General features: G+C 35.5%; 13 protein-coding genes across 22 annotated transcripts; 6 read left to right on the top strand and 7 right to left on the bottom strand.

The window, feature by feature from the left end:
• Nucleotides 1-3,762: 3,762 nt before the first annotated feature.
• On the bottom strand, nt 3,763-8,224 carry ATPsynCF6 (ATP synthase, coupling factor 6). 2 transcript variants are annotated; one of them, XM_089640763.1, is made up of 3 exons: nt 8,152-8,224; nt 7,518-7,675; nt 3,763-4,055 (listed from the first exon to the last, which is right to left on the bottom strand). In XM_089640763.1, the coding sequence occupies exons 2-3, from the start codon at nt 7,673-7,675 to the stop codon at nt 3,884-3,886; spliced, it is 330 nt and encodes a 109-aa protein (XP_089496889.1). In that variant the 5' UTR covers nt 8,152-8,224; the 3' UTR covers nt 3,763-3,883. The 2 variants fall into 2 exon arrangements, with proteins under 2 accessions (XP_089496889.1, XP_089496890.1); XM_089640764.1 differs by lacking the exon at nt 8,152-8,224 and adding an exon at nt 8,020-8,039.
• A 35,765-nt stretch (nt 8,225-43,989) lies between these two features.
• On the top strand, nt 43,990-76,081 carry LOC149417095 (phospholipase A1 4-like). Of its 2 annotated transcripts, none has more exons than XM_089640762.1 (3): nt 43,990-44,015; nt 44,545-44,783; nt 74,779-76,081. In XM_089640762.1, the coding sequence occupies exons 2-3, from the start codon at nt 44,603-44,605 to the stop codon at nt 75,663-75,665; spliced, it is 1,068 nt and encodes a 355-aa protein (XP_089496888.1). In that variant the 5' UTR covers nt 43,990-44,015; nt 44,545-44,602; the 3' UTR covers nt 75,666-76,081. The 2 variants fall into 2 exon arrangements, with proteins under 2 accessions (XP_089496888.1, XP_089496887.1); XM_089640761.1 differs by having other exon boundaries at nt 44,009-44,073.
• Nucleotides 76,082-93,714: 17,633 nt separating this feature from the next.
• On the top strand, nt 93,715-135,296 carry IntS1 (integrator complex subunit 1). The gene is made up of 32 exons (XM_089641185.1): nt 93,715-93,986; nt 94,067-94,242; nt 98,295-98,564; nt 101,293-101,431; nt 103,097-103,184; nt 103,738-103,873; nt 103,968-104,164; nt 104,734-104,896; nt 105,088-105,336; nt 105,821-105,919; nt 106,181-106,327; nt 106,631-106,803; nt 108,628-108,780; nt 109,665-109,797; nt 110,849-111,054; nt 111,309-111,501; nt 113,322-113,398; nt 114,361-114,547; nt 114,941-115,102; nt 117,611-117,755; nt 118,238-118,472; nt 119,738-119,904; nt 120,183-120,391; nt 120,902-121,322; nt 123,098-123,372; nt 124,289-124,410; nt 125,088-125,220; nt 126,354-126,654; nt 130,660-130,747; nt 132,219-132,599; nt 133,152-133,345; nt 134,104-135,296. Exons 1-32 carry the CDS (start codon nt 93,836-93,838, stop codon nt 134,313-134,315), a joined length of 5,982 nt encoding a protein of 1,993 aa, XP_089497311.1. The 5' UTR covers nt 93,715-93,835; the 3' UTR covers nt 134,316-135,296.
• On the bottom strand, nt 135,296-142,081 carry viaf (viral IAP-associated factor). The gene is made up of 5 exons (XM_089641186.1): nt 141,945-142,081; nt 141,487-141,619; nt 138,408-138,636; nt 136,723-136,931; nt 135,296-135,614 (listed from the first exon to the last, which is right to left on the bottom strand). Exons 1-5 carry the CDS (start codon nt 141,948-141,950, stop codon nt 135,499-135,501), a joined length of 693 nt encoding a protein of 230 aa, XP_089497312.1. The 5' UTR covers nt 141,951-142,081; the 3' UTR covers nt 135,296-135,498.
• Nucleotides 142,082-142,544: 463 nt separating this feature from the next.
• On the top strand, nt 142,545-238,220 carry atl (atlastin GTPase). The gene is made up of 11 exons (XM_089641181.1): nt 142,545-142,618; nt 143,508-143,722; nt 220,219-220,368; nt 222,216-222,371; nt 223,766-223,915; nt 225,482-225,620; nt 226,415-226,599; nt 227,514-227,735; nt 228,920-229,134; nt 231,118-231,184; nt 233,030-238,220. The coding sequence occupies exons 1-11, from the start codon at nt 142,564-142,566 to the stop codon at nt 233,129-233,131; spliced, it is 1,656 nt and encodes a 551-aa protein (XP_089497307.1). The 5' UTR covers nt 142,545-142,563; the 3' UTR covers nt 233,132-238,220.
• Nucleotides 238,221-238,367: 147 nt separating this feature from the next.
• LOC149417091 (peptidyl-prolyl cis-trans isomerase FKBP5-like) lies at nt 238,368-242,290 on the bottom strand. Its single transcript, XM_089641183.1, has one exon. The coding sequence runs from the start codon at nt 242,035-242,037 to the stop codon at nt 241,165-241,167; it is 873 nt and encodes a 290-aa protein (XP_089497309.1). The 5' UTR covers nt 242,038-242,290; the 3' UTR covers nt 238,368-241,164.
• Nucleotides 242,291-242,624: 334 nt separating this feature from the next.
• Nucleotides 242,625-245,497, top strand: Gle1 (Gle1 RNA export mediator). 3 transcript variants are annotated; one of them, XM_089640760.1, is made up of 2 exons: nt 242,625-242,804; nt 242,913-245,497. In XM_089640760.1, the coding sequence occupies exon 2, from the start codon at nt 242,952-242,954 to the stop codon at nt 244,911-244,913; it is 1,962 nt and encodes a 653-aa protein (XP_089496886.1). In that variant the 5' UTR covers nt 242,625-242,804; nt 242,913-242,951; the 3' UTR covers nt 244,914-245,497. The 3 variants fall into 3 exon arrangements, with proteins under 3 accessions (XP_089496886.1, XP_089496884.1, XP_089496885.1); XM_089640758.1 differs by having other exon boundaries at nt 242,625-242,817; XM_089640759.1 differs by having other exon boundaries at nt 242,625-242,828.
• A 1,884-nt stretch (nt 245,498-247,381) lies between these two features.
• LOC149417089 (uncharacterized) lies at nt 247,382-250,554 on the bottom strand. The gene is made up of 3 exons (XM_089640757.1): nt 249,900-250,554; nt 248,494-248,651; nt 247,382-247,804 (listed from the first exon to the last, which is right to left on the bottom strand). Exons 1-3 carry the CDS (start codon nt 250,516-250,518, stop codon nt 247,646-247,648), a joined length of 936 nt encoding a protein of 311 aa, XP_089496883.1. The 5' UTR covers nt 250,519-250,554; the 3' UTR covers nt 247,382-247,645.
• A 6,389-nt stretch (nt 250,555-256,943) lies between these two features.
• Nucleotides 256,944-343,712, bottom strand: PKD (serine/threonine-protein kinase D3). 3 transcript variants are annotated; one of them, XM_089641177.1, is made up of 15 exons: nt 343,520-343,712; nt 303,167-303,301; nt 302,759-302,903; nt 293,331-293,468; nt 290,375-290,565; nt 278,221-278,491; nt 274,355-274,550; nt 270,962-271,091; nt 270,340-270,472; nt 268,082-268,276; nt 266,685-266,833; nt 264,653-264,883; nt 263,830-264,013; nt 262,977-263,159; nt 256,944-262,644 (listed from the first exon to the last, which is right to left on the bottom strand). In XM_089641177.1, exons 2-15 carry the CDS (start codon nt 303,290-303,292, stop codon nt 262,451-262,453), a joined length of 2,466 nt encoding a protein of 821 aa, XP_089497303.1. In that variant the 5' UTR covers nt 303,293-303,301; nt 343,520-343,712; the 3' UTR covers nt 256,944-262,450. The 3 variants fall into 3 exon arrangements, with proteins under 3 accessions (XP_089497303.1, XP_089497305.1, XP_089497304.1); XM_089641179.1 differs by having other exon boundaries at nt 278,221-278,464; XM_089641178.1 differs by lacking the exon at nt 343,520-343,712 and adding an exon at nt 305,063-305,112.
• Nucleotides 343,713-344,474: 762 nt separating this feature from the next.
• LOC149417087 (retinol dehydrogenase 13-like) lies at nt 344,475-351,177 on the top strand. Its single transcript, XM_089640756.1, has 7 exons — nt 344,475-344,637; nt 344,793-344,911; nt 346,201-346,350; nt 346,492-346,596; nt 347,365-347,574; nt 348,699-348,909; nt 350,655-351,177. The coding sequence occupies exons 1-7, from the start codon at nt 344,549-344,551 to the stop codon at nt 350,776-350,778; spliced, it is 1,008 nt and encodes a 335-aa protein (XP_089496882.1). The 5' UTR covers nt 344,475-344,548; the 3' UTR covers nt 350,779-351,177.
• Nucleotides 351,178-353,812: 2,635 nt separating this feature from the next.
• Nucleotides 353,813-360,785, bottom strand: LOC149417086 (protein max-like). 4 transcript variants are annotated; one of them, XM_089641174.1, is made up of 6 exons: nt 360,611-360,785; nt 360,461-360,529; nt 360,279-360,389; nt 358,034-358,157; nt 356,788-356,946; nt 353,814-354,923 (listed from the first exon to the last, which is right to left on the bottom strand). In XM_089641174.1, the coding sequence occupies exons 1-6, from the start codon at nt 360,647-360,649 to the stop codon at nt 354,916-354,918; spliced, it is 510 nt and encodes a 169-aa protein (XP_089497300.1). In that variant the 5' UTR covers nt 360,650-360,785; the 3' UTR covers nt 353,814-354,915. The 4 variants fall into 4 exon arrangements, with proteins under 4 accessions (XP_089497299.1, XP_089497302.1, XP_089497300.1 ...); XM_089641175.1 differs by having other exon boundaries at nt 356,830-356,946; XM_089641173.1 differs by having other exon boundaries at nt 353,813-356,946.
• Nucleotides 360,786-365,735: 4,950 nt separating this feature from the next.
• LOC149417085 (dynein beta chain, ciliary-like) lies at nt 365,736-484,968 on the top strand. Its single transcript, XM_089641377.1, has 80 exons — nt 365,736-365,861; nt 368,124-368,237; nt 368,466-368,636; nt 370,087-370,257; nt 370,845-370,933; nt 371,741-372,033; nt 373,827-374,000; nt 374,935-375,070; nt 375,150-375,378; nt 376,043-376,234; nt 378,201-378,335; nt 383,087-383,220; nt 383,988-384,177; nt 385,009-385,110; nt 385,608-385,761; nt 385,900-386,101; nt 386,748-386,844; nt 387,977-388,082; nt 388,541-388,680; nt 389,334-389,454; nt 390,846-390,986; nt 391,066-391,160; nt 391,375-391,551; nt 393,380-393,549; nt 394,749-394,968; nt 395,986-396,150; nt 399,233-399,406; nt 401,703-401,851; nt 402,336-402,459; nt 411,188-411,318; nt 413,353-413,467; nt 415,948-416,172; nt 418,129-418,315; nt 419,009-419,199; nt 420,734-420,929; nt 422,097-422,307; nt 423,418-423,559; nt 424,278-424,434; nt 425,623-425,863; nt 426,735-426,936; nt 427,366-427,590; nt 428,470-428,577; nt 429,328-429,558; nt 430,124-430,272; nt 434,876-435,091; nt 436,007-436,244; nt 441,423-441,615; nt 442,466-442,643; nt 444,006-444,134; nt 444,793-445,012; nt 445,840-446,001; nt 446,777-446,976; nt 450,725-450,891; nt 451,645-451,823; nt 453,535-453,612; nt 454,775-454,936; nt 456,575-456,823; nt 461,571-461,682; nt 461,841-462,103; nt 462,605-462,685; nt 462,768-462,983; nt 464,120-464,268; nt 464,694-464,853; nt 465,602-465,768; nt 466,161-466,362; nt 468,166-468,296; nt 470,902-471,186; nt 471,960-472,215; nt 473,849-474,036; nt 474,640-474,771; nt 475,465-475,597; nt 477,230-477,456; nt 478,451-478,711; nt 478,903-479,098; nt 480,052-480,294; nt 480,800-480,982; nt 481,184-481,357; nt 482,280-482,428; nt 482,793-482,987; nt 484,630-484,968. The coding sequence occupies exons 1-80, from the start codon at nt 365,847-365,849 to the stop codon at nt 484,727-484,729; spliced, it is 13,665 nt and encodes a 4,554-aa protein (XP_089497503.1). The 5' UTR covers nt 365,736-365,846; the 3' UTR covers nt 484,730-484,968.
• Nucleotides 484,969-491,082: 6,114 nt separating this feature from the next.
• LOC149417084 (uncharacterized) lies at nt 491,083-573,637 on the bottom strand. Its single transcript, XM_089641376.1, has 7 exons — nt 573,377-573,637; nt 559,184-559,442; nt 499,970-500,273; nt 496,825-497,090; nt 493,506-496,344; nt 492,400-492,803; nt 491,083-491,585 (listed from the first exon to the last, which is right to left on the bottom strand). Exons 1-7 carry the CDS (start codon nt 573,635-573,637, stop codon nt 491,296-491,298), a joined length of 4,623 nt encoding a protein of 1,540 aa, XP_089497502.1. The 3' UTR covers nt 491,083-491,295.
• Between the last annotated feature and the right edge of the window lie 383 nt (nt 573,638-574,020).

Genomic DNA, 574,020 nt, shown 5'->3' with positions numbered 1-574,020 from the left:
TGTTCTTTGAGGATGCTGTGTAGAGGGGCTTTTTTCGCTACTAGGACCCGGACAAAAAAATTGTACTTGTGTTGATAACTGCTAACTACTGAATTCTTTACGTGAAATGAAATCATTATTTTATCAATGCTTCTTATAATAGTCTCACAGAAACTTCAACATCGTAACGTCAAAAAATGAAATGAAAAAAGATCAACAAACTTTGCACTGCAGCGGGAATCAAATCCACAACCTCCCGACTCACAGTCGAATGAAATAGACTTGCAATAAGGAGAATTTATAATTTAATATTTATATTGAGTTTCAAATTTGTACCTAAGATTTTGTAAGGAATATTAATTAGTGAATTCTTATAAATCTGTATGTATAAGGTAGACGATTAAAAGAGTCTCAAACTGTCAGCTTCTTGGTGTCACAAAAATATAATCTCATTTCATCAGGGGTAGGCAGAATGGATAGACCTCCGCACAACTTAGTCTTGGTCAGAGATGTGCAAAATGGGTACTCAAAACCATTTGAAATGCAAAATGGAAATGGGTCAAAATTTTTCCATTTGAAAATGCAAAATGCAAAATGGTTTTTAGAAAAGCATTTCAAATGCAAAATGCAAAATACCTATTTTCAAAATGCAAAATGGTTTCTCAGGTCAAACAATAAAATAATTATGGAATTTTTAAACAATTTTGTCATTTAATAATGGATATCAATGTAGAACAAACATATTACATGATGGTAAATCCAAAAACACCACGACTACAGATTATGAAACCACAAAAAATTTGCGCGGGACTAATGTTGCCAACGTAAAAACATAGAAACTGCTATCTAACATTTAATATTACAGCGTCATGGCCCCATGTTCAGTATTTGAATCAGTATTTTTTGTAATGGTATCACTTAATTGCCAGGGCTCCTACCAGGGAGCAAATTGACAAATGTAAATTATCTCTCATAGCGAGGTTTAGGACCGACTGATATTTGGGGCTTATGGAAAAAAGATGAGTGGAGATAGTAGGAAGAATGTTGCAAAAAAGCATTTAAAATGGAAAATGCATTGAGAAAAGCATTTAAAATGCAAAATGCAAAATGGTTTTTAGAAAAGCATTTAAAATGCAAAATGGAAAATACCCATTTTGCATTTCCATTTGAAATGGATTTATTTGAAATAAAGCACATCTCTGGTCTTGGTAAACACTTCTTGCTTTATTCACATTCATACATAGGTTCTCCTTTTTTATTCCAACTCTGAGCGTGCCCCGACTCTAGTATTTGCAAAAAGTCCTGCTAGTTTATTAAACGGCTGGTAATCTGTAACGCTCAAAGCAGATGGCGCTAGTGTGGTCGGCGATCATTTTTTTCTACGCCATGACAGCTGCGTGATGCAGTTTAAAAGATATATTTTTTTAAGGATTGAAAAAAGACTGATTGATAAATATGGTGGTTGGAGTGCATAGGAGTTAAAAAATTAAATGTGAAGTAGTATTCAAAAGTATTTGGGAAAATGACTAAGGACGGGTTGTTTCGGAGAATTTGAACAATTCAATTTCAACATTCATTTTCGGGTTCTGTGAAAGTCCTATTCAAGTTCTGTTCTTATATCATTATAGTCTAGTTGCTTGACGGAACTGAAATAAGAACAGAACTTGAAAATTAACTCTGAAATTGGAAGAAATTGTTCTGTCTCCGAAATAACCCGTCCTAAGTAAATTGTTTATAATGTGTTCTTATTTCATATTGTTTCTTATTAACATATGTATCTATCATAACATCCAAATCAATAGACGAACCAATCGGGGAAAGGGGATCAAACCAACTTTCTCGGACCGCGGGAGGCGGCGTGACCGTCCCAATTTCGGTGATTTGTCAATAAATAAATCAGACAGTATACTGGCAAACTCGCATTGTGATATCACCATTCGTTCCTCGAGAATAAAATCTGCTTATGAATTAATAGTTCTTTTTACAAAATTGCGCAAAATCTTTGCACAAATTGCTTAACCATACTACATATCCCAAATCAGAAAACAAATATTCAGGTTTGCTACCAAAATTGAATATTCTGTGACACTTTTACAAATGTGTTATAATTTACCCACTTCACTCAATTTTAGCATCGTCAGGTGATTTGTTTAAGAACGAAACATTCAGATGTCGTGCAGAAAAGTCCCACAAGGGACAGCTCAGTAAAACCTTTACTTTTCTGCGCACGTCTGATTATTTCAATATGCGCTCTTCGGTGGTCGATGTACGACTAATGTCATAGTTTATTCAAAGCATTCTCGAACCCTCCTGGTGCCAAAAATATAGTCACGTGGTTTGGCGCCAGCTCGTCGAAATGAAACTCAGATTTCATGTCAAGGCAACTCTATTCATTTGAAATATCTATGGTATCTACACATTTTAACATAAGCTCAGAAATAAGTTTTGCTGATGGAATGACGGTGTACAACAGAAATAACAATTTTCAGACAGTTTTTTCTCACAGGCAGAGAAAAGGTTGAAAAGTTACTTATTTTGAAAGTGGTGCTTATTAAATAAAATATTTTATATTCATACTGATGGACCCTGCATTGCTTCGCGGTTGCTAATGTCTTTCTCGGGCGTCTCCGACTTCTTCAAACATTCACTACTATATACCACAATGTTACTGTTAAAAAACTACATTACATCGACTTTAATTCGACTCCCTATCTCATTCCGGTGCAGAGATATTGTGTTAAGTATTCCTCGAGCGTCCCCGACTTATTTCAACCTTCAAACCACTCTCTAAACACTCCTGGCACTAATAAGAACAAACTTTGAAATTTTTAACGATATTGGTCAACTACTATTTGAGTTTTGCGACCACAAACATACGTAGGCTGAATTTTTATATATTTCTAGCTGACTGGTTATTCTTAGGTGATATACCATTGCGGACTTTTCTGTAGAAAGATAGATTATTTTTTAAGATATTCAATTCCGTAGTCCATTATTTTGATGTATCTCATAAGGTTTAGCCAGAATTAGTAAGGCAAGTGTTCGAAAATATCTTTTCAATAACTTGATTACAGAACAGCGACTTTTCTCTACTTTCTATAAATTTAAAATGCATAAGTCTTAGACGTAAGTCACTAGTCAGTAGTTCTAGTGTTAACTATTTAAGAAATATATTTGTACAGCGCCCTTGAGGTGATTTCTAACGAAAACTGCGGTATATAAATTAGCCAAATATTATTATTATTATGTATTATATACATAAACCTTCCGGAAGAAATTCTCTAAATGATAGTGAATACTCTATCAAAATTTATGAGAACTAAGGACCCAAACAAACAGACGTGTACAGCGACTTAATTTTATACTATTTAAAATTTACAGAGAAGATTGCTATTAAAATATGCTCAGCACGGGCAAGCCACCCAGTGAGAAAACTTTGAAACAAAAAAAAAATTTTGTACCAAATAAAAAAAAATTATATTGCTCAAATTAGACTTACAATTATAACAGATTCCAAAGCATCATATTATAGTCTGATGGAAATAAATGTTTATTGCAAGTATGAGAATTTTTTATCGATTTTTATATATTTATAGCACAATCCTCTGTTTATTACTTGTAAATCTACGTCCAGACAGTCTCTAGGAGCAAAAAGACAATTTAAATTATTAATAAACTTTTGGGAAAAAAGCTACGAAAGCTAGCATGACCGCCAGCACACTAGCATTCCATATTACCAGCCATTTGGTATAAATTCAACACTATCTTTAAAAAAAAACACAGTTTTATAACTTAAACAAACTTTATTAAGATGTAGAAACTAAAACATTGCATAATTACATTCAGTGTCTACACCGGCTCTAGATTCCAACGGTATACTCTGGCATGATGGGGGGCGGTGGGTTTACTTGGCCACGGGTCCGTCGATGGGGTCGACCACGGCGTCAGCGTACTTGATGGAAGGGAAGGAGGTCATGTCCACGCCCTTCTCGGCGCCGTACACCTTGGCCAGCTTGTCAAGTTCGCCCTTCAACTCGCGCTCGATTTCGGGGGTGGAGTCCACCAATTTTCCTCCGCTGAAAGAAGAAGAAAAGGATAATTAATGATTTGTAGGTTTAATATTATTATGAAAGTGTTGGTTTTGTTCCCACAAAGAGTTTTCCAACTCGTCGTGGAAGGAGATTATAAATAATAGGTTCTTTGTGATAAATCAGGGATTTATTAATACTTTGCGTATTCCAATGGTGACTCGATAGTCGACCTAACTAGAAGCTGGCTAATTGGGATCTGAAACAGTGAGTTTGTCTGGGAGCCTTCTCACTGGCCCTGGCGACTACTGGCTACTAGCTGCCATCTTGCGGACTTCCAAGCAAGCTCTATGCACTGCCCTCTATGAGTGCATCTGTGAAGCTCTTACTTCCCAACAGTTAACTGTTGGCCTTTGGTTTGAAACATTTGAACCGATAAAATGGGAGGAAAATGTTTTAATAGGAGCTTGTATTAACCAAGCCATTTTTATCAATCAGGCAATCTCCCCGGGTGTTGTGAATGCACGCATACTACTATTTTCATATGAATGTAATACATATTTATATTCTTACGTGTTGGCGTTCCACGTTAAACCGTTGTACAACGATATTTCGCAACTTTAAAAAAAAATTGATATCCGACAAAAGTGCAAATTGGGCACAAATCTTTCTTGTATGTATTGTGTATTTTTATAAAGTAATTGAGTTAATCAGTGGCCGTCCGTGACTTTTTTGAATGAAACTGAATTAAATTTTGTGCTGAATTTACCGATGAAGTAAAAATGGCACAACTTTTTGTTTTTGTATTTATTTTATAAAAATTTTATATTAAAAAACAAAATGAACTAACTAACTAACATGGGAAACACTTCTTGCCTCATTAACAATAGATACTCTTCTATTATTCTGATTTTTGACATAGCCCGACTCAAGTATTTGATTCACTTGATCGTGCCATGTCTTCCTCGGGCGTCCCAGGCTTCTTCCACCATTCACATTTGCGTCATATGGTCTCCTTACACTGTTTTCTTCGTTCATTCGCTCTACATGCCCAAATCATCTGAGCGTCTCTTTCTTAACTGTATTGGTGCTATGCTTATTTTGCAAGTATGTGTATAAATTACTACAGTTTTTAGATAACCAAAAGTAATAATAAATAAAAATGCAATAACTTGGACAAATATCAACAAAATTTCAATGATTCTTTTTGCAATTAAACTTTATAATAATAATTAATTTTATTCCAGAATGTGGGGAGGTTAGTGCAATCCCACACTTCCCATATAGATATACATTATTAAGAATGATATGTTATGCTTCTAATAAATAACTACACATTTACAACTACAAAAATATATAATTATGTCGCTTCACAAATGTGTTTACCCGCGCAAAAGGCATGTAGTCCCTTTTTACAGTGAGCGCATATAAGGTTGGATCGCCTTATCTCATCGTAATCCCTTTTCCAATAAGAAAAATGGTAGCTCGTCTTGTTATCCCCATTTCCAGTAAGATTTCCAGTAACTTTTTTGCCGGTGCATTCGATTTCAAATTCCTATGTTCAAAAATTGTGCAGCATCAGGATTGGTTTCTTTGGCAATATTTTCAAGAAGTAATGAGGTGAAAAATAAATTGAAATAGGCTGTTGGTTTTCTAGTTTTCTGGTTGGTTTTTTAGCTTCTAGGTCCAGGAATTTCAAAATAATCGTCAGATGTTTTTGTAAAAACTTTTGTTGGAGGAATAATCTTAGTAAAAAATTTTTGTTCATTTTTACAAAAAAATATTTAAAAAAAGTTTTGTCGCTGTCATTTGGTACATCATCCGCAATAGAACTGACATTCGACACGGAGAAAAATATCTATTCACTTTAGGGTGTATTTATTTTAACAGGATAAATAATAAACACAGTTATCAACCGCAATACACCACACATAAATGTAACACTCTTCCGAGGATAGACAAACGCACTTTCCCTTAAATGCAGGATTTATTAATTTTTCTGGAAAAAAAAATATTTTGTAGATATTTACATGCATATGCAAGGAAATATAAAGAATTTTATTTTTTTGTAATTTTTTAATGATATTTGATTCAAAAAAAATTGTTGCAGGTTTACAACACCGTGTATTTAATAAAAATTAATATGAACAATTTACGTATGAAAAAAAAATAAAAAACCTAAAAAAATTTCTCAAAACAAATAAGTGTACGGGAAAAATACGAGTTATTACATATAAGTATTGTATTATTGTATCTACTTACCTAAGAAAATCAAAATAATAACAGCAAAACAAAACTGTAATTCTAACCTCCAACCAATTTTCGAGAATCTTCACTTTGTTAAAGAAAAAGTGACATTTGACATTCGCGAAAGAAAAAAAAGGTGATGCCACTCGATAAAATATATTACCGTGAACTTGATAATTCTAAAACGGCATGCATTAAGTATACACCAAAGAGTTAAAGGTGGTTTGAACGGTATGTTGCAGTTTTGCAACAGTATGCATTTAAGGGTTAAGCACACAGCGCCTTAGCGTTGCATTGCAATTTTCGTGAGTAAGTCTTGCACCGCTGTAGCTCTGTATAGCACTCAACATTTAATCAAACTCATTACGCTTACATCAGCCTTGCATTCTTTGCGGATATTCACATTTCTAACATGTATATATATTTGGTTATAAAAACCAATAATTATGTTTATGAAGGTACCTAGTTACGAGTACCTACTTCCCTGCACGGGGTAAATTTATGATAGTGATGTACAACTTTTTCAGCAGAGGGGCCGCTTTGCCTATTTTTCAAACAGGCCGCGACCTGCGAGCGGATTATTTGTTGTTTTCTTTGAAGGGGAAGAGGTTCACAACGTTATTCAAGAGTTAAGGTTTCGGTTGATTTTGTAAAATTTTTGTTATGCAACCAATTCTTCGATTTTGGTTTCCATTTAGGAAATGCAGCGTAAATTAACCAAAACCCTATAAAAAAATGTTCTCAGCCAGGTTTCAAGAATTACCCCAAACATTTAGATTTTTCTCTATTAAGTGTGCCGTATGAAATCGACATGCGGGCCGCGAGTTGTGTATTACTAGTTTATGACAAGTAAAATTTCACAGCTGAAAACCAAAACAATCCAGTAAGCTAGTTATTATGACAATTATACATGACGATTGCGATTTTACAAGTGGTAGGTACAATAAGCACAAGGTAGTGATGAGAGATTGTTTTGAAGAGGAAATCAGGAAGTATGAAAGCAAAATCTTTAAAACAATCATTGATAATAAATTTGAGAAGTAAAAGTGCTTTTCTAATCAGTAATATACTGTATTTTTGCGAATATATTGATAGTAGCTATGGGTAGATAGGTACATACGACTATTAAAAAACTTGTTTTGGATATATCGATTAATGGCTATAAGGAGCAAATTTAGTTGGTCCCCTCGTGCTCGTTATAACCAAGTTTGACTGTATATATTTGATATAATTTTTTTTTTCCGCTATAAGTGTAATACTCACATTGACTTGCTCTTGTATTCTCTGATTTTGTTGACGAACAGCTGTTGGATAGGGTCGGTGGACTTCTGGAGAGCAGGGGCCATAACTCCGATATTTCGGGAGCACACTGTGACTCCTCGCACCGTCCTGATTCCAGAGAAAAGGCGTGTGGACATCATCTATAAAACATTAAAACCGAAAATAATTATTATTATTTTATCCATACATTTCAAAACTATTAAAATTACTTTTCAATTAAAATAAGACGAACTAGAGATTGATCACGCTATTTAGACCTGAATCTTTGCACAATTCATCCATTTGTCATGTTTATCAGTTTTTGAGATATATTTTTCTTCACATATAAAATTAATATTATAATATCTTCGAGGCTAAAAAAGGCGAACAAACTACTAATAACGCTATTCAGGCCTGAAATCCAAGCACAATTTAACGTTTTGTCGTATTTATCATAGTCTTTTGAGACATTACATAATATTCGGTACGACATTATTTCTCTTACAATCTGACAGTTAAGGCTTCAAAAAGATTCTTTGATAACACCTTGACAGATTTCTTTAAAAATAGTTGATTTAAATACGAGTTAATATTGATTATTCGATGAAAAAAATATATTTTGACATCTTAACCTCACCTTTGAAATTTCTCGACAAATGGCCTAAAGACAATCTGGAGGTGCCAACAGAATGAAAATAGTATGTCACATTTTCATAGACAATAATATTTTTCAGTACCTACCGTCAAATATCATATTCAAAATAAATAGCGATTGATAAAACAACACTATGGTTTCACAATGCTTGCCTCGCATTTTATTGCTAACATTATTTTAACAAGTAAACTGTTTTATAGATTCCCTGATTTGATATTAACTGATGACTTGCAATATTTGCGCAGGCGTCAATGTCGTGTTTATTCTACTGTTTATTTTACTGAATTTGCTTATAAATTTATATAATACCTACATGTTTGACATTTTCATTATTACGTTCAGCAATGTTGATTCGGATTGATTTTTCGGCTTTTGTTTTACTTACCTTGTACAACATGGGTGTTTCTAAAATCTGGGATTACTCCTTCCTTTAAAAAGACTCTCCCCTCAGTATCTCCAAATAATACAAACCTCGCGGAAAGGATCTGGAATAAAAACTTTTATTTCCTCACTAAGGCATGTAGAATTCACAATAATTAAAAATACGATTATTATGCTTGACAAATATTTTAGTTGTTATCGTCATCAATTTTTGGGTCGTTATGCTATTGCCCTTCCTCCTTCTTCATTCAAAGTTTCGGACAGCGTTGCAGCGTCCATCATCAGGGCAAATGTTTAGATTGTGGTGAAGTGTGTATTTATGTAATTGAGTTATTATGCCGTGTTGCGCGTTCAACCTTTCAGATAGCGTTATTAGTCGTGTAGAGACCTCGTACGTACATAAAAAGAGTTCTGGTTATACGATACTTTACGGTCACACCAAAACTAAACGCCGAAAACCACACTATGTTCGCTTATTATCATACTGAAATATAGGCATACAACATACACATCACCACAGTCTACACATTTTTTTGAAGATGGACACTGTAATGCTGTTCGAAATGTTGGCTAAACAAGGAAGAAGCGAAATGCGGCGTAATAACCCTAAAATAATACTTTTGGCGGTTAAAATCTCAAACCATGTTATCATTTTAGTTGTACTTTACTTTAATGGTGGTAGTAGGTAGGTTAATATGGTACCTTATTTGAAAGTATTATATCTTGAACCTTTACTAAAAGTTTATCAGGAAACCTGTTAATTCAACAGAATTACCAATAATTTGAAGAGATTCCTAATAAATTTGCAATACACATTTTTCTCCATAGGTTCATACCAATTCCGTAAGTATATATTATTTTTTTAAATAAGAAATAAAATACTTAGTCCCGCCAGTTATTGTGCCCATGAAAATTCGTGATGTACGTGACATAGCATATCAGAAAGGATTAAAACCGTTATGACGATATAATAATTTAGAAACCAAAACAATTTAACAGAGGAAAAGTAAAGAGATTGCAATCCTTGTAATTCGCATCCCGGGTGAATGAATGTTGAATGCTGTAGATGAAGTACCTCGACCTGATTCGTTTACATTCATATATCATGGATCGTGCTACGCAAATATCAGCTGGCTCTTTTTGCAATATTGCATCAGTGATGGATACACAGAATAGAGAAGAATAAGAATTGCGAAGTGGGCGTGTTTCGCGATAAAAAATTCTGAGCATTCTTTTCTTAAATTCGTAATAAGTACCTACCTATTTATCGTTTTTGTGTTTATTTCGTAGAACTCCATTTTTTTTTAATTGAATGAAAATTAAATTTAAGATATTATTATTAAGTTCTGCAAGTATTTTTTGGTTTTTGTTAGTGTTACAGCTGTTTCCGTTTTCATGGCCATTTTCATACTGGACAGTTACCTCAATTGGGGTTACCATAGTCTCACTGTCTGCAGACGGTTGGCATCAGTTGGGACTATGTTATGTTGTAATGAAAATGTAGGTTGTGATGCTGAAGGTAGTGGGGATGGGATGTATACAGGGAAGAGAAAGATGGGGATGTAACTGGCTGTTCAGATCTGGTCACCGAACATGACTAAAGCCATTTCAAGTAACGTTTCAATTCTGAGTGATGGTTTCACACCACGGCGATAATGTGAGTATCTTGCACTTTCGAACGTGCTGCAAATAAACTAGATATTATTTATATGAGTAAATTGTGGAATAACACAAATTAAATTTACTTGCGCATGCCGGGATTTGAACCCGCGACCTCGACCACGGAGGCCGTCAAATTATATAAATTCATTAATTCTTCTTTATAATGCGATTTTATAAATCAGAGGGTCTGTTGCGGGCTGACCTTGAAAACAAGAGAAATCTCTAAATCTGATTAAAAAAAACTCGGTGTAAAGCCCGGGCAACGATGGGTTTCAGCTGGTTACTGATATTCAGTGAAATCAGTGGCGTTATCGATTTCCATTCAAATATACACATAAGGCATTTCTAGTTTGTTTTATCTATTCAGTGGATGGATGATAGTACGTACATTGACCGTGATTTTAGACTACTGTACATAATGTTGTTGCTATTTTTTGTTAGTTGCGATGACCTTTCGTCTTTTATTCTATTTAATTATTTTCGTGTTTGCCCAGTAAGACGCAAGTTGTTGCAAATTTTAATAATGCCATGGATTTCTACTTTGTTCCTCGTGCAATATTTCTTTTCAACAGCAAATGCAATTTTAAAACAAATTAAAGGAAAAAATACTCGCTACTAGATAATATCTGCATACCAGCATGTTTTTAATCATTGAACTTAAGGCCAAATGTTTATTTTTGGTTGGTTCTGTGTCATTGAGGTGAGAATTATTTGGTACAAAGAGGTAGGTACTGTTCAATTCAGGTCAAAAACTTGAATGCGGGCCCTGCAGGCGCAATTGGAGCAGTTCGTGGTCGAGAGGTAAGGCTCTCGACTCGCAATCCGGAGGTTGCGGGCTCAAATTCCGTCGTGCGCAAGAAAATTTTATTTGTTTGATATGTGTTATTTCATAATTTAATCATTTAAAATAATATGTGGTATGCGGTACGTTCTAGAGTGGAAGATACTCTCAGTATCGCCAAGACCATAATTCGTTCAACAGCCGAGCTGTTGAACTTAAGAACGAATCGTAGAAGCGACCCGTTCTCATGTGACAAATGTCAACCGTGTACAAATGTTGGGCGCGCGTTTGGCGTGTATCCCGACTATGCACCGGTGCCGAAGGGATCAATGACGCTAGTTCCTCAGAGCATCTTCCATTGTAATACCGATAGAACAAGGATAGCATACCTACCTGACGCCTGTGCTCTAAAGATTGCAGTCCGTCTGTTAAGATTGGGGAATCTATCAAACGGACCGCCCGTTTCTGCACAGAGTCAAGCGTTTTTTTCAGGTATTTTGGGGCTCCGGACCAGAGATGGCTGCCAAATTCGACAGTAGGGCGCACTTGCGATTTGTACAGGGTCAGCAGTTGTGTACTATTAAAGTATCTGCGGGCCCTGTACAGTACGCCCAGCTTCTGAGAGATCTGAATAGCTAGGTTGTTACCGTGGGATTAAATGGCAACAAATAAAAGTAAGGATGGGTTTATTATCTACAAATAAACATTCCAGAATGTTCCGGTATGTTCTGGAATGTTGTAGAATGCTTTCGAATACTCTCGAATGTTCTGGACTGTTCTAGTAATTTCTAGAGGGCTAAACTTCCAGCCCTTATACTCGTATCTTCAAAAGCAAGTCCTTCAGGTAAAACCAAAAACCTTCTTCGTGGATGGTGGATAGAGGGCTACCACACCATATAACTCCCTTGATCGTACCGGGACTCGTTTCTGAGTTTTAGAGGCACGTACATTGTACACTTACTTTTATAATATATATTGATTATTGTTATTTAACCTGTCTACTATGATCCCCTTCTATAAATTTGATTCATCGTCTGCATTTAGAATTTTAACTGTCTAATCCGGAGATCTAGAATTGTGTGAAAATCATCATCTTCCTCTGGCCTATAAATAATTGTTGTTACGTAATTGGATTGTTTTTCTGTTCACTCAACCTTGCTGCAACAAAGCTGTAGGTAATGTAAAAGATTTGATGAAAAAAAAACATACAATCAGATTGCAATTTGAACAATTTAAATTTGAATGGGTAATATAAGGCTACATTGTTGCAATGCAGTACGAGGAAGCCGGGCAGATAATTACTACAGTAAGATAAATTAAGCCAACGATGTACAATAGCAAATTAATATTTTTTAATTGTTGCTGATAATATTAAAAAAAAAATTATAAACTCTGATCACCGGGATTCATGTAGACCAATTTTTAAAAACCTCAGACTTCTGACAGTGACGGACATATATATAATGGAGTTATGCCTGTTAGTTAGATCATCTCCAGAAAAGTTACCACAAAAAAACTCAACACATAAACACGCTTCAAGGTTCACAGAAAACTTGTTAATCCCAAAAGCAAACCAAATTATATTTCAAAAAGGACCACACTACATGGCCATTAAAGTATATAACAACCTTAAACGTAGCATCAAACAAATAACCGACATACTTAAATTTAAATCATCACTAAAAACATTTCTTTTAAACAAATGTCACTACACCTTAAATGAATACCTTACATAAATTAAATACCTCTGTTTTTTTTAATTTATTTTTTTATTTACATACATTTGTTAACATGTAATTGTTGGGTTATGTAATATAATGTGTGTTTGTTGAGTTAGGTGGAAGAAATAGGATGTAACCTATAAGCTATACCCTTTGTACTCTGTATTTTTATGCAATAAATATTTTTTTGAATTATTAGCGATTTTTAACCGAAAATTTTAAACAGAAAAATTTAAAAAATTCCTGCGCATTTGGAACTTGAACCCAGGGCCGATTTGGCGGTCGCGTGAACCGGTTCTTTGGCAATGGTTCTGAACTAAAGTATGGCTTTTGAGTTTCAAGTTTTGATTATTTTACGAACTCATATCAAGAAAAACTATTGTTTTATGCAAAGAGTCCCAATTGCTGCCAACCAGTGGGACTATGTCATCTCTATTTGAGGGGTATGTTGTGCGGCTGTAGGAAATGTAAAGGGGAATAGGACACAGGAAATGTTTGGAAGTAGTAGCTCTCTAGATCTGGTCACCAAACACGACTAATGAGAATATACCACTTTAAGATGAAACTAGGGCTATAAACTCCTCAATGGGTCAGTAATCTGTATCTGACTGACATTCCAATGATAGATGAGTATTTATGACCATAAATAATGGAAACCTTGAATAGTGTAGCCCAGACACAGACAATCAATCAAAAAAATACAGTCGCAACAACGTAGCGGCGCACAGTGGCTTAAATTTGAGCGCTGGCGCGACATTGACCCCAGATCGGCATGTTCCCGAAATGATTTTTTTTTTTACCAATGTGTTCTCAATTAATCACTGACATTAAAAAAACCATTGAAAATAACATCCGAAGCTTACTTACTCGGTAATTACGCACAGAACTGAGATGTTCGGGCGCGCAACTATGCTGCTGTATTTAGGCGAGTTTGAAGGCGTGCGAAATCAGGTTGTTTGTGTACTTATTTTACAAAAAAAATATTTTTAAAAATCACTTGAGATATTTTTTAAGATACGTACTTTATTTAAATAACTGAAAAATATATTTTTTTCACAAATAATAACTGTTGCGTTGGTTCAAAGTTAACCAAGGTTAACAAAGTTAATGGAGTAGGAATAAAAATCTTCACGAGTCTTCACGCTAATTTTAATAGGATATTATTGCTTATGTAATAAATATTTAATCTGTTTTTTCAAAAAATTATAATCCATAAAATTATTTAGTTTTCTCTGTATTTTTATAATCTGTTTTATAAAGAATTATAATCTATAAAATAATTATTTAAAAATATTATTATTTGTTTTTTTAAAGAAATATAATGTACACAATTGTTCACTGTATTTTTACTATCTGTTTTCTCAAAGAATTATAATCTACAAAATACAAACTTAGCGCCCAAGTTACACGCTACTTTTTAAAAAGCATTAAATCATTATCAACATTTCAAATAATAAGAATTAAGAAAAACTAAGTGGTATTTCTTATTAATTCTTTAAAAAAAACATCAATGATGCCAAATGGTCGAACGCCGAGAGCGATGTCGCGCCAAATCATCAAAATTGGCCACTGTGCGGCGTCAGAATGCGTACCACGGTGTATCAGAGCCGTCTCAGGATAAACCACAAAATGACGCCCTAAATTCTATTGACAGTAAATTCCACTAAGTTGTTAAGCACATAATTTACATCAAGGTGAAAAATCACGGGATATTATAATTTTATTGTATGATTTGAAAAGCTGAAAGTATTTATAAAATATTTTATAAGAAGGCTGTGTCTAAGGTAAGGAATTTCCATTAAAGGTTCAAATGAACACAATTTTGTACCTGAATGCACACACACGGAGAAAAATATGTAATGCTAATTTATTAAGAATCTCTCCAAATTATATGTAATCCCTTTAAAAGCGTGATCGCATTTCGTCATTATATATTATCAAGGCAAATGCAAGTGCATGAAGACGTGTTCAGAATTATTAGTAATTTACTAAAAGTTTATCAGGAAACAGTCTGCAATCCCGGTTTTAACCAATAATTTGAAGAGATTCTTAAAAATTAGCAATACTTATTTTTCTTCAATAAAGATTCGACTCAATCGACTCTTAAAAATCGCTTGGTAAATAGGGGATTACCTACTGCCAAATAGTAAATTTCCGAGGACCCTTGATCACCTGAGAATCATTAGGCTCTAATCACCCGGAAATTTTCTCTCAATCCTGAAATAGTTCTTAGGAAAATTCCCCACATAGAAGAAGACACCTTTTTGGCTTGTCTGAATTGTTCCCCAAATCAGTTCTAATTTTGAAAATTACACTTATTATGAACCGGAGTTATCGACAGATAGGCGGAGTTACTTACCACTGACGTTAGTATTTTCTCTGACAGATCTGGCATTGTTGTGTGGCAGATCCGGAGATTGTTGATAGCTCTTCAAACATTAATTTGTTTGTATGGCTTTTTCCCTCTCAAAAATAATAGGTACCCAAAAACTCTTTTACTATTTTAGGACTCATATAGCACTAAATTGACTGGAACGATTTTTGGCATATTACGGTAAGTGTGCAAAAAGTTTGTCTTGACCGATCGCTGACCATAATGTGCCAAATTTATATACCTAACCTAAAAATATTTTATAAACGGTGAAATCAAAGTGGATTAACGGGATTCAAACTACAGTAAGCAGTTCATATATCGAACGGCTAAATAGAAAACCGAACATCCATCGCTCGAGTGGATTTAAATGTTTTTTATACATTAATATTTAGCCGCCCCTTGCATGTGGCGCTCTGAGGCTACACTTTACTTGTCCGTAGTGCGGGGGTGTCCCTGCGCTTACGTATCAAATGTAATAAATACTTACCGCTATTTTGGTAGATACTGCATTTTTTTATAAACCTGAGGCAGAGTAATAATGGACCGTTCGGTAAAAAGTAGATAGATGCGGTGGCGCCTCGCACAAATAACATAAGATGAATTAGGCCCACGAGCGATTGCAAGGTCGGCCCTTGGAACATAGCCGCGGGCTCAATTAACGTAGAATGTAGGCAAACATTAGATATATCTGAGCTTAGTTGGGAGAGCATTAGACAGAAGATCTAAAGGTCTCCGGTGATTATACATACTTAGGTAGGTAACTTTCCTAAATACAAAACAACAACTAACACGCATAATAAAAACGCTAGATCTCATGGTCAAAGACGTATCCAACAAGCAACTAAAAATACAACATTTGGGCCAAAAAGCTTCTTATACTATAGTACTTACTCTAAAACAAAATCCCACTCTCATTCAAAAAACACAACAACATTATAACATTTAAATCTCAAGATAAGGTTTGTTCAATACAATGTACTGGTATAATGAGGAGATATAATTGGTCTCTCGGTCAAACAAACTGCATATATATAAATAACCTTACTACCGTTGCATTCCCTAAATGAAAATACATAAATAAATTTACTTAATAATTATATTTGGAAGATTTGTATAGCGCCGTTTATGTGCTAAAATACCTCAAGGGCGCTGAAACTTGTTGAAAGTACGCAAATATAGCTTCAAAAAAGATTTTTTAGAGTTTAAATTAGGTAGTAAATAAATTCTAAATATAGCAAATTGAATTCTTTTATCCCACACGCTGAGGAAGATTATTTCCCTCAGGACCTATGTCATCCATGGGGATGCTGTGTGGGGGTACTTTTTTAAATAAGAAAGGAGAGGAAGTTCTGGGAAGGTAACAGGTATGAGGGTTGGGTAGGAATCTAGGGATCAGTGTGTCCAGGAGTGACGGCCATACGAACATATCCCTCCCACCACAGCGCAAGGTGGAGGGTCGTGAGACCAGTTGGAGAGGTCAAAGGGTCTCCCCAAACCAGCCTCTCCCGATCTGGCACTCCACGCAGTTGGTGGGCAGACGCATCCTGAACACACCTCATCCGATGAACCCGGGCACCAAAAACGTAGCGAACCGCTTAGGGTTACATACGGCAGAGGTGTTGGTTATCCAATAAATGGTTCCCATTCTAATAGTTCCTTTCCTTTTATAAATAACTAATTCTGAACAGTTGAGGTATAAAGATCATCATTTTTCGAACTTGACCAACTTGACCACTTGACACCCAGTGAGATGAACATGACCAACTTGGTCACTTGAAACTCAGTGAGATGAACATGACCAACTTGACCACTTGAAACTCAGTGAGATGAACATGACCAACTTGACCACTTGACACTCAGTGAGATGAACATGACCAACTTGACCACTTGAAACTCAGTGAGATGAACATGACCAACTTGACCACTTGACAGTCTTGACACTCAGTGAGATGAACATGACCAACTTGACCACTTGACACTCAGTGAGATGAACATGACCAACTTGACCACTTGAAACTCAGTGAGATGAACATGACCAACTTGACCACTTGAAACTCAGTGAGATGAACATGACCAACTTGACCACTTGACAGTCTTGACACTCAGTGAGATGAACATGAATAACTTTCGTTAGGCGAAAGCTGTTTTCGTTGTAGGAATTATGCATTTTGGTGTGGTGAGTAAAGGATGTGATTTTTTGTTGTTGTTGTGTTTTTTTCATCAAATTCTTTTTCCATGTGTTTACGAGAATTGTCTTTATAAATAATTGATGAATGTCTAAGAATGTGAATTTTTTAAAAGTGGCGGAAAAGGAGTCGGTTCCTACGAAGATGATTTATTCAAAGGGTAATTTTTTGTCAATTTGTTTTGTTATAAAAAAAAACCGAGGCTAATACAACTTTTAATGGCTACTGAATGCATATTAGAAAGGCAAACTTATTTAGGTAGGCCATTGTTGGGAGGTACTTACGTAAGTACGCAACTCCACACAACTACATAATTTAATAGCCATATAGACACCTGTAGATACTATCTGCTCTTCCGCTATGGTGGCAATAGACGAAAAAGTTTTTAAAACATTATCAAATTCACTTATATATTAAGCAGGTACCTGCTAATTTTAATGCAGTAGTCACGTCGTAGTAAAAATAAACAATTGTCATGTCACACATATGTAACATCCGTCTTCGTTGCTTTGCCTTATTTCTGTACCTACCTAAAGAAAAATCACTCCACCTGTAGTCTAGCTCGGATTTGCTCCGTATTATTTAATATATATGTAAGATTATAATCTAAATCTAAAAAACAGGTATTTGTTGTTGGTTTCTATACGATTTCATCCGGCCCTCTTTGGCCTCGAAATGTTATCTCAGAACTTGGCCCAATTGCCTTCAACAAATATATAAATAATTTGACATAGATTTTTTCAAATAGGTACCCATCTAGTTTAAGGCGATGCCATACGTAGTAATGAAAAATCATGTGTTTTTGGTTTGAAAATTTGGTCGTCTAGAAATGTTTCAGATGCTTTAATTAAATACTGCGAGTAGAATACATCTTGTCCTTTTAAATAATCGAGTATTTTTTAGATAAGTCTTTTTATAAGCCCAGAAAAAAATTATGTATAAGGCCTATGAAATCTGCTTTAAAGTTCAAAATCTCCTACTTACGAACCCATTTTCGGTTATGATTTTATTGTATAATGTGGCAAATTAAGTTATTTATTAAATGATCGAAAAAAAATTAAATATCTATGCCTGAACATCCACAAAATAAAATAAAAGGCACTTTTTGGCCATGTTTTTTTCTTGCATAAATCAAAACAAGCGGATGGTGTTAAGCGGGAATTTAAACCTTATCGCTATCTACGTAAGGAGTGTTATTGATGGCGTCTGGATTCAAAATATAACACGACGTAGTGCATCGCCTTAAATCATTTTCTTTGTTTAGATGTTATACACGTGGAACATTTACAATCTGTTGTTTTATATAAAAATTGGTAATCAATGAAGAAGAGAATATTGATAATTATTAATTTAATATGAAAAGGACAAGGTCACACAAAAATAATTAGGAAACGGTCACACCTGGGACTTGAACCCAGATCAAATGAGACCTAATTACATTCTATCGAACTCGTGTTCAAATCTAAGAATTACCAAATTACCCTCAAATAATTCCTATATTTTTAGTGACGATCATCTTTGGAATGATCGGTCTGTGGCCTAGTTGACATCGCGCTTGGGTCCCACTCAGGCGTAGTGTGTTCAATTCCTCGGCTGGCTAAGTCCTCCATCACAACTCAAGCAACATTTTCAGCTTACTGTGGTGGTAGTAGGAGATTTTTAAATATTGTCAGGTTATTCGTAACCCGGGAATGTTTGTCTTTCTTTTTAAAAAAAGAAAAAAAAAAAAAAAAAAAGATTGCAAGTTAAATTTTTGTGGATTTCAATTACCGCCGTAATTAGGCACGCTCGATGCGTTTTGGGCACTCTCAACACTTAAGAACTGATGCAGTAGGTAACATTGATAGCAAAAATTACTGCAAATATTGAATTTGTTTGCAGATGTAGCACCATTATCTACAGTAGCAGCGCCCACGATTGTGTATATACCTAAGTATATCGATCTTCACCAAATATTAATAAAAATCTCTTGAGCACAGGGAACACACCAAAATATGTGTAAAATCTCAATCTACATTATGAACAGCAAACATTTCCACATTTTCTGGTAAGGCCTCAAGGCTTTAGATAGGTAGGTAAGTTAAAATCAGTCATATTCAATTGCTTTAAATTAAATGACCTTGTGTAATTAACGTAATATTTGCTATGACCTTATTTCATTTATAATTACTGCCGCCAAGGAAGATGGGTGCTTGCTTTACGGATAATCTAAATATCTTCAAATAATGTTGTGATCTGAACTTGAACATGGCTAAGCAATTTTATTAGTAACTATCTGTACCCCTCCATGCGTTGCTGTGTCTCAGTCTAGCCGTGCAAATAGAGAAACAAAAGCGCGTTTTGCTTTGACGTCTAACAGACACAGTTGACATCAATACAATATTGGTAACATATAAAAACACATGCGTATTCGAATGCAAAGTTGTGTCAAAATTTCAAAGCAATCTGTGAAGAACGTGAGGAGATTTAAGAATTTTAACAAACGAACATTTATATATTAAAACATCCCAGTTTTCAAGTAGTTTAGCGGCTACGCTAGGTTTGTGTAACATGGTTTGTGATTCAAAAGAAAGTTTCCCCTTAATACCGCCTGCTCGCGTATAGACTAGCTGATGTGTACCCAGCATTGCTCGTGGACTTATGAATGATTTGGGGTAAAGTTTTGATGTTGTGAATTCTTGTGTACCTACCTATTGACCGGGTGCATTATAGTCCATCGGGTACGCCAGATTTAAATTTAACTAAATAAATTAGTAATTAAATGTAACTATTAATGGAATACGATATCGTGCCATGATATCTAACTTGTTGCGGGATCAATTGTACGACATGAACCTAGGAAAAATGTGGTTTCTGCAGGATGGTGCCACATACCAAGAGAAACCATCGATTTTGCAAGACAAGATTGTGTATATTCTTAGTATGCCTTATATCGTCACGAATATAATTAGTGGGCATTAAAATCGCTTGGCAAACGGAGTCTAGAAACGCTAAATTTCAAGCGCAAAAGTGGTTTTTATTTATTTTGTAAACAATTTTATAAGAAAGCAAAAAAATAATAATTAAGGGAAACTGTCACAGATAATCTTACGCATAATATTGTATTTTTTAAATTGTTTTATTTATGCATTCATACATTTCTATTGAAAAAATACATTTTTCAGTACTTAACATTTATATTTTATATTGAGTAATTTATTTTTATTTTATTTGAATTCTACTCAAGAGAAACGCTAGAAAAAGCTTCAATTTATCTAAAGCATATTTTTTGGTATTCATAATGTAAACCAATTCGTTTTAAAGATCAATCGAAAATAGTGATGTTGCATTTAGCTTCACCTTTAGGCAACCTTTTCCTGGTCGTGTGCTTTCCAGAAATGGTGAAGTTAATTGTCCGCCCCTGATCTTGTGAATTGACGCCATGCGAATTTTACCTCTGGGGTTTTGTAAAGGCCAAGGTCTATGCAAAAATGCAAGGTCTATCAAAAGGGCCAAGGTGTGCCATGCAACATGCATCTTTTACTTTAAATAATAATTTACGGTGTTTAATTTCAAGATTAAATCCGAAGGACCACCCTTTACAATAAGTACCTATTTGTTTCACTTGATCGTGTCATGTCTTCCTCTACTTCTTCAACCATTCACTTCCGAGTCATACATTGTCCTCACAACTCTCTCTTCGTTCATCACGTATTACCGCACGTATTACCATTACATTACGTATTACCATCACGTATTACGCATGTTACCACAAATTATTATTTTATTCGTGTCTTTTGTACCATTGACTTCATGTAATTTAATTTTTCCACAAATCCACATTTTTACTGTTAAAACAACTACTTTATCTCGACTTCATATTTATCTCACTCCAGTGCAGATATCATGCGTTAAGTCTTCCTCGGATGTCCCCAACTCTTTCTACCATTCTAACTACTCTCTAAAGACTCCTGGCACTAATAAGAACAAACTTTGAAATTTTCATCGCAATCGTATGAATGGTATAGAAACAAACAAAGACACATTCAATTTTATATATATAAGTGTATACCTGAACATATTTTCGTTCGTGATCGCGAGAATTTTTACATGAAATCCGGATTTTTTAAATACATGTATTTGAATGAATTTCTTGATTGAAAGAATGAACGTTATTTAAATAGTCAAAAAACATTTCATGTTGAGTTATTTAATAACAATATTGCCTATTTTAATAAGCCAATGTCTCGAATGTATAGATTGTATCATTCCGTAGAATGTGACGATATAGACATCTTTATAAACAGCCTCGTATATACATATATCAACTTTTGGTGGCACCCATGCACACACACATTTGATGACATTATATGTATTTATAGATAATAGTTTTAAAAAAAACTTGTTGTTCGCGGATTATTTTTTTGCAATTTTCTCGAATAAGGAAGTAATGTTTATACTAAATATTTCTTTGTTTATGGTTTTGTCAAGCTCGAATATCCATAAAATTCACGTCGAAAACACCGCAACAAAAACTAATCTTCCGTTTATAAAAACAAAAATACTGCAACTTTTCAGCTATGGACGAAAATATAATTTTTCGACTAGATTACAAAAAATCGAATTTTCTCTATTTTCAACAAATATAATATCCATGTATTTTGTATGTAAACCTTCCTCAGAAAATCTCTAAATGATAGTGAAAACCCTATCAAAATCCGTTGCGTAGTTTAGAAGAACTAAGCGCACAAACAGACAGACGCGTATCGCGACTTTACTTTAGACTATTTAGAGATGTCGAAAACGACAAAGCATCAACTGACTCGGTGATTAGAAGTGGAAATTTTTTAGTGTTTATTGGAAACAGACCTAATACTGGGCTACTAAATACATCTAATTGACTATAAATTATATGGCTTAAGAAGAAGCTACAAGCCAAAAATGTGTATATTCTTGGTATACCTTATATTTTAGGTAATAGACATTAAAATCGCTTGACAAACGGACTCTAGAATCGGGTAAGTTTTTAGATTCTCACGGCCAAAAGCATTTTTGTTGTTTGTTTTTGGGGTGTTATCACATCTGTTTTACACATCTACACATCTTCGGATCTACCGGATCTGCCCTGATGATGGACACTGCAACGCTGTCCGAAACGTCGGCTAAAGAAGGAGTTAGCGCAACACGGCATAACACCCCAAAAACAAACAACAAAAAAGGACTCTAGAATCGTTCGATTTCAAGCACAAAACTGGTTTTTATTTATTTTGTAAATAATTTTATAGGAAAACAAAAAAGTGAATCAAGTGAAACTGTCACAGATAATCATAGCTACGATAGTGTATTTTTTAAAGCTGTTTCCTTTACGCGTTCATATATTTCTATTGAAAAAAAATAAAAAATTAATAGTTTACTTTTATATTTTTTATTGAGTAATTTTATTTGCATCAAGCGAAACGATAGGAAAACCTTCATTTTGTCTAAAGCATATATTTTTTTGGTATTCATAATGTACACCAATTCGTTATAAAGTTTAATCAAAACAGTGAATTAGCATTAAGCTTCGCCTTAAAACTTTATTTAAACATAACTTAATTTAAAGCTCGTGGTTTTACGTAAAATAAGTGTTTTATTTTTATTACATATGACATCCACAAAGTGATTGCTTTCTACAATAATATAAATAATAAGTTTAAAATTGTTTCGATATATACTACAGTGGAACTCCAGTATCAGCAAAACCTCCTAGATCAAAAGGCCGGGAAACTCAGCAAATCAGCCTTCTAACTTGTATGGGATTTTACAAAAAATTTAGTTTAATTTTTTTTTTTCAATTTAGTTTTCTTTATTTAAACATCTTAAAATATTTAATTTCAATTAAAAAATAAATAAAAATACATTTTTGAAGGTTTCAATACAAGTTAAAAGGCTGATTTAATTCAGTGTCCCGGCCTTGTGATCTAGGAGGTTTTGGTATCAGTGGGTAGCAAAAATAGAAATATAAAAAACATATTACTTGCCTTTTTGTGTATTTTGGAATTTTAAACACAAATTCGTAATAATTGACTGAATAACATCATTGGCAAAATAAACGGCAAGTCTTTGCTTTAATTATATACATTAATCGCCTTGAACTTTAACGTTTTTTGCTCACTTAAGTACTTCCTACTTATAACTTACTAGAAAGAAAAAAGTGTAAAGATGTATTTTTTGTGCATAAAAATGAGAAACGTGGCGTCATACTTCTGTAAACGATACGAAAACACTTCATATCTAATAAATATTCTAGATATAATTCAAAAAGATACGTCGATGGCTTAAAGTTAAAATAACTCCAAATTCGGTAGAAAATACTAAAATGTACCAAAGGTAGTATATTTTTTATGGGTTCAAATATAGCATCTCTTAAACCTAGAGTCCCAAAGATGTAAATATTAAAATATATTGTAAATCCTCCAGGCAATGTGTTTATGAGCACAGAATATTTTCAAGTTCGCAAATCTTGAAACTCAGTTTTCACAATATTATGTTGTATGGAGAATATTTTAACTCCAAGCCATCGAAGTGGTGTTTTTAAATTTGTTTACCACAAAAATATTACCATGTGTACATAGTACCTACGTAAAACTGGATGTGAAAATATTACCATATGGACAAAGTACCTACGTAGAACAGGATGTAAAAATATTACCATGTGTACGTAGTACCTACGTAAAACTGAATGTAAAAATATTACCATATGGACAAAGTACCTACGTAAAACAGGGTGTAAAAATATTACCATGTGTACATAGTACCTACGTAAAACTGGATGTAAAAATATTACCATATGGACAAAGTACCTACGTAAAACAGGGTGTAAAAATATTACCATGTGTACATAGTACCTACGTAAAACTGGATGTAAAAATATTACCATATTTTTTTTAAATTTTTTTTTTTATTGTGAATACCTCACAAGAGTCCCAACTGCTCCCGTCTGGAGCCAGTGAGACTATGGCATCCCCAATTGGGGGATGTTGTGAGGCTGAAGGTAAGTAGGGAAGGGAAAGAGGAAGGTGGGGAAGTACCTGGCTATTCAGATCTAGTCACTAAACACGGCTAAAGCCATTTGGAGCAACGTTTCAATTCTGAATGGTGGTCTTACACCAGGGCGATACTGGTAGTATCTTCCACTCTGGAATGTGCCGCAAATATACTATATATTATTTTAATTAATTAATTGTGAAATAACACAAATAAATCAAATAAAATTTATTTGCTCACGCCGGGTTCGAACCCGCGACCTTCGGAATGGCAGTCCAATGCGTTACCACTGGACTATGCCGGCCGTCAAAGGACAAAGGACGTATGGACAAAGTACCTACGTAAAACAGGGTGTAAAAATATTACCATGTGTACATAGTACCTACGTAAAACTGGATGTAAAAATATTACCATATGGACAAAGTACCTACGTAAAACAGGGTGTAAAAATATTACCATGTGTACATAGTACCTACGTAAAACTGGATATAAAAATATTACAATATGTACTTAGTACCTACGTAAAACTGGATGTAAAAAAATCAATCCGTAAAAAAACAAGTTTTTTTACCATAATCTATTTTTACTAATGACTAAAAATTGATTTTTAACATTTATTTATTTATTTATTAATCTTAAGTTAGCTCACATCTTCGTGTGTGCTAATAGTTTTATAAACATATAAACATGTACATTGTTTGGCAAACATAATCTTTCTTTAAATATTTCAATAAAGTCACAAAAAAAGAAACATTAATAATTGAGATAGACATATTTTCTTAATTCATTTTTGAACTTATTAATATTTTCTATCACAGCAATTTCCTTCGGGATTTTGTTATAGAGTTGAACGGCCTGGTACATCAGAAATTTTTGGGTGCTTGTTTTTTTTCTTGTTGGCAATCTAATTTGCTTAGAATTTCTCGTCCCGTGTCCGTGTATCTCGTTATTGTAATTTATTTTTCTTTTCAGTTCCTTAGACATCATCCCTAAGTTAATTTTATGTATAAAAATAAGTACATTCAAATACACAGTTTGCTTCACCGTCAAAATATTCAGCTCCTTTAACATGTCTCTTATCCGTGTGTATATGTTGCGCTTAAGTATTATTCGCATTGCTTTATTTTGCAGTATTTGCATTTTTTTCATTTTCTCTTTATTGCAGAGAAAAAGAATACTTGAACAGTAATTAAAGTGTGGTGATATAATTGTATTGTATATTATCTGGCATGTTTCTTTATTTACTTTGTTTCTGATTCTACCAAGAAATGATATTTTTTTTGCAATTTTTTTAATTGTATAGTCTGCATTTTTTGAGAATTTCAATTTTGAGTCTATAATAACACCTAGATATTTAATTTCTTCCACTTTTTTTATGATTTCTCCATTTATAGAAACCTTTGGTTCCTCATGCGTATTTGTTCTGCCTATATGCATGTATTTTGTCTTATTTACATTTAGTTTTAATTTATTTAGTTTGAGCCATTTTGACAATGTTTCTAAGTCACTATTTATCTTTTTGATTGCTTTCTCATAATTATCTTCTGCAATATAAATTAGTGCGTCGTCTGCAAACAGTCTTATTTTGCAATGTTTTAATATTTTTACCATATCATTTATGTAGAGTTTAAACAATATCGGACCCAATACAGATCCTTGCGGTACACCCAGCTTATTTTCAATCGGATTTGATATATTGTTTCTTATCTTTATTGTTTGTTGTCTGTTGCTTAAGTAGTTTTTAAACCATTCCAGTTCTTTCCCTTTTATTCCATATTTTTTAAATTTTTTAATAACTCTTTTTCTATCTATTGTTTCAAAAGCTCTCTGAAAATCTAAAAACACCGCAACAATATGCAAGTTTTTATCTATATCTTCCTTCCAATCATCAATTACTAAATTTAACGCTGTTTCACATGAATTATTGTTCCTAAATCCAGATTGTTTGTCACAAAGGATGCTATTATTTTCCAAGTATTCTTCAAGTTGAGATTTAATTATGTATTCCATCACTTGCTCATATTTTGGTAACATATTTACAGGTCGAAAGTCTTCACATTTTTTGTGTTCGAAATCTTTGGAATCGGTATCACCATAGACGTTTTCCATGATTCAGGAAACTTCCCTGTTTCTAACGATTCGTTTAACTAAGAAACTCTTCTCCTATTACAGGTAATGCATGTTCTAATATTTGAATAGTGATCCCATCTTGGCTGGGCTTTGATTTGATTTTGGACAGTATTCTTTGGAGTTTCTGGCCGTCTATTTTCTTAAACTTTAATCCGCAAGTTTTTTCTTAAAATTGAAAATTTCTTCTTCTTCTATGATTGGGATATTTTTGTTAATTTCTTCTATACTTGTCACAAAATATTTATTAAACTTATCAGCCATGTTGTTTTCGCATTAAAATTTAAAATTTTATTTTTGTTTGATTTGACCGAGGATTGAACCTTTCTCTCCATGGACTGGAGTCAACCAAATTAACTAACACCTAAACCACACTATAATTGCATAATACCTACATTTATTTAATATTAAAAAAAATTATTTATCAAATATATATGTCACCCAGTTTCATAAAAATGCGTTTGAACCAAAATAATTAATGTATATTCATCTACCACTAGTCTATGTGCTGAGTTTCAGCTCGATCAGAAGTTGGGAAGTGGGTTAATTTCCAGTTACAAGATTCCACTTTATTCAATCAACTAAGAAACCAAAATCGATATTCAAAAACACTTCGATAAAAATGATAAGCAACTACTTCTCCGGACTACAAACTCCGGAGGAACAAAATAATGCATTTTAATTATTATTCGTATAATTTTATAATATTTTGTATAATTCCGATATTTTAACGTCTTTTGATAACCCAGGATCTCTTTCTCTTACCTGTCCCGGTAAGACAAGAGCTGCTGGGTTCGATTCCTGGTTGTGTCTATTGCCTTTTAATTTTTCTGCATGTTCTATTTCACGTTTCATTAGATTTATTAGTATTATCTTATTATCTTCGTGTTCAATATTCGTATAAATATTTTAAATTAGACAGTTTTCTTCCCAAATGGGAGAATTTTTTTAGGCAAAATTATTAGCTATTCCGGGAAATGTGTTCCGATATAAATATAAGATATAGATAAAATCCGGGCTTAATACGCAAAAAAAAATTAAATAGCACTTGCTTTCACCTTAATATTACAAGAAACAACCAAAACCCAACTCCATTACAACGAGTAAATAGACTCGAGGCTCACAGTTCAATTAATTGCGACGAATTTGTAAAGATAATTTGGCGATCCCTAGGAATATAAGTTATTTAAATTTAAGATTAATAAACTCAGAACCTTAACCATTCAAATATTTTTTGTAAAACGGTTTTAAAATTTAATAACAAATTTTTCAAGAATAAAAAATAGCAGTAAGCACCAGATTTTATTTTTCTGAATTATTAACTTCCCGAGGGATCCCTCTATAAACATCTGAGATTTTAATTATACGTTTATCAGAAATAATTAAAATAAGCCCCACGGAAAGATCAATTTACTAGGCGTGCTAGGGAGAATTCGACCGTAGTTCCGTCCATTACACCAGGTCGCGCGCCGAGTATTGTTTTTACACGACTTCATCACTTACGTCGTTAAGATTCCGCTTTATTTTAGGGTAATATCTCGTTTTGTTTTTTTTAAACAGCCTTTGCATGGAGCAGAATTCGACAACTTTACCAAGATATACTATCTGGTATTCAGAAAACAACGGCACCGCGTATTTTCGTCCAGCAATTGAGTGTGTGCTAAAAAAATTCTGTTCTGGCTCTCCACAGGTTTTAAAGTTGGTTACGCCATTACGCATTATACAAATTTACAGTCCACATCTCATGCACACATATGTACATACATGCGACCACTGTACTGAGATAATATTGTTGTTCCTTGTCCTACCTTCCTCTATTCCAGCACCTTTTCGCTGCACATTGTGTAATCAGTCGCTTACAATAACCTGCACTGTTCGTCTATAAACCATTTGTGCAAAACCGCTTTGTGTTCAGTGCCACCGCTGTGATACCTGAAGAGGATAGACAGGAAGAAAACGAGTGCCCTTTCCTAATGGTGAGTCCTTCCTTATCCATACAACATATTATTGTCTTATGTGCAGTGGTAATTACACTAACATTCAAGGTTAGTAGTTAAAAATAACAAGCTAATTTCCTACTTTATAGATGATAATTGGTTCAACTAACGCATGTAGGTAGTACAGCATAAACTTGCTTGAACTAGTCGCCATTTCCAAAACGATAACTAATGATGAATTGCTGATTTTCGTTTAGATATGACAATATCAACATTCTTGCGAAAATTAACACCTGTTTGCAAACGCATCCATTAAGAATTAGTGACTAACGACCGAGTCGTCCGGAAATTAACACCTATTTTCGCCAAAATGTCTTCATTTTCTATTTATTTTTAAGTAGATACCTACAAGCTATAATAATTTCACACCTATGATGGTCTTTTTCCTGAATGCTCAGAACTATTATATAAGAGGCACAAGCCACATTTTTTCTATCTATGTCAACACTTTTAAGTTTTAGGTGTGAATCAACTCGTAGCGTCTAACGTGTAGGTTGTAGTCAAATGGAAATTGGGGTAGATGCTTTGTTTGAGATTTTTCTTCATATTTGATAATGTTCAATAAACTTTTGACATGTTGTTTTATGCTAATATTTTAATAATTATTTACAAGATTAGGCACACCAAGGTTCTATCTTCCATTTGTATGTAGCTACCATACTGAGATTAAAAATTTGAACCCCGAATAAAATTAAAAAAACCCAGTTGTTTCGCAGAAATTCAAGTGTTACATTTTCATCAAATTCACCGATTCTAGATGCGTTTCAGTTTCCATCAAATTGTATTAAGCTTAACAACGTTATAGTTGTTGTCTTCTGCTGAAACCGTAGTACAATTGTCACAACAATACATACTAAATAACCCCGATCTAACATGGCAGGAACGTGAAAGTGAATCAAGGCTATCCAACTGATAATTAACAATTTTATCTAAAAATATAAAATCAAAAATCTTTTCTTCCATCACTTAACTTCCAAAGTTCAAATAAAAAATCATAATCTATTGATTCTAAAGGAATATCAACTCTTAAATAAATATACCTCAAAGAATTGCGGTCTACTCTTTCAATGATATCAATTTGATTATTATAGACAGGTGACCAAATTGTATAGATTTACCGAGTTATATTAGAGAATGCTTCTAACGAGAGATGTGAACATAATTTTAAATACGTTTTAAATGATTGAAGAAGAAGATAATACTAATAAATCCAAACGAAACATGAAACAGAACAAGACAAAGAAAAATAAAAAGATAACTGTCACAACTAGGAATCTAATCCAGAATCTCTTGTCTTACCGGAACAGACGTCTTAACCAACTTGACCATTGGGACCTATTTAAAACGTCATATTTGGCGACCTCGTATTTCACTTTAAATTATTTGAAATCCTTACTATAAAACCAAACATTTTCAACAACAAAAATCAACAAGCAAAATTGTCGCATCTGGGGTTCTGAAAACCCAAGAGTTATTGTTGAAAAGCCTCTCTATCCTCAATGTGTGACTATTTGGTGCGGTTTATGGTCCGGCGGACCATTGAACCTTACTTTTTCGTAAATGAGGCTGGAGCAACAGTTACGGTGAATGGATTGCGCTATCGAGAGATGATTAATGATTTTTTGGCCGGAATTGGATGGTATTGATCTGGAAAATGTTTACTTTCAACAAGACGTTTGCTACGTGCCACAAAAGCACCGAAACCATTGATCTTTTACGGGAAAAGTTTCTTTGAATATCAAAATAACACCTCTTATTGGAAAAGCCTGTATTAGGAAATTCGAACATCAACTTTTCTCGAATTGGGTTTGTATCCCGCGCGTCTCGGTCATGTCCTAGAAGTTGAACATTGTGAATGAACTCGCTAGCCACCGTCTCGAACAATATTATTCTCAAACTTTAGAGACAAAAGAAGGTTCTTCAAAAGTTTATATTATTTAATTTAAAATATCAATACAGACGGTCTTGAGGATTTAAAGGACTTCCAATGTAAAGATGAGTGTACTGCTTGCATGAGTGACTAATACCATCAATTGGGCAGGATCCAACTAGCAATCAATCAATACACGATTGTTATAATATTGTGATATAAATTACTGTTTAAAAACATACAACAAATCTTATTTTTGCGCACTTCCAAATTCTTATTTATTTATGTACCTATTTTAAATTTTTACTGCAAACCAGTTTTAAAATGCAAATAAATTTTCGTTTCCCAGTAGCGTGTTTTGAATTAGCTATTGGAATTAGGACGGGTTGTTTCAGAGAATTTGAACAATTCATAAAATTTCAGTCAATTTTCAAGGTCTGTGAAAGTTTTATTCAATTTCTGTTATTATTCAGTTCTGTGAAGCAACTGGCCCATGTTGATATAGTAACCAAACTTCAATAGGACTTTCACAGAACTTTACTCAGAAAATTAACTCTGAAATTTGACGAATTGTTCAAATTCTCTGAAACAACTCGGCCTTAGTATATTAAAAAAAATCACGGGATATTATAATTAATTTGATAAAAATTCTATTTTTATTCATTGTACATTTGATACAGAAAAAATACGTACTAGGCCAAATAATGCAAACATAAATATGCGGTATACATAGAATGGTATATAATTATATGAAAATTTAATTAAATTGTTAATTACGAACCCTCTACGCCTACTGTGTGTAAGATATCCAAGTTATTTTCTCATTTCAATTAAGTTGTTTTTGTGTTTTCACTTTCTTTTTCTTTTTATTTGTGTTTTTTTCTGTACCTATCGTGACTTTTAGGTGGAAACTTGACTGGTTCATGCAAATCAGATCAAAAACACTGTATCGTCCTTGATACTCTCAAGGAAGAACCTGTGTTTTTACTTATGAAGTCAGTATTTCAGTCTAAGAAGAGGCAAAATAACGCATTTTATTTAATATTATGCAAATTTGTCGTTTTCTTTTATAAAACCCAATCTATTTTGTACAGGACGTTCTTAGGTTGGGTTTAAAAATTGTTCAAAGAAGCGAAGTCCACAGTCCACAATAGAGTGCTGGTACCTACCCTGATGTATGGTAGTGAGGCATGGAACTGGCAGAGAAAGGATGAAAGTAGACTGAATGCTGTTGAAATGTGGTCCCTGAGGCGCACGTGTGATAAAAAATGTATGAACGTGTGAGAAATGTGGCGATTAGCAAAGAATGCATGGCTGAAACTAGCGTAATAAGGGACGCTTAAATGGTTTGGGCATATGAAGCGAATGAGCGAAGAAAGGAGTGTAATGAGAATATGACGCAAATGCGATTAGCATCAGAAGTCTGGGACGCCCGAGGAAGACATGGCACGATCAAGTGAATCAGATACTTGAGTCAGGCCATGGAAAGAGTCAGAATGATAGAAGAGTATGTATGAGACGATGCATGAATGTGAATGAAGCAAAAAGTGTGTGCCAAGACCGAGTTTTTTTGGCGGTTTTGTACATATTGAATGAGGCGTGCCTTTGGATATTTAAATATTTTATTGTTTAAAATCCGCTCATTCAAATATTAAGATAAAAATATATAAGAAGCATAAAATAATAATCCCAAAAGTCCATCCCTGTCTGCCTACGATATCCAGCTTCTCGACAGCGCTCAGGGACCGCTTAAGGGCAAGGTCTCATAAATGGCTCGTAATACAATATCTACCATAATACATCGACAGGATCGTAGGTGCCCACTTCCTCAGTAACAATGACTTCATATGTGATATATGAGACATCTACAATTGCAAAATCATAAAGTGTTTCGCGAAATGCCACCACGCTCCGGGACGAGTGGAAGGTTTAATATGTTAACATTTTTTAAATGAGGTGGAATCATAAATAACCTGCCTGGTCAGTATGTTTTTCTGTATCTGTTTGAAAGTAATAAAATTAGATAGAGCCTAGGAACACAAAGAAAAATTAGTTTTAAAAGCGGGATTGCAAGCCCTTACTATATAGAGTTAATATAAAAAAACATTTATCGAGAGATTTTGCATTGCATAAACTTAAGTACACCTTAATTGTGTAAAATGAAAAAAATCATGTATACGCCCATTAGGGCGTTGATAATTCAAAATTTTGCACAGTATTTTGTAGTAAAATGTTAGTGTTGTTTTTTTCAGGAAGCTCGTAATAGAATAGTGCATCCGAAGCAATAATAAACACTTGTTAAATTAGCTGTTGACACAACTATATGTATCTCCCTCTAACATATATTCCTTCGTTCCCCCACAAACCAATTACCTGTCCCTGTCTGACAGTGTGGAGTCCCTACATCAGTGAAATTTGCAATAATTTAATTATACATGGCCAGTCTGTTAAGAAAACCGGTACAGTTAACATGTTCCTTCAGTGCGTTTAAATCGAGTCTATTAAGGAATCTTGTGAAGTGATGACCACAAAATATCCCTCTAATATCGATCGAAAAGACCAAGGGTAAGTCAGAATCCTTTTCAAATCTAACTGCTAACCTCAGCTATCCCAATAATTGTGTCAAATATTGATTAAGTACAGTCCCCAACAAAAACTACCTACATGTAATATTGTGACTTTAGTAGTATTAAAACAGAGTGTATACCACTGCCTTTCATTATTATCTGAAACGGTTCATTGTGTTTAGTATTCATATTATCTTATCAATATTTGCAATTTCTTATATTTACATATCTTATCGCACCTGACCCTATTACAATAATAACAAAACAAACACAAGATTAGAAGACAGTACCTTGATAAGAAGCATGAACTCTAAAAAAGTCATTCACACTAACTCTCATGCAAATGTAGCAATCTATTATCGGAAAGTCAATACATAATGACTTCCTGAACTGCCCACGAAAACGAAAATTCCATCTTTAAATGTTAAGGTCAAATAAAAACAAAACAACCGAAGTCCTTTCTTAATTTAAAATTTAAAAAGTCAATGAACTTAATGGGTACATTAAAAATGGATGAATTTTACCAATTCGTTATTCATTCATTATTAATTTGCCGCGTGGGTAGAGCAGAGCGATTTTGCCAATGTTATGTTTCCGAGTTCAGAAAACTCCAGACAGTGATCACATCTGGCTAAAAAATCTCATTTAAGTTTATTGTAACCTCAAAGGTCATTCCTCATGTGAATGACTTGCAGAGTTATTGGGCAATTTCCACCCACTCTCTGCTGTTCAGTAAGGATAGCGAAGTTTCAATTAAGTGAGATAATCGTTTCAAGGTGTCGTTTTGTCTGGTGTTTATAGTAAATTGACCGCTTTGTATTCAAAATGGAACATCATACTGACGGAACTTTTGAAACGGTGAAAATATCCTGCTAGTTCTAAAACGGGATAAAATCCTAGTGAGGCAGTCAAAGTGTCTATTATGTGTGAAGTATAATCGATATGAATTGGAGAGAGGATTTCTATCAGAGGCGCCGCATCTTTATGTGAATTGTGTGCAACGCACACGGGCGTTAGAATCAGGGGCGGGTTCTTAAATTCGCGCCTTTGCTGCCAGATGATTCGGCGGACTTTATGAGTGCAAATTAAGTCCTGTTTTTTCGCTGAAAATCAAATGTAACATTGTCATCAAATGGCCACTGAGCGCCATTTTTTTTTTTTTTTATATTCGAAAGGTTCCCGTTAAACGCCGATTCTAGGTGCATTTCAGCTTTCTGTAAAATTGTAATAAGCTGACAAGCTTAAAACAACATGATAGTTAAATCCTCTTCTGCTGGAAAAGCTGAAACGGATTTAGAATCGTCATTTAACTGGAACCTTTCAACTGTCAAAAAAAAACAAAATGGCGCTGAGTGGCCGTTAGATGACTTTTTCACAAGTGAATTTTTTAAACATTAGTTGTTTTTCTTCTGTTAATTCTTCACCAGATGTGACTGTCCATATGATTTTATGAACCCGATAAATAACCATATCTCACCTGCGTCATAGTGCAAAAAACTTGCAATAATAAAAATAAACAAGGTTAAATCAGTGTCAAATATAAGACAATCATTATCTGACTGAAAGAGGTGAACAATGGATAACCTCCACATTGCACTTACGCTAGATGCATTCATCTTGTATACGGCAATCAATATAACAATTTTATTTAACTTATCACGGTGCAATTCATTTTATTACATTCGTGTATTTTGATAAATGGTACTTTTAAAAACCTTCGACTTAAGCATTGAAGCGGAGTTTGTGAGCAAATCTAGCTTGTTGGAAATACAATCTATCCATGTAAATAAAAAAACGTGAATGTTCGTTGCATTCGAATATGCGTTTGTTTTTATATACCTATATTATAGAGATGTCATCTGTGATAGGTAAAAAATGCTTTTCTGAAAAACAGTGCCATCTGTTGGACGTAAAAGCAAAGCGCGCTATTGTTTCTCTTTCTGATTACAAAGTTCAATCCAAATGTATTTGTAACCTCGAAGTGTCTCGAATATAATTCAGGTCTCAATAGCTAAGTGATTAAAAGCGTTGTCCCAGTTGTATCCTGGGTAAACATTTGATTTCCTGTGTGTTTCCTTTAGAATCTGATAATATTATTGTCCTATCGTCTGGACGATGTAGGCCCTCTGATTGGTCAAATTTAAATTGTCTGTTTCGGTTAAATTCCGCTAACTTGAAAATTAAGACACGATTTCATACTAAAATAGGATCACCACATTTCTTCAAAAGCATCGTTTCTGCTCATATAATTTTTGGATAATATCGAAGAATTATTAATATTATCTTCCTCTCCAATGATTCCATATGACACTGTGTCGGTGTGATGGTACATGACATGGCTTCACCAGACATTAATTTACATAGATGTAGCTCTAAGATTCTCACTAGGACCTTCATCTTTAAAATATCCAAGTTCCTTTCACTGTTGTTATTATTTCTGAGCTGTAGGTTACCACTGGCCTGATATTTATTGTCGAATGAAATCTCGTTTTGAAATGCATTTTTCTCGTCTCGACTAGATAACCCCTAGATGCAGGCGTCCATCAACCAATTATCCATTAATGCCGTTATTTACAGTAGTCATCGTGTTTAATATTGAAGCAGTTTTGTTTTCATTCCATGTCCATATCCCGATATCCCAATGTCCTGTTCACTTCCTTTGTTCCTTTCCTTCCTTAAAGTATTACCTGGCAAGAACGAAGAACAGAAGAAAGACGACAAAACTACCTACCTAATGATAAACCAGTGATATTCAATTGATATGTTAACAAACATGTCATTTGATTCCATTTGTAATGTTGTCGTCGTATTAATGTTTAGATAAGATGCAGTATTAAATGCATCTTATCTCGCTGCTCGAATGTTTATTCTTGTGGAAAGGCCATTAAAATCGAGTCTTGTTTTGGAAATATAACTTAACTATAATTGTGATTATATGAGGTGTACATCTATACATTTTAAGTGATCGATGCGAAGAATTTTCAAGAGCAAACATCATCAAAATGAACCAACCATAGAACCATATCTACTAGAATCACCGGTGATTTAAACCGCATCGAATGAATCTTCAATTTTTCATCTACAGTCCATTTTAACTGCCACTCGAGCATCAAACACCTACGTACATTGTACATCCTCGTATTATTTATTATTACTGCATTAAGTAACCGTCCAAAAATTATTGTAACCTGCAATTATGTTTGCAATGAGTTCTAGAGTAGCCTCCGCTAAGAAAAGAGTATGTGTGTGTGTGTTACAAAAACAAAACGGTGTTATTATTTTTACCGTAAAGCCTTCTACAAACCACATACCTACTAGGTATCATTATCACCGTATCTGAAAAATACATTATGATCTTGAACCATATCGCTTTTGTACCCAGACGAATAAAAGTTTTTAATTACAGGTATTTATGTTCTAACGCATGAATTATAGCTGTTGCTTTTTGATATGTGTACGTTAGTAATTAGTAAAAATATTTTTTTGTAATGTGAATACCGCATAAGAGTTCCAACTTCTACCAACCGTCCGGAGCCAGTGAGACTATGGCAGCCCCAATTAGGGTATATTATGAGGCTGGAGGTAGTGGAGAGGGGAAGGAGATGGGGGAGATGGAGGTAGAAAATGCCTAGATCTTCAGATCTAGTCACCAAACACGGTTAAAGTAATTTCAAGTAACGTTTCAATTAAAAGTTGTGAGTTTTCACCAGGGCGATACTGAGAGTAGCTACCACTTTGGAACGTGTCGAAAATATATTGTAATATATTATTTTTTTCAATGAATTAATTGTGAAACAAAACAAATTAATTTAATAAAATTATTTGCGAACGCCATCATTTTAATCCGCGACTTCCGGATGCGTAGTCGAGAGCCTTACCCCTCGACCACGGAGGGCGTCAGTTATCTCTAATCTCTAAATAGTATACAGTAAAGTCGCTGTCCGAGTCTGTCTGTTTGTGCGCTTAGTTCTTCTAAACTACGGAACGGATTTTGATAGAGTTTTCACTATCATTTAGAGAATTTCTTCCGGAAAGTTTATGTGCATATGAAGATTTAATTCGTATGTCTGTCACGTTCTACACTAACGAAGTCAAACACTTGATTTTATTGTCCCACAGTCCTGGATTTAATATTCTTAGTTTTCAAAATAACTTCACGTAACTCATAGGTAAGTGTAACGCACTACTTACCGAATCTATTAACATGTGCGCAGTAATCCAATCTGGAGTTTTATAGAAGAATGTGACGTTCGTAATATACAAGAAAGGTCTCTGAAAACACTTACATAAGTCATTTTGGTTCATCACCCATTATACACTATGTACATCGTTAACGTTTTCCACGTGATTCATTGAATGTTTTTCTCATTTCCTTATGGGTTTTTTTCGGAAGGCCTTCGGAAGTTTAAGGAAAAACATTGTATTACTGGTTGATAATCTGAGAAAATGTTGAAGAACAATATCAGAGACTTATTTAAAGGAATTTAATTATAAAACAAAGTGTCTGTGGCGGGCAGCGATTTGATTTTTATACAAATATACAGTTTTATTCCGAGATGAAATTTTGCACACCTGACCTTTAAATCAAGAGTTAGGTCATTGTTTAATGAGATTTCAAAAACCCACCCCCAGTCCCCCTTTCCCACACCTTTAACCAGAATTTTGATACTTCTTAATTACATATTTCGCACTAAACCTGATGTTTAAAATGGGAGGAAAATTACTTGACTCATTACTTATTACTTGATTTTGATTTTGATTTTGTGTAAAGTCAGGGCAACACAGGAGACTTCAGCCAATTTAATCTAATCTAATAAATATTATAAAAAGAAACCCGTATTTCTCTACCCATCGTTACGGTGGTAGATAGCCTTTGGTGTCACATCGAAAGTAAAAGAGTTTGGTGGGGGTGGCTGAGCGTGGGTTCCACCCTCGCTCTCGTTCTCTCAGGTTCTCGAATGCTCTAGAAGGTTCTGGAAGGAGAAAGTTCAAGGAGGTTCTAAAAGGTTCCACACTGAGTTGCGGCGTGTGTCGGTGAGTCTAGAAGGTTCCGGAAAGTTCGAGAATGCTCTTGAAAGCTCTGGAAGGAGCCACAGCAACGCGTGGCGGGGTACAGCTAGTAAAAGTCCTTTGAAAGAATTCCAACATATTCTCGATACACGCATTATTTTAACAGACAATTGAGAACTTTACTGTAATACTGTTTAATAAATTCACTATTTTACTGTAAAAACACCAACTTCGATTAATTTTATTTAAACGTTGTGTGGGTACTTTTCCTCTATTCTTTTCCAAAACATATTTGTAAAGGTTTACCTGCTACTATTTCTTTTGGACAATATGTACTTTTCTCATTTTTTTAACACAAATTTTTCTATTTTTTTGTCCTCTAATTTGTCAAAAAAAATTTGAAAATATCTGTTGCTCATGTTAATCTGTGAGAAATAGTTGGGATGAAGGCGAATTCTAAAATTATTATTCTGAAATTAAGTAAAACGTGTGAATGAAATTTTGGAATCCGGTAACCGATTTAATTATTTTTTTCAAAAAAACAAATCTTCCACTCAGCTAAGTAACGGCCCAACCCCTCACCCAACACTAACTGTCCAATAACTACGGATTTTCATAATGTTATAAGTTGAAAAAATAAATCAAAATGTCATCGGTGACCAAATTTTCATTCACATAAAGATAATGTCAGGAATCACTGGTTAAAGAAAGTTGAGTACGTCCCATAACACCCTGTATTGATTTGGTATACTGTCTGTGTATGTATTTTTTCTTTAAAGAAGGATTTTGTAAGCCAAATGAGTTTGGGAAACTCTGACAAAGAAGTAAAAAAATTAGTTAAATTGGTATGTTGCTAGAAATAAATCGTTTAATTGGCCTTCAACTTTAACCAAATTCACATAAAAAACATCGATACGATATACTCGTATCCATATAAAATAACTATTGCTACATAGATACTTATATAATAGATAGGTAATCTTTACATGATACTTATATGTTAATTTCAAGTTGAATAAAAGCGTACATAATCATACAGATAAGTACGTGCTTACTTATACTATCAGAACAGAATAATCTTTTAATTATGACGCAAAGTGGAAATACGAGTACTCCATTGTTTGTATTGTGAAACACTTGACAGTGGATCCAGTAAAGTCGTTCTCTAGAAAATATACAATTTAACATTCTAAGGTCAGTAAAACGAAAAGCGCTGTAGGTTAGTCCCTGTAATTGGTGATTATTATTTGTTCCCAAAAAGAGTCAGCAACAGAATAAATTATGATATCGGATGCGCAATCATAACGCAAGCGGGTGTGACCTGATTCTACACAATACTAACGTGTTTATTTTCGGCTAAAATAATAAACAAATTCATTAAGCCATTATTGTATTATCTGCTTAAAACGTTGTACTACCTGTAACTCCGTCGATAATAATGTTCTAATAGACAGGGCCGGATCTAAAATAGGAGGAAATGGAATGTGTAACTAGGGCGCTAAATCGTAATGCGTGCTTCCATGGAAATAAAAAAATACCTGCTAAACAATGGATGAGATGGCTCGCCGATATATTTTGATTCAATCTGTCTAAGCCGAAGGAAACGGTTGCATGACAAAATTAGACAGGTGTAAATCTCACGTACCAATATTACACTGCCAGAACTACAGAATAAGAAGAAGAAGCCAGCCAGAAATGTATATATTTATGGTATGCCTTATCATCATCATCACTTTTGGCTCTAAAACCCCTGGTGGGTCTTGGCCTCCTCAAGAGTCTTCCTCCACTCATCTCGGTCCCGCGCCAGCTCTCTCCAGTTTCGAAGCTCCAAGGCAGACAGATCTTTGAGGACGTTGTCGCTCCATCTTAACCTTGGCCTTCCCAGGCTCCTTCTCCCTATCGGTCTTGAGCTCAGCAGGGACTTTGGTTCTTGATGCTCGGTCATTCTCTCCACATGACCTAGCCACCGAAGTCTTCCCACTTTTATGAACTTTGTGAAGTTTAGCTCATGGTATGCCTTATATCGTCACCAATATATTTAATGGGCATTAAAATCGCTTGGCAAACGGAGTCAAGATACGCTTGATTTCAAACGCAAAAGCGGTTTTTATTTATTTTGTAAATAATTTTATAAGAAAACAAAAAAGTTAATCGAAAGAAACTGTGCCAGATAATTAACCATAAAATTTGATTTTTTAAAGTTGTTTAATTTATGCGTGTATTTAATTTATATACACATTTCTATTGAATAAATACATTTTTTAGTTGTTTACATTTATATTTTATATTGAAAAGATAGGAACAGCTTCAATTTATCTAATGCATATTTTTTGGTACCTATTCATAATGTAAACCAATTCGCTACAAAGATTAATCGAAAATAGTGTTTAGCATTAAGGTGACACAATACCCTGATAACGGGGATTTGCCCGAAGTTCACATTTTAATTATTTCTGATGAGCTTATTACTAAAATGTTAAATGTTTCTAGAGGGATTCGAAGGGATGCAAGTTATTTATATATAAGATTAATAAAAACAGGACCTTATCATTAAATATGTTATGGAAAAAGGTATGTACATTTTATTAATTGTAAAATGTTGTAAGATAAGCGGCAAGCACCAGATTTTATTTTTGTAGACGATGAATTAGTAACTTCCCGACGAATCCCTCTAGAAACTTTAGATATTTTATTGATGTATTCATAAGAATTAATCAAAATATAACACTCTGAAATTTCCAATTTCTATACCGCTAAAGGAAACACAGCCGTAAGTACTTTAATACTGTAACGCACGCAACTGTATTCGTGTGCAGGTGCTGAAGTACTTAGACCGTTCCAGGCCAGTGTCGGCCAGAGCTCAAGCCGGAAAGGTCGTCTTTGTTCCGGCCCGAATGTACGGTGATTTCTTTTACGTATTTATTTATTTAATCAAACGATTACTTTTAATTCTATTAGTGAAATTTTCTGTTTTTTATAATTTAACTCCTTCCTCAAGTGAGTAAAGGTTTTTTGTATGTTTCACCAATATAAAAGAAAACATTACTTTTTTTCAATTGTTTATACTTAAAATGTGCACAGTGGTCATGTTTCAGATAAATTTGGACATTGTTAAAAAAATATGAAAACAGTTTATTTGGTAGAAGTTTTTTTAATTCTTAAGTTTCTTTATTTTAATATTTAAATATTACCTTAAATATTATTTTGAATAAAAAGTTCCGCTGTTATGTGCGATTTTTATTTGTAATTGTAACACCTAAAAATGATTATCAAGTAAAACTTATTTCATATAAAAAGTATTTCAAATATAATAATTATAAACAATGTAGTTTCTTTTTACATATAAATTATATTATTTGGGTTTCAGTCACACCAATTTTTGGGCACAGAAAAATTGGAACTGATTGTGAAGAACTCAGACATGCCATATATACCTAATATAATATTTTAACCAAAAATTGCTTTACTTTAAAATGCAAACAGATTTTTAAAGAATTAACTGGGTCTGCCCTAGTATAAGGTATTATACAAAGTGACCGGTATAAAATTTTGGAAATTCGAAAGTTTTTTTTCCATAAAACAAATACTCTACATCGAAAGTTTTTCTCCATACAGACAATCAGACATATGTTACCTATAAAGTACCTAAAGTCATTCGAATATTAAAAAGAGTTATTCATCTTTTAAGTTTAGATTATTAGATCATTTGTTGTAGATAGAATTGTACAATTATCTCCCCAAGTTACTGCACTTACTTACGTTGAAATGATTTTCAAATTTAAGGTAAAATTTAACCAATTTATAATAAATCTCTTGGCTAATATATACGTACGTTTCAGTTAAATATGGGAAAACAGAAGACAAAATGAGTTTTATCCCGAACAAAATGACGGCACCAAGGAAAATGCTTAACGGAATTGAGACGGTACTACATAAATAAACACTTAAAAGTAAATTTTTGGGCTAAATTCTCTACAGAACATAATTGTAAAATGACAGCTTAATTAATTTTATATATCTATAAATATGTAGGTATATACATGTATACGCACTCGATAAACTTCCAGCGATTCCTGAGCTTATTCAATTTGGAGTATAAGAAGTACATTCATTTTGGTTTCCGATGACATATTTTTTCCACTTCAAAAGAAAAACAAAGCATTGGACGGTGAAGGTTTTTTGATATCGAAATACTGACATAAAATTTTACCCATTAAATCCCACCTATGTATTGTAAATTCCTCTCGTCCTACAATGAGTTCTGTAACTCATCGGGATTGCTCTAGCAAGAAATAAAATCTAAAATCTGAGATGTAAAAAAACTGTAATGTACGAACTATTTTCTATGTCAAAGTTTTATTATTAAAAATATTTTATTTTTCTATTTTTGTACTGTTTCGTATGTGAAACTTATAATTTTGATATCAAAATACCAATGTAAAATTGTACCTAATTACTCCCACCTATGTATTGTAAGTTCCTCCCGTCCTACAGTGTTTTTTAACTCATCGGGATTGTTCTATCAAGAAAAAAAATAATAACAAAAAAGTATTTGTGATTTATGATTATTTGGGATGCCTTGCATACTGCAGATGATTATATACTGTATGTAGATACCACGATTTTCAAAACACCATGCAAATTATGCAATTCATTAACTAATGCCAACAATAATGAAAATTATTATTATCATTTTAAATTTATAATTATAAAACTTGTCCGTGTGAAATCAAACTATGTCACACTGTGCGAAATTTTGACCAACGCGGGGCGTAAACGAAATGTTTTGGGCTATAGTATTACTCTAAGGGCTATAGCCGCGCCCACTAAAAACGCCCATAACTGATATTATTTTGACGTCTTATGTCCTCTTAAGCGTCGCCTAGGGATAATACCCCAAAATAAAGTAAGAATACTAGCGACGTAAGTGAAGAAACCATGCACAAAAAAATGCGATTCGCATCCTTGGTGTATTCGCAGACTGACGGTTGAATTTGCCCGAGCAAATCTCTGAAATAATGTGCGAATCTTAACAACATAAGTGAATAAGAAGTCGTGTCAAAAAATATTCAGCGCGCGGCCGAGCGTATTCGAAGGATCTACGGTCGAATTTGCTCTAGCAGGTCTACGAAATTGATCTTTCCTTGGGGTTCATTTTAATTATTTCAGATGAAAGTAGTACTAAAATCTCAGATGTTTCTTGAGGAATACCACCTCGGGAAGTTACTAATTCATCAACTAGAAAAATAAAATCTGGTGCTTACCTCTAATTTTATAGTTCAAGCCGTTTTAAATAAAATATTTTAATTTATTAATCTTAAAAGGTGAATTACACCTAGCTAGGTACTAAAAAGAAAAAAAACTAACCTAACTTTTGTATTTCGAACGTGGAATTTGTGTTGATTAGATTGATTGTTTTTTTTTTTTTTTTTTATAGTGAATATATAGTGAATAATATTTAATATAGTTAATTACTAGATTGGTTCAATAAACTTGAATTTGTTTGAATTTAAACGTCATTAAAAATTGGGACTGATCCTGTCAAGAATTCAGACAAGCGATAAAGTAATATAACCTATAATATAATATCTTAACAGAAAACTTTTTTAATAGTCATTTTCAACATAAATTTTTATTTTCATAGGTCCAAATTTCTATTAGTTATTAATAATTCATAATATTAAAATTACTCAAAAAATTATAATGTTTAAAGATTTCAATATTAAAACTCGGATTGGATACTTGATTATATTTTTTTAAATGCGAGTCTATTAAAAAAATTACTATTAATTGTATAAATTATTGCTTTATTGACTACATATAAGCAAATTCGGACGGGATTGCAGATTTCACGTATTAAATACTGTTTATTCAAAGTTTTATTCATATTTTCCACTAAAAAGCACTTCATTTTGATTTCCTGTAAACACGAGCTACGCGACAAAACGCCAATGATAAAACGTAGGCATTTAATTCCATCATATTCCATGTTTAGTGACGCCTTTTTTTACATAATATTTAAACTTGAAAGTCACATAAAATTGATCGTGACCTTAAAATAAAACGCAACAATTCTTTCTACCGCCAGTCGATAGTGCCTACCGAAGCTAATATTTAGTCAGTCAGTCTGCGCGTCTCTCGAAGGTAGAACCGATGCGGGGAAAGGTGTCTTAAAATAACCTGAACAATAAAATTACGCTACATATTACGAACATTCATACAAGTAATTATTTTGTAGATTTAATGATTGCACGCATCAAATTGCATTTAAATAAAGAATAAACTTATGTGAACGATCTTTAAAAAAAATATTAATTTAATCCTTTATCTGTGGATTTTTTAACAACTTTCCCGCCTTTTAGCATTGCACAAATTTTGCATGTTGCATAAACTTGGGTTGCATTTAAAAAAATAATCCGTTTCATTAATCTGTGGTTATTTTTGACAGCTTTCCCGCCTTTTAGCTTCGTAAACATTTTATTGCACACGTCGCAGGTTGTTTAAATTTGGAATTCGATTCTATACGGTTTAATTGTGTTATCTGTGGTTATTTTGATAGCGTTCCCGCTCAAGGATTTTAAAATTTGATGCACGCTTCGAGGGATGCGTTCAAATAAATAGGAATAAACTAGTATCTTGTGTGACCGATCCTAAATAAGTTTTAATTGTTTTATCTGTGGTTGTTTTTTGACAGGTTTCCCGCCTAGCATCCTAGAATTTTTGCAGTAATTTTTTTAAATAAAGTTTTAGTGATGTGGTACCGAAGTGCGATTGTGTTAATGACAGTGTCGATAGCGGATTCGTTCCTTTTTGGATTTAACCTTTTCTCCCCCCTTCGAAGTAATGCGGAATCCAGACAACAAGTTTCCTTTCAGCCGCTATTCTCAATGAACAGTGCGCTTGGGAATATTGCAACACTCCTGTCAACGAAATGTAAAGAATGTTCATATTTTTATTATTACGCTAATCTTGTATTCAGGTGCGTGGTGAGAAATGTACGTGGTGATTTTTAATGTAATATCTCTTATTATTATTGTGACATGATTACTAAATAGTAAGGTGTCATCCATGTGGAATATTTAAAGGTCTTATGAAAATATATTTCTGATTCAAGCTTTTAATAATTTACAGTTATTAAATACAAAAAACCGACAAAATCGATAGTGATTTAATGTTTAAACATTTTATTTGGCAAATAACAGTCTTGACGTTTTTAACACTTTTTACGAAGTTCGGGAAAACAAAATTAACAATAATTGATGTATTTGTATTCGTAATTATCAATAAAAACGAACAGAAATAGTTATTAACACCACACAGCAATTTTTTATAACTGTGTCAACACTTAAACATAGCTTCCAGTGGTTTCCGTATAATTTTAAAATGAAATGGTATCCTCATAGTTATTCGTAAGAGTGTGTCATAAATTTCGACATTTTATTTGGATTTTTTTCCTTCGAATTTGAACTTGAAGTTGATAAAAATATGCGCTGCTTGGTGAGATCCAGATTTATCAAAACCAAAATTAGGAAATAACATCATTGTGTCAAGATTTTCAAAATAATGTCAAGTTCAGTTTGCACAACCCTGCAGGTATTAGCTCTAATCTCTTCATAGAAATTTTCTTCTTAAATCAATAAGTCCGTATTAAAAAAATTGGCGTATTTTGCAGAGATATTAAATTGTGAAAATGGAGAAAAAATATACTTATTCATTGAAGACAATATTATAGAAGACATAAGACCTATTTCATTTGGTCATATTTAATTGTATCATACATCGACTAAGAGCTACTAACAACGAAATTGGGTTTGATTAGCTCAGTGGTAGAGTAGCGCCCCGGCAAGGCTAAGGTCCTGGGTTCAATTCCTAGATGCCACCGTATCTTTTTCTCATTTCAAATTTTCAAAATCGCTAATATTATGTTCAATGATTAAATATTACAATTTGAGGTTTTACTCATTAAGTTATTCAAAAAATAAACTATATATTATGTTTGTTTTAGTAATTTTTTGACAAATTATTGAAATCTTTATTTAAAAATGGGTAGTAATAATTTATTTTTTTAAATGTGAAAAAAGTATACAATCCTCTTAAAGTTCCGTATTTTCTTTTACAATAAAATAAATTTAATGTAAATAATGAAATTATTGTAATATATTTAATTTATTTTATCATTATCACGCCATGTCAACTTTTTAAGTAAAAAAGTTTCGGCTTCCTTTTCTAGTCATTAACAGTCTCATATACAGGGTGTCCGGAAACTCGTAGTACAAGCGGGAAACTGGTGAATCTACATCACATTTGGAGTCGATTTTGTAGTATATATTTTTTTTATTTGAGCTTTCGTTATCGAGTAAATCGAGTTTGAAGTTGATTTTTTTTTTTTTTTTTTTTTTTAATCAAATTCTTATAAATTATTACTGAAGATCAAAGTACCCAACTAATTAAAACTGTTTGAAAGTAAAACAAATGAAGAAACTCAGATTTGAAGCATTATTTTGAAATCACCCTTCATTTAACCCGGTGTAATCATAAAATATTTCTGCTCTGCAGGGTTAAAACATCTGTTATTCAACCCTAAACACCAGAAAAAACTTTAACCCTAAAATAGCCGAAAAATATTTTTTTTTGGTTTTTTTTTTTTTGAAAATGCTCAAATCAAAAAACTTTATGTTTTTTTGGGTTCCCCATGTGGTGTAGATTCTCCAGTTTCCCGCTTGTACTACGAGTTTCCGGACACCGTGTATAATAAATATTAAAATTGTTTATTTTGACTGTAAAATTCATGGGTACCGCACCAGGGTACCTAGCACGGTCGATCGATAAAGGTTTTATCGATAATGTCGGTAACTTGTCGTCGTTCCCGAGCATGACAGCAGATCGCAAATGAAAAAAAACAGTTCACAACGATTAAGTATTAATAATTTATTCGACGTGAACCTATCTGTTCGTTGGCGTTCTGCAGTCATGCTCGGGAACGATGAAAAGTTACCGACGTTATCGATAAAATCTTTATCGATCGACTGTGCTAGATACCCAGGTATGGCTTACAAAATGAAACAAAATTGACAGTAGGATAATACCTACAGAAAACGATATTTGACAAAATAGCATTTTTATCAAAATAGGGTAAATCTTTGATTGGGCTCTCAAAAAATGTAAATAAGTTAAAAGCATAATTTTTTTTAGATATACCGTCTTACTAATTAGAATCTTACACGCCTGTTCAACGTTGGGGGATAATGTCTACAGTTGTAAGTTAAAATGATAACTTTAATCCATAATATTATTTATATATACATACAAAAAAGACTGTCTGTGACGGTGTGGCATTGTCTGTTATACAAATCTACAGTTTTATTCAGAGAATGGTAACGTTTTTGCACGCGTGACCTTCAAACCAAGAGAAAAGTCACTGTCTGCATGTGATTTCGAAAAACCATACCCTTTTTCTACTCCTTAAGACAGAATTTTTATTTGATTGATGACATTTTGCACACTTGATGTTTAAAATAAAAAGAAAATTACTATCTGCATCTGATTTAGAAAAACTCGGTGTGAATCCGGGCAACACGGTTAGGATAATAATAATCTTTTTTTTTTTGTATTAGGCAATTCACCCTAAAGAGAGTGCTATGTGCCGTTAAAGTTAAGGGAGATGGTTATAATTTTATGGGAAATCTATACGGGAATAGGAAAACTCAAATATTGAAGTCATTCAAGTCTATGAACTTGTATAGAACTGAGAAAATGCGAGAATTGTTGAGAGAAAGTAAATAAGGAATACTAAGGGGAGATTGGTGGGTGATTTTTATAAGTAAACGATAAATGCCTTTGAAGGATGAATGATTTTTACAATTAAAGAAAACGTGATCAAGAGTCTCATTTTCCATGCCGCACTGGCAGAGTGGACTATCTAGGACCCGGATTTTAAACAAATGGGATGCAATGGAGCAATGACCAATTCTCATTCTCGAGATACAGGATATAAATCTTTTGGATTTTTTTTTGCCGTGGAACCAAGGTTTACTTGGAATACGATTTTGTATTCCAGCATAAAAAGCACCAGTTCGGGTTTTCGTATTAGTCCAATTTTCTTCCCAGGAGCGGATCATGTTGGATTTAAGAATTGGGATGACGTCAGAGATAGGAATTCTAAAATCTAAAGGATTAGAGCCAGAAATTGTTCCAAGTTTAGAATAATAATCTTGCAATGTCTAAATGTGTAGTTGAACCAAAAAGTCATTGATTAAACGCTGTGAAATTTTGCATCCCAATGTCAAAGTGTTTGTGTACCAAGTTTAAAACTCATGTCTCAAGATGTCTAATTATTTAATTAACGTTTAGTGTTAAATTTACATGACTGAATTCAGCCTGAATATTAATTATGTTAACCTTAACTTCAAGTAAACTTTGAAGTCTAATTGTATATCCCATTTAAGGCGATCGACCTCGACGAATCGGACAAAATCTCGCATTTCTTTCAAAGATGGCGAAAAGGTTGAAATACCGCGTGTTTTTATTCATTTATTTATTCACGACATGCGTACATTGTTACCTATATGTAAGTTGGTCGGGAGTACAATAAGAAGTATAGTACATAACCAAATAGCATAATAAAACTAGTATTTATGATGTAAACATCTACAATACAAATTGTCAGTTATCAGTTATCATAGAGACTTGTCAAAAAATTCTCGATCATTGCAAAGGGTTATGATGTGTTCTGTATCTGTAATATTTCTAAGCGGTCAAATTTTAAAACCAAAAAAACATGATTTTGAATTACTTCACATTGCATCGTCTTAACATGAAATATGTTTTTGCGTTATTACTTAACGTCTGTGTTGAATAGGTATCTAGGTATTAGACGTTTGCAAAATTGAATGAATGAATTAAATGAATAAATTCAATCTTGTGACAAATTGATCTGATTCTCAATTTTAAACTGAATTGATTCTTCATTCCTTACCTTGGGTCATGCATCCTACGATTTTTAACGGCACCATAAATTATGAATTTATATTTTACAGTTAAATTATTTCAATGAATAATGTTATATTAAGGTAAAAATGATGTGTAATGTAAACGGTTTAAATATTATAATGTTTCGTCGGTATTTAAATATTATTATTATTTGAACTACATGCAACGAAAAAAGTGCGAAGCAAGAGAAACTAATAAATGATTATATTATTATTATCGTTTTCCTGCGTACCTACTTAATTTTAGTCGTAGATCTTTGGTAGATATAATATGTAGATTTGCAGATAAGATTTGATCAGTCGGTTGTCATAAAATATTCACATCAAAATGTAAAAATTTATGTTTATATTAGACCACATGAAGTGGAACCATATTAAGTTAAATAAAAAAAAATAGTTTTACTTAACTTAAGGGGTGAAACAAAAAACAAATATTTAATCGTAGACCGTAAAAAAAACTTAAATTCAACTGTGCTGGCCTGATATAAAAACACTTTTCTACCGATTTGCGTGTTTTAATATCCACTTTTATCACAATGTTATTATTTTTTCTAGTCAAAATATCATATATGTATTAATAAATTACATACTCCCGTCATGCATCGTTTAGAATACAGTCTTTCAGAAAGACAATCAAAATTTTATGGCTACTTTTATGAATGTCTGTTGATAATTTTCTAAACGGTAATGATTAAAAAATATATAAAAACAATAATAGTTAATTTATAGAGCATAGCTTTGTGAAGGTTCGCGGCAGGTGCGTTTTACACTAAATGCGATCGTTTGGTTGTTTTCTTTGGTGAATAAAAGGATCGAATAAAATGAATCAATTCACAATGCCATGGGAATTAGACTGAATCGATTCACCACTGTGGATAAATCTTCCCATGTATACTTGGTACCTAGTCAATATATTCTTAGAATCGTATGTTGTCATACATTACTAGGCAAGCGGTGGAAACAACGGGATTTGTAGTCCGTATTGGCTATTGCTTCTGCGGTGAAAGAAAAATCGGAGACTTCGGACAAAGTATTGAATAGATCATCGACGATTATGATAAACTTGACGATTCTTACGATTACGATAAACTTGACGATTGACGTTATTATATAACACACTAGTCCTAAGTGTACTTGAATCAAACTCGATCATCTGGGCTCCACATGAATTAACATACACTTTACGCATTGAAAGAGTCCACAAAAAATTTTTAAGGTTTTTATTCTCGCGGCTCTATGGACGTTACCCTTGGCTTTACCCATCGATTTATATATTAGGCATGACCAATTACCACTCCCTAGAGACACGTAGAGGTATTGCTTTGCTTAAATATTTTTTCCAACTAATAAACGGTCACTTATCTAATAATGATATACTGGCCCAATTAAATTTTTTTGTACCAGAGTCTCACTCTCGAGGACGTCATCACAATCTTCTATATAGTAGAGCAAGCCGCACTAATTTATTAATGAACTCACCTGTGGGGAGAGCTACGTGCTTTTTGAATGCGGTAGATAAGAAATTAGATTTATTTTTTGTGTCCTATAGCGCATTTGCGAGATTTTTGGCATTGCATATACACTGCATAAATGGTACAATTATAACGTCTTAGGCTTTATTACCTGTAATTGTTATAAATAAATGTACAAATTATATATAAATAAATAAATAAATAAATTCTTATAACCTGCGGTTATCCATCGGAGTCGTGATCGTTATTCGTTACATCACTATTATTTAACTGTAAAACGGTCAGTAGGACACCGTAGTCAACTTCAAAAAAACAAATTTAAAAACAATGTTTTTTCACTGCAATACATCTATTCCAGACGAATTCCGGAATAGCTGACCTTTTTTGTTTTAAGAGTCTACTGCCATATTTTTTATTTATTATTATTATATATTATTCCTCCCCAGGGACTGGAACTTACGGAATACCCCCTAATACAATTGCTTATATGTCAAAAATCATAAGTCATCCACTGAGTTATATATATAATCTAAGCATTTCTACTGGTTGTTTCCCCCATTCCTGGAAACTCACGCGTGTGAGCCCAATTTTCAAAGCTGGAGACAAGGCTGATATTAAGAATTACAGACCTGTTGCCATTCTGTCAACTATACCCAAAATATTTGAAATGATTATTTATAAAAAATTACATCACCAAATTATGCCGTTTCTAGGAGAAAACCAACACGGTTTCATGCCAAGAAAATCCACGGTATCAAATTTGTTAACATTTTCGCGATTGGTGGCCGTCGGACTGGACTCGAGACACCAAACCGATGTAGTGTATACGGATTTTGCCAAGGCTTTTGATCGAGTTGATCATGATATTTTATTACTTAAAATGTTTAAACTTGGCTTCGATCAACTGACACTTATCTTCTTCGCGTCATATCTAAAATCCAGAAGACAATATGTATCAATAAATGGACAGGAATCTAAACAATTCCCCGCCTTGTCAGGTAATCCCCAAGGGTCAAACCTTGGTCCTCTGTTGTTCCTAATACTTATAGACGACATCCAGGTCTGTGTAAAATATAGCAGATGTCTTTTATTTGCGGATGATCTCAAACTTTTGATGGAAATAATATTTTACGAAGACTGCTTAAAAATGTAATCTGACCTTGATGCTATAGCAGAATGGTCAGATAAAAACAAATTAGAATTTAATATAAAAAATGCGTAACAATGACATATACCCGCTCTCAGAAGCCCGTAGTTTTTGATTACATCATTAAAGAGAAAAAATTATGGAGAGTCAATAGCTATAAAGATCTCGGTATCGTCTTTGATCCCAAACTAACATTCTCGGACCACATATCACGACTTACTACAGCATGCTACAAACTCCTGGGGTTTATCACCAGAACATGTAAACAATTTCACGACCCAGATGCAATGATAGCCATGTTTGATGGCGTCATACGAAGTAAGCTGGAGTATGCTAGTGGTGTGTGGACTCCGCACCAAACTAAGTATATTAATATGCTGGAACAAATCCAGAAAAAATTCCTCAGGTATGTCTATATGCGGATGCATGGAACTTATCCAAGGTTCATGCACCATGTGGACTTACTTGAGGCAACAAATAGATTTAGCTTGGAAACTAGACGTCATGCAAATCTTGCAATACTTAGTTTTAACATAATCCATAACTATATTGATAGCCCGTTCCTCTTGGAATGCTATGGTTTATACGTGCCCGAAAACTTCAGCCGTAGTCGTCGACACGACTTACCTATTCAAAATACCATACGGCAGAACAGATATTCTAGCACAACATAGCATGACAAGAGGAATGGTGCTATTGAATGAAATCTCAGAAACACTAGATATATATAATTCTTCTTTAAATAGCCTAAAGTTTTTTTTGTATAATAATTATCTTCATAGGTGTTAAGATTGTCAAATTGAGAATTGTACAGTAATTGGATAATCTATCTGTTGTGCAATAAATAAATAAAAAATAAATAAAAAATTAAAAAAACTTTAAAAATGTCTTTTAAAACTTTATTTTTTATTTGGTTGACTGAGGAGTGATTCTTCCTCCCCAGGGATAGGAATCAGCAACACTAACACCTATGTAAGTCAAATTCTAATTGGATATAGTGGTTCCATGATAACTCAACACACTTTTAAAAAGTGATATAAAGTCATTAGAAACCATGAAAAATAAAATTTACCCAACCTAACCTAATTAAGTTTTTGTTTCATCACTTTCCATGACTTTATATAACTTTTTAAAGATGTGATGAATTATCCGGTCACCGGATATAGCATATTAACTGCTGTAAATTTGAAATATATTGTCATCCAATTTCAGAATAATGCGTGTGTGCCACCAAAAGTTGACCGAATGCATTGTCATCGACAAAGAGTCTATCTGTTGAGTTTCAGCACGATCTGGGTTAGTTTCCATTTCATTAATTCATCCATTCAATCAATAAAACCAACTGAAATTGAACTTTTCAGTTTCAGGCAATTTTTCTTTTTTCAGCAGATTAGATTCTCTGCATATTTTCATTTATAATGCCAATTTTTTCGAATAGCACAATGGGCCTATGGTCTGATTGCTCACGGGAACTGTAATATTACAAAATCAACCCGTAAAAAACAAGTTGTTTTTACAATAATACATCTATATTAAAATTTCTCTTAAAACTCAAAAAGAAATTGTTTTTACTGTGGATAAATTTTCCTACCCAGGAACTGGAGTCGGCATCTCTATCAACCTTGCAAAATACCGATCGGGAAGGACCGACATTTATTTTGTATATTAACTGCTATAATATCATCCGATTTCAGAAAAATGCGTTTATGTCCGCCTGTATGTGTGTGATTACCATCAAAAGTTGATATAATACATTGTCATTGGCAACGAGTATATCTGCCGAGTTTCAGCTGGATCTGTTGTTGGGAAGTCGGTTAATATTCACTTCCAAGGTGTAGGTATTTAAGAAGGTTATATTTCAACATCAGATTTTATTGGTGATAGATTTTATTGGTGATTGTAGTATCATGCTATCTGCTCGTAACTGACTTAAAATGTACGTACAGTAATTCCCCTACATTGCTTTTTTTACTATATTTTATTTTGTACTAATCTATTTCTAACCTATAATTTGTAGCAAATCCTTAACAGCCTAGGAAATTACTTAAGTATTACTTTAGTGGACTTGAGTGCACCGAGCTGATGGTTAGGTAGTGAAGGCACTGTCTATTATTATTATTTAATCGTGTTCTAGATATACAAACGCCAAGTCACGATTATCTTGAATCTGGAGACTTGGCATTTTTACAATGTCACCGAATAATGACTTTCTTGATGTCTAATAATAAAAGTCACTAGTGACATTCATCCGACGCGAAGCATTCTATATTATGTGAAAAACGCATTCTTGCAACACTTTTGTCAGCGATGCACAACCCGTGGTCCATTTGAACCCTGTTATCGGCCTCACATCCAGAAAGCCTAAGCCCATGGAGGAAAGAAGGGAGATGAGGTGGTCGTATGAGCATTTCCTACAAGACTTTTGTCGCCAGTTTGCGGTGACGAAGTATAAAGTGCAGGGTCCTTTGGGGCGGATTTAAAATTGACACGCCCATTCATCTAGTCTAGACGTACACCGGCGAAACTAGATAGGTGGATAAACATATGTACAGATGGCAAAATTAACAATTAAATAATAACTCAACTTTATAAGACAAACTGATGTTTATAAGACATGGTTTTTATGCATAGAACAAAGGATAAAAAATTATTATAAGCGGATGTATTCCCGTCGGCAGCATTTATTTTTACTCAGGAGATATTTTCAATTTGTATGGATATTTCAGGCGAGTAATTAATGCTTCTAGTAATTTATTCTTTTTAATAAATAAATTGTGAAATGACACAAATCAGTCAAATAAATATACTTTAGTTTCCAGGATTACCTCCAGATTGCTTGCCAATGGTCGAGAGTTTTACCCGTCGACCACGAAGGCCGTTTACTACATCAATAAATGCCAGTTTTCTGGATAACATATTTTTATGCTAATTTTCAGTCGTCATAAAAGGTTGCGCATCACTCCGCTATGTTTAAGGTCTTTTCAACACGATGAGTCACGGAATAAACACACGTGTTGTTTTCAATTTGTTGCTTTCAGTAAAATTAAGTGAAACAACAAAGAGGTATTGTTTGAATGCATTCTGTACAAAGTAAAGTACAGTCTAATAACTAGAATGACTGGTGCTGGGTTCCCTATTCTATGAACAATTTCATAGGACGAAAGTTGAATTCATTTCAACTTTGGGTTTAAATCACGTAGAGAGTCCGTTCTCACTGATCTATTTCGTAGATTTTATGAAATAGATCATAGAATAGATGAGACAAAATCTTAGCTTTCCGTATGTACAGGGTGTCCGGGGGTAAAGTGCGCTAACTTCAAGAGATGATTCTATATGATGATAGAAGTAAAAAATAAATATATTTTTTCGAAATTCCAATGATTATTTTCCTATACAAAAATAATTTTAATAGAAGAATATTTATTTTTCCATTTAAACAATTCAACTTTTTTTTACCTAAAAACTACCTTTTTTTAAACATTGTTTCTGGCTTTCACCCTTCAAGGGTGTTCTTGGCCATCATTTAAAATTATTGAGAAATGAAAGGTGAATTTAAATATTAATTTTATTTAAATGGGCAAATTTCAACATTATAATGAAAATTGGAGTCGAGTTCAGACTTAGAAGAGATGAGATGTTGAATGGAGGGGAGGCAATTTTAGATAAGGCTTGATAGAAGAGAGGATATTTGTTTAGAGAGGGACAACCAAAAAATATGTGATCTAAAGTTCCCACTTCTAGACCACAGAATGTACAATCTATACGTTGGAATTTAGAAAAAAACTTATTTATCTTTCTTACTTGTACTATTGTGTAGAATCAACCACGAGTTAGCGCGCTTTACCCCCGGACATGGTTTATTTACAGAAAATAACATAATTTGTTGTTTGTGAGATGAAAACATAAAACATACGTCCAGAACGAACTTCTTTTTTTAAATTTTATTCTCTACAAAATTGGTATCAGTAAATGTTTCAAAAAATTGCACCAGAAACGAGATACTCACAAAAAACCAAACCTAGTCGTGCAATTTACTGGTTTTCGTAAACTTATACACATTTTTACGACCAATCCCTTCCTAACTTCCTCCCTTTCCTTTCCTTAAAAAAAACCCTCCACACGAAGATGACATGGGCCTTGAGGGAAATTAATTTTCCTCAGGGCCTCCTATGTGGGGTTAGTGTAAAAAAAGTGTGAGAGAAAGGAGAAGGGTAGAGGAAGGTGGGGACGTGACTAAAGCCAGTTCTGGCAAGTTTTCGATTCTGAACGGTGGTCTTCACCAGGGCGACACTGAAATTATCTCAAAATTCTAGAACGTGTCTCAAACATACTATGTTTTTTATAAATGAAAAAATTGGGATATAATACAAATTATTTCAATATATTTACTTTCGCCCGCCGGGATTTGAACCCTCGACCTCCGGATTTGTAGCCAAGAATCGTAACTAATCAACCATGTAAGCCATCAAAGTGTAAAAGTACTTTAGTAGATTATATCATAAAGTCAAAATGCTATTGACTTACCTACCAATGGACAATGGACAATTTCAGCAGGAATATAACACGTTAATCGGTTTAATTGTTTGCAGATGAATCATCTAAATGCGATAAAGATCGACGATTAATTTCATTCATTCATTTAATATCCAGTTAACCCATTGGGCGCATTTTGTACCCGTGTTCTAAAATTAATTATAAAAACACCCTAATATTATAGGAATTCATTCTTCTTCTGGCGCTAGTGAAATTAGATTGTTTGTTAATGTCAGTTATAAATTTCTACATATTTAAATATTTATGTCTTTAAGAGGACATAAGACGTCAAAATAATATCAGTTATGGGCGTTTTTAGTGGGCGCGGCTATAGCCCTTAGAGTAATACTATAGCCCAAAACATTTCGTTTACGCCCCGCGTTGGTCAAAATTTCGCACAGTGTGACATAGTTTGATTTCACACGGACAAGTTTTATAATTATAAATTTAAAATGATAATAATAATTTTCATTATTGTTGGCATTAGTTAATGAATTGCATAATTTGCATGGTGTTTTGAAAATCGTGGTATCTACATACCTACAGTATATAATCATCTGCAGTATGCAAGGCATCCCAAATAATCATAAATCACAAATACTTTTTTGTTATTATTTTTTTTCTTGATAGAACAATCCCGATGAGTTAAAAAACACTGTAGGACGGGAGGAACTTACAATACATAGGTGGGAGTAATTAGGTACAATTTTACATTGGTATTTTGATATCAAAATTATAAGTTTCACATACGAAACAGTACAAAAATAGAAAAATAAAATATTTTTAATAATAAAACTTTGACATAGAAAATAGTTCGTACATTACAGTTTTTTTACATCTCAGATTTTAGATTTTATTTCTTGCTAGAGCAATCCCGATGAGTTACAGAACTCATTGTAGGACGAGAGGAATTTACAATACATAGGTGGGATTTAATGGGTAAAATTTTATGTCAGTATTTCGATATCAAAAAACCTTCACCGTCCAATGCTTTGTTTTTCTTTTGAAGTGGAAAAAATATGTCATCGGAAACCAAAATGAATGTACTTCTTATACTCCAAATTGAATAAGCTCAGGAATCGCTGGAAGTTTATCGAGTGCGTATACATGTATATACCTACATATTTATAGATATATAAAATTAATTAAGCTGTCATTTTACAATTATGTTCTGTAGAGAATTTAGCCCAAAAATTTACTTTTAAGTGTTTATTTATGTAGTACCGTCTCAATTCCGTTAAGCATTTTCCTTGGTGCCGTCATTTTGTTCGGGATAAAACTCATTTTGTCTTCTGTTTTCCCATATTTAACTGAAACGTACGTATATATTAGCCAAGAGATTTATTATAAATTGGTTAAATTTTACCTTAAATTTGAAAATCATTTCAACGTAAGTAAGTGCAGTAACTTGGGGAGATAATTGTACAATTCTATCTACAACAAATGATCTAATAATCTAAACTTAAAAGATGAATAACTCTTTTTAATATTCGAATGACTTTAGGTACTTTATAGGTAACATATGTCTGATTGTCTGTATGGAGAAAAACTTTCGATGTAGAGTATTTGTTTTATGGAAAAAAAACTTTCGAATTTCCAAAATTTTATACCGGTCACTTTGTATAATACCTTATACTAGGGCAGACCCAGTTAATTCTTTAAAAATCTGTTTGCATTTTAAAGTAAAGCAATTTTTGGTTAAAATATTATATTAGGTATATATGGCATGTCGGAGTTCTTCACAATCAGTTCCAATTTTTCTGTGCCCAAAAATTGGTGTGACTGAAACCCAAATAATATAATTTATATGTAAAAAGAAACTACATTGTTTATAATTATTATATTTGAAATACTTTTTATATGAAATAAGTTTTACTTGATAATCATTTTTAGGTGTTACAATTACAAATAAAAATCGCACATAACAGCGGAACTTTTTATTCAAAATAATATTTAAGGTAATATTTAAATATTAAAATAAAGAAACTTAAGAATTAAAAAAACTTCTACCAAATAAACTGTTTTCATATTTTTTTAACAATGTCCAAATTTATCTGAAACATGACCACTGTGCACATTTTAAGTATAAACAATTGAAAAAAAGTAATGTTTTCTTTTATATTGGTGAAACATACAAAAAACCTTTACTCACTTGAGGAAGGAGTTAAATTATAAAAAACAGAAAATTTCACTAATAGAATTAAAAGTAATCGTTTGATTAAATAAATAAATACGTAAAAGAAATCACCGTACATTCGGGCCGGAACAAAGACGACCTTTCCGGCTTGAGCTCTGGCCGACACTGGCCTGGAACGGTCTAAGTACTTCAGCACCTGCACACGAATACAGTTGCGTGCGTTACAGTATTAAAGTACTTACGGCTGTGTTTCCTTTAGCGGTATAGAAATTGGAAATTTCAGAGTGTTATATTTTGATTAATTCTTATGAATACATCAATAAAATATCTAAAGTTTCTAGAGGGATTCGTCGGGAAGTTACTAATTCATCGTCTACAAAAATAAAATCTGGTGCTTGCCGCTTATCTTACAACATTTTACAATTAATAAAATGTACATACCTTTTTCCATAACATATTTAATGATAAGGTCCTGTTTTTATTAATCTTATATATAAATAACTTGCATCCCTTCGAATCCCTCTAGAAACATTTAACATTTTAGTAATAAGCTCATCAGAAATAATTAAAATGTGAACTTCGGGCAAATCCCCGTTATCAGGGTATTGTGTCACCTTAAGATAGATAGAGTTACAGTCCTTAGTCGTAAGTCACTACTTTTAAGTCAGTAGTTTTAGTATTTATTATTTAGTAAACATATTTGTTGAGGTGATTTTTCACAATAGCGGAGCCATATAAATTATCCAAATATTATTATTATACGGTCAAATTCACGGTCATATGGGTTACCAGTTACCATTACCAGTGGGTAGGTACATAATAATAACCCGGCTTCGCCCGAGTTTCAATACTATATTTTATTTTTAAACAATTAATTAGTATGGACCTAACAGTATGGCGTAATGTCTTAAATGTTTTTTTCATTTACATTAATATTTAAAAGCTTCATAGCACATGATGTAACCGACTGTAGATATCAATATTCCATTGACCTTGAAATTGCACATAGAAAAAACTATGCAAACATTATGACGCTAGAACTACCTACCTAATTAAACTTCACATTATTTTATTTTTTCTTTTCAAAAGACAAATGTTACAAATAACCGGACACTATTCGAATTCATTCTATTGCCATCATTATAAGCGGAAAATGTTGATGGTGCATTGGGAACCCAACGCTCTGTACCTCTCAACCAACTTCAAATTCTAAATTTAGAATGGACTGAAAACATCAAAATAATCATCCTTTAAAGTTATTTCTTTAAAACCATCAGGAATGTCCTCATTAAAAAGCTAAGTTATTTCTTCAAAACCATCAGGAATGCCATCATTAAAAAATTAAGTCATTTCAATACCATCAAGAATGTCTTCATTAAAAAATTAAGTTATTTCAAAACCATCAAGAATGTCTTCATTAAAAAATTAAGTTATTTCAAAACCATCAAGAATGTCTTCATTAAAAAATTAAGTTATTTCAAAACCACCAAGAATGTCTTCATTAAAAAACTAATTTATTTCTTCAAAGCCATCAGGAATGTACTCATTAAAAAGAAGATTTAATCGAGATCTTCATGGCTCTTTGCCCTTTGCCAATCACTGTTAGAATACGGTATTATCAGATGGGGAAGTGCAACAACAAAGAAAGACAATATTCAAGTCACTAATTAAAACCTAGAAAGCAATAAAATTAAATTTATACTGAAAGTTTCTGCAAGAATTATTAATATAACCAGAGATGTGCTTTATTTCAAATAAATCCATTTCAAATGGAAATGCAAAATACAAAATGGGTATTTTCCATTTTGCATTTTAAATGCTTTTCTAAAAACCATTTTGCATTTTGCATTTTAAATGCTTTGTTGCAACATTCTTCCTACTTTCTCCACTCATCTTTTTTTCATAAGCCCCAAATATCAATCGGTCCTCAACCTCGCTATGAGAGATAATTTCCATTTGTCAAGTTGCTCCCTGGTAGAAGCCCTGGCAATTGAGTGATCCCATTACAAAAAAATACTGAACATTGGGCCATGACGCTGTAATATTAAATGTTAGATTTATATGTTTTTACGTTGGCAACATTAGTCCCGCGCAAATTTTTTGTGGTTTCATAATCCGTAGTCGTGGTGTTTTTGGATTTACCATCATATAATATGTTTGTTCTACATTGATGTCCATTATTAAATGAAAAAATTCTATAATTATTTTAATTGTTTGACCTGAGAAACCATTTTGAATTTTCAATGCATTTTGAAAATAGGTATTTTGCATTTGAAATGCTTTCCTAAAAACCATTTTGGATTTTGCATTTTCAAATGGAAAAGTTTTGACCCATTTCCATTTTGCATTTCAAATGGTTTTGGGTACCCATTTTGCACATCTCTGAATATAACATATAATACTGATTAAATTAACAGATTAACATCTAATAACTTCTTCGTAACTTCTAAAACAGTACTCATTTATATGTGTAAATACAAAATACAATAAATAACGACGAGAAACACCAAGATCTCAGGGTCAAAAACATATCCAACAAGCAAATACCACTAGGGCAACAAAGCAAATACAATGGTAGGTACAAAAAAATTACAAAAAAAAATTACTTACAAAAAAATCCCACTGTCATTCAAAAGTCATAACATGTAAATCCCAAATAAAAGCTGGATACAAAACATGGAGAGATCAGAAATTAGAGAATAAAGAATAACACAAAAAGTGTGTTGTGGGCGTGTTAATTTGGGCCTATATTTCCATACTGTATTTACCAGATTACAAAATTAAAATGGGATGGATACAATTTCAGACACGTGTCAGAGAGACAGACTGCTAGAACTAGAATCTAGAACCAAAGGTACCAAGTCTCGTTAGTTTCTATTAAAAAAAATTAAGGTATTTCATGTCAAAAACATAAAATTTACTGACACTAAATACAGATTGAAACCGAAACCCCTCAACCGCATTACAAACACTATATAATATGTTTATTATAAATATTTAAAAAATGCATTACAATTTTTTTTCCGACCCTGTGTCCGGGTCAAATCTTCCCCACAGGAAAAACTAACTTTTCCACACACTTTTTCACAAATGATCATCTAGTCAATCCACTTTATGCAGTTGCATGATATAAGCATAATAAATACAAAACAATACAATACCAACACGTCAACTGACCAGAGATCAAATGGGAAAATAATTCACCGACTCCAGATATTTTCACATCAGAGGGTTCGGCTCGGTAGAACTTCTAACTGGGCCTATAAATCCTACTGATCCCTCAACATAAATATTTAAAAAATCTTTCGTAATCCTACATGTATTTAAAATGACTTATTTTTGCATTTTTATATATAAATTCTGACAGATCTAATACGCCTAAATTTTGAATGAGAGAGCTAGGTATAATGCCAGTAGCCGAAATAACAAATTTAAATATTTTTATAGTTTGATAATGCCAAATTCTTTTAATCTCATTTCCTAAATCTGTGTATTTTTTTATTTTTTTCAGAAACACATTCTTGATTATTATAATTACTTCATATTAAACTATTAAAATTTTATATGTAAATTAAATCCTCAGCACGGGAGATGACGTTGGGAAATGAGGATATCATTATCTGTATTTGTTACAAAAAAGGAGATAATAAAACATTTATTTATTTATATTTACTAACCGGTGCTAATTTTTTCAAAGGATTGTATTTAAACATAACAATAGGTTGTAGTTCTCTAATAATTGATTGTAATAATTTTCAATAGCCTTTGAAAGTTTAACAAAACTGCGAATAACTCCAGTGGGTGGTTAAACAATTAGTCAATTTGTTCGTTAATCATTTAAGCACTGACTAATTATAGCAATGCTGATTTATTAACATTCTAATGATATTAATAATCGGATAAAGGCGGTCAAGATGAACTGGCCATAACTTTGTAGATCATCTCCGACAGGTACGCCGCATTGTTATTGACAAAGTGATTAGCAAATGGCTCTAGGAGTATTACTGCAATAATTGTTTTTGTATTACAAAAGCGAGGTAACATTAATATTCAATAAATTGATATCTGAAGAAAACGATCAGTCCTGGGGTTATTAAAATTGTTCTGTGTAATTGTTCTTATTGAAATGTAGGGAACATTAACCCTTTCACACCCACATCATTGTTTCCGCACAACAACTTTACATATTTTTAGAAATCATTCTACGTTAATTTGGCTTAACATTGGACGCCTGAGGGTATTTTCAAAACAGTAATGAAAAATAATTATAACACACAAATAATACAAATAACTATTTAATCCCAAAAATACACATTTACAATGTAACGATAATTTGTAAGGTTTGAAACAAATAACATTTTGACCAGAATTTATTCAGAAATTAGGAAATATTTGAGGATAAAAACCTTTAAAAATTCTCCACTGTCGAAAATATGCCCGTCACTACCAGTGTTTATTTGAATGCATATAGAAATACATTAACAAAATAACTGTGAACAGTGAATTGAACTGATGTTATTATTATAGAACACACATATATATATGTGTTAAAGTATATGTAATTCGACTAGAAAATATTGATATCTCACCTTTAATTAAGTAATCAATGACGGGAGAAATTCGATGGAACGCACAATCTGCACCTGTCAAAATATGTATCTTTTTTGTGGCAGGAATAAGATTTGCATGCAAGCGTAAAAAAATAGACACCACAGAGAAGATAACAGGCTATAAAAAAACAAAAACCCTACTTTTCTAAATTGCTACAATTGCGGTTAAAAAAATCACAATAAAAAGTTCGTGTTAATTTGAATTAACACTATGTATGAAAGGGTTAAATGAACCAACTCTCGAAAATAAGACAAGAATTTACATACGGTTCCACGATAAATCATCACAATGACAAATAAACAATATAAACCGATATAAAGAATGAAAAAGTAACCTATAAACCTCTCCTACGTAACCCAGTTTATGTTTCATCACTTTTCATGACTCTTTATCATTTTTTAAAGGTGTGTTGAATATTAATATAGTGTGTGGAGTTGTTCGGTTACCGTATGGATATATAGGCCCCGGTTAGGCCTATAATTGGATCACTAAACACGTCCACATGACATTTCTTGTGCTATTATTTATTCTAATCATAAAAGGTAGGGAATTTTAAATTACCCAAATGTCTTATTATTATTATTATAATGTGATATAAGGTCATTAAAGCGTTGGAAAAACTAACCTATAAACCTATGTAACCTAGTTTTTGTTTCCTAAGTTTTCATGACATTATATAACTTTTAACGGTGTGTTGATTTGTCATTTTGTTGAGTTGTTAGATTACAGTATGGAAATATAGACCCCGTTTAGGCTTATAGTTGGATGACGAAACACGTTCTCAAAGCACTTTTAATCTATGTTTGTTCCATAATATATTATATTATTCTGATCTGGAGTCGATTGCAATCTATAAAGCACAGCCGTCAGATGGGAATATCGTCCTTGTCTTACCGGTATTTAAATGGAAGATGCACCGGAGCATAATCGGGAAACACGTCAAACTCGCGAATACATTTTTGTACAGGGTTGACATTTGTCACACGAGAACGGGTCGTTTCTACAACTTGTTCTTGACTTCAACAGCTCGGCTGTTGAATGATCTGCCGGCATCTGTGTTTCATACCTCCATCAAAACCTTTCACGTTCACTTCTTCATCTCCTCAAAAAGACCCTGCACTAGCATCCTCAGAGACGACATAGGAAAATAATTTCCCTCAGGGCCTGTCATATTTGGGGATGCTGTATGAAGGGTCTTTTTATAGAAATGAAAGAGGAATTTATGGGAAGGAAAAAGAAAAGGTGTGACGGACGTATAATCCCTCCTACTGCGGTGGAAGGCGATGTTCCGAGAAAGTCCTGTTGGGGAGGTCAAATGGTCTCCCTCAACCAGTCTCTCCGAATCCGGCCTGCCACGCAGTTGGTGGACAGACGTACCCGCCGCCAAGACCCGAATGAACCCTTACACCTCTGCTAAGTCACCAAACCTAGCGATCCACTTGGGGTGACCTATGACAGAAGTGTTGGTTATCCAATAAATGGTTCCCGGGAGACGGTTCCGATACCCGCCTCCCAAATTGAAAACTGCTACTGTTTAGAGTAAGTCCTCTCTTCCACAGGAATAAGTATCCGATACTGATGTTGTGTACTCTACTGAAATCACGAGACCCGCGTAGCCGCCACCTCTCGAAACGCCAAAACCAGCTGCCATAACCTCACTCACACAATTTTGTTGAGATTGTCGAGGTTTTGTTCCTAACATTGATCTAAAGCCCAACGCATTGTAACAAAATGTCTATATCAGTGTCATATTAATTGCTCTGTCAACGACTTCTCCAGGCTGGTCGTGGAGGACTGGCGTCACCGAAAAATCGGCAACGTGTACCTGTGTAAGAACCCCCCTGCAAGTGTATTGAGGTAGTCGTCAAAAGATACTAGAATCGTCGAGTATCGGATACTTGCGTATCCCTGTGGACGAAGGACCTTAATGTAAAAAATAAATATATTTATATATTTATCGACTGTTTTTTAGAAAAACTATTCGTTAGTCATAGTTATCAAGTATTATAACCCTAAAAACTCAGCTTCCCATCATCAATGGTATCAGCGTGGTAAAAGTTTGTATAAATTATTATTACTATGTGTCTTAATTAATTTATTGTATATAAAAAAACGTGATTTGTGGTTTCAAAGGAGATTATATACTCGTATTTTGACAAATTTTAGCGAAATATCTTACTTTTTTCACGTAGGCCAGTTATTTTAATTTTTAGCTCGTTTATTTTACTATCAGAAAAAATAAATTTTAACACCTTTACTATTAAACACGTTTGAAATCTTTGAGATCTAATCTTGAACGTTTTGTGTTGATATTATGCTCCTTTTTTACATTACTGTATTTCGTTATTTTAAACTGGCGCAGACCCGTGAAAAATCACGGGATAGTCTGAATTCTTGACAAATCACTTCAAATTTTGAAAGTGACAAAAAATATTATTTTCTGTTAAAAATATTACTTAATAGGTTGGTACTGTATCGCTTGTCTGAATTCTTCACACAATCAGTTCCAATTTTGAAAATGACACTTCAAATTCAAAATAAATCCGAGTTGATTGAACCAAAGTTACAATCACTCACAGACAGTTTCACAGCAGAAAGCAGAACTTAGTATGTTTATTTGTTTAATAAAGTGACATATATATATCCCAAATGTTTCAGAAGGTGACCGGATAAATCATCAAAATGATAATTCATCACATCTTTAAAAAGTTATATAAAGTCATGGGAAGTGACGAAACAAAAAATTTATTAACTGGGTTAAGTAGGTTAGGTTAGGTTAAAAAATCATCTTTTTTAATGACTTTATATCACTTTTTAAAAGTGTGTTGAATAGTCACTGTGTTGAGTTAGCATGGAACCGTTTCAGAAGGTGTAAGCATTCTATATTTAAATTTAATTATACAGAATATACTAATGTAATATAAATATATAACACCGATTTAAAACAAGTTAACACATTACAACAGCCTCCCTGATCGAGGGGTAAGGTTCTGGACAGGCAATTTGAAGGTTGCGGGCTCATTTTCCGGCGTGCGCAAGTAACTTTTATTTGACGAATTTGTGTTATTTCACAATTCATTCATTTAAAATAATATACAGTATTCTTGGGGCATATTCCAGAGTGGGAGATACTCTCAGTATCGCCTGGTGTAAGACCACCATTCAGAATTGAAACGTTGCTTGAAATGGATTTAGCCGTGTTTAGTGACCAGTTCTGAATAGCCAGGTACTACTCCACCTTCATCTTCCCCATCTGCTTCCACTCCCCACTACCCACATGATACCCCAATCGAGGATGCCATATTCTCACTGGCATCTGACGGTTAGGAGCAGTTGGAACTCTTGGGCGGTATTCACATATTAAAAATAAAAAATGTTCAAGAGTCCCAACTGCCGGAAGCTAGTAGGATTGTGTCTTCCACGCTATTGGGAAATTTTGCGAGGCTAAAGGGAGTGAAAGTGGATGGGATTATAATGAGGTTGAGAAAAATCTGATTGTTCAGATCTGGTCACCAAACACAGTTAATCAGTTATGAATGGTTGTCTTGCACCATAAATACTAGAGATTTGGAATATTAATTTTAATGTGGAAGCAATTTTCCAAATAATTGCCAAGGGCGCCAAAAATACACCGTCCCGTCTCTGCTAAATCTAAATAGTATAAAATAAAGTAGCTTTCTTCTCTATATTTGTGCGCTTAGTTCTTCTAAAACACGCAACGGATTTTGGTGGGATTTTCACATTCATTTAGAGAATTTCTTCCAGAAGGTTTATGTATATAATACACGCTTATTATATTTATAGAAAGTAGAGAAAAATCGATGTTTTGAAATCAAGTCGTAAAACAAATATTTCGGGCGCTTACATTGCCAACGCTGGCTAAACGTTATGAGATACATCAAAATAATGTACTAAGAAATTGATTATCTTTAAAAGACCTACAGAAATGTCCCGAACAGTATATGTCCATCTCCTAAGGATAACTAAGGACAACGCCGGGTACACTACAGCTAGTAATAATTTAACAATTCATTATATATTAAACTACCGTCATGTATATTAATAATGGAAATATTTATACGTAATTATATGATTTACGCAGAATTCTTTAGTCATTCTTGCTAGTAAAGTTCATGATAATTAATTGGACATTTATGGATTTATGTTGTTAATTTCCTGTGATTCGGATAAAAATGTTGTTTTAATAAGTATTTTACATTACTATTAACATATTCACCTTGTAATTTCCATAAACGATCATTAAGATATTACAATCTTTGATATTGAAAGTGTCATACAAATTGAATGATTAATCTCAGTGTGGTATTACAATGAATACTATTGGAATATAACAGAGAATTTTAACAACTCAACAAATTTCAAAGTTAATATTATATTATCATTATTCAAGATAACGTGTGCAATAACTGGTCCTTGTTATTTACTGAATCTCATAAATCGGCTCCATGGGATATAAAATCACGTTGTAAGCATTTAAAGATGGTTAGAAAGGGAGATATGTAAATACGAATGTTAGAGAGAGCGCGCTAATATTAAAAAAAACGATAATAATTGTTATATCTCTGCCTTTACTTGCAGATTTAGTGTGTTGAGAACTCTTGATAAAGTAAAAGGTTCTTTACAATTTGCGTTTATTTACGTACAATAATTAAGTCTGAATTTAGCTACACTGTTCATTACCCGAGGGTTGGTAATTCTCTGTTTCTATAAGCTTGAAGTCTGACAAGGATACCCCACAGGCAATTGCTACACTCTAGCGACATCTGTCGGACTCTGGAGTAAGCTTTCTGACTAGTTCCATCTATCGCTTGAATACCCAACTTATTACCATACATCACAATAATTAAGCGAAAATGGTGAAAATATTTAATAAAACACGACTCGTTTGAAATAGAGCAAAAATCTCGGCTCAAATGCTTTAGTCGCGTTTAAAGATACACTGTAAATTTTTTCATGCCTATTACAAATTAAATAACAGAACAAAACATGTTTTTAATAATTTTTTAAGGTCTTTTTGCGATTTTTGTTCTGTCGAGGGAATTTCATATAATTAACGTTTGGGCATAACAAATGTATAGATATTATCTTCAAAAACAACTTTTGGAACTTAAAACTTAAAGAGTTAACGAGAAACTTAGTATAAATTGGTAGAAATTGGGTATGAGGGGGCTTAAAAGGGATAAAAAAAACACTAACCTATAAACCTAACCAACTTAACGTAGTTTTTGTTTAATATGATTTTAGATTTTCACGGCCAAAAGTATTTTTGTTATTTGTTTTTGGGGTGTTATGCCGTGTTGCGCTAACTCTTTCTTTAGCCAACGTTTCGGACAGCATTGCAGTGTCCATCATCAGGGCAGATGTGTTATTTACAAATTTATTTCCAAATAACACATCTGCCATGATGATGGACACTGCAATGCTGTCCGAAACGTTGGCTAAAGAAGGAGTTAGCGCAACACGGCATAACACCCCAAAAACAAATAACAAAAATAGTTTTTGTTTCATCACTTTTCATGACTTTATATCACTTTTTAAAAGTGTGTTGCAAAGTTATTGTGTGTAGTTGTCCGGTAACCATATATGTTTAATAAAAGCTATTCTGAAAAATACATAAATTATTCAAATACAAGCGTTCAGACAGAAAAGCTTGAAATTTTTTTGCGAACTTTGATACTTTTATGTTGCGGAAATGTTTAAAATTGGAATAAAATAATCAACATAAATATGTCATGCAGTTACACATTGACAATAATGATTCGTTCTTTTTATTGCGACTACAAATGCATCCGTTTGTACAGTACTTTGACATTCAACTTGAAGTATTAAAAACAGACTTTGTTCACGAGTATTAAACTTTTATGACAAAGCCATCAAATAAATTTAAAAAATATACATTCCAAGACTTGTGCAATTGTGGTAACATTTGAATACTCACTCCCGGAAATCAAATATCCAATAATATTTAAATCGTCATTTTAATGACAAAATATTAAAAATTAAATTTAAATTTTTAAAAATATATTCAGCGATATAAATTATAATGTATTCCCACACGGAGATGCTTACAATCGACTCGAGTTTTGTTTTGTTGTGATCTCGCAACCTATAAAAACTACAAATGTTAACTATTTAGTCACTAATTGCAAGATCACTGACTAAATAGTTAACATTTATAGTTTTTAACTGTATGGCATCACGTGTGAACAATCAAGCAACCAAATTTTAACGAAGAAACTATATTTCGAAGTCAAAGCGTTCTTAATTGCAGTGATTACACATTATCGGAAAGAACGTAACACGGTTGCCGAAACAATTTTTTTGCAATTTTAATTGTAATTTTGCGAACAATTATGTTTGTCCATGAAGTTGGTCAAATAACGCATGAGAAATTGCTTTGTTAAAGTTTTGATTGCTGAATATGAACTATTGATTGTCCAAATATTTTCCGCGGTTTAGTTAAATTGACTTCAGGCGTCAGACAAAGATCAATAAAAATCTCGGGTTATTTTATTTTTATTTTATTTTATATTATAGAAACAAACAGTAAATGATTTACAGAGATGAAACAATATACGGGAATAAGATATTTCATGTTGGGTACCTATGATATGTTTCCTTGTAATGTCTGCTAAGTGGTATGTTTATTCCTTAATTACCAGGTGACGTGTGTAGTTTATAGGTGTGTGTGTGACGTGTGTAATGTTTGTGAGAGTGTTTGAGGGTGTGTGTGTGTGTGTGTGTGTGTGTGTGTCTAGATGTATGCGCATCGAATAGTTTAAATTATTGACACGATGCCACGTTTGAATTTGGGCAGTGAATCCGAAAAAATGTCAATGTTAGAGTTAAGACAAATATTATTTAGAGTATGAAGAGCACGGTTAATTGTCGAATTGGATGCTGCATTTGTTTTATAATGTAGCGTGTGGAATAGCACTGTATGTCTTTTGACCGGTCAGTGGTTGAGTGGGCATAGCGCTTGGGTCTCACCCGAGCGTCGCGTGTTCGATTCCTCGGCTGGCTAAGTCCTCCATCACAACACAAGCAACATTTTCGGTATCAAAGGTATGTTAAAGTTAATAAGGGACAGAAGTTCAGTACAGTCAATGTCAATGTTTTAAATTCTGTGTATAAATATTGAGTCAGCTACTGCTCGTCTTAGCTGCAAAGTTTCAAATGTACACTCAAAGTTATTGTTGAATTTGTAAGTAATATATTTTATAAATTGTTTTGTTGTTCTCAAATCCCAAATAAGTTCGTCATCCCTGCCTCAGAATCTCTTCCCTAAATAGTATAAAATAATATCGCTATCCGCGTCTGTCTATTTGTGAGCTTAGTTATTCTAAACTACGCAATGGATTTTGAATGGGTTCTCAATATCATTTATTCTAAGAAAGTAGAGAAAATTCTATGTTTATAATCAAGTCGTAAAAATATGTTTTCGAGCACTATATTGTTAACGCTGGCTAAACCTTATGAGATACATCAAAAATAATGTACTACGGAATTGTATATCTTAAAAAGGCCTACAGAAAAGTGAGTGATGGTATATGACTATCTCCTAAGGATAACTCCTAGCAACGTCAGGTACACGTCAGCTAGTAATAATAATATATAAATCATTGAAGACAATATTAGCGATTCTCAAACGAAAATTTAAAACAGAAAAGATACGTTTGGATCTAGAAGTTGAACGCAGGACCTTAGTAATAATCCAAGACCGGTCAAATTTAACTGTATCATAAGTACCAGCATTATCTTCATTTTCCTAGCGCATCTTTTTTATTAGCTGCTATCTTTTATGTATGATCGTAAGATTCTTCAAGGATATTAGATCATTTTCGTTTGAGAATCGATAATATTGTCTTCAATAATTAAATATTACAATTTGAGGTTTTACTCATTATGTTATTCCAAAAATATAAAAATAATAATATATTTAGGAAATAAATTTTAGTGTAATTTTATTTTGTAGTAGGTCTGCTACATGTTTAAAAAAGTAATATTTCTGTGTGTTTAATACCAGGGTCACTGTCAGCATAGATTAGAATTTAGTAATCATTATAAAGTGGAATTTTACGTTCAACATTCTTGAGTTTTGTAGCGATCTCTTCACCTAGAGACCGTTTTTTATTGCTGAAAAAAATATGACGTAAAATGAGGTGCCGATGCGTAGATCATATTATTATTTCGATGGTCGTTAAACGCCTGGTAGTAATACAGTCGGCTCTCGATTTACGGTATTCGGTTTAACCGGGAAACGGCTTATCCAGGATGTTTAAAAAACCTTTTTTTAATGATTTTTCTTGGCTTACAATAAATCCATTGAAAAGTTACTAAAAGGATAACAAATCACTATTGGTTTTACCTTAGTATTTCTAGTAATTTCAGTAAAATGCTTTTTTTATTTTTAACTAGCTGATGTGTACCCGGCGGTGCTGAGGGTTATCCTTAAAAGATAGACATATACCTCCAAAGACTTTTCTGTAGGCCCTTTTAAGATGTACAATTCCATTCGACATTATTTTGATGTATCTCATAAGGTTTAGCCAGCGTTAGCAATGTAAGCGCCCGAAAATATTTTTTTATCACAAATCATTGACTTTTCTTTACTTTCTACAAATATAATATGCATGTTTAAAATATATGCCAAAAAATCTCTAAACGACAGTGAAAATCCTATCAAAATCGTTGCGTAGTTTAGAAGAACTAAGCGCACAAACAGACAGACGCGGATAGCGACTCTATTTGATACTATTTAGACACTAGCGCGGACCCGGCAATGCTTCGCTATTGCGAATATCTTCCTCAGATGTCTCCGATGACTTCTTCCACCATTATTTCATAAACCACAATGTTATTGTTGAAAAACTACATTATATCGATATTAATTCGACTCCGTGTCTCATTCCAGTGCAGAGATATTGCGTCAAGTATTCCTCTGGCTTCCCCGACTTCTACTATTTAAACCATTTGATTGAATATTGTATTTGTATGCCTTTCTTGAAAGAATTGTGTTTTTATGCGGATAAAACTATTTATTCATATTCATATTGCTTATGTACGGGCGCAAACAAACAATTTGTCTTAAAATTTTGAAGCTTATCTTGCAAAAAGTGTATTTTCATAAAATAATTCAATTAACGCCACCTAACCTTAACCTGGAAGTTTTTTTCAATATCTATCTTCGTAAATCGGGGTTGTACTGCATTTATGTTGAAAAACTAGCAGAAACATGTTGAACTTGTGGTTTAGGATTTAGTAATGTGGGGTCATTCTCAATATACATTGATTGCTGTGACATTGATTGCAATTACTCAATCAACACAAGAAATCACGACATTTCATTTAAACAAATCATATATTTCTCTCGAAACCTCTTCAATCACGAATCGTGTCACCGACTTCAAGTAATCGCTTATTTACATTATTCAAGTAATTTTAAATACGTAAAAATACGAGTATCTCCGTTATTGATAAAATATTATAATTTGAGCAAGTCAAAGTCCTACGCGATGAAGTACAATGATCTCACGTCATTAATTTATTTATAATGGATTTTTAATACCGAACATTGACGTCATTCGGTTGAATTTCAGTGCTTTCTAGACAAAGAGATATAATCTGGAAAACACTTTGATATTAATAGAGAGATTACGAATTATATTTACTAGCATTTTACATGATCACAGTATCTTGGAATATAGCTCTGTTATTTTGGCCCCTTCTGAACAAAATCATATCGTAAAGGTACAAAAGAGTTTTATGCGAGACAATACCCTACAATAAAACCAGAATCATAACGACATAAGTGAAGCAGCCGTGCACAAAAATATGCGACGCGCGGCCCTGGTGTATTGAACAGACCGGCGGTTGAATTTGCCCTATCAAATCTCTAAAATACAATGGGAATCTTAACGACATAAGTGATGAAGTTGCGTAAAAACAATATACGGCGCGCGGCCCGGCGTAATCGACGGACCTACGGTCGACTTTGCCCTAGCAGGCGTAGAAAGTACGGGGTTATTTTAATTATTTCTGATGAACGTATTACTAAATTCACAAATATTCCTAGAGGAATCCCCCGGAAAGTTATTAATGCATCGCATAGAAAAATAAAATCTGGTGCTTACCACTAATGTTAAAAAACGTTTATTTATTTTTCGGAATAACTTTTTGAGTAAAACCTCAAATTGTAATATTTAAATATTGAAGACAATATTAGTGATTTCTAAACGAAAATCTGAAACAGAAAAATCAGAAAAGGAAACGGTCACATCTGGGACTCGAACCCAGGACCCTTGTCTTTCCGGGACAGTGCTCTACCGACTGAGCTAATGGGACCCTATTCCCCTCGGTCACTTTTAACTGTATCAAACTTCGAATAAGAACCACCAACATTGTCTTCATTTTTTCACCGCACATTTTTATTGGCAACTATCTTTATGTATGATCGCAAGATTCAACCCGAACTAAATGCAATCCAGACAGCGTCTTTTTAGATAAACCTATCTTATTTTTATTTTATTTTATTTTTATTTTATTCTAAAATAAAAATAAAAATAAGATAGGTTTATCTAAAAAGACGCTGTCTGGATTGCATTTAGTTCGGGTTGAATCTTGCGATCATACATAAAGATAGTTGCCAATAAAAATGTGCGGTGAAAAAATGAAGACAATGTTGGTGGTTCTTATTCGAAGTTTGATACAGTTAAAAGTGACCGAGGGGAATAGGGTCCCATTAGCTCAGTCGGTAGAGCACTGTCCCGGAAAGACAAGGGTCCTGGGTTCGAGTCCCAGATGTGACCGTTTCCTTTTCTGATTTTTCTGTTTCAGATTTTCGTTTAGAAATCACTAATATTGTCTTAAATATTTAAAAAACGTTTTATAAAATTTTCAAATAAAATTTATACATAAAATATTTTAATGGTATGGTCCTGTTTTTATTAATCTTGAGGAAGCGACAAGCCAAAAATGTGTATATTCTTGGTATAGGTACCTTATATTGTAGGTAATAGGCATTAAAATCGCTTGACAAACGGAGTCTAGAAACGTTCGATTTAAGCACAAAACTTATTTTTATTTATTTTGTAAATAATTTTATAAGAAAGCAAAAAGTTAATCAGGTGAATCTGTCACAGATAATCTTAGCTATAATACTGTATTTTTTGTTTCCTTTACGAGTTCATACATTTCTATTGAAGAAATATTTTTTTTAGTAGTTGAAATTTATATTTTTTATTGAGTAATTTATTATTTTATTTGTATTCTACTCAAGCGAAACGATAGGAAAACCTTTAATTTATATTTATCTAGGCATATTTTTTGGTATTCATAATGTACACCAATTCGTTATAAAGATCAATCAAAATAGTTATTAAGCATTAAGCTTCGCATTAAATATAAATAACTTGCATCCGTAGGGATCCCTCTAGAAACATTTGAGATTTTAGTAATACGTTCATCAGAAATAATTAAAATGTGAGAGTCTTATATCGCCTAACACTTTAGAAGCAAGCCGAAAATTATTTTTAGGTAAACATCTTAATTTTATTCTGCTTTGCGCTTTAATGTTATTTATATTTTATCAATTATTAAAAGGGTTAATCTTATTAGTTATTAAAAGTGGTGGGTGGAGATTTCAATGTTTTTTTTACATTAACCCCACAGAGGAGAAAAAACCCATCTTTTGGGATGCTGTGTGGAGAGTCTTTTTTTAAGGAAAGCAAGGAGAGGAAGTTCAGGGAAGGTAAAGGGTGTGAAGGTTGAGTAGGAATCTAGGGATCAGTGTGTCCAGGAGTGACGGACATGTGAATATATCTCTCCCACAGCGGCGCAAGGCGATCGGTTGAGATACTAGTTCTACAAGTCTCCCCGGTGAATTCCCGGGTCGGCGGTACTTAAACCCGCCTCCCAATTTAAAATGTCATGGTGATATCATCGTCGAATGAATGTAGTGCCCATGTCCAAATTTTTACAGTTATTTCTATGAAGTATTAAGCGAATGTTCTCGTTTCAGGTGACGCCATAAACTCGCTGTACAGATCCCGACTGGAGCGCACCGTGGACAAGAACCAAGTCAGACTCTTCCTGTACACTGACAGAGGCTTCATATCTTACAAGATACTGGAAGCTCCCCAATACCTCCTGGAATCAAAGGAATTCAACCCATCCTTCAAAACGATACTGTTCGTCCACGGATACAGAAACACCCCAGACGAAACAAACGTTGAGAAGATCGCTGAAAACTACTTCAAACGGGGAGGATATAACTTTCTTTCATTTGCTTCTAATGTCTACACGAGTGACGACTATGTAAAAGCAGTTGGGTTGACTCCTTACTTGGGAAGGATTCTTGCAGAGTTCACGATGGAATTGATGGATCGAGGTGTTCCTTACGACAGCTTCCACATCGTGGGATACAGCCTCGGAGCACAATTTGCTGGAGTAGCTGGAAGGATCTTCCAGAGAGAAAGGGGTGCTATGCTAACCAGAATCACAGCTATAGATCCTGCCACAGTTTGCTTTGCATCTCCAAGCCGGCCGAAACTCACGAAGAACGACGCTATGTATGTAGATGCGATCCACACAACAATCCTGAGTTTCTCTCAGGATAATGTAGGTCACGCAGACTTCTACGTGAACGGCGATTCTGGTTCACAGCCAGGATGTTCTTCAATCTCTTGCAGTCACACGAGAAGCATCATGATCTTCGCTGAGACTGTCGCAAATGGTACGGCATTCATGGCAAGTCAATGCGAGAGTTGGCAATTGTTCCAGTCTGGAGGTTGCAGAGGAAGAATTGTGTCCTTGTTGGGGGAGGATTCTCCGATCACAAGCAGAGGAAAATACTTTTTAAGGACGAGCAGTAAATCTCCCTTTGGTTTGGGAGTGGGTGGCTTATAATATACAAAGACATTGTAACATATTTAAATAGCGAAGAAATCCAAGTCATCGAGTAAAACTAATGTTAAGGTGGAAGTCATTTATTGAATAAGTTATGTGCGATTGTAATTATTGTAGGTCGCACAATGTAATATAAATTGCCATTTTAAATTAGTTTAATGTAAAAAGCAAAAATTAATAACTAAGGACATGACACGACGAATGTTACCAATTGTAATTTTATAACTAACGACATGCCACGATGAATGTTACCACTTGTTATTTAATAACTAACGACATGACACGACGAATGTTAGCACTTGTAATTTAATAACTAACGACATGACACGACGAATGTTACAACTTGTAAATTATTATTAGTCTTCATTATGTATCATTAGTGCTTTTTTAATGGAACGCGCAGCAACTATTTCACTACACATAGCTTCTTTAAAGCTTGAGTTATCATTTCGTTCATCTTGTACGCTTCGTTCCTACCAAGATAAGAAATTATCTTTATTTTAGATCTTCTTAACAATTTTTGTATAATTTGTTGAAGAACTTCTAAATTGGTTGATCGATGGTTCAGCGTATTTTGAGAATGCGTCTGTATAAATACATACATACATAAATAATAGAGGTACAAGAATACACGGCATGGTATTTAGATTGGATGGATTTTTTTCTATCTGAAGATTAGCAACATAAAACATATTTTTTAACTTTTTTCCAGCAACTAAAAAGTTTTTAAAAACTTTTGGAGTCAGGTCTAGGCTTACATACATCTTATGTTAGTCCCATGGCGGTTTTTTTTTTAATTTGACCTAAAAATTCCAACTTTGGACTCGATTTTCGAAGCAAACTCGATATAAGATGAACGACAGCTCAAATCAAAAAATGTTATACCTCAAATGCATTTCACCAGTTTCCCGCTTGTACTACAAATTTCCGGACACCGTGTATAATATCCACATTTCAAAGGCCCTTTCTTCCGCGCTAGTCTGCGAATACAATCGATATCGATAGCTTCAAACAATAGCACAGTCCGTGTACATATTTCTAATATCGTATTCTTATATGTATTCGGTTCAATTAAACATAAAATAAACTCAAAGTAAACTTAGTAACCAAGCTCATCTAAAGTCTCTATTTTTGTTTAATTAAAATAAAATAAATCAAATCAAATATGTCTTGTTACCAAGGACCCTTCGAGACCGATATCAGGTCCTTTATGACGAACCGTCTAGGGCGTGATCTCTCTCCTGATGAGAAAGATCACCTCGCCAGTATCGTACCTACTGAAATCCTACCTGGAGGAGGCCGTAGAATCCTCTCCCAAACAGCCCCTCATCCATTCTCAACCGAGTAGTTCTCGTGGCTGGGAACACCACAACCTAGGATGGAGGACTGCGCTTCCTCCTCCGATGAGTCAGGCTACGAGCTAGTAGCCAGGCGCAAACTCTAACGGTTCCCTGACACCGGTTAATTCTCCGCGTTCTTCCTCGGTACCCAAAAAAAAGTCCGGCTCTCGCTAATAAATTTTCCGCTTAGGTCGCCGTCTCCGACCCCTACGTCTTCCACCCAAGCAACGGGGCCTTTCCTCACATTGTCCTACACAAAAAAACGAAACCACTGCCCTTCTTCGATCTCTCGAAGATAAAGGAATCGATTTCTCGGCTAAAAATATGGGGACAGGTCTCCATATTATCACAAAGTCGCCACGTGACCATCACGCAGTCACAAGGAATCTTCTGGCCAAGAAAATCGAATTCCACACCTTCAGGCTCTCTGAAGAGAAGCCTTTGAGGGTCGTCCTCAGAGGCATCCCGGAGGATATCTCCTCTGATGAAATCAAGGAAGAACTTATTCGAAAGTTCCCCGTAATTACAGTTCACAGGATGAAAGACGGAAGGTCGAAAAAACCAATCCCATTAGTTCTGGTCACGCTCACCAAAAATGAAGCGGGGAAAGCAATATTCAACGATCTTAATTCAATTTTCCGCCTGCGTATTCAGGTCGAGTCTCTACGTAATAAGGGTAGAGTGAGACACTGCTACTGTTGCCAGGCGCACGGCCACTCTGCAACGTGCTGCCATGGCAGCGAACGTTGCTTCAAATGTGGAGGACCTCACAGGTTCTCTGAATGCAAAAAGCCGAGAGACACCCCGGCTAAATGTGTCCTGTGCGAAGGGGCGCACACGGCGAATTACGGTGGGTGCCCCGCCAGGCCCCAAAAACACTTTAATTTTAACAGAAATAAAAATGCAAAGTACTTTAGAAACTATGATATCAATAAAAATAATAATAATAATAACCAACACCAATCCAGTCAGATCCATCGAAGCCAACCGCAAAGGCAGCAATATGATAATAATAATAAAAATATAAATCAACCCCAAGTCAAACCCGCAGCCTCTCAAGCTGAATTCCCACCCCTACCTCCCACTCACCTTCGGTGGCCCGAGCCATATTACTATAACCCCCGTAATTCCCAGAGGGAACAGCGGGCGCCAAGCCACTAACCAGGGTACTAGCCAACAGCACCGGCTTGAGCGCCAGCCCGAAGCAAATACAAATACAACTTCCCAAGACTCCTCTCCCAACTCCCCTATTTTATTTGAGCAATCCTCCTCATCAAAAAAAAACAGCTCTTAACCAATGCCGTTGAGGCTGTCCAAGACATTCCTTCCAACTACCCAACTACCATCTCAGCAGGGCCTCATCCGGTTAATTACAAAGGCTGCCTCCAACGCCCCGCTCCCCGATTCTCCAACCGGTTCCGATACGTAAACCCTCAAAATATCCGCCCCCTCATGCAATACCCGGTACGGAACCCAAATTCCTGGCCTCTTAAAAAAAATACTACGGAATTCTATATCTTAAACAGGTGTACAGCTAAGTCCGTGATGGTGTAAGTCTATCTCCTAAGGATAACCCCCAGTAACGCCGGGTACACGTCAACTAGTTATGAAATAATGCGCCGCTCTTAAGATATTATTTCTCTCGAGGCCGCGAACCTGCCATGCTTTTAATGTGGTCATTGGTCAACGGTCAGGAATCCGAGCACTTCCACAAAATTATTTGCTGAATCATCAATAAAACTATATTATTACTTTTAGTTCCTGACATGTTAATGATCTAATGATTTTAACCACAGAGGTCATAAAGAATAAAGTATTAGATTTTATATCCGTACCTCAAACTTTTTCGCAGTTTTATATTTCAAATAAGGTCTCGTCTTTTCATCCGTGGTATTATAGCAAAACCAGCATTTAAAATCTATGGTCATCCAATTATTATCTGAAACGCTCTAGCGTTGATGGCTAGATAGCAACTATAACGAATCTAATAATAATAATCAACTATAATTAATCGGGAGATCGCAGTGAGGATATCATTATATCTATTTGTTACACAAAAAAAAAGATAATAAAACACTTATTATTATTATTATTATTATAAATACGAAATTTGGCAAAAAGCTTCATATACTATAGTACTAAACTCTACAACAAAATCCCACTCTCATTCAAAAATCACAACAATATTATAACACACAGCATCCCCAAAGATGACATAGGCCCTGAGGGAAATTATTTTCTTCAGGGCCTCCTGTGTGGAGTAAATATAAAAAATAAATAACATTTAAATTTAAAATAAAAACCTGGACACAAAACATAGGGAGATCAGAAACAGAAAATATACTGACAACAAATGCAGACTGAAAACACCATGAAATGTATCTATAATTACTTCAAAATATCCATACTACTAAATTTTAATAATATGTAAATAAGATCATCATCACAGGAGATCTCTATTTGTTACAAAACAATGAAGATAGTGAAACACTTATTTGAAGATATCTTCAAGTTGACTCAAAAATATTACGAGCGAATTGTAAAATATTTCCAAATATTTTAAAATCTTTAAAATAGGTACTGTATTTTTGTACTATATTTTCGAAAGTATGTTGTTCCTATGTGGATAAACACTAAACAGGTGCGAAAATCTACGCACCAATACACACAATTCTAAATATGTGATGTTGTGGTTAAAGTGCCATTTACAAAGAATGCGGTTATTGACAACCATATGGAAAGAAGAAAGAAAAGAAAAAACAAACAACTTGTTATGCAGTGACCTCGTTAAAATATGCATTGGTAAAATTTTTAATTAGTACAGCTTTATACTTCAATAGAGGCATGTTAAAAACATCACCTAACATGGCATAAGAGTTTCCGATGGTGTGTAATCTATTTATTACAGAATTGTAACCTGAAACCGTATTTAATTCTCACAATAATACATACTAATTATGTTAGATCACTTCAAATAATTCAAATTAAATGTTTCAAAAATTAACGAATTAAAAATGATGATACCTACATTAAATTTTGACTAAAATTGTCTTAGATTTTTAGCACTGATTAAGTTACTTATTCCACGGATGAAATAGCTGGCCTTAATCTCAGGTCTTAAGTTAAGATAATTTTAATAATAATTGTTCTAAAGTTCTCTAATAGAACTGTTGTGATACGTCATATTGACAAAAACCCTAATCTTAAGCCATAAATAAATTGGAGGTCAAACTTTATTCATAAGTTGTAAATTATGTAAAATTATTTTCCAATAAACTTTATTATAAAAAATAACCGTTGTTTTAATATTTATGATAAATGACCAACCACTCGAATTCCTGTGAATGTATTATGAATATTTTTTTTGATTTTCTAGACATTTACCTACCAGATTAGAATAAGAACTTGTGTTAGATAAAATGATATATTTTAATGTTAGACAATAGACTTCCAGACGTTTGAAGATCTATTGTCTAACATTTGACATTTTTTAAAGATGCTTTCAGAAGGACCGAGTATTTGTTTGTATTTCCAAATCTAAATAAGTTAGAAATTTTGAAAGGTGCTAAAATACGCTTTCAAAGCTCATTATTAAAAATGAACCAACTAATTTTGAAATATACAAATTTTGAAATCAAACATAAAAAGTGTTAAAAATGGCTCACTTTACCTTATTTCGTCCAAAAGCTGAATTAACATTACTGAAAACGAAAAATACATATTTCATTAGACAAACGGATTATAAACATTACTGCCACCTCATCTCGCAGTTACCTACCAGATTAGAATAATAACTTGGGTTAGGTAAAATAATATATTTGAATGTTAGACAATAGCCCTTCAGGCCTCTGAAGGGCTATTGTCTAACATTTAACTTTTTTTAAAGATGCTGTCAGAATGACCGAGAATTTGTTTGTATTTCCAAATCTAAATAAATAAGAAATTTCTGAACGTATCCGAAAAATAAAAATAGTTTTTGAAAGGTGATAAAATGCGCTTTCAAAGATTATTATTAAAAATGAACATATCATTTTTGAAATATTCAAATTATGAATTCGAAGAGTGTTAAAAAAAGCTCACTTTACGTTATTTCGTCCAAAAGCTGAATTAAAATTACTGAACAAAAAAAAACACATTTCATTAGACAAATGGATTATAAAAATTACTGCCATCTCATTTTTTTGTCGTTTCATATAAAAATAATTAATTAAAAAATTTCATTAATTTTTCTCAAATTGCGGACGGAATTTTTGGTTTTATAGAGGTTTACATGGGATTGCAACAATAACATTTGGCTGTCATCAGTTGTTTTGTTTTGCTCTATCTAAAATTAATTTTTTACCATTATTACCATTTTACCATTGTAAAACCTATCAACAATATTATTGTTCCTAACCAACATGGCTTTATCAGAGGTCGATCTACCTTAAGTAATTTAACTATCTACAATAATTACATATCTGAATCGCTCAGTCTGAAACAACAAGTGGATTCTATATACACCGATTTCAGTAAAGCATTTGATAAGGTTCGACATCATATTCTTATATCCAAACTCCGACTGTTAGGCATCAAAGGTAGTTTATTGACATGGATTATTAGTTACCTCAGTAATAGAGTTCTTTGTGTCAGGATTAATTTTATAGAATCCTATGTATTCGAGGCCACAAGTGGTGTCCCGCAAGGGTCCCACCTTGGCCCAATATTATTCTTAATATTCATTAATGACATTGTAAACATATTTAAAGATGTACAAGTCCTACTTTTTGCAGATGATCTAAAATTGTTTAAAAGAATACGAAATATATATGATTGCCTAATTTTACAAGCTAATTTAGATAAATTTTTTAAATGGTGCGAACAAAATATGTTATTTTTGAACATTGAGAAATGTCAAGTAATACGATTTTCCAGAACTCATTCTCATATCTTACATGAATATAATTTAAATAATGTTAAATTAACACCAGTATCACAAATTCGTGACTTGGGAGTTATATTCGAACCAAACTTAACATTCACAGCGCATATAGATGATATAACTAATAAGGCTTTAAAGATTCTTGGCTTCCTTTGTAGAACCCTAACTGATTTTAAGTCCTTGGATTGCATGAAAACACTCTACATTTCACTAGTTAGAAGCCAAGTGGAATATAATTCACCTATTTGGTCTCCTTTCTATAAAGTACACTCTAACAAATTAGAACGGGTTCAACACAAATTTCTTAGGTACTTAAATTTCAAGCTTAAAATTCCAATAGAAAACATTAATTATGTAAATTTGATGAATGGACTTAATTTAATTACGCTGTCTGACAGAAGAACCATTTCAGACCTAATTTTATTATACAGAGTCATGAACAACCTTATTGACAGCCCTGCCATCGTTGCTGCTATTAAACTCTATGTACCGACAAGAAATACTAGACAAAATACAACATTCTTTTGCGACACATATAAAACCAACTATCAGTCAAACTCACTTACCAATAGGATGCATGATTTGGGCAACAAGTTTGGTGGTATTATAGATATATTCCATGATTCCCTTTATAATCTTAAATTCAAATTAAACCAACACTTTGTGGAATCATACAAATTATTGTAATAGATTTAACGATTAGATATGTTATTGTAATGTTTTATATTATATTTTGTTCTTTGTTATTGTTAAATATTATGTTGTTTAAAATGTTTCTTTACGCCATATTCTTCAAAAACTACTTGTATATTTTTTTAAAATTCTTCACTTTTATAACTCTTAGTATAAATTCTAACTCGATAACTTATGTAAAACTTATTTATAATCTATGTAAAAGCCCCTATGGGCGTATAACAACAACAATAAACAATAAACAATTATATTTTGTTTTCTGGCCAAAAAAAAAGTGTAGTGTGTTGTGCCTTGAGGTTTCTTCTCCCTTCTGATCTTCCAGGAGTCACTTTTCGCTGCTGATTTCCAGATATTTATAAACTTTTTTACTTCTGTCATTTTTCATACTATTATTGTAGTTGTTTACTGTTGTGAATAATGGAGGAAGATTTCCCTCCTGTACCCCCTACAAAGCCCCCAGATCCCTCTCCGGACCCCCCAGACGGGGAAAATGTAGAAATTTCTGACAGTGATTCTGTCATTTTGACTTCTACCAAAAAAAGGAAATTTACTCCTTCTTCCCCAATAAAACTTGACTCGCCTTCGACTTCACAGTCCCCACCAGCACTTTCTCAACTTCCTCCAACAAACTTTTATTCTCCTCATTCCCGTGGCCCATTCATAGTATACGCCCAAAAAACTGAGCAAGGAAAAACCATCCACCCTCTTGAATTTGGCAAATTCCTATCAAATAGCAAGAATCTTTCAATCAAGCCTGGAGGTGTAAAAGCCGAGGGTCGCTTCCGAATCTCCGTCGAATTCCTCTCAGGGTCAGCTGCCAACAGTTTCATCAAAAATATCTTCATTTCATCTAATTCAAAGTTTAAGGCATATATCCCTACTTTCAATGTCACTCGCATGGGCCTGGTCAGAGATATCTCGACCGATCTGTCCATCGAAGAAATTCTGTCTTCACTTTCAACCCCCCAACACATTGGCAATCCCATAAAAGCCAGGAGGCTAAATTACAAGGACTCCTCTGAGGGTATAATTTCTTGGAAGCCCTCCCAATCTGTCGTTATCACCTTTGAAGGTCAATCTCTTCCCTCCCATATATATTTATTCTTCAACTCATTACCAGTTGAAATGTATACTTATCCCACCACTCAATGTTTCAATTGCTGCCGTTTTGGTCATACCAAAGCTGCATGCAGATCTCAACCCAGATGTTTTAAATGTGGAGAAAACCACGCAGCTGACCAATGTCCTTCTTCCTCCTCACCTAAATGTTTTAACTGCTCAGGCTCACATACAGCTATCAACACATCTTGCCCAGAACAATCTCGCCAAAAAAATATTAAAATTTCTATGGCCTCTCAGAACTTGTCTTTTCTGCAGGCTTCTAAACTATTCCCGCCTGTCAAAAAATCATTTGCTGAGGCTTTATCCAGCAACTCCTCATCCAACCCTCTTCCCTCCACTACAACAACTTCTTCTCGTTCAACTAAATTCACATACAAAAACGCTATCTCTAAACCGGCTCCTGGATACGATCAGCAACAACACAACTCACTGCTCTTAAATCCCAATGGTTCACCTCTTTCAAATGCCACAAATGGGTGTGCAAATAATTATAATCCGTCCTCAATGAACTCTCTTAAACTTTCTGAAAAACTCTCCCAAGACAATTCTTCATTTATCCAAACTCTTATTATGCTTCTAATTGAGCTTATTTCTTCTCAAACTAATCTACCGTCCAACGCTGCTACTATTATTTCCACATTAAAATCATTTATTCAAAATGACTCTTCAGGATGTCAGAATACTTCAGTGGAATAGCCGAAGTGCTATTTCTAACAAATCTGATCTCCTTAACCTATTAAATTCCAACATTATTTCTTTGGCTGCTATCTCGGAGACTTGGTTTACTCCATCCACCCACTTTAATGTGGGAGGGTATTCCTGTCTCCGCGACGACCGCCCGGAAGGTTCGGGCGGCGGTGCTGCCCTTTTTATTAAAAAATCCATATCATTTTCCCCAATAAATAATATCAAACCCCCCAATGCTGACTTCCAAATGGTTGCAGCTAAAATAAAGGACACATCCTTTATTTCAGTCTATCTTCCCCCAACAGCCCACTTCAATAAACAAACTTGGTTGCAAATTGTAAGTCAACTAAGCCCTCCTTTCTTTATATTAGGCGATTTTAATGCCCATTCCCCCGTCTGGGGTTCTGCTTTCTCCGACCGAGATGGTCGAAGTGTGATGGATTTCCTAGATCAATCCAACCTTTTCCTTTTGAATGACGGATCTCCTACTAGGATCTCACGCCCCAGCACAAACCCCAGTGCAGTGGATCTATCGATATGTTCTACTAGTCTGGCTTCTCTCTCCTCGTGGGTGGTGTCCCCCGACCCTTGCTCCAGTGATCATTTCCCGATCACCATTACTTATCAAACTTCTTTCCAATCAGACAAGTCTCATATTTCGACAAAAATTAAAACGAAACACACCAAATGGGATGAATTTAACTCTCATATGGACAAGTTCCTATTAAATTCACCCGCCACCGTTATATTTTCCGTCAAAGATGATTATAATAACTTCAAATCAATGCTCATAACTGCAATAAATAAATCAAATCCTCCCCCTAAAACTAAATCTCTCAAAAAACTCCCTCCAACTCCCTGGTGGGATGAGGAATGTTCCAAAGTAGTAAGAATTCGGAAAGCTAAATCTCTTTCCTATCGTTACAATATGACTATGGAGAACTATCTTATATACAAAAATGCTGAATCCAATGCCAAAAGGGTATTGAGGTCAAAAAAAAGATCCGGGTGGTACAACTTCTGCAGTTCAGTATCTCCGAACACTCCAATTTCGGAAGTTTGGTCTATGATCCGAAGATTTAGATCCTCATCCAGTTCACCATCTCCTCGAGCGTCTCATTCTAAATGGATCGATGAATTTTTGGACAAAATTGCCCCCCCTTCTGTACCTAACTTAGATGAAATAACGCCCATCTATAATACTCCTATGTCTAATCATTGGCTAGACTCTCCATTCACCTTAATTGAGCTAAAAAATTGTTTATCAACAGTCAAGGACTCATCTCCAGGCAGAGATGGTATACCTTACAGCATAATCAAAAATAGTAATGATAATGTTCTAAACCACTTCTTAAGCATCTTAAATAAAATCTTCCAGACTGGTATAATGCCTGATGACTGGAGTTGTCAAATAATCATCCCTATTTTAAAAACAAACAAATCACCAAATTCTGGATCCAACTACAGGCCAATCGCTCTTTCATCCACCTTCAGTAAACTTTATGAAAAATTAATTAAAAACCGATTAGAATTTTTCGTCGAGAGTAAACAGCTTCTCTCTCCATCTCAATTTGGATTTAGGAAAAAAAATCCACTCAAGATAACCTTGCCATCATCAGTACTGATATTAATTTATCAATTTCTAAACAGGAAGTTTGTCTTGCCGTCTTTATAGATATAGAAGGCGCCTTTGACAATGTTTCCATCCCAATCTTGAAAAAAAAACTTCTAGGCCTTGGCCTTCCCCCCATGTTTGTCCAATCTATTATTAATCTATTTCTAGATAGAAAAATTTTCATTGAACTTCCAGATATTTTTCCTCAAAGTAGGTCTATTTGGAAGGGTTTACCACAAGGCGATGTATTGTCCCCCTTACTGTATAATATATACACATATGATATGCATGTCACTATTCCCCCACAAGTAAAAGTTATTGAGTTCGCAGATGACATAGCTTTCTTCTTATCATCCAAAATCATCCCTCTCGCCGTCAAATATCTTAACGAAGCCATGAATGCCCTTTGCACATGGCTCACGTTAAATGGTCTTGAACTTTCAATCCAAAAGACTCAGTGTGTCACCTTCTCAAACCGCCATAAAAACCCCCCCGTTCAAATTTTATTTAAAAATTCTCCAATCCCCAACGCTTCTGAAGTAAAATTTTTGGGAGTAACATTTGATAGGAAACTTAAATGGTCGTCCCATATTAATAATTTAGTTACTAAATGCGAAAAAAATTTAAATATCATCAGATCATTATCTGGAGTTTGGTGGGGTGCTCACCCTACTTGCATTAAGTTGCTTTACAACGCACTTATTCGAAGCCATCTTGACTATGCCTGCCCACTTTTTAGTACTGCCTCAAAAAATGTACTTGATAAATTAGACAAAATTCAATCTAAATCTTTGCGAATTATAACTGGAGCGATGCAATCGTCACCCATCAATTCCCTTCAGGTAGAATGTTCTGATCCTTCTCTTTATTTAAGGCGTCAACTATTTGCTGACAAATTTGTTCTGAAATGTTTAAATTCTAAATGTCATCAGGTTATCCCCAGCGTCTCGTTGTTCATTGACTCAACCCATTCATCTACAATCAGAGCTTCAACTAAACCTCTTCCTGACATCTGTAAAAATTTTAAGTCTCTCTCAGAGCTTCACATCATCCAAAATGATCTACTTCCCTTATACAAATTAAAATATAGTCACGTCACCCTATCCCCAACAATAATAGAAGGGATCGGAATCTTTAAAAGTCATTCCAATCTCCCGGCCCGAACTGTCAATAATATGTTCAATGACATTATTTCATCTAAATGGCCCAACTTTTCTCTTCTATTTACTGATGGATCCAAATCTCCCGATTCTCCTAACTGTGGTATAGGTATTAACGTTTACCACAATAATTCTAATGACAGAATATTTCATTCAATTTCAAATCAATTTTCAATATTTTCAGCCGAGTGTATTGCAATAATAGAATCTCTCAAATATATAATCAAAAATAATTTTGAACATTCCCTCGTTCTCTCTGACTCCCTCAGTTCCCTCCAAAAACTTAAATCCAGTCCTCTTCTTCATCCTGATGATCACTTTGTATGCCTTATTCGAGAGATGATAGCCTCCATTCAAAGCTCTGGTAAAACTGTAACTCTGATTTGGATTCGACATGTTGGTATCATGGGTAATGATATTGCGGATGCCTTGGCAAAACAAGGAGCGTCCAACCCTGTTGTTACCCTCGTAAACCACATTCCCCTATCTGACATTTTTTCCATCATCAAAGATAGATCCCGCAATGTTTGGTCGGAGTATTGGCACATTGCTAGTCAATCCAAGGGAGCCTGCTATGCCTCAATACAAAGGACTATTCCATCAAAACCGTGGTTTCAGCAATTCCCTCATTTTTCCAAAAAAGAAATTTCTTCACTCATTCGAATGAGAATCGGACATTGTTCCGTTCCTTCCCATCTTTTTAAAATTCACGCCGTTGACTCTCCAGATTGTACATTCTGTGGTCTAGAAGTGGGAACTTTAGATCACATATTTTTTGGTTGTCCCTCTCTAAACAAATATCCTCTCTTCTATCAAGCCTTATCTAAAATTGCCTCCCCTCCATTCAACATCTCATCTCTTCTAAGTCTGAACTCGACTCCAATTTTCATTATAATTTTGAAATTTGCCCATTTAAATAAAATTAATATTTAAATTCACCTTTCATTTCTCAATAATTTTAAATGATGGCCAAGAACACCCTTGAAGGGTGAAAGCCAGAAATAATAAGAAAAAAAAAAAAAAAGAGGTTTACATTTAAATTATTTTATAGTTTATGTACTTCTATATTTGAATATATCGCTTGCTGTTTTTTCTTTCTAACAAAGTTTAGTTCATATGTCTAACTATGACGGTAAAACGGCAAAACCGAACAAATTAGCCGGAGGATAATAAACAAATCAGATTATTTTATTAAATACTATTATGTTTTATCGCCGGCTTTTAGCTTTAGTGGTATCATTCTGGATTTTAGTATAAGTGACGTAACTTGTGAGCTTAAATTTTAATCTTAAATATAATATTATGGAAACGGTTTTTTTATTATTTATTCAAAGAAGCGGTGAACCTTTGAGGTCTGGTTTATTGTACCGTTTTTAGTAAAGAAAAATAAATATTCATAAGTTACAAAAATCTGACAATGTTTTAGATCATACTACTAACATCATTATAAGCTGTGGATCATCCTCTATTAACCGATCAATGTAATACATATGTTTATTTGCTAAGGGCTTCCTTGGGGATGCTGTGTGAAGGGTTTTTATAAGGAGAGGAAGGATTGAACATTGGTCTTGAAGAGACCGAAAAATCGTTCCAAAGCCTAGATGCTGAACACAAAAGCGACCCATTCTCATGGGTGTCAAATGTCTACAAATGTCAACCATGTACAAATGTCAACCATATATTTATATGCACCGGAACATGGAGAAGAATAAGTAATGCTAATTTATTAATTATTATTGGTAATCCGGTTAAAAACAGAATTGCAGGCCATTAACAAATGAATTATCAGGTTACCTGAAACTTTTAGTAAAGTACGAATATATTATCACGATTTCGGAACACGTATTTTTAAGTATTTCGTCATTATATATTATCAAGGCAAATGCAGGTGCATGAACACGTTTTCCGAAATATTAGGAATTTACCAAAAATTTATGAGGAAACGGTCTGCAATTACATTTGAAGAGATTCTTAATAAATTGGCAATAATCATTTGTCTCTGTTTGCCGAAGGGATCAACGACGCTAGTTATTCGGAGCATCTTCCATTGGAATACCAGTAGAACAAGGACAGCATTCCCACCTGAAGCCTGTGCTCTAAATATTGCAATCCATCTGGGAATCTATCAAGCGGACAGAATCAAGGGTTATGATATTTCGACGCACTTACGATTTGAGTCGGAAGTTAGTATATATACTAATTAAAATAGCACTTAATAATGGCATTATTGTAACAGACCGTCAAATCGATATCGGAAAAAATATCCGATCATGTATATGTTTGTAAACATAATAATAGTCGGTCAGTCAAGGGCACGTAGACAAAAAATGTAGGTTATTCACACATCGTTTTAGAGGGCAAACGATATATTGGTAATTACTTCTTATGAATTTCTTAAATACCCAGTTACTATTAGACAAAACCGCCGCAGGGAGCCATTTGTTCTGGCGCCAAGGAGTGTTTTTTCATTACCAATTACAACCACTCAGATTGTTTTGATATAGGTATCAAGTTTCTAATTAGTTACTTACTCATACAACTGGCAGAGGAAGAACAAAAGCACACTGAATGCTGTAGAAATGAGATCTCTGAGGCGTATATGTCGTAAAATAATATTTGTCTAAACTCTAACATTAACACTTTATCGGACTCACTGCCCAAATTCAAACGTGGTTTTATGTCAATAATGTAAAATATTCAATGCGCATACATATATACACACACACATTCACATTCACACATACATACATACACATATACATACACACACATACAAACACAACACTCACACACTTATACACTACACAAGTCAATTAAGGAATATACGTACCACATTCAACCCATGTACTGTTTGTTTCTATAATATCAAATAAGGAAATAAATAAAAACATGTATGATCGTGTTAGAAATGTAGAGATTCACAAAGAATACAGGCTGAAGTAGGCGTAGTTGATGAGTAAAATTAAGAAAGGGACGCTTAGATGGTTTGGGCGTGTAGAGCGAATGAATGAAGTCGCAATAACAGAAGAGTATGTATGAATGTGAATGAGGCAAGGAGTGTGTGCCAAGACCGAGTTGTTTGGCGGTTCGCCCTTTCTGCCTACTCCTAGGAGAGAACAGTTGGAGAGGTCAATGATCTTCCCAAAATGCCTTTCGATGATGATAAATGGTGTACTTACCTATTTTGGTATTAGCTGAGTTTTTATAACTGGATTGTTCTCACGTAAGTGAGATCTTCTTTTAAGACCCTGTATAAATAAATAATTAAAACTATCAGATTTACAAGGATAACAACTTGACCAATGGCAGGTAGGTACTTATTTTTAATGATTATTTTTATTTTCTACTTTCTTAGTAACAAATTTAAAGACCTGACAAGCACGATGTCCTATGAACGTTCTGGCGGGAGAATTATAGCGATTATACATTTCTATTTTATGACCATTCTATAATTCGTTATTGATTGACCTTATAAGAAATAATAATATTCATACATAATAATAACATAACGTAGGTTTACGTTTACTCTCAATAAAAATATTCTGTGTGTAGTTTTCATGTTAGAGTGTAAAATGCATTGATTATTTAATGATAGTAGATGTTTTAATATTTGAATTCACGAAAAAGATACACTTTTTTCATAAAATTGTCGCTTTTAAATTTATTTCTATAAAAAAAAAACATTGACAGTTTGGCCTTGACAACAGAAAAAACCTATTCTGACACTGTATTCGATCAGAAATATATAATATAGACTATATTATTAGAAATAATCGTTTATGATCTAAAGTTTAGATTTAAGTTTAGATTCTAAACGGTCTTAAAACAACTGCGCAGCCGTTTGAAAAGGAAAATGGAGGCTTCTGAACTGCCGGGAGTGAAATTTGGATGGGTAGAGTCCAAAAATAATAAAATATTTTAATACCTTTGGTAGAGTCACACTTCCTCGTGTAGAGAAAAAACCTTTTTAACCCTCTAACACGAGGGAGTCGCTCACCTCAACACGATTCCAAATAGTCCAGCCAGCCTACTTCGTAAGTGCCAGAAACGTGAAGGTTTATATTAATGTGACCACACGTTCTGTTTTGAACGGGACCGTTCCATTTTGGGGAACCCTGTCCCGTTATCCCGAAGGAAAGCGTCAGGACGCGGAAATGTCCCGTTTTCACAAATTGGGTCATTCACGGTATCAAATTGAGAGCAAAAGATTACATATTAGATATTAGGTATCGCCATAGAAAACCAATAGTTTTAAAATGTGATCTATACCGATTCGAAAGAGAACTGATGTCGCCAATTAGATAAGCAATAAGACCTTTCGACTCCCAGGCATTCACTGAAATTTGCATCATATTTGTTCAAGAAGAAAAATACTCTACCAATGTGAAGGTCAAACGAAATCTGGTCACCTTTGGGTTTATTTTTCCTTGTATCCCAGGCACCTTTTTCCTTTACAATTCAGGATATGAAAATACAGGTTTGTTCAAATATATATATATATATATATATGATTGTACAACATAATTATTCATTGTAAATGACTCTGATCAAAAGAGATGGTATTGAATAGATTACACTTTATCTCATTATAAATTACTTACTTCATTCTTCCAAGAAACACAATCGAAAGATTCCTTCTATTCTTACATGTGGATTGCGCACAGCACATTCCATGAATCCCATGAGTTCATAGACTAAATCAATGCATGAGTTATTGACACAAACTATTTTAACATTTTATTCATAATTATTGATTTTTTAAGTTACCTAAAACCGCACATTCCGAAGCGCTTCCAACTGGCTACAACGTCATTATGACAAAAAACGCCACTGGCTGGTAAGACGGCTGTTACCAACGTTATTCGGAATGACGTCAACGCCGCCGAATTCACAAATAAAAACGAACACGTCGTTTTGGCTGCAATTCGAAAACGGCACATTTTAAATCGATATTGAACATTTATTCGTCAACATAAAAATTAAATAAAAACGCCGTAACTATCGTAACTCTTTCAAAATAAAACAGTTAAAATACCCTATTCATGAGTGTTTAAGTATTCCGCGAGTGAACCTAACCAAACCCAACATATTATGGCATTTGGATAAATAATAAAATAAATACCCCATGAAATACCATGTGGGCGCGTTTCCTATTCCAAAAATCAGGGTATTATCCGTTAACATTTAGTTAGTTTCGCTCCTGTCTATGAAAATATAAGAATTTTGAATTTGCTACTGAATAGCAATGTAACTTAGACCGAAAACTCACAAAATAATGTTACAAGGAAAATTGCAAAATAACTTTATGATTTGATGCTATCTGACATTGATTGAAATTGCACACCTCTCGCAATTATTATCACTTCGTATTATCAAGATTTAATCCAGTAAAGACACTAGCGTTTTCATTTTGTTAATGCGTTAATGCTCTCCGGATATCCGTTAAGATAAGCTTATAAAAAGTCACGCTAAAGAAATTTATCGTGAAAATGATTTAGTTCATACTCATAGAAGATACTGGACAGGAAATTAAAAGAAGATTCACTCTGGCGAAAAGAAAGCCTTACGGTCTCCAAATTAATTTCAAATTAGGTGCTGATATGCAAGACAAATATATGCAATATATGCAAGACAAAATGCCTAATATTGCCTATTGCCTAAAAATATATTGTCTTGGCCGTCAAGAATAGTCGTGCAGGGCAAGGCTGGTTGGCCGTAAATGTTGTCGTGTCCTGTAAAGATTGCCGTAATTTATAAAAAAAATATTCACATTACGCAACAACCCCGTCAAACTTGTTAGACTTGTAGGCATAAACTTGTAAAATCTTGAAAAAAAATCGCGAAATTATTAATCGCTTTCAAAATTAAGACAGTTTTTCTAACTCACCGTAAAGTCGGAGCAGTACGACGGCATGAGCAATACACAATCTGGCAATAGCGCAATCTTGACCGACAATGCGAAAATCTAGACGGAAATACCTTGCTGGCAAGAAATAATTGTCGTAAAAAAGTTGCTCGTTTACCAGAGTATTGTCTCTCAAGAATAATTCCAACTCCCCTTGTTCAGTCTTAACTACGGCTCAATCAACTCACGGCGCCAGCGAAAAATATTTATTTGAAGAAATATTAAGAAAATAACAAAGTAGGAAAGGATATTTTTGAGGAAGAAGGAAAACCCTAAGGTTTTCAAAGCAATACATGGAAATAGTGTATATCAGAGTAGTTATAAGCATTTAAAAATAAATGGATCAAATTCGATAGAATACCATAATCGCATTATCAGGAAAAAAATAATTACTCTCTTTCGTTTTCAAGTAAAATTAAATAGTTATATTAATATTTTAATTAAAATTAATAGTGGAAAAGCAAAACATATAAAATTTTGGAATATCGATTTTTTATCACCATCTCTCTCTCGTTAGCGTTTTGTTGGCAGCATTGTATATTTTCGATGATTGTCTATTTATTTGTCGCCGTGTTTTCATCTCTGGTTTACAGCTGTCACATTTGGTAAGTCTGCCGACTAGTAACGTCCGTGGTGCGGTGTTTTTGTTTGCACCAAATAACTATCCGATAATGCTTTTTTTTACAGAAAATTGATTTTATAGTGTACATGTAAATTAACTGCCACAATGGAGAGAAATAAGGCTCCCTCGGGGAGAGGGGGGAAAAATAAAGCACAATATCCCACAGATTTATTCGCTTTGGGGTCCAAAACAACTGGAGTGTTGAATAGAGATGCCGAAGCGAAGAGGTCTATGCACAACAAACCATCTACAAGTGGTAAATAATCTTTGAATCATAATAAATGACCTTATTGCTTCTCTGAACGACGATTTTAACATATTTTATTTAAATTACAGTGTCTTCTGAAAGGAAAAGGGAAGGAACCACATCAAATGTGGTCCCTACGAAAAAGTCTAAAATCGGGTCCTATGCTGGCTCTCCTGGAGAATCGACCACAGTGGTGGACATAGACCCTCTGGAACTTGTTCCCTCCGCGTTAGCCGCTTTTGATAACCACAACACGGATAAATTGGTACCACAGTTACTCTTATTTTTTTTTAAATTCACACTATTTTTCTCCGGAGTATTAGAGAAAGAGAGACAGTTAAAAGCCTCACACCTTGCTTTGTGTGCACTAATTCTTTTTTTAAACTACAGCATTCTAACAACTATATATTGTTCCTAATTTTGACACAACCAGCCTCAAGTATATCTTCCGAGTCAGCATCTCTATCGATGCATTTGTGTCATAATTCCTCTGTTAATATTTTAGGTAAAATTTCCGTACGCTTAATTCTCAACACACTTCTGGCAGGAAGGGTAGTTCTACCTTTTACGCCAGTCCTACTTGAATGGCGGGAAAGGTGTTGCTAATCAATAAATATTGTATAAAAATCTCTTTGTACTTAGGGACCCAGCTGTATGTAATGTATATGTATTAAAATATGTGATACAAGTCTTTATCATGTTCCGATATATTGTGTGGAAGAATATTTAATTAAATGCCAACTGGGTTAAACCCGTAGAATGGATAATAAATCCTATTATAACGTCTTCACGTCTCATGTAGAAGTTGAACGAATTACGAAAGGACCCTAGTATTGAAAGGACGGTACAGCATAGATATTTATAACCATTTAATGGAACAAATTATCTCTTTGGCCACAGTGTATGTAAGCCAGTAAAAAGTAAATATAACGAGCTTCTCGTATCATGGTAGATATTATAACATTCTCATGTATAGTGTTAGATTTTATAACGATCCCTCGTCTCATGGTGGATATTGTAACATTCTCATGTATCATGAAAATAACATATCAACGTTCAATAATAAAAAAGTACCATTTCAATACCGGAAAAAAATACATACACAATGTCAAAAACAATCAAGTAGTGGCTATTGGTATTATCAAAAAGGACGATGGCATAACCTTTGGTTGGGTTTATGCGTTTAGTTGGCAATAATACAAGACATATGCCTAAGGATGTCTTACAAGACACACAGTTATAGCAGAAGAGACCTATTGGTTTTACTAACTCTTTGCTTACAAAAAGGTTTGTAGTGGTTTATTTAAGACCTGATAGGGTTTTACCTACTTAAAATGACCAAACAAAAACTGGGGAACACATTTGGTGTTGCCAAAATTGCCACGAACACGAATGTTGTGAGCTTTATGATACAAATTTAATACAAAAGGCACCTAGAGACACAGGATGACTTAATATGAGTGGCCTGGCTCGGTGTATTTTGTAACATTGATGCCAATGGATGGGTGATGAAAAGATTAATTGTATAAATTAATGATGGATCTAACGATTGTGACATTAATTGGTAATTAACAAATACAATAATCTAGTCATCTACGCACACGCACTGGACACAATGTATGTAGCTGACCCCTCAAGTGTCAAGTGGGGTCGGGATTTACGGGACCTCTCCAATCGAGGATATCTACCTAGAAAACAGATAAGCCATATTTTATTTAAAGTTTTTGTTTTTATTTTCTGTTTTTGTTTATATATTTTGTTACAGATGACAAACATACACTTCACTTTGACTTTGGTTCAAGATTTTGCTTATGATAGCCTGCGATAAGCGAGCCCTAAAGGTCTGAGACAGAGGTGTGAAATTGAAAGAATTGTAATTATTTTTTTTGCTGGATTTTATTTAGGTATTGGAGCCAGGAAAGAGTCTAAAAGGGTCGAGAGGATACACTAAGTGGCATGAATGGCTAGGAAGTGACTAGAGAGACTAAAATAGACTAGGATGAGGTGATTTTGCACAGCTGTGCTGCCAAGGTCTGTTATCTATGTGAGGATATTGTGTCAGCGCTCTTTATTAGCAGCAGACACATGTCAGCGCTATGTTAGCAGCAGACACATACCTGAACGGATGACGAACCTCGTGCTGGCACTGTTGGTGGACGCGGTGGTCTCTCTCGCTGCAGCAGCTGGTACAGTTCCTTCGCCACCTAGGATTCTTGCAGCAGAGTCTCCATCTTCTATCTTCGTCGAGCGTCACAGCGGTGCTGCCAAGGTCTGGTATCTATGTGAGGATATTGTGTCAGCGCTCTTTATTGGCAGCAGACACATGTCAGCGCTATATTAGCAGCGGACACATACCTGAACGGATGACGAACCTCGTGCTGGCACAGTTGGTGGACGGGGTAGTCCCTCTCGCTGCAGCGGCTGGTACAGTTCCTTCGCTACCTAGGATTCTTGCAGCAGAGTCTCCATCTTCTGTCTTCGTCGAACGTCACAGCGGTGCTGCCAAGGTTTGTTATCTATGTGAAGATGTTGTGTCAGCGCTCTTTATTGGCAGCAGACACATGTCAGCGCTATATTGGCCGCAGACACATACCTGAACGGATGACGAAACTTGTGTTGGCACAGTTGGTCTAAATAACAAATGTAGATCCTAGGAAACAAATTGTACAGCGCCCTTGAGGTGATTTTTCACAAAAACGGCGCTCTACAAATTATCCAATTATTATTATTATTATTATTAAGCTGGCTCCAGACGCTCAGGCAAACCCATCCGGCGTACCTGCGCAAGTCACCTGTACGCTCGGGCAAACCCATCCGGCATACTTGCGCAGGTCACCTGTACGCTCGGGCAAACTTTTCCCGCGTACCTGCGCAGGTCACCTATACACTAGGGCAAACCCATCCGGCATACCTGCGCAGGTCACCTGTACACTCAGGCAAACCTATCCGGTGTACCTGCGCAAGTCACCCGTACAAATTGGCGTTTAAAAATTGTAATAAATTAATATACCTCTTCAAACTTTGAATTCTTTTCTGAATTTGCTTCTTAGATTGTTATTTAAATAATGCTTGTTTTGTTTGAGTTCGGTTCAACTTCTTTTTATTTATGGATCAGCTTGCAGTAAGCTGCTTCACATTTATCTCTGTTGTAATAAAATAAGTACCTACATTTTTTACACATAAAACATCACTAAATGGCCAAATACTGACTTTAACTTAAGTTTATGAAATCTTATTACAAAGTAACCTTTCCAGACAATACTCTTATAGTTGGGGTGCGGTGAGTACTATGGAAAAGATTTCATAAAAACATGTACATATTTTCAAAGATAACGGCGGTTTATTTATTTAACGCCCAGAAGGCTTTTACATGTAGGTGGTACAATTTTACATGTAGGTATAATATGAAAGAAATAATAAAAATAAAATTACATTCAAAAATAATATATGCAAGAAAAAAAAAAAATAAATAACAAGAACATAAATTAAAAAATACAGCGATTTGACTGGTTTACAAAAATACAACTTGCATTTAGGAAAAGTGTATTAATAAATTCGCAAAGTTAATATTAAATATATCGACATCACCTAAGTATTGGTTTCCCATAGTGTGAAACCGTTGTATTGGGGAGTTCGCAATGTAATTGCGCTTATGTGTGTTGCAGTGGAATAGTGTATTTTGTCGTGTTGTTATTGTAGGTATTCGTAAGTTTATGAGTTGCAGAAGTTCACAACAGTCGAATTTAGAGTTTAGAATTTTGAATAAAAAAGTTAAGTCGTTTATTTTACGCCTGTCTTCCAATGTGTGTGACCCTTGTTTTTCCCGCATGAAGTACGTTAATATGTGCAAATTATTAAAATAACCCTTGATTTCAACTTAATTACCACAAGAAACAACTATCAATGTTGGGGGGGGGGGGGGGGGTGGAAATGATCAAATTGTTATTTCAATAATTTTTTTAGCGAATTTAGAAATAAGCGGAGATTGGAAATTTACCAACATTTTTTTTGTACAGATCATAGAATTTTCCTCTCAAACATATCAACATTTTTTCTTTTGTATGAATTTTTTTTTATTTATTTATTTAATATCAACGGTATAAATATACCATAAACAATGATAACATGTCACAGTTAAAATCGTAGAAGTATTTTAAAAAAAAATACAAATATATGTGGCATTTGATTGTGAAATGACATTAGAGAGTAAGTAAGTAAGTAAACAAGAGATACAAGTACATAAGTTTCTATAGTGCAAATAAGGTAGAATTAGATTAAATTAATATTAAATTAATATTTGCATTTGTGTTGTTTCAGAATGGTCTCCTATCCGGCGCGATTCGCCTGCTGAAGACACAACGCTGGAAGCCGGACCCCGTGCTGTCCCACGGCCTGTTGTACCTGGCCAAGCTGCGGCCGGCCATGTTCGGCAGCGAGGCGGCTACGCAGGCGTTGTGTGGGCTACTCAAGCGCGAGCAGGGCACGGCCTTCAAGAGCAAGGGCAACCCTCTGGTGTTCGTGTTGGCCTGCAGCCTGCTGTACGCTGGCCACAAGGACAGCAAGAACTGGCCCGATGCGTTCATAAAGGTTAGTCACTCCTTTACTGTTGGTTGGGTGTGTTTCACACTCATGAATGTAAATCTTAATAGGGTTATGTCTCTTAACACACTTCGAGCGGGAAAGGTAGTTCTACCCGTTCAGTCGATTACTGCTTAAGACCGGGAAGGGTAGTTCTACCTTTTGCGCAGGCCTCATTTCAATGGCAGAAAAGACGGAATTATTCAATGTTTTACATGAATATTATATACCAATCTCTTTGTAAAGGTCTCAACTATACGTACATCTTCTTGTATAAGTCTTTTTTAAAATTTATTTTCGTGCCTTTCGTTTCGTTTTCCCGTTTTCGTTTTAGTTTCCGCACCCACTCAACTCCTATGTGCAAGCGAGCGAGAAATTTCGGGCGTATTTAAAGAAAGCAGGTATGGGCAAATATCGATACGCGGACTGTAATAAACATATTACAAGATTAATTGAGTTGCATTTCAAATAATATTCGATTTTCGTTTAGTACATACTTTTATAGCTTGGGTATGCTCAGTAACTACGTAGAAATTTTTATTAAAATATTTCAATTATTTTCGAAGATATAGCGATTTAAAACCAATTAAAGAAATTCACTTGGGACCTTTATTTTCGCCCAGACTCAGCATAGCGCCAGCGCAAATAATACCCGGCCGAAATGTGTTAATATTCCTTTCACCCTTTCCAGTAACACTTTGATATTATGTAGGAACATTTTTTTTATACCTACCGTTTTAACCGGACCATCCTCGCCCAACAGTCAATCATTAAGTAATGCAAAACGGTAAAAGAAATCAAACTTCAAAATCAAGTATAACTCGTATATTATTATATAGAGTATGAATGTATATTATCTTCAAAAATAATTATTTTTTTTGTAACTTAAAAGCTTAAGGAGTTAACGAGAAGCTTTTTAAAAATCGGTAGAAATTAACAAGTGCACATTTTCGTACATTTGATGTACATTTCTTGGAGAAAATAATGTAATTTATTTTTTTATTACACTTCCACTCATGTGATCATAGGTAATTTTTTACATTTTAATTTACATTTATAATACTTATATCATACGTATCCAGACATCCAGAATTTTTCAAGAAAATTCATATTTACGTAAAAACTGCAAGAACACTCAAACCCCAAAACCGCTTGATGCCGTGTCGCCGACACAATTGGAAATCTTTACATCATAATTACTCAATCAAATGATGTGCTATATGTGATTAATCAAGATAATTACATAGTGATATAACAGCAGAACCTGAAACACATCTGAAAATAACCATCCACCACCTCACTCGGAGCCACCAATCCACGAAATGACCACCGCTAAGGAACCGACTCAGTATTTACGTAGACCCCCCTCCACTACTCACCGGATGGAATTCCATGATGGCCGCCGTCTTCAACCAATCACAGCACAGCATATTCCAATGAGATTTTAATCAAACAATGATTACAAATTCAAATGTGACTATTTGTGATAACATCGGACACAATTTACGGGAAAATGATTGAAAATATAACCACGGAATAAATATCAACATCAAAAAATGATGATATGCTAACATAATAATATGAAAAATTATACCTAAATATATTTGTTACTCTTTGGGAAATGTTCAAACCAAAGATATTTTACTTCAAACCCAATATAAAAATTTGTATAATTTATTATAAAATAAATAAACGAGACTGGGGGAGATGGTTTTGGTAGATTGAACTGACTTGGTTAAATGTATCATATTAAAATATCACTTTCCTCTCAGAAAACTAAATACGGAGAGGAAAAATACCTAACCAATTTACTCCTCACTAAAGAGGAAAATCTCCTCCGAGAGGGCCCGATTTAAATTTTTTCTATAAATAGAGAATCGAATTCCCTCCATAGTCAGTTCAACAACTACCTCTGAAAGAGAATCCTCTCTCCTGAAGAACTATCTCCAAGTCTCCATGAAATATTTTCAAGTGTTTTATTCAGTATTAAATTCAGTTTTTGCAAGTAATAAATTCTTTTCGTCAGCTCAGATTTGGAAATAAATTCCTTTCTGAACGTGCCTTTAAACTTCACTACAAACCTCCACTACATTCACCAAGACTGAAATGCTGACAAGTGTTGACAAGTGTGCTGACAAGTGTACCCAGCTTCCTTCGTATAAACAGTTATTGTACGGACGGTAAATTGTCTCGTACAATACTTAATAAATCAAATATAATTTTTTAATTTTTCTTTGAATTCGCTTAATTTGTACTTTTTGAAATATGTACTTCTGTTTGAATTTTGATTGAATGAATGAATAAAATTGAAAGTGGAAATTAGACCACTTCCCGAACGAGCTTAAACTCGGCAGATAGACTCATTGTCGATGACAATTCATTCTATCAACTTTTGGTGGCACTCATGCAGACACACAAGCATTTCCTGTTCACACGTGAAGGTTCAATCCTCGGGCAATGTATTTTTCTTTTCTTTGAATAGGATACTAGTCGGCCCAAGAGATGGCAAAACCATCTCGATTTTTTATAGGTTGGTGTTTTAAACTTCACAATTTTTTATTTTTGTTTATGACTCTAATATAACTTCTATCAATCTGGAACTAGGTACAAGGGCATACATTTGATGAAAATAGAGTTTTTTTAATATTGCATTTACGTCTGTTTTATTACTCTGTTTCAAAGACTTTATTTAGATTTTAAACAAAAAACTTATTATTTACTTTGTTATGTATTTTAGGTTTACATAGAAGATGCTTTGAATGAGCGCTGGTGGGTGGACTGTACCTGGTGCAAGTGCTTCGTGGACAACATCGTCACAGCCTTCCTAACTACCGCCCCTCCCAGCCATCTCATGCCCAATGACAACAATACCCTCGGTAAGCGACATTCTGTTTGTTGGACGCTAGATGCCCTATGCTAGATCACTGAATATATTATTATCTTTTCTTGAAATAGGCACATCATTATTTTAGATACCGTAAAATTGGGTGACTTTTATCAATTTTGAACTTTGAAACTAAATGACTTTAAAATCATTTGTGTCAGAAAATAGTATGTCAGTTTGAACTATTTATTTATTTACTAGTGGATCCCCCGCAATGCTTTGCTATTGCTAATGTCTTTCTTGGGCACCTCCGACTTCTACCACCATTCACATACAGTATAACACAGTGTTACTCTTAAAAAACTGTATTACATTGACTTTAATTCGATTCCGTATCTCATTACGGGGCAGAGATATTGCGTTAAGTATTACTCGGGTGTCCTCGACTTCTGCTACCATTTACACATCTCTAAACATTCCTGGCACTATTAACTATAAACTTTGAAGATGATAGCTACTTTATTTTATACTATTTAGAGAAGATTAGAAGAAACCAGTTAGAATTTAACTCCATTTGGAATGAATTTTATAATATCAGACGTTGTTCTGCCACAGACCGCCTTCTATGTTGGGAAGTTAAAATTTGTGGTTGTATGTATTTTTAGATAAGAATCAAAAAAAATATATATATATTGATTTCGACAACAGCGCCACCTATCGGGTCCAAAACTATCCTATGTTTCTAGCTGGAACCATTCACACAATCGGTATGAAATCGGTTGGTAATTATATATCATAATCGTTGATGTATTTACATTGTTCTCTGTTTGAAAAATACAAAAAACAGCAACACAATTCAACTATCAAATGTTTGAATATAACTAGAAACCAAATAATTTGACATTTATTAAGTGTCAAAAAAAAAAAAAAAAGTAGCAAGTAATTTGACGGTAGCCAGAATTAGTATTATGCAGATTTACGCGATGATCAAAGTCGCCCCATGTTACAGTACTTTATAAGAATTCCTACTTCACAGCTTGTATGGGTCATGTAATAAAACTCACCACTTGATAATATATTTGTGTAGCTTTGGACTTTAGCGCCATTTTCCGCCCTGTGTGGCGATAGCTGTAACTATTTTTCCTATGCAATTTTTTTATGAAACCACGAGCTGTACCCCGCCACACGTTGCAGTGGCTCAGTCTATTTTCGAAGTACTCCGGCATTGTCCATTGTCCACCCAAACAGCATTTTCTGCTTATAATGATAGTAGTGGGAGAAATTCAAATATTGTGAAGTTATTCGAACCCTGTGAAATGTCGGTCTATCGAAAAAAAAAGTCAATAAAAAAATTCAACACTTTTTCCTACCTTGCTTAGTGTTTTTTTTTATTAACAACTAGCTGTACCCAGTCACGCGTTGCTGTGGCTTGGTCTGTCTGTGCAGATAAAGACACAACAGTGTGTGTTGCTTTTACGTCCAACAGATGGCGCTGTTTAAAAAAAAAGATGTTTGTCCATCAGATGGCACTGTTTTTTTTTTTAAAAACCTTTTTGTTCAACAGATGGCGCTGTTTTTTTAAAAAAGTGTGTCATACGTGACATCTACATAATATAGATATAAAAACACATGAAGAACTTTCGTGGATTTAAGATTTTGAACAAACAAACATTAACATTTTTATTTATATAGATAATGTGAATATTGTTATTTCCAGGCACTTTATCCCCATCAGGATCTCCTCTCCTGGGGTCTAACGAAGAAGAAAGTGATACAGCTGATCTGGAATACTCACTGTTTCCAAGGTAAATACTTTAAGCATAGTTTTGAAACTCTTGATAATTTTAGAATTGGCCTTGTGATAGTTGTCCCCACTAGACTAGAGCCATTAAAAGTCCAGGATCTGTAGATGTATTTGGAGTTTCCATGATGAATGCTCCAGATTTTAAAATAAAAATATGTTTATCGAACGCATTCAAAAGTCAGCCGCCCGGCCCGCAGCCAAAAGGGCGCCCACTTCTCTGGGCTGTTGAAAAGGAATGATTTCCTGCTTCGATTTCAACTCTCAGGTTTTGTAATTGAATCACAGGTTTGGCAACCGAAGTGTCCCGAAAAATTCTAGGGTTAGCAATCTGACCAGTGCACATTGGTCAATGTGTAAATGCTGGAGGTGCCACACATTGAAACCATTGATACAAAATATGTAGAAGGATCCACACACCTTTTTACAAATCCTTAATAGTGTATATTTTTTTTACTTACTGTATATCGCAATAACTGTGTATGTACTTTTACAATGCACTGTTTTCAATTGTTATATACATATTTTGATTAATTTATGTTATAATTTGCTTACAGGTATAGCAATAGCTATGAATCTGTGGAGGCCTTGGTCTTGGAAGCCATTAAAGAACAGTTGGGAAGAAGAGCGGCTCCTGATGCCATCGGAAAAGGATTCCTCAAGCTGCTGGCTGCCACCTGCGGATTCCCGGAGGTACTAACCATTTTCTGTTTTTTCAAATTTGAAATGTATTTCGCAGAACACACATTTTGAAAGCTTAATTACTGAATGCTTTTGACATTCCTAGATCCGCATGATAGCCGCCTGCCGCCTGGAGTCGTGGCTGCACTCGGGTAAGCTGTGGCGACCGGCGCAGGAGCTACTGGCGCATGTGGCCATCAACATCTCTGGCACGGCGGCACGCGACCAGGAGGTGCTTGCACAGCTCGTTAAGATGCGCCTTAAGACCAAGCCGCTAGTCAACGCCTATCTCAGCTGTCTCAGGTAACACGTTACTACATCACAGGATAGAATTTTACAACCTAGACAAATGTTCTTCACTGGCTCTGATCTCCAGTCCCCCCAATTTCCACATTATCAGTCCACCGTAGTCTTTGAGACAGAATCTTGCCATGGTTTCATGTACATTAAATTCTTCATCAATTTTATTTAAAAGTCTCGGCGTGAGGGCCTAAATAATGAAAGATCTCCCAGTCACAATTTTATTGTGCTCTTCTATTCTGAGTATCATGCCTGTTGATGCAACTGTATAATATCTCCCTTTAACATATATTCCTGCGTTCCTCCAATTACCTGTTACTCAAATACCTGTCCCTGTCTGACAGTGCGGAGTACCTACATTCTGTGACATTGCGACAATTTATTCATAATTTATTCAACTTGTGCAGTATTCCCTCAGTGCGTTTAATCCGAGACTATTATGGAAGCTTGTGCAGTGATAACCAGCAGTGTCTCTCGAGGCCATAATATTGATCGAAAAGACCAGGGGTATAGCATTGGTTTCACATTCATACTCAATCATTTCTAATTCAGTAAACTGTTTCCTATTCCAGAGAGATGGTAGCTACCTGCCCATCGACCCTGCGAAGTGTGGTAATGCATACCATCTACAACGAGTTGTCCAACGTCAGGAACCCCAACAGCATGGCTGCTATCGCCTCCCTCATACAGGCACAGCCCTCTGCAGTGCCGCAGGCCATGGCTGAAACCTTTCAGGTATGTCGGTGTTATTTACTGCTCCAACTTGCGTACTATAACCATCATACATCGACAATGAACTACCGTAGACCTAGTATAGAATCGTAAATGTATGCCGCATGCCGCTGATAGAAACAATTTTATTAATATTTAAAATATAATTTTGTCTTATCATAAAATGACTGCAATGTAACAATTTCCACTCCCAGGAGCTGCTGATGCGTCCCGAGGAGTACCTGCGCCCCTTGCGTGCCCTGACCCGCGAGGCCGTGCGCGCAGGGCGTGCTGAAGGTGCCCCCGCACTGCTGGCCCTGTGTCGGGGGCTCGCCGCTGCCCCCCTCAAGGAGCCCCCGCCCGAGTGCCGCGAGAGGATGTTCCACGCCATCGCCGACCTTTTTGGACTGTGTATTTTATTAACGGCATCGCACGCCAAGCATCTGACGGACTTTAGGATGCAGGTAATTACGTAGTTTTTCGTTTCATTCCATCTGGTTATTTTTTTTGCTACGGAAGTTGATTTGACACCAAACTGGGTGAGATCCGACTTCTGACCATAAAACTTAACTTGTTGTGTAAATAACAATGTGGAACAAAATTTAAGACAGGTAATGAGATTGTCTCCTAATATTATATTTTGATGAAAACGTATTATGTATATAGAGTTAATAGTACAATTATTTTTTCAATATCTACAAAAATGACGAAGTTGTGAACTATCAGAGAACACTGGTAAAATGTATGAAATTGTGTCGCAAATATCAACATTTTTACGGCTTATATCTTCGCTACTATTTGGTAATTCTCAAATATCAAAATGTTCTGTTCTGCCCTCATCATGCTCTAATTAATATGATACATTTCAAATAACATGGAATTTTATTGTAGGAGACAACTTCATTAAAGGCACGTAATTCCATTGTTTAATCTATTCTCTGGTTATAGATTTCTTCAATCCAGTGTGATGGAGTATGGTGGCTGCACGAGTCAGCTGTCACTTTGTACCGGCCCCAGCCACAGGAGTACACCCTGGCTCTTCACAAGGTATTTATTATAAGGTCACGGGTCAATCAATCACAGTGTTGAGTTTTATATCATTGTCGCAGATCAATCAATTATAATATCACGTTTTATAATATTGTTGCATGTCAATCAATCACAATGTTATGTTTTATAACATTGTCGCTGGTCAATCAATCACAATGTTACATTTTATAATATTGTCGCAGGTCAATTCATCACAATGTTATGTTTCATAATATTGTCGCAGGTCAATCAATCACATTGTGTTTTATAATATTATAGATAATGTTCCTGGAGAACTTGGAGACCTACTGTAAGCTGGACAACTGGCCCCCGGAGTCAGAGAGGACCCTGACCTTCAGGGTTAGCTGTGAAGTTCCACTTCTGCAGAACACGCTCATAGGGATATTATTCATTGGACTGTCGAAGGTAATCACTTCGTTGTTACAATGGAAAATAGTGGCATTTTGTGCTAATTACTCTATGATTACTATTTAATAAGCTTTAATATTGTAGTAACATTTTTTACTTCTAAAATTTTTTGAGAAATTTCCAAAAAACTGTAAAATACGTCACATATTCCAAAATGCTGGTGTTTCCTCTTAGTCCTGAAATTTTTATTTTTCAAGCCTTGAGGAAAATACCTGCCAATTTATTTCCACCTCGATAGCTAGAGTGTACTATTTTGTGCTTTTTCTGCTTGTTTATAACATGACCTGATGAATGCTGTAGGAGTTACCGGTAACCCCCGGAGAGGCCCTGGAGCTGTGCGAGCAACTGGTGCGGCGGGCCTGCGCTCTCACCACCGAAGAGAACCCGCTGCCCCTGGACAAGACAGAGGTGGCTGACTACATCTTCCAGCTCTGTCAGTACCACCACCCGGAGAATATCACACTTCCAGCTGGGTAAGGGCCCTTTACTCCAAGCACCTAACTCTATGTTGTTATCCAAAGTGATTTATCTAATCAGTTGATAAAGTTAAAAAAAGACAATAAAGATGCTATAAGAATTAAAATGAACCAACAACTCCCTAATCTAACTAAGCATGAAACTATCATAAGAATCCATAGATCCCAAAGGATGGAACAAGCTAGCAATGAGGAAAGATACCAGAAGACACCGAAACCCAAGACCAATAATTAAGGAAGAGATTTTTTTTTTTATTTCAAAGGAAAATTTACATTGGATAATAAATTTTGAATGTTATTTGAACTATCATGCTAGGGTGTTATGGCGGATGAAGTTGGATGGACTGACTGTATGGAAGAGGGCCTGATGAATCTAGTGATGAAGCACGCGATGAAATCACTGTTGAAACTTGCGATGTTGTGTTGAATCTAGTGATGAAGAAAAAATGATAAAAACTCAACACATAAACACGCTACAAGGTTCACAGAAAACTTATTAACCGCTTCTGTGCCAAGAGCGAGTTATCTCGCATTCTTGGCCGTGCCCAGCAGGCCAGCCATAGAAAAATAGCGAGTTTACTCGCTCTTCTTTGAGCCCCTGTATCATACATATGTCCCGTTTTTTTTTAAATATGTTTATCTAAGTGAAGGGAAGCAAAAACGTCGAATATTGAATAAATTTGGTAAGTCATTTAAATATCCTTTCAAGGTGTAATGTTTTTAATTTAAAAAAAAAAAGATTTAAAAATGATTTATTTTGATTAAAAATTCACGGCCTGCTGTGCACAGCTACACTTCTACCTACTGGCATTTAAAAGGTTAATCCCAAAAGCAAACAAAACTATATTTCAAAAAGGACCACACTACATGGCCATTAAAGTATATAACAACCTTCCACGTAGCATCAAACAAATAACCGACATACTTAAATTTAAATCAACACTAAAAACATTTCTTTTAAACAAATGTCACTACACCTTAAATGAATACCTTACATAAATTAAATACCTCTGTTTTTTATTTATTATTTACATATGTACATTTGTTAACATGTAATTGTTGGGTTATGTAATATAATGTGTATTTGTTGGGTTAGCTGGAAGAAATAGGATGTAACCTTTAAACTATACCCTTTTTACTCTTTTTGTGCAATAAATATTTTTTTGAATTTTGAAGCATGCGATGAAATCACTGTTGAAACTTGCGATGTTGTGTTGAATCTAGTGATGAAGCACGCGATGAAATCACTTGTATCATTAGTCATATTAATTGACGTTTTTCTCGATCGAGATCCAAGACATTGGTTATTGTAATAATTTTGGAGGTATCAGTTTGTCTCAGTAAAATACGTCCTGAAGTCGTCCAAGAGTGTTTGTAAATTAAAGGTGAATGGTTAGGGTCCGGAGCCAGTGCAGAAAATTTGTGGAGGAAGTCAAATCTCCCCCTGAGATGCAGCGCCTTGATGATAAAGATTCTTTATATTTAAATTTTTTTTTTTTTTTTTTTTTAATTATTTTAATATAGATCATAGTTACATTAATACATACATTTTTTTGCAAATATAATATTTAGGTACATAATTGGTCATGTATACCTTATCAGAAAAGAGGAAAAAAAAATCGTTGTGAACTTCTAAAATCTATTCAGGCTAGAATCCAAATTGAATTGTGTAATGGAATACAAAGTTGATTCAAAGCAAGGATGAAGTTGATTGAGTGGAGGATGAGCAGGCTATTGAAACAAATCAATCCCAGGTACCAGAGTACATGGTAGTTTCTTTATTTGAACTGCACTGACTGTGTTTTGTTTCTTGTCTTGCAGCTACGTGGCGCCATCCCTGGCCATCACTTCCTTGTACTGGCGCGCCTGGATGGTGTTGGTGATGATCGCGGCACACAATCCTCACACCTTCTCGCGCCAGGCTTTCGAGAAGTACCCCACGCTAAAGGCGCTCATCGAGATGTGTATCACAAAGTAAGGATATCTCTCTTTTTAAAAAAGAATATTTTAAAACATGCTGCACATTTTCAGTATTTTACTCCCAGGAGTTATTCAGAAGTCACTGTTAAGGCGATGCATCTTAGCATGTAACATTCGGAATCAGGCGAAATCACGCACTCCTTACGCGTAAGGTTGAAATTCCCGCTTAATACCCGTTGCCCGTTTTGATTTATATCCAAAGAAAACATCTCCAAAATGCATATTTTATTTTATGTTGTGAAGTTCTGGCATTCAAATTTTTTCCAAATTTATCCAGAATCCAGAATTTAATTTGCCACATTATGCAATAAAATCAGTTATAGGTAAAATGATTGTGAACAAAATGATTGTATACAATATGATCGTAATCAAATGATCATAAACAAATGATCGTAAACAAATGATCGTAATCAAATGATCGTAATCAAATGATCATAGGCAAATGATCGTAATCAAATGATCATAGGCAAATAATAAGCAAATAATACAATCAAATGGTAATTTACGATTAAATGATAATTACAATCTTTTTACGTACAATCTTTTGCATACAATCTGTTTGCTTACAATCATTTGATTTCGATCAAAACGTCGGTTTCCGATTAAATCATATACAAAAAAGGGTTTGTAAGTAAGATATTTTGCACCTCAAGGTATTTTTATAGGTCGGATACTTTATTTTTTTCTGGGCTTACAAAAAAACTTATCAACAAAATGCTTTATTATAGCAAAGGATGAGATGTGTTCTACTCGCAGTATTTAATTAAAGCGTCTATAATATTTCTAAGCGATCAAATTTTCAAACCAAAAACACATCATTTTGGCAGATCACATTAGTTGGTAGAGCATCGTCTTAGGTTGTTTTTCTGTTTCCTCAGCAAATGGTCCTGCATAGACTGTGTGGGTGAAGTGGAAGGAGAGAGAGCCGCTGTCCTGCAGTTTGAGGGTCACCTCGCCGCCGCCAGCTCCAAGGTGTCCATCACAGAACACACCAGTCGACTACTATCTCAGGTAAATATTTAATTTACCTAATCGTCAAATTCATCACTTAGGGGGTATTTCACTATCTCTGATTATGTTCTGACTAAGCACTAATCCGCGGATTAGTCATTTTTTCGTTTTCACTATATCTGAATAACGCTAACGCTCGGGTTAAAGTTCGATTTGACTAATCAGTGCTCGAACCTCACGTTAGGCGCTATTCCTCGAATCAAAGATGGCGTCAAAACATTCCGAGTTTGACAGCGGAGAAGTGAGTCGAATTTTGTTGAATGAATTTGAATGCTTGTATGATCCTTCCTGAATTATTTGATTGTGTTCAAAATAAGAAACAATGTATTAATTCGACACGAATCTATCTAAAATGACCTGATAATCAACATAACATAACCAAAAAAATGCACACTTTGCGGTGTGCGGACTGTGACACATGACAGCCGTGGCAGTAGATGGAGTAACTGCAAACATTTTGCGATGTTGCCAGACTATTTCGAGTGTTATCTATCCGGAAGCTCGGAAACAATGGTGAAACGGTCGCCGTTGAATAACGAAGTTATTCTGATCTTTAAAGCCAGCCAACGGATAGCTAGTCAGATATTTAGCCCGACATAGAGAAATACCCCCTTAGTTTTTTTTGTTTAACTTTTATGTATAAATTTTTTATTATTTTATAAAAGAAAGACAAAAAATTCCCGGGTTACAAATAACCTGACAATATTTTAAAATCTCCTACTGCCACCACAGTAAGTGAAAAATGTCGCTTGTGTTGTGATGGAGGACTTAGCCAGCCCAGGAATTGAACACATAGCATAGTAAGATAAATTATTTTTTTTAATGAAACACCTTAGAAGAGCGTCCCTTGTCTGCACAGTGCAAAGACGGAGGAACTATATCGCCATCCGCTTGGGCAGCTTTGTGTAGCGGGCTAAGGTAGGGGCTGTAGGAAGGGATTTATTAACGCGGGACTTGAAAAGGCCCGGATTATATGCTTTGTCCAAAACTAGAAGCCTGTAAGCTTATTATTGTGTTTGATGATATTTCAATAAGAATTGACCTCTTCCAGTTGATGCTGATGGATCCCGTGGGTCCCGCCCGCCGGCCGCCCACCTCCGTGCTGGAATGTCTGCAGGCGCTCAACAAGTCCCTGCGCTTGGGTCACCTGCTGTACCGTCAGCCCGCGCTGCTGCAGGATATCATCTCGCGCCAGGGCACGCAGCGCTCTATGCCCTGGCTACAGGACCTGCTGCAGACCTCGGAGCACTCTCTCAGGTGGGACCATTGCATCCTCTGTGACCTAAAACCTCCTTGTTTCAAGATCCAACAGCCATGATGTGAAGGTTGTATCCTTCTTAGTCCTGGGTCTTTCAATCATTTTACGCGATTCGGGCCAATCATGACCCACTGGCGAAGTGATTGGGTACATTTAAACATATATATATACACATAAACATACATATACATTTACACATAAACACACATATACGATCATGAATCAATGTCTATATTTGGGTTGTTTCTTCCAGTGTCCTGCCGGTGCAGTGCCTCTGCCAGTTTGTGGCGGGAGGTGACTCCGGCGCACTGGGCGGCAAGGCGGGTGAGCTTGTGCGCCACCTGCGCCAGCTGGTGGGCGCCGTGGCCACCGTGCGCGCCGTGCTTGGCTTCTTCCTGCAGCGCCTCATACACTCGCAGCCGCCCATTCGCCACCAGGCCAACCGGGTCAGTTACCTCTCCTACCAATAATAAGAAAAAAGTACATGTGTGCCAAGATAGAATTATGTGGCGGTCTATCCTTTCTGCCTACCCCTATGTGGAAACAATGTGATGATTACTTAGTTCATCTCTCCTACCAGTCCACTAGACGAGGGGTCGGCAAACTTTCAGAAGAACCAAGTCTTCAAGGAAACAGGGTAACTAATTTGTCAGAGAGCCATATCCACTTGAGCGATTTTTGGCACATTAGGCCAAGTTTGCAAAAACGTTATGAGTGATTGCTTCCATAATGTGCCAGATTTATAGAACTTAAAAATGTGAAATAAAGGGTTAAATGTAGGTAGATTTATTGGCTTTAAACCGCAGTAAACAGTTTCATATGTTTCCATGTTAATGTTTTGAGCAGAGATGTGCAAAATGGGTACCCAAAACCATTTGAAATGCAAAATGGAAATGGGTCAAAACTTTTCCATTTGAAAATGCAAAATGGTTTTTATAAAAGCATTTAAAATGCAAAATACCTATTTTCAAAATGCATTGAAAATGCAAAATGGTTTCTCAGGTCAAACAATTAAAATAATTATAGAATTTTTAAACAGTTTTGTCATTTAATAATGGACATCAATGTAGAACAAACATATTACATGATGGTAAATCAAAAAATGCTACGACTACAGATTATGAACCACAAAAAATTTGCGCGGGACAAATGTTGCCAACGTAAAAATATAGAAACTGCTATCTAACATTTAATATTACAGCGTCATGGCCCCGTTCAGTATTTGAATCAGTATTTTTTGTAATGGTATCACTCAATTGCCAGGGCTCCTACCAGGGAGCAACTTAACAAATGTAAATTATCTCTTCATAGCGAGGTTGAGGACCGACTGATATTTGGATCTTATGAAAAAAAGATGAGTGGAGATAGTAGGAAGAATGTTGCAAAAAAGCATTTAAAATGGAAAATGCATTGAGAAAAGCATTTAAAATGCAAAATGCAAAATGGTTTTTAGAAAAGCATTTAAAATGCAAAATGGAATATACCCATTTTGCATTTCCATTTGAAATAAAGCACATCTCTGGTTTTGAGGAATGGTTTTAATTAAATAATATGGTAATGACACGCTCGAGTGGATATAAAAGGGTGGGGGGGTGGCTAGAGAGTTTTTGAGAAAAAAAAAATAGCAAATAACCTGCTAAATTCTAGCTGTAAACGAGCTGAGTTGGCAACACTGATACAGTTTGAGTCGAAGTGCATTCAGCAGCACCATTTCCATCGTCACAGAGCCGCAAACGCCTATGCAACGAGCCGCAGTCTGCCGACCCCTGCACTACACTAAAGAGCCATCATAGTATGTAGTTGGTTATGCCGTATGTCACCTAAATGGTTCACTATCTTTGGTGATTTAGCCGGGGGTGCCTGGGTTCATCGGGTGACGTTTGTTCAAGATACGCCTGTCCACCAGCTACGTGGTGTGGCAGAAAAGGTGAGACTGGTTTGGGGAGACCCTTTGACTTCAGTGGGAGAGATACATTCATGTCTGTCACTCCTGGACACACTGATCTTTAGATTCCTTCCCAATTCTCAGAACTTCGTCTTCTTCCTTTCCTTAAAAAAGACTCCCCACACACCATCCCAAAAGATGACATTGAGTGGGGCAATGTAATACAATTAAAGTATTTTCTTTTATTAAATTTCAACACTTCCAAACAAGGTTCTCAAATGTCTTTGAAGTCTGTGCTGAACTTGATATACTTCATTCTGTGCACTATAATTCTTTTGAAATGATGTACCTGCACACGCTAATGTGACTTGTTACCTACAGGGTCTGAAGATGGTTCTAATGCCAGCCACTGGAGACGAACCCACAGAAGCAGAGTGGACTGCCAACGTAACTCCTGAGTAAGTTCACAACCTTCTTCTTCTGGCCTAGGGAAATGAAACTTGACGATGCTCGAGAGATATGGATATATAGGTGTCACCAGAGGTGTGCATTCAATATAGGCACATAAGCACTGCCTACCTATCTTACTGACATAAAAATATAAATAATATTAAAATTTATTGGACCATACTGACCGCACACTATAAAGTGTCAAAAGCAGAAACTAAGTATGCAAAATGTTTCTCACGTCAGAGTATTCATGTGTGCTGTCGTTGGTTTTAGTGCCTAAATAGACAGAGCATGTCAGAACAAATTGCAACTGCAAGCAAATATCATATTCAATGCCATCTGTCGGTACCTCTATTAATTAGTACAACTTTACTAACGAAATAACGATTTTCATTGCATTTTGGCTTTCTTTCATTTTTATTATTGTCTGTATTATCCAGTAATAGGCTTGTAATTTGCATAGAGGATTTGGATGATAAAATGCCAACAAAATCGGCTACAGCCAGCAGCTTAGCCAATCTTAGCGAAAACTTGTACGAAGGGAATAGTTGCCTATCCACTCGAGCGATTTTTGGCATATTATGGCCAGTTTGTAAAAGCGTTTAGAACAATCACTTGTCATAATGTGCTAAATTTATAGAACTTCAAAATATGGAATAGACGGCGAAATCTAGATAGATTAATTGGCTTTATACTGCAGTAAACAGTTCATATGTTTCCATATTAATATTTTAAGGAATGATATTAATTAAATAATATGGTAAAAGTATTTATATATATACAACCAATCGCTCGAGTGCCCATGGTAAGTTGTTTTTTCGATGAATTCGCTGTTTTCCCTTCTGTCTACCCAGATCCAAAACTCTGTGCTTGCCACTGGGTGTCTCTGATATTGTCACTTGTTCATGTAGTAGATATTCCAACTAATGATTGATTCACACTGTTGGTTGATGAGTATTGTCTTGTCCAGGGAGTGGCTGTCCATTATCCCGCTGAGCCGCCACTGGGAGGTGGTGCGCGAGGAGACCATCGCGGCGCTTCGGGGCGCCTGCCTGGTGGAGACAGAGCCCGCGCACCTGCACTGCTTCATGAACTTCCTGGGCCAGCACTCGCAGCTTCCCACAACCACGGCCCCGCAGCTGCAAGAGATTGTGCTGGTAAGTAATTAAAAATGACATCTTATTGCAGCTTATTTGTATTTTCTATCAGACATACTCAAGTATCAGAACTCCATAGAAGGGCTAGTAAATATGGCTTTCAAGAAGCTGGACGTCTTGTATAAGGCTAGCAGATTCTTCAATCCGAAAATTGAATTTGGGAGCCACCTCTGGACTGGAACCCCACAATTCTTGATAAACCTACTTGATTCTGTGGAAAGGAGGGTGGTCCGTCTCTATTTTTATTTCATATTATTTGATTATTTTTGTTTGTTCACTAACTTCCTTGAAGTTTCCTTCAAGCAGTGTTTTCCAATTAATTTTCCACTTCCTAAACAGATGGGCCCGTTATGTCTACTTTGACTTTTGATAATAACAATTTTTCCTGTTTAGGATCTAAGCCAGCTGATCGTGGAGCGCATGTCCATCATGTCGGCCATCCTACCACAGATGGGTCTCTCCAACGAGATGTCCTCTCAAGAGGACACATCTGATTTGCCTTACCACCACTGCCTGCACTCCCTCAACACTGTCTTTCACCAGTACTTACTGAAGGTAACATTTTAATACCCTTTTTATGACGGTACCACAGAGTAATAAATAATAACAGGTAAGGGAAGGCAGATGGTCACGGGTATTTCCCTTTTAATGAATGGGCAAATAATATATAAACAGTTTGCAGGCAACTTGCGCTGCAGTACTAGTATTAATTCCGCTTATGAACATCCTTTTTACAATGGTGCACAAACTCCCCGCTTTATTTCTATTTATCCATCTCTAGCTGTAACAACATTCATATCCAAGATTGGGTGAAAAAGGGTTGGCTTATTTAAAAAAACCAAACACAGTCTCTCAATAAGATTCTCCGCTCGATTATCCGACAACTACTATAATCTGCCATTATTTTTACTAGTTAAAAGCACAAAATGGAGCTCTGTAATTCACCAGCATTCTTATATCAAATTCAGCAGACCACCGTGTGCCTAGACTCGAGCACTCTTTATTTTTAAAAAGGCGGAGATGATTTACAGATAGTTCCCGTGAGCACTTAGGCGATAGCATAGGCCCATTGCGCTATCTCCCATTTTACCTCAATCCTTTAACAACAACCCAGTCCCTTTAATAAAGTTCACCAGAGTTGTTATTGGGTATGTGGCTATGTCTTCTGGTTCTACTGTATGTCTCCCCAGGTATCTGAGCCTAGTTCCCACCAGGGCAGGACATTGGCACCATAGGTGAATTGGAGTCTCTTCGTTCCCTTGACATTTCCTGCATCTGTTGGTGTTTTCCACTCCCAATATCTGCATGTGTCTCCTGAGACGGCAGTGTCCCGTGGTAGTCCTACCAGTTCCCTCAGCAAGTTTCTGTCCATATCGAGTAGTTTCTTGGTTCGTCTAGGGTCTGGTCCTTTTATGAGTACTTTGGATTGTCTCATTCCAGGTGCCCTCTCCCATTCTTCGCAGTGCTGGGATTTGACCCACCTATCAATATGTAATTTTGTGTGGCAAGCTGCTAATCCTACGGCCTTGCTCGGATCCTACAAGTGGTGCTTGTAGGAGCTCGAGCACCAAGATTTAGTACATTTTGTTTGTATGCACTGTAATCCACCGCTTTCACCAATTGGACACTTGCTCGGTTTTTGAGTGGTGGATTAGTGAGAGAATACTGTAATTAGTTTAAGTATTTAGTATGACCCTTTCATCATAGGCAGCACAGGCTTTATATTTTTCCACGAAGCAGGACCAAACTGCCAATGATCACGCCTCTGGGGAGAATGACTACGCTATTAAACCACCTTTCTTCTGTGTCATTTTTCAGTGAATTCAAGTTTAAAATAAGTTTTTTTGTTTTTGACATGAGGCTGCATCGCAACTGATATAATTTATGTATGTAATTGATTAATGTTAATTGTAAATGTTGTGATATGTTATTAGAATCACTGTTTTTCACAATAAATGATAAATAAACAATTTACTCACCGCAGTAAACGACCACTTTGTATTTTGCACTGTGCCGTCTCTATATGCGTTACTAAAACTGTTCATCACTATTCATTATACTAAATTATGCTTTAAAATAATCCATACCCGTGGAATGTAATGCGATATTAGAGATTATCATACTATTTCTATATTCACACCATTTGAATGTACAGGAAATCATAATTGCTGCGTTATTTCATAAAATGTTTTGAAAAGGACTAGATGCCAGTCAAAATTCAAATAATGACATAGCTTATTTAAGAAATGCGCAAATGACGGCTGAGGCGAATTAGGTTGTTGTAATATACTTGATATTAGTATACAAGTTCACCCATAGATGGGACTAGATTACTAGACTATTAGGTTTGCCAATAGATGGTGTTAGCTGTTGAGTATTGTAGAGACCGAGTGGATAGTCAATAAGGTGACAACCTCAAGGTCGGGGTCCAGATTATTCCAACCACCTGCCAATTAAGATATCAGAGTCCTTTGTCAATCTATCACATTTAAAGTCCAAGTGTTTTTTTTTTTTTTTTTACAGTGAATACCTCACAAGAGTCCCAACTGCTCCCGTCTAGAGCCAGTGAGACTATGGCATCCCCAATTGGGGGATGTTGTGAGGCTGAAGGTAGTGGGGAAGGGAAAGAGGAAGGTGGGGAAGTACCTGGCTATTCAGATCTAGTCACTAAACACGGCTAAAGCCATTTGGAGCAACGTTTCAATTCTGAATGGTGGTCTTACACCAGGGCGATACTGGTAGTATCTTCCACTCTGGAACGTGCCGCAAATATACTATATATTATTTTAATTAATTAATTGTGAAATAACACAAATTAATCAAATAAAATTTATTTGCGCACGCCGGGTTCGAACCCGCGACCTTCGGAATGGCAGTCCAATGCGTTACCACTGGACTATGCCGGCCGTCAAAGTTTTTTTGGAGCTGGAGTTTTATTTAATGAGAGAGTTTGAAAGAAAACTGTAGTTCACAGTAGCTCACTTAGTTTGTCAGTGTACAGTACAGTAAGTATGATTCCCATATAAGTAGTTTTCACGTACTTTAATAATATATTTCCACTAGGTTCGTGAGCCGCAGAGAGAGGCCTATGACTGGTGCTCCTCGCAAGATCAGATCCTGTTGCAGTGGCCATCTGGAGAGGAATGCACTATGCACATCCTTGTGGTCCATGCCATCATCATCCTCCTGACGTATGGACCCAGTAAAGGTGTGTTTCTATTGACCGAATAAATCCCAGAATATGTCAGACGATGTATGATTTTGAATCTAAAAAGGAGTGTATGCCAAGAAATTTGTGTGGTATTTTATCCTCTGCGGAGAAACGTCATGATTGTTGATTACTTAAAATCATAATTTTTGTTTTTTTCGTGCAATAAATTTTGTGTAGCAAATACATTCTTTTAGTATTATTTTATTATAATTAATCTGTATCAGAAAATCAGTTTGTTTATTTTAATTATTTATTAAAAAAAATTATGTGAGTTACCGAACAAGAGTCCCAGCTGTTCCCAACCATCTGTATAAATCTGATAAAATTAACTTGCACACGTCAGGATTTAAACCCGCGAACTCCGGATTCTTAGCCAAGGATCTTACCACTCCACCACGGAAGCCAACAATCAACCAATACAGCTCTGATTCCATCAAACAAAACTAAAAACATTTCACAAACGATCAAATTCATTTCAGTGGACCAAGATGGCGAACTGTTTGCTTGGTTCCTGTCCATCTGGTTTGGCGCCAACTCTCCCAAGGCGTATCTCATGGACACCTCGGAGGATGCGCTGCTTTTCCCCGATTGGCTGAAGCTGAAGATGGTGCGCTCGCACCAGCCCGCCCTCATACAGGCCGGGCTCAACGGGCTGGACGCCCAGCAGCTGGTACTCTTCATTCAGAGCTTTGGGATTCCCATCGATTCTATGAGGTAGGTTATTCATTGTTTTACCACTATGACATACACCAATTCTGTCATTGTTTTGACCCCAAGCTAGTCCTGGGTCGGTCTATCATTTTACAAAAGTACCACTAAGTACCTGTTCTTTGATTGTGTATTTTTACACATGGAAAAAATGCCATAGATAGATTGATGCGCCGCCGACTGCCCGCGTCGTGTTGACGTTTGATATAGGTAATAGGAAGACCATAGATGTATAAATTGTGCAAATCTGGCGTTTCGAGTCTCGTTCTCGCGAGACGGAAGGTTTATCTGTATGCTAATCGCTAATATGATCTGATTTGGATACTAGGTACAAACTAACCATCAATATATCTTTTTTTTTACATTAACCCCACACAGGAGGCCCTGAGAAAAATAATTTCCCACCCGATGAACCTGGGCACTCCTGCTAATGTTGCAAATCACTTGGGGTGACCTATGACAGAGATGTTGGTTATGCAATAAATGGTTCCTGGATGGCGGCGCCCAAACCCGCCTCCTAAATTAATCTCGGTTGCGAGAATGATTCCAGATGCCTGGTCTACAAAACTTATACATCTATTGTCGCTCGCCACGCCCCATCACGTAATCACGCTTGTGACTTTTGGGTATACTAATATTTAAAAAAATTGCATTATTGATGTTCCTGTAGGCAAAAAGGTTTTCCTTTTTTATTTAAAAAATTCTGTTTTTTCTCTGAAGATTTTCAGAAAATCGGTGCAGCGTGCGGTCAAACTTAAATTTCCTGAAAAATGTATGAAGTTTTATACTAAACAACAACAATAATGTCGAATTTTTCAAACTAACACTCAAAAGTCACGAGCAGCCAATGCTGACAGCTCATCCATCAAATTATATAATTTTTTGAAAGAGTAACCCGATTGATCCTTGTGGTTAATGATTGGGTCAAAATATTGTTATTGGTAGTATTTTTCTAGTTTCTATATTATTTTATGTTACTGTTACATGTTTTACTAATATTGTTTCATATTCAGTTTATCCGTTTAATGTTATTTCATGCTTCAAAAAATTTGTGTATAATTTTCGATAGCTCACCAGGTATATTCTGTTCTTAAAATCCATGTAAAAGCCGGGCTGGGCGTAAAACCACATAAAATGATCGTCTTGATCACGATCGACCCAGGACTAATTGGCACAGAAGATAGAATCTATGGGTGCATCCTGGACATAGTACTAAAGAGGCTTTTTGAATTGAAATTTGCTGAAATTATAAAATGTTTTGTTTGTTTCAGTGCCCTTCTGGAGGCGCTCGACGCCTGCCCCCTAGAGACGGTGAGCAACCTGGTGGTGGAGCGCGGTTACATGGCGCAGCTGGTGGGCGTCCAGTGGCGAAGGGGCGCGCGCGGGGGGCACACCTTCTACTCCTCGCTGGGGCTGCAGGAACCTGTCTATCCTGAAGGTCCATACTCCAAACATACGTTCAAACAGACACTGACACAACTCAATTACTTGATAAATTCACTTAATTCAATAGATTCACTTGATTCAGTAGATTCACTTGATTCAGTAGATTCACTTGATTCAATGGATTCACTTAATTCAGTTGATTCACTTGATTCACTTGATTCAGTAGATTCACTTGGACAGTAGATTTGCTTGCTTCAGTAGATTCACTTGATTCAGTAGATTTGCTTGCTTCAGTAGATTCACTTGATTATTGTATTTTATTGTTTCCAGAGCCATCAATGGTAGACGACCCCCTTCCGCCGCTGCCCGTATTTGGGTCCTACTCCCCCGAGCAGTGGAAATCGGCTACCGAAGGCCCCCAGGCTCCCGACACCAAGGAGCTCATGTTGGAGCAGGTGGGGCCCCTGTTCGGTACCACCTTCCTGGGCGCCGCTACCTACGATAAGAACATTAATGCTGGATTCACTTCACTTCAAAAGGTAATACTCAAAATTATACAATAATTCATTAATATATACAGGGAGTCGGGGTGTTTTTTTTATGACTTAAAATAAATTTATTTTGAAGTTCCCGCAATCAGCTAACATGTTTAGTCGCTAGCTTGATTAAGCTTCTATGAAATACCAAAAGATGTCACTTATGTTCCTCTTATTGAATATTCTAGGTAATATTTTGTACCGTGAAGTCTGCGTGAACATCTGTTTAGATGTTAAAAATTGCATTTTTACTGTCTGTGGATATAGACATTTCCAGTTAGACCATAGACAATATTCAATTATAATAGTAATATTTAATATTGTCCATCATATGTGTAAGTATAAGTTAGGGCAATTTCAGTACCTTATAGATATGGAATGAATGGTGAAATATATATAGATTCATTAACTGCAGTTTAAATGTTTCCGAATCAATTGTCCTAATCCAAAATCGAACGCCCGGAAGTCTCGAGTGGATATCAATAATAAACACTAATTATTTTTCTCTTTCAGTATGTGTCCAATGAGATAAAATGCACCAGAACGTCAACCTTTGCGGTAACCGACTGTCCGTTCATCCAGTGCATCGTTATCTACCTCGGCCTGATATTGGAGAGCCCAAAATGCTACCAATTTGCCGATGGATTCATCAAGAAGATGCACTACTCTTGCCCGCTGATTCGCCTCCTCCTCCACTGCAAGAACACCCCCTTCGACGAGCCGCTGACCCGGGTGGCCGAGTCGCTGCTGCAGCACTACTCCGACACCAACAGTCCGCTGGTGACCCTCCTGAAAGCCTTCTCGGAGAGAAGCACGAGGGGCAACGGGGACAAGAACATTGCCAGGAATGATATTGAGAAGAAGATAGCGGAACAGCTAGAAGTGTTTAATAATATTCCCGGCAAGAAGATGACGAAGGATTTCTTGGTCAAGAGTAAGTGTTTTTTTAAATATTTACTAGAAAATCACTTCATTAACTTCATTTTTGAATACATCTATTTGAATTTAGATTTTGTTTTCATAAATGAATAAATGCAAGTATTTATTTTATCAATGTATATTTATGTTCATTAATGAGCGTATTTAGGAGAGGAAAAGCAACTCTTATGTTGGGCGGTACAAAAGTACAAGGATTTGATTAGAATTTATCTTCCCACATGTGATTCATCCCTTGGTATGAGACAGATTGATAAGTATATAAAGGCTTAGAACAATGTAAATCTAATAAGAAGAGTGTGATTAGGATATATTGTAGGCAATACAAGACTGCTACTCTCAGGAACGGTATATTTAATTTTTTACCTTTCCTTTATGGATATTATTGTTGCCCACCGACCCAATTCCTACCTTTCCTATGCCGACTTAGGGGGTATTTCACTATGTCGGGCTAAATATCTGACTAACTATCCGTTGGCTGGCTTTAAAGATCAGAATAACTTCGTTATTCAACGGCGACCGTTTCACCATTGTTTCGAGCTTCCGGATAGATAACACTCGAAATAGTCTGGCAACATCGCAAAATGTTTGCAGTTACTCCATCTACTGCAACACGGCTGTCATGCGTCACAGTCCGCACACCGCGAAGTGTGCATTTTTTTGGTTATGTTATGTTGATTATCAGGTCATTTTAGATAGATTCGTGTCGAATTAATACATTGTTTCTTATTTTGAACACAATCAAATAATTCAGGATGGATCATACAAGCATTCAAATTCATTCTACAAAATTCGACTCACTTCTCAGCTGTTAAACTCGGAATGTTTTGACGCCATCTTTGATTCGAGGAATAGCGCCTAACGTGAAGTTCGAGCACTGATTAGTCAAATCTAACTTTAACCCGAGCGTTAGCGTTATTCAGATATAGTGAAAACGAAAAAATGACTAATCCGCGGATTAGTGCTTGGTCAGAGCATAATCAGAGATAGTGAAATACCCCCTTAGTGTAACTTCAGTTCAGTTGAAAAAATTGTCCTATCAACACATAAGCGGTGTTTGATTACGGAGCCCCCTTTTCGACCGTGTCGAAACTTGAAAAGCCATCATGAGCTCGCCCATTTTGGTGAAAATTAGTGTATTGTGGATGAACCAGCGCAAAGGAGAGAAAACGCGGAAGAATAGAAAAAAGGTAAGTCGGCATATCCGAAGTTTCCATTGCTATTGTATTCCGAGGTGCGACGATGCTTTTCCGCCCACTACAGTATGTGAACCTAAAAATGTAAGGTTTTAGTTTGGACCTGAATTTTGTTGGGCTTGGTATGCATCTTAGTTCAGGAAGTAACATGTTTACGTTTGCGAGAAGGCTCCATTTTGTAAACTTATTCGAACAAATAAAGTGTCACAACGAAAAAAACAGAAACACACGCAATTGTTAGAATACACAGAAAACTAACCAGAATTTCCTAATAATGAACCCTGGCGTGTGGTAAAATGGTCAGCTCTAGCAAGCTTGATGGCGGTATAGTAACCGATTGTGTAATAGTAAGATAACCCAACTCATCGGTGTACCTTGGCGCTCGAGTCTAGGCACATGGCAGACTACTGAATTGGACATGAATATAGGCGAATTATAGAGCTTGATTTTGGGCTTTCAACTAGTAAAATTAATGGCAGATTACAATAATAATTATCGGTTAATCGAGGGACGGATTACTGAGAGAGTACTGTATATCAAATATCTCCTTTTCATTAATTTACTAAACTCCTCCCAGCCCTGGAATCCTGCCCCATCAACATGCTGGAACAGGTGGGACGTCACCTGATTGAGATCCACGACACCAAGGTGCTGATGCAGGCCATGGTGTCCATCCTGGAGCGGCAGCAGGACGGCACCATGCGCCAGGGGCTGGTGAAGTCGGAGCCGGGCGAGGAACCAGAGCCGCCGGGGCAGCTGACCCTGGCCAGCGGGGGCGACGCGGCCGGACTCATCATAGACTGGATGGCTAACTTGCAGCCCGAGCTATTGGGAGATGATCCTAAGACACAGGTATGTCATAAATTATGGGCCTGTGGAACTATGGCATCCCCAATTGGGGTATGTTCTGAGGCTGAAGGGAGCGGCGAAGGGATGGAGATGAAGTAGAGGAAGGTTTGTCGACCTAACTAGAAGCTGGCTAAATAAGATCTGAAAACACCAAGTTTGTCTGGGAGCATTCTAACTGGTCCTGGCGACTACTGGCTACTAGCTGCCATCTTGCGGACTTCCACGCAAGCTCTATGCACTGCCCTCTATGAGTGCATCTGTGAAGCTCTTACTTCCCAACAGTTGGGAAGTACTTGGCTAAAAATTATGATATCGATGACATTTTTATTTTATTCTTGATTGCGTTTGATTAATTTAATAAATTTTCTGTTACTAACTAACTAACTAACCATCAAGCCGTTTCCCCGCAGGGATAGGCAGAGAGGACGGACTGTCAAACAACTCGGTTTTGTCACACACTCCTTGCCTCATTCACATTCATCCATACTCTTCTATTATGCTGACTCTTGACATGGCCCGACTCAAGTATCTGATTCCCTTGATTGTGCCGTGTCTTCCTCGGGCGTCCCCGACTTCTGCTACCATCTGTTAAGATTTAAATTGTGCCATTTTTGATTTGTCAGGAAAATAACATTTTTTAATCTTTGTTTGTGAATATGGTGTTGTTGATGTAACACCGGCCAATGTCGGTGACAACCGTCTAACCGTTGTAGCCAGTTCGAACCGTTTAGGATCTTTTTTAGCGTTATCCATATGTTACGAAAATACCCTATCCTATTACAAATTGTACATTTTGTAAAACTCTTATATAAAGTTCCCACATAAGAACTTCAGTTCTTTAGTCTCTTGAAACCTGAAATTAAAAATGTATTGCCACTAACAATAATCAGCCTAGTTAATGTGTTTCTTATATTTGTAGATGAAACTGATGTTCCGAGCGGGTGGGGCCCAGTGGCAGGAGCTTCTGGTGGCCTTACTGGCTCACCGGGCTTCTTGGAGGACATTGCATGGGTGTCTCACCGCTCTTCTGGCTACGGACAGGTAACGGAATGTGAAAAACTTTCGCACAAACTCTTAAATTAACAGATATACTATTTCTAGATCTTATAAATCTGTCTAAATATATTATCACACTCGGAAATGACTCGTAACACAAATTTTGAGAAATTGCTGCATTTTCGTAAAAGTGAATTACAACAAAGTGATTTTAAATTTACGTAAAGGCAATTGTTTAACCCTGCTGGTAAGTATTCGAGTACTCATCAAACTTGAACTTGACAGCTGGAGATGATACTGGTATTGTGAGTGTATTACTGTCCCATTTGCACGCCTTGTATTACTGTCTTATTATTATTCTTCCCTTGTATTACCCCTGCAAGGAAACGGCGTGATGGTTAGTTAGTTTTTTGGTTAGTTAGTATTACTGTCCCATTTGAACACCTTGTGTTACTGTCCCATTTGATTACTGTCTCATTTGCACAGTTTATTTATAAACAAGTTCTGCAGTGTAATTATTATTATTGTGACTGCTGACAAACTGCTTTGGCAGTTTAGCGGATGTTATTATATTTAAGAATGCGTGATAACTATTTCGCCTTTCAACGCCATTATGAATCTGTGGTGAGGCCACATACAAACTATCTATTTATATTACTTCATACATAGTTATTACAATATTATTTTTATCATGTACAATAAATTGTTGATATTGTTTTTAGTGAGTGGGAAGCCACAACGGTCCTGGAGCTGATCTGGGCTCTGACCAAGAGTCCCCGCATTTGGCAGGGCAGAGATAAAACTACCCCTAAGCACCACACTCCAGAGGATATACTACGACTTTCTCATGAACAGGTTTACAGCATATATTTTAACAGTCTTATCAAATGTTATTTTCTTCTTATCCTTGAGCCTTCTGGTGTCTGATGGAAAATAATCTAAACTAATCCTACCCACTAGCATGAATAGATCCATAAATATTTTATTTATTATGTCGGTAACTTGTTTTCATTCCCGAGCACGACCGCAGATCGCCAACGATCAGGTCACCAACAGGTGGCGCTGTTTTAAAAAGGCATGTTTTTACCACAGGTGACATCTATACAATATAGGTATATAAAAACACGCGCATATTCAAATGCAACATTGTGTCAAAATTTCGAATAAATCGGTTAAGAAGTTTCGGAGATTTAAGATTTTGAACAAACATACATTTACATTTTTATTTATAGAGAATAAACATATAATTTTTGAATTATTCAAATATTAAATATATTTTATTAAACAAATGTATATAAAATACTAGACAATTTTAGACAAATGTAATTAAAATAAAATGACAATAAAAAACATTATTGTCATGTCACTTTTTTCCAATTCATAAAGTTTCATAAATTTTTCTCATTTTGCAGTTGGAACCTTTAGTTTCATGGAGGTGTACATTTTAATTCTTCTGTGGTTTTTCTGTGTTTTTAGATTTGAATATAAAGCGTGGTGTTTTCTCTTTCTAACATTGTTTAGAACATATTTCTCACCATGGCAGGAAAGGAGACACAATGAGCTGTTCCCAAAAGCGAACAAATTAGCCTGAGGGGTTAAGTAATGCAAAATGGTAAAGGAGATAGTACAAGATCGAGGGTAACTCAAATACATAGACTTTAGAATATTCTTAATGTAATGAGTAATCCAGGGGGGGGGAGTCATTTCGTCAGAATTGGATAGATCTTATAAAATATTTTTAAAAACTACCTAATGTTAAAAAACCTAATACAAAAAAATATAAAAAATAGTAACGGGATAATTTTTTTTAAATGCGGATCGATTCCCGAATAGTTTTCTAGGATTACCTAAATTATAGAGTATGTGATGTAAAAAAGTCTTAGATATTGCACAAAACTTTAGTTTGGGGGTTCTGTATTACCCCCTCCGATTCCTGAGGGTTAAGTTGATAGCTTTGAGAAAATTTCCCAAAAAAAGAATGTTTGCAGATTGGCGTGCTAATCTCCTACATATTGGAAGAAGCCTCGCAATGCCCCAACAACGAGCAGGCCTGCCTCCGTATGGAGTCGCGCCTGCCGTTGCTCCTGGAGAGCCTGCAGGACGACCACTCACTGATGAGCGCCGTCTCCAGCCTGGAGAGCCGCCTGCTCCGGCCCGACGCCGTCCTTACCTCCTTCGTCCTGCTGCTCTACATGCGCGTGCCCAAGGTGCTGCACCTGCTCAACACAAAGGGCCGCCTGCCGCTTAACGACATCGTCATGTCAGAGGCGGATGAGATGGATGCTGTCGGTAAGATATTTTCTATTTTACACTCATTTGAAATTTATAAATATTCTTTTTTTTTCTATTTTATCCACATAGGAGATCATGAGGATAATAATTACCCTCAGGGCCATGTCATCTTTGGGGATGTTGCGTATAGGTTCTTTCAAAGGATCGAGAATCGCAAGTTCTGGGAAGAAATCTGGGGGCCAGTGTGTCCAGGAGTGACGAATGTATAAATCCATTCCTCCCACTGCGGTGCAAGGGGATGGCTCGATAGAGCCAGGCTGGAGAAGTCGAAGAGTCTCCCTCAACCGACCTTTCCCGATCTGGCCCGCCACACAGCTGGTGGGCAGAAGCATCCGCAGCCAAGACCTGGACAAACCTCACCATGAACCATGAACCACTTGGGGTGATCTACGGCTGAAGCGTTGGTTATTCAATGAATGGTTCCCGAGGCAGCGGTACCCATACCCGCATCCTAAAATGAGATATTATGGTAGATAAAGTAATTAAGTAACTAGCAGAATCGATTAAGTGTCTTCGTGCCGATATTTAGAAAACAATTAAAATGCCGTCTTTAAAGCAACATTAGCAACTTTTTTGATAGCGGCTTAATCCATGTTAGCTGATTGCGGGATGTTCAAAATAAATTAATTTTAACTCGTAATCTTGGTATTGCTCAAGGGCATTAGCGGTGCTACCCAAATTTTGATAGCTATCGTTCAATTAGTTTACAAGTTCACAGCACAGATTACAAAATGGAAGGAAAGAGAAATGTGTCCTCACTGGGGTACTCTGTTTTAAGGATTTATTTATTTATTTTATTTATTTATTGGATGATTTTTATAGCGCCGCTTTTGCGAAATATCACCTCAGGGGCGCTGTACAGTTAATGCAGATATTACAAAAAAATATATAAATATTACAAATTGAAATTAAGTTAAATAAAATGAAGTACAGAAACAGGTGACACGGAGATGGAGAATCTGTTGCAAGAATCCTAGGTGGTGAGGAAACTGGACCAGCTGCTGCAGCGAGAGAGTCCACCGCGTCCACCAACAGTGCCAGCACGAGGTTCGTCATCCTTCCAGGTATGTGTCTGCTGCTAATAGAGCGCTGACACAATGTCCTCTCATGGATTCCAGACCTTGGCAGCACCGCTGTGACATTCGACGAAGGTAGAGGATGGAGACTCTGCAGCAAGAATCCTAGGTGGTGAGGAAACTGGACCAGCTGCTGCAGCGAGAGAGTCCACCGCGTCCACCAACAGTGCCAGCACGAGGTTCGTCATCCTTCCAGGTATGTGTCTGCTGCTAATAGAGCGCTGACACAATGTCCTCATGGATTCCAGACCTTGGCAGCACCGCTGTGACATTCGGAAAGTCCATCTCCCTGTACACTTGTTTCTGGTGATTATGTTAGTGGTGCATTGTTCCGAAATAATAGGCGGCGGACGGGATAATAAATCAGCTTGGGCACTTGTTAGGGCTTTCAGAGTTTCCAAGAATAACATTGAAAACATCTGGCGTACCTACAGTTACCGATTCTCGTCCCAAGTTCAACTTCATTGAATTTAGAATATTTTTAGCACAATTTTCGATTATTCATTTGAAACACTGCACTCTAGTCACATTACTATTAAGTTCTGATTACTAATTGGTAAGTTAATTTAAAATGTTGATTCACTGATTTTTAAAATAACTTCAAAGGGATGTTGCCTCGTTTCCCTTGAAAATACTAAAAAAAACACAAAGCGGTTGGAGACGGCATGACGCGTCCAGCTGCCACAAAGGGCGCTAACTAGCTATTAAACACCATAAAAGGCTTTTACGATAATGTGATACATGAGATTATAAGTACACAGTGGTACATAGGCGAATATTAGTTTTACATTTAATGTAACGGACGTAGTTGACCACATTATTTAATTTCATAAAATTTGTTTTACTTTTATAAAATGTGCCTACCCCACGCCACTGGCGAAATCACCACTCCCCGCCACTGGTCATTTTGTCCAATTTTCGGCCCAAGCGGCTTGAAAACTTTGACCCCGAATGGCATCGATACCGTACCGCCGGCTTACCTGCCGCGTGGATCGATGTCCAACATTTTTTCTATGTAAAAATTACTAGGAAAAATCAATTTTTAAATATTGCAAATGTTTATATTTTACTTGTTCATTCCCTCGGCGGTAGTCAAATAAACACTATTTTCGATATACTACCGCTGAGGAGATATTAAAAAAGCTGTTTTTCACACATATGTACAACCAATTTTGAACAATATTTTTTACCTTTTTTGCGTGTACAAAAATCCAGGAACCTCGTAGCATAGTGAATCTTATCTCTTTCTGAGCGCTATGTTACGGGGAACCTGGGAAAAATAATAACTTAACATGTTTTACAAATTTGATCGCTTTGAGATCATTTTTACACATTTATTTACAAACATTTCTTATTTTTTGTCGTATCTTGACAAACAAAAAATCTAGTTGTCAAGATACACATTCCTATAACTACTATGCATTTAAACTATGTAATTGTTATTCATGTAAGCGTTCAAAATCTTTTCTAACTCGCAAATTTAAGCGACTACTATCACTAGTGCTGCCGACAAAATGAATATGCAACATTTTTTCGGGGCCTATAAACTCATTGTTGGCGCGGGTACAACCCCCCACCACTTTTGGGCTCCTAGCCCAATGTCGGGCGCGAGTCAGGCTAATTAAATATAAGCAGCCACATAATTAAAAATAAATCAGTTCATCTTTACCACCGAAACCAAGCGTTTTATTATCTACAAGTGACTCCTGCCCAACATCTGCCTCACCTCGCCAAGTCTTCTGCTCCAAGATCTTCTGGTGTTACCTCTTCAAGACAAGCCGGCCCTCCTCTGGAAAACCGCCAACACCAGAAGCGAGCAGAGACGACAGCACACCCAGTGCCCAACATTCACCAAGCCTGGGTGCGGGAGGCAGATTTCATCAAATATACTACTATCATCATCATCATCGACCGTAAAGGAGCATTCTCATCGGTTGAAGACACGGTTTGGACCCGGCGCCTAAATCTACAGTCTTGTGCGGACTCCCGTCCAGTACATTTAAGAACACAACAATATGTATACAAAACGATATTGAATGTGATACAGCTGAAAATTTTCTTAAGGCATAGAATGCTACTATAATAGAAAGCACTTAATTTAAACAGGATAAAATATATGTACAGAAAAGGTAACTTGCCAACAGATATAATCTAGCAAAATATTTTAATAGCGCACATAGTGAGTTTATTGTTACAGTCAAATTTATCTCCACTTGGCCACTATGGCCGGCGGGTATGGCAAAGTAGCTTCAACAATTCAGGGCTGTCAGAGACTTGACAATTAAAAATAACATTTTTCATTAAAATAATACATCCGTTAGCCAACACTATAAGACATCTGAAGCAAGCAGTTTATATAGATGCTATACATATACATTTCACATATATGTATATATGTGGAATGTATATGTATAAACACCATACATAAAGAAGAACATGTCAGTATGATGCAGTAGAAACAGACATTTAACATTTCACAAACATATCAGTTACATTCACAACCAAGTATTTTTGCCTTGATGCAAGGATGTAATGCAAACATGTAATATACTAGCTGACGTGTACCCGACATTGCTGGGAGTTATCCTTAGGAGATATACATATACCATCGCCGACTATTCTGTAGGCCTTTGTAAGATATACAATTCCATAGTACATTATTTTGATGTATCTCATTAGGTATAGAGACAGCGTTAACAATGTAGTGCCCAAAAGTATATTTTTACAACTTGATTGTAAAACATTGACTTTTCTCTAATATGCATGTATGTATTATATATGTAAACCTTCTGGAAGAAATTCTCTAAATGGTAGTGAAAACCCTATCAAAATCCATTGTGTGGTTTAGAAGAACTAAGTGCACAAACAGACAGACAAAATATATGCAAAAGGAATTATATTTTTATAGTATTTTTGTTTGTTTCAGAAACATCAACGAGTATTGTGGATAGAATCTCTCATTGCATGTTCACTGCTTTGGCTGCCACTCCTCACTCCAAGGAATGGTTCAAAAGGTTTCTTCAAATATCCTATTACGTTTCTTGTATTATTTCAATCACTAACATTACAAATTATTATAAGCATTCATTTGTTATCCTTTGTGCCATGCATAAAAACCCTGACTTATAAACATTAGTTTATCATTAACCTTCCAGCGGGCGCGTTAAGAAATTTCCCTTGAGCGGGCGCTTGTCGTAAATTTTACGTCATCGAGTTTTCTCCATGTAATTGGTGTTTTCTTTGTACAAATTTTAGGGAATTTCTTTAAGGTTATGAAAAATGATAATAGGCAGTACTTGAAAAAAAAATTATTTAAAAAAAAAACGAAGCAACACTCCAAACGTGTTAGTATTTCAAAACAACTTATTTAGTCAGAATCAATATTCTCATCCTTACAATTGTTACAAACCACCTCAACTGAAGAATGGTTTTTGCATGTAAAGGACTGGCAATGGCAACACTTCATTGATGCTGAGGATCTTTTCTTATCCAGTGCACATAACCGACAAACACTGCATTTTGGAAAGCTTCTGTTTTCTTCTTCGGTTATCGGTTCAACTGCCCGACCGTAATTAACTTTGAGAAAAGCACTTATATCTTGCGGTAAATGTTTGACATTTGATTTGGTTTGATTTGACTCTAGCATAGCTCGAAGCTCGATGCTTACGACTAAGTGGTAAGAGTGGAGGAAGCGATATGACGCGTCTGTCGTAAATTTTACGACAGCGCGCCCGCTGGAAGGTTAAAAAAAATAAATTATTAACACCTCAGGTCTCTGGCATATTGACCATTAAATTTCTTAAAGACTCTGTCAGAAGGTCAGAGAATTGGTGTGTATTTCTGCTTTGCAATAAAATCCGAATAAATGGAATATTTCTGAACGTATCCGAAAACTAAAAACTGTTTTTGAAATGTGATGAAAAGAGCTTTTATTGTTAGAAATAAACTATTTTTTTAAATGCAAATATAAAAAGATTTTTCAAACATTAAAGCTTGAAAATTGGCTGATCTTACATTTTTAGTAGTGGGGAGGGAAGGAGATGGAGAAGAGAAATGTGGGGGAGTACCCGGCTATTCAGATCTGTTCACCAATCATAGCCAAAGCCATTTCAAGCAATGTTTCAATTCTAAATGGTGGTGTTACACTACGCGATACTGAGGTTATCTTCCACTCTGGAACGTGCCGCAAGTATACTACATATTATTTTAAATGAATAAATTGTGAAATAACAGATATTCATCAAACAAAATTTACTTGCGTATGCCGGGATTTGAACCTTCCACCTTCGGATTGCTAGTCCAGATCCCTACCCCTCGACTATGGATGCCCTCATATATGAATAATAAGATATAGATTATGTTACCTTGTAAATAGAAAACAATTGCAAAAAAAAAATCACAGTTTTTTTTCAATATTTGAGCAAAACCCATCAAGGTCATTTTCGCGCTGTTCTGTGAATTCTCATCAATGTGTTTCTTACCTAGGATACCCGGCCTGGAAGCCAGCTGCCGCTCCCTCTGCAGACAGCACCCCCGCCTGGCCCTCCGCCAACTAGGGCTCCTGGGCACCCTGCTGAAGGGGCGCTGCCACCTCGAGTGGGGCCCCTTCCGCAACGGGGGCCACGCCGCCTACTTCACGCAGACCCTCGGCATTCTGGAGATGCTGCAGCCCTCGCTATTTTCCTCCGTCTACAGGAAGAGACTGCACATCATCCTGGATAGTTATTTCGCCCTGATTAGCAAGCATGGGTATATTAAAGACATGGGGCAGCTGATACAGAGGTTTGCCACCCTGCTGCAGGGGTATATGGCGTTTGATGCGGTCGGGGCTAACGACTACTTCAGGGAATATCTTCACATACTCAGGTACAACAATTTTTATAATAGTTTTTATGTTTCAAGACATCTTTTTGCAGTGTATAAAATATGTATGTGTAAAGTTGCAATTTAGGACATCAATCAATAAATCAACTTAGCGTTCCCTAGGAATAATAAGATTCCATACATTTTAGCAAAATTTTCCTTTTTTTGATAAAATTTCTTGCATTTTTTTTTCTATTCAAAACACTACATAAAACATGTCCAAGTTCTATGTAAGTTCGCAATTATGCATCAAAGTTCTATTTCAAATACTTATATTATTCAATAAGGTTACATAAGCAATTTACAAGCAACTTAGTTCCATTTAAAAAAACTTTATTTTGTTTTTCTAAATAACAAGGTTCATTTGCAAATTTTTTGGGCAACTTAGTTCTATCTGCAATAGATAAAATATTTTTGGAGTAACATGGTTATATTTGTGTTGTACTTCGAGCTCATTCCCTTGGGACAACAAGGTTACTTCTGCCAATAAGGGACAAAACTAGAAAATATCTAAAATCTCGCCAAAATTTATTTATCTTAATTTTATATTTGTAGTTCCCACCCCATCCTAGCATCGCTCAGCGTAGTGGGGCCCCCGACAGAGGGCCTAGCGCCGGCTGGGGAGGGTCCCGGTGGCGACTGGGGCGAGCGCCCCTCGCACCCCGGGGGCACACAGCCCCTCTCGGGGGATCCTTCACCCATCACGCTATTGAATAATGTGATAGCTTCCACGGTAGATACGGAGACTGGTGAGTTTTATATAAAGTACCATATTCACTAAGGCCTCTATGTACTAACAACATCTCTGATGGAAAATATGGTTCCATGATAACTCAACACAGTGACAATTCAACACACTTTTAAAAAGTGATATAAAGTCATTAGAAATGATGAAAATATATTTTTTTTAACCTAACCCAGTTAATAAAGTTTTTGTTTCATCACTTTCCATGACTTTATATAACTTTTTAAAGATGTGATGAATTATCATTGTGATGATTTATCCGGTCACCGGAAAATATATAAGAATAGCGTTTCAATTTTCAAAAAGATCGTTAAAATTTTGCCTTTAGGGCAGGTGTAATAATGTCTTATTTCGCATTTCGTCTGTAAATTTGTTTGTTCTTTCCGTTTCAAGATGGAGGCCATTGTAATGGTTCAGTAAAGATTATATTTTTAAATATGAATTAGTTGTGTTTATTTAGACTTTCTTATTAACATTTTGACTTATACTGCCTGAAGAAAGTTTGAAAAAAGAATTTTCATTATTTTAGTGACCTTTCTTTGGAAAAAATTTTATAATTCCTTATTTGAAATAAAAAAAAATACAAAATATATTATGGTTTATAATTAATTAGGTAGGTATTTAAGTGCCTACTTACAAACCTTATCGTTTCAGAGAAAATTAGAAAGGTACATTTTTGGACATTAGGTCTATCTACTGTTTACAGAACGCTAGTTTATAATTTTAAGGGTTGCCAAAATTTTACTTTTGTGGTTTTTGCAGGGCTCGCAACCCTCATGCGATGCCTGGATGCGGCCAACCCGGAGCTGGCCATCGCAGCCCTGGAGAAGCTGCCCGAGCTGGTCGTGTGCATGCAGGAACACGCTACGCAGATCCTCAGCAAAGTGTTCCAGCTCGGCATGCGCTCCAAGATCAACACCGAGAGCTACATCGCCAAGTGCGTGCTGACGCTCAACGCGCACAGAGGATGCTGATGTGGACAATTATCTAGTTACATATATAAATATTTTGTATTACTTCAATAAAATCTCTTGAATTTCCCATGATCTTTGCTGTCTACCACAACACAAGTCTTATTGTCATCATACTGATAAATCGTGGGTAGGATTTTGTATCTGTATTTGTATTCATCCTGCCCATTCTACTGCTGACAAAACATTTGTAATCCATATATCCGCCAAATATCAGGCGAGAGTTTGCAACACTGAGAGAATACAAGAAGGCACTGCAAAAAAAGCACAATAACTGTGCACGAAGATGTCGTCTCACCCTGCATGCTGCTTGAAGTCCCGTAAGCCCATCTGGATGGAAGGAGAGAGGCTACCGATTACCTCTCACTCCAGAAGATGGCCGGAAACTTGAGTAGAAATCCGCCAAGGTGAAAGATGCCCATCTCATGCAGGACCCCACTGAGAGACAGCCTGCATTCTCATTGCCTTGTAAACTCTGGTCCACCATCAATAGGTTATGGTCCTCCTATAGCCGCTATACCCGCATGATGCATAGGTTGGGCCTTAAAGAGTCGACACGGTGTAAATGTGGTGCGGATGCAGACCATCAAACATTTGGTCAAACGAATGCCCGCTACATTCATTCCCCGGCGGGATTGATGAGGACCACAGGGTGACACCTGAAGCCCTAGACTGGCTCACTGATCTAGATGTTCCCCTCTGACCCCCCAGCTTACCAAAGAAGAAGAAGTGGTACAAATTAGCATAAGTTATGCTAGGCCGCATTGGTAACAGCGAGGTTATACATTTCAACCAAATTGTAACTAAAACATCACTCGGTTTGATTGGTAACAGTGGCCCTCATTGGTCCAAGTAGGTAGTAGTTCTATTGCATCCAAAATTTTGGGGAACGTTGAAACGAATGAACGAATGTAACCTGTTAAACGCGTTGTAGAGTTGTACATACTCTTACTATGTAATTTACAAATAAAAATCAATTAGTATTTTGTGTATAAAATCTTGTTTTATTACAATAAATAAATAATGATCAGCCTCCATCTATCCCCTGCAGAAAGAAGGCCTCCACATAATATAATCAATATTAATACAATGGTATAAAGCGTTACAATTTGTTAGTGTAAATAAAAAATATAAGTACATAATAATATTGTCTTTGTGCACACAGTAAAAAAACACCACATATGTACTACCAATCCTTTGAATCTTCTAAGTCTGCGAACATTTTGTCTTTGATGGCCTGTTTGGGGTCCTTTTTGATAGAACTCTCAACTGCACCGGTCTGTCCAAGGAGGTATTCAAGTTCTGAAAATATTCAACAGTGTTAACACATAATCTTTCAGTTCTCAGATATTCTGAAATTAAACAAAAAATTTACCCTTTTTTTACTATAATGCATTTATTTTTAATGTCTTTTAAAAAAAATGGTTTGACTGAAGATTGAACCTTCGTGCCCAGGAAATTGAGTCGACAAATCTACCAACAATTATTTCGTATATTAACTGCTGTAATGTCATCCGATTTCATAGAAATGCGTATTTGTCCGCATGTGTGTATGTGATTGCCACCAAAAGTTTATAGAATGCATTGTCATCAACAACGCGTCTATCTGTCGAGTTTCAGCTCGATCGGAATGTCGGGAGTGGGTTAATTTCCACTTCCAAGATTTGCATTCATTCATTACCGAAAACAAAAATAAAATTAGCATTTATTTTTTATTATCTAATCAATCATCATCACAGCGGTTCAAATGTGAATGTGGACCAGAGATGCCAATGCATATGTTCTAAAATACCCACAAGAAATTAAGAGATTTTCAAAATCCCCACAAATTCCTTTGCCGCCAAAATGTAAAAAATTCTATTGAAATTAGCTTTTATTTTTTATTATCTAGGCTTTCAAAAGAGACTTTTTTAAATTTGCTCTTAACGAAAACGAAATGTAGTGCGTAATTCCCCACAATTTGGGGAATTCTCCGTGAATTGGCAACCCTGATGTGGATGTTGTAGAACATGGATATATTACTCACGTAGACTGGTTGTGATGAATAAGCAAATTCAGTCGTATCAACCAAACAGTGCATTTTATTTAGAATTAGCATTTGTTGATGTATGTGAATATATATACATATATATTTATTTTTAAGCCATAATATTTTTCACAGGAGTTCCTTATTAATATGATAAATTTGTAAAGAACGTGAAATTTCACTGTATGTGAAACCTCGTACGTTAGTCTGGGGATTCACCATTTAGATGGATATTTTCGGAATATTCCCTGTTTCCGGAATTTACCCATCACTACGTGATGCTGATGAAAAATTGTGTTTTGTGAATATTTTTCCAATTATTAGGTAAGTTTGCAAGATTTTTTAATGCTAGAAACCAAGTATTTTATGAGTGTTTCAGCTCACCGTCGCAGGAAACATTGGGTCCCCTGAATTCAATAGGTCCGACAATCTGTTTCCTCAGCTCTCCCTCGTGGTACACGAACATGCTGGGAAGGTTCTTCTCGGGGAAGTTGGGGATGCAAGTCTGTGCGATGGCCTTCAGGAACTTGGTGTAAGGGAACTTCTGACACAGCTGGGACATGTGCTGGTTGAGGAGGGCGCACAGCGGGATTCTGCAATAAAAATGTTAATGGTCAGATGACAATTTTAAATGGTCCAATCCCTTGAGCTAGGTAACTATCAATAAGATAGCAACTTGCTGAGGGCGCTATTAAAACTACTGACATGACACTTAAAATTGCGATTTCCTGCCCTGGGGTGCTACTCAAGTTACTTAAAACAATTTAAACCATAGTTGACGGCTCTCCTTCCTCTCAACAAATCAATGCGGGGGTGCCACAAGGGTCTGCGCTGTCACCAACGCTGTTTCTGTTGCACATCAATGATCTGAATGAATGTGCACCAATTCATTCCTTCGCTGACGACAGCACCGTTCACGATGGATATCTTTTTGACAAGCCCCCTTCCACTTATGATGTCCGAACAGCTCGGGAAGATTAGAGACAAAAAGTTGACCACCACCTCAAGAAGGTTCGTGCCTGGGATAAGGCCAACCTGGTCAGTTTCAACATCTCAAGAAAGGAATAAGGTGAAATATTTATGATATCCACTGACGTCAGAAGAGATAGACTTGCCCTAACGTGAAATCCGGGCATCATTTCGACGAGCTGGAGATGAACCACGTGACCAAATTTTTGGCACCGTGAGGGTTTGAGAATGCTTTTTGTATAATCTACGAACTCAGTTGTATATTGAACACCGAAGAGCACCTATTAAAATAACCAGAAAAGTTAACTTCGCTAGATTAAGACAATGGTTTGCATTGCAGTCCACTGTGGGATATTTCTACACAGGCCTCAATATTTGTTCTTGAACGAATCGCCTGGCGTAGGGATTTTAAAATTGCGTGCAGCAGGTAAAATATAACACATTTACAAAACTGTTTAACTAAAAAGTCCAACAAAATATTAAATTCTGGAGCGTTTGTTTTACGTACCAGAGTTGGGATTTGTAGTTAAATTTTTCATGAAGCCAGCAATTTGCAAGCCATTGTAAAAAGAACTGGTAATTCATAAGCAAATTTCATTTTCGCGCACTAAATAGTGATTTTACAATGTGAGGCGCCTGTATACTGTCAGATTCCTTCATTAACAAATCACACTCCCCCTGCTCTGCGCCACTTGGTTTTTTCCCTCGCTCTTATATACAGCTCTGTCTATTCCTTACTCTGTGGTGTTATCACAATAGTTTGTTCCCTCGCTCTTATATACAGCTCTGTCTATTACTTACTCTGTGGTGTTATCACAATAGTTTGTTCCCTCACTCTTATATACAGCTCTGTCTATTCCCTACTCTGTGGTGTTATCACAATAGTTTGTTCCCTCGCTCTTATATATACAGCTCTGTCTATTCCTTACTTTGTGGTGTTATCACAATAGTTTGTTCCCTCGCTCTTATATACAGCTCTGTCTATTCCTTACTCTGTGGTGTTATCACAATAGTTTGTTTCCTCGCTCTTATATACAGCTCTGTCTATTCCTTACTCTGTGGTGTTATCACAATAGTTTGAATATTTTATCTTGTCTCACCCTTGTTTGTAAAGATGTATAACCACCCAGATTTCCTTCCCTGCATTATTGACTTCTTGCACATAGTCCTGACCAGAGATCTCCTGCACGGAGCCGAAGCGAGGCTTCCCCGCCAACTGCTTCATCTCTGCTATCCGCTTCCTCCGGTAGTCCAGGAGTACAGCTTCATCTTCAGAGTCTTCCAATTCATCCAGCCCGTCTAGATCAAGGGCGGCTAGTTTCTTGTGCTCTGGAAATATTTTTTTTAAATCGAGTACAAAAAAATAAATAGTGTCTAGCAGATATCGCACTCAAACTCCACACAGTCAATATAAGTAAAACAACAAAATTTACTGGTCGGTCTCCCTCATCTTATGAACGATTGAAAAAAAAAACATAGTCTGAATATGGATATTATAGTGACCGAACGAAGATACGGTTTCGGCCAAAAATTAGCCAAAACTTCAGATCATCTGAAACCTGCATTTGTGATATATTCAGCTTGGGCGCTTGTACATGCCTCTAGAATAACATAAATATAATTTTAAAAGAAGCTATTATACGAAAGTTATCTTAAAGTTGAAAACATGAAGAGTTTATAATTTTATATTATTTATTAGGGTAACTGGACAACTCAACAAAATGACGATTCAACACAATTAAAAAAGTGATGAAACAATATCTAGGTTATGTAGGTTAGGTTTACGGTTAGTTTGTTTTCATCGCTTTTAATGTTTCATATCACTTTTTAAACGTGTGTTGAATTATCATGGAACCATTTAGTTTATCGTTTAACCTTCCAGCAGACGCGTTGAGAAATTTCCCTTGAGCGGGCGCTTGTCGTAAATTTTACGTCATCGAGTTTTCTCTATGTAAGTGGTGTTTTCTTTACATAAATGTTAGGGAATTTCTTTAAGGTTATTAAAAATTATTATAAGCAGTACTTAAAAATTTTGTTTGACTTTCTTAAAAAAAACGAAGCAACACTCTAAAAATGTTGATATTTCAAAACAAAATATTTTATCGACCTATTTAGTCAGAATCAATATTCTCATCCTTACAATTGTTACAAAGCACCTCAACCGAAGAATAGTTCTTGCATGTAAAGGACTGGCAACGGCAACACTTCATTGTTGCTGAGGATATTTTCTTATCCAGTGCACATAACCGACAAACACTGCGTTTTGGAAGGCTTCTGTTTTCTTCTTCTGTTATCGGTTCAACTTCCCGACCGTAATTCACTTTGAGAAAAGAACTTATATCTTGCGGAAAATGTTTGACATTTGATTTGACTCTAGCATAGCTCAAAGCTTGATGCTTACGACTAAGTGGTAACAGTGGGGGAAGCGATAAGGCGCGTCTGTCGTAAATATTACGACAGCGCGCCCGCTGGAAGGTTAAACAATAATTAGTTGTAGTACTGCTAATGCATTATTATATGGATAGGATAGATAGGGCGTGACCCATGTCCTTAAACTTGATTGAAGGTGGATAGTGCGATACAATTTTTACAAACTTTGAGGAACCGATGACTAACTAACTAACTACCAAAGTGGTGGCTACCCAGTTTTGTTATAAGGAAATAAAACAAACTATTATTAGGATTTTTGTAGATAGAATTTGTCTGCTGTTGCCCTTCATTATAGATTTCCTAGATTTCTTTAACGCCCCCTAATTTTCTTTGAGCCTTCTACTGGCCCCCTGAACGCCTCCAGCACCCATGAGGGGGCGTTATCACCCACTTTGAGAAAGACTGGTCTAACATAAAAGACTAATAAAACCTAGACTGATTTGTTTAGTATATAGTTAGTAGTTCAAAGATCTTTTGTATTTTTGTAATTACATACTATAAAATGTAAAGCACCTGTAGCTTACATTGAAGAACTGTTCCCTAACAATGTGCCAAAAAGCACCTATAGCTACATTGAAGAACTGTTCCCTAACAATGTGCCAAAAAGCACCTATGGCTTACATTGAACAACTAACTGTTCCCTAATAATGTGCCAAAAAGCACCTAAGATTACATTGAAGAACTGTTCCCTAACAATGTGTCAAAAAGCACTAAAAGGAAATTTGCTCATTAAATTGATGAATTTTATTTCATTGTGCCTTTTTTATCACACTAACATTAATGAACTAACAATATTAACAAAAAAACACCTGATTTCTGGGTACTATGTATTTTTTAAGTTATTTAAATATGTTAAGGTATCGGCCGAAACTAGAACAGAAGCAAAATTTTGGTTTCAATTGGCCACTAAATTGTTATGGCTGGGATGGATTTATCTTCTCTGTTTTGCACTGCAGAAGGTCGTTATTCTTTCAAAATGGTTGTCGCCGGACTCCGCTAGAAGATTCTGTCGAACCTTTAGAAAATAATAAGGTAAATATTTCCCTAACCGCCGCACTTCTAATAGGCACACATTATGGAAATTTACCTTTTGGCTTCACCTTAATTACTACAGAAACAACGATTTACGTCGGGATAGATGGTAAAAGATGCATTCTATAATTCCATTTTTACTCAAAGTTCAAAATTTACCATTAAAATGATCACTTAGCTGCCATATTGTACTTATTTTGTATGGAATGACACTTGCGAAAGTTTTGTTTCAATCTAAATACGCATAAATTACATTAACCCAAACTAAGAACCTAATACCCTATTTTGTGCATGTAAATAGTTGTTTCTTGTAGTAATTGCTGAATTGATCTGTGCCTAAAAGTGCGACGGTTAAGGAATTTTTTTCTTTTTGTGTGCCGCACAAGAGTCCCAACTGTCTGGATCCAGTGAGACTATGGCATCCCCAATTGAGGTAAGGTGAGGCTGATGATAGTGGGGAGGGGAAGTAGATGGGTAAAAGAAGATGGGGGAGTACCTGGCTATTTAGATTTGGTCACCAAACACGGCTAAAGTCATTTCAAGCAACATTTCAATTCTGAATGGTGGTCTTACAGCAGGATTATACTGAGAGTATCTTCCACTCTGGAACGTGTCGCAAGTATAGGTACTTTATACCGGGATTTGAACCCACGACTTTCGGATTGCTAGTCCCCTCGATCACGAAGGCCGTTATTTAAAATAATAATGTTCACTTACGAGTTTCTTGCTTTTGTAGGATTGTGTCCTCGAGCATAGAAACAATGTCCTGTTCTGTGACAGCCTTTTCTTTGGCAGGAATAATTCCCTTTGCGCGGAGCACGTCATTCCATTCTGTGTCTTCATTTTGGTTCTAAAACATTAATAAATATCAATATTAACATATTGAGTAGCTACTGTTTCTTTTGTAAAACTACACCCATACTCCAGCTATGGTCGCAAGCATTGTGTTATTTATAGCATTCAAATTTTTATTTTTACAAAAAAGAATCGTGCACTACAACACTAAATAAATGTTTGATTATTCGATTACATTCCAGAAATTTAATTCAAGGAGTGTTGGGTAAAAAGATTCATTTTTTGTTCTAGAACTTTGACTGAAGTAACCTAGATCATGCGATTAGTTAATTATTCTGACCATTTATAAATAAAGAATGCATGTTTAAATCAATGAGTACCTGCATTTTGAAGGTAGGTTTAATTCAAGCTTGAAATAATAAACTCAATGCTCTGACTTTTCTAGTATTTTGAGATACTATAAAAGGCTGTAACCTAATTTAAGACGACACGAGATAGGTATTTTAACCAATTTGACAGTCACAATGCAATGTCGCCATTGTGTAAAATTTGTTTTACTTCGAAACGTAAATAAACCAGTAGGTACTCAACTCTTCTGAAAGTGACTCGAGAGTATTTTTTTACTTTAAAAATAGGCAAATTTATTAAAACAATTTTTTTATTACAAAGTTAAAAACCCTAAGATGAGAATAAGAATAAGACTATTCAGACCTCATTACGAAGCATTACTTGTACTGAAAGGAAAGCATGTCGTTAACTCTGAGAATCTAACTCGCTCCATTCGACTGCTGGTCAAGCTTACCCACCGTGCTATCATTTTAATTTTGTAAGTAATTATGATAATATTTTAAATCAGCAATTTGCACAAATTAGAACTATTTTAATATTGTATTGGTGCAAGCTAGTAGGTAGGTACTAGTGCAGTGATAACGTCATGAACAACGCGCGCTACGTTCAGGATGTGTTACGTCAGTTCTGGTAATTTATCACTTGTGAGAAATGGCTGAATTCGAGGGACGTAAACACGAGGAATATTCGTTAGATGAAAGTGGAGGTAAATAATTTAGTTTCCGAAGTGTTAAAATATAGTGAATAAATTTAAAATGATTTGCCGAACGTGGTGATAGTAAAACGTCGTTGCGTTTTGCGTGTCATTCGAACGGTCACTTTGTATCTTTCTCTGGACTTCGACAATTTGCATTCTATTCCAACGTAAAGTTTTGCAATCTATCGTTTGACGTGGTTTATCATTAGATTATTTATTTCTGTGTGTACGCGTGCGGAAACGTGTAATTATAAAGCCGTGAGTGAATTGTAAAAGGTTTCGTTGTGCAATGACATATTTTGTAAAATTTTCGTGAAAATCAGGAAATAACCACCTGTTCATTGTGACCTATGTAAATTAGTGAGTTATTTGTGTAAAACATAAATACAGTGGGTCAAAGTTTTTATTGTTCGATCGCAGTACGTCGCTACTTCGTCAGGATTTTCTCTAAAATGATTGTCATCCATTCCTAACCGTGTGTTTAGCACCTACATGCAATAATTCATTGTTTTGGAAAAAGGCAATAATGTTTTCTCTAGAAAACCAGTTAATAGGGAATATCATTATTTTTAGTTAAAAAGAAATTAACCACGTTGTTTAATCGAGCCAATTGCACAAAACTGTGCCTGATAAATGCATTTCACGAATCTGACATTAGTCATTTAGAAGTGTCAAAATGCACAAATATCAGCTCAAATCTCAGTCAATTCAGTTCCTTTTCACTGAAATGTTTCTTCAACGGCTATATTATGACTTTAATAATTTTTATGAAAAATTGTTATAAATATTTGTCAAATTTCCAACATTTTATAAAACTCATAGCATTTTAAATTTATATTTGTCAAACTTCCAACATTTTATGAAACTCATAGCATTTTAAATTTTTACACGGCAATAGAGAGAATTCCACACGGAAAAGGAATGGCGCGCGCTATTCAGATAGTGAACACGGACGGAGAGCATTCCTTCACGCTGGATGAAGAGGCCCTCACGGAGCTGATGCTGCAGGAAGACGTCAAAGACAGGAGTGTCGTCATCATATCAGTCGCCGGAGCCTTCAGAAAGGGAAAATCTTTTCTCTTGGATTTCTTTCTGCGCTACATGTCCTCTAGGGTGAGTTTTCTTTGCTTATTCCTTTGAATGTTGCTATAATGCAATTTTTTTTACAGAGTAGGAACTTCCTCTGGCTGGGGAGATATATATAAAATTCCTTTAAAATGTATTAAAATTCTGTGGGATTCATATTAAAGTATGGATACACACAATGCCAAAAATACGCTCTAAAGATATTATCATTTGTAGCCATTAGGTGTACGTGTTCCTTTAATATTATGACAAAAAAATCAAATTTTCGAAAAAAATAAAAATACAACAACATCCTTTGTAATATTAGCTCTCTGGTACACCCAAAAGTCACGATCCGCCACTGCTTACAACTAAGATTTATAAGTAGTGACTTACCACTAAGATTTATAGCCAGCAACTAAGTACTGAGACTTACAACTAACTTTTTTTAATTTTTTTATTTATTTAACGCCCAGAGGGCTTTTACATGGTTGGTAGTATAATTTTAATTTGACAGATACTTTGAAACATAAAAAATAAGAATAAAATTACATTTGATAAAAGCTATGCAACAAGTCATACAAACACAAGAAACAAAAACAGAAAAATACAGCTATTTGTAGGTTTACATGATGTGTTTAGGAGTATTGTTGAAATAAATGTTTTAAATGATCCACAAAACTTTCCAAGTTGGTATTGAATATGTCAACATCACCCAAGTAATGATTTCCCATGGTGTGAAGTCGTTGTATCGGAGAGTGGGCAATGTAGTTACGCTTATGTGTATCTTTATTGCATTTACACAGATACATTATGTCACATTATTGTTGAAGTCGTAGCTGTACATTTGTTTTTTTTTTTGTGTATTTATTGTTTCTTTACATTGTATCATTGTTTACATTTGAATTTATAACCTCACTAGGACAAGCCTGTGTTTGAGGTTAATAATTTTATATAATAATAAAAATAACACCAAATAGTATAATTGAGAGAATAATATTGTTACAATTAAAGTTTCTACAAATAATGGTTACTTATATGGTTCATACTACACTGAAGGAACCCAATTCTAGCCAATTCATTATAATATAATGTAGTGATATTTGATTGGAAAAAATATATTCAAGTATTAATTTAAAAGGGACCAAGATGAAAAATATATAAATATACTATATATTATGCCATTAATTTAAAAAAGATGAAAAAATATGTTGGCAATTTTCGGCTAGTCCAAATAATTTAACAATCTTTTTAAAAGTACACAAGGAAATTAGATGACTGACGCGTTGTTTCATAAAATTTGAAAAGTTCAACATTAATTATCAAGTTCTGTGAAAGTCCCATTCAAGTTCTGTTATTATAATATCTTTATAGGCCAATTGCTTCACAGACCTAAAATAATAACAGCACCCGAATGGAACTGTCACAGAACTTTAAAATTTGATAATTTGTTCAAATTCTGTGAAACATTCCGTCCTTTATATGTTCTCGAAGGCTATTAAATATAAGTGTAGCCAGATACAAATAATTTATTTGACCAAATGAAGATTTAGTGTGAATTGATTTAATTGATTCATTTTAACTATACATACAGCTAAACGTTGTAGTCAATTTATACAATCTGTACAGTATTTGTATTCTGTATTATTTTGTAAGTAAATTGATCTAATAATATGAATTTGTTTATGATGTAGCGTACTGTGAGCAAAACCTCGTTTTTATGTTATTTTTTGGTGCCTAACTATTCAACTGGGTCACACTATCCATCCTCAAAAAAAATATTAACTTAAAGTTCCCCATTGTCTTTTACACAATGCCCTTGAAATATCGTTTGAACGTATAAGTATACAATTTTTTTTTTTACTTTCTAAACTTAATTTTAGTATCTACAACAATTCTTTTTAATAGTGCTACAGGATGGAGTAATATTGGTCATACATATTCAGTCAATTCTGTTTTTATACAGTTCTCAACATGAAATGGAAATATCCATTCTTATTAGAACACTCCCATTTTCCAATACACATCATAATTAATTTTTTTTACACGGTATTCTGTGAAGCGTATCCCTGTTGTAAGTTTAGGTTTTCTTTTTATTTAACATTACTTACCGAGGAGGCCCGAGGAAAATAATTTCTCTCAAGGCCTGCGTCACCTTTGGGGATGCTGTGTGGATGGTATTTTTGAGCAAAGGAAGTGTGGACTGGCAAATTATTCCACAGACGATTAAACTTAATATTGAGTCGTAGAAACGACCCATTCTCTCGTGACAAATGTCAACTGGAGCACATTCTATTGAAATACTGGTAGAACAAAGACAGTACTCCCATCCGACGCCTGTGCTCTAAAGATTGCAATCCCTTTGTTAAGATAGATAGAGAATCTATCAAACTATATTTTTCTGTGGCCCACTTGTACTGGCGATTTGTACAGGCTTAGCAGTTGTGTACTACCTGCAGAGATGTGCAAAATACATAATCATTTGAAATTCAAAATGGAAATGGGTCAAAACTTTTCCATTTGAAAATGCAAAATGGTTTTTAGAAAACCATTTCAAATGCAAAATACCTATTTTCAAAATGCAAAATGGTTTCTCAGGTCAAACAATTAAAATAATTACAGAACTTTTAAACAATTTTGTCATTTAATAATGGACATCAATATAGAACAAATATATAACATGATGGTAAATCCAAAATCACCACCAACACCACGACTACAGATTATGAAACCACAAAAAAATTGCGCGGGACTAATGTTGCCAACGTAAAAACACAGAAAATGCTATCTAACATTTAATATTACAGCGTCATGGCCCCATGTTCAGTATTTGAACCAGTATTTTTCGTAATTGTATCACTCAATTGCCAGGGCTCCTACCAGGGAGCAACTTGACAAATGTAAATTATCTTTCATAGCGAGGTTGAGGACCGACTGATATTTGGGGCTTATGAAAAAAAGATGAGTGGAGATAGTAGGAAGAATGTTGCAAAAAAGCATTCATAATGGAAAATGCATTGAGAAAAGCATTTAAAATGCAAAATGGTTTTTAGAAAAGCATTTAAAATGCAAAATGGAAAATACCCATTTTGCATTGACTACCTGTAGTATCTGCATGCCCTGTACAGTACGCCCAGCTTACTCTTGCTTCGATGGAGCCATTGTATTTTTATTTGGCCAATGGTTCTCAGTCTGGTGCTCGTTGACTTCAAGTTAATTTTGTCTCTGTGAAGATTTAATTTATTTGAAGACAAAAATTCCTTGAATAATTCTCATGTCAAATAAACTAAATATTTCTTTAGAATAAGGAACTCCAGGGAAAGATATTATGGCTTCAATAATATACATATATGCAAATACATCAATAGAAGCTGATTCTGAATATATTAATTTTAAAGGTGGAATTTTTAAATCATCATTTAAAAACTAATAAAACACCATCACATTTAACACACCGTTTGGTTGGTACGACTGAATTTGCTGATTCTGACATCACAACCAGTCTACTCGAGTAATATATCTATGGTCTATAATATATTTTATTTCGCAGTAATGCTGGTTTTTAAACAATAGTAAATTGTTTATCAGGTGAGGTCATTGATGTATTTTTGCACTTTGGTACAATACAATAACATTAGTGATGAGATGCTAACATTTTATCTTCAATGTTAAAAGCGGGTAATCCATAGAATAAAAAATGGCTCGACTCCCATACAAAATACAAAGCTGATTGAAAAAAAAACATAGGTTTTTTGAGGCTGGTGACTAGTGACGTCACACGTCACGTCCATAGATTTAGTGCGAATTTGGAACTTTAGAACTGAAAATTTAAAATTTGAAAATTATTTTAACAAGGAAATCGACATTTATAAATAAAATACTGGGATTCATATTTTAGTTAGAAGGGATTGGAGTTCCTTATTTTCATGTCATTATTCTAAAGGATTCTTTAGAATTATTATTTTAATAATTTTTCTTTCCCATTTTCTAATTTTTTGTATGGATAATATGGAGAACCTGTCTTAAGATGATAAATATCATTTTAAGTATGTACATACTTACAATGAAGCCGTATGAAGTAGGTTAATGGAAGTCTTTGTCTGATAATTCTTTTGTTCTTTGGTTTAATGATTCGAAAAATGGACAATGAGGAATAATATGAGATCATTTCTTAAAAATACTTACTATGTTTTCTATTCATTCTCTCTGGGGAGAAACTCATCATGTACCCGTAAGATATCATGTTAAGTGACACTTTCTTAATTGTTTTGGTGTTCTATTGACTTATCACGTCTTATCAGAAATTGTATTTATTTTTGTTCGAAGAATGTAGCGTCGATTGCCTAACATAAATCAGTCAAATAGTAAAGCGCTCGAGATCCTCGACTATGAATTCACAGTTGGAGAGTTCAATTCCTGCCATGTGCAAATAAATTTTATTTTATTTATAAGTGTTGAAAGGGTAGTAAGTCTGTTATCCAATGGAAGTTTCGAACTCGGCCCGTCCAACTGCCAGTCGAGCGTCCCACCCACTGGGTTATCGACCACCTCGATTACACGAGATTCTTCGTATACCACAAGAAAACAAACCGTTAAGTGGGTGGAAATGCAAACCTGTCCTGGGTTCAAACCCACGTCCTCTAATCCTAGAGCTGTAGGAGTTTACACTACCTATTATTTCATTATGTTTTTCAAATAATTGCACTACATTTTCAATTAAATATTACTATTTGTTTATACTAGCCCGCAGACCCGTGAAAAATCACTGGTTATTAGAGTTGTAGGATTTGTGAACCTGAAAGTATTTATTTAAAACTTGCTATACCCCGCCACGCGTTGATATGGCTCAGTATGTCTGTGCAGATAGAGAAACAATAGCGCGTTTTACTTTTACGTCCAACAAATGGCGCTATTAAAAAAAAGCAAGTTTATACCAGTAACAGGTGACATCTATATAGTATAGGTACATAAAAGCACACGCGCATTCGAACGCAACAGAGAGATATAATATGTCTCAGAATCATCGACTATCAAAAAAATATTGCCATTTTATATACATTTTTTGACAAATAATGAGAGACAATCAGAAATTTACCTTTAGAATGAAAACCGTTCGTAAACTTTAAAAATCCTTATTGATTCAAATTGAGATCTGTCAATTTTATCTGTTGAAAATTTAAACGAAACAAATACACATGTAAAAGAGAATGATTAACTAACAAAATAATATATTTTTCTGATTATAGGTAGATAGTACCTAATTTACCGCTTTGCTCCAATTTTGAAAATGTCACTTAGCCCGTCATCCCACGGGTCGGTTAGCAATCGACAAAACCGAATGCTGCAAGATCCAACGCAGAAAATTAACTTCGCCCCGCATACCCAATTTCTACCGATTATAACAAATTTCTCGTCAACTCTTTAACTTGTTAAGTTCCAAAAAAAAAACTTATTTTTTAAGATAATATCCATATATTTGCTATGCCGAAACTTGAATTACATAAAATTCCTTCGATAGAAAAAAAATCGTAAAGTAAGCTCTGAAATATTAAAAAAACGTTTTGTTCTATTATTTAATATGTTTTAGGCATGAAAAAAATCACAGTGTTTCTTTAAATGCAACTAAATCATTCGAGAGATTTTTGCTCTATTTCAAACGAGTCATGTTTTATTAAATATTTTCACAATTTTAGCTTAGTTATCGTACTTTCTTTAAACTAGCGCGCTCCCTCTAACATTCGTATTTACATATCTCCCTTTCAAACCATCTCTGAACGCTTACTACGGGGCCTTAAGTTAACGGTCTGCAGCGCAATTCAGTGTAGAACATCATCACAGACAACCGAAATTGGTATGTTTTATTATCTGTGTGGTAAAGTGCATTATGCGTGTTATTGCTCCGCAGTATTCAAAGTGTTAAATCTTCGAATTTAAAACTTCTTTTTACGTTTCTCATTTTCATCTTAGATTTTTTTAACAATTTTTGCCGGCTTTTTCCCACAGAGCTAAGATATTTCAGATGTTTCTCATAAATATCGCATAAGTTTCCTGTAGTTTGTTGGCTGCACAAAGTAGAGAACGTTCCGAATAAATTCGCGCGATCCGGCCGATAAATAATGGCCAAGGAATATAATCATAAATAAGCAACGAATACTTTATAGTATAAATTTTATACCCTTTTGGGTCCACGATAATTTAAATTGTTCGCCTTTTGTGCTGTGTCCAGTTCCACGTAAAAATCCAAGCGGACATTGGTCGCTTGATGCCTTTTTTGTTTGTTTTGACCTTGACCACCAGTGACCAAAGATCGAAATTAAAATACGTTACAATTCAGAGAGCTTGGCGCTTCGAATAATCCTAACCTGGAAGGTTGTTTGTAATCAGATTTTCAGTTTAATGTGGTATTCTTTCCAGATGCTATAGATTTTTATTTTATTTATATGATATTATCTAGATAATATTTCCCGAAGGCAACATTGTTTAACCCTTTGTACTCCAAATTATTTTTTGTATGGTATACCAGCTACTCCATAGACTGTAATGTAAAAATATGAGGAAAAATTACGATATTTTTAGAAAATTTCTTTTTTTAACATGTGTTAAGCCGCGTTTACACCAAAGTTGACAAACATTGTTTTCAACTTTTAATTGAAAACTAAAAGTTGCTCTTCTCAAATTGGAAAAGTAGTATCAAGAATTAGGCATTATCTCCGAGAAGTTGACGTCTATCCGCGGAGTGGTGAGCTGAGGTGCGACGGGAGTGTCAAAAACTGCACTGAGAATGACCAGTAGTGACTATTATTTGATTTCAATGATCGGATATAAAATCAAGAAACGTGACACAAACTACAGGAAAGCAGTACCTGTCCAAGAAAAGCTAGCAGTTACATTACGTTTTTTGGCTACTTTCGATTCGTACACAAGTCTCGGTTATTTGTTTAAAATCTCAAAATCAACCATTTCACAATTGTTATTGAAGTTTGTAAGTTTGCTTGGAGGGGGGACAGTTCTCCAATAGTTTCCTACAAGTTGCTAGCGCAAAGCGCGCACCAACAAATGTTCCACTTTTAGTTGTCAACTTTCTTTGATCTTTACCGACACTCCACGGGAAACCAAAATTTAGTGGAAGATTTGTCTCTCCACAATTTTTCAAAAATTACAACTTTTTGCAAATTTTGTGACTGATTTCGTCTCGGTCCCCGATCCTTATCACGATTCCAAAATTTCAGCCCGTTTGGTACCATAGAGCATGAAAAAATGGTTTCTAAAGTTCGAACCCAAGTCTGAAATTAAGGGCGTAGGAATGATGATTTTTCTAAAATTACATCTTTTTGCAGATTTTGTGACTGATTTCGTTTCGTACCCCGATTCTTATAATAATTCCGAATTTTCAGCCCTTTTGGTTTCACAGTCTGAAAAAATGGCTTCTAAAATTTAAACCCAAGTCTGAAATTTGGCCCATATGATTGATGATTTTTCTAAAATTACAACCTTTTGCAGATTTTGTGACTGATTTCGTTTCGGAGCATGATTCTTATCACGATTCCAAATTTTCTGTAGTTTGTAGAAAAAGCAACAAATTGCCGCAACTTGTGGAAAACTTTGTGGAAGACTTTGGTGTAAACGCAGCTTTAGAAAGCAGTGGCCAAATGCATACGTGGCTTGTTAGGACACGTGTCACAGTACTCACTGGTTTTCCGTCTGCCACCTTTTACTGCCATTTTTGAGCAGACCACAGTCCCGCTTGGGACCTTTTCTTAAAATATGGAGTTTTCCATTGAGCCTGGTCTCTGATGGAGTGAGAATATTTATTGCCCGGTAAAAAATATTCAAATAAAATGAATGCGTAATTATTGTTATGTATGAAAAACAGCTCAAAAAGCACAACCAATCGTAAGTGGGTACTGTATACAACTGAATAGAATCATGTGTATACCTGTAAAAGTACGCTTTTATTTTTTAAACAATAAAATGTATACACATTGTTTATTAATTTCGTAACTTTTCATTAATTTACGTCACTTTTTAAAGGTGTGTTAAGTTATCCGATCACCACCTGAATTATAGACTACGTGATGTAAAATATAACTTAGATATGGCACAAAACTCTCGTTTGGGGGACGTATATTACCCCCTCCGGTGCGGCGGGTTAATTTGTACAGCCATTCAGTTTTCTGTGCAATTTATTACTGACTAGCTGACGTATTCCCGGCGTTCCTGGGAGCTTTCCTTAGGAGATAGACATATACCATCTGGATGTTTATGTAAGCCTTTTAAAGATATACAATTCCGTAGTACATTATTTTGATCTATCTCATAAGGTTTAGCCAGCGTTAGTAAAGTAAGCGATTGTAATAATGTTTAAAAAAATGACTTGTTTACAAAACATCGTCTGTTTTCTACTTATATTTATATAAACTTTCCGGAAGAAATTCTCTAAATAATAATGAAAACCGTATCAAAATCTGTTGTGTGATTTAGAAGAACTAAGCGCACAAACAGACAGACGCGGATAGCCACTTTGTTTTATACTATTTAGAGATTTTAGGAAACTATGTATTCAAACATTGTAAATGTGTGTTCAATTCGTATATTTTATCTTCGTGGGATATTATTTGTGCGTGATAACATTAACTGACGTTTCCCGTAGGGTGTCACCCACGTTTAGATAAGGTACATAAAATTACATTATTAATAATGCGGAAACAACATAGTACAATAAATACGTTGATAACGGTTTGGTTATCCTTCGTCCTGCTAGATCATTGCATCCATTGATTCTCAGGCGTTGGGTTATAATAAGGAAGTTGAGTCCATTTTTTTTATTTTTTTTTATCAATGTTCGCATTCAAACTTAAATACTGGTATTTTTTTTTTTTTTTAAGTTTGTTTTCATAATTAAATTAATTCTCAAAGTTTAAATTTTATTAAGCCCGCCAAAACGAGCGGAATCCGAGCGGTAAGAGGCGGGGTGTAGTGTGACGTCATTAGAACTGAAAACCACGACGCTCAAGCATTTTGTATGGAAAAAATTTTAATTCTTCAACAAGGAATTCCAGTAATTTTTTTACCAATGTTAACCGTCTATTAGAATTGATGTTATTAAAAAAAAAGAAAATTGATTAAGATTTCATAGTTAAATTAATATTTTAAGTTAGAATATTTGCTTTTCCCGCCCGGTACGGTACTGTACGGTATTGCCGTCGCTACTTGTTGACGTTCCACGCGCTAATTCAGGACCACCGCGCAGAAAAGTAAAGACCAAAAGTAAAATAACGGTTTACAGCCCAGTTCACTGTGAGACCTTTCTGGGCGGCCGGCGGCCTGAAGTGTATCACATGCTATGTGACATGTATAATAAGAAAAACTTCTAAGTTATGCAATAAACAACATATTATTATAAAGCACTATACGAATATGTATCTTTAGAAATCCATTTCATATAATAATAACAACAAATACGTACATATATTTGACAAACCCAAATAAACCTTTGGCCTATACACCTCTCTCATCTAAACCGACCATCTTTCATGTAATAGAAAGAGATGCACCATAGGTGATCCGTTGAACGTACAAGTCACGACACATGTGACGTCAGAATTCTTTCGACCAATCGTGGAGCGTCTACAGTCTATTGCTATTGAATGCTTTTTCAAGAACGTTTAACTAATTCTAAGAATAATAATATAGAAATATATTTATATTTTTAGAATCGATATTTTTTTATCTACATGAACATATTTTTTATAAGTCAAAATATTTTTCACTCAACTTCCTTATTTATAATATTAAAGTCGAGGACCGGGGTATCGATTCTCCAATACAGGGGCTCTATTCCTGAATCGAGGGCGCTCGTAATCGCCGTCGAAAGTACGTACGTTGGTCGTCGTTGCTATTCCCGAAATTGGTCGAAGGTACATACTTTGACGCCAAACGTCAAAAGTCATTCCACACAACAACTACTGGGTATAACCAGTAGAAACAGGGCAGCGAGTGGTAGGTTGTTGGCGTTTCTATGGAATTGGCTGTCAAAATCTAGTCTAGCTGTCAATTTTTGTTTTACCGCGCGGATTCCGCAAATGTAAAAGTGGGTGAAAATTTCCCACTTACTAAGTCTTTATCGGAGCTTACAAGCTCAATTAAGAGTTGCTTTTGGCAATTTGTAATATGTCCCGCAGCCATTTCTGTTTTGAATAACGAATAACTGTTGTCTGTTTGACAGTCACACCATAGAAATCACAAAAACATCAGGAACATAGACAATATTCACAGGGGTGCCAATATAATCATCTCTTCTACCAACTTCGACCGTTCGACGCTCAAGAATACGTAAAATTGAAACATTCGAAAAAGTTAGTCGCGACGACTAGTAGTTTTTCACTCGAAGACGGCGCATACGAAAACGATTGATCGTTTAACTCCAGAATCGCAGGCCAGGCCGCTCGCAATCGCCGTCGTAAGTACATGAATTGCCCGATGTTCTTATTCTTGAGTCTCATACTTATATACGCCAAATGTATAATAAAAACCAAAACCTGAAGGATTCCGACATATATTTTGATACATATGGTACTTTTGGTAGGAAATTGAAGTCTGTTTTCCTATATAAAAAAGAAAATGTGTACTTACTTCATTCACTATACTCTTTTAAATACTTTTTAGAATTTATCTCTAAACTTGTATAAAAAATTTTTGTGCACTTTTATTTGACACTATATTCAAAATAATTTCCTTTTATACTTTTTCCTTATTTACATGTAAAAAATATTTATTATTATTATCTACCAGTCAATCTGTGAGAAATAGTTAGGATGCAGGCGAATTCTCAAGTTATTGTTTTACAAAATTATCTTTTAATTACTGTCTGTATCTGTGTTTTCTATGTAGTGAAGATATACGAAAATATTGAGATTAATTATATTTTTAAGCTAAATAAGCTTTATTTACAATAAAAGTAAGTCATGTGTGGCTTTCCTGTAAATAAATACAGTTCTATGAAATTTTATTTGAATAACTTATTTTAATTACTTTTAAATGTTAAATACATTAATTCAATAGTATGCATATATTTGCGAACCGAAACGCGAGCATAGCTACGAATTACGGGAAGGGAACGAAGAAACTGCAAACGGCGTTTCACGCTCCTTCCTTTCCCATAAGTTTAAAAGTTCAGCTCGGCAGTTCAGCTCGCGTTTGTATGCATATTATAATATATCATTGAAGAATTAGATAATACTAATAAATCTAAACGAGACATTAAACTGAACAAGACATAGTAAAAAAGTAACGGTCTCATCTGGGAATCGAACCAAAGGATCTCTGTCCTACCAGGCCTCTAACCTACGTCATTATTGTCGATCTCATATTTCGAATTCGTTTTATGTTTCTTTTATATTTATTAATACTACCTTCTTCTTCGATGATACAGTGCTATGATTTTGAAAATTAAAAATTATGGTATTAAACACGGAATTTTGCGACGCTTCACACATCAAATAAACATTCTTGAACAGTTAGCAGTGGCGAAACGATAAGCTAGAATAATGCTAAGATACATTATTTCCTTCCCAAACGGATAAAAAAAATGTATCCTAGGAACCGGTCGGTGGCCGAGTTGACATCAGTTCAATTCCTCGGCTGGCTAAGTCCTCCCATCACAACTCAAGCAACATTTTCAGCTTACTGTGGTGGTAGTAGGAGATTTTCAAATATTGTCAGGTTATTCGTAACCCGGGAATGTTTGTCTTTGTTTTTAGAAAATAAATAGTAAATAATTATTTTTTAAGGCACAAAATACCATAAAATCTAGGCATGAGGCGGATTCCTTTGCACACTAAGGCCCTTCGTCCACAGAGATATTTACAAGCTACGTGAATGTGACGCAATCACAAGTAGTCTACCGATATGCTACTGTTTACCACCCAATTATATTGAACTTGACCATTTTTTCAAGTGCAACCAAGGAATTAATAATATCCACGATGTTAAGCGACTCTAGCGACGAATGCATTAACTATCCCGTGTATCATTGGGGGAGTAGGTAGTACCCAAAATTACTATCCTCCTTGTATTAGCTTAAATACTTGACTTATCATTTTAGTATTTTGCGTATTCCTGCGCAAATACATAAGTTACCATTAATAATTGACTGAATAATTGGGATCTCCATAGTTTAAAAGCCCATAAGACGGAAAAATGCATGGGGTCGTCGGAAGACCCACTTGGTTACAGACGTTTTGTTTGACATCTTGACCTGTCAAGAGATTTATTTTTATTTTCTTTAAGGGCGGAGATGGTTTACACGTAGTTCCCGTGAGCACTTAGTACTCAAGTTCACCAGGGTTGTTGTTGGGTATGTGGCTGTCTTCTGGTTCTACTAAATGTCTCCCCAGGTATCTGAGCCTAGTTCCCACCAGGGCAGGACATTGGCACCATAGGTGAATTGGAGTCTCTTCATCCTCTTCAAGAGTTATAATGGTCTTCTTTATTATTTACAAGCATACAAAACGATCCGAAAGAAGAGTTTCGGTTCACCCTTGCAACGAAATAAATGTTAATTGTGGGGCCGCCAAGGAACTACATGAGAATGATGTCAATTTGACATTTTTTCCAACGTCAATCCACGCCTTCTCCGTTAAAACTTTTCTTACGTATTCCGGTAAATTATAGTTACATAAAAGACTAAATTTTCCCACCTCTAGAACAAATTTAGTAGTCGACGCGTCGCGTTGTGTACGAATACTAGCAAGATAGTATGGCGGATACCCACGAGCGACGCTTATACTACGTGCACAAAACTCGAGTAGCTTGTAAGTAACTCCGTGTGGGAACGGCCTAAGGGTTAAACGTTGATCTCGAAATTGCGCATACATAATAATAGATGCTGATTACAATAACAGGTATTATGTGGCCGTCTTGCCCTCGCCTCGGATGCCCCATCAGATGGTTCCTCGCAGTGTTGCCAGCTTCGCTTGTTCTACGCATCAATCACAATCATTGTAATCGACGGTCATACCATTACGTAGAATTTTAAATTGATGACTGGCGTTTTTTCTTTGCACTTGTAATATTAGCAATTTTGTCGATATTGAAGAAAAAACCGTCATATTATGACGTGCGGAAAGTAGTACTATCTATCTGTTTCTAAAGCTTTGTCGATATATAAAATTATGAATATCGCTACCTAATTAAACTTGCCTTTTTTAAATTTTTTTGACAACATTTACCCGAGTTGATCATTGTGTACATTAATTCGTCTCAATAGGTCATAAATTATCTAAAGCCCCGTTCACACGACACGATTTTGATATTTCTACTGTATTCTGTATTTGTATGTGGGCAAATACTTATAATATAATTTTAACAATAAATTCATACATGCAAAACACGAGAAATAACAACTGACACGTATATTCGAAATTATATTCAAAATATATTCAAAAAAAATATCCAACAAGCAACTACGACATACAATCAACATTTGGACAAAAAAGCTTCCTATTCTGTGATAGTAAACTCTACAACTCTCATTCAAAACTCAGCTGAATACGAAACAAAGGGAGATCAGAAATATAAATATACTAACACCAAATACAGACTGAAACCGAAATCACTCAACTGTACCAAAAAACAACACCATGTAAATATATGTATAATTATTTCAGAAAAAGTACTACATAATGTATTTATAATTAGTTCAGAAAAAGTACTACATAATATATTTATAATTAATTTTTCTAAGAAAATTTCTTCTGAACGCTTATCACTTTGTGATGACATTATTTATTATATTTAAACACAAATAACTGTGTTTACATCACTTTAATATATATAAGTCATATTTAGTCTATGATATAACCTCTACATGTTTCATGAACAAAGTTCACCTCATCAGGAGTAAGTATATACTTAACTACTTTGTTCGTGAAACATGTAGAGGTTATTTATATTAAAGTGATGTAAACAAATTTATTTGTGTTTTAATATAATTATTTCTTATTATTGTATAAAATAAAGTCGCTCTTCATTTATGTCTGTGTGTGCGCTTCGTTCGTCTAAAGTACGCAACGGATTTTGATGGGGTTTTTAGTTTGTACCATAATTTAGAAAATTTCTATCTCTTTATATGTGTCCTACATACATATTATATTTATAGAAAGTAGAGAAAAGTCGATGTTTTGTAATCAAGTCGTAAAAATAATATTTTCGGGTGCTTACATTGCTAACGCTGGCTAAACCTTATGAGATACATCAAAATAATATACTAATTGTATATCTTAAAAAGGCCTACAAAATAGTCTCGAAAAGTATATGCCTAACTCCTAAGGATAACCCTCAGCAATGCTGGGTACATGTCAGCTAATAGATAAATAATATGTACTTTATTCTGTGGCGTTAAAATATATCAGAACATTTGCCGGCAACATTTGATGACCTACGACTCCATTTCGGCGTTCTAACGTCAGATCCGATCATTATCATTATTATGGCCACGAATTGTAGCGCGTTAAAAGACCGCCCAGGCGAATGAGGCTTCATTTGTTGGTTATCTTCTTCTTAAGGCGAAGCTTAATGCCAAATCACTATTTTAATTAATCTTTATAACGAATTGGTAAACATTATGAATACCAAAAAATATGCTTTAGATAAATTGAAGGTTTTCCTATCATTTCGCTTGAGTAGAATACAAATAAAAAAATTAATTACTCAATCAAAAATATAAATGTAAACCACAATTTTTTTTTTCTTTAGAAATGTATGAACGCGTAAAGGAAACAACTTTTTAAAAATACAGTATTATAGCTGAGATTATCTGTGACAGTTTCACTTTATTAACTTTTTTGCTTTCTTATAAAATTATTTACAAAATAAATAAATACCATTTTTGTGCTTGAAATCGAACGTTTCTAGACTCCGTTTGTCAAGCGATTTTAATACCTATTACCTGCAATATAAGGTATACCAAGAATGGTTCCATGATAACTCAACACAGTGACAATTCAACACACTTTTAAAAAGTGATATAAAGTCATTACAGAACGATGAAAAAAAAATTTTAAACCTAACCTACTTAACCCAGTTAATAAAGTTTTTGTTTCATCACTTTCCATGACTTTATATAACTTTTTAAAGATGTGATGAATCATCATTTTGATGATTTATCCGGTCACCACCAAGAATAAACACATTTTTGGCTTGTAGCTTCCTCTTTATATACAGGGTGTATCGGCACGTATCCGACAAACTTTAACCAGCTATTCTTTAGCACATTTGGAGTAAAAAATGTTATCGGCACTTTGCTGTCCGATAACATTTTTTTTAATAAAAAATTTACTATTCATATTTTCACCACATGTCACCAATGTTTTATCCTTTGTCAAAGTTTGAAAACCCATCTGGCAATATTTTGTTCGAGTTTCGTTGAATAATGTACGTACGTACCTACGTTGGCGCGCTTTTACAATCACAACGAAATGGCACGGCACCATTCGTCTCATTTTTAACTATTATTATTTAGTGTGTACGAAAGACCGAGGACACTTTTTGGCACACTTGCTAATAACAACTGTTGAACGCGAGAAACAATGCAAATGACAGTGACGGAGTGTGGATTTTTTTTATTTATTTTTTTTTTAAATGGAAAAAAAATGTTACCGGACAGCAAAGCGCCCATAAATTTTTTTACTCCAAATGTGCTGAGGAATAGCTGGTTAAAGTTTGTGGGGTACTTGCCGATACACCCTGTATAAAATTTCAGCCTAAGTATGTTTGTGCTCGCAAAACTCGAAAAGTAGTCGACTGATATCGCTGAAAAATTCAAAGTTTGTTCTTATTAGTGCCAGAAGTGTTTAGAAAGTGTTTGAATGGTACAAGTCGTGGACACCCGAGGAATACTTGCAATATCTCTGGTAAGGTCGATGGAATGTAGTTTTTTTATCAGTTACATCGTAGTATACAATAGTTAATGGTGGAAGAAGTCAGAGACGCCTGAGAAAGACATTGGTCCACTAGTTAACTACATCAATTGAGTATTTGACCAATCACTGATCAGACTTCAACCTTGGGGGGAGGTTGCACCTAACGTCACGAGTTATTGCGCATTGTTTTTTTTGTTTGTTTGAATTAATTCATTTATTGCGCGTCCAATTTGTCGCGGTTCTTTGTTCAAATTCGAATATTATTCAGATTAATTTGTTGCTTTATATACCACCTGCAGCACTTTTATTATCGTTTAACTGTACATAAGTGAATACTGCAAATTAAAAATTATTCATCGTTATCAACCTTGTGCGAACTTGTGGGTTGGTACCTACTTCTACCTAACCTACCAATTTAATCATGTTTTTGTGCCAGCTGAAATACCGAGCTACCCGCCATGTTTATGTTTTTTGCGTAATTACGTATTTGTACATTATTCCAGATAATTTGTTTATAAAACTCAAGAATATTTACATGTCTTCATTATATTATAACGAACATTCACTTATCTTGTATCTTCTATATTTAATAAGATTTAAATTCATATTAAAAGCGAATCAAATTGCACCTGAGAAATAAAAAAAAAGGTTAATTGATCAAGATTTTTATATTGATATTGTTTATATATGTTACAATTGTTTCATATAATAAGAAATATTATTCTTCTGTATCTATTTTCTATATTGTGGCTTACAATAATAAATAATATAATGTTATAATTGATAATGTAAAATTAACCTGCTGACAAACTGCTTTGGTAGTTTATTTTTTTACTATTTTATATTATAAAAACAAACAGTACATGATTTACAGAGATGAAACAATATACGGGAATAAGATACTTCATGTTGAGTACCTATGATATGTTTCCTTGTAATGTCTGCTAAGTGGTATGTTTATTCCTTAATTACCAGGTGACGTGTGTAGTATATAGGATTGTGTGTAATGTATGTGTGAGTGTTTGTGTGTGTGTGTGTGTCTGTATGCGCATTGAACAGTTTAAATTATTGACATGATGCCACGTTTAAATTTGGGCAGTGAATCCGAAAAAATGTCAATGTTGTTAAGACAAATATTATTTAGAGTATGAAGAGCTCGGTTAATTGGCGAATTAGATGCTGCAGTTTAGCTGGTGCTTATAATGAAGAGTAAAAAAGATTAAACTTATTATGACATTTGACATGAAATTTTGCGATGCGCTTTTTCTCAAATAAAATGAACATATTTGCATGGTGACCAAACGCTATAATAATAATAATAAAATCATTGTTTCCTTGCCAAACGAATAAAATATATTTTAATACGCTAGGAGCATTATTTTAGGCCACGCCTTCCGAATTTCTACCGATTTATAACAAATTTCTCTTGAACATGTAAATTTTTAAAGTTCTCAGAGAAATATAAATATGTTGTTTTTTAAGTTAATATCAACACATTTGTAAAGCCGAAATGGTAATTATATCAAAATCCCTCCATAGAAAAAATCTCAAAGTAAGCTCCGAAAATTATTAAAAACACATTTATGAGCAACATATTCATTTTTAGAGAGATTTGTGCACACAATATGTTCACAATTTTCGCTTAATTATTGTTGTTTTTTAATATTAGCGCGCTCCCTCTAACATTCGTATTTACATATCTCCCTTTCAAACCTCATCTTCTTCTTCTTTTTGAACGTTTACTACGGATCCTTAAGGTTCAAAATACCATTAAATGTAGGAAGGTGCTGTGAACTACCAACAAATCCACCGTGGATTTTTTGTCACACTAGGGGTTAAATGATTTTTTGTCACCAATCAATAATAATGCAATTTATAACGTGATAGATATGGCATATTTTATATTCCGCGTCCCATTGTTTGACGGTGCAATGAAGCCATATTAGATAATTTTACAATTATCATATTCGTTAGCCTTACCTGTGTACATTCCTTACCGTGGCACGCTATGAACCAACATGATATTCTAATCTACTGCATGGACACTCTGCTGAGGATCGAGGATGTTAGACTGACGGCTGCTTTCATCAATCGAAACTGAGCGAACGCTAAGTATTAAAAATACGCACTCAATTAAAGAAATTTTACGAAGTGTTATGTACCCCAACATACTAATGTACCTAGCTTACCCAATAATGCGTAATATGTATTATCAATGATGATCTAATTAAATAACTACGCAGTTAAGCTACTTAAAGGATATGACTATAAAACCACATCCCAGTAAAATATTATATTATTATATTTGCACCACAAATATTCAATGATATTGTGACACGTAATAAAACTGAATAGTATATAAGCCATACAAACTCACAAATCATTGTCATTCGCCTTTTCACTGTTATACCATAACCATTGTAACTTTGAAACTTGTCAATTGTAAACTGTTGTAAATTCAATAAACTTGATTACATCTTTTAAAGTACTTACTTATTGTGTATCACATCCCAAAAAGCAGCCTCTTCACATCCAACAAATATCAGGAGATATTTAAAGAAGGAGCTAAAAACTAGATCTCACTTAGCTCGACATCAACAACATCAGTGTCAGAAGTGGGATCACAACATTGGTGTCAGAAGTGGGATTGTGATATCAAAAATCATCGATTACCTGAAGACAACTAACTGAAGTCACGTTTTCTACTGGGACTCCAGATAACCTTCAAATCGAAGCAGACGTTTTCAAGAGGACCACAGCTACACGTTGCAGCCCTTGAATCGAAGTCATCGAGACCCAATCTGCAAAAGAACCTGTTACGAGAGCTACTTAGGAGAGACTGATCACCCCTCCACGACAACTCCTCGGAATGCAGACAACTACACAACTGTAAGTTACTATTTTACAAATTGACGAGTACAAATTGAAAAGACGGTGTCCGCAGATTAGAATACTTCAATCGAACTGCTTAAAAATCCAACATCAGAAGAACGAAAACATCTTTACAACAGCAAAATAATTGTGATATTTAAAACTTAAATTGTTAGAATCAAAAACAAGAAAAAAGAGAAGAAAAACTTTTCTCTAATTTTTCAAAGTAAACAAAATGGAAGCCGACTCCGCTGTAAAGGGGAAGGAAGCAAGTTTAGCAATATTAATGAAATTTATATCCCCATTTGATGGAAATAGGGACAAGCTAACACCATTCTTATTGAACTGTGAAAGAGCTATTCAATTGGTCAATGAAAACCAAAAACAGCTTTTACTCTTTTATATATTATCACAATTAACAGATAAGGCACAAACGGCATGTTCTAATAAAGTTATTGAAAATTTTGATCAACTTAAAGATTTCTTAAAAACTAATTTTGGAGAATCGAAAAGTCAAACGCATTTACTAATTGAATTACAAAATTGCAAACAGAAAAATGGAGAAGATATTTCTACTTATATGTTCAGAATAGAAACATGTGTAAAAAAATTAAAAACTTCTATCAATCACTCGACTGTAAATCGAAATGAATTGGAAGGAAGATACGCCAGTACAAATGACTTGGCTTTACAAACATTCATTATTGGAATAAATACTAAAATTTCTGAACATTTAAGGGCACGTATGCCTAATAATTTAAATGATGCATTTCAAATAGCGCTTGAAGAAGAAAGATTAACCTCACTTTTAAATAGTACTAAAAAATTAAATTTAAAACACTGTTATCATTGTAATAAGGATGGACACATAAGTGAGAATTGTTATCGAAAAAATAACAATAAAAATCCAAATAAAGTGTACAACTTTGTACCACGGAATAAAAATTTTGATAAAAAGAAAAATCTTAACTTGCCCGAATGTACATTCTGTAAAAAGAAAGGACATCTGGTAGATAACTGTTTTTTGAAAGATCCAAGTAAAAGGATAAACTTTAAAAGAGGAACACCCTCTACTTCTCATGCAATCAATCATTTAAACGCGTACGGATCCACGTCATGCATCGCGACGTTGGAATAGAGAACATGGCCGATGCCAAATCAACTATTGTAACTAACTCTACTAAACCCAATGTACAAGATGGTTATGATATGTGCTATAAAATATGTGTTGTAAAAATTAACAGAGAAAGACTATTAAATCTTCCATATGTTAAAATACCTTTTGGTAATAATAATAAAAAATGTAGTCTCTTAATAGACACAGGCGCAGCAATATCACTCATAAAAAGAGATATTCTCGATAAAAATAGTATTCGCGAAATAAACATAAATAATAAACTAAAAATTCAAGGAATCGGAGAAACTGAATCCACTTGTGAAACAGATGGAACTATTGAACTTAAATTTCATGAAAAAATAAATCACGTTTTTCACGTTATATCTAACATTAATATAGAATACGACGGGATAATAGGAAACGATTTCCTAACTAAAAATAAAACAAAGATAAATTATGAAACAAACCAATTAATTCTTTTAAATAAAATAATAATCGACATGCATAACAGAATTGTTCTGTACACGCTTCAACCAAGATCAGAGACATTTCTCAAAGTTAAAGTTAAAAATAGAGAAATCAAAGAAGGCATTTTGCTAGACTTTGAAGTAATTAAAGGAGTGAAAATTTCTAACACACTCACTAATGTAGACGAAGATGGAAGAGCATTGATATCGGTATTAAATACAACGGAAAAAACTGTGAAGATTCATATGCTGGAAATTACACTTTCCCCATTCGACCTACCGCAATCTATTAATACTATGACTAAACAAATAAATACGAACTTTGGACGTGTAGATTCAGTAAAAAAACTTATCAGAACAAATCACCTAAATAATGAAGAATTAAAAATTCTAATTAAAACATGTGAAGAATACGCTGATATATTCTTTATGGAAGGCGACGATTTAACCGCAACAACCGCGATTAAACATAAAATCACCACCACAAATAACGTTCCAATATTTACAAAAACTTATCGCTATCCAGAAATACATAAACAAGAAGTTAACCGACAAATTGATAAAATGTTGAAACAAAAGATAATTAAACCTTCTAATAGTCCTTATTCGTCACCTATATGGGTGGTCCCGAAAAAATTGGACGCAAGTAATGAAAAGAAGTGGAGAATAGTCATTGATTACAGAAAATTGAATGACGTCACAGTGGGTGACGCATACCCCTTGCCAAATATAAATGAAATATTAGATCAACTAGGAAGATCGAAATACTTTTCAGTATTAGATCTAGCTAACGGATTCTTTCAAATAAAGATGGAAGAAAAAGACAGTGATAAAACAGCATTTACTGTCCCATCGGGTCACTATCAATATGAAAGGATGCCTTTTGGGTTAAAAAATAGTCCTGCAACATTTCAGCGACTTATGGATACTGTATTAACAGGCCTACAAGGAGTAAATTGCTTTGTATATCTAGATGATATTGTTATATATGCCAATTCTCTAGAAGATCATGATAAAAAACTCAAAACGATATTCTCAAAATTAAGAGAATACAACTTGAAAATTCAACCAGATAAATGCGAATTTCTAAAAAAAGAAGTTGCCTATCTTGGACATATAATCACTGATAAAGGAGTTAGTCCAAACCCTGATAAAATCAAGGCAGTCTCACAATTTCCAGCACCGAAAAACCCCAAAGAAATTAAACAATTCTTAGGACTGGTAGGATACTATAGGAAATTTATTGACGACTTTGCTAAAATTTCTAAACCTTTAACATCACTTTTAAAGAAAGATATTAATTTTGACTGGACAGAAAATCAACAAAACGCGTTTGAAAATTTAAAAAATAAATTGATAACAGCACCTTTATTACAGTACCCAGACTTTTCTAAACCATTTGTATTGACAACAGATGCCTCTAACTACGCAATCGGAGCGATACTTTCCCAGGGAGAAATCGGAAAAGATTTACCCATTTGTTACGCATCTAGAACACTTAATTCCGCCGAAGGAAATTACAATACAACAGAAAAAGAACTACTAGCTATAGTATGGTCAGTGAATCACTTTCGACCTTATATCTATGGAAGAACATTCACTATAATAACTGACCACAAGCCATTGACTTGGTTATTTAATGCGAAAGATCCAGGTTCAAAACTAGTTAGATGGAGATTGAAACTAGAAGAATATTCATATGAAATTCAATATAAACCAGGAAAATTAAATTCCAACGCTGATTGTCTATCACGTATACCAGTAAACGCATTTTCAACTAAATTAGATATGACATACAAAACTTTTTTAGAAAAACACAAAGAATTAGTTTTAGATGATGTAATAATTAATGAGTATGACGATAACTTATTAAAAAGTAACGATAAACACGTTGCATATCCTACATCAATTGACCTCGATGACTGTGTACCGTATTGTACCGACATTGTTTATCAATCTAACGAAGCCGAAATATTCAAGATAAGCGATCACGAACTTTATCAGACGGAAACCACAAAAGGAAAAACTAAAACTTACTACCATATATTTATAAAAGTAAACCACTATGATAAACCATCATACCCGGATGTATTTATCGCTTTAAAGAATTTGAAAACCAAATTGATAAGTAAGAAAATAAAAGAGTTCTCAATATCGGACTTTAATGATTCATTTAACCAAATAAATTATGATAAGCTAAAACAAATATTATCATACATATTCCATAAATCAGATATAATAATTAATATCTACAGGAATAAAATCAAAAATGCTGAAGTCAATGATATCCCTAGAATACTCTTTGAGAATCATGATTCACCATTAGCAGGACATTTAGGATTCCACAAAATGTATAATCGCATAAGGAACCAATACACCTGGAAAAACATGAAAAAATCTATTGAAGATTATATTAAGAATTGTTCTCAATGTCAAATGAACAAGACTTACAGGAAAAATAATACGGCACCCATGATCATAACGTCAACTTCCAGAGAACCTTTTGAAAGGCTAGCTCTAGATGTAGTAGGTCCGTTACCTGAAACTAAAGATGGAAATAAATTCATACTTACATTTCAAGATGACTTGACCAAATTCAGTCAAGCATATGCAATTAAAAATGCAACTGCAGAAGAAACAGCAAATAACTTCATAACTTTTGTCTCATGTTTTGGTATACCAAAAGCCATATTGACAGATCAAGGACAAAATTTTGTGTCATCACTTTTTACTCAAGTGACTAAATTATTAAATGCAAAACATAGGACTTCAACACCCTATCATCCTATGACTAATGGAGCCCTAGAGAGGAGCCATGCAACTTTGAAAGATTACCTTAAACATTATGTGAATCAAGATCATACCGATTGGGATAAATATTTAAATCTCGCAATGATTAGCTATAATTCAAATATTCACTCTACAACGAAGTTCACCCCTTACGAATTAGTATTCGGGAAGAAACCGGTAATCCCCAATAATTCAATTAGAAATGAAACCCCCACGTACAACGACTATTTGTCAACCCTTAAGTACAAACTCTCACAAACACATCAAGTTGCGAGAGAACATATAGAAAAATCGAAAGAAAATTCGAAAGAACGTCATGATGCACATGCTTATGAACATCAATATAAATTAGGAGATCTCGTACTACTCAAACAACATTTGAGATTACGAAAAGCTCTCTCCTCAACCTTTAAAGGACCTTATGAAATAACAAAATTAAACTCTTCCGTGAATGTAACCCTAAAAATAAATAATAAATTCATAAAATATCACGTGAACGAGATAAAACCATATTATAAAAATAAATAATTCATTTCTTTCAGATGGATTGTCACGTTACTCATAGCGTCGAGTCAAGGCAACCATATCGATATAATTAAAAATGGTAGTGGATTATTATATGATACATTAGGAACATTAAAAATATACAGTGACTATTGGACCTTGGTAACATTCCAAGATACTTCTAAATTGATACCTCATCATATAAAAATCATGGAAGTATATGAAAGAACCAATACTGAGTGTATAAAAATGACATCACATGATTTGGAAAATCACTGCAAAACATCCCTTGCATCTATAAATTCGGAACTGAACGACATTGAAGTAAAACTAGACGCAATAACTCACTTAATTCGGAATTCAAATGAAGAAAAATTACGAGTAAAACGAGGATGGTTTGATGGAATTGGACATGTATTTAAAACCCTATTTGGAACATTAGACTCTGAAGATGCTACATACTACGATGATGCGATCTCAAAAGTTATTAAAGACGATAACCATATAACGTCTCTACTAATAGATCAAACTCAAATAGTGAAATCAACTATTATTAACTTCAACGATACTGTTAATAAATTCAATACAAACGAACTGTTATTGAACAGAAATCTAGCAAAAATACAAGATTTCCTAAAGAACGCTCAAGAAATCAATGAAAGAGTAAATGCAAACATTGTTCTAATCAGTCAAATAAATTTGTTACGAGATGTGACAGCGAACTTAAAATTGAGAGTGGAAAATATAATAAACTCTATTATGTTCAGCAAAAGCAACATACTTTATCCAGGGTTAATAACACCTACACGGATATATAAAGAATTAAATGATAATATTAAGTATTTAACACAGGGAAGACAATTACCAACTCCCTTGACACTTAATAATATACACATTATAATAGAAACCGCAACATTGACTTCATATTATATGAATAATCGAGTTATATTCATTATCTCGATTCCGTTAACACAGATACAAGAGTATACTTTATACAAGGTTATACCTCTACCAATTCCACACAACCCCAAAAATCCAGAAGTATTTTCATTAATTCAAAATGAATTTAATTATGTTGGAATAACAAAATCAAAATTGACCTACATAAGATTTAACAACATAGATAAATGTAAACCGATTATCAACCGGCAATACATATGCAAAGAAGAAAACGTTTACTCAACCGAAGATAATGCTATTTGCGAATCAAAAATCTTAGCGAACAGTCTATCTAAAATACCTAACGACTGTCAAACTAAAACAATCTATGGAAAAATCAATATCTGGCATAAACTCACTAATAACAGATGGGTATATGTACAATCTAATAAAACCAGACTAACTATTGATTGTACCGACAAACAGTTCACAGAACACGAATTACTAGGAACAGGAATACTGACCTTAGACAAAGGATGTAAAGCATATACAAAATACTACCAAATCACGGCAGAAAATGATGTAACCACAAACATTACCTTACCACAGATCGACCTTAACATAATTCAGGACGACTGCTGTAACGAAGAAAATGGCCATAATCATAATATTAATAGTATGTATTATACAAATGTTATGTCAGACAATTTATCTTATTTGAAAAATATTGCTTATAAAAAACAAAATGTAACTGAAATTTTAGAATATGAAAACAAATATGTAAACAAAACTGCTAATATTCAAAATGTAAATATGATTACTGAGGATAATTATACAGGAACAACTGAAAATGTCATAAAGAAAAATTACAAACCAGCATTAGAAAGCTGTAAATTTGCAAATAAAAGACTCATCATTCAGATGGCAACCTGCAGATTAAGGTGTAGACCTTAAGAATATAATTACAACTATTTTTGATTAAAAAACTAATAGTTTCCATTCTAGAGGGGAGGTGTTATGTACCCCAACATACTAATGTACCTAGCTTACCCAATAATGCGTAATATGTATTATCAATGATGATCTAATTAAATAACTACGCAGTTAAGCTACTTAAAGGATATGACTATAAAACCACATCCCAGTAAAATATTATATTATTATATTTGCACCACAAATATTCAATGATATTGTGACACGTAATAAAACTGAATAGTATATAAGCCATACAAACTCACAAATCATTGTCATTCGCCTTTTCACTGTTATACCATAACCATTGTAACTTTGAAACTTGTCAATTGTAAACTGTTGTAAATTCAATAAACTTGATTACATCTTTTAAAGTACTTACTTATTGTGTATCACATCCCAAAAAGCAGCCTCTTCACATCCAACAAATATCAGGAGATATTTAAAGAAGGAGCTAAAAACTAGATCTCACTTAGCTCGACATCAACAACATCAGTGTCAGAAGTGGGATCACAACAGAAGCACCGAAAACTATTCAACAGTTCTTCTTCTTTCGTAAGGTGGGGGGTCATAGAGGAATATCTAGGTTGGTGAGCCAGTCTAGGGCCTCAGTGTTCGCCATGCAAACCTCTTCAATCCCGCCGGGAATGAATTTAGCAGGCATTCGTTGGCCACGGTACCGCACTGCATTCATACCGTGTCGATTCTTAAAGGCTCAACCTATGCATCACGTGGGAGGACCTTATCATTTTGATACCCAACCATAGTTTACGAGGCAGTGAGAATCTAGGCTGTCTCTCAGTGTGGTCGTGTACGAGATGTGCATTTCTCACGTCGGCCGATTGCCAATCAAGTTTCCATATATCTTCTGTAGTGAGAGGTAATCAGAGGAGCCTCCTATCCAGAAGGGTTATATTTAAGTGATTTTCCTTGGCCGGGAGACCTGTCGGTCTTCGGCCCCTTATGTAGCGGCATAATTTGTAGTCAGACGCCCACTTATTTTACACGCGGTAATATTGAACGTGCTGGCGACATTCAACAGTGTGCTCTGCTTTTTCTGTCTGAAATTTAAAGGTCAACAAAAACTCTGTTCATCTTCAAAATATGTGGGGCTTTCAAATATACGTTCTACTGCGAACAAAATAAAACAACAAAATACCTCAATTGATTAATAAGAACAATTTGTGTTGAAACTTGCGTGAAGTCGTGTAGTAACTACTAGGAAACTATTACAAAATAAATACACACGGTGTCCGGAAACTAGTGGTACAAGCGCGAAACTGGAGAATCTACATCAATCACATTCAGAGTAGATTTTAACGTTTGTATCTATTTTTGCATTTCGTTTTTTTTTTTTGTATCTGCGTTAGCGATATCCGCGGTATCATGGCTCCGTGTTACACGCCCACTAAGAGGTCATATTGCGGACAAACAGAATGTCTGTTAAATGTACTCATTATGATTACATTAATTTAGTCTCACCTATCGACCTCGCCTCTCGACCGCGGGCATTTCAAATAGATAATAAATTTTAAAAGTTAACGCTATAAAAAACAGTTTCATTTTATTTTATAATACATCTTTTTTAAATTACTCTATCTGACAACTTTACCAACCTCACCATGTTCCGATCGGGTATGACTGACATTTATTTCGTATAGTGAACTGCTGTAATTTCATACGATTTCTGAGAAATATATACGTGCCCGCGTGTGTGTACTTGATTACCACAAAATACCACAAGTTTATAGAATGCATTGTCATCGACAACGAATCTATCTGTCGAGATTCAGCCCAATCGGATGTCGGGAAGTGGGTTTAATTCAAATAGATGTATTTAAAAGTAATACTAATAATGACCAGTTAACCCGGAACATGTATTTATTCATTTTCGGGAAATCGACAATTTACATTTAATCAGTTTGTACATAAGTAATACCGGACAGCAAAGTGCACATAAGATTTTTTACTCCAAATATGCTAAGGAATAGCTGGTTAAAGTTTGTCGGGTACGTGCCGATACACCCTGTATAGTACAATAAAACCAATTATGGATTTCCTCCTTGTGACTTTAACTGAGACAGCATAATATGGAATAAGTTATTTAAATAAATTATACAAAACAAAGATTATATAAAACGAAAAATTTACAAAACAATACATTTATAGCCATGGAGAGATATTGTAGGTATAAATCAAATCATAATAGAGATATAAACAATAGAGACATAAACATTATTCACAAACCATCAGAGAAATATTCTTTTATGGACCTCTTGTATTTGGTAAGTTCGCAACTGAAAATATCAACCTTGGATAATACGCTATTGTAATTATTAAACATAATATAAATAAAAGAAAATACCCATCACTTCGACAAGGCGTCTCCAAGAGTCCCTGACTAAAGGGCGTTTTACACGATTCCATATGCGCCGTCTTTTCATATGGATCATAGTTTAAAGAAAGATTTGTTCTATTTTTCTTACCGATTTACGTACAGCTCAGGTGGACTTGACATTGTTTTACGTATCTATGTTATGTTGCAGATTTATTGCAAATTATATTTAATGTTAAAACTTTAAAACATGTGATAAAAACTTTATAATATGTAAATATTGAAGACAATATTAGTGATTTTTAAACGCAAATCTGAAACAGAAAAATCAGAAAAGGAAACGGTCACATCTGGGATCACATCTGTCGAACGGTCACATCTGTCCCAGATGTGACCGTTTCCTTTTCTGATTTTTCTGTTTCAGATTTGCGTTTAAAAATCACTAATATTGTCTTCAATATTTAAATATTATAATTTGAGGTTTTACTCAATAAGTTATTCCGAAAAATAATAATTTATAATATGTGTTTATTACTGAGTGTGAACGTGTATTAACGTTCGCTTGTATTTGTTGACGGTATCAGCAAAACGGCATAATGCATGAACAAATATCGGATCAACTGGTCAATACGCTGTCACACGTCCCATGCCGATCTGGTCAACCCAGATCAGCGTCGCGTAGGTAGGATTACGTTGCGTGTTAAAAGTATTCCAGATTATAAGTCGTCCAGATCCAGATGTCTTTGTGTTGCGTATGTTAGCTCAGTGTGTAGACAATTCTAAAATTTTGAAGTAAGACAGGATACGATGTTGTATTTTGCACAATTTTATATAGAAACCTATACCATGTGAGATGAATTACGATCAAGACAAAGTTGCCGACATTACCGTCACAATCTACACACTCAAGTGGGATTACCTGGGCAGTGGCAAGACAGATGACCGTCAGATTTGCAACATTATTTGATGGCGTCCCTTGGTTAGGAAACAGACGACCTGAAGATAAATGCTAGCTTCGGATGAACGAGATCCGCAAATAATAGGAAAACTGGAGACATCTGAGCAGTGGCGGCCTGTAAATTGTAATTAAAAATGGGTGGCGCGCTAAAAACATTGTCAGTCTATCGTCTATCCCTTTCCTGTACTCTACGCCAGGTAAAGAATACTAGCGATTTTGTCTAGTCTATACCGAATTATCCGTATGCGATCTGTGAACTAAAGTGGTGCCATCTCGGCGCTACAAATTAATGTATTGTGTCTTTGGATATTTCTGAGTTTCTGAAGAGTTCCGAGGCATCGATGAACGTCGCTCGCATTTCGGAATTTTTTTAATACAATGGTCGAATTCTAAATCCAGTGGTGCCATCTCGGCGCTACAAATTAATGTATTGTGTCTTTTGATATTTCTGAGTTTCTGAAGAGTTCCGAGGCATTGATGAACGTCGCTCGCGTTTCGGAGAAATTTTAATACAATGGTCTAATTCTAAATCCACGCTCTGCGATTTTAGATAATAGGGAATTCTCTTCACACCAAAAAATCACTTATTATTAATTATTCACATGTAGAAACACTTCAGACACAAGAATACATAGTTTTTATAATTTTCAAAAATTATTTATTAAAGTTATAATGACTTTAAAAACAGGCGCGAACGAAATATTTCAATGCAGCTAAAAACGCCCGGTGATTGATCAAGCGTTCAAGGGCGAACGATGACGTCACTGTTGACCGGCCCGAGTAGATCCTGCAAACCGATAGCGGCGGCGGCGGCAAAGGTGTGACGTAGCGGTCAAAATGGCGCATGACCGTTTTCAGAGCCGAAATAGCACGCAATTTTTAAAACAACTACAAAAAATTGAAAATGCATTTAAAAAAAAATAAAAAAAGAGGCACATAATAAAATAATTATCTTTATTGAAATAAATTATTTACAAAATGCACGAGAATTCCCTATTGATGTTCCGAGGCGACATTTCTCGGTGAGCGATATGGAATCCGATCCCACCACGCGACTTGTGACACGTGGTACAAAGAACGAAAATTCGTACCGGTTTAATTTAACTAAATAGATTACTACTGTTATTTGCTTTGATTTGATTTTTTGGTTGATACCTAATTATTATATTTAGACTGACCGAAATTTAGGGAATGCTTAGCTCCAACGCTCTTTAGCGCTAGCTGCCACTGCATTTGAATGAGGGCTATGTCCACAGCTGTATGCCAGAAGGCTCATGAAGATGTAGAAGAATTCGCTTGTATTATATTGTTGGTTGTTTCAAATATTAATTGATTTAGCTTCGAAACATCTATGAACATCGCGTTTATTTTGGGAAGTGAGTTTGTTGTATCGAGGCCACCGAAATACCACGGTTATTAATCGGATATTTACTGGCGTATTTATAGCAGAACAGGGCTGGCTTTGATCTCATTTTATGGCCTTTTAAAGTATTTGATTAATGACTCGTTACTTTTCATTATAAAAGCACGCAAATTTGTGGTCTGCAACTCACCATTCCTGTTTTCATACAGAAATATCCTCTCTTTCGAGAAATCAATACAAATGTCACGAATTTCCGCTGTAAGACATCAACCTCTTGTGACGAATGGATTTTTAGCATCATTCATAGAATCACAGAAGAGGTTTTTTAATGCGATTCAATTATTATCAATGATTCTACTTAGTTCAGTTCCATGGCAGAATGGCCGATCCTTCACTCGAGGTCGGGAGCGGATTCCTACAGGAATACAAGGTCTCCTGCTATCTTCTTCCAGTTTTTCAAATCCAGGAATGCGGTGTTGGCATCCACAATCCACACCGACAACATGGAGCCATCTACAATCCACAACGTAGAGCAACCTCCGTTCAGTGATTCCATGACCCTTGATCCCCCCAACAGCTGATCCCCCAGACAGTTGATCGCTCGGACACTTGATCCCCCTAACGATTATTATTGTAACTCCTGGTGACAAATACAGAGAGGATATACGGACGAATAAAAAAAGTTATATCGTGTGCAGTCGGCTTAGGGAAAATATGATATACCTATCTGCTTACATATAATATAACTAAGTATACTCGGAAGGGTATGCAGATACGTTGAGTGAAAATCCACTCAAGACGCTTGCGGATATAAGTACCTATATAAGACTTTTGTTATTCAGCCGTATATCCTATCAGGGAGAAAGTACAACAGAAATAATCCTTTGGGAGGTTAAAGGGTCCTAGGGATCAACTATACGAAGAAAAATGAGTATTGCTAATTTATTAAAAACACTTGTTCCGACACCGTAATAATGTATTCGAAATGTACTAAAAGTTTATCATGAAACCTGGTAATTCATTCGTTAAAGGCCCGCAATCCCGTTTTTAACCGGATTACCAATAATTTGAAGAGGTTTTTAATAAATTAGCAATACTCGTTTTTCTCCGTGTAGCAGAGGTCATCAACTGTCCGGGGATCGACCATTTTTAATCCTTCAATAAGTAGCCTCTTTTGAGTCTGTACCCTATTTTCTACACTCACCCTGTCCAACAAACACCATTTTCTTACATGACCCAAGGATTTATTTTGTGATCTTCTAAAAAAAAATGAAATGCCCTTTCGTTACGCTTCGTCTCTCAGCACTCCTTCATCTAGCAGACCTATGATTCAGAATCCTTATCGTTGGTATCACGTATGTGCAATAACTATAAATGTTTTTATTACGTATTAACATCTCAAATCTAGGCGATTTTATATCTTATTCACTAATCAACACGTTATTTAAGCACCCATTTAATTAAATCCTACGATAAGTTCCTGAATTAAATAGTTGTCTGATACCGCCCACTGATGGAAGTTAGAAGTTGATCGATCTCTGCTTGATTCGTTGCCAAAATTTTACCTATGCTTTCCTCTGTCCAGGGTCACGATTCTCGACCAAGTCTTTTCACTCGAACAACGAGTGGTTCGACCCACGGGAATGACTTTTGACGTTTGGTGTATGTAAGTATGTACCTTCAACGAGACTCAAGAATAAGAACGTCGACCAATGTATGTACTTTCGACGGAGATTGCGAGCGGCCTGGGGCTCTATTCCTGAATCGAGGGCGCTCGTAATCGCCGTCGAAAGTACATACGTTGGTCGTCGTTGCTATTCCCGAAATTGGTCGAAGGTACATACTTTGACGCCAAACGTCAAAAGTCATTCCACACAACATCTACTGGGTGCAACCAGTAGAAACAGGGCAGCGAGTGGTAGGTTGTTGGCGTTTCTATGGAATTGGCTGTCAAAATCTAGTCTAGCTGTCAATTTTTGTTTTACCGCGCGGATTCCGCAAACGTAAAAGTGGGTGAAAATTTCCCACTTACTAAGTCTTTATCGGAGCTTACAAGCTTAATTAAGAGTTGCTTTTGGCAATTTGTAATATGTCCCGCAGCCATTTCTGTTTTGAATAACGAATAACTGTTGTCTGTTTGACAGTCACACCATAGAAATCCCAAAAACATCAGGAACATAGACAATATTCACAGGGGTGCCAATATAATCATCTCTTCTACCAACTTCGACCGTTCGACGCTCAAGAATACGTAAAATTGAAACATTCGAAAAAGTTAGTCGCGGCGACTAGTAGATTTTCACTCGAAGACGGCGTATACGAAAACGATTGATCGTTTAACTCCAGAATCGCAGGCCTGAATTGGAGAATCGATACCCTGAACTAAATTACTTTCGTCTCCAAACAGCTTATATATTTATCTAAAGTACCTCACGCCCGAGTTAACAAAACAAAACTTGACACAAAATGCTGCCATTTATCTCACTTTGAACCAAGCATAGTTTATTCTTTACCACATTTTTATATGCAGGTATCCCGGCTTCGCCCGAGATGTTAATACTTGTACGCTTTTGTTTAAATACATATTTGAATTTCACTTTTGTTTTCTGGAATGAATGAATGCAAATCTTGGAAGTGGAAATCAACCCACTTCCCGATAACCGATTTAGCTGAAGCTCGATGGATAGACTCGTTGTCGATGACAATGCATTCTATCAACTGGTGGTAACACGCGAACATCTACGCATTTTTCTGAAATTGGATGACGTTACAGCAGTTAATATACGAATTAAATGTTCTACCCGATTTGAACATGGCAAGGTTGTTAGCGTGGTTGAATCCAGTCCATGGGAAGGAAGGTACAAACCACAGTAAGCAATTTTTTTTTTAAATAATTTTTTTTAATTAAAAAACTTCCTGTTTTACGAGTAGATTTTTTTCTTATTGAGCAGTTGCCAATTATAAAAATAACAGTGTCATGTCTAATTTAAAAAAAAGTTTTATAGCTATATAAGCCCTATCGCATGGCACGATCAAGTGAACAAGATACGTGAGTCGGGCTATGTCAAGATTCGGAATAACAGAAGAGTATGTATGAATGTGTGTGAGGCAAGGAGTGTGTGCCAAGACCGAGTTGTTTGGAGGTCCGTCCTCTCTGCCTACCCCTGCGGGGAAACGGCGCGATGGTTGGTTAGTTTCAAAGCTATATAAATCATGGTGACATGTCGGTATAATTAATATTCTAAGACATTGAATTAACCTCAGGGTATGTATGTATTTCATGAAATAGTTTCCATATAACAATATGACAAGACATGATGTAAAATGACATGACTAAACGTGATAATATTATTATGGTATAACTTTATATTATGAGCCCTGTGAACATTTTTATGCGCCCGGTGAACGTGTGCCTGGAATTTGTGAAAAGTGAAAATATGATTAATATGGACGATCGTGAAGTGGATACTATTTATTTGTACCTCGGACAGTATTTGTGATCTCGAAAATGGAACTCCCTTTCGTAGTCAGTCTTATTATCGGTGTCATTGACTTCTTGCCGCCATTACGGATTCGGCGTTTTCGACAGGCAAACGTTTTGCCGGTAAACTTAACCTTCAAAGTAAACAACTATGTAAATAATAATAATAATAATAATATTTGGACAATTTGTATAGCGCCGCTTTTGTGAGATATCACCTCAGATGTTAACTTACAATATTTCAAAACCTACAGTGGTAATTTATTGTGTCGCGTGTATCGTGCGTTTGTTGTGAAACCTCATTTTTTATTTGTTTAAGGTTTGTTTGCGAAAAGTTCCTAAAAAAATTATTTGTTTATGTTTGTTTGAGAAAAGTTCCTTAAAAGTTTTATTTGTTTAAGGTCTGTTTGAGAAAAGTTCCTATAAAGTTTTATTTGTGGCCTGTTTGAGAAAAGTTCCTAAAAATTTTTCTAATTATTAATGTTTCAAAATTATATGTTTATTTCGAATAATTTGAAAGCGTAATTCGTAATTTTTTGTTTTCGGATACCTTCAGAAATATGCGAAAGCCAAATATGCGTAAAACTATTTAATAGGACGTATCTGTAATACTCACAATGCCTCTAGAGATGTACATATTTTCAAGTGTAACTTGAAAACATATAAAATGCAACTTACTAAACTGATAACTTATTTTTTTTATTTTGTGAAATAATCCTATCATCTTAGTTTATTTTTTTATTTTATTATAATCATGCGACAACTGTACCACTACTAACTGTCTTTAATTGTGTTATAACCTTTTGTAATTCCTTAAAATGTTTATTTTTTTATATTTCTTTGTCATTTTTAAATATATTGTATAGGTGCAAATATTGAATCAACGACTAGAATGAATGGAAAATTATTGCTCTAATATTGTAAATAATTGCTGTTTATGCTAAATATATAAATTACTGTTTGTTTCCTAAATAAATATATATTAAAAATAACAGTCAATATGCCAGAGTTCTGAGGGGTCAAATTGCATATTCACTTTGGTTGGGTATTTTAGACTCAAATCCAAAATTAAAGTTTTACATGAAAAAGGCCGCGCAGCGGAGATTGTGCCTTACAATAATTTCTCCACTTTTTCTAACCGCAATGTATTTTCGCAATTTTTGAACCGCTGGTACTAAGTATTATGTACGCGTTGTAATGCAGTTATTGTGGGTTCTGTCCCAGGTGTTCGATCGCCTTGTGATTTGTCTCTCGGTTTGATGCGGTCTCCATAAGAACCTGTTGTAATCATGATTATCTGTCTTCCTCGAAAGCAGTGGCCCATGGCGTAGCCATAGCCACATCTGTCTGTGGGCTGAGCAGTCTGATCATAACAAGAAATTAACGTGGAATTTCTTTAATAATTAACAAAAAAGTTGCGGTTTGAAGCTCGGGCGAAACCGTGTGGTTATTAGTAATTAATACTCGGGAAAAATAACAAAAATGGCAGTGGCAGTATATAAAATATCGTATCTCACTTTCTTTTTTAATACATCTATTTTAATTTCGATTTTATTTTCTTAGTTGAATGAATGAATGAATGGAGTGGATTCTTTGAAGTGGAAATTAACCCACTTCTCGACATCTGATCGAGCTGAAACTCGGCAAATATACTCTTTGTCGATTACAATGCATTCTATCAATCGCACTCAGTACAGCAGTAAAATATGCAACATACGAAATACATCTCGGTACCATCCTATTAGGATTTGGCTTAAGTGGTAGCAGTGTTAACTCATTTTAGTCAGTCGCTGGAAGGAAGGTACAGTTCTCAGTCAAACCATTTATTTTTTAATATACTTTTTTTTTAAATATTAAAGACATTTTAAAAATCACATCAGTTAAGAGTCATTCCACGGGGAGGAAAGTTCAATCCTCAGTCAATCCAAAAAATATGTGCGTATTTTTAAATACATCTATTTTTTTTGTTGTTGTTATTTTTACTATTTGTTTTTGGGGTGTTGTGCCGTGTTGCACTAACTCCTTCTTTAGCCAACGTTTCGGACAACGTTACAGTGTCATCATCAGGGCAGATGTGAAAATCATAAATCATATTTGACATCTATTTTTGCTATTGTTTTTTTTTACATGATCAAATAACTAGTATGTAGTTAGTTCTGTGAAGAGTAAAATTCGCGTCCAAGATTCCATGTAATCAATTCTTTCAATCATGAAAACAAAATCGAAACTAAAAAAGATGTGTTTTAAAAAAGTTTTTTTATTATGATATAGGTAGATACGTATGTTTTGCCGGTCTGCCCGGGGCAGGAAATTTTCCGCCACGCTACTGCACCACTAAGTATGGCTTCTTCTACAGATGTGTTTGTGCACCACCGCAATTTAGTAAGTGTGCAAGGTAACAAACAGGTACCTAACCTAGTCGCCATTGCCTTGTCTAGACTAGACTAAAACCAAAGGTCGGGAGTAACCCGAAGTGGAAGTCCCTGAAGTTCTCGAGACAAGACAGGTTTCAGCGCCCTGTGGTCATTGTGCTGTGATGGACTCGGTGGGAAAAGTTGCGCCCCTTTATGCGGAAAGTTCTACTGAGAGTGTACCTCGTAGAACGAGTAAAGTTGTTGGCTTTATGGGTTGCGAGCAGTGGCGGCCAGCTAATATGTGCTCCCGAGCGCCGAACAACCAACAAAATTTCCGACATGGCTAATCACAATACGAAACTCGGTTCGGTTATAATATCTCATTCAAAAGGTACCTACTTATTAAGCGCGCTTAACTTGCAGACCGACTTTGACTTGTGCCTATGTTCGTAGCAGTTCGTTTTCGATTGCGATCCAAAATTTAACTGCTTTGTCGCATATTCTGTGGAACAGTCGAAAGCGTGGGTCCATACCATTACATACTATTCTTTGCAAATAATACCATATCAAGAACGGCGTTCGGAGTTTTACCACCACATCAGAAGGAACGGTTTATTCAGTAGAAAGTTAAACTAAAACGCGTATGTTTGATATTATTGTCGATATCGTTGTTTCAATTTACCATCTGCTATTTTTCAGCGAATGTTACGCTTCTTCGATACAAGCATACAGGATAAAACTTGTCATTAAGAGATGAGTGATGGTCAGATTACTTATTATCAGTTCAGTCAGTACTCGCCGTTGCCAGGCATTGTATCTTGAATTTAAAACTTTTCTTACTCTGAGAAAGTTTTGAAGTTTAATTGCAGGTTATATCGATCTTGTATATCAATTATTAATAAGGCATATCAATTGCATGTTATACTAATTTATGATTACTTTTGTGTTTGTTCAACGTATAAATTAAGAGTGAGTTTGAATGTGGAATACATTAAGAATAATAGGTCGAGTTTTGAAAACAAAGTGATAATAAAAAATGCCGGTCCACCTAAAACCTGAACTGATAATAAAATAAGAGTGCAAATCTGGATCGAACAAGTTTACTCGATCATTTAACAAAACAATGTATAACAAAGCTTGTAGCTCTGTGCATGTGATCAATTGAATAGTTTATTTTGTTTTACGTGTTTAATTTACGATGTTGATTCAGTTTGGACAATCAGCGGTGTTACTGATGTAACTCACCTTTCTGAAAAAATCAAAAAACATAATTCTTATCATTTACATTTACAAAAAGTTTTGAGCTTAAAGGTTTTAGGAAAAGTTGACATCAGAATGCAATTGGATTCAGGCTACCGTGCCTAAGGTAAACACCATAATGAGCTATTTAATAAAAATCGATACAGGTCAAATTTCCCAGAACATGATTTCAACGTGACGCTTAAAACGTATGACTTCCTTAATAAAGTTCAGTACCTAAAAGGTAAACTCTGTGCAATTTACGCCCGCGACGATTTTTCAAAAGCTAACGGCGCTTTATCAATTTTACAACTTTTTTATAGTACTTGTTTATTAGAAGACTTTCCCGAGACTGTGAAATTACTAAAACTTTTGTGCACCATTCGTGACCTTTGGAATGACCTCAGTTGAAAGCTAAAGATGTTTCTCAACGTTAAAAAGAATAAAATCTTTTAACACGTAGAGCCAGGACAGACTGAACGCACTATCAGTGTTAAGCATTGATAGAGGTCTTTGCTAAACAAAATGAACAGAGAATAGAACTTCTTTATAAATAGGTATGTACCTTTATTTAATTTATTTTATGACTTAATGTTGTAATCCGGTGAACCCCCACATATTTTGACCACCGGCCGCCACTGGTTGCGAGACTTGACTGCAGACGAAAGAGCTCTGATGGTGAAATGATCAAGGTCTTGGATTTAATGTCTCATAATAATAATAATAATAACATGGCATTTATATAGTGCAGTTTAATGTGATTTCACTTCAACTGCGTTTTACTATAACAAAACTTAAAAACGGTAATTTAGTGTTAGGGGCCGTTCAAGTATTATGTTTTTTTTTTTTTTTTTTTTTTTTTTATATTTACTCCACACAGGAGGCCCTGAAGAAAATAATTTCCCTCAGGGCCTATGTCATCTTTGGGGATGCTGTGTGGAGGGTCTTTTTGTGGAGAGGAAGGAGTGAACATGGGCAAGACCTCAAGAAGAGTCCCATGTTGTAGGAGGGAGGAAACACAGAGGCCGGCAGTTCGTTCCACAGCCGAGCTGTTGAACTTAAGAACGAATCGTAGAAGCGACCCGTTCTCATGTGACAAGTGTCAACTGTGTACAAATGTTGGGCGCGCGTTTGGCGTGTATCCCGACTACGCACCGGTGCCGAAGGGATCAATGACGCTAGTTCCTCAGAGCATCTTCCATTGTAATACCGATAGAACAAGGACAGCATACCTACCTGACGCCTGTGCTCTAAAGATTGCAGTCCGTTTGTTAAGATTGGGGAATCTATCAAACGGACCGCCCGTTTCTGCACAGAGTCAAGGGTTTTTTCAGGTATTTTGGGGCTCCAGACCAGAGATGGCTGCCAAATTCGACAGTAGGGCGCACTTGCGATTTGTACAGGGTGAGCAGTTGTGTACTATTAAAGTATCTGCGGGCCCTGTACAGTACGCCCAGCTTCTGAGAGGCCAACTTTACTCTGGCTTCGATGGAGCCCCCGTACCTGAGCTGGTCACTTATAGTTACACCAAGAATATCAATGGAAGGCCTGTTCGGAAGATTGCTTCCGTTGAAGGAGACTAGATTATCATTTGTATCCCTTTTAGACGTAATCAGACAGGATTGGGTCTTTGAAACATTAAATTCGACGAGATTATTTTTACCCCAGGAGGAAATACTCTCGAGATAACCGTCCATTCTCTGCTTCAAAGCCCTCCGAGCCGTTGGAGTTTGTGTTTAAGCCCTATAAGCCCTATAGGGGGGCAGGGGGGTCTTTGCTTTGCTTATTTTTGATGACATGGGGGGGTGGGGGGTCGAGATAGTGATTACGTCAGCACTGCTCAGCAGTAGTTATTTTTTTTTTACACCTTGGCAACCCACACATTGTCTATGTTTGAAAACCGAATACAAATTCGGGGATTCCCACAAATAATTAATACGTTTAGGTACTCGCTTAAAAAACAGAATACATTAACAGAAAAATGCATATAGGTACCAATTTTACATAAGCATGGGAGGGGGGGGTAAGAGCTTTGCTTACTTTTGGTGACAAGGGGGAAGAGGGGGTAAATAATTGTAATAAATCTGTTTACGTAATACTTGAACGGCCCCTTAGTGGTGTAGGGTAAATTATAGGGAGTTTACATATCCCGAAAATAATAACAACGTTTACTTTTCCCTACATTTATGTGAGACTGGTATCACTGTAAACTCGCGCGGCAAATATTTCATTCTCTCTCCAGTGGTCTCAGCCGCCGGTTTAGCCCTAAATCCCCTCTAACGTACGCGATCTACTTTTGTTCATAAAATTATTGTAACGTGAGTTTGTTAAAATAAAATTAAATTTAAAATATTCGAAGTCTGATTTTACCCACCGAAAATTTACGCAACCTTGGATTCTGCGGATTGGAGAACCACAGAATCATCCGGCCAACAATCCATTTAAATTGGCGATAATTCACAATCCTCCAAAGTGGTCATATTTTCATTTCTACCATCATGTAGAATCACCTCCTGAAGTTTGATATCCCCGGACACCGTGTGTAATAGGAATCGAAAAACAATAGAAATCAACGCAGGGAATTGTAGGTACCCAGATACAAATTATTATAAGCAATAATTAGTCGCCTGAAATATCCATACAAATTGAAAATATCTCCCGAGTAAAAATAAATGCCGCCGACGGGAATTGAACCCGCACTTTCTGATGTCCGGTCAGGTGCTCTGGACCACTGAGCTACGTCGGCTTATTTCCAACACGCCAAATAATTCAATATTTACTAGCACTTCAATCAACAATTACTGCTTATTATGTTTTTTCACCTCTAACTTTATTTTTGTAGGAAAGGCTTTGTTAGTGCTAAATTTCCCACTAGATGGCATCGAGACATATCATATCTACATTTGGTGGTGAAATATTTTGACTTCATATTTCACCTGAAGAAAGCATTAACAGATCGCCCAAAAACATACTGCAGTAATATTATGATTTCTGAGCAAGGTTTTGATGACCTACAAAATTCATGCGATATAAAGTTTTTCCAGTTATAGTGTAGGCCAGTCCTGTGAGTGAATGTGAGGCCATATAGATAAGTAGTTATAAATTAATCTTTCTCATATTTCAATCCAAAGCAACAATTTTTGAATCTCGTTCGAAATGCGTTTTATTATTTTATAATTAAATGTGTACAAGTGTTATTACGTCTTGTCGGGTCGATATTAGTTCCTAGCTAGGCAGATTGCTTGTTTTAAGGAACTAAATGCTCGTGAAAAAGCCAAATGAATTTGCTGTAAAAAAAGTATTGCTTTTATTATAACTATCTACTAAGTTTTTACTAGGTGTGCATCAATTGGTTGGTATCTACGTATAATTATTAACCTCGCAACACATTATGGACGACACTATTATAGGACAACAAGGATGTGTCGTTCCGAGAAAGCGATTATCTGGAGATCACTAACAGACAAGAATATATAAAAAAACAAGGATATTTTATTTTAAATGCTATCTGTTACTTTCCTAGAAATCAAAATTAAGTTGTTTGGTTAAATTGTATAAAAAAAGTTATGATTATCATCAGCTTGCCCCCGGTTGAAGACACTTGTAGATACTTGTTAGGCACTTGTAGACACTTGTGTAGGCACTTGTGGAGGCTAGTAGACACTTATGTAGGCACTTGAAGACACTTGTGTAGGCACTTGTAGACACTTGTGTAGGCACTTGTAGAGGCTAGTAGACACTTGTTTAGGCACTTGCAGACACTTGTGTAGGCACTTATAGAGGCTAGTAGACACTTGTATAGGCACTTGCAGACACTTGTGTAGACACTTGTATACACTTGTGTAGGCACTTGTGGAGGTTAGTAGACACTTATGTAGGCACTTGAAGACACTTGTGTAGGCACTTGCAGACACTTGTAGAAACTTGTATTCACTTGTTGAGATATCTGTTTTTTTTAAAGTTAATTTTATTTATTTTAAATGCTCTCCATCACTTGCAGACACTTGTGTAGACACTTGTAGACACTTGTGTAGACACTTGTAGACACTTGTGTAGGCACTTGTAGAGGCTAATAGACACTTCTGTAGGCACTTGCAGACACTTGTGTAGAAACTTGTATTCACTTGTTGAGATATCTGTTTTTTTTTAAGTTTATAAAATATAATAATAATACCCAAAGATGACTTAGGTCCCGAGGGAAATTATTTTCGCCCGTACAAGCGCAATATGAATATGAATAAATATTTTAAATTCTTTAAAAAAGGCATACAGATACAATATTGAATTGAATTATCCAAAAAAGTGTATTTTCATAAAATAATTCACTTAACGCCATCTATGAACCCGTTAATTATAACGTTCGATACTTTTACTCTTAACCTTTCGATTCTGCAATAGCGGACTGACCTCCTAGAAATACAGTATCTGATGGTATTATTATCTAAATGACTGTACAACTTAGGATTGTTGTAAACGGATGTGGTGCCCTCTGTTATTTTCAAAACGAACCGTGGAAGTTTTCAAACCGCGGCAGCGGGTTTTTTTATCTGTTAATAATGATATTATTGTCATTCGACATTCTACGCACAAATACAGTTCACATTGCCAGACGGGACGAATATGCAATATGTATTGATTATTAGTATTATTACCTTAGGAATGAATCGGGGTTTTGCATGCAACGCGGTCGATTGCACTCATTGGCACTTCAGCACAATACACACGTTTTCTGTACTTAGTTTGTATGGGTGGGCAGGTATGACATATTTACAAGTTACAAGCAGTGTAGGCAGACTGATAGAACCTAAGCGCAAGCCAAATACCTACTAAGTTTGGTAATCGCGCTTTCGGAGTATCTGGGCCGAAAGCTTGGAATAAACTCCCTCCGGAACTAAGATCCATAACAAGTCCAATAGAATTCAGGTCTAAACTAAAAACTTACCTTTTTAAGCTGTCATACCCTTAAATTAAATATACCATTCCTGAGTGAAAGTCCAGTTATATTCAATTTTCCAATTATGTCCTAAATCCTGTATCTAAATTCCGCTAATAAACAATTAGATAATGTTAATTAAGTGTTAATCTCAAGTGACCTACCAGGTAAGTATTGTACTGTATATTATCTCCATAAATGGTTAGTAATAACATATATCACTGTAGAAATGTATTATAAATTTGTACAGCGCCCTTGAGGTGATTTTGCACAAACACGGCGCTATACAAGTCATCCAATTATTATTATTATTCTGATTTTGACAGCTATCGTATCGCAGTGCCTGAGGTAGACCACTGAACGAAACAAACTGGATTTTAACCACTCAGGTTAATTTGTTCGGTTTTGCGAACAAATATCTATTACCAGCAGAGTCAATTTGTTCGCTTTTGGAAACAGCGCATATCATCTCATAGAAATCGTTGTATTTCCCTTACTACTGTCATGGTGTGAAATATGAACTAAACGGTGTTAGAAAGGGTTAACACGCTTTATATTCAAAATCCAGAAGTTAATCACAGAAGAATTAAAATGTATACCTTTATGAAACCAAAGTTTCCATCCGCAATTCTGATGAGAAAAAAATTTGTGATTTAAAAAAAATTATTTTTACATAAAACGACAAAAAGATGAGGTGCCATTTGTCTAATAAAATTAACGTTTTTTTTCGTAATCAGCAATTTCAGTTCAGTTTTTAGACGAAAAAACTTTAGAAGTTCAAAATTAAATATTTATTTCTAAAAATAAAATTTAAAAGCGGATTTCATCACATTTCAATATCAGTTTTTAGTTTTCGGATACGTTCAGAAATATTCCATTTATTCGGATTTTACTGCGAAGCGGAAAAACACAGTCCGACTTTATGACTTTTTTAGACATTGATGAATTTGGCTTGGTATATTAAATCCACAAATGGCTTGGTATATTGAATCCAGAAATGGTTCGGTATATTAAATCCAGAAATGGCTCGGTATATTGAATCCAGAATTGGCTTGGTATATTAAATCCAGAAATTGTTTGGTATATTGAATCCAGAAACAGCTTGGTATATTGAATCCAGAAATGGCTTGGTATATTGAATTCAGAAACGGCTTGGCATATTGAATCCAGAATTAGCTTGGAATATTAAATCCAGAAATGGCTTGGTATATTGAAGCCAGAAATTGCTTGGTGTATTGAATCCAGAAATGGCTTGGTTTATTAAATCCAGAAAGGGCTTGGTATATTGAAGCCAGAAATTGCTTGGTGTATTGAATCCAGAAATGGCTTGGTATATTGAATCCAGAAATGGCTTGGTTTATTAAATCGGGAAATGGCTTGGTATATTGAAGCCAGAAATTGCTTGGTATATTGAATCCAGAAATGGCTTGGTATATTAAATCCAGAAATGGCTCGGTATATTGTTTTGCTGATTTCGTGACTTTTTCAGCAGGTGTCATTGGCCAATTGAACAGATTGAATCAGGTGAAAGTGGTGGACAACCTCCAATATCTATAAAATATCAAATCAGGTGGGCGACTATCAATTGATATTTCGTGTAATTTGAACCTGCTGTAACATTATACACTTGTGGAGCCTGAGGATCGAAATGTCATTAAATAATAATAATGAAACACTTGGTTTTAACCACTGCTTTAATGATACAAATCAACACGTTTCGGAACCAATGGTTGGCTTCACAAACATAATTTTATAAAAAACATTAGTAATTATAGAATTCCGCTTCACGCTTTTTATACACAATTTATTGAAATAACACTTCGTTTCAAGGTAATTACTGCAAGAAACATCTATTTTTCAGGGCTAATCAGGGGAGATGGTAAAAGATCCATTTTTTTAATCAATGTTTAAAATTATCCGTGTTTTGAGTTTCAACGCCTATGTTTTTTCTTGTTAATATGGTTTGACGTTTGCCGGAAGATTTCGTTTGAAACGTTTAGCTTTAGAAAACAAAGGTGGGAAAATTCCACTAATATCCAATAAGCATGGAGGCCGAAAGCTGGAATATTGTGTACCAGTGATTTTTAATAAACTAAAAAAAAACTTTGACTTGAGAAATATTAGAAACCTATCAATAAAAAAAGAACTCTGACATGTGGAAAATGAGGAAAAAAGAACTTTGTCTTGAGGAAAATGAGAAACCTATCACTAAAAATGAAGAAAGGTGGATAACAAAAGAAAAATCCATGAATCAAAAATTATTTTAATTTTCTTATTATTTTATTAATTACACAATCTAAAACATTGTCCATAACTTTTGCTCCCCAGACGATTGATTCTACTGGTGTTAGCATTGTACAAATAATTTTTTCACTTTTCTTTTAATGTAATATGTCCAATTCTGATCCTTACTCTTATTAATTAAGAATAAATGTTAAGGTGGAACCAGCGACATTTATTGTTAAGTTGAAGCTTTTCAAATTATTCCCGATCCGGTTAAAAACGGGACTGCAGGCCCTTAACTAATTAAATCATAGGTTTCCTGTACTTTTAGTAAAAATAAATGTATTGTCGCTATTTCGGAACACCTGTTTATAAAAAAATATATTATCAGGGCAAATGCAGGTGCATGAACACGTGTTCCGATATATTGTGAATGTACTAAATGTTTAATAGGAAACATTAAACTGCAATCCCGTTTTTAACCGGATTTTAATACAATAATATAATTAATCAGCAACACTCATTTTTCTCCCTGCGTGTGGCAATTTTGCTGGACCACCCTTTTTTACAACACCTGTATTAAATCTATGTATTATTATTAAATTTAATATTATTAAAAAAAATCTAAACAAATTATTTAAATAACTCAAACTAAGAACCCAAAAACTTATTTTGTGCATGTTTTATATCTTCCCTGATGTAAATAGTTGTTTTTATAGTAATTACATTGAAACGAAGTGTTATTTCAATAAATTGCGCGCAGGTATAAAGCGTGAAGCGGAATTGTAGAAATTTACCAAATCTTCAATTAGGTATATTATCGTTTTATCTTCGCGTAGTACCTTCCTACATAATTGGATGTTTATTATTTCTCAGCCTAACTTGGTTCTCTTGTGTTGGAGTATACAAATATAAGAATATTATAATTAGTACAAGATCCGTTCTACCAGTAACCAGACAATATCTGTTACACTCATAATAAGCCCATATCAATTTTTTTTTCCACGAACACTAATTAAAATTGTTATAGATAATGTTCGTCTCTCGGGAACACCGGTAGTAGTGAGACAACAGTAGAGAAAACGGTGGTAATATTTAATGGTCCGAGAAAGTCTGGCGCGGAAAGTTCAAATGGTGTATTAATAACTTAGATGAATTAAAAGAGAAGATTGGTTACTGAGACAACGTGCGAGGTTTCACTGAACTAGGTCCAGTGGACATACTTGAGATTTACTGCGTTATCTTACGTAAGTCCGTCGGTCAGATAAGCTGTCACAAGCTGCCACAAACGCATCGCTCTAGGCTCTTTTTTGTGAACAAAATTGCCTTCCTGTGCTTTCGAGAGGTGCACAAATTATTCTGTAGCAAAAAACCTTCCCATTCGTATGAGCTGAAAAATCACTTATTATTTCAATAACTACAATTATTCACAAAGCTTTTTGCTACATGCTGCACCCATCAGTGGGCCGCTCAAGCTCATGGCTAGTGTCTAGATACACGCTTACACATTAACAATGGGCGTTCATAATGATGCAATGTAGTTCTTTCACCCGTACACACATATTCTTTGAATGGCTATCCCTTTCTAATGCGTTCCGTTTCATCCTATTCAGGCTGTTATATGAAGCTTTTTCATCTATTCACACATCGTTATTGGCTGTTCTTTTCTTCCGCGTTTCGTATTTGCTTTGCATCTAGAAACAGGAACGTCTAATCAAAGATTTAAAATAATTCAAAGATCTAAATAAAGATTCAAAAACAAAACAAAACTTTTTTTTTAAATCAAAGCTCACTCAATTGTCAAATAGTACTAAGAGAATAGAGATACAACAGACGAAAGAGACATAAATAGAGACAAAAGTGATATGTAATATAATTAGCGCAACACTTTTTTAGCAACAGCAGAAACAGCAGTGTTTTGTCTTAATTTTATCAGATAATTTGTAAATTTCAAAGCTTAATTTTAAAAAAATCAGATAATTCACCCTAAAAAGAGTGCTTTGTGAAGCTTCATAGTACATGATGGATCATTTCCAACGTCATCGTTGTGAGCTTAAAACAGTTGCATTGAAATTCCAGGCATAGGTGGATGATAACTTCATGTCACATTCTCCTGGAGCTTATATTTATTATGTTTTATTTTTCTTCTTTCAAATGGCAGTTTCATTTGCACGAAGTTTTCAGATTTCTTCGGAAGGCGATACAGCTGTCGCGCGTAATTACTTGTTGCCGAAATTGATAAACTCACGTTCAGGTGCAACGAAACGACGATTTGAAAATACCAAATCCGAAAAGTTGCCAAAACCATTTAATTATAATTTGTGAAGGCGCGTGGGAAATTGCCCACTCAGTACAATTTTGCATTCTCATCCGCGGGAAATTGTTTTACAGGCATTCTTTCTTGAATCGCGATCCAAAATGATTGATGTTTTTTAGTTTGAATTTTGAGCATTTTATTTTATTTTATTTTTTTTTTGTAATTATTTTTTATTTTTAATAATAAGTTTACATGGTATATAATTCATTTTACATCTTGTATTATTTTACTACTCTTCCATTGAAAGCATTTGCTTGTGTATGGAAGGGGAGTGTACATAAATGTTGTTGTTAGTTAGTACTTAATATAATTCTTTTTACATAAATGTATGTTTGCTGTAGTATTTTTGTTGATAGTAGTGATGGATAATATATTAATTTATTAAATTTAAAAAAGAAAGGAAGTTATGGAAAACTAAGGATATTTGTGAGATTAATTAAATGACAGTAGTTTTTTTTCAGAATATTTTTAAAGTGTCTTTTGACAGAGAGCAGTATTCGGGTTTTATCATTAATGCTTCTGATTTCTTCTGGTAGACGATTGAAAAAAGTTCTTCCCTGGTAAGTATAATGATGTTGTGCAAAAGACGTATTTAGTTTTGGGCATAGAAAAACATGTCTAAGTCGCGTTCTGCTTTCATTTAAAAATTGATATTTATCTTTTTCTTTTATAATTTGGATTAATGAGTTTTTGATATATAGGTCTTTAAATGTAGGTACTTGAAATTCTTCAAACAGGCGTTCTGTTGGGTAGTCAAAGGATTTTTTTAATATAATTTTAATAATTGTTCTTTGTATAATTTCAATTGGAAGAAGGTTACATTTATACGCGGATCCCCAACCAATAATAGCGTATTGTAAAGTGGATTGAACTAAGGCATAGTAAATTAAATATAGATTTTTTATCGACAGAAAGTTTCTAATTCTTAAAAATATATATATTAATTTTCTAATTTTGTTTACTACTTGACATATTTGTTCCTTCCATTTCAGATTTTTATCAATAATTACTCCTAGATATTTAATTTTATTTGTTGTTTTTAGTACTGTACAGTTTGATTTGCAATCGTTTTGGCTGTGAATTTTAGTATTATTATGTATGACAATGTTTAAATTTTTAGGATTATCATTTGTATGGATTGCAAATGGAATTACAAATGTCTTTTCATTATTAAGTGACAGTAAATTAGTGTCGAAAAAATTCTTGAGCGTGTTGATGTCTTCTGTGGCCTTTAATTCTACATTTTCCCAAGTCTTATCATTTATTATTAATACTGTATCATCGGCGTATGACGTAATTTGACCGTGTAAAGGTTGAAAAAAATATCGTTTACATATATAGTAAATAGAATTGGTCCAAGCACTGTATCTTGGGGGATTCCAAAGCTTGTAATCTCTTGATCACTATTAACACCATTGATTTTTACTACTTGAGGACGGTTTTTTAAGTAGTCGGTGATCCATTTAATCGCGTTGCCTTTTATGCCGATATTATTCAATTTTTTTAATAGCATCTCATGGGATATGCTATCGAATGCCTTTCTAAGGTCAATAAATATACCCGCACATTTTTTACCTTTATTTATTTATTTATTTATTTATTTAAAATAAAATGTATGAAGTTACGTTAGCAATAGCATCTTGTGTGCTGAGTGATTTTATAAAGCCAAACTGGTTTTTGTGTAATATTTTATTATTATCTAGAAAATTTACCAATTGTTTTTTTACTATTTTTTCAAAGATCTTTCCTATATTAGAAATAAGACATATTGGGCGATAATTCGTTGCTTGATGTGGATCTCCAGATTTGTAAATAGGTGAGATTATTGTGGTTTTGTAGTTCATTGGAAAAATTCCATTTGTTAAACTTAAGTTTATTAAATGAGTGATAGGTTTTATTAAGTGAGGTTTCATAGTTTTTAACATGTGTGTCGTAATAGAATCAAAACCGGGGGACGAACCTCCTTTCATATTTTCTATTATTTTCGAGATTTCACATTCTGTTGTTGTTTCAAAAATTGAAAGTATATTACGTTTCTGTATATTTTTATTTTTATGGTTTTCTTGGTTTGAAGGTTTATGAATATTTTTCGCAAGATTTTTCCCAACATTTGCAAAGAAGGAATTAAATATGTTTGCACATTGTTTAGGCTGTATATTGGCATCTATAATTTTTTATCATGTTCAATGTACTTAATGTTTTGTGTTTTTTTTGTATTTTCTATGGCGAAATTAACAGTTTTCCACATTTGTTTATGGTTATTTTCTGAAGATAATATTTTATTTTTAAAATACTCTTCTTTACTTTTTTTAATACAAGATGTTAATTTATTTTTATATTTTTTATAGAAAATATATGCTTTTTCATCTTGGGGATTTTTTAAAGTTATTTTGTAAAGTTTTTCTTTATTTCTGATAGATATAATAAGTCCTTTGGTAATCCAAGGTTTTAAACATCTTAATCTCCAATCAATTAAATAGTAATGAAAGAAAACAATATAACCACTAATTTATTTTATTTATTTTGACCGACCGGTTTCGCTTAGCCTAAGCGTCATCAGAGTACATAATTAAACTGAGTAAATTATTTAAATTTAATTGAGCGAGTATTAAATTCAGTTTAATTTTGTTAAGCTAAACCGGTCGGTCATATTACATTATAAATTCTTGCTTATATACTGTAATATGCTTCAGATGATCGGGAGATTATAATAATCCTCCGGCTCGTCCGAGATTACGATTTATTTTATTATTGTGATATATTTTCAGGGCGTAAGTCCTGAAAAGCAGGACTTACGTCCATTCTATTGGAATTATAGGTATATATCATAAGTCATAAGTTATTCTGTGGCGGGAGTGAACTCGTACTGAAACGCTGGCCTGGGTCGGTTAGCATCGGCCGTACTCGTAACCATTCGGGTATGACCAACATCTTGTCTCTGTCATGTGGCGCTATTACTGCCACCTATGGAAGCATATTAAATCTACATCAATTCTGTTGAGCTGTATTGAAACTATTTATCAACACTTCACATACAAAGTTATTATTGTTTTATTTCATTTATATGTCAAACCACAAACTGGCTACATTCTACCAAAAATTTTGAAAATTGATTTTTTTTCTAACCGTTCTATTTGGAGTATTACATTTTCTGAATGAGTTCTAGGTAACTAAAAAGTCGTGATGTTTCTCGTTCCTAGATCAATGTTTTTAATTTGAAGACGTTTTCCCGCGCAACATGTCACGTGAGTTTTCCCGGAAGCGCTTTGCCGATCTATTTTTAAATCCCGCGTGGTCTATAATTTCTATCTATAAATAAGTAATTCGCCTCATACTTGAACACACTTTTAAAGTTGCTTTAAATAAGCGGACGGAGAGTAGACTAAATAGTCTATGTTTATTATTTTTAATATCCACACAGGAACGCAATACTGTTACATACAACAACCAAGACTTTAAATTTCCAACCAATAATGAAAAGAAAGTAGTGATAATACTAAAATCTTTGTATAAACGCGGAATCCAGATAGCATTGACTAACACCTTTTTAACATTTTTTTATATGATACAGTACAGTAGTCTCTATTGCCCGAAGCGAGTGAATCTATGCCATTCCCAATTTGAGGGATTTCGTCGAATTTGGGGGGGTTTGGGAAGAGAAGTACCTACCCGGATAGTTATGCATATCCTGTTACTAAACATAGTTACACCCATTTAAATTAACATTTTTAATCTAATTTCAAGTTTTTCTTGAGGACGATACTCAGCATATCTTCCACTATACAAATGCATTTTACTTAAATTCTATGTGTGAATTTCAGTAAATATTTTAGTACTGAATTCTCTAGACCCAGAGTCAAAGATCTCCCGTTCGAAGAGGTCTTTAAACTGACTGCAGTTTGTGGAGTCTCGTTGCAACATAACAAAAACTATTTAAAATCGCTGGGCATATACACGGTGTCCAGAAACTAGTGGTACAAGCGAGATACTGGTGAATCTACATATCATTTGGAAGTCAATTTTGTGATTTACTTTTTTTGATTTGAGCTATTGTTTTCGAGTAAATTGAGTCCGAAGTTGATTGAAAAAAATCGGTCTGTAGAGGGTTAATATCAGCTGGTTGTTTTTTTAATGCTTCGTCATGATGTATAAGAGTCCATTGAAAAGTGCATCGCGCTATACAAACCACTACTGTGAACGAGGCTTCCGTTTAAACACGATCTGATGTTTGAACAACCATGTCACAGTGACAAGCGGTTGACGTCTTATAGCGGTAATTCTCAACTTTTGAATTGATTTCTCGGGAAAGAATAATTTTCGATCGACTTCTCGAAAGTTGGTAATTATACTCGTTAGTAGTTACTTAAATCGGTCATTATATTATAATAATAAGGGATGATTTATATAGCGCCGTTTTTGTGAAAACCCAGTATAATATCACCTCAAAGTATAATATAATAACAATAATACAAATACAACCATGTTTGTAGAAATATATCCACCGGCGTCGATCACTAGAACAAATCTGTATGCACAATGCATTTGACCAATGAAGATGACGCTACTTTAGAATAGATATATTATTATTTATTTACAGGCAGTTAATATACAGGACCATACTTACCTAGGAGGTCACTTAAAATTAACACTGTTTATTGTTTGCGATAGTATTTAATAAGCATATTGCTCCTAGGTTCTAAATTCTTTCCACTTCATCGAGTGTGACATTTAATTTTCATGGGTTTAATCTTGACATAATTTAATCGCCGCGTGAACCTTGAACGGTCGCATTTAAAACAATATTGGAAACGTAACACGTGACAGATTGGCGATAAGGGGCGTATCAATAATAATTAATTATATTAAAAAATATTGTGCGGATAGTTTTCGTTATTTTACCACTATTCCGCTTGATATGATGTAATAGAAGAACAGAACTTATGCATAGATTATTAATCATTGACAGCCTTACTAATAAACGTGGTTAATTTTTTTATACAATTGATGAACAAGCGTGCATGTGAAAACTTTATTAATTATACAGGGTGTCCGGAAACTCGTAGTACAAGCGGGAAACTGGTGAATCTACATCACATTTGGAGTCGATTTTGTAGTATATTTTTTTTATTTGAGCTTTCGTTATCGAGTAAATCGAGTTTGAAGTTGATTTTTTTTTTTTTTTTTTTAATCAAATTCTTATAAATTATTACTGAAGATCAAAGTACCCAACTAATTAAAACTATTTGAAAGTAAAACAAATGAAGAAACTGGGATTTGAAGCATTATTTTGAAATCACCCTTCATTTAACCCGGTGTAATCATAAAATATTTCTGCTCTGCAGGGTTAAAACATCTGTTATTCAACCCTTAACACCAGAAAAAACTTTAACCCTAAAATAGCCAAAAAATATTTTTTTTTGGTTTTTTTTTTTTTTTTGAAAATGCTCAAATCAAAAAACTTTATGTTTTTTTGGGTTCCCCATGTGGTGTAGATTCTCCAGTTTCCCGCTTGTACTACGAGTTTCCGGACACCGTGTATAATAAACATTGCTTATTCAGCCAAAGAGGGTTGTTTATCTGTTGTATAAACTATGAATAATAATAAGTTCTAAAAGGTATTTTTAAATGTTCTATGTATTTCTTCATTCTGAAAATGTCGTTAGAACAAATATAATTTAATTTAGAAATAAGATAAAATTACATTTTAGATTATTGTGTTTCACTTCACTGTGTATCTCGTTGATAAAATTAAAAATTATAAACAAATCTTACATTTTTGCACAGTATAAACGTTGATGATGGAAGTGTTATTAAATTTACGCGGTAGAATTCAATTAAAACATAATATATCCGAAATTACCTCGCTTTTTCTGATAACATGAGACTACATTCACAACGTGGCATTATTAATGGATCAAATCTGACCAAATCACGGAAATAATAGTAAATATATTGAATTATACTAATATAATAGTGCATTGGTCAATAGAATATAAACTATTAACAAAAACATGATTTGAATCGTACATGACGAATCAATTCTGTCATTTTGTCGGAAAAGTCACGCGCATGGGCATGCGTAAGTCTGCCAAAATGCAATGTTGCCAGTTCTTTCATAGCGCAGTTAAAGACATTTTTTAATACTTAGTAATAATTCGAAATAGAAATTGTATAGTCTTTATTCACTGATTAACGGTTGGGAAGTGTTTTTTTAATACTTTAAGGCTGGGTTTCTCATAATTAGTAACAGGATGAAAGCCGGTTGTGTCCTCTGATTTCAGTTACAACGGGTTTCAATAAAAAACTTCCAAAGCAAATTGTAGTTTCGAAAACCATTTGCATATGTGAGAGAAGATGAATTAGAAAAAATATTTGTAGGTTATTTATAGTATACAGGAGCTATATCCATGGCTGTGTATTAACTATACCAACTATACGCAAGCAAAATGAAATACCATGAGAGTTTAATACAACAATGCTTATAGATAATTGTTTCGTTTACCAAGGTCTTGCAGTACCTGCGAAATGTTTACGTCAGATAAGAGTCTTTATTTTATATTTGTTATTATAACTAACTAACAACCATCACGCAGTTTCCTCGCAGGGGTAGGCAGAAATAACAACAAAAAAAATATTCAGTTTTTAGCAAATGGGATTTATATAAAATCTTATTATTTAAGAAAGGACAAGGATGAAAAATATTAAGACAATGTCTGTCAATACAAACATCTTAATTCACTTTTTAAATTTAACTAAGGAATTTGTAGACTTAATATGATTTGGAAGAATGGTGTCTAATATAACTAGTTTCTTTGACTAAAAGAAGTTTTAGTATGTACCACCACAAAGTTCAATATAGAGCCAATTCTAGTTGTCCGCGTTTGTTGTATTCTTTCAGCAAATTTAATATTGATAAAAAATCAACAAAGTATTTGAGTGATAAATAGCTGTTTTATACACATAACCTTACATTCCTTATAAAGTTGGTTGGATGGAAAACAGATTTTTTTTGTATATAACTTTAAGGATCAATTTAAGGAGTAATATTTAGTGGTTCAATATTGGATTATATTTTAATTGATCTGGATGGAATAACTATGTTTATCATCCTTGCCGTTCTGTTGTAATAAACATTTATAATGACTACCGCAAACCACATAATGGCACTAGACAGAAGACGCAACATACTTAACTCTTTTAACCCTCCGTCGGGCGCAGCCGGCCTCAAAGGCCAGGGTACGCCTGTTCTCACATTGCTGGAGGATTGGGGGCGGAGCTACGAAGTTTGCCGAGTGAACACGAAGGCTCAAAGCGGCTCGGAACTACGAAGTTTGCCGAGTGTACACGAAGGCTGGCAACAATCAACTTGATTTTGAATAATTTGTTTGAAGTCTTGAAGTTTGACTGTGGTTTGACGTTCGAAAATCTCTCAAGTATGAGGGAGATTTTGAGTTGAAAGAAACGAAACATGGAGGTCGTTATTAGTAAACATTTACAAGACATAATCAACCCTACGGACATTTTTTTTTTAACCTAACCTAACCTAACCTTCTACTTCCTGGTTACGAAACCATTACTAGGATAGGTTATTGTACTTTTTATTACTAACCTCCAACTTACCTAGCTCTGGTAGTTTGTATTGATATTTGAAGCTTATGTTTGTATTATTTAAGCTTTCTGCCAGAAGCCTGACCTCACAATTGTTATATAATCTTATATATTCTAGGTTTTCCGAATAAAATCACAAAGTAGAAGAAATTTGTGTTTAATCCGTGACCCATCCTGATATTCCTTTACGATAGGCCTACTTCACTAGTAACTCTTAAGATCATTTAAACTTGAATGCACTACTTGTATTTTTATGACAAAGTGCCTTCTTCGATGTAATTGTTATGCAGTCTTATGGAGAAATAACAACCAACCAAGAAAGCCAAGTTCTCATTGTCACAGGTTTAAATTTGCCGGGCAGATATGAAGTGAAGTTCGGATTTCGTAGCTCCGCCCCCAATCCTCCAGCAATGTGAGAACAGGCGCACCCCAAAGGCCAGCGGAAGACATTTTTTCCCTCCCCAATTCTCAAAGGCGGTCCCCCGCCTCTTTCCTCATTTTACTCGCCTAACTTTAGGAACCTCACACGGCGCCCGTCTTCAGTCAGTCGTCGGTCTTTACGCAGCTCACTTACACCTTCCCTGGCTTCACATGCCGCCTGCGCCCGATTGCGTCACAATTTTGAAAGTTTTGAATTTTGAGTTTTTTAAGGATATTTTTATGTGCAGTTGTTCATTATACTCAATTATGCCTGTTCTGTATGAAATTTATCAGTATCTTGAGAAATAAGTGCTGTATTGGACCCTGGCCTTTCAGGCAGGGTGCGTCCGATTGAATTATAATTTCAGTTTTTCTCTTTTCTGGCATTTTATATACATATGTTTCTGCCGAAATGGCTAGAAAATATGATCTCTCTCAACGCAATGAGGTTGATGATATGGTGAAGTTTCTTCTCGACGATGATGTTTCTGAAAATCCAGCTTTGGTTGAAGATTTAGGCGATGAGAGCGATATCGGACAACTAGCTCGGCGAAGTCTGAATACAAGTGGAATGCCGATTCAGTTGAAAAATCTCTTGAAAAGGTTTTTTCCTTACGAGAAAAAACCCCACATCCCCTACAACACCTCCCAAAAGGCGAAAGTGTGGAATACGCGTGTTTGAATTAGAATTTAGGAGGATGACGAATTACGAATGTTTAGGTTGTCATCAACCGATCTGTTTACTCCACGTAAACGCGCTGTGCCAAATTTGTTTTTCGGCTGCTGATTTGGGAACCTCATCGTCTGTATCTGGCTACGGTTGCAGTTAATAGAGACTACCACTTACCTTAACTTTAAATTTTTATTACTTTAAAACTGTTATTACTTTTATGGAGCTCGGTTTGACCAATTATTTTGAACACTGTTTTCGAAAAATTGTTTAGTTTGATTATTTTAGTTTATGGTTGGTAATCCTTAATAAACTGGTTATTCTGTGTTATATTTGGTTTAATTCCTTTCTATAGATCCTAGTGAAGACTACCCGACAAGTTCTTTGTATTAGAATTAATATAGTGAAAGATGGGGGCTAAAAATATATGGGTGGCCTCTCAGGCCGGGTGCGCCCGATTTCGGTTCGCCTATAGGTGCGCCTGACGGAGGGTTAATGGTTCGACTTTTTGTAAATTCCAATTACAAACCAGTCTGGATTATTTAATTGGGAGCGATTAAATGTTCCATCTGGAAGCCGCTTGAGATGTTTGTCTCTATAATTTTCTTACTTTTACATTTTTTGCTCATTTGATAAATAGCTCGCAGTGTACCTTACTAACGCCGTTTCTCCGCAGAGATTGGCAGACACTTCATTCACATTCATACACAACGAGAAATCGATTTTTGCCCTCCGATAAATTAACGGGCCTTATTTATAAAACATTATTTTAAGAATTTTTTTATCGATTTGCCTCGAATATTGTAATGCAAAAATATTTGATTTTCATGAATGATATCATGATAATATATTCGTAATTTACTAAAAGCTTATCAGGAAACCTGTCAATTCCTTCGTAAGGCCTGCAGTCCCGTTTTTAACCGAAATTACGAATAATTTTAAGCAATTCTTGATAAATTAGCAATAGTCATTTTACTCCGTGAACATTATCTCATACCATACCCTTCTGTTATTCGGACTTTACTTGATCGTGCCATGTCTTCCTCGGGCGTCCCGGACTTCTTTTACCATTCACATTTGCGTCATGTATTCTCCTTACACTCCTTTCTTCTTTCATTCGCTCTACATGCCCAAACCATCTAAGCGTCCCTTATGACATGAATTGGATGCCTATCGGTCCTACCCAATCGGAATATGACTCAGTTGTTAGCACGGTTGACTCCTTGAGGAAGTTTCAATCAACAGTCAAACCAAAAAAAGTGTATTTTTAAGTAAATCGAATAAATGTTGATTTTTTAAAATAATTTGTACTTATGATGTCCAGCGTATCTGTTTTTTTTTTTGCCAGAAATTTCATTTCACACAACTCTTATACTGACTAACTAGATTTACTGACTGTAATGTCTGTATGAATGTAGCATAACGAGATAGCATGCTTGCAAGATGCTATAAAAGGTGATGCATACTAGGATCGTGTCTCTTTTATTACAAGCAGCTCCCCAATAAATACCAGTACATAGATCACCTAAGATTATCATTATTGTGTACGACCTTCACCCGCTACAATGCTCCATACATCACACTAACATAATATCCCGCGATTTTTAACGGGTCTGCACTAGCACATATATAAAATGTGCCTGTCAGGTGAGGACTAAATTTACAAACAACAATGCCGCGTGTCTCGTGGCGTGATGACACCCCGGGCCATATGATGATGATGACGCATTGTTTGTTTGTGGACGCGACCAGCGACAGAGGTAGAGCGGAGCAGAGCTCGGCGGTGGTGGTGGTGGTGGTGGTGATGTAACCACCGTTCTCTTCACGGCTGAGCGCGCGCCGCGGCCGGCTATTAGCGGTGGACAGCTCAGCAAGCACTGCAGAGCACCGTGGGTAAAACCTTGACTGCGACCAACACTTGGGCATTGTCATGATCCAGGGGCTGGCCTCGGTCCGCTCAGCAGGAAACAGAGAACACATCGCGGCTGTACAGAATCTACGATCATTTCCAGGGGCACGGTCGTTCGATAAAACCTTAACTAACAGTCCAGATTTCCTAATACGTCGCTGCAGCTTTGTAAAGCTATACGAGGAAGAGAGTCGTACACTGCTCGGTTTAAAATCGTTTCTCATAATATCGAGCCATAATCGGCAGAACAGCGTAAGCGACGTTTTTTTGTCAAATTACGATTTTTAACGAAAGCCGTTCAATGTTACCTAATACGTATGTGACAAAAATATAACAGTTCTATCTTACGCCTGACGTTTTTTGGGTAACTGTGCCTTTTAGCGTATGAACTTCCTTACAAATCTTGTAGGCGAGCAAAACAGCGCAACCGACGTCATTTGATAACGTAAGCGACAATATGGTCGGTTACGTTCTTACGCCGAACGGTAGAGAGTGTTACAGTTTTGTCAGTTAGCGTCCATCGGATGACCAATTATGTTTAGATTTCGAACCATCTGAAAAGTCTTGGAAGCCTGATTCAGATGATACAGATGCAGAAATGAGCGATGAGCTTACTTATTGGCATTGTTAGTGATCCACATTTATCTGTTGGATATGCTGGGTTAAGGAAATCAAAATTAGTCCCAAAGAGAGTGCGAAGGAGAGGAGAAAAATGTACTGAACAGCACAAAAGTGTTAAACCAAATCCGTGTCTAAATAAAAAATGTGGCAACAATTGTGCTATTCAATTCAGTGAAGAAGATCGCCTTAACATACATGCATTTTATTGGGGCATGGCCAGCAACCAGCGGCAGAGGGACTGGCTTCTTTTGTGTTTAAACAAACAGCCAATCAAAAGAAAAAGGGCTAAAAATGATAGCAAAAGAAACACATCATATAAATATTTCATAAATTGGAACAGGAAAAGAGTTCAAGTCTGTCGGCAATTTATTTTGAAAACTCTTGACATCGGGCAAATGACTATCAGGCATGCATGTAATATTATTTTAGAAAATAAATTTTCTAAAGCCGATATGAGAGGAAAGCACGATCCATCCAATAAAACGGACCCAAAAAAAAGGACATGGTAATAAAGTTTATTACACAATTGCCCGCTGTTCCATCTCACTACTGTCGAAATAAATCTTCGAAAAGATATCTTCCTGCCGATTTGCGTAATGTGAAAACTGTGTATAAAATATACATTGAAAATGTTAATTCATTAGATGAATCTGGGCATAGTAACATTGTGAGTCTGAATATTTTTAGAAAAATATTTAATACGAATTTCAACTTGGGTTTTCATTTACCTAAAAAGGACAAGTGTTCTTTATGTGAGAATGTGAAAAATTTGTCCGGTGACGAGAAGCTTCAGCAAACTGAAATGGATATTTACAAAAGTCACCTCAGCGAAAAGGAAAAATGCAAAGAGATCTTCATTAATGATCAGGCTAAAAGCAAAAATGATAATGATATTTTGTGCGCAAGTTTTGACCTCGAGAAGGTGCTAACCACTCCCCATGGAGAAAGCGTAAATTTGTATTATAGTCGAAAATACGGAGATCAAGTATAGGGATCTTAAAGGTCTCTGCGAGAAAGGTATTATTCCTGAGAGGAGGAGGCATGAATTTTTGGAACTGCCACATGGATCCACAGTGGAAGATACCTTACCTGAATCCGACCAGGAAGACATGTGAATAGTTTTGAAAAAATGTGGCTCAAACCAACAAAGTTTTGAAAAATTGCCGATATAAGTGCTATTATTAAAAAAATATATACGTTGTATCTATTATGTTTATTATTTGTTAAAATATTATTATTTTTGTTTTATTTTTATTTATTTGGAAATAACATTTTTATTTTTATCGTTTTTAGAAAATAACATTTTTTCTTAATTTTCCCTGTAAAGTACAAGCAAGATAATTAAAAAAATATTACTTTAAAAATATATATGTTTTTTTATTAGTAGTTACTTATGGCCTATTGCATGATAATTTTTTTTTTAAAATCTACTCCAAATAGCGTAAGCGACATTTCAGAGGGAAAAAATCTGTTAGGGTTACAGGCAAAACAGCGTTACCGCCACTATCTCGACAACTGGAGGCATTCAAATAAAAAGTATTTTCATTTCATACAGGCAGTATAACCAAAGATTATTAATCTTGATTAACCTAAATCCTTTTTGGAATCAATTAAGAAAGTTAATTAAAAAAAACCTTCTCCTGTATAATTTACAAATTGTCGCTTACGCTGTTCTGCCGATTATGGCTCGATATATTCATGTTAGATTTTTTTTAGACTGGCATTACTTTGTTCTAATCCTCAAAAATATGGTTATTTTCGCATTTCGTGTTTTGTTCGTAACTTCACGTTTATTCAGATGACATTTGTAACATTGACATGTCATTGACTCGGTTTGTTTATATTTGCATTGAAATCCGGCCAATTCGATAATGCGTCCGCTATTTGCTTTGATAAATCGGTTTAAAATATCCCCCCGATAGTGCTGCAAATGGTTATTACTGCTCTATTAAATTTTCATTAGGCGGCAGATCGCGAAAGAACGTCTTAAAATTCGGGCATTCTTCATATTGCCGGCGCTATTCTGACGCTGTACTAAGCAGCAAGTCGATATAAATCTGACAGATAGTAACTAATACGGCCCGTATAGGCATCCGCAGCGATTATGAGTAACGTTCTCCACTATCACGACTTTATACGACCGTATAATATTTATATAGTAAAACGGTATATCAACACGATATTGACTAAATCCATTATTTATGCTTATTAAGCAGTATGTTCGAGCACGGGCAACAATTGATATAAAATATTCCGATAACCGGTAGATAAAAGCCGCCTAATTTAGCGCGGCCATTTGGATGTAGTTAGCAGTCAACTTACACAACTTTTTTTATAGTGTCGTTTGTTATGCAAAATTACCAGCTTATCGGAGGCAGACTAATGAAGCTCATAGAATTGAAAGACGTCATATTGAACCTGCTTGAGAAATTGATTGCAGACAGTTATTCAGAATATCACGAGTTATAGCTATATAACCTCTGGATCTTCCAGAATGCGACTTTTACATATTGCTTGTACCTATATAGTGTATTCATTCGAGATTGTCAATGTTCTCGTATGTCGTATGTGCATCGACAATCTGCCAGTGTTGCCATCGTATGACGATTTCTTATTTATTTCGGTGTCAATATCCACATTCCTTTCACCGTCATAACATATACAAATCAGTAATCTGAACAGCAAACAACAAGGCGGGAAGAATACGTGGCAACTGAAACACTCCTTATGCGTATATTGCTGATCAATTACTTAGGACAAGTTATTTCATAGAATTTGCACAATCCATCAATCAATTTCAAGTTAAAAATTTTCGCCTGAAATACCCATACAAATTGAAAATAAAATCCGCCGACGGGAATTGAACCCGCACCATTTTGACTGCCGGTCAGGTGCTCTAGACCACTAAGCTACGTCGGCTTATTCCCAACCCGACAAATAATTCAAATGTACTAGTATTTAATCCAACAATTATTGCTTTTTACATTTTTCCCCGTGTATCACAAACAAAAGCCTTTCCTACAAAAATAAAGTTGGTTGTTCTAATGAATTGAAAATGTTTTAAAGTTTTTGTTTCGCTTGATCGTGCCATGTCTTCCTCTGGCGTCCCCGACTTTCATCATTAACTACTCTATACCACATTGTTAGTATTAACAAAAACTACATTATATCACGACATTTATCCGACTCCGTGTCTCATCCAAGTGCAAAGATAATGTGTTAGGTTAGGTTAGATTTTACTCTGACCTCTCTCTAAACACTCCTAGCACTAATAAGAACGAAATTTGAAACTGTTCAGTGAAATCGTTCCAGTGGTTTTATAGACTATAGGAGAAAGAAACATTAATTAAACTGCTAATATTCTTTCCATATAAATACAAGGATCGTTTCCGACATTCACCTTGGTGTCTTTATCACTCGTATATCATAATCCCGACCACCTGTACCATTGATAATGGCCTGTTTGCAAGTTGCAACTAAATCTGTTACACATTTGATTACGACATCATATTCAGATGTTATCTGTATTTTTATAACGGCCCGCTTTATTGTTGCATATTATTTACTTCGCTGCAGTAAACTGACTGACATCATGCAACTCTGCTGTCCTTGATAGAACATTGTTAATAATAACATCATTCTTGTAACACGTCAGCTGTGACGTCATATTATGTTTCTTATTCACAGATTCTCACAGCGGAATCTGTAGACTGCCATGAAACCGTTCACCAAAATATCGATGTACGGTTGACGCCGGTTAGTGTATTCACTGGTTTATATAATCAGCCGCTTAATCTGATCAATTTTCGGGATCAGAACGAATGACTAATTTTCATGACACATATCGACGTTCTAGAGTTTTTGTTAGGATAAACTATATGATATCTTAATTTCAGTTAAAATAAATGTTGTTTCTGTTTAAATTTGGAACAAACGTTGCAATTTTTTTACAGGTTTTTGTTTTTGAAAAAAGACAAACGTTCCCGGGTTACGAATAACCTGACAATAATTTGAAATTTTCCTACTATTATCACAGTAAGTGGAAAATGTTGTTAGTGTCGTGATTGAGGAATTAGCCAGCCGACAAATTGAACTCACGACGCGATGACTGGAGGGGGTACCCAGACGCGATGCCAACTCAGCCATTGCCCGGTCACAGTTAAAATGATGTTTCAACTACTTGACTCATGATTGAAATGACGAAAATGTTGCGAACTGAAATAATTACGTTGACCTTAAAAGTATTCAGAAAAATCAGTGCAATTTTCAAGACATCAGAGCTCGCCGTTTGAGTGTTTTGCTGCTTCAAAAAAGCCAACCAATATCTTCACTGTAGTTATAGAGCTATATAAATTGTATTGTATCATACAGGGTTTTCCAATAAAAGGTGTTATTTGGAATAGCCCGCTATTTCGGTAGATGTTATTTTTGAAGGTGTCATTTTTTGACATTTGACAAGTAGAAACTACGCTATTAATAAAAATGGAACGATACACGCTTCAACAACGCATTGAAATTATTAAAATTGAGTGAATCAAATGCACATCATCTTGGGTGATGAGGCCCATTTCCACCTCGGTGGCTTCGTCAACAAGCAAAATTGTCGCATCTGGGGCTCGGAAAACCCAAGAGTTATTGTTGAAAAGCCTCTCTATCCTCAATATGTGACTGTTTGGTGCGGTTTATGGTCCGGCGTAGTCATTGAACCTTACTTTTTCTAAAATGTGGCTGGAGCAACAGTTACGGTGAATGGATTGCGCTATCTAGAGATGATTAATGATTTTTTATAGCCGGAATTGGATGGTATTGATCTGGACAACGTTTACTTTTAACAAGACGGTGCTACGTGCCACACAAGCAATGAAACCATTGATCTTTTACGATTGAATATCAAAATAACACCTCTTATTGGAAAACTCTGTACAATACGGTCAACGCTTTATCTGCTCAAAAACTGTAATGAGACACGTACACGCGCTATCATCGCGTCGTCATCTAGTCTAGAGTGTTGAAATATTATGAAATGTTGAACTCCGAACATTTCCGCATTTAATGAGAACATTGAATGAAAAAAGGAACACTTAGCCAGCACTATTTAACCTAGTTAGCTTAAATCTTCCGCGAAGTATATTACGTACATATTAACAGCCTTACTAAATTTGTTTGGTTAAAACGGTCTTAAACCAGGCTCGAGATCGGCTTTACCACACCAACGTTGAACGGGCGTGTAAGAATCTAATTAGTAAGATGGTAAGTGTGTAATATTATTGTGAAGCTACACGAATATTCAGAGACATCAGAGTTAACAATGAATGACAGGGCACTTATGTAAAAATATAGTTCTGAGATATCGACGGTTAATCTATTGAATCTTAGTCACTCCGGGCATTTTCCAAAATTGGCATACCGCCAACATCTTATAGTAGCGCCGTTTTTATGAAAAATCACCCCAAGAGTGCTGTACAATTATCTTATTATTAATTATAAACTCAACCAATCATTATTATAATAACTTATTGCTAACAGATTGCATCCACCTGTCGGTCGATCAATAATACAAAACTATGTGTACAATGCGTTTGTCCAGTGAACGTGATGCTGCGTTATGCTACGTATACATACGCGAGCCGAACTGCTGAGCTCAACTTATGGGAAAGGAAGGAAGCAACCGCAAATGGCGCGAAACGCCGCTTGCAGTTGCTTCGTTCCTTTCCCGTAATTCGTGGCTCGGCTCGCTTTTTGGTTCGCAAATTTATACGTACCATTAAAATGTACATATATTATTATTTATTAATAATCTGTACGGGCAGTTAATATACAGGACCATACTTACCTGGAGGTGACTTGAGATTATCACTGTTTAGCATATGTTGAACAAAACAAAAACAGATGGAAAATCAAGTAAAATTAACGTATTTCACTTTCGGCTTCAATCGCGTTATTTAAATTTCGTTTTTGCGTGACAGCTAGTTCGCCTAGCTAAGGTATTATCAGGCCCTTCGAAAACAATGCATAATATATTCTGAGCGTAAATAATCGTATACAAATTGTAACGATGATTATTTTTTGCTGAGTTGTGCAAAAGAAAGATTTTTAAAATATTATTATTTCGCACTGATTTCTATTTAGTTCTAACAGTGAATAAAGCCACGTCATGGTTAGATACACTGAATAGATAACACGCAGTAGAAATGCATTCCATGTAGATTTGAATGGAAGCCAATGTCGCGGCTAACTTAGTACATTAGTAAATATACTGAAATTAGGGACACGCTTAATATGCCAATGTTATTTTAAAAACACTTTGTAGTAGTTGAATAACAATGAGAAGCAAGTGCTTCACTTTGCGGAAATGGAAAATAATGCATTTGTAGATATTTCGTTAAAAATTTAAGTTTAGTTTTTTTCTTCTCTTATTTAAACCAAAATATGAATGCATGACCCTAAAGTATGTCCTTAGGTTGTTAGTTTGGTTTTATTAAAAATATATGCTATAACAAAACATGGCGTGAAGAAAAGACGTCAGATTATCGATTGTTTACGAAATAGCTTCTAAAATGCATTTTTTCCTTTTTCGGAAACTGAAATACTTACTTCTCATTGTAATCCAACTGATTAAGTGTTTTTTTCTGTGCCGTGTCCCTATTTTCTGTATATTTACCCATGTTGGTTCTTAACACGCGCTCTGTCTCCCTTACACTTGCCTGACATCGTATATCGCCATTCCATTTAATCGAAATGAAAATTATGCAATGATGACATACACATTTTTTCATACGAAATTAAGCAAATAATGGTCAGACTTTTTGATTACGAAACACGCCCACATCGCACTTCTTGTGTTACTCTTAATTCTGTGGTTAGATGGCGAATTGTAAAAGCTGCCTTTATTGTGTAATATTGTAATGATTGCTTTTGGTCGATGATCTCATTGAGTGTAAATTAACCTCATTTGGTTGGTCTTTCGTCATATTCCGAGTTCACTTCGATGCAATGGTACGTATACATTTGCGAACCGAAACGCGAACCGAGCTATGCTTTACTGGAAAGGAACTAACTTTCCAATAAGTTGAGGTTCAGTTCAGCAGTTCGGCTCGCGTATAATACAGGGTGTCCGGGGTCAAAGTGTAGTAACTTCGGGAGGTGATTCTACATGACGGTAGGAACAAAAAACTTTTTCCGAAATTCCAACTTTTTTTTCCATACAAAAAGACACACCTAATAAAAATCCTTAGTGGAGGTACACACTTACCCGATAAATTCGCTGTGTGCTTGTCGAGCGCGATACTGGGGACGTTGTTTATTATTTGCCAGTGACGCGTAAACCGAGAGTTCAAAGTTATAACAATGCGTCTGTTTTATGTAGAGAACTGCACTAAAATAATAATACGAATTTACACTTTTAACGATAAAAAATATTAATAACTTATTTAACACCGTAAACAAATCACAGCTGTTCCGTTACCGGCTGTAAAGCGCGGTAAGGGGGGGTAGCGGGTGTTAGTTCTAGGATCGGCCGGTCGATATTAAATGATCCAAAAGTAATAATAATGCAGTACGCACACGCTTCTTTCCCCTAGGTTCTTTAGGGTTTTATCCCTCTTTTTCCAATACTCATCTTCAGGGCACCACCGGGTGGTCGGCTAAGGGGTGTGGAAATCCTGACCTGCACCAGTCGCCCCAACCACCACCAATTTCTCAACAGGACTGCCAGTCGTGGTTCGGCGAAACTCCCCCTTCACTCTATTGTTTATTTTACTTTTATGTGTTTACAGGTACTGGAGTGTGGGTCCCCTCCACCAACTATCTGCCTGACACTTATGGTGCCGACAGACGTAGCTATAAAAGATCAAAAGATATTTGGCTTGGCGTATTTCGGCATATCGCTCGCCGTACATTTCCAATTGAAATGTATGGCGAGCGATATGCCGAAATACGCCAAGCCAAATAACTTTTGATCTTTTATAGCTACGTCTGTCGGCCCCCTTAATCTTGATTGTTTTGTTGTTTATTTTTCTGTGTTGTCCTTAGTTTAGTACTTGTAAGCGCTTGCATACCGCTTCATAACACCGTATGCGGGGACTTTGAAGGCCTAGCTTCATTTATATAAATTGTAGAGCCTTTTATTCAAAAAAATTAGATTCGTGCGAGAGCTCCGAAGGGGTGACCATAAGTCACCTATACCGGGGTGGGACAGGGTGGGTGTACCTTCAAAGTACGCACACGCCGGCGCAATTTTTCGTTTGTGGCTGAAAAGTACATCTAAAAGTTGAATTTTCAAAAAAAGTTAAAAATCTTTTTTACTTCTACCATCATGTACCTCCCGAAGTTACTGCACTTTCACCCCGGACACCCGTATACGTATTACGTAGCATAAGAATGATTCTTTCGTGAATTTTATCGTGAGTAACCAATAAAATGAAACAATGCACCTTCGTTGGTACTATGAAACATTGAATCATAATTAATTAAAAATCATGATTACATTTATGTAATATTATGTGTACTTAAAAAAATTATTATCTATTTGGGTACTCGTTTCCTTTATCACGTAATATATTTTACGGAAACACTTGAATTTTATCATTTTTTGGACTATAGTCATATTGTCTGATGACACATTGTCTGGAATTTAACGGTAGCTTAAGTCCCCGGCGTTTCCCGGACTTTACAGCATTTACACAGAGTTTTTCGAAATCAATTGTTGACAGTTGAAAGTAATTATCGAGAAGCGTTTTGTTATGTTGGAGGTAAAATTTTTCTGGGATCATTTATTTGTTTTCAATTGCTCTGTATCTACGTAAGTAGAATATAAGTACAACAAGCAACAGATGTTTTTGTAGAGTGTAACTGAAAAATTATAGTTGCCATGGTAATCCAAGAAATCTTCAAACTCAACATAAATAAAATTAAACGTCCGTTTTTAAACAGTCTTTAAGGCCCCGTAGTAAGCGTTCAAAGATGGTTTGAAAGGAAGATATGTAAGTACGAATGTTAGAGGGAGCAGCGCTAATATAAAAAAAAACGATAATAATTAAGAGAAAATGCTGAAGATATTTAATAAATCACGACTCGTTTGAAATAGAGAAAAAATCTCTGCTCAAATGCTTTAGTTGCATTTAAAGATACACTGTGAATTTTTTCATGTCTATAACATATTAAATAACAGAATAAAACGTGTTTTTAATAATTTTCGGAGCTTTGTTTTAAAAACTTAAGGCGATGCCATACGTAGTGATGCAAAATCATGTGTTTTTGATTTGAAAATTTGGTCGCCTAGAAATGTTTCAGATGCTTTAATTAAATACTACGAGTAGAATATATCTTGGCCTTTGAAATAATCGAGTATTTTTTAGATCTTTTAAGTCTTTTTATAAGCCCAGAAAAAAATAATGTAAAGGCCTATGAAAACTGCTTTTTAAAGTTCAAAATCTCCTACTTACGAACCCATTTTCGGTTATGATTTTATTGTATAATGTGGAAAATTAAGTTATTTATATAATGATCGAAAAAAAAAAAAAATTTATGTCTGAACATCCACAAAATAAAATAAAAGGCACTTTTTGGCCATGTTTTTTTCTTGCATAGATCAAAACAGGCGGATGGTGTTAAGCGAGAATTTAAACCTTATCGCCATCTACGTGAGGGTTGTTATTGATAGCGGCTCAATTTAAAATATTACACGACGTAGTGCATCGCCTTAAAGAGTTGACGAGAAACTTGTTATAAATCGGTAGAAATTGGGTATGCGGGGGCTTAATCGAATGGTGTTTGGAATTTGTAGCTCGGGTGCGATCGCCGGGATTTGAACCCGCGACCTTTGGGCCGAGAGCCAAGTGTTTGCTTCTTGCTACTTGTTACCTGTGTGATAGAATTATTGTGTGACCAGCACGTAATTCCTTCGACAGCAGCGGCGACACGCCGCGCTGCCGCGTTGTGAATTTGTAATCACTTGGCTAGCCATTACATATTTGCATTACTTCTGGGCCGTGTTACCTGCCTAGCAGAGCCGGTTCTAGGGTGATGCTATATCATATTATTTAAGTATAAAAACGTGAAATTTAAATTTAGTTAAAGTCAAAGCAAATAATTTTAATTCTCACTGTAATTTCCATTGTGAGCTATTATGGAGCATTGATATGCATAATAAACTTTTAAACATTAAACAAGACGCCATATATTTTTGAGGTATTATTCCGTGTTGCACTACATACTTCTTTGGCCAACGTTTTGAACAGCATCACAGTGTCTTATCATCAGGACCGATGAGTTATAGAAGTTTTTTTTTCAATTTCTAGATTCTTATTTGCCACGAAGTGGTAAATCATTTAAATTTCCTGAATTTAAAGCTAGTGTTATTTATACAAATAGAACGGCGTCAGATGCGCCTCACAATTTTTACCTCGTGGGTGTTTAAAATTTTACCTGGCGATAGAGGTCTTGTATTTTAACAGTAGGGAACAATTTGTTACCTTAAAACCCTACTAAAATTGCCAACCGCGGCCTTATCGAAGATTGTGGTGAAGTTTGTTCTTATGTATGTAAATGTAATACCACCGTGTTGCCAGCTTCGATCCTCCAAGAGCTGATATTACAGTTTAATTTAAATAAGGTTTTTTGCGTTTAGTTTTGGTGTAGCCGTCAATTACCGGATACCAAAAACTACTGGCCCCGTCGTATTTATTACGTCAGATTTTTTTTGAATTTTAATTGTCTCCATAATTAGACATATTCTATTCGTTTTGGATCTTCCTAGGACTTCAGGGACAAATTCCAAGTCATTGCCGGTTTCAATTAAATGTTCGGAAATTGCCGATTTGTCAGGACGACCGAGTGTACGTGCTCGAAAGTGTTCTGAAATACTTACGAAAGGGGTGAAAAAGACGCCATAATAAAGAAAGAGAAAATGTTGCAGATATTTTACCCTTTCCTTTTTAACGTAAATACCGCACAACAGTATCGACTGCTCGGAGTCGATAGGACTATGGAATTCTTGATTGGGGTATGTTTTGAGACCCAAGGACGTGGGATGGGAAATACCTTGCTATTAAGATCTGTCCACCAAACACATCTAAAGCCATTTCAAGCAAATTTTCGATTCTGAATCGTAGTATTTCACCAGTATCTATGTGTACCACTCTGAAACGAGTTTAGAAAAAAGTGACCTTATTTTGTTAGGCGCTCAAATATCTCACTCCGACTCTGCATTTTTATTACGATTACAATTCAATCAACCATTATCATGAGTAAAGTTTTACGGCTCATCTAATTCTTTATTGTGGGCGGATCTAATTGCGGATTGCGACTGCTTAAGTCGGGTTTTTATGAGCCCACGGATCGTAAAAATAATTTTAAATAACAGCGGGTACAGCGACACTTGCCAAGCAATCGCGAAGGTTTAACAACATCCCTAGAGGCTTGTTGATATTTTCAGTATCGCCCTGGCAAACGACACGATTCAGAATTTTATTTATTGTAACTTGTATACACATACATTATTAAATTTTCTTTTGGTTACTGTGGCTCCTACAGTCCAGCTTGAAGCTATCAATCGGTGCAGACTTTATATAGTTTCCTTCAGCGCATTATGATATTGCATTCCTTTGTATGGTAAACTGTTTCGTCTATTGGCTTTGTCCTTTTTTGGTAGCCTAATTTCGTTGCGCGTCCCTGTGTTTGTAATTAATTGTTCTTTTTGTATATAATTTAGTTTGAAAAGCATTTTGGTTGTTTATTATTTCATGTATAAATATTATCGCGTTCAAGGTTTCAATTGAGACATGAATTTTTAAGGCTTTATTTATTATGCCAGATCTTGCTAGGTGATGTGAAGCTTTCTCTATTCTGTTCCCTTCCCATTTTTTCGCATCACAACTTTATCAATATTGGGAGTACCATTCATTGACTGTTTGGCGAACACATAAAAAAATCTTATAGTTGGTATACATTTGCGAACCGAGCCACGAATTACGTTAAGGAACGAAGCAACTGTAAGCGGCGTTTGGCGCCATTTGCGGTTGCTTCAGTTCAGATGTTCAATTCGGCAGTTCGGTTCGCGTATGTATACGTACCATAATATTGCTCGAATTGCATCTTGTTTTCCCGGGCGAGCTTTTACTTGAGGAAAAAAACCGTTTGCTTAATTTGGCATCTCTGTAGAAAGTCTCATCTCTGAATCACGGCGGATTCCTATTTTTACTTGCTAGTTTTGTATTTCCGAATAATTCGGCTGGTTGACTAATTGTAATTATTAAGGAAAATTACATCCATGGTATGTTGTGAGACTGAAGATGTTGAGCGGGGAGGGGAAAATGAAGGTGGGGAAAAGTATCTGGCTATTCAGATCTGGTCACTAATGTCGTTTAAAGCTATTTCAAGCAACGCTGCGATTCTGAATATTGTTATTTCGCCAGAATGATACTAAAAGTACCAACCACTCTGGAACGTGCCGCAAATATTTATTTATTTAATATCAACGGTATAAATATACCATTAACAATGATAACATGTCACAGTTAAAATCGTAGAAATATTTAAAAAAAGAATTACAAATATATGTGGCATTTGATTGTGAAATGACATTAGAGAGTAAGTAAGTAAGTAAACAAGAGATACAAGTACATAAGTTTCTATAGTGCAAATAAGGTAGAATTAGATTAAATTAATATTGATTGAAAAGATTTGATAGCATAGCCCTCTTGTACCTACCTTGCGTGCAGTTAAATAGATCTGCCACATCTGCGTATCTATTACTAACTTCATGCAACCTAGGTACAAGCGAGTGTTTGGAATACTCAGTCCTGATATTGTTGCATACCATAATACACCATAATATACCATAATATACCATAATATATTATTTTAAACCTACCAACCACTCTGGAACGTGCCGCAAATATACCATAATATATTTTTTTAAACCTACCAACCACTCTGGAACGTGCCGCAAATATACCAAAATATAATATTTTAAACCTACCAACCACTCTGGAACGTGCCGCAAATATACTATAATATATTATTTTAAACCTACCAACCACTCTGGAACGTGCCGCAAATATACCATAATATATTATTTTAAACCTACCAACACTCTGGAACAAGGCTGCCCAACCCCAGGCCCGCGGGCCACAATGTGGCCCGCGAACGAATTATAAGTGGCCCGCGTGAACCATTTTCAAAAAACCCGCCAATCCGCCAATTTGAAAAAGTGTCGCGGGCCCGCGGTAAAACAAACATTGCAGCTTGCGCGCGGTCATCAGTGTTGCCAACGAAGGCGATTTATCGCTATTTAGGCTACCCAGAACGAGAATCAGCGACGAAAAAATCCAACCTGTTGAACTTACTTTTTAAACAAAAATACACCGGTTTTTGATATAATATTTTTCGCGTCCGAAATGGAATCTTGTAGCCACCCCCCCCCCATAGAATTCGAAAAATTGTTGTGGGGAATCACATATGATGTTTTTGGGTGCGCGGAATATTTTTTCTCAGCGAAGTTCCGTAACAACCCCCCCCCCCCCATGGATTTCAAATATTTTGTGGCACATAGGAACCGTCAGGTATTCAGTGGCCCGCCAGTGATTCAAAATCGTCAATTTGGCCCAACTGTTAAAAAGGTTGGGCAGCCTTGCTCTGGAACGTACCGCAAATATGCCATAATATATTATTTTAAACTAATAAATTGATAACAAATTATTTTTTTAATATTTGTTTTGGGGTGTTATGCCGTGTTGCGCTAACTCCTTCTTTAGCCAACGTTTCGGACAGCATTGCAGTGTCCATCATCAGGGCAGATGTGCTATTTGGACAACACGGCATAACACCCCAAAAACAAATAACAAAAGTACTTTTGGCCGTGAAAATCTTAAATCATATTTAATAAATTATTTATTTTTCTTGAAAAACTGGCGAAACCGGTTAGTAATTACTAGTATACGGTAATATATAGAGTGGTTGCCCTTTTATTACAGATTTCGTGATGAAACTTTTACAACGTAAACTCTAATTGCGTACTTCTGTAAAATATTACCTCTTTTTTTAAATACATCTATTTGAATTTTACTTTTGTTTTTGGGAATGATTGAATGTATGAATGCGAATCTTGGAAATGGAGAAGCGGTATCGAGCTGAAACTTGGCAGACAGGCTCGTTGTTTTTGGTGGCTATCGCACATACGCTCGCGGACATATACAGACGGATCGATCTACCTTAAGTAATTTAATGATTTATGAAAATTACATATCTGAATCCCTTTGTCTCGAATAACAAGTGGACAGCATATACACTGATTTTAGTAAGCTTTTGGCAAGGTTCGACATCACATACTAATATATAAACTCCGATTGTTGGGCATCAAAGGTAAATTATTGAATTGGATTGTTGCTTAACTTATCAATAGGGTGCTTAGCGTAAATATTAATTCTGTACAATCTTATATATTTGAGGCCACAAGTGGGGTTCCTCAAGGGTCCCACCTTGGCCCAATATTTTCTTATTATTCATCAATGACATTGTGGACCATTTTTATGATGTAGAAGTCCTGCTATTTGCTGACGACACATAAATTAAATAATATGAAATGTATACCATTGTAAAATTTTACAGACCAACTTAGATCAACTTCATCAATGGTGTGAACAAAATGCTTTATTTTTTAAAATTCAGAAATGTCAAGTAATACGATTTTCCAAAACTCGTTATAGTGTCTTATATGAAAATACATTTAATACTATTAAATTCCATGTGCCTATTAGGAACACAAGACAAAATGTAACATTCCTCTGCAATACATACACAACCAACTATCAGACACACCCACTAACCAATAGGAAACATGATCTGGGCAACAAGTTTGGGGGTACTATTGATATTTTTATTGACTCCATTTATAGGAATTAAGCGTAAGCTAAACCAGCACTTTGTTCCAAACTACTATAATCCTACAAATTATAGTAGTTTTGGTTATGTAGTTTTAGTGATTTGTCTTATATGTTGTATTGTTCTGTCTTTATAATATTTTATGTTGGTGTTACATGTTTTACAAAACAAAAGGTATTGATGTAATGTAAATTAAAAATTTTTTTTTTTTTTTAGTTGATTTTTTCTTTAATTTTTGTTTTATGAATTACTCGCCTCCATTACTGCCAAGATTGCTACATTCTTAATTCACAGTTAGTTGTGTTCCTACCCACTTCCAGGGCGCGATAACCGGTTCCTTTTATTGACCACGATAACATCCAAATTTACATCGTTTTTTTCCTACAGGATGCTACCATTTCGAAGCGAATGCAAATTTGAACTTGGAACGGTTCCGAATTTTATTAATAAATCGAAAACAATTTTGCACCAGTTTTAACCATTGGCAAATTTTTACTTTCATTATGTCTACGTAAAATTGAATGATTAAAATCACGATACACAGTTTTTAAAATGGTAATGGTAATGGTATATTATATTTTTCAGTGAAAGTAGGTACTTTTAAAGATAAACATAACTTTTATTTTTATTAAAACAACCATTTTATTGTACAAGTAAAATGTATCGGTATTTCGCTTTGTGGAAACATTTTTTTTTTCAAATATTTCCATATTTCTCTTTGGTCAAAATTTTTCACTTTTCTACTTCTTTTTAAATAAAGATGGCGTTTTTAATTTTCGTCTTCGTCCCTATTTTCTGTATATTTAACAAATTTTCAAATAACTATCAATTGTTATAAAATGAATTTTCTGAAGTAAAAAAAAATGTATTTGTTTGAATTATGAGTGCATTTTTATTTTAATCATTCTATGAAAAATGCCCACAGATTAAATTAAATGTTTCCATTTCATTAAGTTTTTCAACGATAATATATTATAAATTTATAATACAATGATGCATTATCATACAATGAGATAACTTCTATCACAATCTTTGTGACACATATTGATGGCGATGCGTCATAAATTTTTTTAGACATCATTATTACAAATATTAAAATCACCTTAATCACTTATAATTATTACGTGTCTCCAGATAGTATATCAATAAAGATATCAATCGGGTGCAAAGTCACTGATTTCATATTAATTCCTATGATTTAATTAAACATATGTTTTTTTATAGATACATATTATATCTAATGATTAATATATTGATTGCAACATATTGACATCATGATACATATTATCTAAACTTACAAAGATAGAATAATTACTCCAACCTCACTCACAAAATATGATTTTTTTATCACAATGCAATTTTTGGCATCGGTATAACCATATTTTCGGAAATTGTTTTTATTTGACATTTTGTTTATTTACTTATTTATTATTTTTTTTAAATAACCCAAACTAGGCAAATGCCCGTATCATGGTGGTAACATAGAACAAATAACATATACAATAATACAGTGATATGCATATGTGTAGTAAACTAATAATGTAAAAATATACAACAACAATAATTATATAAAAACATACAACAACAAAAATAATATAAAAATAAGAAAATACACCGATTTAGGAAATGAGATAAAAAGAATTTTGCATTCTCAGACTATAAAAATATTACCATTTGTTATTAATAATAATATAAAAAAGCAACAATAATAATATAAAAAAAACAACAATAATAATATTTAAAAAAACAACAACAATATTACTACAATTGTTAGCTCTCTCATTAAAAATTTGTTATTAATAATAATATAAAAAAAAAACAATAATAATATAAAAAAAACAACAACAATAATAATATTTAAAAAAAACAACAATATTACTACAATTGTTAGCTCTCTCATTAAAAATTTAGGCGTATTAGATCTATCAAAAAATTTATATATGAAGATGCAAAAGTCGGTCATTTTGAATACATGTACGATGACAAAAGATTTTTTAAATATTTATGTTGAGGGATCAGTAGGATTTATAGGCCCTGTTAGATGTTCTACCGAGCCGAACCCTCTGATATGAAAATATCTGGAGTCGGTGAATTATTTTACCATTTGATCTCTGGTGAGTTGACGTGTTGTTCTTGTATTGTTTTGTATTTATTTTGCTTATATAATGCACTTGCATAATGTTGATTGACTAGATGATCATTTGTGGAAGGTTTTAGTTTTTCCTATGGGGAAGATTTAACCCGGACACAAAGTCGGAAATTTCAAAAAAATAAATATATAATATCAATAAATATATATACTTTTAATATTATTAAAAACAATATTAAAAAGAAAAACAACAACAACATTAAAAAATTTTGCGGTTACAAAAAAAATTTACAGAAGCTGAAGTATGCAGGTATTAAATAAATTATACGAGTCGATAAATTAATATTAAAAGCTCATATGTCTGCCCCTTCCCCACCCCATCTAAAAAATTTGCTGAATGATAGAGCTATACAATTAGAGGCGCTATTGTGTACTAAGTAATATCTCGTCGAAAAAAGCTCCACTAGCAATAATCGGTCCGCACCGCATATAGACCGAATTTTGTAGTTTCTGATTGACGATAGAATGTTGGAGGTCAAATCTGGCTAGTTGGATGTATAAAAGTTGAACCTATTTTTTCGCTTCATGTCTCATCTAAATATAATACATCGATGTGCTGGATTTAAAATTTTACATAGAATGTAAAAAAAAATATATATATTATTAATACACTTCAAGAATAATGAAAATCCTTTTTTTTGCTCCTTCGTGGACTTCATAGTAATTAAACTGAAAAAAGATTTTTTTTCAAATAATTTGTATGTATTAATGTTGAGGCGCGTGTCTGTATATTTATTTACTTATCATATTCTGATCTAAGACCACATAACAGATGTCTATGATGAACTGCAGAGCACTATGGTAAATCAATATAATTTACCTGGGCTGTTGCAACCTTTGTCACATTGAAATCAAATATCTTTATCGAAGAAGGCAAACACTTTGCGGCTTGACATTATACAAATGAAAAAAGTTCTTTGTTTAAAACCACTTCATTTGTTTTATTCAATTCGACTGGTTTTGGTTGATCTCAACCTTCATCGGGACAATAAACATATATACAATTTTGTTTTTCGGTCGTACTTACTAATATTAAATTATCGAAGAAAGCGATCAATTGACATTATCGAAATGAAAAAGTTCTTTGTTTAAAACCACTTCATTTGTTTTATTCAATTCGACTGGTTTTGGTTGATCTCAACCTTCATTGGGACAATAAACATATATACAATTTTGCCTTTTCATTCTTACTCAGTGATATTAAATTATCGAAGAATACAAATAACATACAAATGAAAAAAGTTTTTTTTGTTTAAAACCACTTTATTTGATTTATACACGTCGACCGGTTTCAATTGATCTCACCCTTCATCGGGACAATAAACAAATATATAATTTTGCTTTTCCAATCGTACTCACTGATATTAAATTATCGAAGAAAGCAAACACATTTGGCTTGGCATAGTACAAAAGAAAAAAAGGTTTTTTTATTTAGTTACACAGTCATAAGGAGAAAATCTATAATTGGTTTTATTTTGGCTATACTACACAAACTGATAAAATGTAAACTGTCGATTTCTCGAAAATAAACAAATAAATAAATTGAGTTTTTTCCTTGTTTCAGTATGTCTTGAAAGAGACCGGCAACGAATGGCTGGGAGACGAAGAAAGTCCACTCAATGGGTTCAGCTGGAGAGGCGGCTCGGAGAGAGACACTACGGGCATCCTGCTCTGGTCCGAGATCTTCCTCACGCAGCTGCCCAATGGGGAGAAGGTAAGAGCGAGACAACATTCAATACTAAACTAGCAAAATGGATACGGAATAAACAAACAAAAGCATTTAATTTTCTTCGATTCGCAAACAACATGGTATTAATTATCAAACATACTTTTTTCTGTTATGAGTCTGTTTGTGAGTGATTGTAACTAAGGTTCAATGAACTCTGATTTGTTTTCAATTTCAGTGTCATTTTAAAAAATTGGAACTGATTGTGTCAAGATTCAGACAAGAATAAAGTACCTACTATAATGTTTATAAATATTATGTATAATATTTTAGCAAAATATTATTTTAACCCCTAAAACTTGTGATGCTTAAATTAACTGTCAGATTAATTAATTAATTTAGATTAACTGTCAGAATACAGATTCTGCGGAAAATATTTTCGAAATTCATTTGATTCCAGATTAATTTACTGTTTTTGAACTTGTATCAAAATAAAATACTGTTAAAAAGGAAAGTAATTAGTATTACAAATTAACATGAACAAATAAAAATATTAAAATTTTAAATGCAAACTGAGATAAATTTTTGTATGCGGTATAAGGGAGTTTATAAACGTTTTGCGGTGAAAGATATTTTTAGTTTGTGTTATTTATTATTTGCTAACATAATATCCCGTGATTTTGCATTGGTCTGTGCTAGTTGATAACCCTAGTGACCTGCAAATATATCAAACAATTAAATAATATGTAAAATAAGTCATTTGAACTGTACTACTTAATTCAAAAATATTGACAAACTAACAACAACAAAACATAATAAAATAATATTGTCAAACTTGGACAATCTTTCGCAACAAATCTTTTTTTTATGTGAATAAGTGTTTGGTTTTGAAATGAGAATATGCTTAGTTCCTACCGGGATGTCATTTATCCAGTTCCTACCTATTCCTAACTATCACCTTGCTGGAAAAGTATTTGAAATTTGGAACAATGGCAAGAACATAGTGCAAATTCGAGTGCATTTATTTTGAGAACAGAAAAAAGATTGGGACTAGCTTGGAAGCAAGTTTTTTGTGTAAATAATCTCGTTGAAAAGTAAACAAGAAGGAAATTGACTGTCTTGAAAGTACATAACAAATTATAAGTACTCATTCGTTTTGTTGTGGCGATAATTAATTACCTTGAGGTTTTGCGATGGAACTCACTATATTGTGATTGCATTATGCGCTTCTTTGCGGAGATACAGTGGTAAGTGCTTGGTTATCCTGTTTTCTCACTTTCCATACATTGTTCATTCCTACACATACTATCACCCAATTCCAACAACCACCATTTCATTTAGTTTAAATTATTTACAGTCGATTGATTTAGCTTCTAATCATCTGCATTTTAAAAGTGATAAGGACAAGTTTTATTCATGGATTAAATGTGTTTACATAGTTTATCAGTTTTATAACCTGCTGCAATTGCATATTTACTTATTTGTCGAGGGTATCAAAATGCAAATTATGATAAATTTCGTAACAAGATTTTCTGAGTGTATTTGTCTAACGGTAAACTTTACAAAGGAACACATTCAAATATAATATTCAAACAACTACAACTTATATTTTATTTGGTACACTTTAAACATGGAACACATTCAAATATAATATTCAAACAACTACAACTTTTTGTTTATTTGGTGAACTTCAAAAATGGAACACATTTAAATATTTTCAAACAACTTTTCGTTTATTTGATGCACTTTAAAAATGGAATAAATTCGATTAATACGTTTCAACAATTGCTTTGCATTTATTTAGTTCACTCTGAAGATAGAATTTCATTCAAGAACATTCAATTGTATTGGAAAATGTTAAAAAAGAAATTAACTTAACTTGTTTTCTATTCCAGGTGGCCATCCTCCTAATGGACACACAAGGCACTTTCGACAGTGAGAGCACGGTGAAGGATTGTGCCACGGTGTTTGCACTGTCCACCATGCTGTCCTCGGTCCAGATCTACAACCTGTCACAGAATATTCAGGAGGATGATCTGCAACACTTACAGGTATTTTCTAATTTGATGATAGTTCATACATCTCAAAATGGAGTGTTTTCTATTCGCGACTCGTCCACCAATAGCGGATGTAATAAATGACAGTCTGCAGCACCGTGACGGGCCGAACGAGCCCGAACCAATGCATTTTGTTCCTGACTGCCGAGATTACCACACCCTGCAAGGTACTTCCGTGTTCGCTCACCACCTTCTAGTTTCAATATTAATATTAAATTATCTTTGATGGTGTCCTTATTTGATATATCATCCATAATAACACCAATACATGTAATCATAATAATTTTAGAGTAAAACACTTTTCAATTATAATCACAAAATATAGAAAAAAGAAAAAAATGGCATATATGTGGAAAAACATTGGCAGTGCATTGTAAAAATTATTGTTAAAGATCTGATAGTATTATTATCTTAATGACTACAGTTTAGGATTGTTGTAATTGGAAGTGGCGCACTCTGATATTTTCTAAAAGAACTGTTTAAGTTTTCAAACAGCAAACGGATTCAGCGTGTTTTTGTTTGCTACTATCATATTATTTGACCAAAGTCCAAGTCATTTTTTTTTCCGATCAGTAAATGTGTTTTTAAATGTTGTTTTATCTCTCCAGTGCCAATTTTCAACCTCCGGCAATTTTCATAAATAAAACATTTCAGACATAATGTTTTAAAGAGAGTACGAAAAAGGTGTGCAATATAGTTGTAAATGATGAATACTTGGAGCAGGTGGATGAGTTTGTGTATTTTGGAAGTATGTTTACAAAAGATGGGAAGGCTGATCTGGAAAATTCCCTGACCGAACAATTAAGAAACACGACGATTTCAGATTTGAAAAAATATAATCATTTCGCACAGAGATATTGAAAGAAGAGTAAAAGCAGGTAACTTCATTAATGGAGGAATGAATGCGTGGTTGGCGCTAACAAAAAATTGTCCAAAGAAGCAAAGCTGGCAGTCCGCAATGGAGTGCTGTTACCTACCCTGATGTTTGGTAGTGAGGCATGGAACTGGCAAAGTAAGGATGAAAGTAGATGAAATAAGATCCCCGAGGCGTATGTGTGGTAAAACCATGTGAGAAATGTGAAATCTAGAAGAAGTAAAAAATGTAGTGTTTTGAGTAAGATTAAGAAGGGGATGCTCAGATCGAATGAACGAAGAAAGGACTGTAAGGAGAATATATGACGTAAAGTGAATGATAGAAAAATAAACATTGTACATACATATATACTTTGAATGTATTTGAAATACTTTTTGGCAATGTATCAAAACCAGCAAAAACTTCCTTAGAATTGGAGAGATATGTTTATCTTATGTTACCTATTGCATTGTTCTTGTTCTGTTATTGTGTTGTGTTTTGCTTATTCTGTAATTGTTATTGTGTTATGTTCCAGTTATTCACAGAGTACGGTCGGCTGGCGCTGGCCGACAGCGGCAAGACCCCCTTCCAGCGGCTGCAGTTCCTGGTGCGCGACTGGAGCTTCCCGTACGAGGCGGCCTTCGGCGCCGAGGGCGGACAGCAGATCCTGACTAAAAGATTACAGGTACTATTGCTACCACTTACATTGGAAACATCTAATCGTTATGAGGGGACGGCCGTGAACTGTCAATATCATCTATCTTCCTAAATTTTTTCCCAGTCCGCAAAAACGAAGTGCCGCAGGTGAAAATTTTATATCTCCAGGATCAAACCAATAAATGCTATCGATTTTTATCATTTTGGGCCGCTGATTCAAAAAAAAAACATACAAAAGTTTGTTTTTCTATATATATAGTTTGTTTATTGTAATACAGATTTTGAAAATATAAATTATTTGATGGTAGCACCTGGAAATCCAAACGATCGCTATTAAATAAGAAATATCAAAACTCTCTACTGTTACCAAAGATATTAGAAGAACGAGATGTGCTATGAGCAGTTCATACTGTGTGGAATTGTTTTGCCGAGTGTCGCCGGTTTTGTTCACCAATACTACTGCAAACCTTCGCTTACGCTAAGGTATCCGCACTAATACATAGAACAGATTTCTGTACGTACACGTCCCGATACCGTTCAAAGTACCCTAATTAGGTAGTACTCCGGCTACGGTTGGCGGCCAACATAGCATATCTCGTTCTTCTAATATCTTTGACTGTTACGTATATGCTTTCAGAAACATCATTTGAAAGAATACCCTTATAAAACTGATACAAAATAAATTTAAACTGACAAATGAAGCATCAAATCCAAAATTTTTGATAAGTCATAAATAGATTAAATGCTGTTGATTTTCGTTTAGAAAGTTAAATAAAATTTCGTCCAGAAAACTTTTGGTATAAAACGGAGACCTTTAAAATGCTAAAACAGATCTCAACGAATTTTTCATGAAATTTAGTATTTTTAAAAAAATATAAAAAAGCTTATTGTTTTGAGCAGCTGATTCAAAACTTTGAAGAAATAATAAAGTTTCCATTAAACTTGTTTACAAAAACTGTTATTTACGGAATATTTTTTGCAACAAATTTTTTATTTGGCCAAGTGAGCCAGGCTGTCCGAAGTGGTCCCGTGGGCTGCTTGTTGCTAATCACTGCTCTAAAAGAACTGTAGCCCTGGGGTTCGCTCTAAAAAATCAAAAAACTGGTCCGGGCAGCCGTTCTGCTCTCCCCAACTCCCGCACACAGCGTCCCGCACACAGCGCCCCGCAACTTGCTCTCGTATCGAGCCGGTACATGTGTACCCAGCGTCGCTTGCGCGGTTTGAGCCCACCACTCTCATCTGCCGACCAGGTCCACCGTACCTTCACTCACTTTAAACTGGAGCTTCAGGAAGGCCCATGGTCTTCACCAGTACTGAACATGACCTGCAAGTCCGGTCTCCGCCCGCAATGAGGTAGAGTCACCGACTTCATCGCCACAACCACTCTACCACCGTTTATCTCCGCCTCTACGTGTCGATCTTTGTCCTGGGGAATACACTACCGATCATGTCTACCAACTGTGTCGAGCATCAGTTCGGTCAGTGTATACTTGCACTGACTCAATAAACATTATGATTACTACAACCTCTTTCTTGTATCCTTACCATCCCCAAATATGTATGTATTTGCTAATCAAGTTGTTTTCTATTTCAGTTATCGGAAAGACAACACCCCGAACTCCAGTCACTTAGGAAACACATCACCTCTTGCTTTACGGAAATAGCCTGCTACCTCATGCCACATCCCGGACTCAAAGTTGCCACTAACCCTAATTTCGATGGAAGATTATCAGGTCGTTATTTTTGCTATTCAATTGGATTAAAAAATATATTAACTCTAGGGCCCTTCTTATGCCATAATATGCCAGTATCCGATACTCATTTTGTGTACACACATTGCAAACAACTTGTTGCGCACGTCCTTACACGTCGCTACTGAGATCATAGCCCCGTGTCACCTCCAATCATTGTTCAGTTCTTGAAAAGTTCTAGAAAACCCTCACTCACAACGAAACAGTTAGTGTAGCTGTCATTTTAATATTCTGTGATTCTTTGTTGACTGTTTTGTTCCTACTATTGATCTAAAGCACACGCATTGTTTCAAAATGTCTGACGCATGTGACGCCATGTTTAAAGTCTCGACGACGTGAGTAGTTACAACTTTGATCAGATGGGAGATTGGTGTCGCCCACGAGTTGACAAAATGTCGGCAACAATCTGCCCGTGTAAGAAAGAAAGAGCAGATATATGGCGGTAGTCACCAATATTCTTAATCGTCGAGTATCAGATGCTTGTGTATTCCTGTGGAAGGAGGGCTTGTCATATTTCACGGTTTCTGTGTGGAGAACCTTTTTAACTCTTTAAATGCGTGACTATTCGATGCTAGGTGCCTCTGTATGCGGCTCGTTTTTTATTAATGCGTGTTCGCAAGACAACTGCTGTTACTTCCGCGCACAACGAATTAAGAAAAGGGTCTTGAAGAAACCCATTTTATAGGAGGGAGGAAAGAAATCATTATTTCACACATTATAACAAACTGAAATCTTTAACATTTTTATTTTTTAATGATGTATTTAAATTCTTTCAGATATCGAAACATTATTCAAGAAAAGTCTGCTGAGCCTCGTGCCAATGTTATTAGCTCCACAGAACCTCGTCCTGAAGGAAATCAACGGTCAGAAAGTCAAGGCCCGAGATGTTGTCCAATACTTCAAATCTTATATTAACATGTACAAAGGAAACGAACTGCCGGAACCAAAGTCTATGCTTGTTGTGAGTACTATTTACTTCCTTTGATTAACTCTGTAAATTATTGTCAGTAATTTGTTTTGTGTAACCAAAATTACAGCAATATTATATTGAGTGCCACGTTTACTTGAGAAAAATTTGACAAATGCCTCGTTCATATTCGCAGTCAAAGACATCTGGCTTTTTTTCTAGCCAATGAGAGCTTTGAAAAGCGTCACCAATGGTAGTCACCGTTGCCACGGCAGAGTAGTCTTTGGTTAGAAAAAAAAAGCTTTTCACATGCATATGAACAGAGCATCACCTATTAATTTTCATTTCCCAATGATTGAAGACAGCTTAATCATCTCTGTGGAGACTGAGAGTATTTCTCAATTTTATTTTTCTTTCTCTTGGATATGCTCGAAATTAACCATCTACGGGTCCGAAGGGATGTGCATATTGCAACACATTTCTTCAAACTGATTCGTGGATGGTTTGAAAAGGAATCATGGAGAGTGTTCATTTCTACGTTCCAATGGTTATCTCCATCACCGACAGCATGGGCTGTTTTATCTTCTAGGCCTGCAGGACTAACTTGCTAATTGTAATACCAGTAGGGAAGGCAATCTCGCTGTTGGACAGAATCAATTCAGATATCGACATTTTAGCATCGGAAAGCCTTGTTTGCTGCTAGTACTTTTAGAAGCTTTTTTAAAATTTATTTTAAACTTACTCGTACATCTGCTTTATAATTCGTTATTTAAAAATGCCTTAATGCGATGCACCACGTAGGGTAATAATTGGAATCGGTCCGCTAACAATAACACTCGTTATGTAGATGGCAATAAGGTTTAAATTTCCGCTTGTTTTGATTAAGGCAAGAAAAAACATTGCCAAAAGTGTGTTTTATTTTATTTTGCTTTCAGTTCAGGCACAAATGTTGTTTGTTTTGTTTGCAGGCGACTGCGGAGGCCAACAATCTGACGGCCGTGGCAGAGGCCAAGGAGTGCTACAACCTGCTGATGGACGAGGTGTGCGGAGGCACGCGGCCCTACCTTCAGGGGCAGCTGCTGGAGGCCAACCATCTGCGGATACGGGACAAGGCCATCGGCACCTTCCAGGCCAAGAGGAAGATGGGCGGCGAGGAGTTCTCCGAGTCCTACAAGGACCAGCTGAGCAAGGTTAGTTCTTCAGGCATTGGAGGAATGTATATTAAAAATTCCTTGAGTTATCTATAGATAGCAATCACAATAATATATGTAATTGGAAGGAAACTGCGTCGATTGTACTTCACTATTCTTTCAGCAAAAGAAAAAATATTATTTTTAAGTACATCTATTTGAATTCCGATTTTGTTTTCGTGAGTGAATCAAAGCGAATCTTCGAAGTGGAAATTAACACACTTCCCGAAATCCGATCGAGCTGAAACTCGGCAGATAGACTCGTTGTTGGTAGCAATTCATTCTATCAACTTTTGGTGGAAATCACTCATACGGACGTATATACGTTTTCTTGAAATTGGATGACATTACAGCAGTTAATATATTAAATAAATGTCGGTCTTACCCAATCCGGAATTTGGTTCAGTTGTTAGCGCAGTTGACTCCAGTCCCTGGGGAGGAAGATTCAATCCTCAGTCAAACCAAAATTTGTTTTTATTTTTTTAATGTTTTATAAAACATTTTAAAAGTTCACAGCAGTTTAGAGCCACCCCTGAGAAGGAAAGTTCAATCCTCAGTCCAACGAAAATACATTTATTGTTTTTAAATACATCTATTAATAAAAATATGTGTTAATTACTGATTGTGAATGTGTTTTTGATGATTTGTTAACGGCAAATGACAAATGAAACGCAAATTTAATTTTTATTTTTTTAATTTTTTTAAAAAGAAAGACAAACATTCCCGGGTTACGAATAACCCAACAATGTTTGAAAATCTCCTACTACCACCACAGAAAGCCGAAAATGTTGCTTGTGTTGTGATGGAGGACTTAGCCAGCCGAGGAATCGAACACGCGACGCTCGGGTGAGACCCAAGCGCTATGCCCACTCAACCACTGACCGGTCAGTTGTTCCACGTGTTCTATGGTTCAAGGTGTTGCCATTTTTTGAGGATTTAGTGCCGTCCCAAAACATTATTTCTTTAATGGCAACTATCTGCATGAAATCGTAAGTATGAAAAGTAAAGCAATGATTTTTCTTATGGGTCCCTATTTAGTTTCCATATGGGGATCATTTAGAAAAAAGCATTGTGTAAAATGCCATTACTCTTTTGGAATTCGGTTTGTAGCTGAAACAATGGGGAAACACAACGATGGCATCTTTTTAAATTTTCTAGGGGTTAAATAAGCAATTATATTTCAGGACTTGGAAGAATCATTCAACCAGTTCAAGGCGCATAACGAGAGCAAGAACATCTTCAAGGCGGCGCGTACTCCGTCCGTCATCTTCGTGCTGGCGATGATCTTCTACATCTCCAGCGGAGTGTTTGGGCTGGTGGGCCTCTACGCCGTGGCCAACGTGTTCAACTCCCTCATGGGCATCATGCTTATCACACTGGTCATCTGGGCGTACATTCGGTAAATTACAAACAACACTTCTTTTATTCTCACTTTTATTTACATTCTTTACTCTTATTATTAGTCATTCATTTACAGCGCCCCCTTGAGGTGATTTTTCACGAAAACAGAGCTACATGAATTAGCCAATTATTATTAACTTATTTCAGACTTTATGTCCGGGTTAAATCTTCCCCACAGGAAAAACTAAACCCTTCCACACACTTTTCCACAAATGATCATCTAGTCAATCCATATTATGCAAGCGCATTATATAAGAATAATAAATACAAAAACAACACGTCAACTCACCAGAGATCAAATGGGAAAATAATTCACCGACTCCAGATATTTTCATATCAGAGGGAATTAATTATACTAATAATAATAATAATGGAAGATATTTTAAATATTTATATTGAGGGATCAGTAGGATTTATAGGTCCAGTTAGGAGTTCTATGTTATGAATTTACACTTATTTGTATACCTACTATTTCTATTTTTATTTGTTTGTGTTGATTTGAATTTTTATTGTTAATATAACTAAATATGTAAATATTATTGTTATTATATTGGAGGCACTGCTGAAAACCAGCTGCATTCCCGGAGAGATCCGGAATGCATAGCTGAGCAGTGACCTTTTTGTCAATAGAATTTATGTTAAAAAATGTATGTCAAATTTATCTATTGGCAAATAATTGTTTTTTTATTATTATTGTACCGAGCCGAACAATATGAAAATATCTAGAGTCGGAGTCGGTGAATTATTTTCCCATTTGATCTCTGGTGAGTTGACGTGTTGTTCTTGTATTGTTTTGTATTTATTATTCTTATATAATGCACTTACATAATGTGGATTGACTAGATGATCATTTGTGGAAAAGTGTGTCGAAGGGTTTAGTTTTTCCTGTGGGGAAGATTTAACCCAGAAATAAAGTTGGAAAATAAATTAAATCTCTAAGCTTTTTCATTTAAGGCGATGAATCAATGCAAAATCGTGTGTTTTTGATTTGAAAATGAGATCACTTAGGACAGGTTGTTTCGGAGAATTTGAACAATTCTTCAAATTTCTAAGTTCATTTTCAAGTTCTGTGAAAGATTTTTCAAGTTCTTTTATTATTTTAGCTCTGTCAATCAACTAGCCTATAATGATATAATAACAGAACCTGAATAAGACTTTCACAGAACTCGAAAATTAATGTTGAAATTTCAAGAATTGTTCAAATTCTCTGAATCAACCTGTCCATTGAAATATTAAAGATGCTGTAATAAAATACTGTCAGTATAACACACTGCTTGTCCTTTGCTATAATCGAACATTTTTTATAAGCCTAGAAAAAAATTAAGTATGAAATAAAAATCAGGCCTTAAAAAATTATTTGAAGTGCAAAATCTTCTACTTACAAACCCCTTTTAGGACATGGTTTTATTGTATAATGTGGCAACTTAAGTTCTTCAGATTGAGATCAGAAAACATTTTAATATTTGTAGCTGAACTTCACGAAATAAAATAAAATATGTGTGCTTTGGTAATTGTTAGGAAGCTTTGTAGATGCACGCATAGATGGCAGTGCGTAGAGCTTGCGGGGAAGTCCGCAAGATGGAGCCAGTGGCCAGTTGTCGCCATGGACAGTGCGAAGGCTCTCAGACAATCTCACTGGCCCAGATTCCAATTAGCAAGTTTCTAGTTATGTCGACTAACGAGTCACCAATATAATACGTGGAGTATTAATAAATCGCTGATTAATATTAGAACCTATTATTTCTAAAACTCCTTCCAAGACGAGTTGGAGACTGTTTGTGCGAACACAACAGTAATGTTTTTTGTTGTATAAAATCAAAACAGGCGGCGGTTGTAAGTGGTAATTTCAACCTTATTGGCATCTGTGTAAGGAGTGTGTAATTTTCTCCCGATTCCGAATGTTACACGCCGAGGTGCATCGTCTTATAGCTACTGTATCCATGATGATGTAATTTTAACATGCGGTTTCCTGTTATTATAGGTACAGTGGAGATTTCCGGGAGTTTGGAAGCAACATTGACGAGATGGCTTCATTCTTGTGGGACAATGTAAGTATCTCTTATGATTATCTAATGTACCAGCCACCAGCAAAAAACAAACGATTCCAATTATTGCAAGAAGCCTGTGCATACTTAGAGCAGGGGTGGCAAACCTGCGGCCCGCGCGGCTTTTTGGTGCGGCCCGAGAGCACTTTCGGTCTGCTGACCTTAAAAAACAAGTATATAAAAATGAGAATGGTTTTCTTTCACGGTGTTTGAGATACATTTTTAAGACATTATTTTACAAAACCCAGAGAAAGGTATAACATAGCTGACGTAGCGTACGTTACTAGAAAGCAGCTTAGACACAAATAAATAGGCGATCCAACATCCCTTTCAGATTTTATTTTAATTTCGTATTATTTTACTAATCAGGAATTAAATGTATGGTAAAAAATTATGAGTGTAAGGCTAATTAAATTGGGGACTCATTTACAGATAAAATTACAGTTGTGGATTGGTCTTCAGAAGCATTTAAGAAGGAAACCATTTTTGTGTTTGAAGTGCAATTTTATAATTCTAGTTGCAGACTATGTATGTGCTGCAAAAAATTGGAGGAACCCATTTTCGTGTTCTGGTTGTAGTTTTAAATAAAGTCGAAAACTCGCACAAGGAGTAACTCTTAAGTTAACTCCTGACAGGCCAAGATGCCAAACAAAACGTCTGTAACCAAGTGGGTCTTCCGACGACCCCATGCATTTTTCTGTCTTATGGACTTTTAAACTATAGAAATCCCAATTATTCAGTCAATTATTAATGGTAACTTATGTATTTTCGCAGGATTACGTAAACTAAAATGATATGTCAAGTATTTAAGCTAATATAAGGAGGATAGTAATTTTAGGTACTACCTACTCCCCCACTCGGCTGTGGGATAGAACAAGTTTTGTGTTCAGTAAGAATGTAACGATAAAATTCCAGTTGATGCATTTTGAATGAAAACATTATTGTGTGAAGTGCAGTTATAAAATCCAGGAAGCAGACTGTGTGCTGCAAAAATCGGAGAAAACCTTTTTCATGTGTTAGGTGTAGTTTTAATCAAAGCTGGTGACTCGCGCAAAGTTTATAAATTTCTAGTATGTAGTAGACTCATTTGGTCACGAATTTTAATTTTTTTTAAATTTGAATAGTAAGTACTTATTTGTCAGGTAAAATAAAATTGGTACTTGGCAAAAGAAAGTTATAATAATATATCGAGGATTCTGACACCACCCCCCGCCATTATAATCTAGGTGCGGCCTGAGGATGATATTACAAACATCAAAATGGCCTCCGACGTCGAAAAGGTTCCCCACCCCTGCTGTAGAGCAGTGGTCCCCAACCTTTTTATCACTATGGACCGGTCAACGTTTGATAATTTTACTGCGGCCTGCTGGGGGCACATTGATTGTTTATATTTTAATTTAATTTTACATTTAAAAATATATTTTTACATTTTACATTTAAAAATTTATTGAAAATAATTATAAACATAATAATAAGCTCTCATTGGTCGCGATAAAAGTATTTTATAAATTCACCAATACAATCAAATGAGAATGTCACACGCTCTCAATAAAACGATTCCACTTGCATTTGGGAAAGCTGTTGCGTCTCACTCGAGCTCATTACGTTATATTGCGAGTGCGCAAGATGGAAGCCCAGTCGTGTTTTTTACTTTGAAGGTATTGTGTCGGCGGTAACTTGGCGTGAATTATTTAATTTTTTTATTGGGTATGTTTGATTTATAAGCAGGGCCTTGGGCGGCCCTGTACCATTTAATCCACGGACCGGTACCCGTCCGCGGCCCAGGGGTTGGGGACCACTGCTGTAGAGTATATATAAAATATATAATGAGATGTTGTTAATGTTCAGATAATGAAGCCGGTGTACCAGAGCCTGGTTGAGAAGACTATCCAGGAGGCGGCCATCCAGGTGGCGGAGCGGGCGGTGAACGGCAAGCCCAAGCAGTTGTGATATCCACCCTCCGCCGGCCCCCCGCGCTCCCCCTCGTCCCGCTGCCCGTAGGACCGGTGCAGACACCCGCCAGGTGCAGACCTCGAGTAACCATCCTTCCCTATACCACCGGTGCACTAACTCGCCCATATAGGACCAGTTCACTCATTATAACCTGTACAGGAGGGTTCTCTTGTATGACAGTGGTACTCTTTCGCCCTTCTTCCACAGAGATATGCAAGTATCCAATATTCACGTCGCAAACAATTCGTTCAGACCCAATCGAAGTTGCCACCAATCATTGTTGAATTCTTAAAGTGTCAAAACTAGAATTCCTTTATAACTTGGCGCACAACCAAACAGTTGCTGTAGCTGTCATTCTTTGTTTACTGTTTTGTTCAAGTGACGCCATGTTTGATGGCTGATCGCGGGAAACTGGCATCGCCGACGAGTTTACTAAATGTCAGCAATGTATGCATGTGTACCAACTGTGAAGATACTTGCGTATCCCTGTGGAAGGGCCTAAGCCTACAGAATCCTACAGATCAAGTGTTAAGACCGATGTGCTGGTTGATAGTAATGTGTGAAATTCACAAATAATTTATCTGCACTGTATCCATATTATAAATAAATTAAATCACATCTCTTTACAAGTCAATACAATTAAACATGCAATAATAATAATAAATATGCATCACCTCTTCTGCGTTTTAAAATAAAATAGTTTTACATATAAATACACTCCATGATCGTAATTAACCTCCAAGTATTGATTCTTTTGTACTAAGCTTACGGCGATAGTTTTAGTTTCAGATGACGACGAAATCTTGCCTTGCAGTAAATATCGTGTTGTATTGACTTTAGTTAGGATTTGTGCTGCCGTACTAATTGAACTGAAATATTATTACCTTCAAGGTGAAATGCGTAGCTTCCTCCGTCGTCTAATTAATACTAATTTAAACTTTAATAATAGTGTACAGTCCGTGGGAGTCGTACTAAACATGTAATGTTTTATTAGATTCAATTGTTAGAAAAGATTATATAGATAAATGAATAAGAATGCCGTGTAAAATCATTTTTTATACTCTGAAATCGGTGGAGGGCAGATATGTTTTTTTATCTTCCGATTTTCATTGTTTTTTCAAAACAAAAATTATTTGATTTGTATTTTTTAAAGAATTTCTTAATTTGAAAAGGGTATTTATTGAAAAGCCTAAAGATTTTTTAAATTAAAAAATTTAATTTTAAAATAATAAAAAATTTCCTAGTAAAAATTGCAGGTTACAAACACACTTATTGGTGTTCATTTTCTACGCTACTTGTACGATATATCAAATGTTTTTAATAAAAATATATGTAAATTAATATAAATCACAGAAATAAACTTACTATGCTCAATTACATTGGAAGTGTGTTTTTAACTGACAAAGGGGTCTGTTTAAATTTGTTGGCCGTTTGTGTAAAAGGGTGGCGCAATGACACTTTTAAATGCGGATGTACCAGTTTTTAGTATCTCAAAAGCGAACCCGCAGATTAGATCTCCCCTTTTGGGTTTTAAGGGTTAGACATTTTGCTCTAGAAAATCTAAAATGGTAACATTTAGAAAGCAGTTAAATTAGCCTAAATATTTGTCAACCGAGGGATTGCCACAAGATCTGTGGGCGAGTTAAAGAATTATTGTAACTTGTCCAAAATCCATGACAGTATAAATAATGTTCTAAAGTGAGTTTTAATACATATTGTTTTGGTACAGAGGTGTATGAATATGTATTTGGGCGTAGGGCCCGCTGATGTGATATGTTTGTTGCTCATTCATACAGGATTTCTTCATTCTGATTAATAAACCGTAATCCTTAGTGAATAATGCCACTTTTCTTGTGCGTGCCCGTACTCATAAATAATCTAATAAACTCAACACAATGACAAATTCAACGTACCTTTAAAAAGTGATATAAATTCAACAAAAGCGATGAAAAAAAACATTAACCTGTAAATCTATGTAACCTAGTTTTTGTTTCACTTTTTAAAGGTGTGTTGAATTGACATTTTGATGAGTTATTCGGTCACTAAATAATGTTATATTTTAAAAATGCAAATAATTCAAACTGTTTTGTAATACATATTATTTCTCATGAACATGTTTTTAAGACATCGATTTAATATTATGTGTGAATTTTTTAAATATTTGATCATTTAACCGTCGATATCTGCAAACCACACATATATACATAGTACATATATTGCTGTTAGCCTAGTCTAGATAGAGATACAAGAAATATGAATATTTATAATACTGTCACTTTAATAATGTAGTGTTTTACTTAATTCATAATAATATTCATTGTTATTATTCGCAATTCACTTGATAAGGGTTTTAAAAGGTAAATTAATGTGGTTGGTTTTTAAGCGGTTGTGATAACTGAATTAAATGTACGTATTTGTATAAAATAGAGTGAATAAAACTTTTATATACTTGTGCAGCTTTGTTACGTAAGTACGTATTCAGAATTAACACGATGCGGTTGTTTCTCTCTGCAAAATGGAAATCGTATATGTGCTGCAAATTATACATAGTTCGCCCGGCAAACAAACTTGTGTAGGTATTAATAATGCAACTAATAATACACGCATGTAAATTTCACTAATTTATAATTTATCATTCTGATAAATGATCTTATCTATATAAAGGTATTAAGGGACTTACTTGACTTACGTCAACCGGCGATTATTTTGAGGAAAAACTTTAATGAAATTTTGGTCTTCGGTGACTTTTTTGATGTTTTTTTTTTTCTTCAAAACCGAACAAAAAAAAATTCCACGTTTCATCCACTGATACTGATTTTAAAAACTAAAAAAAAAATATGTCACGGGAGACATAAATTTCATTTACCTTTTTTACTCCTATTAATGTCAGGAATTAAAGTAAGTTAAGTATGTGTCACCCTTTATATCTTCTATATTTATAATATATTAAAGAAAAGTGTCTATGGTATTGTTTTTTATACAAATGTACTGTTTTATTTCACACTCAATCTTTAAAGTAAGAGAAAGTTCTAAAAATCACCCTCATCGCCTATTCCCAGCCTTCCTCAAAGAAGAATAAAGCCCGGGTAACATTGGGGGTGCTTCAGTTTAAATAGGTATTAATAAATGAATTTAATGGAGAAAAAAAAACAGGGAAAGAAAGATAAAGCTATAAATGTCTTACCGCACTCCTCCATTATTCAAATGCTATACAATTTTACCGCATATATAGTCTATGTGGAAATTCACCACTGTTTTTTTTTTTACTACATTATTTTTAAAAAAGCACTTGTTAAAAAAAGATATGCATTTTGTTTTCAAATGTGTCTATTATTACAGTTACATTATTTTATTCAATATAGCAAATGAATTTGATTCTTTCTTTCATGGTTAATTTTTACTTTAAATTTAATTGATTTATAAAAGCATGTTGATGGGACCAAAAGTAACCCTTGAAATACATTTTAATGCTTTTAACAATAACCTGCTTAAAACAAAATACTGTTTTTAAAATCATGGAATAATTTGAGGTTTTATTTGAATCGTCTATCTTCTATAAATATGTATTTGGACTTGTGTGATAAAACGTATTATAAATAAACATTTAAGTATTGTGGCTTTCAAACCATCAATGCACTAATAAAAATTAAAATATTAATATATCATACTGCTCATAATCTTAGTATAGAAAATGTTTGATTGATTTTTTGTTTTAACGAGTCTAAATTTGTCCTTTTTATTATATTTATATTTAAAATCACTTTTGTCCACGATTTGAAATTATTACATTCTTAGCACACTTCCTACGGGAAGGGTAGTTCTACCTTTTATGCCGGTCCTAATTGAATGGCTGTAAAGGCATTGCTGTCCGATAATTCATTCAAATATATGTATTATTTTCAAAGATATACCGGTTTAGAGCAAAATCCATTTTCTCGAACGGGACCCTATTTTCGCCCGCTTGAAGTGTGTTAAATTAGATATGGTATTAATTATTTTACATTACACAATTCTCTAATTGAATTTCTACATAGTAATCATAATCGCACCTTTGTATTGTTGTAAGAGATGTTAAAAATATTGTATTCTTAAAACATATTTGCCAAATTAGATTACGTAACAACATTTTATAAATTTGTGGTTGAATTGAAGAAATCGTTATCCCCTTTTGAGATGTAACCAATTCAATTTAACACGTAATGGATGAATTAATTCTCCATTTTAAATATGAAGGATTTGAAAAAGAGTGTATTATTTGCATATAATAGCTGCGAGTTGTTTTGAGAAGTTGACTCTGTTTCAAGCAATCTAAGACACGAGATGATAATGAGTGTGTAATAATTTTCTTTAGATTATGGACTGTTATTTTTCGAGAAGTTTAAACATTTGTTGATCCCGATTTTGTTACTTATTCCTTTTGTGAGTCCATTTATTGTTAATCTAAGTTCCAATTACTGGGAATATGTATGTTTTATTTACGGTTATAATATTATAGGAGTTTTGTAAAACGCTAATAGCTGTGTGTTAATTCTGAGTAATCTAGAATATAAATCATTGTAATAATAAATTAGTGGTAATTTATATCATATATATTTATGAATAGGATTGTAAATACGACACCGACAGTGCCTGACGATATCTTCCATTATGAAAAAAATCATTTTGAATAACTGTATTTTTTAAATTTCATCTGTAAATATTTGAAGTTGAAGGGTTTTTGTGCTTTGGGCTATCCGATATCTCTTAACGTCTACAGCTGCTAATAGCTAACGGCTACCAGCTGGTGAGCTGGTATACCACCAGCGCATTGCACCTACTATTATGTCTTTATCAGAAGTGAACACTATTTGTTTGTTCCATGTGCCATACAGCGACACGAGAAATCCTATTTGTTGGTTGTTTTCCTTTTCCTTTAAATGTTTATTGTTTCTACTGATGTTAATCTGCTTTTCTGATAAACAAACAAACAAACACATAATATATTATGCTCAATGCTATTTATTCAATCATCAAATTTATAGCTTTTGTTAATCTTTTCATTATTGTAAAACGGTTTCTTGGTGTAAGGTAAATAAATCCTTATTTTTTACACAAGTCTTGTATTCTAGAAAAACAACATTCCCTCCCACATACTCCTAACTCATGAAGCCCATACATCAATAAAGTCACCTCCTTCCAGTGTGGATAAACTGCAGATATGTAATTAAATAAAACACAATTGAAATTCAGTTCAATTATTTTTCCTTTTTTTCATAAAAAATATAAGCTGCTTCAATACAAGTTAAAATATTCGGACAGCAAATTTTAAATATTAATTAAAAACTGACCACACGTATACATACATACTAATATTATTAGAGAGGGGAAATAAAACACTATAGGTTTACAAAAATAAATTCTCATACTCTAGCCTTAAGAATTATTATTAGTAGCAGGTATTTCTCCTCAAGTGCTACTTTCTAATTTATGAATACAATGCATTGCTGGTGTGTGCGTATTTAATAATTATATAAAACAATTGGGCCAACGCAACTCTTTGTTACCTACCTATTCCACTATTCAAACTTTCAGAAACACAAAATGGTAAATATTTACTATTCCCCATAGTAGTTCTATGGATATTCAAGGTGGCTGCAAATTAAACTCTCCAAAGAGCCCCCGCAGACGAGAAACTTCAGTTGCATCGCAACAGTTGCCGGCATAAAAATCCATTACAGTATATGGAGATACACACGAGAGATTTTTAAGTTGCGGCAACTTTCTCCACGGCTGAATGATTATATCTAAAGTCTTCGGAGACTGTTGCGAATTCAAATTTTACACATGCTATATTTCCTCCAAGTACTTACTACCTGTACATGATATTTTAGTGTTTTTGTATTACGAAATAGTTGCCACAACTAAAGTCTCTCGTGCATTTTAAGACGGCGACTGTGATGAAATAGTTGCCGTAACTAAAGTCTCTCGTTTGCAGGGGCTCTTAATTTGATGAAATTGGTATTTAAATGCTTTATTTACCAATTCCGCTAATAAGAATAATTTTTTCTTACATAATTAAGTTGAAACAAAGTATTGCTTTTGGCAATTATGCGTACTAAGAGTGTTGTGGAATGGTAAATATTTACCCACAGAAATAAAAAATAATAAAGTTACAGAATTATCTAGGAAAGCCAAAATGAAGTGCAGAATCACTCGGCGGTTTATTACTGCTGAAGATCACAGGTACTAGGAGAGGGAAGACAGTCATCTAGCTATTAACTAACATTACCTGAGTATTGGATAACATAAACTAATCTACGCTACAAAATTCTATTTGTAATGTAAAAATTAACCACAAATTTAATTGAATATGAAAAAATGTTGCGCCATTCGCACACAAAGATACTTAACAAGCGATTGGAGTTTTGAAAACTCTTTTGATATGTTGCTAGTGCTCGTACACGATGTGACGCGTCGACTACAGGATTGATGTCAGTTGCACGCTACGCGAGTTGCATTCGCATCTACTACTCGTTACAGACAATTGTGTCAACAGAAATGACATCGAACTTTGACAAGATTTGAATGTTAAATATTCATATCTACTACTCGTTTGACAGAAATGACATCAGAACTTTGACAAGATTTGAATATTAAATATTCATATCTACTACTCGTTTGACAGAAATGACATCAGAACTTTGACAAGATTTGAATATTAAATATTCATATCTACTACTCGTTTGACAGAAATGACATCAGAACTTTGACAAGATTTGAATATTAAATATTCATATCTACTACTCGTTTGACAGAAATGACATCAGAACTTTGACAAGATTTGAATATTAAATATTCATATCTACTACTCGTTTGACAGAAATGACATCAGAACTTTGACAAGATTTGAATATTAAATATTCATATCTACTACTCGTTTGACAGAAATGACATCAGAACTTTGACAAGATTTGAATGTTAAATGTCTTCCGTAGGTGGGAAATATCCATGTATAACTTTAATTTACCAGAATACGTTAGAAAGGATTTAGCGGAGAAGGCGTGGATTAAGTTTGGAAAGAAAAATCCATTTGACGATTCTCATGTAGATCCTTGGCGGCGACGAAAGCCCTACAAATAACATTTATTTATTTGTATGGGTGACCCGAAAATCTTATTTTAGTACGTACGAAGACATAAATATAAAGAACAACATTATGTCTTCGTCGCTAGAGTCACTTGACATTATATTGATTCCACGGCTGCACTTGAAATTATAATCATGTTCAGTATAATTCGGGTAGCGCTCTGTACAGAAACCAGCTTTAAAGAGTAGCATATTGGTAAGCTACTTGTGGTTGAGTCACAGTCACGTAGCTTGTAATTATCTCTGTGTACGAAGGGCCTAAGTTTATTATTTTTCTCTCAAGAAAAACTTTCAATCCAGCGCTTGGGAGACTTTTGGATGAGTGCATTCGTTAGCTAGTTGTTATTTCCATTTTATAATATGTATAAAGACACAGCAAACCAGTTATATCTATCAGACTCATCACTTTTCCTTGCAAAACCCTAAATAAAAAATGTAAAGAACTTAAGAAGCTTATGTTTGTAAAAGAACAGAAGAAAATATAAAATCTTCAAAATATTATATGAATGAGTTGGTTCAAAGAAGGACGAAGACAGATGTAAGAGTTTTAATATAATTTAAAAACTAGAAATCCAGAAGGCAGAATTTACAGGTTCGTTTGGATCTAAGAACGTTATTTCTTTTTTGTGAAATGAAAACGAATATGAACCCATTCTGAATGTCTGTGATACGCAAATAAAGATAGACAATCCACAATTATTAGATTCATAATATTCATTTATATAACAGTGTGCAAAACACTACTTATCATGACTTTTTAAACACAGTTAGAATGTGTTAATTAAACAAGTAAAATAATGAGCATTTTAGACAGCACAAATATGGAGAAAATGGGCACATTTGGATAAAACTGAAGATTAAAAAAGCAGTCAACTCTTGTAAAATTAAATCTCGTCAAAGTCAGCTTAAACAAACATATTTTTGATGACTTTCTTGTAGGCCTCGTTCATGTGGATGACCTTCTCCCGCAACTCTGCTGCCTTGCACTTGGCCGCCGCGTTGGAGGGATCCAGGGCCAACACCTGGCAGATGTCTCCGTAGGCCGCCTCCCAGTCCGCCGTGCCCATGCGCGCACAACCTCTCCGGTACAGGGCCTTTTCGCTGTTGGACTTGATCTCCAGAGCCTTGTCACACAGAACCACCACGGCCTGGTACTCGTTGAACTGCAGCTGACAAAAAGCCAGATTATTGTACAAGTCCACCTTCAGAGTCTGAATTTCATTCATGTCGGTCTCGTCGATTCCTTCGAGATCATTTTTGTCCAATGTCAACATGAATTTTAACGCCTTGCTAAACTTTCTGAATGCTTCGATGAGTCGTTTGTCTTTTGTAAGTTTGACTCCGTCATCTTTGTGTGCTTTAGCGTGGAGAACTTTCTTCGCCCAGTGCCAATCGCAGAACAGTTCTTGATCGCGGATGCTCTTTATTGCAACCTTGCACGAAATTTCCAATGCGGCGGCATCGTGTTTATCCAGATACGTGATGTGCAGCATACTCGTCTCATCGAGGAACATGTGACTTAGGCATCTCTCTACGTCCAGGTCGATGTAAGCGGAAGCTTTTCCGATAGTCCATTGGCCGTCGAAGTCCTTACTCAAGATCGAGCTGTCTTCGCAACCGTGATAACCTATATTGTCGTTCTTAATATCCACATCTGTAATTTCTATTTCACACACCGCCCCTTCAAGAGGATTAGTCGAAAAGTCTCCTTTGATGAGTATTTTTTTCTTCAACACTTTGTGCTTCTTGTTACTCAAAATAATCTCTTGTTCTTCCATTTCCGCGATGTTATGTTATGACAGTGTAGAATTTAAGATGAAATTAATGGCTCCGAAAGCTGTCACAGAGTTTTAAAACGATTTATTAATTACAGCTTTCCTAAATGTTATTTGTGGTACATATTTTTTTAGTATTTTAATCGGCTTCTTTTTCCTACTTCAGATAATAACCTTTGTAAAACATTGTCAATCGTCAATAAAAGAAATGGTAAATAAATATTGACGACAAAATAATAATCGAGAAGAAAGCGATTATCATAGACAAAGGGACAGAAATATTTGCAGTGTTCCCGAAAGAACATAAAACATCCCATACACCCATATTAAATACAAAATGCAAAGTATAAAATAATTGTACTACTTAATTTTTCGCAGTAACAGTGTTGATAAAAATAAGATGTTTTAAAATGAAATTAATAATTTTCTTGCGTACAAGTAATTCGAACAGGGAAAACAAAGAGCTCGTCAGTCATTCGACAATCTCGACATAATATTATTACATGCGTGAAGAGTGACCATAAGCCAAAACTCCAAAACGAATGCTATATCTATGGTCCAAAATTAAACTGATCAAAACTGACGTTTGAAGTTTGAAGTCAGATGTCAGATGTTTGATGAATGTTTGGCTTTTTCGTTTAGCTGGCTGGCATCAACTGGCAGATAGTGGTTTATTTATGAACTGGGATTACCGCTCGCAAGCATTCGTCACATGCAAATAGATAGTAAAAATAAACCTCCAATGAGCATAATATTATAATTTACACTAAGTGAGTTAGTTAAGTAAGTTTTAGGTAAAGTTTCTATCAATATTTGTTTGCATTAACATGAAAGCTTATCGCAATTACGTATTACATTACGTTACTATTCTATTGCAGATTCCATATTGGGGTATTTGATACGTAAATCGTACGAAAATGACTCGATTCCGGGGATTGGCAGATGTCGACCACGAATTTAAGTGCCTGAGACTTTCGGCTCTAACAAATGCCATCCAGATAGCTCCTTATATTAAGGAAACCACCATTGGTCCCGATTGTTTTCAACCCAATAATAAGACTTCACCCGATAACCAAACCGTCAACAAGACTAATGGAAAGTATAGCCCTGGGAGTGAGGACAAGAGGAAGTCTAAAACCCCAGAACAAACAAAAGACAATAGGACAACGCCGAATGCAAAAAAAAACCCTGAAAAGATAAAGCAAAGTGCAACAGTTCCTTATGAAAAGTTACTTCACGAATGTGAGTTGAAAAGGCGGGAAACTGCGGACTTGATGTTCAACAACATGCTCAGTAAGATGGTGGCCAAGAGAGCAGAGATGATGACCAAGTTCTGGCACCAACAGGAGCTGGAATACGAGAAGAGATCGCAAGAGCGGAGAAACCGGGAGATTGAGATCCTGCAGGAGTGGGCGCTCGGAGACCGGAAGGCCAAACTGGAGCAGGAGAAACTAGACGTAGAAAACAAAGCTCACTCCGAAAGGATGAGAATACTTTTAGAAAAACAGCTCGAGTCCACTAAACTCTTTGAAAATCTTAACAAATATCACACCCAAATGTGCACTTTTTATGAAGAAATCACAAACATCAGTACTTCAGATAATGCTATTTTCTCAAAACTCCTTCAAAAGTTTGAGCCATCCTTATCTTCGATACTTTCTTCGATGAACTTGATTACGGAAAGGTGTAAATCTGGTGTGATCTCCCCTGAAGAAGTTGAAAAGGCCGCTTTCTTGACATCAAAGATGAGAGATTTAAAAACACACGCATTTGTTGAATTTGAAAATGCCACCAAAGTGAGTGAAGAGGCAGCACAAGAAAGTAAAGTAAAGCAAGAGGAAGTGTTAACACCAACCATTGAAGTTTCAAGTATTATCGCGGTGAACAATAATCAGAATGTTCCAAAGTCGGAAACTCAAGTTAAAGCTCCCGTTAAAGTTAAATACTGCAGCGACAAATCTCTCAACCAGTACGTGGAATTCAGACAATTCCTAACCACCTACGAAGCCAGCTACAAGGCATTATTAGAAGATGATTCATTAAAGAAATTCAGATTCGACCTTCAAAAAGCTGTGAACACCCCGGTCAATGCAATCTCGGCTGTAAATGGGGGACACCTTAAAGATAAGTATGATAAACTACTGAAACTTCTCAGCGGGGATCGGGTGCGAGTGGGAGACATTTACGTGTCCTGCGCTCTCCATCCTCAAGGCATACCGTACTGCACAGATCTGTTGGCCAAGAAGCTAGTTCAGCAAGGAGAGCATCTCGTCTCCAGCAGTCCAGATGCCGCTTATCCTATAGCGTCTGTTATCATTGCCTTATGGGCGCGCTTCCCCGATCTCGGAAAACTGATCCTCGCTCATCTCCAGCAAGACTGTCCGTACCTCGTCCCTATGATGATGCCACAGTGCCAGGGACAGTCCGATGAGGACTTCTACAAGACAAGGGGATACAGATACAACGATGACGGCACTATTGAGAAACAAGACAAATTTCTCAAACGCATGTCCGGAATTTTCAGGTTATGCGCCGCAATTTGGGTCACAAAGATGCCCAACAGTGTTAACTGCGCCCATCCCCACGGCTTAGCGCACGCTTGGAGATGGATGGCGGCGTTCATTAACCTCGACCCTGAAGCGGACATCAGTGCTACGCTCCTCTTCGACTTTTTAACAGTCTGCGGTTCGGACTTCTTTAAGCATTATCGCGGACAATTTGTTAAAGTATTAAATCACCTCATAACTGACTTCCGTGCAAGAATAGACAAGATTGATGAAGGGGGGCCTAAAACCAGACTGGAAGTGTTTTTGCAAAATGTTGTCAAAGACGGTCGCATCTCTCCTCCGTCAGGTATTCTGCCAGACAGATTGTGGTAGGAGATTTTATTTTAATATCGTCGCCAAGCGTGTAAATACCTCTATTGTGAAAAAATACAAATCTTACAGGAGAGTGAACAAATCAATTTTGTAGCCGGAAAAGGTGGACCTTCAAATAATAACTAGCTGTACCCCGCCACACATTGCTGTAGCTCAGTCTGTCTGCAGATAGAGAAACAATAGCGCGTGTTGCTTTTACGTCCAACAGAAGGCGCTGTTTTTAAATAAAAAAAACATATTTTTCCCTGTCACAGGCGACAATAAGCATGTTTTTACGTTTCACACTTGACATATATACAATATAAACACATGCGTATTCGAATGCAAAGTTATGTCAAAATTTCAAACAATCCATGAAGAACTTTCAGAGATTTAAGATTTTTAACATTTACAGTTCATTTATTATAGATGATTATTAATGTACACAATAAATAGAAGTCTTCCTTAATTTTCTCGCCTAAAAAAGCGTTTTTTCACTGCCCTATAAAATGTAAATTTTTTCACATTTGAGGTATTACAGACGGATATGTAGACTATATTTTTCAAAACCCATAATGTTTGTCTAATTGTTCGTATGTATATATATTTACCATTATTTGTTATGAGATAAGGATTATGTTGAATGTTTTTAATACGGGTGATTTTTATTAAAAATTTATGACTACATAATATAATTCTTTTATTTTTATTATACATATTATCAACGCCCTTGTGGGCGCTCTTACATAATTTTTACATTTTACATGATTTAGTAGACGATATAGAAATCAGTATTAAAAATTGCATGTAGTTTCATAATACATAATTATACAAGTGCATAATACATTACAAAGTGTATAAATCCACACATAGCTTCTGTGCAATGCTTCTAAATATTCAAGTATTTCTTATACGGGTAAACTTATAAAACCGATCGATTCTTGAGGTGAATTGGTTTCAAATCGTTTGCAGGCGAAAAATAGGTGCTTGTATGTGAGATAGTTGGTCTCGGAATAAGTAACTCGATGAGGTGCAGGAGTTCATCATAGTCTAGTTCAGAGTAAATTATTTTAAACAAAAAAGTTAAGTCAGATATTTTTCTGTTATTTTCAAGGCAGGGCTGTATTTACGCACAGGCTATCAACAAGGCAGCCTATGGGCCCGCGCAACAAATTACGGTTGTGAAGATATTATAAATTTAATTAGCTTCACAGTATAGTGTTCTCTGAAATTCTCTAGCCAACCCCCTTCTCAACATACTTAGCCAGAGCCGTCCTGGTGAATTGCCAAGGTGCTGATAATACGTAATAGTTCTAAACCACCGTTCAAATTATAAATCATCCATATATTATTGTTTACAGTGATCACCTACCTAGGCATCTACTGGTTTTGACAGGGGTGCCAAAATTTTACTCATGCCAGGCGCCGTTTGGCTCAGGGCTGGCCCTGTACTTAACAAAACACCTCATTTAAGTACATACAAACTCATTCTGAAATCGTGTCCTACACACCACAGGATTTGCCTAAGGGTCTACAAATCCTAAACATGGCCCTGTTTCAAGGGTATATATTCTAACAACTCGAGCGATGAAGATTTCCAGGTGTTCGTTTTTGATTAGGTGATTCGATTTAATTAATACCATACGTTCAAATATTAATACAGAAACATATGAGCTGCTTACTGCTGTTTAAATCCAATGAATCCACCTAGATTTCACCATTTATTCTGCATTTTTGGCTTTTATAAAAAATAAAAACCTTAAATTTACAATTCATAAAAATCACCTAATAGATTTGGGTATTATTTAGTATTTTATTTAAATTGGTATGTGCAGTTTGAAGTTAATAAGTTAAAATTTGAACCATGCGTTTTCATATATATTCAGCTATGAGTATGCTTCATCTAAGGTTATCCTCAGGGCCTCCTGTGTGGAATTAATATTTCCTGATTCAGCAAAAGTTACCTGAAAACTGGAAATTTCAAGTCAGTTTTGGTTCGCTGCTTCAAAATTTTAAAGAAACCAAAACCGATCGGGACCGGTTGCAGCGAGCCGAACGAGCCTGTTATACGAGTAGTTCTATGAACAGTAGACCTCGCATCCAAAAATGAATGTTTTTAATTTTCTCTTATTTTTAATCAAAACAAAAAATTCCTCTAAATTCATAAGATTTGTAAGATAGATTTGTAGATACCATAAATAAACCACTCAGATCCTCTCTTATATATTTTGTATAACATTTTTAATTTCAAATAAGGAATTATACAATATTTCCAAAGAAAATGTTATCATCTCAATGAAAATTCTTTTTTCAAACTTTCTTCAGGAGGTAGGCAGGTACCATAATACAAACGTGAAACATCAAAACTGATTCTTATTGAAGGAAGTGAAAATGTAAATAAATTAGTATTTATATTTTTTATAGTAAAACATTTTTTTATTATTAAAATATAATTAAAAATTCATGATCATTTAAAATAGATCCCTTGCCAATTTTAGTGAGAATAGTAACAAATATACCGCACAGAGTTTTGGCCGCTGGGTAGAAAGCCGACGAGTCACAAGGCTGGCCGAATTCTTGAAAGAATGTTGTCCCGTCTCAGCTCGCTTGCTACATGCACGAGGCGGTTTTACATCAACAATGCAAGATCAACAGCAAAAGATGTGTCAACAAAGTCCAAATAAACACATTTCACATTTGGAAACAGAATCTTCACTGAACAATTAAAATAACTACAATAATCAAGTGATAGTTTAATTATGTTTAAAATCTTCCATCAGTTGCAATATACGAGCTGTGGTTTCATTAGGTATTCCTGGCTTGAAGGTAACATCGGGCAGAGATCTCGCCATAGCGGTCACCATCGGAGTGTACGTCATCATCTTCTTTGTTTTTAGCACGTTGATCATTTGCTGGAAACATGCAATAACAACAAAGGTGTAACAAACTAAAAATTTAGACAGTGCATAGTAACATACTGATCAGACTTGTCCATAGGCGAGAAGGCCTAATGGTTAAGATACTGGGAATTGATCAAAAGGTGGCAAGTTTCCATTTTCACAAAATACACCAAAATGGGGATGGTGCCATTGACTGGGATGGTTCGTAAAAATGTGTGGACATAAAAATTTTAAAATTTACATGCCTTTGATTGCTAGACAGTAAAAAGTGTGAAACCAGGCTGTCTTACGTCGGCCGATGGCCACTCAAGTTTCCACCTATCTGCTGGAGTGAGAGATAATTGGAGGATTCTTTCCACTTCCATCCAGAAGGGTTTTCGGGACTTCAGACGGCATGCACGGTGAGAGACGGCATCATCGTGCAAAGGTATTGAGCTTTTTTACAGCACCTTCTTGTATTCCCTCAGTGTTTAAGAGTAAGATAACCTAACCCGTAAGTGTACAAAGCTTGGCGCTCAAGTCTATGCACGCAGCGAACTACTGAATTTGATGTATGAATACTGGCGAATTATATAGCTTGATTTTGTGCTTTCAACTAGCAAAAATAACAACGAATAAAAGTAGTTGTCAGATAATCGAGCAGCAATTACTGAGAGAGTACGGATTGATAAAGGAAGTAATCAATTTATTGTATAGTTTACCATGACAAGTTTTATCAGGAACACAGCGAAGGTAAGAAAACTGATGGACATCAGGGCAGTCTCGGCCGAGGGGAAATCTAGGTGGTGCTCGTCTCCCTTGATTCCTCGCTTGACTCTCTCCTTTGTGTTCCTAGGCCAGATTATACCAATCTGTTGATCTTGGAAATGGAAAATAGTTCTGAGTTGAGCATTTTAATAACACATAACTAGACATTGGATTATATGAACTATCAATGTCTAAATAATACAATAAAAACCGTAATATCGTCTACGTTAGTTCAATACCGCGTACGAGCCAATAATTTCGAAATGCGATTTTTCGGCACTTTCAGTTAAACTACACGAGTCATATTGATTGGCGTAGACTGCTTGCACTCGGTTAAAGTCAATGCCACGAATTAATAATCCCCACTACATAAGCAAGCAAGACCGCGTATATCTTTAGATACAATACAAATAATCCTGTGGCAATATTGTATATGCGCCACAATTAATTTTACTTAAACGTACAAATAGTAAAATAATATTTTATTATCTAAAACAGGAACAAAAAATACTGTAATAAAATAAAAATAATAATACTTAAATATGTACATTTATCAGTTACTTCACATACATATCATCTAACAAATAATAATGCACAGACGTAATGTGGGCATGCTGAGTCTGTTTTACAGTTGTTTTTATTGGAGCCTGCTCTAACGAGCTAGCAGCATTGGTCCCCAGTACATGTGCGTACAACTCGAGGTACAAGAGCGCAACACCCGTTCACAGTTGATGTTGGATTCATGAGAACGGGCCGCTTCTTCGACTAGTTTTTGTGTAAGATGTCTCGTACCGGCATCGGTTTTTCCTCCTTCATTAAAATATCTCTTCCTACCTTAACCCGCCTCACAACGCTGCCCAACCGGGTGGCGACATAGATCCCCTGCCTTGACACTGTACAGACATGGGCGCTCTTGTGTGGCGTTACATAAAAAAATGCTTATACAGGGTGTCCAGGGGTAAAGTGCGCAAACGTCGGGAGGTGTAATATCTAAATCTAAGTAAATAAACAATATTATAAGTAGAACCTTTTACTTTTTAACAAAGAGTTTCCAACACTTAAATCTGCAAAGTAAGGTAGATATAACAATGATATTTTACAAGTAAAAAAGATCATTCACTTTTTTCGAAATTTCAATGTTTTAAGGTACAAAAGTTGAATTGTGTGTCCATACACAATTATATTCTATGGAAAAATATTTTTGAATAAAAACAATGGAATTTCGATAAAAGTTATTTTTCTTTTTTACTTCTACCATCATGTAGAATCACCCCCAGAGGTTTGGATACTTTACCCCCGGACACCCTGTATATTAGTTAACCATCACAAATAAAATTGAAAATAAAACATGTAGCCTTACCAATGTTAATTAGGATATTATCGTGAATGGTTTTCAAATATTCAATTTTCCCTTTCAATGCATTGGGGATGTTTGCAAATATTGTTTGTTGAATTGTCTTTATTATGTTTGTAAAATCTATTGTTTTAAAAATGTCGTGTTTGGCATTTGATTTTATGTTTTGTCGAGTTTTTTCAATTTCTTCTGTTTTTGTTTCATTCTTTATTCGAACATCTTCATTTAGAAATTTTTTCTGAATATTTTCACCCGGGATTTCAGAAATTGCCATATTTTTGTTTAAATTTTCATTTTTATCTCGTTCACTTATCTTCATCACAAAGGTCTTATCGTTTGCATTAAATATGTTATCAAATAGACTTGTTTTCCGGTTTGAAAATATGCTGGAAAAGTCATCAGAAAAAGGAGAGGTTTTGGATAGCGATATATTCCCATTGTTTTTGTTCCTTTCGATGCTAACCTTCACAAAATCTTGACTATAGTTAACACTTTCCTCTGGCTTGTTATCACGGTGTAAAGATTCTTCAGAGAGAATTTGTTCCATATTAATTTCAGGTAATTTTATCCACTCCGCACCACAGGAACAAATAAATAACTGCAGTAAAAGGTGAAAATAAAACATTTCTACCTAAATACAATTTGAACGGTTGGGAAAGCTATCAGCATGTTTGCTGTGAACTTGCAAAAGATAACTAAATGGCGATATTTTGCAGAACTAGGCAGACACATTGGAGTCATTAGTTCAAGCAGAGAAGGCAATTAATGTGCCGTGACATGTGACAGAGCACTCACCTGTGTAAGATTTGCTCTGTTACTTACGAAGTACTTACTTAACGACATATTTAATATGTCAATAAAATGGTCTATGCATCTTCATTTGCTAGTTCAAAAAAACTTCCTTTTTTATCTATGGTTGACAAGTTTTTCGCAGAAGACAAACATTCTCAGTTTACGAATAACCTGACAATATTTGAAGCCTCCGTACCTACCATCATTAAATGCTGTGTTTATGGCTTGTGTTATGATGGAGGACTTGACTAGCAGAATACTTATTGGTCCTTTTTACCTCTCGGTCAAATAACTTAATTAGATACTGAGCAACTTTAAACAACAATTTCTTGCAAGCAAGGTATTTCTGTCAAGATTTCCATATTGTCAGTCAAGATTGAGCAAGATTGTAGTGTATTGCCATGTGTTGACGGTGAGTTTGCCCGGGTACCGATATTATAACAATATTGCCGGGCTTTGGCCCAATCTATTTCCTTCTCACTCTGTCACAATTGTGCATCTCTGTTCATCATAATTTAGAAATTCTGAATAAATAATTTACAGATTTGTTTTCAAATTTATACAAGTTTGGTGGAGTTATTGAGTTAGGAAATTTTCAATTTGGGAGGCGGGTATCGGTAAAGCCGCCCCGGGAGCCAATTAATGGAACTTAACACCCCTGCCATAGGTCATCCCAAGTGCCCAGGCTCATGAGGTGAGGTTTGTCTTGATTTTGACGACGAATGCATTTGCCCACCAACTTCATGGCGGATCGGGAGAGACTGGTTGAGAGAGACCTTTTGACCGCTCCAGCCGGACTCGCCCCGACCTATCACCTCGCACCGCAGTGGGAGGGATGGATTCATATGTCTGTCACTCCTAGACACATTGATCCCCAGATTCCTGCCCATCCCTCAATGATGCATACCTTTTTCCTTCCCAGAACTTCCCATCCTTCCTACCTAAAAAGACATTCCACACAGCGTCCCCAAATATGATATAAGCCTTGAGGGAATTTTTTTTTCTCAGGGCCACCTGTGTGGAGTTTTTTTGTGTCGTGAATTTTATTTTATGCATTACGACAAACTTGAAAGGACACAACAATAATGACTATCAACGCCTTGCCTTGCTAAACTATTGTTCGACAATAGGCAATAATAAGCAACTTACCTTTCACGTTTCCCAACACCTTTAGGGGAGTAAATAAAAAGAAACAGATGATTGGGGAAACCTTCATCCTGTAGTGGACACACAACGGAGGATCAATAAAACCAAAGAATTGCTTAAAAAAAGGATATTTATTTAAATTTACCCTTTCCCATATATATTTGTATATGTTTAAAATGTTTGTAAATCTCTTATGTATTAAAAACAAAAGGCTTATTTAAAACTAATACTATTTGCGAGTGTTTGCTTCCAGCGTAATATTCTGTGGGTCCAGACTGTTCATAAACAATAATTATTAATTTAATATTGGATTCGTCTCGTCTTCATATATATAAGGCAACTTATCCCAGGGCAGTGGTACCCGCCCTCTTATATTACTCAAATCTTCTGGAAAGATCAGTAATTCAATCTTAAATATGTTCATTTCTATTTGAGTACAAAATACATATAATGTCGGTGCTCACAGCAAGCACTCTACTGCCGCGGTAAGTTAAAACACAGTGTCTCCCTTGAGACTCAAGGAACTGAAGAACACTGTGTTTTTACTTACAGCGGCAATAAACATATCTGCTGTTCAAAGCCAAAAGGAAATGAGTGACAAATCATTATTTCACAGGAGAGCAAAAAACTCAATCAATAATTTTTATGTCTAGTTTTTTCAAGATTTCAATATGTATTATTCATATACAGGATGTCCGGGGGTAAAGTGCACTAACTAACATGATCGTAGGAGTAATAAACTTAGATAAATAACTTTTTCCGAAATTCCAACTTTTTTTTTCGCATACAAAAAGACATACCTGCTAAAAATCCTTAGTGTGAGGTACAAACTTATCCGATAAATTCGCTGTGAGCTTGCCGAGAACGAGGTGGCAACATTGTGATCAGCCCGTAACCATTGAAACCGCGTGTAAACAATAACATTAGGCCGAGTGTTTGACATTTACAACTATGCTACAATTCATATGTTTTAAACCAAATTCAAAAGAGAACTGTAACAAAATCAACAAAATGTAGTTAAATTCATCAATTTAACGAATTTTCAAACTGTCCACTTTCCATGTGTATTTACATCATGTGGCCCGTAAACCTAAATGTCTGCCGTTCTTCGTGGATGAAGCCGAACATTGTCACAGTAATTAAAATTACGCACAAATAAACGCAATGTCGAAAGTACATCTTTGGAGAAAACAAGCACTGAATAAAGATTTTTTTGTTATTTGTTTTTGGGGTGTTATGCCGTGTTGCGCTAACTCCTTCTTTAGCCAACGTTTCGGACAGCATTGCAGTGTCCATCATCAGGGCAGATGTGTGCAGATGATGATGGACACTGCAATGCTGTCCGAAACATTGGCTAAAGAAGGAGTTAGCGCAACACGGAATAACACCCCAAAAATAAATAGCAAAAATACTTTTGGCCGTGAAAATCTTAAATCATATTTGACTGAATAAAATTAACAAGTTTTTATTAAAATAATCAAGTTTTTAAAGTTAAACACTGCTAGATACATCAAATTATCAGATCCATTGTGAATAAAATAAAAGTTATTATCACAAAACGCGGCAATTGAATAGACTGACGGAACGACAGCGTTTGGACGCAGTATGGTAGATTTAGCAATAGCGCAAAATAAAAGACCAGACCCACATGGCGGACCAATTTTACGTTTATACCTGAAAAGTACCCTAAAAGTTGAAATTTCAAAAAAAGTCATTAATCTTTTTACTAGTACGTAGAATCACCTCCTGAAGTTAGTGCACTTTACCCCTGAACACCCTATATCACCTGGGTTTAGATGATTTTTTTTATGTCTAGGTCAAAAAGACATTTTCATTGAACCTCGTCTGTGTAAATTCAATAAGGCAGAAGAACCATTTGTAAAAATGATCATGGATGACAAAAAATGATCTAGGAATATACTGCCATCATAAGCACAAAGGCAGCTAGGAACTTGCAAAGGTAACTGTACTTTTTATTATAATAGGTGAAAAGTTTGCATATAAAATGTGACTTTTGCCAAATTCCAGCTGTCTTTTTGTTTATGACAGCAGTTGTGGTTGATTATGTACTGGGGATGGTTCATTCGCGGTATTGACTTTGACCGTTTACAAGCAGAGGTCAATTTCAAAATTGCTGTTTAACCGAAAGAGCTAAAAAAAAGAAATTTTAAATTATTGACGCATACACACACGGTATTGAGCTTAATAGACCATATGTTATCATTAAATATTTCAATATATCCAATTTTTTAAATACACTAGCAAAGCCATATTGCTAGTCGTAGGTTACCTAAAACAGAGTTTTAAGTTAAGTTTTGAATACATATAAGAAGAAAAACATTAGATAATTAGTGCATTATAACCACTAAAACACCTGCGAGCATCTGCTGGCCGAAGTATGGTCAATTCGAAGAGAGTTTTTGCACATCTGAAAAGTAGCGATTTGTCATTTTTATCTTTTTGGCTTTGTCGGCGATACCAAGATGGCTGCTTTTTGCTGCAGCAGATGTGTACTCAACTTTTTGTTTCATTTGCGCCTTAACACTAGTTTTGATTCATAGTACTAATACATTATGATAAATAAATAACAATACACAATATTAACAATGCAAATAATGTCAACTACATTTTTTCACAACACAGACGCATTACACATGTAAACAAACATTTAATCTTATTATCCATATATTTTCTTTATAAATATTATTATTATACTAGATTTATTATTTATGTAAGGTTATTTCATTTTACGCATGATTCATGGAATAAAGAGATACGAAAATATCAAACAGCAAATAAAACAGCACAACCATAAAATATTAAGCCACAATTTCTGAATTTAGACTCATTGAAATAGAACGCCTAAATGGTCTTGAAGTATGGAAAATGGTACCAAATTGGGCCCAGTGTGGTCTGGTATACGAACCAAAAGATTAAAATAGAAAAATAAATTAGAGGATTGGTATTTTGGTAGCTGAAAAATAACAAACTGAACTTTTAGATTGTAAAATAAATAAATTAATGTTTAAATGCGAATTCAGCAAGGAGTGTGTATAAATCAGAATTTTGTGGGGTTCCATCCTCTTTGATTACCCCTGGGGAGGAATATAGTAGTCCAAGAGAGTGGTCGTACATGAAGTCATCGTTCTAAAGAAAGATGTTTCGCCGATAACATATGTATAATCTCTCTCTGGGATTACTATAGCATGACAGTATGTCACTTTAGGTTTGTTTTATTTGTATAAAAAAAGGTTGTTTTCGTAGGTTCAATTTGTTAAACAAATATATTTTCGACCACACTCGGCACGAAAAAATCACTTACGTGGTTCCTGATCACAACTTGTAACCGGAATGATGACTATGTATAATAAACCCCTTCTTCCACAGGGATACACAAGTATCCGATATGGTCTCTCGATCCATCGCCGTGCGCCGCAGTGGCAAGGATATATTCATACGTCCGTCACTCCTGGCCACACTGATCCTTAGATACCTCCTGTGTGGGGTTAATATGAAAATTTAGTTGCCGACATTTTGTCAACTCGTCGCCGACGCCAGTCTTCCGCGACCAGAAGGGCGAGGGTTTCACCATTCACATTGTTGAGACATTAAATCTGGTGACACTTTTGTCAGACATTTTGTCACAATGCTGGGGTAACAATGATTGGTGGCGACATGGGTCTCGTAGTTCAGTAGCGACATGTACGGATTTTGCTACTACTACTTGTGTATCCATGTGGAGGAAGGGCCTAACATGACTTAATTAATTTCATTCGTGGATATTGTGAAGATATTTTTTGAACTAAGGAATACTACATCAATGGGTTGTAAATAAAATTTATCAATAATAAATTAATGTAAAAATAATTTTTACTTTTTGCTTTAGTAATTTAATAAATTCTTTGTGTTTCCATACTTTTTACACCGCCCACTTCCCAAATGGAAACTATTCATTCTATTAATTATTGTTTGGTCATATTTTTACTATATTAATATAAAAAATAATGGAAAAATAGGAGAATTTTGTCAAGAATATGAATAAAACAATGAAACATTGACAAAGAATACTTAAATACCTAAATGGAAGACAAAAATTTGCAAATTTCAAAAATTCAGGTTTTTTTTATGACAAAATTATCATAAACTCTTCTTCGTTCTAAATATAAATTAAATGACCGAATCCTCACCGAGAGTTCGTCTTTATTTTGACAAAAAGGGATCCCTCATTTTACCAACACTTTTTCACAATAGTCAATTTTACCCTTTACTATAACTTCAGAAAAACTTTAATGCAAAACTCACATTACAGTTGGATTCCAAAATGATTCATATAAAACTCACATTACGGTTGATTTCAAATATTCAATGCAAAACTCACAATATGATGGACATCATATGATTAATGTATAACTCACAATACAGTTCACATAAAATAATCCGTACAAAACATAGTTCACGGTTGACATCAAAAAATCACATTACGGTTGACATCCATAGTAATTATGCAAAACTGACATCAAATAATCCATCAAAAATTAGTTCTTCACGGTTGACGTCAAAAAATCACTTTACGGTTGACATCCATAATAATTATGCAAAAAGGACATCACGGTTGACATCAAATAATCCATTAAAAACTTAGTTCTTCACGGTTGACGTCAAAAAATCACATTACCGTTGACATTCATAATAATTATGCAAAAATGACATCACGGTTGACATCAAATAATCCATTAAAACCTTAGTTCACGGTTGACGTCAAAAAATCACATTATGGTTGACATCCATAATAATTATGCAAAACTGACATCACAGTTGACATCAAATAATTCATTAAAAACTCACATTACGGTTGATATCCATTAAAAACTCACAACATTTGACGTCAAATATTTAATACAAAACTCACATTACAGATGACATCAAATATGCAATCCATTGAAATCTTAAATTATGGTTGACATGGAAAAATAAACGTCAAATAATAATGGAAGCTTTTGACAAATAGATAACTGTAGTCTGAATTAATTCAAATAATGAATTAATTTTTCAACACAACAATAATTCGAATTTAATAAATACTTATTATGCACTGATAAATCATGATTATTAATAAGTCCAAGTATGTATTTCAGAGCAGGGAAGAAAAAAGTCAAGTAATCATTTCTTAAACCAAAGGCATTTACATTTAGGCCATTTTTAGTATATTTAATTATTAATCTAACATTAATTCACAATATGTAATTATAAGGAAAAGTAGTAATTATAAGGAAAAGTAGTACTTAGTAGGAAAATTACAAAGTTCACAAGTTACAAGGGTTAAAAGATTCATTATTAATTATTGTGATTTTGTTTTTAATTAATGTTATTCAGGAGAAAAGTGTAAATTGGAATGTTTATTATCCACATTCCCTCTAAGCTTTAAAATTCTTAGAGCAAGCATAACAGACCACACAACAAAGTAAATAAGACTGAATATTCTATATTCCTATACATGTAGTCATGTTTATCTACATGCAGTCATGTTTTATGTCTCTCTACATGTAGTGTTGCTTTATCCCTCTCTAGATTTAGTCATGTTTCATGTCTCTACTCTCTATGTGTAGTCATGTTTTATGTTTCTCTACATGAAGTGACGTTTTGTGTCTCTCTGCACGTATTCTTGTTTTATATCTCTCTACAGTTAGTCACGTTTCATGTCTCTCTACATGTACGTGGTCATGTTTTATGTTTCTCTACATGAAGTCACATTTTGTGTCTCTCTACATGTAGTCTTGTTTAACGTTTCTCTACATGGAGTCTTGTTTTATGTCTCTCTATACGTAGTAATGTTTTAAGTTTCTCTATATGTAGTCAAGTTTTATGTCTCTCTACATGCAGTCATGTTTTATGTTTCTCTAGTAGAAATGTTTTATGTTTCCCTACATTTAGGAAGTCATGTTTTATGTTTCTCTATGTGTAGTCTTATTTTATGTGGTCATGTTTTATGTTTCCCTACATGTAGTTATGTTTATCTACATGTAGGTAGTCATGTTTTATGTTTCTCTGTATCTAGCCATGAAAGCTCCATAGATCATGGCAGAAATGGTTGAATGGTTGCATTGAACTAAAAATTCCAGAGAGAAAAAATCCTATGCAAATTTCATGATTACGTGATACCGGAAATCACCGATAGCGAGACATTCAAATAGGTTTTCTGCTTTATTACGATGTTAAATTTATTTATCTTTAAAAATAAAGAAAAACACTCCCAGGTCACGAATAACCAGGCAATATTTGAAAAAACTCCTGTTGCCGTAATTATAAGCAGAAACCGTTGCTTGTGCAATATAATGGAGAACTTGGCTAGCAGAGGAATTGAACTCATTATCCCAGAGTCTAAACTAAATTAATAAATGTAATTGTAAAAAAAAGCCCTTTAACTCAATCAGTTGATAACTATGATATAGAGGTTAAAAAATTAAACAATTATGCCCACTGCTAGGTGAAGGATGCGGCCTTTTCTTTATGTATGCAAATATCGATACACATTGTATTGCACCCCTGACTCTATCGGCTTAGAGGGAATGTTGTTTGTGACTGTAATGCAGTGGTGCACAACCTGCGCCCTTGGAACCTATTTCGTACCACACTTGCACCCCATTCGGCCTGCAAAAGTTTGAAAAATAGGCGCATAGCGCCTGCTAAAAAGGTTGTGCATCTCTGCTGTAATGTAACAAGATTGATGAATATTACATGGAATGTAACAAATAATGTTTCTAAAATATTAGTAAATGCTTGTGGTATATAAAATAGGATTAAGTAAAATATAAAGTTTTTGTTTAGATAGACACACACAATAATAATAATTTTCAGCACAACGGAATCACAAATAATTAATATTAATTTGAGTATTAAGAATTTCTTAGATAAAGTTAAGATAAGAGATGAATTCCTATTTAAATTATATGTAATAATATAAATAAATTAAATGTGCACGTTAAGTTTGTGGCGCAGTTCAAGAATCACTTTAAAATACATAATAAAATATGTAAAAATTATTTTTAACCCTTTGACTGCAGATAACGAACTTTGGATTCGAAGACCTGACCTAGAAAAAAATTATTTTAAATTAAATGCGTTATTATTTCACTATAATTAATATGAAAATATATATAGTCAGTATATTTCCATCTCATTCGAGCAGTAGATACTTTCAGTAGCGCCCTGCTGAGAAACCACAAGAATTAATTTAGCCGAGCCTTCAATTACATTCCCAAATTGTGCATTAAAAAAAATTCTACTCATCAGATAATTAATTTTTTTCAGTAAGAAATAAGTGCATTTTGTTGTGTTTAACCACTCAAGTGATAGCTGCCCAAATTTGGGTAGCACCGCTAATGCCCTTCAGCTACCTAAATTTGGGTGGCACTGCTAATAAATACCCTTAAGCGATAGCTACCCAAATTTGGGTAGCTGTAGGTGATTTTAATGAATAGAAATTAATTTATTTTAATTTTTATAAAACCTAAAAATATGCGATAAGCGATGAAATATGGGTGGGTTCATTGACTTTAAACCATAGTAAGCAGTTAATATGTTTTCATATTAACATTAGGAGGTATGATTTTTTAATGAGGGCGGCCGAATCCAAAACCAAACGCCCGGAAATGTCTATCGCTCAAGTGGTTGGAGTTAATTCTATAATATATTTCCGAAGGGTACTGTGATCGCATATTTGTCAGTCAAAGGGTTAATATAGCAGGGAACTGAAAGAATCGGATTCCCTGCGATAAATTACATAAATAATAATAAGTTTGTATGTTTTATAAATGCATGCAGTTTAGTTTTAAACACGTTTATTACAATATTTGTAATATTATAAGTATGTTAATTAAAGGTACACAAGTAAGTTAACACGTCTACGTATTACAAGAATGAAATGTTGGCAAGGACAAGCAGAGGTTAAGAGGTTTTACTCATTCAGGATTTTAAACTGTGTTATTAGTTTCACGTCTACAGTATTGTCCAGTGTAATGATAATCATCCAAATCATACCAAACTGCATAGTAGAGTTGGAAGCAATTGTCCCTAAACACTGAATAGGCAATACACACCAGAAATGCCTTTCATGTAGATTTGAATGGAAACCAATTTCGCCACTGATTTATTCGCTTTTGGAAACAGCTCATATGGTCTCATATAAATTGATGTATCTCCCTTACCATAATGGTGAGAAATATGGTCTAAGCAGTGTTAGAAAGAGAAAGCCTCACGCTTTATATTCAAATCAAGAAATTAACCACAAAATAATTCAAATGTATACCTTTACGAAACCAAAGGTTCTGACCGCAATTTGAAAAAGATTTATGAAACTTGACAAATCTTTTATTCTTTATTTTTATGTGAAATGACAATAACGTTTGTAATGCATTTGTCTAAAAATATTCCATTTATTTTGATTTTATTGCAAAGCGGAAATACTCGAAACTTCTGACAGAATATGTCAGCGGCGTGAGGGGTTAATACCTTTTGGTTCTAGCCCATTTTCTCTTTCTCTTTTATACTTGCCTGACATTGTGTATAGCCATCCCATTTTAATTCCATTATGGTGATAAAACACAGTTTAATATTGTTCATAAAACACGTCCACATGCGTTGCGTTCTTCTTTATTCTACGCCCCTGAAGTTGAACACTTTTAGCAAAATTTTGCATAATAGGGTATTTTCACTTATAGGGTACTTTCATTTTTATTTATTTTTTTTTTCCTCGAAAAAAATTACGATAATGAAGATATTTTTATTATATATTTAGGTTGACGAATAAATTTTTTATTACGATTTTAAATGTGCCACTTTTGATTTGCCGCCAAGATGACGTGCTCGTTTTTACTCGTCGATTCGCCAGCCGTCTTGCCGTGGCGGTTTCCATTTAGTTGGAACCGTTTTGGGATGTGCAGTTTTAGATTATTTTTAAAATCAATAATTATGGACGAAAATAATAACAGTATTCATAGTTTGTGAAGATAACCCATTGTAATAAGTGGTTGACTGCACTTTTCGTTACACGTGTGAAACTAATAACAACCGAAGATTTCACATCAAAACAAAGCAAAAATTTGATTTCAAATTATTACCGAGCCAAATATTAAATTCGGTAAAATGAAATAGTGTGACTTTTATACAGGCTCTCGTTTCAGAACATCGATAATAGTAAAGCCATTTAATATGTATCTATAAACATGGCAATGTTAAAGATTTACTAAACATTAAGTAAAAACAGCTGCTGAATACATTTTAAGATTAATATTCACTTATTTACATACACGCCTTTAACAGACAGACTCGCACAACACGGAACAATCAATCATTGGCCTTTTATAATGAAATTCCATTTAGTACATTAATAATTCCGATATAAAAACATACATACATTAAAATGCTACGTATCCTTGCAAAATTGGCAAATTACCGTACTAATTTCACGTTACTCGCTAATATTGTGACGTGGCTCTCTCTCGAACCGGCTTAAACCTAGCATTACATTAATCCCTTGTAAAGGTTGGGTTGCTCTCTTCCACTCCTGATCCCGTCTACATTGAGACTAGACGATCGGTATTATAAACATTGTTGCACATTACCGGTGCACTCTTGAAAGCGATTTTTCAAATAAATATCTGATAAAAAAATAACACAATATAAAAATAAATAAACGTAGATATTGGCAAAAGTTGAATGGAAGCTAAACGAAGAATAAATTGTTTTAAAAAATACATCATCTATGATCTTTCTTTCTCCATAATCTCAAATGTGTACAGAACTATACACAATAATTATAAATTGTGCTTTCTTTTCTGTACACACAAAAAATGTACTTTTTTTAGGCCTTTGTTAGTGTATAATAGGCCGTTAATGGTACATTACCACATTGTGAAATACATTATGCCTTTCTTGTCGTTGGGAAGATGCTCGCTATATCAGCACGGCTTGTCCCTCCGGGGGATGTCAGGCTAACGGAGCGTGCCATGAAGGGGTTGTCATGAATAAAGATGCTAAAATAATCTCAAAATATCACAAAATAAATATGATGAAGTAAATTTTTAAATACCCGGTTGCTGAATAAAGCAACGTATAAATATTCTCATAGACTAAGATCCAATTCTAAAATGGTAGTCACAGTAATTGCTGTAAAAAACTAGAAATAGCCTAATTGGTGTTGTATGGAAAACTCTAAGAACATTTAAATCTTTAACGAAGATTCGTCGTAATTCGTAACAAATTGAAATTAAAACTAGCGGTTGGTTGTAGCACTCAATTATTGTCTACGCCTTAGACAAGAGTTTCTTCCATTTAACTAGAGAGGTCTTCTTATTGCATTCGTTTTCAGCGTTATTTCCGCCGCCGAGTCTGTCGACACTTCGACACTTTTTACCCGGGCGGTGAGTTGCCGTCCCCACGTGCCCAGCGTCTCCGGGGCAAATGACCGGACTCTCACCAAGTGTCAAGGCAGGGGTGCCATCGCCGATCCTGTCGACGCTTTTCGACTTCTTGCCGCGTTTAGGATTGGTGAGCTTGTCGTCGGGTATGAAGAGACTCAGGATGAAGACCGGCCGGGGCTTGATGGCGTGCAGGGTTTGACGTCAGGCTCGCGCCATGGCTGCCCAGCGGGTGTCGTCGGACTCGTGCGTGATGTAGCGGTGGCCCACGGCGCCCTCCAGCTGACGCAGGTCCTTCCACGTGTCATAGTCCTGCAGCCACGTGTGCAGAAGCGTCTTGTCCACAGTGAAGCGCTTGCGCTGCTTGACTTGCAGAAGGTTGTTGATGAGATCAATAGCTGAAACGCAGGCGCATAAATTAGAATTATCAAAAAAAAAGGTTTTCATTACCAAATGCTAATGTTATATCTTTCTGCCACAAGATAATGATCGCAAGCATTTAGATGGGGCTATTGAACTTAAGGCAAAAACTCAAGGACCGTTTGGACAACAGCTGAGTGCCGTCGAGGGGACACCCATGTTTCGTTCAGCACCATCTCCTAGCTGTTATTTTCGGTCAAACAACGATGCAAATACTGAAATTTTTGGATTCTTTATAGACAACATTAGGATAAAAGATGTGGTGATTTTCGGAGAGGACTTAAATGCAAAAGTTAATGAATAACCCTACCGTCCAATGAGATCTCCTTCCACGGATTGGGTGGGTACATGAAGGCTGCATTCTGGATCTGCTCATTGATGTCCTCGTCCTCGTTGAAGGGGAACGTGCCACTGAGGGACACATACACTATCACACCCACCGACCACATGTCCAGCGAGCGGTTGTAGCCCTTGTTGCGGAGTACCTCAGGTGCTGGAATTATTGCAATAATATGCATATCAATAACTGGATAGAAGGTAGTGTGTGTGTGTTTGTGGGTTATGGTTAGGTACATAAAATAACTTTATTATGTCATTAAGAAAGTTCAAACTAAAAAAAAACACAATTTCATGATATTTATAAATGCATCATATTAATTAGAGCATGTCAGGTACAGAACTTTATATTTACAAATGTATCATATAAATTAGAGCATGTCGGGGACAAAACTTTATATTTACAAATGTATCATATTAATTAGAACATGTCAGGGACAGAACTTTATATTTACAAATGTATCATATTAATTAGAGCATGTTGGTGACAGAACTTAATGTATCATATTAATTAGAGCATGTTGGGGACAGAACTTTATGAACTTTTGAACAGTACCGAAGGTATAAATCTTCAAAATGTTGTGAAATCTTCAAAGAGTGTGAAATCACGGCACACGCGCGGCAGTACTGCCATTTGAATACCGAGTGTGATGTCACGAGACATAATTGTATACATTTTACCAATGACCACTTTGGAAGATCTTCATAATTTTTGGATATTAAAAATAATATATTTTTTTAAATAGGAGATAACCTCAGTAAAGTTTAAAGTTTAATTTTTGGATGAAATCACACAAATAATATGTGAGGAAATCAGGAGCACCTACCTAGATATGCGGGAGTTCCGACCACAGATCTCCGGAAGGATTTTTCTCCGATGATGCGGGCAAAGCCAAAATCACACAGCTTCACCTGGGGGAAGTCCGAGTCGGAGGAGAGCAGTACATTTTCCGGCTTCAGGTCGCAGTGGACTATATTCTTGCTGTGCAGGTGTTTTAAGGCAACCAGGATCTGGAATAAAAGCCAATAATATATTAAATCATAACTCCATATGGGGTATGTCATCTTGGTATGGTGGTGCTATGTGAAGGGTCTTTTTGAGGAGTGTTTTTGAAGAGACCAATAGCATAGGAGGGGGAAACACAGAGCCCAGCAGATTGTTCTTGTTGAACTCAAGAACAAATTGTAGAAATGACCCGTTCTCAAGTGACAAATGTCAACCGTGCATGAATGTTGGGCGCGCGTTTGTCGTGTTTCCTGACTATCAGCACTGGTGCCGAAGGGTTCAATGACGCTAGTTCCTCGGATCATCTTCCATGGAAATGCTGGTAGAACAAGGACATTGTTCCCACATGAAAACCGTGCTGTAAAGATTGCAATACGTTTGCTAAGATAGAGGAATCTATCAAACGGACCCCTTTGTTTCTGCACACGATAGAGGGTTTTTTTCAAGTATTTTGGGGCTCCAGACTAGAGGTGGCTTAAAAATATTGGGTGACTAGATCTGAAAAGCCAAATGCTTCCTAAACTTCCTCTTTCCCAACTCTTTCCTTTCCCCATTCCCATCAGATCCGCAACATAACCCACTAAATCCGGACAGTTGGAGCAGTTTTGCAGTGTTCATATTTAAAAAAATATTTATTGGCGTACTTGTGTGATGATAAATTTGGTGATGCGCTCGGTGAGACGGCCGCGCTCGTGCGACAGGATCATCTCGAGCATGTCGCCGCGCAGTTTCTCCATCACCACGAATATGCGCTCGGGCGTCTCAAACATGCGCTCTAGATTCACCACGCCGGGGTGCGACAGGTTCTGCAAGATGGCCACCTCATTCTTCAACTGCGCCTCCTGCTTGGTCGGGAACCGCAACTTGTCTATCACCTGGAAATAACAAAATCAACTTTGTTATACAGATGGTATACAAAAGAATAAGGCATATCTATTAATATGTAAATTATTATGTAAATTTGATGAATGGACTTAATTTAATTACGCTGTCTGACAGAAGAACCATTTCAGACCTAATTTTATTATACAGAGTCATGAACAACCTTATTGACAGCCCTGCCATCGTTGCTGCTATTAAACTCTATGTACCGACAAGAAATACTAGACAAAATACAACATTCTTTTGCGACACATATAAAACCAACTATCAGTCAAACTCACTTACCAATAGGATGCATGATTTGGGCAACAAGTTTGGTGGTATTATAGATATATTCCATGATTCCCTTTATAATCTTAAATTCAAATTAAACCAACACTTTGTGGAATCATACAAATTATTGTAATAGATTTAACGATTAGATATGTTATTGTAATGTTTTATATTATATTTTGTTCTTTGTTATTGTTAAATATTATGTTGTTTAAAATGTTTCTTTACGCCATATTCTTCAAAAACTACTTGTATATTTTTTTAAAATTCTTCACTTTTATAACTCTTAGTATAAATTCTAACTCGATAACTTATGTAAAACTTATTTATAATCTATGTAAAAGCCCCTATGGGCGTATAACAACAACAATAAACAATATACCATTTGGAGATTCTACTAAATTACTATATATTTATTTTGTAGAGTAAATAAATTTGAATAATCAATATTTATTATAAAATTAAGTGTACAATGCGCGTGCCACTAAAACTCAGAAATGAGTCCCGGTACGATCAAGGGAGTTATATGGTGTGGTAGCCCTCTATCCCCCATCCATGAAGAAGGTTCCCGTTTTTACCCGAAGCGCGTGCTTTTGAAGATATAAGGGCTGGAAGTTTCGCCCTCCAGATATCTCTAGAACAGTCCAGAACATTCGAGAGTACTCGAGAGCATTCCAGAACATCCCAGAACATTCTGGAATGTTGTGGAATGTTGGGGAATAGTATTTTAGATAAACTTTTAGTAAATTCGTAATTGTGACAGTACATTGGTATCTCTAAGGACGGGTTGTTTCGCAGAATTTGAAAGTTGATTTTCAAGTTCTGTGAAGGTTCTATTCAAGTTCTGTTGTGATTTCAGTTTTGTGAAGCAACTGGCCAATAATTGTATAATTATAGAACTTGAATAGAACGTTCACAGAACTTGAAAACCAACTTTGAAATTTGATGAATTGTTCAAATTCCGTTTAATAACCCGTCGTAAATAGTTTAAAACAAAGTCACTATCCGCATCTGTCTGTTTGTGCGCTTAGTTCTTCTAAACTATGCAACGGAGTTTGATAGAGGTTTTCCTATCATTTAGAGAATTTCTTGGAAGGTTTATTTATATATATATTACATGGATATTATATTTATTGAAAGTAGAGCAACGCCGGGTTAGTCAGTTAGTATATATATAAAGAAGAGTGTCCCGGAGTGGGTTTGTTTTTTAAACAAAGCTAAGAGTTTTATTATGAGATTGATGAAATTCTAAACACTTGACCTTCTAAACAGGAGGAACGTCACTTTCTACATGAGGTTCTGAAAAACCATCTCCCACAGCTTAAAGAAGAATTTTTAAACTTCTTTATGAAATTTTGCACACTTGATGTTCAAAATAAAAGGAAAATTACTGCCTAAATCTAATTTAGAACACTCTGTGTAATGCCCGGGCTACCCCGGGGACTTCAGATTTGTTAATAGCATTGGCTTTGCGATTTCTGCACTCTTAGCTCATGATGAATGAATAAAAAAAATAGTTACCTTAATAGCTACTGCCCGGTTGGTCCGCCGGTGGATTCCTCCGTACACGATTCCGAACTGGCCTGAACCCAATACCTCATCAGGGAAGATCTGGTATAGTTGGGACATGTCTGTCACCCTCTCTTCGGGCATGCCATTGCTGCTTTCCCCTGGAAATCAAATGATTATTTGCTATCACGTGTCGGTATAAAGCATTCACATTGTGACAGGATCAAGTTCCCAAAATACTTGGTGGAAGCAGAGAGACCCATCCGGTTAGCTTTCACTCCTGAAGAGCGGTGGAAACATGAGCAGAAAGCAGCTAATGTGAGATATGTACAGGGTCAGCGATGTGTGAATGCGGTGTGGTGCAGACTGCCAAACGGGTGGTCAAATGGAGATCATACAGGCATATAACCACTGCCTACTAATACATAATATTACAATTATTGCAACAATCCAAACGCGCAAAGGTCAAACCACGAAACGCAGCGCTGCATGCGCCACTCTGACCGCGCCACAATAAAATGTCAAACGCAGAAACCAAGTATGCAAAATAATTTTGACGTCATATTAAAATATTGGTACTATTTTACACAAAAAACTTGCATGTGTGCGTGACAACTCTTTTGTGTTAGTGCATTTAAAGGCCATGCTTTTCGGCAATGCCAGCAAATGTCATCTATTAATTAGTACAACTGTAAATGAAATAATGATAATACAATATTGGCTTGTAATATGCATAAATAAAGGGGCTATGTAATCCCAATCAACATCGGCTATAGCTAGCAGCTTAGCCATTCTTAGCAAAAACTTGCACGAAGGGTGCTGTCGGGAGCAATTTATTCACTGTTTTCCTATTATCTACCCTGATTACGCACGCCACTGCGGTCAATTAATGCATGCTCCATTAATTCCCCACAGGGTTTGATGAGGTCCCGGGGCGACACCTGAGGTCTTAGACTGGTTCACAGCCTAGGACACCTGCCATACTGTAGTGTTGGTAAATATTTGTAGTTTCAATACCGCTCAACAGATGTCATTAGAGTGTGCAGATTTAAGTTAGGTTTATGTAGTTTTGAGATGCCTCCATAGATGGCAGTAGTAATACCACATGACAGAGACAACACGTTGGCCTTTTGGGTCTAATACCCGGTTGGTTACGAGTACAGCCGATATACAGGCTAGCATCTCAGTACGAGTTCCCTCCCGCTCAGAATAACTAAGAAATTACTATAGAATAGACTAAGTCCAACTAGATATTCATTGTAAATATGTCACGATAACAAACATACCCGTAATCTTAGACGAAGAAGTGATTATTGAAATCTCCCGATCATCAAGGGTATTGCAAATTAAGAACATCCAACAGTACACCAAACATACAGAAGAAGATTGTGGTATAGCGTGTTTATTACCAGACTGCTGCGTGACGGGCATCAGCGACTGTCGTATGGCTGTCTCCCAGGACTTGGCGAGGTAGGCACCCACCCCACTGTCGGGGGGCGGCAGAGCGTTGACGGAGCCCCCGGGGCCCGAAAGATGCGCCAGCGGGTCCGCACCCACCAGGTAATCCACGTTCACCGTGCGCACCTCAAAACAGTGCATAACATCTGCAAATAATAATTCACTATTAGACGCATCAATGATAAGTATTTATTGATGAGATGAATGTATTTGATGATATGGATCAGCTTGAACCAATATAAGTCTATAAAAAAATTTAATGGTCTCAAGGGATATCAACTCTAGTGATAGGTTTTGTCTTAAACTGCAGAGGCATGTCGTGAGTTGGGACATAATTTAATTCTCTAATGCAGAGGTTCCCAAAGTGGTCTATATGGACCCCCAGGGGTCGATATCGGCACGGTGGGGGTCTATGTCAGCATGAAAAAAATTTAGGGGTCCATGAGATTCAAATGGGGGTACATACAAGCGGACCCCCATTTACCTCAAGTCAACATTTAGGAGTTCCGTAAATGACACAATAGACCTAACACAAATATAATAGACTGAGAAATTACTTATTTGATATTTGTATTTTTATATTTCGTAAAGTTGTTAATTGAGGTATATAAATAGAGTTCCTTTTCTCGTCAGAATTAATATATTCAAGCAAAACATTGCACATTGGAAGCCGCGAATTTTCCTGGTTCCTCAACTTGTTTTTGAAAAACGTCCAGGGCAGTATTGACGTTCAACATTTAAAATGCACTTCACACAGATTTCAAAACTAAGTTTGAGGACATTTTGACTATGGAAATGCAATGTTGAAGAATCGGATATCATGTGACAAGAAGAACTGACCGGAATAAGCACTGACAAAGAACTTAAGGGGCAGTTCTGTAGGGCTAGCTACAGAAAGAAATTCCCGTTGCTTATCCTGCTTCATTTTCATTTGGTGTAATACCTCACAAGGGTGCCCCTGTTTGCACAATGTAAAGACAGAGCAACTATACCGCCACCTGGTTGTTGGGCAGGCAAGGGAAGGGAATATTTTTACTAAAAAAATAAATGATTATCACATGGGACGTTAATATTTTTAGGAAAATTCAATATTCAAAAAAGTTTGGGAACCTCTGCTCTAATGCATACATAATTTTATGCATTACTAGTGGATTATAAAGGCTACAGAAGCTCCATCTATACCAATGTCAGTGTGGATTGCTAATAAACGGTGCCATGCTTGATTATTTTTATATGCGACTGAAATTACCACTTTCATAAAGTCCGCAGCTAAATGCATTAGAGGGTTAAGTAAATATTTTTATTCCATCGAGAAGTAAAATGAATAGATATTTAAAAAGAAGATTATTAACCTGCAATGTCATTACATTGCAGGCTAATAATCTTAATGCGCCATTGCGCATTCTTCCCATTTCATCTATTATATGATCTATTTTACAGAATCTATAAAATAGATCAGTTAGAACAAGTCATAGAATGCCCAATAGGAATAGAAATCCAATGTTGAATCAATTTCAATTTTGGTTCTGTTGATTGTATGTATGTAATTAAATAAATATGCCTATGAGTGTGTTTGAGTTTGTTGTGTGCCTATGAGTATGTTGACCGTGTTATATCTGTCTATGTATTTTGTACCTTTGTATTATAGTCACTTGAAATGTTATTCTTCTGTATCTATTTTCTATATTGTGGCTTCTGGTTATAAGTGTGCTTTAGTGTTATAATTAATATTGTGAAATTGACCTGCTGACAAACGGCTTTGACAGTTTAGCAGATGCTTATAATGAAGAATAAATTCTATATGGTGTGGTATAGTAAGTCAACTTGGGTGAAATGTTGTCAAACAATTTTTTTTTCAATAATAACTTATTTATTTGGTGTGCTTTGTTGACTATGTAAGTTTAGGAAACAAAATACATAATTTTCTATGCTAAAATGTTATTATTGAACAAAAAAATTGTTTGCCAACATTTCACCCAAGTAGACTTATCGTATATAGGAACTATATGACTAATGTATTATACAGAATCAACCATTGAACAGCAAGTGTGATGAAAAAGTACCTAATCTATAGATAGGATTTTCAAACTGAAAAGTCATCAAATCACTGCAAGGGCTTTGAAGAAATTCCAAAATATTTACATGTCATTTTTTAGATTCCTGCCAAATGTTACAAAACATGCAAGTAATCCTACAATTCTAAACCTACCTCCTTGTGGTGTTCTGGCTGTATCGATTGTCAGGATCTCACTGAGGGGAATTTCTTTGTAATATTTGGCGCCTTGGTCCGATTGGAAGAGCGTTATTGATTTGGCGTCTAACCTCCAGTAATGCCTTTTTAACTGAAACAACAAACAAACATTACACATTACAAAGAGTTTTGTTTAATTAATTTATCAATGTTTCTTATAACTTAATGAACCTTTACAATGCTGGCCATTTCAAAGCAATCCCACTGCAGCACGTTTCGACACAATGTACTTGTATTAAACCTAGTACGCATTCATTCTTAATGGACAGTTTTACTAGATATTCGAGCGATCGAGCCAAGCTCTAGAGTGTCTAAGTTTCATCGATCAAGTTAGTAGTAATACAGCGCTGAACCTAGGGCAAACAAATCCAATGTTTCTTCTGCGTAAAGGTTGCCGAGGCTCAAGTAAAACTCGTCGGTTTTATTCAATCAAGTAAGAAGAAATTAAACTTTGTGAAACTTCATGCATCATATATGCAACATCCAAATGCAGAGATAACCGTTAATGAATCACGTACGCCATAACGGCACAATGCGGGATCAGGTTAATAATGAGAGAATCTGTTGATTCGGTACTAACCGTTTTGTCTTTATTTGTAAAATGTACGAGCCACCCTTCCTTGATGCATTTGGAGCCCCGTTTCTTGGTGTGCTTTACGGATTGCACTATTCTCATCAGTGGAATGTTGGCACTCGGTGAGGAGGAAGAACTGCAAATAAATCAACGAAAAGTTTCCTTAAAAATAACTATATTATTATAGCCAAGAAATTACAGCAGGCTTGAAGCTATATGTACACTACCGGCCGTATATACAAAAACGACTTTCAACTCAAATATGTATACATAGTAATAATAATTTACAAAGCGCCATATGTATTTGATATAATATTAATTACACAAAGCAAATTACATATTTATTATTTTTAAGTAATTAATAACACTTCAGTATATTCAATATACTCTGTGCACTGATTAAACAAAACTGTAAAAAAAAAATCGAAAAAAAATCATTCTTTTCCCTCACAATCTATGTCATCTTTGGGGATGCTGCGTGGAGGTTCTTTTTGAGGAAAGAAAGAATGAATGTTGTAGGAGGGAGGAAACACAGATGCCAGCATATTATTTCACAGCCGAGCTGTTGAACTCAAGAATGAATCGTAGAAATGACCAGTTCCCATGTGAAAAATGTCAGCCATGTTGGATTATGTCTCCAGTTTCTCAAATTTATTACAATGCAAAAATACTTTACTTTAAAATATGTAATTTTTAGCAATCTTACCCATTGAATATTTTTCTTTGTGGTGTGACTTGTCAATTGTAAGTTTTGTTAAAGTGCCTTGCGTGGCCTCACACAATACGTATTAAAAACACAATGATGGTATTTAAAGGTAGTAATCTCTTTTATAGTCGTTTGGGAATTGGGATGACTGATTTGGAATTTGGTTATAATCAATACGCATTGCAGCAATTATTGTCCTTTATAAATTACCAAAAGAATATGACTCATTCAGAAAACCTTCACATATTTAAAAAAATCTCTTATCTATAAGTGAATAAACCACTTGAATCATGTCAAAACCAAAAATAAATTACGTTTATTCTGTCCAGTTGTCATATTTGCATTCATATTACTAATATGTGATGAGTCAATAAACAATTTTGAAAAAAAAAAATTTTTTAATAATTTACATACATATTTTGAAAAAATTTTTTTTTTTTTTTTTTTTATAGTGAATACCTCACAAGAGTCCCAACTGCTCCCGTCTGGAGCCAGTGAGACTATGGCATCCCCAATTGGGGGATGTTGTGAGGCTGAAGGTAAGTGGGGAAGTACCTGGCTATTCAGATCTAGTCACTAAACACGGCTAAAGCCATTTGGAGCAACGTTTCAATTCTGAATGGTGGTCTTACACCAGGGCGATACTGGTAGTATCTTCCACTCTGGAACGTGCCGCAAATATACTATATATTATTTTAATTAATTAATTGTGAAATAACACAAATCAATCAAATAAAATTTATTTGCGCACGCCGGGTTCGAAGGTCCTTCGGATATTTTCTGGTCCTTCGAGCCGGATTGTTTAATAGTGAAACAGCTTTGGTACTGTTCCATTTCTCAATGTCCTGTCTAATATTATCTGGTCCTTCGAGATGGATTGTTTCATAGTGAAACAACTTTGGGACTATTCTGTATCCCAAGGTCTTGTCTAATATTGTCTGGTCCTTCGAGCTGGATTGTTTAATAGTGAAACGGCTTTGGGACTATTCGGAATCCCAAGGTCTTGTCTAATATTATCTGGTCATTCGAGCCGGATTGTTTAATAGTGAAACAGCTTTGGGACTATTCCATATCCCAAGGTCCTGTCTAATATTGTCTAGTCCTTCGAGCCGGATTGTTTAGTGGTGAAACGGCTTTGGGACTATTCTGTATCCCAAGGTCCTGTCTAATATTGTCTGGTCCTTCGAGCCGGATTGTTCACCTTGGGATATGAATAGTCCGAAAGCTGTGTCACTATTAAACTAATGGTAATGTATGTTATGTATTATTTCATTGTTGTATAAGAACATATTAGATTAAAAAAAGAGAACCAAAAGGCCGGTAAAATATCAAAATAAAATTTCCAAAAATGTTTTTTTTTATGTTACATCTTGCAAGAGTACCCCTGTCTGTACAGTGACAAGACAGGGGCATATATCACCACCTGGTTGGGCAGGTGGGTGAAGATAGGTGCTGTAGGAAGGGCTTTATTAATGCGAGTCTTGAAGAGGCCCGGATTATATGAACGAGGAAAAACAGATGGCAGTAACTCGTTCCACATGGAAGCCGAATTCAACTGTGAACGGGTGTTCCACTCGTGTCTGTCGATTTTAGTAATATATATATTTTTTTAAATCAAAAAAAATAAAGCGTCATTAACGTAGGGGGATAATTTTGTTGACACTATCTCAAGCTAAAAGTGAATGAGTTTCCACACTTCAAAAAATTTGGCTAGGGATTTTTTGGGGATCCTTAAAGATAAACTTACTACTTCATGCTAGTTGTATTTCCATAATGCAAGCTGTTTAAACATAACATATTTATAGTGAAGAGTCGACAGTTATCAAATAATAATTATAAAAATAACCCCCATACACACAAGCATAGCTTTTTATGGGGTGCAGCTTTAAATAAAAATGTAGATATTTTTCCAACTTTTAATTTAACTTTTGAATGTTGTACCCATCAGTGTAACATATCATTAAAGAAGAAGATAATACTAACAAATCTAAACAAAACATGAAACAGAACAAGACACAGGAAATAAAAAGATAATGGTCACAACTAGGAATCGAACCCAGGATCTCTTGTCTTACCGGGACAGCGTCTTAACCACTCGACCATTGGGACCCAGTTAATAAACATCATATTTCAAATTCAGAATTAACAATATTATCTTGTAATTCATTTTTTCCAATATTTTTGGCAGCTATCTTTTTTGATGATCACAAATTTCAAAATTTTTAAACATATCCAATTTTTATTTATATGAGATACCTATTGCCTTTTTTTCTAAAAGTCTAAATGAATATTCAATTTTTACTGGAACACCTATTTCTTTAACTTTCAAATGGTTAATGGTCAAGTGATTAAAACGCTGTCCTCGTAAGACAAGAGATCTTGGGTTCGATTCCTAGTTATGAATGTTATCTTTTTTATTTTCTGTGTCTTGTTCTGCTTTATGTTTCGTTTAGATTTGTTAGTATTACCTTCTAAAAAAATGTATATACATACTTAATTATGAAAATGAAAGGTTAATACATATAATACATGCGAATTGTTATCAATTATGTTTATATTTTTGTATAAATAAATTTCTTCCAAATAACTTTGGCAAAGCTGTGCAGAGCACAAAGGACCAAGCGCATTCTTAAGTTTGGCAAACTCTGAGACAAATTTCTGAAGTCAAATTAAAAAATGAAAGCAATAATCACCTGCTAGGCCTGCTGCAAGACTTCTCCTCGGACGAGGAGTTGTCGGCGTCGGGATCCTGTGGCAGCGGGGGTCCCTGGCCGTTGGGCGTCGTGGCCGCCGCGCGCACGCCCTCCGCATCCGAGTCATCTTCTTCCTCACACATGCTGCACGAGAGCAGCTCTCGTTCCGATCCGGTGCTGCTGTCCTGGTACTCGCCTGACACGCACAAACACAACCCTTTATTATTGTTATATGGCTATTTAAATGGGAACATTATTTTGATAATTATAAATGATATTAAAATGAGATAAAAAGAATTTGGCATTCTCAGACTATAAAAATATTACCATTCGTTATTTCGGCTACTGGCATTATACCTAGCTCTCTCATTAAAAATTTAGACGTATTAGATCTATCAAAAAAATTATATATAAAAATGCATCAGTCATTTTAAATACATGTAGGATTACGAAAGATTTTTTAAATATTTATGTTGAGGGATCAGTAAGATTTATAGGCCCCGTTAGAAGTTCTACCGAGCCGAACCCTTTGATATGAAAATATCAGGAGTCGGTGAATTATTTTCCCATTTGATCTCTGGTGAGTTGACGTGTTGTTCTTGTATTGTTTTGTATTTATTTTGCTTATATAATGCACTTGCATAATGTTGATTGACTAGATGATCATTTGTGGAAAAGTGTGTGGAAGGGTTTGTGGAAAACAATATATTTATTTCTGATCACTTTGATCAGAATTCGATTTGATTGGAATCTTGATTAGACAGCAATAAGTTTGTTTCCTAATTTTTTTTATTTTTATGAAAATGTATTACATTTAGAGGGTTAATAATGACAGTAAAATTAGTCTCTAAAAAAATATCCAAGAAGTCAAACATTCAAAGTAAACATTGTTAAAATGTATGCAATTGTGTCTTGTGACGTCGCACACCGTACAATACCTAGAATGGTGTGAACGTATCGTGATATCACACGCTTTTCCATCTGAAACAAATATCAATCTTCTGACGGCTTATATCTTTGGTACTTTGGTAAGTATTTTTCCAAAATTCAATTCTGTCCTCAGCATCATCTAGTTAATACATACTTTATGATATATTTATAAACAACATGAATTTTCGTTGTAAGATATAACTTCATTGGCAATAGAATAGATTAGTTACTACATTTTCTACCTTTTTTGAGTAAAATCTAACAAACAGACTAACAATATAATTTTTCAGAGTAAGTGTCAAAGCAAGCTTATACGATCCCAGGTATGAGATGTGTAGGATTATTAAAATGCTAATATGAATTGAGAAGGGTTAGAGTGAGACAGAAAGAGTTTACTGTATATAAGTAGTTGCACTTGCTCAAGCTTTCTCTCTCTCTTCCCAGATCTCAGCTAGTATAGACGCTAGTCTCAGTAACATCTACATCCATTGTATCGCATATTTAATAAATCATTTATTATGAACCTAAGAGTATTCTATATAATTCCTATTGGTAATACTATTATTAGTAAAATAACAGGATGGTTTCACATTGTTTTCCTGACAGGAAAAATAAAATTTAAAACACAGGGTCACCCTCTATGGTGGGTACCAAACGGGGAGCCGCAAGGTTTTGAGAATCAGAAATATTTTGAGAGCATAATAGAGAGAAGGTTAGCTTCCAGGCCATCCTACACACTCTTTAATTAATTATAAGAGTTTTTAGTCTAAATAAAGACAGTGTGTTGTGAAGTAGACATTATTTTTTTTAAGAACTATTCACATAAATTGCCGCCTAATTTTTGGTGCTTAAATTCAGCGGTGAAGGTAAAATTACAATGATCAAACATACTGATTTTGACTGTCTGTAAAGTGCATTATTCCAGCGTGAAATTATTCATGTTCAATGAACTCAAATTTGCTTTGAATTTAACAGGCTTACTGCCATGGACAGTGAAGGCTTGAAAAATTCAGATTTTTATTAACATTTTGGCTCTATGCTTTGATTATGAAATAAGTGCAAAATATTTTTTAAATTTTATTTTGTTTGTTTCATTCTAGCACAAGGCCGGCGGATAACCACTGAGCAAGTTATATTGATGCAAAATTTCTGAGTTTGAATGTTTCCAGAAACTCCGCACCTGCCAATTGGTGTTTTGCGTCAATATAACTTTAGTTAGCAGTGAACCTGTTATAGGTTATAAAGCAGTGAACCTAACTATATGTATAATATCGTTAATATGGTTTGACAAGGTTTTAACTGACATTTGGACCAAAATGAACTTTGAGTGGAAAACCATTTCTTTTGCTCATATCTACATCCAAAATAATTTTCAAGGCGATGCACTATGTAGTAATGCAAAATCATGTGTTTTTGGTTTGAAAATTTGGTCGCCTAGAAATGTTTCAGATGCTTTAATTAAATACTGCGAGTAGAATACATCCTGGCCTTTGAAATAATCGAGTATTTTTTAGATAAGTCTGTTTATAAGCTCAGAAAAAAATTATGTATAGGCCTATGAAAACTGCTTTAAAGTTCAAAATCTCCTACTTACGAATCCATTTTCGGATATGCTTTTATTGTATAATGTGGAAAATTAAGTTATTTATAAAATGATCGAAAAACATTTAAATATTTGTGCCTCAACATCCACAAAATAAAATAAAAGGCACTTTTTGGCCATGCTTTTTTCTTGCATAAATCAAAACAGGCGGATGGTATTAAGCGGGAATTTAAACCTTATCGCTATCTACGTAAGGGGTGTTATTGATAACAGCTCGATTAAAAATATTACACGACGTATTGCATCGCCTTAAGTCATTCTGTTGAGCATAAGTCCATTGACAATAAATCCAAACTGGTTGACAACTGCCGAGTGCCAGTTGCAAACTGGTTGGCAATCGAGCAACTCTCACGGCGCAACCCAAGTTTACGATTTCATAAATTATCTAAGCCTGTTTAACCGTAGAATTGTCACTATCATATTGCGTAAAAAAATGTCTGCAGAATCAAGTGATGATGAAGCTGCCACTATTTTTTTGATTTTTTCTTGCATAATCAGGAAGCATATAGTCGTAAATACACGGGAATTTTTCAAATTGAACAAATTTAATGTTCGTTGTTTAATTGTATCGTAATCTGACAGCTCTTGAGGCATAGACAAATCGCAAATTTCTTGAAAACTGACATATCTATGGGCAACCGGCAACTGAAAACGAGCAGGCGGAGTTGCGAGTGACTGGATGCGTCGCCGTTGAAAACTAGTTATTGTTAAGTTGCGCCGTGTGTACCGCCATTGAAATACACAGGATAGCAACTTGAGTTGCCAACTGTTATTTTTTCAGTTGTCCCATGAGCGGATGAACTTAACTTAACTTAAGTTAGTAATGTGCCAGAGTTCTAACATTAGTTTAAATTTATTTTGACAAGGTTTTAATGATCCTTTGAACCTTGTTCAACTGACATTTTGTTCTTAGAAGTGTGTTGACTTTTTGATAAGGTTCTAATGATCCTTTGAACCTTATTCAACTGACATTTTGTTCCTAGCAGTATGTGTTGCCTTTTTGCTTACATAGTTTTTTGTCTTTATTTTTTATTATTATTAACCTTTCAGGCCTCTGACATATTGAGTGTTATTTTTTTTTTAAAGATGATGTCAGAAAGTCGGAGAATTTATGTGCACATCTGCTACTCAATAAAATCCAAATAAATGCCACGTTTCTGAACATATACGAAAACCAAAAACTGTTTTTGAAGGGAGATAAAATAAGCTTTTAAATTTTGTTATTAGAAAAAAAACATTTCATTTTTAAAATATTAAAATTTTGAAACCAAATATAAAAAAGTTTTAAAATGATCCACCCAACTTTTAATTACTTAATAATAGATGTACTTACTGCCCGTGTCCCGGATGATCTCCCCGCTGCAGTCCTTGGGTATTTTCTCAACGCACTTCTTGTGCACATTGTGGTGGCAGTCCTTGCACTGCAGGCCCTGCTTGAAGAGGCCCCGCAGCAGCTTGCGGCAGTGGCGGCAGACGGTGGGCCGCGTGTACGAGTGCAGCACGAACGTGTGCGGGATGTTGACGGCCGGCTGCGACGGCCCGCTCGGCCAGCGGCTGCTCAGCGACGGGGAACGGTTCTGTTTGGAAGCCGGGACTATTACAGTCTGCAAGAATACGGGCACCCTTTCATTTTTATGAAACATAACTAAAAAATCTTGTACTGTTCCCCCACGAAGAAAAAGAGATGATTTAATACTGAAAGAACCTTCTCGAATTTTAATTGTTGGCTTTTGGGATTAAGACGAACTTCCTTCTTGTGCCAATGTTTTGGACAGTCTTGCAGTTTCCACTGAAAGAGACAATCATCATCATCTGCCCTAATGATGACTGTTTGTACCTTCAGCTTGCTCTAAATATTGATTTGCTGTAATCTGCAATAGAATCGAAGAATGTTTTGAATAGCTATCAGGGGTGAACTCTATTTTGATTTTTTTTGCACTGTTGTTTTTTAACGATAAAAGATTGTTTTAAATATTCAATTTTTGACCTAAACACTGCAATATCCAAATAATTCAACTCTTAATAACTAAGGTGATGGACCCAACATCTGACAGGGCTCCAGTAACTGTCAGGGCATCTATAAAAACTGTCTAACAGGCCTCCATGTTTTATAACACTGTCTTAATTTGTAAAATGGACCTAGTGGCGCCATCTACCCATGAGCTATGTGACAATCAATGAAGTTTTAATTTTTTCCCACGAATTGTGTACTTACCATACGCCAAGCAAAATATTAGAGAAAATAGAATTAATGTTACAAGGCTCAACAATGACAATGCGTATTCTATTGTTAAAGGTTTCTTATTTTCAGTGACTGATAAAGTATGTAACAGAACTTCCTGTAAGAAAGACAAACATTCCCGGGTTACGAATAACCTGACAACATTTGAAAATCTCCTACTACCATCACGGTAAGCGGAAAATGATGCTTATATCGTGATGGAGGACTTTGCCAACTGAGGAATTGAACTCATTTCTCTGAGATTTTTTCAATTTAGTAGGTCTTTATGTTATTACATAAATGCAATAGGTAGTCTATGTAAACTCTTTTTTTACATGTTAATAAATTATGTTTATAATGCATAAGTTAATAAATTAGGTTTAAAGCGCAGAATTCACACACGGATATCACACACATTCGAGCGGCAAGCATCTCGTAAAGTAATGGCATGTCTAGGGAAATTTCCCAGCATTTAGGGAAAAACTCTTTTATGGAAAAAGCACAAATTTTAGTGATGTAGTCAAAATTCTCAAGTAAAGATATTTCTGAAAATTTTCTAGAACCCAAAACTAAAGCTAAAACAATTTTCTAAAACCCCCTAGGATTTAAATAAATATTTAGGGGGGGATTCAGTATGTAAGTACTTAAACTTACAAACTCTTCTGAAATTTAGGGATTTTTTCTTTTATACACAACCACTCTCCAGGACAACCAACTGTCATGATCCGTTGGGTATATTCACACATGCATTTCAGACAGTGAACCGGCAGATCGAGCCGTCTGTCCGTTGCAGGAATACACGGGCGGACAGATCCGCTGAGCAGAACCGTGAGTGAATTCTGCGCATAAGTGTTAATGTTGAAACGTCAAGTCACAAATTGTTATTATAACATTAATTTGTATCACTAAGATTTCATGTTAAACCATTAGTTCTACTTTATCAGCAATACATAGTAATAATATCGACGAATCTAGTTATTTTTGGTTAACAATGCATATTTTTGGGCTGCAGCAGGAATTGATCCAACAGCCTTAAGACTCAAGTCAAATGACCAGAAGTCATCAAAGATCTGTAGCAATAAAATGGAAATAAAATAATTAAAGTGGCTTGCTTTTTGTTTAGAATTGTTCATCGAATTTGAGATTGAAGATAACCACTCGATTGATTTCTGGCGTATCACATGTTATAATGTGCCAAATTTATGTAACCTAAAAATATGGGATAGACGGAGAAATGTAGGTGGATTCATTGGCTTTAAACTGCAGTAAGCAGTTTCATATGTTTCGGTATCAATATTTTGAGAAATGATATTAATTAAATGATACGGTAAATATAGATATGTACATACACACCAATCGCTCGAGCAGATTAATGTTTTTATTATTACATAGTATGTTCCATGCTATCACATTATGTCATAACATTAAAGGTTTTATGGTATTTCAAGAAGATTTAACTTGCAATATTAATGTATGTTTAGTATTGAAACAGTTTTTAGAAAGGAGAATGGATGACAAGGTTGGGATATTAAAAAACAATTGAATGGCTAATTAAACCGCTGTTCAAAAAATCTAATAAGGATCATAACTCTACGATAAGATTAAATAATCCAACAAAATCAATATCCGGGGAGAGGACCAAACAATGTAACGTGTTCTATTACACGTAAATGAACTGTAAATCAAATCCACAAAAAATACGACAGTAAAGAGCTCATTCAATTGGTTTTGAATAAATCACGGGAAAAATGGAATGAAGGAACAGCCTACCTTGAATTCCCAACAATCCCGGCAATAGGGCTCTCCACGAACTTGCACTGTACACGGGGTGAAATTTCCTCCGAAACGAGATAATTTTTAATATGATTTTGATATTTGCAAACCAAGCACAAAGCATGTGAATAATACGACGAGGACACTACGATTGCACCTTCTTGATACACGACACGAATTTTGAATGTTGTACTTGCGACAATTTACAATGCAACAAATCATCTTCTTCTTTTCAAGTGTGGGTAAGGCTGTCTTTAAGGAAGGAAATGGATAGTATGTATATGATGGGAAAAATGGTAGATATTATCCAAAACTGTTTCAATACTAAACAATGTATCTAAACAAATTTCGAAAAAATGTGTGTAGATTATTAGATTAATTCACCAGTGGGTTAATGTTACTGTTACAGTATAAACCAGGGAAGATTCCTTGTTTAGACTAAGAAATAAAGAAATTAGTTAAATAAATATATTTGAAAACTCACCAGCACTTTAAGCACCGTTTTTCCCTGAAAAAGCCATGCATTTTGTAATAAAGCTAATTTTGTTGCGTTTACACAATATATTGATGGGAAATTAAGTACTATTTGGAACGGAACCCATCTTGAAAATAAAGGTTCAATTGTAACACTCTCTTTCCTCTATATAAAAATATTAGATGAGAGATGCTGCAAAAGCTCTCATAGGAGCTGAGCAAGAAGAAAAATAATGTTTTAATAATTCAAGTTGGAAAATATAACATCTTATATTCGGAAAGCATTTAATGGTACGTATACATTCGCAAACCGAAATGCGAACAAATTACGGGAAAGGAACGAAGCAGCTGCAAGCGTCGTTTCGTGGCATTTGCGGTTGCTTCGTTCCTTTCCCATAAGTTGAGGTTTAGTTCGGCAGTTTGGCTCGCGTATGTATATGTAGCATAAGGTAAGAACACACTGGTCCCACGTATGCAATGCAAGTAGACATCTGGACAACTTACAAACAATACATTTTCTTTGAAAAAAAAAAATGCTTTATAAATAAAATTAACCACTAACTAACTAACCATCTAATCTCCTTTCATACATTTCTCACATTCCTTATCCAATTTTCTTAATTAAACTAAATCTGAATTGTATAATTTAATAATAAATTGTTATATATACATTTTATGAAAAATTTCAATTTGTGCATAATATGTAAATATAATAATTGTTATGTATACATTTTATGAAAAATTTCAATTTGTACATAATATGTAAATATAACAATTGTTACATATACATGTTACGAAAAATTTCAATTCATACATAATATGTATATATAATAACTGTACAATTGTAAATTATACAATTAAATTATTATTAACTAACTAACTAACCATCACGCCGTTTCCCCGCAGGGGTAGGCAGAGAGGACGGACCGCCAAACAACTCGGTCTTGGCACACACTCCTTGCCTCATTCACATTCATACATCGTCTCATACATACTCTTCTATTGTTCTGACTCTTGACATGGCCCGACTCAAGTATCTGATTCACTTGGTCGTGCCATGTCTTCCTCGGGCGTCCCCGACTTCTGCTACCATTCACATTTGCATCGTACATTCTCCTTACACTCCTTTCTTCGCTCATTCGCTCTACATGCCCAAACCATCTAAGCGTCCCTTTCTTGATCTTACTCATTACGCTTACATCAGCCTTGCACTCTTTGCGGATATCCACATTCCTCACACGATCATACATGGTTTTACCACACATACGCCTCAGGGATCTCATTTCAACAGCATTCAATCTACTTTCATCCTTTCTTTGCCAGTTCCATGCCTCACTTCCATACATCAGGGTAGGTACCAGCACTCCATTGTGGACTGCTAACTTCGCTTCTTTGGACAATTTTTTGTTAGCGCCAACAGCGTTCAGTCCTCTATTAATGGAGTTACCTGCATTTACTCTTCTTTCAATATCTCTGTCAGCCTTCCCATCTCTCGTAAACATGCTTCCTAAATACACAAATTCATCCACCTGCTCCAAGTATTCCTCATTCACAACTATATTGCACACTGTTTTCGTACTTTCTCTTTCAAACACCATTACTTTAGACTTACTTACATTCATCATTAACTCATTCTTCACGCATACTTCGTTCATCCTAGACACGAGAGACTGCAGATCATTCATACTATTAGCAATCAGCACCGCATCATCAGCATACAACAGGCACCATACTTTCAGATTACTATATACTTTCAGATTACTATTATTTAATAAATTATTATTAAATGTACATATAATAATTGTTATATATATACATAGTGTGAAAATTTTCAAATTGTACATTTCACCTGCCATAACAAGGGGACATCCAGCCACCATGGCGGGTGAAATAATACTAATAAATGATGAGAGGTAAGGCTCTCGACTGGCAAGCCGAAGGGCTCGGGTTCGAATCTCGGCATGCGCAATCAAATAAGTAAATTTTATTTGATCAATTTGTGTTATTTCACAAATTACTAATTAAAAATAATATATAGAATTCTTGCGGCATGTTCCAGAGTGTAAGATACTCTCAGTATTGCCCTGGTGTAAGACCACCATTCAGAATTGAAACGTTGCTTGAAATGGCTTCAGTCGTGTTTGGTGACCACATCTGAATAGTAAGATACTCCCTCACCTTCCTTTTCCCCATCTCTTTTCTCTCCCCACTACCTTCAACCTCACAACATACCCCAGTTGGGGATAGTTGGGACTCTTGCACAGTATTCAAATTTAAAAAATTAAGTAAATGTACTGTACAATTTTTTTTGCATGAAATAAATATACATATTTAAAAGCATCTATTTTCATAGAAAATGTAGGGATTGTAAGTTGTCCAGATGTCTTAATGCATTGCATATGTGGTACTAGTGTGTCATTACCTTTATTGTTACATAATTCATAGAGATTGCTTGTAAGGTACCAGGGCATCATATTAATGGGTCGATGCATAAGTTCCTAACGTTTTTGGTTTCCAAGGCAACAATGCTAAGATGAAAAGATTTTTAAAAATTTTAATGCCGCTTATTGTCTTAATGTAAAGAATTTATTGTTTTAATCAGTGGTTAACAAAAACAGATTCAGTCAATTCAAGATGTAATTCAAATTTTCTTCCTGTAAATAGCTAAATTTTTAGTTGCTAGTTTCACTAAACTTACTAATTGTTAATTTTTCTGAACGGAAGATTCTAGATGATGATGTATTGTATAGTCTGTGTGTAGTAATTTTAAATTGTTTTCTAAAAATTGGTCTACTGTTTACATGTTAAAAATCACATTTTTTTAATGTCTGTGTGACTATAAACATTTTCAGTAGACCATGAAATAGTAATATTCAATATTTCCCCAAATAAGCACAAGTTAAGGCAATTTTGTTAACTAACATACAGAATTTACTAGGGGTTAAACGGTGGAATAGAGTTGGATTAATTGGCTTTAAACCACAGTAAGCCGTTTAATTATTTCCATTTTAACACATTTCCGGCGGGAAGGGTTACTCTATCTTTTACGCCAGTCCTACTTGAATGGCTGCAAAGACATTGCCGTCTGATAGTTTTATATCAATCTCTTTTAAGGGTCCAACTATATACAGGGTGTCCGGAAACTCGTAGTACAAGCGGGAAACTGGTGAATCTACATCACATTTGGAGTCGATTTTGTAGTATATTTTTTTTTTATTTGAGCTTTCGTTATCGAGTAAATCGAGTTTGAAGTTGATTTTTTTTTTTTTTTTTTTAATCAAATTCTTATAAATTATTACTGAAGATCAAAGTACCCAACTAATTAAAACTATTTGAAAGTAAAACAAATGAAGAAACTCGGATTTGAAGCATTATTTGGAAATCACCCTTCATTTAACCCGGTGTAATCATGAAATATTTCTGCCCTGCAGGGTTAAAACATCTGTTATTCAACCCTAAACACCAGAAAAAACTTTAACCCTAAAATAGCCGAAAAATATTTTTTTTGGTTTTTTTTTTTTTTTGAAAATGCTCAAATCAAAAAACTTTATGTTTTTTTGGGTTCCCCATGTGGTGTAGATTCTCCGGTTTCCCGCTTGTACTACGAGTTTCCGGACACCGTGTATATGAACTGCGTTTTCAACATCTTCTAATTCTTGTCTTTTGTGTGGAAGAATATTTTATCAAACGGAAACTATATTCAACCCGTGGAACGTGTAAAACATCCTCATACTTATTTCACTCGAAATGCAGAAGTTTAAAAAAAAAATTATTTGTGAGAAAATGAAAACAATTTTTTTGTAAATAATATTCGTACATTTTTACACATAAAACATTACTGAATAGCCCAACACCGACTTTGACTTCAGTTTATGGAGTCATATTACAAAAGTAGGCATTAATTTCAGACAATAATGTTATAATTGGGGTGTGGTGAGTACTATGTAAAAAAAAAATCATTCTAATCGTGTCTTATTTTCAAAGATATAATATAATTTGTTTAAAAACAAAATCCATTTTTCTCAAATGGGACCCTTGTTTTCGCCCGCATGAAGTGTGTTGAACGTGAAGTGGAATGAATCCAAAACAGAACGCCCTGAAATTTCTATCGCTCAAGTAGTTAAATTACGAACCAATGCACCAACCCAAGATATAGACCATTTTCCATAATGTTAATTTATCCAAACTTATGATTTTGCTTTCTGGTGTTGTAATTAACATGGGAAGATGTACACCACAAGCACAGTAAACAGTAAACCAAGGAAGTATAACTTTCGGGTAATCTGATAATTGCTAATTGTAAATAATAACAACAAATATTTTATACACATTTATTGAGTTTTAAAACACACATAAAATAGATTTATTTAATAAACATTACAGATCTTTTATTCCTCTATAAAAATAATATAATTTTCAAGTAACAATTATCAGATCTTAGAATACCCGTCACCAATTGAATAAACCTTTACTAACAATAATAAACCTTTTACACTAAAAGTAATACACATTTACATGAAATAGTAACCTTTTTATACTAAACGTAATAACTTTTTTAATGTCCAAAGTAATTAATTGCAACTCACTTCTCTAACAAAGCACCAATCAGTACAAATCACCATTATATCAAAATATATAAAAAATAATATCAAAAAGGTTTTTTAAAAATAAGATCTGATTGAAGAAAACTTCTTTCAAAAATGTGTAAAAATACTGTCGTAAAATGAGTAAAGACAAAAGTCCCAACTGCCCAGAGCCAGTTATGCCAGAACTATGGCATCTCCAATTCTGAGAGAGAATACAAAGTAAAAAATATGTTACCGATTTAAAATTAATTATTCGTTAAGAATTTTGTAAAAAACATTGTTAACAAATATAAAATATCATATTGATAGGGAATGCATATTATGTAATACTGAAGTTCTTAACTTTAAATATAGAAAATTACTTAAAAAATAATACTTGTAAAAAAATGTCTTTTATTAAAAAATATTGAATATAAAAATAAGAAGTTATCGTTTTCATCATTATCAATACTTAAATATGAATTGTTAACCAAAGGAATGAGATTCGTTGTCTTAAAATTGAATTAATAACATTATAGCAATAAAAATTTCTGTCAAATTCATTTAAATGCAACAATTTATTAGGAAAATAACTGGGAAAATATGTTTATATTCCACGGGCGTATGTCCATGAAGGTTGTAAAGCTACATGTATCCGGAAACTCGTAGTACAACCCAAAACCTTTTTTTTTTTTTCGAACTGAGTTTTTAGATTTTTTTTTAACTTTTGGAGTTGGGTCTACGCTTCCAGTAAATTCCAGTTTTGGACTCGATTTACTCGAAAACGAAAGCTCAAATCAAAAAAGTTATACCACAAAATTCTGCCCAAATGCAATATATATTCAACATTTTCACACTTATACTCAAGAGTTTCCGGACACTGTGTATAAGAATAATAAAAATGAATTGCATAAAATTTATGAACAAGAAAAAAATCATATTATTTATATATAATCCTATATTCCAATTTCTTGGAACACGGCACAGCTTTACAACCTGTATGGACTGCGCCCCTGATATATTATGTGTAAATATTATAAAAAATATAATTATAAATATAAACAGAATTGATCTAAACACCCACTTACCATAGATATTATTGTTTATAGAAATGTAAAAAAAATTATATATATATAGGTACATATAATCCAGCTCAATTTTCACAATTCGGGTATATTTTTGGGTTATTTTTTAAATTTAAGCTAAATGTCATTTTCTAGTAAAATAAACAAAAATGAGATCCCAAACATTCAAGAAGTAGATTTATCAATGGAAGAAAATATATTAGTAAAATTATACTCTTAATTGAAGGATAATTACTACAATTATGTGAAAAGTGATATAAAGTCTTGAAAAGTAATGAAAAAAAAAGTTTCCACTTTTCATGACTTTATATTACTTTTCAAAATTGTTCTGATTTGTCCGGTCACCATAAATACGATGTTTTAAGTGAAGCAGAGTCCACAATAGTCAACAAGGATTGAAAAAATTTGAAATGAATTTAAATTAATTTAAAAAAAATAATTAAAAAAAATAATAATAAAAAAAATTCCAAAGCTATTCTCATTTGACCATTTCTAAATACTGACGTATGGAAGTGTTCTCACAGTAATCATATAAATGTACACTTATTCTCATTCTCCTAAACAAGATAGTCAATATTAGTATCATTAAAAAAATATTTGCAACTCAGAAAATGGTTGCTCATTAAAAAAAAAAGTTAATTTAACTAAGTTAGATCAAATACCCTAAAATATTAATAACATGTCCAACTCCAGTAAAACTTTGGCAGTATCAACAACGCTGGCCGCTAAAGGCGCTAGTGTAGCGTATTGATGTTGACATTCCTTTCAATGGCGGTAAATTAGATTTATTTATCATTTATTTGGCGGTGTTTTGAGTCATTTGAAGTCATTTTTCAGGATGCCAAAAACCATTGACAGGTTAGTCGGTGAAATATAAGTTTGTTAAATCCAAGCAAATAAAATGTTCTTCATTACATAAAAAATGAAATCTAAAAATAAGAAACTAAAGAAAATTTCTTACAATTATGTAAGTAATTTATTACCTTTCTAAACCATGAGTGAGTTAATAGCTGCTTTAATATTTTTTATGTATGAGCAAAAAACCAACAATATACAGGGAGGGGCAAAAGTAATTACCCGATGTTCTTTTGCTGTAATTTTTTTTTAATGATAAATTTTGGTACTGCTTGTGAAATTAGTTTTTTTTTTCCAGTAAACCGATTCATGTCTTGTCGATTTGTATTCTGCGTTTGTTTACTTCACAAATGTCAAAACCGAATTGACATTTGGCGCCATTTGCAAAAGTTATAGCGTTTTCCAATAGGGTGATTACTTTTGCCCCACCCTAGGTGGGGCATACCAAGTAGGTTACCTATTTTTTTTCATTTCAAATTATTGCAAATTAACTTAAAATAAAGAATATATTTCCATAAAATGTATGAAAGAAAACGGAGGTGCACATCTCACGCCGCTAGGAGGCGCTAGTGTAGCATGCTGCCATCAGAATGTATGGGAAATGACAAAGTTGGAGGTATTATTCATATTATAGGGTATTTGGTTAGATCATTTAAAAGATGGATATGGTCATGATAAGTTGTGTGAACCAATATTTTACAGATTTGACTTTTGAGTTACAGATAATAATATAATGTTTGGAATGTGTGATGAATGAACGTCAAAATATGTATTGTACAATTAATTGGACTGTACCATGCAACAATTAGGGATCAAACGCAATGGGAATCCATCACCGATTACCACATACATCGCTGCAAAAAGTCATTTGAAATTTGGAAACATTGGAAGAAACAAAGTCACAGTGAAATCGTTGCAGATTTAAAGTTTTTCATTATAAATAAATTAAACAAAGTTATTTTGTTTGAACCAATATATGTTTTTATATATATATATATGCCGACCGGTTTCAGAACAATCGTTCCTTCATCAGAGAAAAATATTCTAACTTGACATTATAACAATGGGTGAACATAATATATTACTAAGTCCTAAAGTGGGGGTGGAGGCGTAATTAGTTGTGTATTATTAATAATAAAGGAAAACGATTAGATAACTTAGGAACCTTAGAAATCCCTTAATAATAATAATGAGTCCACTATCAATAAACTAAAAATATTATATTACAGTCCCGCCTTAGACATGTTCCCCTTCCCCGTCCGTTCTATCTCCTCCCCCCACTCTTCACTAATCCATAGCTGTACCTCCACTTCAACACTCACTCACTTCAAAATAACACCCATTGTTTTGTAATGTCAAGTTAGTATATTTTGCCCTGAGGAAGGAATGGTTGTTCCGAAACTAGTCAGCGTATACATAAATAAATGGTGGTATAAACAAAGAAACATTGTTTCATTTACATAAAAATAAGTTTAAAGTAAAATTTTAGTAGATAGTAACAACTAGATCCCTTATTGCACGATGGTGAACAGTTATAAATATTGTAGATCTAACACAGTAAAATAATATAATAAGCTGCAAATTGATGTAATAAAGTAGAACACAGATTACCACAAAAAAAAAACCCAGAATGGACAACGATGAAAAAAATACACGAGCATTTCAGAAAAGCTTAGCTATCCATTATAGAAAACAGTCAAAACTGACGGTAAACCCCAAAGTTTATACTTAAATGGTCAAAGCAGATATTATAGAATTAAAACTACCAAAGAAAACGGTCAAAACTAACAGCGAGATACAATTCTAGTTAAATAGTTCAAACTGACAGGGACAAATAATCCCAATGATTCAAGCTAAAATAGTTTTTTTTTTAATGTGAATACCGTTCAAGAGGTCCGGCTGCTATCAACCGTCTGGGAGTCAGTGTGGGACCACGGCATCCCGATTGGGGTATATTAGAGACTGAAGGTAGTGGGGAGATGGGTAGAGAAGGTGGGGAAGTATCCGGCTTTCAGATCTGGTCACCAAACACGGCTAATGTAATTTCATGAAACCTTTTGATTCTGAATGGAGGTCTTTCTCCAATGCGATACTGAAAGTATCTACCACTCTGGAACATGCCGCAAATATACTAGATATTATTTTAAACCAATAAATTATGAAACAACACAAATTAATCAAATAAAATGTATGTGGGAATGCCGGGATTTGATCCCGCGATCTCCGGATTGAACCACAGAGGCGGTCAAATAGACTAGTCATTGCAAGCAAGGTTTGAAGTCTTTCACCAGGGCTATACAGAGAGCATCTAATTTTCCACCTAATGAGTCGATGAACGAGTGATTTGATTTTCTCCATTTCATCACCTCTAATAAATGTGATAAAAGCAAGCGTTCTACAGTGACGAAGATATAAAATGTTTAGTATCGTAAATAGTGGAAGTGATTAATCATAAACTTTCGATACAATCGGCTGTGGTCAATTGAGATTCACCATCTCGGCGAGCCTTCTTACCAGCGAGTTGGTTTCGTCGGGCGGGCCGGGGAGCGAGGCGGCGCTGGATCGGCTGGGGGAGCGCGGAGGCGCCGCGCTGTGTCTCCGCGCTGCCCCCGCACCGCCCGCCCCGGCTACCCCCACTCCCGACACCGCCGAGCAGTTGTTGGGGATCTTCACGGCGCAGCGCTTGTGGTAGTTCTGGCCGCAGCCTGGAAACACAAACAGACAGATTAATAATTATGTTCAGAATCCTCAGACAGAAATCCGAGAATGTATTTCGTTTACTTTAACCCCGATGGGCTGAACCTCTGCACTTGCAGTACTGAAAAATTATGCCCACGCACGTTCCAAAGCACTGCAATTGCATTGTTGGCCTAGTTTGTTCATTTCGTCTCCGGATTCACCTCTACTAGTTAGTTAAAGACAAAAATAAAAATTTTACTTATCAAGTACAGGATGCGCCAGAGAAACTTACTTATTTGAAAGTTCAATAAAAACAAAAGCACTGTAGTTATTGTTGTAATTCTTTTTTTATTTGAAAATGCAATGTACCAAGTTTTTTTTCATACTGTCTTAAAAATTACATCTTTTAAATGGCGACCCTCATCGCGCATACACTGGTTAAGTCGTTTTTTGAAGTTTTCGTCCACTCTTCTCAGCATAACAATCGGAATATTGGCAATAGCATCAGGAATGTTGTTCTTCAGGTGATCTATGGTCCGTGGTCGATCGACATAAACAAGGGATTTCAAATAACCCCATAAAAAAAATCACATGGAGTCAAATCCGGAGAGCGCGCCGGCCATGGGAGATCGTCTCGGAGAGAGATGAGGCGGTTGGGGAAATGTTGTCGCAGCAAATTCATGCCCGCTGCTCTCTAGACCACAGCATAATGGCAACTGACGAGAATGGGAAACAAACTTGGGGACGTCCTCCTCCAGATGCGCCCCCTCCCGCCCCTCTACTTGCCCAACTCAACGGTCGGGAATTTTTTCAAATAAGTAAGTTTCTCTGGCGCACCCTGTATTTACATACACAGAAATACAATTTAAAATATAGCAAAATAGAGAGAAATATACTGAAAGAAAGAGTATTCTTAAATTCCCACAATAATAATACATAAATACATAAAGCGAAATGAAAGTCAGTAACATATGTAGAGTTCTACTACAACATTTAGAGAAGGGACATTTTAAAATGATAATTTTTTATTATTTAGAAAATACGTAATTCTTATATTGTACTCCCAGGATGCGTTCAGAACTCATTATTATAATTGAATTAATTTTTGTAATGGCAAAGTACATGTTTTGAATCAAACCTGTATAAATATAAAAAAATACAATTAAAAATATAATACATAATGGTGGCGGTCCGTAGCATTGAAATTATTATTTTTTGTATTAAGATTTGGGAAAGCACAGCGGGGATTCCTCAAGCAGAAATAATCCTGAAAATCTTCATACAAAAATAAATATATATACATATTTTCAGCTACAACATCGTTAATTTTTATTTTTAACACTCTGGCTCACTGAAGTCGCGGAACGCCACTGAAACCTACCTATATTGCCCGAATAGAACTGCAAGAATAAGAATAATACCAAGTTCACACCCGAATAGAACTGCAAGAATAAGAATAATTCCAAGTTCACACCCGAATAGAACTGCAAGAATAAGAATAATAATACCAAGTTCACATCCGAATAGAACTGCAAGAATAAGAATAATACCAAGTTCACACTTGAATAGAACTGCAAGAATAAGAATAATACCAAGTTCACACCCGAATAGAACTGCAAGAATAAGAATAATACCAAGTTCTGTCGGCACTGGGAGGAATGGGAAAGGGCACCCAGAATGAGGCAATCCAAAGTACTCATAAACGGACCAGACTCAAGACGAACCAGACAACTACTGAGGGAACTGGTAGGACTACGGGACACTGCCATCTCAGGAGACACATGCAGTTGTTGGGAGTGGAAAACGCCAACAGATACAGGAAATGTGAAGAGGATGAAGAGACTCCAATACACCTTTGGTGCCAATGTCATTGTAGAACCAGAAGAAATAGCCACATATCCAATGACAACCCTGGTGAACTTAAAGGGACCGGATTACTGTTAAAGGAATGAGGTAAAATGGGAGATAGCACAATGGGCCATGGCCTAACCTTACGTCAACCATCTCCTATAATAAAATAATAAAAAAAGTTCACACCCGAATAGAATTTCAAGAATAAGAATAATACTAAGTTCACACCCGAATAGAACTGCAAGGATAAGAATAATGCCTAGTTCACACAGCACAATATTGTACTGTCCCAGCTCCAGAACCATTGTCCTAGAGATAGACGGGCAGGCTTATGGGACAGGACAATGTCTTAACGCCACAATTGAGCCCGGCCCCACTGAGCGTGTGTAAATGCACTTGGACAATAGCCAGTCATTACACGCGTACGTATCCAGGCTCGAATGGAAGGAACCAGAAGAAATTATTAAATTGATAACAGTATATAGTGAACACAATTGTTTTTGGCACATTGATTGCCCAAATTATAGGGACACAGTTTTCTTTCTTATTTTTACTATTTAATTTGTGCTCTAACAATTCCAATAACAATACATCTTGGTATAGATCTAATATTTTTTGCAAACGCGCATTATCCATTTTCGCAGCATTCCGTGTTCGATCTAGAGTCGAATTGTTGAATTGTCCCATCCTGCGTAGTCGAGTCTGTTCACAGAGCTGGGACAGTAGTTTGTAGATTCTATTGTCTTCTGTACTGTCCACATGTGAACTCGACATTAGACAAAAACAATACAATTGAAAAAGAAGCCAAAATTAAAAATGCCTTGGCAGTCTTTGGCTAACGGCCGGGGCAGCATAAAACTAACTTTACAAGCTACAATTTTTTCATATCATTACTAAAGAGATAATAATACGCTAGTCGCATACCATCAACGAGACTCACCGTCACACTTGAGGCCCTGTCGTACCAGTCCGAAGAGCATCTCTCCGCAAAAGTCGCAGAAGGTGGGCGCCTTGTACGAGTGCACGGCCAGCGCGTGTGGCCGGTATGTGGGGATGTCATCAGGTGCGCACAGGTTTCCTGGAAATACAAAACATAAATAAATAGGTACAATACATGAACATGACATTTTTTCTACATTTCGTTGATAAAATCGAATTACTGATAAATGAATGGGGACTTTTATTTTATTTAGGAAACAAACAGTCATTTACATATATATTTAGCATAAACAGCAATTATTTACAATATTTGACCAATAATGTTCCATTAATTCTAGTCGTTAATTCAATATTTGCACCTATACAATATATTTATAAATGACAAAGATATGTACAGAATAAACATTATAAGGAATTACAAAATGTTATAAAAACAATTAAAGACAGTTAGTAGTAATACAGTTTTTGCATGATTATAATAAAAACAATAAAATAAACTCAGATGATAGGATTATTTCACAAAACAAAAATTAAGTTATCAGTTTAGTAAAATATGATTTAAGATTTTTTTTTTTCACGGCCAAAAGTATTTTTGTTATTTGTTTTTGGGGTGTTATGCCGTGTTGCGCTAACTCCTTCTTTAGCCAACGTTTCGGACAGCATTGCAGTGTCCATCATCAGGGCAGATGTCTTATTTTAAATAACACATCTGCCCTGATGATGGACACTACAATGCTGTCCGAAACGTTGGCTAAAGAAGGAGTTAGCGCAACACGGCATAACACCCCAAAAACAAATAGCAAAAATATCAATTTAATAAGTTGCATTTTGTGTTTTAAAGTTACACTTCGTTACGAAAATGTCTACATCTCTAGAGGCATTGTGAGTTTTACAGATACGTCCTATTAAAGAGTTTTGCGCATATTTGGCTTTACAGTGTGGTGTTCTAAATAAGTCGTTCGATCTGGTGTTGTGTTCAGGGCAACGAAATTCAATCTTTTCTAGCAGATAAGATGAATCAACAAGACTGTTCACGATTTTGTGTAAGAATAGGGCATCAGAAATTTTCTGTGTTTATATAAAGCAGTAGGGTCAAACCGATGATCGCTAAAGTGATACGATAGGTGTTTAATAAATTTCAGGATTCCAACATATTAACAATTGGTTACTGTGCAAAGACAGTAAATTTTTTGCATCATAACAATGTTCTGTTGTTGGGTGTATAACGTTGATCATTCTTTACTTTCCGTTTGATAGATTCTCCTATCTTAACCAACGGAATAAGATATAGAGCCGTAGGTATTGATCGTGTTCTTAAATATTAATAAATTATGACTCAATTTGGTTGGAGCGGTTTATTATAATACATCCAAAAATGAACGTAGAAAACACAAGCCGAACGTTTTTACAAAGGAAAGTTCGAGATATAATTTCACGCGTGTAACATAGGCAATTAACTCGGTGTCGGTGTCAAGGTTGCTGGTACTGGAATGTGTACTGGTCCGTGCCGTGTCGCTTTAAATAACTCGGCTGGCGACGATGGAAGGTTCGCGAGACTACCGGTAAATTGACGTACCCTCACATAATCCAGATTGTTCGGCGGCGCTGTAATAATGCCTAAGCGATAAACTAGATCCTTCTGGTAAAAACCCAGACACATGCAATGTACTAGCGTAGATTCTTCGGCGAGCGCCGCTGTAAGCAGGTAGGTACTGTCTGACACATTATTATGCATTGGGTACCACATATATACATGCCTATAGAAAATGGAATTAGCAGCCGCCACAGAGCACAGGCTCGGGTGGGAAAGTTGTCCTTGTTCTATCGGCATTTCAATGGTTCCGAGGAACTAGCGTCATTGATCCCTTCGGTATCAGTGCACAGTCGGGGAACACACCAAACTCGTACTCAATATTTGTACACAGCTGACATTTGTCACATAAGAACTGGTTGCTTCTACAACTCGTTCTTGGGTTCAACAGCTCGGCTGGTGGAATGATTTTCCGGCCTCTTCAAAACCCAGGTTAACTTCTTCTTTTCCCCAAAAGACCCTCCACACAGCATTGTGGAGTTAATGTAAAAATAATAATAATCAGTTGAATCATTGAAGACTATATATATTAGAAACTCTCAAATGAAAATTTGAAAGGGAAAAATCAGAAAAAGATTTGGTCGATCTATGAATTGAGCCCAGGACCTCAGCGTTGCCACTACCACTGAGCTAATTAGACCCTATCCCCTTTGGTCATTTTTAACTGTATCGTACTTCAACTAAGAACTACAAACATTGCCTTTATCTTTATGTACGATTGCAAGATATTTCCCGAACCAAATGTATTTTAGACAGTGTCTTGGATAAATATATCCATTTTTATTTTAATGTGTGAAATCTATTGACTTGTCTATAAGTCTAAGATGAATATTTTATTTTTTGGAATAACTTTCAGAGTTGTTTCAGAGAATTTGAAAAATTCTTCAAATTTCAAAGTTAATTTTCAAGTTGTGTGAATTTCAATAGAAGTTCTGTTATTATTTCAGTTTTATCAAGGAACTAGCCTATAATGACACGATAACATAACTTGAATAGGACTTTCACAGAACCCGATAATGAATGTTTAAATTTGATAAAATTAAATTTGAATGTTTTAAACATCCAAAAAATAATAATCAAATTCGGAAGTAAAAAAATAAATAAAATTAACATATATGAGCTAGTCTATAGTTTGTAATAACATAGGTTGTACAGCGCCCTTGAGGTGATTTTGCACAAAAACAGCGCTATACAAATCTTCCAAATATTATTATCATAAATTTACAGACAAATTTATACAAAGTTGTTTAGATTACTCCACTAACATTACATATAACAGAAGATGTAGACAGAAATCAACTAAGAATTATTTCAGTATTCGAGTTCCATTATTTGTAAACAAAGCAATACTTAATCCCTTGAATGATATCAATATTAATAATTACAATACAAAGACTCCATAGTCTGAAATCAGTATAAATTGTTATGCAACAGCGAATTTCCAGTTGTAAACAATTGACATAAAACACATGACAGAGCTGACAGTTTAGGATTAATGTCTTATCTTAATAGTATATAATTATACAATCAAATACATTTCATGAAACAGAGGAAATATTTTTGTTGATCCACCTTTTTGTGATTATAGTAATCACACAAATCTTAATCCTAATGATTACATACATTAATATCAATGTTTTCCTAGAATCCAAAATTATATATACCGTAATATGGGACTTTTGAATCGGCTTTGATCATCGTGGATACCTGCGTAATTCTCGTAACCACTCAGAAATTACCCAGTTGTAACGGGGTTATTAAATAAATTAACAATTTTAACGATAATAAATTATTATAGGCAAAATTAGTCGCTTTTAATTTCAATACAAATTGAAAATATCTCCCGAGTAAAAATAAATGCCGCCGACGGGAATTGAACCCGCACCCTCTGATGTCTGGTCAGTCGCTCTGGACCACTGAGCCACGTCGGCTTATTTCCAACAAGCCAAATAATTCAATATGTACTGGTACTTCAATCAACAATTACTGATTTTTATATTTTTTCTTCCTGTAAACAACCAACTTTATTTTTTTAGGAAAGGCGGGTTCAATTCCCGTCGGCGGCACTTATTTTTCCTCAGGAGATATTTTTAATTTGTATTGATATTAAAGCGACTAATTATTGCTTATAATAATTTATTATCCTTTGAGATTTGCATAAAAACCTTGTCTTATAAACATTAGTTCATCAATAAAAAATTAAAAATTTTAACCGTGAACACAATTAGTCTTTATTTTGGGTACAATCAATTTATAGCAGTTCAACAATAGTAAGAGAGCGTAATAAACTTTTACTACCACTTTATAGGTTCACTGAGGAAACAGGTTACACCTGTATCGTACATCAAGAAGGAACGTGATATGTTCCCTTTCCTTAACTCTTTGTTCTACCAAAATGGTTTCAATGAGTACAATCTCCCTCTGGGTTAACTGAACTCCGAAGCCAACGATTTACAAAGCATGGCTTGAGTCAGTCCTGCCAGAGGTTGGCGAAGCTAGGTAACTTAGCTTTCTACAGCAAAACATGACCTTTTATTGGTCATCACAGCTGTGACACCCCTTCCGGAGATCACATCTGTTAGCCAGAGCGGCGGGGTGATAACACTAAGCAATAACATCTCTCGCCCTAATTAGTAAGAGACGAAGCCAAGCGGGAATGAGAAAGTATTTGACCGAAGAATTAATCAATATACGCTCAGAATTGGTATACATAGTAACCGGTTTGTTATTAACTAAACTAACTAACTAACTAACCATCACGCTGATTTATCGCAGGGGTAGGCAGAGAGGACGGACCGCCAAACAACTCGGTCTTGGTACACACTCCATGCCTCATTCACATTCATACATCATCTCATACATACTCTTCTATTGTTCTGACTCTTGACATGGCCCGACTCAAGTATCTGATTCACTTGGTCGTGCCATGTCTCCCTTGGGCGTCCCCGACTTCTACTACCATTCACATTTGCATCGTATATTCTCCTTACACTCCTTTCTTCGCTCATTCGCTCTACATACCCGAACCATCTAAGCGTCCCTATCTTGATCTTACTCATTTCACTTACATCAGCCTTACACTCTTTGCAGATCTCCACATTTCTCATACGATCATACATGGTTTTACCACACATACGCCTCAGGGATCTCATTTTTACAGCATTCAGTCTACTTTCATCCTTTCTCTGCCAGTTTAATGCCTCACTTCTGTACATCAGGGTAGGTACCAGCACTCCATTGTGGACTGCTAGTTTCACTTCTTTGGACAATTTTTTGTTAGCGCCAAATGCGTTCAGTCCTTCATTAATGGTGTTACCTGCATGTACCCTTCTTTCAATATCTCTGTCAGCCTTCCCATCTCTCTAGAACATACTCCCTAAATACACAAACTCATCCAACTGAAATCGGTGAAAGTTCTTCACCAATTTCTTTGAAATTTAGACACAATGTTGCATTCGAATATGCATGAGTTTTTATGTATTGCATATATAGATGTCACCTGTTAAAGGTAAAAACATGATTTTTTTAAACAGCGCCATCTGTTGCACGTAAAAGCAACATGCGCTATTGTTTCTCTATCTACACAAACAGACCGAGCCACAATAACGCGTGGCGGGGTACAGCTAGTATGACATAAATTTTTTCAATACAAACGATTTTATAATAAAGTTATTTAGGTTCAAAGTTGAAAATTGTCCCCAAAAGTCACCCCATTTTACGGCACTTTTTTGTTTGAAATTAATAGAGTTGCCTTTCATTACTAAGTCAATTACACGCACTAGTGAAGGAGATTTTTTAACCTAATTGCTGCAACGTCGAATTATTTATGAATAGTTAGTCTTGTAGAATATTAAAACCAGCCTTGCAGAACATTCTGAGAACCAGTTCAATAAACGATTTTTAATCCTTGTGACGGAAAGGGAAAAAATGTGTTTTGTCGAGACATTTTGTCACACTTCCTCCTGTGACCGATCCAATTGTGAGAAATTATCTATAATTATTGAGAAATCATTCGTTAACTTAACCACAAAGTGAAAAACCTTGGAGCGCAAGCAGTTTAATTTATGCGTGAATCACGCTAATGATTTTATGAATGAATTAATACAACAATGGGCTATAATTATAGATACTTATACTATGTTACATAGCATATACTATGTTACATAGCATATACTATGTTACATAGTAATAGTACGCGTATAGAAGGCGCCGGTCAATTCATTCACAGGTTTACGAGTCATTAGTGAAATGGAATAAATAATTGAAATGAAAATCACTGCAAATCCATCAGTAAGCTATCCTAAAATTTAGTTCGACAGTCCTATAATGTTATAAAAAATTTCAATCAATGGGAATTATTCTACTATGATAATACTGCATATCTCCAACGTGCTCCAAACGTATAAAATCGTTGTTGATTTTGTGTCTCTTCTGGTAAATGGCCAAATACACGCCGTTGGTAAGCTCGTAGTAGAAAATGGTAAATCTACATCACATTTGGAGTCGATTTTGAGATATAACTTTATTTGATTTGAGTTTTCGTTTTCGAGTAAATCAAGTTCAAAGTTTTTGGTCAAATGTGAAAAAATTCGGTCGCCAGGGAGTTAATAACAGAAGACGTTTAAGATCTTTTAAAGTGCGTCATAGAGTAGACTGGACTCCAAAAGTTTTGTAAACCTTTAGTTACCGAAAATAACATTTTTATTAAAAAAAAAATTTAAAATCAGATTATTATTTTTTTAGGATATTTACGAGATGTAGATTCACTAGTTTCCCACTTGTTCTGCGTGTTTAATAACCGTGAATAACTTAAAGGAGATGGATTTGCATTCTCTTAGGGTCTTGAAGATACCCTTAAAATAGAAATGAAACATTTGCAGCATTCCCATATAAAGATTGCAACCCATCGAAAATGGGGAATCCATCAAACAGACTGCCCTTTTATGCACAGGGTTAAGGCTCCATAATAAGCGTTCAAAAAGAAGAAGTTAGTTTGAAAAGGAGATATGTAAAAATACAAAATATAGATGGAGCGCTATAATATTTAAAAAAAAAAAAACGATAATAATTAAACGAACATTGTGAAAAGATTTAATAAAACACGACTCGTTTAAAATAGAGCAAAAATCTCTGGACAAATGCATAAGTTGCGTTTAATGAAACACTTCCAATGTTTTTAACATATTAAATAACAGAATATAAGGGGTTTTTAAACTATAAATGATAATTACCGTTTCTGCTCCACAAATATATAGATGTTATCTTTAAAAAACAAAAAAAAAATTGTAACTTAAAACTTAAAAGTGTTCAAGATAATAATGTCATAAATTGGTAGAAGTTTTGAATGCAGGGGATTAAGAGTTTGTTAGATATACCAAGGGGCTCCAGACCAGAGGTGGTTACCAATCTCAAGGCTAGGGCGCACTTGAGATTTGTACATGGTCAGCAATTGTGTAATACATAATTAGTTATCTTTGCAAGACTTACAATCATGAATGGAGAGATTTAATTGATAGCAACTAATTGATGGGTAAAACGTAGTAGGTTTGTAAGGAGTAATTATACACGGTGTCCGGAAACTCGTAGTACAAGCGGGAAACTGGAGAATCTACACCACATGGGGAACACAAAAAAACATAAAGTTTTTTGATTTGAGCATTTTCAAAAAAAAAAAAAAAAACCAAAAAAAAATATTTTTCGGCTATTTTAGGGTTAAAGTTTTTTCTGGTGTTTAGGGTTGAATAACAGATGTTTTAACCCTGCAGAGCAGAAATATTTTATGATTACACCGGGTTAAATGAAGGGTGATTTCAAAATAATGCTTCAAATCCGAGTTTCTTCATTTGTTTTACTTTCAAATAGTTTTAATTAGTTGGGTACTTTGATCTTCAGTAATAATTTATAAGAATTTGATTAAAAAAAAAAAAAAAAAAAAAAAAAAAATCAACTTCAAACTCGATTTACTCGATAACGAAAGCTCAAATAAAAAAAAAATATACTACAAAATCGACTCCAAATGTGATGTAGATTCACCAGTTTCCCGCTTGTACTACGAGTTTCCGGACACCCTGTATACAGAGAATAACAATGAACTTGCTTTAAACTACAAAAATAACAAAACATTACATGACGGGCAATCATAACATTACTGATTATGTAATATGGGTATATGTATTGTGGGCACAGTGGGGCCATTTTTATCAGCAAAGTTCATTATATTTATGACAGTGGGCATTTATTTCATAATCTAAGATTATTTTTATTGTATAATCATACAAGTAATTAGTTGACAAAACCATAGCTAGCATTACTCAACAAAAGATTTTAATTAAAAAAAAAAATAGATTTGATAATTTGTATATCTTATATGTATATTTAACTTACTAACCATCACGCCGTTTCCCCGCAGGGGTAGGCAGAGAGGACGGAGCGCCAAACAACTCGGTCTTGGCACACACTTCTTGCCTCATTCACATTCATCATCTCATACATACTCTTCCATTATTCTGACTCTTGACATGGCCTGACTCAATTATCTGATTCACTTGATCGTGTCATGTCTTCCTCGGGCATCCCCGACTTCTGATACCATCCACATTTGCGTGTATATATATTTACAATTAGTAATATTATGTATACATATTTACATTGTGATTGAACATGGAACATCCTGTTGACAAACTGCTTAATTGTAGTTTAATGGGATAGAAATTTAAAAAATGATGTTAATTTGAATGTGGAATTACGTTCATAGTTATTTAATAAGACTTTGAATATTGATTACACATCGCCTTTTAAGCATTATTTTCTTTTGTATATAAATACTCCTCTCATAAACACGAGCTTGAGTAGTAGAATAATTAGGAAAAAATTATTTATTTTGCATACTGTTATAATTTTAAATTTTATTTTGTAATAAATAAAGTGACAAATTTTCCTAACAGACTTCACCTAAGTTTCTACAAACTTTTTCCTTATTGAGAAATAATTATTGTAATAATATTTAGGTAAGCAATATAAAACATGAAAACACTAATCAACCTGTAAAAAAAAAGTTTTTTTCACTATAATACATCTATTATCAAAATTATTTTAAAAATTAAAAAAAATAATTGTTTGTTCGATGATTAAACCTTCCTATCCAGGAACTGGAGTCAACACCTCTACAAACCGAGCCAAATCACGATTGGATAAGACCGATATTTACGGAACTGCTCTAATGACATTGAATTTCAGAGAAATGCGAATATGTCCGCGTCTTGGTGCATGATTCTCACCAAAAGTTAATAGAATGCATTGACATCAACAACGAGTCATTTTGCAGAGTTTCAGCTCCATAGGATGTCAAAAGTGGGTTAATTTCCAACCAAATCCTGATTGGATAAGACCGATATTTATTGCGTACATTAACTACTGTAATGTCATCGAATTTCAGAGAAATGCGTATATGTCCGCTTGTATGTGCGTGATTGCAACCAAAATTTGATAGAATGCATTGTCTTCGACAACGAGCCTATCTGCCAAATTTCAGCTGGATCCGATGTCAGGAAGTGGGTTAATTTCCATTTAAATAAAGAATTAAGCGCACAAACAGACAGACGCAGATAGCGACTTTTTTTAGTATTTCGGAGATATTATCTTCAGTGAAAGTATGAAAACCTACTTCAAAAATTTCGAATTTTATATTTTCCAAACATTCTAGGTTTTAATATATCACCTGATTAGTAATATTCAACTGTAGTTTCATTGACCTAGAAATTTTTAAATTAAATTAGATTTCAGTATTTTTGGACAATCAAGATTCTCGACTTTAAAGTAAAGATTGTAAGTGGACTTACGATTTGCAGTGAGAACTATTTCTATAAGGGTTTCGTCGATGACGTCCGAGGCGGCGTTGATCAGTTGGAGCACGTTGGGGGAACAATAGTCATGACGGAATAGCAGCACTCGCTCCGATAGTCTGTTCAGGCCATTGTCTGGAATCTGCAAGCAGAGAGATACATACTTCAATTATTGGAATGCTACGAAAATACCTCTGGGCTCTCCGCTTCTGACTCCTGACTCCTAACTCCCAAAGACGCAAAGAAGCCAAGAAGCAAAAGCGCTGATAATACCCAACACCTTACACAGCGCCTTTGAGGTTTTTACTATCGCCAGGTGCTATTTGACTCAGGGTCGGCCTTGGCACTGTTCATTTTGAGTAGTTGCCTGGTTCGTCCAGGGTTTAGTCATTTGGATGTACTGACCTTAGTGTGTATGAACTCGCAGGCCAGGTCCTTGAGCGAGCGCAGGTTGAGCGAGGCAGCGGGAACGCTCACGGCGTCCCGCAGCACCCCGAACTGGAACAGAAATGTCACCTCGGGGCTCTCCATCTTGAAAACCTGCAACAATATTATAAACAATCATGTTAGTCCAACTGTAAACCAAATATTCAAAGGATAACGTTGAGCCTCAAAAAAGGTTGAAATATTTCACCAGTAACAAAGGTTAGGTATAAAAATGACTGAAATTTAAAGATGGCCACATATTCATTACACTGATCGCAATTAGGGTTTTTTAATTTTTTTTTTAATATTTAATAAATATTTACAAGATGATGCCCGTGTTGTGGTAGTCATACATAAAATACTTCATTAATAAAATATTATAATAAACAGATAAAAAGTAATAATTTGAAAATAAGAAAATCTAAGATAAAAACATTTAAGAATAAATAAAACTAAATGCAAATTTAGAAATTAAAAGTAAGGTGAAAAATAATATTTTGATGGAGATAGAACTGAAAGTTGAAATAAGAATTGTAGGTATTCTCTACTATAAGAGTACATGTTTAAAATTCGTGCCATGTAAGAAATTGGAAAGAAGGTGTGATAGAGAAAGTAATTTTTTTATATATTTTTTTTTTTGAATAGTTTTATGAGTTTAAGGAGTCTTTGTGAAAAAATTTTTTTCAAGAAGTGTATTTTATGTAAAATAAAAAGATCAGAATGGTAGATACTTTTTATATCGCCCTGATAAAAGAGCACCATTCAGAATTGAAATTTTGCTTAAAATGAGTTTAACCGTGTTTGGTGACCAGATTTGAATAGCCAGATACTTTTCCTCCCCACTACTTTGAGCCTCACAACACATGCCATTTTGGGATGCAATAGTCTCACTGGCTCCAGATGGTTGGGTGCAGTTGGGACTCTTGTGGTGATATTCACACATTTAAAAAAAAATTAAATAGATCTGTCACTTATTTTAAGTGTTTTCCTATCGAATTTCTTATTATTATTAAATAAAGTAGATTTTTTTAATTTTCTTTTTGTTAAATATACAAACATATTATAATAATTTACAAATATAGATATGTCGAGGCTAATTGCGAATAAATTGTATTTTTTTAACGAAACTGCCCACCTCAATTGAGAAATTATTTCTCGTGTTTGAATGGGTGTTTTTTTTAATTATTTTTTTTCTTACGAAGAAATGTACAGTAAAAAATTGCATCATTAGAATTCAGATCAATCTGTCAAACTATATATACATATAGAATATAATATTATATATTTTCATTCAAGATTTTAAGGTTCCGAAAAAAAAAAGTTAAGAAAAAAATATTTACGCAAAACGTTTTCAGGCACATATCCTAGAAATAACTAACTTATTGACGAAAACTTCAATCGCCCGGGCATTGCCGAGGAACTACACACAACACAACACAAGCGCGGCTAAAGGAATCCTATTTCCAACTAATGGAAAAACCACAAACAGTAATTTTACTGCAGAAACACAGGAAATTTGTGTCATTTTACGAGCTCAATATTAAGGACAAAAAATTAGAAACGTTATGATTCGAATCTAACAAATATAACTATAGATGGACAACTATGAACCACTGTTCACGAAACTAAATACTAGACACGTTATGATTCCAATCAACAAATATTAATATAGATGGACAACTATGAACCACTCTTCACGAAACTGAATAAAAAATAAACAATAAAATCTAAATATCGAGCCCTTTTCACAAGGGGAAACTTTTTAGCGTGGCAGTTCAGGCTCATCCATCAGAATCGGAGCTAAGCACTTCTTTCCTACAAACGAATTGTAATTTACTAACAATATTTAAATCCATTAATGAGATTTATTTGCACCTACGAACTTAAATACATTTTAATTCGGTGACCGGATAACTCATCAAAACGACAATACAACACGCCTTTAAAATGTGATATAAAGTCGTGAAATGATCGAATCGATATATACGCAGCATAATGAAACAAAAACTAGATAATTAGGTTACGTAGGTTAGGTTTGCATGTTTATTTGCTTTTAATGACTTTATACAATTTTTATCGTGGAACCGTTTATTTTTAATAATAATATTTGTATTTCATCACATTTCAAAGACAGTTTTTAGTTTTCGGATACGTCAGAAATTTAATTGGATTTTTTGAGAAACGGAAATACACACAAATTCTTCTACTTTCTGAGAGCATCTTAAAAAAATATAACGGTCAATATGCCAGAGGTCTGAAGGGTTAAACCTCGATTTGGCGAATTGTTCGTGTTTACAGTCGACTACGGTTCCGTGATATCGCCATGCTTCAGAGCAGAATTAGACTATCGAGTGACGCGAATGTACCACTTACACCACGGACATCCACAGTAGATCTGCTAGCCAGGCTATATTTGAAAATGATGCCAACGGCAGGAGAGGGTGTCAGATGAATTTACGGAGCGCCGTGATCACGCGGCTGTCATCTGTCAAGGTAACAGATCCCATACAAATAAATGATATTCCGTGGCAGTTCCCCAGTTGATCTCTCCCCCTCTCCTGAGGAAGATTATAGCGTAGAGTGACACCTCAATATATAATCTGAATAGGTCACGCCCAAAAAAGCTTTGATGCATATAGCGTGGTCTGTCACTACCTTAATCCTTAATTTGATGCACTGTGGTGAAAGTTCTGAGAAAAATATATTGTACGAGATTTTCGAATATTTTTGTGGGTTTTGCTCTTCAATAATGTTTATTTATTTTTGAAAATGGTGGCTCGCCTCAGGTCATTGTATTTTGGTATTTTGTTGTCTTTAAAGTGAGCTTTTGTTTCAAATGTTGGTTTTGATTTGCTAAATAATATTTGCTTTGTGATTGTAAAATAATTGAATATATCTTTATGTGATTCTCGTGTTTGTAAACACTTATAAAGTTGTTTGTTCATCACAGTGAACATTGTAAAGTCCCTAGAAAACAACCCCCTACTCGATATGTTCACTGTGATCAACATTGCCTGGTGGGTACATCGTGGTGCTTAGTTGACGGGCCGCGAAAATGAGTACCAAAATTGTACCAAGAGCGCATGCGCTATACGAAACTGGGGATATTTCCGATGCTGACAATGAATTTCGAAAAAAGTCATTTATCTTTTTTACTTACATCCCGAAGTTTGTGCACTTAACCCCCGGACACCCTGTATTAGCTCTATGGATGCAGGTACAAATTAATGTAGCAAGTTACTTAAGCCGCGTTTACACTATGTACCAAACAGCTAAATAGACTAACTATATAGCTGTGCTACCAGTTTTTGAAAACGCCACCCAAAAACAGCTCTACGGCCCGGCGATGGCCCAGCGTTATAATCCAAATCAAGAGCTGTATATGTAGCTGGAAATAGGGTATTTCTCCCATTCATAAATTAGCCGAGATGGTAAGCAAGGAACGTGTAGTTAGGTAAGCGCACAACTGACGGGCGTCTTCGTCGACAGCTGTATAGCTGGGCTACAACCAAAACGCCCTTCCATACCGGCTATATAGCTCCACTACACAGTTTAATCTTAACGACAATAGATGGGTCAATCTGTACCGAGGACATCGGTTGACGGCAAGACATATGAAGTAAAATAAATTTATTAAATTCCCATTGAAAAAAAAAAAGTAAAATCAATCCAAAAAGATTTGCAATACCAACAATAGGATTTTGGACCAAACCAAATAGAACGTCTTTAGAACATAATACATAATATGGATAATATATTCCAACTTTTCAAAACATAACTTAAATAAGAACGATCGTTGTTGGCGTTTCTCGCCCACACGAAGAACAACGATTTATCGTCGCTTAGCATTCAGAGGGTTAACAACATCCAAAGACATGACATTACAAAACCAATTACAGATTCCTAGGATTTCCATTGTAATAATGAAGAGAAAATTATCATAAAATTATGAGATGAACAACTACTCACTAACACTCCGTGTTTCAGCATTGGTGTTGGTGGGCGGTTCGAAGACAGAAGAGTCGCTTTCAAAATAAGGAAAATAATCAAATAAGAAAATAATCGCAGATCATCTTAAAGTGTTAAAATAAATAACAATAATATTATTATATCTAATTAAAAAACTTCGAATACACCACTATTTTATCAAAAAGGATGGACATGTTTAGAAACCAATGGTTTCTTCGTAGAAATAAATATAATATAGATAGTAAAAATGAACAAATTTAAAAACAGTTTAGACAAATAAATACCTATAAACAAAAATATTATAATAAGCGATGATTAATTAGTTATTATTGAAAAAAAATTAAATTAAATTATCGTAAATAGTTAATTATTAATCATTACATTTACGTATACATCCAAAACTTTTATAAATTAACGTAACAGAATCAAGGTGTAACAAAGATGTCTAAATAACAAGAAATTTAAATTATTATCAACTAGCTGTACCCCGCCACGCGTTTCTGTGGTTGCTGTCTATCTGTGCAGATAGAGCAATAATAATAGCGCGTGTTGTCGTCCAACAGATGGCGCTGTTTAAAAAAAAATGTTTTTACCTGCCATAGTTGCAATCTATACAGGGTGTCCGATAACTTTTATCAAAATTTGTGTTATGTTTATTTTCTCATACAAAAAATTCAACTTCTTTACCTAAAAACTACTTTAAAACTCTGGAAATTCTAAAAAAAATCATTTATCTTTTTTATTTGTACTATCATGGAGAATCAACCCCCGAAGTTAGCGCAATTTACCCCCGTATTCGAATGCAAAGTTGTGTCAAAATTTCAAAACAATCTGTAAAGATCTTTCGGAGATTTAAGATTTTGAACATTTAGATTTCTGTATCTCAGAAGTTAAAGGTCGGTTGTCCAGTTTTTTGTGAAAATGAGACCTTTTTAGTTTTTTCAGTATCTACGCAGAGGTATAAAGACGGTTTTCCTACGACAATGTGAAACTAAGTTAGGTCTGGCATTCCCACAATGTCCAAAGGAATTGTTTTTACTATTTCCCCTCTCCTGAACAATTTAAAAAATGTGACAACCGACCTTTGACTTCTGAGGTACAGATTTTTATTTATATAAATAATAATAAGATAGATAGATAGTAAAAATGACGCCACAAAGTAATTCCGCAATTACGGAAGAAATAATATTATTATAACATTTTACAAAAACATACCGGCCCAACATTCCTAAGTGCGAATTTTTTTTACTGTATCCTACGACGTTTTTAGGTCGTGCAAAACCCGTATACAATACAATAATAATTTCTTTTGCTGTATCCTACGACGTTTTTAGGTCATCCAAAGCCCGTATACAATACAATAATAATTTCTTTTGCTGTATCCTAAAACGTTTTTAGGCCATCCAAAACTCGTATACAATACAATCATAATTTCTTTTCGTTTTTAGGTCATCCAAAGCCCGTATACAATACAATAATAATTTCTTTTGCTGTATCCTAAAACGTTTTTAGGTCATCCAAAACTCGTATACAATACAATAATTATTTCGTTGAAATAAAAAGCGAGTCTCGAACTACAAGTATTACGCGGTAAAGATATCGTTAAGAAGTGACCAAACTTAGAAACCAAAATTACAAAGAATAAGAGCCTCGTCCTACAGGTCGGTAAAATATCAACAAAAACCGAGTGCGGTATAGCGAGAACCCACCGAACCATATTGTATTTGTACTGGGGCCTGCAAACAGTGTTTATGTATATGAAGATAATGACATTCAGCGTAAGGGCGGTAAATGCGAGCACAAAATATAACATTCTTCTGTAATACATACACGATCCACTATCAGACACACTCACTGACCAATAGGATGCATGATCTGGGCAAAAAGTATGGGGTTGCTATTGATTTATTTATTGACTCCATTTATAGAATTAAGCATAATCTATACCAACACTTTGTCGAATCCTACAAATTAGAGTAGTGTTGTTGTAATTTCTTAATGTTACTCTTAAGTTTTACTAATATTGCTTCATATTTAGTTTTCTTTTTTTTATAATTATTTCTTAATATTTTCTCATTATACTTGTAATCACAATTTTACGATTGTGTATTTTTCATTTACTTTACAATGGATTACATCTATTTACTGTCAGTATCTCATGTATAATACAGATATTATCCTATGTACACTGCATCATGTATCACTTTTATGTAAAAGCCTTTTTAGGCGTATATATAATATATATAAAAAAATAAACATAAATCTTCAATTCCGACAGTTTTCTACATAGATTATCAAACATATTTTTCTACATAGGCACAAACTACATAGATCATGCAACATAAATCGCGTTACATTTCTGGCGTCCTTTCAGCACTCAGTTGTTGTCGATTCCTCACCGACCCGTAGGACGTCAGTCTTAATGTAATTTAACGTAATGACCAATGTTGACCACTGGTCGTTACACGGAACATGGCCAAGTAGCCAGTAGTTACCACGTTTCTGAACACGTGACCTATATTATATATAAATTAACTAGAACCCATCACGTTTGAAACGATTATCGTGATTTAAACCGCAGACCGGTACACATAACTAACTTATTCAGATATTAATTAAAACGGCCGAATTAATTATTGTTACGGTTTAATCAAAATGTTAATTGGATAGTATTATTGTTATTTTTAATTGTAAATAATTATAATTACCGTTGCACGGTAAAATTTGAACAGAAACTTATGCCCTGATCATAAAATAAACTTCCCATTGGAAGCGAAAAGTTCTTAGTTTTTTCTCTAGTCAATTACAAATTATAACTGCCTGGCGACACTTTAAATGCATCTATTTGAATTTCAATTTTGTTTTCGGTAATGAATTAATGCAAATCTTGGAAGCGGAAATTAACCCACTTCCCGATATCGGATCGAGCTGAAACTCGGCGGGTAGACTTGTTATCGATGACATTGCATTCTATCACGCACACATACGCGGAAATAATGCATTTCTATGAAATGGAAAGCGATTACAGTAGCTAATATATGTTCATGCACCTGCATCTTCCTCGATGGTAAATATATAAAGAAAAAAAGCGAAAATACAGGGTTTTCCAATAAGAGGTGTTATTTTGATATTCAATCGTAAAAGATCAATGGTTTCGTTGCTTGTGTGGTACGTAGCGCCGTCTTGTTGAAAGTAAACGTTGTCCAGATCAACACCATCCAATTCTGGACATAAAAAATCATTAATCATTTCTCGATAGCGCAATCCATTCACCGTAACTGTTGCTCCAGCCTCATTTTCGAAAAAGTAAGATCCAATGACTCCGCCGGACCATAAACCGCACCAAACAGTCACACGTTGAGGATATAGAGGCTTTTCATCAATAACTCTTGGGTTTTTCGAGCCCCAGATGCGACAATTTTGCTTGTTGACGAAGCCACCGAGGTGGAAATGGGCCTCATCACTCAAGATGATTTGCATTTGATTCACTCAAGTGAATTTTAATAATTTCAATGCGTTGTTGAAGCGTGTATCGTTCCATTTTTATTAATGGCGTAGTTTTTACTTGTCAAATGTCAAAAAATGACAGCTTCAAAAGTAACATCTACCGAAATAGCGGGCTATTCAAAATAACTCCTCTTATTGGAAAACCCTGTACATATTATAGATAAAAAATACTTTTGAAATGTATTGACGCTCCGGTCAGATCTGTCGTTCCGAGGCCTGAGGGTTAACACCAGTTGAAATTTGAACATTATACTAATTATCGGGGTATATGTATACCTTTCTATTAAGGAAACACGAACATTATAGTTATTTAGTTCGTGTAATGATGACATTACCGAGATCATTTTCGAAATAATCGACGCAAATTCAATCGACACATTAGTCCTAAAATGATACGAAACAATCAGAAGTCAATAAAAATTACACCCCAATAATGAAGCAATCTTCGGGGGTAGACCTGGTATTATTTAATCCGTACGTATAATTATTTTTATAAGCGTTCTACTGCATTATTATACAGAACGAAAATAACTTCGATTTACTGGAAAATGATTGCAGGCTTATTATGCGGACCTCTCTTTAAAGCCCCTGTCAGGCTGTCACTGGCATGCACAGTGCAGTAGTTGTTCAGACTAGTGAGGTTATTTATTTCTAGATATGTTTATTTTACTAAAACCCTCAATACAAAAACAAGATTTACACTAAACCTCGCAAGACTTAATGTAAACAAAACTATATCCCAAAAATGACCTTATTACATGGCAATAAAAGTATAGGCACAATAACCTATGACCTTATCACCTATCACAAAAGATCAAACAAACAAAATGATACAATTAATTTTAAAATATCATTAGGTATGCATTAGGCCGGGGTGCCAAAAATGTTTTTAATTATTTACATAATTTAAGAGTTATTCTGATTAGGGGTTTGTTTGATTTTTTTACTGTTCATTATTATAAATTATTTTTACATTTTCGTACCTAATTTCAAACTAGGGGTACCCCGCCTTTATAGTCCCTGCTTAAATGATTTTTTGAGTTGGCAACACCTACCTATTGAGCCTCGCTTCAATTAGCTTCCAAAATATTATGTCAAATATGAAGGATTAACCGTGTGCATTAATATTTAAGAACATAATATTAACGGCGGGTTGTTTCACGGAATTTGAACAATTCATCAAATTTCAATGTTGATTTTCACGATCCGTGAAGGTTCTATTCAAGTTCTGTTCTTATATCATTATTTCAGTTTTGTGAAACAATAATCGTAAATGCAAAAAGTCGTTCATTATTGTCATTAAGTTGAATCAATAGTTTTTTTAAAACACGTATGTATGTTTTAAATGTATGTAAAACAGAATCTCTTGTTATTACACAACAAACGGATTGCAATTTTTAGAGTACACGCGTCGGGTGGAAACGATGTCCTTGTTCTACCGGCATTTCAATGGAAGATGCTCCGAAGAAATAGCGTTATTGATCCCTTCGGCGGCGCACAGTGGGCTGAAAATCGCCTTTCATAGACATAGAGACTTGAATTTTCATGGGTATTTTTTTGGCTAGAAATGGATTTTGCTGATCATTACTATGCTATAAAATTTCGTACGAAGCAATTGCGTGTACAAATGAAGGAGTTATCATTTTTTAAAGAAAATTGATTATGGCACTGACATTAAAAATGAGGCTATATCTGGAATCATAAGGTTGGCCATTCTATCCTTACACACAGATATACTACTATTTATTGGTATTTTTTTCACATACTTCGTATTGTGGCGCAACTTGCGATTTTTTTTTTTAATCCTCAAAGTTCAAAAAAACACTTTTTAATGTTGATGATTCATTTTAATGCTTAAATGCTTTTAGGCTTGCAGTGTAAATAAAATTTGTAAACTTGACAAAGCATACTCATATGTAAAGCATTTAAGCATTAAATTGAATCATTAACATAAAAAAAGTTTTTTTTTCAACTCATTTTTAATGTCAGTGCCATACAAATTTTCTTTAAAAAATGATAACTCCTTCATTTGTACACGCAATTGCTTCGTACGAAATTTTATAGCATAGTAATGATCAGCAGAATCCATTTCTAGCCAAAAAAGATACCCTTGAAAATTCAAGTCTCTATGTCTATGAAAGGCGATTTTCAGCCCACTGTGCGGCGGTGCAGTTGGGAAACACGCCAAACCCGCGCCAAACATTTGTACACAGTTGACATTTGTCTCACGAGAATGGCGCGTTTCTACGACTCGTTCTTGAGTTTAACAGCTCGGCTGTGGAACGATTTGCCGGCTTTTATGTTTCCTCCCTCCCATAACACGGGTCACTTCTACATCTCTCCAAAAAGAGACTCCACACAGCGATGACATAGGCCCTGAGGGAAATTATTTTCTTCCTATGCCAGTGCCACGAATCTCCCATCATCTTAAAACGTTGTTGTGCAGGATTTAATCATATTATGTAGGTACCTAAAATAAATAAAATTTTAATTTTCAAATATGATATGACACTCTTCCTTCGGCTATAGAAAGCAATACCGACAGTCTAAAACTCGTATAAACACTGATGCAATGCGCCACGGATTCAATTAAATGATTTAAATGCCCCCAATGCTTTAGGTTTACGACTTCTATAAAGTTCCTCTGCCATTCTTCGAAGTGGGCTGCCATTTACCCCTGAGGAACAAAGCATTGCAAACCTATAAAGTGAAGCCCATTGCAGTCTTAAGGCTTGATTCGCAAGAGGGGAAAGGTTCAGCTCTGAGATTTTCATGCTCCGTTCAAAAAGGGGTTATTTTAGCTCAACGCGATGCAAATATGTAGTGCAATCCTGATTTTGTATTGAATTTGACACGAATTATTGCAGAAGCGCGAGTTTGATCGAGTATTTTTTTACCTCTACTGAGCGATGTTGTTTGGTAGAAAAAGATGCCAACAGTCCTTCGATTTTTATAAATAATACTTTTATACACGATGTTTATGTTTTTTTGTGTATTTTCGAAGCTATGTTCCTCAGCTAGTTAAGTTAACAAATTATAGAGTTGCCAAAATGATGCGTCTGTCTGTTTGTGGGCTTTATTCTTCTAAATCACGCAACGGATTTTGATACGGTTTTCATTATTATTTAGAGAATTTCTTCCGGATGGTTTATGTGTATATAATACGTGCTTATTATATTTATAAAAATAGAGAACGACCAATGTTTTGTAATCAAGTAAAAAAATATTTTTTCGGGGGCTTATATTGTTAACGCTGGCTAAACCTTATGAGCAAAGATATTAGAAGAACGAGATGTGCTATGCGCAGTTCGTACTGAGTGGAATTGTTTTGCCGAGTGTCGCCGGTTTTGTTCACCAATACTACTGCACACCTTCGCTTGCGCTAAGGTATCCGCACTAATACATAGAACAGATTTCTGTGCGTACACGTCCCGATACCGTTCAAAGTACCCTAATTAGGTAGTACTCCGGCTACGGTCCGGCGGCCAACATAGCATATCTCGTTCTTCTAATATCTTTGCTTATGAGATACATACAATAGTGTACTACGGAGTTGTATATCTTCAAAAGGCCTACATAAAGGTCCACGATGGTATCTCCTAAAGATAGCTCCTGACAACGCCGGGTACACGTCAGTTAGTAGAACTATACTAATATCTTGTCGAAACGTGTTCCACTATTACACCGCGATAATGGGTGGCCGTAAACCGGATTTCGTAGTTTCCGGTCGTTCGGCGTTCTTAGCGTTGGAGGTCAAATCGAACTAATTAAACGTACAAAAAAGGAACAATTTTTTTGCTTTTGGACTCGTCTAAAATAATACATCAAGGATTTAAAGTAAGGCTGTAAGTTGTAACTACCTACATATTGTGTAAGTAGCTAATTTAAAGTAGTTAAATATCTGAAGTTACCAGGGAAAAAACCTTTCGGTTAACACACTGTTGTCAGATAAATTATGAAATAACACAAATTAATTAAATACAATTTACTTGCGCACGCCGGGATTTGAACCCGCGACCTTCGGCTTGCTAGTCGAAAGCCTTACCCCTTTTCCACGGAGACCGTCGAACATTGATTTGATTGAAACGATGTTGGTTTCATAAATATATTTCAATCCAAATCTCTGGCGAAGTCGACTAGTAAGCTAAAATGCTCCCTTTGTGAACGAGGCCTAAAAGTCTTCCGTACGCTTTCCCAACAATAATGTCGTAAAGTAGTAAGCCACGTTCAGCCAACGTCGCGGTCGTAAGGTGCGGTATTGGTTCAGCGCCGGTATGTTTTTAAAGCGGGATTAAATCGATTATATCGCTGACGTCTCAAATGTCGATCATATCGCTTTTATCGCCATAATAACCATTAATCCGGCGGTCAGTAATGTACCCACGATTTGGCGTTCATTTGTAAATCACAGCTGTAAATGAAAAGCAATCAGTTTCGTGCATGCGATAGGTCTGCGCCGAACGTGTTCGCTATTCAGTAGGCTAGTAACTGAGTAAACGAAACTTGTTGACAATCAATCGAACGTTTTAATAATCGAAAGGAACCCTAAATTTTGTTGAGGTCTTTGAAACAAACAACTTTTCTATGGCCAAAATCCAATGTACTTGAGTAAGCAATACGCTTGTTGATAATCTAAACGTTTTAATAATCGAAAGGCGTTTTATAACAAACCGAGCGTATGTTGATTAGCTTCGATCGAATACTTTTCTCTCCCGCGTCGTTTCGTCTCTTACTAATTAAGGTTATAGGTTAGTTTTCACCCCGCCTATTTACTCCAAATTTTGTTGTCTTTGAAAACAATATTATTTTTCTGTTGGAATAATCGAATTTGATACTCCTGACTCTAGACAACCTAATTTAATTCGTAATGTAAATCTGAGACGGTTGGAAGAAATTGCAACCAGGCAATCATTTTAACCCTTCACAGTACATTCATCACATTTGTTCAGTTTGCAATATTTTCTGTTTATTTAAAATGCTATATACATCGTAAAAACAAATACTGTTTTAGAAACTAGATAAAATTATCTTTCCAGTGTATGCATTTAAAATATACATAACTATTTCTAAATAATAAAATTTTAATATCAAAATTGAAAAATGTTGTCAAAAATGCTTTTTACTTAATTTTTTACTCCAATCATAGAAAAATTGATAGAACTCGATATTTCGAAAACACATTCGTTTTGTTTGGCAAATTTGTAATAAACTTTACCTTCACTTTTATCGCGTTCATATAAAAAAATAAGACATAATATTTAAATTTAAACTGATTGTTTCGATAGCGGCGCGAAATGTGGATTATTCGTTATGGCTAATTTTAGGATTTTATTAGTGAATTCCAGTATTTGAATTTGTATTTGAATCAAACTGGAAAGAATTATTATATCTCTTTTTAACGTAAAAAAATATGTATTTTCGCATGATAAAAAAAAGATAAAAATACTTTTATAAAGTGTGGACGCCTGGTCATATATGACCCTCTAACGCTAGAGGGGTTAAGATTACAAATTTAAGGTTTCGGTGATTTTAATTTAATCTATATAAACAAAAAGGCAATGTTCGTATGTTTGTGCCCTATAGACTACTTTCGCTGAAAATTTCAAAGTTTTTTCCATTAGTGCCAAGAGTATTTAGAGAATACTTTGAATGGTATAAGAAGTCGAGTACGCCCGAGGAACACTTTGTCGAATTAACGCCAATATAATGTAGTATTTTTAACAGTAATATTGTGGTATACAGTAGCCAATGGTGGAAGAAAACGAAGACAGGTATAGCGGGGTCCGCTAGTGGTATAGGATTTTGGAATGGCTATAACGCCAACACTATCACGATGCCACGTATGTCTACTAACATTTCAATCATTTTAGCCACGAACGAGATGTGATTAAAATTCAGTCGAAAGAACTAGAAATGTTTTATTACTCGTACATCGACATTCAAATCGGTGTCACCCAAAATGACGATGATAACGTCGTTCGATTATTCAAATGTTTAACACATCACTAGTCGAGACATATACGAAATGCAAGTATCGACAAGAAGAAAAGTTCATAATCCTAAAGAAACTATAGTGGTTTTTACCACCATTACTATTTATTAGAACCTTATTAGGAATAGAGTGTGTCATGCATGTACGCCGTAAGCCGCATGACTCCATTGACAATGGCGAGGTAAACCAGTTTTTTGTTACTATTGAATTAGGAACATATTCGTAACACAAGCAAGGTCGGATTCCGCCGGAGCAAACCGGAACGACGCTCCCGTTCTCGGATCCACAGTCCGTTTTTTCTTGCATCGTGTTGGGGGAAGAATGATAGACAGCATAGAAGACGAATACGAAGTAGGGAACTCGGAACCAAAAAAAGGAATTACACTCCTTTTATTGGGAGATCTTTAAATTTAAACTTCTGATGTGGTGAGATTTATTCAAGAAAAAAAAAGTTCAGTACTTACGTACGTACAAAGCGTGGAATAAATAATAGCACAAGTGCCATCCATACAAATTTGAATAGGATTTTTTTCCATTTCGCTTAATAGCCCAATGCTCCGTCTCGCCTGACAACGAAGATCTCCCATCTCATTTCATTTTCGTAAACACAGTTTTATATCGGAAATTCAAGCCTCGAACGGACTTCTTGGCGAAAAAGTAAACAACATGTAGGTATATTTTTGCATTCCGGTAGTCTGTCATCGACTGAAGATTGTCATTTACAGTAAATTACTTTAGCAGTAAGCTATTGTTCCTGAACTCAATCAGATTGTAGACATTGTTTTTTGTTTGTTTTCGTTTGTTTTTGTTTGAAATAGTTTGTTTTAAGGCGATGTACCTCGACATGTAATATTTGGAATTGGAAGAAATAGCGACTAAATTCGCGACTAGGTTAAAATATCCATCTATTTTGATTTATGCAAAAATACGACGCCAAAATGCAAGTTTTACTTTATATTGTGAAGTTCAGGCACAAATATTAAGAAAAATTCGGATCATAATCTAAAGAACTTAATTTGCAACATGATACAACAAAACCACATCCTAAAGGGTGTTCGTAATTAGAAGATTTTGAACTTAAAGCATTTTTTACAGGCCAGATACATTTTTTTCTAGGCTTATTAAAAAACTGATCGATGAGCAACGGCAATATGTGTTCTACTGGCAGTATTTAATTAAATCATTTATAATATTAGTTTACTTATTTACTCTCAGATCGAAATATCTAAATATTTATATTCAAAATTGTAAATGGTAGTATAGAGAGCCCTGATTTAATTAACCTCATTGAATTTCATATACCTACGAGAGCTACTCGTTCCATAATCATGTTTAATCATATTCGAACACTGGCTTGTACCTAGATTATACGAAGATGGTAATAGATACGCAGATGTAGCGGATTTATTTAACTGCGCGGAAGGTAGGTACAAGAAGACTATAATATCATATATTTTTTAATCAGTATTAATTAAACCTTAGTCTACTTTTACTTGTTTATTACACTTTGCATGTACTTGCATCTATCTCCTACTTTAAAATCCTTCTAGAGCTTTAATTTCATACTTTCTGTTGTAATTTTACGATCAAATGTGAGTTATTTTGTTTAAATTATTTCTAGTATTTGATGATGCTTGTATACTGTGACATGCAATTGTTGTGTACGGTGAATTTATACCGTTGATTTTAAATAAATTACTTCGCAGTGCATCGCAATAGTCGTTCCGGTTGGTAAAATGATCCCAGTTCCAGCTCTGATCACAATAATTAGAAGCTCTTAAATAATGTGGGTTGCAGTGAGTCCATACTAGTCATTTATCAGCTGATATAAATTGATTTGTTCAACAGTTCAGGGCAGTGATTTCACAATAGCAAATCACAAACAATAAAAAACGAATTTTGCGTTTTCACGGTCCTATAGAAATTTATATGGAAATTATAAGAAAAAAATTGGATATGCGACGTGAATAGTATTTTACTAAACATAATATTACTATCCTTACTATGTTTAACCCCTCTGTCAAATTTGTTCGCTTTTGGGAACAGCTCGTACGGTATCATAGAAATCAAAGATTCCGACCACAATTCGAGAAAAATTTATGAAAATTTGTGAATTTAAAAAAATATATTTTTACTATACCAAACGACAAAAAGTGGGGTGACAGTAATTTTTATAATACATTCATTTTCGTTATCCGTAATTTTAGTTTAGTATTTAGAGGAAAAAACGTGAAGTGAGCCATTTTGTAAACTTTTTATGTTTGCGTTAAAAAAAATAATATTTAAAATATTATGAAAGCTTATTTCATCACCTTTCAAAAGCAGTTTTTAGTTTTCAGATACGTTCAGAAATAATCCGTTTATTTGGAATTTATTGCAAAGCGAAAAAATACAAATCTATATATTGACCATACATATACATAGATCGGTTCCATGATATTTCATTAAAATGACAATTAAACACACATTTAAAAAGTGATATAAAGTCTCTAAAAGTGATGAAAGAAAAACTAGGTTAAATAGTAACCTATTTTTTGTTTCATCACTTTTCATGACTTTATATCACTTTTTGTAGGTGTGTTGAATTGTCATTTTGATGAGATACCCGGTCACCACATAGATCATAGATCAGGTGAGAACGCGAAGTTAGTTAAGTGATTGAACGTGCGTTGGTAGAATAATAATAATATGGCCGGAATTCTTTACTGTGTCGTAGTAAGAAAACATGGTTCTGAATCAGAATATTGTGTAAAACTGTATTCTGACGTTCTGACAGCGTCTTTATGAAAAATATATAAAGGTCAATACGCCAGAGGCCTGAGAGGTTAAGATTTTTTTTCAAATCGCTTAAATAAAATACTCGTAAATAAATTGTGGAAGGCTTACTTCGCATAGAAAAGCAAGTGTTTTTCATTCCTTTTTCCTTCATTCATGATGCATTGTCCGATGGTTCGTCTTGCTTGAAACCCTTCCGGTAGCAGTTTCATCTAGCTATGCAACTATTTTCTATGCAGTATGAAAGAGAAATAAATGCACTTTATTTTCGCTGAAATTCGAATCTTGTGTTAAATACAATAACGGAGCTATAAACGAAAAGAGTTCCGTCCTTCCGGAAGTACTCAAAGTCCTCGCGGCGATCTATCATTAAAGTTTCGTACAAATTAATTTGTTTGCGAGGTTTTTAAAAAGTCCATTTTCTATGCAGTATGAAGAATAGAAATGCTCTTTATTTTCGCTGATATCTTGTGTTAAATACTATAGCTCTATAAACGAAAAGAGTTCCGTCCTTCCGGAAGTACTCAAAGACCTCGCGGCGATCTTAAAGTTTCGTACTAATTAATTTGTTTGAGAGTTTTTTATACGACCGATGCTATCAAAAACTAATCAACTTAAAACACACAGCATCTGTCATTGCTATTTACGAATCGTGTACCGGACCACACAAGCAGCCATTTATAATGTTGATTCTAGATTTGATACTCAATGAATCCGTTCAATAATAACAATTAATATTGATCGACCTCCCCTGAACTTAATCAAGATCAGGGCTGCGAAAACTGCGGCCCGCGGGTAGCATATACATTAATGTGAATACTGCACAAGGGTCCCAACTGCTCCCAACCGTCAAGAGCCACTGAGACTATGGCATCCCCAATTGGGGTATGTATGTCGTCAGGCTGAAGACAATGAGGAGGGCAAGGAGATGGAGAAGAGGAAGTTGGGGCAGTACCTGGTTATTCAAATCTGGTCATCAAACACGAGTAGAGCCATTTTAAGCAATGTTTAAATTTTAAATTGTGGTCTTACACCTTGGCGATACTGAGAGTATCTTCCACCCTGGACAGTTTACTATTAAAATAATTTTGATGGAAACAAAGTACATAATAACTTCTTCCAAAAAGTGAGTAAGTTTGTTGGCCTCCGTGGTTGAGTGGTTACGATCCTTGGCTACGAATCCGGTGGTCGCGGTTTCAAATCCCAACGTACGCAAATAATAATGAAATGTTGACAGTGCGTTGCTACAACGCTCAGTAGAGCTAGCCGCCACTGTAACCAAATACGGCTAAATTCATTGCAAGTTATGCTTAAAATCTTTAAGGCGATGAACCAAGTAGTAATACAAAATCGTGTGTTTTTGGTTTTAAAATTTGGTCGCCAAATAATTAAAAATGTTTCAGATGCTTTAAATAAATACCGCGAGTATAATACATCTTGGCCTTTGAAATAATCGAGTATTTTTTAGATAAGTCTTTTTATAAGCCTAGAAAAAAATAATGTAAAGGCCTATGAAAACTGCTTTAAAGTTCAAAATCTCCTAATTACGAACCCATTTTCGGCTATGGTTTTATTGTATAATGTGGAAAATTAAGTTATTTATAAAATGCTCGGAAAACATTTAAATAATTATGCATGAACATCAACAAAATAAAATAAAAGGCACTTTTTGGGCATGTTTTTTTTTGTCTAAATCAAAACAGCTGGATGGTGTTAAGCGGGAATTTAAGCCTTATCGCCATCTACGTAAGGAGTGTTATTGATGGCGGCTCGATTCAAAATATTACACGACGTAGTGTATCGCCTTAATGGTGGTTTATTACCAGGGTGATATACTGAGAGTATATATCACTGTCCACAAAAAAATCATACTGTATTTAGCGGTCTAATACATTCTTAAAAACAAATACTCAATGCGGCCATTCAGTTGGAATGTTTTCCCAGCCCTGCTCCAGACGAAACAACACCGTTAGTACAATGATACAGATTAACTAGCAGAATCGATAAATTCAATATTACCTACAGCATTTAAAGACATGTACATTTTACTGTTAAATGAAAGGTCGTAAGAAATGACAGGTATTAATATCTGTTATTTTTTGCCATTGTTTTTTTTTTTTTTAACTTTCATCTGGTGACACTGGCGTCGTGAACTTCGCATAGGTTTCCTTTTTTACTGTCTATGATTTATTTTTTTATCTAATTACATCCAATCTATGAAATAGATCCACGAGAACAGACCCTAAGTTGAATGGACTTCAATTTTCGCTCTATAAATTGACCATAAAGATATATTTATTTATTTATTGCATCTCACTATACATAAAACACTTTTTTTTTCACATAAAAATCAACCTCACTATCGATCTATGAGCCTGTATCGAGGTTAACAATTTACATTATAGTGAAGCAAACATAAGAGTAATCACAAACATAAAGTAATTCTACATACAAACACAAAATATTTCAAAATTAAAGAAAAAAATAAGTTTTTGATGTGTTACCAGATGGGTAATTTGACAGTATATTGTAACAATATTTGAACCATAACTAATCATTAATCATTATTCAAAAGAAGAAGCAAATTAGATAATAAAGACAGATATGGTGACATTCAGTTTTTAGCAAATGGGACTTATATAAAATCTTATTATTTAAGAAAGGACAAGGATGAAAAAATATTAAGACAATCGTCTGTCAATACAAAAATCTTAATTAACTTTTTAAATTTAACTAAGGAATTCGTAGACTTAATATGATTTGGAAGAATATTAAACATAAGTGGTGCCTGATATAAATAATAATATATATATAGGTCAGGTGAGAAAGAGCCATCTCTATTATCCTAAAATAATGTCGTTATCCGCGTCTGTCTGTGCGCTTAGTTCTTCTAAACTACGCAACGGATTTTCAGAAACATTTAGAGAATTTCTTCCGGAAGTTATGTACATTTATGTATTTATAGAAAGTAGAAAAAAGTCAATTAGCAATTTAATATTCGTATAATTCGTCTTAATATATTAAAGCACAACTTGCGAAAAGTGTATTTTAATAAAATAATTAAATTAACGCCATCTATGAACGCGTATATTATAACGTACGTTGTGTTTAACCTTAAGCATTCCCAATTTTTACCGATTTATAACAATTTTCTCTTTAACTATTTGCGTTAAGTTCTAATAAAAAAAAGGTTTGTAAAGATAATATCTATATATTTGTTATGTCGAAACGTTGATTTTATGAAATTCCTTCGATATAAAAAAAAATCGCAAAATAAGCTCCGAAAAATATTAAAAACACGTTTTGTTCTGTTAATTAATATGTTATATGTATACATGAAAAAATTCACAGTGTATGTTTAAATGCAACTAAAGCATTTGTCGAGAAATTTTTGCTCTATTTCAAACGACTCGTGTTTTATTAAATATTTTCACCATTTTCACTTAATTATTATCGTTTTTTTATTAATATTATCTCGCATCCTCTAACATTCGTATTTACATATCGTCACCTTAAAGCAATAGTGGGATATCTTGAAAAATGCTGTTCTGAGATAATAGGACTTTTAGGTTTGCGTGAGCTCTAGCAGCATCAAATTAACTAATCTTGCAGATTAATGATATAGTATAAGAGAGGTAAATTATTTAACATCAACACAAAATTGTAATAATAGAAAAATAATTAATTTTTTCATACTAATTTTGACAAAGTATACGTAAATCTGGAAATATCTCACTGTTGCGTGGAGTGTTTGGTAATCATCTCAAATTATCTCAGTGTAGCATAGTAATAATATTACGAGTTTAGATGGATAAATGAATTAATAATTGTTCCTCGAGATTTTTTCAATGTGTACGACTGTTTCAGGCTAGTAATTGCTTTAAATAATTAATAATTGCTTAAAATAATTAATAATTCTTATTTCTGCATGTTTTTCCATGATGTTTATAATCATAAATACATTTTCAACAGTACACACCCACCTACTCCTATAGTTAGTCAATACGACAATTGACGATAGTAAGGTGGAATAAAAATGAAAAAATATATATTTGTGCTTATAAATTTATTTATGAGAAGCGTTATATAATGTATGTAACAAAAATAACAGAAAAACCTTAAGGATAAAAGTGTGTAACAAAATTAACAGAAAACCAAGAATAAAAAGTAGGTATGTATCAAAAATAACAGAAAACCTTTAGAATAAAGGTATGTAATTTTTTTTACAGAAAACTTTAAGAACAAAAAAATAAAACAAATATGTGTTGATTCCCTGGAAACCTACAATGAACCTTCATCGTTATTTTCTTCTTGTACATCGCAGTCTGTATTAGCAGTATTAATTAATTCAAAACAAATTATGAGGTTTTTTTGGTATAACACCACTTTGGCAAACAAATAAGAAATCACGATTTTTATTCGGTGGAATTGTAGGTGGAACTGTATAAGCTGGTCCTAGAATTATACTATTCTCATTCCGAACATTCTTTAGTCGCTCTCTCACATTGATGCTCTGATTAAATGGATCCTCGGTGTAGTTGCTTTTGTATTTGATAACTAATGATTCGCCTTTAGTGATCTGTAAAATCTTAACTTTATTCCAAATACATTTATTTTTGTCCATGTTTATTGAGAAATTTTTTCCAGTATTCTCACATACCTTCTTCCAGTCAATGAAGTCCGTTGTTTCCATTTCTGTTAACTTATAACGAGGTTCATTCTTCTTGGAACACTTTATGATCATCGCTAACTCCGTTGGAATAAATATTAGGCCTTGTTTTAAAATCCTGACCTTTTCTCTGTCGATGCAAAAAATTAATGGAGTCTCCTTTGTTCTCTGAGTGCCCAACAATTAGGTATATATGGGTAATGATTTGAATATCAAGTGTTCATAGTGCATGCATGTACATAGAAAATAAATAAAATTGTTTTTATTCTGTGCCACACAGTTATCAGAATAAAAGATCACTTCCCGTTTCCCTTGGCAAAGGTCTTTCAAAAATGTGTACAAGCAGGTAGATATTTCAACTGCGCATCTTTTAGCTACACCCTCATGCCGCATGTAACAATGGCCCTGTCGTGTTTGGTATTGTAAATACAGAAGTTATAACGTTTAACTTGCTCTTATAAAAAAATAGATATATTGCCATTTGGCAACGGCATAACAGCTTGAAAGTCATAAATGGCAACTACAGTATCATCAGTGGTCTTGGTAATGTTTTTATCTTTTTCTTGTCGAGATAGCTTTACATTCTGAATGTGTTCAGAATATTATTATTTTTTCTAATATCTCATTTTCAGTACTATAGTTGTATTATACACAAAATCCACAAAGGTTCTTTTTTGGTTAAAAAAAATATATATTGAATTTGGTATTGAATTGTATGTAGAGTGTGTAACATAGAGATAGACCTACCGAGACACACTTCTATTTGTACAAATTGTACATCTTTTGGATTTTTGGAGATCCGAGATGATCCTGCACGATAATAGTGTGATTCCACTCTACTAAAGCTGTTGATGTGATTCATAACACCATCAACTAAATCATCCTTTTGCAGGAAGCTGTCTGTTTTCTTTTTAATGCAGTGCTTATGGTATTATTGCTTATATCTAAGGTTGCCATAAAAAAATCTTACACATACGTATGTTATGTCCATCTCTCTCAAAATAATAACCACTATTAGCTAGCATTCATGGAATCATAAATATTAAAATATGTTAATTGATCAACTTCCAAAACAGATTCAGAACATTTGTATTTACAATTAGTACACAGTACAGGCTTAATTTGTTTTGCTCTGCGTATTTTTCCTGACTTTGCTACATACTCCTGACCAGTATTCACCTTCAGTTTATTTATGTTTCTCTTCCAAGATCACCCAACTTGTTGAAAACTATAGAGCTACAGTGAGACAATAAATTTATTTCAGTATTTTAAACGACATTTTGAAAGCAACAGTGGGACAACATCAATATCTCAGTGTTGCTCTGAGTGACCGAACATTTCAATACTGAGATTTTACTTGTAACACTGGCAATTTTTTTTTTACAAAATATCCCAGTAATGCATCATGTAGAGCTCAAAATTTTACATCGAACTGCATACTTATCTCAAAAGTGTATTTTTCGAAGATATCCCACTATTGCTTTAAGGTGACGATATGTCCATTTCAAACCATTTTTAACGCTCACTACGGGGCCTTAAGAGGAAGCTACAAGCCAAAAATGTGTATATTCTTGGTATACCTTATATTGTAGATAATAGGGATTAAAATCGTTGTCTAGAAAACTTCGATTTGAAGCACAAACGATTTTATTTATTTTGTAAATAATTTTATAAGAAATCAAAAAAGTTAATCGAGTGAAACTGTCACAGATAATCTTAGCTATAATACTGTATTTTTAAAAAGTTGTTTCCTTTAAGCGTTCATACATTTCTATTGAGAAAATTTTTTTTTTTAGTAGTTTACATTTATATATATTATATATTTTTTATTGAGTAATTTATTATTTTTTTTTAGTAGTTTACATTTATATATATTATATATTTTTTATTAAGTAATTTATTATTTTATTTGTATTCTACTCGAGCGAAACGATAGGAACACCTTTATATTTTTTGGTATCCATAATGTACACCAATTCGTTATAAACATTAATCGAAACAGTGATTTAGCATTAGGCTTCGCCTTAAGTCGGTGGTAAAACCTTGGTAAAATAATAATTATTTTAAAAAGAGCGGAATTCCTCACTGTGTCGTTGAAAGGAAACTTAGTTTCTGAGTCAGAATATTGTGTAAAATGACAAAATGCAATAGAATTGGGGTCAGTGACGTAACCGAAGGCCTGCGGATCCATTTCTCGATGACGTGCGGTTGAATTCCATTCAACGAATATATTTATTGGGAAAAAACAAGCGGAAAATCGTCATTGCATTCTCAAGCTTCATATTCACCTTGACGCTAAAAGCTTATCACAATAATACTAATGGGTCTGTTTCTGAATTCTTCTACTTCTTCTTCTTCTATTCTAGGCTCTGATAGAAAGGAGTACCACGTATAAAAAAATTATACACTTAATAACATAAACAGTAGCGATGAGTCATGACTCATTTTAATAAGAGCGGGAGCCATAGTACCAGCTCAATATTTTCATACCGCTCAAAGAGTCGACTCAATTGAACGAGGGCTTACCGGAATTCCGCTCATTTTTATTATTATTATTTTAAGAAACTTTCCACTACTTACTTAAGGCCCCGTAGTAAGCTTTCAAAGATGGTTTGAAAGGTACATTATGTAAATACGAATGTTAGAGGGAGCGCGCTAATATAAAAAAAACGATAATAATTAAGCGAAAATTGTGAAAATATGTTATAAAACACAACTAGTTTGAATTTTTTTTATTTATTTATCATTTCTTTACATTCTATCTTTTTTACGTTAGAATTTTAACCTCACTAGGACAAGCCTGTGTTGAGGTTAATAATTTTACAAAATGTGTGAAAATACTACATGATTACACCATTTCTGGATCGATTTTAACAAATAAAGACTATGTACGTGATCTCGGGGTTTTCTTGGACTCTAAACTTACCTTTGATAAAAACGTTGATAACATTGTCACCAAAGCATCAAAAAGTCTAGGTTTTGTACTGAGAACATGCAAATTTTTAATTTTTTATTTCTCAAATTCTTCAATTTTAAATCATTTAACATATACAACTCTTACGACGAAATCGAGAAACATTTTCGAATCACGAAACTATTCAACAGGAGGATTGTCGCTGATCAGATGCTCTTGTATAAAATTATTAACTCTAAAGTTGACTGCCCGGAGTTGCTGAACAAAATAAATTTCGATGCGCCAATTCGATACAGCAGACAAAATACCCTTTTCTACATTGATAGATGCAATACCAATTCCAATCAAAATGAATTTATGCAAAGGACATGTAACTACTATAATAATAAATTTGCAAATATAGACACTCATGCTGACATATTCACTGCTAGTTACTATCACTACAGAATTTCATTGCATCACATTCTAACTCATATTCACGACTGTTAAATTGATTGTACCTAATATTTTAATATTACTTGCGTGGCAACTTTTCCTTATCCCTCTCCTCCCCTTTCCCGTTCCAACCTAAGTATATTTAAGTACTTATAGTTATAATCACTTTTATTTATTGCTGTTTATGGTAGGCATATTATAGGTTTATCGTTTGTTGAATTTACATTCGTATTATTATTTTTCTTATTTGCTGCTTTATTCTGTTTTTTTTTTTATTTTTTTTTTATTAAATATTCTAATTTACAGGTTATTTTTATGTTTCTGAATATCTATCTGTGAACATTAATAATTGGTCTGTTTTTTTGTTATCCTCTTATGTATATTGTATTACTAAGACTGTTTATGTTCCTCAAATAAATGAATAAATAAAAAATAATAAATATTTAGATAACAATATTGTTACATTTACATTTCTACGAATTGGGTACCTACATGGTACCTATTAATCTAACTCCAGCCAATTCATTACAGTATAATGTAGTAAACGTTAAGGAAAAATCTCCCGAGAAATGCTTTAGTTGCATTTAAAGATACACTGTGAATTATCTCAAGCCTATAACATATTAAATAACAGAACAAATCGTGTTTTAAATAATTTTCATATAATTAACGTTTCGGCATAAAAGATGTATAGATATTATCTTGAACGGGAGTCGTGAATACTCCCTTGCCCGACACTGCTCCCGGCTCCCAGCGTAAGCGAATGAATGATCGTACAACTCTTGGTGCCGGATAAGATGATAAGATGATAATATGTTAGGTAGTTAGTAGGTGTAGGTACATACGACCGCGACGTTCACACCTCCGAGTATGTAATAACAATTAATAGTACGATAATTTTAATGACAAAATTTAAAAAAAATATCTCCCGATAAAAATGAGTAACCGTTCAATTGAGCCGTGGCACAATTTACCAGGAGTCGTACGAATATGGCACATCAAAAAGAGCTGGCTCAGTTGTGCGGCTCGTTCATGAACGTCTCATCACTAATGCACAGGTGTGAACTGGCAATATTAATACTATTTGTTTTATGTTTCCAATGATTTGACGGCCGGCATAGTCCAGTGGTAACGCATTGGACTGCCATTCCGAAGGTCGCGGGTTCGAACCCGGCGTGCGCAAATAAATTTTATTTGATTAATTTGTGTTATTTCACAATTAATTAATAAAATAATATATAGTATATTTGCGGCACGTTCCAGAGTGGAAGATACTACCAGTATCGCCCTGGTGTAAGACCACCATTCAGAATTGAAACGTTGCTCCAAATGGCTTTAGCCGTGTTTAGTGACTAGATCTGAATAGCCAGGTACTTCCCCACCTTCCTCTTTCCCTTCACCACTTACCTTCAGCCTTACAACATCCCCCAATTGGGGATGCCATAGTCTCACTGGCTCCAGACGGGAGCAGTTGGGACTCTTGTGAGGTATTCACTATAAAAGAATAAATAAATAAAAAAAAACGATAGAAAGACGAAAATAAAATAACCATTTTGGGTCTAGTTTTTTAAATAGTGTAATAATATTTTTCATATTGAATAATATCGACATGTCTTCATACTGTAAGCAAGGAAATATTGGCAGGTGCTAGCAAGGAAGCACTTTATAGAAATAGACACACTAGAAGTGCTCTCCGTGTAGATTTTAATGAAAACGAGTGTAGCGTAGTATTCAAGTGCGGGCATGTCTGGCTGAGAATTATTTTTAATATGAATATCGCACAATTGTCCCAACAGTCTGGAGCCAGTGAGACTATGGCATCCCCAATTGGATAAAATTGGGAGGCTGAAGGTTATGGGGAGGGGAAGGAGATGGGCAAGAGGAAGGTGGGGGAGAGTTTCCCAACATTTATTACCCTAGATTTCAGAATGAGTTTGTATGAGGGGCTCAATACCGAATTCCCGAGAATATATTCGTTTCCGAAGGGGGATGGTGTAGCTAGAGAATATAGCACAACATATAGTACAGCAAACTAGGACACTGTTCCAAAGATATTAACAATTTTACAATCCCGAGGCAATGATGACTTTGTACAACTGCATTATAAGGTCTAAAATTGAATACGCCTCTGCTGTATGGGCCCCATACCAACAAAAATACATTGAAAAATTAGAACAGATTCAAAAAAAGTTTTTGAGATACATGTATTTGAGAATGCACGGAGAGTACCCGCGATTCATGCTTCACGAAGATTTGCTTGCCGTAACGCGCTACCAAAGTCTTCACTCGAGGAGTGGGGCCCTTGCAGTAACGGCGTACAAAATTCTTAATAATTTAATGGAAAGCCCATACCTTCTGGAATGCTATAAGTTGTTCGTACCGAACAACTACAGCCAGGGACGGCACCATGATCTGCTATGTATCCCACGTGGCAGAACGGACGTACTAGCTCGGCATAGCATGACACGAGGTATGGCGCTTTTAAACAACGCCTCCAAGACTATAGATATTTTTAATAGTAGCCTTGAAGAATTCAAGAGTCATGTCAATGCCAAAAACCACTATTTATAACTTGTTATTTCTATTATTTTTTCTTTCATTGTTTCGTATTATCTATATGTAGTTAATGTTACATGTGTATTGTAAATGGACACACAGTCTGTAATACAAAAAAAAAACGGGAAAGCTATCTCTGCAGGACAGTGCCTTACCCCCACCACCGCGCCCAGTGTCCGCGTTCAAACGCTTTATCTATCAATTCATTAATTAAGGGCCTACAATCCCGTTTTTAACCGGATAACGAATAATTTGAAGAGATTCTTTAAAAATTAGCAATAATTTTTATCAGTAAGTTTTCTCCGTGTGTGTGGGATCAATGTAAAAAAGCTACACTAATCCTACAATTATAATATTCCATAATGTGCGCTAGTTTAAAATATTTAATAATAATAAATAACTTTATAATATGAATATGTGGTCATGTAAACATAGTTATTATTATTGATCTTATTGATATTACTGCGGGGCCGGTCACACGACTTTCATTCCGTCGCCCACGCCACGCCACGCCACGCCACTGGAAATGTATCTGAATATATATAATACATATAAATACATACTTACCACGATATCGTAAATAAGACACTCGTACAAACAAGTCCACTTCTTGCATTTTCTGATCTGCAGCTAATTTTCTAATCATAAGAAATAATTATTTAGTTTATGTGTGTAACCGCAGACTATGGCATCTCCAATTGTGCTAGAGTGTTGCGAGGCTGAAGGTAGTGGGGAGCGGAAGGAGATGGGGAAGTAACTGGCAATTCAGATCTGGTCACCAAACCAACACGGCCAAAGCCATTTCAAGCAACGTTTCAATTCTGAATGGTGGTCTTACACCAGGGCGATACTGAAAGTATATTCTACCCTGAAAAGTGCCGCAAATACACTATATATTATTTTAAAAGAGTAAATTGTGAAATAGCACAAATTAATCAAATAAAATTCCCTTGCGCACGCCAGGATTTCAACGCGCGACCTCTAATACATTAATAATCATCCCGAAGGATTGCACCGAGAAAAATTACTGGTAGGTTTCCTAATAAACTTTTAGTAAAATACGAACGTACTATCACGATGTCGGAACGTACAGTGTTTTACAATAAGATGTGTTATTTTGATATTCAATCGAAAAAGATCAATGGTTTCGTTACTTGTGTGGCACGTAGCGCCGTCTTGTTGAAAGTAAACGTTTTCCAGATCAATACCATCCAATTCCAGCCATAAAAATCATTAATCATCTCTCGATAGCGCAATCCATTCACCGTAACTGTTGCTCCAGCCTCATTTTCGAAAAAGTAAGGTCCAAAGACTCCGCCGGACCATAAACCGCACCAAACAGTCACACGTTGAGGATAGAGAGGCTTTTCAACAATAACTCTTGGGTTTTCCGAGCCCCAGATGCGACAATTTTGCTTGTTGACGAAGCCACCGAGGTGGAAATGGGCCTCATCACTCAAGATGATTTGCATTTGATTCACTCAAGTGAATTTTAATAATTTCAGTGCGTTGTTGAAGCGTGTATCGTTCCATTTTTATTAATGGCGTAGTTTCTACTTGTCAAATGTCAAAAAATGACAGCTTCAAGAGTAACTAACATCTACCGAAATAGCGGGCTATTCAAAATAATACCTCTTGTTGGAAAACTCTGTATTATCACGATTGCAGAACGTATTATCACGATGTCGGAACGTATTATCACGATGTGGGAACGTATTTTCACGATGTCGGAACACGTGTTAAAAAAAATCCTAATATTTCCGTATTTCGTCATTGGATATAATCATGGCAAATGCAGGTGCATGAACACGTGTTCCAGTATGTTGGAATTTAATAAAACTTTATCAGGAAACGACCTACAATCCAGTTTTTAATAAGCAAGCCATACGCATTTTTCTCCGTGTGGAATGAATCGTTCAATTTGAGAAATCAATCAATGAATTTCTAAACAAAAGTTAAGAGTTTATTAGTTCCCTCGCACCAGAATCATATTCTGATGGAATGGTGTATGAAATAATCAACATGATTGCTTCTAAATATACACGGTGTCCTAATTCTCGTAGTATAAGCGGGGAACTGGTGAATCTACATCACATTTGGAGTTGATTCCTATGGCATAACTTGTTTTGATTAGAGTTTTCGCTTTCGAGTAAATCGAGTCAGAAGTTGGAACTTTTAGGCCAGACATGAAAAAATAAAGCTAGGATAATATCAGCTATATATTAATGTATTTTAAAGGGCGTTGAAGCGTAAATCTGGTTCCAAAAGATTTTTTAACCCCTAATAATTTGCAGAAAAAAGGAAAAGGTAACAAAAATAGGTAAATATACAGAAAATAGGGACACGGTTAATACGCACTTTTTATAATAAAAAACCACCGTGTATCGGTTAGATAACAATGATAAGTAAGTATTTCAAGGTTTGGGTAGTGTATCGATTAGATAATAATGAGAAGTAAGTATGTCAAGGTTTGGGTAGTGTATCGATTAGATAATAATGAGAAGTATGTATTTCAAGGTTTGTGTAGTGTATCGGTTAGATAACAATGATAAGTAAGTATTTCAAGGTTTGGGTAGTGTATCGATTAGATAATAATGAGAAGTAAGTATGTCAAGGTTTGGGTAGTGTATCGGTTAGATAACAATGAGAAGTATGTATTTCAAGGTTTGTGTAGTGTATCGGTTAGATAAAATGAGAAGTAAGTATTCCAAGGTTTGGGTAGTGTATCGGTTAGATAACAATGACAAGTAAGTATTTCTAGGATTGGGTAGTGTATCGGTTAGATAACAAATGACAAGTAAGTATTTCTAGGTTTGGGTAGTGTATCGGTTAGATAACAATGAGAAGTATGTATTTCAAGGTTTGTGTAGTGTATCGGTTAGATAACAATGATAAGTAAGTATGTCAAGGTTTAGGTAGTGTATCGGTTAGATAACAATGAGAAGTAAGTATTTCAAGGTTTGTGTAGTGTATCGGTTAGATAACAATGAGAAGTAAGTATTTCAAGGTTTGGGTAGTGTATCGGTTAGATAACAATGAGAAGTAAGTATTTCAAGGTTTGTGTAGTGTATCGGTTAGATAACAATGAGAAGTAAGTATTCCAAGGTTTGGGTAGTGTATCGGTTAGATAACAATGAGAAGTAAGTATTTCAAGGTTTGGGTAGTGTATCGGTTAGATAACAATGACAAGTAAGTATTTCTAGGATTGGGTAGTGTATCGGTTAGATAACAAATGACAAGTAAGTATTTCTAGGTTTGGGTAGTGTATCGATTAGATAATAATGAGAAGTAAGTATGTCAAGGTTTGGGTAGTGTATCGGTTAGATAACAATGAGAAGTATGTATTTCAAGGTTTGTGTAGTGTATCGGTTTGATAAAATGAGAAGTAAGTATTCCAAGGTTTGGGTAGTGTATCGGTTAGATAACAATGAGAAGTAAGTATTTCAAGGTTTGGGTAGTGTATCGGTTAGATAACAATGACAAGTAAGTATTTCTAGGATTGGGTAGTGTATCGGTTAGATAACAAATGACAAGTAAGTATTTCTAGGTTTGGGTAGTGTATCGGTTAGATAACAATGAGAAGTATTTATTTCAAGGTTTGTGTAGTGTATCGGTTAGATAACAATGATAAGTAAGTATGTCAAGGTTTAGGTAGTGTATCGGTTAGATAACAATGAGAAGTAAGTATTTCAAGGTTTGTGTAGTGTATCGGTTAGATAACAATGAGAAGTAAGTATTTCAAGGTTTGGGTAGTGTATCGGTTAGATAACAATGAGAAGTAAGTATTTCAAGGTTTGTGTAGTGTATCGGTTAGATAACAATGAGAAGTAAGTATTCCAAGGTTTGGGTAGTGTATCGGTTAGATAACAATGAGAAGTAAGTATTTCAAGGTTTGGGTAGTGTATCGGTTAGATAACAATGACAAGTAAGTATTTCTAGGATTGGGTAGTGTATCGGTTAGATAACAAATGACAAGTAAGTATTTCTAGGTTTGGGTAGTGTATCGATTAGATAATAATGAGAAGTAAGTATGTCAAGGTTTGGGTAGTGTATCGGTTAGATAACAATGAGAAGTATGTATTTCAAGGTTTGTGTAGTGTATCGGTTTGATAAAATGAGAAGTAAGTATTCCAAGGTTTGGGTAGTGTATCGGTTAGATAACAATGAGAAGTAAGTATTTCAAGGTTTGGGTAGTGTATCGGTTAGATAACAATGACAAGTAAGTATTTCTAGGATTGGGTAGTGTATCGGTTAGATAACAAATGACAAGTAAGTATTTCTAGGTTTGGGTAGTGTATCGGTTAGATAACAATGAGAAGTATGTATTTCAAGGTTTGTGTAGTGTATCGGTTAGATAACAATGATAAGTAAGTATGTCAAGGTTTAGGTAGTGTATCGGTTAGATAACAATGAGAAGTAAGTATTTCAAGGTTTGTGTAGTGTATCGGTTAGATAACAATGAGAAGTAAGTATTTCAAGGTTTGGGTAGTGTATCGGTTAGATAACAATGAGAAGTAAGTATTTCAAGGTTTGTGTAGTGTATCGGTTAGATAACAATGAGAAGTAAGTATTTCAAGGTTTGGGTAGTGTATCGGTTAGATAACAATGAGAAGTAAGTATTTCAAGGTTTGTGTAGTGTATCGGTTAGATAACAATGAGAAGTAAGTATTTCAAGGTTTGGGTAGTGTATCGGTTAGATAACAATGAGAAGTAAGTATTTCAAGGTTTGTGTAGTGTATCGGTTAGATAACAATGAGAAGTAAGTATTTCAAGGTTTGGGTAGTGTATCGGCTAGATAACAATGAGAAGTGAGTATTTCAAGGTTTGGGTAGTGTATCGGTTAGACAACAATGAGAAGTAAGTATTTCAAGGTTTGGGTAGTGTATCGGTTAGACAACAATGAGAAGTAAGTATTTCAAGGTTTGGGTAGTGTATTGGATAGATAACATTGATAAGTAAGTATTTCAAGGTTTGAGAATACCCTTTGACCTCTACAAGTGGTCTCTCTTGACCCATCGCCTTGCGTCGCAGCGGGAGGTATAGATACCAAATACAGTATATTTACCAAAAAATATACGTAGAAGGTATGAAATAAAAAAAATATTTTTTTTTTAGTTTTCTATTTTTCCGCTTGTGCTAAGAGTTTTCGGACACCATGTACTACAATGATTGAAGCAAAAAGCTACCTTAAATGTTTCATAATGTCATTGGTTATTACGATCGTTAGATATGAAACAATCAATTTGGGAAAATGATCTTATTTGTAAACAAATGATATTGTGAGATTTGTGATTGGCCATTATTACCACTATTTGAAAACAATCATTATTGTTGTGTGATAAAAGTGAATATTGTGATTGATTGTTATGAAACAATCAAATTGGGAAATTTCGATCTGCTTATGTGAGACCCTGAAAAAGCGAGAAATTAGAAATTGTTCGCCGAAAAGGAATAATAAAAAAAACATATTCCAGAAAGGATTGATCGGGGCACAGGGGTTCAGGAGTCAACGATTTTCCGATAACAGTGAAACATGAAAACAAAGAAGAAAAGCGTTTTTTTGTTATATTATTTCAACTGGTTTTCGAAATTACGGTACACATTTGGTTCAGTTATTAGTTATTAGTATCAAGTTAAGATAGTTTTGAGAGTTAATCATAGATGGCTGTGCTCGCACTATTGGAAAACGAATGTTTCCGACTGCACCCGAGGATAGCCGATTCATAGGTTGGGAGCTCATTGGTATTTCTAGTCCCCGGCAGATTAACTCATAGTCTCAGTCAGAACGGACGTGTGTCAAGTAAGAGATTTATTGTAATCATTAACGATAATAAACTTTTTGTAATCTTGAACGACTCAAGCAATGATTGAAGACTCCCGTACTCAAGTATATTTAATACCAATGTAATAATACTTACACTGTAAAACCAGATATTACATTTATATAGAAGGGAAAAAACGATTTTCATTAATTTGTGTTTACTTCCAAACACAGAACATAATAACGCCTAGAAGTGCTCTTAACGCCTCGCAACTCGCTCCCTAATCAACTTGAAGGGTACCTTCGTGTTAATTCACATTTAAGTAAAAGCTATTTATTTCGGACAGCTCCGATAATGACCGAACTCTGCAAAACGCAAGAACAATTCGAATGGAACGAAATGTGGTTCTGCCTCTGAGATATATTATTCGTTGTAATATTTCCTCCTGTTACACGCATCGTTTATAAAGAAGAGGGATAAGATAATATCAGTGGTACACCTATGATGACAGTACATCAATGATGAGCCCAGGATGAGTTGTAACATTTATATTATATACTCCACTTCAAAACAACAGTTTGTTCACTCGGATCGGAGAATTTGTCTCTAAGATATGAACATTTTATTTATGGGACACGTGTCGAATCCGGAAATCAGTTCCCGACTTCCGGCTGCCACGAATGTCAGAGCGGTACCGGAACCAACTTTCATCCTTTCTCTTTAAAACGGGACTAAAATGACGGAACTACGTATATTTTTAGCCTAGTTATTTGATTTTTTACTGTCTTTAAATTCCAGATAGAAAAAGATGTGGAAATTTCACGACGCAAGATCTTATGTCCATAGTTTTTTTGCTACTCCATTCTTCACGCTAACAGAATTTCTGCAAGATTGTGTACTTAATATCGGTCGCAGTTTGGGGGGCGTCTTAAGTGCACTAAATAGCATTATATCAGCACAATGTAGGGATACTTACCATTTAATTTATACAGTGGTAGGTACCTGGGTAGGTTGCTAATAATAATAATATCTTGATGATTTGTATAGCGCCATTTTTGTGCAAAATCACCTCAAGGCGCTAAGTCTGGGAGCTTCATTGCAAGTGAGAAAGAGGGGGTGTTATAACGGAGCTAGCAGCGGTACGCCTTTAGCGGACTAGTAGTAGTAGTAAGAAATGCAATGAAACTGTTTGAGATCACTAACTTTCTACACAGCCTCGTTCCGAACTAAGCCAAGGTCTCAGAAGTACACAAGGACCACGGAGCAACAAGGGTTTACTTCAGAGATTGGATAGATTATTACGAGGAGCACATTATATGTGCCGTTTGGGGTTGAGTTGAGAACTAACTACAGAAGATTGGAAGTAATGGAATTTGAGTATTTGGGAAATGTGTTTGCGAGAAATAATAAATGTGATAAGGACATTGATGCAAAGGGAATGGAGGAAAATCAATGAATGTAAGTAGTCGCTAATGGATGTACAATGGAGTTTTAATACCAACTCTGATGTATGGCCTACTGAATGCGGTAAAAATGAGATTCAAATGTGGTATGTAAGGTAAAATCATGTACTTTCTTAACCCACCACAATCCATTTTTTACATTAGATCCACACAGGCAAAGAGGAAAATAATTTCCATCGTGGCCTATGACATCTATGGGGATACTGTGTCGAGGGTCTTTTTTAAGGATATAAAGGAGAGGAAACTCTGAGAAGGAGACAGGTATGAGGGGTGGGTAGGAATTTGGGGGTTAGGTCAAGACCTAAACAAACCTCACCCCCATGAACCCAGGCACCCCTGCTAAGTCACCAAACGTAGCGATCAACTTGGGGTAACATATGGCAGAGGTGTTGGTTATCGAATAAATGATTCCGGCAGCACCCACCTCCCAAATTGAAATTTAATCAATTTTAAAAACGCCACACAATTTTGTTCCCACTGAGAATGAGTTGGTTGAAAGAAGAATAGACTTAATTGAATTTCGCAGCATACGCATAAAAACAATATAAATAACACTTGGTTTCAACATAATTACTATAAGATGTAACTATTTATGTGATGGGAGATGGTAAAAGATGCATTAAACTTCTTTTTATTTCAATTAAAGTTATGTTTGAAGGTTAGGAAATACGCATAAATTGTTAAAATAACCTAAACAAAACCCTAAAAACCTGTTTTGTGCATGTTTACTTAAACCCATAACCTAAATAGTTGTCTTCATTAGATAGAGAAGTGGAAATGTTGTTTTTAATACAGGGTTTTCCAATAAGAGGTGTTATTTTGAATAGCCCGCTATTTCGGTAGATGTTACTTTTGAAGCTGTCATTTTTTGACATTTGACAAGTAGAAACTACGCCATTAATAAAAATGGAACAATACACGCTTCAACAACGCACTGAAATTATTAAAATTCACTTGAGTGAATCAAATGCAAATCATCTTGAGTGATGAGCCACATTTCCACCTCGGTGGCTTCGTTAACAAGTAAAATTGTCGCATCTGGGGCTCGGAAAACCCAAGAGTTATTGTTGAAAAGCCTCTCTATCCTCAACGTGCGACTGTTTGTTGCGGTTTATGGTCCGGCGGAGTCACATTGGACCTTACTTTTTCGAAAATGAGGCTGGAGCAACAGTTACGGTGAATGGATTGCGCTATCGAGAGATGATTAATGATTTTTTATGGCCGGAATCGGATGGTATTGATCTGGACAACGTTTACTTTCAACAAGACGGCGCTACGTGCCACACAAGCAACGAAACTATTGATTTTTTACGGTTGAATATTAAAATAACACCTCTTATTGGAAAACCCTATAGATCCTTAATGCAGCGGAATTCGACAAGTTTACCGAAAGATGTTGCAACCACGCAACAAGCTTTGCACAGCAAGGAATAAGCTTGGGTAGGTACTGTTTAAATATATATGTAGTAAGTCTATGAGAATATAATATATCGGGTAGGTATGTAATTAACGCTGTTGGAATCCGCAAATTACTATGTTTGAAAGTTGAAAGGAATAATAATGCAACGGAAGAGAAAGTCAGCGAGCTTACAAAAGGTCACACAGATACAGTAACACTAAAACAGAAAGTTTATTGTCTGTGCATTCATTGAAGGGAGGCTTTCTTATTTGAGTGCACCTTTTTACGCTTCAACCCGCTGTAAGCATTTCATGTTTCTCCATATCATTTTGACGAATGATATTAATCAAAGATTACGATAAATGTATAAGGGTGTTAAGGAACGTACCTGAGTTACTTTAACCAGCGATTCCTGAAATCATTTGGAGTAAAAAATGTAAATGCAATTTTGGAATCCAGTGACTTTTTTGGTGTTTTTTTTCAACTTAAAACATACAAAATCAGTAGGGATTGAACAGTTAGGATCGGGGTGAGGGGTTGGTCGGTTAGTAGGATAAGTGACCAGCTACGACAAGTGGAAGTTTTTTGTTTGATCTTGATAAAAAAAAGTATTGAAAAATATAATCAAAAGTCACCGGATTAAAGTCAGGAATCGCTATTTGAAGTAAGCAAAATACGTCCCTAAACACACTGTATAATCAACCGCTCGTGTGGACATAAAACTAGCCCAAATCCAAGAAGTTGCCCGGCTTTACACGAGTTTTTCTAAATCAGACAGATATATGATAATTGTCCTGTTATTTTAAACGTCAAGTGTGCAAAATTTCATCAAAAAAGTATCAACACGGGGGTTTATGGGGTGGATATTGGGATGCGGGTAATTTTTCTAAAAATAATGTAGTCACCTTCATCTTGTTGTGAAAGACAAGTGTGCAAAATTTCATCAATCTCGGCGAAATAAAACTGAAGATTTGTATTAAAAACACAAAGCCACGGCATTCGGGTCACTCAATGAATGAATGCTAATCTTGAAAGTGAAAATTAACCCACTTCCCGACATCCGATCGAGCTGAAACTCAGCAAATAGACTCGTTGTCGATGACAATACATTCTATCAGCTTTTTGTGTCATCACGTGCACACACGCAGACATGTTTGCATTTCTCTGAAATCGGATGACATTATAGCAGATAAGGTATACACGAAATAAACGTCGGTCCTACCCGATCGGCATTTGGCTAAATTGGTAGCGTTGTCGACTCCAGTTCCTGGGTAGAATGGTTCAATCCTCAGTCAAACCAATTTTTCTAAAGTTTTTAAAGACATTTAAAAATATTTAGGTACTTGTTTTTTAGGTATTTGTAGTATTACTTTGTGTTTAGCGTGTAAATTTTTTGTACTATCAAAAATTAAACGCAACTCAAGCAGATGCTACTATTTACATTCAATACTTATACATATCTGACAGGTAATCAGTATCGTCCGTTGGTGGTCACGAGATCCAAAGACCGAATACAACAAACTTTTATTCTCTCTGGACTTTGTAACGAATGATAATTTCAAGTTGTAAAAAAAAACAATAAATAATAAATCCATATCATTATTTGTTTCGTTTCACTTATCTATCGTATTTACTTGCGCAACTTTAAATAAATTTAAGTAAAAGATTATACTGAAATAATTTTATATACATAGGTAGTAATTTTCTTTATTCTTTCGACAATTTTCAACGTCTTTTGTTTTAAGTATCTACTTGGGAATTTTTTACACAATGCTGATTAAAATCAAAATAGTGCATTATTTCTTGTTTACATTACGTACATTTTTATTGTTACCTACTTACTAACAATAATAAATACTTACCGCTGATAACAGCAAAAAAAAAATTAAAAAGTCAAGATTAAAATTTAATTTACATTTTTTACTCCAAATAATGTCAGGAATCACTGCTTAAATTACTCGTAAGTCAAGTACGTCCGTCCCTTAACACCCTTTAAGTCTTGTTTAGGCCAACATTAAAAAGGAAATTAATAAAATATATTGTATTGTAGTGAAGTGTTACTTTCCTTTGACCTTTCCTTTGACATACGAATTCCGTTTTGACAGGCTAAACAATATGTTGTCAATAAAAACTTTCAAAGTTTGCAATCGAACTGTGATATTTACTCGTTGCTAGAGTATGATAAAATGTATTGATAAACGCTGTAAAAAGGTCAAATAAATAATATACTATGAAACATCTTGCATTGTAGATTTACATAAAAATAATATTATGATGCAAACAATATTACAAATTAGTGGATGTCTACTCGAATTATTTATCTATGGGATTTAGTTTTCCACCATAGATCTAATTTTAACAAGGAACCCCAATCCATTTTTTAATCAATGATCACCTACTAACTTAGTAACCACTATTTTTATTGTATAGTTAGTAGTAATATTTAAATTTTTCGGGTCTCCCAAAATCGCACCAAAATTTATGGACGTGACGTGTGACGTTACCAGTCTCCAAAAGCCTACGTTTTTTTGCAAACCGGCGCTATATGGGTGTCGAGGCGTTGTTTGTAAAATATTAGGTAAAATGTTAGCATCTCGTCATTAATGTTATTGTATTGAACCTGTGCACATTGGTTCAATACAATAACATTAATGACGAGATGCTAACATTTTACCTAATATCCATGACCGCACCTGATAAACAATTTACCGGTGTTTAAAAACCTACTTTACTGCGAACGAAAAATACATTGTAGACCATAGATATATTACTCACGTAGACTGGTTGAGATGTCAGAACGTGTTAGGATCAGCAGATTCAGTCGTACTAACCAAACGACGTGTTTTCATGTGATGGTGTTTTATTTATTTTTAAATGGCGATTATAAATTCTACGTATTATAATAATACATGACAAAACTCATATATTCAGAATCAGCGTTTATGGATCTATATGAATTTTTTAAGCCACATTTTTTTATCGCTGGAGTTCCTTATTATTTGTGAGGGGGTGACTAATACCACCAACAAAAGATTGGGAAATTGATAGGAATAGAATATTATTTAATGTTAAGTGAAAGGTTTATGATGATACTAGCAAACTAATAACTAATTAGCCTGTACAAAATATATTAAAGCTGTAAAATATATGTAATGGTTTCTGCTACGTAACAGTTTATCATATTATATTTTTTCTTATTAATAAAACTAATTGAACATAATATTTTCCCTCTAAAATTGTATCAAATAATGGTTATCGTATAAGTGATAAAACAGTCATACTAATATTACTTTTTAATATCAACGCCCTTGAGGTGTTTTTGCACAAAAACGGCGCTATACAAATCATCCAAGTATTATTATTTATTATTATTACGTACCTCCTGTGGAAATTTTGACAGGAAAACAAAACTTCGAAAAGGTACCTATCTACTAAAGAAGTAACTAACGAACGAAGTAAGTACTTTTAATATTCACATTTTTTTTAATCCATAATGTGATGGCGACACCACCGATTGCAAAGTAAAGATTGTCGAACTGTAAATAATTAGCGATCTGATTGTTGATGAATTTATGTCGTCTCAATCAAATGCAGTGGGCATGATTGTCAGATTCTGAAAGTCTGTACGATATTTATTTTAAAATATCAAATCATCTTATTAATTTTTCAGTCTGTAAAACCCTTTTGTTTTATTTTTGTACGTACGTTATAGAATATGATGTATTTTAAACGTGATATCAAACGGTACATTTTTTTTAGTTCAAAAGAAAAAGTCCTTTCAACTACCAGGTGCCCACAAGTATAATTTGTAATAAGAATGTAAAAATAATTATAACTGAAAAGAAACATCATAAAAATATATATTTTATCTATTCGCATGAAACGTATAATAACGTGGAAGTGGTTAATTATTTGAAAAAATTATATCCCAGAGGGGATATTCCAAAAACATACGAGTTGTCAAAAACAACTTTTGAACTCTGTTTTTAAAATAATCTCCGGAAATCTTACCTTTTATCACCGAGATAGATTCATAAAAATAATTTGAATCGAATTTAAACCATAATAAAAATTTGCTCAATCAATTCAAGGGCATGTGCCCATTTCTTCGGTAAGTAGTAACTGCTATATTGTTCAATAAATTAAACCAATAAAAATCGAATCGCACAATAATTAAAATAATATAATGCGATTTGTTAGTTTAATATAAAATATATTATATACTAGCTAGAATCTAATTGGCAAAATGACATTATAATTACTAAGTTTTGCCTGGTGTTTTTTTGTTGCCGGGGAGTTGACCACGAAAGAAAAAGAGTAGATTGAATTTCATTAGTACGCAATGTTGTACAATAGTTCAGTCACGACACGACTACATCAATGATACTACACAAAATTGTCTGAAAACAATAAATGTTGTAAATAGTTCTTCATCAATTTCTAATTTTGTATAGGCGTGTTTAATTTACAGCGCCTGATAAAATATTCCGAAAATATCAATAAACAAAATAAACATTGAAATCCATGTTACTAATGAAATTCACACGATGGATGCTTTTAGATAATGCTCATCTCTAGGTACAAATTATTAGTGCGCAATCAATCAAACTATCAAAAGATTTATCCCAAATCGACTAAAGACATTTTCGTACACCCAAAACATGAAAGTTGATCGGATGACTGCGTATCGAAGTTATGACATTGACCAAGACTGTATACGAAGACAACATGTGATCTTGTCAATGAATATTACACCGAATGTTTTTAAATAATTGTGAAAATATGTTTGAATACTGAAAGACATTGTGAGAATTCTCGCACCATTCAAAAAGTCAACGAAGTAATGAGAATAATTTTGACGTTGTCATAAGTATTCAGTCCCGTTACCCACCTGTATAGATCACACCCAGATCCGCCTCACAGACTTTTGACACAATTCACTTTCAAGGGCACTAAACTTCTGGGCATCACTTACTAACAATATTTTATCACCATTTTGTCGGAAACAAAGAAGCTAAGGTGAAAATCAACAAGTTCACTGCTAATAACACAAAATCCCGTCCGCCGATTTCACGAACTGACAACCATCGACAAAAACACGAAAACTGATCAACTTGCATAGACGAAGACGAAGATCGGCCCGGGGTGGCCATAGCACAAAGGGTGACATGCTGAGAAAATCTTCTGTCAGAAGCTAACAAGACGTGTGGAACCGCTCCGTATTTTTAAATATAATTTTTTGCCATCCGTTTAGATTTACGTTTTTACAATTAATTACATGGCTTCTACTTTTTAAGGTAAGATATAAACAAATATAACCTCTTTTTAAAACAGCTTGAGCTGCGTCAGAAGAATATTGTTAAAACTCTTTGATTATTCTTAAACATTATTTATATAAATATATTTTTTAATTTATTAAATATTATAAATATGTACACATTGTAACCTATTTTTATCCCGTTTTCCTAAACTAATGAAAAATGTAATATTATGGTTTCGAACTCTATAAATAGTTTTGAAATATTTTTACGAAAAATCAATAAAAACATCAAATTTGATGAGGTTATTTCGCTTTTGAAGACATGCCTCAGTTTTATTTAGAAACGGAAATCATTTTTCTGAGTTTTTTTTGCAAGAATGTTTATAAATAAAAATCTTATAAGCGGTAAGTACCCCAAGATGGTATTTATTACGATGCCTTACTTTTTGCAGGTGCATACCATATCTGTGTAAACAGTCCTTTATACCGGATGTGTAGCATCAGAAGTGAACTTCCGATTTTTTAAATTGAATCATGATTGAATGCAATTGTTTCAATCAAAATGATCTGTTAGTTGTGACTTCGGTTGTGACATGGTTGTGACAAGCTGACTGGCAAGTGAAGGGCTGTTTTCTTGTATTAAATATAGAAGAATTAAACATGGATTTTTCAAGCATGCCTTCGGACCCTCTCAGTAGCTATTTTCCATACATAATTTCATTACTAGTTGGATTAGCTACAATCCTCAGGTAAATAAAAAAAACAACTCAATAATCTTTTTAATTTAAAACTGGTGGAGAAATGGAATCTTTAGGGTTTTGTCTAGAAGTGCCAATATTTTTAATGAGTCATGAACAGCATTTTCTTAGAGATTTTATTGTTAAAATACACATTTGCTTTCTAGATCATACATGGGGGGAATTTCCTGCCCAAACTCCCTGCATATAGATGGTAAAACTGTGCTTATAACTGGGGCTTCAAGCGGGATTGGCTTCGAAACTGCCAAAATTTTAGCCCAAAGAGGTAAAGATCATCCAATATTTTGGGCTTTCAAGTAAAGTTAACAAACTCACCATAGGTCCGGACAGTATAATCATTTTAAAGAAATTCTTGTGTAGTAATGTACTGTATTGTAGGAATACCATGGGCGGGTGTTCCAAACAATTTCCAATCAATCTAAACCACCACCGGTGTGCACAAATACATTTAAACAAGCGCTTTTTATAATGATTTCACTTACATAGTTTTATGAACCAATAAAAGGTGCAAAACGTCATAAAATAACTATCTGACAGGAGAATTATTTCAGACCTGGTTGTGTTACACAGAGTCATTAACAACTTAATTGATAGTCCTGCCATCCTTGCCACTATTAAACTACATGTGCCGACTAGGATTACAAGACAAAATATAACATTCTTCTGTAATACATACTCGACCAACTATCAGACACACTCACTGACCAATAGGATGCATGATCTGGGCAATAAGTATGGGGGTGCTATTGATTTATTTATTGACTCCATATATAGAATTAAGCATAATCTACACCAACACTTTGTTGAATCCTACAAATTAGAGTAGCGTTGGTAAATTAGTTTTAATGATTTGTCTTATATGTAGTGTTGTTGTAATTTTTTTTTTTACTTTATGTTACTCTTACGTTTTACTAATATTGCTTCATATTTTTTAACATTTTCTCATTATACTTGTAATCACAATTTTAAAAGTGTGTATTTTTTACCTTCTTTAAAATGGATTACATCTATTTACTGTCAATATCTCCTGTATTATACATATTATCTTATTGTACTGCATCATGTATCACTTCTATGTAAAAGCCTTTTTAGGCGTATATATATATAAATAAATAAATAAATCTTAAATGATTTCTCTGCAATGCCCGCGAGAAATCTCAGACATTGGTTAGAATTTTTTAAAGACGTGGAAAAGTGAGTGCTCTGTTTGGGCAGTTATAGGTTATGGATTATTATTAGTTTGTAATTGCTGTGTTCTCTAATTTTACCACTACCCTCCACACTGTTAGGACGGGTTGTTTCAGATATTAGAACAATTCAAGTTCTGTGAAAGTTCTTTTCAGATTCTGTTATTATTTCAGTTCTGTCAAGTAATTGGCCTATAATGATATAATAAAAGAACTTGAATAGGACTTTCACGGAACCCGAAAAAGAACGTTGAAATTCGATGAATTGTTCAAATTCTCTGAAACAATCCATCCATAGGTTTCCGAAAAAACTCTGATATATAACACAAAATGAATAGAAAAAAAAAATCAGTGTTTTTATTTGTAGGAGGCCATATAATTATGTGCAGTAAAAACTTAAAAAGGGGGAAGAAAGCAATGGATTTGATAAAGGCCAAAATACCGAAGGCAAAGCTGACGTTGAAGAAGCTAGACTTATGTTCAACTGAATCAATACATTCTTTGGTGAAGGCATTAGGTAAGGATTTATCACATATTTAACAAAAAATAACAGAGCCATAAAAACAGGTTTGTTATTGACACAATATTGTCTATGTTTCTTGTATTTTGTTTTCTTCACATGAAACTAAATATTTTAACGAGTAAAATGTTTTTTCAGACAACTTCAAACTGGACATTCTGATAAATAATGCCGGTGTGTGCTACCATCCTTATCGGATCACAGCCGAGGGACATGAGATGCATTTGGCAGCAAATTACCTAGGTACTGAAAAAGTTTGCATTTTTCTAATTTTAAAACATTTCTAGCACGGACCCGTGAAAAATCTCAGAATATTATAATTCTAATATTGATAAAGAAAACTGAAATTTTTTCTGTTAAAATATTATATTACAGGTATATACCTATTTTACTGCTTGTCTGAATTTTTCACACAATCAGTTCCAATTTTTAAAATGAGTTCTAGAGTTCATTGAACCAGGGTTATAGACAGACACACAACCGAAAATAGTATATTTAAGCAAGCAATCTTTACAATTGCGTCAGGTAGGGATTCTGTCCTTCCACTGGTATTTTAATGGAAGATTCTCTGAGGAACTAGCGTCATTAATTCCTTTGGCAGCGGTGCATTGTCAGGAAACACGCCAAACTCGTGCCCTTCATTTGTACACAGTTGACATTCTTCAAGTGAGAAAGAGTCGTTTCTACAACTTGTTCTTGAATTCAATATCTCGGCTGTGGAACGATTTGGCGTCCTCTGTGTTTCTTCCCTACTAAAAGACCCATGTTCACTCCTTCCTCTCCTCAAAAAGACCATCCTCACAGCACCCCAAAGATAACATAGGTCCTGAGGGTAAATATTTTCCTATGCACAAAAAATATCCTTTGAAATAAAACAGATTAGTAGAACTGTTTCCCTGTAGAAATGCAATCTGCTGTGCAAATATCAGTAGGTATATTTACTGAATAGTCACTGCCTATTTAAGCTACCACCCAATCAGTATCTCAAAATATTGTTTTTTAATCCTCTAGGTCATTTTCTTCTCACCCACCTTCTGCTGCCCAACCTGAAGATGTCCCATCAGGGCCGCGTGATCAACGTATGCGCGCGCCTCTCCGTGCCGGCCGACATGCCTCTCGCCAGCGTGCCCGAGCAGGCGTCGTACGCTGCCAAGGACTGGTTCGCGCAGAGCAAGTTTGCCCTCGTCCTGATGACCAAATACTGCGCCAAGCTGTTGGAAGGTGAGCACCTTGGATTTGACACTGCAAGACTATCTAAAACGTTCTTTCAAAGAGGAGGAATCGCCGAAAGGGTCAATATCCTATAATTAACAGCATAATTTTAGTAGCTGGCAGAATCTTAACTCACTCGTAGAGACTAGTTCAAAATCTTACCAAAAACAGGACACAGAATTTGGTTTGGTTATTTTAAAGACTAGCGCAGACACGTGAAAAATCATGGGAGTTCTTAATGAATCTGTTAAAATTTTGAAAATGACAAGAAAAATAATTTTCACAAAAAAATATTATTTTATAGATAGGACACTTAAAGTTAAACCAAATTTGAGTTCACTGAACCATAGTTACCCGAACAAACTGACAACCGAAATTAGTATATTATATTATAGGTAGGGTGCTGTTGTATCTCCAGGGTTTTCTCGCAAACTCTCTTATTCAATAAAACTCCGGCTTCAACAAAACACTTGGAATTTTAATGTGATAGATTGACAATGGGCTGTGATATCTTAATTAGCAGCCAGTTGGAGTAATCTAGACCATGTCCTTGAGGTTCCCACCTTATTCATTTTCCCCTCAGTCCATACAATACTCGTCACCTAACGCCATCTATGGGTAACCTAATAGACTAATTACCCGCTCATACACTGATATCAAGAATATCACAGATACTCTATCGCTTAACTGAATTCTTAACTGAATTCTCACGATTGGTTGCAATTTTGAAAATGACTCATAAATTCAAAACAAATTTGAGTTCACTGAACCAGAGTTATGAGATGGACAGACACTTCGGAAATTATTTTTTTTTTTTTTGGTGGTCATTATAATGTCACTTTTCCGTGGTTACGAGCCGCCTTCTAACAAAATTTATATTTACAACCTCTCTCCATGGCTATAGATGCATTTTTTTGTAAATTTTTCGTTTCATATTATATTTTGTTTTGTATAAATTTTTTAATTCATATTGCTTTCTCACAAATTTTAATAACTTATTCCATATTATGCTGTCTCAGTTAAAGTCACAAGGAGGAAATCCATAATTGGTTTTATTTTACTATATAATACTTGTGTACAAACTGATTAAATGTAAACTATAGCTATAGGCACGGATGTACACTCTGCTATAGGCACCGACATAACGATAAACGCCCTGAACCCGGGCATGGTGCGTGCCACGCAGCACGGCAGGCACTCCCTGCTGCTAAATCACTGGAGCGGACGCCTCACGCTGGGCCCCTGGATGTGGCTGCTCATGAAGTCCCCCACGCAGGGGGCGCAAACCTCCGTCTACCTGGCCACGGAGCCCACACTGTCAGCAAAGAGCGGGAAATTTTACAGGTAATTCATTTATGTGACCTAACTCATCATCAGCAATCAACTCATTTAACCTAATCCATTTCATTAACATCCTCCAGGTAATCGATCCATATAATCTGACCCACCATCAAGATTCTTCAGGTAATTGACTGAGAATGGCGAAGTCCTATTTAACTAGACTGTTTTGCATTTCGTCTGTCTATAAATTTGTTTATATGTTCCGTTTCAAGATGGTGGCCGTTTTAATGGTTCAATCAAGATTATTTTTACAAAGCACTCTTCTCAGGGTGAAATGCCTAAAACAAAAACAACAAAAAAAAGATTATTTTTTAAATGTGAAATCATTGTGTTTATTTACAAGTTTTAAAATAGAATTGTCATCGAGATGAGACGTTTCTTTGGACAAATTTTGTAATTCCTTGTTGAAATTAAAAACTTTACATAAAATATTATATTGTTTATAATTAATTAATGTTCCTACTTACAAACTTTATAAATTTTGGGGAAATTTTTTTTTATTAAAAAGATATGAGTTATTATAAGAGAAAATTAGAATTTTTTTTTTTACACCAGAAATCTACTTGTTCACAGAATATGTATGTATATATTCAAATTAATATTTCTATTGTGGTAATATACAGGTGTCCGTGGGTAAAGTGCTCTAACTTCAGGAGGCGATTCTTCATGATGGTAGAAGTAAAATAGCTGAATAACTTTTTTAGAAATTCAAATGTTCATTTATTTTTTTTCCCATACAAAAATATTTTTTCCATAGAAGAATATTTATTTTCCAACACAAACAATACAACTACCTATCTTACCTGAAAACGTTTAAAATTTTTTTTTTTTTTTAGTTGTACTATCATGTAGGATGCGGTGATTAGAACTTTACCATGTTTGCACACCTGAAAAAAAACCCGAAAGGAAATACGGAAGTACGTGATCAGAAAACAGAATATCAATGACATCAAACCGAGGTTACCAAACTGCTTACAGAGGACTGTAATACCTTAGATTTTAAATAATTTGCCTAATTAAACAAAAGATATCACTAGAGGAATTCGACAAAAGATAGAAGAAAGGGTTAAACCAATGAGAAGATAGCTCGTTTGTTTAGTTTTAGACCTAGCCAATATGAATCAAAATTTAGGGTTAGCATTTTTTTCTTCAGACTTCGACACCTTTTTCCAGCACTATCACTAAAGTATAGAGGATAAGATAAGAATAGAGGTTACCACACAAACAAAATAAGCTAGTTTTTCTATCCCTTTAAATAAAAACCACACAACGTTAGGTGAAAGATTATTGTAAGAGAAAACCACGAAGGTCTTAATTACTGTATGAAAAATCATTGGGACTCTTGGAAAATAGTTTAGGAAATGTATATGGAGTATACAGTTGGTACCAGTGACCAGGAAACATCGACGGATGTGATCGTAGTAGTTAGTTTAGATAGAAGCCCAATCCACTACAAGAATCACCCCTCCAAGTTAGCATTTCTACCCCCGGACACCCTGTATAATCTGGGTTCGAATCCCAGTTGCAACAGATATCTATTTTTGATTTTCAGTGTCTTATTATATTTTCATTGGGAGAGTTGTTGTTAATATTACTTTCAACTAGCTGACGTGTATCCAGCGTTTCTGGGAGTTATACTTAGGAGATAGATATATAACAACGCGGACTTTGCTGTAGGCCTGTTGGCGCACAAACAGACTTTATTTTATACTATTTAGAGATGATAAAATGTTTTACTGTTGTTGCAGCAATTGTGCAGAAGAAGTATTGGGAGAAGGATTCCAAATGGATGCTGCCAAGACTTTGTATGAACAAACATGCACTTTATTGAAAGTAGAGCCTCTGGATGTGGAATCCAAAAAGGTTGAATGAGACTGTAAAATTTGATTTTAAATACATATTGAGTTCCTACCGATACCAAATTGACAAACAATGTTCTTCCAGTCATTATTTATGATAAAAAAGTGTTCCAAATATTTTTATATAGATTTAATCAATCACATAATTATTTTAACTTGGGCAAGATACAAATTTATGTAATAATATATTTTGCATTGTAGTCATATTTATTAATACAATCTAAATTTGAAATAAGATTTTTTTATCAGCAAAATAATTTAAATAGATTATTTTATGTATCTTTAAATTTTAGCGCTAAATAAACTATGTATGTAGAGTGGCATTGATGTATTATACTAGATTAGCCCTGTCTAGTTAAATTAATTTTAAAAATAACGCCACGTGGCATACGTCACAAATATGGAGATGAACTTAACAACCCAACTCTGTTTAAACTCTTTGTACAAGCGTTCAAACTCGTAAGTGAAACCACGGAGAATTTGTTGTCAGAGGTGTTGTAATATGGACATAATTCAAATTTAAATATTTGGAACTGGGTTATTTTTGTAATTGAAAAAATGAACTTGCCCAGCATAGCTGAGAAGCAAAATAGCTTACTCTAGACCAGCAAAAGGTAAAACGCAATGCACAGTGCCCATTTCGCATTGCGACACAATCAGAGGCGGATTTGCCCTTAGGCCTATGTAGGCCCGGGCCTAGGGCGGCCAGATATTAGGGGCGGCCAATCGTGACAAAAAAGTCACAGATGATTACAAGAAATTACTTCCTAAGTACCTAAATATTCTACGTACGAAATAGCGAAAATTAAAACGGTTTTGACCCTAGGAACTTACTGAAAAGTTTGGATACTCCTAGTCAATATTATGGGTACTGAGAAAGGGACGGCTACATGGTCTGGGGCCTAGGGCGGCCAAGACTGCAAATCCGCCTCTGGACACAATGCGTGGGTCTTTTCATAAATGTGCACGTGAACCAAACCAAAATTGTGTTGGGGCACAGACATAGGAATTAATAGACGAGAAGATAATGGCGATGGGTAAAATCAACTGTTGAAGAACGAAGGGAGTGAAGCTGACTGTGATTCGTCAATAAATCAATCTGACAGTAAATAGGCATCTCGCATTATAATATCACCATTTACTTCTTAAAAGTAAAATCTGCTTTTGAATGAATAGACATTTTTACATGGGAGCGCAAATTACTCGCCACGTTATGAACAAATTTGCGAAGTCCAAATTCGGTTCTATTTTCAGAGTCGAATATTTCGTTTAAGTATTTAGTTAAGACACTTTTATAAATGTTCATAATTTACTTCCCAGCAACCAACCAGCTTTGTGTTTCGCGTCCAGACGTTTCTCGATGTGATAGTAACAACTGATTCATATTATACGATGTGAATATGCTTAAAATAAAGTAAAATAATGCTTATATATGGAATGTAATACGACAATTGGTTTTATTCTCTTTTTCACATCTATTTTTACAAGTTTTCATAGTACAAGTCAACATTTTGCCGTGTTATTTCGTAAAATGAACCGATGATGCCTCGACCATAGTTCGCACAAGAATGATGACGTCACGTTTTCAAATTTCACTTGAGGCCATACGCGAGCACAGCCGGCTCCAATGGAACCGGTATGGGGAGTGGGGATAATACGCTTTTAATCACTTAGGGCAGGTCTACTAATATTCATATGTCTATGTGTTGGGGTTATTTTTATATGATTATGCCGTGTCTAGTCTAATTTAGCCTATGACTTTGAGTAATCTTTCAGTAATCCATCGCTTGATTATCCGACAACTTCTATAGTCTGTGTTTATTTTATCTAGTTGAAAGCTCAAAATTAAGCTCTATAATTCGCCAGTATTCGTATGTCAAATTCAGTAGTTCGCTGCTTGCCTAGACTCAAGAATTAACGGGATGGATTATCTTGCTTTTACACACATCGTTACTTTACCACCGTCTAGCTTGCTAGAGTTGACCATTTTACCAGTCACCAGGGATTATTATTGCTGTATTAGGACATTTCGGTTATTCCTCTGGGTATTCTAGTAACTGTCGCACGTGTTTTCTGTTTGTTTCGTTCGCTCACGTTTTATGTTTGAATAAGTTCTGGAGTTTGCGCAAGCGTAAACTTGACACCTTTACTTCAAACCAAATATGGAAATTTTACGAAAGATCGATGGAGGTGTTTGTTTGTTTTTATGAAATGCAGTGAAACTAACTTAAGAAGTTAAGTTAGTTTCAAGGGACCGGATAAAAAAACTTTGTGGGAAAAGTTCTTAAGTGGTATCCAAATTTGGTAATTTTTTAAATGAAGATATTTTTCTATTTTTGTAAACGTTATTAATATTATGTATTTTTAAATTTCATAGGTAAAATTAATTAAAAATATTTTATTGTTTATGGCTACAACATCAATACTTGCATATTTTTTCAATTGTAGCAATGACAAAAATCTCGAGCTGCCACTGCGTATTTGTACATTTTATGACTGTTGAAAAAAGGTTCTTTTAAGGTACGTGTGTTGTGACACTAGGGATACTTATAGAACTTATCTGTAAACTGTTTTTGAAAGGTGATGAAATACGCTTTCAAATTTTACTCTAATCAATAAACATATAATTTTTAAAATATTAAACATTTGAAATCAAACATGAGAAAGCTTAAAAATTGGCTCACCTTATGTTGAAATTACTGATAGTGAAAAAAAATAAATTATTGGACAAATGTATTATGTATAAACTTACTGGCACTAACTTTTTTGTTATTTCATGTAAACATAAGTTAAAAGAAAAGTTTCTCAAATTGCGGTCGGAACCTTTGGTTTCATAATGGTGTACATTTAAATTATTCTGTGTGAATTTGAATATAAAGTTTGGTGTTTTCTCGTTCTAACACGGTTTAGTTCATATTTCTAACTATGATGGTGAGGGAAACACAATGATTTCTATGAAACCATACGAGCTGTTCCAAAAACTGAACTAATTGACTCAAGGGTAATGTGCATAAATAAGTACGGTTTAAAAAATGAAACAATTGGATAATTTTTTAACATTAACTTAGTTTATTAGGTACAGTAACTAATATCAATTAAATATTTAGATTAATATTAACATAGGTAATATAAATTAATTTTAAAATGTCATTAAAAAACCTACATTAGGTACAATTCTTCTTCCACATCTTCCTTATGATGACCACATTTTTACATTACAGATAGAATTGAGAAAATAATTTTTCTTAAATTTCTGAGTGAAAAACTTCCTATTATCAAAATAAGATAAAAGATAACATCATTTTGAATGAAAAACTTAATTTTGAAAGTATTTACTCTAAGGACACTCATATCTGAATACATTCATTTAAAATTATCACACCAACAGACTTCGCCTATCAACTAAGTTATTTTCAATTCTATATTTATTTGACATATCTATATCTTACAATTCCTTCTGAAATCGTCACACCAGTGGGTTTAATTATAAATTTAAAGAATAATTGAAATATTCAGTACCTAATCTTGAAGTATAGTAACAAAATGATGACATTGTATTTGTACTGTATTTGATTAATAATTACAATGAATACCAATGATTTATTTTACATTCATTTTCTACTATTTCTAAACTGTATTGTGGACTCTATAAACTATACAAATTATATCTTGCATATTCACAGAACACAGAAAGGTTAAAAAGAAGAGATACAACAACAACCTTTAACTGTCGAAGCACCAACTAACACACACCATGTCCAATGTTTTACTCCAACGAACAATGTGGGCACGGTGACATATAATCCATTTATTTCTCCGTAGTAAAAAAGTTTCAAAATTGTTCATTTGCGAACTATATGGTATACATATTGGAATTCACAATTTTTACAACTTGGTTAAATATTATTTGATGTTGCTCAGATATCGTGGCATCTCTCGGCGCGAAAATAATGATTTTTATATTCATTTTATACATATAAGCTCATTTTGGCAGCGTTTATAGTGAGAAGCAATTATTTTTAAGCTGGTAATGTATACAAAATGAATAGAGATAAATGGGTGGGAACCGCAGCCGTTGGAGACATTTTGCGGAGGGGGCCAAATCCCACCCGGGATGAAGCGCCGTGATGATGATGATGAATGTACTGCCTCAAAAAGCTGAAAAATTCATCTTTATTCAACATGATTTTTAAATGGAAATTTTTATCACCCACCCCCGTCCAGTTGACAGGTTAAAATAACAAAGCTAAGAAAAAACAAACAAAAATTATAATATTGGGCATTGTATTTATGGTGTCCGTCCAAGAAAATGGTTGAAAGGGCAATAACTGGATAGTTTTGGTTATTTATGATATATATATTTTTTTTTTAAAAGATAGACAAACATTCCCGGGTTACGAATAACCTGACAATATTTGAAAATCTCCTACTACCACCACAGTAAGCCGAAAATGTTGCTTGTGTTGTGATGGAGGACTTAGCCAGCCGAGGAATTGAACACACTAAGCCTGGGTGGGACCGGGAACGCGATGTCAACTCGGCCACCGACCGGTATATGATATGAGATTTTCAGCGAAACTATTATTGTGATTAATGTTCGTTGTATTATCGTGTTTAATTATGCCGTGATTCACTTCCTTCTCCTATAGCTAACCTTTGGGATAGCGTTACAGTGTTCATAATGATCTGAAGTCTGAATGATTTTAGTCAATCATTCGGATAGTGTTATGGTGTACACCATCTGACATTAGCCAGTGTTTCGAACAGCGTTACGTTACAGTGTTCTTCATCATCTGACTTCTGCCTTGATATTACCCAACGCTTCATACAGCATTACAGTGTCCTTCAACATCCGACGTCTGCTCTGATGATGGACACTGTAACGCTGTCCGAAAAGTTGGCTAAAGAAGGAGGAAGCACAACACGGCATAATAACTCAAAAATGAATCACGATAATCGATATATTATATATGTTGAATCTCTCTTCCATACGAGTCGAGTAGTCCTCATTTGAAAGTTTCCATCATAAAATAGCTATAATTCAAATTCCTCAAGTATCATCAAGATGGCCACTGATTAACTATTATTTATAAAAATAGTTCTTGTATTAGTTTGTAGAACTGTGTTTCCAAGTAGGGGTGCAATTGGTTTAGTTTCAGTTACAATGTATTGTATTAATCACCTACCTGAGCTACTGTTGACTCGCTAAAATACCAAAAGAATGACAGCCTTACTAAAGAAAAACCACTTCACATTCGTTAAACGGTGTTTTTCTTACACAGTGTATAAAGAATGTGAAAGTCAAGATTCGAGTTAGTACCAATAAAAAACTGTTTTTTAAATTTGGCAACAAGGTTTTTTGTGACTTCACGCATGCACATGAAAATTCTTCAAGTGGGAAAGCCGCAAAAGACAGCTATTTTATTTGTTTTTGAATTTTGATTTTTCTGAAATTTTGCGACGTTGTGATCAAAAATATTTGTGGTAAGCTTTTTTTTTTTCAATTTTTTTATGTAGCATTTGTCACGCTTATGTCGCAACATCTTATGTATCTTTCCATGAACTATTTTATGTCAGTTTCTATTTTACGTTTCAATTAGTAAGGTTTTCACATACACGGTTGTTTATCAATTGATTAAAATTTTCACTACTTTTTTTAGTAAGACAATTTTATTCACTCACACTAAGACATTTGAACCCTTGCGTGGAAATAGTTCTACCCCTAAAGATATATAAGTGTTAGTCGATGCTTCAAACTAGTCGAGACACAATTAGGTCAGGCAAGCACGGGTGACTTTTGTCACGGTAACAGTTTTGTCACCAAAATCCATTGTAGTATATGGAGTAAACACAGTGGCGTAAAATTTTAAGAATTTTAAACAGTGACAAAAGTCTTGACGTGCCTGGCCGTCTGAGAACTCTTTAAGACCTTTCTATGTTGTGTGATTTGACACTTTTCAATGTGGGGCCAGAGATGAACGTGACAGAGGAATGAGATAGAATTATGCATTCACAGAGATACCGTTTATTTTAAGCTTCTTAACGCGGCGCGTTGGCCCCTCACCGTCGGAACTGTCTGAGTCACCGTGCGAGCTGCCCTCTGACTTGATGCCGCTCATTGACACGTCGCTCGTGTCCACCGTGTAGTTACCCGTCGCCTTCGCCTTCTCCAGCGTCCGGACTGGAAACAAACAACAAGTTAATACCAGTCAGATACAATTTATTATTTTTGATGGAAGAGCAGGGCTCCATAAATTCTTTAATTAATCAATCTTAAATTGCTCCGCAGGCCAGGAAGCAAACTCAAGGATACCTAGATCAGCGGTGTCCAAACTTTTAATTCTTTGTAATGGAAATGGACAAATCAATAAACATCCATGGATTAATGTTGAACTGCATATCATTGATATGAATCAATCATCTGAAATAATGTCATTTGACGGCAGCAAAAATACTATATTGGTAGAAATAATATCAGATTGCTGTTGAATTTTGTTGCATTTGTGCAAATGATCCCACCTACAAAATAGAATGCGTGAATTGACGTCTGTTTCAGAGATGCATTTGCATCGACAATGCAATGATTTCAGTAGATGACTTATTGATAGAGACCTGAAATTTTTGCATAATTTTTGGAAAAATTAGCAAAAAAGTAATGTTATTTTCAATTGTTTGGATTAGAGAGGAGAGTTGGGACCACCTTGGTGGACTTCTCTCTCTTGGGATCTTCAGGGAACCAAAAGGGAGTGGAGAGGAGAGCTGAGACCACCTCGTTGGACTTTTTCTTTTAGGTACTTTCAGGAAATCAAGGGGGAGTAGGGAGGATAACTTGAAACCCCCTCGGTGGACTTTTCCCTCTTGGGTCCTTCGGGGAACCAAGGGGAAGCGGAGAGGAGAGCTGAGATCCCCTCGGTGGACTTTTCCCTCATGGGGCCTTCAGGTAACCCAAACAAAAGGGGACTTCTGATGGGAAAACCCTCACCGCTGCAGGATCCTCCAGGGGATCTATACGCGAGGTTTAAGAAACCAAACTCAAAGGAATGAGGTAAAATGGGAGATAGTATAATGGGCCCATGGCCGGATTGATCATCGAAACTATCCATATACCGTCTCCGGTTAAATAAATAAAATAAAAACTTTTTGGCACCCAAGAAAAGTGTAAAACAGTGTAGTTAGCTGCGTTCCATTTTATGGCTGTTAGGCTCTTGCACACAACGCTTCGGAAAGAGCCATGTATGTTGCCAATGGTAATGTGAAAGGGTACTTACTCTGTGTTTCCAGCATGGAGTTTTGCCGTTTGAGGTCGTCAATGTCTTGCTGGTGGGAGTTGTTTTTACGTCTCATGAATTGTATATATTCAGCCGCTTTTTTAAGAATTTGCGCTCTGCTAGCCTGGAAACGCAAAGCGACAGTGTGAATTCACAGCCAAACCTGCATATTCTATGATTATCCATATCTCCTAAAGAAGCTATTGTAATAAAATGGTAATTTGTGAGTTTCAGAACAAAAGTTCAATGTGTGGGAGAGGATACGTATCATCAGTAGGTACCACATTTTATAATTAATTAATAGTAGTTTAATGTTACCAACCAAAGAAGGGCCCTGCATTGGTGATTTTGTCGTTCGTAAATGAAAAAAAAAGAGAAGAATACGGTTGAGGATTGGCCTTTTGAAATACAAAACATTCATACTCTAGATATTGCAATAAGTCATACAGGGGACATGTTGTTGATGTTGTAATGAATTCAAGGCATTGACTTTTCTACAAGAAAAGAGGCAACTCCAAGGAGACGGCAATGGCAACTTAGAATTATTCATTATAACAGATATTCCAACTAGTTTGGATCCTCTATCTACGAGAACTATCCACTTTAAGAGTTTCTTCCTGTTCTTGCAGTCTGGCCAATTGGAAATTGAATGAAGGACAATAATTAACATACATTTAGAGATAAAGGAAATATTAAATTAGCACAGAAAATTCCCATCTATCCTAATTAATATTCAAAATAAATAATCACTTAGAATGGCTTGTTTCACAGATTTGAACAATTCAGTTTTGTGAAACAACTGGCCAATAATGATATAATAACAGAACTTGAAAATCAACTTTGAAATTAGATGAATTGTTCAAATTCTGCGAAAAAAACCCGTCCTTAGTTTTAACCACTTTTTATTACTCTATCTACAAAAAAAGGTGGTTAAAACCAAGTGATTATTTATTTTTAGTAAAAATGGTGCCACAAAATAAGTTTGGTGTGTTTGAAAAAGTGAATTAATATTTCTTTCATAATACATAGATAATAAATTAATAGTAATGTAAATGAAATTACGATACCGTAAAATGGGGTGTCTTTAATCAATTTTCAAATTTGAAACAAAATTTGAATTAAAAATATACATAATTTGTTTAAAAATATTTTACATCATATTTATTGCGCATGTTCAAAGTAAAACATGTAAAATAAAATTGTATTTGTGTTTGAGAAAACGTATATAATAACAGGTCCACAATTCAACCACAATATGTTTGATTACACTAATGATAGCGAGAATTATGCAGATATCCGCGATGATCAAAGTTGCCCCTTATTACGGTACACAATGTTTTCTCTTTTACGAAATTGATATCTCTGTTTTTCCAGATGTTTCATAAAGTATTGGTATTTTGAGTTAGTCAATTGTTAGTTTGTGCGATAATTTAGAAAAAATTCGGAAAGAGAAAAAACATCTACATTGCATGTATTAGTTTTTGTACATTTTATTTCACAAATAAAGAGAGAAAATAGTGTTAAGATTGGGAGACTGCCCTAACTAAGAACCTAACATTAAGATACCCTTCATCATCATTTGAATTCTAAAGAGAATAGGTTGGATTTCCTGTTAGTATGTGTAACACCATAAACAAACAGAACAAAACTGAATTTCATTAGAGATGTGGTGTTTTCTTCAAATGTCATGGTGAGGTAGGTACTATAATTTTATTTTTACAAAGGCAAAAGTTGAGTAGTCTTTTGGGAATGAAGGCTTGTAAACTGGAGTGTGTTACAAATTTTATAGTAAAACAACTCTGTTAGTCTGATTGTGCTGTATTGTAACATCAATTGTGTTGTTAATTTATTCAAAATTGTATGTAATTCCAGTATTAAGCTCAATATAAAAGCAAAATGTGGAATTCTTACAGTGGTGTAAACAATTTTACATATGAAATAAAAATATTTGTTAAATGACTAAATAAAACATAGGAATAAAGAGTGGGGTTATTAATGTGAAGCTTGAATCAAGTTCTCAATTCTTGTAAATGACCTTCAAATTTAACATAAAAACATGTTTACAAAAAGGCTGCAAAAATGTATTGATTTGTCTTTGTCTATTATTGTTATTACATGGATGTGATAACCTATTACACAGAACTGTCATCTCAAGGTGCATGTTGGGCATTGGATTTTGACAAATGCATCAATATTAGATAAGTAATTTTAGTGATTTTTTTAACATTTGTTGTTGCATACTTACAACTTTTTCTCCTTGCAACGCGGGAACAGAATCGCGTAATGATGTAAAACTATCTTTAATATGATCTCTCCGTTTTCGCTCTAAAGCATTGTGGTGAGCTCTCTTCTCGGCCTGTAACAAAACAGGGAAATGTGAATCAGGAAAGGAGGGAAAACATTTCACCATCATTGGTAATCACATACTTGGGAATAGAAGCCAATATTGCTTGAAGAGTGTCTCATAAGAGATCTTGAGTCAGAATCGTCTCCCTCCTATAACAATACAAAGGCCTGTGAACACATAATATGTAAATATGTTACGCCAAAACCAAACTGAATGTAATGTATCCTTACGTCACTTTCGATGTCTATATCGCGGTCGTCGTCACTCATTGTGATGCGGGGGCAAGTTACCGGGAAAACTAAAATAATAACTCCCAATTCCTCTTCTACCTAGCCCAAAGCACTCTTCCACTTCTGTCAAACTTTTGCTATTTGCTGTTGTGCACAAAAACCTGCCCGTGTCACATTTTACTCTGAAGTTGGCGCAGGTTGTGCCAACCGCAGAAGTGCGCAAGAGCAAGTTTCCGACGGCGCCATAAATATATCTCCGTCACCCACATCAACAAAATTAATTTCACGTAGGTAGGTACCTAATAATATAATACAAAATTATATAATGTTAACTTTCTTCTTACCTGAAGTAACAAAATCATTTAAAAAATAAATATTTTGTGCTCCAATTTGTGAGATCTATCGATTAACATTTTTATATGGAGTTTTACCACCATATATATACCACTCACGGCCCATAAAAAACCACCCACGTCTAGTCTGAAGTTTCAGTTGCTTTTTGCACTGCTAGATTTATCTTATTTATTTAAAGATTTTCGTCCGTCAAGTTGCTATCTGGTAAGAGCACTGGCAATTAGACGTGGGTCGTAACGTCATTTTCAAGAAACGTAACGAAACAAGTTTCTTGGTCGGCGTAACCTGTTTCAAAACGGTTATTTTTGTAACTAGTTATTTTCATTCACTTACCCGTCCTCGCGTGACAAATGTCAACCATGTACATGTGTTGGCCCCGCGTTTGGCGTGTCTCCCGAGTCGGACTAATTAATTAATTAGTTCCGACTAATCACGAATAATATACAATGGTTATGGTCGTTTCAGTCGCGCTAAAATTATTTAATTATTTTCAATGTAAAACAAAACATTGGAGGTAATAAAAGCGGTCTATCCTCTCTGCTTACCCTTCTATAATTACGGTCGTCACCCTCATACAAACAGATTTATTTTTTTATTTATTTATTACATAAGATACATTTATAAGCAAAAATAACATAATAATATTTCAAAATAACTGTCAATATTAAAATGTGTACAAGTGTTATAGATAGAGCAACGAAACGCGTAGGCGACTGAAACGAGGACTAATGGTGATTTATATGCATAACATAACAATACCGCCGACTACCGCGTTACATTACGAAACGCGGCGTTACTGAAACGCGGCAGAGATTGGAAATACGCGGTCGCATGCGAAACGACCGAAACTAGTCTCACATATGCATAACAAATAACAATCCGTCCCGCCGACGGCGCCGACTACCGCGTTACGTTACGAAACGCGGCGTTACTGAAACGCGGTCGCATGCGAAACGGCCGAAACTACTTTACATCACACCCAACACCAAATAACGCATTTACAAAAATAACTACTTGTAATTTTATCGAGACTAGTTATTTCCGTTACATCGACGAAACTAGTTATTGTATCTAGTTACGTTAAATAACGCTCACTCCTACTGGCAATACGAGCCTAGTGATAACATTACTAAAAATTAGTGATATACAGGCCTAATATAAAAAATATTTTATTAGTATCCACTTAAAATTAAAATCAGCATTCCTAAAAAAAATAAAGACTGTTGAAATGATTTCAAGTTTTTAAAATATAAATGTATATATATATTTTTTTAAATATAATATATAAAAATATATTATTCAACCTGGTCTTGAAAAAAAAGTTTGACCTAAAAAAATCCTTTTTAAATTCCACCAAGCTCATTTCAAATGAATTGTTTTTATATGCCATAAATCAAACGACCAAAAATAAACCATTTTGCGATTACTGCTAACTGCAAATAGCAAAAAATAATATTGCTAAAATAATATACCTAATGTGAATCTTGGGAGTATTTTTATTTTTATTTATAGAACGGAGATGGTTTATATATAGTTGCCGTGAGCATTTACGCCGTAGTTCCACTGTGCTATCCCCCCTGGTTCCCTGAAGGCCCCACAAGGGAAGAGAGCCTCATCTCTGCTCTTCACTCCCCTTTGGTTCCCTGCAGGCCCCACAAGGGAAAAGTTCACGGAGGTGGCCACATCTCTCCTTTCCACTCCTCCTTGGTTCCCTAAAGGTCCCATGAGGGAAAAGGGTGTCATCTCTCTTCGAAATTCTTCCTTGGTCCCCCGTAGGCCCCGTGGGGTAAAAGTCCACTCCTCGTTTTTTTTTTTTTTTTTTTTTTTTTTTTTTTAATTTTTTTCTAATTTTATTTTAACTCCACACAGGAGGCCTTGAAGAAAATAATTTCCCTCAGGGCCTATGTCATCTTTGGGGATGCTGTGTGGAGGGTCTTTTTGTGGAGAGGAAGGAGTGAACATGGGTCTTGAAGAGTCCCATGTTGTAGGAGGGAGGAAACACAGAGGCCGGCAGTTTGTTCCACAGCCGAGCTGTTGAACTTAAGAACGAATCGTAGAAGCGACCCGTTCTCATGTGACAAATGTCAACTGTGTATAAATGTTGGGCGCGCGTTTGGCGTGTATCCTGACTACGCACCGGTGCCGAAGGGATCAATGACGCTAGTTCCTCAGAGCATCTTCCATTGTAATACCGATAGAACAAGGACAGCATACCTACCTGACGCCTGTGCTCTAAAGATTGCAGTCCGTTTGTTAAGATTGGGGAATCTATCAAACGGACCGCCCGTTTTTGCACAGAGTCAAGGGTTTTTTTCAGGTATTTAGGGGCTCCGGACCAGAGATGGCTGCCAAATTCGACAGTAGGGCGCACTTGCGATTTGTACAGGGTCAGCAGTTGTGTATTATTAAAGTATCTGCGGGCCCTGTACAGTACGCCCAGCTTCTGAGAGGCCAACTTTACTCTGGCTTCGATGGAGCCCCCCTACCTGAGCAGGTCACTTATAGTTATACCAAGCATATCAATGGAAGGCCTGTTCGGAAGATTGCTTCCGTTGAAGGAGACTAGATTATCATTTGGATCCCTTTTAGACGTAATCAGACAGGATTGGGTCTTTGAAACATTAAATTCGACGAGATTATTTTTACCCCAGGAGGAAATACTCTCGAGATAACCGTCCATTCTCTGCTTCAAAGCCCTCCGAGCCGTTGGAGTTTGTGTGCCCTTTGGGGGCTTGTCAAACAAAAAGCTATCATGAACTGTACTGTCATCCGCGTAACAATGAATCGGTGCACATGTCAAAAGGTCATTGATGTGCAACAAAAACAAAGTCGGAGACAGAACCGATCCTTGTGGGACGCCAGCATTTATGGAGTGCGAGGAAGAGGTGAAACCGTCAGCAACCGCCTGAATCGACCTATCCCTTAAAAAGTCAGCAATCCACGTACAGAGGGATGCGGGAAGTCCGTAAGAAGGCAATTTGTTGACAAGTCCTCGGTGCCAGACCCGGTCAAAGGCCTTGGATATGTCTAGTGCGACCGTTTGGGTCTCACCGTGACGTTCCAGGCACCGCCCCAAACATGCGTCACATACGCGAGAAGATCACCGCACGAGCGGTTCCGCCGGAATCCGTATTGACGGTCGTTGACAATTTTGTTCTTCTCGAGATGTGAGCAGTTTGTCGTTGATCACACGTTCCATCACTTTGGACAGAACTGATGTGATCGCTATGGGGCGGTAGTTGGCCGGGTTGGAGCGGTCACCTTTCTTGGGAATAGGGTGAATGACCGCTTTTTTCCAACCAGAGGGCACAGTGCCACACTTCAGGGACATTTTGAAGAGCTTTGTCAAAACTGGAACTATTTCCGCAGCACACCTCTGCAATACCAAGGCAGGTATTCCATCAGGTCCACTAGCTTTGTTAACATCGAGCCCCCGTATGACGTGGAGTACATCCCGATGCCGGATCCTCAGCTTTTTCATATAGAAGCCCAAAGATATTAGAAGAACGAGATGTGCTATGAGCAGTTCGTACTGAGTGGAATTGTTTTGCCGAGTGTCGCCGGTTTTGTTCACCAATACTACTGCACACCTTCGCTTGCGCTAAGGTATCCGCACTAATACATAGAACAGATTTCTGTGCGTACACGTCCCGATACCGTTCAAAGTACCCTAATTAGGTAGTACTCCGGCTACGGTCCGGCGGCCAACATAGCATATCTCGTTCTTCTAATATCTTTGTAGAAGCCGCAGTGAGGAACCGACGGCGGAACAGCACCTCCGTCGTCGAGGGTCGAGTTTTCCGCAAACATTTTCCCTAATAAGTTAGCCTTTTCGGTGGCGGTGTTTGCTAGTGAGCCGTCAGGTCTGGTAAGAGGTGGCAAACTGGGTTTGAAAATTTTTTGACCTATTGAGCCCGCAAGCGACCAAAATGCTCTGCTGCCATGCGGGCAGGCAGCCAGCTTTTTGCTGATCTGCAGGTCGTGTTCGAATTTTGACCTATTAATGATTCTCTTGCATTCCTTTGCCGATTTGTTGTATCTGATCGCCGTTGATTCCCTGAAGGCCTCATGATGAAATAGTCCACTCCTCCTCAGTTCCCTGAGGCCCCACGAGGGAAGAAAGCTTCTTTTCTACTCTCCACTCCTCCTTGGTTCCCTGAAGGCATCACGACGGAAGAGGCCACTACCCTTGGTTCCCCGAAGGCCCCACGAGGAAAGACAGCTTCAATCTTGGAAGCAAATTACAGTAATAAAATTTTGATGGTGTATTTTCTCTAAAAATAAAAAGTTGTTGATCGTTGTAAAAAAATAGCAGCTTGCGTGATGATTTTTTTCGTTCAAGAAAGAATAATTTCTTAAGGCATTTGAGTATTCAATATATATTAGAACCTATGGGGTTTTTAATATTAACTTCGTATCTTGTAGATAAATACATACACACATGCTGCACACTTTCTAGGTAGCGTTATTATTGAACCATAAATAAATGTATTGAACCGAACGATTATTGGTTAGGGGGATACCTAAAAAAATGATCACTATAAAATATCTCGCGCTGTCAAAAGTATCAAACGTCAAGCTGCGTAAAAGTAAAATGAAATTCCTCAGTAACGAAAGCAAACGAAAGTTTGAAAGCCTCCCCATTTATCATGATTACCACGTTAAGTTATTCACGCTTGTCGGTATGCGAAAACTATTGTTAACTTCAATCAATACTTCGCAAGTGGGGAGATTCACGCCATTTAAAACTTGGTTGCTGGGCAACAAATTGTGTTATTAACACCCCAGAATAAACAGAGCATTTCTAAAGTTCGCGTGCTCACTTCAAAACGTGACTCTGGAGTGAATTTATAAACTTCGCGACATTCTGCACGCGACAATCATGTCGGATGATAAGGTAATTTTTTTATTAACCCACTAAGCTATTCTATTTGTACAACATGAAATAGTTTTTAAATTTTTATGCCGTTTTCTTGTTTGTTTTCGTGTTTTTTTTAGGTATTTGTATTGTCGTGTATTGATAGTCACATTCTCTTTATATGTTCATAAAATTTGTCATTTATCAAAAGTACTTACTTGGACAAAAATAATCATAAACATTTATTTTTAGTAACGTAGGTATTGAAATTTTTATTATTTTATATGCTGTTAGTTATGTGATTGGTTAATTTTCTCTTATTTAAATCAAAACCAAAAATTCATCAAAAAGTCATAAGATTTGTAAGTAGGTACTCAAATACATACCTACTTAACTAAAAACTAAATAGGTACCTATATCATATGAATTAAAAAATTCAAATTAGGAATTATACAATTTGTCCAAAGAAATGTTATATCTCAATGACTATTCTTTTTTCAAACTTTCTTCATTCAGGAACCTACCATAAAATTGAAAAAAATTCGAATAAGAAAGTCCAAATAAACATGATAGTTTCACATTTAAAAAAATAATCTCTACTGAACCATTAAAATGGCCACCATCTTGAACCAGAAACGGAACGTACAAATAAATTTACAGACTGATTATATGCCAAACGGTCAAGTTAAAACAGGACTTCACTAGGCTAAGTTAATTATCTTATTTGGGTAAAATTGTTGAATTTCGCTGCATACAAAGGCTCTTTAAAAAACAATACTTTATTTCATCTTAAGGAGACAACTATTTATGCACAAAGTAGGTTTTTAGGGTTATTTAAATAATTTGTGCATATTTCCTAACCTACCTTTGATTAAGAAAAGAAATGAAATTTTAATTCATCGTCTACCATCTCCCAATATATAAATAGTTACTTCTCGTAGTAATTAAGTTGAAACCAAGTGCTGTTTATATTTTATTTTGCATATTAACCGTGCAGCGAAATTCGACAAGATTAATCTTATTTGTCATAAACTTTATAATATTTGGGATGTTAAAAATATAATAAGGTTTAGGTATTTAAAATTTAAAATTATTATTATTATTCCCTTATTTGAAATAATAAAATTTTCATATATTTTGAGGCGAGAGTGCACTTTTAAAAAATTTGGAAAAGTTGTTTGGTAATTGGTATATTTCTGAATGTATCTGAAAACTAAAAACTGTTTTTGAAATATATTTTAAAATTTTATTATTACAAATAAAGTATAATTTTTGAATATTAAAACTTTGCAATAAACATAAAGAATGTTTTAAAATTGGTTCACCTTTTTTTTGTGTAAACATTGAAGTGAAATTACTTATGATGAATAAAAAAAAAAAAATTCCCAATTGTTTCTGGATTCTAGCAATACCTCCTAGATCACAAGGCTGTTGCATTCATTTAAAGCAGCCTCCTAACTTGTATGGATTTTACAAAAAAATTGTTTTACATTTTTTTTTTTCAATTTATTCTTATTTATTAAAACATCTTAAAATGTTTTAGTTAATTTAAAAATATAAATCAAAGGTTTTTAGATTCTCACAGCCAAAAGCATTTTTGTTGTTTGTTTTTGGGGTGTTATGCCGTGTTGCGCTAACTCCTTCTTTAGCCGACGTTTAAGAAGGAGTTAGCGCAACACGGCATAACACCCCAAAAACAAACAACAAAAATATAAATCAAAATACATTTTTTGGAGGTTCCCATACAAGTTAGGAGGTTGATTTGATTCAGTGTCCCGGCCTTGTGATTTAGGAGGTTTTGGTTCTAGGCCATCATTTAAAACTATGGAGAGAGGGAAGGTGAATTTATTTATTTATATTTATTTAAATGGGAAAATTTCAAAATTATATGGATGATTGGATTCAAATTCAGACTTTTAAGAGATGAGATGTTGAATGGAGGGGAGGCAATTTTAGATAAGGCTTTATAGAAGAGAGGATATTTGTTTAGAGAGGGACAGCCAAAATATATATGATCTAAAGTTCCCACTTCTGGACCACAGAATGCACAATCTGAGGAGTCAATCATGTCAATTTGAAAAGATGAGAAGGAACGGTACAATGTCCAATCCTCATTCGTATAAGAAATTTCTTTTTTTGAGAAATGGGAGAGTTGTAAAAACCACGGTTTTGATGGGATAGTCCTTTGTTTTGAGACATAGCAGGCTATCTTGGATTGACTAGTAATGTAACTATAGGGTTATAGAATCTGCAATATCATTACCCACAGTTATTATTTGATATTATTGTTAAAAATTACAGAAGGAGGATGAAGTGGACCCTCGATTAGAGTTCCTCTGCACTTTTGTGCTGAAGACATTGCGGCTAAAGGTGGACAAGTGGCAGAAGATGATGCAAGGGGATGAAAAGGTTCCTGTATATTTATTTATTTATATGTATTATACTTATTTGACTATGTAATGGATATTTACCAGAAGAAGATCCTAACACAAAATGGTGTCGGACGAACAAGGTATAACCTCGAGCCATACTAATTGTTTAACATGTATCAAGGTGGGGAGATAGCTGACCACTACAGGATTTCGATATTATATATTTTTATATACTCTAATACGGATAAATTATAATTAATCTGTTTTCCAGAATGCAATGTATAAATTCTTCGATGACGAATCCATCCCCATGATGACTTTTCACATCAACAACCAGGGTTTCCTGCAGCCGTACATCGGCTACTGTCCCAGCATCAAGAGCAAAGTAGTCTACTTCGTGAGGAACACGCTGCAAGCTGTGACCAAGGATAATGTAAGATGTGTAAGTAGTGAGGAAACATTATATCTTTATTTATCTTGATTAATTTTTGGGTTGTTATGCTGTGTTGTATGTTCTTTCTTCTTTAGCGAATGTTTCAAACACTGTAACGCTGTTCGAATCATTGGCTAAAGAAGGAGAAAGCCCAATTGATCACGGTAATACTTTTCGCTGTGAAAATCTCAAATCATTTCTATAATTTCTTTATTTGTCCATCGATAGTCTCCATAGCATATAATAAAGAATGCTACATAGGTTAGTGGCAGCAGATTCAATTTTTTGATTCAATACCCAAATATCTTACCTAAACTAGTTATGCATACATATAAAGTATGATTAATTAACAATTTTTATGTATTAATTTGTATCATCACATAATATAAAAACATAAAGATGAATAAGAAAATCGTGTAGGTAGGTACTTTTTGCTAATATTTTCCTGGTGATTTTAATGTGGTGATAAAAACCGATTAGGGGGGAAAAAAAGAGGAGTTAGAGAAAAAAAAATGGCAGTTGGTTATCAATTGAAGTAATGTGTTGCATAAATAAACCACTCATTAGATCGATAACTTCGGGCTTTTTGTATGAAACAAATTGGACCTAAAAAACCATAGATATGTCAATATATAGACAGTAAAATTCTCATTCGGAGCCTAATTGACGGCCGGCATAGTCCAGTGGTAACGCATTGGACTGCCATTCCGAAGGTCGCGGGTTCGAACCCGGCGTGCGCAAATAAATTTTATTTGATTAATTTGTGTTATTTCACAATTAATTAATTAAAATAATATATAGTATATTTGCGGCACGTTCCAGAGTGGAAGATACTACCAGTATCGCCCTGGTGTAAGACCACCATTCAGAATTGAAACGTTGCTCCAAATGGCTTTAGCCGTGTTTAATGACTAGATCTGAATAGCCAGGTACTTCCCCACCTTCCTCTTTCCCTTCCCCACTTACCTTCAGCCTCACAACATCCCCCAATTGGGGATGCCATAGTCTCACTGGCTCCAGACGGGAGCAGTTGGGACTCTTGTGAGGTATTCACTATAAAAAAAAAAATAATTATTATTATACTATACACCAATGAAAAACTCTGAAAGTTTATTCGATAGACTTTCAGAGTTTTCCATTGGTGGATACAGTTAAGCAACCATATCGACGACACAGTAATTTTCGATCAGAGTTATACCCCCCTGATCTGTTGTGATAAAGGTAGAATAAGTGTATTTTGAGGGTAGTAAACAGAATACAATGACACAAAATAACTACTTCTGGTGTGTCATTATGATGCACGATGACCATTTTTATCAAAACATTCTTTGTGTCCATGTTTACTCTCCAAACATGAGCAGTTTCTGGTAGTTTGCATATTTTAAATACTCACCTACAAACGCGTTTAGTTTCTTATTGTTATTTTACTTTGGAAGTGATGATGGATAATTGTTTCCAGATTTTGATAGTGGGGGAGCTCTCCCAAGAGACGGTGAGCGAGTTGACGGTGCTGACGGAGGAAATATTCGCCCCGCTGCTCTGCAACCCCCTCAATCACTCCAGCTGGCCGGAACTGGTCATCGAAGACGTCAAGAAGCATGTCTATAGCTTCAAGAGCATTTTATATCAGGTAAGTCTTTGGATAAATAGTTGCAGAAACGATTAAATTGTACAATTCACTTATACAATACAAGATATCCGCACTTTCATAATAAAATATGAAGCTGGTTCAATGATCGAAGGAATATAGGCAGATTTCTAAAACTAATCAAAAATCACCTCTTAAGTCTGTTTGAGAAAAAGTTTGAAATAAAAAAAAACTCTTACCTGATTTATTGAGAAATGTCTTTCACAGCAAAAGTAAATATTACTACATAGTGCAGATGAAATTCCGTGCGATTTTAGGACTTTGCATAGATTTAAATAACAAAGTGCACTCATATGATATGTTTATCCAAACACTAACTAGGTTACAATTAAATTCTTTAGAACTTTGTAGTCATTCAAAAAGATAGCAGCCAAAAGTATGGGAAATATTAGTTGAAGATAATTGTTACTATCTATCTAATTACTATTAAATAGGTATTGTTAATTCTGTATTGGAAATATGAGATTATTTTCTTTGTCTTGTTTTGTTTCATATTTCGTTTAGATTTATTAGTATTATCCTCTTCTTCAATGACGCCCTCATATGTATTTAGATTTTTGTATTTATAGATTCGAGGAGACATGGATAGTCAGGTTTTACTGCCGATGCCGGCAGGAGTAGAAAAGATTGACCAGGCTGAAGAAGAATGGATTGAAAGGTGATGTTATATATTTAATATTTTATTTGATGACTACAAAACTTCCATGTTTACAGTTTATGAACTTTGGAAAATGCTGACATTGAATTATATTGGTAATGAATGATTTTCATTTTAACATTTTATTTTTTTAAATGTGCTGGGTTTTTACAGATGCTCTCACTTATGTGAGAACAAACCAGTTATAAAAACTCAGTTAATACATTAATAGGTACATACAATTGCAAAAAATCTACTCAGACAAAGGATATATTAATTTGCATACATCTAAATAATGATAAAAAAACAAATAAAAAATACAACACAAATTTATAAAATTATATAAAAGCTCACTCTAATGGTAGATAATACAAAGAGACAAAAGATACACAAATAGAGACACAAGGTACACAAATTGAGACACAAGTAATGCATCATGTAATAAGCGCAACATATTTTTTAGCAACTTCATAACATTTTTTCTGAATTTGTATAAAAATGTCATTCTGAAATCGACAAAATGTTTACTTCGGCACACTCTATCTTAATATACAGGTGTCCTGGGTAAACCTTGCTAACTTCGGGGGTAATTCTACATGATTTTAGAAGTAAACAAGATGAATAAATTTTTCCAAATTCCAATATTTTAAGGTAAAAAAGTTGAATTTTTTGTACGGGAAAATAAATATTCTTCTATGGAAAAATAAACATCACCTCTCGAAATTAGCGCACTTTACCCCCGGACACCCTGTATAGTCGACACATTTGGAACAGAGGGTTAAATTATGTGATTTTATTTTTAATTGTATAACATTTCATTCTTTATAGTCGAGGAGAAAAGATGGATGTTTACTTAAAAACAAACATCGAAGGCGTGGTAATCCAGTGGGCTACGCAGATCCACAATGTCCTGAAGGAGGAGTCCAGCGTGGTCTTCAAGAAGACCCCCTTTCCCGTACCCTCGGCCGACATTGAATACTGGATCTCGCGCCTTAAGAACTTGGAGGGGATATACTCGCAGCTCAGGGACCCCCGGGTCAAAAAGATGGCCACCTATCTGGAGATGACGGACAGCGTGTATCTGCAGTGCTTCAGAACGATGATGACCAATCTCATTGCAGGTTTCCTCGTTTGTCAGACTCATTTTAAATATACATAGATTATTGAAAAAAACTTATGGTAGGTTTTTTTTGTTGTTTGTTTTTGGGGTGTTATGCCGTGTTGCGCTAACTCCTTCTTTAGCCGACGTTTCGGACAGCGTTGCAGTGTCCATCATCAGGGCAGATTCACTGCAACGCTGTCCGAAACGTTGGCTAAAGAAGGAGTTAGCGCAACACGGCATAACACCCCAAAAACAAACAACAAAAACGCTTTTGGCCGTGAGAATCTAAAAACTTATGGTAGGTTGTTTAAAAAAATTTGAACAATTCATTAAATTTCAATGTCGATTTTAAAGTTCTGTGAAGGTTCTATTCAAGTTCTGTTATTATTTCAGTTTTGAGAAACAACTGGTCAGTAATTATATAATAACAGAACTAGAATAGAACCTTCACAGAACTTGAAAATCAACATTGAAATTTGATGAATTGTTCAAATTCTGTGAAACAACCTGTCCTCAGCTTGAACATAATTACATAAGATTCTTTGAACATCTTCAGTCACTCTAAAACCAGGTTCAAAAAAAGTATTTTCATTTATTTAAAACTAGCGGAGCCCGTAATGCTTTGCTATTGCTAATGTCTTTCTCGGGTGTCTCCGACTTCTTCCACCATTCACTACTGTATACCACAATGTTACTGTTACAAAACTACATTACATTGACTTTAATTCGAATCCGTATCTCATTCCAGTGTAGAGATATTGCCTTAAGTATTCCTCGGTCGTCCCCGACTTATTCTACAATTCAAACCACTGTATAAACACTCTTGGTACTAGTAAGAATAAACTGTGAAATTTGCGATATAGGTGAAGAACTTTCAGAGATTTAAGATTTTGAACAAACGAACATTTACATTTTTAATTATATAGATAGATAGATGATTAATTATATAGATAGATAGATGATAGGGGCGAAAGCACCACTTGCGGGATCCGAGCCGACCGTAGGAGTAGCAGCTTGCCACACCAATCTACATATCAAGAGGTGGGTCAAATCCCAACACTGGAAGGAATGGAAGAAGGCACCCGGAATGAGGCAATCTAAAGTACTCATAAACGGACCGAACCAGGCAACTACTCGATATGGACAGAAACTCACTGAGGGAACTGGTAGGACTATTAACGGGACACTGCCATCTCAGGAGACACATGCAACTGTTGGGAGTGAAAAACACCAACATCTGTAGGAAATGTGAAGAGGAGGAAGAGACTCCAATTCACCTATGGTGCCAATGTCCCGCTCTGCTGGGAATAAGGCTCAGATACCTGGGAAGACACAGTGTGGAACCAGAAGACATCGCCACATATCCAATGACAGCCCTGGTGAACTTCATAAAAGGGACCGGGTTACTGGCAAGGGAATGAGGTAAAATGGGAGATAGTACAATGGGCCTATGGCCTAAGTGCTCGCGGGGAACGTAAGTAAACCGCCTCCGACTTAAAAAAAAAAAAAAAAAATAGATAGATGATGATATGACAAATACATTTACATACATATGAAATAACCCATAAAAAATGCTTGGATTTGAACTAACAACCCCCGTGTTCAAAGCTAAGTAGCTTTTTGGCTCTCAATATAAACAGTAGGAGCGTGCACTGAATGTAACAGCAGTGGCCTTTCTTGAATCAAATGTTTCACACTTTTTGTAAAAGTTTTTATTTTATCACGTGATATCGTTTCTTAACCTGTTACATAATAATATTCCGCCTAGATTATTGATTATGTTGAAGTAACTTTCTTTTTTTGTTATTATAGGAGCAGTGGAGGCTCGCGACATTGTGTTGCACCAGAAGCCATTGGTTTTTCACTTTGAGACATTCCAGAACACCAACTTTACAGAGAGCAAAGTCCTCATTCGACCTATGGTACACTGCATTGGATTGTTGTGGGGCAACTCTCAGTATTATTGTAAAACTGACAGGATTACCGGTAAATCAATGGCAATTTTTATTTTCTATCGTTTAACCCCCCAGGCTAATTGGTTCTGTTTTGGGAACAAACAGCTATTACCAGCAGAGTCAATTTGTTCCCTTTTGGGAACAGCTCAAATGGTCAAATCATTGCATCTCTCTTACTGCCATGGTGAGAAATATTATCTAAACGGTGTTAGAAAGAGAAAAAACACGGTTTATATTAAATTTAAGAAATTAACCTCAGAAAAATTAAAATTGACACCTCTATGAAAACAAAGGTTCTGACCGCATTTGAGAAAAAATTTATGAAACTTGTGAATTTTAAAAATTGTTTTTATGTGAAATGACAAAAGTGAGGTGACAATAAATTTTGTAGTACATTTGTCTGATAAAATGTGTATTTCGTTTTTCATTGTCTTCTTTTAGTGAAGTGTTTTTAGACAAAAAAAAATAAGGTGAGCCATTGAAATTTTTTTTTAGTTTGCACTCAAAATTTTTATTAAAAAAAATTATGTTTATTTCTAATAACAACATTTCAAAGCATATTTCATCATCATTCAAAAAACAGTGTTCATATTTCGGATACATTCAGATATATTTAATTTTTTTGGATTTTATTGTAAAGCTGTAATATGCGCAAATCCTCCGACCTTCTGACTGCATCTTAATTAATGGTCAATATGCCAGAGGCCTGAGGGGTTAATATCTAGAACACTTTCTCTTTCTCCCTTTGAATGCATTATCAAACTGTTGTTTCTCTAGATATAGTAAAATTATTGATTATGTTATTATTTAATTTTCTCTAATGTTATTGAATGTTATTAAATGTTATTAAATGTTCTTGAATGTTCTTGAATGCTGTTCTGGAATGTTCCTGTATTTCTTAATACAGGTTCTCTGCAAAAGAAGTTCTTGACAAAATGGTTACAAATTTGAAATTAATTTTTCAGTTTTACTCCGTCAAGTATGTAACATGATGATTGAAAAAGCCTCATCATCGTGTGACCCATTGTCAATATTTTTCGGAGAAGCAATTGAACAAGCTGTCAAAATACACGGAGTCATTGAAATTTTGGAATATTTTCTGTAAGCAGCAAGTTCAAGTTTAAATATTTAAAAACAATTTACATGTATATTCTTCCTTATTCTTCTTGTTTTCTTTTAGGCAAACTTATGAAATGAACAAGGCAAAAGTGGCAACATTTTTTCCCGCTGATTTTGTACCGATAATGTGGAATTTTGATTTTGAGAAAGTTTTCTCCCGATTCCTGACATTCTTCAAGCGACTGAAGATGGTGGAGGAAATGCTGCAGACGACTGTGGAAATGCTCAAGTTGGAGAAAGTGGAATATTCCGGAATAAGGGGAAGAGCCTTCAGCGCTAATACCATCAATGTAAAACAAACTTTTACCTTTTCCAGCCACTAAACTGAGTGACTGCCAAGTTAAACTTAGGCTGAGACATGCAATATTTGTGTCACCAATACGGCTCAGCGTAACTTTAGCTTAACAGTAACACTTGATTTCAAATTCAAAATCATAACCTTATAAAAAATTGTTTTTTACATTTTATTTTATTTATTTTTTATTATTTTTATATATATATAAATTACAAACAATACAAAACAAAATGAACCTTTGCCTGTCCAACTGGGAAGGATTCCTGTTTCAGGACAGCCAAATTGTGTATTTAGTACATAATATTGCATATTGCTGTCAAAAGCCCTCTGGGCGTTAAATAAATAGATAAATAAAACAAATTTTGAGAACATTGTTGATTGCATTCGAAGTGACAGGATGGTTTCTTTATCCTTGAAAGAATCGCAAAGATGTAATTTATTACCAGGGTCAATTTGGATAACATTAGTAATTGCATTCAGAACAGATGAATGGTTTCTTTCGGGACATCACAAGTCTGAGATTCTTTCCAGGGCATTTTGGAGAACATTTACAATTGTATAGTTAGAATTTCCACATTTATAAATCAGTATAAGACATATGAATTTCCAATTTTAACATTACAGGTGACATTTGTTTTAAATAATATATTATTTTTCAGATATACGAGAGGTACACCCAGCTATACCAAAAGATGTTTCAAATACAGTATAACCCATTAGACCCTGAAGATGAAGCTTTCCTAGTAGATTTTGAAAGGTTCTCGCTGAATGTGGCGGATATTGATCGTAGATTGGCAAAAATATTTGGGGAGGCTTTCGATGAATGTGCTAACCTCGAAAGCATGTTTAAGGTAGGTATTTAAATAACCTATCATTTTTATTCGTGTTAGTTCTGGGTCGATCGTGAACTACCCGCTCATTGTAACCTGCTCATGAACCACAATGAGAGAGTTGGGTTACTTTTTCAAAAAAGATTCAATCATTAGCACCTGAGTCAGCAACCGAAGGGTGCCAGTGTGGCGAGCATAAATCAACTTCATTCGGAGCCTACTTATTATACAGGGTTTTCCAATAGGAGGTGTTATTTTGATATTCAATCGTAAAAGATCAATGGTTTCGTTGCTTGTGTGGCACGTAGCGCCGTCTCGTTGAAAGCAAACGTTGTCCAGATCAATACCATCCAATTACGGCCATAAAAAATCATTAATCATCTCTCCATAGCGATGCATTCATCGTAACTGTTGCTCCAGCCTCATTTTCGAAAAATTAAGGTCAAATGACTCCACCGGACCATAAACCGCACCAAACAGTCACACGTTGAGGATAGAGACGCTTTTCAACAATAACTCTTGGGTTTTCCGAGCCCCAGATGCGACAATCTTGCTTGTTGACGAAGCCACCGAGGTGGAAATGGGCCTCATCACTCAAGATGATTTGCATTTGATTCACTCAAGTGAATTTTAATAATTTTAATGCGTTGTTGAAGCGTGTATCGTTCCATTTTTATTAATGGCGTAGTTTCTACTTGTCAAATGTCAAAAAATGACAGCTTCAAAAGTAACATCTACCGAAATACCGGGCTATTCAAAATAACACCTCTTATTGGAAAACCCTGTACTATACACCAATGAAAAACTTTGAATGTTTATTCCATAGACTTTCAGAGTTTTTCATTGGTGGATATAGTTAGGCAAACATATAACGTCACAATATTTCGGTTCCAATTTTCTATCGGAGTTATACACCCCGGTGGCGAGGAGAGTGACCATAGATGCATGAGTTTTATAGACTGGGCATTTCGAATCTCGTTCTCGCAACAGACAAATAGAAATGGTAGATACCTGAAATCTAAAATAGGCTATCATTGACCTTACTACCTACCCACATCAAACGAAATTATTTTTTATTTTAGTTTTTTTAATTTAGTTTTACACCCAGCCGGGCTTTTACATGGATTTTAAGAATAGAATAATACCTAGTGAGATATCGAAAATTATATACTATTTTTAAAGCATGTAATAACAGTGAACTTATAAATTGAATATGAAACAATATTAGTAAAAAATGTAACAGTAACATAAAATAATATTCAAACTAGAACAATAATATAAGTAAGACAAATCACTAAAACTACATTATAAACGCTATTATATCTTGTAGGATTCAACAAAGTGCTGGTGTAGATTATGCTTAATTTTATTAATGGAGTCAATAAATATATCAATAATACCCCCAAACTTGTTGCCCAGATCATGCATCCCATTGGTTAGTGAGTGTGTCTGATCGTTGGTTGTGTATGTAATTCAAAAAAATGTTACATTTTGTCTTGTGTTCCTAGTCGGCACATGGAATTTGATAGTGACAATAATTATCTGATCAAACTCGGGTCTTGGGTACAACGGGTACTTTCTAATTACATTGGTCGCCGGCGTGCGCTTTAATCTCTCTTCCCTGCGGCATTTTTTCTGTGTGTAAAAGTACTAGTACTCTGGACCTGATCACTTGGCCAGTGGTTTGTGAGCTACCTGGGTTGTATAAAATGATCAATCGACACAACACTAATCTGTAGCAATGGGTTTACATGTTTAACTTTATGGCAGGAGGTTGTTGGTTCAATGTTCTGTGACTGACAGAGACATAGCATAATAGAGCATATTCTTCTTTTGGTGCCCTCTCCTATCGGAGATTGACTATAATCAGGGCGTACTTCACTCTATCTGTGGAACAACTCAGTGCGACTGCACTGGTACCAGTCACATAGGTTTTTAAAGAATTTATTTAAGATATCTTTCATAATGAAGGGTAATTTCGTTGCAGCTAATTCAAATACTAGGAGATCTCGCCCGCAGACCTTGCATACTTCTTGAGCTCCAACCAAGATATGGCAAACTTATCACACTCCTGAGAAGTGAGTTGGATCAAGTCAGTGACATGTTCGATGAAGGCAGCCGGGTAAGTACCTCCATCCGTTCTCTATTCGTTTACGGTTCCTTGATAACTCAACACACCTTACTAAAGTGATATAAAAAACTAACTTATATTACGTAACCTATTTAACTTAGCTTTGGTTTCATCACTTTTCATGACTTTATATCACTTTTTAAGACTTTTTATCACTTTTTAAAGGTTGGTTGAATTGTAATTGTGTTGAGCTATCCGGTTACCATTGTTTAAAGTTGATACCCATGAAAATTAAGTAGCTCCCGACCACAAAAAGGTTGTTATCAAAACCCTTGTTATGGCTATCTGCACATCTGTAACCTTGCAGGCGAATTTTAAGTTGTTTTTTACAAATTATTATTTTCGCATATTGTCGCAGTTCATCTGATTGACAATCCACTGCTAGCAGACCGATTGCCATCTCTAATACACAGACATAATGTAGAAGTGCTGACTTCTACAGGTATTTAAATGGAGCCTGTTCGAAGGAGCTAGCAGCATTGATCCCCTGTGCACCGATGCACATATGTGAAACTCAACAGACACGTGCGTAACAGCCGTTCACAGTTGATGTTGGCTTTACGAGAGCGGGTAGTTTCTTCAACTCGTTTTTAAATAAGAACTAACTACCGGCTTCTGTTTTTCCTCCTTTATATAATCACTTCAAGACTACTAATAAATATCTTTCTTCAGCCCCTACCTTAACCCGCCTCACACGCTTAATCAGGTGGCTATGTTCTGAGCAGCGTCCTCGTTGGTGACTTCCAGAAGCCTCCAGTCAGGTTGTAAGGCTGATTGGCTTGTTGGCTTCCTTCGTTTTCACGCCAAGGATTGGCTTGCCGTTTTGAGAGAGATTGAGTTGTTGAGAGGTTCTCTTTCTAAGTAAAACACTTGTGTTTTGGCTTGATATGGTTGCTACTTAGTTTATTCAAGGAATAATTCACAAACAAGAGGGTAGACTTAAAACTCAGAAAGAGACGCGAGAGTTGATTGATAATGAATGTAGACTGAATGATAATGTAGAATTGAATTCTAATTGGTATCTATTGTTCATTTACGAGGTGCGGGGAATTTTTTTTCTCCATGTCTCGTCAACTGAGGGTGTAAAGTACCTGGGGAATGGTTTTTTTCTACCCGATGAGTGGGCTGCCTATAGCAACTTATAGGGCTGGAATACTATTTTTTTTTTTTTGTATTTTTGTATGTAGGTAATTTTATTTATTTGTAAATAATTTTTTAATTTTTTTATTTTATGAATGTTATATATTATTTTAACTTAAGATGTTTGTAAAATGTATACTATATTTTTTGTATATTTGGTTGCAATTTTAATTTTTTATTTGAGTCCACTAGTATTCCTTTTTGGGGGAGGGCTTTAAGAGCGAAGTTTGTGACGCCGTCGGGACCGGGGGCTTTTTTATTTTTCCGGCTTTTTATAGCGCGGATAACCTCGGCTGGGGTAGTAAAATGTATGTTTGTATTGGGGAGATTATTTAAAACATTATTGATTTTGTGGTTGACATTTGCAATGTGATCTAGATCGGCGTGTTTGAAGCTGGGGCTGAATTGATTTTCAAGACAGTCAGCGAACGCCTCCGCTTTGTCTTGATCGTCGAAGACGAGACCGTTTTCGGCGTGAATGGGGTGGTTAGGGGTGGCTTTTAGAGTTTTAGATAATTTCCACAGAGAACCGTCCTGTGGATTTATCTCTTGAATTTTCAAATTCCAGGTGAAATTTACGTGCTCTTGAAGTTTTTTTCTGATGAGGGCTTGGATTCGATTTATAGAAGTTTTCAAGGTGGGATTTTGATATTTTTGCCAGTGGCGGCGTAAGATATTTTTTGTTTTAATTAAGTCTTTTACTGAGTTTGGGAGGTTTTCCTTGAAATTTATTGGGGAGGGTGAGGGGAGAGGTTTTGAGGCCTCGTCAATTGCGGACATTATTGTCTTCGCGAAGTCGTCAACCGCTGTATCTAAATCTGAGGGATTTTTAATGTGGGGATTTATGGATAATTTTTCCCCGACTCTGTGCGAAAAGTAGGTCCAATCAGTTTTTTTGTTAATTTTTGAAGGGGGGGGGTAGGAGAATTCGTTGAGAGTTAGCAACACGGGGTTATGGTCGGAGGAAAGGTCGCAGATGGTTTCGATACTGTATGCCCAGGATGATTTGTGAAAAATGGCGATGTCTAGTACGTCAGGTCTGTGTCCGATGCTAGAGAAAAATGTTGGCTCTATGGGTCCTGCAATGTTTATGTCGGGGTGAGAGTTTGCAAAGTCATGTAAGATACGTCCGTTTTTGTTGGTGAGCCTACTATTCCAGTCGGGGTGTTTTGAGTTAAAATCCCCCGCTAGAATAGTAGGCGTTTGTCCATCGAGAAGTAATTCAAGATCCGACTTTTATAAAGTCTGAACAGGTGGGTTGTAAATTGAATTGATTCTCAATGGACCCGAGTGTTTCGTGAATATGGTAATGGAGGTACTTTCAATGGTAGTCAGGGGGGGGTGATGTTATGTTTGTGGGCGATTTTAGTTTTCACGAAGATGGCTGTGCCGCCGCCACGTGAGTGTAAACGGTCGTTTCGGTACAGTGTGTAGTTAGCGATTTTTGGTGTGTGTGAAGGATTTAAGTGTGTTTCATTTATGAGTACTATGTCTAAATTATGTGTGTTGGTGAAAATTCGTAGTTCGTGCATGTTTTTGTCAAGACCATTGGCATTCCAGAATGCCAAACGTAGCGCGGAGGGCTTTTTTTTTTTTTTTTTTTTTTTTTTTTTATATTTACTCCACACAGGAGGCCCTGAAGAAAATAATTTCCCTCAGGGCCTATGTCATCTTTGGGGATGCTGTGTGGAGGGTCTTTTTGTGGAGAGGAAGGAGTGAACATGGGTCTTGAAGAGTCCCATGTTGTAGGAGGGAGGAAACACAGAGGCCGGCAGTTCGTTCCACAGCCGAGCTGTTGAACTTAAGAACGAATCGTAGAAGCGACCCGTTCTCATGTGACAAGTGTCAACTGTGTACAAATGTTGGGCGCGCGTTTGGCGTGTATCCCGACTACGCACCGGTGCCGAAGGGATCAATGACGCTAGTTCTTCAGAGCATCTTCCATTGTAATACCGATAGAACAAGGACAGCATACCTACCTGACGCCTGTGCTCTAAAGATTGCAGTCCGGCAAAAGTAAAAGTCCGGTCTAAAGGCTTGGTAGAATTAGCCATTTAATTGGTAAAGAGAGCAATGATTTGAGGGGCTGCTGTGAAATGAATCGAGAGGTAGTCTGCCGGCGAGGTGGCAGATTGGAATTTAGGGACTAGATCAGCGATAAGTTCGCCGATCTTTGAAAAGAAGTTATTTTTGAAAAGATCTGAAAAATTAAAGGGGGTTGCTGAAGGCTGGGGGGAGAGTTTGTCGGAGCGGGGGGTGGTTGGAGGGGGGTGGGGATGAGGGGGAAGGGGGAGGAGGGGGGATGTGGGGTGGGGGGTTTAATGCCTGGGCATAGGATGTGGATGCTTGGACTGGGTGGGAGGTGAATGTGACTTGGGGAGGTACCTCAGTTCGACGGAGCATGGCTGTGGAGGGTGCTGGGCGTTTGGGGCATTCTTTGAAGTTGGCCGGGTGTGGGCCGGCGCAGTTCGCACAGGTGGCCGGGCCGTCAGTTCTCTGCTTGGCACAGGTGGCGGTGAAGTGTGGCCCCGCGCATTTGACGCAGCGGGGTGGAAGATGGCAGCCTTTGGCGGAGTGGCCGAATAGTTGGCATCGGTGGCATTGAGTAGGGGCTGATTTATGGTCGAGGAATTCTGCTTTGATGCGAAGGTGGAATATGTGGGTGATGTTGAAGATTTGTTTTCCCTCTTCGCCGTGCGTGAGCTGCACGAGGACCATCGGGACGTTAGTGCGGGCGGGTCCCGACCTCATCCTGGAGACGGAGATGGCCGGGAGACCGAGGTCCTGCAGTTCGAGGGGTTCACCCCATCCGGGTAAAAAGTCACCTTTCTTTGGTGGGTTTTTGTGACCGTTCTTGTCATATTTTTCATGAATGTTTGGAGAGCCTCAATTGGAGGATTCCCAGCTTCTCCAGTTCCAAAAGGTAGGTTTCCATTTTGTGTAGGTGTCAGTGGGTAGAGATGCAGGTCAGGAGGGTTTCGGCAGGTTAGGGCGGGGCACAGGTAGGTCGTAGGGCAGAGTAGGATGGAGAACGTGGTCAGGGAGCGCAGGTGGTCAGTGGTGTGTGACGCCAGGGTAGTTGGACTGTACAGTATTTGGTGGACTGTATTGGCTCGACAGAGCGAGTCGGTGAGCTCGGAGAGCGCAAGAGAGACGGTTACAGTGGGAAAATGAATTTTCAAAGCCCTTTTGGCTTTGAAAATGGTCCTTTTTTCCTGAATTCTAATTTGGAATCACCACGCTATTTATAAACAAAACAATATTTGATGTGACCACAGACACAAGATATTATAGACGCGAAATTCATGACAACATTACACTATGACGTGCCATAGACAAAAATATTTAATATAAAAGGTGGCATAGACAGAAAAAGATAATGTAAAAGGCTCTACACATCGAGATTATAACATGAGAAAGTGAAAGAGTTTAGGCTTGACTGAATTTAAATATAAAACAGGAAAATCACAAGATACGACACGCAACATGTTCCACTGTCTTTACATTGTGCAGACAGGCGGCGTTCTTGTAAAGTTAAGATTAAACTAAAAAATTTTAAAACAATTTGAGAAGGTAATAAATCATTAATTGTGTTTTTTCAGCTTTACACTAAGACTAAACGTAGGCCAATGATTGATGCCTTCTATCCTCCAGTTGCAGGAATGCTCTGGTGGTTATTCAAACTGCGGCAACGGATAACAACTCCAATGGCTGAATTTGTGCAAATTGACGATCCGTAAGATATTTCCAATTTATAACGTACTAGCTGACGTGTACCCGGAATTGCTCGGAGATTTAAAAATGGTTTGGGGTATAATTTTGAGGTTATGAATTCTAGAGTCCCTGTCAACTGGGTGCATTTTTGAGGTGGAAATAATATTATTGTATTGTTATAAGTATTTTTGCCATGTCTTCCTCGGGTGTTCTCGATCTCTTCTTTCTCCATCATTCCAAGTCATAAATTCTCCTTGCACCTCTTCTTTCGTTCATCACTTCCGTCTTATTTTACCACAAATAATTATATGATTCATGTCTTCTTCGGATATCCCCGACTTTTTCTATCATTCACTTCATGTAGTTTCATGAAATCACGTAGTAATCATGTAGTATCACATTGTTACTTTTAAAAAACTACATTATGTCGACTTCAAGTAGACTCCGTATCTCATTCCATTCCTCACCTGAAAATTAGACATTTTTGAATCCAAGTCTAGACGTATCGATTCTTTTGTACAATAAAGCATAAATTAATTCTGAAATCACTAGTTAAAGTAAGTCAAGTACGTCCCTTAACACCCTGTATATTTATGTCATCGGAGACTAATATTTCATTTATAGTTTTTCCTCAAATAATGTCAGGAATCACTAGTTAAAATAAGTCAAGTAAGTCCCTTAACACCCTGTATATGTATGGCCTTACAATATGACATATTTTATTATTTTTTTACACAGAAATTATTGAAATATTAGAAATAATTTAAAAAACTATATTTTGTTTTCCAGAATTGTTTCATCTGAGAGTGCCAAAGAAATACAAGCTAAATATGAGGACCTTCTGAAACGATTGAATGATTTTGATGAAAAGCTTTTCAACAGGTGGAAGGAATCTATCCCAAGCATTTGTTTTGAGTATTTAAACAACTATCTTCTTGTTAAGAAAGATGCTTTATTGAAACTGAACTTCCACGATGAGGTAAGTTAGAAAATTTGCACGGTTCTAAAACAATACTTATATGAGGGCTAATGCAAATGGTTATCTACCCACATGGTCACTGTACCTACGTGAAAAGATCGGTACCGTAATATGGGACGACTTTGATCATCACGGATATCTGTGTAATTCTCGCTACAACTCAGAAATTACTCGCTTCTTTTTAATGATTATTTTTTCAGACAACATGTGTACAATGATCCTTTGAAAATAAGTGTCAAATTAGTTGATTTCTAGCTATGTTAAAATCATATTGATGGTTGAATTGTTAAGCCGTTTCACTCTAAATCATCATCGATTATAAGTGTGCATGTCGAAACACGCAAGCCGAACTACCGAGCTGAACCATGACTTATAAGAAAGGATCGAAGCAATCGCAAATGTTATTCACATTTTTCTCTTGTGTATACGCAGCATTATAGTTACGTGGCATTTATATTGTATACATAGTATATCAGTATCTATTGATGTATTTATATAAGTACTTGAATATTATAATAAGCTTATAAAAAAATAGTGTATCAAAGTCGCCCCACTCCAAAAGCTGACTTTTTACATTTTTTTATTTTTTTTGACTCACCGAACACATTTCGATAGTAAACATGTGCAATAAATAAGACAGAAAATAAGAAAATTTTCTCACACAAATGATTTAATCAAAAGATATTTAGTTTCAAAGTTGCAAATTGATCAGAGTCATCCCATTGTACAGCACCCATTAAATCAATAAACAGAAAATTTACAGTTTTTAGTAATATTTGACTAGCGCCTAACTTTGCAATAAATACACTTGTCGCTTCTTTTACATTCCAGCTGGTTTGCCTATTACGCGAGGTACGCTATATACTATTTTTGGAAAAAGATGGAATTCCGACTGAAGCCCTGGAACTTTATTCCCGCAGCGAAGTTTTGCATGTAGGTAGACACTACTTCTTAATCTTTTTGTAATTACTTTGAATATAGGTTTCCCTTTTACTTACAAGTGGAATTCATTCACTTTGGGTTACTAGCCCATTTCATAAATTTCTTAAATATAAATAACAATGCTTTCTGTGGTTGAGTGTTTATGATACTTGGCAACATATCCGGAGGTTACAGATTCAAATCCCGGCATGCGCAAGGATATTTTATATGACTGGTCAGTGGCTGAGTTAGCATCGCGTCTGGTTCCTATCCAGGGGTTTTGAGTTCAATTCCCGGCTGTCAATGTCCTCCAACACGACACAAGCAACATTTTCGGCTTCCTGTGATTTTCAAATCTTTTCAGGTTATTCATAACCCGGAAATGTTTGTCTTTCTTAAAAAAAAAAAAAAAATTTGTGTTATGATGGCTCATGATGGTTGGGATCACTACAGATAGCAATGGTATGATATTTACTGCTAACTAAGTAGTATTTTGTTTGTTTTCACAGAGGCAAACTATAAAGTTGAACCGCGCAATAGATTGGTATAACAATATCAGGAAGGGAAGTCATAAATCTGAAGTGGCTCTAATTGAAAGGGAAATAAACAAAGTGGATGAAATGCTGAAGACGGGCTTGCTGCAACTCAATTGGAATGATGACGGTGAGATTTCGTACAAATCATTTTATCCTGTTTTTCTTATTCTATACTTCTACTGCAATGTATACAATTTGTTTCTTAATATTACAATAATCAGATATCCAGACTCTTGTTTTCTCAATGTGATTATTTGTTTTCCAGTTGAAGACTATGTAGAAGCTGTATTTACAATAATCAACAAGTTGCAGCTGCGCGTGCTGACGGCCCAGCAGAACATGAAGAAATGCTTTGACTCCATTAAGGTCTGGAGCAATGCACCCCTTTACGAGCGACACAAAACCTCTAAGAACGGCAAGATGAACTTGCTGGCTATTGAAGAAAACGCTGCTAGGAAGTCCAAGAGGTACCAATTATTTTAACTATTGTATAATTGATGAGTGAATAAGTCGGAAGGATCGATCCATCAGCGTGACGTTTATACTTTATTTTGATTACAACTGCTATAAAACAGTTAACCATTCACATTCTTCCGTTCAACGCCAACGCACACTATGGCGCCATTTCAGATTGGTCCATTCTCAACAGATTTTAAGCCTTAAATAGTAAAAATTTCAGGATGGGTTGTTTCGGTGACCGGGTATGTTATCAATATGACAATTCAACACACCTCCAAAAAGTGATATATAGTCATGAAAAGTGATGAAACAAAAACTAGGTTAAATAGGTTACATAGGTAACTATTAAACCTAGTTTTTGTTTCATCACTTTTACTGACTCTATATCACTTTTTACAGGTGTGCTGAATTTTCATTATGATGAAACATCATGGAACCATACCATTTTTATAAATATATAAACATGTTATCTCGTAAGACAGTACCATTTGCAAAAACATCGTTTTGCAAAAAACAAGTGAGTAATTACGAAATTACACTCAGATGGCGTACAGCGCAACAAAGGCGGTAAACGCTCTGGTTTTTAGTGATTTGTTGGCCGAAAATCCGACTTTCAAGATGTTAAAAGATGGTGTCCTTTTGTATTGATTACAGGTATGAAAATATACAGACTGCACACACGGACATACGGAATATCATAATGTTGAATTATGACCTTTTCTTCAACCCTCACAAAGCAATCTACAAACAGGTTAGGTTATAAAGATACTAATCAACATCGGAACGGTTTGTGTTATTATGACATGGAAATGATTCTTTTTTATGATATGGAAACCTGAACATTAAACTAAAGGCATTTTATATATATATACATTAGACAGCTGGCCGGTCCAGGTACAAACTGAAGCCACCGCTTCGAAAGGCTCGGCCGTCGTACCGTCCTTTCGTTAAGCCTATTATTCAATCCCTTCACACATTTAAAAAAAATAAATCATAGATGCACTACTGGGCAAACCATTCGTCTGCAAAGCATTTATTTAAGCACTGATGGAAAAAAGAAGCTAGAAGTTCATCAAATGGCCAAAACTTTTATCTGCTCGTGGTTTCTATAGTCACACTTCCGCTTGCTAGGACTATCGATCTGCTGTCCTAGCGAGCTGATGAAGGTTAAAAGATGAAAAAACCTATATTATATTGGTTGCATCATGTGGGTTGACAAAATACAAAATTACCTAAATGATGATCCAGAGAAAGATTAATGGAAGGTGGATTTTTCATTATTATACTTTATCGGGAGCAAAATGAAAGGACTAGTGCGTGTATTTTGAAAGTGTACAAGGCCAAAACGCACTTGTATTGTACTAGCACTGTATGGTTTCAGAAGTATAATAAATAAATTCTTTAGAAAGTGAGCACTATTTGTTCATACTTATCATCTATCAATATCAATACTTTCTACCCTCAATTAGTGCATGCGTATTTTGAATGTATTCAAGGCCAAAACGCACCCATAGTGTACTAGCACTGCATGGTGTCAGAAGTATTAAGAAATAAAATCTTTAGAGAGTATACATTCTGCGTTCTAACACTGTATATACCTTAAAAATATGCTTTAGAAAAAATATAATGTGTAATAATATTAGTTATTTCAAAAATCTTATTATTTTAAAATCTAATTACTTAGACAGCCTATAAGCGTATGTTCTTAAAAAATATCCACGATTGTTGCTCAACTCTCCAACACTGCCACATACTATTTAGATTTGAATGTATACGCGATTAGTATGCACTTCTGCATTCTAACACCGTGTACTTTCAAAATACGCGTCAAGGTCTGTTACTTGTAGAAAAAAATAATGTTAACCTATTAGTGTGGATTTCAGGAGTTGAGCAAATGCCTGTCTGTAACTCAACCCGCTGAAGATTGCCATCAATCCAAATTGATGAGCAGACATTCATCTCGTACCAGCATTCAAACAAAAGAATCAGGTAGGTATCAGTCTTATTCGATGTGTACGCAAATAGCGCACAAGAGTCCCAGAACCCGGACTATGGAATCTACTACGGGATCCGTGATTGGGGAAAATTGGGAGAATGAAGAAAAATGTAAAATAGGAAAATTCCACTTTGAAATGAAGTTTATTTTATATCAATTTACTTCTGAATGTGAAAACCGACGAGGAAGTCAAAAACGAGCTGTACCGAATTTATCAAGACTATTGTCCATGATCTGTCTTTATCACCTGGATGAAGGAATTTCCAAGATTGCTGACGAAGCGATCGAGTTCAACAATTTGAATTAGATTCTATGATACAATATTAGAGTTCAACGGAAGTCAAAACTCGTCTGATTGGGGATTTTTACTATATAAGGCGTTAAAAACATTACCAGATTTTTTTTTCTGCTTTCTATGCACTAATCAAATCATTATTACCTTTGTTTTAAGGTGTGGCTGAAACAAAATCTATTGAAGTTAACATTGCCGAAGAGGAACCGCAAGGACCGAGTAGTTTTAAAGTGGATGAGGAAGAGAATTCTGTTGGTTCAGAACAGTGGACTGACTATATTCACTATATTGATTCTCAGGTAAAAATACATTACTCAGACAAAAAATTGTCCAAAGAAGCGAAGTTAGCAGTCCACAATGGAGTGCTGGTACCTACCTTGATGTATGGAAGTGAGGCATGGAACTGGCAGATTAAGGATGAAAATAGACTGAATGCTGTAGAAGTAAGATCCCTGAGGCGTATGTGTGGTAAAACCATGTATGATCATGTGAGAAATGTGGAGATCCGCAAACAGTGCAAGGCTGATTTAAGCGTAATGAGTAAGATCAAGAAAGGGATGCTTAGATGGTTTGGGCATGTAGAGCGAATGAGCGAAGAACGGAGTGTAAGGAGAATATATGATGAAAATGTGAATGGTAGCAGAGGTCGGGGACACCCGAGGAAGACATGGCACGGCCAAGTGAATCACATACTTGAGTAGGGCCATGTCAAGAGTAGGGATTAATTGAATAGTATGTATGAATGTGAATGAGGCAAGGAGTGTGTGCGAGTTGTTTGGCGGTCCGTCCTCTCTGCCTACCCGTGTGGGGAAACGCCGTGATGGTTAGTTAGTTAGTTAGGTAAAAATACATGCAAATTTGTAAATCCCTGTATAATCAATCACCACTTGTACAAATTGTATCATAATAAAGTGATATATGCATTTATTTGATTGTCGTGAATGTTATTTAGACCGCCAATGTCATCCTCGGTGCCATCACCACCAGCTTGAGGGTATTTACCAGCAATATGGACTTGGAAAGGGGACCTAACACTCCATTCATGGAAGTTATCGTAGAATTCGAAGAACCAGGTAAATTTTTTCCTCCTTCATATAATTCGGGTCCCTTCTAGATCCACACAATTTTTTTCATTTTTATTTTTTATTAATGACTACTTAAACATTCAAAGTAAAGTAGTATATTAAATTAATAAAACCCTTCCTATACCTCCTACCTTAACCCACCTAACAACGCTGCCCAACTGGGTGACGATATAGTTTACCTGTCTTCACACTGTACATACAGGTGTGCTCTTGTGAGTTGTAAAATTTTTTTGTTGTTAATTAAACATCGTAAATTTAACCAGGTAATAAAATAGGTGATATGTACCTACTTGTTAACCCATACGCTGCTATGCGCATATATGTGTCCACGAATAAAACGTTCCTTCAACGCTACTGGCATATATTTATGCAAAAAATCATCTTATTTGTTTACTAAAACAATTTTAAGATGATGATGGTTTAACAATGTAACACATTCTTCATTCCTTCATTCCTTTATTTCTTCATTCCTTCATTCTTTCATTCCTTCATTCCTTTATTTCTTCATTCCTTCATTCTTTCATTCCTTCATTCCTTCAGTCCTCCATTCCTTCATTCTTTCATTCTTTCATTCCTTCATTCCTTCATTCCTTCTTTCTTTCCTTCTTTCCTTCATTCCATCATTCCTTCATTCCATCATTCATTCCATTCGACAAATCTACCACAAATATGGACATATTTAATATAGTTTAGCAGTATTTAAGAGATACCTGAATGATGTTTGTAAATCTTCTATCTATATAAATAAAAATGTAAATGTTCGTTTTTTCAAAATCTTTGAAAATCTCTGAAGTATTGCTTTGAATCTCGGGTGTTAGTTCTAGGATCGGCCGGTCCATTTCAAATGATCCAAAAGCAATAATAATGTAATAATAGTACATCTAAAAGTTGAAATTTCAAAATAAGTTATTTATCTTTTTTACTTCTACCATCATGTAGAATCACCTCCCGAAGTTACTGCACTTTCACCCCGGACACCCTGTATAACTAGTTTCTGATTTTTCTTCGTTTTCTCTTTCCTTTCTTATATTCTATACATTTTATTGCAACTTTATATCTATCATGTATTATGCCCATTTTTAAAGCGTTTTATTTTGCTATCTAAAAACCTCTTGCTGTCACTCTATCGTGCAGTAAATCATGTAAAATACATATTATGTAAAAGCCCATCAGGGCGTTTATAATAATAAAAAAAAAATCCGTAACGAAATAAGAGAGCTAATAGCAGTTTCAAAAAATGAGTTATGATTGTCAAATGAGTGCCGCGTACAAAAGATATTTTATGTACGTCAAGAACGCGATAAAAAGGTTAAATATGTACATAAAAATTTAACAATTTCTTTTAAAATAATTGCATGTTAAATCATTTTTGTTCTTAGATTTTGTATTCAAACCAACATTAGATGAAGATGATGAAGATTGCCTGCAAAAGATAATTGAACAAATGGTTAAAGATATTTTGAAACAATCGGAAGTTTTTCAAAGAGTCGCTGATGATTTAGGAAAAACAACTTATTTAGGTAACTAACTTTCAATAATTAAGATTTTTATTATTTCTACATCACTTTGGAATGAGTGAATTTTTTCTTTGTATTTCAGATGAAGCAGATACAAATGTTTCTATAAAAAATATGGTAGAAAAGATAATGGAGGCGTTAAATTACACAGTCATGGATATATTACGATATATTGAGGTGAGTTTCAGTTTTAATTATTACTTAATTCTCTTTAACAAGAGATTGTATGGTGTATGTGAACATCCGTGCAGATATGGCGGTAGTAGCCAAGATACTTGAATAGTCGAGAATCTGATAGGTACTTCCGTATCCCTGCGGAAGAAGAGCTTTAGTGTTAGTCTCAAGAAAGAAGCAAAAGATCAAATAAATATGCAAGAATGACTTGTTTTAGATCTATGACAAGTATTCCTATCTCTGGCTGGATGACCGTGAAGAATTCCTGAGCCTATTTCTAAAGTATGGCAAGGTCATCACCAGGGAGATAATGGACGACTTAGACTTGGAAGAGGTCAATGAAGAACAGATCCCAATTCTCTGCAGACCCAATCTGGAAGTCTTCAAGGAACAAGTATGTCGTTTAAACCGTGTCTTATTCCACACACATTTTTTTTAATTTGCGAGGCGGGTATAGGTACCGCCGTCCATTATTGGATATCCCACACTCCTGCCATACGTCACCCCAAGTGGTTTGCTGCATTTGGTGACTTAGCAGGGGTGCCCGGGTTTGTGAGCTGAGATTTGTCTAGGTTTTGGTGGCGGATGCGTTTGCCCATCTACTGCATGGTGGGTCGGATCAGGAGGGACTGGTTGAGGGAGACCTTTTGACCTCTCCAACTGTACTCTCTCTCAACCCATCGCCTTGCACAGCAGTGGAAGAGATGGATTTATACATTCGTCACTGCTGGATACATTGACCCCAGATTTCTATCCACCCCTCATTCCTTTTTGCCTTCCCAGAGTTTCCTCTCTTTCCTTTCCCTAAAGAGACCCTCCAAAGGGCCTACTGTGTACAGCTAATATAAAAAAATACACCCTTCCTTCAACGGTGGATGCTATATCCAGTATGGGCCTAAATTTTATAATAATGTGTGTAACTGTGACCTTGTGTATCACTACCTATACAGTAGTTAATTTATAATAGCTATAATGTTTGTGTTTTTTTATAAGAAAGGTACAATAAAAGATAGACTCCAATAATTAGTATAATATTCAAAGTACAATTGGTATGACAGTTAAAAATGCAAGCGACTCTCGTACACGCACACAGGCATTTTATACCCTACATTCGCATTGTCTCTGACCTACATTCTTTACAGTAATATGATTGAATTATCTTCTAAATTTGTAAACAAAGTGTTCGTAATTGAGGACGGTTTTTTGTCAATTGCTTTGTATCTAGGTGAGAAATGGTAATAAAACTCAGATATTATTGTTAAATAATGTAAGGTGAATATAAACACAAGATGCGTGACAAATTTTGATGTAACTACAAACTACAGTTTAAAAAAACGCTCCCCAAATACAACTTACTGAATTAAGATCAAATCACATTCATACATCCCATTCTGTTATTCTGACTTTTGACATGGCCCGACTCAAGTATTTGGTTCACTTGACCGTGCCATCTCTTCCCCAGGCGTCCCTGACTTCTTCTATCATTCACATTCGCTGTCACGCATATTAAGCGTATATTAATATCACCTACCTTAACGAGAGCACGAGAAAATCAATCTCAGGATTCGCCGGACAACATGATACTGCTTTATCAGAGAGATTATTGTTAAAATTAGAATTAGTGCTTCTTTTAGTCAATTTATTTGGCATAGTAAGACAGGGAGAGAGAAAAAAGAGGAACTTTACGAATACGTATTTTATGTTTGAAGGCAGCATTCTCTTCCAGGCGTGTTCTCTAGATTGAAGGTAGCATTCTCTTTCTGGCGTGTTCTTCCAGGATTTCTTCTGGAATGAAGGTAACAAGGTCCATCCCTCGTATCCGGGAAACAAGCGGCAATCTGTTTCCGATCTTTTCTCAGCCAACTGTGTACATACAAGCGTGATGAGGATAGTGTGGCTCTCGTTATAATTTCAAGGGCTTCTTTTCAAGTCTGATCGGGCACTATATAAAGGAGACGCCTGCACCAACCAGTCAGTCATTTTCATCATTTTGGTAGACTCACAAACGCAGGAGATCACGCCGTCAACGGGGGGATGGGGAACTTGTCTGAAAAAAACTCCTCTAATTACATTACTACGTAGAAATAACATACTCCTTTTAAACTTTGTCAAAATTCCTGGTAAAACCCAGCTTCAGTTTTGCCAAAAAACTGCCCTCGCCTGCACAAAACCAAATTGTAAGTGCTGGTTATTAGTACACTTTAGTACAATGGTGATTTCAGATAGAAGTGTTTGAGAGCCTGTACGTGGAGTGCGACAAGCTGCCCTCACACCGCCTCTTCAATGGCTGGCTGCAGCTGGACATGCAGCACATGCGGCAAGCCCTCATCAACCTGGCCTGCAAGTGGGGCAACATGTTCAAGCAGAACCTCATTGACTTTGTCCACCACAGGTATGACACTATTACAAAGATAATAACCGTTTGAATCCCCGTGTATCCCTAGCACATATCCAACAAAAGAAGACTTATGTCTGTTACCTATGTTCATGCAGCTGCGCTTATTCTGTTATGATATAATGCCGAAATGCGAAAATATTCAAATTTTTATGAACACGTCGCGATAAAACATTAGTATTTTATTGAAAGTTTATTAAAAAATCTGTCAATTCATTTGTTCAAGGCCGCGGTCCCGTTTTTAACAGGAATACAAATCTATACATGCCCTAATCATAATAATAATAATACTTGGATGACTTGTATAGCGCCGTTTTTGTGCAAAAACACCTCAAGGGCGCTGTAAAGCAAAATCTAGATATCATTTCGAAGAGCTGGGGGCAAACCACGTGAAATCTTTAGGCACCAAAAAGGTTGAAGCAATCTTAACCCACCAAATCCGAAATTATTTTAACTGAACTGACCAAGCAACTGAATTAATTTTGGTGCTAACTCGCCCTGAATATTAATGTAGTAAAAATGCCGTAACTTTTTTGTTTAAATATATATTTTTTTTTCATTATGTTGACACATTATGTTGAATCACTCTAGGTATTTATGTAAAATATAAACAAGTAAAAATGTTATTATTAAGGTTCTATAAATAAATACAATACAAATACAATAACACAAAAAATATATAACAAAAAACCTTAGCCTAAATTCTGTACAGTGTGGTACTCCTTAAAGCACTCTGGGACATGCAGTGCTACTTGGCACCGTTCGCACGTAGCTCCTTCTTTGCTCCTAGTATAAATGCTGAAGTTGAAACAATACCCCCAGTTAGACTCGGAAAGTTTATAAAACGCGATTCCGAATCAAACGTGTATCCTCCACAAGGTCGTCAAGTCTTAGATATCGGATTCATCAGACTCTGCCAGGATATTCTCGATTTTGTCAAGATTGTGTGCGGATGTGTAATATCAAAAATATATTCAATATAACTAAAAAAAACCCTAAGATGTCAATGCATACTACTTTTTACGTTAAAATAAACACGCCCTAAATTATGGTGGTTCGGAGGGAAGGCCATCTAAGATAGCCGCCTAAAATTATGGCGGTTCGCATGGAATGAGTTCAATAAACTATGACATCATTGACATTCGTTCTTTGACCTGCGACGAATAAATACTTAAAATAAACGTAATAATTCCCAGTCTCAACGACATGGAAGACTTCATCGAGCAGTCAGTCAACTGCCTGAGCATCGAACTGTCGGAGAATGACTACGAGGGTCTGCTGGGCGTGATGGCTTGCCTCATCAAGGTGCGCGAGCGCCAGGCCACCAGCATTGACAAGATGTTTGAGCCGTTGAGAGAAACTATTGAGGTTCTTAAGGCTTATGGGGTGGATTTCCCCGAGGAGAATTGTGACCAGGTAAGATTTTTCTGTTTTTATTGGACAGTTATTGTTAAGAAGAAAAAACCGAACAATGCCCATTACACAAAGAGGCGTGCTAAGTATGTCTTCGTTAGATCTTAAGAACCTGTACTCATGTTGGGCTTGTACAAATAAATCAGCTAATAAGGTTAAGAAAATAAATAGAGGAGTAGTATGTAGTACTTATGTAGGTATAATAAAACATAATATAATAATTTAAGGCCTTTTTTCCACAGGGATATGCAAGTATCCGATACTCATGTCTCAAACTAGTCGCAAACAACTTGTCACACACAGTTCGTAGACTTCGCTACTGAAATCACACACATCATTGCTGAATTTTCGAAATGTGAAAACAACAACACTTCATAATACTACATAACCTCATTCACAATCAAACAGTTGCTATAGCTGTCATTTTTATATCCTGTCTGATTGTGCTAGTGGTTCCAATTGGTTTTTCCTTAGTACCCCTTTGAAAAAGAACCCAAACTCGTCCATCCCTTGTACCTAAATTTTATATATGCATTGTTACACTATGTTTAAAATCTCCACAATGTGAGTTGTGACAATCTCGCCTAGCTGGTCACGGGTGAATGGCGTCGCCGATATTTACAAGATGTAGGCAATGCGTACATGTACACGAACCTCGGCGCAGATGCATGGTAGTAGTCGCCAAGATACTTGAATCGTTGAGTATCCTTGTGAAAAAGGGGCCTAAGTAGCTAATTATGATTTGAATAAAGCTGTTAATTTGTTTTATTTTATAGAAAAATGTTTTTCTCCCGTGTGCTTTCCCCCTGGAAGACGGGAAAGAAGAAACTGTCAGTATATACATTGGTAAGCACAATAAGTACATAATTTTCAAACTTTTCTTCTTCTTCGAAGACTTAATCATCTTTTCCACTGGTTGCTTCCATCCATTTTATCGGGGTATTGTTCTTTGATCTACGAAGCGGGAAGAGGAACGAGCCTCTAACTGCCGCTGTAATAATTTAACTTCTGCTTGTTCAGCTGGAGGTCCTCCCAGAGAAGTGGCGTACTCTGACCTCTCTGGCCGCCGTGATAAAGCACAATGTGGGGTCGCTGCAGACCAAACACGCACAGCTCATCTCCAAGCAGGTCATGCTCTTCAACCACCAAATGCAGCTATATCGAAACGGCTTCAAATTAAAGAGGGTCTGTTCATTTATGGATATTTATTCGCATATGTATGTATGGATAAAATGGATATTTAATGATATTTATATGAATACTAAGCAGATATTTATGGGTATTAATTTCCTTTCAGTACTTTTAACACTTTTGTTCAGTTTGCAATGTTTTCTATGTATTTCAAATGCGCGATGTACATCTTATTTTTTAATATTCTGTAAAAACAAATACTGTTTAAGAAACTAGATAAAATGATCTTTCCGGTGTACGCATTTAAAATAAACAACTTTTTTAAATAATAAAACTTTAATATCAAACATGAAAAATGTTGTCAACGCTAACCACATTTTTAATTTTTTAGTTCAATCGTAGAAAAATTGAGCGAACTCTATACATATTTCGAAAATACATTAGTTTTGTTTGGGGAATTTGTAAGAAAATTGTGACTTCACTTTTATCTCGTTGACATAATGAAAAATAATTTTTAAAGCTAAACCGATTGTTACGATAGCAACATGAAATATGATTAAATTATTTATTTTTAGGATTTTATTAATGGCATCCAGTATAAATTATTGAGGCAAACCGCAAAGAATTATTATTTCTCATTCTAACATCAAAAAAAGTATTTTTTTATTTTCTCATTAAAATAATACCTTCGAATATTAATACGGGAACATGTAAACTGCTTACTGTGGTTTCAAACCAATGAATCCTTTATCCATATTTCATCACTAATCCCATATTAGCAGGTTTTATAAAAATTTCGATATTCAAAATAAATGTTGAAAAATAGGCAGCCATTGATTGTTCAATCTATGTTACAATATGGTATTATTGGTTGGGGAGGAACATATAGTAAAATTTTGAACCCACTTAAAGTAGTTCAAAGATTAGTAATCAAAGTAATTTTGAAAAAACCGTCAAAATTTTCTACTGAAATTCTTTTTTCAATTTTCAAAGTACCCACAGTAGACAAAATGTATCAAAAATATTCAATACTTCAAATTTACAAAGAAATACAGTCAAATACTCATAACTTGCAATTCAATACATCAGCAAGATACCAGAAAACTATTAAAATCCCAAAATTTAACACTAAGCTCATTCAAAATACCTATCTTTATCTAGGCATAATTTATTTTAATAACCTTCAATTAAATTTAAAAAAATATCGAAAATATTCAGGAATTTCACCTTAAATTAAAAAATTACCTTAAACTATTATAAGTCCAAAATACGTTCACTACTTACATCTAGAAGTAATATTGTTTAAATCTTGTGTTGTTTCTTAATAATTTATTTACCTTAATACTAACATATATATATATACTTGAATTACAATTCCCTCACCAAACACAAGAGCATTGTCTCTTTATGGTGAGGAAAGGCTACTTTAATTTTTATTGTTTTATATCTTGTTTATATCCTGTATACTTATCTATGTAAAAAAAAATATATTTTTCAAATATTAAATTTAAAAAAAAATACAGTGTGTGGCAAGCCTACGCACGACGGAAGTGAAACTTTTAGTATTCTTCTCTTTCTCTTTTCATTTCATTCTCTCTTTTTTTCTGTCTATTGACATATTTATAAGTAGCATGTGATAAAAAAATTAAAAGTTATAAAAATATGTGATTCAAACCCGGGTCCTGCATAACGAGTGTCGAACGCTCTGCCTCTAGACCGCGAGGAGAGATATTTGATTAGTAATTTTGATGATTCAAAATAAAAATAATTAATAAATACCGAGCGACTCTACCGGCTCGATTTGTAAGCTATATTTTGAACAAAATACCATATAGGTACCGTAAATTAAAGTAAAGGTAAATTAACAAATTTATGTAATTTTTTACTACATTATTACAAATCATTGATAAAAAAAAATAATTAATCAAAATACCGAGCGACTCTACCGGCTCGATTTGTAAGCTATATTTCGACCAAAATATCATATAGGTACCGTAAAGTTAATTAAATTTAAATTAACAAATTTATCTAATTTTTTACTACATTATTATAAATCGTTGATAAAAAAAAATTAAAAGTTATAAAAATATGGGATTCGAACCCGGGTCCTGCATAACGAGTGTCGAACGCTCTGCCTCTAGACCGCGGTTATTACGTATTCGACCAAAATATCATATAGTCAAAATATCTAAAAGTCGCAGCACGAGAGCATTTTATCACTTTAAAAAAAATTATTATTAAAAAAATCACAAAAAGAAAAAAAAAATTAGTTAAAGCGGGGATCGAACCTCGGTTCTTCACGACGACAATCGGGCGCTTTGCCTCTAGACCGCGAAGCTGAGTTTGGAGAGCGACCGAAATTAGGTATATAATATTGGCTAGGCTCCTATAGCGAAATGATCACGGTTTTTGATGACGGTCATGAGTTGGTTTTACTCCGGTCCTCGAAATTGCATAACGCGCGTAAAGAAGTTTCACTTCAAAAAATAAAATTGAAGAGACTTAAATATTAGTAGCCATTGTTTGACTGGTTATGGATATTAAATGGATATTAAATGGATTTTAAATTGATATTAAATGGATATTTATTGACATTAAATGGATAATTACTATTTTTTTGATGGCCTCCATGGTCGAAGGGAGTCTCGAGTGGTTTCTCCCGACTAGCAAGCTGAATATCGCGGGCTCAAATCCCGTAGTGCAAAAGTAAATTTTATTTGATTAAATTGTGTTATTTCACAAATTAGTAATTAAAAATAATATATTGTATATTTGCGGCACTTTCCAAAGTGGAAGATACTCTCAGTATTGCCTTAGGGTAAAACCACCATTCAGCATTGAAACACCTTTGACCGTGTTTGAGTACCAGATCTGAATAGCCAGGTACTACCCCACCTTCCTCCTTCACATTTCCTTCCCCTCCCCACTACCTTCAGCCTCACAAAATATCCCAATTGGGGATGCCACAGTCTCACTGGCTCCAGACGATTGGGAGCAGTTGGGACTCTTGTGTTGTTTAAATAGATATTTATGGATTATATGAACATTTAAGGATATTAAATGGATATTGATTGTTAAGTGAAAGGCTTAAAAAAAAGACTTCTATTTGTAATCAATTTGTTTCACTGTGTTTCAGTTTTTCTACATTAATTGTGAAGATGTTTACGAGTTGATTGACAAAACCCACTTTGAGCTGGTTCACTTTGAAGAGATGGCTTCGTGCCTGGATGAATCCTGCCAACTGTTCGACATAGCGTCCCCTGATACCAAGTCCATACAGGGCACTAGAAGGGAACTGAAAATGGCCAAAGTAAGTTTATTCTGTATAATATAATATTATAATGATCTGAAGGCTCAAACAATAGTACGTAAAACCTAACCTATAAAAAGAGTCAATTTCAATTTCAACAACTCTATTCTTCACTAGTTTTTAATACTTTTTATTTTTTATATCTATTTACCGGTTGACCGGTCGGTGGCCGAGTTGACATCGCGTTTGGGTCCCACCCAGGCGTAGTGTGTTTAATTCCTCGACTGGCTAAGTCCTCCATGAAAATGTAAATGTTCGTTAATCAAACATGTATACATGTTTGCATGAACCAGTAAAGTTTCCACATAAAATTCATGTTACAAACAGAAAAAAAAAACATAAATAATAAGAAAAACATAAAGTGAAACATTAAACAACTTATTTTTTTTTAATGATAAACTAATGTTTATAAGACGAGGTTTTTTATGCATAGCACAAAGGATAACAAATAATTAAAAGCAATAATTAGTCGCCTGAAATATCCATTCAAATTGAGAATATCTTCTGACTAAAAATAAATGCCGCCGACGGGAATTGAATTCGAACTTGACCTTCTGATGTCCGGTCAGGTGCTCTAGACCACTGAGCTACGTCGGCTTATTCACAAGACACCAAATAATTCAATATGTACTTGTACATACTTCAATTAACAATTATTGCTTACTTTTTTTTGTTGTTTGTTTTTGGGGTGTTATGCCGTGTTGCGCTAACTCCTTCTTTAGCCGACGTTTCGGACAGCGTTGCAGTGTCCATCATCAGGGCAGATCTGGTAGATCCGAAGATGTGAGATCCGAAGATCTTCGGATCTACCAGATCTGCCCTGATGATGGACACTGCAACGCTGTCCGAAACGTCGGCTAAAGAAGGAGTTAGCGCAACACGGCATAACACCCCAAAAACAAACAACAAAAATGCTTTTGGCCGTGAGAATCTAAAAACTTACCATTATTGTTTACTGTTTATTGCTTATAATAATTTGTTATTAAACAACTTAATAAAAATGAGAAAATAACTTAGATATCTTCCACACGGCAGTGGTAGAAGGTTCATAATTAACAGTTTGATTTAATTTTCTCCAATATGCATTTAGTAAACTAAACCAAGTACAAATATATTATTGTATTTGGTGCATGTCCTTCTCAAAAATGAATGTTGTGTGTAGTTAGTTTTTGAGTATGGGATGTGGAATAGATTGTTTGACCGTGTGTTTCGAACTGGATAGTGGAAATGAACATTTTCCAGAAGGTAATCGTCAACGTTGTCAACAGCATTGTGGATAATTTTGAATGTTGGATATATCTCTTCTATCTTCTAATGTTGATAGTTTGTGGAATGCCAATGAGTCTTTTAAATGTTGTGGTGGTCGGAAGGTTCCTCCAAGTATGTACACAAAACCTAAAGCTGCCAGTACACGTTGGGCCAATGCACTGGGCCAAAAATAGGACACTGTTTGCACGTTGGGTCAGAGGGTTGGGCCAATTTTTGGCCAATGCGCTGGGCCAATTCTGCATTGGCCATTTGATTACGATCAATTTATTTGTACAGCACATTTAATTAGTGCACCAAAGAGTAACAAAAAATGGTAGATGTTGGTCAGCCAATGCTCTGCAATGGCCAATATACGCCAAGTGGTCCTGTACACGTGTACTGGCAGCTGTCCCTTTAAAAAGGTTTTTAAAACTATTCATCAATAGTGCATGGTGTATAAATATAATAGTTGCATTTACGTATAAATTTCGTACAGAAAAGGCTACACAAATGATGCCAGAGCTCACCGTTACATAGTTGTCGCTGTTTTAGGCTGGAAATAGTAAGATGTGTACATTGGTCGCGTGCATTGGTCGCGTACATCGGTCGCGTAAGGTAATATGTAGGTGAATGAACGAAGATCTGTAGTGTAATGCGTCACCGCGCGCGAGATGCTACATGCCGCGTACGAGGACCATCGGTCCAGCTCGTTAGCGCTATGCTGTCGGTCGACCAACGCACTAACTATCTGTATAAGGGCATTAAGTGCAAAGCTGTCATTGCATGTGCAGTCTTATAAAATTATTATTGACGCCCTCCCCTTTGGGACAATTTATACAAAGATTGGGATGCTATGTTAAAATATTGGCTTGAAGTATGTGAGGCATTGTTTCCAGTACTTAATTAATTGAAGACAACTTATTCGGGTGACATTGGTGCGGCATTATTGCATCATGACATAACTGACGGTGACTGACAGTACGCAACCGACGTAAGCGTCGCACAATTTCCAGCATTAGACATTTTGAAATATAATTTATTTTTTCAGCAACTGTGGGACTACTATTATCTGGTTCAGTGGGCCATCGAGGATTGGAAGAAGACCTCCTGGAAGAAGATAGACGCGGAGGGCATGGACATGGAATGTAAGAGATTCACCAAAGACTTGCGAGCCCTCGATAAGGAGATGAGGAATTGGTAAGTTACCATAATAGCCCATCTTGGCAGTAAAGTTCTTAAATCAGAATATGTCTTTATGAACAATCCGTATTATGCGATTAATGAAACAGAATGCAAGGCCAATGAAATTTGGACAATTTTTTGTTAGTGCCAAATGCGTTCAGTCCTTCATTAATGGAGTTACCTGCATTTACTCTTCTTTCAATATCTCTGTCAGCCTTCCCATCTCTCGTAAACATACTTCCTAAATACACAAACTTATCCACCTGCTCCAAGTATTCCTCATTCACAAATATATTGCACACTGTTTTCGTACTCTCTCTTTCAACTTTGCTAAATAACAGTGAGTAATTAAGAAATTACTGTCAGCTAGCGTATGGTGTGCAAAATGCCATTTTACGGCCGGCACACGAGGGGTGTCGTGATTTGGCGGGAGCTCGACCAACCACCTGTTAAGTAAAGGACAAGGAAACAAATTAATGAAATAGTTTTGTGTTTTTAGGGAGACATATGTGGCCATTGAATCTGTAATAAAAAATCTCCTAACATCTCTGAGGGCGGTCACAGAGCTTCAGAATCCCGCCATCAGAGACCGCCACTGGATAGAGCTGATGCACGCTACCAAAGTATGTGAACCAATCTCATATTTTCAACTAAAATTAGTTCTTGTCTTGATTCCCCAGATTATAGAAAAATCGATTAAAATTTTCTTCACATTATTTACTAAGTCCAAACATTTCTTCTATAAAAAATATTAAATGGACTGATTGATGTTTGATGTTTACTTGCTTGTCAATGTTAGAATGTATATAAGAATATATTTAAACTAAATATTTGAATGTTCATTGAATGCATTTCATCAATCAAGGTCTTACGATTTCGGCTCAGATTATCGGACCACATTTATATTTTAAAACTTTATTGAGTTGCAAACAATATGTATGTATTCTGTTTATACTGAAACCACAAGAAATTAAATATTATGGTAGGAAGTTGGATTCGTGGGGGTATAATAGTGTTGCATTTTTAAAATCTCCCATCTTGATTGGATTTTTATTTTTTTACGTGAATATCGCACAAGAATCCCAACTCCTCCCAATTATCTGGGGCCGGTGAGACTATGGCATCCCTTATTGGTTTATGTTGTGGGGCTGAAGGTAGTGAGAAGGGGACGTGAAAAGGTGGGGAAGTACCTGGCTAATATGGCTAAACCCATTTCAAGGAATGTATCAATTCTGAATGGTGGTTTTATCTTCCACTCTGGAACATGCCACAAAATGCCATGTGCCGGAATTTTAACCCGCTACCTCCTGATTCGTAGTCGAGAGCCTTACCCCTCAACCATGGGGGTTCAAAAATGATGAAGGTCAAATAAACAAATTGAAAACTCCGTTAGTCACATTACGCGATTACAAGATTTGTCGAGAAAGATGCCATACCTCATGACTTTGAAACTTACACAACTGGTGCGAGTGCTATTCCGCTAAATTGTTGTACTAATGATAGCTGGTAGGAGAGGGTAGCAGAAGTAGCCTATTATAACCTCCTTGAATATAATATATCATCCCGTCTTAATTAGTTTCTAATAATGGTCTGATAATTTGAGGCAAATCAATGTAAATGTATATTTTTTCATAATTGTTTTTTATATGTAAACATAATAATATATTATTATTATATCAGTTTTTGAGTCCCATAGGCCCGGTATATCAGTTGTTCTTTATCCTCGCTCAAATTAAAGCTGGCCGATTTGGCAGCTTAATCCTCGATAACCTGTAAAGTAGTGAATTTTTTAGACGCCGATGCGTTAGCATTTACATGTCAAATTTGACATTTACGTAAATAATTGCATACTTTCATCACACTGAAATTTATGTAAATTGCCTACTTTTATAAGTATGGACTTTAATTACCAATATACGGATTTATGTGCTAAGCTCAACTTAAATGCAACTGGTATACCGTGCCATAAGTGCCAACCACAAAAGCCAGTGTTTCTCAAACTTGTTTGCCTGAAGCTTCAACCCAAGAAACAAATTTAGAGAGAGCGATTTTTTAAATTCGCAGTTTGCGAAGCATTGGCATAAGCGACTCACCAATTATTTACAATGTTTCGACAGAAGCATCACAAATCCATGAAGTCATAAAAATTTGCAAATATTATCTCATAATGTCGTACAAATATTATATGTATTGTAAAATTTCAATACATGACTTAATTTTGTGTTTAGAAAACAATCACGAAGCCCAAAGAGGAACCAAAGACGGGCGAATCATCTTTCTACTTCCATTCATCTGCACCTCGCACCCTCATTGGGATCACCGGCAGTCACAACACACCCCACGCCGCTAGCTTCACCCCTCCCCAACATCCATCCAAATCCCACCTCATCAATTCATCTAAAAAACCAAACACTAACAGAAAAGACAGCTTGTCTATGGTCAACAGAAACATGGCCGCTCAAACGTTGCCAAAAGCAACGGGTAATAGTTGCTCTTTTGATTTGGAAGATTGCAAAGACGAGGCCGATTACAAATGCTTCCAGTATAAAAAAATTGTTTCGCAAAAGAGCAGCGAATTTCCGTACATCTTTTGCGAATATTTTAATTAGTGCGTTTGTAGGAAGCTGTTACCCAAAAGATTTGACATTAGTGATGGGTGCTATCTTAACTATGAGGCAGAAAATAATAAGTCTTAAAATGTCTCAGCAAAAAATCTCAATGGATGAGCTCTGGCGTTATGAAATTTACACAGATTTTTTTCTGTGTGGAAATTTTTGGTCATATTTTGAATTGACAATGTCGTTTCATTATGAGTTATTATTATGATGAGACCAATTTATTTGCTACACATTTTCAAACTAAACATCTGGAGAAACCTTAAAGATATACAACAGCTTAAAAAATAATGGATTTTATAATAAGACCCGCTTTTACCATTCAAACTTATCGACCACTTTACTTTGGGTCAAATGATGTTTAAAAATCATGTAAAATCAGACATGTCCTTTGGGTTATACGTAAAATGATTGTAATCAAATGATTGTAATTAAACGATCATAATCAAATGATCGTAATCGAATGGTCATAATCAAATGAAATTAATCAATTGATCGTAATTAAATGATTGTATTCAAATGATCTTAATCAAATGATTGTAATCAAATGATCATAATCAAATGAACATAATCAATTGATTGTAATCAAATGACTGTAATCAAATGATCGTAATCAAATGAACGCAATCAAATGATCAAATGATCGTAATCAAATGATCGCAATCAAATGATCATAATCAAATGATCATAATCAATTGATTGTAATCAAATGATTGTAATCAAATGATAGTAATCAAATGAACGCGATCAAATTATCATAATCAAATGATCGTAATCAAATGATCGCAATCAAATGATCATAATCAAATGATCGTAATCAAATGATCGTAACTTTCAAATGATCTTAAGCAAAATGATCATAAGCCAATTGATCGTAGGCAAATGATTGTAAGCAAATTGTAAGGTTGTCTGCGTGTCATGTTAAAGTAAAAACATTGATATAATTTCATGTATTTAATTTATTTTATGAAATAATGCACAGTACACTGCATATTGAATTATACATTTTAATATTTGTCGTTATCATGTTAAATGCTGGTTTTACGGAATTTATATAACGCGAATCGAAATAACAGTTATCAATATATATCTCAGCAATATATGTAAACAGAAATTTACGATCAAATGGTAATTTACGAACATATGCGCTTACGATCAAATTGCATACGATCATTTGCATACGATCTTTTTGCATACAATCTTTGATCAATTTTTCAATTTTTGATTACAATCAAAAGCTCGTTTACCGTTTCTTTGACACTGGAGGACCAAATTTCCACGGCATATGGAACTTTTAGATTCATGTTCCACAGGGATACGCAATTATCTGATACTCGACGATACAAGTATCTTGGCGACTACCGCCATACATCTGCGCGGAGGTTTGTACACAGGCACAGGTTGCCTACATTTTCTAACTCGTCAGCGACGTCAGTATACCGCAACCAATCGGACAAGGTTGTTGCCACTCACGACATTGGGACTTTAACCATGGCGTCACTTGGTCAGACGTTTTGTAACAATGCGTGTGCTTTTGATCAATGCTAAGAACAAAAAAATCAATCAAGAATGGCAGGATATAAAAACAACAGCTACAGCAAGTGTTTGGTTGAAAGTGAGGTTAAGAAAACTTTCTAGTTTTGACTTTACAAGAATTCAAACTATGATTGGTGAAGACATGTAGGTTTTGTTGTTTGCTACATGGGTATATAACATAAGTATCGGATACGTGCATATCCCTGCGAAAAAAGGGCTGTATACTATGTATTTTTATACCTATAAATATATCATTGAATAGTTAAATTGTATTTTCATTTTCGCCATGTCATTTATTATCATGTCTATGTGTATGATGCTAAACATTTTCATATTTTCTATGAACGCTTCTTGCAAATTAATTAGAGAGCCAATAATGACATTGAAGCAGCACGTTTGGTGAGTTACATTCTATTTTATTGCTTATATTATTAATTCTATTAGCTGAATTTCTAAATTAAACATATTGAGGATGATAGACAGTAGTTATACAAATTAAAATATATGATAACATGATATGGTGATAAAATTGCAGAGAGATTTGAAAGCACTGATCAAAAAATCGATAGAAGTGTTAATTTACATAAGAACTTTAAACACTTAGACCCAGGCAGGCCTATTGTATACACGACGCCCGCACAATGCATTAAGCCGCTCCCAACCAGCAAAGAAATAATTAAGGTTATTCTTAAAATATATTTAGAAACTTTACACCGATAGATGGCGTTATTTTCAATATTGTCAATTAAAACTCTTTTAACGCGTTATGCTTTTTAATATTGAGGTAAGTTATTGGTTCGCGCATGCACATAAAATATATTAATCTGTTTAAACTTTTTTTCGTACCAATACTTTTATAATTTTACAGAACGGCAGAAAAACACACAATTTTATTGTAAAACGTGTAAAACCAACACGCACAGAAAACATTTGGCGCGGAAGAATTTTAATACCAAACCAAAAGATATTTGTAAAAAATCGTGCATTTCAAAATTTCTACGGTAAAACGCTCAAGTCTAAAAGAGAAGGATGATAAAATATTGTTGAATTCAGTAATTTAAATCGTCGCTTGGGGAGATTGAATTTTTTATAAAAAGCGCTGGCTAGGTAACAAAGCATATGGCGCGTTGCTGGCCTTAACTGGACCTTTTTTTTTAAAGGCCGCTTGCATTACTATGGCCATGTACATTGTACAATCCATAGCGTAATAATAATATTATCACTCTATCCTACAAACTTCAGGAAATCGAGAGAAGTCCGTTTTACATGGTTACCGATAACGTATATATTTTTTACTGGTGATTTATAACTTTTTCAACGAAAAAGCTGGAGTTTTTTAAACTTTGGAATTACCTTTTTCAGCGTGTAAAATTTAAAAAAATATCGACTTACCTATCGGTACCTATCGCATCTAGAAAAATCGTCAACAGTATTTTTTTCTTATACGGAAGTTGTTTCTCATTCAAAATAATGTACCACCTCTCATAGTTTTTTTTTTTATATCTTCCCTCCACGTAAAATCATGGAGATGTATCCGTAGTTTTGCTCTATTATTATTATATTTTTTAGTAATTTTAAGTGCTTCCGTGTTGTTCCCTCGAGTGTTTTCTCTTGGGGTAAGAATAATCTCGTCAAATTTAATGTTTCAAAGACCCAATCATGTCTGATCACGTCTAAAAGGGATCGAAATGACAATCTAGTCTCCTACAACGGTAGCAATCTACCGAAAAAGCCCTCCATTGATATGTTCGGTGTATCTCTAAGTGACCAGACCACAAAATGTCTTGTCGTGTTAAATGGGCTTTACGACAACAAGCGATGTAGGTACATACCTATTTATTAACCATGACCTTGGTGTTTCTTTGCATCTAATATGTTTTGTCTAAGTCAAAAAGTTATATCTGTTCGTATATTTGTACGCGGCGTATGTACCGAAACCAACTAAGTGGTTAGAATTACCAGATGGAGAATCAAATTCGTTGTGCGCTCAAGTCTTGGTACGTAGGGTTTAGGGTCTCATAATACGTAATAAATATTACTTAGGCATTATAACGGGACAATATTATAATATAATTTATTTTTATTCATTATTTTCATTATCGGATACATCAGTAATTACTGTGGATGATTTTAAGACCGAGACAATAGGGCTATGGTATGAGAAATTAGACAAATATGTTTTCGAATGAAAATTAGAAAGATATTTAGAGAAAACTGCATCGATTGTTGTTCCGTGTCTTGTGGTAGGTTCTATTATACATATATTATACATACATATAGATGGAGCTAAAAAGTTTTACTTCAGTCGTGTGGTCTAAAGCACACTCGTTTTTTTTTGTATTTTTTTTATTTCCAAAAACAATAAACGAGACATGTTAATAATAGTCAACCCTTTATAGGACAGAAAGATTGATAATAATGATTGAAATAATGATTGAAAATAAAACTTTTTTTGAACAAATATCTTAGACCCGGTGTCCGGAAATAAACTGGTGAATCTTTTTATAAAGTGCACGCCTCATTGTTATGGGAAAACAAAAATGCGTTATACAAAATCGTTGTTATTGTTGATTTCTTTTTGGCACAAAAAAAGGTCACTTCAATTGTTTACACTTTTTCGATAGTTTTTTATAACATCTCAAACCCGTGGCAAATGGCAGACAGATAATGTTATGCTAGAGTATATAGGTACCTACGTAGCTCGATCTATGCATTTTATTGTTTAGTACATCAAAATAACTAGGCGAGTCTATCTATAGTAATTTTTACAGATTCAAGAAAGTTCTAAATTATTAAAGTCGTCCTTGTTATCGTAAGACAGTTAATTTAGCCCTTTTACTGTAAGCCTCCGTCGCAAATATTCCGTGCGCTCAGTAATACTGGAACATTTATAAAAAAGCGAAAACATTATTCTATCAGCATAAAAAACCATTCCATGCAACTTGACATTTTTACTACAAATGCATCTAACTAGGTACTTTAGAACCGTAGGAATGTGTTGCAAACGTTCTTGTGAAATATATATCGGAACTGCTCCCACAGAAGTATATCTCTTCTAGTGTACGGACAGGCTAGAGTAGCGTTTTTGTCACTAACACTTACAGTAATTAGATGAAAAATAATGACTTTTGTTAATGTAATTACTCGGTTATTATAAGTAATATAACAGTAAAATTTTCGTTCGCGCAAAAATCATTATTAGTATTATTTTTCAGTACTAAAATAAATAAAATATTATCTGTAGATTTCGAATGGGGCAAACAAACAGTTTGTATGAAAATTGCCGCTTACGTTTCACCTTAAGCAGTCAAAAGGGCAATATAAATTAGTTTACTAAAATAGTGTATTCTGGCCTTCCCATCAAAGGCTTGCCCTTTTGACGTTTCCTAAAATGGTATTGTTGACGCAAGTATATGGATCTCCGTTTAACATGCGTTCCCGCATTCCTCCACCCAATTACCTTTTCATTTTATTATACATTACTAGTATGTTAAGAAAACCTGTGCAGTATACACCGTAAGTGTTCCCTCAGTGGATTTAATTTGAGTCTATTATGGAAGCTTGTGCAGTGATTACAACCCGCAGTGTTCCTCAAGATCATTATATCGATTCGCAATAAGACTAAAGAAAAACCAGGGGTAAGTGATAAGCTCCCCAACAGTTGTGTCAAATATTGATTACAGTCCACAATAAAACCACAAACTGATAGATTTGCGATTCCAGATATTATTATATTTGCATTTAAGATACCTCAGCTGCGTTAATAATAATATATTTTGAAGATACTAATATTTCGCCCTTTTCAGGATGTATTCTTTGTATAAAATAGCTAACGATTGCAGCAAAAGGTCAAAAGAATGTATGAAAAGATTTGTGACTGATAATACATTCATTTTGCTTTTTTATAAATGCGCAAGTATTTGCTTGGTGCATGAAATATTTATTTTATTATTAACGCAGCTGGCGGTATTTTAAATGGAAAAAACAACATATAGATATCAATATAGGAAACTGAGTGATACCGTAATAAGGGCTAATCCTTTCATTGGAAAGCCCGAATACACGATTATAGTCACAACTGAGGGAACGGCTCAGTGCGTTATGCGGGCGTCGTTTGTATAAAGCCAATGAAATTGATTATTTATTCTGTTTAAGAAAGAATTTTATCTTTTTTGCCCTGAGAGAGGGAAAATTTACCTTACTTTGGCCACACAGCCATGCCAACAACATTCTTATTTCGATTTATCTCTTCAGTGCTTGAATGTGTATGGTATATCGTCGGTGTAAGCTCAATACTGCGAAAAAACATTTGTCACAATGTTCAGGAGGGACATTTTTACTATAGTTTTTGCCTAAAACTTGCATTAAAGGGGGCGACAGATTACGGTATAAGTTCAAAGCGTTTTATATAACTCTATATAGCTCGCCATACAATCCCATTCAGATCTGTCACACCTGAAAAGATGATGTGCTATAAGTATGGGCGTGGTCACGATATGCGCTGTGATCTGCTAGCCAGGCTATATTTGAAAATTATGCGACCCCCTCTCCAACCGACGGCAGGACTAGGGGTCACATAGAGTAATGTGTCTAATATGCGATCTTGCTTGCTTCTTGAGTGGGGATGATTAATTCGCAATATTGACTTTAACCAAGTACAAGCAATGGTTAATTTCAATATTTTGAATGTGCCAATCAATGCGACTTGTGCCGTTCAACTGAAACAACCAAAAAATTATTAACTCATACACGTTATTGAACTTACATAGACGATAATGTTTGTTAATTCTGATGAAAAGAGTTGTTTGCATAACCTAAAAGTTTTTGCTTTAACTTTGTAAATAAATATTCACAAAGCCTTAACATAAAAAGGTATAAAACCTAAGCCCAGCTAAATTTAATAGAAAACATCATAACTATAGAGCAAAAGTTGAAAAACTCCCAAACGGTGAGCTTTGGCATCAAGAAATTTGTATATATTTTTCTACCTGGAATTTATAGGGCAACATGAACAACTATTTTCAGTTTGCAATATTATTTATATCATTCGCTATGGAGCTTTGAAATACCCATTTAACTCTCAAGAAATATCACCAATTTTTCAGTAAAAAAGTGTGTTGAAATAAATACATAATCTAAAAGTAAAAACATAATGAATAATAATCTAAACTGGCTACTTTACGTTAAACTGAAATTTTAGGTAAAGATCCAAATGGAAAATGATACAACCCTTGCAGAGTTGCTTTCCCTCAACTTGCACAAGTTTGAGGATGAAGTTAAGAATATTGTGGATAAGTCCATCAAAGAAGCGGCCATGGAGAAAACTTTGAAGTAAGCTTAGATACAAATTCCTTCAACACAATTATTTTGACTGCTCCGAATTCAACCTATCAATTGAAGATTGTTCCTGCATTTGATCTTTCTAATATAACATTCCTTCAACACAATCATTTGTACTGCTCCGAATTACAACCTATCAATAGAAGATTGTTCCTGCATTTGATCTTTCTAACATAACATTCCTTCAACACAATCATTTTGACTGCTTCGAATTACAATCTATCAATTGAAGATTGTTCCTGCATTTGATCTTTCTAATATAACATTCCTTCAACACAATCATTTGTACTGCTCCGAATTACAACATATCAATATAAGATTGTTCCTGCATTTGATCTTTCTAACATAACATTCCTTCAACACAATCATTTTGACTGCTTCGAATTACAATCTATCAATTGAAGATTGTTCCTGCATTTGATCTTTCTAATATAACATTCCTTCAACACAATCATTTGTACTGCTCCGAATTACAACATATCAATATAAGATTGTTCCTGCATTTGATCTTTCTAACATAACATTCCTTCAACACAATCATTTTGACTGCTCCGAATTACAACCTATTAATTGAAGATTGTCCCTACATTTGATCTTTCTAACGAGAATAACAAAAGCTATTACAATAGGAAACTCCAATCCCTTTTTTTAAAATCAATAATGACCTTCTAACATATTTAAATACCAGTATATTTTTTTATTGTTATGGTTAGTTTTGATAGTTTTAATTTTTCTGGTCTCCCAAAATCGCACCAAATCTCCTCCCTTTTTCTTTCAACTGGCGCAGTATTTTATTTCGTACTCTAGATGTTTTTTCTTCTTACCCGCTTTAAACATTGAAGAACTCTAGGTAAAATGTTAGCATATCATCACTAATGTTATTGTATTGAACCAAAGTGCAAAAATACATCCATGACCCCAACTGATAAACAATTTATCTGTGTTTAAAAACCAGCATTACTACGAAAGAAATGGTGTGACTGTGGACTTTGTATACAATAGATAAATTACTCACATAGACTGGTTGTGATGTCAGAATCAGCAGATTCAGTCGTACCAACCAAATGGTGTGTTTTAATTTTATGGTGTTTTATTCGATTTTAAATGACGATTTATAAATTCTACACATAATTCTACACATAGTCCTGCCAAAGTATAACATCACAACTGCCATTCTACAAATAATTCAACACTCCTCACACACCAACACTAAACCAGTCTTTAATTCTGACATACACCAGCACAAAACACGATCACAAAATCAAATACATTTATCGTCATCTACTTACACGACCAAATTTGGAATTAACTCGTTACAATACATTGCACATAAACAATATAACGCATTACCTAGTAATTTAAAACTTCCGGCAACGAACAAAAAAACATTGGCAAAAATTCTTGAAAACTATTTCCTCAGCAGTTTCATTAATGACTAACACAATCTTTCTCTGGAACTCCATAATAACATCTGCGTTTATTTATTTTAATGTATTTATTTTAATGTATTTTATTTATTTGCCTTGTCCTTTCTAATGTTGTCTTTCCCGAAATGAGTTTTATAAACTCATTGGGAATAATACATTATTACTTTGTTATCATTTTGTAATGTATTATCTTGTAATAAAAAATTAAAAAAATTATGTATACTAAAACTTATATATTCAGAATCAGCGTTTATTACTAAGTTCCTTATTAATGCGTAAACAAAATTACCCCTTCCCCTTAGTTAACCTCCCACTCCAATACCCAAATATTTATGAATATCTGACGGTATTTTAAATCTTAACCACTGGAGCGATAGCTACCCAAATTTGGGTTATACCGCTAATGCCCTTGAGTGATGGCTATCCAAATTTTGGTAGCTGTAGGTAGATGATTTTATTAAATTAAAATTAATTACATTAATTAATCAAGTAATTTGTTGGTATTCTGATTTTTTATAACAGAGAGTTTCAAAGTGAGTCAGCATTGATTTATTCTGTAATTTGTTGGCATTCTGATTTTAATTTTTTTTTTTAAAAGAGAGTTACAGGTAACTTGGAGCAACATGGAATTTGAATACGAGGAACATGAGAGAACGAAATTGAAAATGCCGAAAGCCAGTGAAGAGTTGATTGAAACTTTGGAGGATAACCAGGTAAGTACAACACCGAATATAAATATTTTGCAAGTTACATAAAGTTTATAAAATTCTCCAAGAGATGTCTCTAGTATATAGGTTTGCTCCTTCATCTTAGAACCGAGGTGAGCTAGCAGTAAGGTTCATTTTGATATGTTGGCCTCCTGGCTGTCCTACACTCTCGTGTTCCTGATTATAAGAGTTTCCAGTCTAAATAAAAACAAAATATTTTGTTCTAAAGAAGGCGTTATTATTAAATAAGAACAATTCTCAATAAATATTATATATCAGTCCTGGGAAAATTCCGCTGATAACAAATCAAAATATTTTACTCTTCACTAAAACAAAATGTTTTATATTGGTACTTGGTTCCACAGTGGAAGATACTCTCAGTATCGCTGTGGTGAAAACAATATGTTGAATATTGGTACTTGGTTCCACAATGGAAGATACTCTCAGTATCGCTGTGGTGAAAACAATATGTTGAATATTGGTACTTGGTTCCACAGTGGAAGATACTCTCAGTATCGCTGTGGTGAAAACAATATGTTGAATATTGGTACTTGGTTCCACAGTGGAAGATACTCTCAGTATCGCTGTGGTGAAAACAATATGTTGAATATTGGTACTTGGTTCCACAGTGGAAGATACTCTCAGTATCGCTGTGGTGAAAACAATATATTGAATATTGGTACTTGGTTCCACAGTGGAAGATACTCTCAGTATCGCTGTGGTGAAAACAATATGTTGAATATTGGTACTTGGTTCCACAGTGGAAGATACTCTCAGTATCGCTGTGGTGAAAACAATATGTTGAATATTGGTACTTGGTTCCACAGTGGAAGATACTCTCAGTATCGCTGTGGTGAAAACAATATGTTGAATATTGGTACTTGGTTCCACAGTGGAAGATACTCTCAGTATCGCTGTGGTGAAAACAATATGTTGAATATTGGTACTTGGTTCCACAATGGAAGATACTCTCAGTATCGCTGTGGTGAAAACAATATGTTGAATATTGGTACTTGGTTCCACAGTGGAAGATACTCTCAGTATCGCTGTGGTGAAAACAATATGTTGTATATTGGTACTTGGTTCCACAGTGGAAGATACTCTCAGTATTGCTGTGGTGAAAACAATATGTTGAATATTGGTACTTGGTTCCACAATGGAAAATATTCTCAATATCGCTCGGGTGAAAACAATATGTTGTATATTGGTACTTGGTTCCACAGTGGAAGATACTCTCAGTATTGCTGTGGTGAAAACAATATGTTGAATATTGGTACTTGGTTCCACAATGGAAGATACTCTCAGTATCGCTGTGGTGAAAACAATATGTTGAATATTGGTACTTGGTTCCACAGTGGAAGATACTCTCAGTATCGCTGTGGTGAAAACAATATATTGAATATTGGTACTTGGTTCCACAATGGAAGATACTCTCAGTATCGCTGTGGTGAAAACAATATGTTGAATATTGGTACTTGGTTTCACAGTGGAAGATACTCTCAGTATCGCTGTGGTGAAAACAATATGTTGAATATTGGTACTTGGTTCCACAGTGGAAGATACTCTCAGTATTGCTGTGGTGAAAACAATATGTTGAATATTGGTACTTGGTTCCACAATGGAAAATATTCTCAATATCGCTCGGGTGAAAACAATATGTTATATATTGGTACTTGGTTCCACAGTGGAAGATACTCTCAGTATCGCTGTGGTGAAAACAATATGTTGAATATTGGTACTTGGTTCCACAATGGAAAATATTCTCAATATCGCTCGGGTGAAAACAATATGTTGTATATTGGTACTTGGTTCCACAGTAGAAGATACTCTCAGCATCACTCTGGTGAAAAACCAATATTCAACATCCAAATTGAAATTTCGTTTCAAATGGCCATGTTTGGAAACAAGATATAAATAGCCAGAGTCTTCCTAAACTTCCTCGTCCCCCTCTCTTTCCTCCTAAATAAAGAAAAAAAAATCAAAAAAGTTTGAAAAATAAAAGTGATTTCCACAGAACAACAAATTAAATACAAAAAAATATTTTTACAAATTAAAACAAAAAGATCCAAAAAATCATGTCTTCAAAAGTTAAAAAAATAATAAGTTAATACTGCCCCAGATCCCAACTGCTTCCAATCCTCTGGCATAAGACTATGGCATCCCCAATTTGGGGTATTGTGGGGCTGAAGGTATCGGGGAGGGAAAGGAGATGAAAAAGAGAAATGTGAAATAACACAATTTAATTAAATGAAATTTACTTGATCATGCCGGTATTTGAACCCGCAATCTCCGGATTGCTGGTCGAAAGCCTTCCTCGACCAAGGAGACAACACGTGATACACAAGACCTTTCATGTTTATCAACCTTTTATTATAAAAAGCACATCAGAATGTGGCCATTGAAAATTTCTCGCTGTCTTAGCTTATGACCTCAGTATAAATCTTAGGAAATAAAGGTTCTCTTTAAATAATTTTAATCACTTCTAGACTCAAGTTCAGAACATGATGGCTTCCAAGTTCATTGGCCACTTTGAGAATGATGTCTCCGAGTGGCAGAAGAAGCTGTCCAACGCCGACCAGGTCATTAACATGTGGTTCGAGGTGCAGAGGAAGTGGCTGTACCTTGAGAGCATCTTCGTCGGCTCCGAGGACATCAGGAATCAGTTGCCCAGTGATTCTAAGAGATTTGATGAAATTGACGAGCTTTTTAAGGTATGTAAATTGTTCTGTGATTATGTGTATACCTATGTAGTAAAAGTATCCCTAGTAAATAGACTTAATAAAGATTTACACGGCTCTTTGCAAATCACTCTTCGAATACGCTATTATCAGATGGGAAGTGCAAATGACAATATCCTAATATCACTCATTAAAACTCAAAAAGCCATAATGAAAATTATTCTGAAAGTCCCTGTAAGAACTAGCACTGACGAAATCTTCAAGAAACTTAACATCATGTCACTTAAATAACTCTATTCTAAAACAATACTCCTTTACATTCATAAATACAAAACACAAGAAATAACAACTAACACATATATTAGACACTAGATCTCAAGGTCAAAAACATATCCAACAAGCAACTACAACATAAAACATTTGGGCAAAAAAGCTTCCTATACTGTGGTACTAAACACTACAGCAAAATCCCACTCTCATTCAAAACTCACAACAATATTTTAACATTTAAATCTCAAATAAAAAGCTGGGTACAAAACGTACGGAGATCAGAAATAGACAATATACTGACACAAAATATAGACTGACTAAAAATTGTTATTTATAAAAGAAATCCTCAGCTCGGGAGATCCCAGTGAGGATATCATTATGTCTATTTTATCTATCTATAACACTTATTATTGTTATTTTTATTTAATAGCGCACATTTGCTGTCCTTGTATAAATCCACAGACATATGAATATATAGACTAGAAATTAAAGGTGAGGGGTAAAATCAACTGTTGAAGAACGAAGGGGGTAAAGCTGACTGTGATTTGTCAATAAATCAATCTGACAGTATATAGGCATCTCGCATTATAATATCACCATTTAGTTCTTAAAAGTAAAATCTGCTTTTGAATGAATAGACATTTTTACATAGGAGCGCTAATTACTCGCCACGTTATGAACAAATTTGCGAAGTCCAAATTCGGCAAAAAAAATTTCTTCTATTTTCAGAGTCGAATATTTTGTTTACGTATTTAGTTAAGACACTTTTATAAGTGTTCATAATTTAGTTCCCAGTAACCAACGATGCGTACAGATATATCTCGATGTGATAGTATATGTTTCTAAAAACTGATCAATATTATACGATGTAATTACGCTTAAAATAATGCTTACATATGGAATGTAATACGACAATTGGGTTTATTCTCTTTTTCACATCTATTTTTACAAGTTTTCATAGCTAAGCCACCATTTTGCCGTGTTATTTCGTAAAATGCCTCGACCATAGCTCGACGCTAGTTCGAACAAGAATGATGACGTCACATTCTCAAGATTCACGGGAAGCCATACGCGAGCCCAGCCGGCTCCAATGGAACCGTTATGGGGAGTGGGGAATAATACGCTTTTAATCACTTAGGGCAGGTCTACTAATATTCATATGTCTATGTATAAATCGCACTTCTCACTATTAAATTCGGCACCCTTGGTTCTATGCAGGAACGGGTGGTCCGTCATAGAGTACCCTGTCTGAACAAATGGATTGCTATCTTTAGAGCAGGCATCAGGAGGGAATGCTGTTTTTTAATTTTATTTTTCTCAAACCTCACCCAACAACAACTATAGGCAACCCTGCTACGTCACCAAACGTTAATACACAAGTCGTCGTCGTGGTCATTGGACCACTTGGGGTGACTTATGGCAGAGGTGTTGGTTATCCAATAAATGGTTCCCAGGGTGGCGGTACCCTTAGCTACCTCCCTAATGAGGCACTAACGACACTGATCCCTTCGGCATCGGTGCATAAATGGGAAACACAAAACATGTGTGTCCAACATATGTACACAGTTGACATTTGTCATGAGAATGTGTCGTTTCTTCGACTCGTTCTTGAGGTCTATAGCTCGATTAGAACGATTTGTCAGCCTCTGTGTTTCCTGGAGTGAACATGGGTCTCTTCAAGACCTTACAAGTGTTTATAATCTGTTATGAATGTTATAGGAAATGGTGGTTGAAATAGCACCCATCCCTAATGTAATTGAAGCCACCAACCAGGCCGGTTTGTACGAGAGATTGGACTTCTTGTATGGAGGACTGGTCCTGTGTGAAAAGGCCCTGAACAATTATTTGGAGACGAAGCGCCTCGCCTATCCACGCTTTTACTTTGTTTCTTCGGCAGATTTACTTGGTATGTTTTACCATTTCGATTTAAATCATCTTTTAACATTAATAATTCTAGTAAAATTGTTAAAAAATACTTATTATTGAAATCATATTAAAGAAGCCTCAGGATCATTCAACAGATCACTTGTTAAATACCTTCTAAAAACCTTTATCTATGTAAATAGATCGTCTACCTTAAAAATTGATTTATTCAAATATGTATACACAAACGTTGGTAAAGTTGTCGAATTCTGCCTCACTTATTTAGTAATGAAAACAACTATATAAGTCGGTGAGATGTAAATATGCACAAAATAGGATTTTAGGTTATTTTTATAATTTACACGTATTTCCTAACCTTCAAATATCAACTGATCTATCAAAACACGTAAAATTTTGAACTTTGATTGAGAAAAAATGTTGTTTCTTGTTGTAATTAAGTTGAAACCATGTGCTATTACTAACATTTTTGCGTATTAAGACAAGTTTATCAAAATCTTTTATCAAGAAATCACCGGAAGAAATAATAATAAAACCTCGTGTATTTTCAAATACGAGAAATTCTGTTAAAAATACCTCCGTTTGTAACATTAAAATCTGAAAAGGTCTTTCTTCTGCTTTAAAAAACAGTATTTAATTTTGGGATACATTAAAAACAGGAATATTCAATGACATGTTAATAAAAATTAATGATTGATTATTATATATTAATTTTTAGACATCCTTTCTAACGGCAACACTCCTAAATTAGTGTGCAAGCACTTGATAAAGCTGTATGACAACATAGCGAAGCTCGTGTTCCCCAAAGATGACAATGGGAAAATTATTGGCACAAAGGCATATGAAATGATATCCAAAGAAAATGAAGAGCATATTGAGTTCAAAAACCACTGTGATTGCTCTGGAAAGGTATGAAAAATAAGCACAGCAATGTATATTTTTTGAACAATTTGTCAATATGTTAAATTAACACATTTTTTAGCATCCATGTAAACTTATTCAGATCAATAGTTCTTCATAGAAATGGGTAATAACATCCAAAACTTCTATGGTAACCCTATGTTATATCATGGGAACATAAAGGTATTTATTTACATGGTAGGGGAAGATTAACTCTTTGCACGCGGCCGTATCAACTGTTGTTACGGCAAAAAGTCTATACTCACACGCGGCTGTATCAACAGTTGATACGGAAACTTTGACGGCCGATATTCCAGCGCTCTTTCGTCATAAATGTATTTCTTGCTCACTTGTACATTCGTAGAACTATCACGATGCTGACATCTACAAGAATTTCTCAAAAATAAAATTGTATTTCATAAAAAAAGATCGATAGTCAAGTGCGCCTCTTCGCGCCTTTTGGTCCTTTAGTTTACATTTTTGTCAACGGATGGCGTTAGTACTAGTATGTCATTCACAACTTTTCATAACTAAGAATGATAAGTGATCATGGTGTCCCACTTGTGTCTATCAACGCAGTGGCCTAAGTACACACACGCCGAGAGTGGTTTATTTATGACGCCGAGCGAATGGCGGGACCACATTCAAAAGATACCGTACGTCTTTGTATGAAATTTTATGTTTTTGTTTTTATAAACATTTAAGAGTGTTGATACACGAGGATTTGTTTTCATATTGTGGAGAATAATCTGTTCCGTCTATATAGTCCAATAAATCATGCCAGAATGCTTTAATTTGACATTTAATTGCGTGCATAGGTATTTGAAAATATGTACCGCGTACGGGTATAGATAAAACGGAGCAAATTAACGCGTTAAAAAGGTTAATAAAGCTCAAATAGGTTATAGCTGAGTTTTTATTTTATTTTTATGTTTCCTTGGATCATAACATGACTACTTCTGAGTCTTCTTACGAACCAAAGATGAATAGTTGCCTGTAGACAGCCACACGTGAGCCGCTCCCAACTAGCAAATTAATAATTAAGCAGTCAAAAGGGCAAAATAAATTAGTGTATGAAATCAATTGTGACTATAATGGTGGACTCGGGCCTTCTCATCAATGTTCAAGTCTTATTCTTCTTCTTTCGTATGGCGGGGGGGATCAGAGCCTCAGGAGTTGCCCTGTGGACCTCACCAATCCCTGTAGGGAATAAATGGAGCGGGTATTCGTTGACCACATGTTTGGTGGTCTGCACAGCACCGCATTCACACATCGCCGACTTTTTAAGGCCCATCTTTAAAATGTTTAAGTATTTACTAACATAGCGGCTCACTTGCGTCGTACGGACCGTCTACATGCAACTAATGGGTGTATTTTCATTACCTTTTGATATTAGTACTTTTCACTCCAAACAGGTGCAGGAGTCTCCTATTGATAGTCGTTTTAGCTACCTCAGTAAGTTTCTTATTTGTATTGAGTGGTTGTCGGGCTCTACGACAACATTGCAACTACCGCAGCTTGTATTTAGTATTTAATCTGTCAGGTGGAAGTCTGGTTGAATCGCCTAACGGACTGCATGATGGAGACACTGCAGGAGCTGCTAAACCGGGCAGTGAGCGCCTACGAGGAGAAGCCGCGTGACCAGTGGCTCTTCGACTGGGCGGCGCAGGTGGCGCTGGTGGCCACACAGATCTGGTGGACCATGGAGACTAACCAGGCCTTCGGGAAACTGGAAGAAGGCAAGAAGTTTTAATAATATGGCAAAGTAGTCATTTTTATCACTGGTACTTTAAGTAATGGTCCATTCAGAATCTGAATCACTACTTAACCTTCCAGCGGGCGCGTTGAGAAATTTACCTTGAGCGGGCGCTTGTCGGAAATTTTACGTCATCGAGTTTTCTCCATGTAAGTGTTGTTTTCTTACACAAATGTTAGGGAATTTTTTTAAGGATATGTAAAATGATAATAGGCAGTAATTATTTGACTTTCTTAAAAAAAAAAACGAAGCAACACTCTAAACATGTTAATATTTCAAAACAAAATATTTTATCGACCTATTTAGTCAGAATCAATATTCTCATCCTTTAATTATTACAAACCACCTCAACTGAAGAATGGTTCTTGCATGTAATGGACTGGCAACGGCAACACTTCATTGATGCTGAGGATCTTTTCTTATCCAGTGCACATAACCGACAAATACCGCGTTTTGGAAAGCTTCTGTTTTCTTCTTCTGTTATCGGTTAAACTGCCTGACCGTAATTCACTTTGAGAAAAACATTTATATCTTGCGGTAAATATTTGACATTTGATTGGACTCTAGCATAGCTCGAAGCTCGATGCTGACGACTAAGTGGTAAGAGTGGGGGAAGCGATAAGGCGCGTCTGTCGTAAATTTTACGACAGCGCGCCCGCTGGAAGGTTAAAATGACTACAACAGTGTTTAGTGACCAGATCTGAATAGTTCACTTTATCCTCCCCACTCCCTTCAGAAAAATGGGGATGCCATGGTTCCCACTGGCTCTAGGCATTTGGGACTCTTGTGCAGTATTCACATTAATTAAAGAGATATTTAAGATTGATATGATTGCAAACTGATATGATTTGAGATTTTCAGTCAGTATTATCATTATTAATTTTTGGGCTTTTATGCCTTGTTACACTTCCTCCTTCTTTAACCAATATTTCGGACAGCATTACAGTGTCCATCATCGTGGCAGATGTGTAGATAGTATGTGTTTATTTATGTAGAAGTGACAGCGTGTTGAGGTGTTAAATCAACATACATAAACGCATGTAAACTGTGACACTGTAATACGACAGAATGACCTACAAATTTAAGTTCACATTGCAAACTATTCAATTTCCATTAAATCATCTGGCTTCCTTCCCTTTTAAATTTGCAGGTTATGAGAATGCGCTGAAGGAATATCAGAAACGTCAGATCATCCAGCTGAACGCCCTCATCGCCTGGCTGCTGGGCGACTTGTCCCCAGGAGACAGACAGAAGATCATGACCATCTGCACCATCGATGTTCACTCCCGGGATGTGGTGGCGAAGATGATTGCGGCCAAGGTGGAGTCATCCAATGCTTTTATGTGGCAAAGTCAACTGAGGTATTGAAATTTATTTGGTAATATCCTGACCTAACATTACCCTTTTGTGGAAGGCTGTTTTATCGCAGGAGTAGACAGGGAGGATGGAATGCCACAGACCTCATTATGGTGAGGTAGGAAATACAACAGGCCATTAAGTGTGCCCTTTTTAAATTAATCTAACACGCCTTACTGGGATGTGTCAGACTTTCTTTATTTTGATGTTACACTGGAAATGTAAAAATGTACAGGGGAACTATATCGCCATACGATTGGGCAGCATTGTTAAGCTTAAGGTAGTGAAGGTGGAAAAACAAATGCTCATCCACACATGAGCCGACATAAAAAGGAGTCTGAGAAACAACCCATTCTTGTGAAGTAAATATCAAGTTTTAATGGATGCGACGGTGCACAGGGGATCAATGCATTGAAATACCTGTAGAACAGACTTAGCATGCCTACATTGCGTCAGAGCATTAGAGATGACGATTGGTCTGTTAACAAGGGATTGTCAATCAAACGAAACGCCCTTCTTTTCACAGAATCAATCAGGTTTATTGTGTATTTTGGGGCTCCAGTCAATAGGTGGCTTTTAAATTCAATTGATGGAGGTACTTGAGATTTGTACAGGATTAGCAGCTGGTCACTATTGAAGAATCTGCTTACAAGACGCCCAGTATCTTGAAAACCATATTTACTTGGTCTTCTATGGAGCCCCGATACTTAGGACGGGTTATTTAGCAGAATTCATCAGACAATTCATCAAATTTCAAAATTAATTTTCAAGTTCTGTTATTATTTCAGTTCTGTGAAACAACTGGCCTGTAATGATATAATAAAAGAACTTCAATAGGACTTCCACATAACTTGAAAATTTATTTATTTTTAAAAATAAACTAATGTTTATAAGACAAGGTTTTTTTTATGAATGGCACAAAGGATAACAAATTATTATAAGCAATAATTAGTCAACTGAAATATCCATACAAATTGAAAATATCTCCCAAGTAAAAATAAATGCCGCCGACGGGAATGCCGGGAATGCGGCTATCGGAAATTTGATGTTGAAATGTGATGAATTGTTCAAATTCTGTGAAACAGTAGACTTTTCTCTTATTTTTTAATTTGCAGGCATCGATGGGACGTATTTGAGGACGACTGTTTTGGAAATATTTGTGATGCCCAGTTCCGCTATGCGTATGAATACCTGGGGAATACACCAAGGCTGGTCATTACGCCTCTGACAGATAGATGCTACATCACGTTGACCCAGGTACAAGCGTAATATATAAATGTAATTTCATACCTCCTTGATACTTCTTAACACGCAAACTAATACCTGCGTAGTGTACTGAAGGTAGAAATCTCACAAAAATGTATTAATGTAAGATTACCAATTGGATACAATTGATACCAATTGGCGTTCAACGAATATAATTTTTTTGTATTCGATGATTACTTTTGGCTCATGAGAAGTTAAGCACCAGGCCATATGAAATTGTGCAATCACCCTTATTTCACCTTTTTCTCTTGACGAAGGCCTCCGTGGTAAAGGGGTAAGGTGTGTGCAAGTCAGTTTTACTTGATTCATTTGTATTGTTTCACATTTAATTCGTTAAAAATAATATATAGCACATCTGCGGCACGTTCCAAAGTGGGAAATACTCTCAGTATTGCCCTGGTGAAAGACCACCATTCAGAATTGAATCGTTGCTTAGCGGTGTTTAGTGACCAAATAGCCAGGTATTTCCCCTCTTACATTCCTCTTCCTCATTACTTCCTTCCTCTCCCTACTACCTTCAGCCTCAAAACATACGACAATCGGGGACGCCATAGTCTCACTGCTCCAGGAGCATTTGGAATTCTTGTGCCATATTATAGACAAAAGATGAAAGAGGTAGGTGGGGAGATACCTAGTTATTCAGATCTGGTCACAAATCAGCAATCTGATGTTTAATTCAACAAAGTGTTAATTTGTGAATGTATTTCAGAGCCTCCACCTGGTGATGGGTGGCGCACCAGCGGGTCCAGCGGGCACTGGGAAAACTGAGACCACCAAGGACCTGGGCCGGGCTCTCGGAGTCATGGTCTACGTCTTCAACTGCTCGGAACAAATGGACTACAAATCTTGTGGCAATATTTACAAAGGTATTATGTATACTATTTCACAAAATAGCTGCAGTTCTACAATTCTGGTTCATCGCTCCTAAAATATACAATGCCTTAAACACCATTTCAAAATATTCGTTTAAGAATTGCTAATATTGTCTTCAATAATTAAATATTACAATTTGAGGTTTTACTCATTAAGTTATTCTAAAAATAAAATATTCATCCTAGACTTGCGGATAAAGTCAATAGATGTCGCACATTACATAAAACAAAAATAAGACATATTTATCTAAGACACTGTTTGATTGCATTTAGTTCGAGTTGAATCTTGCGATCATACATAAAGATAGTAGCTGATAACCGTTCCGTCAGGCATTCACTCATTGTTCACGTATTCGTTAAAAGACATACTTTTTAAAAGACAAGGTTTTTTATGCATAGCTCAAAGGATAAAAAATTATTACTTATAATAATTATTCACCTGAAATACCCATAAAAATCGTAGATACTTTTATTAGATACTTTTATTTCAGAGTGGAAGATACTACCAGTATTGCCCTGGTGTAAGACCACCATTCAGAATTGAAACGTTGCTCCAAATGGCTTTAGCCGTGTTTAGTGACTAGATCTGAATAGCCAGGTACTTCCCCACCTTCCTCTTTCCCTTCCCCACTTACCTTCAGCCTCACAACATCCCCCAATTGGGGATGCCATAGTCTCACTGGCTCCAGACGGGAGCAGTTGGGACTCTTGTGAGGTATTCACTATAAAAATTACATTATTATGTACCTACTTAAATTTTTACTTGGGAGATAATTTCAATTTGAATGGGTATTTCAGGCAAATAATTATTGCTTATAATAATTATAGCTTACAGTAAAGGTGTTTAAACTAAATACTGGAACAAAATATTTTAAAGTTTGGAAACAAGACGAACTTTATTCACCTGATTTGAGATTCGCAGTTACGGTTATTGCGCAGTAAAGAATCAAGTAATACTACAATGAGAGTTGCCTGTAGACTGTCAGATTCATTTACATTTGAGAAATCACTGAAACGCCCACTCTACCTCCCCGCTCCGCGCACTTGGTTTTTTCCCCTCGCTCTTATGGGCAGCTCAGTCTCTTACTAAATCTGTGCTGCAGTTGTTTAAAAAAATAAATTATCTGATATTATTATGAAGCAAGTGGAACTATATTATATAATAATTTTGATTGCTCCCAGGATTGGCCCAAACAGGAGCATGGGGATGCTTCGACGAGTTCAACAGAATCTCTGTGGAAGTTCTGTCAGTGGTTTCCGTCCAAGTGAAGAGTATCCAGGACGCCATCAAGAACAAGAAGGTGACGTTTGACTTCATGGGAGACAATATTGTTCTGAAGTCCACCGTGGGCATCTTCATCACAATGAATCCAGGATACGCCGGAAGGACGGAACTGCCGGAGAATATTAAATCCCTTTTCAGGTAGGTACTTAAAAGGTTAGACACAATTCTACCTACATACTTTGACTTCTTCCACCCAAGTACTCACCATAAATTCCATATATTAAGGTACCAACTTTTTACAACACTTTCATGGCATTATATCCCTCGAGATTTCGTATTGTTGGTGAAGATTGGCCAAGATTTGTTGTGTATTGTACTTGTCTTGACGGTGAGTTTGCTCGGCTACCAATATTACAACAATATTGTTAGTCCAAATCTGTTTCCTTCTCACTCTGTCACATGATGAGGATGATACATGATCTGGGCAACAAATATGGGGGTGCTATTGATTTATTTTTTGACTCCATTTATAGAATTAAGCATAATCTATACCAACACATTGTCGAATCCTACAAATTAGAGTAGCGTTGATAAATTAGTTTTAATTTTTTGTCTTATATGTAGTGTTGTTGTAATTTCTTTTTTACTTTATTTTCTTACGTTTTACTAATATTGCTTCATATTTTCTCTTTATACTTCTCATCACAATTTTATAATTGTATATTTTGTACCTATTTTACAGATATTCTCCTGCATCATGTATCACTTTGTGTAAAAGCCTTTTTAGGCGTATATATAAAAAAATATGTGTGTTCTATCTCTGTTGGCTTCCAAAACCTTTATACATAATTTCGAATGTGATTAATATTAATAAATAATAATGCGATTTTTTCCAAGTTTATATAAGTTGGATGAAGCTATTGAAGGAGATGGTTTTTTGTTTTGTGAATTTGTCTTATACATTACGGAAATCTTAACGGTACACAATAATATTGGCGGCTAACACCTTACCACGCGAGACTTTTGACGCTAATTGGCGGGAACATAAAACGTGGCTGCAATTTTTCAGACCTTGCGCAATGGTGGTGCCGGACTTCGAGCTGATCTGCGAGATAATGCTGGTGGCCGAGGGCTTCCAGGAGGCGCGGGTCCTGGCCAGGAAGTTTATCACGCTTTACACACTCTGCCGGGAGCTGCTCTCCAAGCAGGACCACTACGACTGGGGGCTCAGAGCCATCAAGTCTGTGCTGGTCATCGCTGGTTCTCTTAAGGTTTCAATTATACCCTTTTATTAAACTATTAGTTTCTGAATCTGACCAACGGTAAATATTGGAAACACTTTCCATAATATGTATGGGCATAACTTTACATATTGATACATTGTGGGTCCGAATAACTTTTATAAGCAATCAGGCCATTTTTTTATGTGAATACCGCACAAGAGTCTCAACTGCTCCCAAGTGTCTGAATCTATTGACACTATGGCCTCCCCAATTGGGGTATGTTAAACACGATATAAATTTTTTTGCTAAATATGAAAGAATAATATATAAAAGTATTTAGCATAAAATGTATGACGTTTGGTTTAACTCATAGAATGTGTAACTCCCATTTTGTCATATTTTACAGGGTGCATAAAAAACTGTGTATTTTTCAAACTACAAGTATGAATTTTTAATTTTTTGATAAAATATTTCCAGCGAGGTGACAGGCTTCGCCCAGAAGATCAAGTCTTAATGCGTGCCCTGCGGGACTTCAACATTCCCAAGATAGTGACTGACGACGTGCCGGTTTTCATGGGGCTCATTGGGGACCTGTTCCCGGCACTGGATGTGCCCCGCAAGAGGGACTCCAGTTTCGAGAAGATGGTGCAGGCGGCCGCAGTTGATATGAAGCTGCAGCCGGAATCTGGGTTCATATTAAAGGTAAATCAATTCACAATCCAACTCTTGGCTGTCAAATTGTTGAAAAGATTCATTCCTTTGGCTCATAGAATAAAGAATAACACAAGAAATGCCTTGTGGGCTTGTTTCGTGATCCAAATTTGTGTTTCACCATGAATACGAAATTCAAATGGGATGACAATGTACAATTTCAGGCAAGTGTTCAAGAGACGAGAGACAGATCGCGTGCTAAATGGTCTAGAGCCAAAAGGTATTAAGTCAGTGGCACATTTGTTTCCATTTAAATTTATATGGAAGTCACTTCTAGTTTTCTTCTTTGTTCGCTAATATCTATCTATCTATATTTATTTTTATGTATGTAAAGAAGAATGTCTGTGGGGTTTGTTTTTTATACAAATCTACAGTTTTATTCCAATATTGATGAAACTTTGCACACTTTTCTCTCCCCTTAAAGCAGAATTTTGATATTTATTGATGAAATTTTGCACACTTAACCTTGAAAATTACTGTCATCATCTGATTTAAAAAAATCCTCGTGAGGCCCGGGCAACACCGGGGCCTCACACAGCTTTTTTCTAAGCTAGTAAAAAATAATTTCGTTGCAATCAAAGTTGGAATCGTAAATAAAGTTCAACTTTTTCCTATAGAAAAAATGTAACCAAGAATACGTAACCTATTTATTTATTCTTATTTAAACTGAAACCTATATAGCTCTCAAAATTTTCTGTTTCTCATAACCATATGATGCCTAGTACCTTTGTACCTAACAAGCAGGGGCGACACTATACACTACCGACATCTGTCAAATAAATCTATAACCTCTAAGATCTATCTACACCAGAGCCATCTATTTCTTGCAGCTCAAACTATCACACTTACACTTTAAACTTTTGGTTTCAGATAGTGCAATTGGTGGAGTTGTTTGCGGTTCGACATTCAGTGTTCATCATTGGGTTTGCTGGAACGGGAAAAACATGCGTATGGAAGTGTCTCCACAGAACTTATCAAGTAATAGTTTAACTATTGTTACTCTTGTTGCTCCATACCATATTTTTACGTGATACGTCTTGTCTGTAGTGTGTAGAACCAGGGAAATAAATCTCACCAGGCCCGGGAACGTTGTGAGGCATATTAGGGAAGGGGCTGTATAGGGAGGGATGAAATGAGAGAGAAAAAATTGATGTCGGTAAATCATACAGATGTTGTCATGCAGCCAACATCAACTGTGAATAAGTCAAGAAAAAATAATATACATTAGTACAAAGTTAGTGAAAGAAGTGAAGAAGAAACAAAAACAAAAATCTGTTACGCAGTGATCTCGTTAAAATATGCTAAAATGTTTTAATCAGTACAGAAATTTTTTTCAATAGAGGCATATTAAAAACATCAGCTAACATAGCATACGAGTTATCAATGTTTTGTAATCTATTTGTAACAGAATTGTAGCCTGAAACCGTAGATTAAGCAACCACGATTGTATTTACATTGTGATTTCACAATAGTATTAATGTATTGTAATAAATAAATTTATCGATTTTTAAGCTAATAAAAATACGGCCTAAAAAATCTACCATTTTCAAGTTAAACGAATAAAGTATAAAATTTACATCAAATCTTTAGGTACAGGACTTGCCAATGCATACTTTTTTTCGAGTATTCTGCAAAATAGCCAGTGAGACTATGGTATCCCCAATTGGGGTATGTTGTTTTTGTATTGTTAATTTATTCCTAATACGAACATTGTTATCCCTCTTCAAGATGGCAAAACTGAAGCCGTACTATAATGATCTGGACCCCAAAGCAGTGACCAACGACGAACTGTTTGGCATCATCAACCCTGCTACCCGGGAGTGGAAGGACGGTCTGTTCTCCGTCATCATGAGAGACATGGCCAACATGTCTGGGGACGGCGCCAAGTGGATCATTCTGGACGGGGATATTGATCCCATGTGGATTGAGAGTCTCAACACTTTGATGGATGATAATAAGGTAAGATATATCACTTATGCCGAACGCCGCCAAGTTGGAAAACCCGCAATACGATCTTGTGTATCGTGAATCCCCGCCGCAGTCAACTTGCGTTTTATTATTGTATTGTAATACTGTTCTGAGAGACAATTGTTTCATTTGCGTGCTGTGGCCACCCAAAGTGAGATATTGAGAAGCAAGCAGTGGATCAAGGTAGATCAAGTGGATAAGTCTGTGGCATTCCCCATTCCCCTTTCCTTACCTCTGTATTACTAGGCAATTCAATATTTATTGTTTTTATCGCATCCAGAATGAACGGAAATTACTGAAACAGAGCAATCAGTAACCATGATTGCTGTAATTTTCATCTCGGCATGCCAAAGGTTAAAGAGGGGAGAAAAAACATGCATATGAGGTAAGGAGTGTGTGCCAGGACCCAGGTTTGTATGGCGTTTACAGTATTACCTACCCCTGCATTGAGATGCAAAGTTATTTGCGAAAACTATTTCTATCATCATGATAAATTGCATAAAATGAGTGCAGTATCCCGCTACAAGAAATCGTAGTAACCATTATTTGTTTTTAGGTTCTAACCCTGGCTAGTAACGAGCGTATATCTCTGACGAAGTCAATGAGGCTGCTGTTTGAAATAAGCAACTTGAGAACGGCCACCCCGGCCACTGTCTCACGTGCCGGGATCCTCTACATCAACCCCCAGGACCTCGGATGGAACCCGTGAGTCGACCATTCTTATATTCTTTGAATAACTTATTCATAACATAAGCTTTGTGGGATGACTGTATGAATAAGGGACAATAAACAAGAAAAAACATTTGATTTAAAAATTAAAATCTTTGGTTACAGGAACTTCCAAGATTTTTCATCGATTGACAATAATACAGGGTTTTCCAATAAGAGGTGTTAGTTTGATATTCAATCATAAAAGATCAATGGTTTCGTTGCTTGTGTGGCACGTAGCGCCGTCTTGTTGAAAGTAAACGTTGTCCAGATCAATACCATCCAATTCCGGCCATAAAAAATCATTAATCATCTCTCGATGGCGCAATCCATTCACCGTAACTGTTGCTCCAGCCTCATTTTCGAAAAAGTAAGGTCCAATGACTCCGCCGAACCAAAAACCGAACCAAACAGTAACACGTTGAGGATAGAGAGGCTTTTCAACAATAACTCTTGGGTTTTCTGAGCCCCAGATGCGACAATTTTACTTGTTGACGAAGCCACCGAGGTGGAAATGGGCCTCATCACTCAAGATGATTTGCATTTGATTCACTCAAGTGAATTTTAATAATTTCAATGCGTTGTTGAAGCGTGTATCGTTCCATTTTTATTAATGACGTAGTTTCTACTTGTCATATGTCAAAAAATGGTTAGGCTCATAAAAGCCACAATGTCAGACTCAAGATGTCAGGTCAAAATAGACGGAGAATTGTCGGAAGAATTTACAGTATCACAGGGACTTAAACAGGGGGACAGTCTGGCTCCCACTCTCTTCAACATTGTGCTCGAACATGTAATACGAAAAACACTAATAGACACTGGCTCCAATATTTGTTTCAAGAGCAGTCAAGTTGTCGGATATGCGGATGACATCAACATTGTCGGAAGATCAATTTCAGCCATTAAGGAGGTCTTCGACCCTTTAGAAACAGTGGCGCAGGAAGTAGGACTGAGAGTTAATGTTGACAAAACAAAAATGATGGTACAGAGCAGGAACCCCTCACACAGAAGAAGAAGTAGTGCACTATTTAAAGACAACTACTCATACGAAGTGGTCGATCAATTCACCTACCTGGGCTCCAGCCTGACAGAGAACAATGAGGATCCAGCAGAAATCAGAAGGAGAATCACAGCAGCCAACAAAACATACTTCTCTTTGCTGCCAGTGTTTAAGTCACGTAGTGTCCACAGAAAAACCAAAATAACCATATATAAGACCATTGTAAGAACTGTATTGGCATATGGATGTGAGGCGCTGACACTGACGGTAAAGATGGCTGAAATGCTGGATACTTTTGAAAGAAAGGTGCTGAGAAGAATATGTGGACCCGTGAAAGAGGGCGAACAGTGGCGTATCCGGCACAATATAGAATTGTACGATATATATAAGGCCCCTAGCATCTCTGCACACATGAGACTCCTCAGGCTGAGATGGGCTGGGCATGTACAGAGAATGCCGGATACACGCGTCCCAAAAAGAATTCTGACTGGTCACCCAGGTGGAAAGAGAAAAGTGGGAAGACCCAGACTGAGGTGGGAAGATGAGGTAAGAGGGGATGCAGCACAGCTTCTCCAGGTGCCGCTGAGGACAGGAGGAGTTGGAGGCGACTGTTGCAGGAGGCCAAAGCTCGATATGGGCTGTAGCGCCATCGAAGAAGATATGTCAAAAAATGACAGCTTCAAAAGTAACATCTACCGAAATAGTGGGCTATTCAAAATAACACCTCTTATTGGAAAACCCTATAGATGATTTTATGTGAATAGTCGTGTTCTAATGATTAGTAGTTCTTGAACAGTAGACCTCGTTTTCCAAAAGAGTATGTTTCTAATTTTCTCTTATCAAAACCAAATTTCCTCTGTTATCATAAGATTTGTTAGTAGATACCCACTTAAATTCCTACCTATTTAATAAAAAAAAACATGTTGGTATATTATGTAACTTCGTTTAAATTTCAAATGAGGAATTGTTCAATTTTTCCAAAGAAAATGGGAGTATCATCTATCTCAGTGACAATTCTTTTTTCAACTTTTCAGTTTTTTTTAGAAAATGCAAATAAGTTAGTCCAAAAACACAACGATTTCACATTTGAAAAGAGAATCTTTACTGAATCATTAAAACGGCCTCCATCTTGAACCGAAAATGGAAAGTACAAACAAATTTACAGATAGACGAAATGCAAAACGGTCTAGTTAAAATAGGACTTCACTAAGCTCATATAATAGTTAAACTACTGTTTTTTTTTAATGTGAATACTGCACAAGAGTTCCAACTGCTCCCAACATTGGGGAATGTTGTGAGGCTGAAGTGGCGGAAGAGGCTGTGTGGAGGGAAGGAGATAGGAAGAGGAAGGTGGGAGAGTACCTGACTATTCAGATTTGGTCACTAATGCGAGTCTGGCTGTCAATGAAGTTTGCAAACCGAAATGCAAAACCATTTTTATTGCTGTCACATGTCTGAGATGTCAGAGTCTATGCTGTCGGTGATAGAGATAACCATCGGGAATGTGGAAATGAATGTTCCCCACAACAGCCGAGTTTTCAAACCATCCACGAATCAGTCCAAGGAAATGTGTAGCAGTGTATTTACCCTGTAGGAGCCGGCAATAATATTCAATCAATAAAAATATATTTTTGTTAAGGCCAACGTGAAGATAATACCATACTTGATAAAGTGACACATTGATTATTGTGTTTAACAAACCCAGTAGAAGGAATATCCAAAGGCAATATGAATGTATAAGGTTGACTTTGCAATTGAAGTGCTTCGTGACGTGTTCTTCAATTCTTCAACACTGCAATTTCAGAGTGTTAGAAAAACCATAGGGTAATTTGGAACAAGAGTAACAAATTATTAAAAGCAATAATTAGTCGCCCGAAATATCCATACAAATTTAAAATATCTCCCGAGTAAAAATAAATGCCGCCGACAGGAATTGAACCGATGTCCGGTTCAAGTGCTCTGGATCACTGAGCTACGTCGGCTTATTTCCAACACACCAAATAATTAAATATATACTAGACTTCAATCAACAATTACTGCTTATTTTATTTTTTCACCTGTAAACAACCAACTTTATTTTTGTAGGAAAGGCTTTGTTAGTGCTAAATTTACCACTAGATGGTGTCGAGTCATTATATCTACATTTGTTGGTGAAATATTTTGACTTCAAATATTATAATTTTTTTTATGATAAACTAATGTTTATAAGACAAGGCTTTTTATGCAAAGCAAAAAGGATAACAAATTATTGCTTATAATAATTTGTTATCCTTTGTGCTACGCATAAAAAACCTTGTCTTATAAACATTAGTTTATCATTAAAAAAAATAATTGGAACAAGAGGATGGCATAAGAATATGATAATAATGATTTATTGTCTTCTTTTCTTATTAACACATAGATATAATGATATCCTCACTGGGATCTCCCGTGCTGAGGATGTCATTTACATATTATAATTTAATTATAAGAAATTAATATTACAACAAAGTATAATGTAGTATATATATATTTTTTTTAAGTAATTTTAAAATAAGTAAGATAATGTTTTTTGGTATAGTTCAGTTGATTCTGTTTTAGTCTGTGTTTGATCTCAGTAAATTTTCTATTTCAGATCTCCCTATGTTAAGTATCCAGCTTTTTATTTGAGATTTAAATGTTAAAGTGTTGAGGTTTTTGAGTGTGAGTGGTATTTTATTATAGAGTTTAATACTATGATATAAAAAGCTTTTTTGCCCAAAAGTTGTATTAGTAGTTATTTGTTGGATATGTTTTTGACCATGAGATCTAGTGTTTCTATTGTACGTGTTTGTTGTTATTTCTTGGGTTTTGTACTTATGAATGTAAATGAGTATAGTTTTTTAATATATTGAAGGTATTCCCAGTTCTCATGGCATAATGTTTCACTAGTTGTAATGGCAGTTTCAGTTAATTTTGATAGTAATCGGGCATCTCACAAATCACGACACTCCTATTATATGAAATTGGCTATACGCTTGAAACTCCCTCCGGAACTAAGATCCATAACAAGTCCAACAGAATTACATACCCTTAAATTACATATACCATTCCTGAGAGTAGTATTCTTGTATTGCCTATAATAAATCCTAATCACACTTTTCTTATTGGATTTACATTATTCTATATCTGACTTATACGGAGGGACGAATCACATTTAAGGAAAAAGAATTCTGATCAAAGCAATGTACTGTTTTCCTTTCCTAAACACGCTCATTAAAGAACATAAATACATATTATTAAAATAAATTATATATTTGTACAGCGCCCTTGAGGTGATATTGCACAAAAAATGGCGCTATACAAATCATTTAAATATTATTATTATCTTTATAACATGCATGGTTTTCCCGTTCACTATGAAGATTTGCATCAGAATATTGCACAGCGATGTCACTCATTACAAGGTCGTTATTGCACTACAAACATTGTGACACTGATTGGTGTTGAACTTGCTATTTTGGTTATACGTTTTGTAGGTACGTCTCATGCCCAGGTTTTGGGTAGGTATACAAGGAAAGATAATCTCTAACACAGGGCTACGACTTCTATTTGTTATATCTATGTATTATAAATTTCCAGCTATGTGGCATCTTGGGTGGACTCGAGAGAGGAACCGGCTGAGAAGTCCGTCCTCTCCATCCTCTTCGACAAGTACATCCCGCAGCTGCTGGATTCCTGCAAGAAGTACAAGCGGATTACTCCGCTCACGGACATCCAACAGATTCAGCTGGTCACCTTCTTGCTGGAGTGCTTCCTTACCAAGCAGAACTTGCCAAATGACTCGCCCAAAGAATGGTTAGTTTTTAAAATCTGATTTTAAACATTTTTTTATGTATTACATACCTATATGTATAGTATTTCACAAAAATCTGAGCAATCAGTTGGATTTTAAGAAATATCTCATTTATCATATTTATTTGTTTACAATAAAATACTTAATACTTAACTTAACATTATAATACTTAATACATAATACTTAATATTATGATACTTAACTTAATATTATAATACTTAACTTATTATGATACTTCAATCCTCAGGCTTCAGCCCTATTCTGTCATACGGTCTGTGCACTTCCGCTTTGCAATAAAATTAAAATAAATGGAATATTTCTGAACGTATCCGAAAACTAAAACACTGTTTAATAAAGGTAATAAAATGCGCTCTCAAATTTTATTATAAGAAATAAACATATAATTTTTTTTTAAATTAAAATTTTTCCTGAAATCATTAAAAAATATAATGGTTCACTCTAACTAAAATTACTGATAACGAAAATATACTCAAAAACACATTCAAACATTATCGTTACCTCACTTTTTTATCGTTTCGTATAAAAATAATTAATAAAAACTCACAAAATCTCTTTTGTTTTTTCAAATTGCGGTCGCTACCTTTGGATTCATAAAGGTGCACATAAAAAGTTTTCTGTGGTTAATTTCTAGATTTGAATATAAAGCATAGTGTTTTCTCTTTCTAACACCGTTTTGATCATATTTCTCACCACAACAGTAAGGAAGTTACAGCGATTTCTGTGAGATCAAATGAATTGTTCCCAAAAGCCAACAAATTAGCCTGAAGTGTCAACATTAAAAGTAGGTATTTTAGGTATTTTTCTGGTAATTAATAATATTTCAAAAGAGTAGGAATGCCCATTAAAATTATGCAAATATGAAATACATACATACAAAAAAAAAAAAATGCTTTCAGGTATGAAATCTACTTTGTGTTTTCCTGCATCTGGGGCTTTGGGTCCTCTCTCTTCCAAGACCAGCTGATGGACTGGCGCTGCGAGTTCAGCAAGTGGTTCACTGGCGAGTTCAAGACCATTGTCTTTCCCTCACCGGAGAACATCTTCGACTGCTACATTGACCCCAAGACCAAGCGTTTTGTGCCTTGGGCCAACCGACTGGAAAAGTTCGAATTTGACCCTGACGTTCCGTTGCAGGTAATTTTAACCTATAAACCAAAAAATCTTTGTCCTGATGCGATAATAACTCGGGTGGTAAATTCTGGTATCATTGTATGACTTATTATAGTATCATTGTACAACTTATTCTGCTATTATTGTTCAACTTATTCTGGTATCATTATACACCTTATTTTGGTATTATTATACAGCTTATTATGGTATCATTGTACAACTTATTCTGGTATCATAGTACAAATTATTATGGTATTATTGTACAGCTTATTCTGGTATCATTATACAACTTATTCTGGTATAATTATACAGCTTATTCTGGTATCATTGTACAGTTTATTCTGGTATCATTGTACAATTTATTCTGGTATCATTGTCATCAAAAACTTACCAACCGTCACATAGAGCGCACGCAAAAATATTGCTCCACAAAAATTATCCGAATTTTAGCGTATAATTCAAAAAAAAAGCAAACAAGATATCAGTAAACGTTTACATGAAGATAAATTACAGTTAAATTCTACGGACTGTGAACTCTGGGTGATTTCATTAAGTGATTTCAAGTGATTCCAAGTAATCAATCTCTACAAAGTGACAGTGATTATTGTCGAAAAAATCCATCAGCTTATTTCATAAAATTTCTCTACCAAGAAATTTGATATTGCACCTATTTCACGATACGTCATAAGCGGCTAATAGCGCAGTGGCGTAAACAGTCACAAAAGCGGCAGTCTAGACAGGGGAGATATCTGAACCAAGTGAGTTCGAATCCTACTGTTTCAAAAAGTTTTTTTTTTTTTTTTTTCTGTTACTTTAATAATAAATTAACTAAATAACCTAATCTACTTGAGAATAGATTACAGTGACTACTTAAATAATTGTAACTGAAGGCAATAGAACTAAATTTAACTTAATTAAAGTGACATCTATCGACCAAATCATAAGCACAAATTTAAAAATGTCGAAATCACGTAAAAACACCAGTGCATCTCCTACTCCTCATTCAGCCGAATTACTCGAAGACCTAACACATCGACTAATGTCGCACATAGACACAAAAATAGATGAATTAAAAAACGAACTTTTCAAAAAAATGAACCTTGAAGCAGCAGAAAGACAAAAAACCATAGACTTTCTTTGTAATAAATATGATGAATTAATAGAAAAAATTGACCAATCCATTCTCTCGGAAAAAACAATGATGACAGATATCGAAACATTAAAAAAAACATTAAACGAAAAAAGTATTCTACTAAAGAATCTGGAAATAAGGGCTGCCGAAAGCGACCATAGAATGCTGGCTGACTCGTTAGAAATATCCGGAGTACCTCTTAAAGCGGATGAATCTATATTTGAAATAGTAAGGTCAATAGCCGAAACAGCGGACATTCAGATCCTTCCGGAAGACATTCTACAGGCCGTCAGACTACATCCAACTACTGCCAAGGCTCAACCAGGGGGACTGTCTGCAGCGTCAACGTCAACAAAACAAAGGGACCATCCGAAAATCAAAATTAGATTCAATAATCCTAAATTACGTGAGCTTTTGCTCTCTAAGAAAAGAGAAGTCAAATACAAAACATCCCCAGGACTAAACTCAAAAATCTACATCAGTGAAATCCTGTCACCATATCTAAAGGAACTACTATGGAAAACAAAACAACAAGCCATCACAAAGGGATATGCATTTGTATGGACCAAAGATGGAAAGGTTATGGCGCGGAAAGCCGAAAAAGATAAAATAATTTATATTAAACACTCCGATGATATAATAAAGATGATCTGAATTTACTATCCCAAAATCGTACACATCCATCCGATAATTTTAATCTTACCATGGCTAAACAATTAAAAATATTACACCAAAACATACGCAGTATCTCAAAAAATTTTGACAATTTCACTGTCGTACTTCAACAATTGGAGACAGAATTTGACGTGATAATTCTCACAGAATGTTGGCTAGATAAAATCTTCACACCAATACAATTACCTAATTATACGGTCACTTACTCCAAAAATATTAAAAATCAAAATGACGGTATTGTAATTTACTGCAAAAAACATCTACATTCAACTTTAACGGAAGTAGATATCACAGACGCAAACGGCTTTGAAATAATCATAAATAATGACATATGTATTTTAGCTATGTATCGATCACCTTCTATAAAAAACATATTTCCCTTTCTGAGGTCCCTAGACACTCAACTTATCAAAATGAAAAAACAAAAAAATATCTGCTTAATAGGAGATACGAATATAAACATTTTAGAAAATAAAAAACATCCACAAAGTGACGATTACTTAAACCTTTTGTTATTCCATGGACTCTTTAGCACCATAAATGAACCCACAAGAGTCAACTTTAAACAAAATAACCTATTACCCACACAAACTTGTATTGACCACATTATGTTAAAAACAAAAAGATCATACAAATCCTCAATCCATCACTCGACAATTACAGACCACTATACACTTATCCTGAAAATAAACACTACAAACAATTCACAAGAAATACACTCCAAAACCACAAAAACCCACAATACAACTGATATTTTAAAACTAAATGACATACTACTTAATAAAAAATGGGAAGAACTCGTAGAAAATAATAAAATTAATGAAGCATGGTCACTTTTTATAGAATGTATTCAAGACGAATTTAAAAAAAATACCATCACGTCCGAAAAAAGTTCTCCAACTAAACATAAACTTCTAAAACCGTGGATATCTAAAGGACTCATAACAAGTTTCAGTAAAAGAGACAAACTCCACAAACAATGCAAATCTAACCCATATGACATCTATCTCATAAATTTCTATAAACGATATCGAAACTTATGCACACGACTTGCACGTATATCGAAAGAAATATATTATAAAAATAAATTAGATAAATGCAACAAGGACCCCAAAAAAATTTGGCAAATCCTAAAAGAAATATCCCACACATCTTCAAAGAAAAGCGATTCCATAACCGAGATTAAAATAGATAACGAGATTATTAAGACATCAGAACAACCACTAAAAGTATGTAATTTTGTGAATAACTATTTCGCTAACGTCGGCAAGGTATTAGCAAACAGAATCACTACAAATGACGATATCCCAGAATTCTCAAACCACTATACACACACTAGTGTTTCTTCCTTTAAAATACCATACATTACCCAAATACAAACACTAAAACTTATAAACGAACTAAAAAACACAAACTCTCAGGGTAGCGACAAAATATCACCGATGACACTAAAAATAATAAAGTCAGCACTTCTTATCCCACTTACTATACTTATAAATCGGTCCATTAAAGAAGGAGTGTTCCCAACTATTTTGAAAACGGGCAAAGTAATTCCAATCCATAAAAAAGGAAACAAGGAAGAAATTAATAATTACAGACCAATCACAATTCTAAACACGCTTTCAAAAATTCTCGAGAAACATATCAAAAACCACCTTTTAATTTTTCTTAACAAAAACAACATACTATCACCAAATCAATTTGGATTCAGGGAAAATATGAGTACCTCACATGCCATAGCCTCAGTAACAGACTTCCTCAAAACAAATATAGATCAGAGTAAAAAATGCCTTGGAATATTCCTAGACCTGGCAAAAGCGTTTGACACAATTCACCACCAAAACCTGCTAAATAAACTTAAATATTTCGGAATCACGGGAACAGAACTCAAATTAATTGAAAGCTACATGGAAAATCGCACCCAATATACTTCAATAGAAAACACATGTAGTGACAAGGAACAAGTATCCTACGGAGTACCACAAGGCAGCATACTTGGCCCAATCCTATTTCTTATTTATATTAACGATCTATGTCACCTCCAAACAGACGGGGAAATTATAAGCTTTGCTGATGACACTGTGTTACTTTTTAAGGCCACTGACTGGAACACACTAATCACAAAAGCTGAAGTTGGCCTAAATATTACAAAAAAATGGCTTGACTCTAACTTATTAACTTTAAATATAGATAAGACTAAATTCATAACCTTTAGCATAAACTCGAGAGGCCAACCCGCCAAAAACATCTACCTTAAAATACATTCCTGTCACTCAGCGAGCACCCCGTGCAATTGTCCTGCAATCACACAAACCGAAAATATCAAATATCTTGGTATATACTTCGACCGATATTTAAAATGGGACAGACATATTGAATCGGTTAAAGGAAAGATAAACAAGTTGATTTACTTTTTCAAAAACGTGAGAAATATACTGAACATATTTGATATTAAGAATATATACCTCGCAATAGCACAATCTATAATGGAATACGGCATTATTGCCTGGGGCTATGCCAGTAAAAAATACATTAACACACTATATAAAGCTCAGAAAACCTTAATAAAAGTAATACTTAAAGTACCAATACTAACACCCACTTCAACCATATTTAAACAATTCCCAGTGTTGAAGATTCAAAAACTATATTCAAAACAAATACTTACTTTCCTTTACAAGAACCTAAACACATTTAAAACTTCACAAACTTCTCGCAATACCAGAACAAGACATGCACACCAACTACTAATACCAAAAACCAACACATCCTTTGGACAAAAACACTACAGATTCCAGGCTATAAAACTATTCAATTCACTTCCAACACAATATAAAACATCTAATCTTACAGAATACAAAAAACACATATGGAACTGGCTACAATCCTGTTAATATTTAATTTTTTATATTTCACTTTTTGGAATAACTATGGAAAAACTACTGTCATAACTATGGAAAAATCGATTTTATATTTTAATTTTTAAGGTTTCTCTGTGTAACCAACTCCACTGTATTATTTTAGAATTATATAACTTTACAATTGAAAAAGTCCTCCACAACACAGGTGAACTCCTAGCGTGGAGGACAATATACTATACCATTGTTTAACAAATATATTAAAGAATAAATAAAAAAAAAAAAAAAAAAAAAAAAAAAAAATTGTACAACTTATTCTGGTATCATTGTACAACTTATTCTGTCTGCAATTTATAGATCAACGCAACTCTTTTCAGCTAATTACGAGCAGCATTCACTTCCACGTCATACATTCTCATTCTTCTTTCTTCATGAATGCCTCATTTTACCACAGACTCTTGTCTTTTCTCGGGCGTCCTAAGAACTAAGGGCCTAAGAACCGATTTTGATTATATTTTCAACTTACCATTTTCCCAGCAATGCCTGGTGAGCACCTCGGAAACCACCAGCCTGCGCTTCTTCATGGACCTGCTGTTGGAGCGACGCCACCCCATCATGCTAGTGGGAGGTGTGGGCTGCGGCAAGAGCGTAGTAGTGGCCGACAAGCTGGCCAGCCTCCCCGACAATTACTCCATCACCAATGTGCCCTTCAACTTCTATACTTCCTCAGGTTTGCTATACTGTTATATTGCTGTGATATCTTCAGACTGTAAGAACCCCGGATACAGGAGCACTCTCCGGGATAGCAGTCACGGGTACTGTACTGAAGTACACTACTATCTTACTAATCTGTCACGGCAAGTGTCCAATTAGTGAAAGTGGCGAATTATAGTGCATACATACAAAATATGCTAAAAATTAAAATAGGTATTTCGTAAAAACAAACAACACCGCTATCAATCTTTCGTAAAATTTCCATTTTTGGTTTAATGTTAAATATATTTTTTTTTTCTCCTTTTAAACATTCAATAATATTATTAATAAGTTTACAAAAAATTACATTTAATTAAATTAAGATGTCACGTTAATGCTTGCGAGAAGACTCCATTTTGTGAACTTATTCAAACAACGAACAGAAACACATGTGACAGTTGCTGGAATACACAGAGGACTAACTGAAATATTCTGAAACAACAATAATCTTCTTCTTTCGTATAGCAGACCTCATTAATCCCGCCGGGGAATGCAGCGGGCATTCATTAACCTCATGTTCGGTGGTCTGTACCGCACCGCATTCACACATCGCTTACTCTTTAAGGCCCCATCTATGCACCATGTGGGCACAACGGCTGTGGGAAGACCTTATCCTATTTGTGGCGGATCAGAGTTTACGAGGCAGTGCAAGAGGTTCAAAAATCGATCGTAATAATTCATAAGTTGTAAAGGCAAAATTCATAAGTCACAAAACGTTAGCCATTTTAGCCCTCTTTACTCATGAGCCCAATTCCATCCCTAGAAAGTAGCTCCGTGATTATGGTGATCCTGTAAAATCTAAATTAGGTGTGTTCTGTGTCTCGTAGAAATGTTGCAGAAGGTCCTAGAGAAGCCGCTGGAGAAGAAGTCCGGCCGCAACTTCGGCCCGCCGGGGAACAAGACCATGGTGTACTTTGTGGACGACATGAACATGCCGGAGGTGGACCGCTACGGCTCCGTGCAGCCGCACACGCTCATCCGACAGTTCATGGACTACCGTCATTGGTAATACACACAATACTTCACATGATCCTATTCATTCTCTAATAACGGGGCAAGTTATGTATATCAGAGGTGATCGATAGCCCGCTAGTACACTTGCTAGCAGTCAGATGGATCCGTTGGAAACTCACTGTGAGTACTTTTTTTTGAAGACGCTGTGGGGATTGTCTTTTTACGTAATGAAAGGAGAGGAAGTTGTGAGAAGGAAAAAAAGTATGAGGGGTGGGTAGAATTCTGAGGTCAGTACTTTTATGAGTGAATGTATGAATCCATACGTCACACTGTGGTGCAAGGCGTTGGGTCGAGGGAGAGTCCGGTTGTAGAGTTTAAGGACCTCCCCAAACTGGCCTCTCCCGATCTGGCCCACCATGCAGCTGGTGGGCAGACGCATTCATCACCAAGACCTGAACAAATCTTGCCCCACGAATGTGGGCACCCCTGAAAAGTCACCAAAAGTAGCGAATCACTTGGGGGGACTTATCCAGTGAAAGGTTCATGGGGCAGCAGTCCTTATACCCACCTCCCAAATTGAATTAAACTACTGACTTACCCCCTTTTCTACATGAGTTATGCGAAACACTGAAACCGTTTTCCATGTTATAAAATACAGTTACGCTTAATTTAGTTATTTGTTACGTTTATTTTAGCCATTTGTACATTTAAGTTTACAAATGTCTAATTTATTATAACTTACATACATACATTACTACATTTTCTTTTGATTAATATGGCTCGTACAATCCATCTTGAATATATCAATTGGTAGTTTCTAGGTTTTTTTTTAACTATTTTGTGTATCGGTTCTGTACGTTTTTGGTAGCCTAATTTCATTGCACGTTCTTGTGTTATGTCTGTAAATGTCTTTGTTGTATATGATTTTCTTTGAAAAGTAATTTGGTAATAGGTAGTAGATTGTTTTATGCATAAATTAGATAACGTACGCATTGCTGGGGGTTATCCTTAGGAGATAGACATATACCATCGCTTACTTTTCTATAGGCCTTTTTAAGATAATATGCAATTCCGTAGTACGTTATTATGATTTATCTCATAAGGTTTAGCCGGCGTTAGCAATGTAAGCGCCCGAAAATATTTTTTTACCACTTGATTGCAAAACATCGACTTTTCTCTACTCTCTAAAAATATAATATGCATGTATTACATACATAAACCTTCCGGAAGAAATTCTCTAAAATATAGTGAAAACCCTATAAAAATCCGTTGTGCAGTTTAGAAGAACTAAGCGCACAAACAGACAGACGTGAATAGCCACTTTGTTTTATACTATTTAGAGATATCATAAATAATGTTCCATCGCAAATTTATCAATTTTCAAAATGTTAAATGCTTGTTTCTGATTTGTAGGTATGATAGGACAAAGCTGACCCTCAAAGACATCCACAACTGCCAGTTCATCTCGTGCATGAACCCAACGGCTGGGTCTTTCACTATCGACCTGAGACTGCAGAGGCATTTCAGTGTCTTCGCTGTGAGGTAAAGAACGGCATCATTTAAATCGTCGGCATAATATTGAGGTTTTGGTCAGCTCTAAAATGTTTTCTGTCGGCAAATGTAGTCAGTTGAGCAGCCGCATGTGGTCAGCAAGTAGAACGAGATTGATCAGCGAATAATTTCATCCCCTAATCTAACCCAACCTAATGGTAATATATATATTGAAACAATTTAAAACTTTTTTCCACTTGAAAAAAATGAAAAAGTTTAAAATTGTTTCAGTTTATCATTGTAATGGAATTCCACCACGAATTAGCCAAACCTAACCTAACTTAACCCAACCACATATTGAGCCTGATATTGCCTGCCAATGGAAACATAGTGTGATGATCAAATGATTTAGTAGAAATGTTTTTTCTTGCTTACTCAATATATAAATGGCGAACCATTAAATTCCATTCTGACTTGCCACACTTTCTCTCCACTATAGTGTTGCCACGAGAGAGAAAAAGTGTGGCAAGTCAGAAAAAGGGCAAATACAGGGGATAAACGAAAACGAAAACGTTGAAAACCGACCACGAAACGTAAATACAAAAAAGCGAAAGAGAAAGCTCTTTCATATAATGGATTCCAGGCAATCAATACGGAACACAAAATATCCAATTGAACACATTGGTTTAGTTTATCTTCCATTTTCCAGTTTCCCCTCGGGGGACGCTTGTCACCACATCTACCAGCAGATCCTGTCATCCCACCTGCTGTCGGAGTACGGCAGGTTCCCGCCGTCGGTGAACGGCATCACCGGCCAACTGGTGCACGCCTCGCTCAACCTGCACACCCGCATCGCCGCCATCTTCTTGCCGACCGCCGTCAAGTTCCACTACATGTTCAATATGCGGGACCTCGCTAACATCTTTCAGGTATTGTTATAAGTACGGTTCTTTTTCTGATATTAAGGGGGTATTTCACTATCTCTGATTATGTTCTGACTAAGCACTAATCCGCGGATTAGTCATTTTTTCGTTTTCACTATATCTGAATAACGCTAACGCTCGGGTTAAAGTTCGATTTGACTAATCAGTGCTCGAACCTCACGTTAGGCGCTATTCCTCGAATCAAAGATGGCGTCAAAACATTCCGAGTTTGACAGCGGAGAAGTGAGTCGAATTTTGTTGCGAATTATTATGGATACCGAGGTTTTTGATTTACAGAAGCAGGTGAAAGGGCAGCGATGCGAAGGCCGCGAGTTTTAAGAGCTCGAATTAATTTGAATGTTTGTATGATCCATCCTGAATTATTTGATTGTGTTCAAAATAAGAAACAATGTATTAATTCAACACGAATCTATCTAAACATGACAGGCGTGGCAGTAGATGGGGTAACTGCAAACATTTTGCGATGTTGCCAGACTATTTCAAGGCTTAGGGCCGGCCCTGATGGTATATGCACTGAACAGAAAATCCCTGGTAGTGTAATCTGTACTAATTTGAAAGAAAACGGACGCTGTCAAATTAGCTAAGATCTTTTGACTCCAAATTGAGTATCCGTTAAAGAAATTCAACTGAAGTAAGATAGAATTGACCTTACTTCGGACACATGGAAATGGCTTTTATAGGTAATGATGCAATCCTTCAACAATGATTATTATTTTGTTTGATCTGATACATGTACCGCATCAGCATTGTTTTGAAAGGTTGTCTTCCGTGAGGGCGTTACCAAGAGTGGATTTGTCATGTGATTTTTCCAGGGCATCCTATTTTCAAATGGCGAGGCTGTCAGGTGTCCCAGTGAGCTGGTCCGACTGTGGATGCACGAAGCTACCCGGGTCTACTGCGATAAGCTGGTGGATGAGAAAGACATTGACACCTTCCAAAAACTACTCTTGGAGACTGTTAAAAAAGGATTTGAGGTATGATTTATCTTTTTATACTACCTAATTATTTTGTAGTTAAATTGACATATCAAAACTCCGAAACTTTGATGGTGGAAAAACCATTACATTCAGTACATATAATAGTTAATTCAGTTCGTCAATTTGGGATGTGGGCATGGGTACCGCTACCCCAGAAATCATTCATTGGATAACCAACACCTCTGCCGTAGGTCTTCCCAAGTGGTACGCTACGTTTGAACACACTTTTAGCGGGGTGTCGGGTTCATGGGGTGAGGTTTTTCCAGGTCTTGGCAGCTGATGGGTCTGCCCACCAACTACCGCGTGAGAGGAATGGATTCATATGTCTGTCACTCCTGGACACTGAACCCAGATTCCTACCCATCCCTTCTCCTTCCTTTCCTTAAAAAGACCTTCCACACAGCACCCCAAAAGATATCGTAGGCCCCGGGGGAAATTATTTTCCTCAAAGCGTTTGGAGATAACGTAAAAAAATAATGTGATTAACAATCTGTTGTTAACAGACTGATTGCAATCTCTGTATGTATAGACGCAATGTTGGTAAGCTAAGTCTGTTCTACCGGTATTTCAATGGAGCCTTCTGGAAGGAATAGGTGCCCTTCACATAATCAACCCATCTCGGAAACAAACAGATTTTTTGCTTAACTAAAAACATATTTCAAAGTCTTTTATTTTGATTATCAATACTATTGTTGAATAAATCTAATCTGTAATATTTTGTTAAATATTTATCTGTTAACTTTATCAGTATTCGTGTTTTGATTTTTTTCAGGAGCTGGACGAAGGGATAATTTATGAAAAACCATTGATTTACTGTCACTTTGCGGAGGGAATCGGAGACCCCAAGTACAATGCCATCAAGGACTGGCCACACCTGAGCAGGCTACTGGATGAGGGGCTGTCTTCCTACAATGATATGGTCGCTACTATGAATCTGGTCTTATTCGAAGATGCCATGAACCACATTTGCAGGTAATTTTAGTAGAACTTCGGGAACTAATATTGCCATAAAGTAACCTGGCACATTATCAAGGGATAGCTTCCCAAATTTGGGTAATTGTAGGCAGGTGATTTTTACGAATTAAGATTAATTTATTTTGAAGTTTCCGCTATCAGTTAACACATTTCTGTCGTGTATTTTTGACGCTGGCGCTACGCAGTCTTCGGGCGAAAATAAAGGTCCTACGCGAATTTGTTTTAAATCACTATATCTTCGAAAATAATTAAAATATTTTAATAAAAATCAACATACCCAAGCTATAAAAGTACCAAACACAAATCGGATATTATTTAAAATGCAACTCAATTAACCTTGTAATATGTTTATTACAGTCCGCCTATCGGTATTTGCTCATGCCTGCTTTCTTTAAATACGCCCAACATTTCTTGCTCGCTTGCACATAGGAGTTGAGTGGGGCGGAACAGAGATCGAGATTCCAATAGGATTTCACAGTCATAAAAACCCACATTCCAGGAATTGAGTTGTTACAATAACAAATAATATACTATCCTATTGTTGAAATACCGATGTAAACGAAAGGCACGAGATAAATATAAAAAGACTTAAATTACTATTTTTTTTGGTAAACTAATGTTTAAGACAAGATTTTTTATGCATAGCACAAAGGGTAACAATTATTTTTATAAGCAAAAATTATTAGCCTGAAACACTCATCCACATTGAAAAATCTCCTGATAAAAGATACATGACGCCAACGGGACTTGAACCCGTGTCCTTTCGATTTCCGGTCGACAGCTCTGACCACTGAGCTATGGCGGCTTATCTCTTATCCGCGAAATAATTCAAAATATACGACCGGGAATCGACAGGACACGGGCTCAAGTCCCGTTGGCGTCATGTTTCTTTTATCAGGAGATTTTTCAATGTGGATGAGTGTTTCAGGCTAATAATTATTGCTTATAAAAATAATTGATAAAAAGACTTGCTTTACGATTTGATAATTATGTACATAATCAGTGGCGGTTTTCTCTAAAGTGCGTTTGTGCGGCGAACCCCCATTAAAAATATGAGAAAATAAAACATCCTTGTTTTATAATAATATAAGCACATTATAGATAGCACGCTATTAAAATTTCGCCTTCAAAACCCGCGCCACCGAAAAATACGATGCCTATTCCAAATTTGTGCGAGTTAAAATCCGCGCCAAACTCTCCATACAAAATAATCTTAGCCGGTACAGACCCTATGACGGTGATATATACAAAATTTGGTCTTTCTTTGCAAAAATAAGACAAATTGTGTGCGCCGAACACGCGTTGTGATATCACGTGACCTCCGAACATTGACGAATGTAACCGAAGAAACCCGAGAACTTCGCGGCCGACATTTAACCTTTGAACCATAGGGATGCAAGTTAAGTGTTATTTTTTTATGTTATATTATGGTATTTAACTTTGTAGTCATTTTTGTACATATTTTTGTTTTCTTGTTTCTGCATTTCTCCAACCGTTTGCTTATGGCATTTGTAAATCTACTACCTATTTTTAAATTTATTTCGTGCCACCTTTATTTGTTTTTTGATGTTTTAAAATATCTATTATATATTCTACGAAATTATTCTTCTCTAAAAAACAATAATAATTAGCAACGTACCTACATTGAGTGCTATAAAAACATTAAACAATTTAATTCCTATAAAACTTTTCTCATTATCTAATAATTGTGTCTAGGTAAAGTGATTTAAAAACAATAATATGTAGGTACCCCTCCCACTAACTTTATTTAAGTTGTGTGACTGCTGCCGTATTCGACTATTTGACGTAGGACAACAGTAAGTAAATTTTAATTAGATATGTTTATCTTCTCTTGAATTTCTGAACCCCCTGTTAAAAAAACCACGAACCGCCACTGTACATAATATATAGTTGGAACCTTTACAAAGAGATTGGTATATAATATTCATATAAAAACATTGAATAATTCCGTCTTTTCTGCCATTGAAATGAAGCCAGCGCAAAAGGAAGAACTACCCTTCCTGGCGTTAAGCATCAATCGACTGAACGGGTAGAACTACCTTTCTCGGCCGAAATGTTTAGTAGCCAGCTTGATTAAGCTTCTATCGAATACCAAAAGATGTCACTATTGTCTCATTGAATATTCTATACGCGTAGTTTAGTTCCTGTATACAATGGACGACTTGGGAGAAATTTTTTTAAAAATCATAACTTTTAAATAAAAATTTCGAAAATTGTTTTCATTGTGTAATCCAACAAAATTTCACCCAAGTGGACTTATAGTATATAGGGACTATATGACTTATGATGTTTTGTACTGTGAAGTCTGCGTGGTTTAAAAATTACATTTTTGTAATGTCTATCACTGTAGACATTTCCCATGAACCTAAAAAGCTCTGGACGGAGCTATTCGAGAACAATTTGAAGCCGCGGGGTGAGGAGGAAGACGTATGAAAGATGCCAAAATCTACTTAAATTTTTTGGTTCCATGATATTTCATCAAAATGACAATTAAACACACCTTTAAAAAGTGATATAAAGTCATTAAAAGTGATGAATTAAAAATTAGGTTAAATAATTACCTATGTAACCTATTTAACCCAATTTTTGTTTAATTTCTCTATTGTTTATATTTCTATTATGATTTGATTTATATCTACAACCTCTCTCAATGGCTATAAATGTATTGATAAATGTTTTGTTTTGTAAATTTTTCGTTTTACATAATCTTTTGTTTTGTATAAATTTTTGAATTCATATTCCTTTCTTACAAATTTAATTTACTTATTCCTTATTATGCTATTTCAGTACAGGTAAAATCACAAGTAGGAAATCCATAATTGGTTTTATTTTGGCTGTATAATACTTATGTACAAACTGAAATAAAAGTAAACTGTCGATTTTCCGAAAATCAATAAATAAATAAATAACTTTTCATGACTTTATATCACTTTTTGTAGGTGTGTTGAACTGTCATTTTGATGAGATACCCGGTCACCAAATTTTTTAATGACTTATCTCAATCCTTGTCTCATCAAATACCCAAAAAAAACTCAAATGCCATTATAACTACGTTAACAAGACAAAAATAAAATTATAATAGTTTATTATGCAGCACTTATGCATACAAATCATATCATACAAGATGGCTGCCTGGCAATTTTCCCTCATCCTAGATTTAGCTTCAATGCCATTCATACACAATCGCACTAATGCTCTGTCCAGGGCTTTTTAGGTCCATGACATTTCTAGTAGACCATAGACAACATACATAAATAGTAATATTCAATATTGCCCCAAATAAGCACAAGTTAGTTAAAAATCCAATTCTGGCCAGCCAGGAACTTCCAAGCATATCTCATCACATTGTTTTTTTTTGTAAATTTAATTTTTTATTTTTTTACTTTTACTTTTCTATTTTCTCAATAAATAACTCCATATCGTTGGTGACAGCTTCTGACATTTTGAGAGCGTCTTCTTCCACTTTGAATGTTAAAACATGACTGTAACACCGAGGATCGATTGTTTAATCGAGTGTATGCGAACGCCAATACACGGCCATCTACATATTATATCTGTCGATCGATAGTTGTTTGGCTGTTTTGTCAAAATACAGTTTTTTGATTTTACTATCAAGCTACTATTGTGTTGATAATACGCACACACATATGATCCCTAGTCTTTAGACATACACCTAGACAGTTGATTAAAAATTTTGTTGGCCTAATTTGTCATACATTTCCAGGATCAACCGCATTCTGGAGTCTCCTCGAGGGAATGCTCTGCTGATCGGAGTGGGAGGTTCTGGAAAGCAATCCCTCTCCCGGCTGTCGTCCTTCCTGTCCGGACTGGAAGTGTTCCAGGTCCAGCTGCGGAAGGGATACGCCATTCCAGATCTCAAAGATGACCTCGGTGAGATACATAACTAACCTAGAAATTATTTTTAAATGAACCCTAGTAAAACAAAACTCTTCATCTGTCCTACAATGGAACACTTTCCACCCACTGGTTTTTAAAAACATTATAGTTGAAATTGCTTTAGCAGTGTTTGGTGACCAGATACGAATAGCTAGGCTTCCTAACCTTCCTCTTTCCATCTCCTTCCCTTTCCCTCTATCTTCAGCCTCATAACACACCCCATATTTGGGATGCCATAGTCCCACTGGCTGCAGTTAGTTGGGACTCTTGTGCGGTATTTACATAAGAAATAGGACATTTAGGTTAAATAAACCTATTAAAAAAAGATCTATTTAAATATAAATCAACTTTGTTGAGTTTTCAACTTCCACCCTCTAAACCAGAGCCGAGATTTTCATATCTGAAGATTTGTTTGTATGTTCCCTTTCTGTTTCAAGATGGTGGCCGTTTTAATGGTCCAGCAATGATTCTTTTTCAAATGTGAAATTGTTGTGTTTATTTGGACTTTCTTACTTCAATTTTTTCAATATTATGGTCATTGAGATAGTGACGTTTCTTTGAAGAAAATGTATAATTTCTTATTTAAAATGAAATAATGTGTAATATTTAAGTATCTACTTACAAATCTTTTGATTTCGGATGAAATTTACGTTTTGATTTATAAAACAAGAGAAAATTAGAAACATTATTTTTTGGATGCGAGGTCTGGTGTTCACAGAACTGCTAGTATTTAATATTTTGTTTCAGCGGCTATTTATTTGAAGACTGGTTTGAAGAACATGGGCTCCGTGTTTCTGATGTCGGATGCGCAGGTGGCTGATGAGAAGTTCCTGGTGCTCATCAATGACTTGCTGGCCTCCGGGGAAATACCCGACTTGTTCTCCGATGAAGATATTGATAATATCATCAATGTTGTGCGGACTGAAGTAAGGATATTATTGTTCGTTCCATCGTATTTCATCAAAATTGATAATTAAATACACCTTTAAATAGTGATATAGAGTAATTAAAAGTGATGAAACGAAAACTCTGAAGAGAAATCTCGGAAATTTTTTCTGAACCTTCCAATTTGAGAGAGCACCCCACCTCATGAGGATTCCAGATAGCCGAACCACTCTCCAGCCTACTGCGAAATTTAAGGGCAAACATTATGCCGAGTCAACAGCGTTAAAGATTTCGGTATCGTCTTTGATCCTAAACTGACGTTCTCTTCATTGAAATTACTACAAACACCTGGGATTTATCATCAGAACATGCAAACAGTTTAATGACCCAGATGCAATGATAGCCATGTCTAATGGCATTATAAGAAGTAAGCTGTAGTATGCTAGTGTGTCCGCACAAAACTAAATATAGGGTTTTCCAATAAGAGGTGTTATTTTGAATAGCCCGCTATTTCGGTAGATGTTACTTTTGAAGCTGTCATTTTTTGACATTTGACAAGTAAAAACTACGCCATTAATAAAAATGGAACGGTACACGCTTCAACAACTCATTGAAATTATTAAAATTTACTTGAGTGAATCAAATGCAAATCATCTTGAGTGATGAGGCCCATTTCCACCTCGGTGGCTTCGTCAACAAGCAAAATTGTCGCATCTGGGGCTTGGAAAACCGAAGAGTTATTGTTCACTCAACGTGTGACTTTTTGGTGCGGTTTGTGGTCCGGCGGAGTCATTGGACCTTACTTTTTCGAAAATAAGGCTGGAGCAACAGTTACGGTGAATGGATCGCTATCGAGAGATGATTAATGATTTTTTATGTCCGGAATTGGATGGTATTGATCTGAAAAACGTTTACTTTCAACAAGACGGCGCTACGTGCCACACAAGCAACGAAACCATTGATCTTTTACGATTGAATATCAAAATAACACCTCTTATTGGAAAACCCTGTACATATATATGTTGGAACAAATCCATAAAAAATTCCTCAGGTATGCGGACGCAGGGAACTTATCCGAAGTTCATGCACCATACAGACTTACTCGAGGCAACAAATAGATTTAGCCTAGAATAATTCATAACTCTATTGTTAGCCCATTCCTCTTTATTTTGTACTGTTTATAAGTGCCTATAAACTTAAGCCGTAGTCGTCGCCATTATTTGTTCAAGATACCACACGGTAGAACAGATGTTCTAGCATAACATAGCATTACACTAGGAATGGTACTGTTGAATGAAATTTCTGAAACAGTGGACGTATTTAATTCCTTAGGTAGCCTTATGATTTTTTTTGTCTACTTATCTTCTCAGATGTTATGAGTGTCAGAATGAAAAGATTGTACTGTAAATGGATTAATAATCTGCCGTACAATAAAAAAAATATATGTACATACAAAATTCTCAGAGTACGGGTGTATCCCGAAAAACTCTGACGGTTTGGAGAACAAACTCTAACATTTTTAAAGCTGACTGGCACACCACACCCCTTCGAAATGAACACGAAATTTCAGCTCACTTTCATAACTCTAAGATCTTTTACGGTTGAAACTCGTTTGAGATTATGACCGAGTATCTGTGGAGGGTGAGACTAAAAATGCTCTGGTGAAATTTAGCGGCCATCATTGAAAATCTCTTTATCCAAATAGAGAAATGAGAGGACAACAATGTTAATCGATATTTTTCATATTTTCAGACGAAAGCAGCCGGAGCTCAAGATACCAGAGAAAATTGCTGGAAGTTTTTCATTGACAGAGTTCGCAGGCAACTAAAGGTTGGCTCAACTTGCTTCTTTGCTTCCCGTAGATTTTTTGCCATAATTGGGATTCATTAATATTCTTCATCGCTTTTCAACCAGACCGACTTGCTCATGGAAACTGATTATTTCCTCAAAGTGAGAAAGTCTGCTCTTTTAAACATTTACATACCCTGGTAAAGTGATGGATGACATCAAGAAGTGGATGATCCTGTCAAAGGAGTGACTGTATTATGCCACCAATGATAAGAATCAGTTTAGATTACTGCTCACCCAATAAATATAGCACCTTATGATGATGATTAGTTCGTAGTAAGAGTGACACTCTTATCACCAAAAGTCGGCCCATTCGATGAGCCTCCAAAATATGTATCATTTTCATAATAAAATTTCCAAATCCAATCAAATTATTAAAGCACTGTGTGCAGATCGTTCAGTTGGCCTACCCATAAATTATTAAAGCACAGTGTGCAGATTGTTCATTTGGCCTACCCATAAAGAGTTGGGTAAAGTAACTCCAGAGGCTTGACCTACAATGGATGGAGGTTGCTGAAGTTACCCAGGACAGGCAAGACCCGAATAAGACGAAGGGAAGAATATATTGAGAAAATATTGTAGCTATTTTTTTTATTTGGTACAATATTTTTAACATTTTAAGTTTTCCAGTAATGTAGGCCTCACTGGGTGGCTTGCCCGTGCTATAATAAACGAACATACTAATTTTAGTAGTTTACAATGTGAAATATTCCCGCGTATATGTACCTGCATGAAATTATTTACGTTTGATGAGCTTTCATTTTTCTAAATTGGAACTGATTGTGTCAGGCAAGCGATAAAGTGCTTAATTTTTGTGAAAATTATTTTATTTAATTAATGAATTAATTAATTAATATTTCTAATGTTTTAAATGTGTATTTCTTTAGTTAATTTTTTTGACAAGATGACAAGATTCAATTGGTAAATTTGTAATGTTTCTCTAATTTGAAAGAAAAAATATAATTATATTATAAAAAATGACAATATTTGTTTTTAAAAAGTAAATATTTTATAAATCATTTCAGCTTCACAAATCCTACAATTATATTATCTTGTAATTTGTCACGGGTTTGCACTAGTAATAATAATAGATAATGAGATATGTACTAAGTATGATCTGATGACTATGTTTACCCTTGTCCAGGTTGTGTTGTGCTTCTCTCCTGTCGGCGCAACCCTTCGAGTGAGGTCCAGAAAGTTCCCCGCTATTGTAAACTGCACCTCCATCAATTGGTTCCACGAGTGGCCTCAGGAAGCCCTACGATCTGTGTCCAAAAGATTCCTTTCGGAATTGGAAATTTTGCCCGTGAGTTTTCGTTCTTTAAAAATATATCGTTCTTGTAAAATATTATCTAATTTTAATGTGATAATTAATTTTCATCGCGGAAATCTGCAATAATCTCGCTACCACAGTTATACCACGCTATCAGTGTCTATCGATATATATATATATTGATTATTCTTTCCAGACCATACATATTTTATTTTTATTTCTCAACAAATTTTATTACTACAATCAATATTATGTATTACAACATATTATATTGCTTACACTCTCTTGATAAAGCTGATGCTTGTGCTCTGGAGAGGAAAACTTATATGTTACAGTAGAACCCCGTTAATTCGAACCCCGATAATTCGAAAAAACGCGTAATTCGAAATTTTCGCCAAAAAAATTTCCGCAGAAAATTTTTTTCACACAAAATGGTTTTTTAATTCGAAATTCGTTAATTTGTAATTCGAAATTTATTTTTGTCCGCGCACGAAAATTTGTTCGTGTAATTCGAAAAAATTTGATTTTTGCGAAAAAAATCATAATATTTCGTAAATCTGAATCTAAAAGTCAGCCGTGGCGGTAAAACGCCGATAAATGTATTTTTACATGGTTATACATCGTCCTAATTAGTATTATTATTTTGTAAATCTGAATCGATTTACACTGGAATGTCGTATTTTTTCAAATTTATTTGAAATATCCGAGTTTGAAGTGCCGAGAAAATACGTTTTACGCGGATATATGTCGTAGTTTTACGAGTTTACACCAAATATCTGAATTTAAAGGGTCGGCCGCGACAAAACTCGGTCGCGAAATCTCGATTTACGTGTAAATATATCGTATTTTTACTAACTTTACTTCGAATATCCGAGTTAAAAAATACGGCGCGACGGAAATTGGCCGAAAAATTTCGATTCACGCCGAATAGTGACGATTTTTACGAATTTACTTCAAATATCTGAACTTAAAAGGCCGGCCGCGTCGAAAAACTGCCGATAAAATTCGATTTACGCGGAAACATATCATATTTTTACGAATTTACATCAAATATCTGAATTTAAAGGGTTGGCCGCGATGGAAATCGGCCGCGTATTCTCGATTTACACGGAAATATATCGTATTTTTGCGAATTTATTTCGAATATCTGATTTTAAAGAGCCGGCCGCGACGGAATACGGCCGCGAATTCTTGATTTACGCGGAAATATATCGTATTTTTACGAATTTAAATTCAGATATTCGAAATAAAAGGCCGGCCGCGACGGAAATCTACCGCAGAATCTCGATTTACGTGGAAATATATCGTATTTTTACGAGTACGAGTATTTTTGCAAATATCTCAATATAAAGGGTAGGCCGCGACCGAAATCGGCCGCGAAAATAAAGAAACAATTGGTATTAATACGAATTTACTCCTAAAATACCACCCGGATTTGAAGAGGCAGCCGAGAAAATCGATTTTCGGCGTATTTTTTTTTTCATAAAATTTAGAATTAAGTGGGAATTCTTTAATTCGAAATTTGATTTTTGATGTCCCGTGGATTTCGAATTAACGAGGTTCTACTGTACTACATGTGTATATAAAGTGATAATTTTAAAAGCATAGTTTAAAGTTTAAAATGTAAAGTTGCAAAGTGAAATGTTAATTATCTCGGTTATGTTTTTTCAGGAAAAACTCAATGACTCGGTAGCTTTATTCATGTCCCATGTACATACGACCGTCAACAATATCTCAGCCATGTACTATCAGAACGAACGCCGCTACAATTACACCACTCCCAAGTCATTCCTCGAGCAGATCTCTCTGTATTCAAAGCTGCTAAGAGAGAAAACCGACGATTTGAAGTTGATGATAACTAGATTGGAAAATGGACTCCTGAAGCTGGACTCATGCGGAAGGGATGTGGAAAAGTTAAAGGTATGTTTTTTTTATTTATTACAAGTGTTGTCTGTGTACAACAAGCCCAGTGAGACTATGGAATACATTTCGGGTATGTTGAGGGAATCAAGAATAGGAACGTTGGGAGGTGCCTGATTTAGTCACTTAACGTACATAGTTAGAGCCGTTTCAAGCACTCTTTTGATTCTATTATCATTTATTAATGGTTGCACCAAAGATATTAGAAGAACGAGATATGCTATGTTGGCCGCCGGACCGTAGCCGGAGTACTACCTAATTAGGGTACTTTGAACGGTATCGGGACGTGTACGCACAGAAATCTGTTCTATGTATTAGTGCGGATACCTTAGCGCAAGCGAAGGTTTGCAGTAGTATTGGTGAACAAAACCGGTGACACTCGGTGTAACGGACGTACTGCTCCAATATCAGCCGACGTCGCCCCATATTATTAATTTGCTATTTGCCCTGTTATTAAAGTAAAATATACTGCCAAAAAATGTAAAATGTAGAAATTTGTAAAATTGCTATGTAAAATTGTTATGTAAAATGTAAAATTGTTACAATAAATGAAACGTCGGAGCTTGGCTAGAGGTATACGGGCAGAGAAGTATTGTGAGAGCTGGTAAAATCATATTCATATTTTAATTCGGGCACGATTGTTAGAACCGTGCCAAAACGTAGTGGGAAGCCGTGCCGTGCGCCATGCGCCGTCATAGCGTCACAAATGACCGGTGGTACGCCGTCATTACGTCCCACGGGCACGGTTCTGAGGATCGTGCGAAACTACCGGCCGACGTCCCGGCGGGGCGCCGCGATAGCGTCGCAAATACGGCTCACGGATTCCAGGAATCAAAGAGAAAGTGGGCCCGTGTGCGCGTCGCGCGCCCGCTGGCGGCTATATAACGGGCAACAGGCCCTCAAAACGGCAGATAACCAGAAACCACCACCAGCTCAACACCTCTCTCTCTGCTCTGCCTTCTACCTCGCTCCGACTTCTGCTTCTACTCGCCTTCTTTCACTCTGACCCCCGCTTCACCCTGGACCACGGACTTGCCTACCCCTTCGGACCAGACCCGGAATCAGCATCAAGGACGCGAAAACAGCATTCGGACCAGCTACAACGGCATCAGAGACGGCCCCGTTCTACCCCTCCACGCCACTGAAGGAAGACATCTTACGCCTCCACAGATTGGGATCACCGGCCCTATCTACAGTCTTGTGTGTCACGATTACGTCTGATACATAAGTGGTCCTTCGACGCCGGATCTTTCTGTGGATAAGATGTCACCTTCACTGCGCTCTGGGAAGAACAGCGCTGACGGGGATTCATCGCAGGGAAGCGATGATCCCACACCAACCGGGGCGGCCACAGCCGCGCCCCCCGGACTCCGGCCAACCGCCCCCCTGGCCCCCTCTGATCCCCGAGCGGACCTACTGCCTGGTCCCTCCGGCGCATCACCACCACAGACGCCCCCTGCCGCGGCCGACGTCTCGTCAAGAAGCGAGGCTTCCAGCGAGGACACGCTCCGGCAGGCGCAGCTCGAGCTGAGAGCTGAGAGGCGGCGCACCCAGAAGCTGCAGGACGACCACGCCCGACAGATGGCAGAACTTGTCGCCATGCTGAAGGGCCTCACGCGGACCGCTTCACCTGCAGCCTGGCAACCCGACGGAGCCTATCCCGGAAGCCAGCCATCTAGCGGCCCCGGGCAAAGCTGGGGCTACGCACCCGAGGCGCACACCACTGGCCCACGGGTGGGCCTGCCACAGACTGCGGCGCCCTCTAGCGGCCCCAGTCACAGCCTTGCCTACACAGTGGGGGGAGAGCCCACTGTTTCGCAAGCTACAGCACCACGGGTGGGTCTTCCACAGACTGCGGCGCCCCCGAGCGGCCCCAGTCACAGCCTTGCCTACACAGTGGGGGCAGAGCCCACTGTTTTGCAAGCTACAGAACCACGGGTGGAATACCTACCGACGCCGACGCCGGCGCCTCCGGGCGTACCTAGTCAGGGGTACGCAGCGGAGGCGCAAACCACTGGCCCATGGGTGGGCCTTCCACAGACTGCGGCGCCCCCGAGCGGCCCTAGTCACAGCCTTGCCTACACAGTGGGGGGAGAGCCCACTGTTCCGCAAGCTACAGCTCCACGGGTGGAATACCAGCCGAAGCCGGCGCCCCCGGGCGTACCTAGACAGGGGTACGCAGCGGAGGCGCAAACCACTGGCCCACGGGTGGGCCTGCTACAGACTGCAGCGCCCTCTAGCGGCCCCAGTCACAGCCTTGCCTACACAGTGGGGGGAGAGCCCACTGTTCCGCAAGCTACAGAACCACGAGCGGACTACCAACTGACGGCGGCGCCATCTAGCGGCTTCACCCACGGCTTCGGGTATGCAGCGGAGGCGCGAACCACTGCGCCGCGGCTGGATTACAGACCGACGCCGGTGCCCCCGGGCGTACCTACTCAGAGCTACGCAGCGGAGGCGCAAACCACTGGCCTGCCACAGACTGCGGCGCCCTCTAGCGGCCCCAGTCACAGCCTTGCCTACACAGTGGGGGGAGAGCCCACTGTTCCGCAAGCCACTACACAGTTTCCAGCATTTGCCCCGAGCGGAAACTCGCAGTCCCCCGCTGACGGATACGGGGCCTGCAACCGAACGGATGAGGCAGCGAGGCAGACACGAGACTGGGTGCATCAAGGGAGTGTCCCTCTCGCCCAGGTGACGACCATGTTCGCCGACGCCCTCCGGCAGTCCCAGGCTGGTGGCACACCTCGCTACCATCCCGAAGATGAGCGGATGGCATCCCTCATCGCCCGGCAGTCCAGCGCAAAGGACTTGCCGCCCTACGCTGGTGACGCAATAGAGTGGCAAGCCTGGAAGGCGCAATTCCTCCAGTCGACGGCCACCTGCGGGATGACGGCGGCCGAGAACCTGATGCGGCTGCAGCGTGCCCTGAAGGGAAAGGCACGAGAAGCCGTCAGCCCTCTCCTCCTGGACCCGGCGCAGGCGCCGGAAATCATGGACGTACTGGAGCATCGCTTTGGGGGCGCGCACTCGGTCGCGGCGGTCATGTTCGACCGGATAAAGCGGCTAACCCGACTACAAGAGGACGCATCGACCGAGGTTCTGGTGGAGTTCTCGGTCACGGTGCAGAACATCGTGGCTTCGCTGGGGAACCTGCGGGGTGATTGCCTCTCCAACCCGGCCCTCCTCAGCGAGATCGCCTCGAAGATGCCGTTAGCCCTACGCCTCTTGTGGTTGGGTAAGGTAGCCGACCAGACGCACGCGGCCACCGTGGTGCAGCCTGCCGCGTTCTTGAAGCGGCTGACCAACGCGGTGCCGCGGTCGGGCCTCACCGACAATAGCCGAGCAGCGCGGCCGAAAAGCTCGGTCGAACATCAGCGGGCCTCGCCGGGACAACACTGAGGATGGCTTGTCCGGACGCCGCCCCGTCCTCGCTGCCGACGCCCTGGACCATGCCGCCGGGGACCATGCCGCCGGGGACCATACCACCGGGGACCATACCGCCGGGGACCATTCCACCGGGGACCATTCCACCGGGGACCATGCCACCGGCAACAATGCCACCGGCAACAATGCCACCGGCAACAATGCCGCCGGGGACCATGTCGCAGCACGCCGCTGGTAAAGAGTGTAGCCGAGCTCCACGGGGGGAGTGTAACGGACGTACTGCTCCAATATCAGCCGACGTCGCCCCATATTATTAATTTGCTATTTGCCCTGTTATTAAAGTAAAATATACTGCCAAAAAATGTAAAATGTAGAAATTTGTAAAATTGCTATGTAAAATTGTTATGTAAAATGTAAAATTGTTACAATAAATGAAACGTCGGAGCTTGGCTAGAGGTATACGGGCAGAGAAGTATTGTGAGAGCTGGTAAAATCATATTCATATTTTCGTCGCGCGCCCGCTGGCGGCTATATAACGGGCAACAGGCCCTCAAAACGGCAGATAACCAGAAACCACCACCAGCTCAACACCTCTCTCTCTGCTCTGCCTTCTACCTCGCTCCGACTTCTGCTTCTACTCGCCTTCTTTCACTCTGACCCCCGCTTCACCCTGGACCACGGACTTGCCTACCCCTTCGGACCAGACCCGGAATCAGCATCAAGGACGCGAAAACAGCATTCGGACCAGCTACAACGGCATCAGAGACGGCCCCGTTCTACCCCTCCACGCCACTGAAGGAAGACATCTTACGCCTCCACAGATTGGGATCACCGGCCCTATCTACAGTCTTGTGTGTCACGATTACGTCTGATACACTCGGCAAAACAATTCCACTCAGTACGAACTGCGCGTAGCACATCTCGTTCTTCTAATATCTTTGGGTTGCACAATATAACACCCAATTAATTAATATCGAAATTCATAACTATAGCCTTCAGAAATAACAAACCGAAGTAATGAATATGATCATAAATTAATGCACGAGTATATAATGTATTGAGGGCATCTCCTATCCCCACCCTATCTTCCTTTTCCCTATACCTTCTTGTTGGTTTAATTTAAACATTAGCACAAGAAACGTTTTTGGCTTAATCCTAATGTATTATATATCGCTGTATTGTAAACGCTGTTTGTTTCTTACAAAACTATCTATCCGCTTTTCCCACCACCTATAGTAGAATTTAGACACTTCATGATTAAATTTTGCATACTTTACAATCAAAATAAGAGGAAAATTATTCTGTGTAAAGGCTGGGAAACGCCTCAGCTAATAACTAAATAAATATTTCTGTTTTACAGGCAACACTAGCAGAGCAAGAAATTATTCTGAAAGAGAAAAATAAAGCCGCTGAAGAACTTATTTCTGTTGTTGGAGCCGAGAGTGAAAAAGTTTCCAAAGAAAAAGCTTTTGGTGAGTAAAATGAGGACGCAAAAATAGTTGAATATTTTATCAACTTCATTGTCCTCGAAGGAGTCGAATTTGGTGACATCAGTTTTCTTCCTAATCGGTATCGATCACACCTTTTGGGATTGCGATACGAAATAAATGAATTAAACATATCTTTCTAGTCGCCGAAGAAGAAAAAAAAGTGAAAGTGATAGAAGAGGATGTGTCAATTAAGGCCAAGATCTGCGCCGACGACTTGGCCAAGGCTGAACCAGCGCTCCTGGCGGCGAGGGAGGCTCTTAACACGCTCAACAAGAACAACCTCACCGAGCTCAAGTCCTTCGGCACGCCGCCAGATGCCGTAGTCAACGTCACAGCAGCCGTGAGCGTGCTGCTCGCCAGGAATGGCAAGATACCCAAGGACCGCTCCTGGAAAGCTAGCAAGGTGAGGTCAAGACAATTTTTCAACCTGAAACATTTTAGACCCCAAAGCGTACTAATTGCAAGATTTTCCCATTTTTTCTCCATTTTGCTGAAAATTTTCAAATTAATATTATTATAAAAATACGATACTCAACTATTCAAGTATGTTGGTGACTACCGCCATTCAACTGTGCGTCGTACTCAGGCACATATTGCTGACATTTTGTAAACTCGTCGACCACGCCATTCTCCCGTGACCAGCCGGTCGAGGTTGTTGTCATTGAGACATTAAACATCGCTTCACTTGTGTCAGACATTTTGTAACAATGCGTGACAACTTGTTTGAATGTGAATACACAACATCAGTATCGGATACTTGCGTATTCGCAAATGTTAAGAATTTTCAAACTCAGTAATAGATTTTTGACAACATTATCTTTGACGACTTGAAAATGCGTGATGAAAGCGTAAGGTATTTATTAGTTTTTTTTAAAAATTTTATTTCAATTTGTTTTATTTACAGATGATGATGAATAAAGTTGACCAGTTCTTGTTTGATCTCCAGAATTATGACAAGGAAAATATTCAGTTGGATATTGTTAAGGTTAGTTTTTTAAAATTTATCTCTGAGTCATTTTTAGGTGCACCTAATTTTAAGTTATTCTGAATGAATCTGTTATTTTCAGGCCATCAAACCGTACATCAAGGACCCTGACTTCTTGCCCGAGACGATCCTGAGCAAGTCCAGCGCGGCAGCCGGCCTGTGCGCCTGGGTCATCAACATCATGCGCTTCTATGACGTGTACGTGGTGGTGGAGCCCAAGCGGAGGGCGCTCATCACTGCCAACCTGGAGCTGGCCGCCGCCAGGAACACGCTCTCCCAGCTGAAGGATAAGATTGTGGTAAGGTTAATGTTGTGGTTTTCTCACAAACTCTCTTATCAAATAAAACTTCGGCTTTGAATTCAAAACCTTCAACTTTTAATTTGATTAATTGACATTGGCTCTGATATCTTAATTAGCAGGCGGTTGGAATAATATGGACCCCGACCTTGAGGTTCGCACCTTCTTTATTGTCCACTAGCTTTCTACAATATTCGACAGATAACGCTATCTATGTGTAACCTAATAGATTATTACGAGTTTCATCTATGGGTGAGCTCTAAGGATGGGTTGTTTCATAGAATTTGAACAATTCATCAAATTTCAACATGATGTCCTATTCAAGTTCTGTTATTCTATCATTATAGGCCAGTTACTTGACAGAAACTAAATAATAACAGAACTTTCACAGAACTTGAAAATTAACTTTGAAATTTGAAAAATTGTCCAAATTATCTGAAACAACCCGTCCATACATTAACACGAGGATATTACAGTTAACATACATACTTCATTGTATGGTTGAGGTCAAACTGGGATGCTGAGATTCATTAACTGTTTGACAGCATCGAGTCATTTGGTTTAGCACAGATGAACAGGAAATTCTTCTATCTTCATAATACGTTATGTTAGCGAACGTAGATTAGTCCAAGGTCGACCGTGAACTACCTGTTCATTGTAACTCATGAACGCTCACGAACTATCAATGAGCGATTGGATTACTTTTAAATACAAATTTAAATGGTTTGCACCCGTGTCCCGTGATGGTTACTGGTGTGCAAGCGACCATAGATGTATGGATTTTGTATTTCGGGCATCTCGAATCTCATTCTCGCGACAGAAATAGAGATGGTAGATACACAAAATCTATAAGAGGCCATCATTTACCTACTACTACCTACGTCAAACAAAAGCATGGATACTTTTGCATATGTGCACACTTTTTTTCATTTTCTCTGTTCTCTACTGTACGCCATTTTTCTCTACTCGATGGAAAGAGTGTACTCTCGACCCAATTACTTAGCCAGTGTAACGGTAACATACAGTTGTAGGAAAAAATTTGACATCTACAGTTTTGAATTAACAGTGAAGTTTTTTTATCTTAAAGAAATATTTCGAAGAGGAGAAATATAAACACCTGTGAATGTTTTGAGCAGGAATTAGAACAAAGACTGGCTGTGCTCCTTGCGAACTTCCAAGAGGCTGTGAATGAGAAACTGAAGTGCCAGGCAGAGGCGGATGCCACCAATATCACCATAGACCTGGCCAACAGACTCGTCAATGGACTTGCTTCCGAGAAAATTAGGTAATGTGGGATTTATTTTCATATTATGTTCCTCTGCTCAATTGAAAAAAACATGTTGGATTCATTGTATATAATATTTTTTCATGCTGTGTTTATTCCTACTGTATTTATTCATTTATTTTGTTATCTTTCACACTTCTCTTTTTCAAGCTGTTTCTTTCGTGTTATTTTCATTCTTGTTGATTCAATCATTCATTCATACAATGTTGGTAGTTCTTCGTTGAAGTATGTTAATGACCGAAGGAGTTAGGGTCAGATTAGCTCAGTGGTAGAGCAAAGTCCCGGCAAGACTGAGGTCCTGGGTTAAATTCCTAGATGTGACCGAATCTCTTTCTGATTTTTCTGTTTCATATTTTTGTTTGAGAGTCGCTAATGTTGTCTTCAACGATTAAAGATTAATAATATTTGTATTATTCGTGGATCAGATGGACGCTGAGCGTAGCCAACCTGAAAGACTGCGGCATGATGCTGCCGGGAGACGTGCTGCTCATCACGGCGTTCATCTCATACGTGGGTTGCTTTACTCACAGCTATCGCATGGAGCTGCTCAACAACATATGGATGCCTTTCTTCTACAGGGTTGATGTATGTGTCACTTTATACCAGAGATCATAGCCTTTTGGAAACTCCAATTCCTTGTGTATCTTCTGTGTAAATATTACTTCTGTAAGTTTTACACAGATGGAGTTACATGCAAAAGTTTGAACACTTGTTACAAGTGAAAACAGTGCATTTCAAAAAACTTTTAACGCATTTTACTAAAATATGAATTTTCATCATAAATTGTTATGTATTGCATTGTCCAGCTCCTCAATAGGGGTATGATGAGAGGTTGAAGGTAGTGGAAATTGAGGGCGGAGATGGAGAAGAGTTATTCAGCCATTTCAAGCAACGTGAAAATGCCCACTGGAGCGCTTTGTGTTGCGCAATCAATTCAGCCATTCGATACAATTAACATCATTCCTCAAAATATTAGTAGAGAAACAATATGAAATGATTACTGCGGTTTATAGCCAGTGAATCCACCTAGATTTCACAGTTTAGTCCATATTTTTAGACTCAATAAGTACTCTAGGATGTACCTAGAGGTACTACTAAGATATTGCGCAATACTTGCAAAAAATTGTCGCAAAGCGCTCTGTGTACGAAGGGCCTTTATATAAATTGTGATAGATGAAGATTGAGAAGCAATATTTAAGTGTGAATGTTATGGTATATTTTTGTTGTTTCTGTATCTCTGTTTATATATTTTGATGTACACATTTGACCTGTTTCAACCATACTTGTAACATTATAACATCATGCATAGTTTATAGTGTAACTTGCATTCCAGCCCAAGATCCCCATAACAGACAACCTGGATCCCCTGATGGTGATGACAGACGATGCGCAGGTGGCCGCCTGGAACAACGAGGGACTCCCGGCCGACCGGATGAGCACCGACAATGCCACCATACTCACCCATTCTGCCCGCTGGCCGCTGATGATCGACCCTCAACTGTATGTCTGTCTTAACCTAACTAGTAGTAGATTCTTTTAGTATCAATCCACTTCTTCCACATCTCATTCCCTGCTCCTCTATACCTCAACATACCCCAATATACCCTAATAGCCATAACCTCACTGGCTCCACATAGTTGGGAGTATTCTTTTGCAGTACTCACATTAAAAAAATAAAAATTGGAATTGGATATATTTTATTATCTGTTAAAAAGCAGTCACTTTGTGGTTTGACATATTATTAAATAAAAAATAAAAAATTTCGTTTAAAAACCACGAATTATTGAAAATTTTATTAAGATCTACCGGTTTCGCTTCGTAGAAGCATCAGAAATTTTGAAACACAAAAATTATGAAGAGTTTTAATTAGAGTTACGGATTATTTGATATAGGCAAGGAATCAAGTGGATCAAGAGTCACTACGGCAGCCAGTTGGTTGTGGTCCGTCTCACGTCTCAGTCCTATCTAGACACCATCGAGCGGGCCATATCCAATGGAGACGTGCTGCTCATTGAGAACATCTCTGAGACCGTGGAGGCTGTGCTGGACCCGCTGCTGGGAAGGCTGCTCATCAAGAAGGGGAAAGTTATCAAGGTATTGTACTTCGAAATTTTATATGTATAAAACTATTTATATACATAATTATTAAAAAAAATACCTTCTTTCAACAAAGTTACTGTAAAAAGAAAAAAATTAAAACTTCCGGAAATGGAAAATAATGCACGTAAGTAACAATTTCATTCAAATTTATATGGCTATTTTTTCGTCTAGTATGTGACCATCTTGAATTTTGATCGAACTATTGTCTACTATCAACGTGACATTTGACACTAGAAATTTAAAATTTAACAAAATTAGAATGGAAAGCTCAAAAAATATTTACTCGTAATGGATTGCTTGTTAATTAACCGTTAGAGTGCTATCCGAGTGCTATCGCGCTGCAAGACTTACTAACAAAAATTGCGATACGGCGCTGCATGCATTGTCGGTCCTCGGGAGCGCGCGTGTTACATTTGAGTGAGGTTTATTGCGGTTGGCGTGTGTCTTGATAACTGTATTTTTTGTTTATCCTGTTGAAATAAATACACTCTAAAGTGAATCGATATTATTCACCATATCGGATGTTAGTTTTACTGCAGACGATGTCTCAAATGACAGCGACACTATGGACGACGAGACCTTGGTTTGACAAAAGTTTTTTTGTAAAAATGAACAAAATTTTTGGTATTATTCCTCCAACAAAAGTTTATACAAAACATTTGACAATTTTTTGAAATTCCTGGACCTAGATGCGCTTCTTCTGATACAAAACCAACAGCCTATTTCAATTTATTTTTCACCTCATTACTTTTGAAAATATTGTCAAAGAAACCAATCCTTACGCTGCACAATTTTTGAACACAGGAAATTTGAAATTGAATTCACCGGCAAAAAAGTCAACACCAACTGTGTAGTGTGAATGAAATAAAAGCATCCATTGCCGTCTTACTGGAAATGGGGATAACAAGACGAGCCACAATTTTTCTTATTTGAAAAGGGATTCCAATGAGATAAGGCGATCTAACCTCACATGCGCTCACTGTGAAAAGGGACTACATGAGCTTTACGCGGGAAAACACGATTGTGAAGCGACAGTTACAGCGACGTGTAGTTTTTTATTAGAAGCATAACATATCATTCTTTACTTGTTTAATTGTAAAAAGAATCATTAAAGTTATTTGATATTCGTCCAAGTTATTGCATTTTTATTTATACCGTATATTTTTTATCTAAAAGCTGTAGCAAATTACAAATTACATACTTGCAAAATAAGCGTAGCACCAAAACGGTAAAATGCATTATTTTCGATTTATGGTAATTTTAATAATTTTTTTTTACAGTAATTTTGTTGAAACAAAGTATTTTTTGTTGATGATAATTACGTGTATTAATTATTATGTCTTAATACCTCATATTCATCATTAAAAAATGTTGGAAGTCGAAATACCTCGTAGAAAGATCTTCTGGAATCTTGTGGGCTGTCCACGTATCTGAAAATAGTCATCATAAATTGAAAAAAAAGTTAACCTAATCTGTGTATTTAGCCAGACATTCCAAAATGCTCATGGTAGTGTGCAAAAAAGATATTTTAGCACATGCATGCAATAGCAGAAAAAGAGATTGTTGGGTCATTTTGTCTCTGCCCCGGGTCTACCAGTAATATGGTTCACCAGCATTTTTAACCACCCACTGATCATCAGTGGTATAAAGTTTATTGTTTTTTCGTTTAATGATAAGTCACTAATGAATTGAAAGATAACTTTCTACCTGACTACTGACTGCCCAGATAAAAATAATTAACTTGCTATGGCACCGAAGGGCTGACACTGTTATTAATCTGTTAGTTTGTGTTTACAGATTGGTGATAAAGAAATAGATTACAACTCAAAATTCCGGCTCATTCTGCAAACCAAGCTGGCCAACCCTCACTACCAGCCAGAAATGCAGGCCCAGTGCACTCTCATCAATTTCACTGTCACTCGAGATGGGTAAGAAAACTTCCTATTAATTGACATAAATCTTTTGCTACGTTGCGTAGTTGCTATGGTTACTTGCTACGTGCAGCCTACAATACTCACCAGACATTTTAGGTTATAATAATGAATGTGGAATCACAAACTTTATCCAGTACTGGAAGCGCCAATTCTTGAGGGTTAGATACCCACAAGAATGTTTGTGATCCCAGGGTTCTCAGGGGGTTGGGTTCGAAACCAGAAATGGGTCAGGTTACAATGTGTACTTTAGAGTCAAGGAAAGAAGGTTTAGAGTAACATTAATGTATATTATTTCGAATACAATATAAGTCTATACCAGTGGCGGCTCGTGACTTTTGGGTGTACTAGAGTGCTAATATTATAAAAAATAGCATTTCTGATGTTGTTATAGCTGAAAATGATTTTTTATGTTTTTTCGAAAATCGATTTTTTGTATGAAGATTTTCAGGAAATTTCAGTATAGCCGTGCGCCGCACGGAATTCCTGAAAATCTTCATACAAAAAATCAATTTTTCGAAAAAAAATAAAAAATCGTTTTCAGCTACAACAACATCAATTAAGCCATTTTTTGTAATAATAGCACTCTAGTAACCCAAAAGTCACGAGCCGCCACTGGTCTATACACTCTACCGTGTGAGTTATAACGAAAACAATATAATAAAAGTTAGATATAAGCTTACCCCCAAGGTTCCGACCACGCTTTATCTATCTAGCTAATTAAGTAACATCCTACTCGAGCTGGAGCAGCACCTCCTCAGGCTGAGCTCCAGGGGGCTCCAGCCGGAGCAAGAGGAAGAGTCAGTTCCGCCTCCTGGCGACTGTCCGTGGCAGGAAACTGGTAATCTGGCGACTGAGGAAGAGGTATCTGGTGCCCGCGGTCGCATCCGTGTATCCTGGCGAGGATTCCCTTTATGTAAGGAAAAATAGGCCTCCCTACGGCCGTGGTGAAAATGCGGTCGGCGTAGTGCCAAACCGCGAGAAAGAATACTATCCTTAGGTTTCCGGTAACCGGGCACAATATTTTAAGCCATTGGCTTCTTCATCCCATAAAGGATGGGTCGGATTCAAGCAGATCACACTTCTGACTCCGTTTGCGATTCATGATGCCGCGTGGTTACAATATTCGAACGAGCCACGGAACTAATTCCACTATGGAACTTCGTATTTTACACCATTTATACGATTTTATTATGCAATCTCCGCGTATAAAATTAGACTTCGCCACTCCGATTAAAGGGAAACCATTCCCAAACAATTTCACTCCGGAAAACTGTGACTGTCGTCTGCCGAGAGATCAGGCCCACCCCCGGTTTCTCTGCAGGCAAGGAAGTCTTTGTTTTTTTCTGTTTCCGCCCGGTTCAGATTTTAAATTTTAAATTATGATTCGAAATTTTACCAAAACCAATACCAGCGTCAATCGCCCAGTTCCTAACTAGGTTAAAGAATCGGCGAGGATAAATGTGATGATGCAGAATAAATTAATGAATAAAATATTAAAACAAAAGGAGTCTAGCCCTGCATCATAACACTTTACACTTGTGTTAACACACTTCGGCCGGGAAAGGTAGTTCTACCTGTTTGGTCGATTGATGCTTAACACCGGGAAGGGTAGTTCTACCTTTTGTGCCGGACTCATTTCCATGTTCAGAAAAGACGGAATTATTCAATGTTTTTATATGAATATTATTTACCAATCTCTTTGTTAAAGTCCCAACTATATGTACATAATTATCGAATCGTAATACAAGTCTTCTTTTTATATTTATCTTCGTGCCTTCGAGTCCTTTGGTGGTTTAATTTAGCGATTGTTTGCATGAATGATTTTTTCTAGTGTGTTCTGAATATTATTCACACTTGCGAGTTAAATTCAACTCTTCCCCAATCATCCAACCGTCAGAGCACACCAAATCCCAAACTCTTTGGGATTTTTCATCACTTCTTGCAGTTGAAGATCTTCTGATATGAGGTTCATCTTCAATCTGGTCTCTCCCTTCTGATAATTCCTTAAACCAACTGAAAACCCTGGTCCATGAAAAAAACACTCTCCATAGGCAAGTAGAAGTTTCTGTTGCACTGTATCTAAGTCTGAAACAAAACTTGATAGCACACCATTGCTTAAAATTGGTGTATGCACACGTTGCCGACATTTTGTAAACTCGTTAGTGACGTCAGTCTCCCGCAGTCAGCCAGTTGAGGTTGTTGTAACTCACGTTGTTAAGACTTTTAGCATGGCGCCACTTGTGTCAGACATTTTGTAAGAATGCATGTGCTTTATATCAACGCTGTAAACATAACTGTATCTGGAACCACTAAGTGATTTTTGCAAGTTCAAACTTGCACTGAAGGAGCATCAATGTTTGCTTGCCTGCCTCCCCAAACGGGAAATTCATTACTTAATTAACACATCGATTAATGAAACTTCTTAATTCTCCATTGCCACTGGTCTCCTGTTATCTTCTACCAGTTAGCTTCGCATAAGAATGTGGTATTCGCCTCAATGCCATCAAAGTTGTATAAGTTTACGCCTCCCAATGCTTATATCGTCCAGAAAGTTTATTATTTTAAAGCAAAATATGTGAAAAACACTTTTTTTACTAAGGCTTGAAGAACAGCTGCTGGGAGAAGTGGTGAAGTCAGAGAGACCCGACCTGGAGTCATTAAGAGCCGATTTAACCAAGCAACAGAACGATTTCAAGATAACGTTGAAGTCTCTGGAGGATGACCTTCTCTGCCGACTCTCTTCAGCAGGACCCGACATACTGAATGACTCGGCGCTTGTGACTAACTTGGAAACGACAAAGAAGACTGCAGCAAAAATAGCGGCCAAGGTCACGGAAGCTAAAGTGACATCTTTGAAGATAGACGAAGCGAGAGAACACTACCGGTGAGTACTAGCGTACTTTTAATATATTTCTCAAATAGTAAAATCAAACAATTTGTTTAAATTAGGCTTAAGAACAAAAGGGTAGATTCCTCTTTAAATAAAACACTGTGGAAGTTGAAATTACACCGAATTTATCGTTGTTTTTTCCAAAGTTTATATTGCTACCGACACTCTGTAGAGATCACTCCACCGACGGAGAGCGAAATATAATTGTCACTTTGGGTTCCTTTAGCTAGAAACTATCAGAGAGAAGTGAGTTCCCTAATCAAAATTGGAAAAGTGGAAAAAAATATAATAAGCAGTAATTATTGATTGAGGTACTAGTACATATTGAATCATTTGGCGGGTTGGAAATAAGCTGACATAGCTCAATGGTTCAGAGCCCCTGACCGGACATCAGAAGGCACGGGTTTAATTCCCGTTGGCGGCATTTATTTTTACTCGGGAGATATTTTCAATTTTTATTGATATTTCAGGCGACTAATTATTGCTTATAATTATTTTTTAATATTAGCATTTATATTTTTTTCAGAATAAAAAATTTACAAGTCATTATCGTAACATTGCTTAAAATGACTTTAATTGCACTCAGCGACAAGATCTGAATAGCAAGGTATTTCTCCACCTTACTCTTCCCCAACATACCTATAAATCTTTTTACAATATTTAAAAACTCCTAATACCATCTTTGAAAGTGGAAAATGTTGCTTGCTGGCTAGGAACCAGACGCATTTCTCAACTTAGCACTAATTGGTCAATCTTTTATCTGACAGACCTGCGGCAGAACGCGCCTCTCTGCTCTACTTCATCTTGACGGACCTCAGCAAGATTAACCCCATCTACCAATTCTCCCTGAAGGCGTACTCCGTGGTGTTCAAGGACGCGCTGACAAAGGCCGCCCCCGCGGAACGTCTGGCGTTCAGGGTCTGCAGCCTGCTGCACAGCATCACCTTCTCCGTCTTCACGTACACGAGCCGCGGACTGTTTGAGTGCGATAAGCTCATATTCCTGTGCCAGATGGCACTACAAGTAACTAAGATTTAAAAATAAAAATATAAAGTTTTCTCAAGTTGTACTTTGTTTTGCCCAAGTTTCAACACTTTTTATATTTAACTTAATGAACTATTTTTTTACTCATGCTTAAATCGACCAAGTCATATGCATTGAAAAGACTGGTTGAACCCTCTATAACTGATCAAGCGCCGATGCTTAATTTTCGCCATGTACCAGCTGATTTCATTTTCGTTATAAGTTACTTCTTTTTTGTAAAATTATGTTTTTGTATTGTCTTATCAGATAATGTATTGTTACGTAGCGGTTTAAATCGTAGTAAATAATAATAATAGTCAAATTCGCCACATGCTAGTTCCTGCGATCGCCGCAAGTAGCAGCACCTGCTGGTCACAAATTCTCGCCATCAACGTTCAGAAACGTAACTAATCGCCTGCGCCGTTCCCGACGCACCCCTGTTCGGCTTTTCGGAATCCTGACCTCAGCACGTCAACACGCCACTCCGGGGTTGCTGTCCCGTGCCCCGGAAGCAATCCGGATATAAAGGATTATCCAGACTAACGTCGGGATAATCACACTAAAATCTCGTCTTTTAACAAGGCGGCATTGAAGAACCATGTAAGCTTGACCATCCTATCCCCCTTCCATGTGCTTTCATAAACTCAGTGCCGATTTCGTAACTTAAATTCAGAGAGAGATATTGAACTTAGTTTTTTATTTTTTTTTAATTTTTTTTTTATTAGTGTCTATTTAATAAGGTGTGAAGAGATTTACATTATATAAAAATCTATAATATTTCATTCATATAGTTTCTTCTTAGTCCTCCTCACTAGGTAGTCCTGTGCTGAGGCGGACTGGTTCGGACCTCGTAAGTTTTTTGATTCTCACGGCCAAAAGCATTTTTGTTGTTTGTTTTTGGGGTGTTATGCCGTGTTGCGCTAACTCCTTCTTTAGCCGACGTTTCGAACAGCGTCAAACATCTTCGGATCTACCGGATCTGCCCTGATGATGGACACTGCAACGCTGTCCGAAACGTCGGCTAAAGAAGGAGTTAGCGCAACACGGCATAACACCCCAAAAACAAACAACAAAAATGGTTCGGACCTCGTTCTGAATGATGGTAGCAGAAACGAATAGCTGACTCTATGCCGCGAGAGAGAATTGACACCATGTCTTTATAAGAGCTAGCCTGAGGTAATGCTCAGGGGTAGAACCCCTGATTCCTTCTATGTCGATCAACTTATATTCTAAATTTGAAGTAAAATTAAATTAATTAAATTTTTTTTTTTTTTTTTTTTTAATTTTTTTTTTTCACTGGGGCCCAACGTTACATTACTACATATTTATATTACAGTATTTATATATTTATAAAAGTAGTTTCCCCAGAATAGCTACTTACAATCAAAGAAATGATTTTTTGATTTATTGTGTCCATTGGCAACGGCGGTGCACAAGAGGTCAACTGGGGACAGACAGAGCATTCAACGAGCTGGGTTCACGTTTTTGGATTGACCTGTCGTATAGTAGGAGGTCAGAAAATGGAAATATAAAGTGCCCTTGAGGTGATGGAGTCACCAATCAGCACTGATAGTAGTACTTTATAGTAGACCAATTATTATTATTAACTTCACCTACCTAACTCCCATTCCAGATACAGATATCTAGCGACGAGGTGTCGGCCGAGGAGATAGACTTCCTGCTGCGCTACGCCGTGAAGGCTCTCGTGCCCCCGGCGCCCGTGCAGTGGCTCACCGACCAGGCCTGGGGCGGGGTGAGCGCGCTGGCCAAGATGGAGGATTTTGTCAACCTCGACAAGGACATTGAGAGTGCCAGCAAGAGGTGACTAAAGATACTGTGGAAAAAACATTGCCTAGTCAACCGGAAAAAATTTAAGGAAATTTAAAGGAAATTTTTTCTTCTTTCGGTGGAAGGTCAAAGAGCTACATCTAGGTCTGTGAGCCAATCTAGAACCTCAAGAATCTTTTTAAAATGTGCATATCAAATAAGCCATTAATTAGATGTAAAAAAAAACATGTGGGAGAGGCTTTCAGCCATAGAAAAAAAGAAGAAAACTAAGTGCTTTCCATGCAAATTTGAATGGAAACAAATGTTCCATTTAGACCAATAGCTCTGTGCTCTGTCTCACTTACACTCGCCTGACATTGTAAATCTACATCTCATTAGAATTTCGTAAACACAGTTTTGTATTGGAAATTTAAGCCGCAATTGGGCAAATATTTGGATCATGAAACACGCTTCAAGGCATTTCGTGTGTTTTTCCTTATTCTATGCTTTTAAAATTTAAATACAATAAAAATGTTGTCATTTTTCCCGTCTGATCGAGCTGTCAAATTTTTAGATTATGTCGATTGACTGTCATTAATTTTACAGTTCATATGATTTGTTTCAACAAAAATTGACAGTGTCAAATTTGGTTTCCAGGTGGCAGAAGTTCACCGAGGGAGAGGCTCCGGAGAAAGACAAGTTCCCCGGAGAGTGGAAGAACAAGACTCCCCTGCAGAGGCTGTGCATCATGAGGGCTTTGCGACCTGATCGGATGACCTATGCCACCAGGTACCTCAAATTTATATATATATATATTTTCATCGTCATCATTTTTTTCGTTCTTCTTGACAAGGAGCCTCCAGACGCCCCTGTCCTGTATTGCTTTTGCTGCCTAAGGTTCTTCTTTCACATCCGATAACCGACTATTCAAGTATCTTGGTGTCTACCATCATACGTCTGCATGGAGATTGGTACACAGGCACACGTTGCCGACATTTCGTAAACTCGTCAGTGACGCCAGTCTCCCGCGGTCAGTCAGTTGAGGTTGTTTCCACTCACGTTGTTAAGACTTTAAGCATGGCGCCACTTGTGTCAGACATTGTCACAATGCATGTGCTTTATATGAATGCTGTAAACATAACTGTAAACAAAGAATGATACAATATAAAAATGACAGCTACAGAAACTGTTTGGTTGTAAGTGAGGTTAAGAAAGCATTCTAGTTTTGACGTTTCGAGAATTCAACAATGTTTGGGGGCAACTCAGGTCTCATGATTAGAGTAGCGATGTATACGGACTGTGCGCAACAAGTTGTTTGCGACGTGAGTACACAACTTGATTAACGGATACTTGCGTATCCCTGTGGAAGAAGGGTCTAATCCCATCACATCTTCATAATCCATAATATTAGTTTTTTTTCCCGATTTGACTTCATATTTTGTCAATCCCTTGTTAATAATTATTTGAATCTTTTTTGTTTAGGTGTTACATAAAAGAGCAGCTGGGAGCAAAGTTTGTGGAAGCTCCCACTGTGAAGTTCTCCAAATCTTATGAAGAGACCAGCCCTTCCACCCCTGTGTTCTTCATTTTATCTCCAGGAGTAGATCCTCTCAAGGTTTGCCAATATCTTAATATGATGTAAGGTAATAAGGTTGAGTATTTAAGCGATAGATGGCGCTAGTCATAAAGCTTACTCCAGAGTCCGTCAGATGTCGCTAGAGTGTAACAAGTACTTGTGAGATTATATTGACAGGGAACAAGCTTCTCGAACCAGAGAATTACCAACCCTCGGGTAATGAACAGTGTAGCTAAATCCCGTCCTATTAATTGTCATGTAAATAAACACAATTATAATAAAGAACCTGTAGCAATTGATGTTAACACATTGTCCGCAACTAGCTCAGAATAATACTTAAATATATTGCTGTTTTGTACTTACCTCTTCAGCCGTACACTCTGCCTTCTCACCAATTCGGGTTGCTTGGGCGGGGATTAGGGAGGTGAATTTAATTAAGAACATCTAATAATTATGAGTCTCGATTTTAATTGGGTTTGTCGAGTTTTAATACTAAATCTAAATTATGCTTATGTCTACTTACATCTAAATCTTAACTAATTGTCATATGGATCGGATACAACTAACTTCGTGAAATATTCTGCATTCCGCGGGGGCGTTTCCAGGCGCGGTGTCGTCCGAATGCAACAATGGGGTTGTGGCGGTGGGCTTTGGGTGGCGCGCAGTGTTTATTATTTTGGTTTATCACTATTTAATGTTCACAAGATACATCGGCACTTTGCAGCACTATCCGTTGAACTGTTAGTTTTGCAATGTTTGGTTGACACTTTAAATCGCAACAGCACTTTACAATACGTTCGTTTATTATTCTCTTTTAGTAATGTCCACTTCACTTTTTAGTTTAACCGGCGATATCGATTGTCCACTTTGTACAACTCACTTTCTTTGTTTCTTAGGAACCTCTTCCTAACTAGCTCGTCTCTCTCCTGTCTCCCTATATACTGTGTTAGTTCCTCTCGTAGGACCTGTCGCCCTACACCGCGTCGCCCTACACCGCGTCGCCCTACCCCGCACCACTCACTTCTTTCTTTAAAACCCCCGTCTGTCAACACTTGTCTTTGGGCGCACACTGCGGGACACTCTCAGTTTATAACTCATATTTGTGACGAAATTTGATTCGTCACAAACCTTTTACTTTTTACAAAGAGTTCCCATCACCGAAATCTGCATAGTAACGCAGATATAACACTTGATAAATAACAATTGCATTACTATCAATTATCTCAAGAGCACATTACAACTTAATTTATTTAGCCCAAACTTCTAACTAACCGACTTACAAATAAGATTTATAAATATGTAGTGACTTACAAATAAGATTTAATGACTTACAACTAAGACTTAAAGCTAGCAACTAAGTACTGACACTTATAACTAGTGACTTAACATAATATAGCTAGTGACTTACAACAAAGACTTATAACTACATAACTAGTGACTTAACATAAGATAGCTAGTGACTTACAACGAAGACTTACAAGTTGGTCTTATTACATAATACTGCCAATCTTATTTCTGACTGAAGATTTGAAAGCAGTAATATTTTTTTTCGAAATTTTGTGTCTTACTTTATGACAGTTGCGCGAGAAATACTATGCAAATCTCTAGACAGATCTCACCGTTTGAGCATTAATTTTAAACAACATTGATCAGTTCCTTGTTAATTCCCAGGACGTAGAGAAGCTGGGCAACGAGCTGGGCTTCACGACGGAGCGGCGCAACCTGCACATTGTGTCGCTGGGGCAAGGCCAGGAGGTGGTTGCAGAGGCTGCCATGGCGACGGCAGCCCTGCGGGGCCACTGGGTCATCCTGCAGAACGTGCACCTCGTGTCTAAGTGGCTGCTCACCCTCGAGAAGAAGATCGAGCAATACAGCGAGGGGAGCCATGAGAACTACAGGTAACTAGTTTTATGTGAACCTAACTGGAATATGCATCTATAAATCATCAAGTATAGATGGACCTATCTCATTGTTGTAATTTAATTGTTGTGGTCCCAACTATGTATTGAATTTCCAGGGCTTACTCATCAAATTGCGTCCAGGGCAGTCACAGTCGATGTGCGTATATAATGGGTGTATATGGGGGCCATTAATTGAATTATGTGAATTGGAAAAATGCAAAAGAACGCATCATATAAGAATGTCCGCTCCTCCAGTTTCTCGGAGGCTTATCTGTGCTGAACCAAGTGACTCGAGGCCGTCAACTGACTAAAAACTTTAGTCTTTGACCTCCACCACACGGAAAAGAATTAACTAACTTATCACACTGTTTCTCTGCAGGAGTAGGCAGAGACGATGGACTGCCCAACAACTCGGTCTTGCAATACACTCCTTGCTTCAGTCACATTCATACATCACCTCATACCACCCTTCTGTTATTCTGACTTGACGTGACCCGACTCAAGTATTTTGTTCACTTGATCGTGCCATGTCTGGTGTCCTCTGACTTCTTTATATCTCATCATACGAAGTTAGTCACCCTATCTTAATGAATAAACTGGATAAAATCGGCATACACGGAAATCTGCTTCGTTGGTTAGAATCATATTTATCACATAGAAGTCAATTAGTTACTGTTAACGGTTTTAACTCTTCCCCAATCTTTGTTACGTCGGGCGTACCACAAGGATCATACCTTGGACCTTTGCTTTTCTTAATTTTTATTAAAAACCTTACATTTAAACTCCGCTGTAACTTTTCTCTATATGCTGACGACCTCAAGTTATATAAGCAATTAAATCTATAGAAGATTGTGAAGCAAATTAGAATTTTATTTTCTTAACATGAAAAGTGTATGAAAGTTTAAATTCTTCGATTCATCACTTTAAATGGCGCCAATGACATTTCTCTTATTGTTTATAATTGAAGTGATGACTAAGTGTATTGTTTTAGATTGTTTTTGAGTGCTGAGCCAGCGGCCTCTGCTGCATATCACATCATTCCTCAAGGCATCCTCGAGTCCGCCATCAAGATCACCAACGAACCTCCCACAGGGATGCAGGCCAATTTGCACAAGGCCCTGGATAACTTCTCCCAAGACACTTTGGAAATGTGCTCCAAGGAGGCAGAGTTCAAAGGGATCTTGTTTGCCCTTTGCTATTTCCACGCCGTTGTGGCGGAGAGAAGGAAGTTTGGGCCTCAGGGGTGGAACAGGTGAGTCAATCTATCCATCCTTCAACATTGCATGATGCTTTATGTCCATTTGCAGACCGCCGGCTATTACTGACAACTATCCATCGTTGCACGGTGGGTGAAATTCCGTACGCCCTTGCCCACTATCTTTTCTTCCCATTCTTGTTTCATTACAGCAATGTCTACAAAACTTCTTGTGTTGCGTATATTAGGAACTACCCCTTTAACCTTGGTGATCTGATGATAAGCGTGTACGTGCTGTACAACTACCTGGAGAACAACTCGCGTGTGCCATGGGAGGACCTGCGCTACCTGTTTGGGGAGATCATGTACGGGGGGCACATCACGGACGACTGGGACCGACGGCTGTGCAGGACGTACCTTACTGAATACATGCAGCCTGAACTGGTGAGTGGCTCGATTCATTCAACTGCTCACTCCACACAGCACCCCCAAAGATAACGATAAACGCACAACTCAACATATATATTATGAAGACGATGTAAAGTCGACTCGAAACTATTTCTATCTTTACTATTCTACTTCCCTTTTTCTACTTTTGTTCTGTTTCGTATGTGAAATGTAAAATTGTACCTAATAACTCCCACCTATGTATTGTAAATTCCTCCTGTCCTACAAAGAGTTTTGTAACTCATCAGGATTGCTCTAGCAAGAAATAAAATTAATAAAAAAAAATTAAATTGTTATTCAAAGTTTTATTTTTATAGTTTTTAAACTTTTGTATTTAAATTTTTTTTTAAAACTACAGACCGCCTCAGAACATGCAACTCGAGTGAGGAGGACTATGAAAAAAATTGATTTTACACTTATATTATATCATGTACAAACTTTGCCATTGAAAATAATTAAAAAAGAAAAAACGACAACAACATAGAAAATTCAACAAACTTTAAAAAGTGATACACCTTTAATAAGATGAAAAGTGATTAAACAAAAATAAGTTACGTAGGTTTATAGGTTAGTTTTTTTTCCATCGCTTTTAATGAAGTTATTTTTCATCGTTCGAAATCACATGATAATTTTGAATATGAAGTGTGCAAAATTTCACCAAGAGGTTTAAAATTCTGCTTTAAGGGGTGGGAAAGGGGGTGGGGGTGATTTTTAGAAATCTCATGTAGACAGTGATCTTCCTTGTTTTTAAGGACCAGTGTGCAAAATTTCACCAATTTCGGAATAAAACTCTAAACTGTATAAAAAAACAAAGCCACGACGCTACAGACACTCTTCTTTATAAATATATTCAAATTCATAATATTCCACCACTGTTAAAAGTGCAGTAATTCATTAATAAGTATTAAAATTGTCACATAAAAAATGTTGAATTTTCATCTCTTTACCAGATTGACGGTGAGCTGTACCTTGCTCCCACCTTTATGGCCCCCCCGAACTCGGACTTCTCGAGCTACCACTCCTACATTGACGAGTTCCTGCCCGGAGAGACGCCCTACCTCTACGGGCTCCATCCCAACGCGGAGATCGGAGTCCTCACTACCCTCTCCGAACAACTGTTCCGGACTATCTTCGAAATGCAGCCCAGAGATACGGGATCGCAGAGCGGCAGCGGTTTGAGCAGAGAAGAGAAGGTAGAATATAGAACCTAACCTACACTATACTAATTATGTAAAAGTTATAATGCGTAATGAGTAAGATTAAGAAAAGGATTCTTAAATGGTTTTGACATGTAGAGCGAATGAACGAAGAAAGAAGTATAAGGAGAATATATGACACGAATGTCAATGATAGAAGAAGTCAGAGACGCTCAAGGAAGACGTGAATGAAGCAAAGAGCAACATCCATCGTTGCTTGAAACGGCTTTATCCGTGTTTGGTGACCAGATCTGCAAAGGAAGGTGCTACCTTACCTTCCCCCTTCCCATCTCCTTCCCCTCCCCACTATCTTCAGCCTCACGACATACCCCGTTTGAGGATGCCATAGTCTCACTAGTTCCAAACGCTTGGCAGTAGTTGGAGTTCTTGAATGGTATTCACAAAAAAAAAAACTCCATCAAAAAATTATGTTGAAACAGAGTAAATATTCGATGTTTGTTCAGTTTTAAAATTCAATATAAAAACATTGTGATTTTTGTAGATAAAAGCAGTATTGGAAGACATCCTGGACAAGGTGCCGGAGCTATTTAACGTGCCGGAGCTGATGTCCAAGGTGGAGGAGCGCACGCCCTTCATCATCGTGGTGTTCCAGGAGTGTGAGAGGATGAACTTCCTCATGGGGGAGATAAAGCGCTCTCTCAAGGAGCTTGAACTCGGCTTGAAGGTAAATAACCTCACAAAATACTGCTTTAACATAACCTAACATAACTGAACATCACACCATTTCAATAATTTCATGCAGGCTTAGAAACAGACAGAGAAATGAGTATATATCTGTCTTGACATACACTCGTTGCTTCAGTCACATTGATGAACCTCAATTATACTGATCCAGTCTATTTTGTATAATGTATGTTGTTTGCAGGGTGAGTTGACCATAACAGGGGACATGGAGGAGCTACAGTCCTGCCTGCTGGTGGGGCAGGTGCCCCCGCGCTGGACCCGCCTCGCTTATCCCTCCATGCTGCCCCTGGCCGCCTGGTTCACTGACCTCTGCGCCAGGCTAGCCGAACTTGAATCCTGGGCTGCTGACTTTTCTGTAATTACTGCTCAATCACTACTAGAACATTCCGGGAACTATTTATTGGATAACCAACACATCTGCCATAGGTCATCCCAAGTGGTTTGCTACATTTGGTGATTTATCAGGGGTGCCCGAGTTCATCACCTTCCACGCAGTTAGTCCACCACTTCCTCGGTCTGCCTCTTTGTCGCTAGGGTAACCATTCATCATCAGACATTCTTAGAACTCTCTGTCTATGGGACATCAAGAACCTTAGGATGCTTTTATTTCCAACTAGCTGAAGTTTCCGGTGTTGCCCAGTTACGAAGAGTGTTTTGAAATCAGATATTAACAGTAATTTTCCACTTATTTTAACTACAAGTGTGCAACATTTCATCAAGAAGTATCAAAATTCTGCTTTAAGGGGTAGGAGAAGGGGATGGGGGGTAGTTTTTCTGAATTTCATATAGACAGTTACCTTCCTCTCGTTTTGAAGGTCAAGCGTGCAAAATTTCATCAATCTCGGAATAAAACTGTAGATTTGTATAAAAAATAATCCTATCCAGTAACAGACACTTGTCTTTATACAGGTGTTAAATAGATAGATGGGTTAGATTCTCTCATTTAAATTCTCTACGATTCATTTTCCAAAGTAGTTTCAAAATTTTTCCTTACTAAGGATGGGTTGTGTCATAGAATTTGAACAATTCATCAAATTTCAACATTCATTTTTGGGTTCTGTGAAAGTTCTATTCAAGTTCTGTTATCATATAATTATAGGCTAGTTGCTTGAGAGAACTGAAATAATAACAGAACTTGAAAAAATCTTTCACAGAACTTGAAAATTAACTTTGAAATTTGAAGAATTGTTCAAATTCTGTGAAACAACCCATCCTTAGTTTTCTTTTCTCCTACTAAAAGGATCAACAACCATAATATTTTATTGTGTACTTTCCAGCTCCCCAGCGTGGTCTGGCTGGGGGGATTCTTCAACCCGCAGTCCTTCCTGACGGCCATCATGCAGCAGACCGCGCGCAAGAACGAGTGGCCGCTGGATAAGATGTGCCTCAACTGTGAAGTCACAAAGAAAACCAAGGATGAAATTGCGTAAATACTATGTTTTATATATGTACACTTAACAGCACTGTTTATAGATTATTTTAGATGCCAAGCAGGTCTCAAAGTGTATTATAGAGACAATTGTTTCGGTACAAATGAAATAATACATCTGCGTATTTTGTAAGGTAACTCGAGAAATGACACTCATAACACATTTCTTATTTAAAACAGCCATAAATTTTTTCAGAATTTTATTGACAATAAAATTATGTAGGCCTGGCAGCTATGAGAGCTTATCTCTTCCTATTGATGAAGGACCAAAATTTACGAGGCCGTGAGATCCCAGCATGGCTCAGGGATCCAACATTAGATTCGTGTGATTAATGCATCAATCCTTAATGTTATGTTGAAGGGCCCCGCCAAAAGAGGGTGCCTACGTGCACGGCCTGTACATGGAGGGTGCGCGCTGGGACACAGAGATGTGCTCCATCGCGGAGTCGCGCCTCAAGGAGCTGTTCCCGCAGATGCCCGTCATCTACATCCGCGCCGTTACACAGGACAAACAGGAGGTCAGGAATGTCTACGACTGCCCGGTTTACAAGATAAGGTAAATATTTGTGATTGATTGTATGCAGATAAAATATCTTTTTTTCTAACCACACCCAAGTTACATTTACTGCTTTTTTGACTGAGCGAAGTGTAGTCCTGTTTTAACTTCCTCTCATGGTAGGAGAGGAGGTCAGATCAATTGGGGAGCTGCCGTGGAATATCATTTCTTTGTTCGGGATCTGTCACCTTGACAGCTGACAGCCCCTTGATTACGGCAGCTCCCTAAATCGCATCATTTTCAAATATCGCCTGGCTAGCAGACCACGGCATATCATCATTGCCACGCCCACACTTATAATACAGCATCTGTCAGGTGTGACAGGTCTGTATGGGATTGTATGGCTTGCCTATGGTGATATAGGCCACGCCCAAAAACACTTTGATGAGTATGGCGTAATGTATCCATTATAATTAATTAGGTAGGTATTTAAGTACCTACTTGCATATCTTAAGATTTCATAGAAAATTTTGATTTTGATTTATTAACACATTCACTGACACAACATCTATTGGCATCGTTTAGAGGAGATATAATATGACACAACGTCTATTTACGTCATCTTGGAGGAGATGTGATGCGACACAACGTCTATTTACGTCATTTCGGAGATGTGATATGATACAACATCTATTAACCCCTCCGACTTTTCGCGAACTTGAAGCTAAGATGTCTTTACCGAAATGTCAATTTCACGAAAACGTTGTGTTATTACCGCCTCACAATCAAAGTTCTATAAATGAAACATTACTGAACGGAGCCGAATAGTAAAAACTGTTTTAGAAAGGTTACAAAATAGGCTTTCAAATTGTTGTATCATAAATAAATATTAACATTTGTAAATATTTAAATTTAGAATGGAAACATGAAAAAATTGTAAAAATGACTCACCTGTAATGTTTTATGTAAAAACGATACTAAAATCACGGATAATGTAAAAAAAAAACACTTATTTCATCGTACAAATGTACAATAAACAATTCTGTCACTTCACTTTTTGACCATTTCATACAAAATATATTTTTAAAAAAATAATTAAACTTGCGAGGCGGGTCGGCACGTCAAACGGCTTTCTTGGCGTCGTTTTACGATTTGGCGGGTAAAATTTGCTTCCACTGAGTAGGTCTTTTTACGGGTTTCTATGGATAACTTTGAATAGAGATGTGAAGCTTCATTCAATACGAATATTCTACTTTTTGTTTTAGGGATGTCACTAGAAGAATAACGGAGTTATGACGATTTTTGTGGAAACACACGCGTTGACACTTATTGTACTTGACTGCTATCGTTATTTTATCGTGTATATCTGCTTACGTTGCTGACCGGTTAACATTGCTTTGGAGGAGATGTAATATGATACAACGTCTATTGACGTCATTTTGGAGGAGATGTGAAATGACACAATGTCCATATACATCTTTTTGTCAGAGACGTGATATGACACAACGGACTGGAAAGTCAATTTTTGTATTGCAGTAGTATGTAGCCTGTCTATTTGTAACACAATGTGAACAATTCTATACTTGATAACGTCATACCCAATGCCAATCATTTTTACTTTTGATCTCACTTCATTCCAGTAACTGTACACACTCGAATATAAGCATATATTTTTATTGATTGATTGCATATTTTTTTATAGAATGCGCGGACCCACTTATGTTTGGACCTTCAATCTGAGGACCCGGGAGAAGCCGGCTCGCTGGACCCTTGCCGGAGTCTGTCTGCTGCTTGGAATTTAGAAGATTAATTGGTTACCATTAATTAATTAACAGCTATTAATAGTGTGGCTTTGGATGGTGTGTTTAGCCATTTGGGACTCGCATGGGACGGAGTCATTTTTCAGAAGAAAAAAAACAACCAAATGTCACGAGTAGCTCCATTTGGTTGACAAAGGGTTAACATGTCAGTGATGGTTTCACGTAATGGTTCATTATATTATGTAACCAATGATTATTTGTTATTTGTAAAATTGTTGAATATTTCTTTAAATTTTATTTAGTGAGTACATACTTACGTTGTTGTATAACTTTTTGCTATCAATCTATGGAAAAAATCCACTATTGATCTGTTATTGTTGTTTGTTTTTTCAATAACTTTAATTTATGTTTAATTTGTCGACAAGTTTAGGTTAATCCGAAACTGATTGTTAGTAAGAAATGGATTGGTGTTAAATACAGGGTGTCCGGGGGTAAAGTTCGGGAGGTGATTCTGTAATATTCTGAATAATGACTCTTCAGTACAAATAAAAAAGAAAAACCACTTTTTTGGAAATTTCAACCCATTTCAAATTTAAGGTAGTTTTCAGGTACCAAATTTAAATTGTTTTTATGGAGAAAATATATATATATATATTTTTTTTTTTTACTTTTACCATAATGTAGAATCACCTCTCGAAGTTTGTGCACCTTAACCCCCGAAAACCATGTACATATTATAGAAACTCGTTTTCAACATTTATCATATTTTTATTTTACAAAAATTTGCATTTACAATATTTAACATTGTTATCTAGTCTAATAATATGTGATTGTGAAGATTTACAAAAAATAAACAACAAAGTATTTCAAGTTTACTGTTTTCATCACATTGTATATTAAATATATTGCAAGTTATTAATAGGTTTTTATTTTTTTCATCTTCCCCACAACAGCTGCAGAGTCACTTTCGTAAAACATATCAAACTTAACAATCAACATCACAGCATCCAGACCTGGCAGCTGTTTTAAATAAACAACCCGTGTTCATGTATCACACACCTAGTATAAGAATTGTTAGACCAAAATTCTTAAAAAAATAATTTATAACACATAGAAATTGAATACCTTGATCGTGCCAGATAATCGGCATCAGTATTTCACAAACATTAACCACTCGGTCGATAGCTACCCAATAAAACTTATATATTTCTTTAAAATCTAAGAATTGTGGTAAATAAAAAGGACATGAAAAAAATCTATTAGGCCTAATGTCAATCTTGTATTGAAAATGGAATTATAAGATGGGGATCTGCTGTATCTAAGTATATACATAACCTCAACACAATTCAAAAAGGAATCATAAAGACCATACTGAAAGTACCCATAGGAACGCCTTCGCATGAAATTTTCAATAGTTTTGATGTACCATATGTACAACAAATATATGCTAAAAATATACTATTGAAACTATTCAAAAATACTTAATCCTCTCTATTCATCAAAAAAGGTCAAATCACAATGGCAAAAAATATTCTAGGTCATAAAACCACATTCGGACAAAGAAATTATATTTATTTTCCGATGAAACTCCGCAACATCCCTCCCCCTGATATAAAGCGAATAGAAAAATTTGAATGATTACAAATCAAGAATAAAAATCTGGCTGAAAGAGATTATTGAAAAAACATTAAAAACAACATAGAAAATTGATAAAACAGAAATTAATAACTTTAGTCCGCCTCAGCACAGGTCACCCTAGTGAAGAGGACTAAGAAATACAATTTACTATTCATATATTTAACCCTTGGGACCTTCTAAGACCCAAACAGTCCCAAATGCCGTGCGCGCATTATACTCTCCTAAGACCATATTTGTCCCAGAACGACCGCACATTATTAAAATGCATATATCTCTCTTCCTCTCATCTAAAAATTAATTATTTCTTTTATGTCAGAAAGAGAACGAAATAGTGCTTGTTATTGTCTTTGAAAAAATGGAAGCTTGTAGAAGGTTCGATCCGTGCAAATCAACAACGTCTCAAGGGTTAACACGATATTTTTTAAATACAATGTTAGTATATGTACTGCCGAAGCGAGTACAAAAAAACAATGTTTAAATAGTCGCTATGATAAAAAAAATTAAAAATAAAATTGGGTAGCATCTCTCACGTCCTTGTGCAATAGCTACCCTAATTTGGGTAGTTGTAAGTAGGTGATTTTTATGAATTAAAATGAATTTATCCTTTTTTTATAAAACCTTAAAAACGATCAACTGTGAAATGTGGATTCATTAGGTTTAAACCACATTAAGTAATTTATGTGTTCCGATATTCATATTTATTCCAAAACCGGAAATCTCTATCGCTCGAGCGGTTAAATTCTTAGCATTAATTTTTCTTTAAACATTCTCAACAAAAAAAAAACTATTTAAGCTTACAATAGTCTTGTAATAGGTGTGTAATATTTTTGATTGTATAGCAATCAAACCCACAATATCCCAACTCAATGGCAAACGCGTAGTTCACTAAGCCGAGGAGGAGGTTTAACATTCTTAGTAACAAATTATTTTCAAAATAATATCATTTTTGAAAGTGTCTTATTTTATTTCTGTTTAATCGTTCTGATAACAGCTATCGCACAGTGGTATCACAAGGTTTTCGACTATGAATCTGGAGTTCGCTGGTCAAAACCAGATCTGATCTGAATAGTGAGGTACTACCCCACCTTCCTCTTCCCCATCTCATTCCTCTCCCCACTACTTTCAGCCTTACAACATACCCCGATTAGGAATGCCATAGTCTCTCTGGCTCCAAAAGGTTGGGAGCTGTTGGGACTCTTGTGTATTGTTTCTTGTCAGTGGATCTGGACGGTATCACAAAAACAAAAATAGATTGTTTATAATAATATCATTTGTCACCTCTTATCTAATTTTCACAGCATAAATTTGCACTTCATCAAGATTTGTAAATGTATAATAAACTGTACGCACTGTTAAGATTGTGAAACAAGTGAACATCTTGTGGGAGACATTAAGGTAGATTAGTACTTATATTTTGTGAAAATCATTAAATTTATTCTTACAATAAGTATTTTTTGTTAATTGTTTTTAGATGGCGTAATTTTTTTTCTAACTATGGTGTAAAGTGTTGTTTGAATTATCAACTATCAGTTGGAATTGTGAAACAAAAATGAATCAGGCATGATAGAAGTTCATATTATATCATTATTGAAGACAATATTAGCGATTCCTAAACGAAAATCTGAAACAGAAAAATCAGAAAAAGATACAGTCACATCTGAGACTCGAACCCAGGATCCTTGCCTTGCCGGGGCACCGCTCTACCAACTGAGTTAATGGGACCCTATTTCCTTCGGTCATATTTAACTGTATCATACTTCGAATAAGAACTACCGACATTATCTTCATTTTTCTCGACGCACAATTTTATTGGCAACTATCTTTATGTATATTATTTTATTTATCCCTTTCACCTCTAGCTTCTTAGGAATATTAGATCTGTGATGTTAAAATATTGTACATTTCATTCAAAATATATTTATATATTTTGATATGATTTGATATTTTCACTGCCAAAAGTATTTAGTGATTTATTTTTGGGATATCATGCCTTGTTGCGCTACCTCCTTCTTTAGCCAATGTTTCAGGCAGCATTACAGTGTACATCATCAGGGCAGATCTGCCCTCGAAATCTCTGCCCCCAAAAATAAATCACTATGATATTTAAAAACTTGCACAAACGCAAAAAAATCACAAGTGTCAAAGCAAAACCTCCAAGAACACAAGGACGGGACACTGAATCAAATCAGCCCCCTAACTTGTACGAGAACCTTCAAAAAACGTATTTTTATAAATCAACTAAACCATTTTAAGATGTTTTAATAAATAAGAATAAATTGAAAAAAAAAAATTATAATGATAATTTTTGTAAAATCCCATAAAAGTTAGGAGGCGGCTTTGAATTAGTGTCCCGGCCTTGTGATATGGGAGGTTTTGGTTAAGCACATAGCGGTTGTCATTTTTCACAAATTACAATAATATAAATTAATATGTATAATGGTATTCCGCAGTTAATAGTAATTATTAAAATAACACTTTGTTTCAACTTAGTGGGCTATTTTCACAAACTATGAATACCGATAAAAATATGTGGAATATTTAAAGTTTACTTTTCTGATTGTGATTCTCGTACCAAAAATATGTAGTTTTAATATTTAAATTCATAATTAATAATTTCAAAAACGATCTAAAACCGCACACTCCAAAACGATTTCAACTGGCTACAACGTCATTATTACATAGAAACTGCCATTTTCTGATAAGACGGCTGTGAATTTAAGGATTTAATTTAATTCAAGGCCTTCGAATTCACGAATAAAACGAACATATTTTGAAAAAATATTTTTGCGTTTGGCGGCAAAACGAAAATGGCACATTTTAAATTGTCGTAGAAAATTGATTTGTTAACATAAAACTACCTTCATCATCGCAATTTTTTTATTATAAATGCTTTATTTTTCCTCTCCCCTAAATTAATAGTTTTATTTTTTTATTATTGTAATTACGTTGAAATAAAGTGTTATTTCAATAATTTATGCTTATTAAGAATGAGGTGGAATTTGCAAAATTTTACCTACAATAATAATTACATATTATTTACGTTTGGAGGTCAAACACGGAATTTCTCCAAGAACTTTGTGACAAAAATGATCATTGCAATCATGCCCTTAACCTCTTTGTGATGTTGAAAATCATTAATTAATTATGCGGGTAGCATAATTTACCGTGTCACAATTTCCACACTTGTAGTGGCAATTCCGTACACTTTTGAAAAGCGATATAAAGACATTAAAAGTGATGAAAAAAAGGCCTGTAAACCTAACCCAAAATCACCTATTTAACTTAGTTATTTTTCATCACTTTTCATGACTATATAACTTTTCGAAAGCGTGTTAAATTGTCACTGTCCTATCAGATACCCACAGATGAGATATTTAGTATATCACAGGAAGCTAGCAGATTGGCCTGTTCGGGTTATAAGCTTTTGCTTGACTACAAAGGTTATTTAGGTGTTGTAACTATTTGAACCATGTCTCTTGATAGTCTGTAAAATTTATCTTTAACCTTTTGAACGCGTTAATTTGCTCCGTTTTTATCTATACCCGTACGCGGTACATATTTTCAAATTCCTATGCACACAATTAAATGTCAAATTATAGCATTCTGGCATGATTTATTGGACTATATAGACAGAACAGATTATTCTCCACAAAATGATAACAAATCCTCGTGTGTCAACACTCTTAAATGTTTATAAAAACAAAAACATAAAATTTCATATAAAGACGTACCGTATCTTTTGAATGTGGTCCCGCCATTCACTCGGCGTGTGTGTACTTAGGCCACTGCGTTGATAGACTCAAGTGGGACACCATGAGCTCTTATCATTTTTAGTTATGAAAACTTTTTCTAAAACTGAACACTTAAATTTTATGTTACTTAATATAATAAAAAAATTGGTCAAAACTATAGCACTCAAAGGCGCAAAGAGGTTCACTTGATTATCGATGTTTTTTAATGAAATACAATTTTATTTTCGAGAAATTCTTGTAGATGTCAGCATCGCAATAGTTCTACGAATGTTCAAGAGAGCGGGAAATAAATTTATGTCGAAAGACCGCTGGAATATCGGCATTCAAAGTTTCCGTATCAACTGTTGATACAGCCGCGTGTGAGTATGGACTTTTTGCCGTAACAACAGTTGATACGGCCGCGTGCAAAGAGTTAAAGTGTCTCACAAATAGTAGTAATGCAGTAGAACACCAATTATTTAATCTTATTTATCTCTAGATTCTTTCCCTGGACATTTATCTCCAGTTCTCAGGATTCTCATCCTGCTCCAATCTTCTTTTCCGCTATTGGTTTTCATTCCACTTATTTAGTAATGATTTTAGTCTTGTCATCTAGCATTCTTCCCACACGGCCAATCCATCGCAATCTTTGGGACGTACAAATCTTAGTATGGCCATTGGCTTTTCTTCTACAGGGATACGCAAGTATCCGATAATCGACGATTCAAGTATCTCGGTGACTTCCGCCATACATCTGGGCGGAGGTTAATACACAGGCACACGTTGCTGACATTGTGTAAAGTCGTCAGCGACACCAGTCTCCCGTGCATCACTTATGTCAGTCATTTTTTAACAATGCGTGTACTTTAGATCAACGCTAGGAACAAAATAGTCGACAAAAATGACAGCTACAGAAACTGTTTGATTGTGAGTGAGGTTATGAAAGAATTTTAGTTCTGACGTTTAGAGAATTCAATGAAATTCAGTTGAGAAACAATGATTGGTAATTTCAGTAGCGACGTGTATGGACTGTGCGCGACAAGTTGTTTTTGCAACGTGAATATTGGATACTTGCGCATCCCTGTGGAAGAAGGGCCTAATACCCATTCTGAAGCTTAAAAAATAATCATCTACTGCTTATGCCTATATTTTTTCAAAATCACAAATTATTTTACTGCTTTTCTTTTACGATAGTAATTGTATCACCATTTAATCCTTATTCTTCTCATTTAAATTAAATCAGACGCTCTTAACATTCCGTGGCGCTTCTTCAGGAGGCTTTGTTTTAGGGTTTTCATTATCAGAGTTGGTGTTCGATCCTTTGACTGTGAAGGTGACGTAGTACCTCTTGTTCTTGTCCAGTTTCTCTGCGGGAAGGGCTATCATCTGTTTCTCGTTTCCGTGGCAGAGCTCCAGGGTGACGTGGCTCTTGCCGGGTTTGCCCTTACTGTTGATTTGCGGGAGGAATCCTTTCTTCTGAGCGACTGCAGGGGTTTTGGGCATTGTGTGGTGGTTTAACTTCACGGGAACTAGAATGAGATATAAGTGGTTAATGATTATTCGGAGATGTTGTGCAGATGATCTTTTGAAGGTTTGATAATGCGAGCTATATAGCATAGATGGCTCTAGTGCTAGTAGTTCATAGAGTTTCAATAGATGTGTCTAGTCTATAGGTTTGCCCCTCCATGTTCAGAACTGAGGTGCGCTAGTCAGGGCCAGCTTTGTACAGGCGCAATTGGAGCAATCCGCTCCAGGCGCTGATTTGCCAAGGCACCAAGGTGTTGAAAGTACCTAATACGTAATACTGCGTCCTTTAGGTTTTTGCTAGCGCCAAGCGCCGTTTGGCTCAGGGCCGGCCCTGGGGCTAGTGGTTATGTTTCTAGCAACAGATTTTTAGAGCAAAATGATAGGACTTTGGCCTCCAGGCCTCAGACACTCTTTCCCAATTATAAGAGTTTTTATTCTAAATAAAGACAAACCTCCTTCATAGTAAATTTGTTTTAAATTTGACTCAACTGTTAAACAACCATTACCATACATTAATGGTTGTTTATCCGTTGTGTAAAATTTAAATCATGTTTTTTAGTAAGGTCTAAAGTGTTTTGTTGTGAAGAAGGCATTATTACTTAACAAAATTCATTCACAACAGAAGAAAGGGAAGGGGCTAACTAAGATCTTGAAGAGGCGTATGTTGAAGAAGGGATATTAAAAAATTCGTGTATGTTTCCACAGCAGAGTACAACTTGGCATAACTCACAACTGTACACTGGTGCTGAAGGTATCAGAGATGCTAGTTATTTGGAACACCATGTGGTAGAAATAAATACGTAATGGAGGACTTACTGTAAGCCGAACACGGTATCCCAGTGTAAGCATGTACCGCATGATAGCACCTGTGAGTCTTGCTCGTGCACAGAACGGGATTATCCGGCAGTCCGTCAAGCTTATAAATGTTTTCATTTGCTTTCCCCACGACGTAATCGGAAAACGCTCTTTCCGGCAAGTTGGCCAAGTGCTTCACTCCGCTTCTCTGGAGCCTCCTCAACGACTCATAGAGGAACTTCTCGAATTTCTTGAAGGTGTAGTCGGAGCCCGTGTAACGACCAGCTCCCACAAAGGCCAGACTGGACTTGTGGTACTCATCGACAGCCCTCTTCACGAGCATTGCCTCGTTGGCTTTTCCCGCTCTGATTTGTATGTGCTTGAGATCCATGAGGTGTTGAAATATTTTCCTTTCCAGAAAGTATCTGAAAAAATAAAAGTCATAATATTAACCAGAGCTCGAGAGTGCAGTCGACGCGTCTGTCTTTTATCGCTGACTTTTTTGTGCCCGAGTCAATGACGCAAGGCATTAACCAAACCTGGTTTAGGTTACTCTCGTCTTTCTAAATGTCTCATAGAGGATGTTTAACCACTTGAGTGATAGCTACCCTAATTTGACACCGCTAATGACCTTGAGCAATTGCTATCCACATTTGGGTAGCTCTAGTTAGGTGATTTTTAGGAATTAAAATGAATTTATTTTGAACTGAATTATTACTGTTTTTATATGAACAACAAAATACATCACTCAAATAAGTAATAATAGGGCAATTTCGGTAAATAACATGTAGAATTCACACAAATTTAACTTTTTTTTAACCCGCAGGAGCCAGCAAGAATATTCACAAATAAAAATACATTTTTGTTATGGAGACAATACCATACTTGATAAAGTTACATTTTGATTTTTTTGTTTAACAAAGCCAGTAGAAGTAATATCCGAAAGCAAAATGAACGTATAAGGTCGACACTGCAATTGCAGTGCTTCGTGATGTGCGTGGGCAGAATTCATCTACACTGCAAATGCAGGTAGATGAATTAAGTAATAATAATAATAATCGCTCTAATGGTTAATGCTGATAATGTCAGACAAAGAACATATGAATTATGTAAATATGAAAACAAACCTTCTCATGTTTGTTTGAACTATTTGCGTGACCGAAGTCATATCAACTGCATTCCTGTCCCCTGGTTTCCTCTTGGGTATTTTGCTATCGACCTTTCCCGAATGCAGGCCGGAAGCATTTCTATCTTCGTAATAAGCCGCCAGCCTCGGGCTCATTACTCGGTTCTGGTGAGTTATTCGGGGGCTGGGCTCGAACCCAGAATCCATCATGCCACTTGACTCGTAGTCCCTTTCAGAGTTCTGACTTTTGGATCTCATGGAATCGTTCCTACTCTTATCTCGGTACTTCTTCTTTAAGCGGCGCCTTCTTATTATCCCATTAGAGTCTACAATACTGTACATTTCATTATCACTTATGCTAGAGATTCTCCTCCTGGTATACCCTGCTTGTTTGACAAATCTGTCAGTGTCTTCAAACTCAGCATGCCCGGTTTCACGCATTACAGATTCAACATGCTCCTTCATCATTTTTCTATCAATTTGTTCATCATCATTTAAGTCTTCATTGTCAGCTCCATCCAGGATTTTATAACTTTGAGTTTCATATAATTGCTTGCTCTTGGCTAAAGCATCTTTATTTGATATCTTACCTTTCTGTGTGTCCGATTGCAACTTCTTTTTGCCTTGTGTTTTCTGCATTCCTTTAGCTTCAGGAATAACTTTTTGCACCGCTCTCTGATTAGTCTTGTTTTTTAAGTTTTTAATTTCTGTCACAACTTCCATGTCTTTAGGTTCTTCCTCATCTTCAATGTTAATGTTCTCAGCGGTCTCCAAGTTGTCCAGTTTAGAACTATGACTTTTCAGTGAGATCTCACTGATTCCTGCTGTTGTTTCTTCAGAATCTTGCTGAACAAATGATTTTCTTTGATTTTCAGACACAACAGATCTTTGGCTTTTGTTTTTACTTTCGTTAGCTTGTGGATCGGATTGTTCTTCATCTATTAATGTTAGAGCTCTTATAGCCCCTCGATCCTCCATCACTTGTTCCGGTTCTGAGACAGCTTCTCCCATGATACTATCAGTTTTATCTATTTCTTCATCGGGAGACAGTACTGTAATGGCTTTAATTTCTTCATCAGACAGTACTGTAATTGCTTTGATTTCATCATCAGGAAGGATACTAATTATTGCTTGGACAAACGGTTTATCAGGGCTTTCATTTTCTGCAGAGCCCTCACTGCCTTGCTTCTCTAAAACATGATCTTCACTGTCAGGAACTGTGGTGGTTAGGTTAGGATCATCTTCTATTATCAGTATTCCCTCAGCATTGTTATCAAGTGAATCTGAATCTGGAATAATTGCTAAGATTCCTTCTCGGTTTTCCATATTATCGCCTACATCAATGTTAACAGCTTTATTGTCTTCCTGCACGTCTTGCATTTGGGTTTCCTTTTCCAAAACCTGTTCTATCTTTTCCAGTGAACCTTCTTGTATTTTAGCAATGCTAGTTTCTGCTTCATTTTTTCTTTTAGAAGTATCTTCTGACTTTTCTTGAGCATCAACGACTTCAACCACTTGTACATTTTCAACGGATTCGTTATCGAGACTGGGACGACTCTCTGCGTGCACTTGTGCTTCTGTTATCATAACGGTCTCTACAACTGAGACAGTATTGGTCTCACTTTCGCTTAGTTGTTTGTCAATCAGACCTTCCAGGACTTCAGGATCATTTTCATCTTCGATTAAATCAATATTTCTTGCGATTTCAGCAGCTTGTTTTAACATTTCAATATCGTCAATATGATCAGCGTGTTTCTTTACCGCCTTTTCTGCTTTTTCTGCCTTCTCCGCCTTTTCAGCCTTTTCTGCTTTTTCTACTTTTTCAGCCTTTTCTGTCTTTTCTTCCTTTCTTTTCGTTGCAGATTTCTTCTGTTTTTTCTTCGGGCTATCTTTCTTCTCTTTCTCACTGATACTTTCACTTGATGCACTACTGGATCTTCTAGATCTGCCGCTCTTCTTCCGCCTCTTTTTATATTTCTTATCATATTCGCTATCTGAGCTGCGTTCTTCAGTTTTCCTTTGTTTGTGTTTTCTAGGGGTCTCTTTATAGTGGTGTCTACTTTCAGATCTGCTTTTAGAAACTGGTTCGCTTTTTGATCTTTTACTTTTTTTCACAGTGGCCTTTCCACTGCTTTCAGAATCAGATACAGCTTTATCGTGACGAGATGAACGCTTTCTGGTTTCTGTCTCATAGCCATCACTAAAACTAGCCTGATCTCTTTTGAGCTGTTCCCTTTTCAGTTTTCTCTTCTGTTTTGTACGATCTTCTCGCAGCTTCTGATTGTATTCATCAGAGCTGTAATCTGTACTGTCGGATATGGAAACAATTGCTCTGCTGGATCTTCTATGTCGAGGGGTGTTGCCGGGGCTTAATTCAAATATTTCCCTTTTCTCGATAGCGACTTTGTCTCTCAGATTTATCTTGGTGGTTTTGATATGCCTGATTGGCAGTTGCTGAGGAACATTCTCTTGATCGACCACTACTTGTCGAGAAGTAAGGCGAGAGGCGGGGAGTCCTCCGTGCATCTGGAGGTATTTAGCTGTGGATCTGTATCCCCGGTGCAGCGCACAGTCCAGAGGAGTCATGATCACATTCTTTGTGGTTCTCAGCACAGCATTGACCTGAGCACCAAAATCTAGGAGTATTTTACATAGGTCGGTATTATCGGTGTTAGCCGCGATGTGGAGTAATGTTCTTCCATCGTTGTTGGTGGCAGTGATCTGGGATGGTCTCATCTCTAGCAGCCACTTGACTAATTCCCGTCTCCCAGAAGCAACGGCTTCGTGCAATGGTAAATCCCCCTTTGCATTCCTTAACCATAGATTTGCATTGTGAGCTCCTGAAACAATAACGCAAATATGTAAATTAACTGACAGCGGCTGAAGTTGAGGAGATAAATCACAACAGGGAATGCAAATATAAAGACTAGTAGGCACATTTGTTTTTACTCGCACAAGTAAAATCAACAAGTAAGAACGAAGTCACATACGTCACATACGGACAAGATTTTCTCAACATTTAGTGCGCGCTGAACAGATTGAGCCTCAGCATATCTACAACACCGATGAAACGGCGGCTTTGTTTAGTGATCTCTCAGTCACTACCAACTTACTCAATGGCTCGGTGGTTTGAAGCGAGTGAGTACGAAAGAAATTAGCAGTTCCAAATCGCTGCCAGCCGGCTCGAAGCGAGCCATTGAGCCATCACTTTTCCATCCACAAAGTGATACTTATTCGAGTAAAACTATTGAGTAAGAATGAATGTGCGTACTAGGTTAATGAGACAGGACTATTTTTTTTAAGATACAAAATTGAATTACCCAACATCTTGACAGTCTCCAACTGCCCTTTGGCGCAACCGCAGTGCGCCGGGCTGCGGCCACGTCGGTCCTGCCGGTTGGGGTCCGCGCCGTGCTGCAACAGCAGGGCCGTGGCATCCGCGTGGCCCAGCGTCACGGCGTAGTGCAGCGCTGTGCAGCCGTTGCTGTCAATCACGTCAGTACGCGCCCCGCACAACGTCAGCAATGTTTCTATGCACTCGGTGTGTCCCCGGGATGCCGCGCAGTGCAGGGCCGTTAGACCGTCCCTGGGAAATACATTATTCATTATTTTATTTTATACCATCTCAATTTTTGTAACTGCCTCGGTTCTGTTATTCTGACTTTTGACATGATCTAACTCAAGTATTTGATGTAACAATGTTTGAAAGTCACTAATATTCGTATCATCCGCAAATTTTTAAGCTTGGATGTCATTACAAGTAGAAAGACCATCATTCACAAATTGACATGTTAATATTATTATTATGCTTTATAAATTTATTATACCCAGAAGTATATCATCTAGGCATCGAAAAATTTCTTAGTTTTACAGTCAAAGTTCTCTCATATCTGAGAATAAATTGTGCAGTGAATTAATGAATGCTAAAATAAACAAAAATAGTAAAAATAAAAATGGACCCAAATGTCACCCTTGGGGAACACTGCTGGAAGCGATGAATGTATATGAGGTTAATTTATCAATTTTATTTTAACAGCCAATAGAATATTTCTTTAAAAATAATCTTACAAGTAAGATATTGTTAAACCACTATACCTACATATAAACACTGCCGTCATAAGCAAAAAGGCAGCGGGGAATTTGCAAAAGTCAAATATTCTGATATTTATTTACTTACGGACCATGTCTAATTACAACACATTACCAGAGATGTGCTTTATTTCAAATAAATCCATTTCAAATGGAAATGCAAAATGGGTATTTTCCATTTTGCATTTTAAATGCTTTTCTAAAAACCATTTTGCATTTTGCATTTTAAATGCTTTTCTCAATGCATTTTCCATTTTAAATGCTTTTTTGCAACATTCTTCCTACTATCTCCACTCATCTTTTTTTCATATGCCCCAAATATCAGTCGGTCCTCAACCTCGCTATGAGAGATTTTATTTATGTATTAATCTTAAGTTAGCTCACATCTTCGTGTGTGCTAATAGTTTTATAAACATATAAACATGTACATTGTTTGGCAAACATAATCTTTCTTTAAATATTTCAATAAAGTCACAAAAAAAAGAAACATCAATAATTGAGATAGACATATTTTCTTAATTCATTTTTGAACTTATTAATATTTTCTATCACAGCAATTTCCTTCGGGATTTTGTTATAGAGTTGAACGGCCTGGTACATCAGAGATTTTTGGGTGCTTGTTTTTTTTTCTTGTTGGCAATCTAATTTGCTTAGAATTTCTCGTCCCGTGTCCGTGTATCTCGTTATTGTAATTTATTTTTCTTTTCAGTTCCTTAGACATCATCCCTATGTTAATTTTATGTATAAAAATAAGTACATTCAAATACACAGTTTGCTTCACCGTCAAAATATTCAGCTCCTTTAACATGTCTCTTATCCGTGTGTATATGTTGCGCTTAAGTATTATTCGCATTGCTTTATTTTGCAGTATTTGCATTTTTTTCATTTTCTCTTTATTGCAGAGAAAAAGAATACTTGAATAATTTACATTTGTCAAGTTGCTCCCTGGTAGGAGCCCTGGCAATTGAGTGATACCATTACAAAAAATACTTATTCAAATACTGAACATGGGGCCATGACGCTGTAATATTAAATTTTAGATAGCAGTTTCTATGTTTTTACGTTGGCAACATTAGTCCCGCGCAAATTTTTTGTGGTTTCATAATCTGTAGTCGTGGTGTTTTTGGATTTACCATCATGTAATATTTTTGTTGTACATTGATGTCCATTATTAAAAGACAAAATTGTTTAAAAATTCTATAATTCTTTAATTGTTTGAATGAGAAACCATTTTGCATTTTTAATGCATTTTGAAAATAGGTATTTTGCATTTTGCATTTAAAATGCTTTTCTAAAAACCATTTTGCATTTTCAAATGGAAAAGTTTTGACCCATTTCCATTTTGCATTTCAAATGGTTTTGGGTACCCATTTTGCACATCTCTGCACATTACATATTACGCGAAGTTAATACAAAGAGAAATGTTAATAAAAAAATAAAAATTAAACAAATACAGCTATGACAAAATAGGGCACAAAAACAATAAAGATATTGTCAAGTCAAGACAGGAACATGTACTTTATGGTTTTGAAGAAGTTCACAACTTCTGCCACATCAATACAAAATAAAAATAGGAGACCTTTCACCAGACCTATTATAATAAAAAGTATACCAGAATGTGACTTGTAAATTCCCAGCTGTCTTTTTGCAAATGACGGCAGAATACCCCCCGGCTACGCCAAATTTCTGCATCTTTTTTAACAATAAATCAAGATCTGCTTTGTTGCAACTCATCCAGTTCAACATCTCTTCCCGTAGACTCCGAAATAATGAATTGCTGTTCCTCAATCAACATTCCACTAATTATGGTTACCATTCTCCTTTGTCCAGAATTTCGAGACTTGTAAACTCACCGTCAAGTCAAAGCATTGAATTTTTGGGTGTAAGCCTGAATTAATTTCGACAGTCGATTCGTAATGTGTATTTTTAAAGCCCTTTAAACCTTCTTCATGCTTTGTAACTGTAATTGTCTTGTAACACTTGTAATTGTCTTCCATCAATTCTTTTTATATTATATGTATATTGTTATTGCTCATCATTTATATAGGTATGCTCTCCTTTCACTGTCATCTCTGTTTCTTATTCGTGTAAATGGACTATTTTATTTGTCCGTAAATAAATAAATAAATGATTAACTCCTTACTGTCCAATGCTTTGCTGATATCCTCATAAACAGAAATAACTATCCATCATTGCATTCTTTGCGGATCTTCACATTTCTCACACGATCAAATATGGTTGTACCATACATACAAACATTCAAACTACTTTAATCCTTCCTCTGCCAGTTCATACCTCACTGCCACACATCAGGGTAGTTACAAGCAATCAATTCCACACTTCTTTATACAGAAATGAATTTACAAAATTGCTCACTTGTCAGCCGCCTCCACTTCCGCCCCCGCCTTGACCAGCGCGAGCACTGCGGGCGCGCTGCCCGCGCTGGCCGCCCAAAGCAGCGGCTGGCGGCCGTCCCCGTCGCGCGCGTCCACCCTCGCGGCCGGGGCCCGCAGCAGCGCGCCCAGCACGTCCAGCGCGAGGCGGGGCCCGCCGGCGGCCGCCCCGCGCGCGCCGCACATCTGCGCCGCGTAGTGCAGCGGGTAGCCGCCGTGCACGTCGGCGGTGCACGCGTCAGCGCCGGCGGACAGCACGGCGCGCAGTGCTTCCAGCTCGCCACAAACTGACAAAGATTAAATACTCATTTATATTATACAAAAAAACACAAGTGTCGAAGGGAAGCTTAGATATTTTAGACTGAATGTAAAATTGAAAAAAAATATTTTCACATGATTACCACACAAGAGCTGGTGTCAATGAGACTATGGCATTGCCAATTGTGGTATGTGATGAGGCTGAAGATAGTGTTCTGGTCACCATACATGGCTAAAACCATTTCAACCATAGTCTCTAGTCTTTCACCAGGGTGATGCTGAGAGTATCTACCACTCTGGAACGTGTCACTATACTATACTATACTATACTATACTATACTATACTATACTATACTATACTATACTATACTATACTATACTATACTATACTATACTATACTATACTATACTATACTATACTATACTATACTATACTATACTATACTATACTATACTATACTATACTATACTATACTATACTATACTATACTATACTATACTATACTATACTATACTATACTATACTATACTATACTATACTATACTATACTATACTATACTATACTATACTATACTATACTATACTATACTATACTATACTATACTATACTATACTATACTATACTATACTATACTATACTATACTATACTATACTATACTATACTATACTATACTATACTATACTATACTATACTATACTATACTATACTATACTATACTATACTATACTATACTATACTATACTATACTATACTATACTATACTATACTATACTATACTACTATATCGAGGGTTAGCGTTATATGACCGGTCGTCAATCTTCCGATATACAGGGTTTTCCAATAAGAGGTGTTATTTTGATATTCAATCGTAAAAGATCAATGGTTTCGTTGCTTGTTGAAAGTAAACGTTGTCCAGATCAATAGCATCCAATTCCGGCCATAAAAAATCATTAATCATCTCTCGATAGCACAATCCATTAAAGGAAATGTTGCTCCAGCCTCATTTTCGAAAAAGTAAGGTCCAATGTCTCCGCCGGACCATAAACCGCACCAAAGAGTCACACGTTGAGGATAGAGAGGCTTTTCAACATTAACTCTTGTGTTTTCCGAGCCCCAGATGCGACAATTTTGCTTGTTGACGAAGCCACCGAGGTGGAAATGGGCCTCATCACTCAAGATGATTTGCATTTGATTCACTCAAGTGAATTTTAATAATTTCAATGCGTTGTTGAAGCGTGTATCGTTCCATTTTTATTAATGGCGTAGTTTCTACTTGTCAAATGTCAAAAATTACAGCTTCAAGAGCTTCTACCGAAATAACAGGCTATTCAAAATAACACCTCTTATTGGAAAACCCTGTATAAAGTTGATTGTTACGGGTGGGCAGTACAAATCTACAGTTTTATTCCAAGGTTGATGAAAATTTGCACACTTCACCTTCAAAACAAGAAAAACAAGGTCACTGTCTGAGTCTGATTATGAAAAACTTTGTGTGAAGCCCGAGCAACGCCGGGAAGTTGATCTAGTATTTTTATATTTTTTTCTACCATGCGGAAATACGTAATTTTTTCGACGCTACAAACAGAAATAATGAATCGTTATTTAGTTTGTCTCAATTATTTATACTGGATGGATATGAATATAAATAGCCAAAGTGAATAATTCATATTTCGCGCCGCTAACGTAACATTCGGCTTAACTTTAAAAAATACTTCTTATTTTTTTTATTTATTATTCTTTATTTTGGCTTTCACCCATTAGGGGATCTTGGTCATACACAATCAACATCTTTCTTATTATTAAATACAACAAATTACAGAATAAAATTGATTAATCATCATAAACATAACATAACGTAACATAAATAAACCAAACATAACAAAACACGGTACAGAGCTGGTAAAAGTAGGTTATCACAAAATTATAAAAATAGGAACCTGTGTACAATATAAGTGGGCGCTTTTCGATATTTCTAAAATTAGTTGCGTTTTTTTTAAACATATTATATAAACGAGATAAAAGTGAAGTTATAGTTTTCTTACAAACTCCCTAAACAAAACGAATGTGTTTTCGAAAAACGAGTTCTCTATATTTTTCTACGTTTGGATTAAATAATGAAGTAAAAATGTCGTAAGCGTTTTTGATAATATTTATCATGTTATATTAAAATTTTATTGTTTATATTTAGTAATATGTATTTTAAAGACACACATCGGACAGATAATGTTATCTAGTTTCTAAAACAGTCTTTGTTTCCATTAAAAATTGAAAAATAAGATGTACACAGCACATTTTAAATACATAGAAAATATTACAAAACTGAACAAAAATGTTGAAAGACAAAAGGGACAAAAGAGCGAAAAGTTGCTAACCGTGCCGCAAATATACTATATATTATTTTAAATTAGCACGCTTTGTATTGTTTTTTACAAAATAAACCATATACCCCACGACCACGAGGTCTTTTAGAGTTTTACCCCTCGACCACGGAGGTTGTTGTATTATTATTGGATAATAGTCAGTAAACGAATGAAGACAGAGATCCTGGGTTCAATTCGCAATTGAGACCGCTGTCTTTTTATCTTCAGTGTCTTGTTCTGTTTCATCTTTCGTTTAAATTTATTAGTATTATCTTCTTAAAAAATAAATAAATAAAGATTGTAGAACTGCCGGAGAACTTTTTGTGTGGTAGCAGATATTAGAAGTACAGATATTCTATATGCCTCGTTGTGGGTCAACAAACGGAACCGAGAAAAATACAAAACGTTTGATTTCTATTCCATCATTGTTCCTTTGCGAAACAAATAAAAATTTGCATTTGACCACATTCAGAATAATTATTATCTTTTGTCTATCATGCTATATAAATTAGTAACTTAAATTCTATACGTTGTCCTGCCATAATTGTGTTGTTTTTTGCATTAATTTAAATAAATTATCATTAGGTACCTACCTATTGATATAGTTTATGTAAAATAATGCCAGGAGTGAGCCCATCAAGCCGTAATCAGAATATATATTTTTTTCTGGTGTCCTTTTATGTAACCAGCAGACATGTACCCGGTGTTGGTGGGGCGTTATCCTGAGGATATAGACAAAAGAAATATCCTACCGCAGAAGCCTTTTTATGATTTATAATTCCGTAGTAATTTTTTTTATGTATCTTATGAGGTTTAGCCAGCGTTAGTAATGTAAGCGCCCGAAAATATTTGTTTTACGACTTGCTTACTGTGATGTTTGGTAATAAGTTGGGTTTTAAAGCGATAGATGGCACCAGTCATTAAGCTTACTCCAGAGTCCGACAGATGTCGCTAGAGTGTAGCAATTGCCTGTGGGATATTATTGCCAGACAACAAGCTTCTAGAGAGAGAGAATTACCAACTCTCGGGTAATGAACAGTGTAGCTAAATCCAGACTTATTTATTGTAACGTAAATAAACGCAATTATGGTAAAGAACCTTTTTCTTTTCACAAGAGTTCCCAACACTAAATCTGCAAGTAAAGCAGAGATATAACAAGTAAAGAACATCAACTTTTCTCTACTTTCTATAAATATATTATGCATTTATTAAATATATAAACCTTTCGGAAGAATTTCTCTAAATGATAGTGAAAACCCTATCAAAATCCGTCACGTAGTTTAGAAGAACTAAGCGCACAAACAGACGGACGCGGAGAGCGACTTTGTTTTACACTATTTAATTATTAATAATTAAAGATTATTATTACATTAAAAAAACAATCAAATTCTATTATGAAAGCTATATTGGCTCCAGTGAAATCTATAAGATACATCGGGGTCACATTTTAATCCCAAACTTACTTTTTCAGATTAGTGGCTATCTCCTTATGACGCCCGTACAACGCACCGAGCCGCTCCCAACTAGCAAATAAATAATTAAAGTACATATTATGACTATAAACTATAATAGTGTATTCGGGCCCTCCCATCAAGGGATCAGTCCTTTTCACAGCACCACGATTTCCCGTGATAATATCATTATTTTGCGTTTAAAAATACAAGGTGTCCGGGGGTAAAGTGCGCTAACTTCGGAAAGTGATTCTACGTGATGGTAGAAGTGATAAGTATATTTCGACATTCCATTATTTTTTCCATACTAATACATTTTTCGATGCAAGACAATTATTTTCTTCATACAAACAATTCAACTGTTGTACCTGAAAACTAACTTGAAACTTTGAAATTACAAATATATTTAATAGAATTTTTTACTTGTACTATCGCGTAGAATCACCCCCCAAAGTTAGCCCACTTTACTACCTGTATATTCCTTGCACCAACCAATTACTTGCTCATTTATAAAAAAAGCAAAACTAATGTACCATCGGTCACGAATTACCCCATACATTCCTTTGGCCCTTTGCCGCAAACGTGTGTAGCTACTAAATAAACCTAGATGGCCTAGAATTGTCCTTCATTGGCCTTGAAGGATGAAAACCAAAAACAAGAAACCGCTTTACTATTGAATTATAATATGAATAGTCTATAATATACGCATGCTATACGAAGCCTTTGATATATTATACTAATATATTTATTCAAGTAGCCCCTCGGAGAGTCGTGACTCGGGACATATGTTCCTCCCGACACGCCTGCTACTCTACTAAAATTCGAATCAAGAATGGAGTAATGATTAATGTTTAGCAAGAATCCGTAAGTAAATTGACTTTTGAACATGAAAGCTTCAAGTGCTGAACGAATGCTATGACATCAGTACGGACGGAGAAATGTAATGGCGCGCGTTAGTCCTAACATTTTTAAATTATAGTTGAAAAAAAAAATCTATTTTCATTTGTTAAGGCGAAGCTTAATGCTAAATCACTATTTTCGATTAATCTTTATAACGAATTGGTTTACTATTATTTTTGATAATAATAAACAAATTTTTATAAGACAAGGTTTTTTATGCATAGCACAAAGGATAACAAATTGTTATAAGCAATAATTAATCGCCTGAAATATCCATACAAATGGAAAATATCTCACGAGTAAAAATAAGATGAAAAGAAATAAAAGCAGTAATTGTTGATTGAAGTACATAGTACATATTGAATACCAAAAAATATGCTTCAGATAAATTGAAAATTTTTCTATAGTTTCCCTTGAGTAGAATAAAGATGTAATTGTTTTGCTAAAAAAAATATTTTTTAAATAGAAATGTATGAACGCATAAAAGAAACAACTTTTAAAAATTACAATATTATAGCTCAGATTATCTGTGATAGTTTCCCTTGATTAACTTTTTTGCTTCGTTATAAAATTATTTACAAAATAAATTTAAAAAAAACACTTCTGTGCTTGAAATCAAGCGTTTCTAGATTCCGTTTGTCAAGCGATTTTAATGCCTTTTAAATATATTGGTGATGATATAAGATATACCAAGAATATACACATTTGCCGCTCATTGCGTCACCTTTGACGGGGATAAGTCCCGTATGGGCTTTTGTGCCTGAATCAAAATACGCGAAGCTCGAGATGTAGGTATACTTGTATATACGAGGCGTATCCAGAAAGTAAGTGTACTGAGGCTCTCACGACCGAATGAATTTTATTTTCGACATGTTGGCTACACTTACGTGTAGCCTGACTCTTCCCCTCCGCAACGAGACCAGTTTAAGGTCAGTACGTTGAGAAGTGTCGACGCGACAACACGTTTCGTGAAAAATGTCAATCCAATCTCACGCAAAGTGCGAAATACGCGGCGTCATCCGTTATCTCGTTTGGAAGGGGAAACCTCCGTTTGAGGTTTATAATTTGGTGAAAACTGCATATCGTGATAAAGCTATGAATCGTACGAGTATGTACAAGTGGTATCGCGAGTTTAAAAATGGTTCTCACCTCTTCACCCTCCGCCAAAAAGTTCAAAACCACAATTTCAGCCAAGAATATTATGGCATCTGTGTTTTGGGACTGTCAAGGCATAATTTTGATTGAATATCTGCCTCATGGGGAGACCATCAACTCTGCAAGATACTGTGAGACCCTAAAAAAATTGCGGAAGGCGATTCAAAACAAGAGAAGAGGCATGCTGACAAAGGGAGTCAGCCTGCTGCACGACAATGCCAGACCACACACGGCCAACGCAACGAAGGAATTGCTTGCTTCGTTTAAATGGGATGTCCTAAACCACCCCGCGCATTCCCCTGACCTAGCACCATCAGATTTTTATCTCTTTACCTCCCTGAAGCTGTACATGGGTGGAAAAGGTTTTCAACCGACGAGGAGGTAAAGGGGGAGGTGAAGAAGTGGACGAAGGGGTTGGCGGGAAACTACTTCGAGGAAGGCATCAAAACGTTGATACCCCGCTTCACCACCCGCATTGAGAGGAATGGCGACTATGTCGAAAAATAGCTTACATATGTACTACGGTAACCATGTAATTTTTATGTTTCAATAAAAAAAAATTGTAACCTACAAAAATTCAGTACACTTAATTTCTGGATACGCCTCGTACTATTCCAAGCAACAGCTGCTCGATACGAGAGAGAGGTGAGTTCGACTCCCATAATTTTGTAAAACTGCCAGAAGCCAAAGAAGAAATGAAAAGAAAAAAATAATTGCCTGGCAGCCATCTTGTATGACTAACTCTTGAACTGATTTGTATGCAAAGTGGTGCATAATGTACCATTATAATATTTTTTTGTGTTGTTGACGCAGTTATAACGGCTTATGATTTTTTGGTCTATTTTATGAGACAAGGAATACGTAATTAAAAAAATTAAGTAGGTTTTGAAATTTTTCATCCATCTTCCCCTTCACCCCGCGGCTTCAAATTGTTCTCGAATCGCTCCATCCAGGGCGTTTTAGGTCCATGTCTCTCTGCCCGTCAATCTCTAATAGCGCGTTCGCACCTGATCTATTCATAGATTCCTCTGTGGACAATTTATAGAACTAAAGTTGAAGTCCATTCAACTTTTGAATTCGTTTCCACAGAAAAAATGTTCTTATTTCGAATAGATCAGATGCGATCCTTGATTGCAGCATTTATAATGGAAAGTTACGATTTCACTCGAAACCTCCACGGGATTCTCAACTCCGTGGACATAGTTCGTTTGTGAAATGGCGGCAATAGCGTGTTTGGCGGGAAACACGCGAAACGTCATTCGACACCGGGACATACCTCATACCAACCAGTCCAACCCACCCCACTCTACCCAGTTACCCACTCAACTACAGGCAGAGGCTTTGTAATGAAGCCACTGTTATGGTATCAATTTTATAGACTCCAGTCATTAGATATCGCTGTAGACAATTTTATGACAACTTCTAAACACCTGTTGGTTGGCGTTTTGAATGATTTCATGGTAGTAATTGCTGAAGTTTAAAGGTGATATTTTTAGTGCTTACCGCGCAAACTTTTCGTGTTGTCTTTTTTCTATTGGATAAAGTATTGTGTGCTTAGGTAAAAGCAAATAATATAAACTTTTGTATTTTACAGGTTGATTGTCTAAGGCCCCGTAGTAAGGGGCCGTTCAAGTATTACGTAAGCAGATTTATTACAATTATTTACCCCCTCTTCCCCCTTGTCACCAAAAGTAAGCAAAGCTCTTACCCCCCCCCCTCCCAAGCTTACGTAAAAATTGGTACCTATATGCATTTTTCTGTTAATGTATTCTGTTTTTTAAGCGAGTACCTAAAAGTATTAATTATTTGTGGTAATCCCCGAATATGTATTCGGTTTTCAAACAGACAATGAGTGGGTTGCCAATGTGTAAAAAAAATAACTACTGCTGAGCAGTGCTGACGTAATCACTATCTCGACCCCCCCACCACCCCATGTCGTCAAAAATAAGCAAAGCAAAGACCCCCCTGCCCCCCTATAGTGCTTACATAATACTTGAACGGCCCCTAAGAGTTCAAAGATGGTTTGAAAGAGTGATATACGAATATTGGAGGTAGTGCGCTAACATTAAAAAAATGATAATACTTAAGCGAAATGGTGAAAATATTTAATAAAACACGACTCGTTTGAAATAGAGCAAAAATCTCTCGACAAATGCTTCAGTTGCATTTAAAGATACACTGTGATTTTTTTCACGCCTGTGACATATTAAACAACAGAACAAAACGTGTTTTTAATAATTTTCGGAGATTACTTTGTGATTTTTTTTTATCGAGGGAATTTCATATAAGTAATTTACGTTGTGGCATAACAAATGTTTAGATATTTTCTTACAAAATTACATTTTTTAGAACAAAACTTAAAGAGTTAAACTTGTTATAAACCGGTAGAAATTGGGTATGCTGGGCCTTAAGGTCTTAGTTTTATTTTTATTTCGTTATACGTCTGTAAATATTATGTACCTACAAATTTATAAAGAAGAGTGTACCGGTGTGGGTTTGTGAGTTTGGTTTTAAACAAATCTACAGTTGTATTCTTAGATTGAAAACAGGAGGAAGGACACTTTCTACATTATATTTTAAAGAACCACCCCTAACTCTTTTTCTCACCCCTTAAATTCTTCTCGATGAAAGGACAACCAGCTAATACCTACCTAATAATAATTCAGAGCGTTCATATGATCTAAAATTAATTAACTACTGTGTAATTATTTTTGTTTGGTTTAATTCAGTGATGGATTGATCGAGAAATTGATGTTGTTGTGCAATAGTTTCCTTTCGAATGAATTCTACTGCACAGCTGAAAATTTGTAGTTACGTAGGTACTCGATTTAGCCCGTCGTCCCACGAATGTACAAAGAAAGGAGTGTAAGGAAAATATATGATGCGAATGTGAATGACAGAAGTCGGGGACGCCCGAGGAAGATAAAGCACTATTAAATGAATCGAATAGTCGGACCATGTCAAGATTCAGAATTACAAAAGTATTTGCAGGGCCGTCCCTATGCAGGGTATTGGAGCAGTCCGCTTCAAGTCGCTGAAGTTTTTAGAAGCGCCAGGCGTCGTTTGACTTGAGGAGATCATAACCGGCCCTGAGGATGTGTATAAGACGATGTATGAATGTGAATGAAGCAAGGAGTGTGTGCCAAGACTGGGTTGTTTGGCGATCTATTCTCTCTGCCTACCTTTGCGGGAAACGGCGTGGTTGTTAATAAGTAAGTTTACCACGTCGCGCGCGTATTTAAACTGACCTTAAATATCTGTACCGACGCACAGTGGGCTGAAAATCGCCTTTCATAGACATAGAGACTTGAATTTTCAAGGGTATTTTTTTGGCTATAAATGGATTCTGCTGATCATTACTATGCTATAAAATTTCGTATGAAGCAATTGCGTGTACAAATGAAGGAGTTATCATTTTTTTAAGAAAAAATTGTATTTCACTGACATTAAAAATGAGGCTATCTCTGGAATCATAAGGTTGGCCATTATATCCTTACACACAGATATACTAATATTTATTTGTATTTTTTGGCATACTTCGTATAGTGGCGCAACTTGTACTTCAAAGTTGAAAAAAAAAACTTTTTTATGTTGATGATTCATTTTAATGCTTAAATGCTTCACATATGAGTATGCTTTGTCTAGTAAGTTTTTAGATTTTCACGGCCAAAAGCATTTTTGTTGTTTGTTTTTGGGGTGTTATGCCGTGTTGCGCTAACTCCTCCTTTAGCCGACGTTTCGGACATCGTTGCAGTGTCCATCATCAGGGCAGATCCGGTAGATCACATCTTCCGGTAGAACACATCTTCGGATCTACCGGATCTGCCCTGATGATGGACACTGCAACGATGTCCGAAACGTCGGCTAAAGGAGGAGTTAGCGCAACACGGCATAACACCCCCGAAACAAACAACAAAAATGCTTTGTCTAATTTACAATATTTTATTTACACTGCCAATGTCTATGAAAGGCGATTTTCGGCCCACTGTGCGATTCTGAACCAGCGCGTAACAATATGATAGGTATGTAAGATGATGCATGTATGAAAACATTTTAAATTTCATTCCGAAAAATATGTAGATGTCATTGTATCAAAATTAATCATTATCATTATTTTGTAAGTATTCTACAAAATTTGCTACATATCCGCAATATTTTTCTTTGAAATGAACCCTAACCTTGGCTATTCGATTAAATTGCTCTGCGATATATTCAGAGACCTTGAACCTCTAGTGTAGTGTGTAGTCATGTCTAGGGCCACCGGACTGCCGATGCCGGACTGGCTGACTTGCCAAGGTTCCAACTGGCTGTAAATAATCCAGCGGAAGACGTTTCCCCCGTTCCTTCCGCCGCCTGACCTCTGGCCGGTGGACCTTCCCCTCACCATCTCCACCCAATACACCCCCAACCCACCCCTACTTGTCAGAACATCCGGTCAGATAGCAGAAAGCACGCCACCTATTACTCAAATGCCTCAGGGTTGAAATATAAAACCAGTTATTATGAATAGTTGTCAGTAATTATCATTGCTACTTAGATTTGATAAATAATGTGTTCCCCACAACCAAATGTTCCTAACTAACAACTTGCAATTACGCCATTTATCCGTATAGGTAGGCAGAGTAGATGAAACGCCACAATTGTGTCGTACCATACGTTCTTACTTCGTTTTATTCTTTTTTATTATTGACTGAGCGTAGCGAAGTTCTGTTATAACTAGACCGTTTTTTATTTGTATTTATTATAAAATAATAATTTATAATGTATTATTCCCTGTGAGTTTACAAAACCCATTTCGGGAAAGACAACATTATATTAAAGGCAAGACAACATAGATACGTTAAAATAAATAAACGCAGAAGTTATTTTGGAGTTCCAAGGAAAGAATGTGTCAGTCATTAATAAAACTGCTGAGGAAATAGCTTTTAAGAGCTTTTGCCAATGTTTTTTTGTTACTAGGTTAGATTACTAGGTAATGCGGTATATTGCTTACGTGCAATGTATTGTAAGGAGTTAATTCCAAATTTAGTCCTGTAAGTACATGAAGATAAGTGTATTTGATATTGTGATCGTGTTTTGTGTTGGTGTATGTGGGAATTAAAAACTGGTTTAGTGTTGGTGTGTGAGGAGTGTTGAACTATTTGTAGAATGGCAGTTGTGATGTTATACTTTGGCAGAATCGTAAAAGGAAGTATTTGTGTCAGTGAGTATCTCATGGCAGATTATTATACATTCCGTACGGCTCTCTTTTGCATTTCGTATTTATGTAAAATTATTTGTACGGTTCAGTAAGGGTCCTATTTTCAAATGCGAAATCGTCGTCAGATATGATTTGAGATTTTCACTCTCAAAAGTCAAAAGTATTATGGTGATTTATTATTTCCGTATAAAAACTCATTTATTTCAAGAAAGGCATACAAATACATTATTACGCTTAGTTTTTCTAAACTACGCGACAGATTTTGATAGGGTTTTCACTATCATTTAGAAATTTTTCCAAAAGGCTTATATTTATTTTTATTTATTTATTTATTTATTTAGTACAGGTGATGATACATGTACATAAACATAAAAAATACTTTGACTGCCCAACTAGGAGGAATTCCCGTTTTAGGACAGTCAAAATTGAGTTAGTATTCATGCACGCATACATATTTTGTAAGAACAGAAACAAAAAAGGAAAAAAAGAAAGTAATATAATATATACATAACTAAAAAAATATATATATATATATATGTAACTAAAAATAATAATAATAATGATTGGATTATTTATATAGCGCCGTTTTCGTGAGAAAATCACCTCAAGGGCCTAAAAAATAATGATACATAAAAAAATATTATTATAAAAGATTAAAAGCAAAAAGTTATAAAGTTAACTGATGTTAACTTGTTGTTTGGTTTGTTTAGTTTTGTTTGTTTTCTTAATGTGTTTGATATTTTGTTTGTTTTATTTTTGGAAAAGTGTGAGTTCACACTCTTTTTTTGTATTATAAACAGTTGAAGGTATGTTGGCTAGATCGGATTCAGTTTTCTTACATTTATCGAGTATTTTGTTAGCGAGTGAAGCTCCTACGGAAGTAAAATAATGATTTGCAAAATTAGCCATCCCCTTGGGGTCATCAGTGTTTGTGTTTTTAGTGTCTAATGATTGTATGAATGACGACTTATTATTTTTTGTTTTGGTGATTTTTCGAAATATATCCCAGAAACGTTTCGGAGTTAGTGTGTTTTCGTATATATATTGTTTGTAGAATTTTTCTTTTGTTGTTTTAATTATTTTTTTGCACAAGTTCCTATATTTCTTATATTGTTCTTGTAGTAAAATATTACCTGGTTGCCTTTTCGCAATTTTGTGGAGTTGGTTTCGTCTGTGAATAGATTTGACAAGGCCAGGGGAGATCCACGGCATGAGTTTAAATTGTTTGTTTGGGATACATTTGTTGACAGTGTTATTAGATATGTAGAATTGCAATTTCTTAATAAATTCGTCCATTGCTTGGTTAGTGTCAGTCTGATCTAGTACGTTATGCCACTTTTCTGTACGTAGCTCCTCGAGCAGGCTGCTGTAATTTATTCTAGAAATATATTTGTTTTTAGCAGCAGAGGAGGGCTTATTTCTTAGACCGAGCGCCGTGGAATAATGGTCTGAAATTGTTGTGTGACAAACGAGTCTATGAAATTAATATTTTTTATGTTAATGTGATCTAAGCAGGATTTGCTCGTGCCTTGTACTCTAGTGGGGGTGTTAATTGTTGGAGTGAAACCGTTTTCGCTTAGAACACATAAATAATCATCGCATTGACGGTGATTGTCTAAGATTATATTGACATTTAGGTCTCCAATGATTATTTGATGTTCTGAGTTGTTTGTGCTGTTGATGATGGAATGTAGTGAATTAAGAAAGGTATCAATATTGTTGAATGATGGTGATCTATAAATTGCAAATATGCATACATTTTTGTTAAGTACTATTTTTAGACAATTTGCTTGTGATAAAGCGAGCTCGTCAACTTGCGCTTGTATTCCGTTCCTGACATAGATAACAATTCCACTGGATTTATTTATTTTTATAGATGTGTGGTATTCAGTGTAATTTTGTATTTCTTTGGAGGTATAGTATTCATTGATCCAGCACTCAGTCAAAACTAATATGTCAAATGTGAATTTAAGTTGGTCAAGAAATATGAGAAGATCATCAATATATCATCGAATAATTTATTTATCTCTAGCTGAATCTGTTACAAGGTATGGAACAACAGCTTGGGGATTTTCCTGTAAAACTAATTTCGACCATGTTCAATCCGTGCAAAATTCATTGGTTAAATTATTAACTGAAAAAAATTATACAAAGAAAGGCTTAATATTCCATACTTCTATCAGAGTTTCAAAATTCTTTCAGTGAGAGCAATTCTATGGTACAAAATTATATTTCAGCACATAAATAACCCTTTATATATAAACAGGCTAGAACACAATAATAATACTCGATATTTAACTTTAACGAAGGACTTATTGTACCTAAGCATATAAATAAATATGGACAAAGAACGTTAAATTATATGATTCCCAGTTGTTTCAATATGTTACCTGCTGAAATTAAAAACTATGCCTAAAACAAACAATTCGTGAACGTACTGAAGACTTGGCTTACTGAAAGAATTAATTTGTATTAGCTTACAATGATATATTATTCTAAAGACTTTTAAAATTGTTATTTATGTTTTAATAATTTTCTTTTGCTATATTTCTGTAAAATTTTTAATTTTGTTGTTTTATATAATTGTAAAAATTTAACTGTAAACTCACTAAGTATAATAAGTTTTATAATGTAAAGAACCCGTTAGACAAACTGCTAAAAAGTAGTTTATCGCGGCTTTTTGCCTAATATTTGTAAAGTATGTAAAATAAATAATAAAATATAATTAACATTTTGAAAATTAATATCTCAAAGTGTGTACCTAGGTATTTGTAGGTGTATCTACCTAGTAAGTGATGCGAGGTAATGTAAAATCATGTGTTTTTGGTTTGAAAATTTGACTCCTAGAAATATTATAGAAAAATGCTAAGGCGATGCCATACGTAGTAATGCAAAATCATGTGTTTTTGGTTTGAAAATTTGGTCGCCTAGAAATGTTTCAGATGCTTTAATTAAATACTGCGAGTAGAATACATCTTGGCCTTAAAGGCCGTTGAAGTATTATGTAAGCACTATAGGGGGGCAGGGGGGTCTTTGCTTTGCTTATTTTTGATGACATGGGGGGTGGGGGGGTCGAGATAGTGATTACGTCAGCACTGCTCAGCAATAGTTTTTTTTACACATTGGCAACCCACACATTGTCTATGTTCATACATATTCGGGGATTCCCACAAATAATTAATACCTCTAGATCAAGGCTGCTCAACCCCAGGCCCGCGGGCCTCAATGTGGCCCGCGAACGAATTATAAGTGGCCCGCGTGAACCATTTTCAAAAAACAAATCTAACCTGTTGAACTTACTTTTTAAACAAAAATACACCGGTTTTTGATATAATATTTTTGCGTCCGAAATGGAATCTTGTAGCCACCCCCCCTCCCCCCACATGGAATTCGAAAAATTGTTGTGGGGAATCACATATTATGTTTTTGGGTGCGCGGAATTTTTTCTCAGCGAAGTTCTGTAACAACCCCCCCCCCCCCATGGATTTCAAATATTTTGTGGGGGGCACTCATTTTGAATTTTTTTTGTGGGGAATTATGTTTTATAGAAATTCTCTAATAACCCCCCCCCCTATGGAAATAGGAACCGTCAGGTATCCAGTGGCCCGCCAGTGATTTAAAATCGTCAATTTCGCCCAACTGTTAAAAAGGTTGGGCAGCCTTGCTCTAGATACTCGCTTAAAAAACAGAATACATTAACAGAAAAATGCATATAGGCAGTGTTGTCAACGAAGGATTTCAAATTAAAATTGTGTTGCGGGGAATCACATAATGTTTTTGTCTGTGCGGAATTTTTTTTCAGCGAAGTTCTGTAACAACCCTCCCCCCCATAGATTTGAAATATTTTGTGGGGAGTACTTATTTTGAATCATTTTTGTGGGGAATTATGTTTTACAGAAATTCTCTAACAACCCCCCCCCCATGGATTTCGAATAATAAAAGGGGGAATCAAGCTCACGTACAATTTGTGGGGAATATGTGGTCAGAATTTATTTTATAGAAATTTGGCTACATTAGGCTACTAAATGTTTTAAAAACGGCGACATTAGGCCAAGACCCGTTGGCAACAGCATAGGTACCAATTTTTACGTAAGCATGGGAGGGGGGGGGTAAGAGCTTTGCTTACTTTTGGTGACAAGGGGGAGGAGGGGGTAAATAATTGTAATAAATCTGCTTACGTAATACTTGAACGGCCCCTTTAATATAATATAATCGAGTATTTTTTTCCCAGAAAAAAATATGTATAAGGCCTATGAAAACTGCTTTACTGCTGCGAAAAAGTTCAAAATCTCCTACTTACGAACCCATTTTCGGTTATGATTTTATTGTATAATGTGGAAAATTAAGTTATTTATAAAATAATCGGAAAATAATTAAATATTTATGCCTGAACATCCACAAAATAAAATAAAAGGCAATTTTTGGCCATGTTTTTTTCTTGCATAAATCAAAACAGGCGGATGGTGTTAAGCGGGAATTTAAACATTATCGCCATCTACGTAAGGGTTGTTATTGATAGCGGTTCGATTTAAAATATTACACGACGTACCTAGTGCATCGCCTTAAATACTGCGGGTAGAACACATCTTGTCATTTGATTTAACGGAGCAAGTACTTGGTCTATAAAGAATGCGTTGAAGTGTAAATTTTCTACTTACGAACATTTTTTCTGGTATGGTTTAGTTATATAATGTGGCAAATTAAGAAGATTTTTTTTTTCAGAAGTTCATAAAATAAAACAAAATATACATTTTGGCGATGTTTTTTTGCATAAATCAAACCGATTTCAAAGTTATCGCTGCTACGTAAGAAGTGCGTGATTTCGTTGGAATTTTACGAATTGGATCCCCGTTTACGTTTCTTACGCGGTGTGTTTCGCATTACAGATTTATTGACGTAATTGTATGACGGTGGGGACTGGGTGAGAAGTTCCCATTGAGAGCGCCAAGGTGCTGTTATATTAGAATATTGGACGAATCCGCAGATTGTTTGGAATCTCCCGGATCAATGGCGAACGCATTGAAACGAACGCTCTGGTAGCGAAGCCCCATTCAGAAGAGGGGAAATATTTAGCTCGCAGATTTCATTGGCGGGAGATGGAATTCCGAAAATTGAAAAACGATCAAATAATCGTGATATCGTAAACTTTACAAATGTGCTTTTAACACAATATTTTCATGGAATCTTCTTAACTGTTTGCTTACATCAAATTTCATATTGAATTTGTTTCCAATCAAAAAAATATATATTTGAAACAATTTCGTGACATTTTCATCAAACTAAAATTAAAATTCAAACATTTTGTATAACTAATATAATATACTAGATGATGTCCCCGGCGCTGCCCGGGCTTTACGCAAAGTTGTTCGAAATCAGATCTAAACATTAATTTTCCTCCAATTTTGAACGTCAATTGGGCAAAATTTCATCAAGAAGTATAAAAGTTTTATGGAGTGGAAAATTAACTATAAAAAATAATGTGCAAATTTTCATCAATACCGGAAAAATGTAGATTTGTGTAAAAATAAAAGTCACGCTGTCTACCACAGACACTCTTTATATAATATATAAATATACACACAGATAGAGATAATCTGAAACTCACTCTTAATGTTGATTTTCGCTATTTACTATATATAATACACTTCTTCAATACAGTAATGTTAATTAACACTTGTGTCAAAGATACCTTATGAGCGTAATTACATAGATATCATGTATGTACGTTTGTGTACACGGAGAAAAATTAGTATTCCTAATTTATTAAATATCTTTTCAGGTTTTTGGTAATCCGGTTAAAAACAAAATTGCAGTCCGTTTCCTGATAAACTTTCAGTACATTTTAGTACACTAATATATCGGAAAACGTGTTCATGCACGTGCACCATGCTTTGAAAATATATAATGACGAAATGCGAAAATATTATAATCTTTATGAACACGTGTTCCGAAAACGTGATAATACTTTGTATTTTACTGAAAATTTACTAAGAAACATATCAATTAATTCGTTATATCCCATTTTTAACCGGATGACGAATAATTTGAAGAGATTCTTAATTAATTAGCAATATTCTATATTAGTATTTTTTCTCCGTGTACAAATAAATATCTTATCAGATTCCTATGAAACATTATGATCTTTATATATACGAGTTCCGAGTTCGTGATAATACGTTCGTATTTTACTAAAAGTTTATTAGGAAATAAATCGATTCATTTGTTAAGGGCTTGCAATCCCATTTTAACCGGATGACGAATAATTTGAAGAGATTCTTAATTAATTAGCAATATTCTATATTAGTATTTTTTCTCCGTGTACAAATAAATATCTTATCAGATTCCTATGAAACATTATGATCTTTATATATACGAGTTCCGAGTTCGTGATAATACGTTCGTATTTTACTAAAAGTTTATTAGGAAATAAATCGATTCATTTGTTAAGGGCTTGCAATCCCATTTTTAACCGGATTACGAAAAATTTGAAGAGATTCTTAATCAGTTAGCAATATTCTATATATCTTATCAGATTCCAATACATTGCAATGTTCCATGTTATATAAAGAAGAATATTAAAAATTGAACCGCGTTAAAAGACCTGTACTGTGAATGAAGCTCGAGAAGTGAGAAGACGTTGCTATAGTTTGTTTTACCTCGATGGTAGTGGGTAGTTTAACCTCCTCAACACAAGTTACCTTAAATGCCTAAAGTTTTATGCTCAAAGTTTCACCTCAAGCGTCAAGACGTCGACAGTCAAGGCGAGGTATTAAATAATAATATTTTAGCTTGGAATATGGCTTTATTAGCGTGATACTTTGGGAATATAAATTAAGCTAGTGATGATGCACGGGTATAATCATTGACGTTATTTACAACTAGCGGAGGAAGGCAGTATAAATTTATTATATGTAAGTAATGAAACTAATAAGAATAAAGGAACTCCGGAGTAAAATATTATGGCTTAATAAACATTTATAAATCGTCACTTAAGGCGAAGCTTAATGCTAAATCACTATTTTGATTAATCTTTATAACGAATTGGTTTACATTGTGAATACTAAAAAATATATGCTTTAGATAAATTGAGGGTTTTCCTATCGTTTCGCTTGAGTAGAATACAAATAACAAAAATAAATTAATCAATAAAAAATAAAAATATTTTTTCAATAGAAATGTATGAACACATAAAGGAAACAACTTTTTAAAAATACAGTATTATAGCTAAGATTATCTGTGACAGTTTCACTTGATTAACTTTTTTGCTTTCTTATAAAATTATTTACAAAATAAATTAAAACCAGTTTTGTGCTTGAAATCGAACGTTTCTAGACTCCGTTTGTTAAGCGATTTTAATTCATATTACCTACAATATAAGGTATACCAAGAATATACACATTTTTGGCTTGTAGCTTCCCCTTAAATACGAATAAAACACCATCACATTAAAACACACCCCTTGGTTGGTACGCTGAATCTGCTGATTCTGTCTATGTGAATATTTGCTTGTCCATAACACACTATTTCTTTCGTAGTAATGCAGGTTTTTAAACACCGGTAAAATTTTATTTTTTTCCTATATTAAATAATTATTCAATTTACATAGAATAATAATGTATGTTAATTAAGATAATCCATAAAACTAGTTTTCAATGCTTTTGTTTTTTTTTGTAATGTTTCTCTTATATAGAAGCTGGCGCTTGTGTTTAAAAGAGTATGGAGCATAAGGATGAAGAATATTTAATGTTTTTAATTCAAGGAAATTTGAATATTAAATAATGTATGTAAATGAACAAAATTTATAATTAGTTAAGAAGATAATTTCATAATTGTGGTATTTTTATACTGAACTTCTCTTTAATCGCTTTTAGCAGATGTTTATCGTTTTCGATTGATCTGATTTTTTCGGGTAAGCTGTTGAAGTATTTTTTCCCTAGATATATGTGATGATGTTGAGCAAAAGTGGTGTTACATTTTTGTGCTGGAAATATAGGTTTTTGACGAGTACGATTTTCAGTTAAAAAGCTGTGTTTTTGTTTTTCTTTTATTATTTGAATTATTATGTTTTTTCGGACAAGAGCATTACATTTTAATACTTTAAATTCTTCAAAAATTAGGTATGTTGGATAATCTCTTGGTTTCTTCAATATTATTTCTATAATCAGACGGTGTACAATTTCAACAGGGAGTATATTTGTTTTGTATGTAGCTAGGTGCGTGTTGGATGTATTTTTGCACTTTGGTTCAATACAATAATATTATTGACTAGATGCTAACATTTTCCTAGATTTCGTCGATGTTAAAAGCGGGTAATCTTAAAAATATTAAAAAAACGATGATTCCCATAGAAAATACAGCTCCGGTTGAAAAAAGGTAGAATTTTAGACACTTCAAAAAATGAATACTTTTAAAATTATTTTACCTTTTAAAACCAACTGCTCGGCTGGAGTTCCCTATTACGTTTCAAAAAAAAAAGAATATCACTTAGGTACATCACATCCGAAATTTTATTCCAGTACATTCATTCCAGTTACAGTACAATTTTCCATCATTTAATCATAATCATTTCCATCCAAAGCATTTAGCTAAGTGACTCTTCAATAATTGTTTTAGGTCATTTAGAGAACAGTCACTTACATCAAAATTCTTTGCTAGTTCGTTCAACAGCACCACTCCCCTCGTCATGCCATGCTTTGCCAGGACATCGGTTTTGCCTTTTGGTACTCTGAATAGGTCATGGTATCGACTTCGGCTGTAGTGGTCTGGTACATATAAATCATAGCATAAAAAGAACCAAGAAAAATCTCGAAATATGACTTGTCAACTCTTGTTCATATAACCTAAAGATATTTAAACCAATGAAAGACACATTTCAAATATAGAATAAAATAATTTTCTGGTAAAAAAACTTATATTATTGGTAGGTACTTTATCGCTTGTCTGAATGTATGTGCTTGTGCAATGATGAAGGCTGGGTTGTTCACTCAGTCACAATAAAGTAAACAGGTTTATACCGTCGTATGACGATAATAGTTCAGTTTTTTCTGCTCTATTTTTTTTTTGTAATCTACATAATAAAGAAAATACACGAAAACATTACACACACCTATTATGTCAGAAACGAAAATAAAGTTGATGGAAATTATTCCAAACACATTTTTTCCCCAAATTATGGTTTCAGTGTTATTTATGGTTACATGCGTATTTATGCAGACATTATTTTTCCACATTTACAGAATTCCTGTAGGTGTTTAAAATCTGGCCTTCAAAAGAATGTATTTGAAGGCAAAAATCCAAGTTAGAAATATAGGTATTTCTGATGCTTGAATTATAAATTAAAATGTATCGATCTTCAGTTTTTGCATTGTAATAGTATACCTATATATCGCAAACAGAGTTAAGACGAAAAACTTTCTCATACAGAACCTTTTTCGGTTTTTCTTTTATTATATACTTGGAACAAACTTTATTTTAGGACTTCTGAAGCTAAAATTATTTATAAAATAATTGTACCGGAATCATTGACTTTCTAAAACAAATAATATTGACAATTTTCTTTAAGATATGATAATTTTTTGTTGACAAATTAAAGAGTAGTCAGAAATTTACTCTCCTTCATTTCCTTAAAATTCCTTCTACACAACATCCCCAAAGATGATATAGGCCCTGAGAGAAATTATTATTCTCAAAGCTTACTGTGTTGAGCTAAAGAAAAAAAAACAAGAAAATGGCGGTCGTTAATTGCAATATCAACATTTACGAGCGAATTGCACCGCCTTACATTCAATCATGTACTAACATATTCTAATGGTACGTATACATTTGTGAAACGAGACGCGAGTTGTTCAATTTGATGTTCAAGTTCTGTGAACATCCTATTCAAAATCTGTGAACTTCCTATTCAAGTTCTGTTATTATCTAATCAACAGAACTTTAACAACATAACTTTCACAGAACTTGAATTTTAACCTTGAATAACCTTGAAAGAATTATTTAAATTCTGTAAAACAACCCGTTCTTATGAATCACAGTTCGTAGTTCTTGGATAATGATTGCGTAAAAATCTTTAATAAAATCTAAACTTGTTTTAACAACTTACCATCTGTCAACAATACCACTTTTTAACAAAACATTAAAGTTATAATAAATACAAAAAACCTGACCTAACCTATAAAATTTAAAGTGTGTGGTTTAACGCCTTTCGCTAATGAAAATATATAATCGTTTCTAGGACCCTTAACTTTGTCACCGCACGCTATTGCGGGATAGAAGACAATTGCCATTATGTATCGGATTTTGGACTGCCTGATTAGATTGTAGAATAAATGGTAAAACATAAATACCAGATAAAAAGGCGAGGAGGTGGGCTACATTTTGTTATGAACGAATTCATGCAAATTATCTCACTCATTCGCAAGTCATCGGAGTTCACGACGAATGAAGAGCCGAACTATTATATTTTCGTACAATATTCACCGACAAATTTAATTTTAAAGCTTTAAAAAAACCTTTAAAGATTAGCCGATATTTCAGTATACTCATGAATGTTATACGTCGGATTAAGCTGTCAGGATTACCCAATGACTAAATAAAATAACCTGGATTGCCACTACCCAGGGCCGGCCGTGAGCCAACCTTTACTATATCGGATCGATACCGATGATTTTATAGACTTTTCTAGAGCACGGTCGCGCTGTTGATATCCACACCGATATTGATGATGCAAATTAAAAAACGAACTTAATAAACAAATGAAATACCGGTAACAAGTTTATACCAGTCGATTTTGTTGTTGTTTGATTTTTAAACTTTTTTCAGCTTAACGTGAAATCACTGTTTTCGATTAAACTTTAGAACGGATCGGATTACTTTATGAATACCAATAAATATGCATTAGATAAATTGAAGCTTTTCCTATCGTTTCGCCTGAGTACAATTAAAATAAAATTGGTGACTACTTTATAAAAAAATATATGCGTAAACTACTTAAAAATGTATTATTTTTTCACTAGAAATGTACGGACGCATAAAATTATTAAATATAAAAAAAACTTTTTTATGGCTAATATTATCTGTGATAGTTTACATTGATTCTTTTTCTTTCTTTCTTACAAAATTAATCATAAAATAAATAAAAAACAATTTCACGCTGAAATCCAGCGTGTTTAGAATTTGTTTGCCAAGCGATTATTGTATTGTACTTATGTAGGTACCTAACATGACTTGAGATTATCACGGCCTTGGATGGTGTATTTTTATCTACACCAAAAATTAACGCCGAAAACCACATTATTATACTGAAATACCAGCTCAAATAAGATTAACGCGCGCATCACGTTATCACTTCTACATACGTAAACACACATTTTAACACAATCCATACATCTGGCCTGATGATGAATACTGTAGTGCTGTCCGAAACGTTAGCTATAGAAGAAGGAATTACACGCGGCATAATAACCCAAAAATTAATTGCGATAAGTAATATTACGGATGCGATCGTTTCAATACGCCCCTGTCCTGGGAAAACCCATGGCGTCACGCCACTTTACAGATAATTAATATCAGTAATACAGGGTGTAACGCAATAATCAATATATATTATTATTTTGTTATTATTCCTCGTGTATCGAGAAGAAATAATATTTAATAAAATAAATCAGAACCTTTAGGGGTATTTGCAGTTGCAATAATAATAATGATTTTTACCTTGTTGTTTTTGTTTTTCACTAACACCTTTTAAATGTTTTATGATAATAGTGTAGGTACGTAATGCGCCACAAGACTCTCATAACGGGGGCTTGCTCGAGGCTCACATTTTAATTAATTCCGACGAATTCGTAACGATAATATTCTAAAATATAAACATATTATTTTTTAGAGCGATCCCTAAAGGTGCAAGTTATTTGTATTTAAGATTAATAAAAATACAGGGTTTTCCAATAAAAGGTGTTATTTTGAATAGCCCGCTATTTCGGTAGATGTTACTTTTGAAGCTGTCATTTTTTGACATTTGACAAGTAAAAACTACGTCATTAATTATTGACATTTGACAAGTAAAAACTACGCATTGAAATTATTAAAATTCACTTGAGTGAATCAAATGCAAATCATCTTGAGTGATGAGGCCCATTTCCACCTCGGTGGCTTCGTCAACAAGCAAAATTGTCGCATCTGGGGCTCGGAAAACCTAAGAGTTATTGTTGAAAAGCCTCTCTATCCTCAACGTGTGACTGTTTGGTGCGGTTTATGGTCCGGCGGAGTCATTGGATCTTACTTTTTCGAAAATGAGGCTGGAGCAACAGTTACGGTGAATGGATTGCGCTATCGAGAGATGATTAATGATTTTTTATGACCGGAATTGGATGGTATTGATCTGGACAACGTTTACTTTCAACAAAACGGCGCTACGTGCCACACAAGCAACGAAACCATTGATATTTTACGATTGAATATCAAAATAACACCTCTTATTGGAAAACCCTTTATTATACCCTTCCTTCTTCTTTTTTAACGTTTACTATGGAGCAATCTTAAAAAAATATACTACGCTTACGCCATTTTGTCTTTTCAGCATCTATATTATGTTAATATTATGATGATAAAATGTTAAATTCATTAATAAATAAACAACTGGAATGTCCAACATTGCATCAAAACTGGCTCTCGGGTACTAATGAGTTGATGTCGTTTTAAATACCAAATTATATGGACATACAAAACATGTCACTCGTCACTATCTCAACTTGAGACTAACCGATTATGCATTGGCTGAAGAAAATACTTGTTTTTTGTATTTATTTTACTATCATTTGGTCTTTAATTACTAAGTGCTACATCTATATTTATTTATTTATTAAGACATACACAGTACAATAAGATACAGTTGAGGATATTTAATTATTACATAGTTGTAGTACCTGATTACGTATGTCCATAAAATATCATTATGTTTATTAATATTTAATTTGTTTGTTGTATTTTACTCTGTACATAATATAATGTTACATTAGCTCCACTCACGGCAAAAACTTTAGGGAAAAAAATCTCTTAGGGCCTGTGTCATCTTTTGAGATGCTGTATGGAGGTTTTTCTTAATGAAAGGAAGGAAAGTAAGATCTGGGAAGGATAAAGGTATCAGGGGTGGTTAGGTATCTGGGGGTCAATGTATCCAGGAGTGACAGACGTATGAATCTATCCCTCCCACTGATTTGCAAGACGATGGGTCGAGAGAGAGTCCGGTTGGAGAGGTCAAAAGGTCTCCCTTTAATCAGTCATCCCGTCAACCATCGTCTCTCCCGATCCGACCCGCCACGCAGTGGGTGTATAAGACCTAGACAAACCTCCCCCAGAAACCCATAATTATTATAATTTAATTACTGCAAGTTTTAATTTTAATTGATTTTTTATTAAGGCTTGCATTTCGTATGCCCGTAAATTTTTTTGCACGTTCCGTTTCCGGTTCAAGATGGTGGCCGTTTTAATGGTTCAATAAAGATTATTGTTTCAAATCTGAAATCGTCGTGTTTATTTGGACTTTCTTACTAGCATTTTTTCAATCTTATGGTAGCTACCCGCTTGAAGAAAGTTTGAAAAATGAATTGCCATTGCGATTGTGACGGTTCTTTGGTTAAAGTGTATAATTCCTTATTTGAAATTTTAAAAAAATATACTAATTTATCGTTTATAAGAAGATCTTTAAGTACTTACTTACAAATCTTATATTTTCGAAGGAAATTTGGCTTTTGATTTAAATAAATGCCTGGCGGGGCTTCAGCACGTGCAAGAGGGCCTCGGCACGGGTGAAACAACCAGTGAGACCCACATTATCAAGTAATTGTTAAAATAAATTAAGCGTTGTACCAAAAAAGACATAAATAAAAAAAAACGTAACCAAGAAATATGATTTGATTTGATTATCATGTTTAAGTCGATGCACTACGTAGTATATAATGCAAAATCATGTGTTTTTGGTATGAAAATTTGGTCGGCTAGAAATGTTTCAGATGCTTTAATTAAATACTGCGAGTAGAATACATCTTGGCCTTTGAAATAATCGAGTAATTTTATAATAAGTCTTTTTATAAGCCCAGAAAAAAATAATGTATAAGGCCTATGAAAACTGCTTTAAAGTTCAAAATATCCTACTTACGAACCCATTTTCGGTTATCATTTTATTGTATAATGTAGCAAATCAAGTTATTTATAAAATGATCGGAAAAAATTAAATATTTATGCCTGGACATCCACAAAATAAAATAAAAGGCACTTTTTGGCCATGTTTTTTTCTTGCATAAATCAAAACAGGCGGATGGTGTTAAGGGGGAATTTAAACCTAATCGCCAACAGCTCGATTTAAAATATTACATAACGTAGTGCATCGTCTTAATGTTTTTAGTGTAATGCTGTATTTTTTCCATATGGAATTTTAATTAAACTACCTAAATAAATTGGTTAGTTGGGTACTATAGATCTAATGTTGTAGAAATGAGATTCCCAAGAGTTTTATATATATATATATATGGGTAAAACCATGTATGATCATGTGGTAAATGTGGAGATTCGCAATGAATACAATGCTGATGTAAGCGTAAGTATGGTATGAGTAAGATTAAGATAACTTAGCTTACTTAGCCGCTTACTTAGATAGTTTGGTCATGTATAGCGAATGATCGAAGAAAGAAGTGTGTTAGAGAACATATTACGCGAATGCGAATTGCAGAAGAAGTCTGAGAAGCCCGAGGAAGAGATATACTTGGTCGGGCCATGTCAAGAGTCAGAGTAACAGGGTAATGAAATGATGTATGAATGTGAATGAAACAAGTGTTTGCCAAGACTTAGTTATTTGGCGGTCCATCCTCTCTACATCTGCTTAGTTAATTAGTCAAGCTGAGATATTTGATGACATGATATTCTTTATATTTTGTCTAGGTTACAGTTAATGACAATGTTATCTAGATTTTGTGTTTTTTGTTGTTAACCTTGAATGCGGCATTATACATTAATTCCAATTTAGCATAACACTTGCGTTAACTAATCTTTTTCTTATAAGGCGTTGTTAGTTGGTTTAAAGTTCAAAAAAACATGTCTGAACATTCGTTCCCGCTTATATTTTTATAGTAATAACCTACAATTAATATAATTTAGTTCAGTTTGTGGGCAAAACCTTGACATTTGACATTCTGAAATAAACGAAAATGAACAGCTAAGCGTTAATAATAATTGTTAATGTTGAATTATAAATAATGACTGGGCAGCCAAGCAATTCGTGACTGAACTTTTTTTCACAAGTTCTTAGCCAGCCTTATCGCCTGTTTTTGGAAAAAAAACACGAAGTGGCTGTAACTGGTAATGCCCACCTTCGGGAATAAACTTTATAAGAATGCCAAATATTGGATTGGAGTGGGTTTTTTGTAGCATTGTTTGCATTGGATATATTTAAAAAGATTTGTCATAATAATTAGAAATTATTGAATTATGAAAAATAAGTACTTATTCTCCGCGGAAACGTGACATAACTCCACGTTTTACATAATTATTATTGTTCAATCATTGAATAAATACAGGGTTTTCCAATAAGAGGTGTTATTTTGATAACCAATCGTAAAAGATTTGTGGTTTCGTTGCTTGTGTGGCACGTAGCGCCGTCTTGTTGAAAGTTAACGTTGTCCAAATCAATACCATCCAATTCCGGCCATAAAAAATCATTAATCATCTCTCGATAGCGATCCATTCACCGTAACTGTTGCTCCAGCCTCATTTTCGAAAAATTAAGGTCCAATGACTTCGTCGGACCATAAACCGCACCAAACAGTCACACGTTGAAGATAGAGAGCCTTTTCAACAATAACTCTTGGGTTTTCCGAGCCCCAGATGTGACAATTTTGCGTGTTGACGAAGCCACCGAGGTGGAAATGGGCCTTATCACTCAAGATGATTTACATTTGATTCACTCAAGTGAATTTTAATAATTTCAATGCGTTGTTGAAGCGTGTATCGTTCCATTTTTATTAATGGCGTAGTTTCTACTTGTCAAATGTCAAAAAATGACAGCTTCAAAAGTAACATCTACCGAAATAGCGAGCTAATCAAAATAACACCTCTTATTGGAAAACCCTGTATTTATGTCTAACTTATTAAAATATTAAGACCACCGCATACCCATTTTCAACCGATTTATAACAAGTTTCTCGTTAACTCTTTAAGCTTTAGTTACCTAAATAAAAAAATATATATTATTTTTTTAAAATAATATCCATACATTTGTTATGCCGAAACGTTAATTATACGAAATTCTATCGATAGCAAAAAATCACAAAGTAAGCTCCGAAAATGATTAAAAACACGTTTTGTTCTGTTATTTAATATGTTATAGGCATGAAAAAATTCACAGTGTTTCTTTAAATACAACCAAAGCTTTTTCGAGAGATTTTTTTTGTTTCAAACGAGTCGTGTTTTATTAAATATTTTCACCATTTTTGCTTAATTATAATGGTTTTCAGGTATCTAACATTCGAATCTCTCTTTCAAACCATCTTAGAACGGTTTCATGATAACTCAACACAGTGACTATTCAACGCAACTTTTAAAAGTGATATGAAGTCATTAAAAAACGATGAAAAAAAATTAAACCTAACCTAACCTAACCTAACCTACTTAACCCAGTAAAGTTTTTGTTTCATCACTTTCCATGACTTTATATAACTTTTTAAAGATGTGATGAATTATCATTTTGATGATTTATCCGGTCACCCTTTGAACGCTTACTACGGGGCCTTAATGTCAAATAGTCCTAATTAAGCAAAACCTGGTAGCCGCAATATAAGATTTTAATTATGTTTATGTTTTCTTATTGAAACCTAGCAATATAGTTTCTTCGCCTTAGCGGCTTTTGCGATCACGGTCAGAACATGATTCCGACAGTCGGTTGACAAAAGCAACTACTTTTAGCGCGGCGTCCAAGTTGTCGGATAAGCTGTCAATATGCACGACTTTTTGCATATGTCGTACGATTATTAATGAATGGGGGTGAACCAACTGAAGCTCTTAGAACTGAAAGAAATCCTGTACACAATCCATAGACTTAACCCTTTCTACTCCAAATTTTTTTTATACGGTACCATACCAGCTACTTCATAGTAAATAAAATGACATGGTTATGTTATGAAATATATATTGATTATCATATAAGATCGTTAATAAAAGAGAAATATGCATATTCTAATTTTTATAATTTTTTAACGAGTGGTATTTTAGAAAGCAGTCACCCAAATGCATACGTGGCTTGTTAGGACACGTGTCACAATACTTACCTTTTACTGCCCCTTTTGAGGAGAGAAACAGTCCCGCTTGGGACCTTTTCTTAAAATATGGAGTTTTCCATTGAGCCTGGTCTCTGATGGAGTGAGAATATTTATTGCTCAGTAAAAAAAATTCAAATAAAATGAATGCGTAGTTATTGTTATGTATGAAAAACAGAGCAAAAAGGCACAACAACAAAAAAATCTATATATATTCGATAAATCGGTATAAAATTATCGGTAGTTACACCTATCGATCCGATATTGTAAAGTAATCGATTTCACTGTGCTAGAACCCCGTTATGATGATACCTGTGTAATATTTACATACGTTGTAAGAAAACAACAATTAAATGGAGAGTGGTCAGTCATTAGTTGCGGGCAATTATAATCTCGTTTACCTAATTACATTTTATTTTATCTAAACCAAATGTTTTACATGTTAAAACGTAAAATAAACACTGAACATCATCTATTTAGTTTTGATTAATTGAATCCATTATTAAAATCCTCCGTTCTTAGCTCTTATAGTCGATAATATAACCTTAAATGGATTCCCCGAATCCATGAGCAGCTGTTTTGCGTCATAGCTTGTGACTCGCCGAGTTTAAATCCTGATGCAATCTAATTTAGCAGAATAACACAACAGATTGGTAAAAGGTAAATTTACCCGTAGCCAGAATGGGTCAAGAACTGAATTAATCAATACTTTAAATATAAATAGGATTCCCACTGAAATTATGAGCCAACACCTCGTGATAACATTTAACCTTCACTGTAATAATTGTATTAGTTTTTGTGATGTATGGTAATAAGTTGAGTATTTAAGCGATAGATGGCGCTAGTCATAAAACTTACTCCAGAGTTCGTCAGATGTCGCCAGAGTGTAACAGATGCTTGTGAGGTTATAGTGACAGGGACGAAGCTTCTCGAACCAAAGAATTACCAACCCTCGGGTAATGAATAGTGTAGCTAAAACCAGACCTATTATTTATAACGTAAATAAACGCAATTATAAGTAGAACCTTTTTCTTTTTAACAAAGAGTTCCCAACCCTTAAATCTGCAAAGTAAGACAGTTTTATAATACACTTGAGAAGGTTATTACGATAGAAGATGGTTCAAAAAATTTCAGTAAGGAACTAATGAATTATATCGGTTACTAGCTGAAGTCCCAAGAAGCAAGCAGGATTTTTCAAAATTTTAGGAAGTAATTTTCCTTCCAGCCTTTCGCCCCACGGGTCGGTAAGCAGTCGACATAAACCGAGTGCCGTAAGACCCTGGGCAGAAAATTAAGTTAGATAGTAAGGTAACCGTCTGCAGCGCAGTCCAATGTGAATTTGGTTTATGTCGATTGCTTATCGATCCGTGGAACGACGGGCTTATTTTGAACGTCAAGTGTGCAAAATGTCATCAAGAAAGTTAAAATTCCACTTTAACCTTTTCAGACCGAGTTGCATTTGAAAATACATAGATTTAAGATTTTTTTCTCACTATTTATATAAAATAAATGCTGGCCAAAATTTTTCCAATTGTTGGTATTGCACTTTATTTGCTTTGCACACTATTTATTATTACTACTACTACTACTACTACTACTACTACTTATTGGCCTTGCACACTATTTTTTTTTTTTTTTTTTTAAATTTTAGCTACTCGTTCAGGCAGTAGCCATTTTTATATTTTGAGAGATAATTTTTTTCTCCCGATGTATTTGTGATGAAAATTAAATTTAATAAAATGTAATATTTTCGATATTAAGGCGATGCACTACGTCGTGTAATATTTTAAATTGAGCCGCTATCAATAACAACCTTTACGTAGATGGCGATAAAGTTTAAATTTCCGCTTAACACCATCCGCCTGTTTTGATTTATGCAAGAAAAAAACATGGCCAAAAAGTGCCTTTTATTTTATTTTGTGGATGTTCAGGCATAAATATTTAATTTTTTTTTGATCATTTTATAAATAACTTAATTTTCCACATTATGCAATAAAATTGTAACCGAAAATGGGTTCGTAAGTAGGAGATTTTGAACTTTAAAGCGGTTTTCATAGGCCTTATACATTATTTTTTTCTGGGCTTATAAAAAGACTAATCTAAAAAATACTTGATTATTTTAAAGGCCAAGATGTATTCTACTCGCAGTATTTAATTAAAGCATCTGAAACATTTTTAGGCGATCAAATTTTCAAACCAAAAACACATGATTTTGCATTACTACGTATGGCATCGTCTTAAGTGAAACACGCCCTCTGAGATCTGATGTTTTTTTAAATTAATGTAGCAAAAACGTCTAAATTGTAAAAAAAAACAAACACATCAAAAATTTTCAAATAACCCTCCCTACCAATTGTCTTCGAATATATTCTACCACTGCCTGTTTTAATTCTGGTCTGAAAGGGTCAAGGGAAAAGATTTTGTAAAAAGGTGATTTTTCTTCTTCTTCCTTAAATGTCCTTCTTATGAAATTCAAGTGCTCAACATTTCATCAATCTCGGAATAAAACTGTAGATTTGTATAAAATAAAACCCCCCCAACAAACACACTCTTCTTAATATAGATAGATCTTGTGTAGATATCTACTGCGGATAATAAATTTGTTATTACAATTAGGTACGGGTTTTTTTAAGAGAACCATCTGACGTAAAAGCAAAACGTGCTATTGTTTCTCCATCTGCATAGACATACTTATGTGAGTCAGAAGCCTTGACAGTAAATATAAATAACATTAATACATTTTATAGGTTGGGTATTCTACGTTCTCTCCTGTAGAGGAGAAAGAGTAGGAAATGTAAATTTATACATAAGAACCCAGTAATTATGCAAATAACACGTATATTTGTATAAACTCAACTGTTACATAATTATAGTATTATGTTAATACAGTTTATAATATAATGTCATACAGATTAATTTTGCTTATCAATTTTAAACAAGAGGAATTAATTCAATGGATAGCCAAGAAACCATACTTTAGATAACCAACACCTCTGTTAAGTGGTTCGCTTCGTTTGGCGATTTAGCAGGTATGCCCGGGGCGTGTGGTGGCGGGCCCGATCGGGAGAGGCCGGTTTAGCGAGACCCTTTGACCTCTTCAGCCGGACTCTCGACAAAAAACCTGGATGTATACGTCTATCGCTCCTGTACACACCCCTCATATTTTTTTATACCCAGAACCTCCTTCATGTTCACAAAAGCAAGGGCGTATATGGGTAGATGGGGTTTGGGGGGTTAAAACCCCCACCCCTACCCCAATCGTACCATACCAATATTGCGTTTGAAAAAAAGAGTAAAAAAACAAATTTTTGCACCATCTCTTTATTCATTTGATGTAAACATTAAGGACGGGTTGTTTCGGAGAATTTGAACAATTCACCAAATTTCAACGTTCATTTTCGGGTTCTGTGAAAGAATTATTCAAGTTCTGTTTTTATATCATTGTAGGCTAGTTGCTTGACAAAACTGAAATAAAAACAGAACTTGAAAAAATCTTTCACAGAACTTGAAAATGAACGTTGAAATTTGATGAATTGTTCAATTGATCGTCCTAAGGACGGGTTGTTTCCGAGAATTTGAACAATTCTTCAAATTTCAAAGGTAATTTTCAAGTTCTGTGAACAATTTTTTAAAGTTCTGTTATTATTTCAGTTTTGTCAAGCAACTAGCCTATGTTTTTTTTTTTTTTTGGTTTTAGGCATTTCACCCTGAAAAGAGTGTATGTTAATATATATATAATCAGAGATGTGCAAAATGGGTACCCAAAATCATTTGAAATGCAAAATGCAAAGAACTTATTTTCAAAATGCATAGATAATTCAAAATGGTTTCTCGGGTCAAACAATTAAAATAATTGTAAAATTTAAAACAATTTTGTCATTTAATAATGGACATCAATGTAGAACAAACATATTACATGATGGTAAATCCAAAAACACCACGACTACAGAGTACAGATTATGAAACCACAAAAAATTTGCGCGGGACTAATGTTGCCAACGTAAAAACATAGAAACTGCTATCTAACATTTAATATTACAGCGTCATGGCCCCATGTTCAGTATTTGAATCAGTATTTTTTGTAATGGTATCACTCAATTGCCAGGGCTCCTACCAGTGAGCAACTTGACAGATGTAAATTATCTCTTCATAGCGAGGTTGAGGACCGACTGATATTTGGATCTTATGAAAAAAAGATGAGTGGAGATAGTAGGAAGAATGTTGCAAAAAAGCATTTAAAATGGAAAATGCATTGAGAAAAGCATTTAAAATGCAAAATGCAAAATGGTTTTTAGAAAAGCATTTAAAATGCAAAATGGAAAATACCCATTTTGCATTTTGCATTTCCATTTGAAATGGATTTATTTGAAAAAAAGCACATCTCTTGATATAATAACATAACTTGAATAGGAAATTTCACAGAACCCCAACATGAACGTTTAAATTTGATAAATTGTTAAAATTATGTGAAACAACCCATCCTTAGTTGTAGTGAGTAGAGATATTTCCTATTAATTTAACTCCCCCCACCTCTTTCTCCTTAGACGACCCCCACCCACCCCCTTAGAGTCAAACCCCACCACCATTTGCTCTCCACACAGCACTCCCAATACGAAATAGGCCCCAAAGGAAATTATTTTCCATTATTTAGGACGTACTGTAAAAAAGGAATCCATTTTAATAATATTTAAAAGTAGGTTTCAAAGCTTCGTGTTAATTAACGAAACAAACTTTCTTATAAGTTCGTTGCTTCTCCTAAGTCACGTGGAGAGATATTATCTTATGCTACCTATGTTATAGTTACGTTTTCCTAGCGTTTTCGATACAAATTCCTGATAGCGAAATATGAAAATAATTTGCCTACGGGTCAATGTCACACCAACCCCTTCTCCGTGGAAATAACTCACGAAGACGTAAGCTCACATACACCTCTACCCGTTTCATAAGAGCTAGAGTTGGCAGGAGAGCGATATTCCATATTTTTTTCAGCACGATGCCTAAAATGTTTACGTAATTTTCTAAACTTCTATCAGCCTTACTAAAAACCTGGTGAAAATTATATACAATTGATAAACGACCGTTTGTGTGAAAACGTTACTAACATAGAAACTGACATAAAATGGGTTTTCCAATAAGAGGTGATATTTTGAATAGGCCGCTATTTCGATAGATGTTACTTTTGAAGCTGTCATTTTTTGACATTTGACAAGTAAAAACTACGTCATTAATAAAAATGGAACGATACACGCTTCAACAACGCATTGACATTATTAAAATTCACTTGAGAGAATCAAATGCAAATCATCTTGAGTGATGAGGCCCATTTCCACCTCGGTGGCTTCGTCAACAAGCAAAATTGTCGCATTTGGGGCTCGGAAAACCCAAGAGTTATTGTTGAAAAGCCTCTCTATCCTCAATGTGTGACTGTTTGGTGCGGTTTATGGTCCGGCGGAGTCATTGGACCTTACTTTTTCGAAAATGAGGCTGGAGCCACAGTTACGGTGAATGGATTGCGCTATCGAGAGATGATTAATGATTTTTTATGGCCGGAATCGGATGGTATTGATCTAGACGACGTTTGCTTTCAACAAGACGGCGCTACGTGCCACACAAGCAACGAAACCATTGATCTTTTACGATTGAACATCAAAATAACACCTCTTATTGGAAAACCCTGTAGTTCATGGAGAACTATAGAAAGTTGTTAATCTGTTGTATACAGTTGAAATTTCTCATCGAATTCCGGAATATTATGTATTTTAAATGTGCTATATATATCTTCTTTTTTATGTTAATTTTAGTGTAAAAACAAATCTCATTTTACATAAGTTGGAATATTTTAATGTCAAACTTAAAAAATTAGAAAAATTGAAAATAATGCGAAATTGTTTAAAACGCATTCCTTTTATTTATGGAATCTAAAAGAAAACTGTTACCTCACTTTTCATCTCGTTCATGCAATACATTTTTGTAAATATTTTAATAATTCCAATCCCAATGAGATTATGAATTCATTGTTATAGCAATATTAACATTGATTTCTTTGATTAATATTTACCTACACGTTTATGTTATTAAAAAACATCACTTTCATAGAATTATTATTAAATTCACTCGGTAACTGTCAATTTAAAAAAATATTTATCTGAAATAACCTGTCTTTTTCAAGACGGGAATATCACGTGTCAGTCGGCTGAAAAGCCGTTTTTTTATTAGTTTTTTTTTTTAAATTTATTAGTACCAACTCGAATCTTAACTTTTGTAGTATTTATACAATTTGTAACAGAAACTTGTGAAGTGATTTTTTTAGTTGTGTTGTTTTCATACTCTTATTTTAAACTAGCTGACGTGTACCCGGCGTTGATCGGGTTGTGAATGATTTGGAGTAAAGTTTTGAGGTTTTGAATTCTATGATATACATCAACTTTTCTATACTTTCTGTTAATATAATATCCATGTATTATATATTTAAACCTTCCGGAAGAAATTTTTTAAATGATAGTGAAAACCTTATCAAAATCCGTTGCGTAGTTTAGAAGAACTAAAGCGCACAGACAGACGCTGAAAGCGACTTTATTTTATACTATTTAGAGATTAATAATACACACAAATTTCGACTTCTACAGGGTTTTCCAATAAGAGGTGTTATTTTGATATTCAATCGTAAAAGATCAATGGTTTCGTTGCTTGTGTGGCACGTAGCGCCATCTTGTTGAAAGTAAACGTTGTCCAGATCAATACCATCCAATTCCGGCCATAAAAAATCATTAATCATCTCTCAATAGCGCAATCCATTCACCGTAACTGTTGCTCCAGCCTCATTTTCGAAAAAGTAAGGTCCAATGACTCCGCCGGACCATAAACCGCACCAAACAGTCACACGTTGAGGATAGAGAGGCTTTTCAACAATAACTCTTGGGTTTTCCGAGCCCCAGATGCGACAATTTTTCTTGTTGACGAAGCCACCGAGGTGGAAATGTGCCTCATCACTCAAGATGATTTGCATTTGATTCACTCAAGTGAATTTTAATAATTTCAATGCGTTATTGAAGCGTGTATCGTTTCATTTTTATTAATGGCGTAGTTTCTACTTATCAAATGTCAAAAAATGACAGCTTCAAAAGTAACATCTACCGAAATAGCGGGCTATTCAAAATAACACCTCTTATAGGAAAACCCTGTTTAATACGGCTTTCGGCTGAGCCTTGAGTTTTCTCTAATATTTGGCAGGTAAATGGCTAGTTCAGCTGTGTTTTACCTTAAAATTGTTCGTTATAATAAAAATGTGAAATCATTTTCTCATTACAGGATAAAGAATATATTAAAGTGATGAAGTATTATGATATTATGACAAAAAGGCGAAAAGCGTGTTGTATTTTTTCCTTTTAAATTCTTTCTCTGACCTTTGCGTTACACGGAGCGCAGGATTGGGTGGGGTAAATATATCCACATTATACATAGTTATAGATCGGTCGAATCAAGTAGCCCCTACTGCCAGTACTTGCCCCCCGGCGCCCGACGTGATGGGTGATTGTTATCACTGAATAATAATGTTCCGCCCGCGACCTTGGCTGACCAGCGGCCGAACTATAATACTGACTAATCCATGACGGCAGAATGTATCGACCTACTCGTCACGCCACGGCTACTGGCTACTGGATTCACTTGCTACAGGGGTTACTGGGCTTACTTGCTACAGGGACTACTGGCTTTATTTGCTACAGGGGCTGCTTTATACGGCCACCCAAACCAACCCCAACTGTCCGTGACTTGTGTTCTTCTTCAACACCATTCTTTATAATACAATATATATCTACATCGACGGGAGGGAAGGGATCCGCTTTTTTTAGTGAATACAATCCACGCTTGAGTCCCAACTGCCCCCAAATTTCTGGAGCTTATAGCAGCTGGCTGTAAAATGCCGTTGGGGTATATTGTGAAGCTGAAGGTAGTGAAAAATGAATATTGATAATTTACTAAGAATCTCTTAAAATTTATTGGTTATTCTGGTCAAAAACAAGATTGCTGGACTTACGAATGAATTAACAGGTTTACTGATAAACTTTTAGTAAATTACTCATAAATTATCATGATGTAGGAACTCATGTTCGTGAAAATACGAATATATTTGATTTACAACGAAAATTCTTTGTATCGTATCAAAGAATTATACACAAAGTAATGATCAAAGAATTCTTAATGATACGTATTGATACAAAGAATTATGTACAAAGTAATGATCAAAGAATTCTTAATGATACGTATTGATACAAAGAATTATGTACAAAGTAATGATCAAAAAATTCTTAATGATACGTATTGATACAAAGAATTATACACAAAGTAATGATCAAAGAATTCTTAATGATACAAGGAATTATATACAAATATCCTTGCATTTGCCTTAATAATATATCATGAAGAAATGAAAAAATATTCGGGATCCGACATCGCATCGTGATTATATATTCCTAATTTACTAAAAGTTTATCAGAAAACCTGTTAAATCGTTTGTAATGCCTGTAATCCCGTTTTAAGCGGAATTACCAATAATTTGAAGATTTTCTTAATAATTTAGCAATAGTCATTTCGTGCAAATATGCAATTTAGTGTTTTGAATTAATCAATTGTTAAAAAACACAAATTAATCTCATGAATTTTACTTGTACACGTGATCAAGCGAATGATTTCGAATATGCTAATAAAATATAACAAATAATCTCTTGGTAAGCGTATGAAAAATGTACAGACATATGACAGAAGAAAACCCCGGGAAACTTTTTGCATGTTACTGGTAATGTAGTAGTTCCAAGTACATGTTGAAACCGTGATAAAACGTAGAAAAGTTATGCGTAATAAATGTCACGTAAAGGTCAGCAACATAACGTACCTCAACTCTCCCGTTTTCCATCCCCTCTACGTTTTCACCAACATATTTTATGACACACCCTTTCAGTACACAACTTTGCTCATTTCCATAAAAGCTATAAAAAAAACAATGTTGATATTATCTCGAAATTCAATATGTTGTAACGAAATTGGTCTAGGTACGAATATAAGAATTATTTTAGGAAAATTACCTTACCAATGAATAAGCTCTCTTTTTATGTGCGCTTTTATTTACTACCTGGTTTCACCCGAATTCTTGTACCCATATTAAATTAATGTAACTAGCTGTACCCCGCCACGAGTTGCGGTCGCTTAGTCTGTCTGGGCAGGTAAAGAAACAATAACGCTTTTCGCTTTTACTTCCGATAGATAGCGCTATTTATTACTAAAACATTTGTTTAATTTAAACACTTGTTTAGCAAAAATGTAATTGTTCGTTTGTTCAAAATCTTTTATCCTAAATCTTCACCGATTGCTTTGAAAATTTGACACAACGATGCATTGTGTTTTTATATACCTATGTTATATAGATGTCACCTAGTTTTTTTGTAAACAGCGCCAACATGCGATATTGTTTATCTATCTGTAGACAGACTGAGCTATAGCGACGCGTAGCTGGGTACAGCTAGTAAAAAATAAATAAAGTAATAAAGATGTTGTTGATAATTAAACATACTATGCCAAAATTAGGATTACCTACTCGTTATTTACATGATATAAAAAGTGCTGATCTAATTTGGATTTGAATGTGTCTAGATTTAGAACGAAAATATCAGCTACATCATCTATAAACTCATTGCCCAGCCTATGTACTCTCTCCATAACAGAATAGAAAAGGAAGTTATAGTTGTGGAATAACATATCACATCTAGTATGTTTGGGAGGTATATGTAGTGACAGCAAACTTATAGCGTCAGGGCAGTTCAATCTTGAATTAATAATTTTATACAATAAAGGGAGACTTTTTGCCTTCCCGATAATTCAGATAAATTGAGTTTACTTCGTAAATTTACACAGTTGATTCTAAGTTTCGGAATACCAATTTTAAAATTAATAAAGTGTAAAATTTTTTTTTAATTTTTTCGAATAGTCAGTAATGAGAGTTAAAATGAGAAGTCCAAACACATGAATTATATTCTATTTGACTTCTAACTAGAGATGTGTACAATGATTTTATTAAGGTTTAGTTTTTAGGTTATTAACGTCTTTGGCGATTCTGAGAATAAATCCAAGCATCCTTTACTGGTAACAGTTGTAATATGATTCAAGAATTATTAATTTGGAGTCAAAAATAATGCCAAGGTCGGTGAATTCATTCAGTCTTTTGGGAGATTCATATGTCTAATTAAATGTGTTTTTTTTGTTTCTTGCAAATTAGTAATTACTTTTCATACGATAAAAACCATCAGATAGCGACCTTATAAACTTTATCTTTGCGTTCAAAATTTCGATATTTTATACTAAAATCTGGAAGAGTCTTTCATCTGCTTCCAAGAACAGTATTTTATTTTGAAAACCGTTTAAAAACAGCGAATTTATCAAGAATCAAATAAAATGCAAAAATATTTTCTGCGGAATCTGTATTCTCACCATTCTTCTAAGAGAAATACATTGCAAGATGTCAGAGACTTTAGGGGTTAAATACATTGCAGAATGTTAGAGACTTTAGGGGTTATATACATTGCAAGATGTTAGAGACTTTAGGCGTTAAATACATTGCAAGATGTCAGAGACTTAAGGGGTTAAATACATTGCAGAATGTTAGAGACTTTAGGGGTTATATACATTGCAAGATGTTAGAGACTTTAGGCGTTAGATACATTGCAAGATGTCAGAGACTTTAGAGGTTAAATACATTGCAACATGTCAATGACTTTAGGGGTTAAATATTGATGCTATGGTCATACTAAGGTAGGTAGATAGCTAATATAGTACTGCCGGTACCAAAAAACTTGGCTAATGTGTCAGAACTAATGAATAATGAGTGCTGCGAACTGATATCGAGGTTTTACCAAAGCTACCAAAGGTCAAGTCTTCGCTCAATCTCCATTATTTATTGTTTTTTTCTTCTTCCAGAGAATTCGATCACCTTCCACAAACAATGCGGTTATTTTTTACTAGCCAGTAAAACAACACTTCGCGTTTTAGAGCGGGTGCTTCGTGCATCACGTGATATTAGAAAACAGAGCTTAAACGAGGGATGGGCCACCGGGACCTTTAATAATATAAGGTAGCTTAAATCGTAATTATATTAACTTTGGTTAGTTGCCGATTGTACCAAAGGGTCTGGTTGTCACATAGGTATCGCGAATTCTTTCATATGCGAGTTATCCTCTCTAGGAATCAATAAGGATGGTAATCAAATCATCATATGTTTTTAGAATCCCGGGAATGTTTTTTTTCTGTATAAAATTAAATTAAACAACAATAAAAGCTCATTGGCCCACAAAAGGCCGCAGGTTTAAGTATAAAAAATTGTCGCTTATAATTCAAATAATGCTATTTAGGTAGGTACATAGAGAAAACTAACTGATATACGAGTATAAAATATTGCTAATTTATTAAAAATGTCTTCAAATTATTTGTATTCCTGTTAAAAATTGGGATTGTAGGCCTTTAACGTATGAATTGACAGATTTCCCAATAAACTATCAGTAAAACGCTGTCGATGGCGATGTTGAAACGTGTTCATAAAAATTCTAATATTTTCGCATTTCGCCATTGAATAATAACATAATAAATGCAGCTGTATGAACACGTGTTCCGATATATTGTCAAATTACTAATAGTTTATTAGGAAATGGCGTGCTATCACCCTTCAGGATTTCAATAAATCAGCAATACTAATTTTTCTCCATGTAGGAACGTTCCTCCCTCCCGCAGTTGGTGGACTTGATCGATGGCGAATTAACGCGGCCACATCGAGATACCAAGCGTAGTCAGGTATAATACATCAATAGCAGTCAGACTTAACCCCGAGCAACGCCAGGTACCAGCCTTTATGTTAATATTTCTACTTTATTTTGACTACTTCTTTGTTCCTCCCCTGTAACCTCTATAAAAAAATTAAGCTGCCCCCTTCCTAACTTGGAAGCTGGCGACACCCCTATAGGTTTGTATAAATGAAACCCATATTCTTTATATTACAATAAAAAATTAAAAAATAAATCGATCAACTATCCAACTACATCCTAGAAACAACCGGTCAAATGAGAAAACTATTAATCGAAAAAGGAAGAATAAACCTGGGATTTATGCGGGTTCACGTAGAGGACTCCAACCCATTGTCCCAATGCTACCACTGCCTGTGGTTCGAACATACTGCCAACAAGTGCCGAAAGAAAACAGAAAAACCCAAATGTCTCCACTGCGCAGAAGAACACATTCTAGCGAACTGCCCAAATAAAAATCAAACACCAAAGTGCTACAATTGTCTAGCCTTTAATAAAAAAAGAAATGGGAAAATAAATTCTAACCATCGAGCGAATGACAGCAAGTGCCACTACGTCAAGAAAATGACAGAATCTGCTTACCAGAAAATTGACTATAATTAAAATGCTATATTCATTAAAAAAAACAAGTAAGAAATTAATATCTCAACTATACTTTGTTTACAGCATATCAATGTCGACACCCTGTTTAATAGCGCCTGTTCAAATTTGCAGTATCTACTTAAGTACTAACAACTCACAGTCGAGTTACATTATTATTTATAAGTATATGATTATTATTGTTCCGCCCAATTATGACGTTATTAATAGAAACGAGTTCTTAATTACTAACAAAATATACTTCCGAACATATTTATTTGCACACTCATTCATCTGTAACACAATATTTCATGATGATTTCAGATGATTTCATAAATAATGAATTAGAAAAAAATATTAAAATTCAAGAATATGAATGCATATCCACTGATTCATGTAACAAAATTATTTCTAAAAACAACAGTGATATAATTATTATGCACCTAAATATTCGTAGTGTTCAAAAAAATTTTGAAGAGCTAACTCTAAAAATAAATAATTTAATAAAAAAACCGGACTTCATAGTATTATCCGAAACATTTACAAATGCTGAGTCACCTTCTTATTGCTTACCCGAATACAATTATATTTCTACCAAAATAGATATCAATAAAAATAGTGGAATAGTAATATTTGCAAGTAATAAATTTAGTATTATTAAAATAATTGAACACCCAATACATTTAGTTAACTGCATCGAAATACATTTTAAACTCGGCAAATCAATGTACCATCTAATAGCTATCTATAGAACGCACGGCTCGAATATAATTACGTTTATTAATGACCTTAAATGCATATTATCGAAATTTAAAAATAAGCTTTGTTTCATTGTAGGTGATTTTAACTTAAACATTAATGACAAAATTGAAAATGGTTGCAAAAATGAATACATTAACTGTATGACTGAACAAAACTTCATATCTTGCATAAATAAAAACACAAGAGAAATAAAAGAACATACTCCATCCTGCTTAGATCATATCTGGACAAACGTAAATATTAAAAATCTTCACAAATTAAAATCAATTGTTTGGAAAACTAACATAACTGACCATCATTCATGCTTACTTCTATATAATAACAATATTAAACAAAAAAAACATAATATAATAACTAAAAAATCCACCATTAATATGACCATTCTCACTGAAAAGCTAAAAAAAGAGGATTGGAACAATGTTTTAAACAGTAATGACACTGAAACATGTTCGACTAACTTTGAAAATACCCTGTCGCAACACATTAAAAATTCAACAAATGAAACAACAACACACATAAAATCTAAATTAAGATGTTTAAAGCCTTGGATTACACAAGGACTTATAATATCTATTAGAAACAAAGAAAAACTTTACAAGACAACTTTAAAAAATCCCCAAAATGAAAATGCATATATTTTATATAAAAAATATAAAAATAAATTAACAGCCTATATTAAAAAAAGTAAAGAAGATTTTTTTAAAAATAAAATATTATCCTCAGAAAATAACCAAAAACAAATGTGGAAAACAGTTAATTTGGCTATTGACAATACAAAAAAAACACAAAACGTAAAATATATTGAGCATGATAACAAAATTATAGATGCCAATATGCAACCTAAACAATGTGCAAACATATTTAACTCTTTTTTTGCTAATGTCGGAAAAAATCTTGCGAAAAATATCCAAAAATCTTTTATCCCGGAAAACCGATAATAATGATGAAAACTTACAGGAACGTAATATACTCTCAACGTTTGAAACGACAACAGAATGTGAAATCATAAAAATAATAGATAATATGAAAGTAGGTTCGTCTCCCGGTTTTGATTCTATTACGGCACATATGTTAAAATCTATGAAACCTTATTTAATAAAACCAATCACTCATTTAATAAACCTAAGTTTAACAAAAGGAATATTTCCAACGAACTACAAAAATACAATAATCTCACCTATTTACAAATCTGGAGATCCACATCAAGTAACAAATTATCGACCAATCTGTTTAATTTCAAATATAGGAAAAATCTTTGAAAAAATAGTAAAAAAACAATTAGTCAATTTCCTAGATAATAATAAAATACTACACAAAAACCAGTTTGGATTTATAAAATCTCTCAGCACACAAGATGCTATTGCTAACGTAACTTCATACATTTACGAATCTTTAGATAAAAGTAAAAAATGTGCAGGTATATTTATTGATCTAAGGAAAGCCTTTGATAGCATATCGCATAAGATTCTACTAAAAAAAATGAATAATATAGGCATAAAAGACAATGCGATTAAATGGATTTCAAACTACCTAAAAAATCGACCACAAGTCGTAAAAATAAATAATGTCAATAGCGATAAAGAACATTCTGACTTTGGAATCCCGCAAGGTACAGTGCTTGGACCAATTATTTTCACCATATATGTTAACGACATTTTCTTTCAACCACTACATGGCCAAATTACTTCGTATGCCGACGACACAGTTCTAATAATAAGCGAAAAAACTTGGGAAAACGTAATACTTAAAGCCACTGAAGACATAAATACTCTTAAGAATTTCTTCGACATTAATTTGCTATCACTAAATAGCGATAAAACATATGTAATTCCATTTGCAATACACACAAAAGACATCCCTAAAAATTTTAACATTATCATTCATGACAATTCCAAAATACATAATAAAAATTACTGTCTCCAAAACTGCACAATACTAAAAAACACAAACACAATCAAATATCTAGGAGTAATTATCGATAAAAATTTGAATTGGAAGGAACAAATATGTCAAATTGTAAAAAAAATCAGAAAACTGATATATGTATTTTTAAGAATCAGAAATTTTTTGTCTTTAAAAAACCTATATTTAATATATTATGCCTTGGTCCAATCAACGCTACAATATGGTATCATTAGTTGGGGATCCACATACAAAACTAACCTTACTCCAATAGAAGTGGTACAAAGGTTAATAATTAAAATAATATTACGAAAACCTTCCGATTACCCAACGGATCGATTATTCGAAGAATTTCAAGTGCCTTCATTTAAAGATCTTTATATTAAAAATGCACTAATTCAAATCATAAAAGAAAAAGACAAGTATCAATTTCTAACTGAAAACCGTACTAGACTTAAATATATTTTTCCATGCCCAAAATTAAACACTTACTTTGCACAAAATTATTACACTTACCGGGCAAGAATTTTTTTCAATCGACTACCTGATGAAATTAGAAACATTAATGATAACATCAAAATAATAAACACTGTAAAAAAATATTTTAAAGACAAACTCACAAAAAATAAAAATGTTTCCAATTGAATTAATCTTTAGAATAACTCACTTCATGAAAAATAACTCACTTCATTTAAATAAGTTTAAAATCATTTAATTTTTAATTACTTACTTATTGCAATAAAACAATGTACACTCCTCTTCCAGCCACAAGCTAATGCTTCTATGGAAGAGGGGTCCTGAAATATTTTATCTTATATTGTAACAAACAAACAAAAATGTACTTATATAATAAATGTAATAATAAAAAATTAACACAAAAAAAAAAAAAAAAAACTATCTCACATTTCCTCATTAGGATCACTATGAACACTAAGCCTTAGACACATTACTATATTTGGGCGCGGCATATACGTATTAAATGTTGTGGTACGGTATAATCTTCCTCAGTAAAGGGGGTCAGATCAATTAGGGTACTGCCGCGGAATATCATTTCTTTGTATGGGATCTGTCACTGTCAGATGTCAGCCGCGTAATTACGGCGGTCCGTAAATTGTTCCAACTGCGCTAGAGGGGATTTCAAATATCACCTGGCCAACAGATCACAGCGCATATCGTAGCAAAGCCAACACTTATAACACATGCTGGCCCAGACAACATTCCACCAATATTCCTTAAAAAATGCTCCAATGCATTATCTAAACCGCTTACAGTACTATTCAACCGCCTCTTGTTCCTTGGATATTTTCCAAGCTGCTGGAAATCGAGCTTCATTACACCTATCCTCAAAAAAGGAGACGACACTGACATAACCAATTATCGCCCCATTTGTATACAGTCAGTACTTTCTAAGCTTTTTGAATCAATGGTCCTTGATGAAATCTATCCCAAATTAATAAAACTAATCGACCAAAAACAACACGGTTTTATCAAAGGTAGATCAACCGCAACTAACGTAACAATATTTCAAAACTTTATATTAGAATCTTTTGCAAAAAATAAACAAGTCGACTGCATATATACAGACTTTTCAAAAGCATTCGACAAAGTATCCCATAAACTACTAACCCGAAAACTATTTGCCCTAGGAGTAAGAGACAACATGCTAAAATGGTTCACTAGCTATTTAACTAATCGTAAACTATTTGTTAAAATAAAATCTTTGCTATCGAAAGCTTTCTGTGCGACCAGTGGCCTACCGCAAGGTAGTCACCTTGGTCCCGTTTTGTTTCTCATTTTCATTAACGATATAACAAATTGCTTCGACGATGTCGAGGTATTGCTCTTTGCTGATGACATCAAGCTATACAAAAAAATAACTGATGTAAATCATTGCCAAATACTACAATCAAATATTAATAAGTTTAAAGATTGGTGCGTACAAAATAATCTGTTTTTAAATGTAGACAAATGCAAAACCCTGACTTTCTGCAGAAATAAAAATCCTGTTTTATTTGAATATTCCATTAACAATACAGCTTTAGAAAGAGTCACGGAAATGAGAGATCTCGGAATTATTTTGGATGAAAAACTAAGTTTCGCCAATCATATCCACCAAATTGTAAACAAAGGCATGAAAACACTAGGCTTCGTATTAAGAACAACTAAAAACTTTAACTCCATACAAGCCATTAAACTGTTATACATATCTCTAGTTAGAAGCATAATTGAATATAACTCAGTAGTTTGGTCTCCCTCTTACAAAATTCACATTAATAACATTGAGCGAATACAAAAAAAATTTCTGCGTTTTATAAATTTTAAATTAAATATCCCACTAGAAGACTTACAATATCATTTCTTATTAAACACTCTAAAAATACACACATTGGAAGACAGGCGTAAAATAAACGATTTAACTTTTTTATTCAAGATTCTAAACTCTAAATTCGACTGTTGCAAACTTCTGCAACTCATAAACTTACGAATACCTACAATAACAACACGACAAAATACACTATTCCACTGCAACACACATAAGCGAAATTACATTGCGAACTCCCCAATACAACGGTTTCACACTATGGGAAACCAATACTTAGGTGATGTCGATATATTTAACATTAACTTTGCGAATTTTGTGGATTATGTAAAGGACCTATTTCAATACTATTCCTAAATGGAAGTTATATTTTTGTAAATCAGTCAAATCGCTGTATTTTTTAATTTATGTTCTTGATATTTTTAATTTTGTTTCTCGCATATACTTATGTAATTTTATTTCTATTATTTCTTTCTTTTCTTTCTTATGTTTCAAAACTGTCATTAAATTTGTACCACCCACATGTAAAAGCCCTCTGGGCGTTAAATAAATAAATAAAATAAAAAAAATAAAAAAATAAATAATCTTTTTAGGTGTGACAGGTCTGTATGGGATTGTATGGCGAGCTATATAAAACACTATGAACTTATAGCGTAAACTGTCACCCTCTTTATGAACGGGGCATGACAATATTTTGGGAAAACCAACAAAGTAATGAAGATGCGATTCCTTACAATTGATTCTACTGAGCATATTCAACCGGACCTGGTTTGAATGAGAACTGTTTTTATCATCTCCACTAAGACGTAGTAGAAGTTTTGTTCATGAAAAAACTGAGTACATTTGCACGACTAGTTTTTGTTACATTTTTTATCATTAGATAATAATCATTCAATTCGTTGTTACAGCATGACGAGATGTAGTTACTATTCATCAATTATGAATGTCGTAACGATCGAGGATTTTCCCGATAACCTAACCTAACCTAACCATTTATCTTTTGGTATGTGAGTCACGCAGAAGGATCCCAATAACAGAAATAACTTCATTTTTTTACGTGCAGCTGTGGAATTGCCGAAATTCTCGCGATGACTAGCAACGTAGACAATAATAAGCATAAAAAACAATCTAAAAGAAGATTTTGGGTTCACCCTAGCAACGAAATAAATATTAATTGCAGGGCATTAGTCGCCACCAAGAATGATATCAAATTGACTTCATTCGTACCGTAATCCACGCCTTCCCCGCTACATACTTTCTTACATATACCGCTAAATGGTTATATAAAACATGGATATTTTCCCACCTCCAAAACAAATTTAACATTAAAATCACGTTCGGACGCCATTTCTGAAAAAACGATTAGAATATGCGAATGCCACTCGCGTAGTGTGCTATCAGCATTGTCAGTAGCGTGCAACTGACGCCAAACACGTAGTCGACGCGTCGCGTCGTGTATGAAAATTAGCAGAATAGAATGGCGGATACTTACGAGAGACGTATTTGAAACTCGAGTCGCTTGTAAGCATCCCCGTGTACGAATGACCTAAATTTAGTAACTTGGTAAAATGTTAATATCTTTGGAATGGTGTGAGTTAAAGATGTCATATTTTTATACACACAGAATTAGTTTCCCCCATAGACATATGAATATTAGTAGACCTGCCCTAAGTGATTAAAAGCGTATTATCCCCACTCTCCATACCGGTTCCATTGGAACCGGCTGTGCTCGCGTTGGCCTCAAGTGAAATTTGAAAACGTGACGTCATCATTCTTGTGCGAACTATGGTCGAGGCATCATCGGTTCATTTTACGAAATAACACTGCAAAATGTTGACTTGTGATATGAAAACTTGTAAAAATAGATGTGAAAAAGAGAAAAAAAGAGAAGAACCCAATTGTCGTATTACATTCCATAAGTAAGCATTATTTTACTTTATTTTAAGCTTATTCACACCGTATTATATGGATCAGTTTTAGAAACATATACTATCACATCACAATGTAGCGATTCTCAAGTGTGCTCATCGTTGTTTACTGGGGTAAGTAAATTATGAAACATTTGTAAAATTGTCTTAACTAAATACTCTGAAACCAACTACGACTCTGAAAATAGAAGCTGCCTTACTTTGCCGAATTTGGAATTCGCAAATTAGTTCATAACGTGGCGAGTAATTTGCGCTCCCATGTAAAAATGTCTATTCATTCAAAAGCAGATTTTACTTTTAAGAACTAAATGGTGATATTATAATGCGAGATGCCTATTTACTGTCAGATTGATTTATTGACGAATCACAGTCAGCCTTACCCCCTTCGTTCTTCAACAGTTGATTTTACCCCTCGCCATTATCTTCTCGTCTATTAATTCCTATGTCTGTGGTTTCCCCCTAAAAGAGTTTAGTTCATACCTTTTTTTTCCTCAGAAAGTGGAGATACAATTTGTTGGCACTAAGCCATCGAAATGTTAACACGACTGTGTAATTATTGCAGGTAAAAAGAGAGTCAATTTGGACGGGTTGTTTCACATAATGTGAATAATTCATAAAAAATCCAAGTTTATTTTCAAGTTTTGTGATTATGAAATAACTGGTAAATAATGATATAATAACAGAAAATTTGATGAATTGTTCACATTTTGTGAAACAACTCGTCCTTAATTAATATACATATTAGGTACGTACCTACATCAGTAAATGTGTCTAGTGCCTACGTAGGTCCTATTGAAAAAAATATAGTTATTCATGCTTGGGATGAAAAATCACTAACTAAATATATAGTTTGTATTAGTAACCGGATTAAATATCATATTCCTGAATCCCTAAGGGAAAATGTAAAGCTAATGGGGTTAATATAGTCCATGCTCTCGAACCCTTGGCCCTAACGATCGATATCATTATTGAATGTGGCCAGTGACTTGATAGTGGTTGATCAATAGTTAAATTACCCACTGTATAAATTGGACACACGCTGTTGTTACTATGTGGAAATGTCCAGACTAGAAGATAGATAGAAAGTTCGTGAACCCCAAAAGGAGGAAGGGAGAAAATAACTTTGCGCGTTGTCACTCGAATACCTGAAAATAAACTGAATAACTCCGCAAAGTCGTTCATGCTATGTCGAGTTTAATTTTTTTAACCTTATTTCAGACATTCGAAATTGTGTAATATTTAAATTAATTAATTTTGGGTGTATCAATGACATATAGTATTTTCTAGTTGATTAATCATATATGTTAGAAAGGATTGCATTTCGTTGCCCCAAGCAAAACACCAGATGGAACGATTTATTTAGAATACCACATTGTAAATCCAAATAGCGCAAAACTCTGTAATAGTACGTATCTGTGAAACTCACAATGCCTCTAGAGATCTAGACATTTTCAACCATAACTTGATATCATATAAAATTCAGCTTAATAAATTAATAAATTAAAATACTTTTATTTTATTCGATTTTTTTGTTGTGAAAATTACATTATTATCACCCGTAGTGAATAGTATAGCTATGCGAAAAGTTGTATTTTTTCTTTTTGTTTTTAATTTTATGTATTTCTTTATTATGTTTATTTTTTTGCCATTTAATATGTTGTGTAGGTAAAAAATACTAAATCTACATTTAATTAGTAGCCTATTCCAAGTACTCAGATAGAGGTGTATATATTGTTTATATGCGTGAGGATGCGTCATATGGGTGTATGTATACATGTACTGTTATATGTATATAGGTATGTCTGCTGCTATATACACATGTGTGCTTGCATGCACACATATTAAAAATTATATATATATAAAATTATGTACATTTTTACAATCTAATGCTAATTTACTTCTTTCTCCTTTCTAATTTCTATCTTCTACTTTTTATTACAATTTTTCCAAAATTTTAGCTTCATCTATAGTTACTAATTTCATATGTTTACACTAGATTTCATATTTCATACAAATTAATTACACTCAATTGGTCACCATGAAACAGGCAGCCGCCTAGTATGGTGATTCATTATATCTACTTTATGTAAATTTCATAATAATGTAACATGTATTAAATAAATAAATAAATAAATTCAATGGAACTTAATTGGTCTAGAACATATGAATGTTTATTGTTATAATTTTTTACCGTATGACTGTTTGCTTCCTAAATAAAAATAAATAAAAAATAAATAAAAAAATATTGTGGGTAGTGTAAGTAAATTTTCAGAAACATTAACCTTAGAAGCACGCCGAAAAAATATTTTTGTTAGGACCAATTTTTTTAAAACTAAAATCTGGAACTATATTTAATACACTTATATACAGGGTTTTCCAATAAGAGGTGTTGTTATGATATTCAATCGTAAAATATCAATGGTTTCGTTGCTTGTGTGGCACATAGCGCCGTCTTGTTGAAAGTAAACGTTATCCATATCAATACCATCCAATTCCAGCCATAAAAAATCATTAATAATCTCTCGATAGCGCAATCCATTCACCGTAACTGTTGCCCCAGCCTCATTTTCGAAAAAGTAAGGTCCAATGACTCCGCCGGACCATAAACTGCACCAAACAGTCACACGTTGAGGATAGAGAGGCTTTTCAACAATAACTCTTGGGTTTTCCGAGCCCCAGACGCGACATTTTTGCTTGTTGACGAAGCCACCGAGGTGGAAATGGGCCTCATCACTCAAAATGATTTGCATTTGATTCACTCAAGTGAATTTTAATAATTTCAATGCGTTGTTGAAGCGTGTACTGTTCCATTTTTATGAATGGCGTAGTTTTTACTTGTCAAATGTCAAAAAATGACAGCTTCAAAAGTAACATCTACCGAAATAGCGGGCTTTTTATAATAACACCTCTTATTGGAAAACCCTGTATAAAGGGGTTAATTTATATGTGCCTAACTTGTATACTCGTTTTATCTGTGCTGGATGATTTATATATATAAATTATTTCCTGTTATAAAAATGAATGTATAAATGTCTTTTTTGGTACTGAACGTACAATTTCCCTTGGCAAGTAACCAGCACACACATATTCGTAACGATTCAGTTCCAATGCGACAGTCTTTGGAAATTAAAAATATGTCAATGTCATTTTAATGGTGTTGCATTGTTTTATTGAATTCGTGTTGAATTTAATTCAACACGAATTCAATAAAACAATGCAACACCATTAAAATGACATTGACATATTTTTAATTTCCAAAGACTGTCGCATTGGAACTGAATCGTTACGAATATATGCATCATTCTATTATAAACGGTGTCCGGAAAATAGTGTTACAAGCGCAAAACTGGTGACTGCACATCACATAAAATCCAAAATAACTATTTATCCATCTGGATAGTTGATATTTCTAATTAACGTATATTTTGGACTTTTATTTATTTTTATTTTACACACTTTAAAAATACAAGGCAAAAAAGTCCCGATAAACTACTTTTTAGTAGTTTGTCTAACGGGTTCTTTGACCAGAACACTAGTGGTACAAGCGTGAAACTGGTTAAATGGTGAGGCGTACCTTTATGTGATTTTTCACAAAAAGGCGCTATAACAATATTCCAAATATTATTATTACTATAGAAACCCAACCCAAACAATCGAAACACCGAAGATATGGATTTAAAAAAAATCCATATTGTGATGTCTGTACGAATGTGGATGAGTGCAAGCGAGATGGAATGCTTGCAATATCTTATAAAAGGCGATGCACGTTAGTTGTGCGCTCTCTTTTGTTACAAGCAGCTCCCCAATAAATATCAGTACAAGATAAACTATCATTATATAATATTAGTATACAATAATACTCAGCCTCTACACCACATTGGCACGAGCTACATATTTCATACATTACACATATCTTCGGTGATTAAAAGGTTAAAAAAACAATGTATTTTAAAAGACAATAAACAGCTGATAATAATTCCGTAACCAACGGTTTTTTTTTCTAATAGGTATACCAATTCCGGATTCGTAATTTACTTGTAAACGGAAGATTAAACCAAAAAAATTATGCTACAAAATAGACTCCAAAAGTTATAGCTAAGTGAAGAATTCACCAATTTCTGGACACCGCGTGTAACCACGTTAATCTGAGGTCTGTGATTGTCACACACAAAAACAAACGTGGTTACCTCTAAATCTGTCTAGCCAAGAATTAAATATGTCAAATACATAAACTTGCATGTAAGAACACTGGAATCGTCTATCTAAGTAACTATTCAATATGACAATTGTTCTGAAATGGATAAACTATTGGATTTATTCCTTGACATGGGAACAATTCTGCACGATACATTTCAATGTCATTTCCTTATTAGGAAAACCAATGTCAAGTCGCTCGATTGATATCGAATGTCGTGATGAAGCCACTCCTGTCTCAATTACTCGACATTTCGCGAACAGACTGGATTACTGGTTAGTGGGAACAGACCGAGTTACCACTGGTAGAATGAACAGACTGGGTGACTGGGTTGGGTTGGGTTGCGGTGACTGCCTTTTCCTTATGACGGTTAGGGTGGTATTGGGGGGTGGGGTGAGTTTGCAACTCGCGGAAAGCTTCGTTATGTAGAAACTGATGCAATAAAACCGATAACACAAATGACAATCGCATGGGTGGAAAATGGGGTGAATAAGGAACAATTTTAATTCCGTTTTTTAGTAAATATATTTTTAGAAAAATAGAATATCTATGAAATCGATAAACCCAATCTATTTTTAAACTTTACCTATACTCTTGTAAAATTTGTGAAATGATTTACGCATTCAATGTTCTCTTAGTATGTATTATTGTGACAGTTATATTACGGTTTCAGGCTACAATTCTGTAATAAATAGTTTTTATTTATTTATTTATTGTTTGAAACATTTACAGAGTGTTAACAATTATTACATTTATATTATTTGGGTGGGAATGTGCACAGATATTAACACCCCAATTAAAAATGTTCACAGCATGCGTAAAAAAGGTTTAGTTGATATTAGGCGGAGATGCTATTAGTGAAAGAAAAAAATACATAAATATATAATAATAATTAAAAAGAAATATAAAACATGAATTTTAAAAATGAAATATAAAATATAGTAAATGTACAGAGAAAGGATAAGGAAGAAAAGTAAAGAAAATAATAAAGTAATTATATCTCTTAACTGTTCTCCATAACATATCATGGTAGGAGATTGTTAATTTGTTTTTTAAAATATGCGAGACTGTTTGCGAATATATCTATAAGGTCGCATTCAACTGTATTGTACAGACGACACATTCTAGATAGTGGATTGAAATATGCAATATTGTTATTAAATATTTCAATATGGAATATATTTTGGCTCCTTAAATTATGTCTATTAGGGACTTTAATATGAATATTGCTCAGACAATTAGTGGTAAGAAGTTTATCATGAATAATTTTATATAAACATATTAAGTCCGCAAATTGTCTTCTTTTTTCCAATGTTGTAAATTTGAAGTTTAGTAGTCGTTCTTCATAAGATTTGAGTGAGGCATTTAATCATTTAATAAGTTTACACACCAACTCTTATACCATGTTAGCTGAAGTTTTTAATATGCTCATATTGATGTACTAAATCTTTTTTTACATTTGTTCTACACAGGAGGTCCTGAGGGTAATTATGTCATCTTAGGGGATGATTTGTGGAGGGTCTTTCAAAGAAAGAATGGAGAAGAATCTTTAGGTGGGTAAGAATCTGGGAGTCAGTTGGTCCAGGAGTGAGGGACGAATGAATCCATCCCTCCAACTGGAGCTGGAGAAGTCATAAGGCCTCCCTCAACCAGTCTCTCTCGATGTGGCCCGCCACGCAGCAGGCGGGCAGACGCACCAGCCGCCAAGAACTAGACAAACCTCACCCCATGAACCCGGGCACCCCTGCTAAGTTTCCACAAGTAGAAACCACTTGGGGTGATATATGGCAGAGGTGTTGGTTATCCAATAAATGTGTCCCAAATCGGAATTATGAATTAAATATTTTACCAGTGCACATTTAAACGAGGTCACTGCGTGACAGGTTTTTGTTTTTATTTTTGTTTTGTTTTCTTTTTTATTTATTTAATTAACTTTATACTAATGTATATTCTTTTTTCTTTTGTCCTGTTTACTAATATTATCTTATTTTCTTTATTCATTCTATATTGTACTATGACTAATCAATAACTACCATGTATGTAAACGGTACTTGTGCCATTAATTGTAAAGAAATATTGTATAAATCAAATATATTTTTACAGTTCTGCTTAGTATTTGGGTAAACATCACTGTCTCTCTTCACAATCTCAAAATATCATAACAAAGCTTGCCAGAATTTTGTAATGGTTTTTGACAGACTTTAAACAAAACCGCTTGTTTTTTAAATCGATCAAAACAGAACTTCAGTTAGGTAGATACCTACTTGAATAATAATGAATCTAGCAGTTGTCAAAATTATAAATGTAACAAATGATATAATATTTTAATATCAATGGGCAAAATCCACCTATCTTGCCTGTTACTCTTGATGAATGCACGATTCTTGTTATTAGATGAACATGAACGATTCTATCACGTAACTACAAATAAATCTTCTCTGAAAATACTTTCATATGATATTTCAATAATGATAATTGACGTTTCTTTGAATGGCCAGGGAGATAACACATACCTTTGCCTTTTCCCTTGCGCTCAGGTATTCGTTGGTATTTTCAACGTCCTTCTTTATAAAAAAATAAATAGTGAAAATTGTTGACTTTTAGGGAATTAGTGCCAAAAGCCTAACATGGAATTCCTTTCAAACAGACAGTCTGCCCTACAAAAGATCATAGCTTTGAACCGTTTGTTTTTTTAAATCGATCAAAACAGAACTTCAGTTAGGAAGGTACCTACTTGAATAGTAATGAATCTAGCAGTTATCAAAGTTACAAAGGTAACGAACTCGCAAATCAACAACAGCACTTCAGAAAGTGTATTAATAGATTTCAAACTATTCATTCACCTTTCAGTTTCATTCTAAAATCTATCCCTTTCAGACTATTTCGAATTTCGTGTCTATTCTCTCTGTTTTCAGAAAATATTCCGTGGTGGTAACACGCTGACATCTCCGAAAGGCAAAGCAAGGAGTAGTCCAGTATCGGATTATCAATTGTATATTATGATAGATAAATAGTGAGAAATATCGTTTTTAAAGTTTTTATTTGGAATTTTTCTAATGTTTTAGGAACCAAAAGTAATTACCCTGTTAGTATCTACAGTTTCATTCGCAAAAGGAATATTTTATCGGGATGCAATTTTCGAAAACTGATTTTGTTACTGATCAAACGGGAGTCATTCACCAAATTACACACAAGATCTCAAGGTCAAACACATATCCATCAAGAAACTACAACATACAACATTTGGGCAAAAAAGCTTCCTATATATAACTTTTAAATCTCACTAAAAAACCTGCTTACATAACATAGTGATAATAAAAATGATATATACTATCACCAAATATATACTGAAATCAAAACCACTCAATTGCACTAAAAACACTATGTAATGCAGTTAATTTTTTTAAACTTCGTGATATAATTATAATTACTTTTCATAATACTAATAAATTTTATAAAGGCGATGCACTACGTCGTGTAATATTTTAAATTGAGCCGCTATCAATAACAACCCTTACGTAGAAGGCGATAAGGTTTAAATTCCCGCTTAACACCATCCGCCTGTTTTGATTTATGCAAGAAAAAAACATGGCCAAAAAGTGCCTTTTATTTTATTTTGTGGATGTTCAGGCATAAATATTTAATTTTTTTTCGATCATTTTATAAATAACTTAATTTGCCACATTATACAATAAAATCATAACCAAAAATGGGTTCGTAAGTAGGAGATTATGACTTTAAAACAGTTTTCATAGGATTTATACATTATTTTTTTCTGGTCTTATAAAAAGACTTATCTAAAAAATACTCGATCATTTCAAAGGCCAAGATGTATTCTACTCGCAGTATTTAATTAAAGTATCTGAAACATTTCTAGGCGACCAAATTTTCAAACCAAAAACACATGATTTTGCATTACTACGTATGACATCGCCTTAATATGTAAATGAAAACCTCAGCATTTGCTCAATTTGATACAAATAACTAAATTTATTTATTTATTTATTTATTAGATACAAATAATTACATACATATTAAGGAAGCTTTGGCTGTCCAACTAGGAAATTTCCCGTTTTAGGACAGCCAAATTGCCTGGTTTAGTTAACATTTGTACACGCTGCTGTTATGAATTATATTTCCAAACTTTACATTAATAGTTAAGCTAGTCATATATAGTCTATATAAATATATATTTATCAAAGTAATCAAAATAAAAACTTTTTCAGACATATTTGTACACCCGAATATTAGTTTTTTTTATGATAACACCTGATAAATTTTATCAAGGTACATGTAATAATATGCATAATTAAGGAACACTGTATCAGGGTACATGATAACATATTGGATTAATTCAATTTATAGTTACAATATAAGAAAAATATTAGGTGGGTTTCTTAATTTGATCGCTGTTACTGTGCTGTGTATTAATTTACATAATCAAGGTACATATAATATAATATACATAATCAAGAAAAATATACACAAGGTACATGAAAACATAATGTATAAACATTATCAATCGCATTGTATCAATCAGATGCATGATAGGATTTTTTATTTAACTGCCAATAACAATAATAAATGTGAGTACAGAACATTTTTGTTTATCTGTTGGTCATCATAAGTTCGCTTTCGACTCTTCCTAAGTCTAGAAGACAATAATTAACTAATTTACGCAGAATGCTTATGCTTTTCGATTTCCATAAATCGGGTAAGAGGTTGAATAATTTTGGACCAAGGTAATAGAATTGTCTTTGGGCAAAGGATGTCATAGTAGTAGGTGGAACAACTGGATTCCTCCTTGAATGTCTAGTGTCGTGATAATGATCAATGGAAGGGTAGTGGTGACGTTGTTTTTGAGTGTGTAATATATTTTTTTTATGCCTTACATCAAGAACTCGTATCTCTTTGAATAATATTCTGGTTAATATTCTGTTAATTTAGATTAACTAAAAAAAACAGGCCTGACGCCTCACAGCCGATCATCCAATAATTTAAAAACACATTTTCATAATCTTGGCACTGCGACTCTTCGTATATTCTCCATAGTTCCGTAGATGTCGTGTTTCTTCAACGTGTAAATGTCAAATTGACACGTGTTATTCTGTTGCCCATGACTGTGGAACTTTGTGAGAGGAAATGGGCTGTTGTCAAAGGGATAAAATATTATGAAATATACGCAAGTCTGATTCGATATCCATGTTATCAATAATAATAATATATTAGCCTGTAATGAGGATGATTTATTTCGACCTGAGCCGGTTCTGTGTACCCACGTCTAGAAGACCCGCACAACGATAGATATTTAGCAACGATAAGCGGCTATAATGCGCGATCAATGGGTTATGTCAGCGTCAGTCTGTTTCTGTTGCGGGTTCTGCGGAAAACGCGTGACTTATCGGAATACTAACTTCCCTGTAAAGCGGTTGAATGTAGTACCTTACATCACCGTAACACACGTTATGCAGATTACCGACCCATTGACATGATAGAATTAGCAATTCTGTTTTCATCGAGGTATGTTCTATAGCCTTTTTACCGCTGACGTTTATGATAATTTCCCTACGCTGGATGAAGAATCAAATACCCTAAAATAAAGCCAGAATCTTAACGACGTAAGTGAAGCAGCCGTAAACAAAAATATGCGACGCGCGGTCCTGGTATATTGGACAGACCTGCAGTTGAATTTGCCTAAATTAAAGTGGGAATCTTAACTACATAAGTGAAGAAGTCTCGTAAAAGTAATATTCGACAATATAATTCAGTAATAGACAAACCTACGGTCGACTTTGCCCTAGAAGGCCTAGAAAATTCATCTTTCCGTGGGATTTATATTCATTATTTCTCATGAAAGTATTACTAAAATCACAAATGTTTCTAGAGGGATCTCTCGGGAAGTTACTAATTTATCCTTTGCAAAAATAAAATCTGGTGCTTACCGCTAATTTTATAGTTGAAAAACGTTTTATAAAATATTTTAATGGTAAGGTCCTGTTTTTGTTAATCTTAAATATAAGTAACTTATATACTAGCGATCCCTCTAGAAACATTTGAAATTATAGTTATGCGTTCCTCAGATATAATTAAAATGTGAGCGTCGAGCAAACCCCCATTATTAGGGTCTTTTGTTGTCTTAAGGAAAGTAAGTAGAGGTAGTTCTGGGAAGGAAAAGGGTGGAGGATTGGAATCTGAGGGCCAGTGTGGCCAGAAGTGAGGAACGTATGAATCCATCCCTCCCACTGACTTATTTTATCATATTCTTCCTCTATATACATTTTTCTTCTATGTAAATGCTCGTTTGTTCAAAATCTTAATCTTCGAAAGTTCTTCGAAATAGTTTATAGTAGCTTTGAAATTTTGACACAACGTTGAATTCGAATACGCATATGATTTTATATACCTATATTCTATAGATGTCACCTGTGACAGGTAAAAATATGTTTTTTTAACGTAAATGCAACACGCGCTACTGTTTCAATATCTGCACAAGCATACTGAGCCACATCAACACGTGGCGAGGTACAGCAAGTTAGAAATAAATATATATATTTTTTGAAATGTTAAAATTTTGAATAAAAATATTAAAAAAATTAAATGGCTCACTTTACGTTTGTATCTAAAATTACTCATAAGCAAAAAAAACAAAAACTAACTTATTTTATGATACAAATATCTTAACGTTAATAAAAAATTTATGAAGTCTCGTAAGTTTTTTTCAAATAATTGCGGTCGGTACCTTTGGTTTGAAAAAGGTGCATATTTTAGATATTCTGTGGTTAATTTCTAGATTTGAATATAAAGCGTGATATTTTTTTTTCGAACACCGTTTAGATCATATTTTTCACCACGACAGTAAGGAAGGCACAACGGTTTCTGTGAGACCATATGATCTGTTCCCAAAAGTGAACGCAACAGGAGACGTACAACGTGTTAAATGGAAGACCAGTTTTAGCTGGGTGTTGGGACGGGCCAGCCCCTAATTTTGAAAAGCATGTAGGTTCTGAAAACTTCTAATAAAGGAAAATAATGTGAATAACTCACCAGTTGCCCAATGCACCACGGAATGCTTCTCGTTGTCCAGCGCCATTACGTCAGCGCTGTTGGCTAACAGGAAGGTGACGAGAGCCATATTGCCCTGTATCACGGCCAGGTGCAGCGGCGTGAAGCCGTCCTGATCGCGCGCCTCTAGCAACGCCGGAGCAGCCATCAGCACGCGGTCCGCCGTCACGGCCGTGGGGTTATCGAAGCAGTAGTGCAGCGCCGACTTCAGCGTGCGGTCCCTCTTCAGCACGGAGGACGGCTGTAACAAGATACCATGCTCAAAAAGACTGAGATATAAAGATATTTTAACTTATCATACGAAAACATTTGCAAGGTACAACCAATAAACGTTTCGTTTAATGATTTGGCGAAAGCTTTTGACAAAGTAGATTACCTGATATTACTAAACAAACTTGAAAACTTTGATTTCTCACGCCGATTTCTTCTACAATTATTTGTCTGACAGAAAACAATACGTTTTTATGTTTGCGGACTGGTCACTTCAACACCTTACCTCACAAATGCTGGGGTCCCTCAAGGGCCTAATTTAGGGTCTCTTTTAATCTCAGTGTGTATTAATGAAATAGCTCGGTTTATAAAATTCGTCAAATTTTATTATTTAAGTGACGATATTAAACTATATACGAGTATAAAGACGAAAGAGGACTCCAAACGTAATCGAAATAAACTATACTTTAACAACGCAAAGTGTAGAATTATGTGCTTTACAAGGGTAAAGCATACGCTGTATTTTAACTATAAAATGTCTGCAACTCATTAAAACATATTTCAGTAACAAAGGATTCACTTTCGATACGAGCCTGACTTTTCGTTATCATATCGATTCGGTGTGCAACACTGATGTGCATTCGGCTGGTTCGCAGCATTCTCGAAAGTGGCTCGGTAATATAGGGACCCATAGATGCATTGTACTCTAATAATATAGAAAAGGTGCAAAAAAAGTTTACGCGATACCGAAAGCTACGACTAGATCGTTTAGACGTTAGGAGAAAAATACCAATGGTAGGTATTTGTAGCACTTAAGCTGATCAATGGACACATTTGCAATCCTGATGTTCTGGAATGTATTTCGTTTTATGTCCCCGATATCTTCTCCGGAACTCACAGCAGCACAGGCTGTTTATTTTTCCAAAAGGCAGGACCATTCTACCAATGATCTTGCATCTGGGGAGAATGACTTTTTTTACGTGAATAACACACAAGAGTCCAAACTGCTCTTAACCGTCTTGAGCCAGTGAGATTATGGCATCCCCATTGGAGTATTGTGGAATATTATTGGAGGGTTATGTTACGAAGGTAGTGGAGAGGGTTAGGAGATGAGAGAGAGGAAGGCAAGGAAGGACCTGGAAAACAAAAAATCCATTTCAAGCAACGTTTCAATTCTGAGTTGTGATCTTACACCAGGGCGATGCTGAGAGTATCTTCTACCACGACCAATGAGGCCGTCTATGACTACGCTTTTAAAGCAACTTTCTTCAGATATAGACATTTGTCAATGAATTCAAGATTAGAATACGTATTTTTATAACGAGATATAACAACTGATATGATTAATGTTTTTAGGTATTAATTTGATTAATCTACTCGTTTGCATGATATTACTTGTAAATATTATGAAATGTTACTGGAATCACTGTTTTTAGCAAATAAACATTAAATAACTAGAATGTAGATGGTTCGCTGTCACGACTAACACTAACGGTGGGGTTGTAGAAGTATCAATGCAACGTCGACATCTTCTGTGGTCCCTCTTCAACAAGGTGCCATGCTGAAGGAAGGAACACTACAAGGAGACGTGAAAGATGGCATGTGAATTAGGTACATTTAACTTTCAAAGATTAACGATTGAAACATAATATTCCCATTACATCTTGGGGTAGTGGATGTTCCCATATTATAAATATAACAAGTATCATTTGCGTTAATTATCATACGGAAAACCCCATCAGTTAATATTTCTCAGTATGTTTTATTGATTGACCCATAAAGTGCACAATAGATAAGCAATGCAAAACGCACCATTAAGTAAGGAAAATGTTGGATGCAACTTGGGAATTTCTAATTTCCGCGAAGAGTGATGACAACATTAACAACGATATCTCAGTTATTGTTATGAATGATGAACAATGTTGCAAATTAAATATTTGGACAGTTCACAATCACCAAAATGTACCATAAAATATACGTATTGTATATAAATAAATATGTGCAGACCCATGATAAATAGTCACACTATATATATTGTAATTGTAAAGCACTCATCAGAACAATGTCAATAATTTCTGCAGCTTATAAGATTAAAACCATCTACAGAAGCAAATCTTTTAATATTTTTTTTGATCAGTTATAAAAATTTGATTTCAGAATTTTTGAGAAAAACCGGTAATCCAATTGCGTTTCGAAAAAGGTTATAATTAATAAGGAAGTTGAGTGAAAAATATTTTGACTTATAAAAAATATGTTCATGTAGATCAAAAAATATCGATTCTAAATATATAAATATATTTCTATATTATGTCATATAACAGATTTTAGGCGCAAAGATCCTACAGTTGCCAACTTGAGTAGCGGGAATTATCAGGCTAGTTGCTGGGTCAAACGTAACGCGCAAAAGATCCGCTACAGTTCCCCCCACCCCCGGCGACCGAGCTCCTCGTTCCTCCTTCTTACGCGCCGACCTCTGACCTAGCTGGACGTGTGTTCGTTTCGGCGCCCGCGTTCCAATTCGCACCGCTCGGTCGAGAAGCCAAATGTACGACAATGTCGCGCTTTGAACATCGACAGGCTGACACCGTTTGTTTGAAACACGGCGCACCGTCCTGCAATCAACAGGATACCCCGACAACACCATGCTGTGAGTCTCTTACATTTCCTATTACCCTTGAATGTGTCCGCTAATAACCTAAATTCGTCCACGCTACCTGTCGGTCTAGAGAGAGCTGTTAATTATTTCCCAGAGAGAGATTAGGGAACCCTTTGATGATAATTCTAGTTAGGATGTAACAACCTGTATTCTATTGTCATTCACCCATGTAATGTCCATTTTGCCGCTCAAATACAATGTTGATTTATAAAAACCTAACCTCTTTCATTTGGGGATAGCGGTTGTATGGGAGTGTTTTGTGTAGACGGTGGGATATGGATTCTTGAGCCTCGCGCTGACCCCGAACCCTGACTATGAGAGAGACGTCTCATGCCCCCGCATCTGAGCTGGCCGAGGGAAAGTCAGGGCCCCCCCAGGTCCGACGCGCGACACTGGCGACCAACTTAGGGCAGAATTTTTTTTTAAACATATCCTTCCCGACTGCACAAAATTGCCTTTACGATTGCCCCCAATTTGAAAACATGTACTATGCAATTTTGTTGCCAAGCGCATTTTCGCCGCGAGAACTTTTGTTTGTTGTCAAGCGCATTTTGCCGCGAAAAAATAACGGTAGGAATCCTCTCGAACGAATAAAAGAGACGCACGAAATTCCCGCCAAAACGCTGTGATAACGAAAGTTTGAACATAATGTTTCTTCAATAACATAGATTCTGTGTTCTTTGTTTAAACAAAACAAACCCACTGTTTTAATTTCGGCATAATTTGCACCGTAATAATAACAGTCAGGATTTAGAACTGTGAAGCCAATTTTTACACCGGAAGTGATTTTTTTTAAAAAAAAGCACAATACACCCAACGGCCCATCGAAGCTGATTTCTAAAAGTATATCAGCTACAACCTGTAAAACACAAATAATTCTTTATCCCGATTAATTATATAGGTACGGTGTTTGTCCATATTCTTTTTTCAGCATTGACTGTTATAAAAGTGATTTTAAGTGAATTGTTTCAAATTAACTTCAGAAGTGCAGTGTTTTTTTTGCAAAGAAGTGCTTTCTCGACGCAATAATAAGAACGTGTGTTCAATCTCACGATTTAGTGCCAGTAAATGAAGCAAATATAAAATCTTTCCATCAAAAGTGTTTTTTCGCTTCTAAAGTGCTGTTTTTTGTGCCTTTTTCGTGCCTTTCCTCGAGTGCAGTGAATATAAGTGCGAATAGTGCCCACAAAATTAAATAATGCAAATCCTAAAGTGTCCCCCTGGCCAAATTTTCTTCAAAAAGACTTAGAAAAATTTCGGAGTTTTTTTTCCTTTTTTTTAAACCATTCTTTAACAATGAATTCCAATCAAATGGCTACATCTTTGGACATGGGTGTCATTCCCAATGTACACAACTTATCCAAAGTACACCTACAAGCCGTCTTAAAAGACAGAGGAATATCACCACTAAACAAATCAAAGTCAGCATTGAAAGCATACGCTTTGTTATTCAACAAGAAGTTCATCAGGAAAATAAACCTATCCGTTGCAAGTGAAGACAAGGCACCCAATACCCCAGTTTTGGAAATCCCCGTTTCTAACAAAGAAACCAGGACACATGTTACAGTAAAACAAGACAATGCACCCATCACGGCACAAGAAAAAACATACGATCTCACTCCTTGGAAGATCAAATATAACGGTGTTTCTGATGTACTGGATTTCATTGACCGAATCGAAGAAACGGCCTCAATTAAAAATGTTCCATTTGACGTGCTGCAGAAAAACTTTATAGAACTAATATCTCCAGAATTAATCCCGTGGCACCGAATACAAAAATCAAAATGCAAGGACTGGAATAAACTCAGATCAGCCCTGATCACTAGCTTCGGCAAATCAGAGGCCCAACACAGAATTAAATTATCGTTACTATCCATTAAACAATTAGTAAACGAAACTGTGGCAACATTCATAGAGAGGGCCGAATCCATCAACATCAAACTTTCCCACCCTGTCTCGGAAGCCGAATTATTACCAGTTATAACTGATGGCCTCCTACAAAGATATGAAAACATTATCACCTCACAGAAAATTGTGTCGTTGGCCCATTTAAACGAAGTTTGCCTCATTTTGGAATCCCACCAAGACAGGAAAAACAACAAAACCACCACGGACAATATCACTGTACCAAGCCGTCCTTCTGGATTAAAACCAGAATTTGACAACAAAAAGTTTGCTCCTTTTGCAAAAAAGTAGGTCACCTAGCTACCACTTGTTTCAAGCAGGCCAAATTTCTGGAAGCTAAAGAACCCAGAACCTTAAAGAGACATCGCTCCAGGGATCGTTCTCCTCCACGCGACGAACTGCGTGAAATTTTCAAAAAATCAAGAAATAACATGGAAAGGTTGCAAGACCCTCACTTTGTTAAACCTCAAGTGGATTTCTCTAAACCCCCACCGAATTTTCATGCAAGAAAACCAAAAAACTAAATAATAACCTCTCAGGTATTCATTCTGTACCAAGGTCTAAGGAATGGACTGATTGGTTATCACACATTAAATATTTTAACCAGACCTTAAATGTTTCTTCGGTTTGTTGCAAACAAGCTAAAGATGGAAGACCTTATGCCCTTTTCTCCGTTAACAATGTCCCCTTCTCTGGACTACTAGATAGTGGTGCATCTGTTAGTTGCCTTGGCAACAATGCCCACCTGCCTTTTGTTAACAACGGTTTTAAAGTTTTTTCCAAACCTACACTCGTGACAACTGCGGACAATACTCCCCAGACAGTCATCGGTACTCTGCAATTACCAATTAAATGTAACAATAACACAGTTACAATCAACTTTCTAATAGTACCCTCTATATCCCAGAATTTCATCCTTGGCGTTGACTTCTGGAAGGCTTTTAACGTTGCTCCACAAGTATTTAATACTCTTGGCCAAAAACCTCCGGTCGCTCAAGTTGGTGAGATTCGCACTATAATTCCTCACGAAAACCTAAGCACTGACCAGGCTCTCCAATTAAAGGAAATGATCAACAAATTTGAATCAATATCTTTCGAAAAATGCGGACTGGGTTTAACTAATTTGGTAAAACACCACATCAAAACCAACGGCCCACCAATCAAGCAACGCTACTACAATTTAGCCCCCCAAAAATTGAAACTTTTAGAAAACGAACTTGATGAAATGTTGAAAATGGGAGTGGTAGTTCCCAGCAGAAGTGCTTGGACCAACCCAACCCTTTTGGTTTCAAAAAAAGACGGCTCTGCACGCTTTTGCCTCGACAGTAGACGATTGAACTCTTGTACTGAAGCCGACGCGTACCCACTGCCTTTCGTTCACGCAACTTTAGACAAATTACGCAATGCCAAATTCATTTCTTCCATTGACCTAAGCAAAGCTTTCTGGCAAATACCTTTAGATGCGGAATCCTGCGAAAAAACTGCTTTTGTTGTACCTGGTAGGGGAATGTTCCACTTTAAAAGGCTACCTTTTGGTCTAAAAAATAGCCCCGCCGAACTACAGAGGCTGATGGACAAACTATTCGGCCCTGAAGTTGACAACAACCTATTCTGCTACCTTGATGATCTCATCATCGTTAGTGACACCTTCGAAAAACACCTGTTAATGCTGGAAAAAGTTTTTCAACAACTTAAATTTGCTGGTTTAACCATCAATTTAAAGAAGTCTGAATTTTGTAAGTCTCGCCTGCGTTATTTGGGATTCATTGTCGACGAAAAAGGTCTGAGAACAGATCCTACTAAGGTGGAAGCAATGGCAAATTTCCCCCGACCCAAAAACGCGAAAGAAGTCAAAGGTTTCCTTGGACTTACAGGTTACTATAGGAGATTCATTAAAGACTTTTCCACTATTTCGGCCCCATTAAACAAAATTACTGGTATCCGTAAAGGTATCAGCAACTTTCGTTGGTCTACTGAAGCCGAAGAAGCTTTTACGACTTTAAAAAATGCTCTTCAAACAGCCCCTGTCCTGAATTGTCCTAATTTTGAACTACCTTTTACCCTCCACACGGATGCTTCTAACGTAGGGATCGGTGGAGTCCTAACTCAGGAATTCCCCGATGGCGAACACCCGGTAGCCTATTTTTCCCGCACCTTGAATAAACACGAGAAAAATTACGGAATCACCGAAAAAGAGTTACTGGCAGTATTGGATTCTGTTCACCATTTTCGCGGTTACATAGACGGTAGCAAATTTACTGTAGTCACAGACCATAGTAGTTTGAAATGGTTGATCTCTCTAAGTAATCCCTCCGGCAGACTCGCTCGCTGGGCTTCTCGCTTGTCCCAATACACTTTCGATGTCATCCACCGTAAAGGTGCGGACAATATTGTCCCAGATGCCCTGTCAAGAATTGAACTTGCCACATTAAACATCGATACAATTGCCTCTACCCCATCCACAAAAGATGAATGGTATCTCAAAATCTATGAAGGATGCAAAAACAATCAACAAAAGTTTCCCAATTTTATTATAAAAGAAGGACAACTATATCGCAATTGTAAGGCCCCACTGTCCATCCTTGAAGATTACTCTTGGAAACTCGTTGTGCCCCTCGAAAAGAGAAAACAAGTAATCATCAACAATCATAGTGCCCCCGACTCTATACACCCAGGAACCTTCAAGACGTATAAAAAGATTTCCTTGAAGTATTACTGGCCTGGTCTTTTCAAGCAAGTTCGCAACTACATCTCCAAATGTGAAACATGTAAAGCTTACAAACATAGTACGGCACCCCCTGCCGGCCTAATGGGAAAACCCAAACGTGCTGATAGACCCCTCCAATCGTTATCTATGGACCTCGTCGGACCTTTTCCCAGGAGTTATTCTGGACACATGCATATACTCATCATTGTGGATATCTTTACCAAATTTTGTTGGATCTTCCCCTTAAAAAGAGCCAACGCCGCCGCCATTGTCAAACTTGTGGAAAAACACATTTTCATACCCTACGGAACACCCAAAACCGTAATAGTTGACAACGGAAAACAGTTTATAGCACAAGAATTTAAAGATTTCCTTGCTAAATACGGGATTAAAGATATTTATTATAATACCTTGTACACTCCCCAAAATAACACTGTCGAAAGGTATAACCAGACTATTAACACAGCTCTGGCCATTTTGGTTGACAAAGACCAACGTAATTGGTGTAAGAATTTAGATAAAATTCAAGCTGCCATGAATAACACTGTTAACCTAACCACTGGTTACACCCCCTTCTTTTTAAAACACGGTATGGAACAGGTGGTACATGGTTCATTGCACTGGAACACGAATTTCCCCACGTCAACCACCTCCACAAGCAATCCTGCCGTTGATTACTCTCATCGTTTGGAAGAACTTACTGCCATTTATAGTGAAGTTACTGATGCCCTATTGCTGGCCCACCAAAAAAGTGCGGACAGATATAACCTACGTAGGAAACACATCACTTTTAATGTAGGCGATGTTGTCTGGAGAAGGAATAACACCCTCTCTCAAGGAGCCCTGTACTTCTCTGCCAAGCTGGCACCCCGTTTTGTCAAAGCCAAGGTTGTAAGAAAAATATCGGACTTAGTTTACTACCTGTCCGACTCCTCTGGCAAACATACTGGTAATTACCATATTAAGGACATTGTAAAGTCTGGAAGTGAGGAGACAGTTGAAACTGCCCCACCACCCCAGCAACTTTAAACTAACCCATTGTGTATTATCACAAACTATTGTAAGCTTATGAAGTCTTACCATAATTAGGCGTGTAAAGTGTCAACTACATGTCAACCTATTCGTCAAAAACGAGTTTAACCTACCTTTGTAAATAAATGTATATTAACATATTATGACCATGAAGTATTATTCCTGTAATAACGTTCTTTCCCTCACGACAATCGTTTTCTCTCTTTTTACGTTTTATTTTCTCACCTGTTCTGAAACTGATCATTTTAGAATAGAGACACGTTTTCGAGTTACAATCGCCGGGAAGCCGCGAACCCGCTTTTGCTTCTCAACTTCTACACTATGCAATGTTTATGTCATGTCACCCCATTTTCGTTTCATTTTGTTCCCTCCGTCGTGTTAGAAAGAACCACCCCACTTTTGTTTTTGTTCCTTGTAAAATAACGATTGGTAATCACTCATAAGAGTGCCATCCAAAAGAGTTCGGATTTTGTAAATTCCAAAGTGTTAAATACCGACCCTTTTTTTAAAAAAAAAAGAAAACCTGTCAAGTACAGCCATTAATTCTTTCTTGTCCAATTCAACGTTACCTTGAGTATGTAAAACCCTATAGTGGTCTCAAAGGCAAGAACCAAGTAGCAATTAATCACATAATTGTCTTCTTTGTATGTATATAATTTTTTTTCATTTTTTTCAATTTTTTCCTTTCAAAAATTGATGGCGTCCTACCCAAGCTCACATTTACCAAAAATCGGATTTTGACACATCCATTTTGGGAAATTGTATTTATAAAAGAAAACCAAATGTCGGTCCTATAAAACCACATACCATAACTGGATTCGCTTCAACTAAAAGTATGTAAAACCCATTAAGGTCTTTTATTGTATGACGAGATCTCGATTTCTTTTCTCTACTGTTACGTCACGTATGTCTCGTACCTCACGTTTCGACCCTACGGGACAGGTTAGTAAAACCTTACGGTTATCCTGATTTTCGAACGCAAATAATTATATCACAACGTAAATCAACAGGACTTTGTTCGATCATCGTTGCATAATATAAACACCCAACCTTTGTCTCACCATTTAACCAAGTGTTTGCAACCCAATTGCACGCTACAATGAACAGTATGTAAAGCCATTATGGGCCTGTTCTCACCCATCGCACGATGTAAGTAGAAATACCTCCTACCATCATCTTGCACCTTGTAACAAATGAAGTAACATTGAAATTGTTTATCTTCTCTATTGTTCCATCGTACGCCTCTCCAGGCTACGGAGTTAGTCAATCTAACAAATCTTTGCAAACAGTATCAAATGATACTGCTAGCTTTTGTTGAATTATATTTAAATGTAAAAATTGTCACGCGATAGGAGAGATCCTTAAAAAATCCACCACTACACGAGAAGTTCGTTACAATTACTTAATACTTATAACCATGTGTTATAATTTGGTCGTGTGACATTAACTTGCCATGAGTACCGCCTTTGTGTATAATTTGGTCGTGTGACATTAACTTGCCATGAGTACCGCCTTTGTGTATAATTTGGTCGTGTGACATTAACTTGCCATGAGTACCGCCTTTGTGTATAATTTGGTCGTGTGACATTAATTTGCCATGAGTACCGCCCTTGTGTATAATCTGGTCGTGTGTCATTAACATGTCATGAGAACCGCTTTTGTGTATAATTGTGTACAACCCTGTACACGAGACGTGGAGACGTAATAATAATACTTACCGTGATTCGTGTGAACGACATAATATCGACATCGTCATCTCCTTTAAGGAACTGTTTTTACACTCTTTGACTTCTGTCTATAATTGAGTTGTACCTTGCATATACTGCATACTCGTACACTATACGTGAAGACGTTACAATACTCACCATGAATCGTGCGAACGAAATAATATCAAACCTTTATATGTGAACTACGTAAGTATTTCACAGAAACCTCTTTGTTCAACGCCAATGCCCGTGGACTTCCTGTTTTTGCTGCTTTCCAAAAAGAAAAGAAGCCCAGGAATATCTACTATCCCAAAAGGACTAGTTTTCAGCTTCACTGTCAATTATGGGGCATAGTGCCGCAGGAGTTAATCGATGGGCACAAAACCACTAAACTCGTCGTCTGGGAAACGAATAAGAAGAATCCCAGGTTTGTGAAATTGGAACTAGGGTCTGTCTTTTCTCACAATCATGTAGAAGTTTAAAACGACCCCTAATCTTTTGCCAAATACACGCAAAAGATTAGCCTCTTTAGTACAATGTGTATTCAAATACTGTTTAAAATTAATCCACTTTATTAAAATGTAAAGAGTCAGGAAATCTGCTGGTTGAATATGTTTCACTCTCACATAGAGGTTGAATTGGAAATTAGTCCAGTCTCTAGCAAATTTCGTAACTCAATTCCCGTCCTTTTTCCTCCCACTCCCTACCCCCATGCCCTCAGGCATATGTATGAAGTGGAAAATCTGTTGTCGACCATATTTCGCCCTCACTTCGAGTTCGAATCGGTAATTGTTCCGGTCACCAACAGGCTTCCTACCTCACCTTTCACGTATGTTGTCATTTTTTTTCTCTCCTCAACGAAACACATTCATGAATTTTGAATATGTATGATACGCACTTGGCGTATCGTCTGTCTTTTCTGACAACCTTTATTCATGAATTAGTTTCCCTGCTGTTGCCGTGACTCGTTCACGAATTTTTTTGTCTTGTTCTTTGAAATCCTACGAAAATGTTACCACCTGTATGTTAACATAGGCCAAAGAAGGCCGGTTGTTTTTTCAACCAAGACAGTTTGTCATTCGGCAAACGCCAAGTCATCCTAATAAAGGATAATGTTTATGTAATCAAAACTAGTTAGGAATCTCTCTACCTCTCTCTCACACTCTTCGTCACTCTCTGGACCGGCAGTTAAACCTCGTTTGTTTATTTTTTCTGGACACATTTTGTTTCTCTCCAAACTTTTCTTCATTGGTCCCTAGGCAGGTAAACTTCAAGAAATTTGCTTTAATAATAATTCCCCCCGGATTTAAAAAGAAGCCCAGGCGGATGCCATCTCCGGCAGCCAAGCTGAGCCTCACCTCCTAGCAGCCTGCGCTGTGGTTACAAAGGCCCCTCGACTACTACTCGCTACACACTTGTTCCATCTTGTTCCATCTTGTTCCTGAAAGCACAGACAATACCACTCATATGTATGACGTTTGTCACACCACTGCAAGCCGAGTTGTCCCACTATACTTTATGACACTCTGAACTACCTTTCGGACACGCTAGTCCCGGAGTTCAAATTTCTTGCCCTCAATGCCAATGCCAGTTATACCGTCTCTTGCTCTGTCATGCAGTGACACATACCAGGTCATGGGTGAAACATAATTACCCTTTGCCCCTCCAGTAAACACAAACTGCGCATCTCTAAAAAGTTATCCTGAGCTACATTATGCTCCGATAACCAACACATACGATCCGTGCCCACCATAATAGCACATAGGACTCGTACTGGCATAACTACGGAACCTGGACTACTCTCTCCAATGACCACTGTAACCATAGCCGCAGCCCCGCAAACCACAGCCCCACTTCGCAAACATCAACGCCCACAACGAAGCAAAGTGTTTTTTCCAAGGCCTAAGTGTACTCCTGAGTGTTATCTCAATGGGTCAGATTACAGTGATAATGTAATCTTTTAGAGTCAGTGAAATCTCGTTTCCTTCGCAACTCTTCGAAACCAAAAAACCAACGCAACGCAAACTTAGCTTCCAGACCAATGAAACCCTAGAATCACACCTTAACATTCCGTCTCTTGTTTTTCAATTGTATAATGTTGTCTATTGTTTTTTCAATTGCATAACCATGCCCTTTTGTCTTTCAATTGCATAATTTTGTCTTTTGTCTTTCAATTGCATAACCATGTCTATTGTTTTCTAATTGCATAATTGTAGTTGTTGTTTCCACACCTGCTCTCTCCCCAAAATTATTTGCTCCAAACATGCTATGTACCCTTCCTCATTTCTCCCCACAAATATTGTTACCTAGCCTATGGCATAAGCTAGTCATTATGTTTTAGCTAGGCATCTCTCTGGCCATCCAAGTCTCTCAAACTAAGGGCAACTCTTGTTTTGTCAAAAAAACCCCAAGGGAGGCACATAGAGGATCTTTTAACCCTGATGCTCCATTACCACGTCGCCCTTTTTACGAGCGCGGGGGGAGGTGTCATATAACAGATTTTAGGCGCAAAGATCCTACAGTTGCCAACTTGAGTAGCGGGAATTATCAGGCTAGTTGCTGGGTCAAACGTAACGCGCAAAAGATCCGCTACAGTTCCCCCCACCCCCGGCGACCGAGCTCCTCGTTCCTCCTTCTTACGCGCCGACCTCTGACCTAGCTGGACGTGTGTTCGTTTCGGCGCCCGCGTTCCAATTCGCACCGCTCGGTCGAGAAGCCAAATGTACGACAATGTCGCGCTTTGAACATCGACAGGCTGGCACCGTTTGTTTGAAACACGGCGCACCGTCCTGCAATCAACAGGATACCCCGACAACACCATGCTGTGAGTCTCTTACATTTCCTATTACCCTTGAATGTGTCCGCTAATAACCTAAATTCGTCCACGCTACCTGTCGGTCTAGAGAGAGCTGTTAATTATTTCCCAGAGAGAGATTAGGGAACCCTTTGATGATAATTCTAGTTAGGATGTAACAACCTGTATTCTATTGTCATTCACCCATGTAATGTCCATTTTGCCGCTCAAATACAATGTTGATTTATAAAAACCTAACCTCTTTCATTTGGGGATAGCGGTTGTATGGGAGTGTTTTGTGTAGACGGTGGGATATGGATTCTTGAGCCTCGCGCTGACCCCGAACCCTGACTATGAGAGAGACGTCTCATGCCCCCGCATCTGAGCTGGCCGAGGGAAAGTCAGGGCCCCCCCAGGTCCGACGCGCGACAATTATTATTCTTAGAATTAGTTAAACGTTCTTGTAAAAGCATTCAATAGCAATAGACTGTATACGCTCCACGATTGGTCGAAAGAATTCTGACGTCACATGTGTCGTGACTTGTACGTACAACGGATCACCTATGGTGCATCTCTTTCTATTACATGAGAGATGGTCGGTTTAGATGAGAGTGGTGTATAGGCCAAACGTTTATTTGAGTTTGTCAAATATATGTACGTATTTGTTGTTATTATTATATGAAATGGATTTCTAAAGATACATATTCGTATAGTGCTTTATAATAATATGTTGTTTATTGCATAACTTAGAAGTTTTTATTATTATACATGTCACATAACATTTGATACACTTCAGGCAGCCGGCCGCCCAGAAAAGTCTTACAGTGAACTGGGCTGTAAACCGTTATTTTACTTTTGGTCTTTACTTTTTTGCGCGGTGGTCCTGAATTCGCGCGGAGCACGTCAACAAAATAGCGACAGCAATACCTTACAAGTACCGTACCGGGCGGGAAAAGCAAATATTCTAACTTAAAATATTAATTTAACTATGAAATCTTAATCAATTTTCTTTTTTATAATAACATCAATTCTAATAGACGGTTAACATTGGTAAAAACATTACTGGAATTCCTTGTTGTCTTTCTTGAGTAATTCAGCTTCATGTCTGTGATTGACGTATGGAGAGGAGATATGCTCTGGAAAAGGGTAAATAAGAAGAACTTACGTCTTTCTTGAGAATGTCTGCTACTTGTCTGTGATCCGCTTGCTGACAGGCATACATGAGCGGCGTGCACCCTTGCGGCAGCACAGCGGGCACCCCCTTGGAGACCGGCCTCGCCCCGGCGCCGGTACCTGCCTGGCGCTTCTTCTCGGCGCGCTCATTCAGGTTGCGCGCGAGGTTGTTATTGTTCAGCGGCAGAGGTTTCCTGAGGATTCCGTTGGCTAGGCGGGGCTTAGCGTCCACCCGGGGCTCCTTTCTCTCCATAACACTTGCCGTACCCTACGGCATCGTATCGCGCCTAGCCGTATTAAGCTAGCTACACCTTTGTTTATTCTATTTGCATTTTATCATTTTTGCTGAATCACATTTAAAGCACTGGAAAGATTATATTGACTATTATTTTTTGTTGTAACTGTTTTGTTGTTGTTTCCACTTACAAAAGACTCATCTCCTGATGGTTATTTTATATATCTATTAGAAATATTGGTAATTTAAGAATCTCGTGTTTAGGTTAAAAATGGGACTCCATGCCTTTAACAAATGAATTGAAAGGTTTCCTCATGTGTTCAGGGCGATGTCGGCACACGTGTTATAAAATATTTTTTTCATTTCGTCATTCTGTATTATCAGGAAAAACACAGGTGCAT

The sequence above is a fragment of the Hesperophylax consimilis genome, chromosome 16 (genome assembly GCF_061612785.1).
Source record: "Hesperophylax consimilis isolate HC1 chromosome 16, BYU_Hcon_1.0, whole genome shotgun sequence".
NCBI lineage: Eukaryota > Metazoa > Arthropoda > Insecta > Trichoptera > Limnephilidae > Hesperophylax > Hesperophylax consimilis.
This window is presented reverse-complemented; position numbering and strand designations above follow the sequence as displayed.

What these genes read in the sequence shown, in the direction of transcription:
- ATPsynCF6 (XM_089640763.1), bottom strand. Translation starts at nt 7,675, where the DNA reads ATGATGTCCACACGCCTTTTCTCTGGAATCAGGACGGTGCGAGGAGTC. An exon ending in GAATACAAGAGCAAGTCAAT is followed by an intron (nt 4,056 to 7,517) that starts GTGAGTATTACA and finishes TTCTTCTTTCAG; the next exon opens with CGGAGGAAAATTGGTGGACT.
- LOC149417095 (XM_089640762.1), top strand. Translation starts at nt 44,603, where the DNA reads ATGTGGTACCGAAGTGCGATTGTGTTAATGACAGTGTCGATAGCGGAT. An exon ending in AACACTCCTGTCAACGAAAT is followed by an intron (nt 44,784 to 74,778) that starts GTAAAGAATGTT and finishes TTCTCGTTTCAG; the next exon opens with GTGACGCCATAAACTCGCTG.
- IntS1 (XM_089641185.1), top strand. Translation starts at nt 93,836, where the DNA reads ATGGAGAGAAATAAGGCTCCCTCGGGGAGAGGGGGGAAAAATAAAGCA. An exon ending in TGACGGACTTTAGGATGCAG is followed by an intron (nt 105,337 to 105,820) that starts GTAATTACGTAG and finishes CTCTGGTTATAG; the next exon opens with ATTTCTTCAATCCAGTGTGA. An exon ending in GACGTATGGACCCAGTAAAG is followed by an intron (nt 117,756 to 118,237) that starts GTGTGTTTCTAT and finishes AATTCATTTCAG; the next exon opens with TGGACCAAGATGGCGAACTG.
- viaf (XM_089641186.1), bottom strand. An exon ending in CCTACAAAAGCAAGAAACTC is followed by an intron (nt 138,637 to 141,486) that starts GTAAGTGAACAT and finishes AAATATTTCCAG; the next exon opens with AGCACAAGAAACTAGCCGCC. An exon ending in ATACATCTTTACAAACAAGG is followed by an intron (nt 136,932 to 138,407) that starts GTGAGACAAGAT and finishes TTTTTATTGCAG; the next exon opens with AATCCCGCTGTGCGCCCTCC.
- atl (XM_089641181.1), top strand. Translation starts at nt 142,564, where the DNA reads ATGGCTGAATTCGAGGGACGTAAACACGAGGAATATTCGTTAGATGAA. An exon ending in TTCGTTAGATGAAAGTGGAG is followed by an intron (nt 142,619 to 143,507) that starts GTAAATAATTTA and finishes ACACGGCAATAG; the next exon opens with AGAGAATTCCACACGGAAAA. An exon ending in TGCGCTACATGTCCTCTAGG is followed by an intron (nt 143,723 to 220,218) that starts GTGAGTTTTCTT and finishes TCCTTGTTTCAG; the next exon opens with TATGTCTTGAAAGAGACCGG.
- LOC149417091 (XM_089641183.1), bottom strand. Translation starts at nt 242,037, where the DNA reads ATGGAAGAACAAGAGATTATTTTGAGTAACAAGAAGCACAAAGTGTTG.
- Gle1 (XM_089640760.1), top strand. Translation starts at nt 242,952, where the DNA reads ATGACTCGATTCCGGGGATTGGCAGATGTCGACCACGAATTTAAGTGC.
- LOC149417089 (XM_089640757.1), bottom strand. Translation starts at nt 250,518, where the DNA reads ATGTTTTATTTTCACCTTTTACTGCAGTTATTTATTTGTTCCTGTGGT. An exon ending in TAATATCCTAATTAACATTG is followed by an intron (nt 248,652 to 249,899) that starts GTAAGGCTACAT and finishes TCCATTTCCAAG; the next exon opens with ATCAACAGATTGGTATAATC. An exon ending in TCCTGATAAAACTTGTCATG is followed by an intron (nt 247,805 to 248,493) that starts GTAAACTATACA and finishes GCATGTTTCCAG; the next exon opens with CAAATGATCAACGTGCTAAA.
- PKD (XM_089641177.1), bottom strand. Translation starts at nt 303,292, where the DNA reads ATGGAGAGCCCCGAGGTGACATTTCTGTTCCAGTTCGGGGTGCTGCGG. An exon ending in ACCGGGCAGTAGCTATTAAG is followed by an intron (nt 264,884 to 266,684) that starts GTAACTATTTTT and finishes TGTTATTTCCAG; the next exon opens with GTGATAGACAAGTTGCGGTT. An exon ending in CGGAACTCCCGCATATCTAG is followed by an intron (nt 263,160 to 263,829) that starts GTAGGTGCTCCT and finishes CAATAATTCCAG; the next exon opens with CACCTGAGGTACTCCGCAAC.
- LOC149417087 (XM_089640756.1), top strand. Translation starts at nt 344,549, where the DNA reads ATGGATTTTTCAAGCATGCCTTCGGACCCTCTCAGTAGCTATTTTCCA. An exon ending in CAAAATTTTAGCCCAAAGAG is followed by an intron (nt 344,912 to 346,200) that starts GTAAAGATCATC and finishes TTTTATTTGTAG; the next exon opens with GAGGCCATATAATTATGTGC. An exon ending in CTGCGCCAAGCTGTTGGAAG is followed by an intron (nt 347,575 to 348,698) that starts GTGAGCACCTTG and finishes ACTCTGCTATAG; the next exon opens with GCACCGACATAACGATAAAC.
- LOC149417086 (XM_089641173.1), bottom strand. Translation starts at nt 360,649, where the DNA reads ATGAGTGACGACGACCGCGATATAGACATCGAAAGTGAC. An exon ending in ATATAGACATCGAAAGTGAC is followed by an intron (nt 360,530 to 360,610) that starts GTAAGGATACAT and finishes GTATTGTTATAG; the next exon opens with GAGGGAGACGATTCTGACTC. An exon ending in CTCCATGCTGGAAACACAGA is followed by an intron (nt 356,947 to 358,033) that starts GTAAGTACCCTT and finishes GTTTGTTTCCAG; the next exon opens with TCCGGACGCTGGAGAAGGCG.
- LOC149417085 (XM_089641377.1), top strand. An exon ending in ACAAAGCAATCTACAAACAG is followed by an intron (nt 386,845 to 387,976) that starts GTTAGGTTATAA and finishes TGTGGATTTCAG; the next exon opens with GAGTTGAGCAAATGCCTGTC. An exon ending in GAAGCGAGAGAACACTACCG is followed by an intron (nt 471,187 to 471,959) that starts GTGAGTACTAGC and finishes TTTATCTGACAG; the next exon opens with ACCTGCGGCAGAACGCGCCT.
- LOC149417084 (XM_089641376.1), bottom strand. Translation starts at nt 573,637, where the DNA reads ATGGAGAGAAAGGAGCCCCGGGTGGACGCTAAGCCCCGCCTAGCCAAC. An exon ending in GAAGTGGAGGCGGCTGACAA is followed by an intron (nt 497,091 to 499,969) that starts GTGAGCAATTTT and finishes TGTATTTCCCAG; the next exon opens with GGACGGTCTAACGGCCCTGC. An exon ending in GTTCAAACAAACATGAGAAG is followed by an intron (nt 492,804 to 493,505) that starts GTTTGTTTTCAT and finishes TTATTTTTTCAG; the next exon opens with ATACTTTCTGGAAAGGAAAA.